This window comes from Cavia porcellus, unplaced genomic scaffold, assembly GCF_034190915.1.
Source record: "Cavia porcellus strain 051 isolate PalLab524CR breed Dunkin Hartley unplaced genomic scaffold, mCavPor4.1 scaffold_13, whole genome shotgun sequence".
NCBI classification, from domain to species: Eukaryota; Metazoa; Chordata; class Mammalia; order Rodentia; family Caviidae; genus Cavia; species Cavia porcellus.
This window is the reverse complement of record NW_026947496.1, coordinates 58,912,159-59,488,874: the sequence shown is the minus strand read 5'-3', so window position 1 is coordinate 59,488,874 and position 576,716 is coordinate 58,912,159. Positions and strand designations below refer to the sequence as shown.

At 34.4% G+C, this 576,716-nt stretch overlaps 1 protein-coding gene and 2 pseudogenes across 1 annotated transcript; 1 reads left to right on the top strand and 2 right to left on the bottom strand.

Annotated features, from left to right (window-relative positions):
* Positions 1-32,428: 32,428 nt before the first annotated feature.
* On the bottom strand, positions 32,429-33,723 carry LOC100734453 (macrophage scavenger receptor types I and II-like; annotated as a pseudogene).
* Positions 33,724-155,629: 121,906 nt separating this feature from the next.
* Cntn6 (contactin 6) lies at positions 155,630-467,838 on the bottom strand. Its single transcript, XM_063260270.1, has 23 exons — positions 467,254-467,838; positions 410,136-410,271; positions 329,873-329,999; positions 324,144-324,319; positions 282,497-282,592; positions 261,612-261,815; positions 259,463-259,565; positions 235,607-235,791; positions 231,832-231,968; positions 230,190-230,319; positions 227,853-228,003; positions 203,267-203,394; positions 182,534-182,709; positions 182,065-182,182; positions 181,258-181,416; positions 180,957-181,106; positions 174,389-174,459; positions 168,834-169,068; positions 168,606-168,721; positions 166,634-166,820; positions 157,648-157,760; positions 156,757-156,925; positions 155,630-155,903 (listed from the first exon to the last, which is right to left on the bottom strand). The coding sequence occupies exons 2-23, from the start codon at positions 410,188-410,190 to the stop codon at positions 155,803-155,805; spliced, it is 3,087 nt and encodes a 1,028-aa protein (XP_063116340.1). The 5' UTR covers positions 410,191-410,271; positions 467,254-467,838; the 3' UTR covers positions 155,630-155,802.
* On the top strand, positions 331,984-386,026 carry LOC100732309 (adiponectin receptor protein 1-like; annotated as a pseudogene).
* Positions 467,839-576,716: the final 108,878 nt, after the last annotated feature.

The window sequence follows — 576,716 nt, the reverse complement described above, 5'->3', positions numbered from 1 at the left end:
AAAACATTAAGAAATAGATTTGACAAAATGTTACCTGAAATCTCATAAACAGAATTGAACAGGAAAATTATGTTTAAAACACACTATGAGTAATCAACCCCAATGATGCCTTTGATCGCTTCATATTTCTATTTTTAAAACGAAAGCATATTTGCCATATTTTTATTATGTAATGAAAATATATCATTTACTCAATTGAAGCTGAGCAGTGACTAGAGTATACATGAATCTATGTTTAATTTCTTGGTCGGAAATAATGTCCTACTGAAAAGACAAACATATGGCATTAGCGTCATAATTTATCAAGGACAAAAATAATCAAGATAAATAATCGCCAAATCGACCCAAAGAGGACAAAAGAAAATGATATAATATGACTCCTGAATACTGGGTAAGTGAAAGAAATTGAATCCCATTATAGGGTCATTGCTAATGTACACAAGTGAGAGGGAATGAAAAGCACAGGACAAAGATGACTCAATGAAGAAGGATGAGTTGGGACTAACCCTGCTGAACTGAACTGCAAAGGCCTAAACTAAACAATGTCATACATCTGCTGCTTAATAAATGAGAAGCGAATGAAGAGCCATGATGGAAGACAGCTGCTGAGCAAATGAGAATCAAACCAAGATAAATAATGTCCAAGGACTGTTACTGAAACTAGCATCCTGTATTAAGATGAATGCTGTAAAATATCAATCTCTAAATGAACTAGAAACAAATCAAATCAATGTTTTTAGATATAATAAGGAAGTACTTGTAGTAGGATTTTTCTAGTAGAATAAAAAACATGCATAGTGTGTAAACTTGGCTGCCTACCATATATATATATATATATATATATATATATATATATATATATGGTATATATACCCTCTTTTTTTTTTTTTCTGACACTCTCCTAATTTGGTTTTGTTAGCTTATGCACTAATAAACAGTCCTCCTTAGCCAGACTGGAAAATACAAAAATATTCAAAAGAATCCAAGAAAATACAAGAATATTCAAAGAGAACTATAATATGTAATAAATTAATATCTTCTATTATATATAAGGAAACTAATTTTACCAACCTTGGGAAATCTGAAAAACTGTTACATTAGTTTAAGAAGAGTTTATCTATCTCCCACTGGACACGGAAAACATTTTTCTCCAGTTGCTGAGGGTCGTCATCTAAAAATTGGTAAGATAGGCTTCAAGGCTATAGCCTTTCGAAGAATAACTGTAGCAGAGTATTTAGATAGAAACTATAGTTAGCCACTAATTGGCCACACATCTTGCTGCTTGATTTATAGCATGCACATAACCATGGAACTGCAAACAAATAGCAAGTAATTTTAGACTGAATCTGTACAGTAATATATGCATCACTAAATGGTAATATTCCCGAATGGAACTTCACATTGCATTCTACACAGTCAGTCTGCATGTATCTGATGCCTCTAGTCCAGCTCTGGAATTAGGTAGAAACCTATGTGCCCATGGAATGGATTGTATTTCAAGCTGCAATTATTGCCAGCTGCAGTAAGGCTCTGTGTGGGCTTTGGTGCCCCCTTATACAGACCATTAATCAAGTGTGATCCAGCTGTGACTCAGCCCAGGTAATCAAGGAACTGTCTCCACTTCTTGTCCACTGAATTTGGGTACCAGACCTAATATAACCATGTTATCTCATTATTTAAGATAATAAGCTTTCTCATTTTTAAGGGAGTCTATATTTGTGACTTTTGTTATTTAAAGTATAAATAAATAATACTTAGTAATAGACTAGGTCTCCTTCCCAGGTAAAAAATAACATTTCCCAAATCATATATCTTTATACATATTTCTTGGGTCTTTGACTACCTCTGCTCAGAATAACATAACCGGTTTTTTAATGCCTCTCATCTGTTTACCATTCATAAATATTATTGATTTAATTTGGTCTTACTTTTTTAAGCCTACAAGTATACACTTTGAAATCCAGCGTGCAAATATTTTGACATGGAGAAAAAACTTAGAAATAAACGTGTTGTATAGATTTCACTTTAGGACCTCCGAGATACTAGAAGAGACGATGTTGTAACTACTGAGAACTTAGCATTGCCACTCCCTTCACGACTTTGATTAGGTAAAGCCACTATTTGACTATTTGTCTACTGCATCAAAGAGCCAGACTTACAGGAGGATAATGTTTTTTTTTTTTTTTTCTATCTGTATTCCATACAATGAAAGGCTTATCCACATATAGAAATAAATTTCCAAGAAGGTATATTGCAAATATTGGATCATCCCAAACACTAGGTTCAAAATTCAGGCATACTAACATAGTTTAAGTAATTTATCAATCTTAACAATGTCATTCCTTTTATGCTAACTTTCAATAATGGTCAGGACTTTAAAGTCTCTCCTTTCATAAGGGAGGGATGAGAATGAAAATAGCCCTTGCTTAGAGCAGAAGATCTTACTTCTGGTCCTCATTCTCCCATTTCCTAACAGCTATAGGTTTCAGAGAGTACACCAGGTATGTTCTAATTTATCACTTCAGAGGCCCAGATTCACATTTCCAACTAGCTAAATATTTTTACGGTAGAATTCAAGTCCCTGAGCCTCAATTTCCTAAATTGACTTGACATCTTTAGAAAATTGCGTGGAGTATTAAACAGAACTTATGTAAATGTTATCTGAGAATTATAAAGTGCTATTTATAGCTATGTGATTATGGTGAAATACTTCCTTAAAGCTGCAAATTCTCTTTTGTCTTTTAACACAGGTGGGACTCTCAGCAAGTACACGCTGTAAAAGAGTTGAGGTGCAAGATGTTTTAATAGATGAGCACCTGTGAAAGGAAGGAAGAAGAAGCAAGAACCAGAAGCAGCTGAATTACACAGAACACAGCTGTAGTCAACCAGGTGCAGGACTGTAGTGTGTTCACCATTAGAATTAGCCTGTATCAGGGGTTTGTAAGTTTGCCTTGTTTGATCAGTATGTTTGGGCTGCTGTTGGAATTTTTTGACCTTGGTTCAATCAGTTTTCTGCAATTGAGGCAGATCTCGAGTGTACAGCTTGGAAATATTTTCTGACTGTACTTCCTTGAAAAGAATTCTCATGAGAACAATTGCAAGTTTACTATATTCTATATATACACGTGTTACATAGTTTGCCTATGTTCAATCTCTCCTACTCAGAACATTTCAATTATTCCATTTTTCTCTCCTTTTTTGTATTCAGTGACTTCTTTGAAGGTCTCTAATTTCTTTAGTTGAACTCTTTATGGAAATGACTCAATTTGTGTCTCTACACTTACCTCAGTTCTACTTGCACATTTTAGTCATGTTGTAGACATGTCCAGTTTGGGGCCAGCTTGAAAAAAAGTGGAAGTACCTCTTTTAATGATTTTTTTTCAACTATTTGCTTTGTATTTTCAACTTTTTTACCTAAATAGGCACAACACAGTACACCATACAACCCAAACATCTTTTAACCTCATATACTTCCATCTGTAACTACAGGCTTCTTTTTATGGGATTCATGAATGCATTAATTTTTCACATCTGTTAGTTTTACTTAGAATAACTTTTTTTACATTCTGGCCCATAACTTGCCATTTCTTATTTCCCTAAAATAATTCTCCCTACTGATCAGATTCATCGAAACACTATCTCAGTAATATTCTACCTTTGCACATTGTCTTTTCTATTTCTTATGATTAAAGTCTCCACAAGATCTGCCTTAGCAGCAGAAACCTGGTTGCCAAGGTCAAAATATTTTTCTGTTCTGATTTTTTGCTCTTATTTATTATCACCTCCTTATGTATTATATTCTTTTTGGGGCCAATCTTTATTTAATATTAATTCTTAGCCTTCTCAATTTTAAAATTTATTCTTTATATTTACTATTTACTTGAAATAAATAAAGAATTAAATTTTTTTTTATTATTTTGAAAGCAGTAAAATACAACAGAACAAGATGGAACAAAGCCAATTTGGACAGTGTAGTGAAATTGTTACAGAACTTTACATCAGGTTACCAGGATAACAATAATTAGGTACTACAATATATCTTGTAATCTTCACAATAGTTGTTCTTTCAATCATGTATAGCAAAATCAAACAAAATATGGAACATTGTAAAACTTATTAAAACGGAATATTGAATAGAGCAATACCATTAATCAGAATAAAGCAAAACAGTTATAAAAATATTTGCCTTCAATGAGATGGTAGAAGGAAATCTCCCTTATTTGCTATATTGCATATGGTCAGCCTCCCAAGAGATGCTCAGATTTCTGGCTCTCATTTGCTAACAGGGGGAGGGGGAGGTGGGATATTTGATTCTCAGCCCATGTGCTGGTAGGCTCACTATCGCTTAGCAGGGAGGTGAACTAGTTGCTTGGTGTCCCAGTGCCCAGGGTTCCAACATGGTGTGGATCTCAGGGGGCACTGGTGGTTCTTGCCCTGGGGCGCGCGGGGGGGGGGGGAGACACAACTTGCCAAGCCCAAGAATATTTTATTTTAAAATCAAATTCATATTTTTTCTATAAATGCCTATGGAATGTTTATTATGAACCACATACTACAGTGAGCAGTAGTATTCCATAATGAGAAAAAATGTGCTGATTGAATACTCATGAAGCTCCACTAAGTGGATAAAGTAATAAACAAAAACCGAGAGAAATCAGAGCAGTGTTGCCATTGTGATACTGAAACAGCATATTCTTGGAAAATTTAACAATATCAAGACTCTTAGGAAAGGCATCAGTTAGGCATTAGCTAATGAGTTGATATGTACTTAACAAACAGGAGGGAATGAGGTAAAATTGGAGGGACCAAAAACATCTGCAGAGCAAACTACACAGGAAAAGATTTTGTCATGGCAGATAACACAGGACTTAGGAGGAGCAAGTTGGTATAAAAAGTGGCAGGAGCCAAAGAATTAAACTATGTGATGAGTCAACATGTACGTGCAAAGTTCTGTGGAAGATTTTTGATTATTTATTCAACGAAGACCATTAAGATGTCATTGAGTAATCTCAAATAGGGATAGTATAGATGATTTTCAAAGTGGAAAATAAAACAAATCTCCACTTTTGCCATCCTCTTGGCCGTGGTGAGAGACCACAATAATGTGGTAGACTTCAGTAAAAGATTTAGGAAACTAGAATTTATATCAGGTGAGAGAGGACATAGCCATGGCTTAGGGAGGCAACAGCACAAAGAGTTGTCGCTGGATTTATGCTCCATTTAGAAAGCAGATGCTTCAAGGCTCAGTGCCCATCTGGCTTTTGGCTGTATGGGAGTGCAGACTGATAAAGGAAAGGCTTTTGTGTCTGATTGGCCTATATGAAGGTTCCACTGTATAGGAAACCAACAACAAAGGAACACATTTATAAAGAAAATCAAACGTAAGATACATGCTTGTTAGATATAAGATGACTCTGAGACCTAAAAAAAATGAAGATTTTATTACAGTAGAGACAACAACTGGAATTGAGCTCAGACGGAAAGGAAAGCTGGAGATACCAAGTTGGGAAGCAAATCCAAACTTAGATAAACGTTCAAAATTTAACATTATTTCCAGGTAAGTTAGGACATATATAACAAACTCGTGATCTCTCAAAGTCCAATTTTTTTTTTTTTTCCATTTTCCTAGGTTTACGGTCGTGCAACCAGTGGATCACAATCTAGAGACTCTACTATATCTAAGTATAACCATGTGAACAATTCTTCAGCAATACAATATGACAATTTAAATGTGATCAAACTCTAAATTGTCTTCATAAAAAATACTTGAACTAAACTTATTATGCTCTTTATATATGGTTGAAATTAGGTGCATGGATTTAGCTCAGCGGCATAAGCGCCTGCCTTGCAAGCAGACAGTCGTGAGTCCGATCCCCGGTACCGATTAAAAGGAAAAAGACAAAAAAAAGTAATTAGATACATGTAGAATAAGATCAGACCCATTGGCAAAAGTATCTAGATAACTTTCCGAGCAGAATCCACCTGCCTTCCTCAGAAGATCCATTCAGAGAAATAAATTTTATCATGCTGTATCCATTTAAGGGTGTTTTATTCATAGCAGTTTGTCTTTAAGTTTCAAAACATCACATATATTATGATGAGGCGTAATTTAGGAAAAGTTTATAGGTTATGTACAAAATGTACAGTGCATTCTTTTGGCTCACTTAAACAAAAACTTGATTGTTTCAAATTTTATTAATCTTGAAAAGTAGATGTTATTACTTCTGCTATATAGATATAAAAGTAAAAATTAAAAATATTTTAGTAAACTGCATAATTCACTGATCTAAGTGATTCAGAATTCAAAACAAATTAAACTACAAGGACTCCTTTCTTTAAAATACATCATGGTATGGTCTCTGTCTCTAAATATTTCAATTCTATAAGCATTAATATGGTATATTTTTAATTTTTTTAATATTCCAGAGTGTCTAACAGGAGGCTTTTCACGTTGTTGGATCTTATTAAATATTTATTTATTGCCTTAGAATGCAGGCCATAACAGTCCAGCAGGAGAATTCATTTCCTTCCATAAATTTCTGTACTGAGAATGAGCCCAACGAGACTTAATTTCATTTCAGAGAATGTATATCCAAAACCACATCACGATATATTATCATCATGGTCTATTTGCCAACAGAAAGCTCTGTTTTAATAGGTTTGAATCCTTCCTTTTTTCCACTATGCTCAGGCATGTAAATCAGTATGCAAGCAAACAAAAGAAAACTTCAACAAACCACATAGTTAAGCTGTTTGATTATTTGTTTTGTTTTTCACTTGAACCAGCCATGCTTATTACCCCGGAGCACATAAGCACAGAAATCAGCATTTCTCCACACCACTCATTCAGCAGAAATAATTAAATAAGTGCTCCTCACCTTTGAAGAATAGCTATTTTCAAGAGTAAATCATTTACATATTTATTATTAATATCCAGCCACTGTGGTTTATTGTATTATTACAATTCCATGTGGAACTACTGAAAACCTTTCAGTACTACATTCTGCGTGTCTACTCATCGTGATATCCTTTTCATTTCATTAGTATTCGTGCAGCCTTTCAAATACAGAAATAAGGTAATGGAAACTTAACCTGAATCACAGGCAGCTAAAGACTTGAAGTTCAATTTGGCTGACTCACAAGATCAATGGTTTGCTTTTTTATCAATGCTTTTCCTGTAACCATTAATATACTTTTATTGCATCCTGGGAACAATGTGGGAGTTAAATTTCATCATTAAGTACATCAAGGCATGTGCGTTAGCTTTCCTGCAACTGTACAGATGGTAGAAGACCCAGGATTAGATGTATAAATCACACATGTGCAGTTACCTACATCTCTGCCAATATCATGACCTATCGATAGTTCACAGCTGAATATTCAAGGGACTTGAATTAGCATATTGTTTACTATAACTTACTGAAACCACTAAAAGAAGTTGTACAGTAAACAAAATTAAAAAAAAAAGATTCCCTGAGAACAAGGAATTTTTCTGTATATGTGGGACTTAATAACTACTCAGGTTTCTGTTAGGAGAGTGTTGTGAGGAGTTTTGACAGTAGGAGGAAAAGGAACACTTTTCATCTTGATGGAGATTAAGATATGCAAAATTAAATCAAGGTACCAAAAATCTTTTTCTTGTCCTACTTTGGACTCATAAAGGTTCCATCAAAAATAAAGAAGAGAGAAAAGGACAGATGAATAAAAAGAATAAGTGTAACAAAATTATAAAATAGACACCAAATCAAATTGCTTTTTACTAAAGAAAATATTTATATCTTGCTGAATTTGTTTAAATTCAGACTCATTAATAAAATGAAATTTAAAAATTTACTCAAAGGGCTACATGCAAAGATCTTAATCTTTTTCTATGATTTATATTTTGCTTATATGGATCAATCTACCCTAGCTACATATTTAATAAAGCTAGTACTATGTATGTTAGAATTGGAATGGGTCTTTTGTTAGTATTACTTTCTGATATATTTCCACCTTCTTTTTTGAATGAAATATTTGAAAGATAAAAGCCCTAAACACTAAATTTAAAAAATCTTTCTCTCATTTACTGTTGTTGGGGTGGTTTTATTAAATCAGGGAGTTAGGATAAAACTGTGAAGCAGGAGTATTCAAACAGAAGTGGATAAAAAAGAAAGAATGTGTCATGTGTACTATGTGGGGAAGCACATTTTTCCTATCTGAAATCAGATAATATTGTCTTGACTTGCCATGTCTAAGTAGAATCTTATGATCTGCTTTATATTATTCTAACCTCTGTAAGAATTTGCATAAAGCATACAATGAAATTTTGTTTTGGCCACTGTAAATCTAACAGGAAAAAGATTCATACAGTGGAAAGAACACTGAATTTAAAGTCAGATCTTCTGGAAATATAATTTTGACTTGAGCAATCACTAACTTTGTAATTTAACAAGTTATTCATCCTGGTGACATTGTTAAGATGAGATAAAGTATATAAAGAGGAAAAATGCATTTAGACAGAAGATATTTAATAAATATGGACTGACCAATATCCAAAATAAACAAGTATTATAAAAGATGTAGAGCTTTGATTATCTAAATGACTGCTTCCATCTATCAAAATATTAGAATGACTTTTGTATTACTTTTTTTTTTTTTTTTTTTTTTTTTGTCTTTTTCCTTTTTACCGGTACCAGGGATTGAACTCATGACTGCCTGCTTGCCAGGCAGGCACATATGCCGCTGAGCTAAATCCTCAGCCCTTGTATTACATTTTTGTTTCTGTTTTCTTTGATGACAATGAACTGTCTTTGTTCCTTCTTTTGAGTACCTGGCTCTAATATGTTACATGTACTGTTAAAACATTGCTTCTTTCCTGCCATTTGATTATCTAGATCTTATATTCACCCTACCGTAGAATTTCTATTGTATTGGTCTTCTTTTAGCCACTTTCTCTTGTTCCCTTGTTTTTGTTAACTTTTACTTTTTCATTAAACAAACAAACAAACAAAAAAACAAACTTAAGTTGGAGGCATGCATTCCTATTGCTCCACACCAGGCCTCCTGTAAGGCTCCTATCCAGTGTCTGTCTAAAGACTGAATAGTTAAACATTACTGATGTTCTCATTTAAAAGGACTTTTAGGATGACAAGAGCCGAAATGCTTCAGAAACATGGTACAACTGTCAACAACAACAACAAAAAAATGTTGGAATAGATGCAAAAACAAAATTTTAAGACCAAAAGTTTACATGGTAATAAACTAAGTAGAAATAAAACTGAAAGAGAAAAAAATGTAAATGGAAAACAGAAAGAAAAGAAAACTTGGAACTACTTAACAGCAAATGGCTTTTGGAAATGATATTCTCTTAGAAAATGTTTTGTGCATTCTCTGCCCAACTTCAAAAGAGGAACACACTTTTTCATGCTTTTGAAGTTAGATCAGTGTTCAGGAATGGTTATAGTGTGACCAGAAGCAAAGCTGCCACTTTGTTGTTGTTAAAAAAAGAAAAGAAAAAAACCCCAAAAATCATGAGGCCACAAAGCTACATTCTGTTAAAGTAGTAGAAAGTTTTTGTTTTGTTTTGTTTTGCTTTATTTTTCCTAAATGAAGATGTTTGTAGAGTTGTGCAGGGCTCACTCTGCTGAGAAAAATGCACATGCAGTTGAGTATGACACGTTGTACTATGTCAGAGAGGTCAAGGATACTATCTGATATTATTAAACAAAATCACAAATCTGAATCAAAACTAAGCTTGTCTACCAGCCTCTATGAACCTGCCTCCTATGTCCCACTAAAATACCTTTGGAATTTCTCCAAAAGATACACACATTAAAAAAAAAATAACCAATATAACCATGTAATTTAAAATATTATCACTAATTTATTAAGAAAAATTTTAGTAATAGAGGAAACATTTAGTTTGTTCAGCTTTTTTTTTTTTTTTTTTTTTTTTTTTTAACCAGGAATCAAACTCCTGAGCTCATGATTGCCAGGCGGACACTGTGCCACTGAACTATATCTTGGCCCTCTACTCAAATATTTCTTAAATTATTTATTCCCTAGTTTTGTGTCTCACTAAAACATGAATAGATCAATGAACTAATTTAATCTTTGGTTCAGCATCAAAGAAAGGAATCAGCAAAATAAGGACTAAACATTGTAACCTCTGTGACAATAGGAAACTTTGTAGTACTTTATAATTACTAAAGCAGACTTCTCTTCTACAGTCGTCAGTGAGATTAGCTTGAGCAAATTTCAACCTTAGGTAAGGAGAATTCCAAAGAACAAGTCCAGTTTCAGACTTTCCTGCCATACCTTCAAAGGGAGGTAAAGATTCAATTTTCCTTCATCCTTAGAATAGGCAGCCAGTTTTATCATATCTTTCAGGTAGAACAGTTAGAACAGAAGTGTTACAGAACAAACAAGATGGATAATATAGCTTTCTAAGATCTAAGTGGAATAATAATTATTTTAAGAACTTCTATTTTGTACAGGTTTATGTACAAATATTAAGCTACAGTAGAGATATTATGACTTATATAAATCCAATCTCTAAGTATACGTTATTCTATGTATGAAAATTTTTGAGTTTTCAAAACCATTGCTAAAAATACAAAAAACCCCTTTTATTGCAAAGTCATCCTTGCATCATTTAAATTAGTAATTACTTTTAGTCTAAATAGATGAGCTTTGTAAAACAAGGGGAATTTTATCAGGTTTTATAAAGGAAAGAGAATTCAAGAAAGGAAGTATAAAACTTTCAAAGGTAATGGCATTTCATCATTTGTGAATTGATATCATACATTATAAAGCTTTTCTACCTCCAAGGGACCATGACTTTCTGAATTCTTGATGGCACCATTAAACAGCTGTGCAGCACTCATTCTGAAACAAAACACTCAAGCAGGAACATTGGAATTAACTGTGGAGCATACAAATTAGCTAACAGATTTATTCCTTATGCTGACATAATGAACAAATATTGATGGCTTCCTGTGGTGTAATACATCCGTATTCATTGCTTCACAACTCACTCAGAGCTTCTTCATTTTCTCTTCAATGCTTCTAAATGGGTGATTCATTCTCTACATCTCGAAATATTAGTCTGTTTACAGTCTTCAGATAGCTAGCAGATTGTGTATCATTAAAGCAGCTTCATGATGGCTTTTGTTATGGATTATGTGCTCTTTTCATCTTTATATGTTTTAACTTTGGAAAGTTTAAAAGAATGAAGAAAATAAATGGAGCATTTTTAGTTACACATGGTGATATTATATTCTTAATAATTTTTAGACTTCTAAATACATCCTGTTTGGCTAAAAAAATGAATAGTCTAAAGTAAAAATCAATAAGCAAAAGAAACATGTTTTTTTTTTTTTTTTGTAATATACCTTAATCTTTCTCCCATTATATAATCAGTAGGAATGAAATCGCAAGAGCTCTGGCCACATTCCTACTTAGCGCAATGATAGGGTTGAGAAAATGTTACAATTCCCCTCAAGAATATTTTTAACTATGAATCAAATTGTCACACTTCTACATATGAAAAAGGAATCACCACTAGAAATATTTATCATATTGGTTATTCCTGACTACATTTATATTTCATTTAAGTCAGAATTGCTGTTTTGAAAAGTGGTAGGCATACCACAAAGGGATAAAATGACACTTCAAAGTGGTAAAATGATGTATTCAAATCACAGAACAAGTCAGATTGAGCAGTAACACTAGAGACGGAATACACACACTTGCAATCTGACAGGCATATTCTGTTTGTACTTTAGAATGCTAAAGTTCTCGACATGGAGGCCTCACAACTGTCTTTCTCAGTCGTTTACTGGTAGGCCAGGTTCCATTTGCTATTGAATTTGTCCTGTTTATGGAGTCCACACTGGAATCACAAGAAAAGTTGTCCATTAATATTACAGATTTTACAGAATTGAATTCAACACTACATGCCTTTGTTTTCAAGTAAAATTCAAACTCATCTCATGTTATACTACAGCTGGTTCAAATTCTCATGGCATATGTTTTGTTTTGGAAAAGATGACAAATAAGCCTGGAACAGTGGAATTAATGGTAGTCACAGTTGGAGTGGAACTCAAAAATTCCTACAGATATATAAACAGGAACTTTATAAATCATTATGCTTATTTACAAGTCAGTTTTATCTTCAAGGAAATGTAGGAAGCCAAAATTTGATGATTCAGGAAGATCCCATCGAACTCAGTAAATTCAGACATCACATTGGAACGATGTATACTATAAATGGTTTTTTGACAACAGGATACAGGAAAGAATCAATTACAATCCCTTCAGAAGGAAGTAATTGGCATTCTGAACCCAATTATCTGTGTATACTATGGCACTTAAGCCAAGAGATAATAATAAATAATAAGATAATTGAGGAGAGCTTTGCATCTATGAAACGAACTAAATATGATTTAATACCATGTATCCATGGTGAATATTAGGGAAAATTAAGTTCTGAGTATTATAGGAAAGGTAGAATGCCAAGACTTATATTTTGACACAGAAAAACTTAGTTTAAGATCCAGATCTGCTATGTAATTTATTATTTAACAGTGGTAAGCCACACAACATCTCTTAACTTTGTACTTACAACAATGTAAAATGTGAAATGGAGCAATTCAGAAGGGTCATTTTGTAATAAAATATATAAAAATTATAAACTATAACACATATGTATGTAATTATGTTATTAGACATAATAGTAATATAAAAACATGAAATCTTTAGCATCTTTATTACATTCTCTATCAGCATGCACTGGGTTACGTCCTATAAAATTCATCATCCTTCTCACGTCAGTGAGACTCTAACAGAGATGAGTCAGGAAATAACAGAAAACAAGTAAGCTCGAAATTTACTATCACACAAAGCATCATTTACTACCCAGAGGCACTTTATAAACAGTATCTTCTTGGGTTAAATTGTTCAACTATTCTTGGCCTCAGTAACTTTGTATAAAACTAAGAGAAAATATGTATGTTGTTCAATAGGCTAGAAATAAATACTATGATAACAGTGACTCCACAAATAATTTGGAGTTATTATAACTGTGACCAACGCTTTCTTATAACTATTGAGTGCTAAAATGCTTTCATGATCTAACATTTGATGTATCTCCTGACATTTTTGGGCCAAGAAAGCATAGCATAGCAGCCATTAAGATTATTTTTCTAAGTTTATTCTTTAAAAGGTCACTGTGACCATAACAACTAAAGCTGTGTTCAAACACATGCTATTCTTATAATCATCCCGAATTTGTCTCTCTGATTCTAGATATTCTAGTACTAGGATGCAATTGTGTTCCTAAGGCTATAGGTTCCAGATATCTGGTAAACATTGGAAGGTTTCAGGAGCTTCATTGCTGTTTGTATAATTACACTTACTAAAGCACACACAAAGACACACCCACACACTTCACATGATTATAGCATTTTCAACTTGCATGCATATCAGAGAATTGATTTTCCTTAAGATGACTTTACTATATAGGTGAAAATAATTCACAGAGGTATCAAGTAGTTTTCTTAAATCAGGTAACTATTGACTGGTCAAGATTTACCATTTGTATTTGTATTATAGTATGTTATTAAAAATTCTCCAAGATTTCCTCAATTCACATATACCTTATTTGCAGGAAAATTACATTTAAAGACAAAACAAAATTACCTACATTTACTTTATTTTAATTTTTTCCAAAGGGAATAAAACAAAACAGAACAAAGCAAATGAGAACATAACAATGCAAGCAACACAAGACTTCACAACAAGACAACAGGACATCAACAGTGGCTACTATGTCTCTTATTTTCATTAAAATAGTTGAGCCATACCTGAACACACAATAATAAAAAACATAATAAAATAATATAAAACTAATGAACAGAATGGTCTTTTAGCACTATAGGACTTCAAAACCAGATAATGGGAAATTAACAACCGTTACTATATCTCATTTTCTGCAAAAAAGTTGTTTATATTATGACACATAATAAAATTAAATAAAACACAACAGAATACAACCAAAACAAAAGAATATAAGTATTATAGGAGTCTTAGACTGCTGCTGCCAACCCACCCCTTGGCTAGAACACCTTGGTTGCCTCCAACTGCCACTGTGGGCCTGCTCTTAGGTCTGAAACACCTAGGAGGTCCCCAGCATGGCTGAGCTGCCTGAGACTTCCACTGCATGACTGCCTCAGCTGGCACACCTGGGTTGTCTCAGACTGCCAACCCAGGCCTGACCCTCACCATGCATTCATGGGATGCCCCTGGCCACTGCTATGGGCTGACTCCTTGGGAACCCACCCACTTCCTGAACCTAGTACTGTGGTTGATCTTTGGATCCAATCCCTTCTCCCAGTACACTGGACTACAGTGGATTACCTTGCTGACTGGATGTGAGACTCAGGAACCCCTCACCCAAACATAAGACCTCAGCAGGCTCCAGTCAGTGTGGTGAGTTTGTTCCTAAAATAGAGGTCTGTAGTAGGTAAACAGGAGCAGACATGAAACTTCCTCCAACTTGCCTGGCAAACCAGGCAAGAGAATGGGTAATCCTCTACACAGAGAATATCAGACAGGTTGAGGAGTGCACTAATAAGGCCTCTCCAAACTTGAAGAAAGTTAAAAGAGTTTATGAGACCTCCAGCTACACAGCAGGGCCTCAGCTAACAAAACTATAGATAGGAAGATCAGGTGACCACAAAAATCTGAAGACATAGCAACAGCAGGGACTAAGAATTGACCTACATATGACCTAATATGTCTAGGCTAGTTAGCTCAGAACTCACTCAACAGACACTGTAAGAGGAATTCAGGTAATTGGCTCTCCTCTTCATTGTGGTACCCAGCAATTGGACAAATGTCAACCACACAGTAGGACCCTAAAATTCACATACCGACAGTTGAGACTCTTGGGATTGAAAGACCTAATATATATTCAAAAGATAAAAATGACAAAATGAAAAGGCAAAATGCAACCTCAAACATCTAGTCCATCAGGAACAAGTACAGGTGACACTAAAATAGAGGACTTTAAAAGTCATGCACCAGGAATCTCTGAAAAGATAGCAAATGAAGTTAAGAAACAAATCCATGAAGCTATAGAGGAAATCGCAATTATGTAAAGATAGAAATAACAATCTTAGTAAATAAGTTGCTCAACATAGCTAGAGAAGAAATAGATAAAAATATAGGAGCAAGGGAAACTGATTGAAACTTTGAATGAACAATGCAAAAAACAAGCAGAATCCTTGAAAAAAATTCAAAGAGATATCCAAGAAACAAAATTCTAATGAAAGGTAGAAAAACCATTTAAATGAAGCTGAGAATAGGATTTCAAACCCTGAGGACAGGATTGCACATAGCAATCATGAAAGGGAAGAACTTATGAAAACAACAAAGCAGCATGAGATGACAATCCGGCAGCTTCAAGATATGCCAAGAGAAACAATATAAGACTAATAGGCATCAGTGAAGATGCAGGAATCAATGAAAATGACATGTCAACTATTCACAGAAGCAATAGCAGAAAATTTCCCAAACATGAGAAAAAAAATCTTACATACAAATAAGAGAGGCATATGGAATGCCAACCAGTAACAACAAACATAAATCTACAACCAGACATATAATACTTAAGATTCCAGACATGCAGCATAAAAAAAGAATACTAAAAGCTGTTAGAGAAAAGACACAATTCATCTATCAAGGAAAGCCTATTAGAATCACAGCAGATTTTAAGGCACAATCCTTCAGGTTAAAACAAGCTTAGAGTGAAGTATTTCAAGCCCTAAAAGGAAACAATTTTCAACCCAGACTGATGTACCGAGCAAAACTGTCTTTCAAATTTAATGGAGAAACAAGATACTTCCATGACAAAGAACAACTGCAGAAATTCCTGTCCACCAAAACAACCCTAGAAAGAGTATTGAAAGACATGCTAGATAGAGACAAAAAGGACCACAATCTCCAGGAAGACAACAGAAAGAAACCACAACCCGGACAAAAATTTAAACAAGGGAGAAAAGCAGGAAACCAATAATAGGAAAACAACATGGCAAAGTGAAGCCAGCACATATCAGTGATTTCCATAAGTGTAAATGGGCTCAATTTACCTATCAAAAGGAACAGTTCACAAGATGGATCAAGAAATATGATCCCACAATGTGCTTTATACAAGAAAAACACCTGACTCAAAAAGAAACTCAGACTAAAAGTCAAAGGTTGGAAAAAAGTATTTCATGTGACAGGAACCCAGAGAAAAGCAGGAGTAGCTATTCTGTTTTTAGACAAAGTGAACTTCACACCTAAAAGGATTAAAAGAGATAAAGAAAGCCACTACATACTTGTAAATGGAAAACTACAAGAGGAAGAACAATTACAAATATATATGAACCAAATACAGGAACACCCAACTATATAAGACAAGTACTAATGGACAAGAAAAACCAAATACACAAGAACACAATTGTAATAGGAGACCTTAACACACCACTGTCACAAAGAGATAGATCAACTAGAAAGGAGTCAGCAAAGAAATAACAGAATTGAGTCACACCTGCAAGCAAATAGACTTAGTGGATATTTACAGAGTGTTCCACTCAACCACATAAGAATATACATTTTTCTCAGCTGTACATGGGACATTCTCAAAAATAGAACATATATTATCCCATAAAGCATTCTTAACTAAATACACAGAGAGAAATTATTCCATGCATAATATCTGACCATAGCACACTAAAGTTGGAAATTAACAGCAAAAAACCTGCAAAACCTGCATAAACACATGGAAATTAAATAACAACCTTATGAACAACTAGTGGGTTACAGATGAAATTAAAGAAGAAATAATACCTACAATACAATGAAATGCAGAATCAACATACCTTATGGGACTCAATGAAAGCAGTCCTAAGAAGGAAATATATAGCAATAAATAGTCACATCAAGAAAATTAAATGAACACAAATAAATAACCTAATGCTACATCTCAAGCTTCTAGAAAAGGAAGAGCAAGTCAAACCCAAAGCTCATAAAAGAGAGAGAATTGTAATGATCAGAGCAGAAATTAATGCAATTGAAAGAAAAAAATACAAAGATTTAACGAAGCAAAGGGCTGGTTTTTTGAGAGAATAAGCAAAATTGATAAACCCCTGGCCAAAATTTTCAAGAAAAAGAAAGAAAAACTCAATCCATGCAATAAGGACTGAAAAGAGGGAAATTACTACAGATCCCATGGGAATTCAAAAGATCATGAACACATACTTTGAAATTCTCTACTCACATAGGGTAGAAAAAACAGTGGAAATGGACAGATTTCTGGGAATATGTGAACTAACAAAGCTCAATCAATAAGATATAACCATTTTGAAAAACCCAATATCAGCTACTGAAATAAAAAAACATGATTAAAACTTAGCAACAAAGAAAAGATCTGGTCCTGATAGATTCATGGCTGAATTCTAAAAGAAATTTAGAGAAGATTTAGCACAAATACTCCTTAAACTCTTCAATGAAACTGGAAGAGAAGCAGCCCTTCCTAAATCATTCGTGAAGACAAGTATCACTCTGATACCAAAACCAGAGAAAAAACCCAACCAAATAAGAGAACTATAGACCAATCTCACTAATGAACATTGATGCAAAGATTCCCAATAAGATATTGGCAAATAGATTGCAGCAAGTCATCCAGAAGATTATACACCATGACCAAGTGGAATTTATTCCAGGAATTCAGTTACGGTTCAACATATGCAAATCAATAAATGTAATGCACCGCATCAACACCACAAAAACAAAAATCACATGATCAATAGACACAGAAAAGACTTTCAATAAAATCCAACACTTTTTCATGATAAAACCCTACAGAAACTTGAAATAGATGGTGTGTACCTCTATCTCATATAGACCATCAATGACAAACCAACAGCAAAATTATACTCAGTGGGCAAAAACTGAAAACCTTCATTTTAAAATCAGAAACAAGACAAGGATGTCCACTATCACCACTCCTATTCAATATAGTTCTGGAAATATTAGCCAGAGCAATCAGATAAAGAGAGAAATAAAAGGAATAAAGGTAAGAAAGGAAGAAGTTAAATTATCATTATTTGCAGATGATGTGATACACTATATAAGAGACCTGAAAATCTCCATTAAAAGACTACTAGAGTTAATAAATTCAGCAGTGGAGCTGGATACAAAGTCAACAATCAAAAATTAATAATATTCCTGTACACAAAAAACTCCATGAGAGAAATTATGGGTATATTGCCTTTTACAATAGAATCTTAAAAAAGAAATACTTAGGACTCAACCTGACCAAGAATGTAAAAAACCTCTATGCTGAAAATTATGTTACTCTAAAAAAGGGGAATGAAGAGGACGGTACAAAATTGAAGGATATTCCTTGCTCTTAGCTAGGAAGAAACAACCTTGTGAAAATGGTCACACTCCCCAAAGTGTTATACACATTCCATGCAATCCCAATCAAAATATCATTAACAGGCGTTACAGATCAGGAGAAAACATTCCTAAAATTCATTTGGAAACAGGAGAAACCGATAATAGCAAAGGTGATTCTGGGCATCTCGATTTCTTACTTGAAACTATACTACAAAGCCACAGTAATAAAATCAGCATGGCATTGGCAGATAAATAGACCTGATGATCAATGGAGCAGATTAGATGATGCAAACACTCCTGCAAAGACACTCAGCCACCTTATATTTGACAAAGGGCTAAACATTTTCACTTGGAAAAAAGATAGCCTCTTCAATAAATAGTGTTGGAAAAATTGGCTTTCCACATGCAGAAGACTGAAAAAAGACCCATGCCTATCAACATACACTTAAATTTAGTCAACATTCAAACAGAAACACTAAATCTACTAGAAGACAGAGTAGGTAAAAATCTTGGAGATGTAGGAGTAGGGAGAGAATTCATGAAAAAATGCAAACCACATGGGAAATACTTCAAAGAATCAACAACTTGGATCTCATATTACTAAAACGTTTTTGACTTCAAAATAAATCACCAACAAAGTGAAAATAAAACCTACAGAATGGGAAAGAATTTTAGCCAACAATTCCTCGGACAAAGAACTTATATCCAGAAAAGATAGAGAACTGAAAAACATCAAGTTTCCCAAAATTCAAAGACTCTTTCCAAAAAGTGGCATCGGAGATGAACACGCAGTTCTTAGATGAAGATATACAAGTGGAAAATAAATATATGAAGAGATGTTCACCATCACTGGTCATTTGAGAAATGCACATTTAAAAAGCATCGAGGTTTCATCTCTCTCCGGCAAGAATGGCAGCCATCAAGAAAACAAATGATAACAAATGTAGACAAGGCTGTGTGGGAAAAGGAACAATGCTCCTCTGTTGGTGGGAGTGCAGACTGGTGCAACCACTGTGGAAACCAGTGTTGAGATTCCACAAAAGACTAGGACTGGATGTTCCATTCAATCCAGCTATTCCCCTCCTAGCTATTTTTCCAGAAAAAAAGGAAAAGACCATGTCATAGTGATATATGTGCACCCATGTTCATAGTACAATTTGTGATATCTAAATCTTGGAAACAAACAAAATGCCCATCAACGCCAGAGTGGATGACCAAAAATAAAACAGTGGTATTTTTATACAATGGAATATTACTCAGCTATAAAATTGGATAATCTTGAGGACTTTATAGGTAAGTGGAGGCAACTTGAGAATAAGCTCATTAGTGAAATAGACAAGACTCACATTAGTAAATAATACATTTTCTCTCCAGTTTAAGAAATAATAAGAAATGATGGAATAATGGGATCCAAAAAGATTAATAGATTTTGTAAAAGTGAAAGGGAAAGTGCTCTAACAGATATAACGGTACATATAGTGTGTAAGATAGAAGGCCAAATTACTAAATTTCTGTTAGATTGCTGAACAGAAGGGCTTGCACTGTCAAATTTTGAGGTCTAGCTACATTATATACTTTAATTTTGTGTCTTTAATTACTATTGTTAAGGCGACAATATGTAATATATATATCAATTAGTGATTTTATGATGTTAATTTTTTGAATTTTGCATTATTCTACTTTTTTCTGTAATGTTTTTATTTAATTTTCTTTTCTTTCTTTAAATAAAAAATAGAAAAAATAAAATATTTTCTATCTTCTTTAAAGAATAAAAAAAGCAGGATAGGATTCCAAAACAAGATGATAGGACATCAGCAATGGCTACTGTAATGTCTCATTTTCTTCAAAATAGCTGTTTATATCATCACAGATAAGTAAATTAAACAAAGCAAAACAGAATAAAACAAATTAAACAAGCGAATGAAAGCATTGTAACACTTCAAAGCAATATAGCAGGAAACCAACCATGATTACCAAATTCATTCAATTATGTTCAAAATAGCTGCCCATAACGTCAGACACAGTAAAATCTAACAAAACAGAAAAAAAAAAATTGTGAAAACAATACAAGAGTTTAAGACAAGACAATAAGAAATTAACAGTAGTTATCACCTTTCTCTCCCAGGTGTTTCCTCCTCTATCACTTTCACAATAACTATTTTGCTTTTCAGATCCCATTCACTCCTTCTGTTTTTTATGTTAGGAGTTACTCGTATGAGTTCAAACTGTTTCATCCATGAACGTGATCTCCATTTGCTTTCATTTACCTATAATAGCCTCTAGATTATTCTACTTTATAGCTGGCTAGCTTTCCTTTGTATGAAAATGTCATATATTTCTTATTCATTCTGTGGTTGTTTGGCAAGTTACCCGTGCTTTTTGTTTTTTTGGTTTTGTGTCACATGGAACAACTTTTTTCTCTTCTTTTATTTTCAGACTATGAATTTTTTTCAAGTTAAATGTGTTTCTTATATATCAATGGATCTTGTCTCTTCAACCACTCTCCCTGGGTTTTTTCTATTGTTGAATTGAAGCAACAGACAAATAGTTTCAACCAGCATACACTGGTTTGCCTGTGCCCTGTTATCCGCCTGCTGTTGGTCCTACACGTTTTTGCCTTCATTCAATTGTCTGTCCTGCTTGGCAATTCTCCACTGCTGCTGTTCCTGGAAACATGGTCATCTTTATCTCTTTCTAGAATATCCTTTAGCACTCTCTAGAGGGTTGGTTTGGTGGTCATGAATTTCTTCATTTGTTCCTATCATGGAAGTATCTTATTTTTCCATCAACTTTGAAAGATAGATTTGCGGGGTACCTCAATTTGGGTGGGAAGTTGTTTTCTTCCAGGATTTGAAACACTTCGTTCCAAAACCTTATTGACTTGATGGTTTGTGCTGGCAAATCTGCCATCATTCTTATTGGTTTTCCTTTATTGGTGACCTGTTTCTTTTCTCTAACAGCTTTTAATATTTAGTTCTTGATCTGAGTTTCTGGGATCTTGATAATTATATGTCTGGGTGTAGATTTACTTTGATTATGGCTAGTTGCAGTGCTATACGCCTCACTTATCTGCATACCAAATCCTTTCCCCATGTTTGGGAAGTTTTCTGTTCTTACTTCTGTAAATAGCCTTTTAATTTCACTTGTGTTGACTCCTGTTCTTCACCAACACCTACCACTCTTAAATTATTTCTTTTTCCATCATCTTGCAGCTGTTGAATTGCTATTTCCTAGTTCCTCCTTATTTTTATAAGATCTTTCCTTTCACAATTGCTAGCTGCAAAATCCCGTCTTCAAGGTCGAACATTTGTTTTCAGTCTCTTTCAAGTGATTTTTCCAGCTTTCAACCAAATTTTTAGTATCCTGGATCTTTCTTTGAATCTGTTTCATTCATTGTAATTCCTTTCTACATTGTTGATTCAATGTTTCCGTCATTTTTCTATGTTCTTTTTTTATCTGTGCCTTCTTAGCTAAGCTTAGCAATTCTTTCATTATGTTTTTCATTTCATTTTTTATCTGAGACATTCTGATTTAATTACTTTTACAGTCTCATCTAGTTTTTTGGTTTGTTTGTTTTTGTTTTGTTTTTATTTCAGTTGCTATCCTCTTGAAGATTTCAGGTATGTGACTTCCATTTTCTTCTATGACTGTGTCTCTGAGATGTCTTCTGTGCAGGCTGCAGGTCTGAGGTTGCCTTTTGCTCCTTCATCTTGATGTTTTCTAGGGTTCTTCCTAACAAGCTGGCAGTGGAAACTCAGACCCTTCCCAATTTGTCTGCCCTTCCATGTTGTAGAGGAATGGAACAGGCACCTGGGGTTCTCTGATCCCAGATTTATATGTAGGTAGCAGGGTGTGGACAGGCTTTTTCAGAGCTGTGCAGCTACACTAGGGCTTCCTCAATGAACAGGTATGCATAGGGCTGCTTCTCTCAGCCCACATGTCTATACTGTGATGACTATGATGGTAGCAGGCACACAGGGGTGTGTTTGTCTGATTCTCCTGGTGGGTGATGGCTGCCTGAAGGAGCCAAGGGCCTCCAGTGGTGGCCTGTAGGTAGGATGCATGGGGCTTACTTAGCTATATGTCCCTGCTCCTGCCTCCTGCTGAGTGTCCACAGGAAAGACCCTTCTGGTGGTGGTGGCTGGCAGGCAGAGGAGAATCTGTATGGTTCTCGCCATCTAAGCTGGCTTTCCACAGGACAGAGTTATATAGTGGTGGTTGGCAGGCCAAGGCAGGTCTGCTGGCTTTCTCTACCCATGCTGGTGCCCACAGGTAAGAGCCTTCCTGTGGCTGTGTCCAGCAGGTTGTAGCGGATCCTTCTCTACATTTACTTTTAAAACAGTTTTCAATGCAATTATTTAAACTAAAAGAATGTTCTAAATCACTTAAATTGATTCCATATGATTGCTACATTATTGCAGATGGTTCATCAACACTGCATGCAAATGTTCAAATTCCTATTTCTCAAGAGAAGGACAGGGGAAAATAATTGATTAATGACTGTTTCTTACAAAACTAATTTTCTTAACAAACTCATTTGCTATAAATTTTTAAAGACCACTTTTCTTCCTTCTTAATAGATGTCAGAATTCTATCTGCAGTCTCTCACTTTCCTACAGATACACTATGATTTCTGCACAACAGAAAATCTATTGTTTCCTGAATAGTCGCACAACTTCCTGAAACTATTTTTTTTCCATTATGGTCGCTAAACTCCATGGTGGAGAGGGGGTGCGCTAGCTCTCCCTTTGCTATGTTCATGAAAGATACTGTTAATCTCTTCATTTTTTTCTCCATTGTTCTAATATACACATTCAGAATAATTCTAGTTAGGAATGGTTGGACTTAAGAAAACATTTACTATGTCCTCTTTAATCTTTTTTCAGCCTCTTCTTCCTTTTCAGTTGTCAGTTCTGAATATGATGTTTTTAAATTATTATTTGTCCATGTTTCCTGTTTTCCTCCTATTCTTCTTCTTTTCCCCACCTTGCTTCCCCTGGACCCATCCCTGGTTCCTGCGCTCATTTGAATACTTTCTTTGCATTTAGCAATACATATTACACATTTGTTGCCTTCTTTATTCTTTAGTTTCTCACATCAGAAAAACAATGCAATATTTAAATATGTATGTACAATTTGTTCCACATAAGCATATGATACTGAGGTGCATTCATTTACTCAGACAGACTCAAGTGTATCCTTCTTTACAGAAATTGTATTTAAAAATTCACATTTTTATCCTTCTATTCATTGAAGAGCATTTAGACTGTTTCAAAGATTTAGCTATTACAATTATGGGGCTATAAACATGGGTGTGCATATATTACTGTACATAATGCTTATAATATTTGGGGAAGATACCAAAAAAGAGAATAGTAGGTCAGTTTTAATAATAGTTTTAGGCTTTTGAGGAATCTCCGTACCAACTTCCACAGTCGTTCTACCATTCTATACTCCCACCAATAGTGGAAAAGAATCCTTTTTTCCCCACAGCCCGGTCAGCAGTCATTATTGATTGAAAATACAGGAAAGGCTCCTCTCTCCCTTCACTGACCCAGAACTTGCAGCGACTTGTGGGAAGAATCCTGAGATCAGCTTGTCCCTCCCTCCACTTGCAGCACACAGAGACCTGTGAGAATGCCAGCGAGAGAGTAAGACCCCAGCCAAGGCACACACAATGAACTGGCCAGAGCTGGAAAAGTCCAAAGACACAGCAACGATATGAGCCAGGGGATGTTAAATAAAATAGCATTTTGCTTGGGGACAAAGAGACTAAGAATAGAAGCAGGCTGGTAGGGTGGCCCTCTTCCCTTTCCTTTCCTTTCTTTCTTCTTCTTCTTTTTTTTTTTTTCCTTTTCTAAACAATTGGGGAGTTTAGACACCAACTGTTTAAACAGTTCAGTAACCAAAAACAAATCTGTATCCCCAAAATCCAGAAACAAAGACCAGAACCAAATCCACCTGCAATTTTGGCTAGATACACATTTCTGGGATCAGCTTGAACCTATCATAAAACTGGATACACTATAAGAATTTCACTACTTTTATTTGTCTCTGTCTGTTTAAGTTTCCTATTGGTATTTGACTGGATTAGAATTTTATTTTTCATTCTGTTTTTCTCTCTTTTTTTCCTCTGTTCTGTTTTGCCTTGTTTTATTTTTCTTTCTGAATGTTTGTTGTTCTTTCAGTGTATGCGTGGATATTGTTTCCTGCTTTTTTATCTTTCTTTTTCTTTTTTTCCTTATTTTCTCTCATTCGTAATTTAAAGTTCTAATCTTTCTTTTTCTACTCATTTTCTTCCTTTCCTCTATTATCTCACTGATTTTATGAAACTTTCATGTAAGCAAACATTTTCTCTTGTCTTTCTAGTTCACTTCAAAACTCTAATAAATCTCTTCCAATCCTTCCCTTGTGTCCTGCAATTACCCAAAACTGGGATGATCACCCTATACTTTCAACTTTGCTCCTATAATATTCTACCTCATTCATCTCTCCATTCTCACCCCTACCCCTCTTAATGTCACCCTCTCCCCACAGAGGCAGCTCGGGTAAAATCACTCTACTATGTGGAAAATTGCATATGAGCTTTTGGTACAAGTTATACTTTTTATGCAACTGCAGAACATGCTCCTACAGTTAAATGTATCAGGTTAAAAATTACCAGTTGTCAGTTGATGGTCTTGTGTCTATTGTTATTTCTAACGGTACTAGTTTAACCAGGATGTCATATCTGTTAAAATCAATATTTCTCCCCATATAAAAACACTGTGATTTTAAGAGAAGATAAATATCATGATAGTGCAGAACCAAAGACAAGGGCCTGGAGTCAAATAGCAACTTTACATTCTTAATATTTTGGGAAGGTAGGTTTTTGGGAGAGATATAAAGACCAGCAACCATTTACATATGGAAGACATACTGAGGAACAGATATCCCCTTACAAAAGCCTTGACAGCAGGGATAAAGCTATCTAATATAAGAAATCTACAAGCACCAACAAAGAAAATAACATAAAAAACAGAAAATGACAAGACAAAGAAGTAAAATGCACCAAAATGATCAGCACAGCCAGGACAAGTCCAGAGCATAAAAAGATATAGAAAATTGGAAGTCAGTGACTGGAACTCTCTGATATGATAGCAGCAAAAATGAAAAAAAAAAAAAAATGAAAGAGGCCATAGGAAAAATATGTAAGGAGCAAAAAGATATGATGATCAAAATGATAAATATTAAAGCAGATGCAGATTTAAAAAAAAAAAGAGAGAAGCTTAGGAAAATGATGGAAAACACGAATGTCCAACATAGATATAAAAGGAAATCAATGAAATAAATCCAAACAGAAATCCATGAGATTAAAAATTCCACTGATTGAATGAAAGTCAGGATAGAATATCACATCTAGAAGACAGAAATGTGACCAATCAGAAGGAAAAGAAATTTTAAAAATAGCAAGAGACCACACACACACACACACACACACACACACACAGAAGAATCCAACAGTTATAAGATGAAAAAAAGAACAATGTAAAATTGATTGGAGTAAGTGATAAAATGGGAGGCAGCACAAAGCTAATAATAACTTCTTCACAGAAATATGGCAGAAAACTTTCCAAACATGGATGAAGAATTTGACATACAAATAAATGAATCATACAGAACTCCAAACAACTACACCAAGGCATATAGTAATCAAGTTACCAGAAATTCAACATAAGAACAAAAATATTAAAAGCAGCTAGACAAAAGAAACATATCTCCTATAAAGGAAAATCCATCAAATCACAGATGTCTTCTCAGCACAAATTCACAAATCAAAGAGAACTTGGAGTAAGGTATATTGAACCCTAAAAGTAAACAATCTTCAACCCATATTGATATACCACACAAAAATATCTTTCAAAATCAACAGAGAAATAAGAGACTTCCATGACAAAGAACAAATGAGAAAGTTTATGAACACCAAACCAGCTCTACAGAATCTTCAAAGGGCCTATTAGAAAGAAATAAGAGCAAAAACACATGAACACCAATAAAAAGAAGCTACTAGGCAGGGCAAGTAATCAGATGGAGGAAAAAGACAGGGAATAAACCACAGGAAAATAATATGAAAAAGATAAACCAATACATATCAGTTATAACCATCAATGTAAATGGCCTCAACTCACCAATGAAAAGAAACAGACCAGCACAATTTATCAAGTAAGATCCAACAATATGCTACATTCAACAAACACATTTAACCCAAAAAGAAATTCCTAGAGTAAAAGGCAAAGGATGGAAAACAAATTTCATGCTCAGAAAAAAGCAGGAGTTACTATTTTATTTGCAAACAATGTAAATTTTAAGCCAAAACTGAACAAAAGAGACAAAGGTCACTACATACTTGCTAAGGGAAAAGACTAAGAAGAAGAGATGTCAACCACAAAAATATGTGCACCAAACAGCAGTGCATCCAACTGCATAAAACACATATATTAACTAGGCATGAAAACCAATAATAAATAACACCATTTTAGTGGGGAACTTAATACCTCACTTTCACAAAAAAATAGATCAACTAGACAAAAGAATCAACAAAGATATATCAGAATTAAAACAAGCCTGTGATCAGATGGATTTGGTAGTGTCTAGAGAGTTTTCACTGCAAAACATCAGAATACACATTCTTTTCAGCTGTACATGAGACATTCTCCAAAATAGACTACATATTAGCCCACAAAATACTTCAGTAAATGCAGAGGAATTGAAGTCATCCCATGCATACCATCTGACCATAGTGCAAGGAAACTGGAAATCAATAACAAGAAATCATAAAAACTACATAAACACATGAAAATTAAACAACACCTTTCTGAACAATCAATAGGCCACAGAAGAAATCAAATATTAAGTTAAACTATATGTACAATTAAAATGATAATACCAGTACAACATACTGAAACTTATGGGATGCAATGAAAGCAGTGCTATTAGGCAAATTTATAGCAATTTACCACATCTGTTTTTGTAGACAACACAGTACTGCATATAGAAGATCCCAAAAACTCCACCAAAACATTTGTAGACTTAGTAAACAAATTCTGTAGGATAGCTGGATACAAAGTCAGTACTCAAAAATCTACAACATTCCTGTACACAAATAATAAACTCATAGACAGAAAATTGGGGAAGTTTCACCTTTCACAAATGTATCAAAAAAGAAAGGAAGAAGGAGAAAAGAAAGGAAGGAAGGAAGGAAGGAAGGAAGGAAAGAAGGAAGGGGAAAAAAGAAAAAGAAAAAGAAAAAGAGAAAGAAAAAGAAAAAAAAAAGACTTAGGAATCTATTTACAATAGGAAGTAAAAGACCTTTATATTGCAAATTTCAGTGCTTTAAAAAAGGAGATCAAGGAAGATATGAGTAAATGGGAAGATATCACTTGCTCTTGGATAGGAAGAAAAATATAATAAAAAGGGCCATATTCCAAAAATTGTTATACATATTTAATACAGTCCTAATAAAATTATCAGTAGCATTTATTATTTATTTGGAACCTGATGAGACCTAGAGTAACAAAAGCAATCCTGGGACACAAATGCAAGGCAGGCGGCACCACAATTACTGACTTGAAATTATACTAGAAAGCTACTGTGATAAAAAAAAGAAAAAAAAAAATACAGCATGGTACTGCCAAAGCAAAGTAAAAAAACAAACAAACAAACAAAAAAAAAAAAAACAAAAACAAATAAACAACAGCAAAAATAGACCTGAGAATCAATGGAATGGATTAGAAGATACAGAAACAACTCCAACCATACTCAGCCAACTGATCTTTGATAAAAGGGCCAAATCTTTTTACTGAAAGAATAGTCTAGATGGTGCAGGAAAAACTGACTCTTCACATCTTAATGATTCTCCTCATATACTACACTAAAATCAAAATGGATCAAAGATCTAAATATTAAAACACACACTAAATCTTCTAGAAGAGTGAATAGAGAGAACTCTTAAAAACAGATATAGGCAATACTTTATGAACCAAACACACATTATATAGGAAATATTACAAGGAATCAATAACTGGGTTCTCATCTTATTAAAAAGCTTTTACACAGCAAAGGGAATCATCAACAGAGTGAACAGGTAACTCACAGTATGGAAAATATTTTGCCAGCTATTTCTCAGACAAAGGAGTAATACCTAGAATATATATTTTAAAAAATCAAATCCCCAAATTCAAAGTCTCAACTTTAAAGTGGGCATCTGAAATGAATAGACACTTGTCAGATGAGGTACAAACAGCAGATAAATATATTACAAAATGTTCAATGTCATTGACCATTTCAGAGATGCAAATTAAAGCTATATTAGAATTTTGTATCACTAGAATGACATCTTTAATAGTCGTATGCTGTAGCTAGTTTGCTGCATTTCTTATTTCCACTATAAATTGTAAAGAATACTCAGTAACAGATAAATGGATTATGACAATACCTTAACAACACATCACAATTCCTGTTCTCCTTCAAAGCCATTATGATTTCCTTTCTGAATTATTTTAAGGATCTCGCTGTATTCATTGATGTGTCTTTACTATTTTCAGTTTTAATGACAACAGCCAGAGTGATCTTCCAATATTTCATGATGTAGAATGATGTCCTTTCTCAGTTCAAAATTATTGTATTTCTATCTCAATTGTGACACAGCCAAAGTACTTATAGTGGCATCCACAGCCTCTAAGCAAGTCGCAGACCCCTTCCCTCATGCATCCCCTTCATCTGTTGTGTTCTAGCCATATATAGTAGCCATTTGTTTCTAACACCCCAGAAATGCTGCCTCAGGACTTCTATACACATTCTTATCTCTATTTGGAACATTCTTTTCCCAGATACTCATGACTCATTTCATAACCTCCTTCCTGTCTTTACTCAGACAAGAAGTCTTCTCTTTTTAAAGTATTCCATGGATACTCTCTTAAATCTATACCCCAAATAATGCCTTTGTCTTCCTTACTTTGTTTCTTTCTCATTGAAAGGATCCAGTTCTACAATTTCTCATTTAGTTAACTTCAGGCTTCCCAACTAGTAAGTTCAGCAAGTTTGCAAACTTATATTTGGTATGTTTACTTCAGTATTACAACATTTAGATCAAGAATGTACATAGTATGTACTTGATAATTACTTACTGCATATTTGAATGAATGAGACAATCTGCAAAACAAACATTTATATTAACAGATGAATTTTAATACATAAGAAGTAATATGAATCTTAGCATAATGTTGGGAGAGACTAGCTAGATGAGCCCTGCTCTAAGTTATCTGAGAAAAAGTCTTAACCTTACTTATCTGACCCACCCTCTTTTTGGCTACAATTTGAGAAAAACAATTGCTGCTGTGCAGACCTTGACAGAATACTTTCTAAGCCTCCTCCATATTTGTTGGTCAACTCTATTTTTCCAATAGTTAGATAGAGTGATTGAGAATTGTTATAACCCTGCTTAATTAATCAGCTGTTGTCTTACAATTACACTTCTACTGCCTAAATTTGACTCAAATATCAGAATTTGTCTGATTGGAGCAGTGTGTGATGAGCTTCCTCTTTCATTTTAATCTTCATTCTCATCTTCAGAGAAACCCATGGAATACAAACTCTATGGCAATTTCTTCTGCATAGAAAGTATCATTTCTTGTTTATCCCCTCAAAACAAAAAGGTTGTCTTTACAGTCAAATAAATTATAGATAATATGGTTCTTGTGTTCCCTGAGAATTGGTTCAGCCTCTGCTACTCTTTGCATTTCTCGCATAGCTTCCAACTGCCAAGTCACAGCCAATAGCCCGCCATCATGCCATCTGACTCTCTGGCAGCTGTTTCTGACAATTGGCTTGGCAGGCTGCGCGCTCCCTCCAGGTCTCCTGATGGCCTTACTGCCTGCACAGTGCTGCTCTGTTAGATGGATTTGTTTTTCACACTTTGATCGGTGCTCTAAAATGCGAATTGTCCTTTTTCTGGGCTATGTATAAAAGAAGCTAGTCTGACTGCTCTCACATGTCACCCTGGAGGTTCTGCTCCCGACTACTTTTTCGACTCATAGGATTCTGGCCAAAAATCTGCTCTATGGGCTGAGAGTCACACATCCCATTCTGAGCAGGCCACATAAATCTGTCTCCTGGCTTTTGGGTCACTTTCCAGTTTTATACCAGGCACAGGGCAGCTTGCTTCTCTATTAAATTTAAGTAGTCCTCATCAAAGTGCAGAACCTCTGCTGTGAATGAAATTAACAGCACATTTGATGCATCGCTGGCACTCTGCTAATATGGATTTTTTTTTTTTAACCACATAGAAGAGTGAATATGACTGAACTAGACATAAAGTAAACTTCAGACAAATTCCATTCTTGCTGCTGGACAAGATCAATATCCATCCTCCAGGTTAATCTAAATTTGTATTTGTGTTTACTGTTGTTTTGATTTGGGAGCATGATTTTTTTTTTCACAATATAGTAGTAGTACATAAAACTATTTCAATGTTTTTGATCATGTTAGTCTGCAAGTACTTATGTGTTTCATGTTGGGATTCATAATGAGCACAATGAAAAATGGAAAAATTGAGACAAAGACAAATGTAATTAAAGAAAAAAATCTATATTAGATCATAAAGGTTGCCGTGCTAGAGATATCCCTGTAGGCTACAATAATAGGAAAGAAAAGTAGAGAGTCTGACCTCATCCTTGACTTTGTAAAATACCGAATAACACATAGTTTATATTCATTTGAGGTCAAATTTCTAATTCCAAGTATATCCACAGTCTACTATATTTTTAAACGTTAGCACACCTTCCCTCACATTCCTCCCTCACAAGAGAATAGTCCAGTAATACCTCTGGTAGCACTATCTATTCAAATGCAATTTTCTTACAACCCAATGTTAACTCATTAAATCTTTAATCCTTAATTAGCTCCAGGCTCAAATCCAAATCCAAATTTTTCATTAAATATTTTCAGATTTGAATCAGAATGAATTGCTTCTCTTTCACCTAATAATACTGAATAAAAACCCTCTTTGCATTCTACTTAGCAATATCTTTTTAATAAACAGAAAATAAGAAGTATGTGTGCATATGTGCATTTTTATTTATCATTTACCATGAAAGATTGAACATTTTACATCTTAATGTAAATGTGTATCTCTATTTGGATAAATAAACAGCATTTTTTTCATTTACTTTTTTTTGGAAAATTGTAAAGATTTATTTAAAACTATCTGAATAATTGAGATACAACGTTTAGTATTTCGATGTCAACTCTTATTTAATATTAATTAATTTTCTTCTTTTTCACTTTCATGGTCTTTCTTTCTTCCTTCTGTTCTTATATTTTATGTTTAATTTGATGCTAAATAGGGCTGGGAATTTAGCTCAGTGGCATAAGTGCCTGCCTTGCAAGTAGGCAGTCGTGAGTTCGACCCCTGGTACCGATAAAAATGAAAAAGACAAAAAAAAAAAAAAAAAAAAAAAAAAAATTTGATGCTAAATGACCAGACAAGTGTAATAGTGTTATAGTGCTTTGACTTAACTGCTGTTTAAAAAAAAATATTAAAATAACAATACACAATATATTAATCATTGCTAATTTCCTATTATCCTCTTTTGAAATTATGTATCATTGTTTCCACTTTTTTTTTCCTTTTAAACTAAAAAATCATGAATGTCTGCTTATTGGAGTCAATGCTATTTATTGCTCCAAAGTAATACGAACCTACAAATTATATTGACATTTTTAAATTCTTTTCTAGAGAGGACTAAACTCAATTACAAAAATTTTTATATCACTTATTACAATATAATTATCTTCATGAATTTTATATAAGAAGTTAGTATCTATATTCTATAGCAAATAATTTTAATCCCTTAAACTGATTTTAGTAGATCAAAGTAATAAACATTATCTTGCAACCACGATTTTATAAATCCGAGTGAAAGCATGACACTTTATACAGTGCATGTGAATCCATCTCTCACACCTATTGCCTGATATTACATTTCTCCATAGATAATTTTCTCCCAAAACAAAATACTTCAGTCAACCATATTGGACCAGTACCTTGTCCAAAATAAGCTACTTTGTGCACAGCTTGAACACCTTTGTATTCCAAACTTCACCAGATGACAGATGCAACTTGTATTTCCCAGCGATCATCCCAAATGGTGCTCTAACGGCCCTCCTGGAAAATGTCCTTCTACCCTTCTGTGGCCTTTACCATTAGCCAGTCGAACTGTCTTGGCAGAGGGAATATGCTCCTTCTTCCTTTTGCTCCTTTTTGACCTTTTTGTCCAGGATTTCCTGGCCTTCCCACATTTCCTGTTGGTCCCAAGTAGCCTCTACTTCCAGGAAAGCCAGCTCCTTCTGTATCACCTTTAAGACCTGGACGATCTCTTAGACCTGGAATGCCTGGTATATCAATTTCTTCAGTGGGATCTCTGTCTCCTTTTTCACCTCTGGGTCCAGGGAAACCTTGAATTAAAGTTGTATTTTTCAATTTCAGAGAATGGTTGCAATCTTTCAAGCTAAGATCACTGGTGATATTCTTCAGCACTTTCAACTCTTTCTTTATTCCCCTTCCACATGCTCTTGCTCTTTTAGCGACTTAATTTCTGTTGATGCATTGTATAATGCTCCTTCAATTTACTAATATCCTCGTGTTGCTTCAATTTAGTCTCCTGGACTTTTAAAAAATTCAATGTTCCTATATTGAGCTGCAGATCAAGGAATGTGCTATTCAGACTTACTAAGGGTTTGGAGATCTCATGTATTGTGTTCTTATGTTCTTGGATTGAGGATACTAAGGTACTTAGCTGCAGAAAAGCATAACTGAATCTTTGATCAGTTGTCACACTGAAATTTTGGAAGTGTTCTGAACCTATGAAATTGGCTTCTGCATCTGAAATGTACTGTATTTTTTCTCAGTGTTGTTGATGTGTCCCAAAACAATTTCTGGAAATCTCATTGCATCTTCACTGTCATTCATTTTCCAAGACTTTGAGACATAGCATTTGCATGAGCTGAACCAACCATGCAATTCTTCACTTCCCACTTCAGAAGATGAGCTGCCACTATGCTGATGACAGGTATCAGGGTGACAAGTGCAAGGAGATACAGGGCAATGAGTGCAGCTTTGAAGGACTTCAGTTTCTCTCGGTGGCCATTTTTAGGATTGGGAGGAAGCAGTGCTGTTATTAAACAAGCATCAAATTACACAGAATCTGAAGAGCTATCAGGCTCCTCCTGGTGATCAAGAAAGACATTCTGCTGCTCCATACTGCCTTCTCTTACAATCTCTCCTTCATTCTTCACACAGCTTCCAGACCGACCGTCTTCCACTGTCACACCTCTTCTCCCGCTGTACAACACTCTGGACAGATTTCCAGCATACTCAACTCCTGACTAAAATTCACTTTCAAGAAAGGAGATCTTTCCTTGAGCGTGGTACAGTAGCTAAAATTGTGATCTACTCCTTTGGATTCAGTTCTTGGAGGGTTCAGTTCAAACTCAGTTGGCTTCAAGGCAGCGGGGCATGGTAGGGCAGCCATTCGTGGCTGCTGCAAACAGCAAAAGCCCCATTTTCTAACTTGCAGCTCAGAGCAACAAACTTATACTAACTTTACACCTACTTCTTTGAATGTGTTTTGGAAAATGACCACAGAGAATTTAAAGCACAATATGGTTTTCAAATGGTATTAGGATGAGGTATGTACCCCTGTCCTTTCCAAGTTCATTTTTATCTTATGCAGAAATATTTCCAGCATTGATGGAATTATACAATGTTTGCTTCTTATATCATCAAAACTTTTGTGGTTAGTAGTTCTTGTGAGAATCTGTTTCCAGCACCAAGCTTCCCTTTATGCCACCAGATGTAATAAGAAGTCTCTCTTTGTGGAATTCTCTCTCACAGAGGCAGTTCCTCTTTTTTCTCATTAGATTCAGGTATTGCTACTAGAATCTAATCTGAAATTTTGATGGATAGATTCTATTCTGAAAAATGCTGGGGCATACATGGAAAATTAGTCTCTGGTTTAGTGCACTCAAAGCATATCATAAAAAGAAATAAAGATTAGTTATGTAACTTCTCTCACTACTGTTCCTGTTGCGTTGATGCCTGAGAATTTGCAAACCACTTTAAGACAGTAATACCTGCAGCAAACAAGACAAAGATTTTGCCACCCATCCTAATTTATATTCTTGAGAGTTGTAACAGTATACTATTGTCAATGCAGAAACAGCTGTACAGTATAATAGCCTTTCTTTGCTATTAATTTTCAATAAAAAAAAGAGTTAAACCAATATTGTAAAAGATAGAAAATGTACAGGCACAAAAACACAATATATAGTAGGCACGCAATTCCCCCCTCATGCCTTCATCATTACTTTCCTCATTTAGTCCCTCCTGAGATGGAAATGTAATTTGAACAGTCTCAGAGTTGTTGGTCCTGGTTTGTACACAATTGCCTGGCAATTGAGATACATTTTCATGGAGTATTCTCCCTACAGACTTCTAAGGAATACTCTGTAAACCTTTCACTTGTAATTGAGGAATTGTGATGGAGGAAGCCTGTGTCAGAGTAAGAAAGTCACTGTATGTCATTAATCCAGACCTCATTTTACATAGATAAGAACAAGAGTTCAGTGATGAGAAGGGTTTGTCCAAGGTTACCCAACAGGATCACTATGAGTGTCTGGTCTTCCAACTCAATGCATGGTGCTATTGTGGCACTCCTATCGCTTTGTTTCTGGAAAATTACGGAAGCAAGATTGCCTTAAATGTTACCCCCCTATTCTTCTTTAGAATCAAGTATTACTTTACTTTTTGGTTGTTCCTTGCTATACAAATCACTAGATAAGGAGTCTGGTCAGGTTTCTATATCAAAGACCTATTTTGACTTCCATTCAACAAGACATCGTGATGTAATATACACTTCTATCTCACACAGGTGCTACCTGAAGAAGATGCTAATAATCTTCTCTGGGTAAATACGCACCTTAAAACAGATAGATTTCTACAGAGATTGTGTCATAATTTTATGTTATGTTCCATTAATGTGGCAAGTTTCTTACTTTCTGCTTTAGTCACACTTGGTCTTTTTACTCAGATCATTAAGTTCCACCTGATTATTAAGCCTTAGTGATACAAGAGTGAGAGAGGCAACTACAACTCTTGCCTTCTTGGAGTTTCTATTCTACTTGGGATAACTGGGCAATGGGATTTGGGTTGATGTAGCACAGATGCAAAAGAAGTGGACATACAAACTTCTGGAAGAAGAACACTCCAGAGAAGAAAAATTGTATCAAAACCCTGAGCTGGGATGTAAAGGATTCCTGAACGAAAGAATAAGGCCCATGATGTGAGGATGTACAATAAGGAATGGGGGTGCAGTGGGAGGAAAAGATCACATGACAAACTCACTATAGGCAAGGATGATTTATATCCTGACTGCAAAAGAAGACATATTCATTGTGTAGATGTAGTCTTTAGGGTGCTGCAGGTAACAAAGACTGGACTTTGCATATACTGAGCTTTTCCACTACTGAGTTACACCTCCACCCCAGAGACATACCCTTAAAAATCACATTGGCTGCTGAGGAAAAAGAAGAGGATAAATGTAAAAACAGAGAATTTGTATAGAAAGAGACTTCAGCCATCCACTGAGTTATGGCAGTGGCACAGGTTAGCTTGTATTTGTGGGAATGAAGAGTTGTACAAAGGGTTATTATACAGTCTGTGGATAAAGCAACTGCAAAACTTCTATGCTAGGAGCAGCCAAGAATGAAATTTATTGATATAGATAGAAATTGACATTATAGTAATTCAGATTTTTTTTCTAACTCATATCTATAGTCACTTATATAACATCAGCTACTACAGAGAGTAGAGTCATACATTAGAATTTACTGGAAATGTACTAGAAAATACATTACTTATTAAAGGCCAGCTGTAAGTACGTATTGTGCTAAGCATTTAGTGCAGAGTAACTTTGGTAGTTACAGCTTTTAGTTGACTGAAAACCTCTCTCCTGTCTCCTTTTGGTAACTTCCAAGCATCCTCAAGAATAAATGATATTGACAGAAAACTGAAATCTTTTCTTGGTATTTCTCTGTTACAGGTTGTAGGAAAGACAAATTTTGAATTCTTTTAGGATCCATTTCCCTGATTTTTGCAAAATCTGAAGAAATAAAACTGACAATAAAAACTAAAGATAGGAGGGGCCCAGAAAATTAGCCCTGATAGAACTGAGTTGTAAAGAAAACTGATGATTTATGAGGTTCCTCAGGACAGAAAGTTCACTCCTGATCTGAGACCTGTCCTGATCCAGGTCCTGCCAAAATCCCCACTCTCCATCTATACTTTATCAAGCTGAAGATGACTCAGAGCTCATTTCTAACCCACCTAACAGATAAGCCAATATATTTCAATTCACCTTCCAGTAACTGGATTAATAGGAAACATTACCTTCTGAAGAACAAGAAGTAGAAATTAAAGTATAAGGAAACTATGTAAGATTAACATGGTACATCTAACTCCACATTCACATGATAAATTATGTTCAAAATTCTGAACTACACTCCATGCTACTATACCTGCACACTATACAACAGGTGAAAACAAAGTTTAGGACAACAAGATTTTTGTCCTTGAACATTGAAATGTCAGGTAAGTAGCAATAAAGATGAACACAAGACAATTGTTATAGGAGAGTGACAGTGAGAGTGGTTTTCAATCTGAGGAAATATTCTTTCTTTATGACAACCTTCTATTACATAATTCTTTAAATTTTCTCATGAAATTATCTATTCTTTATGGTTCAAATAAGGGTTTTTCTAAAAATATATTTCTAATAATGCCTGTACACTTGAAGGTAAATGTTTCTGTATACCCCTATTAAAGCACTACAAATCACCACATTCATTTGATCCTTGCAAATAAATGAAAACACTATATTCTGATTGCTATTTTCTTTGCCTAATTTCTGATTTTCATCTTTATCACGACACCTTTGTAGTTCATGCTAGCTAGCAATCTTGACTTATTATAAAATTGCTCCAGTTCGATAGCCCTGATTATAGCACAGTGTAATTTAAGGCTAAAGATCGACAGATCCCATGAATGAAACTTCTTTGAGCTTTATTTCATTGCACATTTGACACTTTATATTTAAAAAATACTACTCTCAAAAGTGAGAGTTTTTTTGTATTTGTTAATGGTTGATGATAAATTGCCTTTGAACATCTTACATATTTCATGGGTGACTTTATTTATATATATAACTGCCCCAGATTTTCCTGAGGAGCAGTAATACAGATCAGAATATGAACTGCTTCAGGGACTTTCTGAGAGATCACAACTTGGAAAATAATAGTATAAAAATTTCATACCCTGGGTGATCTCTGTAATCTTTTTACTACAACCCTTTCTTAACCTCTCCCAGACTTTATCTTCTAAATATTTTACTCCATATAATATCAGTTCTTCATAACACTAAATTCAATTGAAAGACATGATAGATTCATGATCCTTACAAATTCACAGAGCAAGGAAAGGCCATTGCATGGCATGTGTTATTTTCCTCCAAATCCTGACTATCCAAGTTTCATATTGTTACCAATAGAACACAAAACTTATGCACTAGTCTACTGAAAGCCTTCAATAATGATATCTAGAGGTGAAATAGTAAGTGCTCTAGAGTGTGCCAGTTTTCAATTAGAGAAAAATAGTTTTCTTCTCTTTTATTCTGACTTCAAAAAACTTGAGTCACTTTTAAAAGTCTATTTGATTGTAATGAAATAGGGAAAAATGGAAACTGGAATTTTTAAAAACATATTGTTATATCCCAGTCATTTTGTAACTATAAGTTCTTTAGAAGTTATCCTGAATTTGATTATCAAATCATTCAGAAATCTTATTTCAAAAGGAAAACTCCTCATGAATTCACTCTGCATTTGCCCAGAGGATCTCAACATAAATGACATTTCTTTATTTGTGGGAGAAAAAGAAATATTCTCTAGAAAATTCAATTATAAATCTTACAAGATTTACGTAGTAATCAAGCACAAAGAGAAAGAAATAGGATATCCATCATTATCATCACCCCTAGTCCTTTCTTGATGCTATCCACCATTCAACACCCTTAAACATTAATATCTCCAGAAGTTCTTTCTGACCAGCCAAGTGCAACTGCATTAAATTTCTTCCTTTAGAATATTGGCTAGAACCAGAAACTATTGTAAAATATCAACTGTAATAGTTAGAGTATTCTCTATTTCAAATACCTTTCTCTACCAAGAAGAATATGAGTTTTAGAAGATAGGAACTGGATTTTATTTGCTCACTTCCAAGTGATCTACTGAACTAAAGTTGCTGATCCATTTTTCACATTAAGTTCCTGTTTAGAATTCTGTCTTAAAAGATGAATGTTAAACGTTGTGACTCAACACAGTTAGGGTGCACATAACCAGTAATCAAAAGGATAAAATATGTACCTGGAAATATCTGATTGCAAAAATTTTACACTATATCTGTTACACATCATTATAAAAATCAGGATGAGAAGGATAATGCTACATCAGGGTGACTCTGCTATAAAATAAAGAATTATTAATAATAAGAGTAGGTAATTAATAAAATAGTTGTACCTAGGGTTTATAGAACTCTAATAATTCTATAGTAATAAAGAAAAACTAATCCAACTTAAAAATGGTTTAATTATTTGAACAGAATTTTACCAAACACAACATATGAATGGCTAATAAGCATATAAGACATCATTACTTGATGTTAAAGGAAAACAAATTATAATGGAGTAAATTACATAAAAATTTTTGTCCACTAGAATGGTAAAAATAGAATGATAATGAGTGCTGAGAAGTATATGGAAAAACTGCAATCTTCACACCTCACTTATGGAATACTGTGTGACACATCCATAGTAGAAAACTGTTCAGCAATTTCTTGAAAATCTGTGCATACATTTGTGGTATGATATAGTCACAAGAACTTATACAAGGGAATCTAGACATATTTATGCAGATGTAGATAGATAATAGAGAGGAATTTTCAACTGTTAGTGAATGTTCACAGTAGTAGCTTTGTTCACAAAATAGAACATTTAGAAACAATCTAAATATCCACTATTATTGAATGAATAAAACACAGAATACCGATGTGATGAAAAATTAATTAGAATCAAAATGAAATTCAAATGATATGGTATTTGCACTTGAACTTTATTGTATGTAATACAAGTAAGACTTCAGTTAAGTAGACTTCTTTCCTAATTAAAGCACAATTTATGTCTTTGATAAAAGTGACATTTGTTTTGATTTTTGTTAAAAGAACAGTTTGGATTTCAGTCATTAGAACTATACTCTGTCTCAGCAAGATTTCTGTTAATAATCTCTCCTTTGACAGTTTCTGTCACATTACACCTAATGACAGCCATTTCTCATCTGCAGCTATGGCATATACAATATATACCAAAATAGTGCTTTGTTTTGCCTCTTACAAAATGAATTAAATTCAAGAAAACCACTGAAATGCCAATTTATTCATTTCGTTTGCTAAATATAATCAGGGCAAGCACTTTGCAAATCACAAGGAAAGTGAAGCATTTCTAATTCAACAAGTTAACCCTATGATTTAAGGAGAAAGGAAGAAACTGATGTACTATATCAGTAAGGCAAGCATTCATGAAAATAAAAGGCTTTTCAATGGTTTAAACGCAAAATAAAATAAAAATAAAAGGTTTTCAATGGTTTAAACGCAAAATAAAGATAAAAGGCAAGTCTTTGGATTAAGAGAGTAATTTTAAAGACAGCGCTAGAGAACCAAGGAAACCCATAGGACTTAATTCCAATGCATCTTTTTGTGGTGCTAAAGCCCCCCCCCTACTATGATGTAATTGCATTAAGGATATAATTGAGGGCACTTATTGATAAAACATTATGTGACAGCTGGATTTCAGCTGGAGAAGTCAAAAGGAAGGTGAAAATGTAGATGTTATTCCTTCAAGTTCTGTGTAGGCAACTGCAATTTGTCTCAAATATTTAATTAGAACCGAATTTACAGGGAATGTGGTATGCATTAGTTACTTTTCAGGTGCTGAGACAGAATACCGCATATCAACAATTGAAAGGAGGACAAGTATTTCAAAACAGTTTCAAAATATTCAGTTCATGATTGGCTGACACCCCTGTAAAAATCAGTATAGCAGAAGTGCATGCTGGAAGAAAGCTGCTCAAACCATGGTAGCTAAAAAGCATAGAGAGAGACAAAGATACACTCTTCAAAGGCAAGGTCCCAGGGATGCAACTCCTACAGCAGGACCCTGAGAGGATTATTTCCAAAAGATATTATTTCCAAAAGATGTAAAGTAGAAAACAAAAGAGGCCTTTATTCTGAGAACACCGAGAGCAATAACCGACACCCCTGGCCTCTGGAGTCTGGTGATCTCTCCAGGGGACACCTGGAGTGAGGCACATAAGTAGCCTGGGCTTGGGGTGGAACCTAAGGGGGCATTAGGGATGCCAGGAAGCCCATCGGTCTTAGTTTGGCACCAGAGGTAGATTCCTAAGGGTGGGGGAGATAGAGCTCCTTGACTTTACAGGCTACAGTGTCTGGCCTGGACCAAAACCCTTTCAGACCCCATTGTCTAACAGCTCCAATCATCGCTCAGAAGCCCTATCTCTGAACAGATGAGATTTTTGAAAGACTTTTTAGATTAAACGCTAATATAATATAATGGACAGTGAATTACATTCAAAGCTGAGATACATTCTAATCTTCTGATTCTGAATATGGAAATTATCAGAAATTTAAACACAGAATTACTATACGCTGTAGCAATGCCACTACTGAGTGCATATAAATTAAATTAGTAAGCATTAGACAGCTTCATCCTCTTTTTTAATTTTGCATAACTCACAGTAGCCAAGAGATAAAAATAACCTGTGTCCATGAACTGATGAATGGAGCAATAAAAAAATGGTACATCTATACTATGAAATACTATTCAGCAATACAGAGACTGTGTCCTTTGTGACTACACAAATGGAATTGGAGATTGTTATATTAAGAGGTCTATGCCAAGCACAAAAAGAAAAGTGTCACATAATCTTGTTTATAATAAAAAATAAAAAGATTGTCTACAAATTGAGTGTTAGATGGTGATTCCAAGAGGACAGTGCTATGGTTTATATCAAGTTGTCCTTCAAAAGTGTCCTGAATTTGTAGATGAAGATTTGGAAAGGACACTGAATCATGAGCAATATATTGGCAATATTTAGATTTTCAGTTATTCCTTAAAATTATTTACTTCTAGTTTGCCCTTTCTACAGTCTCATTAGCACTGAGAGATAAATATTGGGGAATAGCATTTTGAACCTAAATATGCCCCTGGGAAAGGAATTCATTCTGCCAAAAAATAGTTCACTGTCTTTGGGAAAATGTTTTGAATCATCTGTGACATTATTTATGACCATAGGTTAATTGCTGCATAGAGAAATTATGTGTTGAAATAATATGTTATTTTTAAATAGTTTAACACAGAACAGAAAAATTGTTAATACATTGTCTCAGAGCTTCATATGACACATTTTTATTCTTTTGTTCTAGAATTTTATTTAAATAAATATTACAAAAATAGTATCTCATTATGTTCCACCTTGAATTATGAAATAAAGATATGGTCTTTCTCCCCAGTGACCAATGGTAATCACACTGAGCAGTTAATTTCTCAAAAGTTCCGCCATAATAACAAATGCTGCTGGCTCAGGAGCTGTTAAAGCCATCATAACAAGAATACCCTCAACCAGCCTGAGCAATACCATTATAATCAAATATAAGCAAAATGAACATGTAGGATAAAGAGAGTAGAGGAAAATCTAGGCAAGTGACATTTACCAGTTTTTCTTATGAATTATCAAATTGTTATTTACTATTGATTGTTCCAATCAGAAATGTATCACACTGATATTCCACTTACAGTTTTACTAAGGAAACTTTGCACCTTATTAATACAATGTCAACTGCAGCCATGCCTTCATAAAGTGAACAACTTCAGGTTTAATGCCATTAGTTTTGATAGCAATGTAAATGTTTGTTTTATATGTATTATTTTCTTTTCCTTTTAGATGTTAGGCTTTGGGATACAGAATATGCCTGGGTTAAAAACATGGAAGTATAAAAGAAATAGGAACAAATTGACAAACTTCTGGAGTGGGCTACATGGTGGTTCCTTTCTCATTTTCTTCCCCTCCTATTAACCTTTTACGTGACAACATCAAATGAAACATTTATGCAAACAACATTTTTTTGAATGTTTCTTTTAGAACATTTATTTTATACTCCTCAGTGGAATACAGTTTCTAGCTTTGTTTAGTTCTTTTATTATTACTGTTATATGCTAACAAATTGTCAGACATATCAGGTCTTGCTGCTCGATTGAATTTCAGTGTGTCAAGCCCCATCAATCACAGTTTTTGTTGCGCTTTCCTCAGTGGAGATTTTTAGAAAATTATCAGCTGTACATTATTTATTTCACATACCTGTCCTTGTTTATTGTTAATAAAGTTACTAACTTTGTGGGTCAGAATATTTTGTTTTTCTAACTGCAGTGATTGTTATCTCTTTAGTATTCTAATGGAACAAGCTTGAAAATTTCATGTGGGAATGAGGTAAGATGGAGGAAATGAAAGACAGGTAAAAAATTGTAATTCCAAATTGTACTGCAACCTCTGGGTCTCAGCTGATTATCCAAGGTGATCAGTATCAGCAATGCCTTGGTTAAATTTAGGCTCCTTTCCTCCCAAACTTCATCACTCACAAAATTCCTCAGGAATACTGAGAGCTCATAAATTTTCTTAATAGAGAAAATAAAGAGCAGGGATCTGTCCCTAGATAATGGAGTACATTGAGAGAATTTTAAAAATTGTTTACATTATTCATTCAAATAATTACTGGGATCTTACTTGTAACTTACTTGTACAAGGTTGCTACCCTTCTGAGTGGTGGACCATCCTTTCTTAGATTTTCCATTTTCTCAAGAGAAACATAAATATTTTCTTTTCCGGAAAATACATACCTCCTTTTGAAGCCTGCACTCTATATCTTTGAGTACGTTTTTAAAATTTCTTCCTACGTCTCTTACTGATGCACTTAAAAATCCTTGTTCTGTAATGAGACTCAACGTACCTGGGAGCATAGGGTGTAGGGTGGGTTAGGTTCCTTGTCTTAGCTTCCAGAAGACTACTTCAGGGACTTTTTCAGGTAACAGAAAAACACTAGTTAAATAATTATATCTTATGAAAGAAAAAAAAAATCAGTTTTAAAACGGATATTAACTAAGACCATTTTTTTACGAAAATTTGAAGCTTCAAATGTACTCTAAATTGAGACCTTAAAAAAATTACAAATCTTTGTGGGTCTCAGTTAACACCTGCTTAATTTTAAAATGCTTTTTGAGGTGAATGAATTGTGATAGCTAACTGATTTTGTCAATTTGGGTAAGAAATGTCCAACTAAAATGGATCAGCACAGTTTTGAATGTGATTAAAAGGATTTATTGAAAACAGATTTATCGAAGGCAGCTTGTCCCCTGAATAGTACAAAGGAGAAGGCCTTGTACAGAACAGAAGAAAGGCTCCCTTTTCCTTCCGTGGAGGAGCCCCAGTCTTCACCTTTACCTTGGGCTTTATCTCCTGCTTCCAGCTCAATTTTTCAGTGTCTTATGGAAAAGACTTTGGCCTCCTGATATGGACTCACAGTGGACGCCAAGAGAGCTCCTAGCTTCAACTGGATCCTTTAAATCCCCAGTGCACAGATATTTTCACTCTTCCACACCTGACTCTGTGGGAGGCCGGTGTAAGTCAGTCCTGTAAATCCTTATGTATTTGTTTATTTTGCCTTAAATCTATTTATCTAGTAGCCACTGACAATGAATAAATATATAAAACCAAAATTCAGACAACAAACATTCCTCAAATCCTAATTCCATGAAAATAAATTGACAGGACTTGTTGCTTTGGTCACAGGAACTATAAACTGTTTTTGTGCAAGAAAGCCTGAATGTTCCCATAGGTTTGACCATGTTTTTCCCAGATTTTTACTGAATTTTGAAGCCTGCCTTCCTTTTATTGAAGCATTTGCTCTAGAAAACTTTCAATTGTAAATTCTTCCTCCAGCCCCACATACTTTTCAGTTTTACAAACCAATGGTGCTCTCCTCCCAGACTGCTGGAATCAGTTCTCGAAATATTTTCATCCAGAAGCAAATGACCTCCGTCTCCAAGAGCATGGGGACATTACAAAATAATTTAGGTAAGCATCCTTAAGTAAACACGACCAAGTTACACTGACCAATGACCGACCTCCTACCTTCCCAGCACTTAGAAATGTTCTGCCTATCTTTATTTCAACAATCTCTCTTTCTTTCTCTGTTTGTCTGTCTCTCTAATTGTCACAGTCTTGAATAAAGTCAGACTTAAATATATTAACTAGTTCAGTGCAATCTTTCTTTGACAATTTTTAAGGTTTGGGTTCTTTCTGCTTTCATCTCCATTACAGTTTTTCCTATATTCAATCTATTTTTCATTTACAGTAAAGGAGAAATTAAGAAACATTTCACATGTGGCTAGCTGAACAAAGTAACAAATATTGGTAGCTTTTTTAAAAAAATAGAGTCAAACCTTCAATAATCCTGATTCTGAAATAATTATTGTCACTGGGATGTGTCTGAGAGCTTCTGAGCCTGAAGTAAAGAAACTTATCTTTGTAGAATAGGTTTGTAGGTTCACTGCTCTTGCTGTGGAAAAAGGATTTTCAGTACACTGTAGTCAGAGACATAAGAAAGGTTTACTTGACAGAGATTTGAAGGCACACTCAAGAGAAATGAGATATATTGTCAGATATGAGTATATTTAAGGGAATGTCTTCAAGATGGGTGATCTAGGATGTATGATCCTACTGTCTGTCAGGTTACAATTCAAGGTATTTACATGTGTTTGAGATTGAGATCTGGCTGCTTCCTTGCGCATGGAGGAAACACACACACACACACACACACACACACACACACACACACACTCAAGACTGGATCAGAGCCAGGATTCACAGGACTATTGTCTTAAGACGGTTAGGAATCTTTTATTTTTATAAATTTCCTAGAAGAAAAAAAAGTCTTGTATAATTTTGTGTCTTAAAACTGCAATTAAGTACAATTTTAAAATCTTGACTTTCTTGTCTCCTTTCTACTTAGTTATTATATTTATCCTACCACAATATGGCAGAAAGTAAGGTCATCTTTCCTTTGATCTGTATATGATTAGCCAGCTCCTGATACCGAAAACCAGTTATAAAGTCTCAAATTCCACTTCATAGTTATTCATTTCCTTGAGCAATGAATAGAAGCCTTTTGTTGAAAAGATAACAGGTATTTTGATGAGATAATGTTTTTCTTATAACCTATCTCTATATAAATTAGTCATTTATACTACTAGTCCCTAAGACATGATTTATCAGACAAAAGATTTTAAACATTTTGGTTGGCAAATTTTGAGGATAATGGTTTTTTCAAAGAGTTGGTATGATGCATTTGTATGTAAAAGGAAGATAATAGTAAGTAGAATATTAATCCCCATATAACATTTGAGAAGACATTCTTGAAGGGATTATTAGTAAACACAGGAAAGTACTGTCTTGTCCCACCAGCAAGGGCAACTCTGGTGATTTTAGAGGAAAAATTCGTCAAATCTGTGAGAAACACTCTTGCTCTATATTCAAATTGGTGAAATATATGTTCAAAAGTAAGCTCTTATATTCATGGAGTAAGTTTAGCATAGGCACAGCCCAAGATTCACAAGATAGTAGATAAAAAGAAAGCAACAGGTATGCCTTATTTGTAAGTTGTATAAAACACAAATGAAGTGAAAATGAACAGTATGTTTTTAGAATAATATACCATGACTTAAAAGTGTCCCAGAAATGTAAATTTCTTTGAACTTAAGAAAAATTTTAATATTTTGTTTTGTTCATAGATCTAACATGAACTCTCAAATTATTTTGATTTACATTGAAAAAGCATTTTTTTCTGTTTCAAAGTATCTTTTGTTCAATTATTTGAAAAGGCATTTTAGTTAGTAAACTTTATAAATAGGCAACCGGTCAGGGACAGCCTCTGAGATAAAGTCTGCTGGTTAAAAAGGAAACAACATGCACAACAGTTTAAGAGCTGATATTAACCATACATACAATTAAGCATAGAAATGTAAAGGAAAATACAGGAAAAAGGATAAAGAGTTACCTTAAGAGCCCTAATTCTCAGGTGTAACAATGTTAATTTAGTAAAATCTTTCTCTCTCTCTCTCTCTCTCTCTCTCTCTCTCTGTCTTTGTCTCTGTCTCTGTCTGTCTCTCTGTCTCTGTCTTTGTCTCTGTCTCTGTCTCTCTCATTCTCTCATTCTTTGCTGCTTAGAACTGAACTCAGAGCCTCATGCTTGTTATCCAAGCACTTTACCACTATATCACTATGCTAAATTTCAAGCTTCAGAATACATAATCTGGAAAGCCAGCAGCTGTGGAAATTTGAGAAAAAAATACTATCTGAGATAATAATAACAGTGAATTGGTGGTGGAACTTAGGCAGCTTATCAAGAAAAGTGTGCCAGCCCTCTTGATAAGTGTCCCAACCTGAACCAGGAGGACAACCAGTCAGCAACTCCTGAGATCCAGCCATGGTGGAATTTCGGTGGCTGACCAAGAAAGCCATTCGCTCGCCCTGTTGATAAACACCATGGCACAAGCCAGGAGGAGAACTAGTCAGCGACTCCCATGAGCTCAGCAGCACACAGGCTGAGAATCAAACAACCTAACCTTACCCCACCCTGTTAGCAACTGGAGGCAGAGATCCGAGCATCTCTTGGGAGGATGACCATACGCAATACAGCAAATAAAGGGAATTTCCTTCTATTTTCTGTTTGAAGGCAAATGTCGCTTTCACTGTTTTGTTATGATTAATTGTTTTGCTCTATTTAGTATTCTCTTTCAATTAGTTTTATGATGTTCTGTTTTTCGTTTGATTTTGCAATACCTGATTGAAAGGACAACTACTGTGAAGATAATGAGATATACTAAGGTACCTATTACTTTTATTCCAGTATCCTTCTGTGAAGTTCTGTACCAATTGCACTACATTGTCTCAGTTGGCTTTGTTCTGTCTTGTTCTTTAAAATAAAATAAAACTGTGACTTATTATTCATGTCCCTGAGTATTTATTAACACTATTCTTTTGCATTCCCAAGTGCCTTCCTAAGAAAATAAATTACTTTTGAAGACTTCAGTGAAGTTAGTCAGTGATGTCCCTATTTATCTTCACTCTGTTAATTACATAATTTATATTTAAATCATGAAATCATTTTCAAAAGGAGTGGGGCAGTATTCAAAGTTAACAAAGAGAAGATAAAAATCATCCAGTAGTGCTGGCAGAGAGAATCAGTAGTTATGCTACACCTGCTGGCCCAGCCACTGGGAGGTTGCTTCCTGTGGGCAGCCAGCATGGACACAGAGAGCCAGCAGATCCACCTCTACCTGCCAACCACCACCATCAGAAGGCTGCTTCCTGCATGTAGTCTGAGTGGGCAGAAAGAACCAGCAGATTCACATTCGCCTGCTGGCCACTGATAATAAAAGACTCTTTTCTGTGGTTAACTAGTGGGAACAGACATGCAGCCCGATAAGCCCTGTGCACCCACTTGCAGGCCAACATTAGAGGTCCTTGTTTCCTCTGGGCAGCTATCACCCACCAGGAGATTCAGAAAAACACACCCCTGTGTGCCTGACACCATTGCAGGAGACCCAGTGTAGACACTCAGGCTGAGAGAAGCAGCCCCAACCAACATGCACACCTGGTCATTGGGGAAGCCCCAGTGTAGCTGCATAGGTTTGGAGCCCATGCCTTGCTACCTGCCTGTAAGGCTGAGGTTAGAGAAACGCAGGTTACTGTTCCATCTCTGTTACACTGCAGAGGGGAAGCCAACATGGAATGTGCCTGGGACCCCACACCAGCTTACTGGGAGGAACCCAAGAGAATGAGAAGACGAAGGAGCAAAAGACAATCATGGGCATCCAGGCCACACAGAACAAGTCTGGGAGATACAATCATGGGAAAAAAAATGGAAGTTATACACCTGAAATTTCCAAGAGGATAACAGCTGAAGTAACCAGAAAACGTCATGAGACTGTAAAAGTAATCAGATAAGGAATAATATCTCAGGTAAAAAAAAAATGAAAAAAACATACTGAAAGAATGTGGAGCATATGTAAGAAGGACATAGATTTAAAAAAAAAAAAGAGGAGCATAGGAAAAGGATGGAAACCTTTAATCACAATGTAGAAAGGAATTACAATGTGTGAAACAGATTCAAAGAGATACCTAGGAAATTAAAAAGTCAATTGAAACCTGACAAAACTGCTTGACCATAGAATTTCAAACCTTGAAGACGGGATTACAGCTAGCAATTGTGAAAGGAAAGATCTTATAAAAATAATGAGGAACCATGAGTAACAACTCAATGCCTGGAAGATGGTGGAAAGAGAAATAATTTGAGAGTGATAGGTATCAGTGAAGAAGCAGAGGTCAACACAAATGAAATGAAATTGCTATGTACAGAAGTTAATAGCAGAGAACTTCTTAAAAATGAGGAAAAGATCTGGTATGCAGTTAAGTGAGGTTTATAACACTCCAACTAGCCATAACCAAAGTAAATCTACACCTAGAAATATAATAATCAAGTTTCCAGAAGTTCTGCACAAGAACAGAATATTAAAAACTATTAGAGAAAAGAAACAGATCACGTATAAAGGACACCAATCAGAATCACAGCAGATTTGTCAACACAAACCATCATGTGGAGTACAGTGTTTCAAATCCTGACAGAAAACAACTTACAATACAGATTGATGTACCTTGAAAAACTATCTTTCAAAATTGATGGGAAAATAAGATACTTCCATGGTAAAAAAACAACTGAAAGAATTTATGGCCACCAATCCTATAGAGAGTGCTAAAGGATACTCTAGAAAGAGAAAAAGATGACTATGGTTCTAGAAACAGCAGCAGAGTAGAATCACCAAACAGCACGGCAATTCAATGAAGGGGAAAAGTGGAGGGCCAACAACAGGAGGAAAGCATGGCAGAGACAAGCCAATGTATGCTGGCTGTAACCATTAATGTAGAGGGCCTCAGGTCAGCAAAAAAAAAAAAAAAAAAAAAAAAAAAAAAAAAACCACAGGGAGAGTGGAATAAGATACAAGATCCATCAATATACTGTACACAAGAAACACATTTAGCTGGAAAGGAAATTCATAGTCTGAAAATCAAAGGAGAGAAAAAAAAATTATTCCATGTTACAGAAGACCAGAAAAAAGCAAGGATAACTTGGCCATCAACCACAGAATGGATAAGAAAAATACAATATTTTCACAGAATGGAAAGCTACCCAGCTATAAAGTAAGAATACTCTCAAGAAACTTGCAAGTAACTGGATGCAACTGGAGGTCATGTTCATGGGCAAAACATTTTGAACTGATACAGGTGAAAACTAACAACAACAAACAAAAGACGGAGTTAGTGGGATCCAAAAACACAATAGATATTATAAGAGTGATAAGGAAGGAAACACCTAATAGGAGAAGATGACAACGAATTTATTGCCTTGTCTTGAACTCTTGTAATGTTTTAACAATTTTGTTAGATTTGGTTTTGTTCTGTCTTGTTTCATTAGATTTTACTGTGTCTGATGATATGGGCAGTTATTTGGAACATAATGGATGTATTATGGTAATCATGGTGGGTTCCCTATTATCTTGTTTTGAAGTCCTACAGTGCTTTCAGTCTTTTGTTTAATTGATTTTACTCTATTTGCTTTGATTTTATTATGTGTGATGGCACGAACAGCTATTCTGAAGAAAAGGAGACACTATAAAAACCGTTGTTCATTTCCTGTTATATCTGAGTTTGAAGTCCTGTAATGCTTTCATTCTTTTGTTTTTACTGGCTTTAGTCTGTTTTCTATTGTTTGATTTCATTGTGTATGAGGGTATGGACAGCTATTTTGAAGAGAACAAGAAACATTATGGCAGCCATTATTGATTTCCTATTATCTTGTTTTGAATACCATAATACTTTCTTTTATTGTTTTGATTGGTTTTATACTATTTTGTTTTGTTTGAATGTAATTTATGTAAAGGTATGGAGAATTATTTTAATTAAAATAAGAGACATTATGGTAGCCACTGTTGATTTCCTGTTGTTGTGTTGTGAAGTCCTGTGTTACTTGTATTGTTCTATTCTGATTTGCTTCAGTCTGTTTTGTTTTGTTTTGTTTTCTTTTTTTAAACGAAAAAATAAAAAATCATTGAGTCATATCAACTAAAAATAACAATAATAAAAATATGTATATATTTCAGAGAATTAAATTAAGTGTACAAACATATATTTCCAGAGTTTTACCTTAAAAATTTTAGACCATAATCTATTTCCCATTTCCATTTAATGTTATTCTACGAACATATTCCCAAGTCATAAAATAGATATATGCATAGTGCTGGGTATGGTGGTACATGCCTGTAATCACAGCACTCACAAGGCTAAGGCAGGAGGATCTCTGGGAGTTCAAAGCCAGCCTGGGCCAAATAATGAGTTCAAGCCAGTCTGAATTACACAGGCAGGCTCAATCTCACAACAAAGCAAAGCAAAACAAAACAAAATCTCCCAAAACTATGCATTGTGATGGTGCCATAAGCATTTTATGATCCAAATAAATCATAATTTATGCTATCATTCATGTGATGCTGGAAACACAGGTAGTTGTACTTACTAGAGTAAACAACACTAATACTTTTTTTCTGTACTTTTAATTTTTTATTAATATTCAGAAATAGAGTGTAGGGCTACTATTTTATAACACTGCAACCAGTTTCTAATTCTTTACAGATCATGGGCTTTTTTATGCATCAAATTGAGAAGAGGATTGAACAATTGAAAAACACATTCACACAAACAGACACAAATCTACTGTACAAATTATAATTAAGGGCTGAGTTCTCTGCATTATATCTAAATTATCTGCTTATAGAAATGTAATGAATTGTATAATTGCTACAAATACACTATTTCTGCAGAACAGGCCCAAAAGAATAAACTAAAATCTCATCTAGATTAAAAGTGAACGGATATGAAAATAGGGTATCTTGGGAGTGCCAATTGCACCAGAACTGCGAGGGCTGGACCAAAGTCAAACTTAGCTGAATGATATTTAGCATACTTTAGGCTGACAATATACTTCTCTCTTAGAACAATTATTTATATAATTTAAAGAATCATTGACTTAGAATACACATTTCTGGCAGTTTTTCCTCACTAATAAGGAAGATCACATAATTCCTTCTTACTCTGTCCAGCCCTGTTCCATAAACTTCAGAACAATAGTTAATTCTTCAGAATCAGTATATAGATATATTATCTGTTTTGTATGAAAAGTGCTTTAGTTATAAATGCATTGCAGATAATATAAAACCAAACCTAAATGTAAAAATATCAACTGTTGTTACTATGGAGATATTGTAGGCTTTTCTTTTAAAGACCTATTTTGCAGTTTACCTTCAGTATGAGTAAGAAAATATTTCAAGTTCCTTTGACCTGATTAGCTACACGTTTTGAAAATTAGTAATACCAGTTGGAGAGGGAGAGACAGAAGTCAACAAACAGGCTATGTGATTGTTGGGAGCCGCAGCCCCGAGCCCGGTCGCCTCACTTGGCGGACGTGAGGCCTGTAGTAAAGAGTAAAGCCTGAGGTAGATTACCCCTCCCATCGAGCACGTTAGTTTCCTGCTTACTGCGTAAGCAACCCGCTCAACAATATAGTCTGCCTGGCAACTGATGATGTTAGCCAATCAGCTTGCCTTGCTCACTTTAACATGATTGGACACTGTATCCGTATATATACTGGTGCCACCCCTGGGGGGGAAGGAGAAGCCCGGAAGTAGAAGCCCAGAAGGAGCCGCGGGGAGCGGACCAAAGGAGGCTTCGGCTGGGAGCGATCCCAGGGCAGGCTGTACGGAGAAGAAAAATAAAAGAAAAGGTTGTCCACTGCCAGACTTTGTCGTGTCCCTGGGGGCGGTCCAGAGGGGGCTGCCAGCTCTCTCAGCCATCCCTCAGTCCTGGCCAGTTTATGTTATAGATCTTAGAGACTGTTTCTTCTCAATCCCCCTGCATCCAGAGGACACTCATAGGTTCGCCTTTACTTTACCCACCATTAACCAAGAAAGCCCTGATCTCAGATACGAGTGGATAACGCTGCCCCAAGGTATGGCCAACAGTCCCACTATGTGTCAGATTTACCTTGATTCCCTACTGGCCCCCCTACGGAAATCCTTTCCCAAGATAAGATGTGTGCATTACATGGACGACCTTTTGCTCAGCGGCAGGGACCCAGACATGCTAAATAATATGCTCGGCCAGTTGGTCGAGGCCCTGAGACAAGCTAATCTGCATGTTGCCCCCGACAAGATTCAGGGAGGAGAAATGGTGACCTACTTAGGCGCAAAAATCTCCCCTATGCTAGTCTCTCCACAGAAGGTCACCATTAGGACGGATGGCGTTAGGACCCTAAATGACATGCAAAAACTATTGGGAGACATTAATTGGATTAGGCCATATTTACATATACCAAATTCAGATCTCAAACCCCTGTTCGACCTTCTGAAGGGAGACCCAGATATAGCCTCCCACAGGAGGCTCACTCCTGAGGCAAGAGCTGCCTTACAGAGAGTGGAAAAAGCCTTAGGTGGGGCTACCTTACACAGAATTGAACCAGGGCGACCCTTTGATGTCTGTTTGCTACAGACTAGTCTACAGCCCACAGCGGTGATTTGGCAGAAAGGACCATTACTGTGGATACACCCTAAGGTCTCACCTGCAAAAGTCATAGAGCATTACCCGGAGGCAGTCGCTTCATTGGCCCTTGAAGCGCATGATAGAGCTGTCCAACATTTTGGCTCAGGACCACAAGCCATCCGAGTACCCTATACCGCCAGCCAGATCAAGACCCTGGCTGCCTGCATAGATACATGGGCCATTCTGAGATGTGTTTTCCATGGGGATATAAACAATCAATACCCTAAAGACCCTATCTTGTCATTTGTCACTCAGCACCCTATAATTTTTCCAAAGGTTACTGCCTCTGAGCCATTAGTCCCAGCAACTACAATATACACAGATGGCTCCAAGACGGGGATAGGCGCCTATGTGATCCTAGGCAAGCCCCCGGTTACCATACAATTTGAACCTGATCAGCCTCAGGTGGTGGAACTGCAGATCGTTAAAATGATTCTTGAACGGTTCTCAGAAGCCATTAATATTGTCTCCGATTCTAGGTATGTGGTCAATGCTATGCAAGTGCTTGAGACTGCCGGTTTAATTAGATCCACTTCCACAGTGGCTGGGCTGTTCCTGTCTATCCAGACATTGCTTCAGAACAGACACCATAAGGTCTTCACCACCCACATAAGAGCACATACATCCCTGCCAGGGCCTATGGCACAGGGGAATGCGGCTGCTGATACTGCCACTCGCCCGTTATGGATTTTTACCTTACTAACACCAATCGAGCGAGCCCGTGCCTTCCATGATAAGTTTCATGTCAATGCCAGGACACTAGCAAACCATTTCCATGTTTCCAGAGCAGATGCACGAGATATCGTGTGACTATGTGACTCCTGTGCCACATACAAACCTGCCATACCGATGGGAGTAAACCCTCGAGGTTTGATCCCTGGTGATGTTTGGCAGATGGACATCACACATATACAGGAGTTTGGGACTCTTAAATATGTTCATGTTTCCACAGACACCTGTTCTCACGTCATATTTGCAACAGCAGAAACAGGTGAAAAAGTGTCTAATGTGATCAATCATTGCCTGGCGGCTTGGGCCGCATGGGGCAAACCAAAAATATTAAAAACTGATAATGGACCAGCCTATATAGGCAAAGCCTTCAATGAGTTCTGCAAAATGATGGAGGTTCAATTAAAACATGGTATCCCATACAATCCCCAAGGTCAAGGAATCATTGAGAGGGCTCATAGAAGCCTCAAAGAAATTTTACAAAAACAAAAAGGGGGAGTAGGCCAAGGCCTGGCCCCAAAGGCACGATTATCCATGGCACTATTCACACACAATTTTTTAAATTTAAATAATGATAATTGCTCCCCAGCCGTGGAGCACTGCAACCCTTCCCCCAACCATAAAGGGTGGGTGAAGTGGAAAGATGTCCTGACAGGACAATGGATGGGCCTGGATCCAGTGGTCAGCTGGAACCGAGGCGCGGTTTGTGTTTTCCCACAGGAATCGGGACGAGAACCACTGTGGGTACCGGAGAGACTGACACGGGCGACAAAGCCCTCGACTGAAGATCAGACCTGCCCTACCGGAGATCCATCACAGACCAACCAACAAGATGAATAAAAATAGCGGTAGCCCGAAATGGACAAGAAGATCCTCAGGCATATGCATGGCTCGCTCGCCTAGCCTACGACCGAGTCTAGGGGTGGTGAGCTTCCCACACTCCTCCTCTAAAAAATTATGACATAGCTGGGTAGGAGAGTCAATGACGGGTAAGAGCGTACTCCCCCGGTGCGACTCAACCTAAGCCAGGCCCTACCCCATCCTGCACGTAAGCCGCTGGACTGTTAGATGCTGCCCAGGTCTAAATTTCTCTCCGAGGGGATTTCTTTACGGAGAGGAAATGAGTGCAAGCTTGTGTGCATCCAGGTTCCGTCCAGTTTGTGCCTGGCCCTAGAAAAAGGACGAGGGCCTCAGGGCCTTGGCAGACCATGGGACGGCCGACCAGGGTCTAAGCCAAGGACCTACGGTGGGCCTACGCATAGGGCATAAGCCTCTGCACCCAGTCCAGAAAGGGCTACGATGCGCACATTCATAAAAAATAAAAAAGGGGGAGATGTTGGGAGCCGCAGCCCCGAGCCCGGTCGCCTCACTTGGCGGATGTGAGGCCTGTAGTAAAGAGTAAAGCCTGAGGTAGATTACCCCTCCCATCGAGCACGTTAGTTTCCTGCTTACTGCGTAAGCAACCCGCTCAACAATATAGTCTGCCTGGCAACTGATGATGTTAGCCAATCAGCTTGCCTTGCTCACTTTAACATGATTGGACACTGTATCCATATATATACTGGTGCCACCCCTGGGGGGGAAGGAGAAGCCCGGAAGTAGAAGCCCAGAAGGAGCCGCGGGGAGCGGACCAAAGGAGGCTTCGGCTGGGAGCGATCCCAGGGCAGGCTGTACGGAGAAGAAAAATAAAAGAAAAGGTTGTCCACTGCCAGACTTTGTCGTGTGTCCTTCCTGCCGGCTGGGAGCGACATCGACATGTGATAAGAGCAGTTTAAAATCTTAGACATCTGTTTTTATATTTAAAAAAAAACTGTAAGGTGTGGTTATTTCCTTGAACTCTCATAAGCTTCAAAAACTTTTCCAGATATTGAATAATTATAGCTTCATTGGCAATGTTTTACTCTATTTGTGTTCACATATAAGACAACATACAAGGGTATTTGCCAATTGTGAATTAGTTAAGTACATAATAGAAAAAAAAAAACACAAAAAACTGCGTATTCCTTTAATCCTTTTGTTATAGTTTGAATGTCAAATGTCCTCCAGTGGCCCACATGTTAATGGTGTGGCTTCCAGCATGGCACTATTTGGAAGTAGTGGAGCCATTAAGAAGGGGCTGGTAGAAGGTCATTAGTTCACCCAGGGAACGCCCTTGGAAGGGACTGTACGTACTTCATCTTTTCTTCTTTGGTTCCTGACTCGTGAAACTAGTGTCTTTTCTCTGTCACATGATCCTGCCATGATGTGCCACAGGCCAAGGACATGATACCAACAAATCATTGACCCAAATCTTCAAAATGGTGAGTCTAGAAAGTTCTATCTCTTCTCTTTATGAGTTGCTTGTCTCCAATATTTTTATAGTAATTGAAAACTATATAGCACACTTTTGAATAGAACTTTCAGTGTCGCAAAGTCTCTGCCCTTTTACCTGAGAATATAAATCAGAAGTATTATTAGTAGAGGTACATGCTATACAAGATTGCATGGTACTTTTTTTCATATTTGTTTACTTCTAGTATGTAAGGCATGCCAAAAATAGAGTTGACCTTACTGATACTTTTTGAGTTCAATACATTTATTTAACTGCAGATTTTGTTTTTTAAACATTTTAATATATTAAAATATAGATTGGAATGTAGTATATGTTAGCTATAAAATTAACCCTTCTTGAATGAAAGAAACTAGAATTCAAGTCAGTAGCTGTCGAGCATTAATTTGTTTCCCTCAATAAATCAATAAGTTAGGGAATTTAAATAACTTCTTCTAAGACTTTAAAGAACTTTAACTTTCGAATAGCTCTATACCACACAAAGTAGACTAAATATCTCCAATTTTCAACTAAATTTCAAACTAAATATCTCCAATTTCAACCAAAAGATTCTAGGAAGAAGAAAAAGTGACATGTATAACTCATGGTATAGAAAGATATTCTGACAGGAAAAATTACAATAAATTATTGGGGTAAAAATCTTTTTCTTAAATAAGAATATTCATTCAATCATTAAGTATAATTCTGTGTCAGCCTTGAAACTTGAACATTGTGTTTCTCTGTCCTCTCCATCTTTTGATTCTATTACAATTCAGTATTTTAAACTTAAAACTCTTATCTAGCCTCTTAGCAAGAAGAAGTGCTCACATTTCCCATGACTTGGAGCATAGATTGCCTCATTAGTATGTAATAATTTGCAATTATGCAAAAAAATGAAAAGCAAGATATACACTCAAATGTACTGTACAAATTCCATTTAACATTTAATTGCTTATATTGGCAAACTCTGTATTGACTTTCCCCCAGCAGGGCTCAAGTTAAATGAATCTGTCTTTCTTACAAAATGATCATTCAACTCATTCAAACCAGTTTCATTACAGCATACATTTGTATGTTATCATGACTTATTATAGCACAACTGTGGATTCTTATCTCAACAATCATCCTACTATCTGGTTATGTCTTACAAAAAGTCAACATATTGTTTTTAAAAAGCTATCCATCATGCAAGTGGTGCAGAGGACTAAATTAGTCAAAATTCTCAGCTAACAAAGATTCATTTAAGGCCACTGTAGGTGTTAGTTTTCTTACATTTTCCTAAATCTCTACTCAAAGATCTCTAAGAAGATAAAGGAATAGTAATCGCCTCATCATTTTTTTTTTTTGCAAAAAGCCATTTCATCTGAAAACAACTCTTCTCCAAAAATAGAACACAAAAAAAAAACCATAAATAAATATAGTAAATTAGCAAAATGCTTTCAATATTTCACTTAGAATAAAATTAATCAAAATGTTTATTATTGTATGCTATGGCTTGCATCTCAAACCTTCCCCAAGCCTCCGTGGTCATATGTGGGGCTTTGCAGAGGTGGCTGGAAAGGCAATGTGTGATACTGAGATTAAGGATGTGATACTGGGATTAATTTATGTTGCAATACCAGGATTAATGTGAAGATCTACCCTGGATGTGACTGCTAGCTGTCCTAAGAGTGCATTGCCTGAGTAGAATATAAGGGACAAAGAAACAAGGGTGGCCATCATCTGGTGCTATTTTACGGCCTTTCTGCTGTGGACTGCCTGTGGTGAACTGCTTCTACTCTAGGATGACCCTCTGCTATGCAATCCTGCCTTGCAACTAGCTAACCATGGCCTGAAACCTCTACAAACTTGGACCTAGAGTAAATCTTTCCTTCTTTAACACTGGATGTCTCATATCCTGTCTCAGCAATGAGAAAAGTAGCTAAGACCGTGCATAATTTTTATTTCATAAGAATTCTTCTAAAAGTATCAAAAGGGATTTAAGCCCACAATATTTCATAATAATGAAAGTATAGTTTCTAAACTAACTAGCTCGATAGCCATTTCTGCACATTCACTTTACAAATATTGAGACTACCATTTGGAGGTACATACTAAGTTACAAAACAATGAATTTTAAACACATCTTGTACTTTTCTGCAAAATAAAAAGCTCCTACTTTGCAGTCAGTGAATTTAGACCTTTCTTTAATCATACTGATGCTAGTTTGCTTCTATGCCTTAAAAAGTATTATTTGCTGTTGTTATGGGCATGCTTTTCTTGAACACATCACTCTAAGTACTTTGCATTGTTCTTTGTTAATTGTAGTCATAATAAAATTTCTCCAAGTAGGTTTTAAAAATCAGACTGAATTTTATCACTGGAGCAGCACTTACTCATTTATAAATTCAACAAACATTTTACAAAAACCTGTTTAGCAATATATAGGGTCATACTTTCAATTGGGGGTTATTTTTGCCTTCCACTGACATTCAAATATGTTTGATGACATTTTTGTTGATGGACACAACTGAATAGGGGTGACACTTATGAATGCTTAACAACAGAAATGCACACAACTCCCACAGCAGTTACTGAGCTCAAAATGTCAGGAAGGACGATGTTGAAGAAAACTTATACAAAACAACCATCAATAAATCTCTCATTAGAAGATCTGAAGTTTAAGTCTAGTTTTGTCTTTTACAAGTCAGGGCAAAAAGTGAAAGAAATCTCACAATTGTTAGATTATGATATAAAGAAAATTTCTATTTTTTATCTTGTGAATTTTATCTTGTGAGTGTACTAAATACTTCCTTGGTCTACAATGAGAATTAAATTTTACAAGTTATATCAAAGTATTTGGTGAGCTCTAAAGCAGCATAAAAAAAGATAACTTATAATAAGAATCTTTTCTAATACAACAGCATTCAAAGAAGTATCTCCCCCAAAGGTTATTTGACTATTTACTATTACATTCTCATTTACTGAGATTTTAATATTTATTCATTATGCTATTGTGCTATAATAAGAAAGTATTTGGTATGGGCCCCAAGGTCTGCACAGTTTCTAAACCCTTAAAGTTTCTTAATGGTATATTTAATTCACAATCCTTTTCATCCTTATCTGAGTTTTTGCTAATAAGCTGATTCTTGGTGGGACCCCCAGGCAGCTTTAGGTTTGGGGCTGTTTGAACAACTAATCATCTGGCTGGAAGCTTGACTGTACTGTCCAACCCCTTGTCTCTGAGGAATGATAAGCAGATAAAAATGGAATCCAATTACCAAGGGTCATTGATTTAATCAAGCATGCCACATTATAAAACTTTCATAAAACCTTTAAATGAAGAACTTCAGAAACCTTCAAGGTCAATGAACCCATCCCTATGCCAGGAGCATTACATACCCCAAACCCTACTGGACAGAAGCTACTACATTCAGGACACTTCCTGATCTCACCTTATTTATCTTCCTTATTTAACCTATCTATCTTTTTACCTGACAGTTCATTTATATTCTTTATAATATAATGAAGAATAAATATAATTGTTTCCAATGGTCTGTGAGCCATTATAGTAAATTAGCAAACCTGTGGAGGAGGTAGTGAAAACCTCTAATTTGTAGACACATTAGACAGAACTGTAAATAACCTCAGGACCCACTATTTTCAATTGGTATCTGAGGTGGGAGGCAGTCTTCTGGGACTGACCTCTTCATGTTTGAAGCATGAATTTTATTCTTGTTAACATGAGAACTGAATTAAATTGTAGGACACCCATTTGGTATAGCAGAGAACTACTGAATTATTTGGTGTCAGAAGTGTTCTTTAGGAAGTGTTCTATGTAAAATCAGACTGTGTTATTGATAAATATAAGTATTTTTTTTCTTTTCTTGCATGACATCTGGTCCCAAACTATCCTTATCCTCAAATCCTGTTAACTATTTCTTAACTACTGTATAACAAATTACTTTAGTAATTAGCAGCTAAACATCACATTGTCATAACATTATTTTCTAGTGGCCAGAACATGGAAGTGCTTGACTAAAGATCTGTCATGAGGCTGCAGCCCAAATATCACCTAGGTCTTTGTTTACTTACTGAACAATTACACGAGACTGTAAGTTTGGCCTCCTGGATGGTTCACTAACACAGCTGCCTGAAGGGACGTTAGTCTGTTCCTGCTATCCACAGGAATCTTTACTATGTAGACTTCTCCAGAAGGTTCCACGTGACAACCCACTTTCACCTTAGTGAAGAATCTAAAAGACAGTAAGGATGTCTTACAATGTACCTTATGAAGACCCTTACCTTCACTGCTTCCAAAATCCAGTAACTAGAAGTCATTAGGTAATTAATAAACTACATTTTAGAAGAGGGTGAACTAGACTTTACTTGTGAATGGGTAATGTGGGAGAATTTGTGGACATAATATAAAACCATCACATTCTCCACCTCCCCCTTTCTGCTTTTAAAAGCAAACTATTGGCAACTATCTCTGGGAAGATTTCATGATCACTTTGTGATAATTTATATAGCTTCCTACATCTTTTTCATTCACTTATCACATAGAAGTTACCCACTGTAATATAATTGAACTGCTTAGCCTCAAAGCCAAGATGGTTCATATTTTCCTGTCTAGAATGAGATTAATTCATATTATTTTTAAAACATTGGTAGTGATTCTTATGTACAGCTATATATGGGAACCATTAGTAATTAATTATACAGGAAATCACTGGGGATTTAGCTCAGCGGCATAAGCGCCTGCCTTGAGAGCAGGCAGTTGTGAGTTCGATCCCTGGTACCGATAAAAAAAGGAAAAAAAGACCCCCCCCAAAATTGTACAAGAACTCTCTAAAGATTATTTTTAAAGGATGTTATAGGAATTTGGATGATATTTATGTCAGGCTGAAATAATATTCTAAAATTTCTACACTATTGAGATTAAGGCAAATAACAGATTATTATATTGTTATCTTCTCCCTCATCATTTGTTCCAAATTAGTCAGAGGCTGTAAAAAGGGAATGTTTTTCTCATAACTCTTCAGCTTAAAGTTATATATTTTGTTTTAAATTAAGAAAAGTTTTCCCCCCCACCTCAGACACAATAGCGGATACCCACTATAATTTAGCATCAGTAACTATGCGCCGTATTTAATAAATATTTCAAAAAATATATGAAAATAGACAAAAAGTTCATTTTATTCCTAAGGTAAAGATCCTTTCAATTGCAAATACTACTGCTATTCCTTCCCTAATTGAATTTCCATTTTTTGTAATTTCTGCTTTTTTCCCATTTTAAAATTTGTTACATTTTTACACATGTGAGTTTGATTTATTTCACTTATGAGTATGGTCTCAAGTTGCATCCAGTTACTTATAAATATTTCAGTGTGATCATTCTTTATAGCAGAGTAGTACTCCATTGTATAAAAATACCACATTGTTTTTATCCATTCCTCAGTTGATGGGCATTTACGTTGTTTCCAAAATCTGGCTATTAGAAATTTTGCTGGAATAAACATGGGTGCACATATATCACTTTGGTATAATGTTTTCAGTTCTTCTGGGAATACACCCACAAGTGGAATAGCTGGGCCAAATGGGATCTCTAATCCCAGCTTTTTGAGGAACCTCCAGATTGACCTCCACAGTGGTTGCACCAGTCTACACTCCCACTAACAGTGCAGAAGAGTTTCTTTTTCCCCACAGCCTCTCCAGCATTTGTTGTTGGTAGTTTTCTTTATTCTGGCCATTCTTTCTGGAGTGAGATGGAACTTCAGTGCTGCTTTATTTTTCCCCGCATTTTTTTTTTTTTAAATCGGTACCGGGGATCGAACTCACGACCGCCTGCTTGCAAGGCAGGTGCTTATGCCGCTGAGCTAAATCCCCTGCCCCCTTTAGTGCTGTTTTAATTTGCATTTCTCTAATGACCAATGATGCTGAACATTTTTACATGTATTTATTTGCCATTTGTATTTCTTCATCTGAGAACTGTGTATTCATTTCAGATGCATATTTTTGGAATGGGTCTTTGAATTTTGGGGGTCTGATTTTTTTTAACTCTTTATATGTTCTAGACATAAGTCTTTTGTCTGAGGCACACTTCACCAAGATTTTTCCCCATTATGTGGGTTTTCTTTTCACTATGCAGGAGATTTCTTTTGACATGCATAAACTCTTTAATAAGACATGATCCCAGTTGTTGATTCTGTGAATTATTTTGCATGCAGTTTGATTCTTCTTCATGAATTTTCTATCTACCCCTATGTCCTCAAGATTTCTACCTACTTTGTCTTCCAACAAATTTAGTGTTTCTTTTTTAATGTTTAGATCTTGATTCATTTAGACTTTAGTACATAGTGATAGGCATGGTTTTAATTTTAGTTTTCAGCATATGGAGAGATAATTTTTCCTGCACCATTTACTGGAGAGACTATCTTTTTTTCCAGTGGATGTTTTTGACCCCTTTTATCAAAGATGAGGTGGTTTAGTGTTTGTAGTTGTAGTTGTATATATATATATTTTTTTTTTTTTTTGGTCTTTTTCCTTTTTATCGGTACTGGGAATCGAACTCACGACTGCCTGCTTGCAAGGCAGACGTAGTTGTATCTTTTAATCAATTGCGTTGATCTTCAGGTCTGTTTTTATTCCAATACCATACTAATTTTATTACAGCAGCTTTGTAGTATAACGTCAAGTCAATGAGTGTAATGCCTCCTGCCTTGCCTTTGTTGCTTAGAATTGCCTTTGTTATTCTAGGACTCTTTGGGTTCCCGATGAATTTTAGGAGTGATTTCTCCAGATCTGTGAGTTATGCTAATGGAATTTTGGTTGGGAATGCATTACATCTGTATAACAATTTTGGTAGAAAGGCCATTTTCACCATTTTTCTTCTTATCCATGAACAAAAGATGTCTTTCCATTTTCTGAGGTTCTATTCAATTTCATTTTTCAGGGTTTTATAATTTTCCCTGAATAGATCTTTTGCTTCTTTTCTTAGATTCATTCCTAAGTATTTTATTTTCTTGGGTGCTATTGTAAAGGGTGTGGCTTCTCTTATTTCACTCTCAGTGGTTTTGTTGCTAGTGGGTAGAAATGCTATTGATTTCTGAGTGTTGACTTTGTATCCAACTATATTACTTAATTTATTTAACATGTCTAGGAGTCTTTTATCAGGGTTTTGGGGGTCTTCTAGGGAGAGTATCATGTCATCTGCAAAGAATGATTATTTAACTTCTTTTTTATTCCTTACTCCTTTTGTTTCACTCTCTTTTATTTTTTAGTTTTACTTTATTTGTTTATTTATTTATTTTTGTAGTGGCAATCAAACTCACAACTGTACCCTTGCAAGGCAGGCGCTTATGCCGCTGAGCTAAACCCCAGCTATTTCACTCTCTTGTCTAATTGCTCTGGTTAGTACTTCCAGCAATATATTGAATAGGAGTGGTGATAATAGACATTGTTGTCTTGTTCCTGCTATTAGGGTAAAAGCTTTCAGTTTTGGGCCATTTAATAGGATGCTGGCTATTGGTTTGTCATAGATGACTTTCTTCAGATTGAAGTAAAACCCATCTATTCCAATTTTCTGTAAGATTTTTTCATGAATATGTGTTGGACCTTATCAAAAGCTTTTCTGCATGTATAGAAATGATTATGTGGTTCTTATTTTTGGCTCTATTGATATGATGGATTACATTTATTGATTGCCGTATGTTGAACCATCCCTGCATTGCTGGGATGAATCCCACTTGGTCATGCTGTATGATCTTCTTGATGATTTGCTGCATTCTGTTTGCCAAACTTTTATTGAGAAGTTTTGCATTTATGTTCATTAGGGAGAGTGGCCTGTAGTTCTCTTATTCAGTTGGGTCTTTCTCAGGTTTTGGTATTAGACTAATATTTGCTTCCAAGAATGAGTTAGGAGAATGAACCAACTCTTTGATTCATTGATTCTTTGGATTGTTTTCTTGGTCTCTACTGTATTGATTACTGCTCTGACCTTTATAATTTCCTTCCTCCTATTGGCTTTGGGCTTGGAGCTTGGCTTGCTCTTCTTTTTTAGAAGTTTGAGGTGTAGACAACGTTGTTTTTTTTTTTTTAATGTTCATTCTGTTTTTCTGATATGGGAGTTCATCACAATAAATTTTCCTTTGAGAACTGCTCTCATTGCATCCCACATGTTCCGGTATGATGTATTTGTATTTTTGTTTACCTTTAAATATTGTTTAATTTCTTCTTTAATTTCCTCTGTGACCCACTGATTGCTCAGGAGTGTATTATTCAACCTTCATGTTTTTTGTGGGGTTTTTGCAGTTTCTTTTGTCATTAATTTATATTTTCATGGCACTATGATCCAACAATATACATGGGATAATTTCAATTCTCTTTCATTTACTTAAGTATGTTCTGTGGGCTAGTATATGGTCTATTTTAGAGAATGTTCCATGTGCTGATGAAAAGAATGAATATTCTGATGATATTGGGTAGAACACTCTGTATATGTCTACTAAGTCTATTTGTTCACAACTGTGATTCAGTTCAGTTATTTTTTTTTAAATTTTATTTAAAGAAAGACTAACCAAACAGAAAATAGGTAGAAATAATACATACATTAGGAGAAAAAAATAAACAGTAAGAAATCATGAGTTGATGTTTACATATTGTCATTTTACAAATATTTGCTCAAGATACAAAAATGGAACATGTAAAGTGGGAATTCAAACAGCAAGACTGCAAACAGTTCTGTTCAACTGTCCAACAAAAACTTAGTAACATAGTTGTCAATACTATACACTTAAACATACATGCAGTTATCCACATCTTCATTTATGTTGAGATTAAACAAATTAAAGCAGGTTAAAATCATTCTGAACAAAGAATAATAGTACTGCTGGATTTCACATTGTGACACTCCATGATAGTGTGTATTTTAAAATTTAACTTAAAGAAAGACTAAACAAAACAGAAAATGGGTAGAAATAACAGATAATTTAAAGAAAATTAACAGCAAGAAATCACTAGTTGATGATTACACATTGTCTTCTTACAAATAGTTATTCAAGATACTAAAGTGGAGCATATAAATTGGGGATTCAAACAGTGAGATTGCAAGCATTTCTGTTCAACTATTCAACAAAAACTTAGAAATATGGTTATCAATCCTATACACTTAAACATACATACAGTTATCCTTATCTTCAATTATGTTGAGATTGAACAAATCCCAAGAAAGCTAATATCACTCTGAACAAAGAATAATACTATTGCTGGGTTTCACATTATGACACCCCAGGATCAGCACTGGGTATTTTAGTGTCTCTTTTTCTTCAAATTTCATCATGTGCCATAAGATCAGTCCTCACAAACTGTTTATAGATTCTACACATGCATGAGTTTTAACATGTATTTCTCTCCTTTCTATATTAGAGGGAAAAAACAAAACAAAGCAAGACAAAACAAAACATATTACTATAAACACATGAAATGAAAAAGACATATAAGACCATTGTGCAAGGAGTTCTACCATAGTTCCTGTGTTGTCTTTTGCTATCTTCAATAAAATTGGCTATATCATCAGACATAGTATAACTGAATATATCAGTATATAACAGTATTAATAAAAACACAACTTTGTATATAGTATAGAACTTCAAAAACCGGCAGTTATCAAAGCACAAATGTGTATTGTAGAGTCTTGTCATCTTCAGTGTAGTTGTCTATACTCTCAGACTTGATACTGTCAATCATATCAGTTTTGAATAAAATCTTCTCTGCCTCATTTCTGTTATGCTCTTGTTTACTATCAGTTGTCTGCTTATCTTCATCATTCTGTTTTCTGCTCCATTCATTGAGGCCTCTCTGCTACTGTTCCTGGAATCCTAGTACTTTTCTTTCTCTCTAGAATGCCCTGCAGTATTCTCTGTAGAGTTGGATTGGTGGTTGTGGATTTCCCAAGTTCCTCTTTGTCTTGGAAGAATCTTGTTTCTCTATTAATTTCTAGAGACAGTTTAGCAGGGTATATCAATCTGGGATGGAGGTTGTTTTCTTTCAGGGCTTGGAATATTTTGCTCTAGGCTCTTCTTGACTTGATGGTTTGTGTAGAGAAGTCTGCCATGATTGTGGTGGGCTTTTCTCTATAGGTTATCTGTTTCTTGTCTCTAACAGCTTTTAATATTCTGTTCTTATATTGAATTTCTGGGATCTTGATTATTATATGCCTGGGTGTAGCTCTGTTTTGGTTGTAGGTGGCTGGAGTTCTGTATGCCTCATGTATCAAAATATTATTTCCTTTTCCTATATTTGGGAAGTTTTTGTTAATTATTTCTGTGAATAACCTTTGTAGTTCCTTCGTTTGTACCCCTGCTTCTTCATTCACATTCTCTATTCTTGTTATAAATTCTTTTGTTGTTTTCTAGCCTTTGTATTGTTACTGCTTGTTTCCTTGTTATTTTTAAAAAGTTTTCCCTTACATATTCCCACATTGCAAAATTGTCCTCCAGTTTGGATAATCTATCCTTAGTTTCTTTCAAGCTGATTTGCCATCTTTCCCTAGAGTTTTTAACTTCCTGGTGATCTCTTGATTCTGCTTTATGTATTCTATATTTTTTTATATTCTTCATCAATGGTTCTCTCCTTTGTTTGTGTTCCTCCCTTCTTCCATCTGTGTCTTCTTGAAGGGTGCTTAGTATCTTTTTTATTAATCTTCTTATATCTTACTTTATTTGGCTAAATATTTCACTTTCGAACTCATCTATGAAGCCCCAAATATATCTCTTTATTTCCACTGGTGCCGTGTCTGATATTGCGTGTTTGCTGTTCTCATTCTTCTTTGTATTTACCTGTCCTGGGTCAATGTTCTCAGGTTTCGGACCTATGGACTTTTTGTTGTTGCTTCCTCTTCCCATCTTTTTTGCTTATCCCAGGAAGCCCCACTTTCTTTCTTTGTTGGTTACAATTCTTCTGAAATGCACTGGCTAGATGACCCTTCCCACTGCTTTGTGCTAGTGAATTACAGACAGGGACAGTGTATGCTTGTCCCTCCCCTCCAGATCTATCAAGCTGCTGTGGCCTGCACTGTATTTATGCTGCCTCCCCTCAAGATCAGCCAAATTTCTGAGACTTCACTGGGTTAGTGTGTTTAGTGTGCACCACTGCTATAGGAACTTGATTTCAGATAACCTATTGGGTCTCAGACAGGTCACAGGACCCAGGCCTGGCTCACTCCACCAATCCCTTTCAGGAAAGGAACAATTGACAGACATCACTGCTGCCTCTTGTATTTGCCAGTCCTGCCTGGTACCAGAATGATGTCCGCCAGAGCCCCCCTATTATGGAATGGCTTTACTCCCATCACTCAGCACAGGTCAATGTAGGCACACTGCCAACTCAGTTCTTCATTTGGCTTGCCAACCCCTGAACTCAATGTAACTCTGCTCCAGTGAGTCGAAGTGGCAGGAGCTCAGACGGCTCAGCAAGTCACAGCAGGACCTCAGCCAGTCGTGGCGGGCCTCGGATGGTTGGCAAGTTGCCTTAATTTCTTCTTGTGATGAGAGAATTCATCTCCCTCTGTTTGGGACTCCCCACTCTGTATTATGTTGAATTTTAAGTTGACTATCTCAGGGAGCCTCTTTAGCCAGTTATTATCTATCTGCCATCTTTGTTCCTCCCCAGTTCCATTTCTTTGCTGATTTTCTGTCTGGTTGATCTGTCCCTTTTTATCAATGGTCTGTTAAGGTCTCTTGTTATAATCTGTTATTGCTTATTTGATTTTTCATTTCTGTTAATATTTGTTTTGTATAGCTGGGTGCTCCCAACATCTCTTCCTGTTGAATTTTTTCCCCTAACTAGTATGCAGTGCCTTCTCTATCTCTTCAGATCATTCTTGGTTTGAAGTTCACATTGTCTGCAAACAGAATAGCTATCCCTGCTTTTTTGGGGATCCTGCTGCATAGAGTACTGTTTTCCATCCTTTCATCTCAGTGTATGAGTTTCCTTTTGGGTAAGATGGGTTTCCTGTATACAGCCAATGGTTGGATTTTGCTTCTTGATCCATTCTGCCAGTCTGTTCTTTTAATTGGTGAATTGAAACCATTTAAGTTAATGGTTATAACTGATATGAATTTGTTTACTTTTGACATGTTATCTTTCTGCTCTTGATTCTTTACCTTTCCACTCTGTTTAATTATTTGCATTGCATAAGTTTTTCCCCCCCTATGTCTATCTAGAGTGTCTTTCAATATTCTTTGCAGGATTGATTTGATGTTCATGAAGTTCTTCAGCTGTTCTTTGTCATGGAAGTATCTTATTGCTCCCTCCATTTTGAAGGACAGTTTTTCAGGGTACATAAGTCTGGGTTGAAAGTTGTTTTCCTTTAGGATCTGAAATACTTCATTCCATGCTCTTCTTGACTTCATTTTTTTGTGTTGAGAAGTCTGCCGTGATTCTGATAGCATTTCATTTATAGGTGTTCTATCTTTTCCCTCTAATAGCATTTAATATTCTGCTTTTATGTTGGGTTTTTGGGACGTTAAATATTATATGTCTGGGTGTAGTTTTATTTTGGTTATGGTTATTTGAAATTCTATATGCTTCACTGATCTGAATGTCAGTTTCCAGTCTCATGTTTGGGAATTTTTCAGCTATTACTTCTGTAAATAGCCTCTTGATATTGTTTGTGTTGTCACCTTCTTTTTTGTTTATACCTACTCGCCTTATGTTGTTTTTCTTTGCATCATCTGTCAGTTGTTGAATTGTTATTTACTGACTTCTTGTTATTTTTAAAAGATCTTTCCTTTCCTGTTCACTAGGTCCAATCTTGTCTTTGAGATCCGAAATTTTATCTTCACTTTTGTTATGGTGTTTTTGTCAACTTTCAATGGAATTTTTATTTCCTGTATATATCTTTGAATCTGCTTCATGCATTTTGTTTGTTTCTTATATTGTTCGTTCAGAGATTTCATGTTTTTGCACTGTTCCTCTAATTTTTAAAGGATGTCTTCTTTAGATGTGTTTTGCATTTCTTTCATTTCATTTATCATTTCTTGTTTTACCTGGGAGGCTGTTTCTGATTTGAGTACTTTTATAGCTTCCTGCAGTTGCTTCTTTATTTCAGTTGTTATTATTTCATGAATTTCAGGTGTATAGCTTATATTTTCTTCAGTGTCTATGTTTCCTAGGCTTGCTTGAGTTTGGCTGGAAGTTTGAGATTTCATTTTGCTCTTTCATTTTGTCATATTCCTATATTTTCTGGTTTTGAGTGATGTTTCAAAGCCTCCCCTGTACTCTGGAAATCACCTGGCCCACTTTTGGGCTTTCAGACAGACTGCAGGCTATTGCTAGACCCTTAAAGTTCACTAGGCATGGGCCAATTAGACCTGTGGGGACTCCCTTGCCTCCTTCAGTGATTTCAGATGCAGGGCATGGTTTTACCACCTGGGTATGAAGTTCCAAGGCTTCCTTGTGCACTGGAATTCAACCTGCACATATTCTGAGCCTGAGATTGAATTCTGGCCCCTGCTAGCTGCTTGGAGTCCACTGGGCATGGCCCAGTTAGACCCACGGTACCTCCTGTGTGTCCTATGGTGATTTCAGATGTAGGGAATGGTCTTACCACCTGAGAGCAAAGTTTTCAGGTTTCCCTGTGTGCTGGGAATCAACCTGCACATGGATTCAGGGCCCAGGACTGGATTCTGGCCCCTGCTAGCTGTTTAGAGTTCTTCTAGGCATGGCTGAGTTAGGCCATGGATCCCAATGTTTCTCTGTGTGCTGGAATTCAACCTGCGTGGGATCAGGATTGGATTCCAGCCCCTGCTAGCTGCTTGGAGTTTGCTGGGCATGGTCCATTGGGCCGACAGTGACCTTCCTTGCCTCCTCAGGTGATTTCAGTTGCAGGGAATGGTTTTACTCCATGAGAGTGAAGTTCTAAGGTTTCTCTCTGTCCTGGGATTCAACCCATGCACGCATTCAGGGCTCAGGGTTGTTATGTTTTTCATGATGACAGCATGATCATCTAATACTGTTTGAACATTTCATGCAATTTTAATCATCTTAATAAACATATATAAGGCCAAGCTTAAATATTATAAGAAATTTAAAATTCACTGGCATATTTTTAGTAAAAAATTGGCAAATTTCTTAGTAAAATGGAAAATAAATATGTTTATTTGAGATGAGTATGTGCATAATAAACAGTAAACCACTTTCTAATACTACGACCTTTTGTGCCCAAATGATACAATTTTTAAATTATACTAATTAATTACTAATTAATTCTTCCTTAGATGACACAGTGAATGTATACACAGCAATGGGTTTAGTTTTGAGATTTTGGTAGACCCGGGAGAAGTGATAAAGTCATTTGATAAAAGGAAGTGTTAGTACTGTAAAAGAATGAATGCACAAACACAAAGCATTTCTACAGTGTGATTCATTATGCATTATTTTCAATAGTAGATTGTTGGAAACACCAACATGCCACACCACTGGAGAATGGGTGTGTATGCTATGGTATACTCACATAGTAGATTACATACAGTTATTAAAAAACAATACAAATGATCTTTATGATGTGATGAGCAGGTTTTCTATCATACAATAGTAAATGACAAAGGAAGATTAAGGTGCAAAATAAATGTGTAGTTCATTTTGTATCTGCAGATTCTTCTTTCATGAACTTAATTAATTGTAAACCAAAAATTGTTTAGGGGGAAAAATCACATCAGTACTAAGCATGTACAGACACTTTCTTCTCATTACTATCTGGACAACGTACTACAATAACTATTTTATACAAGATTTTAATTGAATTATCTACCCTACATGATCTAGAGATTCTTTACAGAATGCCTGACAGCTTGCATAGGTTATGAACAGATGCTGTGTTGTTTTATATAAAAGTCTCAAATATCCACAGAATTTAGTTTGTGCAAAGACTAAATTCTCCACAAATAGCAAGTAATGACTGTATATATAAAGCTTCTGTGGAGAAAAGATAGAAATATAAGAAGATAATTTAATAGTTAGTCAAATTTATTTTATATGTGCTAGATGTACATATGTTTGTATATACGAATTGAAAGAAATACAGAAATGATTACATCAAACCTAAATTAAATAACTAGCTGTTTGTTGGTCAGGGGGAAAATAAAGAAGCAAAATGAATGGAAATGAAATGAAACACTAATGTTTTATTTTTTAACTTGTTTTGACTTTAGAATAATATAAATGTGTTAACATATTCAAAAATAAATTAAATATAAGACAAATTCATTAAAGCAAGTTAAAAATGGAGTACAAAGAAAAATGTATATAGAAGTATAATGTAAATACACAGGAAAAAAGAAATGTTGAGTTACAAAATAAATGTCAAGTTACATTTGATCTTGATTTTCTTTAAAAATAAGTTCTGAAGTGCATGCTTATAATTCCAGTACTCAGTAAGCTGAGGCAGAAGTATCTCTGTGTGTTTGAGGCAAGCCTCAACTATACAGTGAGTTCAAGGTCATCCTGAACTGCATATGAAGATCCTGTCTCAAAAAACAAACAAACAGACAATGAATAAATTTGAGTTGTATGCAGTAGAAGTTTTTATTGGTATTAGGAATGAGAGTGTTATTTTTAAAAATATTTTGTATAAGGGGCTGGGGATTTAGCTCAGCAGCATAAGCACCTGCCTTGCAAGCAGGAATCATTAGTTCAATCCCTGGTACCAATAAATATGAAAAAGACACACACAAAAAAATAGTTTGTATAAATAATGTGATAGAGCAAATGAAGAAATTTAGTGTTACCTTAAGAATTCAGAAAAGAGGTGTAAAACATTGTGTTGTTTCATTGAGTAAGTAGTGATATTATAAATTTGTGATTTTAAATATAAACTCTTTACACTGAAAAGATGAAATTAAATTGTTATTAAGAACATTACTTTCTAGAACTCAGCTTCTAATGTAGTTCTCTGTTGGAATAGAGAGAGGGACAGGGAAGGGGAAGGTACCAAATCTTTTACAGAAAGAACTGGTTTGGAGTTTGGAAACTAGAAAGCCAATGCTGAGTATGAATTGCAGATCAATGTGTGGAAGTTCTGGGTCTGTTTCTCAAAAGACAGCTGGACAGGCAAGGTTGTGGATGACTCAGGATACTTCCAGTATCTATGACTGGTACATGCCTCTAAGCAGCTCATCCTTCTGACAAAAGAGTATGCATGGATGTACAATTAAGGAATTCTTCAAGTTAAATGGAGGAGGAATAACTCACTCAAAAAAATGGGAAAAGAACATGAACATGGTTAAAAAAAGACATACAAAGGGTCATTAATATCATGTAACAAAACAAAAAAGGAACTCTTGAGCTCTACAACATTAGTTAATATAGTCAAATAAAATTATCCACCAGTATTACTACCTTAAACCTGTAAGAACAGATTGTCTGGTCTTCTAATCGTTTACATCTATCTGCTTTTTCAAGGTTAGTTAAGTTCCTTTTAAACACAGAGCTCTATTCACCAAGGTATCACTGAATATTTCCCACTGCATAACCAGACAGGTATATGTGGTCACCTTGTCTACTGTTGGTGATTGTACCTTTGATCATTTGAGTAAATTGGTATCTATCTTCTAGATCTGTTCATTGAAAAACTGTATTTCCTTCTTTGTAAATGCGGTAGAATATTTTAAAGAATAAATTTTAAGAATTTGAAATTTTTGTTTTTACTATATTTAATCACTAATTAATTCAACTCAAATTTTAATCGGTATTATGTTTAGGGGCCAGGGATTTAGCTCAGCAGCATAAACACCTGCCTGGCAAGCATGAGGTCATGAGTTTGATCCCTGGTAAAAAAAAAAAATAGGTATTATGTTTAATAATTGGCTCTCAAAACTCCTAAAAATTGACATTTGACTCTCCTGAGATATTATGAAGTGGTTGCAGAACTACTGCACTATATAGTTCAATCTAATTTCAAATACATAGCATATCTAATTATTTAACTATATATAAACTAAAAATTATATAAGTACACTGATTTAGAAATACATGTTAAAAAGCACAGTTTAGCAATTTAGTATAACTCATTTGGAAACTAAAACAATTTGCTATACATAGATAGTGGTCATTATGACTAATTTTGTTCTCTATGGTGGATATCACTATTGTTTGATAGATAGATGATGGATAGATAATTACATGCAGCACAGAAAACACTTATTTTTAACATCCATGGTATATAGTAAAACTATCAGACATTTACTAGCCTGCAAACAAAGCTGGGTGTACTGTAAAGTCTCAAACCAAAAACCAAAAGTCACCATTGCTTGTGTTCTTTTACTAAATTTCAATAAAAATAAAAATAAGTAACAAAGGGATAGCTAAAAGTTAATGTGAAAAAAGTGAATGCTATTTTTAAACAATCCTTGAGATAAGAGAGAAATGAGCAATTACTCTCTTATAAGAATAAAGAAAGAGAATAAAGAAATGAAGGATGTGCTTGAATTAGTATTTTAGTGATAATTATAGCTTTGCACAAACCACAGAAAAGAAAGTCTGAAGCTACTAATTTTTAGTCTTAAATGCATTAAACTTTCAATTGTAAAACAGAATAACAGGAAGCAAACAAAGCTAAAAATATTTTTAAAACAAAAATTAAGATTATAGGAAGTATAAAAAAGCAATAAAAGCAAAAATTAATTCCATCACTTACAATAAAAGTTTATAAATGATTGTGAATATTACATGACTAAAATAACTAGGTAAGAAAAAAGAAAATGTGAACATACTGCGAGGATTCAAAAAGGAAGAAAATTTAAAATATAATGAATAGTTGTATACTAATAAATTTTAATATCTTGGATAAATGTATGTTTTCAAGGAATCATGCAATTTTACACTGAAACCCACCATAAAATTCCAAACAGATTTAAAATTGAATACATTATATCTGTCTAAAATTCTCTCCTTGAAAACTTGTCAAGCTAAAATGTCCTCACAAATACAGCTACTAAAATTTCAAGGATACTATTTTAATAAGTTGCTTATGAATATAGATCAGATATTTATCAGCTCATTTAATTAAGTCCCTGTAGTTTTAATGTCAAACTAAGTAGAGTCTGTAACAACTGAATTAAATTTGATTTTACCATAGTTTTTTTTTTAATTAAAATACTATCTTGGTTAGTATATATCTATATATCACTGATTTACAGGACAATATTGCTTCTTGCAGTCTCCACTAGTATTTTAAGTCAGCTAGAACACCTTTGGTTTGCTTGCAAGTATTTCTTACTATACTGATCTTCCTTTTATCTCATGCCATTGTATTTTCATATTAATATCTACTTCCAAAGTGCTGTTGCTGTTTTAGAAATCTTATCTTTTTAATCACAGTAAAAGGTGTCAAGTCATATTTCAAATTTTTCTTTCATTTCTTAATTAGAACACTTACTGGTTTACTGACAAAATTGACTTTCATCTTTTGAAGGACTGGACAACAAAAAAAGAATATAAAAATAGTGTTAAATTTATTCCAAGAAATTTTGCATGTTAACCATATATAGAATATGTTTCATGCAATATATTTGTGCATTTGGCAAATATATATTTGAGTATCAATAATACATTATTAATAATATGTAATAATAACTATGTTTTACTTTATAAAAACATAACACAAAATTGCATTTTGAGTGGTTGTTTCATAAATCAATTTGTATTGAAATTACAAATAAAAAATTGTAACCTAGTCAAGTGAGGACTTTGTTCAGTATCAGCCAAACTCCCAGCTACCTTGTAGCAGAACAAAAATCCAGATTCATCCAGGTCTTGCTAATTATGAAGCCTTTCATAATGGAAATAAGACACGAAAGCACAATGGGATGACACAAGTTACCTACCATGTATATAATATGAAATTATCTATATTCATTCATATTTCTAAAAATTATCTAATTTCCACAATTTTATGTATGGAAAAAAATGTCTATTTTTAAAAGATGGATATGAAAGATAACAATATATAGACACAATAAGTCCTCTATTTACAAGCAAATTCAATTCCACTAGAACATTCATAAGTCAGATTCATTATTTCCTAAGTGTGACAAACTTTTTTGCTTTTGTTTTTGTTTTGTTTTTTTGAACCAGGGATTGAACTCACATCCTTGAATCTGCCAGGCAGGCGCTTATGCCGCTGAGCTAAATCCCGAGCCCCTAAATTTTATACACCTTTGGCATAGATATGTAATGTATATTAGTGTGGGATTCCCAACAGACTATTCCATGTCACCACTTTCATTTTGCTCCCAGATATCCTGGGTTCTGATTGCACAATGTACTACTGTACATGGTCACACTTGATAGAAAGCACACAGCAGCATAACTGTGATGATGTACAGAAGACATGTTGATTATTTCCACAATCTACGTGCATCCCAAATGCTCTTAATGTGAGGTCCATTCATACCTGTGAAATTCATAATTCAAATATTCATAAACTGTAGACCTCACGTATTCATTTAAATATGGAATATAAAATCAAAATCATGATGTATCTTAAGTATCATTAAAAGTGGAGACAACCAAGCTGTTTCAATATAGTAAGTTAAATACTATCAGCTAAAACTAATATTGTAGAACACAACAACCAACAAAAAAGTGTTACTAAATTATTTTTTAAAATATCTTTTACTGAAATCTAAAGAGTGATATTTTTTGTATATGAATTACGTATCAATAAAAATTAATTTATTTTGTTTAAAATATCTTTTCTTTGTTACAAATTAAGAAGCACAGGTAATTGGTTGAAATAGTTCTTTTCCCATCTCTAAATAATCAGTTTATCCTTTTCATTTAAGAAATTCAACTAAACAATTCCAAAACAAATGGTCATATTTTTCTTTTATTTTTGTACACAGATCATGGCCTATATATAAAATAACTAGCACACAGTAATCTCAACATTTATAGATGTTTGTGTATAAAAAATTCATTTCATATTTTTATATTTCCACTTAAATCTAGGTTTCATTTTTGTGATATTGTGTATTAACTTTCTCATTAAATAGGAGAGATCAATTTTTTAACAGTTTATTCCTCATCTCATTAGATGAAGCCATTGCTAATGCTTCCCACCAAAGGCAGTAATACTATTTAAATCAGAGTTATTTGTGTACTTGTTCATTTTCAACATACATGCTTAGCGCTTTGAATAAGATAATCTGGCACTAACCGACTATTTATATTAGTGGATAGCAATCGTGCTGGTTGTTTGAAGCCGTGCTATGCTTAGGAAGAGTGTGGGTGGTGTGTGGGTGGTGAATACAGAAAGGACCAAGTGTGGAGTGTGAAAAACAGTGACAATCCACTTTGCAGATCACCACATGGAAGAAAATCATTTGGCTTTCTTCTAATTTTTTTAAATATAGAAAATAATATCATATTTTGGGGGTTTTAAATATATATATATAATCACACGTTCAGCACATATAAAGTACTTTTTAAATGTGTAAACTATGAAAACACATTAACTTTCACATTATATATTTGATAAGTCCCAAATGAATAAACATCCTTGAATGTCATCCATGTAGTGACTCATGAATTTATAATAGAAAATTTTCACTTAATGATGGGTTAGGTATGGCAGAGGCTGTCAGGCTAATCTTCCCAGCAGTGACTTATTGATTGTATGTTTCTGTAAATTTGGTTAATGCTCTCCAAACCACCAGAGCTAACTCAGCTTCCAAGGCTTACTTACAGTTACCAAATCAGACTCTATAGGGAAAATTCTTTTGTATATCAGGAAATCTGGAAACTTTTGTTCTGAGATTAAAAACACTAGTCCTGGTGGCAATGGAATAAACAAGATGAGACTTTCTGCTCTACTTCTTCAAAAACTCTGGATCTCAGGTTCCTTAAGAGAAGCTAGATGGTTGGGCAATTATGAGGATGGAAAAATACACATAAAGCACATATGAAAGTACCTGGCACAACCTATTTTTAATCAGTCTTTGCCACTTGTATTATCATCACAATTTTTTCAGTGCATAATAAAAAAATTATGGAACCATTTTCTTTCCTTTAGTAGGTGTTCAGTGTGACATATGCCACAGTAGTGATGGCAGTTAAAGCTATTCCATTTGTAGATGTCATCTGTTTTAAGATACCCTGTGGAATGTGACCAATTCTGTGATTCTCTTTCACAAATTAACTGTTTTTATACTCATATGCATTCGTTTCTGCATTTAGTGTTGCTTAGTCTTTAAATTATACCTTAAAAATTCTTTACTGTATCTCAACTTCATCTGCAGAATGATTTAATATTCACAAAGCCTTGAATTATCACACATCAAATGTCACAGTCTGGCAGTTAATCTTACTGAAAGGTTAGTTGTATGGAGCACCTGCAAAGGTGTCTGAACTGAAGATTCCTTGGATTAGATGCTAAAAGGGGATGAGGGTAAAATTAAATCAGAGATTTTAAGGCAGCTGTGTTTTAACTCAATTTTATGTATCACTACCTTTTAAAACTTCTACAAATTTTTTCATTGGCTATTAATGGCAATAGGATACAACACTAACCTCTAAAAACAAGATGGATTCTATGTTTGCTTTGTTCTATATAATCATATGGTTGAAAATTCTCTTAAAACTCTTTTAACATTCCTCTAATGACATTCCATAGGGTTTCATTCTCAATTAGATATGTAAAAATTATCCTTATTGGACAGAAAAGTAAAATAGTAGTTTACTACCTCTCTGCAGATTGTCTGTGATCCATTTCAACGAAGATGTGTGCTCTGGGAATGTAATCTTTAATACTGAAGTAATTCTAAATATAATAAGGAAGGACAAACTGCCAGGTGAGGAGAAAAAATGAAGTTCCTGTTGAATTCCTCAGTTTTTGATTGCCCCTTTGACTCACATGTCTAGAAGAACAAGGCAGGTACCAAAAGTGATCTAATAGCCACCTCAGCTGTGAGCGTCTGATTCAGGGGAGCTGGCAGCCCTCAGTGCCATTTCAGCCCATGGTCACCCCACAGGAATGTTGGTCAGTGTTGCCAGTGCTCAGTGTGTTCCTTAATTCCTTACAGCACACTGTGAAGGCCAGACCAAAGCTATGTGAAATGGAGCGTGGCGCAGGGCCTCTCATTTATTACATCTGGCAGAGACTGTGAGGGCTTATTAGATGGCAACTGTTGGACTTCAATGAAAAATAGACCGACGGTAGTTAGCAAACTATTTTTTTTTTACTGCTACAATAGCAGAGTGTTCTTCAGGGTGCTATTTGCCACAAAAAATGGAAACATTACTCAAAATCATGTTTCCTATGTCTTTATGTAACAGCAAATAATCACTATTGTCAATATGGGTGACATACTTGGCAACAAGCAGCTTGTCTCCTCCCTTTATAAAGGACTCACCACTGAAAGGGAGTGACCAAGTATCTCCAGGTTTTCCTGTTCAATTTTGTCAGGGTAAATAATTCAGTGTAAAATGTATCTTTTAACTTCCATAAGTATCCTCCTCTCCTGGCCCACCAAATCTATGGGTCAAAAGTTCTGTTTCCTCTGTTTTGTGTTCTGTGCCACTGAGTAGAATCTGTCTAATATTTTGGTGTTGATAGAATTCATAAAGTTAGTACAAGCAGGAAATATTTTATTCAACAACTTACATGGTTGAAATTCAAGCAGCTGTTGCAGGTATTCTAAATCCAGAACACAAACTAGCATGTGGCTACAATAGCTCCTCGGTTTAGCAATGTGTACATTTCAGTACATTGAGGATGAGGTGAAATTTTGTGGTAGACTCAGCTCCCATTGTCATCCCGGGCCACAGTTGCCCTCACAAGCACTGGTCATGTGGTTTGGAGTCATATTTTACAAGGCCTTTCCACATTCAAACACTCTTTCATATTTCCCTCTAAGTCTGACCAGCAAGAAATGTCTTCTCTATGTGCTTTTCAGTGTAGTATTTACGGATAATTTATTTGCCTTTCTCTACCAAGGCCTTCCAATTGGGATAAAATGAGCATAGGTGTGTGTTTGTGTGTGTGTGTGTGTGTGTGTGTGTGTGTGTGTGTGTGTGTGTGTGTTGGGGGGTAACATGTACTGAGGAAGCCAAGAAAAAGGAAGGACATTGTGATCTCCTCAGGACAACCTGCCCGGTGTATTTAACCAAGATCAATCTGATACTCGAGAAAGTGAAAGTCTCCCTTCATGGGCAGGGAGATAATTGTTCCATTCCATTACTGCCCAGTGAATAATTTCTCACAGAAAACCTTCTTAGGATCTCCTCATTGGGCAGGCAGAAAAGTCTTTACACCTGAACTCTTCTGACTCACTCCCTTACCCACTTTCTTTTTCATCCCTCCTCACATCACACCTGCCTCATAGTCTGAAGCTTTACCTTGTCTACCTCTAATTTTGCCCCTTTTGGCATTACAGATATTTTTTCCAATATAGATCTAGAATGAGGTCTCTGTTTCTGGAAAGAACTAAATCAATGTATGTATATACAGGGTATGTATGTATTGTTTTCTGTTACAAAATATGCTTCTATAAAGTAACTAGGTCAAAAATGGTTTACCTTGTCTACCTCTAATTTTGCCCCTTTTGGCATTACAGATATTTTTTCCAATATAGATCTAGAATGAGGTCTCTGTTTCTGGAAAGAACTAAATCAATGTATGTATATACAGTGTATGTATGTATTGTTTTATGTTACAAAATATGCTTCTATAAAGTAACTAGGTCATAAATAATTGACATAGAGTAGAAAACTACCAGTAAAATATAAAAATTTCATTAGTCAATATTTGATTTCTCCAGCATGTTAATATTTTGAAGTCCTTTGGGATGAAATTTCCCAGAACTAAAAGAGAAAATTTTCAGGAAAGAGAAAATGTTATATAAGCACTTTCCATTCATACAAGTAATGGCTTCAAGCACCACTAAGCTTTCCAGAGTTTCTCTGCTGCTTGTGCAAATCCAAATGAATTTGTAAAGGCATTTTCCTGAGTTTAGAAATGATTGATATGGAAATCCACATATTTTATTTTCATGAAACTGGTGTTAACTTAAACTGAATCCTTATAAGAGAATGTATATTGGAGAAAGAGGAATGAAACTTAGAAAAAAATTAATTGATTATCATTTTAAGTACCAACTTGGTTGATTATTTCATTGTCAAGATCTCACTATATTAAAATTAATACTAGGATGATTATTTTTATGAATACTCTAGTTATGCAGTCCCATGGACTGCAGTATTTAAATTAATCTTATTCTTTATAAAAAAATCCTGATATTATAGTTCATGATTTCATTAAAGCAAAGTTTTCTTACATTGTCAGTAGAAATTCCAGTGTACCTATGTACACTGTAGATATAGATTTGTTCATTCTTTTCAGTCAATCAGGCTGTGAAAAATTAAAACCTTTTTGAAAATACAAACATTGTTCAAAATGAGCTTCAAGAACCTAGTTTGGAACTCAAAAACTGAGTCTTCATATGTGCTTTAACAACCTTCTTTTTTCATCAAACAATGGATAATCCATACTGAACTCAAGAAAAGCCAGTATTAAAAATGCAAAGAAGGCAAATAAGTGTGTTTGAAGATACTCCTAAGTGAAGATTTATTGCCGTGCTGATAGTCACGATCTAAGTGACTCTTCCACACATAACAATCCTGAAACACAAAGGATTCTGATTCACACAGCAGTCAAAGTGAATAATATCCATAAGTCATAGCCTTCGAGTATCATTCAGTAAGTGGAAATATAAGTGAACACGCGGATTTGCTGCATAAGCAAATGACAGGGAAGAAAACCATTAGATATGAATGTGAGAAGAATTTTATCAGATACTCTTCACTATAATTTCACTGTTGCAAAATAATTTTTAATTCAAGATACTTAAATGACAGTCTTTCTCAAAGGAATTCTCAATTCTGTTACCTAAAAGAAGCAACTCCTAAATTATTTTCTAACGTGTAAAAAAAAATGAAAAGCATGGATTCAGATGTTCTGAGATAAAGTAATTCATAAAAGGGAAAACAGAGATTCAACTTTATAGAAGTCCAGTCAGTAGTAAAGAATAACTTCTCCCTTACTCCAGTAAAGATATGAGAAGTTAAGAGATATATGTTATCTACACAATATCTGGCACCTGGTCAACAATCCCAATTGTCAGATTCTAGAATGCAGCAAGAAAAATAGAAGCAGAGACAAGTATCATATACCAACAATGATGGGAAGTCAAGGTCTGTGGATTCGACCTCCTCCACTCCCAAATTCACTATTTATTTGGTGTATATATTGATAAGTGGAGCTAGCAAAAGATTACAATTCATCCAAAGTCTCCAACTCCAGAGGGCATAGATAATTTTATGTTTAGAATTATTTCGACCCAGAGTATAATCCTGTGATGATTTAAGAAGGTATAGATGATCTTATGCTTAGAAGAGTCAATGGGAAATCTCAGGTGGGTGGTACCAATAATCTTAATCCTCCCACTTATCCCATAGAGAAATGTGCAAATTTAGCCATTGTGAATTTATGATCCCCAACATATAATATTACATGGTAGACTTGAGGAAAATACAAGGAAACCTTTCTTGATAGAAGCAGTACTGAAACACTACAATAATTTTTAAAAACTACAAGCAAATGCAAAGTCATATATCACAATCTTTAATTTGCCTAGGAAGATGAACAAAAAAGAGGATAGTCATAGTCAATAGTAGCCCAAAAAAGGATAAGGCTTATTTGACTTTATTAAATCAAATAATCAAGTTTTCCAAGATCTATCCAACTCATTTAATGAAAAGCTAGTTGTAAATCTCTGGCTTTTAATCTTCTGATTATGTTCAAACAGGTTGGGAGGTTCATCAAAACTGCATAAATTACTTTATGAAACAGGCTGATTGAAAGGAGGGATAAAATTCCAGGCTATGAGGACTTTCAATGCTTACCAAGCTATAATCTCTTTCCTTACCCATCAATATAATCCTTAGCTTACTGTGGGCAACCAAGATAGACGTTTGTCTTCCCAGCAAATATTTATGTAAATTACCTCAAGTATCATTTGCAATGAAGTAATCCCTGTTCCAGTATCTGATACAAACATCATTTATTTTCTTTTATTTTCTTTTCATTGTCATTTCTATGTATTCACAAGAACAGTAAACATAATCATGAGATTAAAATATTACTTATAGTATAGATTTTACACATAGCTGTAGTTTTAAAGAGGAATTTTCTACATTGCCCTGATTCTCTTTTTAAATGTCGCTGCCAGGTGTTATAGCTGCAGACCATTCCAGTACTGAACTTCAGAAGGCATTTGTAAGATAGACAGTTGCCAGCAAGTAGGCAGCTTCCAGTGTACTTTAATATTAGTTTAACAACTGCAAGGTTCTGGCTGCTTGAATATGCAATACAGGCTCAATTATTTATGAGTTATCATCCTTTTTTCCTGATTATTAAACTGTATGGAAAGAACTTTGCTACAGTGTGCAGTCAGCATTACTAGCTCCACATTCTTTGAATGCCACATATGTCAAATTGTTTCTTTATTGTCTTGGGCATCAAGGAAGTGCTTAGCAACACCAAATTTTACTGGAAATGCAATTAAAAACTATTTCTTAAAGTTTCCAATGGACACATGGATCATTTCCAAGGAGGATATTGAAATTATTGCTTAAGGCAAAAAGATTATAGATCATCATTTCTTTATCTATCTAACAGGAAAAAAAGGGTAGCTAATAAACTTCAGGAAAGAGATTCATTAATGGAATAAAAGACAGTTCATACTTCTTTTTCCTTGATTTTAGTATATCAGACAATAAAATGAATTTCTTGATAAGCAGCACTCTTATAAAAATATGAAGTACAAAATTTAGGTAGTGAATTTCAAAACTTTATCATGTTTAACATGCTATAAAATTCATAAGATCAAGGAAATTAATGAATCATAAAATTGATTTCATAACATGGACTACCTGAGCCCCGTTACCAGTTTGAATAATCCTATAGGTCTTCTGTGCTCCTGAATAGATGATTTTGATTATCATATTTTGTTTTCTTGCTTTATTCTACTCAAACAAAAATTGAAATGAGAATGAGAAATTTTATACAATTAGAATTTGAAATAAAATATCTTGATTTTTCTGTTTAATATACAACATTGCCTACATACAGGATGTCTTAGTTACTTTTTATTCGTTGCTGAGACAAAATATCTGATGCCCAAAGTTGGGGAAGGAAAGGTTCATTTCTTAAAGTTTTTTGAGGTTTCAGTCCATACTCAGTTGGCTCCAAGGAAGGGTGGCATGGTGGCAGCAGTTCATGGCAGCTGCAAATAGCAAAGCAGAAATATGCAAAAGAGAGACACATCTTCTTCCCACCATTATATCATATCCTGGCTCCACCCCTAGGCGTGTGTAGCACTCACACCACCAATTCAAGTGCTAGACAATGAACCAATCACAAAATGCATAATTGCATCAGGCTTGAGGGCCACTGACATAAACCATGACACAGTATCAATCAACTATTTGTGAAATTGGTGTAGATGAGCTTTGTCCAGAAATGAGCATACAGAAAGTAAACTCTGTAAACACTAGGTCATGTGCTTTGTGATAGATACTGTGCTGAGTGTTCATATGCTGAAAAATGTCAACATGAAATATATCTCCCACATGCAGGAGATCAGAAGGTGGGTGCCTGGGACTCCTCAGACACTGACTCCAATTCCCTCTTCCCCTCCTAGATTATATCACTCATGACAGACCCTATCTTGTCATGTAAAATATGGGCTTCCAGAATAAATGATCCCCAGTGTTCTTTCTTATCCTCTAGCTTTATAATACTAAATTTATAAAGGGAAATGGACGTGAGGTAATGCATAATTCTGAATAATAACAACATATACTTTTAGCTTTCAGATGTAGTAGTTTTCTTAGAGGAAACTGGTGGTATATTTTACATTAAGCTTTGGTTAGTCTTAAACTATTTTCCATTCCTACGTCACATCAGGTAACAATGAAGGCAGAGGATTCAGATTCATTGTTAGAAATAGGAAGCAGTCAAAAAATACTTCAAAAAGAAGGTAAAATGAGCATGTTTGCCTGTGTGCTTCTTGGAAAACAGAACGTGATCTATTCATCAAACACTTACTAGGGATTTTTTTTTGTAGGGACAATTGTGTTTGAATTTGAGGCCCAAAATGAGTGAAAACATATAACACTTGACCTGATAAAACTTACAGTTAATTGACAAAACTTCCAGTGACAAAATACCATGTCATTCAATCTATAAACTATAGTTAATAAGTGGGACAGTAAATTCAGATTTCTAAATGAGAACATAGAATGAAATATACAAGAAAGAATAGAGATCATCCCATCACTATCCACAAGGAATACCTGTGATAAGATGAAAAATTAAGCAATTAATCGAAAACTTAAGGAACCTTGAGAAATGGTTGACAATATTCAGATATTAGAATCATAGGTCTCCCTTCAAGGTATAGAATTAAAGTACCTGATTTAACTTAAGTGTGACACTTTCAATAACTGCATGTGAGAGTGTTGTGCATTTGTTTGAAATTGGAAGAAACAGTACCATGTGATGTACTCTTCATATCAGAGACAGAAACATACATCTTCCAATTCAAATTAACTTGTGTGTTTCATTTAATTACTTTAATTACTTCAGTTGATGCATGCTGAATTCCTGATTTATGCTGAAATCAGTCAGAGTAGGTTGGATTTTTCTATTGCAACTGATCCAGTGCCTAAAATGGTGGAGGTCAGTTACTTTCTATATAATCACTCACTATAGGACCCAAGTTAATGGAACCACGTCCATTGAGAATGATGCTACACATCGTGAAAGGACAGAGAAAGTAATACCCACAGGTTGTTTCTGAGCTATTAATTAACTAAAATAAGTCACACTATCAAAAATGTAGCTCCATAGGACAAGGATGATTCTACTAAATAGAGCAGCAGCAAATATTTGCAAGTACATTTTATTCCATTAAAAATTAAGTCATGAAGTAGTGTGTGCTTAAGAAAATGTTATGTGATAGATTTAGTGGTAAAAACAAAAATCAAAAGCCAGATGTGGTGCCTTATGTCCCTAATCTATGCTCTCAGAAGCTGAGGCAGGAGGATCATTGCAAGTTCGAGACCAGCCTGGGCTACAAAAACAGCCTGGACTGCATAGTGAGACTCTGTCTCAAAAAGACAAAATAAATAAATTAATTAATTAATTAAATAAACAATTAAAAATTGAAATTAAATGTCCTACTTTCTCTTCTCAGTCTGTCTTAAAATGAATAACTTGAATTTTCCAATTATTTATTCTAAAAAGTGTATGTGGTATGATCAAAATACATGGTGAATGTTTGAATTTTTAAAAATATTTACAGCAAAAGACACATTACCAATAATGCTCCACAAAATCCTCTCCCTTGTTCCTCCTCTCCACTGATGATGAAGATAGGGTGGATCATCCTTACTTTGTTGTATGGGATGGGCAAGGACCATGTGGTCCGTCCCCTATAATAGTATTTTGCTCCTAAATCAATAATCTGTAGGTTTTGACTGTTGCAAGTTTCACCTTGTTAATTCATTTTCTATTTTTCCTTCACTTTTTCTTTTGTAAATTTTGTTGCATTTCTTACATTGTTTTCTTCTTTCTCCATATTTTATGTAGAATTCTTTTTATACCCAAACACCTGTATGGGCTGTTGTCATTTTGAAAACTTTTTTTTTTTTTAGTGACAATAAAATAAAAGACATTTTCATTGTGTGTGTTACCTGGTACTATTGTAAATTTCACTGAGTCACAAAGAACATATTATAAAGTAATCTTCTATCTTGCCCTTGCCAAGTAATGTAACATCTCAGTAATATTCTTAATTCCATTGTTAGTTAGCAATCCACAATATTAGAAAAAAAAAGATCTACTTCTATATTTGACTAATAAAATATTTGACATTTCTTTATTATTGTAATATTTTGGTGCCTGCAATTTTTTTTTGTCTTTTCCTTTTTTTATCAGTATCAGGGATCAAACTCACGACCGCACACTTGCAAGGCAGGTGCTTATGCCGCTGAGCTAAATCCCCAGCCCCTATTGCTGTAATATTTTTATAGAAACCAGAATTTAAAGCTAAACAGATAAAAGTTAGAAAGTAAAAAGTAAATGTTTCACTTTAGATATATAGATGCTATTTCAATACCTGATTTTCAAAAGATAACACTGACACATTGTTGACCTGCTCTTAAATATAACATGGAAATAAATTTGTGACTATTCAAAACACATCAAAACTGAATACATCAGCATGGGGATGGGTACTATTCTGATTAATAACATGAGTTTTGGAACACGACTTCATTTATCATGAAGAAAATTTTGCCATTTGTTATTAGTTTTGCCTTAGCACCATGCTTTTTGTTAATTTCCTTATCTTTAAAATAGTGATAAGTTGAGCAACTAAGTGTCTTTCTGAGATGATTCATGTATATCTCTAAGCATGGTGAATCACATAATTAAATGTACAATATATTTTGTTGATATTAAAATACTTTAATTATCAATGAGTCACTTATTAGTATGTCGTTTAAATTGTGCAAAGAACACCTGAAAAAAATAAGAGTCAAAAGAATCCACAGAATAAAACATGGAATAGAATTGGTAACAGAAAAGTTTATTGTTTTCCTTAGCTGTGTATACCAAAGAATTGTTGGTAAATGGGAATGTCAGAATGCTAAATACAATGCAGAAAGAAAATAAGCTCTAAAGAAATTTAAAGACAAAATAACAATCACTTATATTTTTCATCTGTTATAAATTTATCAAATAATATTATGTCACATATCATAGCCAAAAAGTAGAATGATTTTTTGAATCAATTTTCCAACTGTATGACTATTTAAGGTGAGTGAGTATTAGAGTAAAATTCAATTTTATATTAAAAATACAAACACCCATAATTCTACTGGAGCACTAGGCCCAATAGAGGCTTCCGTCAAATATATATTACTAGAGTAAAGAACCTACAATGACTTTGTGAAGAGAGAGGACTTTTCTTTGTTTAGTTGACACTTACATTTATATGGAAAATTCAGTGTTAAGGTTTCATGTATTCATGTTCTGTCACCTTTTGATTCATCTCTTGTAAAAGTCAGTATGTCGCTATTCTCTGTATGTTGGTGGAGACTGCTTGGAGTGCTGACTTTAAAGATAGGTTAGAGAGTCATTGCAAAAAATAAAAATAAAAAAGGCAACACCCTTTACTGGAACAAAATGATGCTAAATGTCAAAGAATAAGAATTTTAGATGTGATTTAAAGAGTGACATGTAAAATATCTAACTATATTGCTGAGGTCTTAGGTTTCACATCATGTAAAACTGACCTGAACTCATGAGACAGCAATTCAGAGTCCTTTTGGAATGTGACTTCTCTTCCAGTTTCTCCTGCAGGGAAAGAGAAAGGACAAATGATCATTTATTATTGTGTAGAAGAGATACATCTGACCTAAAGTAAGTAGAAGATCTGATCACAAATTCGAAAGAGAATTCCTAAGCTTAAATTCTGGGATTCCTATTCCTTTACTAATATAACGGTCTAAATGAACATTGTTATACCTGTAGAGGTGTGCTACAGAGGTGTGGGTCTAGTTTTCTTTTTCTTTTTCTTTTCCTGACATTTTCCCCTTTACAACTTCAAATACAGAAACTTCTCAAATGTGTGTATCTGTATAATGCACAGCTCTCCGAGTAGCCTGCCAATAGCAATTATTAAATTTAATTTTTATTCCTGATTTAGAGCATCCCTGAACCTCAGGGCAATCCTGAGACTGGTTATGCTGAGTAAGCAAAGAGATGAGGAAATCAGCTCGGGAGAATGGGATGACAGAGTGCAGCAGAGGATGTAAACAGACTATAGGAAATTAGCAGAAGTTTAAGGCAAGAAATGACTATTAATGGTAGAATCTAAAGTAGACTTTTTATTTAGCAAAGTCAAAATGAATGCTCTCTTTTCATGCTTAATTATCTTAAAAAAAAAAACAACCAGAGCACTTGCTATACCACATTCATTATTCCAGATGCTGAAAGAATACCACATAACAAGACTTTCAGGGCCGGATTTTACTATTGTGTAGAAAGTAAGGCATAAACCAGATAGTAACACCAACATATGGTAAGGCAGAAGAAGATGTATATGCCTGGAAAATATACAACTGAATCCTAAATTTCATAATTGGCTTCCTGGAGAAAATAACACCTTACCTGGGTCTTAAAAATGTGTAATAGCTACTATCTATTAATTTGATCATTCAAAGCACAATGAGGTTATACAAAGCTACAAATACCTGCATAGTTGTAATTCAAAAATTATACTTGGTACAGCATTAATTTGAGAAAACAGTTGAGAAATGAAGAGAAATATGGTAATAAAACATTAATATTTATATTTAATTGGACATCACCTTGATGGAAACATGCTATATTTCTATCATCAAATACGTGGTCACTAGTTATATGTGACAGTCAAGCACTTAAAATGTGACTGATGAAGATGAAACTATAAATGTGTAACTTTTTAAAATTTTAACTAACTTTAATTCAAATTGGCACATGTAGCTAGTGGCTACTACTTTGGTTTAAAAAGAAAAGTATAGACATGCCTGACATTCATCCACAGCAAACAAAGACACTTGGATATTATTGTGACAACAGTTAAAAGTCCTTGGTAATTTTAAAGATTTTAAAGTAAGGAAATGGCATGACAGAATTTGTGTTTCAGATAGACTGCGCTGGTAACGGCATTAAGAGTAGATTTGAGGGAACAAGAGGAATGGATGTTCTAGCATTAATCCTCTCCATGCACCAATTTATTATTTAGATTGGCCTTATCGTCAGTTATGTAGCAGACTACCCTGTCCTTCCTGTCTTCTTTCCTTCTCCCCTACATAAATTTGTCCATAAACATCTTTTTTTCCCTGCTTCTTGGTTCTAACAATAAAAAATCTGAAACACATTAGTTTGGGAGTCCTTTATGCGATTCTCTCACGCTGAGGAATATCAAATAGGTAAAGTGTTTCTGATCTTCTTTGGGCTTGAATTGGACACTGACTCTGAGTACTCTTTCATCTTTTGCATCATGCCATGGTCATGCATGGTGACACTGACAACTATTTAAAAAAAAATAGTAGACTTGGTAAGAAATTAGAATGATACTGACATTCTGAGTTGCATGGCCAGATCATTTATTGGTGCTCAGAGCAGAAGGGAACAGCAGGATGAGAGTGGCAAGATGATGTTAATGCATTGTATAGCAGCAACATTGCCAGGAAGACAAGAGGCCCTGATATTAATAGTTGTGGTCCCTCAAAATAAGACCATTAACAACCATAAAATTCAGGCCCACTGGCACCTGCAGTTTCTTCTTGCTCCATATCTCTCCCTTTTTTGTGTTGAAGTTTTATCTTACCAGGATGGATGTCCTTTCCTGACTCCACGGCAATTATTCTGAAAATTAACACAGAGGTGTTATGGCTGAAGAAGAATTCTAACAACAAATTTCAGTTATTTTTATTGGCACAGAATGTAGCCATACTTAAAACCAGGTGATTCTGGAGTTGTCAATTACATGACTAGATAAATTTACTTTTGTTGTTGTTTTTAATTGGTCTTCAGTCCATGCAAATGACAAATGAGAGAATGATGCCTAAGCAGTATACTAGAATCAGTTGATAGTGATTAATTGGCTCCCCGTGCCCTCCCACTGCGATATCTGCCATCAAGGCAAGATGGTATGGTACTCTGGACAGAGTTTTTTCTGGTATTTTCTCTCTATTTGGAACAAAGGGGAGAAATGAAAGTGAATATTACTCTTGATCAAAACTTGGTGCCCATGTGAAAACTTTTGAGCTCACCAAGAATTCTATAGTCTTTTCCCAAGTGCTCAATAACTAAGACAACTGGTACAGAGTAATGCTCCACTGCAATGAAGTTTAAAGTTCTTTGTCATGTGAGAGAGGAGTGTGACTGAAATGTAATCTCCCATCCTCTACTTCTAAAATGACTCATGGACAGTAGGGCAGCTATTTCAAAAGTGAAATTTTATACACAAGCAAACATATTCTTTTAAATAAAGATTGATATTGTCTTAGTATCAAAATGTTCTACACACTTCTTTGAAATTAACAAAGAATACTGAATAAACATTTAACATAGGATTATATTTTAAAAAGCACAGTATAGTGGACAAGGTAGGATGTGGATCCCTGGTGTCTGAATTAACATTTCAAACCTACCACTTACTGTGTGTCTTTGAGCAGGTTACTTTAATTTTTTTTTTTATTTTAAAGAGAATAAAACCAAGCAGAATAAAAGAGAATAAAGTCAATCAAAACAAAACAGTGTAAGTGATACAGGGTTTCAAAACAAAATAGGAAATCAACAGCAGCTACTGTGACGTCTGTCATTGTCTTCAAAATAGCTACTCATGCCATCAGACATAGGAAAATCAAACAAAATAGAAAAGAACAGAACTAATAAAAACAAAACACTGAGTGCTATACAGGACTTTAAAACAAGATAATAGTAAATCCAAAATGGTTGCCATAATATATCTTGTTATCTGTGAAACAGCTGTCCAGGCCATCAGATATCATAAAATCAAACAAGACAAAATAGAATGAAACCAAACCAACCAAAACAATGAAAACGATATGGAATTTAAATCAAGGTAATAGGGAAATATCAATGGCTACCACCTTCAAAGGAGATCCCCATAGATGCTAAATTGCATATTCATATCCTCTAAATAGGTGACCAGACTACCAGCTTTAGGCCTGCAAAGTCAGTGAAACACTAAACCACGACAAGCTTTAGGTTGTATTTTACTTCAGTAGCTATCATCTCAGTCTGTACCTCTCCAGATCAGTAACGGGCTGCGATGTGGGTGTGTGAAACTGGGCTCTTCTTGTCTCTTAGCCTGCATGCCGGGAGGGGCTGGTGTCTTGTGGTCATTCCACAGCCTGCCCCTGGAGCTGACTCACAGAAGTGTCTGACTTTTTGTTCTCCTCCCTGTGGCTCTGAGCAGGTTATTCAACCACTCTGTGGCCTATTTGTTAAATATTAGTTCATGTATAGGCTGTTTTGAATAATGCTAAACATATAGAATATACTAAAAATAGAACTAGCCTTTAAACTAGGAAAATTATAGTTAATGTTGATTAAATATGAGTTTCTATAACTATATGATTTAGTAACAAATGGATTTTTTTATTTGACCACTTGGGGAGGAAACAGACATAGTGAAAATGATCTCAGTCTAAATGATCCTATATAATACTTACTGAGTTAAAAAATAAAGGAACAGAATCTTATTCTTGCTCTAAAACAAAAGAAGTTTAGGAAAAAATCTAGCAGATAACTTTGTAAGATCACTGATGAGTTGTAGTTATATATCACTAATAAAATAGGAAGGCAGAGAATATTCTACTACATTAGTTGGTAATATGATGAGGAAAACAAGAGCTTGCCCCTTCAGCAGTTGACGCACAGTTGGTTTAGTTTTACTTTTCTTTCTATTCCTGTCAAGAAACATTACTGTCTGGTGATCTATGTAGTGATGACTTGCTGGTAATCTCAGTGAAAAGCTTTTACTGGCTTACTTAGAGTTTTAAAGGATTGATGTTTCTGATGTAGAAATCATGGCTGCTCCCCTACCTAAGTGATCTGCTGCCAGCAGTGTTTGTGTAGAGGCCAAGGAATGAATGAACACAGAGATAGCCTCTTAGTCCAGCATTGCTCCATTGTTCCTGGGTATGGGATAGGCTCACAGGTGAAGAAACAAAGCAAAGCTGATGTCTCTGCCTTTGATTTTGTTTATAACTGGCAAACTTCAAATATACTCAGAGATTAAAATGCTTGCTAAGGTTTCCTCTGTCAGTACTTGGCAGGCCCCAGTGATATTGCCAATGTATCTTTTTCAAATTTCTGTTCAGAAAATATCCACTTACTTGAAAGGAGTTTTATCGTACTGTGTCTAAGAGTTATTCTAGAGCTACGCTTGAAATTTGGCTCCTCTGGTCAGTCTGGGAACAACAGGCAGGGTATTTAATCTCTTTGAACTTCAACTAGCTCATTTGTAAAGCAGATCATAATTACAGTTTCTACTTCAAAAGTAGCTGACAATAACATTAGACATTGCATACAAGAAGACTGGCACATAGTAAGGTCTCAATATATAGAAGGTAATAATGATAATTACAGTAAGTTATAAATACAACTGTATATAATAATTATTAAATATTTCAGTTTGGCAAAGATTTTTAAATATCCATTTCTTAATGGCTCTGCTCCGGACTTGCAATTTTTTATGTTGCACTTCAGACGCAGAATTATTTAAAATTAAGTAAAATCTTGTTAATTTTTTCTAGTAACTTTTCAAAAATTTCAAGGTTTGGCAAATTTAAATTTCAAGTGATCATAGCCACTAAGCTTCCATATGCCTTGCTAATTTGTAAGAGTTTTAATGTATAGTAGAACTGGGGGTTTTACTGGGTGTTTTCAAAAAAGAGTTCAATTATGCAACTTGAAAAGTCATTGACCTGACTGCCTAAGCTTGTGCAGACTGAAGTTGGTGACAGAACCATACTCATCCACATTGTCATGAATGAAGGACTTTCTTTGTTGAAGTAAACACAGATCCCTTAAAATATTTATCTGAGACTACCATTGGAAACTGCTGAAGGGTGTCAGGATATAGAGACAAATGAGAGTTATTTGCACACATGTTAGAACAATGCGGTAATTATTTGTCTCCAGATAAATAAGGATGCTAAGTGAATAATAAGAGAAATTATTGTCAGAAGAGTGGGAGAAGACAGTCTTATTTTGCGTAAGTGGGTGGCTTTTTCTTGTGGTGCTCAACCAGAATACTGCTTCTACTGACTTCAAGAAAACATACAATTTAACTAATCTTTCCAAATCTGGTCTATTTAGAAGCATGTTGGTCTCCTTCTATTTTGTGAGACAGGTTGGTGTTTTCATATCTGTATCTTTATCCTGTCTCTGTCTCTCTCTCTCTTTCTGCATGTGCATCTCATAAAACACATACACAAATACAGTGGTAAGTTTTCATTTTTTAAATTAAATATTAACTGAAAATACTGGAAGCAAAGACTTTTGGATTAACAAACGATCTGTGCTAACAAGTGAAAGTGTGTCCTTTGCAGGCTATCAAAATCCCAGGTTACTCATTTTCAATTCCACATTTAATTCTCTAAAACACTATCTCAGAAAAGAAACCGAGTGTATTTCACTGACAATTAGTTTGGCTTATTTTCTTCTCCATTTCATCCATTTACCTTGAAAAAATCCACTTTTTTATTTTTATTTGTTGTACTGACGATGGACTGGATTATTTAAAGAACACACCTATTTTGAGTTCACGAGACAGATTCACCTTTTAGAAGACATCACTCATATATTTTCTTCATTGTGAAAATTCAGCAAATTCCTTACACTACCAAAGAACGACAATGAGTTATATTTCACTATTTACATAATTAATTTCATACACTTTGGGAAGTTCCATGACATTTTTCTGGGCCTGCCTGTGTTTCTTTTGGAAGTTGCTGATGGAGAAGCACTTCACATTTTGTACACTCACAGCAATCTTATTTGCTTCTCACTGACAACTTCAGAAGTCCACATTTTAGCAGAGAGGTACACACAGATCCATTAGCTGAGTGTGGCATTTTAGTGCTACTAGAATTTTGCAAGATAACTGACACAGCATTTAAATTTTTCCACCTTAATCATTCTACATATGCAGTAATAGCTTTCTTTTTACATATTCCGAGTTCCTTTCTCTACCACTAATAAAAAGAGAATGTCCAATACAGTAAGTCTCCAACTTAGAAACACATTGTGAACATTTATAAATGCAAAAGAATCACAGAAATAGCTTACCTGTTTGTGGGACATTTTCACAGTTGTGCTCCTGTGTGCTTCCAGTGCAATAATGTACAGTAGCACAGTGCTCAATCTGAGCCCAAAATGCCCACAAGCAAGAGAAAAAGCAGTGGCAGTGTGTAGAGGAATGCAAAAATCACCAAGCAATACACATCATATATTTGTGTCAAGGGTGCATAAGACTCATTTTGTTAGACCTCAGAAAGAACCCAATTTATGAAAGAAACACAACTTCTGGACTGGAACTTTCTGTAAGTTTGTAAGGACTTACTATATATGGTTTCTGAGGGGATAAACATGTAAGGGTAACATAGTGTCAACATGATTATTCTAAATAAGTGGTGGTGAACCTATGGCACATATGCCACAGTGGGCTGTTTGCATCATTGAAGGCTCTGTCATGTTTTTATTTTGATGTATGAATTGATTTTTGATATATTAAAACTTTAAGTGTATTTGCAGTGTTGGCACTTTGCAATACATAAGTTTGGGTTTCAATTTGGGCACGCTGTGTCTAAAAGTCTCTCCACTACTCAAAGTCTGTAAAGACAAATTTTACACATCATTTATTAGAGGCTTATTCTTTCACAGATGGAAATGTTTTCTCATTAAAAAGGCAGAAGCATTTGAAGCAACTCAGATTTCATCTTACTTTTACCATTATCTTGCTTTTGTCTTTTACCTGTTTTTTTTTTTTTTTTTTTTTTTTTCCCCCCCTGTGATGTGATAAGTACATCTAGAGGGCGGTATTTGCTTGGTGATTGTGTAGAGCCCCTCAGTATCCCACCACTGGTCTGATAACAGTTCTTCATCCAGGACTTCTCTTACCTTCCATGATTCTATAAGCAGCCAAGTATTTGCTACACATCTCTAATCCCAAATATGCAGATTAGGAGACAGAAGGATAGCAAGTTTAAGGCCAGCCGAGGCAAATTTTTGAGATGATGTCTCAAAATAAAATTAAATTAAAAGGGCTTGGAGGGCATTCAGTTTTCCCTGGATTCAGTTTTCAGAAAAGACAGACAGACAGACAGACAGACAGACAGACAGACAGAAAAAGCTTGTAGATAATACTTGTGGTCTAGTGGCCCTGACTTTTGCCTGCCCCCTGGCATTAACAGCATTATCTCTCCTTCAGCTTTTACAATATGAAGGCAGTAGATTCTGTCTTCCTAGACAGACAACGGATTCAGGGTAGGTAACATTGACTTTGTACCCAAAACATGATTAACCTGCAGCAGCCTGATTTGTCCTTGCCTCCAACTTTAATTCTCATTGATTTTTCTCTTGCTTTACAAATACCTGAAAAGACTCCAGGTTGTCTTAAGATAAGCAGCATGATCTGGACATGAAGATTTCTGTTTTTCCTTTTTTTTTCTTTATCTTTCATCTGTGTTTTCTGAGCCTTAGTTGAATATCCTGACTTACAATTAACTTCATTGGAGGAGAATGTCACTATTTTCTGCATAGCAAAGTTAAACAAGATGAAGGACACAGACCCCTGCTGCATAGGGTTAACAGAGGAATAAGTAGGTCTTTTCTATCCTTCTGTATAGTACATAGCCTTGTGTTGGATAAATTTTACTTTGCTATAAGTCTTAGACTGAGATAAGTAACAATTGGAAAATAACCAGTTTGCTAAATTATCAGAAAGGTATTGATTGATACACTATATAACTTCCCTCCTTCCTGACTTTAATATATTTAAGTGAATAATATATTCTGATGATCAATCATTTAAGTTATTGAGTATCTGGAATTAGTTATTTTATTAATTTTCAATGCCCATAAGAGCTAGTTTAAACTAGCTTAAACATAAAAGTAACTATATGGGATGATGTAATGGGAAGCTCAAGTGGAGTTGTAGCTTTTAGACCAATGAGGATAACAAGCTCCTAGAAATGTCCCTGAAAAATAATGTCTTTCCACATAGTTTAGATTTTTTTCCATGACTGTAAGATGATTACAAGAAGCTTGCTACATCTACACATTTACAGGAGGAATAAATTCTAAGAAAATTGTTAAGATTTATTCTATAATTGGATTGGCTTATTCACACAACCTGGAAACCAATCACCACAGCCAGATAATGGGAGAAGAGAGATCATTAGACCAGATTCACCTGCATTATCCTCAAGGTTTAGGCCCACAATCCACTATGTTGACTGAGATTTGCTGAGAAAAAACTACCGGATAAAATATTAGGGCATGGAATGTAAAGAACTCAGGCATAGAAAAATTGTAAAGTTTTTTTTTTTTTTTTTTTTTTTTTTTTTTTTTTTTAATAGAGTATAGAGCTCCTGGAAGAACAGGGTTGGGAATCTAACATAACTGTATGACCAGGGAGGAATCACTGAATCTCTTGAACAACAGAATAGCAATTTCAAAACTGTTGCAAACTCTTCTACAAGTAAGATATGTTAAATTAGAAGAGGCGAAAGAAGCCAATAAATAAGAAACCAGGTAAGAAATAATGAGGACTGGAGAGAATTTTTCTTGTTTATTTTTATTCTCTCACAGGAGATCTGAAACTAGCAATATTCACTGTATTATTTGCCATGAGTTGAGATGTATGAGATGCTCAGATGGACCTAAAATGATTACTTCCTTACAACATAAGTTATAAAATAATATCCCCCATCACAAAGCATTAATAAAATGTTCCATAGAGGTTCGAAAGAAATTCAAGTTAAAGTTTTAGATAGAAGGTGTAATGGTTGATATACTGTGTCAATTTAAGAAGTGTAGAAATTTAGTTAACAAATGCTGCAATTCTTACCTCAGAATGATTGACTCTCTAAAGCTCCTGTTTATGCCTCATCATGCTGTTAAGTGTCTTTGCTCTGCTGCTTGCTTCATGCTATTATCATATTGCACCCCCACTGGAGATCTAAAACCAAAGAATGGTCAGCTTATTGACTCATGCTTCTGAAACTGTAAAGACCACTTACCAAGTATCTACTTCTGCAAGACATACTAGGCTGCTGGGCATAGTGATGTGTGTCTGTAGTCCCAGCACTCCAAAAGCTGAAGCAAGAGGATTGCTGCAAGTTTGAGAACAATGTGGCCTACAGACCAGTGGTTCACATGGGGCTGGGCTACATATGGGTCCTTCCTGCAACTCCCACTCTCCCAGGAGACCACCCCATGGGACCTGGGAACTTGAGCCAGCAGCATGCATGTGGCCAGGCTAGACCTAGGACCCTCCTTTGACCCCCAAGGTCTGGGAAGACCAAATTGCAGGACCTGGGAACTTCAGGAAGCAGTGTGGGAGGGCTGGCCAGACCGGGCCCCTCCTGTGTCCCACAGTCCTGGTCACCTACCTTAGGACCTAAGAACTCCAGCCTGTGATGCACGCCCCCACAGTCCCACTGCTGCCATCAGAGACACCCCCACCTTCTGGACCTAGTATTGCTGTTGATTTTCAGCTTTCACACACACCCCCCCCCAGAACCTTGGCCTGCAGTGGATTAAACATGCAGTATTGAAGGGAGACTCAGTAAGAAGAATTCAGCAGGCTTCCATCAGTGAGGTGAATTTGCCCCCTAAAACAGGAATAGATTTACTCACTTTCAGTGGGTAAACAGAAGCAGTAGTGAATCTGCTTCCAGAAGTAGGCCATAGGTGAGCTTTACAAGTGGGTGAGTGAGTCCTTCCTCTACATGGAGAATATCAGGTTAGTTGAAGAGGTTAAGACCTCCCCCAACTTGGAAAAAATTAAGAGGGCCTCTGGGACACCCAGAGACTCAATAGGGTCCCTGCCGGGACAAACACTATAAACAGGGAGATCTGGTGAGTATGAACAACTTGAAGACATAATAACAGCAGAAACTAATGGTAAATTTCCATCAATACTCCTAGGCTTGTAAGCCTAAGAAGAATCTAAGACTCACCCAACAGACCCTGCAGGGAGAATTCAGGTGACTGGCCCACCTCTTTGTTATGGGACCCGTCAACTGGACAAACATACAGTAGGACCCCAAGATATACACTACCAACAGTTTATGCTGGTGGGATTGAAGGACCAAATATTAACCTGAAAGGGAAATATGGCAAAACAAAAAAGCAAAATACAATCTCAAATATCTAGTCCACCAGGAGTAAGTACAGGAGACATTGAAAAGGAGGACTTCAAAAGTAACACATTAGAAATCTCTGAAAAATTAGCATGTGAAGTAAAAAACAACTCCATGAGGCTATAGAGGAAATCATATTAGAAGTACTCTCTCATGTAAAAACAGAAATAACAACCATAGCAAAGGAGTTGCTCAGTGCACTAGAGAAAAAATTATACAGGGAAGCTGATTGAAACCTTGAATGAACAATATAGAAAACAAGCAGAATTCATGAAACAAACTCAAAGAGATATGCAAGGAACAAAAAATTCTATTGAAAGCTGGCAAAATCATTTAAATGAAGCTGAGGATAGGATTTCAGACCTTAAGGACATGATTGCAATTAGTGATCATGAAAGAACAGTACTTTTAAAAATAACACAGTGGCATGAAATGATAAACCAGTGCTTCAAGATGATGCCAAGAGAAACAATATAAGATTAATAGGCATCGATTAAGATGCAGTACTCAATGCAAGTGATACAACTAAAACATTCACAGAAGTAATAGCAGAAAATTTCACAAACATGGCAAAAAGATCTGATATGCAGATAAGTGAGGCATATAAAATGCCAAAGAGTCACGACCAACAAAAATCTACACTCAGACACATAATAATAAAGATTCTAGAAGTATAGCATAAAAAACAGAGTACTAAAAGCTGTTAGGGAAAAGACACAACTCACCTATCAAGGAAAGCTCATTAGAATCATGGCAGATTTTTCAGCACAAACCCTCAAGTCAAGATGAGTTTGGAAGGAGGTAATTCAAGCCCTGAAAGAAAACAGCTTTCAACCAGATTGATGTACCCAAAAAAAACTTTCATTCAGATTTAATGGAGAAACAAGATACTTCCATGACAAAGAACAACTGAAGAAATTCACATCTACCAAACCAACCCCAGAAAGAGTATTGGAAAACACTAGATAGAGATAAAAATGATCACAATCTCTAGAATAACAATAGAAAGAAACCACCAGGTAGGACAAGCAATTAAACAAGGGGGAAAAGCAGAAAGTAAACTGGAACACAACATGGCAAAGTTTGATCCAGTACATATCAGTTATATCCATAAATGTAAATGGCCTCAATTCACCTATCAAAAGAAATAGGTTGACAGAATGGATCAAGAAACATGATCCCACAATATTCTCTATACAAGAAACACATCTGACCCAAAAGGAAACTCATAGATTAAAAGTCAAAGGATGGAAAATAGTACTCCATGCAACCGGAACCCAGAAAAAAGCAAGGGTAGTATTCTATTTGCAGATAATGTGAACTTCAAACTTAAAATGATTAGAAGAGATAAAAAAGGTCACTACATACTCCTTAGTGGAAAAATTCAAGAGGAAGACCTAACATTTATAAATATATATGCTCCAAATACAGGAGCACCCAACTATATAAGACAAATATGAATAGACATGAAAAACCAAGTCCACAAGGACACAATTATAAAATGGAACCTTAACAGCCCATTGTCAAAAGAGATAGATCAACTAGACAAAAATTTAGAAAAATAATAATAATAATAATAATAATAGAACTTAATCCTACCTGTGAGCAATTGGACTTAGTAAATGTTTACAGTGTTCCATGTACCACACCAGAATACATATTTTTCTCAGCTGTGCATGGAATATTCTCAAAAATAGACCATATATTATTACCCCATGAAACATTCATAAGTAAATGCATAGGTATTGAAATTATCCCATGTGTAATATCTGACCATAGTGCACTGAAATTGGAAATTAATGAAAAAGAAATTGCAAGACCTGTACAAATGCATGGAAATTAAATAACAACTTTCATACAACCAGTGGGTTACAGATGAAATTAAAGAAAAAAAAAAAGCAATACCTACAATTCAATGAAAATGAAGAAACAACATACTGTAATCTGTGAGATGCAATGAAAGCAGTCTTAAGAGGGAACTATATAGCAATAAATTGTTATATCAAAAAACAGAATATAAATGAACAACCTAATGTTTCATCACAAGCTTCTAGAAAAAGAAGAGCACATTAAACTCAAAGCTCATAAAAGAGAGAAAATTATAAAGATTTTAGCAGAAATCAATGCAATTGAAACTAAAAAAATCAATACAAAGCATTAGTGAATCAAAAAACTGATTTTTTGACAGAATAAACAAATTTGACAAACCTCTATCTAACCTTATAAAGAAAAAGAAAGAAAAAATACAAATTCACACAATAAGGACTGAAAAGAGGAAAATTAATACAGATCCCATGGAAGTTCAAAGATCATGAAAGACTACTTTGACAGTTTCTACTCACATAGAGTGGACAACACAGAAGAAATGGACAAATTTCTGGAAACATGAAATACCAAAGTTCAACTATGAAGATATAGCAACTTTGAGTAACCCAATATCAGCTGTTAAAATTGAAAACGTAATTAAAAACTTACCCACAAAGAAAAGCCCTGGTTCTGATGGATCATGGCTGAAGTCTACAAGAAATTTAGAGATTTGATGCCAATACCCCTTAAACTCCTCAATGAAATTGAAAAGGAAGCAATCCTCCTTAAGTCATTCCTGGAGGCAAATATTACCCTCATACCAAAACCAGAAAAAGGCCCAACCAAAAAAGGTGCACTATGGGCCAATCTCACTAATGAATGTTGATGCAAAGATTCTCAATAAAATACTGGCAAACAGAATGTAGCAAATCATCAAGAAGGTTATATGTCATGCCCAAGTGGGATTCATTCCAGGAATGGTTTAACATACACAAATCAATAAATGTAATATACCACATCAACAGAGCCAAAAACAAAAACCAGATGGGTCATCTCAACAGATGCAGAAAAGCTTTTGATAAAGTCCAACACATGTTCATGATAAAAACACTTTAGAAACTTGGAATACATGGTGTCTACCTCAATCTCATAAAGGTCATTTATGACAAACCAACAGCCAACATTATACTAAATGCACAAAACTGAAAGCTTTCACTTTAAAATCAGGAACAAACCAAGAATGTCCACTATCATCACACCTATTCAATATAGTTCTGGAAATACTAGCCAGGGCAATCAGACAAGAGAGAGAAATGAAAGAATAAAGATAGGAAAGGAAGAAATTAAAATATCACTATTTGCAGATGACATGATACTCTATATAAAAGACCCAAAAATGCCATTAAACAAATGCCATTTGTTTATTACTAGAGGTAATAAACAAATTCAGCAGTGTAGCTGGATACAAAGTCAATGCTAAACAATTAATAGCATTCCTGTACACAGACAGAAAACTCACCAAGAGAGAAATTATGGAAATATCGCCCTTCACAACAGCCTCTAAAAAAAATGAAATACTTAGGAATCAACCTAACCAAGAATGAAGAAGATCTATATGCTGAAAATTATGCTGTACTAAAAAAGGATATTGGAGGGAATATTAGATTGTGGAAGGATATTCCTTGTTCATGGCTAGAAGAACCAATGTTGTAAAAATGATCATACTCCCAAAACTCTTATACAGATTTAATGCGATTCAAATCAAAACACCATTTACATACCTCAAGATCTAGAGAATACACTCATAAAAATCATTTGGAAACAGAAGAAATCTATAATAGCAAAGGCAATTCTGGTGAACAAAGGCAAGGCAGGAGGCATCTCGGTTCCTGACTTGAAACTATACTACAAAGCCACAGTGATAAAATCAGTATGGTACTGGGAAAGAATTCACACAATGAGAGTTCACACAAAAAGAATTCACACAATAATAATAAGACCTGAGGATCAATGGAACAGATTAGAAGATACAAACACAACTACAAATACACAGAGTCACTTGACATTTGACAAAGAGGCTAACCATGTTCACTGGAAGAAGAATAGCTTCTAGGGGCTGGGGATTTAGCTCAGCGGCATAAGCACCTGCCTTGCAAGCAGGCAGTCGTGGTTCGATCCCCAGTACTGATAAAAAGGAAAAAGACCAAAAAAAAAAAAAAAAAAAAAAAAGAAGAAGAAGAAGAAGAATAACTTCTTTAATATATAGTGTTGGGGAAATAAGCTCTCCACATGCCAAAGACTGAAACTAGACCCATGCCTATCACCATGCACAAAATTAAAATCTAAATGGATCAAAGATCTTAATATTAAAACAGAAACACTAAATCTACTGCAAGACAATGTAGGTAGAAATCTTGGAGACATAGGGGTAAGCAGAGAATTCATGAATAAAATGCAAACTGCATGGGAAATACTTCAAATAATCAACAACTGGGATCTCATATTATTTTAAAGCTTCTGCACTTCAAAAGAAATGACCAAGAGAGTAAAAAGAAAACCCACAGATTGGGAAAGAATTTTAGCCACTGTTCAGACAATGATTTTTATCCAGAACATATAAAGAATTGAAAAACATCAAGCCCCCCAAATTCAAAGATCCTCTCCAAAAATGGGCATCACAGATGAACAGAATTCTCAGACGAAAATATAAAAATGGGCAAGGGTGCTTAGGTGTGTTAAATAGATGACCATATTAATATTTTTGATTGAATTACTGAACACAAATATTTGCAGTCTCACTGTTTGAATGTTCACTTTGTATGCTTTGATCCTGTGACCTGAAACACCGTTTCTAAGATGATAGCATGTAATCTATTAACTGGTGATAGCTTACTGTTTTTTTTTTTTTTTTTTTTTTTTTTTGTAGTTCTGTATTACTTGTACCCTTACACTGTTTTATTTTGTTCTGCTTTTTTTTCTTTTCCTTTTAAATAAAAAAAAAATGGTAAATAAATACATGAAGAAATGTTCACCACCACTTGTCATTCGAGAAATGCAAATTAAAACCACATTGAGATTTCTTCTCACTCCGGAAAGAGTAGCTGCCATCAAGAAATCAACTGATAACAAATGTTAGTGAGGCTGTGGGGATAAATGAACACTGCCCCTGGGGCTGGGGATTTAGCTCAGCGGCATAAGCACCTGCCTTGCAAGCAGGCAGTCGTGAGTTCAATTTCCGGTATGGATAAAAAGGAAAAAGACAAAAATAAATAAATAAATAAATAAATAAATAAATAAATAAATAAAGGAACACTGCCCCACTACTGATGGGAGTGTAGACTGGTGCAATCACTATGGAAATCAGTATGGAGAATTCTCAGAAGACTAGACTTGCAAATTCCATTCAAACCAGCTATTCCCTTCCTGGATATTTTCCAAAAAAAAATACTGAAAAGGTCATGTCATAGGGAAATGTGTGCATCCATGTTCATGGCAGCACAATTTGTGATAGCCAGATATTGGAAACAACCAAAATGCCCATCAACTGCAGAGTGGATGAAAAAGATGAGGTATAAAAAGGACATAAAAAGGCTTGGATATCCGCCTCCCCCTGTGTCTGGAGGACTGTGGATTTCTCAGCAAGCAGGTGAGCATCACTAGTTCCAGAGGCCCTGTGGCCTGCATTAAGTGCCCAGTGCATTCTGCACCAAGCCCAGCCTGTTCAGGACCCTCGAGCCTTCCGGGTGCAGTGAAGTGGCTAAGTGGGTCCAAGGTGCCTACATCCACCTCCCCATTCCAGCTGCACTCTGAGAACTGTGGAGTTTCAAGCAAGCAGGCAGGCACACAGTGTCCCTGGAGCCCAGCCTATCTGGAACTATGGAGTTTAAAGCAGGCAGAAGACCACGACTGGTTCCAGAGCCCAAGGGCCTGGGGGAACAGGGTACCAGAGTCCCAGAAGTTGTGAACATAGAAGCGGATTTCTGACAGACCCTGAGGAAAATTTCAAATAACACTTGAAACACAGAAGTATAGGAAAATGACAAAATGAAAGGCTAAATTACAACCTCACACCTCCAGCCTATCTCAAGAAACCCTAGGAGTGATGTATAGAGAAGAAAATATATGCCATACACCTCAAACATCAGAAATAATAGCTACTGAAATAAACAAGCAACTCCATGAAGCTTTAAAGGAATTCAAACTAGAAATAATCTCCCAGGTAAAAGAAGAAATGATAAAAGAAATGAAAGACATTTTGAATATATCTAAAGAAAACACAGTTAAAAAATTGGAAGAACTCAACAAAAAGATAGGATCCCCAGAGGAGCAATAAAAGAAACAAACAGAATACATAAAGCCGATGCACAGAGATATACAGGAAATCAAAAACTCCACTGAAAGCTGTAATTACCACCTCAATGAAAGATATGATAGAATTTCAGACCTTGAAGACAGGATTGCAGCTAGTAAACAGGAACGGAAAGATCTTTTAAAAATAACAAGGAATCAGGAAATAACAAAATTCAACAACTGCAAAATGATGCAAAGAAAAACAACATAAGATTGATAGGGATTAATGAAAAAGAAGGGGACATCATAAAGGATGTCAAGAGGATATTTGGAGAAGTAATAGCTGAAAATTTCCCAGGCATGAGATCAGAAACTGAAATCAGGTTCAATGAAGCCTATAGAACTCCTAATAGTCATAACCAAAATAAAACTACACCCAGACATATAATACTATCCCAAAAATTCAACACAAGAATAGACTATTAAAAGCTGTCAGAGAGAAAAGACAGATCACTTATAAAGGAAAACCTATCAGAATCACAGCAGACTTCTCAGCACAAACAATAAAGTCAAGAAGAGCATGGAGTGAAGTATTCCAGATCCTAAAGCAGAATGATTTCCAACGTAGAGTGATGTACCCTACAAAAATTTCATTCAAAGTGATGGTGAAATACAATAATTCCATGACAAAGAACAGCTGAAGAACTTCATGACACCAACCCTGCAAAAAATTATTGAGAGACAGTTTAGATACACAAAGGAAAAAACCACTAAGCAAAGCAGTTAATTAAACAGAACAGAAAGATAAAGATGCAACAGCAGAAAGATAACATGTCAACAATAAACCAGCATATAACACTTATAACCATCAATGTAAATGGTCTTAATGCACCAATCGAAAGAAACAGACTAGCAGAATGGATCAAAAAACAAAATCCAAACATATGCTGTTTACAGGAAACCCATCTAACCCAGAAGGATACTCACAGCCTGAAAGTCAAAGGATGGAAAACAATACTTCATGTAACAGGAATCCAGAAAAAAAAAAAAAAACTGGAGTAGCCATTCTGTTTGAAGACAATGTGAACTTTAAACCAACAATGATCAGAAAGGACAAAGAAGTTCACTACATACTGGTTAGGTGAAAACTCCAAGACGAAGATATAGCTATCTTAAATATATATGCACCAAACTCCAGAACACCCAGTTATATAAAACAACTATTAACAGAAATGTAAAATCAAATTACCAGTAACACAATTGTAACAGGAGACCTTAACACACCACTGACACCAAGGGACAGATCAACCAGACAGAAAATGAGCAAAGAAATAAGAGAACTGAATCACACCTGTGAACAAATGGACTGGATAGACATATACAGTGTGTTCTATACAACAACATCAGAATACACATTCTTCTGAGGAGTACATTGGTCATTCTCTAAAATAGAACATATATTAGCTCAAAGAACATATTTAAATAAATACAAAAGAGTTGAAATTATCCCTTGCATGTTATTGGATAATAGTGCTTTGAAATTAGAAATTAATGATAAAAGATACTGCAAAAATTCCACAAACACATGGAAACTGAATAACACACTCTTGAGTAATCAGTGGGCACAGGGGAAATTAAAGAAGAAATTAAACAATACCTACAAGCAAATATATATTCAACTACAACTTACTGGACTGTGGGATGCAATGAAAGTGGTCCTCAGAGGAAAATTTACTGCACTGAGTTCCCACACCAGGAAAACAGAACGGATACAAATAAATAACCTGATGCTACACCTCAAACAGCTAGAAAAAGAAGAGCAAGTCAAGCCCAAAGCCAAAAGAAGAGAGGAAATTATAAAAATCAGAGCAGAAATCAATGCAATAGAGACTAAGAAAAAAAATCCAAAGAATCAATGAATCAAAGAGTTCATTCTTTGAAAGAATAAATAAAATCGATAAGCCCCTAGCCAACCTTATTAAAATAAAGGAATAAAAAGCTCAAATTCATGCAATAAGAAACGAAAAAGGTAAAATCACTACAGAGTCTACAGAAATACAGAAGATCATCAACACCTATTTCACAAACCTCTACTCTCAGAGGTTTGATAACACAAAAGAAATAGACAGATTCCTAGAAACATATGAAGTAACAAAGTTAGATCAAGAGGATGTAAAACTGCTGAATAACTCAATCTCTATTAATGAAATTGAAAATGTAATTAAGTCCTTACATACAAAGAAGAGCCCAGGCTCAGATGGATTCACTGCAGAATTCTACAAGAATACAAAGAAGATCTAATGCTGACACTCCTCAAACTATTCAATGAAATTGAAAGGAACGTAATCCTTCCTAAAAGGAAGGAATATTTCCTGGAAGCAAATATTACATTCATACCAAAATCTGATAAAGACTCAATTAAAAAAGAGAACTATAGACCAATCTCCCTAAAGAACACAGATGCAAAAATCCTCAATAAAATATTGGCAAATAAGACGCAGCAAATCATTAAGAAGATTATACACCATGACCAAGTGGGATTCATCCCAGGCATGCAGGGATGTTTCAACATATGCAAATCAACAAATGTAATCCACCATATCAATAAAGTCAAAAGTAAGAATCACATGATCATTTCTATAGATGGAGAAAAAGCCTTTGATAAGGTCCAACATTCATTCATGATAAGAACTTTACAGAAGATTGGAACAGATGGTCTTTACCTAAATATTGTAAAGGCCATCTATGACAAACCAACAGCCAGTATCATACTAAATGGCCAAAAATTGAAAGCCTTTATGTTAAAATCAGGCACAAGACAAGGATGTCCTTTATGACCACTCCTATTTAATATATTACTAGAAGTACTAGCCAGAACAATTAGACAAAAGACATAAATAAAAGGGGTACAGATAGAAAAAACAAGTTAAATTATTACTGTTTACAGATGACATGATACTCTACATAGAAGGCCCCTAAACTCCATTGAAAGACTCTTAGATATAAAAAATAAATTCAGTAATGTAGCTGGATACAAAATCAATACGCAGAAATCAATAGCATTCCTATATACTAACAACAAAATCACAGAGAGAGAAATAAGAGCAGTCACAATCTTCACACTAGTAAGCAAAAAAAAATGAAATATGTAGGAATTACTCTCATGAAAGATGTGAAAGAACTACACAGGGAAAATTATAATACACTGAAAAAAGAAATTGAAGATGATCTCAGAAAATGGAAAGCCATCCCTTACTCATTGATAGGAAGAACAAACATTGTGAAAATGACCATTCTCCCAAAACTGTTATACAGATTCAATGCAATCCCAATAAAAATACCATCAACATATCTCATAGATCTAGAGAAATCACTCCTAAAATTCATCTGGAACCAGAAGAGACCTAGAATAGCAAAGGCAATTATAAGCAGCAAAGGCAAGGCAGGAGGCATCACAATCCCTGACTTGAGGTTATACTACCAAGCAACAGTAGTAAAATCAACATGGTACTGGAATCAAAACAGAGCCAAAGATCAATGGAATAGATTAGAAGATACAAACACACTCAACCACCTTATGTTTGATAAAGGAGCCTAGCAGGTTCACTGGTACAACAACAGTCTGTTTAATAAGTGGTGTTGGAAAAACTGGCTCTCCATTTGTCAAAAATTAAAACTAGACTCATGTCTATCACCATGCACTAAATTAAAACCTAAATGGATCAAAGATCTAAATATTAAAACAGAAACACTAAATCTATTGGAAGACAAATTGGGTAGAAAAATGAAGGCATAGGGTTAGGTAGAGAATTCATGAACAGGACTCAAAGTGTATGGGAAATACTTCCCAGAATCAATAACTGGGACCACCTCTTACTAAAATGTTTCTGCATGTCAAAAGAATTCTCCAGCATAGTTAAAAGAAAACCCACAAACTGGGAAAAGATCTTAGTGAACTCCCCCTCAGACAAGAGACTTTTGTTTAAAACATATAAAGAATTAAAAAAAATCAGACCCCTAAAATTTGAAGATCCAATCCAAAAATGGGTATCTGAGATGAATACACACTTCTCATAGGAAGAAATACAAATGGCAAATAAATACACGAAAAAATGTTCATCATCATTAGCCATTAGAGAAATGCAAATTAAAACCACACTGAGATACCATCTCACTCCTGAAAGAATGGCCAGGATCAAGAAAACCAACAACAACAAATGCTGGAGAGGCTGTGGGGAAAAAGGAACTCTCCTACACTCTTGGTGGGAGTGTAGACTGGTACAACCTTTGTGGAGGTCAATCTGGAGATTTCTCAAAAAGCTAGGATTGGAAGTCCCATTTCTTCTAGCTATTCCACTTTTAGGCATATTCCCAAAAGAACTGAAAGCATCATACCACAGTGATATATGTGCACTTATGTTTATAGCAGCACAATTTGTAATCACCAGATCTTGGAAACAACCCAAGTGTCCATCATCTGAGGAATGAATAAAAATGTTGTGGTATTTCTATATGATGGTGTCATGGTTTATGTCTGTGGACCCAGGTCTCATGAGTTTGCTTTGTTCATTTGTGATGGTTCATTGATTAGTGCTTGGATTGATGGTGTCAGTGCTCCACTCACATAGGGGTGAAGCCAGGATGTGATGTAATGGCTGGAAGAAGGTGTGTCTTGCTTTTTGCTGGTTCCTGTTTACTGTTTGTGTCCGCCATGAACTGTGGCCCAGCCATGCCTGCCTGCCTTGGAGCCAACTTAGTGTGGACTGAAACCTCCAAAAACTGTAAGAAATAAACTTTTCCTTTCCCAACTTTGGGCTTCAGTTATTTTGTCTCAGCGACAAGTAAAAAGTAACTAAGACAAATGGAGTACTAATCAGCTATAATGAAGGATCACATTGAGATATTTATCAACAAATGGGTACAGCTTGAGACCATACTCATAAGTGAAGTAAATCAATCTCGCATGTATGAATACTGAAGTTTCCCTAATGTAAAAAATGATTCAAATATGTAAAAGTATGTGGTAATCATGATTCCCCATGATGTGGCCTTGAAGCCTTATGAAGTTTTCACTTATTAATTGGAATGGCTTTATTCTGGGCTGCTTGATATTATTGCCTGTGATGAAATGAACAACTATTTTGAAGAAAACAAGTCATCATAATAGCTAGTGCTGATTTACTATCATCTGGTATTGAAGCCCCGCCAAACTATGGCTTTTGTGCTCCATTGGTTTTATCATGATGTATCTTGCTGGATTTTATTATGTGTGATAGTATAAACAAAAAAATTTGTAGGCAAAGAGATAATATAGAAACCATTGTTCGTTTTCTGTTAGCTGGTTCCAAATACCCTACAATGCTTTCATCCACTTGAATGTTTTTTTTTTTTTGTCTTTTTCACTTGGTTTTATACTGACTTGATATGTTTGATGCTATAGTATATGAAGTTATATTCAAATATTTCAAGGAAAAAGACACTATGGTAACTACTATTAAGTCGGGTTATTTGGTGGTGAAGCATTAGATTGCTGAAACTGTCATGCTTTGACCTGCATTGTTATGTTGTCATGTCCTGTTTTATCTCAAGCTCTCCCTTATTCATTAAAAAATTATTTAGTTATTTTTTATATTTTTTAATTAATTGGAAAAATTTTAAAAAAATTAGCAGGATATATTATAGTAACTTTGTATTTCCTATTAACTTGATTTGAAGTCCTGTAATACTCCCACTATCTTGTTTTGACTGACTAGAGTCTGTTCCATTCTGTGTGATAGTATCAAGTTTGAGGGTATAGGCAACTATATTGAAGGCAATAAGATTCACTATGATGCCCATTCTGGTTTGACTATTATCTTCTTTTGAAGTCCTGTAATGTTTACAAGGTTTAGATTTTATTGGTCTTGTTCTCTACTGTTTTGTTCAACTTTGTAATACCTAATGAGATAGACAATTCTTTTTAAGGAAGCAAGAGGCATTATGGTAACCACTGTTGATAACCTTGTACTCTGTTTTTACATCATGTGCTATGTCTCTCCTTGGTTTTGACTGACAGCTTTGTTTAGCCGTATTTGACTTTATTCTCTTAAAAAAAAAAAGTAATAAGAACTATGGAGTAATAAAATCCAAAATGTGTAAATTTTGTTGTAAAAAAAGAGAGGGGAAAAAAGTGCTCTAAAGGATTCAAGTGCAAGTGTGTTTAGGGATGTTAAATAGAGGACCATATGTTTTTGGTTGGATCATTGAACACAACTGTTTGCAGTCTCACTGTTTGAATGTCCACTTTGTATGCTTTGATACTGTGACTTGAGCAACTATCTCTAAAATAATAATGTGTAATCTATCAACTGGTGATTTTTAACTTTTTTTTTTTGTAGTTTTCTGTTACTTGTACCTTTACACTGTTTTGTTTTGTTTGTTCTCTTTTTCCTTTTAAATAAATTTTTAAAAAGGATATAAAAAGGTTCTAAGAAGGATGATCTTGAGGTCTTCATAGATAAAATGGACACAACTTGAGACTATCCTCATAAGTCAAATAAGTGAAATAAATAAGAATCATATTTATAAATATCACATTGTATCTCTAGTGTAAAAAGTAATAAGAATTGTAGGAGTAATAAAACCCAAGATGTGTAATTGCTAATGTAAAAAAGAGAGGATAAGAAAATCCTTAAAAGAATATAACTACATGTATGTTTAACTGTTTACAATAGATGACCATATTACTAAGTTTTTGTTGGATCATTGAACATAAATGTTTGAAATCTTACTATATGAATATGCACATTGTATGCTTTAATTTTTAACTTGAACAACTATTTCTAAGATGACAGATGTAATTTATCAGCCAGTGATTTTTTAGTGTTCATTTTTTTGAAATTTTGTATTATTTCTACCCTTTTTTCTGTTTTGCTTTTTTCTCTTTAAATAAAATTTAAAATAAATAAATAATCACTCACATAACATCAGAAAAAAATTTAGTTAAGCAACTCATCAGGGGGCAAGTGTCCTCACTTTGAAAGAATCCTAAGTCTGTGTAACAGGAGGCCAGGGAGATGGTGTGGGTATTAAGGATCTGCCACCCCAGGGTGGGTAGTCCACAGACAATAAAAGGGAAATAAAGACTGATGGTTAGTTTTTCCAAAGAATTCTAGTCTTCACTCTCGGGTTGGACATTGGCTACTGCCTTCTGGTGCAGACTGTTTGGCACTCACCTGGGACTTTTCAGTCTTCTGATGTAGATTATTCAGCATTCCATAGCAGACCCACTGACCTCCTGATATGTACTTGCAGGGAACACTGCGGTGAGCTTCAGACCTTGCACTGGACCTTCAGCCTCCAGCATGCAGAAACTCTGCACACTTTCCCATGGAACTCTGTGACTGATGATTCTAAGCCAATCTAATTTCTTATACATTTGTATGTCTTATGTTATATCTGCTTCTCTAGTAAAGTCTGACTGATACAGAAGGTAAGAGGAGATGGAAAAAATAAATGCTTAAAAAGAACGACATTTCAGTAGCCTGGATAGGATTTGTACTTTCAAGGATAAGCAATCAAGATGAGAAAACAGCTTGCAGTTAATCATGGAATTAGAAGAATCAGTAGGTCACCACATACCAATGGATAAGAAAAGCATTCTAGAAAAAAGGACATATGCAAAACATAGGTTATAGAACACAATAAATGTATAGAAAACTTCATGGAAGTTTCTGCTCTCTTTCAAAAATGTAAAGAGAAGATGAGTTAGCTGAGACAAATTTGAATAAGCCATTTAGAAACACTATTGTGGTCTTGGTAGCTCTCTGTAAAAGCCACTGCCTGCACAATTTGGCAGGAAGAATTTTTGAAGATTTCAAAAAGCAGAGAAACCATATCAGGGTGATTGGTATGACTAGCCTAGAAGAAGAATATAACAGTTTAGAAGAGACAAATACTGTTAGAAGTTTAAAAAAAGTAAAAACTAGAAGAAGAAAAAACAAAACAACAACAACAACAAAAAAAAAAAAAAAAAAAAAAACAGTGAGCAGCTGGGAGGTACGTTGTTGGAGCCACCTGCTTATATTGGTGGGAGTTTGATAAAATGTTGGGGAGTCAAATGTACTTAAGTGAGAACTAAAACCGGGACTGCATGTGTTGATATTGGGTAGATGTGAGTTGATAAATTAGAAAGAAATTGATAATGAGCAAATGTTTCGGGGAAATGGTCTTTTCATGATCTGGGTCAAGGTCAGCAGTTCTTAGCATTGGCATTTTAGATTACACTCAATGAACTTTTGAAGAAATTATTAGTCTGAGGTTGGGCTCCAGGTAAGTGTGATTTTAAAGCAGCTGACTCAGGTAAACCCAGCACTTCCTTTCCTCATGGCCAAAAGGAATATGTACCAGGAAAGTGCAACATATGTGGGAACAGGAGTTCCTGGGCTTGACTCCACCACAGAGAAAAAAAAAGAAAACTGTGTTTTGAGGAAAGTGATTGAAATAGAAGACAAGCAAAGAAACTGTAGGAATCTTAAATATTATAGAGTGTTAGAATGACAACTAGAGAAGAGGAAAAACCAAATTTCAGCTTCAGTGTGGAATTCATGGCTTGAGGAACTCTACACTAGCAAGAAAATGCAACTGGGAAAATATCACCAACTCACTGGTAGTCCTAACTGTAGGACAATTCCATGGTCCTCAAAGGTATTAACATGGGAGATGACTGGTTTAAGAGTCAATACTCTGCAAGGAGATGAAACTCACATCAGGCCACTGCAAACCCTATAGCCCAACCTGAGACAACAGCCAGTGGCAGACTCTATCTCAGAGCTGCCAGCTGAAACTCTAATGTCAGCACAACTGGTTGTGTGTGTGTGTGCGTGTGTGTGTGTGTGTGTGTGTGTGTGTGTGTGTGTGTTGAGGAAGGGTTTCACAATATGGTCCAGGCTGACTTTGAATTCACCCTACAGCCCAAGCTGGCTTTGAACTCACAGTAATCCTCTTGTCTCAGCCTCCTGACTGATGGGATTAGAGGCATGTGCCACAGTGCCTAAATTCCTGCAGAAATCTTGGGCCAGCATGGAATTCTTATACAATGAATGTGTAAAGGACAATAAATCTGTCTATTGTGCACACATATCACAGGATGCTATGCAATGGCCATCTCATAAAAACATTATTAGAAGATAAAAAAGCAACTACGAAGTCAAGTGGGATTAATGGATGGGCAGCAAATCTGATAAAATCTGAATGAGGAGAATTTGGTTTTCATGTTATTTAGAATTCGCCTACATAGAACTAGGGCTCCTCTGATGAATTGTGCCAATCATAAATGAACTTGATTCAACTCTTTTATAAAGGGACAAATACAACATATTATAGAAAATTTTTGTACTTTTTTAAGTTCTGGAAGCAAAAAGCAAGTTCTTTGAGATAAGACTGAAAAGAATTATTTGTACCATCTTTAGGCCATAGCCCCCCCAAAATACCAAATGCTTGAGTAATAGTCTTAGTTTTACATGTGAATATCTTCTTTGGTTTTCTTTAAATGCTATTGAGGGCATTTTAGAGGTTTTGTATAAATTATCTTCTCTCTTGCTCAATCCAAGGTAACTTGGGTTATTAGTGAAACAAAAGATATCAAGGGCTTTGTGATGAGCCAGTACTTCAAAGGTGAAGCCGAAAATTAAACGCCAGTGTCTTCCAAAACTAACAGGCATCTTCTCAGACTCTCATTATTTAGTAACACGGGTATTACGCAAAGGTCTTAAGTTTGCAATTCTCTCTGCTCTCTGTTTCTCTGTCTCACTGTATTTACATATGCACATATGACTCTCATGCACAGTATCATCCCACTCAGAAAACATGTGAAAATACATTAAATTAAAAGTGGTGTTATCATTTTTCCAGGTAAAATATAAAGTGGTATTGACACATAATTATTTGTAACTTTAATTGTAACATCTTGAGATGTGTCTTGGCAATGTTTCAGGCTAACAACTTCTGAGTAAACATTTCAGAATTTTATTAAGTGGAGGCAGTTCATAAGTAATTAACAGTGTTTATTTGAATACTCATAATGAGAAGTTGAGGAGAACTTCCAAAATTAACATTTTAAACTCTTAACAGGAATAAAACACTGTAGGTGATATTAACATACACTTAATTCATTGGGCCATACCAAACGTAAATCAATAAGAGAAAATGTTATACACTTCCTCTGACTCCTTCCTGCTATCAGTGCCAGCCAAGTGCATCTCTACTGAGCAGACTTTATAGCATTTCTACTCTAATTAGACTATATCAATTTCCTCCCGCTGTGAAATGACCTTGAAACACGGAAAGCTATTTCATTGCTAGCTTAAAAAAAATGCTTTCTTGTGAGATTTCAAGATCTTCATTTCTCAGATCTAGTCATTTTACAGCAAGGGCATTCTTAGGACTGCTCTTTGGAATGAATATACTATAAATAAACATGTCTAGCATTCTTCTCTTAAAATATTATAAATTCCAGGAAAATGTTATGTTCTCAGTTGGACTTCTGGAATTTTTTAGGAGTCAATCAAAAGATAGACATTATTTTGTCTGTTTTGATGTACTTAACTAAAGTAAATTTGCTTATGAGTCATAAGCACAAATAGGAATCATATACGTTTATAAAAATGTTTCCTATAAATGAAGTCTGCATTTAGGAATTGATTGGCATTGCTTCAATTTAAACAGCGAAGCCAAAGACTAAAATCAATTTATTACAGATTCTTTATATCATGTTAATCCTAGGAAGAGTATATTTTTCATTCAGGAGTGTCACTGTACTTTATTGCTGGAGAGAAATAAATTTAAAAGTGTGTGAAGCCATACATGCCAAATGTCCACTCGTTTTCAAAAGAAATTCAAGATAGTTTATTCTTCAAGGAAGAAAGTTTCAGAAAAAACTTAAAATTCTATTTTTCTTTCTGTAATACATAATTTTTTCTTTATAAGTTAAAAGAATAAGATAAAATTCTGCTAGATTTATTCATACAAAGCATGAAGTTATTTTTTATTGACTTGAGAAACAAAGTTGGTTGAAAAACATACTTTATATGGATTTATGAGCTAACATATGGGTCTAACAAATCATTTTTTCAAGAATGAACGTATTGTTCCTCATCTCTCAAAACAGGACAATGACATCTTGGTTCCACATGGGATAAACGCTGAGAAGCCACAGGTCAATTCTTTTTTTTTTGGAATAGATCATTGAGAAAGATTTCTCAGTACAGTTTTCAGTTGATCCTTTAATTTTGGAGGAAAACATACAGGAAGAGAGTTGATGTGTGCTTTAATTCATTCCTAAAAGCCAAAAGAGCTCTGCAATAATTCATCTAAACGACCTTATATGCCTAGGAATAGCACGTACCACATCCTACATTTTGGCAGCATTTAGAAGCTAAAGAGGCAGTATCAGTGATTCTAGAATTTTAATTCAATGATCAGTTAATTTTGGTGACTCCATAAATGTGAGATGAGGGACAAGCTGTGATTATGGAGACCAAGAGACAGTACTATTGTTCAGGTTGTAGCTGTTCTTTCTACAACAGCCTGTTTAGTGGACGGAGTCAGGAGAAACTGAACACTGACAGTCACAACACACACACACACACACACACACACACACACACACACACACACACCCTCTAATTATGCACAGCCCAGCTCTTTAGATGGATACAGAATAAATGGAAGAGTAATAGCTCTTGATCACCTGTAAAGTACTTCATGTTAACTGGCAATAATCCTGGGCTCCATGTTTAGAGGAAATATCAGAAGCAGGGTTCTCACTGTATTTCTTGTCAAAGATGTAAGCATATTGTTTTACTATCATTTTAGGTCCAAAAAACTAGAATTACTGAGAACATCAGAAATGATTTATCTTCTCATTGTCTTTTATGACAAAAGTTTTGAGCCATGACATTAATAACACTTTCATAGCCAACATTGCTACATTTCTGTGTTCAAATCATTTCATTAAATAATGGAATAAATCACACTGAACATGATTCTTATATTATGGAGTCAACTTAAATTTTACTTTGAAACATATAAATAGGAGTTGGAATTATCCCCGGTAACCTTCATTAAACTCTAGAAAGCACCTGAGGGAGCTAGTAAGTGTGGTGTCACATAATCCCAAGACTCAGGGAGACAGAATTAGGAGAATCACAAGTCCAAGTGCACCCTGGATAACTTAGCAAGACCCTGTCTCAAAATCTAAAAAATACGAAAAAGGGCTGGACATGTAGTTTAGTGAGAAGGCCCTGGATTCAGTCCTCATTAACACACACGCACACGCATGCACAGCACACACACACACACACACACACACGCACACCATTAAATCAGTTTAGAATTTTGTTAAAGTGATCCTTTTAATTGAGTGGAACTTGTGACACGTTACTAGGTGACACTGAGTCAGCCAGTTGCCCACTATGTTCAGAGCAATAAGCCTCCAAAGGGTATGATCACATGGATTATTTTTTTCACTGTCTTTTCCAAAACCGACCACAAACCTCCTTGTTGACATATTGGTGAACCCTAAGGTTCTTTGGTATAGTTGGTAGGAAATATTTATAAATTTAATCTCCTAGTTAAAGCAGCAGTCTAGTCAACAGAGTTCTCAGCGAATTGTATGCTTTCTTCCAACTTTGCTGAATGCATTTTAAGTTTGAACTAGCAGAATCAAATATATGAGCTGTTTTATATAATTTTGTGAGGACAAGATAATGATACAAAAACTAAAGTGTGAAAGTAGGTATTTATTTTCTGTCAACTAAGAAAGAGTTAAACTCTGTGGAGGGCTCTTCCTTTTCCCTGATGGAAAATAAATAACTAGTACTTCTCAGAGCAGAAACTCTTAACAAGGAGAAAGAAAGGACATATTCCTACTTTCTCATCTAGGCATTCTGATTGATCCCTGGAGAGCTGGCTTCACCTGGGCAAATCTAATTGGCCTCACTTGGAAATTCTTTCCTCCTAAACTGGAAAGGAAGTCAGTAACAATGAGAGTTGAAACAAAAAGTTTTTAAAAAGAAACAAAATCAGGGAGAAAATGAATGAAAGAATGATTATGATTGCCATTTTCTTTAGGGAATGCATACTGCTTCTGTATAACCCTGTGATTACAAAAACAAACAAAACCCCCAAGATAAGCCTATGTTCAAATTTTCAAGTGTAATAAAGAAGTGGTATGTAATGTATTTTGCCTTAGGGATGGGTACATTAAAAATGGCAAATATATTGAAGAGTTTTTCAAATAATTATTTTGCTATTTACTACTAAGTAGAACAAGATAAAAATCCTTAGGTTCAAAACTGAAATCATAAATTCTCATTATTGACTTCACTCTTATTATTTTAACATTAAATGGGCAAAAAGTACAAAATGAGCACAAGAAAAATGACCCAAACTGTCATGTTTAGAATATGCCAAGACACTCAGTGAGTTTCTTGACTAATCCAAATAACTATTAATTCAGGAAAAATTTACTGTCTAAAGCATGGTTCTCCAAACAATGAGAATTACTTGGCTGCTGAGTAGGACCACATGGAGAGATTTTAAAATGTTTCATGCTCCAGGCTCACCTAAGAATTATTAAACCAAACTGGCTGAGTATGAAGCTGAGACCTCGGTGTTTTTCCTTAGTTTCCCATTTGTGCTGCTGGGTTTTGAACCTACAACACCTTGCATGCTAAGCAAGCACTGCAAGCAAGAAATCTACCATTGTGCTACCCCCCAAACCACATTTGTTTCCTTAGACTTCTATTTTGACACAATATCTAGCTAAATTGCCCGCGCTGGTCTTGGACCTGCAGTTCTCCCTTGTCAGCTACCCAGCTATCTGTGATGGCAAGTACAAGCCCGCAGGCCAGGCACTTTCAAGGCTTTTTGAAGCTGTGCAGCTGATTGCAATGTGAAGTCGAACAGGAGCATTGGTAAAATGGAGATAATTTGCACCATTAATTTACACCCATGAAAATGGAGTTAGGCCCTTCGCATATTTAATTTCCAAAAGAAGTCTGATAAATATTTATTATCATCTTCATTTTAAGTTAAAAAATAAGCAACTTATCTAAGTTTATACATTTGGTGAGCTGAAAAAGAAACTTGGATTTGTCTCCAATATTGTACATAGCCTCTCTCCTCTCAGTTCATGGAGCCATTAATTTCCAACTATAATTTAAACGATGACATAGAGTAGTCATCTTGATCTCCCTTGGTGTTTCTCTAATTAATCATGATTCCTGTGTCTGCACTTCTCAACTATTACAATTGTGCATTTAGAGCATCATTCCATGAAACCTTATTTTTTTTCCTGAAATGCAGCATATCTTCAAATGTCACTCTAAAATTTATTAATATCTAGATTCTAGATGAAACATTATGTCTTTTCAAGAGTTATTTTAGTACTCTAGTAGTTGCAAAAGTATATGATCAAAAAGTTAGTTCACATTCCTGATGATTTTTCATTCTGCTTTCCACCTCTATTCATTAAATTCCTTAGACTTCAAAAATGGGGATTAAGATGAACATTTATTATTTAATATTAAAGGACTTTTTAGCCTAATCAAGAAATAAGAAGAACTAAATAGATTAAAGTGAAGCGAGTGAATTTCCATGGCCAGTGCTAACTGTTCACCTTGAAAATGAGGACTAGTGAACTTAGGCTTTTGTTGCTTGTACTGAAATATGAACATGTCTAACATACCTTGAAAGATCTCCTTTCTAAGCAATTTATGTGGCTAAAGAAAAATCGTACTATTTCGTCACAATATGAAAATGTGTACAGTGTTTTCTAAAAACCTGAGCAGTAATAGTTTTTTATCATGTATGTGTTTTTGCCTTCCAGTATTCTGCAGTGATTTTAAAATACACATTTTAAATTTGATCTTCTATACTGTTAACAGACTTCTGTTATAAAACTCACAGTAAATATTTGCCATCCAAGTACTGAAACACATTTGAAAACAGATATTCTAGAGGTGAAGTCATTTAACCAGCTATAGTTACTCCTGTGGTTTAACTACTGTTAGTATTACCTCCTTTGGCTCAGGGCAGCAGCCGTAGACAGCATGACAGCTAATTGCCTCTTTTAATTTATGCACCTGTTTATTCACCAACTACATTGCAATGTGCGTGAGAGGGGGGTTGAATGGGATGGTGACCAGAAAGAGGCAAGCAGTAAATTTTTCCTGCTGGCTTACTGTACACTTTTCCTTTCCTAAGGCTGCTACTTTCCTTGTCCAGTTGGATTCCAGCCGTACTATTAAGTAGGCATTAATTTAACATTTGGCCTTCAGCATGATTAACCACTGGTAAGAGGGCTCAATTGTTGGAAATAATGGTCTACACATGAATCAAAGTTGTTTTTAAACTACTTAAAATCCCAAAGATGTTACTAGTTTAAATATATTGATTCTGAGAATACAGATCATCAGCTTTGTTAGTTCATTTGTTCTTGTTGTAATAAAATACCTGAGATGATTTACAAAGAGGAAGGATTTACTCACAGACAGAGAGTTTACTCCACGGTCAGTTGGTTCTGTTGTTTTGGGACCCATGGTGGGCAGAGGGTGAATGTGTGGAGCCAAGATCCTCCACCTTTAAAAAGACAGGAAGAAAAAAGAGGGGAAGGAGCTGACATCAGAGGGCACTGGAAAGGATCTCATTTCCTGCCTGTAACATGGCCTCCTAGTTCCTATCACCTCCCAAGGGTGCCGTAGGCTTCAACACCTGGTCTGAGGGAAATGTGTTTAAGATCCAAAGGAAGGGGTGGACAAGTGTGTCATTAGCAAAGCAAATGAAACTTTAGCAATTTGATTTTTTCCCCAAATTTCCTCAAATTTAGGGGATTAAAAGCTGCTCCCAAATCTTCACAGTCCAGATAATTGGACAGAATATGCAGATGCTGGCTCTAGGAGGTGAAAACCCACTTTCATTTCCATGGGGAAGAGAGGGTGCCAACCAGGTCCAGGAAGCGATGAAACAAGTTTGAACAACTCTTATATTTCTCCTTTCCACTGTGCCTTGCTAGAAATGACCCTACCATGGTTATAATTGTGAGATGGTGATTTAAAGAATGAGGGCCTCTGTTTCCTTGAAGCCATCTTTGAATAAATGCGTTCACATGTTTTACAAAAAAAAAAAAAAAAAAAAAATTAAAACTCTATTCAGCCTGTGCCCTAGTACCTGCCATACCTCTGCCTGTCCTGGAGGGTGAAGCAGGACAGCATACTTAAAATTGACCTCAAAACAAAACCAAACGAAAGAAAAAGCACATTCCTTGTGAACAAGTCATATAATTTGTACTGTAGGAATCTGCTAAATGTCCCTAAATGCTTCTGTTTTTGCTAGTGTGTTGTCACCAATTTCTTCTTTAAAATGGTCTTCCCTTATCTACTCACACATCTATTCTTAATGTCACCAGTTACACACTGAGAACACAGCGTCAGCAGCAGTTCCAGGGACAGGGAAGTGACCCGGCATCTTTAAACACATGGCCGGGTGGATGAGACACACATTCATCATCCACTGCATTAAGAATGATAAAAGCACACCATGCTTTGTGGGACCTTAGAAAGTGAAGCTGGCTAAGGTTTAGGGCATCACATTTTACCAAAGAAATGTCCATTTGGTGTTAGATCAGAGGAGGTTTCCCTGTGGAAGGCTGTGAGACCCCTAGAGAATGAAAATGGTACATGATTTAGACATGGAAAAGATTACAACATGCAACTTTTCCATCGTGCCTGAAACATGACTACTGTGGGAGAGGTTAATAATAATAAAGAATAGCTTTGAATGTTAATCTCTGGAGACAGGTTGATTTAAAATCCACGGGACAGATACTAAATATCATTTTAACACAAGAAGGAATGCTACAGTATTTTGAATTCTTCATGTTCAAACTGTGTGTTTTAATAACTATAAAATAACATAGTGGACTATATTAGCAAATCATTGGCAAAATTGTATTGCATGCCTGTTCTGGGACAGGGACTATGCAAACAGATGATGAATATGATTGATTTCAAAAACAGTCCTTCCTGCCCTCATGCTGTTACAACATTAAAATGGAAGAAAAACAAAGTCCTCCGAACATCTTGCTGTGGATTGCCCAGCTGGCTATCAGTAGCCAATTTTGCTGTTCTGTGTTGCACAGATCAGTGGGCGCCAGGGGGCCTTAATTACCATGGCTCAGAGTGCAGTGAAGGACAAATGTTATTCCTGCTGCCCTTTTCAGTCTGAAGTAAAATTTCCAGGGCTGAAGAGTGGCTCAATTCCTCCTTTTGTGTTTGTCTGACTGTGGATAGCAGTGACCAAAGCTGTGAAATCAAGTCAAAGGGAAATCTGTGGACCCACCAGGGGAGTAACAAAACAGTCACAGTGGGTGCAGAATACATGGCACAATCACAGACTAAATAAAACCTTTACATTGCACCCAGCAGGAAAGCTCATTTGCTCCCCAAGGTGTTCTGTCTCTTGCTTCGTTTTGATCTGACTTTGGTCACTCAACTTTGGTAGAAGGAACCCTGGTATCTTCTGAATTGTCCTACTGGGGTTACCAGGAAAAGATTTTCATCAGAATACAGGAAGTCAACAAAATCTCTATTCTTGTACAGACTTTTATTGTGTTGATAATACTCACAGATAAAGAAATTCTACATATATACTTAGTAATATCAGAGTCTTGGATTTCAAGCATACTTTACGACTTTAAAAAACAGAAAAGGTACCCTATGAACATGTAAGTAGATGAGTAACTAAAACAAAAAAGAAAAAAAAGAAGATTGAGGATTTACAATTTAAATGTGATATTTTCACTGATTTTGGTGTTACCCAAATGCACTCTGGATATGCATATTTGTGGCATGTGTGTATTTTTAATACTATCATTTTTCAAGTTATAGAATGCCAGATCTTTTCATTCTAACAGTAATGGAGTCAGCCAAACAATTACGTAAGTTGAAAGGAAAATATATTTCATCTCAACACAAAGTGAGATTACCATCTTTATACAGAGTATATATATCAGTCTTCAAAAGCAAATTATCCATAATTTGTTTTGCTTGAGTTACCAGGATATTTAGAGAAAGAAATGAAATTAAAGTAGATCTTACTGATGTCTATTAATATTCTAAATATAGTAGGGAAATACTTTGTTACTATTGTAATCCCAAATATTGAGTATAGCTATCCAAGTATCATAATCCCTTTTTCAGTTTTCCTCACAATCCAAAAAGTTATATTTGTAATCCCATTGAGACGCTGTTGGAATCCCAGCAAGTTAATTTCAATCTACCACCTCCAATGCAACCCATGTCGAGAGTAAAGACACCAAGACATATTCCAAGTTAAAGGAAGCCAAAGGACCCTAAATCCAATCCCTGTGAGCATGTGTGGACAAAGGTCCTGATCCTGGGCCTCTCCCAGAATTTATGATCTTGTGAAGAAGGGAATGAGTGACAGTGAGGATGGTGGGAATTACTTGAGTAATTTGAGCTGGCTGGCCTGGTAGGGAGAAAAACATCTCTGCAAAATGATAAGGATATGTAGAAGGATCACTTTGCATAATGCAATTAAGGTAGCAACTGAATTGTTTTGGGAGGATGTTGCTTCAGTTTCTGATATGTAAACTTTTGTGCCTCTTTACCCTGAGGCTCACCCAGTCAATATTCCTGGAGCTGGCTGACTCTAACATCTGGCTGCCTCCATGCTAATGTGTTTTCCAATGCGAGGAAACAGGAGATTGTCTGATGGCTTTAGAGATTGCATACCAGTACCTTGGCTAGCCTTATTTGCAATGCTTAGAGCCAACTGAAGAGAGAAGGAAATACCACAATCAGCTCTGTACATACCAATATGAGGAAATCAGTCTCAATATAATCAAAGTTGTTCTGCAGCAATTGTTCTGCATTCAAGAGGAATCATTCCAGTTACCTGTCACATCTACTACATTTTGATGATCTAGTGGATAATATTGGCCTTTTATTTAAGTCCTGTATTTACTATGATTTATTGTCTATGCAGTATATACATTTTTTTTTTAATTGTGCTTTTAGGCCAGATGTGGCAGTACATACCTGTAATCCCAGCACTCAGGAGCTGAAGCAGAAGGATCACTAGGAGTTCAAGTCCAGCCTGAACCACAAGTGAATTCAAGGCCAGCCAAATGCATTGTGAAATTCTGCCTCAAAAAAAAAAAAAAAAAAAAAAAAAGACAAAGTAAATAAACAAATAAATAAAATAAATATCACCTTTAACTATAGATAATCACAATGACTGTCATAGCAATTCATGTTGACTTAATAAATGAATCATCTACTATATACCATTGACTAAGATAATTCAATCTTATTGTCTACAAAAAGCGAAAACAGTATTGTTTGAAAACCCATTCTAAGAATGTAAACATATCATAGACCAGAAAAGTCAGCCCTTCAAAAACATGCCCAGAAGTATCAGATATCTATCTTCCAAGTTTGACCTATCTTTTGTTTTGTTATAGATTTATTATAGATATTTATTAATAGTTTCTTCATACTGCTTGCTTACTGACAAAAATTTTTCCATAATCTACAAGTAGAGATATGTTGTTATTATATCCCTGTGCTTTTCTGCTGTTTTTTTTTACCTACAGTAAAATTTAGGTATTAAATTAATGAGTTTTGAATGTACTTATCACCATCACTGAGATCAAGATCCCGTACAGAACATGTATATCATTCCACAAAGTTTCTTATTTTCCTTATTAGTCAATCCTGCCACTTAGAAAGATAAATCTAACACTTTAATTCATTCACTCGATGTTAATTTTGTCTGTTCTTGACATTTATATACATTGCTTAGTGTCTAGCTTCTTTTAGCATATTATTTTAAAAATTAAGCCACATTGTATGGCTGAGAAATGTATTCCTTTGGTTCAAAATAGAATTTTCTTTCATAAAAACATAGCTATTATATTCATGGAGATTTACAAGTTTCACATTTCAATTTTTAGTGAAGAAGTCTTCTTAGGCACTTCTTTTATGAATATATCTTTTCTATTCTCTTGGATACCAATAAGCAGAATTGTTGGGCCACAAGTGTTCTGTGTTTACATTAAAAACTACTGAATAGTTTTCTAAGTGTGGCTACCTCATTTGGAACTCCATCTTCTTTTAAGGAGTGACATGGTAATTGAGACATTTTACTGTCAGTCATTGTATTTGTTGTCAGTGACTCATCTTGTTTATAATTTGTATTTTCATTTCATATAATATGTGGAACATGGTGTGGAGTGTTCATTGGCTTTGTATAATCTGTGAGATATCCACTCCCATGAGTTTTGCGCTTTTTTGAAATTCAGTTACTATATTGTCTTGTTACAGTTAGTTTGTATCTTGCATAATTTCTCTGTATGAGTTACATGTTGAAAACTTTTTCCCCCAATTTGGATTTAATATTTAATTTTCCAAATAGAACTTCTATGAGTGAAGATGTCATTTTGGTAGAGGGTGATTTTTTTTTAAAGAATTTTTTAAAAAAATTTGTACCTGTATTAAAGTTAACATAATCTTCTGTGTTTCTTTTAGACGCTTTATAAATTGAGCTTTTATGTATAGATTTGTTGGTATAAATTGATTTTTCTACTTGGTGTGAAGTAAGGTTCACAATCTGCCTTCTCCAGTTAAATTTCTATGACATCAACTACTGAAAAACTTTTCATTTATCCAGAAATTACATTGGTACTTGTGTCAAAATCAATCTATCATGTATGTGTTTATTTTTGTGCTTTGTATTATGTATCTCTCAGTATTTGTATATCCTGGTACGAATACCATTCTAGATAATTCTTACAGATTCAAAGTGAGTTGTGAAATCAGTTTAGTTCCTTACATTTATAGGGCTTCTTCAACATTGGCTTAGATATTCAGGGTCTTTGGCTCTTCATATAATTGTTGCATCAAGCTTATTCTATTAAAAAAATTGGTGGATTTTTTTTAAACTGGGTCACATTGATTTTGTAAATTAACCCCAGGAGAATCAATAACTTGATATTGAAATTTCTAATACATGTCCAGGTCAATTCTATATTTGTTTTGTGGAACATGAATAACATGTTCCAGTTTTTCTATAAAATCTTCTTGCACATGTTTTATTACACTTATTCCTATTATTTTGGTATCTTTGTTTTGATGTTATTAGAAATGGTACTTTTGGGGCTGGAGATTTAGCTCAGTGGCATAAGCGCGTGCCTTGCAAGCAGGCAGTCGTGAGTTCTATCCCCAGTACCAATCAAAAGGAAAAAGACAAAAAAAAAGAAAAAAAAAGAAAAGAAATGGTATTTTTAACTTTTTTTGCAATTGTTTGTTGATCATGTATGTATATTACAGCAACTTTGCATTCTGTGCCCAGGATTCACTTTCTAGTTCTGTTAGTTTCCTTATAAATTCTTTGAGATTTTAAAGTAGACAATCATGGTTTTTTTCTATTAGTATTACTTCATATTTATTTTTCTTTTCTATTAACCAAAACCTCCAGTATAACACTGAATTTTTCACGAGTTGTATGAAAAGACATATAAGACAACATCTGTCTTATGCATATGCATATTTTCCTTATGCATTTTATATTTGAAATGCAATATTTTTATAAAATTAATATACTCTAATAAAATACATTTTAAAAATAATTTTAGTATATTTGTGGATATACCACATTTTTTTATTAAGAAAATTTTAGTTAAGGGATGCTTTGGGAGGTTCAGAAGGCATTATGAATATTTTTCTTAGTCCTTATGGGAAAGATAGACTTGACTTTCAAGGAACTTGAGTTACAAACAGCCTTCACAAACAAATTGAATTTGTAAGTCAAGAGTAATACTAGTTTCTAGCCTCATTTTTTAAATTTCATATATTTACATATGTTTCTAAACATGCATTATTATATATTAAATTTAAGTTTATAATATTTACACATAAAATTTACTATTACATATAAAATATATATTATATATTTATTATCTAGATTTATTCTCTTAACTAAAGAACTGAGAAAATGTCAATTATCTTATAATCTTGAATAAGGGTATAATTGTGTTATGTCTCGTATAATGCTTGATAGAATTTATCAGTGTAGTTCTTTTCACTTGTATCTAGATGTCCCCCCAAAGTCTCACACATTCATAAATGGTTTTTTTGGGGTGGCTGTATCCAGAGTTTGTGAATATGAATGAGGGTGTATGGTAACTGCATTAGTCCACTGGTTAGGGTAGTTGTGAGTATGAATAATGGGAAAGGTGGCACTAAACAATGAGCTTGTGCCTCCCTGGAACGAAAGGGAAAGGGTGGCTCTCTGCTTCACTACCTCCTGCGTCCTGCCTGCCACAACAAGGAATATTTTCCTCTGCCCCATCTTGGAGCCAGCTGACTATGGACTGAAGACTATGCAAATTGTGAGCTAAAATAAACCTTTGGTTCTTTAAATTGTGGATGTGGGTATTTTGTCCCAACAATAAGAAAATAACTAAGATACTAGTCATAGTTAATCATAACTAAGACAGTAAAAGTGTAAAACAAAAAGATTAATAACCAGGTCACAGAAAGGAAAAAACCAAAGCAGTTTAAAGGATACAATGGAGGTCTTCGTTTAAACCTCTTTTGATGGTTTTAAATTCTGTGGTTAACATACTGAAATCCCAACTTTCAGGAAAAGTGAATGCAGTCACCCAAGTTTAGGTCTAGTGCGGCTGTTTGACTGGAAGAGAAAGTAAAAAGGCAAGTGACTGAGATTGGCATTCCGAAAAGGAGTACACTGAAATACAGATTTTAGTTCCCCAAAGAAGATAAAGTGTTACAAACAGAAGAAAAGTAGATGAAAAAAAGACATGGGTAAAACATATTCCCGGCATATTAAATAATTTGTTTGGAATTAGCTTATGAAGCTTAGTTTTTATGGTTGTGGGATCTTACTGTAGTATAAAAATCTAGTTGTTAGGAATGGGACACGTTTATTTTCTTAAATTGACACTACCGTGCCAAGTAATCTAATTATAAGCTTTTTCAAACAACTTTAATAAAAAGATAGTTTTGTTGACCTGAAGAAGATATTCAGGCATTAGACATACAGACATGAATGATAGATAGATAGATAGATAGATAGATAGATAGACAGTCAATCCTTGCTCTTAACTGTCCATATTTTTGAAATCTCAGAAGAACCTGCTAGCATTTCAATGTCTTATGTAACGGCAATCAATTCTTCAGTCATTTTCTAGTCATTGTTGTAAATATAGTCTTTAAAACAAGGATATCAAACATTAATCTAATTTACAGATCAAGGTACAAAAAGGAAAAAAGTCTTGATAATTCATAACTTTAGATGAAAGGAGAATCTCACACAATACCTAAGGGCCAGGGATGTAGCTCAGCAGCATAAATGCCTTCCTGGCAAGCACAAGGTCCCAAGTTTGATTCCTGGTACAAAAACAGAACCTAATATTTTCACAATATGCATGCACATTGAATTTTTAAAAATCTTCTATATTAAATGGAATTTTAACTTAATTTCTCTCTCTAGAAATAGAATTGAGACAATTATTTTCTTTTTTATTATTTTATTTAAAGGAGAGAAAAAACAAAACAGTATAAGAGCACAAATAATACAGAATTTCAAAAAAACAGTAAGAAATCACTAGTTAATAGATTACATATTGTCATCTTAGAAACAGTTGTTCAAGTTACAGGATTAAAGCATACAAAGTGGATATTCAAACAGTGAGACTGCAAACAGTTGTGTTCAATAATCCAGAAAAATTTAGTAATTTGTTCATCTATCTTAACACACCTAAACACGCTTGCAGTTGTATCCTTTAGAGCACTTTTTTCCCTCTCTTTTTTACATCAACATTTATACAAATTTAAGTTTTATTACTCCCATAGTTCTTATTACTTTTTTTTGGAAGAGAATAAAACCAAATATGACAGATGAACATAGTACATGATGTAAAAACAGAATACAAGGTAATCAACAATGTAACTGTAATGCCTCTTGCTACCTTAAAAAGAATTGCCTATATCATTAGGCATAATAAAATTAAACAAAACAGTACAAAACAAGACCAATAAAACCTAAACATTGGAGACATTACAGGACTTCAAAAGAAGATAATAGTCAAACCAGAATGGGCATCCTAGTGAATCTTATTTCCTTCAAAGAAGTTGCCTATACCATCAAACTTGATACTATCAAACAGAACAGAACAGAGCAAAATCAGTCAAAACAAGATGGTGGGAACAATACAGGGCTTCAAATCAAGTTAATAGGAAATCTAAAAAAGTTACTATAATTCCTCCTATTTTTTTATTTTCCCTTAATTCAAAAAATAATAATAATAAATAAATTTGTTTAAAAGGGGGAGATTGAGATAAAAGAGGACATAACAACATAACAGTACAGGTCAAAGCATAAAAATTACAGCAATATAGTGCTTTACTACAAGATAACCCGACTCAATAGTAGTTTCCATAGTGTCTCTTTCCTTGAAATATTTGAGTATTTATAACTTCATATACTATGGCATCAAACATATCAAGGCAGTGTGCAACCATTCAAGAAGATGAAAGCATTACAGGGTATTTAGAACCAGCTAACAGAAAATGAACAATGGTTTCTGCTTTATCTCTTTGTGTATAAAAATTTTCATTTATACTATCATATATAACAAAATCCAGTAAGATACAACATAATAAAACCAATGGATACCGAAGAACAACAGTTTGGTGGAACTTCAAAACAAGATGATATTAAATCAGCACTGGCTATTATGATGTCATGTTTTCTTCAAAATAGCTGTTCATATCAGCACAGGCAATAATATCAAACAGCCCAGGATAAAACCGTTCCAGTCAGTGAGTAAAAACTTTATAAGGCTTCAAAGCCACATAATGGGGAATCATGATTATCACATACTTTTATATATTTGAATCATTTCTTACAATAGGGAAACCGGCATTCCCACATGTGAGATTCATTTATTTTGCTTATGAGTATGGTCTCAAGCTGAGTCCATTTATTCTTAAATATCTCAATGTGATCCTTCTTTATAGCTGAGTAGTATTCCGTTGTATAAAAATAATGCAACTTTTTTATCCATTCCTCAGTTGATGGACACTTAGCTTGTTCCCAAGATCTGGCAATTACAAATTGTGCTGCTATAAACATGGGTCCACATATATCATTGTGGTATGATGCTTTCAGTTCTTCTGGGAATATGCCTAGAAGTGGAATAGCTGGAACAAATGGGACTTCCAATCCCAGGTTTTGAGAAATCTCCAGACTAACCTCCACAATGTTTGCACCAATCGACACTACCGCCAACAGGTCAGGAGAGTTCCTTTCCCCACAGCCTCTCCAGCATTTGTCGTCGATGGTTTTCTTGATCCTGGCCATTCTTTCAGGAGTAAGATGGAATCTCAGTGTGGTTTTAATTTGCATTTCTCTAATGAATAATGATGATGAACATTTTTCGTGTATTTAGTTGCCATTTGTATTTCTTCATATGAGAAGTGTGTATTCATCTCAGATGCCCATTTTTGGATTGGATCTTTGAATTTTGGGGATCTGATTTTTTTTTTAATTCTTTATATGTTTTAGAAAGAAGTCCTTTGTCTAAGGTAAACTTGACTAAGATTTTTTTCCCAGTTTGTGGGTTTTCTTTTCACTATGCTGGAGATTTATTTTGACATGCAGAAAATTTTTAATAAAAGGTGGATCCCAGCTATTGATTCTGGGAAGCATTTCCCTTGGGTTTGAGTCCTGTTCATGAATTCTCTACCTACCCCTATGTCTTTAAGGTTTCTACCTGATTTGTTTTCCAATAGATTTAGTGTTTCTGTTTTAATATTGAGAATTTTGATGCATTTAGATTTTAATTTAGTGCATGGTGATAGGCGTGGGTCTAGCTTTAGTTTTCAGCATATGGAGAGCCAGTTTTTCCAACACCATTTATTAAAGAGACTGTCGTTCTTCCAGTGAACCTGTTTGGATCCTTTACCAAAGATAAGGTGGTTGAGTGGGTTTGTAGTTGTGGTTGTATGTTCTAATCTATTCCATTGATCTTTGGCTCTGTTTTGATTCCAGTACCATGTTGATTTTACTACAGTTGCTTTGTAGTATAACTTCAAGTCCGGGATTGTGATGCCTCCTGCCTTGCCTTTGTTGCTTAGAACTGTCTTTGCTATTCTAGGTCTATTCTCACTCCAAATGAATTATAGGAGTGATTTCTCCAGATCTATGAGGTATGTTGATGGTATTTTTATTAGGATTGCATTAAATCTGTATAAGAGTTTTGGGAGAATGACCATTTTCACAATATTTATTCTTCCTATCCATGAGCAGGGGATTTCTATCTATTTTCTGAGATCATTTTCAATTTCTTTTTTAAGTGTTATAATTTTCCTGCATAGGTCTTTCACTTCTTTTGTGAGAGTAATTCCTATTTATTTCATTTTTTTAGTTGCTAGTGTGAAAGGTGTGGCTTTTCTTATTTCTCTCTCTGTGATTTTGTTGTTAATGTATAGCAATGCTATTGAATTTTGAGTATTGATTGGTATCCAGCTACATTACTGAATTTATTTATTATATCTAAGAGTCTTTCAATGGAGTTTAGGGGGCCTTCTATGTAGAATATCATGTCATCTGTAAACAGTAATAATTTAACTTCTTTTTCTATCTGTACCCCTTTTATTTTTGTCTCTTGTCTAATTGCTCTGGCTAGTACTTCCAGTACTATATTAAATAGGAGTGGTGATAAAAAACATACTTGTCTTGTGCCTGATTTTAATGTAAAGGCTTTCAATTTTTGGCCATTTAGTATGATACTGGCTGTTGGTTTGTTGTAGATGGCCTTTATCATATTCAGGTAAAGAACTTCTATTCCAGTTTTCTGTAAAGTTCTTATCATGAATGAATGTTGGATCTTATTGAAGGCTTTTCCTGCATCTACAGAAATGATCATGTGATTCTTGCTTTTGGCTTTATTGATATGATGGATTACATTTATTGATTTACATATGTTGAACCATTCCTGCATCCCTGGGATGAATCCAACTTAGCCATGGTGTATAATCTTCTTAATGATTTCCTGCATCCTATTTGCCAATATTTTATTGAGGATTTTTCCATCTGTATTCATTAGGGAGATTGGTTTACAGTTCTCTTTTTTAGTTGGGTCTTTATCAGATTTTGGTACTAATGTAATATTTGCTTCCAGGAATGACTTAGGAAGGATTAGCTTCCCTTTTAATGTCATTGAAGAGTTTGAGGAGTATCGGCATTAGATCTTCTTTGTATTTCTTGTAGAATTCTGCAGTGAATCCGTCTGGGCCTGGGCTCTTCTTTGTAGGTAAGAACTTAATTACATTTTCAATTTGATTAATAGAAATTGGGTTATTCAGCAGTTTTACATCCCTTTGACTTAGCTTTGGTACTTCATATGTTGCTAGGAATCTGTGTATTTCTTCTGAGTTATCAATCCTTTGAGAGTATAGGTTTTCAAAATATATTTTGATGATCTTCTGTATTTCTATAGAGTCTGTAGTGATTTCATGTTTTTCATTTCTAATTGCATGAATTTGAGCTTTTTCTTCCCTTTTTAATAAGGCTGGTGAGGGGCTTATCAATTTTATTTATTCTTTCAAAGAACCAACTCTTTGATTCATTGATTCTTTGGATTGTTTTCTTAGTCTCTATTGCATTGATTTCTGCTCTGATTCTTATAATTTCCTCTCTTCTTTTGGCTTTGGGCTTGACTTGCTCTTCTTTTTTTCGATGTTTGAAGTGTAACATCAGGTTATTTATTTGTATAGGTTCTATTTTCCGGATGTGGGAACTCAGTGCAATAAATTTTCCTCTGAGGACCGCTTTCATTGCATCCCACAAATTCCGGTAGTTTGTAGTTGTATTTTCATTTGCTTGTAGGTATTGTTTAATTTCTTCTTTAATTTCCCCTTTGCCCACTGATTACTCAAGAGTGTGTTATTCAGTTTCCATGTGTTTGTGGAATTTTTGCAGTATCGTTTATCATTAATTTCCAATTTCAAAGCACTATGATCCGATATCATGGAAGGTATAATTTCAACTCTTTTGCATTTATTTTAATATGTTCTTTGAGCTAATACATGGTCTATTTTAGAGAATGACTCATATACTGCTCAGAAGAATGTGTATCCCTATGTTGTTGGATGGAACACACTGTATATGTCTATCAAGTCCATTTGTTCACAGGTATAATTCAGTTCTGTTATTTCTTTGCTGATTTTCTGTCTGGTTGATCTGTTCCTTGGTGTCAATGGTGTGTTAAGGTCTCCTGTTACAATTGTGTTACTGGTAATTTGATTTTTCATTTCTGTTAATGCTTGTTTTATATAACTGGGTGCTCTGGAATTTGGTGCATATATATTTAAGATAGTTATCTCTTCCTCTTGAAGTTTTCTCCTAACCAGTATGTAGTGACCTTCTTTATCTCTTCTGATCATTATTGGTTTAAAGTTCACATTGTCTGCAAACAGAAGGGCTACTCCTGCTTTTTTGGGGTTCCTATTGCGAGAAGCAGTGTTTTCCATCCTTTGACTTTCAGTCTGTGAGTATCCTTTTGGGTTAGATGGGTTTCTTGTAGACAGTGTTTGGTTGGATTTTGTTTCTTGATCCATTCTGCCAGTCTGTTTCTTTTAGTTGGTGCATTGAGACCATTTACATTAATGCTTATAACTGTTATATGCTGGTTTATTGTTTACATGTTATCTTTCTGAAGTTGCATCATTATCTTTCTGTTCTGTTTAATTGTCTGCTTTGCTTAGTGTTTTTTTCATAAGAGTAACTAAACTGTTTTTCAATATTTTTTGCAGGGTTGCCTTGATGATCAGGAACTGTTTTCAGATGTTCTTTGTCATGGAAGCATCCTTTTCACCATCAATTTTGAAGGACAGTTTTGCATGATACATCAGTCTAGGTTGGATATCATTTTCCTTTAGGATCTGGAATACTTCACTCCATGCTCTTCTTGACTTTATTGTTTGTGCTGAGAAGTCTCCCGTGATTCTGATAGGTTTTCTTTTATAAGTGATCTGTCTTTTCTCTCTGACTGCTTTTAACATTCTATTCTTAAGTTGGATTTCTGGGATGGTGATTATTATATATCTGAGTGTAGTTTTATTTTGGTTATGACTATTTGGAGTTCTATATGCTTCACTGATCCTGAAGTCAGTTTCTGATCTCATGTTTGGGAAATTTTCAACTATTACTTCTCTAAATATTCTCTTGATGTCTTTTATGTCGTCCCCTTCTTTTTCATTAATCCCAATCAATCTTATGTTGTTTTTCTTTGTGTCATCTTGCAGTTGTTGAATTGTTATTTCCTGATTCCTTGTTATTTTTAAGAGATCTTTCTTTTGCTGTTCACTAGTTGCAATCTTGTCTTCAATGTCTGAAATTCTGTCATCACTTTCACTGAGGCGGTTTTTACAGCTTTCAGTGGAATTTTTGATTTCCTGTATATCTCTGTGCCTCTGCTTTATGTATTCTGTTTGTTTCTTGTATTGCTCATCTAGGGATTCTATCTTTAGTTTAGTTCCTCCAATTTTTTTCTGTGTCTTATTTAGATATATTCACCATCTCTTTCATTTCTTTTATCATTTCTTCTTTTATCTGGGAGATTATTTCTAGTTTGAATTCCTTTAAAGCTTCCCAGAGTTGCTTGTTTATATCAGTTAATATTATGTCCGATATTTGAGGTGTATGGCATATATTTTCTTCTATGTACATTGCTTTTAATGTTTCTTTGAATGGGCTAGAGGTTTGAGATTGTAATTTGTTCTTTTTTTATAATTTTCCTATATTTCTGTGTTTCAAGTGTTTCGAGTGTCATTCTAATGTTTCCTCAGGGTCTGTTGCAAATCCTCTTCTATGCCTTCAGCTCCTGGGACTTTGGTACCCAGTTCCCTGGATTGATAGAAGGTCACTGGGGGTGGAGCAGGCTGCCTCAAGCCCAGCCTCTGGAACCGATGGCACCTGCCTGCTTGGTTAGAACTCCACAGTCTGCCAAGCACAGCCGGGAACAAGGAGGCCGATGCCAGGTCCCTGGACCCACTGAGTTGCTCTGAAAATTATGTTCTTAAGCACTTTGCAGTGCACAGGGTTATGAGAAATTCCAACTAATGGTCTTTCTTTGATAAATACAAAGGTTAATAGTAAGAAGAAAAAGAGGTGCTGATGTGATGAAATGGATGTGACAATATTGGAAGTCCCTTTATATCTATCATGTACTTACCTGGTCCTCAGTTCATGATTCAGAAAAAATTCTCTGCAGATGTGGACTGAGGTGAAGATCCATTTGTTTGGAGTGGCAGAATCATAATACTTATGAATGAAAATGGATCTCAGATATAATTTGAGTAAAATATTCATTTCACTCAAGACAAATTAAATGTCAAAGTAATAAATGGTTTTCTCATTTTATTTAATTACTTACTGGATGAGAACCAAAATTTTTAGACATATTATATAATATTCTCTCTTCTCCATCACTGTGTGGATCTTTAATAAAAATAAAATTCATCAAATATCATTAATATTGTAGGTCAGATGCTGTTTTTTGTGCCTATAACTAATTTGATAATCTTATGAAAAGGGGATGCCCCTCCCAGAGGGGTTCTCTGCACTATCTTGTCTTCTTCTCAATGTGTCTCCTTTTCCAGAGCCTACAGTCATTCCTTCTCTTCCACAGAACCTTTCTTTGTTATTCTAACTCTCATTTATTATTCCAACATCCTATGAATAACAATGATTATGTTAAATTTTCACATGAGTTAGCACATAGGAACTGCATACCAATTTGACTTTTGGTAGGAGGATTCCATTCTCTTCTTAAAATTTCATTTATTTATTTATTTATTTATGGTTTTAAAAATTTATTATTTTGATTTTCTTTAGTATTCCTTTTTCCATTAGTACCAGTGTAGGTTTCCCGAGTGAGCAGTAACAGTTTTTGCATTTCGTCCTCTGTTTTGCAGCACCTACTGGTACACGGAAGATAAGTGGAAAATACCTGATGCAATGAACTTCAAACATTGACTAGAGAACCATTGCTACAGAGATTTTTCTTCTCAGTTTTTTGTGTGTGTGAGTGAGTGTGTGTGTGTGTGTGTGTGTGTGTGTGTGTGTGTGAGTGTGTGTGTGTCTATGTGTGTGTGTGGTATTGCCAAACTGAACCAAGCACTTTTGTACTGAGCTACGTCCTCAGCTCCCAACCTCTTTTTTCACATTCTGTTTTGATGGCCTTAAACTTCCAAACTGAAATCATCTTGTCTGAGCCTACTAGCACTTACCACTATAATGGCCATATATTTCTTTTACACATAGTAGATTATTACCTTTCACATGTTTGATATTTGGTTAGCATGAGAGGGGCTGAGTTTAAAGATTAAATTTTCCTAATTCACCAATATCCACTCCAAGAATGGGAGACAGACAATATAACGTAGGATGGACTAGAGGGGAGGCTAATTAATCAGTATTCATGATATTTTGTAAGTACAGTTGAAGGTCATGGTTTTAGAAACACATTCTAGGGGCTGGGGATTTAGCTCAGCAGCATAAGCGCCTGTCTTGCAAGCCAGCAGTCGTGAGTTCGATCCCCAGTACCGATAAAAAAGAAAAAGACAAAAACAAAAAACAAAAACCACATTCTAGAGAGTTGGGTAAATCACTTATGCACTGTAATGTATTTCCACCCACATGAACCATGAAATAATTTAAGCCTACTTTCAGTCCCACCACCAGTTTTTTGTCACTTTGATGAATTTACTCTCAGCTGTTAACCACCTCAGCTTCTTGTGAGGAATATGGAAAAGTGTACCCAAACGTCACACATCATCCAGTGCATCCTCTCAACACGGCAGGCCCCTCACTCAGCAGGATCCCTAGAATCAAAGTCTTGATTTTGAGCCTTTATTCTAAACTTCACTGATGCTTCTGCATTACTTCCAGTCTTACTGTCTCTCACTGCTATTTGTTTACTCATTTTGGAAAGCAAACATGAAGCAAGGCCAGTGGTAATTGACACTGTGTTGAAACTGAATGTGATTATATTCTACTCTATTATCTGACCTTTAGATATAAGTAGAATCTCTTCAGCACCATTTCCCTTGCCTTTCTAAAAAATAAAGCCACCTCTGAAATGAAGCTCTTTTCATTTATTGATGTTGAGATAAAATTTAAGGATTAGCTCTTCATTGAAATAGATGGTTTATGTGTGAGCCAATACATGATGGATCTAACAGGGAGATGAAATTTGTCAAGTAGGAGTTCTCTTTTAAGCATAACTGGATGTTCTTCCATTATTGTAATATGTTTATTTCCTCAGAATGCAATGCAAATATGAATCATTCTTCATGTAATGATTTGAACAATGCCTGGACAATGTCACATTCCTATTTTGTATCCATTACATATCTATTGCATATTATAAGAAAAAGACTTTTCCTTGTTATGTAGAGCAGTATTCTGTTTGGGCTTTAATTTTCAAACTTAAAAACCATTAATATATTTGAGCTGTTAAATAATAAGATATCTGGTAATGAAGATGCTGCTAGCTAGAAAGTCACCATGGAAACTACTTATGACAACAATTATGAAGACAAACAATTTTGAGTCAATTTTTTTTCATCAGGCTTGTGGCATTTTTTCATTGATTCATATGCTGAGTTGTCTTTTGAAGGAAATACTGAGGTTATTCTGAAATATACTCTATAATGAATAACATTAAAGAAAAAGTTAGACCCATCTCAGACACTTTCTTAAGGAATTAATTATTCAAATAAGAAAAATCAACAAGAAAATATCCCAAACACATAAAAGTCCCTACCAAAAAATATAATCATGCATTACTTGGCTATTGAATCAGTAGGTATATCACAAGAAAATCACTATCCTAAGTCTGTAAGAGTTTTTGTCCTTTCTGATGTTGTATGATGGAATTTATCTATGTAATGAGTCATCAGGCCTAGAGCCCTTCCTGACTCTTTCTATACACTACAGATTTAGTCAGGTAAAATGTCACCTGGAAGTTACACCCACCTACAGAGTGTTGAGTCTATTGTATATCTAAATTTTCTGAAATGTAATCAATAGCAATGATGTGAAGGTTTGAACATGGGAAAAGTTTAAGAAGTACAATGAGTTCTTTTCAAAACCTGAAAGGTTGTCAAGTGCAATATAATTGATGTGTAATAAAACAACAGTTGGAAGAGACCTTTAAACGCATATAGTGCAGCTGGGAGTCTTCAATTTGCCCTCCAACAGTTAAATGTCTCAGTCATCCTGGATGGATAGATGCCTGTTCTCTAGGGTTGGGCACTTTTGGAACTTAATCTGATAATCCTTACAAGGGTTTTATCACCTTGGCAGCCTAAAAGTTGTTCTATCCAACAGAAAGCTCTCTCATAGCCTGTTTTTCTTCTAAGTCAGAGAACACAAAAGCAAGTGTTGTACAGTAAGTCTGTGTACTTCTTAGAAACATTGCCAGAACATCCCAGCTTGATGCATTTTGATAGTGTCCTTTTGGGATTAAAGTACAGCTTTCTCTTTTTAATACCATGTAGGACTTATTTCTCATTCCTTTGGGCATACATTTCCCCCAGGGCGAAATCCAAAGCAGCAAAGACCTTCCATTTAACTTATATTGCAAATAAAAAAAAATATCTACACTTATGCAGTATTTGGTAATATACAAATCATTAAAACATTTCACATGCATTATTTCATTAGCTCTGCAACATCAACTCTGTTAATTAGGCATAGAATAAAATCCTCATTTACATTGTTGGAATTATGTAAACTACATTTTTATATGGATTGAAATATATTGTAAATAAACCCTAATGAAAATATTGGCCCCTAGAACTATGTATTGCCATATTGTTATTATTTACATTTTACCATGTTGTTTTACCTGTCTAATGTAATAACCAAAAAGAGTTATTTCATTTTATATATGAGAAAATTTATACTATTGTATTTATAGAATGAGTTTTTCCAAAGACCATAGAACTGGTAAATAACAGATCTAGACTTGAATGTATCTTTGTAATTAGGCACATAAATTTTCCTGTTCTTAAAAATCTGTCTCATTCTTACTATTTTTTTCTTAGTATAAAGATACAAAATAGCACAAGTAACAAAATACTTTGATGATTATTTTAAATGTTACTAAGCAATGTTTAAATTTTCACTTAACCTGAAACATTACCCTCTTATTTTCTCATTACAAGACAAAATACCAAACACCAACAAGTTAAAGGACGAAATTTTTATTTTGGCTCACAGTTTGTGCCGACTTCAGTCCATAGTCCGCTGTCTTTAAAGGAAGATGATACGGTATGGTGACATGGCAAAGGCAAAACAGTCCACGGAAGGAAGGCAGGAAGCAGCAAGCAGCAGCTTTCCCTTTTATTCCATCCAGGCTATAGTCCTTCGGGTGATGCCACCCATATCTAGGGGGGAGCTTCCATTGTACACATGCAGATCTATACTAGCCTAATTGAGTTATCATGCTCCCCTAATCCCAGTATCACACACCCTAATACAGCATCACACGCCCGTTATTCAATCTCCACTCAAAATGCCCACCTATGAGCACATGAGACTTTGGGAAGACATTTAGATCAATCCATAACAGTTACATAGGAAGTGGCCAATAAATGTTGCCTATTATTATTTAATAATGCACAGGAAATGCACAATACAGAAATCAATTGGTTAAGCTGAGATAATTTAAAAAATAAAAAGTTCAGTAACTATCAAAATTATCTACAAAAGTGCAGTTGATGTTATTCAATAAAAATTTAAAATTGACTTAGAAATTTAAAATCCAGCAATTAAAGCAGGAAAATTCTAGAAAATGAAGAAAGCTTGATATTTGATAACAATCAGAAGTCTAAATTTTCAAGTATAGTAGCAGAAATAAATTAGATAAATTATTATAGTGGACAGTAGATACAAAGTTCTGCTGCCCTGAAATGTCTAATATGTCAGAATCAACACTTTTTTTTTTTATCTCAGAGAGAATAATGAACAATTCATTCATCTCTTGACTATGAACATTATTATGGAATGCTTCTGAAATAAAGGTTCATGTTTTTAACACCCAAGTTTTTGTTTGTTTGTTGTTTTGTTGAGTCAAGATTTCTCTATGCAGTTCAAGCTGCACTTGAACTCACATTGTAGTCCAGACTGGTCTCACACTTGCAGTGATCCTCTTGCTGCCTTCTCAGTGATGGGATTCCTGCCATGCACCACCAATCCCAGTGTTTTTAATTGTACTCAACCCAATGGCATAACAAATACATTTTTTAGCTTTGAAGAACTTCAAATGCATTGTATTCTTAATATTCCCAAAAGTATTATTTCTACTGACTTTGTATCTGGTACTAAAAGAATCTGAATAGATTCTATGTACTGCATCTACATGGAACAGTGATTCAAAATTTAAGAGTTTTGGAGTCTTGGATTTACTATTTATTTTCTTATCAAAAGAAAATAAGAAAATACTTTAAGTAAATTTAGAAAATAATTTAAGTAAATGTTCAGTTAAGTTGACAGTTTCTATGAGTTGGATAAGCTTATTTAAGTGAAAACACTGAAAATTAAGGTTATTCTTCCAATATAGAGTTTTATAAATATGAAAAACTATTTATAAAATTTTTAAGGAAGTATATGCAGTTAGTTGATCAATACTATATCCCCTTTCCTTCTTTCCATTCCTTTATTCAGCTTTTTCTTTGCAAACCTGTTACATACTTTTCAACTCTAGTGTCAAATGCTTTCTGCTCTGATAATCTTTGTTCAAATTTCCAAGACTAGAAACTTGTGCTCTCACCTGTGATTTAATAATCATGATGAAATTAAAGTCATTTCCATTATCCATTTCTTTTATTGGACTGAGCATATTACACACATTTAACTCAAATACACCATCAAATGTAAAGTCCTAAAGTTACTATAACATTTTAGGAATTATTACCAATTCTACCACGACCTCCTTCATGAACAAAAATTTGAAATTTTTACCTTACTCTCCTCCAGTAAATGATTTTGAGAGAAAAAGTGATACTTCCTTGCAATGGTAATATTTCCACGTCATCACAGTCACTGTCACACAATGTCACTTCCCCTGCACCTGCTCAATGGCCTCCCAGTATTTTCAACACCTCGCAGCGGTTGTCTTCCTTGGGCTGCATGGACAACCTATAGTGCTGCGGTTTGGACATGCTTTTTCCCTCACGTATTCATACGTTGTATGCATGTGTTGGGAAGGATGGAGGTACGTCTCATAGGACCCCTCAGCTCTCAGTAAAATGAGCTGTTAGAAGAGTAAGCCTGACCCCTGAATTGTTACCTCTGGCTTCTTGTTTGAGATGCGATCTTTTTCCTTTTGCTCCTGCTGTGACACAATCTGCTTGGAGGTCCTCATGGAAGCTGAGATGATGCTGGCACCATGCCCTTGACTTTCTAAAATTGTGAGTTAAAGTTAGTTTCACTCAAATATTTTTAAAGTAATAAAAACATGCTAATATACAGACCTTTGTCAAGTGGATTTAGACTTTAATCTTGACTGACAATTTTATAAAACTTTGCACACATTTATCATATTGAGTCCATCTTCATATTTACAAAATGAAGATAAAAACATCAGCATATTGAAAGAAAAATATTTAAAAATATATTTGTCTTTGTAAAGGGGTCATCACATAATCATTATTTCATAAATGTGAATTTTTATTATTTTGAGATTTGGAATTTAATATGGAAATACTCATTCTGACACAAGCCTAATATTTCAGGCAACTTTCACCTCCTCACTGTGTGCCTCTCTCTCTTAAACGTAGACGCATACACACAACTTCATGCTAGGGTGAAAAAGAAACCATGTCATTAATTATCTCATTAATCATATTATGTAAAACTTTGTTTTTCACTTTATAGTTAGAGTGTACCTTCACACTCCTCTCAGTATTTGCCTAATAACTGTCGGATGTCCCATATACTGCAAGTAGGGTTGCACCTGATTTTTAGGCATGAATATCTTCATGAATTCTTTACATTTTATAAGGTGTTGCTTTTTTCTTTTGAGCCCAGGTAAGTGATAGGTAATAGGTAGTCAGTAATAGTTTAAGACTCATGTGAATAATAAAATTTTCACAGTTGAAGTACTTTGACAAGTGGCTCAGATCACTGAGCTAATAACAAAATAAGAGTAATTTTAATTATCCACTGGGTTCATATCAGTCAGCAATAGCACATCTAGAATTTTTTTGTATTGCCTCTTTGGTAAGAGATAGTTACTAAAGATACCCATTTTAAACTAGGGAAACAGAAGGTCACTTTTGAACTGATTTACTCAAAATCCCGGAGACAAGATTTGAAACAAAAGTTAACTTCAAAGCCTTTGCTCTTCTGTGCATTCTGAACCCCATCGATGCCTCATGGTTAGGCTGTGGGCTCTGCAGTGGTCTGCTTGGGCTTGAGTCCTTTACACTAACTACATGGCACTGGAGAATCTTTTCACGTTCTGAACATCTGTAACAGCTGATATCATAGTAGGCCCAATTTCAGAATTTTGAGTTAAGAGCTATATGTACATTTATGTAAATCTTTTAGTGAAGTACATATAGCAATAGAACTAATACCTTTTATTATTTTATCTGTCTATTACTATATCAGTTCATCTTACTGATTTCTTGCTCATTTTTCATCTCTTAGATAATAGCTTTTCAATTCCTTAGACTAACACACTTTAAACCTGGGTGTCATCCCACTTGAGAAGGAGGGTGTGGCCTGCTTTATTCATTGTTTGTTTTTCAAACCTACCAAAAAGAACTTTCCTTCTCTAGACATTTCCTCTAACTGTATGTGTACTTGACTGTTTTTAAGGCTACCATCCCCTGAGAATCTTTGCTTCTCGAAATGGAAACGAAATGTCTGTAATAAAAATGGAAAAATTATTGGTCATGTCTTAAAGGGAAATATTCCTTTCATTAGAAACAGATTAAAGGAAAGAAAATCAATCTTGCAAGATCATGAAAATCTGGAAGAAGTTATAGATGATTCATTTATTTATGATTTATACCCAGTTTACTTCCTTAAAAGATTCAAAGTGGTAGAAGATGAAGCTGAAATCATTTTCTTGTACTGTGTTTCAGACTGGAATTAGCAGTTTGTGTTCTAGCGATGAAGTTAAGCTTATTATAGCAAGTGAGCTATTGAAAATCAATATCATAAAACCATCCCATTAGTACCTGTACAATCATCAGGGGACTAGAAGTAATATTTATATTCTCAAACACTGGCATTTTCTGGAAATGTGATGCAGAACATTTGCATGGACCACAGCCACCTGTGACTGCCTGGCTCTGATAATTAAAGTGTATTGCTAATGAGGCTAAGGTCATGGACTAGCTCCCCACATAGCCCAATTATCTCGCTCTGTTCTGAAGCTTTGAATGGATTCAGTTTCCTTTAGCAGCTATAATGTGTGGAGAATGACTGAAAGTAAGAGAACGATCTTGAATTTTGATGTATGCGTCTCCACAGATGCACAAACACCCCAAAGGCAAAGCATGATGAGCCTTTCCTTCAGGAGTGATTATCATTTCTGTCTCTCTCTCTGTCTCTGTCTCTGTCTCTCTTCTCTTTCTATATATGATATATAAAACACATGCATGTATATATATATATATATATACATGCATGTATTACACAAACACATGCACATTTACATACATACCATCCTAGAAGCGGCAGTATATTGCAAGGGATCAACACTTGGTGGAAACAAATTTTAATTTTGTAAAACTGAGGCAGCTTACATTCAGTCCTTGCTTCAACATACACTTTTAGACAGGCTTATATAACTGACCTGTTTCAATTTTCAAAATTGCAAAATTGAATAATATATTTACATATAAGAATAGAGAGATACTAAATGTATATACCAATGACTTAATTAGTTAATTCACTATATTAATCATGCATAATAACAATTTCTTTACATGCATGATCTCATTTAATATTTACAACATCTTGTGAGGTAGGTACCAATGTTATTTCTTTCATGGTAAGTGAAAACTAGATTTTGAAAATTTATGTAAGTTGCTGTATGCACAGCACCACTCTTGTGCAAACCCAAAACCATTTCTCTTTATAGCCCACTTGTTCATATGCCATGCTGTATCTGTGCCATCTCTTCTTAAAAATATTGCTTTTACCATTGTCTGTGTTAACTGGCTGTATAAGTCAGCTTTCCTGTTGCAAAACAATACCCAATGTCTACTATTTAAAAATGGAGAGTTTTAATTTGGCTAATGTTTGGGAATAGGGTTTACAATCAGCAGGCTCCAGAGAGAGATGGCAGAAAGATGTGTTAGACTAACACTGCTTAATTCATAACGGTCAGGAGACAGGTCCAGGGAATTGTCCCATAGCAGAAAGAGTAGGGAACAGACAGACTCCAAAGGTCAAGTCTCCAAGAGTCCCAGGCACATACAGAGGTGTTCTCCATCAATCCCAAAGCCCATCTAGTTGACACTGTACGTTAACCACCACGCTAGCCTTTAGTAATACAGTTCAAGTTCTGGCACAAAAGTATATTTGCATTTTCTTTGTGGTTCCTTTTTTTTATAGCACAAATTCGTTAGTTGGAATTGTTCCTGTCATGTCTCAAGAATATGCTAGTTAGTTTGAATGGTGTAACATGTTAGGGACTTTGTGAACATAAATTTCCTATCTCTGACTCAAGAAAAGTAAATGTTAAGTATATAAACTAAAGCAAAAAGTATCAGGCTCCATTCTCCCTCTTTTTTTGAGAGAAACATACATGTTTTTATTTATTTATTTTAATCTGGGGAAGGGGTCTTAAAGGTGGATTTCCAGGAGAGATTTACTGGGGAATTCCACAAGCGTTTGGTAACGGATCATTGTAAAGTTACATCAGTGACCTGAATTCTCTACTCCCAAAGGCCAAATAAGTTACATCCACGCAATAGTGACCACATATTTTACTTTTGTACCACTTCTCTATTACCCGGGAAAAGAAATTATAGCTTCAGAAAACTTGTTATGGAATGGAAATCCTAATATTTCTATATTGATAGAATTGGCATTGAAGGTCTGTTGCTAAGTAACTATTAAAATGAAACTTTCAGTGTCTGTGACAGTTTGATAACATGGAAAGAACATGAGTGTTATAGTAAATATAAGATCTAAATTTCAGTATTCTGATTCCACTATTAACTAGTGTACTTCAGATCACTTATTTTACCCCTCCATGCTTCTTTCTCATTGGTAAAATGAGTCTCATAATAATACTTAGTTTCAGTTTTGCAATAATAGACATTAGAAAAAAGCAATAAAGTTGTCACCAAGTAACCATTGTATTTATTTTATTGGTATGTTTTAGAGAAATACTTTTACTGATTCATAAATATGAGATGTCAGAGCCTAAGTCCTCTTCCAAAGAAATCTTTGTTATTATTATTATTATTATTATTATTATTATTACTATTATTACTATTTGCTTTTTTGAGACAGAGTTTCACTGTGCAGTTCAGGCTGAACTTGAACTAACTTTGTATTTCAGGGTGGCCTTGAACTCATGGTCCTCTTCCTGCCTGAGCCTCCTGAGTGCTAGGATTATGGGTGTGTGATACCATGCTTGTCTAATTACTTATCAGAATGTAATGGTAGGAGTTTCATCAATGGTCCAGATGGCATATTCCAAAATACAAAATTTGAAGAGACTTTATATTCATAAGCACTATTCATAGAAGAATAAATCAGTTTACTTATTAAATCAGTTACCCATTTCTGTGGCATAACAAAAATATCCCTGACTTAGTGTTTAAAATTTAGTTTTCTTCTGTTCACAGTCTTTAGGTGAATTTTTGCCTGAGTTCAGTTGAACAATGCCTTTGCTGATCAGCCTGGGTTACACATGTAGGTGCAGTGACTTGGAAGACTGGATGGAATTAAGTGGTTCTAAGGCAGTCTCAGTTGCTAAAATAACCTTCTTGTGATCTTTTTGGGTTTTAAGTTTCCAGTTAATGTTTTATTTCTCCTGTGCATTTTGTATAGGTAGACAAATCCTAACTAGGGGCTGTGGGCCCATTTCCATCCACGGAGAACCACAGAGCACTTTTTACTGCTTATTTCAAGGTTTCCCACCCTTGGCTGAGGAAGAAGATGATCTATAATACGAGAAGGTGGTAAACTGGGCTTGATGTGTGCTTGCATAAAACTTCAGAGGTGTCTAATTTACCAACAATTTCTCCTTTCAATCTTCTCCCCCATATAAATTGTTTATGTTCTTCCCTTTTTTGTGTGGAAAAAAAAAAAAGAAACATAAAAAACAGACCTTACAGCTGGCAAGACTTGGTATGAGCTGTTATGGAGAGAAGGGGCACTTCCTTATGTGAGTTTGTTCCTGAGAAACCAGCTTTTCTTGTTATTCTTTTCAGCCTGCACGCTGGTCCCACACACTAATGATGCAAGATTGTTGCAATCACAAATTAACACTGTGGTACCTGACCTGTACCATCTAAAAAGGTTTCTGGAGTCAAGAACTGGAACCAAGAAGGTACCAAGTCATTCAGGCATTCTGGAGAATGAGAACCTGTAGAAATGACAAAGTGTTTGAGGACTTGGTACATTATCTTATTGGGCATTTCCAACGATTTGCCTGGATATTATAAATTATTTGAAATTATATTTAATATGATCCGGTGCTTTTGGATATGTTGAATTAGACCAAAGTAATAAGTTTCTTGACTACAAGACTTGGATTCTTTAGATTATTGATAAACTGCCTTGAGAAGCCCCTAGAAGGTGAATAGGGCAATATCCTCAAAATATAATCGATCACGAAAGCTTTAATATTTTATAATACATTTAAATAAATTAGTATCATCCTCTTTTTCTCCCATCTCTTTGTCGCTCTCCCTGTCACTCTTTATTTTCAGTCTTTAGTTATAGAGAAAAACAGAGGATCCTCTCAGGTTTTCATCAGAGGTACAGGTATGATAAATATTTTTATAATTAATTTTGTGCTTCACCATCTTAACACATTAGAATTCAATAAAACTTTTTAAATGACCTGTGTCACTTGTGTGCCAAGCTCTATCAGACCTCTAAGGTTAGGACATTTGTTTTGAATTAAATTATTTTTTCACAGGGATAACTTGGTTGTGTTTATTCATCCACAGTCCCTCACCTTGTGGCCTCTGGGCCAGAGAGGGACATTTTTTCTTTACTTTCACTACCAAGGTATTAAGAACCATCAGCTTTATTCCTTTCACTTACTGGAACAAATTGCAAGTGAATGATGCAACAACCTAGTAATTATCTCATGCTTATATGGTTCTTTTAATTTCATACAGTTCTTGTGCATACTGTGCATGCAATTTTAAAGGCACAATTTTCTGCTGAAGGCAAGATAGAGAGCAAAGTTCCTTAAACAAATGTTAGTTTTAAAATGAACACACACATTAAAAAAAAAAAAAAACTGCTGATAGATGGGATGTCATTTTTGACATCTCGAAAGGAAAAAATGAAGAATTGAAAAAATTATGTGCCAATACTATGATAGAGATTACTATCTTCTCCACCCCTAGTCTCTCACAGATATTCCTAATTTACCTTGTCAAAAATCACACCTGCGTTCCCTCCCTATCTTGTATACTTTTAGGTGGCACCTTCCCTGAGGCCCACTTATTAAATAACAGTTACTAAAATAAAAAGGCATTCCTTGCCCTCCTTATTTCTATCATTTGGAAATTTTCAACACTGCAAATATGCATCCCCTGCAGCCATTGAAATCTACCCAACATTTAGCTATTATAAAAATGACTGTTAGGATTTTAGTTTCCATTCTTGGCTCCTGACCATCTATTACAGTAGCCAGATCGGCTTCTTAAAACATAAACAATTTTTATTATTTAAGCCAAAATTTTTTCCTCAGGACCTGGAAAATTCAGCGTAACCAGGTGTCTGTTACCTCCATGAACTCAGGTCACAGCCCTTTGTGTGGCCCATCCTCCACTCACGCTCTCTCTCTTTGGTTATTTATATTTTTTTGGTGCCAGAGATCAAATTGGCGACCTCACGCTTGCCAGACAGGTGCTTATGCTATTAAGCTAAATCCCCGGCTTCACATCCTATTTCTTTGAGTACCAAGACTACACCAAACATTTTTTCTCATCAAAAAATTTGCAGATGACTTTTTAAATTTAGTATCTTGAATGTGCTTTTTCCTTTCTATTATCACTAGCTTCTTTTCCTTTTTCAGCATTCTGTGTAAATGGAACATTCTTTAAGAAAAACTTCTAACCAGTCCATGTTGGTTGCTGATTGTATTCCCTATCATATCATCTTTGTTATCTCCCGAGCACTCAACACAATGTCTGATTGTTTTTAAGGACAGAGGCTTGATTGGTTTACTACTCATTCTGCACCTTCGTAACATCTTTCCTCTCTTTACTATTTTTTTGGAATGCCAAGAATGATGCACAGAACATAATAAACTAGTAATGTTTTCTTGAATCACTTGGTGAATTAGAAATATAAATCTATCTTATGTCTATTTGCAATGTTTTAAACCTCAATGTAAAATATCAATTTGAAAGAATAAATTCCTTAGAAGTATCTTTATCTTTTAATTTATATGTGTTCCACTTTCTTACATAAATACTCATAGTCTATGGAAAGTAAAATGAAGTGTTTCTCAAAATCATTATAATGTTCTGTGAGAATGATGACAATAAATTAGAGAAATTATCAACTGACGCAAAGTTATCTCTGAAAAGGCAATAGCCTTTTCCATCACTGGGGTGGAATTCCCAACACCTACAGTCTCAGAGATGGTTTAATTTTTGCTCATGATTTCAGAGGCTTCAGCTCTGGACTAGCTAACTTGTAAAAAGAAAAGGTATCATCTTACCCTTTGAAAGTATGAGACAAAATTAATCCTCTCAATCTCAAGGTGTAGGAATGAGGCATTTTGTTCTAATAAGTGCAAAGTCACTAATGCAGAAAATTGGTGCCAGGAGGGGTATGCACTGCACTTCACACTTCAATCACAGCTTCATGCCTTATTCCCCCAGAACACACGGCCTGGCCTCTCAGAGCTTTCTCTGAAATCTGAATGGAAGCCTCCAGTATCCTATAGCTCTTATCCTCTGCTTCCCTGTAAAACCAGCACCATGTAGATGATATCAAGGTGTACTTCAAGTATGAGCAGTAGTGAAGGCCCTTGTGGACCAACGGTCTAGTGTCTTCATAGTGGAATTTGGGGAAATACTTTCCTAAGCAGAAGCCCAGGATAATCGTCTCAGGTGAAAGATCTACACTTTGGTACTTGCATGCATTTTGCCTGCCTTGAGTGCAGTATCTCCAGTTTCTGAGATGCTCTCAAGGCATCTTTCTTCTGACTTTATTTCAAAGTACTTAAGGGCACTAATGTCTTCAGAAGTACACCTCCTTTGTCTCCAAATTTATATGTGCTTGTATATACCAATGGTCAAAATTCAAAATTTAAATGCCTAAAATCACCATGTAAGTAGTTCACAAATAGATTGTGGATACCAGACAAGAGCTCAATGACGGACAGAGGTGTTTTTTTGGTTTTTTTTTTTTTTTTTTTTAATCGATACCAGGGATCGAACTCAGGATAGTATGCTTACAAGGCAGGTGTTTATGCTGCTGAGTTAAATCGCCAGGCTAAAAGTTTCATGTTTAAAAGGAGGCACGTCTGCTAGCTCGTGAGGTGAGCATCATGAAGACAATAGGCAACATAATCCACGGAAAGCTCCACTTACATGAAATGTGATGTGTAAACCCTAACAACTATTTCAAATACAGAAAAGGACAGATGCCACCGAACAGTCATAGCTGGTATTTGCCTTGGGCTAAAAGTTCCCAACTTCCTTATGTCCAAAGAACTATTTTTTCTCCAAAATTTTCACTAAATCAATGAGGTATTTTGAGTAATTGGAAACAATGCTGTCTGAATCTTTCAGTATAATACAAGAAAGTTTCACCTAAAAAAGAAGATATCATACCTTTCTTTTATATATGTCAACTAAAACATACTCCTCGCTGAATGCATGGATTGAATATTTTAGCATTCAACATGTTATATTTTATTGGTCAGGTTTATAAACTTTAGTTAATTTGACTTCAGAGAGCATAATTATAATTTAGACCTTGGAGAGATTCCCACACCTTCCTGACACTGAATTTTGCTCCCTTATTCGACTATACAACGCTAATGGCCAAGTTTCTGTAGACAAGACCTTAGTATTTTGTCTAAGAATTCTTTAGAGGATGAAGTGCTTATATAATTACATGATATTTGCATTAAATTATTGCACTTAAAATGTTTAAATATTGAAAAATTTTAAAAAATAAAATACAGACAGCATGACAACTGTCTATTAAGTTATAATATTTCAGTATACAAGTTTTCCAGAATGATAATATTCTTAAAGTGAACTTTGACACTTTTATATGACTAACAGTGAGATTTACTCAATATGCACCCAAACTTCCTCTTGGTCATTTATTCATCAAAACATACATTATGAGCAACGCTAGAAGTCCAGCACTCTTCTGAGCATGCTCTATTTAAGAGGGAATAAAAACAGTCCTTCTCTGACATTCATTCATTAGAAAAATGGGGAAGGTGATAAATGCTATTATAAAATACACTAAAATCTAACTAAATGTAACATAGTAACATGCTACAATAATAGACATGACATTTCTGATGAATACCAATTTAAGGAAGACAAATTTAGTAACATAATTGGTAACCACAAGTATAGACTGTTACTGATTTCTCTCATGTCTTTTGATGATAGAATAGTATAAGTTTTAAAGTTTTTTTAAATTAGACTCTTTCTTCAACTATAATCTGTCTTGAGATATTAATTTCACACATTGCTCAAAATAATTTGAGCTATTTCTTTGCAGTTCGGAATCTATTTTATAAACTTCTAAAGGAGTTAGTATTTAAAATAGCTCCATATGAATTTGCAAGACTAAGTATATCAGATAACAAAAATGGGCTGTTTTAGGAGACCAGCATTATACCTAATTATGCTTTGCTGTCTGCAATGGTATGCTGAGTTTAGCCTATTCAAATTTAGTTTGGGAGATTTTATAACTACTAAAATTAAAAATACTAAATTTGCCTTAAGTAATTACTGTTACTAGCTGAAGAACCTGAGATTATATAATACATAATCATATATTTTATATTATATTATATATAAATGATATAAGGAACAAGTTCTGTGTTTATGATGTTTATTTCACAAGCTGAAAAGTCAATCATGAGTAGATGCAGGTACTTCATAGTTGAATTAAAATTATTTAGTCAATGCTGGTTATTAGGAATTCATCTAAACTTTCAGTATCTCAAAATTATTACCTTTCAAACTTCCCAATTACTATTTTTCTCCAGGCATAGTACCGTGTGTCAATTGCTAATGCATGGGTTTTTCAAAACACCATTGCAAAAAGTCAATATACTTCTGGGAAAAAAAATCAGTGTAATAAAAATTATTAGAATTTATGTAGTGCTTTTCATCTTCAAAATGACTTATAAATATTAATTAACACTACCCAAGAATAGAACTTGCATGATAGAACATTTAGTTCCTGGAATAATGTAACAAAACAACAAAAATTTTAGCCTAACACATTTCCTAGTCTTTAATGGGGGCATGGAGGGAAGCACTTTTGAGATCAGGATTTCTTTTTCTCTTTCATTACATTGAAACTTCCTACTCTTATACAGAGAGTGGAGAGTTTGCTTCTTTTTAGAGCTTTGTTCTGAAGAAAATAAATGTTTACAAAGACATTTCTAATCAGATTTTAAGAATGTGTTTATATATAATAGCAAAGTACTTGGCATTTCAGATGTTTTCCCAAAAATTTCTATATTCCAATAATTTTATTTTTGCTTATTTTATTTGTTGAAACGACCTATTATTTACCCACCAAAATGTGGAGTTCAGGTTAGCTTACTATTTCCACTAGACTTATAAAAGAAAATTGTTTTCTTTAGGAAACATATGAGAAACAAATTGCAACATTTGGCAGTATAAAACATTCAAGAATGCAAATATGTGTTTTAGATATCATTCTCCCTATCCAGGATCATATTAACCTTTATTAAGAACTGAAACATTAAAAACAAAAGGGATATTTTGGTTTATTTTGAATCATACAAATTTTTTATCTTTTAAAAACAATGAGATAAATGCATTTACCTAGTCACAAACATCGTTTTGCTAATAAGGTAAGGAAAAAAGTCTAACAGCTGCTTTCTAATTTCATGGGGAAAATTTTTAAACAATTATAAGTAGAAAATAAATAATCTCCAAATTTTAATAAAATAAAAACATCAGGATTTTGATAATTTACTTTTCTTGTGATTTTAAGCATTCCTCACCATAAATTCTAGGAAACATTTCCTAGGTTAACAGTTGAATAAATGAACATAAACTGTAATTCAACAGAATTCAGAAACTTGGTGTTAAAGGATATGGAGAAAGATCTTAGGCAGAAACTTTAGGTTAATACCATTAAATTCAAGCCTATTAATTTGATGGTAATGCAAGAAAGACATAATTACAAAGTAACATAAACTGAGCACCACTGGTTTTCAAATTCTGATTTTTATCAGAAGATAAACATTTAAAATATTAGAACATAATATAAAATAATTTATTTTTGCCAAGTAAAAATAGTTTTAAACAGAAGATATAAAATAGTCATTTATTCCCAACTTTATCAGAATAGACATTTCAAAACAAAATGGAATGTCAGAACATTGCAAATATTTCATGTATTATTCATTATAAAAATCTTAACAAACTATCTGAATTTTTATTTGTTCTTGACCAAATAAGGAAAACTTTCTGACAGGTTTACTCTCAATAAAGACTCCAGTATACCAGAGATCCTCCACAGGGCCCATGGAGCAGAGTTTGTATCTCTGAGCATTCTTTGTAGTTTGAAAAAGTATACTCAATATTAGTAATGTCAATTCTAGTTAAGAAAGTACAACACACTCAGTGACAATACAGATAACAAGCAGAAAAGCATTTCAAATGTTTGATTTGTTAAAATTATAAAACATTCCTTATACAACTAGTGATTATGCTACATAGTTTAATATAAAATTCCAGGACTTTAAAGGTTCTCTGAGAACTCAAAATCTCAAAATTTCACTTTAAAAACTGAGGGTAGTATTGAAATCATTCTACTGCAAACATTACTGGTTCTAACTTGAACTCGGTTTGGAGCTAGACTATAGGCGATCTCTCACCTGCCCTTCCTGGCCCGCACAATCTCATAAATTAATATCTTGTAATATCTTCTCCCCCACACATATACGCTATTGGTTTTGTTTCTTTGTGGGACCCTCACTAATACAAGTACTGAGTTCAACAAGGATATAATTAACAAATTCCAGAATTTCAGAGGGGGGAAAAAAAAACTCTGTTGAAATAAATACATAGTTTTATAGCAAATAAAATGCTTAAAACACTGTAAGTGTATAAAGAATACTGCAGTTTGTTTCTTAAGATGTAATATGGCTGCTATTATTTAGTATTGGATTTACTTCTGGGAGGTAATGAGTACGTCAAGCATTCAGAATCCATGTGCGTTCCAGGTCATCTCTCATCATTTGTACCTGTCCACTTTCAAAGATAGCAGACTTGCCCTCTGACAAGCCACCCTCTGGAGTAAATAGTCGAAGAAGCTCTGAAATGGATGGTTTACTGTATGGAACGAAAGTATGAGAAACTAGAACTGTGCCTGAAGTCAACATTATGGGGACAACCCATATCTTTATAGTTCTAGATCAAATTCATTGTTTCAAATGTATCAACTCTACCAAACCTCATCCCTTTCTCCTCCTTGGTTGATTTCAGGCACAGTCGCATCTTTTCCATTTCCTATAAGACATATACAAATGAGTTATCATATTTCTAAAAGTTTATTGTAATAACCCAATCAGTCAATAAATGGCCTGGCGGAAACCTTTCTTGAATTTCAGAGGAATAAGTACAAGATACAGAATATTTCCCCAAATGAGTTGACAGACAAACATTTGTTTCACTGTTCAGTGCCTCTTTCTTAAAGCCATGTAGCTTCTTATATAAAAAGGCTGAATTTGTTTTCATACTATATTGTACACTTAAAAGAAATGCAGTAATTTATTTTATTAGAGGTTTAATTCATAGCAGCAGATGTCAGTATCTCTGTTTATGGAAAACTTACTATGTCCCATGCATGTTGCAAAATACCGTATGTATGTCATGGTCTGTAATTCTGACATTAACAAAATGTGGATGTCAAAACGTATCTCTCACGTCTCTTTAGGAATAGAAAAGTACAAAGTAAACTGTTTAGTATTAATACAAAAGTTATATTTTAAATTTTTCTATGGGCTAATGAACATATAAATTATATGTTAGATGTTGAATAACAGACTTTTCGTACTCAAGAACTATGAATCAGAAAGAATTCTCTGAAAAGGTATACAAGACTGATAAAACTGACTTAATTTTGGACTTGTGCACAAATGCCTATGTGCATAATTCACCGGATCAGTCAAAACATAAATCTTATAGGATATTTCTCAATCTATAATCTGGGGAAGAGGACACATGTCTGTCTTTCATGAGGTTAAGACTGTTGAACCCATGGAGCTTAACATGTGTGTCTAGTAACATTTGTTGTAGGTTTTTATCCCTAAATCAGAGCAAGATTTTTCCAGCACCAAGAACAGACTCATTAATTTGTACTGTGTGCTTTATATACCCTTCAAGGAAGAGCAAGTTTGAAACTAAGGAAAGATTTTATTCTGTTCTTGACTGCGTGGGGACATTTTAAAGAGTTTAATAGAGTAAACTATTTTAGAAATGAAAATAACACATTCAATTTTGAGGATTGTGTTATTTGAAGGTTATAAGCATAGTTCAAATACTCCGAACATAAACACTCATACATGTTAAGAAAAAAATGTATGATCTCTTGTTACTCCTATGTTCCCCAGGACAACAACCAGAGTGGCTGGAAGGTGGAATATTGTCATCAGGAGCAGAATCCTCAAGGCCATTTGTGATGAAGATGGATGACTTCATAGAGGGGCATTCAGTTTGAGGTTTCTCTAAATGTGTGCAATTCCAAGAATTGAGGACACTAGATGATAAATAGGTTCACCCCGAAGTGTCAACTCACATATCTTTCTAAATCTTTGTTAATGCAGCATTGTTATGACCAAAATGTAGGAAACCTGGTCAAAATAATCCTGTTCCCAGATTTCTTTATTTTATAAGTATAGTCACATGCAGTTTTATCAATTTGTAATAATTACCTGAGACTTGTTCATGCCACTTTAACTTAGTATAATATGGAATAATTAAAACAGCAAATTTTATGATGAGCAATTTTTTTACTATGTATCAGAATTGTTTGTATTAAGTGGATGCTTTTCAAAAATGTTTTGCCATCATTACTGAAACTTCTAAGAAGTGAGCTGAGAAAATCATTGTGAATATTAACATATTTTTAATGTTTCTCATTCCAACTTGAATAAGAGGTAAAAACATATCATGCTTTAGAATAGCTGATATTTTAAATAAATCTCAACTGTAAATCAATTTCAAATTTGATAAAGCACGCCTGAAATTTATTTTGACTTAGGGTAAAATTTTTAAACACTGATGTAAATTTCCTGGAGTATATTAAAAAGTACTTAGAGTCAGACTTACTTTGTATCAATCAGTATTATCATGGGAACTTACTTATACCATATTCTCTATAAATTACTTAAAAGACACAATAGTAATACTTCCACAGATTGATTTGGCACCTTTGAGCATATGTAATCACATTTGAAGTTTAAAATTCAAAAGTGTTTAAAATTGTTTTATTAATGTACCACGGATATTTACAGGATCTTAATAATATACATTTTTTTCCTCTCCAAACAAGTCAGTATTAAGAATATGCCCTTGACAGGGGCTGGAAGGTTAATTTACAGAATGATTTGCTTTCAGAAAACTTTCATAAATTTGTAGTTTTATTCATCGTATAAGTGGTTCAATAGCAAAATAGTACAAAGTCACAACAATTGGCAGGAAATGGACACTATGTTCTAAAATGTGAATTCCTCTGGAACTCAAACCTGCAAAATAAAAAATCAAAGTATCTTGATAAAAATAAATCAATCATAATACTCAAATAAATCAAAATATATTGACAAAATAAAGTTTTCTAGACTAATTCTCCAAAACAAAATGCATATTCATATTTTTCTTCAAATCATGTATCTTATCATAATTATTTATATTAGATTTAATCTTAAGAGGTACTTTTATTGTCTGCCCTAGGATGAATGTGGTAAATATAAAAATTGAAAATAAAAATTTCAAATTTGATAAAGCACGCCTGAAGTGCAGAATCAAATTGGTCAACCTTTGAGTGACTAGTGATTTGTACCTAGTCAGAGCTTCAGCCAGATAAGTAGTTCCTCTAAATGAAAAACAGTAAATTGCTATTATGTGTTAACTCTGATGGACTGATTTTGGCCTGCTTAGAATACATCCTTACAGAGAAGGATTTGAAGGTTGTAATTCAGCTCCACATGAACGCCATGATACACAGGAAGCATGTGTACAGAAAGAAAGGTGCACATACCCAGGCTTCATACGTGCTATTCCTTCTTTAAGAAATGTTTGAACATTTATGGGAAAAATAAGTTTTGTATCAATAGAGTGAATTTTGAAATTATGTGCTAAGAATACATGGGATGTTTTTGCTCTATTTTCAAATTGGGAAATATAAAACTGTAATAACTAAGTATATGAAAATTTGAAAGTTTATTTAAAGAAAACTTGGCTTACTGCCTTTGGCTTAAAACTGAAAATGGACAGTCATTTTATTTTTTCACCCAACATTTTAATGAGGTTTTGGAGTGCAGATTTCATGCTGCAGCTGACTAGATTCAAAGTTTACAATAGCATGGTGACTCAACTTACTTGACATTTTTGGAATCCTGATCTCCTCACTACTGCTTCCATCTCCACCATCACTGACAGTTCTTATTTCAATCAAGTAGTCTTCTTCAAATGGAACCAGCAGCTCAGCTGATGTGTTATTTGTTTCCAGAATATGAGTTTTACTCTGCCTGTTTTGCCGATACAGAATCTGGATAAAAAGGTGCATCAAGTTAACATGGACTCTTCTTTGCTTTTCTAAGTTTCAAACACTGTTATGGAATGGGATCTGGTATATCATTATAACTGCACACATCACATGGAACTACAGTACCCAGGTGATGACTTTTCTTTAATTTGCTCTAAAGAAAAGGATTTGTCTTTTGGCCAATGTCTCTGAAATAACAGTAGATTAATCTCTATTAATCAGGTATCTAGAGGCTGTTATCCCCAGTGCTTGCTGTGTAAAATCATCAGTTAGTTGGATCCATTTCAAAAGGCTGAATGTATGCATCTTCCAAAAGTGGAGGATAACAATTACCACTCATAAACATGAGGTGCTCTGGGTATTCTGTGATTAGTTTTTCCTTTATGTTGTTAAAGCAACACATTATCTGTAGCCTATATTCTAGAAACTTCATAGAAATATATTATTTGATATAGCTCATATGTTACATCTCTTCCTAATATACCATTATCTCTTAATAGCAAGGGAAGTCCCTTGAACAAAAAGTAAATATTTTACACTCTAACACTTACTTTGACATTTTATAATATGAAACCTTTCAAAAAATTTAAAAGCAACAATATTTTAAAATAATTTTCTTTAAAAATATTTCTGTATTTCCATATGCATATTTGCTTTATGCATGGTTGTGAAATGTCTAATTTCTTAGTAACATAACTGATACAATTTAAAAGTAAGCTAAATACCTTGTATCCCAAAACCTCAGACTCATTTTCCATAGTTTTTACATGCTCCCAGTTCAAGCATAATTTAGAATTTGACAGCTTCCAGGCAATGTTTGCTGGTGGTTGGCTTGGAGCTTTAAAAGACAATCAAAGATTCAAATGAATATAAATTAACTCATAGTTACTGTCTGATAAATCAATGTGAAAAAGAAATATAAATCTTCAATAATTAGCATAGAAGGAGTTAAATGTTTTGGTGTCATTTGAAATGCATTAATTCTGATCTGAGTAAACAAATTTATTCAAATTCTGGTCATTTGGAGAGTATTTTCATGAAAGACATGAATTAATAAGTTTCCTGGATATCCTATATTAATTTATATATTATTGCTGCTGGCTTGTTTACTTTATCCTGTATTAATATATGGATGTCCTACTGTCAACTGTTGCATTTAGCTATCAATTATTGAGCCTGTTTAACAAACTCAGGTTGCAATTCTTTTATGTCTATAAGTGTAGTGGTTCATTCTAAAACAGTAGTATGTTACTTTTTAACATACTAGTTGATACTGTTCAGCTGTAGAACAACTAACTCAATTTTAAGCAACATATTTGTAACAGATTTCTAAGTATATAGGACAACTCTTAGAACTCATGACAATGCAGCAGATTCTCAAGTTACAAGAAAATCTTATAAACAAGACATTCCTCCTCTTTGCTTTTCAAGGCAGTATGTGGTACATGCTCAAGGCGTGTCATGAGCTTTTTGTCATTCTCATTCTGTGGTGCAAAAGTCACAACTATGTACAAAACATGAAGTTTGAAACCTCTATTCAGAGATAGTGCAGGGTAGAATTCCCATGAGAAAGACTTGATTTGGGCAAATGTCTATTTTATTGCAATCAACTGTGGCTGGAAACTTAAGATTGATATATGTTATCTAATATAAATACATCTGTTGGGACCCTAAAAACTCACATATGGGTTGATCATTCATATAATATATACATACACACACATACACACACACACACACACACACACACACACACACACACATATATATATATATATATATATATATATATATATATATATAGTTGATATAGGTTTCTTAAAACTAATATTTTTATGAGAAAGATATTGGGAAGGAAGGAAAGGAGGAAGGATTTACAAACAGCCCACTAAATAGTGGATTCTGTCCAGCTAGATAAATTTGTACATAAGAAACCTAGATACTAGATTGATAAGTCAATTATACAAAAGTATACAGATAATAAATGGCTGAATTAAATTAGACTATTGGTCTTTTTGTTTCCAATCTCTAGCTTGTAGTTCGCCATGAAAACATGCTGCTTTCTTAATGATTTGAGTCCACATAATTATTTTTGAGATTTAAAAAAAGATAGAGGATAATTAGAATAATTAATTTGAAAGCAGAAGCAAAGATAAAATTTCCCAGGAAGATGCTTTTGATATCTTTTTTGAATTTGTAAAGCATAATATTTAACTCATTATAGGACAGATGGAAATGAAAATTATTTCTTTGGAATTTTGACACAAATTCTGTTTAATGTCTTATAATTCATGAGGCTTGGGGGCCAGTGAAATAAACCATGACAGCTTTATTAATTAATACTTTTATTTCTGAACAATACTGTCACTTGATTGTGATAAGAATGATGATTTTATAACTATCCTACTTTAATTTATATCAAAGGGTCTTTTTAGAATCTTTGCTGAGCTATAAAAAGTAATATTAAAAAATCTTACAACCTATCACAGATTTAATAGCTAGTGTACTCTTTGGACACATTTCTTTTTTATATCTATCCTATAAACACTAGCATTAATTTTATCATACAATCAATGGAGAGAAAATTAAAAAAAACTCAATTCTTCAGTGTCATTAGAAGAGATGGATTCTAAAATTTCATCTATTGCTCTGTCTGTTTTAGAGAAAAAGTACCATTTTCACAATGGAGAAGCAACAGGCAAGGCCTTGGAGAACTGACTTTTATCAGATATGTAGATGAGCAGTCTGTGGCTTTGTCATTTGTTCTTCCATCAAAGTAGAGCCATTTAATCCAATGAGCATAAAATGAGAAGGTTTCTACCAGGAAGTAGTACATTGCTATAAACGGCCAGTTATATGAATTACTTAGAATGTTTTATTTCACTTGCTATGGGTGAGGGTACAGAAAGAATCTACTTTTGATTACAAAGAGAAATGAGTTTGTATCAAATCCTTTCAAAGGGCCTCAATTTTATTTGTCAAATGATACTAATAACTTCTAATTTCTAGGAGTATTCTCTTATGTGAAAAAATATGAAACAGTCTTCCACTTTGTTAGTGGTACATCTTCAAAAGCTCAAAGAATGTTAATTCTCTGTACTTAAGCGGAGTAGTTCTCCACTATGGTGTTGTGACAAAATCAATTTTTGAATTGTATTGAAACTCTGTGTTACTACTAACGTAATTCCAAGGTTTGAAAATGATTTACTTACTAAATATAATTAGCACTGTATTTAAGATTGTCTTTTAATAATGTTGCTCTTACTTCCATATTTTATGTTTTTCAAAAGAGGATGAAATGAGTCTTAGCTAATTAGCTGGGAAATTCTTATAGTCTATAACCTTTCTTATATTTCTGCATTACCATTGTCATATTGCTAACCATCAAAACAAAACAAACAAATACAAAGCACTTCTTTAAACTGCTCTGGAAGGATATTACTTTAATGTGATGATTATAAACAAGTCTGGCTTTATATGACTGCTTAAAGTAGTTTGCAAATGTCTATGACAAAATTAAAATTTCTACGTGGATAATAAACACATGTCATGATGTTTGTACCAAGTTTATCAATGGTAAACTTAACAAACAGCTTTTCTATTTTCTAAAATCTTTGTAGGCAATTTCCAAAGACTAAGTTGTTTTCTATTAATCAAATGACAGAGAAAAATTAAAGTAGCCCTCCACTCTTCTAATGGTTTCCCTGTAATCAATTTTTCTGTAGATGACATTTATATTCAACTGTAGTTCACACTGTGAACTCAATTCTAAAACACCTTCTTATGTTACACTTCTGAATAGCAGCATGGGGTTGACATTTGGGCAAGAGAGAAAGAACATAACTGCAAGATGGAATAAAAGCTTAATGTTTCCTTTATGTCTAAATATGGATTGATTGCATATTTACAGCAAGAAAGAATCCAGTACAAAGTGTTAGTCAGTTAACATCAGGGGCCAAAGTGAGCAAAAATTTGCAAACATTTACTGTCATTGTGTCTGAATATGTCTATCTACATAAGCAGGATTTTGTTTTCTTTTTTCTTTTTCTTTCTCAAATGAAGTAAATATTTTTGTTTCTTTCATTATGAATCTAAATTTCATGTAGGTGATTCCTGTATAGATATTTCAGTGTCTCTCTGTTATATTTTGCAGTGCATCATTTTCACTAAGCTATAGCACTTAACAATTATATCATTGATGCATAAAAATAATCATCAATCATCATCATCAATAGTCACAATAATAACTCTTTTAAAAATCTTTGCATCTACTGCTTCCTTAGCAATAGATGGAAGTCCTTTTTTCTTCTAACTCTTTAGATCTTTTAGGTCACATCCAAATACACAGACACTCCTCCTTATATATATCTCAGCTGTTACTCTTGTTACAATATTTTTTCATAATCTATAGTTATTTCATTTCTTTGTCTTTGTTTTAGATTTTTTTCACTAAAAGAGAAATTTTCTGAAAGTAAGGATCTCAGCTCTTACGCCTGTGTAGTGAAGAGTATTACTTCTTGAGTGAAAGGTTGAATTGCCATTTTAAAAAAAAATACCTGAGATAATTCTCAGTTATCTTTTAATTACCCAATCAAAATAGGCAGAGATTTTGGTAAACATATGCTCTGTTTTTTCCAACTTTAAAATGAAAGATCAAACATTAGATTTTGAATATCTAGAGATGACAGTTTGAGTACATGATGGATGTAGAATTTTTGGCTGTCAATACAGTTCAGGGGAAATCGATGTCATCTTAGGGACATGGAAAATCAGTGTTAAATGCAAGGATAGCTTTTAGAATCAGGACTATGTTCAGCATTTTGCTGAAGCCATTTCTTATTTTTACATGTACTTCAATGATCATTGAAGAAATTTCTGCAACAAATTTATAAAGAGAAATAAAGTAAAATTGCTCTGTTTTTTTTTTGTTGTTGTTGTTATTGTTTTGCTTTGTTTTTGGTTTTGTTTTGTTTTGTTTTGTACTGAGGATCAAACTCATATTCTTGTCCTGGCCAGGCAGGCGTTTGTGCTGTTGAACTAAATCCCCAGCTGCCCTGTTTTCATACTTTACAAAATGGAAAAATGTGAAATCACCTCTAGAGAAGTATAATACATGTTAGTATACATGGATCATTCACTGATTGGCAGTTACTGGGTCACCTTAGGGTATGTTATATGTTTTAGTTATCTAAGCAAAGTCTAGAAATGATATCATTGTCTTCGCTGTTCAGAAGAGAAAATATTCATAATAATCTAATAATTAGACTTAAAAGACAAGTGCTGTATGTCTGAGCTAGGTAGGACTCACACTTCACTCACTCTAAAGTCTCAGTATAACTCATTCCTATGCTGTTAACAATAAGCCAAAAAATATGGAAACTTTTCTTCAAAATGTAAGTACATACAAGAGGGCACTAGGAAAGTGATAGAGCAATAGAAAGGACATCTGACTATAATAGACAAATGAGGGACACTAAAACTGATAAAATATATGAAGCAAATGTTAAATTTTAAAATGTCAGTGAGTCTAGTAATGCCAGAGTTAGATGAGAAATGGGATAGAAAAGAAGTTTAAAACAGATTGTGAGAGACCTGGAACATCCTTTTAAGCCTTCTTTCTCAGATAGATAAAACAATAAACATTTGGGAACGAAAGAGGCCATGGTTGCATTTTAGGAGGAAAAATCCCAGAGAAGTTTGAGGTTTGACCAAAGATTTGAGAGTCTACATGGAAAGAGACTGGCCGGGCAGAGATAAAGGTTATAAACTATTATAGAGGTCATGGATAAGTAGATTTAATGTTTATATGTATCAGTATAAAAGCTTCCACAACAAAAATTTCTGAACATATGTGTCCCTCATTTAGAATCCAGAATACCAAAAAAATTTGGGGGAACGGTAGGGTGCCCCCAAATTTAAAAATATTTAACTATATAACTATATATAGTTATATATTTGTAAATATATATATAGTGGGCAGAATATATATATATATACACATATATGTATATACATACGTATATCGGACTCAAACACGTCCTAATCTTGATACTCTGGCACTATATTATTTTGTGGAAAAGAGTTTACAAATGCAGTTACATTATGGATCCTGAGCTGGAGAAATAATTCTGTGTTACTCCAGTGTGTCTGGTGCAGACACTAGTGTACTTAAGAGTGGGTAAAGCGAGCAAAAGAGTTAGAGCTAGATGAGCTGAGCTCACAGAAGCAGAGCTGAAGTTAAACAGCGATTAAACGATTCCACACATTGCTGGTATCGCAAATGGAGAAAGTTGGAAGTGATGGGAAATTGGTGCTTTCTATAAGCCAGAAAATTCAAGGGAACACATTCTTCTCCACGCCTTCTCAGATAGGGCAGCTTGTGCTAGTCCTGACTCCCACCTCATGGACCTGTTGCTGACATCTGAACCCTGGACCTGCATGATAGTAAGTTTGCAGATTTTAAAATACTCCTTGTGACATTTTTTTTAAAACAGCAGCAGGAAATCTTACTATCCTATTTTCACCATGTCTGTGACATGGAATATCAAAGAATAAAATTATACGTTCAAGTGGCATTTGAAAACAATGGGACAGAAATTTGTAAAACCTAATGACTCATGAGTGCTTGTTGTTTATTTTATGAATGACACTCAAGCTTAAAGGCTGATGAAAGCCAAATTTAAAAAAGGTTGAAAATAAATTTACATGGAAAATATTAGAAAACACAAGGGTTTTTGTTTTGTTTGATTTAATAAAGAGATGATTAATGAAAGTGTTAACTGTTACAAAAATCACCAATAACCTTTTTAGCATTTAATCTGAATTTCAGATTTTGGTCAACCCTATTTGTAGGACCAAGTAGGCCAACTAACCAGACTTGAAGTCAAAAACAGTTTTCTGTTTAAAGGCATGAAATGGGTTACACAAACTAATTCTCATTTGTTTTACGTTACATGTGCAATCAAGCTAGCAAAGTGAGGCAACAGAGAACTTGTTAAGGATATATATATTCCAAAAGTAAACTATTCAGGTCTTAATCTATCTTAGGCTGGTCAATAAGATGATGTGTAATAAAACTTGACCTGAGTCTTAACTGAATAACTGTGCTAAAGTGTCTGTCAGTTTATCACTAAACAAATCTGTGGGTTTAAAAAATATCATTGCTATATATTTCTAATCAAACTTGGTTTGTTCAGAGATAGAAACTGAATTACACCGAGTTACTGTGACTTTGGCATCTCTCAATCACCTAGAACTAAATGTCTGGGAAATCTTAAAACTGATTGATTTGAGATTGCAGTTTAGTTGAAAAAGCCCTACACAATTCTTCAAGGGAACACAGAAAAAAAAAAAAAAAAAAAATATATATATATATATATATATATATATGTATGTATCTAGTAACGACTTCACTGATTCAGTCCACATGGAATAAAACAGGAAGAGGAATAGAGCTACATCTTAACTAATTCATTTTTGAGAGTGATTTAGAGGCCAGCTTGTCTCAAGCTTGGTGGACTGAAACAGCTAGTTCAAGAATTTTTAGTCCGCAATTGTCACCACCTGGAAAGACTTTTGCACATTTCTTTCTCTCACAGAAGTTCTGCTGCACTTTTGCCAGGGTCCTCTCATGTTCAGCACCTCGTTTTTATTTCATGGATAATTTAGGAAGAGAGTGAGTGCAGAGAGAATTTCCATGTAACAGATAAAAAAATTAAAGCATAAAAATGGAACATCTTGCTCTGTTTCATGTCAGCAGTCAGTGATACACCCAGAATTGGTACATGAGTCTCTGCACACTTCTCTGATGGGCTGGATATACTGCATTATTTATTTAACCAGGGCCATATTAACTGAGTGGATCTTTAAATTATTTTCAGTCATGATGAGTATATGCATGAAAAAAAATTTACCAAGCTCTTCCCAGTCGCATATTCTTAATTAGGGAAAAATAGTAATAAGAGTACATTGTTTATTAGGCAATGTAGGTTTTTCCTCTTTATTAGTGGCTGTGGGTTATGTCTTAGGCTTTCTCAAGTTTCATTATCCATATTTTACCATATTTTTATTTCACATGGTTTTAGTTAATTCATGTTCAGCCATAATCTAAAAATACTAGATGGAAAGCCCCAAAACTAAACAATTCATAAGTTTTAAGTTGGATGCTGTGGTGAGTATTATGATACAATCTCCTGCTCTGCTGCTGTGGCCCATCTAAAATATAGATCACTTTTTTGTCCACTATATCTATGCTATGTATGCTAACTATCAACTAGTCACTTAGTAACCATCTTAATCATCAGATCCACTGCCTGGTAATATATGCATAGTTTATATTTATATTAATATAATAATTATATAGTAGTAATATATAATGATATGTAAACATTAAGCAATTACATAAAAGAACATTTTGCAGGTACTAAAACATATACATAACCTTTACCAGTTTATCATTATGCCTCACATTTTACATTATGTGTACAATATAAGACTCAGAGGCCAAAGGTAACCACAATGACAACATTATCTAAATTGTGCAACACATGGTGTTATGGCTTGTATCTGGATGTTTCCTAAAAGACTAAGGCACTCAGGGTTCAGGCTTTTAGGATGAGGTTGGATTATGGGTATGTTATCCTGGATTAGGGTATGTAATACTTGGATTAAGGGTATGTGATGACTAAATCAGTTTATCACAGATCTGGGTGTGAATGAATGATGGAAGCCCCACTCATGGATTTGAGTGGCATCACACAAAACATTTATAATCTAGATGGGATAAAAGAGAAATGGAGGCTTGTTGCTTACTGCCTTTTGCTTGCTCTATGATGGACAATGGGCTAAAAATCTCTACAAACTGTAAGGTGAAATAAACCTTCACTCTTTTAAATTATCATTGTCAAGTATTTTGTCTCAGCAACAAAAAAGTAAATATAGGGTATAAAAGAATTAAGACAGTAAAATATTATACATCTCAGAAAAAAGAGTCAATGACCATCTTTTATTTAGTGGATCCTGAAGATGTAATAGACACCTGATAATTAGCAAGGGAGATAAGAAGGAGCAGAAAAGTTCATCCTTAGATATAAGGACTTCCAAATAACCTACAAGGGGAAAGGTTTATTTTATCTCACAGTTTGTAAAGGTTTTAGTCCATAATCTGCTGGCGCCAAGGCAGGATGGCAATCATTCATGATGGTGTAAGATACCAAAAGCAGGAAGAGGAGAGGTAAACAAGCCTCTTTCCACACTTTATCCTGTATTCAGGCTACCCATCCTAGGGTAGGGGTAACACTCATACCTCCAACTCCAGCACTAGACCTGAACTAATCACAGGCTCTAAATTTAGATGCTTTTAACAGCCCACTCCTGCATGACCACAGGTGGTTTTGGGGGGACATCCAAATACAAACCATAACATTAAGTAATCAGCTAACCAGTGTTCCTAGGATGGGGAGGTCAGTTTTTTTTTTTAACTCATTCTAGGGCAGGACACCAGAGCCATTGTCTTTAAACATTATGTTCTTCTTTCACCTGAATACTCAGAACACTTCCTGTTTTGGATTTTTGGAAAGTTTATTGTAGCTGGCATCTAATGATTTCAATGATTATTTATAGTTTAGGGATAAACCAAAATAATGGCAAGTATAATAATCTTGTTTCTAGTCATAGATGACTCTTGTCTCTTGCAGTATGTTGAATACTTACGAGACTTTTTGGTGGTGACATTGACTGGCAGGCTTGAGGGCCCTGTCCCAGCAGTGTTGTAAGCTCTCACAGAAGCAAAATAAATTGTATTAGCTTTCAGTCCTGTGATGTTTTTGGTTGTAACATTTCCACTGACTCTAATTTTACCAACTGTGGATTCCTTGGAGTCATCTGTCCAGTATAATACCTGACAATTGAAAAATAAGAATAAATAATGCATATGTCATGCCCACAAAATAAACAGTATCTAATATTTATAAGGAGGGAATAAAAATATTGTATGCAAATTATACATTCTCAGTGAAAATTAGAAAATCTAGGCTTTTTAAATTACCAAAATAATTTTAGTGCTCTTAAGTTACAAGTTTTAACACAGTATATATAATAAGTCAAAACAAAATAAATCTCATACCATTAATTACAGACTGTAATAATAATTTTTGCTATTATAATTTCCTTTACAGCTCTTTGGCTCACAATTTAAATAATAGTTCCACTTATTCTAATCCTTTAGCATATATTAGCATTGTTTTAGACATACTAAAAAAAGCAAAAGAGTAAAATTTACTACCTGATTTTAAATGCTTTACAATATAGTTTTAAGGTTAACACATAAATGTGAAAAGAAAATGTAGAATGCTGCACAAAAAAATGATGCAGGAAAAATTGCTGTAAAAATTTGAAGAAAGACATTGATCAGAGAAGAGTTAAGAGGAAAAGATGGGAGATAATCTTTCAGAATAAACAGCATTCAGTTGAGAACTATGGCATTTTAGGCATAGAATGACAAGTCTGAGTTCAAATTTATTGTTTATCAGAAGATTCATCAAAAAGAAATACAAGGAAAGATTAAAGATGTTTAGAATAAAACTTTTATTCTAACTTCAAAAGACAGTAAGCCATACCCATCCATTTTTATGAATCATTGAATTTTCAAGTTGAAGAACAATGAGTGATCAATGAATTTTCCTTTACACATCCTCATCTCTTAATTTTGTAAGAAAACTTCCAAATGTGATCCACTTCCTTCTATACAGACTGACAGGAGAAGATTAATGAGAATATAGGGTTTTTTTTCTTGTCATTTAGCTTCCTTTTCTTAGATGGTTTTATCTTTTTAAATTATACTAAGATTCACAGAGGAGATTTCCCAGTGAAATTCTTCTTTGGTTCAAGATTATAGAAGAGAAAATCTTTGCCTCCAAGAAGCACAATGAGTATAGCTTGAATAATTAAAAAAGAAAATTGCTTGAGAGTTAAAAAATAACTTACTGTGGTAGGAACAGCTAAAATGATGTCTATTCTCTTAAGAAATTTTAATTCATTATTGTTAGTGATAGGTGCAGTGTGAAACAGTTCTGTATAGGTTACTTGTCTGAACTGAAATTCTGTGCCTTGAAAAATGACAGTCATTTGTTAACTTGATTATGATTATCTGGAAAGATTTAATTCCTCTCATTCTTCTTGTTAGTTTTACATATTGCTATAATTTGGATCTGTGATGTTCCCCAAAGACACACTGATGGCTGGGTCCCCAGCCCAAGACACTATTGGGAGATGGTGGAAATTTGTGAACTGGGGCTTAGTGAGATGAAGTTAGGTCAGTGGGAATATCCCCTTTAAAGAGTTACTGGGACTGACTCCTTCCAGTCTCTCTCTTCCTGCCTGCCATGAGCTGAGCAAATTCAGTTCACTTGTTCCCACCATGATGTATAGTACTGATTCCTCAGTGCCTGGGGAGTCAGTCAACAAGGGATCAACCAACAACTGACTGAAACTTTCTAAACTGTGACTCACAATAAATATTTTTCAGTATTTGCTCAGGTGTTTTGTTACAGCAATGAAAATCTGCCTATGCAGATATTATTGCTATAGTCTAAGAACTAGCTCAGTGGCATAGGACTGCTGCACAGAAGTAACTACATGGTGAGCTGGCATAGTCATAAGGGAAAGTAAAGTTAATGTGGATTACCTCGTAGCCCAGCACTCTCCCAGTGTTCCTATTCCAGGCAACAGCATTCCAGGAAACTTCCATCTCAGAAGCAGAAAAACTCTGGACAGACATTCCTCTTGGGGCTAACTGAGGTTCTACCACCCGGAAAAATGATATGACCATCTTTAACAGAATAGTGCAAGGAAAACAGTATGCAAAACACCACAAAATCTCATGAAAGCCATTTCAGAGCTGAAAACAATTTACCGTCTTCCCCGGAGTAGACAATAGACATGGTGCTCAGGGGTCCTTCTCCTTCATTATTATATACACCCACTTTGACTTCGAAGGGAGAGAGGGACATGATGCTTTCATTTCTGTAAACAAACCTTGATGATTCCACAAGTGCTACTTTTTCCTTTGTCCAAGTTGTAGAGCCAACAGGCCGGAACATTATGATATATCCAAACCCTTCTCCATTCTGTAGTTCTTCTGGAATTGACTTAGACAGAATAAAATCAATCACTGAATACTTGAAAAAAATATTTTATTATGCTGTTATAATATTTATTGATTACTTGCCATTTTTTTTTTCTGCAGAGACAAATATGGATATTTATCCTGTTTAATGAAGTACCAAAAAGTTCTTGTGTTTGGAATGCTGATTAGGAAAATAATTCCAATGAATGGTACTCAGATAAGTAATTTAAGCTTTCAAACAGAAACAAAGAAGAGGTTTTACATATTTATACTCTTTCATAAATTATAATAATATCATGGGTTAGAAGATCACAACATTTTATAAGGTAAAATATAATTTTGCGTGAATTAACTCAGCAAAAAAAATCAATTTACCAACTATTGTAAAGCTAGATATATTTTATTTTCACAACTATCTTATAAGATGCGTATAATATAATTTCTCTGCAACACTATATACTCTCACACACAGGTGTTCTCACAAAAAAATCCATATACCTCTTGTCATTTTTAAATGCATATATCTTCATTAGTCGTAACACAGTGTGCATTTTTCCTGATATAAAAACTATACTGCAAATTCCTATTCAGATCAAATATAAAATACATTTAAAACTCAAAACTAATAAAATTTCAAAACAGAAATATATACTTGTTTTCCCATAACACTAGAGATAGGAAAATTAGTCACCTAAAATAAGAAAAGGAAAATAAATGTGTTTGAGTTTGGACCAACATTCTACCTGACTACAAAAGCTTGTATTTAAAATTTAAAAACCAATGACCAATGGGATTTATTTGGTTTTTCCAAAGGAAAAATCTATAAGGATTCCAAATGTTTTTTGGTTTTTTTGTTTTGTTTTGTTTTGGTACCAGGGATTGAGCTGACAACCTTGTGCTTGCCAGGCAGGTGCTGTGCTGCTTGTCTATATCCCCAGCCTTGATTCTAAAGGCTTTCATAGGCTAATAAAGATATAACTGCTGGGAATTATTACTCGCATTCTTTAATGTTTGTAATACCATATCTTATCCCTTGAGTCCATTTACTGTATCACATTATCCTGACATTTGGGCAACACTTGGTTACCTAGGTAAAGGACCCAGAATCAATGGCTCCATCTGGGTCAGCACCTATGGCATTCTGGTGCTGATCGTTCTTATATTCTGTGATAAATAACAAATCAAATCAGTTTCTTTTATTTACAGGGTTTGAATCTGAAATAGGACAAGAAAGTGGAAATAACAAGTAAGCACAGAGACAGTGATAAGTAGAAAATATGCACAGTAAGGATACTGAGGAAGCAGAAAATAGAAGAAACAGAAGCTCTAAGATAAGAGAAAGGAGACGCAATTTACCTAAGTAGCCAGGCACAAAATTGAATGTAAAAGAAATGGGAAGTACTAAGTCAGAAGCATGAGGGACCATTAATGCTGGTGAGGATGCCAAGAATATCCCACAATCCATAGAGCCCCTGTGTGCGCGACACTATGAACACTGTTTCGGTTCATCATTGCATCTACCTGTATGGTTCCAGGGACTTATTAGAATCCTCATTACTTTCCGTGTAAGTTTAAGATAAATCTGCGTTAACGGACATGATCTGAGTTGGTCCGTTTCTTATCATGTGGAACACTAATAAATGCAGAAAGTGAGAAGAAGAAAAATACTAATTTTTTCCTGAAACCCAGGAAAGACAGTGCTTCCTTTTATTAGTGCTTCTATTCATTTTTACAGGAAAACACATAATTAAAGAACTCATTTTGAATTATATGGAAGAGACTTAAAAGAGTTTTCAGAGCTGAAAACAATTTTAACTTGCTAGAGCATTTGATTTGTTTATGATGCTTCTTTGATCTCAGATACAATCACTGTACTTAGTTCATTTGATGTATAAAGGACTTCTGTTTCTTGTTACTCAAGTACATTAGTGTTTCACGGAGTGGTCCCTCAAGAGAGAAATGATTACAACATATTCATCTTATGGGGGGAACAAAAGTGACTTATTTAGGTTTTACCTTTTTCCTACAAAAAGACCATTGAAAAAGAAATCTACTTAACTGCTTAAAGAGGGACAGAAATATTTATTTCTTTTTCAAAGTAGAGAAAGTTTTAGTGTGATATAAAATTTTATAAATTCTAATGGTAGAGAAATCTGGTAAAATTAATAAAGATGAAAGCCATAATTCACAATGTTTATAAGAACTATAGTTTGCATTAAGGCCTGCATAACATAAACTTTATAAGAACTAAAACTTTATTATGAACCAGGGCTTGGCAAACTAGTTTTCCAAACAATCTAGCACACAACCTGATTTTGAAAATAAAGATTTTGAGAATATAATCACACCTATTTCTTGAACACATAATGTATTAAGCTACGATAATGAAGTGAAAATTGTGGAAGAATTCATGTAGTCCACAATAATAAATATTTTCTGTATTTGGTCTCTTACATAAAGAGGGTCAATTCCCATTAAAGGTATTTATCTCTTATTTATAGCGCGCGCACACACACACACACACACACACACACACACACACACACATATACATACATATACACATTTGGTCCACATAATTCCTTGATTTAGGTTTGTCTTGTGCATTGTAGGATGTTAGCGACATCCTGGGATCTAACCAGATACACTTCAGTCTCCACGTTTCTTAGTTATAATAAGCGATTATATCCTCAATCATAATGCCCTGGGAATAAAATTAGGCCTGTCCCCCAGTAGAAACCAATCTTCTCGTCAGACCTTTCAAAAACTGATTAAAGCATTTGTGATCATCTTGTTTATGGTGATAATATTGAAAGGTCCAATGAAACAGATATGATGAAAATTGTCATGAAGGATTTAAAATTTTAAAATTTTAAAATTTTGGATATGTTACCATTATAGAATTTATAGAACTATAAGAAAGACCAAAATTTATAACTCTGATAACACCGAAATCTGACAAGGATATAGAGAAACAGGAACTTTGATTCATTCCTAGTGAGAATGCAAAATGGTACAGGCATTTTAGAAAAGTGTTTAGTTGTTTCTTGTGAATCTAAACATATACTTGCTATTTGACCAATCAATTATACTCTGGTATTTACCAATGAAGTATAGCCTCTGAGAATACAACCACCAGTTCATAGATATCTATGTCAGTTTTATGCAGAATTGTCAAAATATGGAAGCAACCAACAAGCTCCTCGAGAGATGAATGAATAAATAAATTATGCTATGTTCAGACAATACAATATTATTCATAGTTAATAAGAAAGGATATATCAAGCCACAAAATGACATCAAGAAAACCTGAATGCAAATGAATGCATATACACTGTGAAAGAAGGCACTCTGATGTCATCATAGTTTATGATTCTAGCTATATCCTATGTCATTCTGAAAAAGGAAAAAATTATGCCAATACTAAAAAGAGTTCCAGAATTGCAGGGGTTCATGAAAAATTGATGAATAAGCAGACCAAAAGCTTTTAGGGAGATAAAAATACTCTGGATGACATTTCAATGGTAGATGCATGTCAGTGCACAGTTGTCCAAACCTGTAGAATAGCTATCACAATGTGCAGGCCTTAAGGCAAACTATGCACTCCAGGTAATGGTGATGCATTAGCATGGGCTCATCATTGTGGCAAACCCACTACTCTCATGGGATTATTGTCAATAGTTGGAGGCTCTGAGTATGTGGAGTTCAGAGAAGCATCTATGTAAGTTTCCACAATTGTTCTATGAACCTAAAAGTTCTGCTAAAAAAATAAAAACTTTAAAAACAAAACACAAAATTAATAAAATTATGTATGTATGTGTACACATATATATTCAAATGTATAATTTATATATTTATATTACATTACAATATATTTATACTTTCAGTTGGGACCCAAATTGATAACAAAGTCTTGGTTTGCCAGACATGCTAAAGACCAAATAATTTTATATAAAGGCTTACTTTGGTACTTAAGAGACATATGTATTAAAATATCTTAGGAGAATTGTAGAAAAATTGTCCATCTGGGCTTTTCCACCAAGGGAAAGAATAAGAGATACTTTTTCTGTCAACTAGCTATGCAAACAAGGCTTCAGAAGGAATCATGTGGTCTTTATTTTCTGGAATTCATAATTTAGAAAATTTTAACTGACAGTGTCTGAGAAACTTCTTCTGTACAGAAAGATCTGCATATGCTTTGGTGACAAACTGAAGACAGAAGAGAAGGGGGCATATTACTGGCCTTCTACCAAACACAGAGCAAAGATGCCTGTTTGCTAAGAGCAAATGTACAACTTTCAAAGGAGGTCCATCCATGAGTACCCTTGAAAGGAATTCTATCGCCAAAACTACCTAGAGGAGAAAAAATCTGAAAACCAAACACCAAAATCTAGAAATTGAGATAATTCTTCAACAGTTAGCTGATCTATATCAAGGAATTAAAACTGCAGTTCTTTAGTAAAAGATCTTTAGAGGAATACCCTTCCAAACCAGACAAACACCTCACTAACTTACAAAATGCTAGTCTCTGCTTATTTGTTATGCTAGCTGTACACTGAAACCACATTTACAAATGTATCACCAACAAGCCCCTTTTTGTATCCTTTTCCTTTCTTTCCAAAGCCAGCCCTCCACAACTCTGGAGGATGCAAGGGCAGCACAATGAACTAGGAAGGAAAAATGAAAGAAAAGAAAGGGAGAAAAGGTAAAGACCTGGCTGTGAATTCTTTTTCATGCTACAGCATCCTAGGTTAAGGCAGGCTTGAGCTACTGGACATGAAAAGCTTTAAAGTGTTTCAGTGTCCAAAAGTTCTTATAACACGTAAGATTAAAATTTGGAATCATTAAAAAAAAGATGATCCTATCTGTTAATATTACACCTGATGACCAGAATAGTGACTCCATATGCCTCAACTCTCATCCAGATGCAGGATATCCAGACAGGACATGAAGAACTATATGAAAACAACTGCTGGTTTTGCCTGTACCTTAGGAGTCCACCTCATTCTCAATAATACAGGTCCACAACTGATAAATAAAACAGGACGGAACTCATCCAGTCATAATGAAAATTCTACAACTGATGTTCCAAATAAATATTGCAGTTGTTTTCCTTGTATTTCGGGGAAAATTGTGCTGAGTTAGTCATGTGCTTACTTTGGTAGAAATGAGCATGTTCTAATAATACTTTGAATAATTCATCATCAGAACGGTGTGTTTTTATACTGTGTACTTTTATAAATTCTCAGTAGTGATCAAATAAATCTTCTTGTTTTTCAGCATTCCTTCTGGTCAGCTAAATCTTTTTTCCTTCAAAATAACTCATTTGGACAGAAAGTTACCTCCCATGTAATGACGAGCTCATATCGACCTCCTCCTCCTCCGTTGATGTTTACCGGTGCCACGGCAGGAACTAAAAGCAACCAAGAGAGATGTGGGATGGACATTATCAAAGGACACCTTCATCAAGAAGAATTTCATTTCTGGATTTCACCTTTTAAAATCTCACCCAGGCACACAGTGAGAGAGTCTCGCATTTTTAATGAACATAAATTATGTTTACCCACATCCAAATTCATCAGAGGACATAGTTGTGTTTGATACATGAGCACCCTGGCTCCAAAATTAATTAAAAATTGAGTAACATCATGTATTTGACATTATTATGCATCATCTACTAATTGGCAAAATGATGTTCCATTCAGATGATGGCAGTGACACTGCTGATTTAGTGCCTAATTATACAGTTGTGCTGTAAACAAGTTACTGAGGCAGTCTATTAATTATTATTTTTATCAATAAGCAAACTAAAAATAATTTTCTCTTTATTAGCCATCAACTTCTTTTATCACTTAAACATTGACTCTTCAAAATTAATTTTTATTTTAAAATCCTATGTTTGAATATCGAGTGTGATAGGTGAGAATAAGAGAAACTTTTAACTTTACACTTGAAAAAAATCAGAGCTTTTTATGCAAAGAATGCAATTATGCTAAGGTTCTGTCACAGAATATTTAAAAATTAATAATTATATGAATTAAGAAGGAAATATGCCTTCCACTAAACCTTTCTAATGGCTAGTATAATAGTTAAATTGTTAAATAAACAGGTAAATTGTAAAATTGATGAGAGCAATTAGTACTGTGTGTGGAGTAATGTGGCACATGGTCAGAAGGAGGCTTTATTACATACAGATGGAAGTGTCAAAGATATTTCCTTCACTCAATGGCAAACATACAGTATTCTAAATACAATTATAATGGACAAACTCTCTGAGTATGCTGCCCAAAGGACAGAATTACAAGAAATCATTTATACTGGACCATGTTTGAATACTATCTGGGTCTTAAGATGGAAATACATGGCTATGATTTGTGCCTCAGAGACAGAGATCAAAGTATGCAAGACTTAATTGCTCATTTCAGTTTAGAGAAGCCTAAGTCTACAAACAAAATTGGGATATGATTGTATTTTTTCAAAATGACATCTGCCTTATATATATTTTCATATTCAAATTTGCCCTTAATATTTTCTGCATAACTTTTTAAAATTAAGTAAATTTATTGGTACATTTTAGAAATGCATAATGATCACATTCATCATAAGGGATTCATACCTGTACCTGATATATCTTAATTGTTTTTTTCCTCATTTCCTTCTCTCCCTCAACTTGTCATTTCCTCATTTACAAAGCTTTGCTTCCATTTTTTCCTACTTTTCTCATATTTTTCATTTCATTTCTTTTCTTTCCCTCTCCTCTCTCATAGTAATCCTTCCCATTTGTACATTTTCTACCTGTTTCAAAATATCTCATACATTTTGGTCCTTTTTTACACATTCAGTTTTCAAGCCAGAGAAGTAATGTAGTATTTACACAAATGTGTCCAATTTATTTTACTTAAGCGGCTAGTCCCATGGTGCATTCATTTACCTAGAAAGGTCTCAAATCCATCTTTCTTTATGAGTAAGTAGTACTCCATTGAATAGAAAAATCAGATCTTCTATATCCATTGATTGCTTGGTGAATATTTGGGCTGTTTCCAAAATTTAGCTATTATATAAACTATGCTGCTCTAAATATGGATGGGCATACGTCACTGTGGAATGATGCTTTAATCTGGGAAGATATCAAAAAGGGGAATAGTTGGTTCGAACAGAACCTGTGCTTTTAGATTTTTGAGTAATCTCCACATCGATTTCCACAGTTTGTACTCTCACCCACAGTGGAGAAGTGTTCTTTCTTTCACAGAGCCCTGCCAGAATGTTATTGGTTGATTTCTTGATAATAGTTATTCTTTCTGGGGTGCGACAGACTCGCAGAATTGTTTTAATTTGCATCTTTCAAATGATCAGTGATGTTGAACATTTTTTCATATATATTTTCCTTTGAAATTCTTCCCCTGAGAAGTGTCTATTCAGTTTGGATGCTCATTGTTGAAATTATTTTTTAAATCTGAGGAGATTCTGATTTTTCTGAGTTCTTTGTATAATTTACTTAGTCCTTTGACTGAGTAATGGCTAACATTAATTTTTCCCTCACTATGGTTTGCCTTTACATTCTGTTGATGGTTTCTCTTGCTGTCCAAAAACTTTTTAGTAAAGTGAGATCCCAGTTATTGATTCTTAGTGATAGTTCTTGTATGTTTGGTGTTTTTTTTTTCCATAAAATCTTTGCCTACACCAATATCTTCAAGATTTCTCCCTGTTCTCTCTTCCTGTAGATTTATTGTTTCTATTTCAATATGTTGTGTATATGGTGTCTCAGTGTATGCCTGTTAATGTTTAGATCTTTGATCCATTTCAATTTTAGTTTGGTGCACTCTCTTGGCAGTTTCTTTTCCTGTTCAAAAGAATTTTAATAAGATTAGATCCAAGTTGTTGATTCTTTGTAATAGTTTTCTTTTATTAAGGGTTTTGTTTTGTGCAGAAAGTCTTAGATTATATCTTTTGCAATCTATTTAGTGTTTCTGTCTTAACATTTAGATCTTTGATCCACTTTGATTTTAGTTTAGTGCATGATGAGAGACAAAGATTTACTTTTATTCTTTGGCATGTGGAAAGCCAGTTTTTCCAGAACCGTTTATTAAAGAGACTCTTTTTTCTAATGAAAGTGTTTGGCCCCTTTGTCAAAGATAAGGTGGCTGAGTGTGTTTGGAATCGTTTCGGCATCATCTAGCCTGTTCTATTGAACTTCAGGTCTATTTTCCTTTGCCAGTACCATGCTGTTTTCATCATAGTAGCTTGGTAGTATAATTTCAAGTCAAGGATTAAAGCTGCAAATGGTGGCACAAGCCTGTAACTCCAGCACTCAGGAGATGGAGGCAGGAGGATCACTGTGAGTTTGAGACAAGCCTGGGCAGCAGAGTGAGTCCAGAACAGCCTGAACTTCATACTGAGACTCTGTCTCAAAAAAAAAAAAAAAAAAAAAGTCAAACAAACAAATAGAAAATGTCTGGGATTGTGATGTCCCCTGCTTTATGTTTGTTCCTCATAATTATTTTTGCTATTCTAAATATCTTCTGCTTCAAAATGAATTTTAGGAATGTTTTCTTTAATTTTGTGAGGCATGATATTGCTATCTTGAATGGAATTATATTAAATCTGTATAACAAATTTTGGAGTATGGCCGAATCTACTATGTTAGTTCTTCCTACCAAAAGCAAGGCATATATTTCCATTTTCAGGTATCGTGTAGGATCTCCTCTTTCAAAGTACTGTATTTTTTAATGTAGAGTATTTTACTTCATTTGATAGATTAATTCTTAAGTATTTTTTTCTTTTCTTTTCATTCCTTTTTTTATCCCACGGCAAAAGGTATTGTTCACCTAATTCGTCTGTCAGTGAGTTTGTTACTTGTGTATAAGAATGGTATTGATTTTTGAATGTTGACATTCTATCCAGCCATGAGGCTGAAAATGTTTATTAAGTCTATAAATTCTTTGATGGAGTTTTTGGTGTATTCTCTGTAGACTATCATATCATCTGCAAATAATTATAATTGAATTTCTTATTTTTCTGTCTTTACGGGATGCAATGAAAGCAGTCCTACAAAGGAAATTTACAGTGGTGAATCCTAACATCAAGAAAACTGAGTGTAGTCAAATGAACAGTTTAATATTGAACCTCAAATTTCTACAAAAAGAGTAACAAGTGAAGTCCAGAGGTTGTACAAGGAAGGGAGTTTTAAAGATCAGAGCAGAAATTAATGCAATTGAGGCTAGGAAAACACTAAAAATCAATGCAGAGCTGATTCTTTGAACGAGGAAATGAAATTGATATATACTTAGACAACCTTATCAAAAAAAAAAAAAAAAGAAAGAAAGAAATGACTCAGATTCATTCAATGAAAAGGGTAAATCCCCAACAGGCCTTACAGAAATTCAGGTCATCAATACCCATGTTGAAAGCCTGTACTCAAATAAGATGAAAGCACAAAAGAAATGAGCAGATCCTTAGATAAATATGATTTAGCAAAAGTGAATCAAGAAGACATAAAAATTCTAAATAACTCAAAATCAGTCAAGGAAATTGATAAATAATTAAAAACCTACCAATGAAGAAAAGCCCAGGTCCTGATATTCACTGCTGAATTCTGCAAGAAACTGAGATCTAATACCACTACTCCTCAAACTTATTAATGAAATTGAACAGAAAGAATACTTCCAAAGTCATTCCTGGAAGCAAGCATCATTCTGATACTAAAACCTGAGAAGAATCCAACCAAGAAAGAGAACTACAGGCCAGTTTCCCTTATGAAAATACACAAAAATTCTCAGTAAGATACTGACAAACAGAATATACCTTATCATCAAGAAGATTGTACACTATAATCATGTAGGATTCATCCCATGGGTGCAGGTATGATTCAGCATATTCAAATCAATCAATGCAATTTACCATATCTACATACGCAAGAGCAAAAATCACATAATCATCTCAATAGATGCAGAAAAGGTATATTACAAAGTCCAACACCCACACATGATAAAAACCCAGCATAAATTTGATATTAATGGTCTTTATCTCAATCTATGATAAACAATCAGCTGATTTAGTAAGAGTTAGTACATCATACTAAATTGGCAAAAATTGAAATCTTTCAGTCTAAAATCTGGAATGAGACTAAGGTGTCTACTATCACCCCTGCTATTTCATGTAGAGCTGGAAACATTAACCAGAGTAATGAGACGAGAAATAAACAAAAGGAGTAAAGGTAAGAAAGGAGGAAGTTAAATTATTTGTTTACAACTTTTTAAAAAGTTTATTTGACTCTAAACTCTATGTTCTAAATCTTCTAAGTTTTTGGTCAAAAGTAACATGAATCAGAGTGGAGTCTGCATATATTTTTGAGTTTGTAGTACTTGACACTATTCCAGGATTTTTGCGCAATTTAACTCTGTAAGGAAACTATGTTAAATAATATTTCAATTCACTAGTGCTCAGATTTCTAATATCAGGAAGAACAAAGTTTCACTATCTTCCCTATTCAATTTTAAAGCAATTGTACTTGAAGTATGATGATCATAATAGAGTATCTGATGGTGGCAATGATGATGATTCATGACAAAAAGAGATTTCTGCATGATGTTAGAGAAATCAGAAAATCAGTAAGAATACCATCAAGTGTCACGCACAGGAGAATGTTAATGGTAAGCAGAAGAAGACAAACATCTTTACTATAAAAACTTATGATTTGAGTCAACCATGTCAAAACTCCTAATATAAAACAGCTACATTTCAACAACTGGAAACCAAAGTCAATATCCCAAGTAATGAAGCACACTTGAAGATTATGATCCACTAGGTTTAAAGTTAGGCTTGGAAATTTCTATACACATGTCCTTTGGCTAATATACTGCTCATCTAGTTTAAGACTCATTAAAATTTGGATAATGATGGGTATAGACATCTGCAGTTATTTGTTCAATGTTATTTCTGTCAGAAACAACCAGCTAGCTTCCTGGTCTTTGTTTTCCTCCCCTGTAAAATGAAAGACCTTCTCAGCTCGAAACTTCTGAAATGATTTATCATAAAGCTGTTTTACTGAGTATATTTTTTTCTAGCCCCAATTCTAAGGAAAAAAATTTTGTCTTATCTTTAGTATAAAAATAGAATGATTAGCATCTGATAGTTGTACACATCACTGAGGTGGTTCATGTTTGTTAAACTAAGCTAGCAACAACAAAGTGGTCCTCCATTTATATGACTGAATAAGGCTATGAATTTGGTGAGCTCACACTATGAGCAAATCTCATGTCACCCTGGAAGTAAAGTGGTGGAACAAAGAGGATCCATTGACAAGAAGTTTGGACGACATAATTTCAAGCTAGGTTGCCCTTGTGTTTCATTGCTCAGTGAACCAACTGATGCTCAACTACCACTTCTCTTAAGTGAGTTCAAGATTTGCCTCATTTGCAAGGGGAAGAATTTATACTATTGTTTAATGAAGCTGTAACTAGGTCAGAGGTGAACAATAAATGAAAAAAGTATGGCTGATTGCACCAGAGACTCAATTAATTCTTGGCTATAACATCTTAATGAAATAAAATAACTCATTTATATGTCAACCTTCGGATTCCCAGTTGGATTTTGGATAGAAAATAACTAAAACACAGAGTTTCTGAAACACTCTTATTTTGAAATGTCTATTTAAAAGTCAATAATTTCCATCAATCTGAACTCTAACCACTTGCTTGCACTGCTCCAAAGTGCCTCTCCTAATAATCTCTTATACAACTCACTATGTGAAGGAAATTTAATTGCTCTCTCTGTACAAAAATGTGAAAATGAAAGCCTCGATTACTGCCTCCAATCTCAATCCTCAAACAGTAAAAGGCTAGTAAGATACTGCATTTTCTGAACAATTATATCACAAATAATCTACATTTTTAGGAATGGTTGACTTCTTACCTGATGCTTTAGTTCTTAACAGTTCTGATGGTTTACTTGGTTCTCCAATCCCAATGCTGTTGCCAGCCACAACGCGAAATTCATACTCTACCCAAGAACTCAAACCAACCACTGTTGCATTGTATGTCTGACCATTGAGAATTTCTGGGACTAAAAAGAAAAAGACATGTATGGCAATAAATTGGCATTAGTAAAAAACAAATCATTATATAAAATACAGTTAAATTTTAAAACAATAAAACTATATTATTAAAATTTAAAAGTATATTATTAGAAAAATTTCCAAAAACACCTGTGTTACCTGTTGCAACAGCTTGCCAACCCACAGAAAATGGTGTTCGAGTCTGTACAGTAAAAATTTGAATGGGACTGTTATTATCTGGCCCTGGTCGCCAGCTTATCTGAGAGGTAGTGCTAGAAATGTGTTCCACTCTCACATCCTCTGGGGGACCTGGAGGACCTTGAAAAACATTGTATGATGACTATATTGGAGATTTTTAAAATTAAGTGATTTCAGACAAGGCTTTTTTTTTTTTTTTTTACCTGCCATGCTTAAAAAACAAAATATTGATCATAATGTGTTTGTAGCACATCATTAAACATTAAGTCCTATTAACTCAGTTAACATCATAAAGTAATAATTTAGAAATATTCACTCAGGAGATTGTAAAATGCCAGTCATGAAGTGATTGAATGCCATATGACAAGGAATAAATTGCAAGGATCTCACTCTTTAATTCCTTTCTAAAAATGTAACACAAGCAAATGCAACTAATGTAGATTACACAGGAGCCTGTGGATTTCATTCATTCCTGCTGTTACAGGAGTAGTTGATTATGAATGAGAAGATAGTCTGTTTCAGAAACTGACACTGTTTTTCAAGCATTGTAAATATTCAAATGATCAGGCATTGTAAATATTCAAAAATTGCTCAGTACATGTTCCTATTTATACTACACATACCATGATGTCTTGAAATTTACAAAAGAACTATTTACTTGACTTTATCTCACTCCATATCATGATTTGGTTCCTCAGAAATTAGTTACATATCCACACTTATACTGTGAGTAAACAACATGATTCCCTTTTGACCATTCATGCTCACCTCTAACAATGATGTCAGCAACAGCAGATAAGCTTTCTAGAGTTGTTTGAACTGTGCATAGATATTTTCCAGAGTGACTTAATTGAATATTCCTTATCATCAGATCCCCAACAGATTCCTACAGATAGAAAGAGGGAGATGGAGAAAATAAACCACATGGCAGGTCCCAGTTTTTTTTAAACAGCTGGGTAAACATGAAATATAAAGCAGATATATAAACAGAAGATATACTTGGATTACTGTCATTTCCTATAGTTGGTGTCTTTTATTATCTACTTTATTATACTTGCATGTAGAAAACAAATATATCAAAAGCATAAAACAAAATGAAACAAAAACAGATGCACTTCCATAAATAGGCTGTGATTACCCATGCAAATAAAGATGGGGAGAAAATTCTTGAAAGGTAATGTTTCATGTAAAAGACTTTATTCATTTTATTAAGCACTTAAAATTTTCAGCTACTTACTCCTCCAATCCTTTCAAAATGAGTCACCCGTTTTTGTAAGTCTATGATAACTCCATTGAAAGACCATACAAATATGACTTCAATGGAGGGATCGTGGGACACTTGGCAAGGTAGGACAATACTCTCACCAACTGTGACATCCATTTTGGAAGGTGGCACAGTAATGACAGTTCGCTCTGTTAAGAAAAAACAATTATTTTAAAATTTTCTAGTAATGTTGTAATATGGATACAAAATACACGTCTGTGAATATTACATAATAATTTGAAACCACTTGAAGTTCATATACATTTTGCATGAAAATTTGTATTCTTTTTCAAATTTCCTGTATTTATTGTCATCTAGTCTATTACAATAAAATCAAATGTATAGTTTTATTGATGAGTTTGGTATAAAAAGTTCACAGAAAGCTGTAGAATCTCAAAAGACTGCATTCCATACTTAAAGAATGTACCATGCTATCTTTAATTTTTATTCAAAAATTCTAGTCATAATATTATAATTGATACATTCCTTATAGCTCGAAATAGTCTATGTTAGCTTAAGACATAATGAGACAAGCTATGTCACTATTATTTTAACCACCACAGATCATACAAAGAATTATAATCATAAAATTTTAAATTTCTATTTCTGACATATGTTTGATACTGATTTCTTATTTTAGCAAAGACATAACACTAACTGGAAAAATGGAAGTTTCCCTTTGTAAATCTAGATTTCACCATGTCAGATTATACATTCATCATGAAAACCTTCCCACTAGAAATATTACTCTCTGTCAACTCTTATTCTACAAGTATAGTATCTAACCAAACAAAATTTCACAATATAGTTCCAATAGGACTTCAGTACTGTAGTACTCAAAATTCCTTTATTTTTCTGACTAAATATACAACAATAGTCATTTTGTTATATGTTAAAATAAAAGGTATTATTTCAATTTTAGGCAAATATTTAAATTTAAAAAATTACAATGAAACGCACACTGCCATTAACTTTCCTCAAAATACTTCTCCTAACTTCAAACACTCTCATCCCATCCTTTGTGCTACAATTTGAAGTAGTCTTGAAAGTGTTTTTTCCATGTTGTAAGAGGTGCAGGAAAAGATATGAAGGCATCTGCTGAGTGCCACGCAATGGAAAGACAAGGTCGTGAAGACTTTCCAGTGTGTCTTAATCTACTTTTTCACCAGATCTGGAAGCATGTGCCTTCTGGAGCTTTCTTAAATCAACTGACAGCATAAGATCAGCATTTAGAAGTGATTCATGACATTGAGTCAGCCAGCACAGCACAACTGAAAATGATCACAAAAAGGGCTTCCAAAACTGCCCCTGAAGGTAGCAGGGACAATGGGATGAGTGTGTCCAAAGCAAGGGAGGACTCTAAGAGGAATTCATAGCCATGCCTTTTACTGTAATCATTGCTTGTTTTAAAAAAATGTAAACATAGAATGCTGAATTATTGTTCAAATATTTTAAAAATTGTCTATTTTCTTAGTAAAAAATAAGTAATAATTTGGGGTTTAATGTACAAATTTAAAAAAGAGCCTTAGAATAATTAAAACCTTGCAAAATAATGGAGAAAACGCAATCTTCAAATATGACTCTCTGATTTCTGCATCAGGAAATACTCTACAGTATATATATACTCTTTCTTCTAATCATTTACAGAGTGAAATTTGAAGAAAGATTTTATGTACTATTTCCATTCTTCATTCCAACCGGTCTTTACATCTCTACCCAAAACAGAGTAAATGATAATGACATATAAAATTTTAAGAAAATAGTTTTCTCTTGTATTTTCTTTGAAAAATATCACTAATTTCTTATTTACATTTATAGGAGGATGAGTTGGCTAATTGGATGTGTTGTAGAGTCAAGCTGATTTAAAGTTTCAGATTATGTAACGAAAGTAATTTTCAACAATAAAAATGACAGTCAACTTCTATTTATGATACCACATGGTAGCAATTTTAGACAAATTATTCATGATATATATACCTCATTGTTAGTATAACAATGACTGAAACTTCATGAATAAGAAATGTTTGTATTATAATTTATGATAGTTATGTTTTCTGTAGTTCATTTAAAACATATTTGTTCAGCATTTTCATATACCTAGCCTTCTAGTTGAAGATACTGTGGTGAGGGAGACACAGGAATACAGAGCTCAATCAAAAGGATGCGATTTCTTATTTCACAGAGTTAAGTCTCTAGAGTAGTATGTGTGTTGCTCTGAACATATTAATCAATACACAGGCATAACTGTGGCAAGCTGGAAGTGGGTGATTGTGGTTTGAAGAAAGTGAATCGATTACAATGTTTCACTGGTAATTCATAAGGGATCCCTTTGTTGAGAAAGCACTGTTTTAACTAAGAAGAGGCAAATAGGAATTAACTATGCAAAAGAAAGTCTAAGAGGTAATTATATTTCCTATACTGAAAAAAGCATTTATAAAGAATTCACATAAAGAAGAAATATGATGCATAAACCAAGACAGCCATTTTGCTGGAAAATTAGGGCTCGGCACACAGCAACATAGAACATGGGGACATGCAATAAAGAGGAAAAGCAATGAACCAAATTTCAAAACATGGTAATTGGAGAGTGACAATGGTTAACACATGGCATATTATCTTCAAACTAGTTGTTCAGAGTACAAGAAACAGGCGTGAAAAATTGATCAAACAATATAAGCACAAACATTTCTAATAAACTAAGATAAATAGGCAGTATAGCTGGTTTTATATATATATATATATATATATATATATATATATATATTTCATATATATCTATATGTATGGTATATAGATATACTATATTATTTTTGTAAAATTAGAAAACTTCGATCCATTTTTGATTGATGGACATTCGGGTTGCTTCCAAGTTTTAACTATTACTTACTGTGCTGCTACAAACATAGGTGTGCATATGTTGCTGTGGTATGTTTTTAATTGCTCTGGGAAGATACTCAGAAGGAGAATATTTGGTTCTGAATTATGCTACAAAGCTACTGTGATAAAATCAACATGGTACTAGCAAAGAAACAAACAAGCAAAAAAAGACCCAAAGATCAGTGGAACAGAACAGAAGGTGCAGATGCAACACCAAACACATTCAGACACTTTATCTTTGACAAACAGGCCAAACATATGCATTGGAACCGAGATATCTCCTTTAACAAATAGTGCAGGAAAAACTAGCTTTCCATAGGCTGAAGGCTAAATCTAGATCCATGTCTTTCACCAAACATTACATTAAAATCAAAATGCATCAAAGATCTAAATATTGGAATCTTACCTTATTAAAAAGATTATGCACAACGAAACAAATCATCAACAGAGTAAAAAGAAAACCTACAGAGTGAGAAAAAATTATAGCCAGCTGTCTCGCAAAGGACTTATATCTAAAATATATAAAAAATTGAAAATAACAGATCCCTCCCATATTCAAAGACCCAATCCAAAGGTGGGCATTTGAGACAAACATGCACTTCTCTGATAAGGAAATACAAATGGCAAATAAATGTATGAACAAATGTTCAACATCGCTGGTCTTTCAGGAGATACAAATTAAAACAACACTGACATTCTATGTCACACTTGAGAGAATGATTATTAGCAAGAAATCAGCCAATGACAAAGGCCAGAGGAGCTGTGGGGGATATAGCCTGTTGAATTATATTTCAATAGATAAGATTTTTATTAATTGTTGTGGAAAACTCACTTATCAAAATTTATGTTTCAATAATTTTTTCAGTTGATACAATTACAACTGACATTAGTGATTCCTGACAAATGCAAAGTAACAAATACTTTTTGTTACTTTTTTTTTTTAAAGCATCTTTTCTCTGATACACTTCTTTGGGGTCTCTAAGGGTGTTTTATAGTCTGCAAGATTAGTTTAAATTTCTAATAAATTATTTTCTAATAATATAATTTTGCACACTTAAACATAGTTTTCTCATGGAACAATTCTTTCCTAACTTTTGAAAGATCAACCTTTCATCTGTCAGTGTAAACTCCATCTTGTGTAAGTCTGAATTTAATTTTTAATGTATATTTACATAATAGAACATTAATGTTCTGTTATATGTTGTAATTTGTGGAGGTCACACATGAAACTGTAAATGGCTGCATAATTTTTTGCATAATTTGTGCATAATTCAAAATTCTTGTTTTTGGTCCATTGATGTATTTTCAATTACATGGAAAATTATTAATTGCATTCCCCTAAAGCTTCACTAAAAATAGTTCTTGCCCTAAATGGAATAATTTTTAGATTAGATTTTTATTTTTGAACTTGTGGATATTAGCTTTGCAATGTTACAAAAATAGATTCAAATTCATAGACTTTTAAACTCTGAAGAATTTGAATAACTTACATAGTTTATCACAATGTCCATCTCCAGTCAGAAAAGTGTGCTTCTATTTTGTAATGATTTCCTGACAAAGTTTACTGCTTGGACACAGATTCCACCTGTCCTGGTGACCAGACTGGATAGCTAATATTTCTGTAAATGCCACAGGGACTGCTTCTGGGGACATAGGAGTTGACTGCCTCCTCTCACCCTGGGTCCTGCTGCTGGCTATGTTCAGAGTCCCTCCTTTACCTGAATTCTTATCACTGATGTTTCTGCTACTGCCTTTGCTGCCACTCTTAGCATCGCCTATCTGGCCCCTGATTTGAATGGATCTGTCTCTTAGGTCTCCAGCACACCAACTGCCACTAGATCTGCATCCACACACATTCACAATGCCAGCTGATTGCAAGCGTGCTCTCTGTGGGGTTTGCAGGTCTGTGGTGTCTGCATGAGCAGGGACTGAGGCTGCTGAATCAAAACCTTGTATGTACTCTCACCCATGCATATGCCCCAACCTCCCACTAAACTTTACTTACAAAACAAGTCAAGAGATGAAATGATTAAAAATTCTGAGGCAACAATAGTGGAAATTAAAACTAAGCATGGGACATCATAGGTGTGTGGCCCTATGTGACTGACTAGATTATATGCCCTATGAAACTGGATCTGGAAGTCACATTTAAAAAATGTATCTTTACATAGAATACACACGATTTGATTACAAAAGGCTTATGGATAGGGTGAATGAGGAATGAGATGGTGTTCAAGGCATACGAAGTTTCAGTTAGACAGGAAAAACTACAGTTACAAGATCTGTTACTCAGCAGGGTGCCTATAGATAATAAAAATATGTATTTCAAAATCACTAAATGATATTTTAAATTAAGGTTGTAGATTTTTTTGCTCATTTGTTTTTCTAAAAAGTACTAAATATGTCAAGTAAAGGATATGGTAATTAGTTTTACTTAATCATTCCTCAATGAAAACATGTATAAAAACATTGCACTGTATTACATAAATATACACAATTGTTATTTCTCAATTAAATGTAAAGGAAAGAAATGTTTTCTTTTTCCCAAAAAACAATATGAGGACTAATTGCAAGCAGAAACCAAGAGTGGAATGAAGGCATACCAACATGTAAAGTGTGAGATATACTTAGCAAATATAGCTCTACAAAGTCAGATATGTTATCCAGAAAGGCAGATGCATGATTAGCTGAGCGTAGCTCTCCCTGTGAGAATGATGCTGAGTGAACAGGCATTTGGGTGACTTTTCAACTGCTGTTCTTTCTCTGAATTGTGGTCCTACCTATCCTGGTCCTACCTTTTTAAACCCCATCCTGGCCCTTTGAAGGTAGTTTTGTATCAGCCATGAGATCCCTGATTACTGTTCTGCAGTTCAGCTCTACAATCAAGCACACCATAATTCAAAAGAAGGCATTAAGTGAATGATGTTCACGTTGCACAGATATACAAAGTGCCTGATGTTACTTTGAGGAGAGAAAAAGAGCATCAGTCCATTGATTCATCCTTTACATACACTTCAGATTCTTAGGAAAATCAACTGCCTGCGAGAATTCTTCAAATTACTCAGACACAGAGTAGAGGAGATGCATATGTGTAAACGTCTAATCCTTTTCTAGGTGTAGATTTACTACACAGAGTAGGTGAAGTGATTGGTGGCTCATGAAGACCAAAATGCTTCTTAGAATTAGCAGGTGAGTGAGACTATTAGGGCCTAAGTGATAACAGACACAAAAGGAGGAACGCTGACTATTCCAGAAGGCATCATTCCTGGAATATTCAGATTCATTAAGCTTCTTTGTCTTGCAACAAAACAAAGGGATGCTCATTTGCATTTCATCTCCTTTTATTCTTCATGCATGTTTCTCAGACACTTGTAGAAAGTTCAGTATAGTAGCTTTAAAACCTCAATATGCATAAGATTTTCTTGGAGAAATTAGTTCAAAATGTCCATTCCTTACTTCCCACCAGAAATACTGATTGAACAGATCTGTAGGGAGGACCCAGTATATATGCGCTTTCAAATAGCTTCTACTGTTGATTTGTTGTATTTAGTCCAAGGTGCACACTTTGAAAATGTTGCCTTAGGTTTCATATGTGAACCTGAAATTTCCACTTAAGGAAATTCACACTATATTAAATATATTGTTAAAAGGTCTTTAATGCTCTGGGTCCAAGAAAAGGTTCATAGCTATTGAAATATTATTATTTAGTCAAGCTTCAAAAATAAAGATGGAGTTTCAAGGATAATTGTAATTGATTCTGTACATTATGTTTAAAGTTTTATGAAACATTTTTATCACATAGAAAATGCTAAAAATTCTTGGATTGAATATTTTATTTTCATTCAAGCTTTCCTAAATTGGCAGAGTAAGGAGTACTTTACATATTCAACATATACTTATATACATATATACATAAATGTTAAAAACTTACAGAAATGTGACCTCTAAATTTTTTAGAAATTTGTAAAAATCATTTTAAGATAGTGAAACTGATTTTGTTGTTATGTTTAGAAGACTCCACAATCTTTTAAAAGTACATTCTGAAACATCTATGAGTAAAATTGTGCAGTAGAGAGGACCTGCCTCCTGATCATTTGGAAATAGTTAAAGGAGTGGATGAAAGAAGGTTGGATTTGTGTTCCTTATTAGCAGCGCTATGTGATGTGTGCATAAGAACTCTTTGTATTGTTTTCTTAATTCTGTGAGGAGTATTAATCTTCAATAATAGTAAAAAACAGTAAGAAAATATAAGAGGATTTAAGTATTTACAGAAGTGGAAGCAACATTTTCTACTGAGCTTCCTAAGTACTGAAAAGATTTTGATGATTACTCTAATATAATGGCACAATTCATAAAAAGATCATATATTTTCAGAATTTTAATATTTATCATTTTCAATATATGCAAATTAAATAAGTCATATCAAAGAGCTTTATCTAGGCATCTTATTGTTAAGAAGTACATGGAAAATTTTAATGGTCTATATGACATTTTAGATGGATAGCCTTATTCAAATTCAGATTGTTATAAACACCAATAAAGTTTCTAGAACACATCTTTAGTTACAAGCATTCCAGCAACACAAAAACTAATTATATAAAAACTTATGTCAGAATCATTTTATAGGATTTCTTTCAACACAAATGGGTTCTGTATTATCAATGGCCAAGTGCATTATTACATATCATAATTTTAAGTACATTTCTAGATATCAAGGAGTGGCAAAAATGTATAATTGGTCTCAAATGACGATTCAGAAAATATTTTCTTGGTTACCCTTTCTTCATTTTGTAGTTTAAACTTGGTTGAAATCTTTATCTGTGCATTATAATGATTCAGTGTCAGCTTTCAAAATAAATAGAAAAGTGTTTCTGAAGTTATGAGATTCTCTCAAACAATGGACAGATGTATAAAAAATCATACTATTTTTATTTATAAATATGGTGTTCTCCCTTCAATTATCTATGTAATATTATAGAAAATGTTGCTAAAATACCAAAATAAACTAGCATATAAATAGCATTTCATCCTAGTAATAAAATTATCTGATATTTTCTCTCACTAGTGAACTTGAAAAGACTAAAAATACTTTAGAAATTTGGCCCTTTTGTTAATTCTTGGGAGCCTCAAATTATACAAATATAAGGTTGTAATGTATTAACCCTTTCCATTGTTCTTTAACTCTTTTATCTATGTGCACAAAATTAGGATTATATTCTTTCTATCTGTAAAAATTTCATTAAAATGTACTTTAGTACAGATCTGAAAGGTGGTAAATATTTTCCCAAAGAAGACATATAAATGGCCAACAGGGCTATGTAACATTGGTCAATATCACTAAACTTCAAGGAAATGCAAAGAAAAACTTTATATATGGTTGGATGGCTGTTATTTAAAAGGCAAGGGATAAGTGTTGTAAGGCTGTGTAGAAAAGGGAATCCTTATACACTGTTGATGTGGGCCAACAATAAATGATTAAAGAACAAGAAGTTTAGGTTAGTGAACATGCAGCGTATTACCATCGTGTTTTCCCTCTCCCCGCCAAAATACTGGCTAGCCTTAAGAAAAAATGCTCCTTGCCCAAAGTGCTCCTCCTCCTCTTCTTCTTTTCTTCCTCTTTTCTTCTTCTCCCTCTCCCTCTCCTTCTCCTGATTCTCTCTTATATTCTAAATAAAAACCAGAGAGTTCTTAGCTTCAACTGCTCCTGGATGCCCTAGGTTGAGGAAGATCTTTTGTGCCTCTCAGTGATTAAGACTCATTTCCAAGCAATCTTTCATTTTCTGTGCTGCCATGGCCACACACAGTGATAAATGATGTACTATCTATGGCCAGAAAAAGTGAAGTAAGGAGACCAGGCAGCCATAGAATAGCCTGGGACAACTCTGGAAGATCACAGCTTAGGTCTCATCTCCAAATAACCTTTCATTTTCTATACCGCCATGGTCACACATTGGGACACGTTGGTGGTAATGTTAATTGGTACAACAAATATGACAAATAATATGGAAGTTTCTAAAAATAAAAACACTACTTGCATATGATCCTGTAATCCTTATAATAGATATATGCTTGCATTAGTAAACTTTTCATTGATGTGGCAAAATAACTGAGAAAAAAAAACTGAGGGCTAGGAAAATTAACTTTGGTTTCATGGTTTGAGATGTTTCAGTCTATGGTTGACTGGATTTATTTTTTTCTGGTCTAATTAGTGAGACAGTAAGACAGTATAATATAACATAAGACCAGGGTGCAAAAAAGTTACTCACTCATGAATGCACTAATCCATTGATTGGGATAGCCTGTTATTGATCCAGGTACCTTCCTATGCTCATTTAGGAACAATTCTGCATGAGAGACCAAGTATCCAATATATGCCATGTTGGAGGATACTTCATATTTAAATTGCAACATTCTACCCTGGCTCTTAAAGTCTCATGCCAGTCTCATTATGCAAAATATTTAGTCCCTTTTGGGAGTTTCTGAAGTCTCAAAAGCTTCAGAATTGTTTAAAAATTCAAGTCTAAAGTTTCCTCTGACACTAAGGCAACCCATAGTTGTGAGTTGATGTAGAATTTTTTAAAAATGCAACTTTTGTACTTCCAACTAATAATGCTACAGAGTTAACATTCCTCTGGGACAAAGGAGCTATAGAAAGATCTGGGATCAGTGTGACAAATATCAATCATGTAGCCTTTGTGTGGCACCTGGAGAACCTGGTGGTAGGATGTGAACCCCACCATTCTTGAGAATCTCCAAATATAAAGGTTTGGTTGCAGCTCATGTGGTCTTGGTTGGCCTAGCCTTGCTCACTGCCTATGGGTTTCCTTGATGAATGTTCCACATTTCCAGTATCTCTAACTTTCTTGAGACTCTACTGAATCTTTTGTTTTACTCAAAATTTCACACATCATCCTCTCAGGGCTGCCTGTTACACATTGCATGACCTCATAGTTCTTCCTTTAAAGATTGGTGGCAACCTGCATGACACTACAGTCTTGCATTCTGAATGCTTTCTGAACCCCAGCATTATGTGAATGATGTTAAGGTCTGGCAGCAGTGCAGAAAAACCCAGGCCAACTTGGACCATGATGAAGCAACCTCTGATTTCCTAGATGATTGAAATGAATCCTGAAAGAACAACCTCCTAAAGCCCTGGTAAGGATGGAACCCCAGGACTCTTGGCTAATTCTTGGCAAAGGAAATGAATTCACTTTCTAGACGTGTTATCTACACTAGTGTTAGATAGAAAGCATATAGGCAGTAAGACACGGTTAGGTCCTCAAAGGAGCCAGAGCAGAAGACCAGACACCATGCAACTGTGGGGAAGACAGATGGTCTCCTGCTGTGGGACAGGCCTCAAGAAAAAGATCAAACAAATGCACCCCATTCTAAGGGCTGATATTCTAGGTAGGTCTCTATCACCCTGAGAAAGCCGGGAGTCAACTTCCCAATCCTCTACTGAAAGAATCACTGCTCTGTAAGCATTCCTACTTGCTACGTGACTTGCTTCATTTGTCCTAAGCTTAATCAATTTTACTGTAGCTATTAATCTTATTGATTAACCACAGTTCTGTCTCATTTTACATGCACCTTGTGAGGTCCCATGTTTTCTCCTTGCACCCTTTCATGATGTAGTTTTACTCTATAAAAGTCCCTAGAAAAGACAAAATCTCTGTCAACCCACACTGGACCCCTCCTGTCTCTCTCTCAGACAAAAGCTTTCTTTCTTTCAATAAATATATTCTTTTCTTAACCTCCATTGATCTTAAAACTCATTCTTCAATTTTAGAGAACACAAACTCGTACTGGACATATAGCAGGCTGGGAGTTTCTTTCTCCTATACCACTGGCATGTTCAGTGCAGTTTTATTTGCAGCAGGTAAGAAAAGAAATAATCTGAAGGTTTATATTCTACAAGTAGATAAAGAAAATGTGCATTGTATTTACAATGGAATATTATTCACCTTGTGAAAGGGAGATACTGCCATTTACTACAGCATAAAAACATCTGTATACTATTACATGACATAGGCTGGATAGGGGAAAAAAACAATTTCATGAACTGAGTTGTGAAATTTTGCAAAGTCAAGTATATAAACAGATAGTAGAATGGTAGTTACCAGGAACAGGAAATTGGAAAATAGGGACGTGTTGGTCACCAGATTATCTAAAGAGCTACAATCAGCATAAAGACTATAGTTAATAATGCAGGATTATATACTAGATATCTCTAAGAGTCAACTTTAGGTATTTTTACTACAAATACACAGAAGAGTTAAATTTGAGAAGAGATGGGCTTATCAATTTCTTTGACTATAGTAATCACTTTACCATGTGAGTTTATATTTATACACATATCTTTACTATACATCTTTAAATATAATTTTATTTTTTAAAAAAATAAAGGTGATTCAAGTTTTGCTTGAAATAAAATTTATTGTATGATAACTTGGCAGGACTATTCTATGAGAAGAGAGGAGCTATTGCTGGGATTAAATCCCTGAATGTGAGAGGGAATAAAATATACCACAGAAGTGAACAATTTCAGTCCATGGTCCATTATTACCCATACTGTGCTTCCTTGACCATCAAAAAACATTTTATTTAATTAAGAACCAAACACTGGACTTTCTAATTATTGGTAGAGGAAAACAGTATGACAATAAAAGGCAATACCATGATGAATATAATATAGCATACTGTTCACTTTCAATTCTGTACAAAATTCTACTAAAAAAAAAAAAAAAGAACTTTCTGAGACAAAATTTCTCCAAACAGCAATCATAAGAAAGAGACAATCTGAGAGTCTGAGTTAAACTGAATGATTTTTAACAGACTTAACACAAATCTCAGTCCTATGCTGGGGATCTGAAAGGTCAAGAAAACATATTCCTGCATGAGTCTCTCTTTCGGGGATTAGGAATGGAAAGCTTTAATTTCACTGTAAAGTTCTCCCATTTTTATTATGATAAGAAAAAATATCTTTCTGTGAGACTATACTGTGGTTTGCGTAGTGTTCCTCACAGGGGCATGGGTTAATGGTTTGGTTCCATTGGTGGTAAGCATTTTGGAAGGTGGTGAAACTTTTGGAAGGTGAGGTCTACAAGCAAATCTGTAGTTCACTAGAGAATGACCTTGAAGAGGGTAGTAGCGCTCAGTCTCTTCCTCTGTTTGCTACATGGGCAGGAGGTGAGTACTTTCCTTTAGCACATAATCCTATCATTTCTGTCTAGAATCCCACCACAAGGCAGAAATAGTATTTATGTACTTAAACATGGACTGTTACTTCTCAACTAATGAGCAAAAGTAAACATTTTCTCTTTTCAAGTTTATTATCTCACGGTCTTTTTAATACATATTTGACAGGAAGATGACTAACGTAAGACCGTGAAACAGCATCTAAATTGCTGATAACAAAACACAAGTGAGGGTGGAGGAGTCACTGAGAATAGAGAACTGAAAAGACTTACACAAAACCTTTGAGACCTCCTTTTCATAATCTCAGTTCATTCGAATGCTGAAAACTCTATCTTTGTTCTCTAGGCAGGAAACTGAGGGACAGTTTTCTTAGGAACTTAATGGGCCCAAGTAATAACATCTAAACACTGGATCTGTAGTGGTTTCCCAGAGAAACAGCTCATCTAGGACATCTTCATATGAACTGCAATAGAGAACTAGCCCCCAAACTTGAAAAGAACTTTCATAACATTTTTAGCATTTTAATGTTCCCTTTTTAACTATAAGCAGATAACTGAATTCACAAGGTATCTTTTTTGTATTTCTTAATAAAGAATAGAAATCAAAACAAAGAAAGCAGTGTGGTGAAATAAACCATTCAGGGAAAATGAATGAGAAAAAAAATTGAGAAGTAACACTTTCAGAGAGAAAAAAAAAAAAAAAACAGCAAGGCATTACAAAGGAATAATCATCAAAAGGTTAATTAGAAAGTTTTTTTACAGCATAGCAAACAAACAAAACACTCTGGAACAAAAAGCTAAGGAAATCTCTCAGAAGGTACAGCATAAAATCTATGATATGGAGGAGAAGGGAGAAAAAAGCCACACACATTTACACACGCACATACATGCAAGTAATTATAAACACATATATGGACAGATATGAACAGAACGCCAGTACAGTAAACATAACATTTTATAAATAGGACTGTAAAGGATGGTACAATGGCGCACACCTGTAATCCAAATTGAATCTGATCAAGAGGGAACCAGAGTTTCACAGCAGCCTGGGAAACCTAGAGAGATCCCCTTGCTAAATGAACACAAGCACAAATGACATAAATAATAGGAATTTCAGAAAATGAATGAAATAAAATACTGAATTATTCAGTAAAATCATCTAGGACAAGAATGTATGGGTTGCTAGGGTGACAGCCCACCAAATGCCTCATATAATGGTACAAGGCAGATTTAAATCACTGTATATCACCCCAAAACTGTGGAGTATTGTGGGGAAACAGGCTTCTGGAGAACAAAAGAGAAAAGATGTCCCAAACAACAGATCACAAATCAAAATGGCTTCAGCTTTTGGAGAAAAAGCATTTCCTAATTTGCAAAGACTAATGATTTTTAATCTAAAATTCTATTTTCACCTAAACTATCAATCAAACGTAAGCAGAACATACTTTTTCAAACACGAAGCTTTCAAAATAGTACCTCTCTTTTGAATTATATAAAAACCTACCATGAGAGTTAATATACCAGAATTAAAGATGCATGTTAGAAAAGGAAAAAGCATGAATTTAAGCAACAGAGTTCTGACTATAACGTAGAACTGGGCTGATACAATTGAGACAGGCTTGGAAAAGAAATGATTTTCAAATCCCTAGAAAACTAAGCAAACAAAACAAGGGAAAACAAATAGAGGAAGACCAAAGCTAATATTCTGAAATGAAATGTGGACAGAGAAAAAAATAAACAAATCAGTGTGATGGAGTCTTATTTCTCTATCTCTAGCAAAATAGAAATGGAAGTTTTTAATCTTTAACATATTTTCCTCTTCATACATATAATACAGATGACTAGATTGTTTGATATAATTTGAGCCAAGTGTAAGGTTAAATGATCAGACATAGTTTAAAATAATTTAAAATCTATGTGTAAAATTTACTATTTATCACAAGTGAAATATTATTTAAATTTGACACACAAAATAACCATGGCCAATATATTTCAGTTTACTTGTAGACAGCATTCATCTACTTTAATACTAAGAACATTTACAGTAAATATTAAAAGACTACCAACAAAACAAGAGTAAAATAAACAAATATAAAACCAGTATAGAGTAAGAAATCACTCATATTTTGAGAGGTCAAAATTTAATACAAATATACTATGTAAATAAGGTTACTCTAAATATTTGATTGCAAAATAATAACATAAAATATAAACAGATTCTCTATATTCATAAGTAATCACAGCATGGTTTGGCATCTGTTCAACAAAAGCCTGTCCTACAGCTCTTGCTTATTGAATTAGATATGCTAGTTACTTCAATTAAAAATTGTTAATATTTAATAGATAATGACTACTATTTATGGCATCATTTTCATATTTCTTAGGAAAAGATAACATTTACTTAGACTGTTCCCCAACTGTAAATTTGTACCAGACTATGGTAAATTAGGGGAATGAATCCTTATGTAGTTTTATAGAGACGGAACTTGGAATTTATTTTCTACATGACTCTGAGAACTAGTAAAAATAGAGTATTTTCTCCTGAACCTTTTATATTAGCGTGAGGAAAGGCAAAATAAAGCCAGAATAGAAGAATCAGTTTAATTCAGTTTACCACAGTATTTTTTTCTCCTTGGCCAGTCCTCTTCCAAACTCATCCCTTTTGCCACAAAAACATTTACTTTCTGCTTATGAGAGTTTTTGTGAACGAACCATAACCTGAAAACACAGATAGCATCTGAGTGTTTTTTACATTTTAATGACATATATTATTGCTTAAGAAACCAGAATAGAAACACAGAAAGATTTAGAGATAGAATGCCTAAGAAGCAGAGGAGCCTGACTATGTCTTTAGGGTGAGAATGAAGTCAAGGAAAAAATAACCAAACTTTTCAACTTCCAGAAAAATGTTCAAAACAGAAACAAGTACAAGTGCATATAGATTTGAAAGGGAAACAAAAATAACAAGATTTAATCATTTAAAATAATTTTATTTTTACAGAGCTAGCACTGGTCAGTTTTGGCTGACATCATAAAAATGAGAGATGAATGTATAGAGATTTATTTATGTGAGGCACAAAAAATAAGAGTTGTAAGTCTGCATCTGTGTGAGTTCTATGGTGGAAGAAAATCACTTAGATGACGGTTAATCAAAAACACGAGGAAAAGTTATAGTTATAGCTTGATGATTGTATTTTGCATTGTGTTTGGTTACAAATGTAGGTGTTGCTCAAAGGCTCAGTAAATGTGTACTTAAAAATTTATATTAGAAATGCATGGTTTTTCCTCAAATGTATAAAAAATATTGAACTCTAAAGACTGCAAACTCAAGTGTGTAGGAGGAAGTACAGTACTAATGCCTGTAAGTTCATGCATTCTTATTTCTTTTAGGCTTTGAAACAATGTCACATCAAGTCATCCTATGTATTTTTTGGTTCAAAAAAGTATTGTAAAATATAAAAGCAGAAAAAAAGTCCTTTTACTTACTAATTTAGGACCACAGGCAAATAGTTTCAGTTATCTATGGCTTCAGTCTTCTCTGGCATAAAATGGAGATCATATCTGCTTCAAATCAGTTTTCTTAAGATTCAAGGAGATAAACTTATATTGTCACACACTGTGTATTTTTAGAAGTAGTAATTAATAATGATAATAGAGAACAGAACACCAGTGATAGCAAAAACAAATTCTTCCTGATCTATCTTTCAGAGGCCAGTTTCAAAGGCTGCACGCTTACACACTTTAAGACATTATATGTAGTTTATGTGTCTAGTCTCCTTCCGTTGGCACCAAACACTCACTACACATACTCCATTTTTAATAAAAAATAAAATTTTAAGTTATAGGCTTCATTCATGTGGTAAAAAAATATTGAATAATAAAAATGTCCACATTTAAAATGCACTAGCACCTGTCTTGTACTACACAGTACATTATGTATCATATATGTCTATATGAAAAATTAAAAACAGCTTCTTAACATATTTATAAATTTAAACTTAACAGTATGTCTTCTACTGCTGAAAGGACTAAATTGTATGAAGATCAAAATAACATTAATATTAGTGTGACATCTATAGTTGATACATTTCTGTTTGGTTGTTTTCACATTTTCAGTGAAGAAATTTGTTATCCAAATTTCAAAAATTCATTCAGAATATTTTTCAAAAATAAAGGGGAAAAGAAAAAAATAATTCTGAGTGGAATAATAACTCTATATAGACACACATTAAAAATAGTCCTCACCATTAGTAATTTTAAAGCCAAGTCTTTTTATTTAAATGATGTAAACTATACTCTGCAGGTAACTGATGTGTGAAAGTGAATATTTTCAAGGAGGTATTAGCCCCTTTACGAGACTTTTTCCGTGTTTCCACCTGTGTAAAAGGGTGAATGCATTCTAACATGCCTTGTCATTTTTCTGAAATTGTACTTTTGGTTTACTCAATCAAGCTGAGCTTCTTGCTAAAGCTCCACCAGACACCTCAAAGCCTTTAAACTTCTTTTTAAAGCCACAAAGCCTCCAATTATTGGTCTGTCTGGGGTGTTTCTCTTGGTAAATGTAGACCAATATCAAGGAGTTCTCTCATTCTACTGGAGAAAATGAATAGACCACTCTGAATGCTGGTATAATAAAGACTTCTATCACAAAAAATAAACAAGTAAATGAGCGGCAATAAACTTAATTTGCACATTAGATATGCTTTTCCAAGTTCCGACATTTCAGTTGAAAATAATGCTGAAGCAATGAGGCCTATAATTGAACATCCAAAACTTCTCCAGTGGGGAAACAAAAACAAATGTTGCCTGCAAACAAGATCATTTTTATAGCCTGCTGTTCCTCTGGTTTTTAATAATTTTCCAAATGCCAGATCAAATAATTTCCCTTTTTATGTGATTTTCATATACCTCTTCATGTACATATACAATGTAATTTTAATCGAAGTCCTCCAAAATGAAAACCCTCTAATTCTTTTTCCTTTCAGTTTTTTGTGCCTGTGGAACATGTCTTCAAATTACACTGGGCTACTTGTGATGAGTATCTGGCAAGGCTGCTGTCTACTAATTGCACTTGCAGTGTCTGAATGGAAAATTGCCTTATCCTGCTGCATTAGTGATGTAGACATGCAGTGCAGATAACTTCAAAATCCTCTTAGCACAGATAAGCCATATCAGCTAAAAACTAAGCCGGTAAATATCTCACTCTTGTAACTGTTATCTTTTTACACATTATCTAACAACAATATTTCTTGAATGACTGATGTTGATAAGTAAATTCAAAAGAGATGACGGCTTTATCAGCTTTCTTGAAATTCGACATTTGCTCCCTATCACTCTATTACTGTTTTGGTCACTATAGGTTGACTTTGTTTTGAAAAGCAAAAATTAGTTTCCATAATGACAATCATGTGAACATTATGCCAGAAAAAAAGACAATCATGCTGAACACTTGAAAATGTTAGATGGCAGATACCAGGCAATCTGAAAAACAAAGAATTGTCTGAATCAATACACACTACGTAATTCTTTCCTGGATAAAGGCCCCAGATTTGAGGTTATAAAATAATATTTCCTTGACAGCAATATTTTTAGCATTTCAGCATGAAAGAGAATTAGATAGTGTAATTAAGAGTTTGTACAAAACAGACACAAAACTTAATATAAATAATAAAGCAGTTTCTATAAATCTTTTTATTCTTATTGTACATAACAACAGTTATCCTATTTATGTATGTATAACTAAGTACATTCCTGTTTATATTGTGTACGGTGGCTCTTGACATTGGCATTGAAGCAAAAGTCTCCAAAATCTTTAAATAAGATTGTGTATTTTGTGAGGGTAAAATATAACCATTATAAATTTCCTTTCTCTGTTTAAATATGAATGAGTGAAAATAGCTTTATATCATGCACATTGACATTACTTATACTAACAAGTACCCTTTGGCACATGTAAATTATTCTCTGATGTGGCATAAATAACAGAACAAGGAGTTCTGCTTTGGAAGTCTTTAGAATGTTCATGTAGTTTCAGATTTACCTCCCTACCAGTGTAAGAAGTTTGGTATCTATTAGAAGTGTATAATATGAAAACTTAGAATTGAGAAAGTAGAGGCACTTAAAAAAATGATTTTTCTTACATAATTTATTTTTATTTTTTGCCAAACTATTTCAAGAAGCTTAAATGCTGAACATTTGAAAATGTTAGATGGCAGAGCAAAGAAGGCAGGATGGAAATTATGCTGGTAAGTTAAGGAGTGTAATTATTCATGTATTTAATCAGTACTTATTGGTTGCATATAGTTTTTGACAGTATTCCAGGAGCTGTGGTTCACTATTGATTAAAGCAGACCAAAATTCCTGTACTGCTTATGGATCAATTCTGGTAGGGAAGGGAAGATAGCAAATAATAATAAACATAATGCAAAGGTAAATTATATAATTTAGTTGAAAATAAAAATCACTACAGCAGAAGGAGAATATATGAAGATGCTCAACAATCCAGATTGAGGTATCTTGTTTCAATTTTGTCAGGGAATGCTAAAATGAAATCTTGTGGGTTATCATATGAAATATCCTAAAATGCTAACCAATTAATTTCCACTTCATGCAAAAGTAAGTTGTCTCAAGAAAATGTGGCAAATTACCATGTCTGAAATGTATAGTTTAACTGAAAAGCATAGTTTAACTGCTTCTAGTTTTCTGGTAATATTTACTAAGTCTTCTGCATTTTATCCACTAATTATTAGTAGACACTGAGTAATATGATGTCAAAGAATTATGAAGCATTTGAGGAAGGAACACTTAATTCAGTTCAGTCTATTCAACAACTTTTTAGAGTTTTATTTTTGGTTCTCAGAGTGAAGAGATGCTCAGTACAATATTTTAGCAACAAAACAGTTGTATGGCATTCTGATAATACGGGAATAAGTAACCACGATTCTATACAAATTATCTTTTAAAGAATATATTTCTACCAATGATTTCTGTTGTCTTTCCTATTTCATATTTTAATGCTCCTGGAATTTTCCATGCTTGAAATACTTAATTACCATGACTTCTGATCCTCTACCATATCTTAAGTTGTTGCTGTATGTAAATGTGTACTACCTGCATCCCAATTTTAAGTACTGTAATAAATTTTCTTCCATTCTATTTTAGACATGTTGTTTCTTCAAATGTAAAAGATTCACACTCGTGTAAATGAGTATTGCAAGAATTACTTGAGAAGTATCCTGTTATTGAATATAACCATACAATACATTATGAAATTCTAAGCCTGCTTCTGTCCTAAAAAATGATGACAATACAATCTTAAGAAGAGAATTTTTTTTTCAAAATGTGTCATACTGCTTGAATTTTGACACATCAAATTTTATTAGTCAAAATTCCCCAGAGCATTTCAGAGAATTTTCAAAATAATGTAATATGCTTGAGACATGTTTGGCAGAAGTATCTTCCAGGGATAAAGATGGCTATTTATTTTCCATGAAACAGTTTAAATAATAGTTGAAGCCTAGAAGCTAACTACTTTTTATTGAATATATTTATTTTTAATAGAAAAGATAAGGAAGCATCAATGCTAAATTTAGTCATTTGGGTCTAATTAGCCACTCAACCAACTTTATTAAGACAGGTACTTTTATCATCTGGGAGGCAAAAAAATGATAGAAGTGACATGACTTTCAGTAATCATACTAGTTTTATGAGCAGAGATTCAATAAAGTAAAGTAACAAAAATGGAGCACAGACAATTCCAATGCTAATTATGTCCCTTGGTGATAAATGTAGGTACAATTGGATTGATGCTAACTTAAAAGTCTTAAAAATAGAATAGGCAGTTTTACCATTCCAAATTACACGAGTTTGTTTACTCTGAAGGGAATACAATAATAACTCCTATAGACACTGTAATTTCAATGCTTTGCCTTTAGAAAATAAATGATTGATAAGAGTCACTGCAAGAGACTGTGTTTCCATCCCTATGTACTTGGATATAAACAAATAAAGAACTGGTTATGCAGTTGATACCCATGCTCATAATATATCTTTTCTAAAATCTAATATATATGTAATATATATTATATATAATATAAACAATATGGTTTATACAACAAAAGTGTTTTGCAAAATTTTGCTTCTGTTTGCAAATTCCACATTGGATGACAAACCCAATCACAGCCATCTTCCTTACACAAACAAAAATGCAGCTATCTTTCCCAAAACTGTGAACAATAAAGTTCGGAAGATGAGGCACTGTATATATACACATTGCATACAAAATGACAACTTCTCAAAGACATTCAACCAAAAGTATATTATTCAGTAACTTTATCAAAGTGTCCATGGCGCCATCTACTAATACATCTACAAGCATCCTTATATCTCAAGTGTAGGTTTTATCTCTGCCAAATTATATGCCAAAAGCATTTTCAGTTGTCAGAGCATTAATATCTACCATGGAATCCTAGTGGTGCCCTGTTAACAAATATGGCAATGGTAATGGAACTTTTAAATAACTTATAAAACCAAATATTTTACACATACTCTCTGACATAAGTTTTATACTATTAACAGGTATCATGATACTAATTTTTCATCACATGAACCACAAATGTAGAAAATAAACTACCTTTTACAATGAGACTGCCAGTATTCTTTGCATTGCCAAATTGATTTGTGGCTACACATGTATACGGGCCAGCATCTGATCTGGTCACATTATGTATCTTGAGGCTTCCATCCTCTGAGAGAAACACTCTAAGAAAAAAATACAATTAATGCAAGTTATTTAATATTAACAAATCATAGCTGATTATTTTCACCTTAAAACATTACTAGACCATGGATATATATATATATATATATATATATATATATATATTAATTTATTATAATTATTCTACTATAACTTGACTTACCATTATTTAGTTTTGGTTGTACTTGATACTATAATATCTGCTTGATAAATGCATAAGAAGGTAATTATTTCCTGTGTATTTTGAAAAGTCAAATTGTTGAAAACTAAACTTGGCTTTGATAACATACATGTTAATTTTCACATTGTTTAGTCTGTGGCTTTGTAAGCCTTGTCTTATTTAGCACTTTCAGTGACTAAACAGCAGAATTCTGAATTAGGATGAAAGTTTGCAGTCGTAGAGGGTCAAAGAAACCATGCAATATGGTTATATGGCCAAAGGGCTACACTTATTAGATATCCCATCCCAAAGAACCAAAGAGAAGTGGAAAGATAAAGGATTCACAGACAAGATAAAATTAATTCTTTTATGCTTATTGTTTTCTGTTTTTGGCTTTTTATTTTATTTTGTACTGGGATTGAACTCTTGACCTTGTGCTTGCCAAGTAAGTGTTTACACCATTGAACTAAATTCCCAGCCCTAAGATTACTCTTTTTATTAGTATATTGCAATTTATATTAGTACACTTATGAGGAATTTATATATATATATATATATATATATATATATATATATATTATACATATAGATTACATGTTGATATTATTTTTATATTACCTTCTTCTTTTGTCTTTCCTGTCTCCCCTACCCCTGAAATCCCCTTCATCTTCTTTCAAAGAACCAAATGTTTGGTTCATTGATCGATCCTTTGAAATTTTTGTCTCAGTTTTGTTAATTTCTGTTGTTATTTATGTGGTTTCTTTCTTTATATTAGTTTCAGATTTGGATTGGTCCTGTTTTTCTAGGACCTTGAGATGTATCATTAAATTATTTATTTAAGATCATTCTATTATTTGTATGTATGCTTATATAGGCATCACCTTTCCTCTTAGACCTACTTTCATTTTGTCCCATAGGTTTTGACATCATCATGCTCTTTTTAACTCTACATTGGATAGACACTGTTTTAACTACAGGTTGACATCACAAGTGATGGAACACAATGACACTGTGAGAATAAACAGTATCATTTATGTGGCATTTCTCCTGGAAATGTAAAAGTGATGATGAAACATCAGATAGATCTTAGTTGAAGAACACTATATAAAGTAACCTGTACCCTTTAAACATGCTAAGACATGAACAAATGGAGCAAACAAAACACAAGCAGTAAGATGAAAATAGTTTAGTATTCAGTAAATTACAAACAATAATTTGTTCCCACATTTGGGAAGCTGAGACAAGAGAAAAATAAGCATCTCATAGTAATCAGTTACTCTGAAATTTTCCTTCTTGTTTTTAGAAATGCATAGTTCACAAAGTTGTGATATCTATCTAAGAAGCTGTGATCTTTCATAGAATGTTTTTATATTTTCTTTAAAACTCCAAAGTGTTCTAAAGCAAACATCTACATAGTCTATGATCAAGGAAGGAAAACCCCAAGATTGATTTTTTGAACATAAACATCATTAAATGCATTGGCCTAAATTTAAGGAGGTTATGAGCTACTACGGGGAAGGAATTCTGCACATGTTCTCTAATAAGTTAATCATTAAATTCTTAATTCTTAAAATCCTTAAGGTGGAATTCTGAGTTTGGTATCTTATCTTTTGCATTTTACAAATCAGGAAACAGGTCTGGAGAGGAGCAATAAGTGAATGAAGGTACCCACTAGGCCGTATAGAAACAGGATCCTATATCTTTCTCTTTAGACCAGGAAGTACTATTTTATCAGATATTCTTGCACTTTAAATTTCCAGAACATAGTCAAAAGCTACTGTTATGAAGATGAGCATAAAATGCTTTGTGTGCGTGCGTACATGTGTGTGTGTTTGTGTGTGTATGATGTGCAAAGGTCTATGTGCATACACTGACTGTTAAGATTGTAGGCTCTTAATCCAGCCTTGAGAGAGTCCAGTAGCTCCTTGAAAAGGGATAAGACATTTATGTGTGCATGCACGTGTGGGGTTCTTCAAGGTTCTTCACCTCTTTGAATTTGTGAAGACAGGATTACTACTGTATCCCATTGTTAATTTTTTTGACATGTAATAATGATGACAGTGTAAACACTGTAGATTGGTTTTCTTTTCTTATGCAATTATGGTGTTAGCAGAATAGGCAAGAACATGGGTTTTGGAATCAAACTGAATCTTAACCCTCAACTTTATTATTTGTGTGATCAGAACCATGATAATTAGCAGGCCAAATCTTCAGATTTCTCATGTGTGGCATGGGTATACTAATATTACTTGTGTCCCAAGGACATAAAGATTAAAAGGTATCAGTGGTGTAAAATGCTTAACACTCTGTCTGACCTGTTGGTTGAAATTAATAGGTAATTTTAAATGAACTGACCTTTTAAATTCTTATTAAAATTAAAATAAAATAAAATAATATTACAAGCACCTCTATAGTTCCGTGAGGAATATCAGTAACACAAATGGGAAGAAATGTTTTTGTCATAGCTTGAACAAAGAAGTCTGAAATATGTATATCATAATTTTGTTATATAATTTTTGGTTGACACAATATTTAAACATATTTATAAAGCGATGATTTAATGTATGTATACATTGGGTAGTGACCAAATCAGGGCATATCTATCACTTTAAAAATTTTCTCATTCTTTTATGCTAGATACACTTAAATTCTCTTATATTTTGAGATATTAATATTTTAACATACAACTTAAAATATATTAATGTTTAGTGTATTTACCCTCTGCCAACAGAACACCAGAACTTAATTCTCCCATCTAAAGATTAATAATTCCCCTAACTGACTGACCTATCTCAATCCTTGATAACTCCTTTTTTATTGTCCCCATCTCTGGTAATAACTATTCTGTTTTCAGCCTCCATCAGTTCAATGTTTTAATACTTCAGTAATCAATGAGATTGCACTGGTTCTTTTTCAATGTTTGACTATTGTTACTTAAGAAGATGTAATATACATACGCTAGTAAGCCAATAAGAAGCATAAAATGCTGTCATATGTGACAGCAAGGACAGAACTATAGTGTCAGATTTTTTGAAAGGAATCTTAGGCCAGCAAGAAAGTTCCCAGTTCTATTTCATTGAATTTATGCAATGTCTTTTCTGTGTTTTTGGTGGATTGCCTTTCTAATCCAGTGTTCTAGGTGTTGTTTTCCATCCCGCCCCACCCCAAGACAGCGCTTATGTGCACCTCAGGTTGGCATTGGGCTCATTTTGTAGCCAAGGATGTTCTCAGACTTACAGCAGTACCCTTGCTTCAGCCTTCTGAATGTTGAAATTACAGGAGTGCACCAACACACCTTGCTTGGTATACTTTTTACTGAGGAATAATAGCATGGTTTTTGTGAAGGCAAAATTAACTAATTCTAGGCACTGGATTAGCCCAATCCTTTTTCTTTTCTGATATTAATACTTGGGCCTTTGTGTTTCTCTATAGTGAAACTACTATTTCCAAATCTCATATTGTTTGTTGCTAGTGTCCACTATCTTAAAATACTTAAATCTGGCTAAAGTCAGCACTGTGCTTCGTGGCTTTATATAACCTATGGTTATCTACATAATCTGTGGACTATCCTTGGTTTAGTGTCACCGATTTTTGGAATTTGATTATGGTATCTGTATGTTTCATTCTTGTTCCTCCATAATCATTTCACAGATCAAGACTAACACTCTTCCTCTCAAGACTTCATTCTCAAATGTTCATTTAATTATGCTATTTCAACTATTAACATAAGTGAATTGAAAAAAAAGCCCTCAAATTGTCAAAGCTTAGTATTTTATTTAGATTATTAAATTATAAATGTTTAAAAAGTTCTGTAAAAGTGTGATTTTCATATGACCATTCAATTGATTGAAAAATTAATCATGAGCATTTGGATTGTGCTTTATTGTTCCTCTAATTTCAAGGTAAAAATTCAGAACAACAGGCTGTGTCTGATAATTGCATGACACTGAATAGATCTGAGTGGCTTTAGAAAATACAGCTTGTATAAAATTAAGTCAACAACACATACAAACATTTCAAGATTAACCGTTATGTTAAAGTCAAGCTTTACAGAATGATTGAACTGCAACATTATCAGTCTTCTGTCAGGCAGGTAGGTAGCATAAAGAGAAAACACAAATAATAGATACCCCGTCTACTATGCACTTCATCTTTTGCCTGATGGACTATCAAGAATAAACACTTCAAGGCAGAATATTATATAAATTAACTTGTAGGACTCCTTCACCTGCCACATGTGTTACTCTAGGGAACCACATAAACACTAATTTGGAATGGTTTAACCCTTACTTCTCTGTGGTGCCTGTAATTGTAAATCCAAATATTGAGTTCAGTCATCCAAGTATTGTAATTCTCTTTCTAGTTTTCCTCACAATCCAAAAAGTTTGTAATCCCATTGAGATGCTATTGAAATCCTAGCGAGTTAATTCCAATCTACCACTATCAATCCAACCCACAGTGAGAGTAAAGATGCCAAGACATGTTCCATGTTAAGGGCAGCCAAAGGGTCCCAAGTCCAATCCTTGTGAGGACATGCAGACATGATCCTCGGCTTCTCCCAGCATTTATTATCTTGTGAAGCAAGCGGGGTGGCTCAGGGATGAGTGATAGTGAGGATGTCTGCGATTACTGAGTAACTTGAGTTGGCTGGCCAGGTGTAAGAATGGCATCTCTATAATTTGCAGAGATAAATATATGCAGAAGGATCAATTTACATAAATCAATTAAGGTAATACTGGTATTGTTTTGGAGGGCTATCCCTTCAGTTTTTGACATGTAAATTCTTGTGCCCTGGGGAGTCATAGCCTGTTATCTTAAGGCTCATACCCAGTTGACATTCCCAGAGCTGTTTGCTCTAACATCTCACCAGCTCAATCCTGTTGTGGAGAGCACCATGCCAGGAAATAGAACTGTCTGATGGCTATAGACTTTGTATAATAGCACCTCAGCTAGTCTTATTTGCAATGCTCAGAGCCAGTTGAAGAGAGAAGGAAATACCCTAACCAACCTTTCACATATCAGTATAAGGAAATGAGTCTCCAAGTAATTAAAGTCACAGCAATTGTTTTGGATTCAAAAGGAGTCACTGGAGTTCTCTCCCACACCTGTGATAGCATGTAATATAAACTCTGTTCATTATACAATGTAAAAATAAAGACTAACATTCACATGTGCTTTATAGCTACAATTAATTGACTATATCCAATCTTTAATATCCATATGTAGCTTCCAACATATGAAAAGAAAATGGGGAAGTCTCTGTCTTTTTGTTTGATATCAGCCATTGCCTGTCACAATATTTAAGAACATAGAAGATTGGCAATAGCTAAATTTCTTAAACTATGAAAAATCAGGACATTGGACAAATAATTTCTTATTGCTGAAACTGGAGCAAGGCTGCTATTTTTGTAGTGAGATTATTAACTGGAGTATTGCTTCCAGTTCTGTCTAAAGATAATACTGTAGACCGTGAGATTTTAATTGACTGTCTAATTTTACTGAAGTTTAGAAAATGTAAAGTAAATTGGATTGAAATGAGTTAGAGAAGAAGTAGAAAAGTATGTATAAATTTTTACTCTTCAAAATTGGGTTTTAAGTAAAATGTCCCACTGGAATCGATTTTATATCAAATATTGCTTTTGCATTTTAATAATCATTGTACCTGAGTATCATAGCTAAGGTATAATATCTATGCTAACCAAACTGTCAATTAATAAGCTCTCTTTTTAAAATTCCTTATTTAACAAGATACAAAAATGACTGACATGATTATCTACAAATAAGTAAATCAAGGCTTGCTTCTTTACATAAAAATAAAGGTTTCTCTTTCCAGTTCTTCCTGTCAATAACTTTAAATGACATGTGTGACAATTACATAGCAAGATTATCTGACACTTCTGGCTAGACCGAGGTTAAAGATTTAATCAATGAATTATGAAAACTTAATTTATCATCCCTTATAAGATAATCTGTAAAGAAAAAAAATGAGGAAAATTGAAAGAGATAAACTAAAATGCTGTCTCTAGAGCAGAGAGAAAAGAGCTAAAGGAAATAAATCTAATCTGTCTGTACTCATGGTACAGGTCAACTATAGCAAAACACGACATACTTGCAATCCTTAGTTAGATCTAAATAAAAAGAGATGTGCCAGAATCATAAGGAAAATTTATAGATGAATACTATATTCATTTCTTTATTTTTTTCTGACTTTGGAGAAGAATACATACACATACAAAAACTGATCAGATTCCAAAGGGGAAACAAATGTCCATAATTTGCAAATCTTTACTCCAGTGTAATTTTCCACACAAATTGCATGACAAAAGCCTAGAATCTCTTTCTCTTGCACCCAGAAGAGTCTTTGAGTCTGCTTGTTTAACCTATCTCTTTCTCCTAAAGTTATTACAGTTGCTTCAACACATCTAAGAATCTCTGGAGCTCTCTTTGTTCTATTGGCTATCATTGGTCCAGATTATGTAACCCTACAAGCAAAAGGCTACTCAGGCAGACAAATACCTTTTTATTGCTTTCCCACACAGTTCTCAAGTAGTTTTTCTGTTTAGTCTGTCTAGAGACAGTGGATGTTGTCACAGTCTGGATGCCACTGACTAGCTGTGGGTTTCTATGGCTGGTTGTGAGACAGCTCAGTGTGATAAGGCAAGATGTTCCATTGTTGTTCTCTTCCTGTCTCATTCCTGCTGCCCCAGAGTCAAACTTGGATAAAAAGTAAATTGTGCCTTTTACTAAAGGGGCCACACTCTGATATATAGCATTCTTTAACATATCCTTTCCCTTAATCACTCCAGTTCACACTGTTCTCATTTCCCAGAAATAGTGGAGACCATATTTCTTCCACACAGCTAAAATAATAAGCAGAGAATTCCATAAGTAACTTAACCACAGTTCTAGTCCAGTGCATTGGACTAGAGCCAGTGCATTGTTCCACTGAAACAGCTGGATCACCATGTTAGTTTATATTTTTAATTTTATTTACACAGTCATTGCTTTCCAAATATACTGGAAAAACTAAAAGTAGAAAAAAAATTGGCAGATGATATAAAGGTTAGAAGACCTCTAAATTCAGATTGCTTTGGATGTGAGCTTGACTTCTCCTTTGGCCAGGGCATTTAGGGAAATTTTTCTTAATTTCTATGTCAATTATATGTAGAGTATGGATAGGAGTATTAATAACAACATACATTTGCTTTCAGAATTAAATGAAAAATAATCCTATAGATAAAATTAATCACATATTTTTTATTTCTAATCAGTTCTTTATTCACAGGTTAATTTACTGCATATCAAAAGCATTAGGAAAACAATTTTCAGCTTGTAACATATAGACTTGTCATTATTCCCTATAGAATATCATAGCATACCATTTACATTGAATTTGATATTAAAAGTAAACTAGAGATGATCTACAATACCTGGGATGATGTGTGTTGTTTACATGTGTATAGTACTCTATTTTATATAAAAGACTTGAGAATTTTCAGTTATTGAAATTTGAGGGAAGTCCTATAAGAAATACCTTCTAGACACCATTTATTTATATGTTTATATACAAATAATAGCTAGATGATAGTGAACACCCCAAAATAGTATCTATTTTTATATTGAGTTGTATATTCCACAATCTAAACTTAACAGGCACTTAATAAAAGTAAATTCTAGTTATATTTACTCTTAAATGTTTAGTTTCCTTTTCCTAGCCTGACTGTATATTTAATACAATTATCAATAAGTTCAGTAAGCTAACAGCTGTCACTTAGTCAAATAATGACTACTTAAAAACGTTAGTTTTAAAGGGAGTGTTTAATTGATATGGAATTTAGTATTAGTTTTTCAATAATATAGAGAATGGTATGAGGGTTGTGACAAAGAAATACATTCAGTTTGCCAGAATACAACTTGAGTATGTAGGATAGATTTTACTGTATACATTTTTGTTCAGCAAAACAAAGATTACAGTATAAGACATAATAAAATTTTTTAACTACTATGATAATATCAAGTTTGTTATGTGACTCTTAATATTAAACTGATTCACAAAAATTTTGCTGATAGTATTTCTTATATTTTCTTAGTCTCTGTCACAGTGTCAGAAAAAAATCATAGTATTTTTATAAGCCTGTGTATTGAGTTACATCAGGCACAGTGTGATTAATTTATATGGATAGCTAAAGCAGTGGAAAAAGAAAAGAAAAGGAAATAAAAAATAAAATCTACAAAAATCCATAAAGAAGCATTGCAATTTAGTGGCACAAAAAAACACAAAATCCAACTTTTCTTATGAAGTGGAGTTTGCTAAGGTGTCTATTAGAAAAAGAAATCCCTGAGACCTTTAAATTACCCGTCCTGTAACTTTTTAAAAAGTCATTTTTAACAGACAGGAGAAATATATATTTTAAACATTAAATATATACTTGCATGAAATAATTATTCAAAGATGATTTGAGGGTCTTTATACATCTAACTGACAGCCTTTAATTAGCAAAGTGTTGTTTAGATGTGTTATGTAGAGATTAAAAATTGACATCAACGTATTTTAATTTAAATAGAAATAAAGATGCTACTGCTGCCAGTGTCTGACTTTTTAGATTTTCTCCTTTCTACAGTTTAATTTATCTCTAATGTGTAATTACTGGTGTGAAAAATTGTATGATTCAAAGTTAGGTTTTTGGTTCAACTTCATTAAACTCCAAAGAGGAAACAAAATAACAAATATTCAGACTTCAGTGTTCATGAAAATATGCCTCCTTGCTTAACATACACAAATGATTCAAGTGTCAGCTTTGTAGTGGCTGACAAAGAACACAAACACAGATTCAGAGTTGCCTGAATTATGACACAAATTAAGAGATGGTAGGTAACAGCAGTTGCTAAATAATATTATTTGGTGTCATGATGCGTCTTAATTCCGATGGCATGCCAAAGAATGACTGCAAAGGCTGACTGCCGTAACATGTTAAGGAAATGTAATTTAACATTAACAAAACAGCATCAGATGGAAAGCTTAGCTAAATTCATCCAGTGAAATAGGCCTAAGAGGAACACTCAGCTGTTCAGTAAAGAAGGGAAGATGAGGAAGTGTCTCCATTTGGAATGCCTGAGAAAACATGAAGGGGAGTTAATATAGATCCATATGCTAAAATGCCTTACAGCCCAACTAAATTCAAAGAAAAAATGGAGAATTATTAAGTTGGCAAAGGACAAAAGGCTTCTGAACACAGCACTATAGTAGTTTAAATGAAATTAAGGGAAAAAAAAGAGTTTGTTCCCCCAAATAGCTAAGATAATGGAATGAAAATTCAATGAGGGAGAGAGGTTATACAAATGGTTTGGAGAAGCCTGAAAACTAAGGAGTGGGGTGGGGGACAGGATGGCTTTGCTTTCATTACATTTGTGATGAGCCTATTATGTATGCCAGTTACTTTCATGGTTGCTGAACAAGTCAGAAGAGTCAAGGTTTGTTTTGGCTCTGAGTTTGTAGAGGTTTCGGGCTATAGTTGCCTGGCTCCAAGGCAGGGTGGCATGACTGAGGAAAATGAGTCTATGGTAGAGCAGGTAGGAGGCAGCAAACAGTAAGCCTTTCTTTCTCTTTGTCACGTCCAGCTATGAGTCTTTTGGATGGTGCCACCCACTCCCAGGGCTTGCCATTATCCACTGTCAGAGCAACGCTAACCAATCAGTGGACTAATGTGCTCATCACACTCCGGATTCTGATTCACAACTCTTCAATCCACACTATTATACCCAAATACAGCCACCTCTATAAATGTATGAGGCTTTGGAGGGACATTTAGATGTAATCCATAACAATGTGACTTTTCATAGTTATGAAATTTTACCAATGTCAAGTTATATCTGCCTCAAAGTTTGCAGAGATAAATTCAAATACAGTGAAAGTAGTAATGGTTCATCCATAAGGTTCTTAGTTTCCCTTTGGTATCAAAAGTGAGAGTTGGGCCAGAAAAATAGTGGGTGCTATTTTTTTTTTCAGTGAGCTTTCTATAATCTGATGACTTCAGATAATACGTATCTAGTAAATGATTACTTCCTGTTATCTTGAACATGGCTTTGAAAATAATATATGGAGAGAAATTTCCTATTATAGATCAGCTTTGGTTAAAACTTTTCTGTGTTCTTAGGAGTCTAGAAATTAGTCTTATAAAAGTGTCTGAGAGTAGGCCACCACCTTAGATGTGACTGCAGGTCTGCTAAGCCTAACACGCTTCTAATTTCCTACCCAGATCCATCCCTTTTATTAAATTTTATTTAAAAGAGAAATAATAAACATAAAAATGAGAGACATACAAACAATAACTAAAAGAACAGCAAAAACAAAATAAAACAACAATAATAAAGGCTTTGCACACAAGATGATAGGAATTTAACAATGTTGGTAATATTGCATGTTGTTGTCTTCAGAAGAGTTGCTTACATCCAGCTCTATTCCCATATGGAGCTGACAAAGTTCATCAATGTGCATTTAATTTACATATCTACATGTATATGCTATCAAACATTTCATCGATGTTTAATTAAAAATCTAATCCAATACTTAGTCCCTCTGAAGCAGAATGCTAAGTCACTAAAAAGCACATTTTACTTATTTTATTGATTTGAATCAGTAAAGCTCTTGCTATCAGTATTTGGACAACACAGAGATTTATTTTACATTTTAAGTGATTTTTAAAATGTTGTTTTGATTACATAACCACTGTTTTCTGAAGCATTTTGATCTAACTTGAGACAAAAAATACAGTTTGAAGGTATGCTTGTGGTTCTACAAAAGGATACTATAATCGGAAATTGATCACCCCTCTCTGTGACAGTTAAATGACTGTGTCAACTTGAGTAAGAAATGCCCAACCAAACTGGGCATTGTTCTGGATGTGGAAGACCCAACCTAGGGAGGATTATCCCCAGAATGGCATTGGTAAGAGAGTTTTAAAATTTATGTCTGCTGCCATATTCAAGAACAAGAAAGGCAGTGCAGCCTGTTCTCATACTTAGAGAGTGGCAAAACTCTGCTAGCCTCGGCATTCCAACACTAGCTGCAGCATGTAAGGTAAATGTAACTCAGACAAAAGTGCACTTTGCTATTTTCTAGTCTCTGAGCTAGACCTCTTCCCAACTAGGAGAAAAAATGCTTCCCAAAGATGTTATTCATAACTAGAGACGCATGGCACTCAACAGGAAGTCAGCAGCTGCCCCCATGCAGCTCAACCTGCAGAGAGCTGATTCCATGAAAAACAAAAGACATGCTGTGCCTGCCAGCATCCGCTGTACCCAACACTACCCCATCACCTAGCCTTAAACTCCCTACTTAAACATCCAAAATTTTGTACCCCCTCCTCAGCAATGTCTCTCTCCCCTAACCTAAATTCCCCTACAGAAGCATGCCCTCACATCCTGCTTAGGGCCAGTAGGCTTTTTGCCTTTGGTCTGACCACACCCAGTCCACAATAAACTATTTGCCAGTTGCTTAAACTCTGCCTGCCTCAGTGGCCTCAGCTGTAGCCCATTTCAAGGTTTCAAGGGGTTACCTCATAGACAGCTCAGCTTGGTGACTGTGATTGATTCTTTCTGCTCACCCTGGCCCTGACCTCCCTGATATAGGATTAAAAAAATTAACTTTCCTAAGACAAATCTGCCTATCAACATATGGCTAGATAATATGTAACCAAGTATAGAAAGTCCTGTTATCAGCCTTTCATGTACTTCTTGCTAGCCTGTTGTATTTCCAGTTAACAACATATGTAAGTGCTTAAATAACCCCAAGATGGAGATGATGATTTGGAACTGAGATTTCCATCAGCTTGCCAGCTTAGATAAAGCTTTGGAAGGCATTTGCCCTCCAAATGCGCCAGTGCTGCATGTCTTCTACCTGGCTTGGTCCAAATCCACAACAGTATAAAAGGGAAATGAAGAAAGAAATATCACTTTGTGAGCTCCAGTCTCCACCTTCACCTTAGATGTGGTCTCCTGGTTTATAGAATATACTCTTCAGCCTCAAACAACCACCTTTCAGCCTTCCATTGCAGACTTTCAGCCTCCTGATACGGACTTTCACAGAACACTTTACTGAACTCCAAGCCTTTGACGGGATCCTTCAATTTCTAGTAAACAGGCAGACCTTTTGCACTTTTCTACATCCAAGTCTGTGGCTCTCCATTGTAAGGCAATCTTGTAAATTTGTATATATTTGCATATTTTGCATTAAATCTTTCTCTAGTAAGCACTGACTGGTATACTTTTCCTCTCCATCTCCCCTCTGCTGTCTTGGGGAGTCAGAACTTCCTGGAATTGAAATTTTCTATGACTTACAGGTTGCATGACCCTGGATGTAATGCATAACTCTGGTAAACCTTAATTTTATCCTTCTAAACACATGGATAAATACCTCTCACATATTCTATAAAAATTGCATGAAAGATCTACCAAATTGTGTCTACACTAATATGTCCATGACATGCGCTAATAGACATTATTACCATCATTGTTGTTGTTCTACAGTAAAACTCAGAGACAAGCATGAAAAAAATAGATTTCCAGCTGTATTGGTTAATGTAATCAGAGGTAAAATGAAAATTTACAACCAAGAATTCCTCATACAGTCAGAGTCAACTGTTAGGTGACTTACAAAATGATCTGAGTTTCCTTTACTTGTACATAGAGGAATCTTAAGGAAAATATATATCGTCTTAGAGGAGGAACGTGTACATCTAACTTTAAAGTGTCTACAATCTGACACAAGCAGTGTAGAATAAAAATGCACATAATCAATCTCTGACTCCTCACTTTTCCTAAGGTTGGAAAAATTACTAATCACTCTCAAGTGGCACCTCACATACTTCCAACATGATGAGGGCTGGACTTCTGTGAGCCAAATTAGTGAATGATCTTCAAACACCAGTGTGGTTCATGCTCCGCTGCACAAAAATTGTGGACCTTTCTGCCTCCCCAAAGGGACTCTGAGTCCCTTCCAATCATAAACCAGACTCTTGCACAAGGTCTGTCAAATTGGTTTGCCACTGTGCTTATAAATAAGTGAAAAATGTGAAGTCATATTTGGAAATTCACATTTTCTCTTAAATAAACAGTGCATAAGCTATGATCTCATGAATTCTGGAGACACATGAACTACTCGAGGGTAAGACATGCAGAGCACACTGTGTGGAACAATGCTTCTCTCTAGAACATTAGATGAGATGGTCTAATTTTTATTACATAAAATGTATTCTTATCAAATTCCACTTGGAAAAAAATTCAAATTACATTTTAAAAGGACAAGGAAATTAGAATATTACTGTCAGTAACTAACAAAGTGCTCTGACCACGCCCTGCTCATTTTGAATATATTAATATCCACACTATTTCCAGTTTTTGATTCAGTTCTACTGTATGAAGGAGAAATTATATTTCTATTTATTTATTTTTATTTATCTCTATTTGTTCACTAGAATTAAGAATAGAGTGTGAATATAATAATGATTTTCTTTTTTAGTGATATAATAGTGCTTAGTACATCAGGTAGCATGTACAAAGTTCACACATTAGTCATACCAAGTATTAACTTCTTCTAAAGAGTCAAAGACAAAAAGTCATTTGTATAAATTGTGTTAATAATTGGCCTTTTCTGACTATGTTATTCTCCTTGAATATTTACATAAATTTGGAGAAAATAAATGCCATTTTTGAAATAGAAGCAAGCATCAACTGTAAGCTGACACTGCTGTAGGTCCAGTTATAGTCATATTTTCAAAAAGTAAAGGAGCAGAGAATGTTACATCTCATCAACAGTGAAATAAGATGAAGGCTTGAACTTTCAGCACAGGTAGAAAATGTTCTGATGGGAAGGAAGATTGTGGACACACCAACCCAGCACTTCTCCTCAGATTCTCAGATTCTCAACAGCCTCAGATTCTCTGAGGGCTGAAGTAGCGAACTTACAAAACTGCAGATTCCTCTGACCTATTCCAAAACTACTAAATCAAAATCTTGGACATAGGTTTGGGGTCTGCAGGTCTCCTAAGACAATTTAGGATGCACACATTCAAAACAAACTGATATAGCCACTGATTGCCTGGCACCTCTAAAATGAAGTTTATCCACTGTCTGTTGTAGGATACTGCATAGGAATTTATGTTACTCATTTTGTGAAACTCATGAAACTTGTTTTAAAGCCATAGGTAAATATCTGAAATCGGGACCTGCAGCAGTTATACTGCAACTCAGGTTTAAAGGCAAGCTTTATTCTGGTAATGAGCTGGAGCTTTTTCAGCCCATGGCACACAGGTCATTCTTTATGAATTGTGTAAAAGAGTTAGTCGACCACACTGGTGGAGACCAACAAGGATAAAGAAAGAAAGATTAGATGCCAAGAGAGAAAAACAAGAACAAGCCTGACAGGGGCACACACAGAATTTTAGCTTGTTACATCTTCCTGTGACACACGCAAGAGAATAACATGGCTCTTGACATCTTCAACATGTATTCCCTTGGAAAGGCTCACCTTAACAAGGCTCTCAGGAGTTGAGTATGAACAATTTAAAATTTTATTATAAAGAGGCAGCCCAGAAGGAAGGTTGTAATAAGCCTGGAATTATGCAGACTGTCAGTCTTCCTTAAACATGGGAACATATGGTTCATTTGCCTACTTGATATGCATGCTACCTGATGTACTAAGCACTATTATATTAAGTAGCTGGTGATACAAAATAAAATTAGGTTTATTTGCTTGTTCCATTAGGAGGCTCTGCAAGCAGGAGGAAGTGGTAGAGAAGCCTACTTTTCAGTTGCAGCATGGTGGCTAATGCTGCAATGGAAGGGCATGTGTGAGGAGGTTTTCTTATTACTAAGATTGAGCACTTGGGAGGACTAGTAACCAGGAAAGGAGAAGTAATGACTTACAAGTTGTTTTTGTAAAATATCTAGAGAAGCATCAAACAGGGAGAGAGAATCATATAGTCAGTTATTTTATATTTAGGCAGCTGGATCTTAATTGGATGATGCTCCACAGGTAAGATAGTAGTGAAAAGACTTCAGAGATAAAATAAGGCCTGGGAATTTAGCTCAGTGGCATAAACACCTGCTTGGCAAGCACAAGGTCCTGAGTTCAATCCCTGGTACCACAAAAGTTATAGGCATGAAAAATCATCAGACAATGAAAGTACAAAACCTCTCTTTTTGATGAACTAACAGAGATTACTTAGTTCATCAAAAAGAGAGGTTTTGTACTTTCATTGTCTGATGATTTTTCATGCCTATAACTTTTTTTTTTTTTTTTTTTTTTTGTGGTACCAGGAATTGAACTCAGGACCTTGCTCTTTCTTTTTTTTTAATTATTTTATTTTTTGCATGCCTATAACTTGTAATCTGAGCAACTACTTTGAAGATAACTATGCAATTGGTTAACCATTGTCAATCTTCTATTATTTTGTTTTGAAATTCTGTGTCACATTTTTATTTTCTTTTAGTTTTAAAATAAAAAGTAAAAATAAATAAAATATAATAGTTGGTAAATATTGGGCTCCATACCAAAAAAATTGCTTTGTTCACATGGGTGCTCCGGAAGAATGCTGAAGGCAAGCTAAATCTTACTTTGTTTCTTTTCTGTGTCTGACACCATGCATGAGCTTTGCAGCAGTTCTTCCTAGGTGTATCTTTTTACATTGGAAAAACAGAAAGATGAAGTGAGTTGTATAGTAACTATGCCTTCTCTCTTTTCCCTTCTTGGTCACATTTCTTCCATTTCTCCCACATTTCCTTAGCCCTCATCTTAACTTCTCTATCTCTCCATTTCCCCAGCCATCTTCACAGCTTTCCCCTCCGCATTATCAACAGTGGAATATTATGTTCTTGGAGCAAATCTTGAAGTACTGTCATGCCAAGTAGACAAAAGTGGTTTCTGATCTATATTTTGGGTTGGAGGAATGAAATAAGAATCACTTATTCAAAAATTGCATCAAATTTCATGGAACCTAATGGGTTCACCTGGTCCCACGAAACACACACATCTGCTGGGTATATAGGTCCAGGCAGCATTTAATGACACCATTAGTCAGAATAAAGCACATAGAATCTAGGGTTTGATAGATCTGTTAAAAAATATACACTTGGGATAAGTGAGGAGAGGTAATAAAATTGGTTTCAAAGAGCACAATTGTCTTCTTATTTCAAGCCTGTAGGAAATGATCACATTCTGAAACCAATTGCCAACGGATAGTATTTTTACAATTCAGTGAGCTTGACTGTAGATTCCGAAATGCATTTGTCATTAGCTCTTTGAGATTACACAGAGAAAAGTGTGACCAATGTAATCATGTATCCTATGACAAGTACGTACTTCAGAAATAATCAGAATGAGGAAAACATTTTTTTTAATGTTTTGAGACATGTAAAGTGTCTGCTCAACTACCTAGCAAACAGAGGATGTTTAAAATGGTTATTTTTATTTCTGTTGACAATTTGTCTGACATGTATCTAATTTAATTTTATTTTCATGTTTTTTAGGAAATTGGGGAGAAATGATGTAAATCACTTATGTATCCCATTATTATTTTTTCAGTAAAGGAAAGAATTTCTTCTCTGCATTTCTATCTTTGTTTAGAGTTTGTATGTCCATTAAGACTAAGCTTGGTGAGGTTCTGACATTGTGGTTAATGCTGTCAGAGAACAACACTGAGCTGTCTGCTCTGTGGGTTAACGTTTCTTATTAAAATTCAGGGAATGATCTTTGAATAAGTACCCAGCAGTCACTGGACAAAAGAGATGAATTTAGGACTTTTGATTTCTGTCAGTTTATTTGTTAAGTAAATCTCCAATGAAATAAAAAATATTGATAATAAAGCCTAACAGACACAGAATTGATTCCTCCATTGCCTCAGACTGTCTTGCTGAGATGAGTTTACTCTGTATCACCTTGCCTTTCTATGGTTAAAATTTTGGTTATTCATCTGAATGCCAGATTTACATATGAGCAAATGTCATATTGCTTAAAGCATAGGATGTCAGCAATAAATGTATCCAGTGGTAGTGGGTTGTATGCAGATCAGTTATTCTTCCACACTGGCTGTGTCACTGGAACCTCATACAACCCTGTGGAAAAGACAAGTACTCTTCACCAAAATGGAAATCTAAGAACCAGGCAAGTTAAAGAATTTACTGAGATAACAACTAAGTATGAATAGAACTGGGCTTTGAACTGCAATCTATCTTTCTAAATAACCTTAAGAAATGGCAAAGGGAGGCTCACTCCAACAGCAATCTGAAGATGCTGCCCTCAGGGAACCAGCTTGATAAGGAGGCAGCAGCTGGCCCTGACCCTGGGTGTACTCCAGCAGCCCTCCTGATGCTTCTGCCCCAAGTGGTCAGCACAAGCAGGAAAAAAAGCAGCCACCTGTACACCCAGTGACCACCAATGGATACCCATTGGATACCCATAGACAGCACTGGCCAGGAGAATTCAGGAGAAGCTATCAGTCATTCTCTGGAGAAATTGTAGTCATTGCAGGAAGTGCCTGGGACCCAACTGTCCACTTATTTGGAAGAACTGAAGAAAATGTCAAGAAGAAACAAGATAGTCCCTGAACTTCAACCTAAGCAGAGCAAGTCCAGGAGATGAAAAAATGGATGAGATCAGGAGTTGCATACCTGCAGTTTCTGAAGGGATGGCAACTGAATAAAGAGATAACTTCATGAGGCCATGAAGGAGATTAGAGCAGAAATACTATCTGAGGCAAAAGAAGAAATGAAAAACATAAAAGAATTGATAAGCATCTCTAAAGAAGTCAGAGATAAAAAATAGAGGAGCATAGGAAATTGAGGGAAACCATGAGTGAACAATATAAGAAAGATGTATAATGCATGAAACAGATTCGAAGAGATATCCAGGAAATTAATAATTCCACTGAAAGTGGGCAAAACCACTTGGAAGAAACCGAAGATAGACTTTCAGATCTTGAAGACAGGTACGTAGCTTGTGATCATGAAAGGAAAATCTCGTAAAAATAATGAGCCAGGAAATAATTCAACAACTGCAAGATGACACAAAGCAAAATAACTTAAGAATAATAGGTGTAAATGAAAAAACATGGGTCAACACAAATAAAATTAAAATTATATTTCTGTTAAGTAATAACAGAAAACTTACCAAACATGGAAAAAGGATGAAATACACAATAAGTGAGGCATATAGAACTCCAGCTAGCCATACCCAAAACATATCTAAAGACATGTAATAATCAAGATTTCAGAAATTCAACACAAGAACAGATTATTAAAAGCTGTTAGGGAAGAGAAACAGATCATCTATAAAGGAAAACCCATCAGAATTACATCAGACTTCTCAAAATAAGCCATCAAGGCAAGAAGAGCTTGCAATGAAGTATTTCAAGCCCTGGAACAAAACAACTTCCAACCCAGATTGATGTATCCTGTAAAACTATCTTTCAAAATGAATGGAGAAACAAGATACTTCCATGACAAAAAAAAATAACTGAAGGAATTCATGACCACCAAGCCAACCCTAGAAAGAATACTGAAGGATATTCTATAGAGAGATAAAAAAGACCACAGTTCCAAATACAGTGGCAGAGGGGAATCACAAAGAGGGGCAGACAACTGAATGGAGAGGAAAAGTAGGCAGCCAACAGCAGGAAAATAGCATGGCAGAGATGAGCCAGTGCATGCTGGTCATAACCATTAATGTAGAGAGCCTCAGTTTACCAATAAAGAGAAACCCAGACAGAATGAATTAGGAGACAAGATCCATCAATATGCTTTATTCAAGAAACACATTTAACTCAAAAGGAAATTCATAGACTAAAAATCAAAGGAGAGAAGACAACGTTCTATGAGACAGGGAATCAGAAAAATGTAGTAGTAGCTTACCCATTAACTGCAGAATGGATAAGAAAGACATGGCATTTCTATACAATAGAAAAGCTACTCAGCTATAAAGAAAGATAACCTCAAGGCTCTTATAGGTAAATGGATACTACTTGAGATCATGGTCATGTAGAAAGCATTCAGAATCATTTGGATGAACATCGTGTTCTCTCCCTAGTATAAAAAACTAAAGGAGTTAGTGGAATCCCAAATGCACAATAGATGTTGTGAAGGTGAAAGGGGAGGAGATGTCTAGAGGGGGACAACAGTGGCCCTTGTAATTTATATCCTGTTTTGAAACCCTGTATTGTTTTCATTGTTCTGTTTAGCTTGGTTTTATTCTGTTTGGTTTTGTTTGATTTTACCATATTTGATGGCTTGGAAAACTATTTCAAAAATAACCAAATGTATTATGGTAGTCATTATTGATTTCCATTATCTTGTTTTGAAACCCTATATTGCTTTACTTGTTTTCTTTTGATTGATTTTATTCTATTTTGTTTTGTTTGATTTTATTATGTCTGATGGAATAAGCAGCTACTTTGAAGATAACAAGATGCGTTATGGTAGGCACTATTACTACCTTGTTTTGAAGTTCTGTATTGCTTTCACTGTTTTGTTTTGATTGATTTTCATCTGTTCTGTTTTGTTTTATTTTATTGTGCCTGTTGGTATAGGAAGTTATTTTGAAGATAGCAAGAGGCATCATGGTAGCTATTGTTGGTTTCCTTTTATCTTGCTTTGAAGTCTTGTATCAGGTTATGATAGATTAAATAGTGGTACACATTGTTCTCAAAGTGCTTGTGTACTAGATAGAAGGGTGTTAAATACTCCTGAATCCAGCCAACCAGATCGTTCTACTTGTATGAAGGTTCACAACAATTATCATTTTTAGTTTAGTCTCTTGGTCACCTGGGCAACACATCAGAATATATATGAAATCTGAATTAAGACAGCATTGGCAATTTCAAATTGTCAGTCCAATATTTTCAGTTCGCTTGTGATTGATATGTAGTCTTTGTGAATATAGTCACTGCACAAAGAGTATTTGATATATAAAACATCTATAGAGATATAAATATATCTCTATGTCTATATATTTTGCCAGGGTGTGCCAGGAATCAAACTCAGAATCTCATGTTTGCCAAGCAGATGCTGTTGTGACATTGAGCTACAGCCCTTGCCCTGACTTTTCTTAAACTGATTTCTTATTGTTTTTTTCTTAAACCCAAGAAAGAATGATATCAAAGAAAGAAGTAACAGGTTGGCAATTTCACTTAAGATCATGTATGCACTAATGATACAACTGAGAACAGAATCCATGTTTTCTAATTCCTAATATAAAAATATTTGTAATATATCATGTATTTTCCCAGTGATATACCTTTTGGTTCCCTTCCATCTACATTATATTTTTAAATCACTGGTGACTCAAAAATGTATGGGAAAGACAATGCATGACAACTAACTCATAGAGGGAAATGAAGTAGCCTTTGGAATGCTTAGTGTTGTTAACTTATTTTCAACTAGAGGAAAATTTTCTGTAAGGATAGTCTGTCATGCACACAGGTGCTTTCTATAAAGACAGAAATCTTAAACCAGGTAAAGCTCTGATGATAGTACTCAGGCTAATAAGAAACATTTACAACATGAAAAAAATGTTCCTGGACCTGAGATTTTAATACACTAAGTATACCAAAATATGTCCACAATGATTCAGAAATGAGAAAAGTATATTTTCTATTAGCCTTTGAAAGAAAAAGATATGGAAATAGAAAACATGGCTCCGAGTTTTAATATCACCACCTACTGGCTCTGTGATATATGTGATGATTCATGAACAACTGGGAGAAATCATCAAAATGCATATATATCGCTGCTGTTTTTTTATAAGTAGGTAATAGTGTTTGATTGCTCTGAATAGGCTCCTTTAGAGGTCTCTCTATTATCTCCAGGCAGTTACACTTTATTGGTAGCAAGTTACTGACAACGAAATTTCAAAGTAGCAAGCACCACATAGAAGTTTTACAACAGAAACTAAAAATGTGCATTTCCTCACAATGGTATTTCAAGGTCAAGAACTAAAAACTATTCTTCCTTGGAAACATTTTAAAATTTAAACTGTTGTCTACATACGACTTATTCTTTCTTTCTGTATAATTGAGTCTTGCATTACCAGAGGTATGAGAAAACATAAATCACATATAATTTACTATTTAAGTGAAATCACCAATTTAGTGTGAATTTCAAAAATATATACTGAAACACAGTGTTTGTGTTTGAATTTAGGATCTGGCCTTATGAAATTTAGAAAATAGGCTGCATTATTTCTGATTCTCCTTGAAAACAGGCCATGAAAGGAACATCTACTTATGTAACAAAATATTGTTTGCATTTTATGATCAAATCTAAAAAGTTATTTCTTAGATATGCTTCATACTCTTTCCCTGTGTCTTAGGATATTTAATTTCATTTGTTTGGGAGTCTGATATCTGTGGGTGGGTGTGTGTATGTGTATGTCTCAAATACACACATATGCACGGTAACAATAATTCAAATTACACTAATTCATTTGTTTCAAATATCAGGAGAAGCATTAATATGTTTTATTATTGCCTTGTCTAGAACTTTCTTCCATTTTGGTTTCTATTTTTAAATTTAAATGCACTTTCTTTACTACAATTTAGGATCTGTCCCACAACAACATTCAATAAAAGAAGGTTCTGATTATATAAAACAAACAAACAAACAAACAACAAAATAAATTCTCACTAATGATTCAGGCCACCAACACATAATCAACCTTAGGCCTAGTGGATTAAATAAATTCTTAGTCTCTTTTTCTCTCTCTTACAAATAAATCTACTAATTTATTTTTCATATGGATACCTTAAGTTATACTGTAGTCTAAGTATGGAAGTATGAGAGGTAGGCTCTTCTGCAGTAGACCTTATTATCTCTAAACAGCAATGTCCCTTCCTTCCTTTCAGTCTTCCCTACCTTCTGTTCTCTTGATTTTTTCTTTCAGCCTCTTTGGAAATCCCTGTGGCAAGACTACAGAAAGGCCAGTAAGTCAGCACAAAAAAAGCAAAGATACTGTATTTTCTTTAAGCCAAGCAGTTTACAAAATCAGTCAGGTCAAAAGGCCATCTGAGAGATCACAAGATAGGAAGCCTGCCAAGACGCAAAGGCTCATAGGGCTGCGTCTGTGACCATTTGAAAACTAGGTCTCCGTGTAATCTGTACCAGGGGAGAGATGTAAGTTTGTTGGGGCTCAACTATGTTTTTCAATTTTTTGAAATGTGCATTCAATAGATTGTTTGTTAAAACATATAATGAAGTCCTAGAGCAAAAAAAGAGACTGAATTAGAGAATAATTTGTAAATAGAATAAAAAGGATCGCTCCTTTAACTCAAGTGAGACAACACTGAATCTGATGTGACTATTAGCCACTGTAGTGAGGGTGGAAAAGTCCATATTCATTCTGTGTGGCAAAGCAAAATAAAATAAAAATCTGAAAAACTGTTGTGAAAAGCAGTGCACTTTCTGCTCTTCAGGTATTATTATTCCCTGCTCGTTTACTGTCTTTCTTTTCTATCTCCTCCCCACACCCTTTGTGTTTAGGCCTTTAAGTTTCAGGTCAGGAAAACAGAAGTTGTACGTATTTTGGGGTTAGAAATTCATAGTCATTTTATCAAACAAGGCAGAACTAGTGAATTTATCCAGACCCACCTTACAGAATGCTGTCTTTGCTTCTTCCAGAAATTTAACCTTTTTCCTTACCACACCAGCACATTCAACCCTTGATTAGGTTTTAGCAATGAAAGTGGAAACATCTAAAAGCCAGTGCAAATAGAGGGAGGGCCTCAATTTGGGAAGAGCCAACAGTTCCTTTCACCTTAGTTTTAAGCATCATCTGTTCTTCTATACTGAGGGATGACTCTCAAAACAGACAATCTCAAGAGGGGGCACTGGTTTACATATTCATACTTTCTGCCTCACTCAATCATTCCACAGATACTGACTATAAATTCAAGATAATTTTTATCCTGAGAAAAAGTGTAGCTCAAATATATAAAGACATATGGGAAATGAAAAAAAAAAATAAAGGAAAAATGCCTTTATCATACATCTCATTATGCACATGGAGAGATCTATTAGATATGTGATATACTCATGACAGTATTCTATACAATGCAAATTCCTGTTTTTGTTTGGTTATAGATATAATGTGGGGGTTACAAGTGTCAAAATGGTGTCCCCTGTATCCATTGTATGGGCATTTTTTCTGGTGTACAAAATTTAGTGCCAAAATTCAGATTTCTAGTTTTCTTTAAAGTGTTGAATGTCCTTCAACACTGGATCTACCTCCCCACAAAACAACTGTCAACAAAATTCAGAGTTGTGACTCTCTCTTTTGGATCAACACTTTCTCCAGTGCTACGAAGTTCTTTCAAGTTCTTAACGATTACTACTGTTCATTACACTTCAGTTGTTTTCGCTTTCTGTTAACCTTATTGCTAGGTATGAGTATGAGTTAAAGATTTAAAATGATACTGAAGAAGAGCTCATAGAACTGAAAGAATAATTTTTATATCTTTAACACAAAGGTTCATTCATAGTAGGACTTAAATGCATATCTGGTCACAGCCAGCAATACATATATATTCATTAAAATAGAGCTGTGACTCTGACCCTATCTTCCAAGGTTCAAAGGTACAATAGAAGGAAATGTTTTGTAAGTAGAGAAAAATACCTGCACTGTTTTCTCACACTTTCCTAGAATGCATGCAAATGTCAATCCAGAATTTCTTCACTGAATGCATCACGGAAAGAAATATCCCTTCTTTCTCTACAGGAAGCTCTCTGCAATTTTTCGTGTGGTGAATTCATTTTGTCATGGGGTGAACACCTGTGTGACTATTTAAAACCACAACACCAGATGTGTGCATTTGAGTGTGTCTCTCTTTTGTGTAATGTTGTCCTCACTGATTTCTCAGCAGGTTAGGTGAGAAACAGCCTTCAAAATGTAATACAGAAAAAGGTCTTAAGGGATTTTTAAACACATATCTCTTCTAGCACATGAATGAAAATTCTGCAGCCAAATTATACAAATAGGTCTTATCTTTATACTTTATTTTCAGCATTACGTGGAAAATGCTGTTATCTCTGAGATTGTCATTGAAATGTACACATAACAGAGAGAAGTTTAGAAGGACTAACAAAACCTAAAACTTTGGAAGATATTGTATTGTGAAATATGTAGAATTATTTTTAAAAATAAAGATTCTTGGGCCGGGCATCTAGCTCAGTGGCATAAGCACCTGCCTGGCAAGAGTGAGGTTATGAGTTCAATCCCTGGTTCAGAAAAATACAAATAAAAATAAAAGATTCTTTTACCTTTTACTTTGTCTCACGTTCTCTGTTCCTCTTTTCCAAGAGATAGCTGCTCTGGGAAAAGCATTTGGTTTGCATTCAATAGTAATATCTCCACCAATTTGAACAATAGAATTTTTCTTTATGGGACTTTTGGAGAAATCTGGAGCAGAGGCTAAAACAAAATTAAAAATTAAATTGTTAATTAACATGTAATGACTCAAGAGCTCAGTCAGTATTCTAAATAGAGTGTAATATTTGCACGCAGAGCTATTTCTTCAATATCTTTGTTCAAGTTGTCCTGGGGTCAGTTATTGACAATATTTTAGAGTCTCTGTTTTTCTTTGTAGAATGAAGATAACAATATATACTACCTCATACAGTTAGTGTCAGAATTAAATAAAATGAAAGTTGCATAGTAGGATAGCATAGTACCTGACATCAAGTCAGTGCTCAAAAGCATAATTTGTTTCGGTGTGGTTATGATCATTCCTAGGTTAAAATCAAGTTTATAGGGAGGAGGTAAGTTAGGAAAAGTTGCATTCTTAGGAGTGTTTACAATGAGGGTGATAAAGATGACTTTATAAAACACAATACTGAGAATTTTGATCCTGATTGGATAATCATAAAATCTATTTTTGCCAAGATAATCATCCTTATGTGAATATATATCTCATATTTCAATATATATCCAAATGTATATGTAGATATGTATCTGTGTGTGATAGAAATGTCTAACACATGATTCATGAATCACTTGTTCTCTTTTAGTATTATAATAAAAATTAAACTTTTATTATGTATATATATTAAGTATATTATCTATTTTACATGTGATCCAATATTCAGTGTAACCAAGACAAGCCAAAAGATCAATCATGCATAGCTATACCACACATACACATGTGTAATTCCACTGAAATAAATAAGAAATGCTTTATCAATTTGCCTAAATTTTAAACCAAGCTTAAGTAGCAAAATATAGTTTATCTTCCACAGAAAAGAGTAGGATAGGCAGTTTTTTTTAATGCCTTTGTCATTTTCATCTTTGTCTCCACTAAACACCGAACCAACACTGTTCATGAGGGTTAGTAAGAAGTACTTTCTGAAGTTTATCTAAATCTTTGAACCTCATGGATGTTGGAATTCCTGTGTCCAATTTCCATTCCTAAAGTTCAAGTGAACTGACTTTCTTTCAGATTTGCCATGTTCTCTGGCTTCTGGGATTTTCGAGTATTGCTACTCCCTTAATTAAGATTGCCCTTAACCTGACCTACATCCTTACATCCAATTTTCCATGTGTTCTATAGCAAAAATTCAGTTCCTGACTACCTTTTAAATTTACTTTTTTTTTTAATCAGTGAACTACAGGTTCAGTGAAGATAAGGATCACTTTACTTTTCTTAAATACATTTTTAGATTCTTGTACATACTAAATGTTCAGTAAAGCAGTAGAATAAAAGAAACGAACAAAGAATAAATAAATAGCTGTTTCCCATTTATTTGGTTTCCTTTTGTTTTATCTTTCATCTTGTATTTCTTTCTCTTTCTACTACTGAAAAAGCACTGGTAAAGATTAAAGAGTTATACCAGCAGACATCACTGTTTGGATTTCTCAAGTATTGTACCATTCTCAAAACGCTCAGTCTCAGCACTGCACTATCAAAATTTATCTTCCCAGGTTTCTTCAGTGTCTGGATGGTCATGTGACAGGAAGAACTCTGTCATTTCATGTAAAGACATAAAAGAAGTTTGCTATGTACACTTAGAGAAATTTTGCTTTTCTGATCAAAGAGAAGTATGCAGTTAACTGATGACTACCCTCTTCTGCTCTGAGTAGAAACTTGAAATCTGTAGTTAATATTGTTATTTTGAAACCATGTCTAGAAAAACAAGGGTAAGCGACAAAGAAAAACATTGGTTTGTATTTGACAGTCATCACCGCTCTTGTTAAAGTAAACAATGCTTTGCTAAATCGCTGTAAATTTGTGATTTTTCTAACGCTTACATAGTTGAAAACATTTCTTCTGCTTGTGTCTGTAGATGAAAATATTTAGTGGATCCCAACTGAGTTATACTCAGAACCTTGTGCTAGAACCAGGTTGAAGGAGCCTATTTTGATTTGTAGGCAGCCAATGGTATGATCTTCTTCAAGTGTTAATGTGCCACCTCTGTGGAATAATAATCATCTCTTTTCATTTTATAAAAAGCTAATTTAGAATTTTCTCATTATATGAAGAGAAAACACTTTATAATTTATAGACTATAAATAATGAATAAGTAAATAAATTTGAGACTATAAATAATCATAGCTCACTAAAATGTCGTTTTAAATTTTTTGGTTATAAATGTATGACTTACCTAATACTCTCAATTCTGCATTAGCATAGATTATCTGGTATTTGTTTTCTGCAGCACACTGGTAGATACCAGAATCTGACATATTCAGCATTGATATTGTGAGTGTCCCATTTTCTATTTGAATTCTCTCCTAATAAAGGAAAATCAAAGAAAAGTAATACTATGCTAACAAGAACATTCCCAGAATATATTATTCAACATTTGTGAATACATGAGATCTCTATGCCAGTATATTACTGCAAGATCCTAAGAAGCTTTCTGAAGTTTATAAAATGAAAATATACTCAGTATAATTTTATAAATTATATAAAATTATATAAATTATATAAAATTCAGCATTTTTATATGATTCCATTTCTGTGAAAATGGGCAGTCTATAGTGATAATTTATTATTAAATATGTGATAATTTTCTATAATATGATAATATAAAATAATTGCGAGCACTGAACCACTTTAGTTTTCTCCAAACATGTGGCTGACAACATTAGCATGGATATACTGATTAGAACATTATTTGGCTTTCTCTCACAATGACTTAGAAAGATTTGAATAGTGATGAATTTACAATTTGCTACATAAATCCTAAGCTGAAAAAGTGGAATCTTTCTTTTATACAGTCTACTGCAAGAGTGTTTCAAAATGTCTTACAGAGTCCCTTTTGTACTACATCAGTATAATTTGGATTGTACACAATTAAATGATATAAATAATAGTATTTCAAGCTACCCGTTATAGTTCTTTGGGGGTAGTTAAGGTGAGTTGTTTGAAATGGAAAATGTTATACGTAAAAAGCCTATGTCATAGAAAAATTTCACTAGAACTAAAACAAAGAAAAGTGTTATATCCAGCTTTCAAATAACAGGTATTCTTTTTGGCTGACAGTGCTTATACATGCAAAGTGGACAATTAACACAATTATCTGGGTAATTCAGTGGTGAAAAACACAACTCATTTTCTGTATATGTAGAATGAAAAGTATGGATAACTGTCTCACTTCTCCACTTATGCATTTGGAGGCAGTCTTAGTTTTTATAAAATAATGAAATTGAATTATAAATAAAATCTTGATTCATTTATTAGACAAAGTTTAAATGTTGTAACTTTTACTGCACACTCTATGACATGGAACAGTGGTTTAACCTCTCTGAAAGTCATTTTCTTCAATTGGGGCCTGGAAATAGCTAAAATTTAAAAATAGCTACTTTCAGTAGCTATTGCATAATCTTGGGTTAGTTTTTCCAAAATTCTTTGAAAATCATTTTTCTCATCTATGTAGAGGAGTGGTAAATGCATCTTTCATAAAATTGTGCAAAAAGATGACCTACAGAAAAATACCTCATAAAGAACTTGACTCATAGGAGAGTTCAATAACTTTTAGGTATCATGTCGATGATAATTATGATGACTAAAATGTGGACTGACCTCTAAGTAGCTCTGTGATCTTGTTTAATTTAATCATTTGAAGTGTGGATAATATTAATAGGTACTCTGTAAGTTTGTTTAAAGATTAAGTATATAGTTCTTGTTTTCAAACATACTAACACTCCATAAAAATGAGTTACTACTATCAATTATTGTTATTGTTACTAGCAAAGTTGGTTTAGAGGATGTGAATTTTTAATATTAGTACAGTTACTTACCTCTGAGTTGAGGCGTTCACCATTCTTTAGCCACATGTACCATGGATTCGGTTTTCCACTAGCTTTGCATTCCCAATACAAGCTGTCATAGATAGAGAGGTGTGTATTTTGGATTTTTTGTTCCCACTCTGGAGGGGCTGTTTCAAAATAAAAGGCCAGGATAACTGTTTGGTGAGGAATTATCCAAGACACTAGGCTAGGTTCCAAGGTCTCTAGAAATCAGGACAAAGTTCACTGGATCCAGGCGGACTGCATACACAAAGTCTGAGGGAGGGGAAATGTAGAAGTTTCAATGTAGAGTGCAAGAAATCCTGTGGCAAATATCATTGACTATTTAGCTCAGACTAGATGTTTGTTATCTGCTATTTTGCTGCACCTGTATAACAATTTGGAAGTTGTGAGAAAAGGTCAAAATGTAGAACAGGGCCAAACAGTAATGCCATGCTAAACAGGAGTATGTAGGTCACTTTAGAAAACACAGAAGAAATCTGAACCCTTTGTGGACAAAATTTCTTTTAATTGTATATGGTCTGAACTAGCAAAATGTAAGTACATCTACATCAGAATTAATTATAATATGACTGTTTATACTAATGAAATATAATCATTCACATTTTCTAGAATGTTAATCCAATACTTTCTTAACACTAGGAGCAAAACTTCTAGAGCTATATGTGAGTTCATGAGCATGAAAATTTCTTATTTTCTAAATGAAAAGTTCTGAATAGTACTGATGAAAACAATTGCTATAACTGATGGGAAACACAGTGGTATTACATTTGCTATCCCTCATGTAAGAAATGGGGTGCAAATTAAATGTTTTCAAATTAATATTTCACAAAAAATGCCTGGAAACTATCTGGAAAGCTAATTAAACCCTCTCCTTTATGTTGCTCTGCCCTTGGATATTTAAAAAAATATGATTCTTCTGGAATCTCTTGCTATGATTAGCTACATGGTTTACATGTGTAATTGCAATTAATTTGATTTATAGTGCAGTTTTGCAGTGATGTAAGATAACCTATTTCAGAGAAAATAAAGAAACCAAAATTAGAAGTTTGAAAGTATGGCCTAAGGGCTGGCATTCTTCATATTTATTTGGGAATGCCTTCCTAAAGGGAAAGCACCAGGGAAAAAGTGTAGTCAATCTGGAAAATTCCAAGCAAGGTAGTTATAGAGTTGGTCATCAAGATAGGTTATTTTTACTGCACCCAAAGTAAACTTCTAAAGATGGAAAGCTGGTTGATAAACTATCTGCTCCAAGACAGGAAAGGGAGCTTTTACTCTTTGATTCTTTTGATTCTTGTCATCTAAGGGTAGTGTTGGCATCACCTACTAGCACATTCAGTTTTCATACACAAAAGTGCTGAATAGGTTTCTGGGTAATTAAACCAGCAAGAGATATTTGTACCTGAGACAGGGCTCTTTCAGATGATGCCTGTGAAATGTAGGACTGAGTCAGTTCCTGTAACAGTGGTTGGAGTAAGAGGTGTGATTGAAAGGAAGTTAAATGGTGTACAATACAAAGCTCAAGTTTGTCTGGCTTTCAGTCTTTTTCTACTGCAATATCTGCCTCTCCTAACACAGAAGCTCCTTCAAGTGCTCAGTTACCACATAGAAGGAATCAAGAGGTCTCAGGATGATGAGAGCTAAGCCCAGGAATATCTCCTGTAGAAATCACTACAACCTTCAGTTATGAAACAGCCTATTGCAGCCTGAGAGACCGACTAAGGCAAGACTTAAAAAGACACATAGTATTGGTGAAGTTGTATCTTCTTTCTACATATTATTAGTAGTATTTTATAATTTGTACATATTTGTCAAAAATTGATCTATTGTATCTGTTTGATCTAGGATAAAAGATGCATGCTCATATAAGATTTCAGTAGTTTACAAATGTTCAAGATCAATTTTTTTCTCCTTAATGCAATACACGTAACATAAAAACATCTATTTATTTAGTGTGTATGCTTGTGAAAGCTTAGCATTCTGAGATGTGAAGTTTTAAATCTTCAATTGTATAGGAAACATATAGTAGAACATGTCTCTTGTACTGAAAATAATACTCTAGAGACTACTTTTAAAGGTTAAAAGACAAAGAGGGGAGGGGATATTTTGTATTAGTTGCTCCTGAATTGTAACTTAAACAAAAACATAATGAAACTGAGATTCACTGAATGAAATTTTAAGACTTTCGTTCAACTCTGAGTTAACTGAGCCACTTCTCCATATTTGTTGGGAACAATTTGGTAATCTTGTCTATGATTAAGAAGTGCAATGATTATTCTATTGACATTTATTCTATTCTTCTTCCAAAAGGATTCTCTGGGATCCCTAAACGGCAGATTAGGTCATGGTAAGATAAGGTGTGAATCAATTTGGACTACCATGTTGGTGGGCAGAAGAGAGTGGAAGGTCCTTCAAGGACTAGAGCTTGCACCTGATGGTTATTATCTGTGAAATCTGGTTCAACTCATTTAAAGTTTCTCACCATAGTGTTGGTAAAAATTATACCCGAAAATTATGGTAAGAATTGTATAAATTAATATTTATAAAATTCTATATAAATTAATAGTTAATGTAGAAGAAAGTACTATATTACTGACTTTTTTAGTACAGATACCTTGTATTCAGGCTCATCTCTTGTTTATATCTTTGTCTACTAAATAAAAAATGAGAAATATTTATTAAGGGAACATAGCCAAAGTCTTTAATATCTTTATTCCAAATACCTTTCTCTAAAAAGTAGGTACTGTGAAGATATTGTTACCTCAGCAAGCATTGATAAAATTGTGAGAGAATAATCAGTAGAATATCATATTCTATATATAATAATAATTTTTATTTCATATTAAAATTGGACATTCTAAAAGGAATGAAAATCAACATACCTAATGTAAAAAATATTCTCTACAGGACACTCAATATCCATACTATGATGTAATTATTATACAGTAAGCAATTTTTTAGAATGATTTTGTCCAATAAGTTTATTATTGATTGCAAACATGTTGCATAAGAAAATAATTTTGACCATATATAAATATAGTTATTAAAGGTTATGTAATGTAGAGTTGAATTTACAAAAGGTATTAAGGATACAGTATTATAAAAGAGTCCAAATTTTTGATAATGCTGAAGTATCTTTTATGGCTTATTTGATGTTTTATAAACAGAAATTTCTAGCCAAGTGTGCATTTTGACCAGAATGAAAGAAGACATAAAGATGGTTTTTGGATAATATATGCATTTATTATCTTGTTGCAGTTCATGAGAGATTCTTTCTAGCAACTGTGGCAGACTATTTTTTAATTAGGGACTGATACTATTTTGATATTATCTTCATATAGACAGACTAAGCCTAAAACAAGGAAGCAACCACTGAAAACTATTAAGTATATTTATCCTAACATTTTCTACCTTCATTCATAAATTCTACTCAGCCTTGTAATTAATACTGCCATAGGCTATTGTTTTGAATAGTTTATGGCAAATATACTGGAGTTCAAGCTCCTTGTAATATAAACTTTTACACTTTAACATGATACCGCTTATGTTTTCCAGGCAAACATAATAAACAATAGCAAAAGCAAACCATGCTAAATTAAAATTATACTTGTAGATGGTCATTCTTACCTGCCAATTGTTGTACTGAGCATTCAACCTGGAAATGTGTTCTTTGTTTTACTAGTGCCACTTTCTAACAAGATGCTAATGACACCCACTTTTATTTTAAGGGATATTACCAAATATTTTTGAAATTCTATCTGCTTACCATAGAAAATGAGTTGGCCCTTTGCAAGATTTCGTCCTCGAAGGTTGCCTGCAATGCACTCATAAAAGCCTTCATCCTCTTCTTGAAAGTTCGGGATTTCAAGGATAGCTTGAGATTTGCTGTGCTTGACTTTCCCTGGCAATAGGCTTCCATCCAACCTTCTCCAACTAATATCAGGGACTGGACTAAACAGTTATGCCTCATTAGAATAGATGGAGGTGTAGTCTTTATGACAGCAGGATAAAATAAGAATGCCCTTAAAAATAACTCTCAAGAAAAACAATTTGATTATAACTAGTTTTCAGGTCATACAGTCATTCACCATTCACTCATTCAGTCAATTATTTAAACCTTGATTAAAAAGTTTGCCATATAACAGTCAGTGTACTATGTTCAGGGAAGATATTTGTGAATGAAATAGCAATCGTCTCTACCCTCATGTTGCTTATAGAGTAATAGAGAAATGTGCCACAAACAAAGTAAAAGCAAAGATATTTACAAATCTTGATAACTAAATAGAATGTAGCAGTCTTAATAAAACTATCAATTTAAATAGTGGTCAAAGAAATCCCTTAAGAGAATGTGATATTTTAGACTAAGCAGGTGTGCATATATTATAGTTTCTAAAGCAAAAATGTTGATTTCTCTGTGGTTAAATTGGTATTTATAGTTAGGTAAAAATATTAAGATTGGCATCGTGTGAATTTGGTTGACTCCATCAGCCTCAGAATACCATTATACACTATAGTGAAAAATAATATATAGTAGTAAAATAAAAGTAAATTTACACTATATCTCTGCCCTGATGAATGGATTTATAAATCAGTTCTTTTATTTAGAGATAGTTAGGCTAGGATGCCATATTAATATGTTTAGTTTAGATGCCTTTAATATAACAATATAAATGTTATGATATATGAAATTATGTGTAAAGAATGAGTTTTAAGGGGCTGGGGATTTAGCTCAGCAGCATAAGTGCCTGCCTTGCAAGCAGGCAGTCGTGAGTTTGATCCCTGGTACCGATAAAAAGGAAAAAGACAAAAAAAATAAAAATAAAAATAAAAAAATAAAAATAAAAAAAGAATGAGTTTTAAAAATCTCTGATGTAGGGGCTGGGAATTTAGCTCAGCGGCATAAGCACCTGCCTTGCAAGCAGGCAGTCCTGTGGATTAGATCCCCGGAACTGATAAAAATGAAAAAGACAAAACAAAATAAAAAATCTGATGTAAAAGGCCCCCTATTACAGGTATAAGGAAATATAGGCTCTAAGTACGTTTACAACAAGAAAACATTCACTGATGAACTGATGACTTATAAAACAGATCTCTAGTTTCTTTACATGAATAGCTCTTGTGTTGCCAAACCATTCTTTATCTCCAATAGAATTCCAAATGGTTTACATATTTCTCCTTTATATTTCAAATTAATACAAATAATCACAGCAAGTCATTTTGAAAGCCTATTTGTGGCTGGAGATACAATTCAGTGGCACATGGCCTGCCTGGCAAGTGCAAGGTCCTAAGTTTGATTCCGATACAAAAAATTCAAACCAAAATAAAACAAACAAACAACAAAACAACCACAGCTGTGTATATATATATATATATATATATATATATATATATATATATATCAAGTTAATTTGTAAGCCTTGTAGAAAAGTAGATTCTCTTGAGGCATCAAAAGTAACATGGGTGAGTGCATCCTTCCATAGCTCAGCTGAGAGAGGACTGATGACTCCGGACAAAGGTAATGTGGGAGAATTATCCTACCATGTGCAATTTGGTGGACAAAAAAGAATATGCGCAGCTTTAACAACTACAGAAGAGAGGCTTCCAATAAATCAGGAATACTAATGAAGTTCTTAACATTTTTCTAGCAAAACATTATGACTGCTCTATGCAAAGCAATGATAAAGTCCAGCAAATCATATTATGTGCTTACACTTTCTTGTCAGAAAATGAATTAAATCACCTTTTAAGTCATTTAATTTTTTAGAATTAGCATGTATTTACATTCATAACTTCAAATTTGTTAAATACAAAATAAAATAATTACTGCCCTAAATTTGGTTCTTGTCCTTTTAAAAACCTTTGAAACGTGACAAAAATTTTGGTTGAAATTTTGGTAATTTGGCATATTTCATACGACATTTAGTCTCAGATGACTATTTTTTATTCATTTTAATGCTATACTTAAGCATTGACAAGTCCCAGAAAAAATTTTAGATAGCTAAAAGATTCATAAAATCTGATGAATTTCTTTATAAGAAATTTTATCCCATAGTTGGCTAGTGATTAAATTTGTCTATGTAGCTAGATAGTATATGCAATATGGTATTACATATATGTTAATATGTAAGGATATTGGATCATTGGGACATGAATGCCTTTTAGTGTCCTTTGGCTTATTTCTAATGCCCTTGAATTTCCTACAATAAACATGTATTATCTGTGTATTAGTCTTTTTAAAAATGATTTACAGAAAGTAAAGAAGTAGAGTTTTTAGCATTTGACTAAACTCATAGTCCTCTGTTTTCTTTATATGACAGTTCAATCCAGAGGCTTATAACTAATACATACAAAATATCCAATTGAAGAGGCATTTCACCTGAAGCATTCACACAAGAACAATAAGTGAAAATTGACTATTTTCCCCAAACTTTTGTCTTAGCATTTTATATTGATTATGAATGTAGAAGTCACTTTTTCACATTACTAAATACTTAATAAAAGCATTGACAACAGTAATTTAGGAATATGTGGCAGGTATTGTATATGTGTATATTTTGTCTATGTAATTGTATTTACTTTTCCTGCTAAAGTAATAAAGCTGAAATTTGTTTCCTTGGCTCAGAAGCTGGATGCTAAATCACAAGGCAATATTGACCCTCACTGTATTATAAGACCATTGCATTAGGGTCTACGTATTTGTGGTTTTACAAAAGTGGATCTCCATTTTAAGGGATCTGATTGTGTGCAGTCAAACATGTTAAATTCCAAGAACCCTAATTTTTTCCCAAATGATCTCAGTGATAATGCTGACTTTTTAGCAAGAAAACAATTTTTCTTTTGGCTTACAAAAGGAAATACATATGATATACTATTTCAATATGGGTATTATAGCAAAATGTGCAGAGGCTCCACTCCTGTGCCTTCTAACCCTAAGTGCAATTCAGATCTGCATGAGCTTTTAGCATAGATAGCCTGTGCAATATCTGTTCTCTCCCAATGAGAAAACAAACAGGATCTAGCAATTTATGAGCCCCAGGAAAAATATTCACCAATAAACTGATCACTTGTAAAATAAATATCCAGTCTACTTAAGGGATGGTACAGAAATTCCAGTCCCTTGACCGTAGGATAACTCTATGTGTCACCTTACACCCTCTCCATAGTTTCTGCAAGATTGAGCCTGATTTACTTTCCATAAACTATTTGATTCTGTACCCTACTTGGCTACTACTGTTCCTTTGCTGCTCAATTTTCCACTATCCCAGGGTTTTTCTTAAGAATTCTTATAATCATTTTCATAAATTTATATTTTTAGAATCTACATCTAAAAAGAATTCATTAAAGTTCAAATCTTCTAAAAATGCAGTAATTTAATTACAATACCAATTGTAAAGAGCCTGCTCAAATCCCTCAGTAAGGTATTTCTCTATACATGTTAGATTCACATAGGTAAATCTGTGGTGTAGAAGATCAAAAATGGTGTTTAACACAAAAACTGAGCATAACTGTTATGAAAAAGCATGCATTGTGAGGCATATTTTGAGACTTTTCTATCATGTGGTAGGTTTTTTGTTTTGTTTTGTTTTGTTTTTTGGTACCAGGGATTGAACTCATGACCTCATGCTTGCCAGGCAGGTGCTTATGCCTCTAAGCTAAATCCCTGCCCTTTGTTTTGTTTTATTCTCTGTTAAGGTCTCCATATGCTTAGGCATTCAATACAAGGTGATTTATAATCATTCAAAAACTAAAATCAGACCTCATCTAACATGTAATGTCCACAGGTACATGCATATACATTGCTCAAAGTAAATCTTTTGCATCATATCATTTGATATATAGGCTATAACCCCTTCTCACCATGGTAATATTTGTGTCCTCATGATGAGAGCAGAGATCTCTGGGGTGAGACACAACATGCATTGTTGTGGAAAACCTTTTTTCTATCTAGCTAATCATCAAGGAAACAGCATGACAGGAAGAATTAAATCATTACTCCTCTCCCAAGAAAAAGGGAATTCTGTGTTAAAAAGTTAGGCATTTTAAAATAATAATAATAACCATTAAATGAGTATTTACTATGTACCAGGCATTGTGACAGATGGCTTCCATATGTCATCTGAGTTAAATACTCAGCTAGCTGCTTCTAGCAATGCTAATTATCTTTTCAGAATGATATTCACGTTTAGGAAGATAATTTCTACTAAATTATTACCTGCCAATTTTCTTCTGCTTGGAGTTCCAGAACAGGCTAATTTATTGTGATCTACCTTCTAATTCTTTTGAGTCACCACCCTTTCAATTATAAGCACTTCAGTGGCTTCAGGCAATCTTTTAGGTTTCATCTAGTTTTTCTATATTGATGGTAAAGGTAATACATTACACACTGACAATTCATTTTGGTTTAAAGAAGGACTTATTTAAAATCAAGCTCAATATATTAATCACAGAAAAAAGGCCATGGAGGAAGAGGGAGTCTTTAGGAGGACTTTATAGTGGAAATTGTGATTAGATTAGATTAGATTAGATTAGTGCTGTATTATGGATTCAAAATAAATAGTGACATTAATGTTCTAATTACAAAGATAAGCAATTTCCCTTTTAGCGCTAATCCTCCACTCCTCTTTCTCTTTTCTTTAAGAATTCAAGCTTGGATGCAAACATTAATAAGCAAAACCAAAGTGAAGAATTCTATCACCCAGAATTTCTTCAGATCATGGATGAGAAAGTCCTGAACCTTGTATTTCAAAATGAACATTACAAAAGCTTTGTCTTACTGTGTTCCTATTTTCTAAATCATTTCCTCGAAATGTGAGTTCTCACAGTTGTGAATGAAACTATACAAAAAGCAAAGATTTTTTTTCTTTCCTCATTCCATTTTGTGTTTCTTACCTAAGCACTGCCATAGATACACACTTTTTTAGTCCATTCTTGTATGTCATTATGCTTTTACAGAGTAAGCATCCTATTAATTTATATATGAAGTTAGAGAATAAGTTTGTTACATACCCTGCCTAGTTCAACCTGAATTGGAAGTTAAATTAAAGCTCTCCACACCCTAGGAGGAGTGATGCCTCAATTCTATACTTTTAGTCCATAAATAGAATTTTCATTACCAGTGCTAGTTGAAACAGCTTATATTTCTCTGCTGGATTTCTTAAACTTCATTATCCACAGAATCAATCCAAGCCATCCTAAATTTTGAGCAAGAGATTAGTACAAACAACCAATTTCAAAACTGTTTGTATTTGGAATTATTCTTAACTGGGATCTCATTTCAAAAATCCTGTCAGTGGCCATGCTCAACTAAGGAGACTAAGGCAGAATAACAAAATCAGCAAGGAATGTCTTTTAAGGGTTTTCAAGACTGTTCAACTATGATTTCATTTCCACAATTTATAATATGCATGTGAAGAGTCTGGAATACAAGATTGTTAAAATATGGACAAACTGGGGCTGGGGACTTAGCTCAGCGGCATAAGCACCTGCCTTGCAGGCAAGCGGTCATTAGTTTGATCCCCGGTACCGATAAAATGAAAAAGACCAAAAAAAAAAAAAAAAAAAAAAATATATATATATATATGGACAAATTCATGGGCTCTCTATTAAGATTATCAAGAACACAAAGGAATCATCCTACAAAAATAAGTACTTTATTGTAAATTTCTACTCCCTTGGATTTAAGTAAAATAAGAACTAATTTACACATCAGCCATAAACTACATGCCAGCAAAATATAGTAGTGAATGTAATATTATACTTAGCAGCTAATTATAGTTTTTCCATAACTACATTAATAATATTAACCATAATTAAAAACTGACTATTCTTACAGCCAAAGAAAATATAAAGTAGGTAGGGATCCAGTGTCTTATTGCAACAGGCAGCTTAGTTAGAAATATTACAGACAGTCAGACAAGGCCAGGGCTCTCAAAGGAGCCAACAGAGGACCAGATACTATGTGACTTTGGAGGAAACACTACCTCCAAATCTTTCCCTTTGGGCCAGATCTCAAAACAAAAGGCAAAAGAAATGCAAAGACATCCTAAGTATAAGTGTCAGTGATTGATATTCAAAATAGGTATTGATCTCCCTGAGGAAGCCAGGAAACACCATCCCAACCCCCTACAGGAAAAGTCACTGCTCCTTAAGAATGCTCTCTTGCTATGGGACTGGCTTCCCCATTTTTCCCTAATTTGGTCAATTTTACCTGAACAATTCATCTTATTGGTTGACCATAGTTCTGTCCCACCTCATGCTTGCCTACCTTGTAAGTTCTCAGTTTTACCCATTTCGATCCATCTCACCTCTAGGTTCTACTCTATAAAAGTGCCTAGAAAAAACAGTGTTTTACAACCTATTTGGGACCCCTTCTGTCTCTCTGTCAGACAGAAGCTTTTTTTTTTTTTTTCCTCTCAGTAAATATATTCTGCTCTTAACCTCTGTTGTTCCTAAAATCCATTCTTTGATTTTAGAAAACAGGAACTTATACTGAACATGTAGTAGGCTGGGAGTGTTGTTACCCTATATCATTATGTTATTTCAAATTTATAGGACTTGAACTAAATGAGACTTAGAAGCATAAACTTTCATTTTAAAAAATGGAGACACTGAATGTACCATACTAGCATTCAATCACTTTAATTATTACATGTAATATTTATTATCGATCATGTACTAGGCATTGTACTAAGTGTGTCAGTGAAGCTACACAGTAATATAATTAAAAATTCATGTTAACATTTAGTGATGAGTAGATGGAGACTAAGATAGGTTGGCAAACATGCCTGACATTACAGAATAAACTTAAAAAAAAAAGAATTTCAGCCACAGTCATAGACTTTGGACTCATAACTAGGTCTTGTTCTTTTGCAAAAACTAAACTGAACCCCCTTACTGGGATCCATAATATGTGCTTACAATTTATAGTTTATCTAATGATCAAATGTGTTTTTCAACAAATAGGCATGATATTTTTGGTTTTTTTTGTTTTTTATACAAGGGAAGACGAAGTAATTATGCAGTTTTTTGTTTGCTTATCATACTACCACGTTAATAACAGTTTAAAGATAAGCTTAAAGTTTAATAAAAAAATGTAATTTCTTTTATGGTTCAGCTCATTTCTAACTTAGATTTGAAATCTTTCTTTTAGAAAAACTTCCAATTACTTAGAAGTAAAATGTTCCAAAAACAACAACAACAACAAACAAACAAACAAACAAAAAACAAAACAAAACAAACAAACAAACAAAAAAAAAAAACATGGGGGCTGGGGATTTAGCTCAGGGGCATAAGCTCCTGCCTTGCAAGCAGGCAGTCATGAGTTCGATCCCTGGTACGGATTAAAAACGAAAAACAAAAAAAAAAAAAAAAAAAAAATTGTTGGAGACCACTACCCAGTGGCTCTGAGCAGGATTTAAATTTTACTAATTGGCTTTCTATGTTTACCTGTGAGTCTGTCCTAGGCCTCTGCCCCTTGCCTGGCGATAGTAGCTCATTCATAGTAAGTGGGCCTCTATGAATCACTGGTCCTGGTTGAGACCTATAGTGGCCTGTGAGACCACAAAAACCTCAAAGGGCAAGATAAGGCTACAGCTGCAGACACTTGACTCAAATATCAATTAAGTACATAGACCGCAGATGCAGATTACAGTCTCACTTCTATCATGCCTTCCTGATAAGACAGTGCTACTGAATTGACTTGATTCATTACTTGGAGACATCCTTGAAGTTCTGCTCATTGCCTGTACTTTCCTCAGTTTCCCCACCTTTTGTCTTTGGTTGTAATAAAAATGGAGCTCAATTAAAGGGTTTTGACCCTCCTGGAGCCCTAAAACCATACAATTTGTCTCTTTTTATTTACTCTCTGCTCTATATTATTCATTTGGGAGATCTGGAATCTAGGTCAGGACCTAAATAGTAAAAAGCATGGGTCTTCTGACAAAGGTAGTGATAGTTGAGATGGGAAGAATAAAGAGATGCTTCCAGGAAAAAAAAAAGAAATATATATATATATATATATATATATATATATATATATATATACACACACACACACACTCTTCTTGGATGACTTTTGGAATCTTTTAATTAGTTTATTTAAAAAACAGCATCATTCAATACTCAATTTATTTTTGGGGGGAAAAAGAGGAAGGAATGTATAATGCTAGACTCAGAGTCGATCTTCGTATATAAAAAAGTCCACATATAACACAAGTCACTGATTTTTGAAAGCAACTGAATCTCTCCTGAGGAGAATTTGGCAAGATATTTGAGAACTTAGTATTTTATATGCCTTATATCAATAGATAATTACAAATTTTAAAAATGTGCTCAGGAAGTTTGTTTGGAAGTGGGCAAAATATCTCTCATCATTTGTAGTTAACACTGTATTAAAATGCTAGTTAGTGCAATAACATAAGAAAATGAATCAAATGCCTATACACTGGGAAGGAGAAAATAAAACAGAGGATAATATAAAAATTTTAAAAACTTGACCAAAAGATAATTCCAGAACTAATAAATAATTAATGATAGGTCTCAAATTATGAAGTTAATATAACAAAGTTCATTACTTTCTTTTACCCTAGTAATGATTTTGTAATCTGAATAAAATATTATTAAAATACAATTTATATTAACAGAAAAACTGAAATCTTTAATTTTAAATCTGACATAAAATTTACAGTATCAGTATGAAGAAAATAATGTAAAAGTTCCAATTAAATTGAAAAATATATCACGTCCAGGAATTGGAAGACTTATTCACATTCATTATGGAAAATTTGTACTTGTATGTGAAATATCAAAATATCTTGACTCCCTTTTTTCCTAATACCTATCTTCCTCTCCTTATTTACCATAGCTTGTATCTATTTTTTCATTTTCTCATTTTTTTCTTTTCTCTTCCTTCATCCCCAATCAGTTGCTTTTCGTATTTGAAAATTTTCTACTTTTTAAATAGAGAGTTCAAAATTAAAACCACAATGAAATACAAATACACATTAAAATGGCTGAAAAATGTTTAAAAGTATCAAAGGCTAACGTACTAGAATTCTCACTTATTCTTGGTTTGAATACAAAGTAGTGCAACAATATAAGAAAATGAAAATAAATGTAAATGCATTAGAAAGAAGGAATAAAACTATTGTTTATGCAGGAAAATGCAAACTTTTCAACATTACCATTGAACACTATAACAGTACTGTTGTAGTGGAAATTTTACTTTTTTTTTCTTTTGGTACTGGGGATCAAACTCACAACCTTGTGCTTACCAGGCAAGTGCTTAAGCCACTGAGCTAAATCTCCAGCCCTGTAGTTGAAATTCACTAATCAACAAGAGAAGACCATTACAGTCCAATGATAATGGGCTACAGGCAGAGACAACAGTAAGAATGAATATTTTTCATATAATATGGTCAGATAGATATTAATAAAAGCATTTAGATGTGTATAATAGGTAATATAGTCACACACGTTTCTTTGCTTGGTCATCTGAAAGTGACTGAATTATTCTTCAGCAGAAAAGAAAACAGACAACTAACAACCTAGATCTTGCTGCCCAACATTATTGTTATAGTCTAACTGTAAGCCATGCACCTCCATCTTGTTCTGTATGAGCCAGGCCAATAAGGTTAAGTTTCTATTTCCCGTAAAAGCTTAAGTTTCAGCTTCTTGTAAACCTCCTACCCGCTTCTGCATGTTATTGCAAGATGTGCTGTTCCTCCGAGAAATGTTTAAATGCAGACTGCAACGGAATGTACCAAGAATTCCAGATTTTATCAGAACTAAGCCAACAACTTTGCAATTTTTTAGCTTTAAAAACCCCACCCATAGTCTGTAAGGCACACAGTCTCTGGGTCCATCCTGAGGGGGCTGCGTTGCCAGGTCTGGAATAAAGCCTTTGCTCTGAATTTCTTGCTTCCTTGGATTTTATTCCGGGGTCTGAGCTATCTCATTTGGGGGCTCGTCCGGTGTGGAAGCAAGACCCTCAACTCAATTCTGAACACTTAAAAGTACTCTGGAGGGTTTGTTTGGACCACAGTCAGTTTGAATCTCTGGAGGGGACACCCTCAAATTGGGGAGTAAGGACCTCCTGAGAGCAGAGTCAATTGGTTTTTGGGATGAGACTCATCCATTTGTGACTCTCTCTCCAGTGAGGAACCACTCCATTGGTTAATTTGATAATTCCTCCAGATCCCAAATTTTGACCAATTTTTTGAGCAAATGCCGTTTTTGCTGCAGCTTGTCTTGTCTTGTCTGTTTATCTGTATGTCTGTTTGGTCTAACTGTCTCCTTTTTGGTTACCCAATCTAACAGAACATTTTTCCTAGGACCCCCTTCTAGGAGCCACAGATGAGCGAGAATGATTTTGATCATTGTTTTCATTTCATTTTTATTCTGTCTCTTCCTCTAAATCTTATTTCTGTCCCTGAGATTCTCCCACAGGAAGAAAGAGATCACATCACTGCTGGCAATGGGGACAAACTAAATCTAAATCCAGCATGCACTTAGCCTGGTCCTTGATCATTTCAAAGGATCATTTAAGCAGCAAGCTGAGGGATATGGGGAGCAGGTTTGTAAAACCAGACTAATGACTTTTGTCACACAGCAATGGCCATTATGGACCCAGGAAATCTGGCCCCATCTGGGTCCTTTAACACAGAAACAGTGCAGGCTGTTCACGGTTATGTTTTTGGGTCCCCTGTTCACCTTGACCAAATTTTCTATATTCAGATCTGGACAGACATAATTTATGATGACTCTTCCTGGATCATGCCTCCTCATGATGGAGTCATTGTGGCTCACTAACCAAAAGTAATACCCAAGAAGCCACTTTCTGAACCTGCCACGCCTCTGGTCTTGCCCTCTGAAGAAGACCTCCTTGACCCTCTCATGGCACTCCTGCTACCTCCCACATACCCCACCTCTGACCCCCAACCTGATTCCACTGCTCCATCTTGCCGCCTAGCCCTGTTCATACCCGCCAACATCCACGGCCCGAAGTGACCTCAGAACAAAGCTCTAAGGTGGTCCCGCTTGCTTTGTCCATTACAGGAGGTTCCTAGGCCAGACGGGACCTAAATGTTTGTGTATACACCTTTCTCATTTTCAGACCTGTATAATTGGAAAGCTCAAAACCCTCCTTTTTCACAGGATCCTGAAACTCTGATTAACCTTTCAGAATCTGTATTCTCTACTCTTCGCCCCACTTGGGACGATTGCCAACAGATCCTGTGCATCCTCTTCATGGCTGAAGAGAGACTGCGCATCTGCACTCTCAGGCAAAAAGGAATCTGAGAGCCAGACGGATCTACATCCACTGATCGGCAGAGGATTGAGCACCTGTTCCCTTCCTCCCGACCTGACTGGGACCCCAACACAGGTGGAGGTAAAAGGGCACTTGATGATTATCACCTGAGGCTTCTGGATGCACTCCGTGCTGCTGCCAAGAAGCCCACCAATTTATCTCAAGTGTTGAAGTAAGACAGTTGGCTGATGAGTCTCCTGCTATTTTCTTAGAGCTCCTCCTAGAGGCCTGTAGATTACATACACCAATTAATCCAACGGCACCTGAACATGCACAAGCAATTAACATTGCTTTCATGTTTCAGTCAGCCCCTGACATTAGGAGAAAATTACAAAAGCTTGAGGGATTTGAGGGAATGCCCCTCAGCCAGTTAATAGAGATAGCACAGAAGGTCTTTGAGAATAGAGAAAAATTACAATAAGCCACCAATAAGAAAATGACCAAGGTGTTAAAGTTACTCTGTGAAAGAGAAACCAAAAAGCCAGCCAATACTAATAAGAAGGAAGCCCAGTGACAACGACCTCCATTAGATAAGGAACAATGTGCCTACTGCAAAGAAATGTGACATTGGTGAAAGGATTGCCCAAAGTTAAAGGCTAAATTGGAGAGAGAAGCAAAGGCCTTGTTGTCTCAACAATGAGGAGGTCAGAGCTCATTGCTGCCCCCTGAACCCCAGATAACTTTTCAAATGGGGGGTTTTCAGACGTGTATGGACTTCAGACCCGGTGGATTTCTTGGTAGACACAGTAGCCTCCTATTCTGTACTAACCCAACCCTTGGGAAAATTGACCAAAGACTCAATTAATGTGATAGGAGCCATAGGGGGACAAAGATCATACTCAAACATAACCACTAGTTTGGCTCAACCAGATCACAAGTTGGTCCAATACAATTTCTTATTGGTACCAGAATGCCCAGACCCCCTCCTGGGATAAGACGTCCTTCATAAATTGCAAGTGCAAATTGATTTCTTGACAAATGAACCCAGACTAAGATTGGGAACCGGATCAACCCAAGGTCCTGAAAAGAGCATTAGAGTTTTAGCCCTTGTCCCAGAAGGAGAAAATTACTGTCTTCCGGAAAATTTGTCCAATTCACCTAAGCTGCCACCTACAGACTTAGAACTAGAATTATTAAACAAGTGGAGACAAGAAATCCCAGAGGTCTGGGTTGAAACTAACCACCAAGGACTAGTGGTCAACTAAGTTCCCCTTGTAGTAGAGGTCCTAACCCAGGAGTGTCCTATTTGTTTGCTTCAATATCCAATAAGTCTCCAAGCCAAAAAGGGAATTAAAGTTCATATACAGAGACTAAGAGACAATGGTATCCTCATTCCTTGTGTCTCCCCTGGGAACATGCCTCTGTTTCCAGTCCAGAAACTAGGAACAACTGACTATTGTCCTGTGCAAGATCTCCAGGAGGTCAACAGGTGGGTATTGACTTTACATCCAACTGTGCCTAACCCCCACACTTTACTCAGCCTCCTCAGCCCAGAGTGCACCTGGCACTCTGTACTGGACCTCAAGGATGCCTTCTTCACTCTACCTCTTGACCCGGTGAGAAACCCAATTTTGCCTTTGAATGGACTGATCTAGATTCTGGGGTCACAGAACAACTGACCTGGACTCGTTTGCCACAGGTTTTTAAAAACTCACCACTCTTTTTGATGAGGCCCTGAGCAGAGATCTCTTGGGGTTTTGCAAGGAATACCCCCAGGTGACACTTTTACAATATGTGGATGATCTGCTGGTAGTCTCATCTACTTTGGAGTCCTCTCAAGAGGCCACAGGGGAGCTATTAAGAACCTTGGGACAATTAGGCTACAAGATTTCAGCCAAGAAGGCCCAATTGTGTCGCCAAACCATGACTTATTTGGGCTACGAGTTACAGGGAGGGAAAAGAACTTTATATAAAGAAAGAATCCAGGCCATATTACACATATTACAGATTCCAATCCCAGAAACTAAAAAGCAAGTATAAGAGTTTCTGGGAGCTGTAGGATACTGTAGGCTGTGGATTCTAAATTTTACTGAGATAGCACACCCCCTGTATGACTCCCTTAAGGGAGAAACTAAAAAATCTTTGGACTGGACAGATGAATGTAAACAGGCCTTCCAGGACCTCAAATGGGCCCTCACTGAGGCCCCAGCCCTTGGACTCCCTGACATTACCAAGCCATTCACCTTGTTCGTAGATGAACTCAGGGGCATTGCCAAAGGAGTCCTAACCCAGGGCATTGGCCCTTGGAAGAGGCCTATAGCCTACTTCTCCAAAATGCTTGGTCCAGTGGCAGGTGGGTTCAAGAGAGTCTCGATGATGACATCATACCAGGAATGAAGTTCCTGGTTCGATGGGAGTCTTTAGTGGCGCCTCCAAAGGTGGGTCTGGCTGCTTCTGTCTAAACAGCTGGTGGATGGAGGCCAACAGAGGTTGAAGTACCTGGAGGGACTTAATGAGATCTTGGTTAGTTAATTCAACTAATTTGTCCTCACAGAGCTTTGGGACTAGTGGAGGGGGTCTCCCAAACATAGCTTTAAATGGGGAAATTCCAGAAACATAAGGAGTACATCTAGGTCTCAACAGAGCAAAGCAAAGAAGGCTCACCCAATTATCACCAGTTTCTAGAGACAGCTTAGTTAAAGTGTCCTTGAGAGTTTGGTTCATACGTTTTACTTGTCCTTCAGTCCTGGTATAATGTCATCATCGAGGCTCTCTTGAACCCTGCTGGGAAGAACCTTTCACATGGTGCTCAGTACCCCCACTGCAGTCGATGCTGCTGGAAAGACTCTGTGGATTCATCATACCCACGTAAAGCCACTAGAGATGGTGGATGATGAGGACCTCACCCAATGGAAAATACACCAGACTGGTAACCCATTGAAGTTAAAATTTGTCAAAAGCCCTTAATTGTACTAGCCTTTGTATCAATTATGTCTTTCCTTCATGCTATTACTTACTGCCTAGTTGTAATCACATCTTATCAGGAGCTAGGAAAAGCTAACCTTGATCAAAACCAAAAGGCTTATTGTAATGGCACATTATATAATACAAATAATCCCCATATCAAAATGTTCATGTAGTGAGAGGGAAACATACCTTATACTTTTAAAATCCATGTGGCTGGACCTACACCCACAGAACTTCCAAGTATTGCACTATCAAAACCCAAACAGACACCCCTGCCACTACCAACAGCCCTGCTGCTACTACCAGTGGTCACAACCAAGCCTGTAGTTCCCTCTCCATCCTTGATAATGGATATATTTCAACCTTTGGAGATAGCAGCCAAATTACTTAATACTTCCCACGAGAGTAATCTGTCAATCCCATGCTGGCTGTTTTTGTCCTATGAGCCCCCCTTTTTGAGGGTTTCATTAAGATTACTAGGGAGCCATTGCCTAGTGTGACTAGATGTAACATGACACACCTGAAAATCCTATGAATTAAAGGAATAAGTGGTACTTGCATATATCATTCCAGCAACATGGGCCCCAAGTACTGTGATCCCACAAGCTCTCAGAGCATCTCCAGATCTGGTAGTGATACCCCCATAAGAGCCCCAACAAGCCATTGGTGGGCTTGTACCACAAGATGGTGCCCCTGTGTCTCCTCCCAAAAATTCATTAGAAACCAAGATGAGGTTTGTGTATTGACCCTAATTCTACCTAGAATTTACTGGCACCCAGAGGAAGAAGGAAATAGGATCCTCATTTCTACCAACCAGCGAGTAAGCAAAAGAAGCCCAGTCCTTCCTACTGTAGCTGAAATTAGTGCATTTTCAGTCCTTGGGTTGGGGACCATCTCCCTGGGAGTCAGTACATATCAGTACAACTTGCTATTCCAACAGATGGACGAAGGGATGAAAAAAATTCATGATGCCATTGAAGCTTTAGAAAGCTCAATTGACTCACTAGCTGAAGAAGCCCTTCAAAACTGCTGAGGGTTAGATCTCCTATTAGGTGAAAAAGAAGGATTATGTTTAGATTTGGGGAAACAATGCTGCCTATATGCTAACAAGTCGGGAATAGTAAGACAAAACTTAGCTGAACTCTAGAAGAGCCTTCAAGAAAGAGAAAGACTAAGACAGAGAACTTCAGGGAGGATGGAAAAGATGCTTTCTTTCTCACCATGAGTAAATAGTTTGATAGCTACACTAGCTGGCCCCTTTATCATGATCCTGCTGCTGGTCACCCTAAGTCCCTGTGTAATTAATAAGATGACTGCTTATATTAGACAGCAAATGCAGAACATAAAGCTGATGATCCAGTAACAAGCTTATGAACTCATTCCCCAAAATTCCTAACATTAGGCCAAAGATTTGGCTTCAATTGCAACATCAGAGGGGAATGTTATAGCCTAACTGTAATCAATGCACCTCCATTTGTTCTGTATGCACCGCCCTGATAAAGTTAAGTTTCTATTTCCCATAAAAGCTTAAGTTTCAGTAAACCCCCTACCTCCCTTCTGCATGTTATTGCAAGATGTGCTGTTCCTCCGAGAAATGTTTAACCGCAGACTGCAATAAAATGTACCAAGAATTCCAGATGTTATCAGAATTAACTCAACAGCTTTGCAGTTTTTAGCTTTAAAAATCCCACCCCTAGTCTGTAAGGCGCAGAGTCTCTGGGTCGATGAGGGGACTGTGTTGCCAGGCTTGGAATAAAGCCTTTGCTCTGAATTTCTTGCTTCCTTGGATTTTATCCCAGGGTCCAAGCTATCTCGATCATAATCAATTTTTTTTTTTAAAGGGACATGCTTGGGAAATTACCAATCTAGGACTGAGCAAGAAATACAGAGTATGAGCTTGGACCATCTTGTAGTTGGAGAAAATAAGTGACAACACACACACACAAATATATACGCAGTATTCCACACATTGATAAAGACGTAACGAAGGGCAAAAGAGCTATCTGAAACAGTTCCCAATTATAAAAGTTTAAGCAATTTAGACAGCAAAATAAATAAAACAATATTGGATTATGCAGGTTAGTATTGATAGAAATCAATTATTGAATAATAAATAAGTGGGATTTAACAGACCCATCTACCAGGAAGAATTCTAAATAATGTATACTCAATGCCCTACTGATGAATTATAACTTTCAAATTAGTAACTAAATACTACATGTATATACCTCCTTTTAAAGAACCAGTATGAGAAGGAACCAAAAGAATAATTGTACACAGAAAATCCTAAAGAAATTGACTTTTGCCAAGTTATTGGCCAGCATCAACAGTCATAAATTATATTGATAGAACTGTAACTATATTATGGAATAAAAATGGCAGTTTGCTTCTCCATTTTTCTCCTCAAAACCTGTAACCACAGTCAAATTAGAAGAAAAACATGAGACAAATTCTTTTGGAGGGACACCCTACAATAAAACTTCAACTCCCTGGACAAAAAGGGAAAAATACACCACCAACAAACAAACCAAAAATCCCCTAGAATAACTGAATGAAGTATAAACTTTAGATAGTAAAAAATCTGTGACTATTACTAAATGAATTGTAACAAATTTACCCTGTTAATAATAGCAAAAAGCTATGTAAAGATTTTAGGGTCGTTTTAACTCTCAGCTCAACTTTGGATTTTGAAACTTTTATTATTATTAAAAATCTCCTATTTCTCAGATCTAAAAAAAAAAAAAAACCACCATAAATTATAGAAAATGTACACTTCCAGAAAAAATTGAAGGTGATCCTGAAGAATCTCAATTTAACAAAGGTCAGCAACAGAAAGATAATCAGTATCATCCATTGAAAATCTAAAAGGGAAGAGCTGATTGCAAGAGAAGTATGTCATCTTTCAGTGTTGCATCTGTTCTATTTCCATTACGCTGCAGCTCCCCAGACCTTTTATAACATCTTTACTTCCCCAGAGCCTACTGGCTGTCCCTCAAAGACTGTCTATGAATGAAGGACCAAATGAAGTAATTACTGAAGAATGAGACATTCGATATGTAAGTGCTGACTTAAAAAATGCTAGGTATCCAATTTGCCCAAAGAGTGATTAAAGGTATGTCAACAGTCCTTACAAAAATCAAGCACAATGCTTTTAAGTGATAAGTCCATTATTCTGGGAAAGTCCATTAGAAACATGTTAACAAAAATATTTTACCTTCCTTTATGTGTATTCCTTTTTATGTCTTTAATCAAAGCAGCCTCAGTAATCCCTGGATTACTGAGTTATAACAGTATAAACAGTAAACAGTATAACAGTAAACAGTTATAAAATAACTGTTATTGATTGATTTTTTATTAGGATTGAGGAACTCTCATAGGTGAATTTAGTAGTATCTGTGTCCTTCATGATCTTGTTACATTAGTTATCAATCTGTTAATCAATCTACTTTTGCCTTCATTATGAATATAAGAATTTAACCAATATTATCCAGCTATTTACAGGGGAGCTTAAAACTTAATCCTTGATCTTTTAAATTTAAAGTCTGTATTCTTTAGAGATCACCATGCCATTTTCAAATTCTAATACACCCACTAATAAATTATTCACTGTTAGCGTGAGTAGATATGTGTCTGCGAGGTTGTTGGGCGTTAGTACTCCGTTTCAGTTTTTAAGTGATAGACATAAGATTTTAGTTGTTACTTTTACAGGATTTGTCATTAGATTTAAGTGTTATGTAGAGTTTACAGAAATTTTGTGTCAAATAAAATTTTATATTGAAATACAAAGCTATTATAAAAAACCTAAAGACTGAGTTTCAGCATAAATTTTGGCATAAACAGGAGAACTAGGCATAGAAATGCATTCTGTTCTCTGCCCATTTAATGAGAGGGAATAGAATAAGTACATATTAGTCATGGAGATTGGAAAAGATTAAAATCCCTGATGAATTAAGAAACAAAAATAACTATTACGGATCTGAAAAAACTCAGGGCATCTACCTTGATTTAAAGATACTCCTGTCATCCTAAGTGAACTAAGAAGACTCACTGTAGAATAACATACAATTATGTTCATATATGTAAGGAGAAAAAATCATAAAAAAGAGCGCTGCTGTCATCTTAAAGTTCTGGAGCATCTAAAATCTTCATGGTGAGACTGCTAATTCATTGTTTGACACTAACAGCCAAGATGTGTATCACTTGCTTTTAAATCACAGAAAATAAATGAGATACACATGTACACATATAGTTCTATCTGTTGTTTTCAGAAAACAGGAATACTCAACACAGCAGCTAATTGTATTTCCATTCCATAGCATGACAATAGTCATAGTGAAGATTTTTAAAAGAAAATAAATTTTGCTTTTTTACAAAGGCATCAGAATAGATTTATATGTAATGGAAGTTTAATTTTTTAATAAATGCAAAGGTACATATTTTCCCAAAAGAGACATAGACATCTATCAGTCAATCATATTACATTCACATGACACCTTTTTTGGAGCTTCTCAGGGTATTTCACAATATAATTAATTTGCAGCTTAGATAATTAAGTCAGCTGTGTTCAAGAAATGAGACAAAACTGAGAGTTGAATCCTGTGATCATGTCAGGTCTTACATCCAAATATAGAAAGTGAGTTGAATATCCCAAAAGTCATAGTAACCTTGGATCAAACAAATATTTGTTTTAATTGTTCAGCACTTACATTAAACTATGGTGATTAAAATGGTTAGATGCCACAAGTTAATTCTTCAGTCAGCCTTTCCCAGACCTTTCCATCTAACATTCTACCATTTTAGCTACTGTGGCTGACTCTATATTTTCTGAGATCTTCTTAGTCACTTGAGGATAAATAGTGTAAATTAGCATCATTGCATAAAAAACAGTGGGATTTATTCACATTGTGGACTCTGATTTTTTAAAAATAACTACTTATTTCGTATTAAAATATAGCTTGAATTTTTAGAAGTTTATTCTTGGAGTTATTTTTTTGTCACTTTTAATGTATAAAATTAAATTCTTCTTATTAAAATATTGGTATTTAGCAGTTGATATACAAAAAAAAAAAAATACATCCAGAATTCTATGCCTAAAGGCAATTGTTAATATCTTGAAATTTGCAAGCCTGTGTCAAGTAAAATATCTACATAATTAAGATCCATATTGTATTGTCATTTGGCACATTAAGTCATAATATTAAAAGACAATTTTATATGAATATTAAACTGTTACAAGGTTGAAAGTCAGAATCTCTATGAGATAGATTTAAGCCTCAGATCTACAACTGATACTGGTTGAAATACTTAGTTCCCCTAAACCTCACAATATTTACATTTAAAATGAACATTAAACACAATAACTGGCCTCTGGACATGAAGGAAAATTTAGGACTGCTTAGGCCACTGTTGGAAAGAGCACACAGCTATATATAAAATTAAAATATATATTAAATTGTAAATTTATATATATATATATATATATATATATATATATATATATAAATATATGAAATTAAAGTACAGAGTGTAAGGAAATTGTCACTACAAAATGAACCTTGTCCAGCGATCTGCACATTAGTGGTGTCATACAAGATTAGGCAAAGAACAATTATGGGCACAAATAGGGCTGAGAGACATTACAATTTCACTATACAAATGAACAAAGAATTAATGGGCATTTGAAGACTTTAGTAAGGAGACTCAGTAGTATATTTGTCTTACTATGAAACTATTCTCAGGATGCTTAATAATAAGCTACAAAAAAGATCAATCAGGTTCATAGTAATTTAACTGTTAGAATAAATGCATTCCTTAGTTCACTATCTTATAACCCAATATTCAATAGCATGAGACTTATGGTATTTATTATGGTGTTTATTACACAACCTAAAATTGCTAGAAATCTAAACAAGCCAAAAATACGAGAATTGCAACTTGAAGAAAAAGTAGTGAACAGAAACAGACTCATAAATGACTGAGCCGATAGAATTAGCAAACAAGAATTTACTGCCATGGAATTTATAGGGCTCTTGCATAATAGTAAAGAATTAGAGTTGAAACAATTGCAGACTTCACAGTCTACTGCCTGCAGATAGGTGACAAAAACAAAGACACTAGAAATTTTAGCTCCTGGTAAAAGAGCTACACCACATGGTAAACACAGCCTAACTCTTAGCTAAACAAATGGAAAACTTTATCCTCAAAGTCCTCTTATCTCAGTTCCTTGTACCCAATACATTATATCCAGGTATTAAAAAAAAAAAAAAACAAAAAAAACTAACAAAAGATGTTAAAACCACAGTCTGAAGATATAAATCAGTAAGCAGAACTAGATGCAAAGATGAATAAATGTTTTTGAATTATCAACTTAAAATTTAAAATTACTTAAATTACAAGCATGGTAACTTAAAATCACTGTTTAATATGATTAATATGTGAAAAGCTGTAATAAAACAGTGAACAACATACAAAATACGATGGACAAAGCAAACAGGAAGATAGAAACCATAAGTAAGTATCACAAGGAAATGCTAGAAATCAAATACACTGGAATATAAATGAAGACTACCTGTGGTATACTCAGCAGTAGACTGAATGGAGACAAGGGACGAATAAATAATCAAAAAAAAAACATCTTATACAAGATTTTTCAAATAGAAATGCAAATAAAAATAATATTATAAAGAATGATCAGAATATAAAAACATTGGAGATAATTATGAATGATGTAAAAAACGTAAGGGGAATAACATTGTTAGAAGGAATACATAATTAAATAAAAAACATATTTGCTGTAATGCCTAACATTTTTACGAAATTAATCATAATCATAAAAACAAGACACACTAAGCTCAATAAAAACAGAGCAGATAGGTAAATTCCAAAATAACATATAACAGCAAAGGAAAGAATATTTCCAGGGATTGAAAACATTTCCTTATTATGTAAATATGTATAATACATATCATAGATATTCAATGAAAATGATGTGTATTTTGGGAATTAGATTATCCTAAAGATTAAAAATTAATAATATGATTTAACAACAAGTATGTGGCCTTTTTCCTTTATTTCTCCCTCCAATCACATGATTTTCCAATCAGATTATTAATTATATCCATAACATAATTAATAGTCTAGCAAAGAAGTTATTTTTTCATCTGTAAATTTAGAAAGGTTGATATAGTATGTAGCAAATGCTATAAGAAATGCTTTCAGTATTTTGCAGTGCTTTCTGTATAATGTAATTTATTTCCTGAAAACAACTGGCAAGCAGATATAGCTATAGATATAGGTATAGATATGGTTATAGATAAAGATAGATATAGATGATATAGATACATGACTCATATGTTTACAGTTAGGGCTCATATCTGTATGCTTTCAAAAGTACACTACCCATCCGCATGTAACTTCATTCATTTGGAGCAATGGATAATTCATCAAAATTTCAATGGTGCATCACTCTTGAGAAAATTGGGAGTGGAAATTGCTGTTAACTATTTCTAAAACAATTAACTCATTATTTACCCAAAAGCTCCTAAGTGCAGAAAATAAACATGAAGTGAAATTGGTTCCTTATCTGTTTTGTGCCTCAATTTTTCATAAAAAATGAAGGGTCTTGTGAGATTACAAAATATAGTCAAATCTTAAGTATTGAGTAATTTTATCTGCAAATGTTCCATAAGATACACAAACATTTCTAAGAAATTTTACTTAAATCAGCAGTGTCTTACAATAGTAGTACTGTAGTAGATATAGTGATCATCACATGATCACAAGTGTTCTCTCTCTCTCTCTCTCTCTCTCTCTCTCTCTCTTTACTTGGATATATTTGAGATTTAGATTATGAGCAGAAGGAATTATTCTCACAAACCAAGGATATCAAACCACAAGTTTTTATTTACTTGTACTTAACAAATTCTTGAGGACTTGCCTCAATAATTTTCTAAGTTTTGTTTTTCGTATGAAAAAGAATGTATTTTGCTTAAGGAATCAATCTTTTCTGATCTCAAGTATGATAGAATATGTGTTAATGTTCTTTGCAGCTGCTATCTTTCACAGGCTTTCATTTTTTTAGGTAACCATTTAATTATCTGAAAGTATTTTGCTGATGTATACTTTTTTATTTGGTAAATCTTACTTGCTGAAAATGCTTAAAATAGCATAAGTTCATTATGTCTTAAAAGTAAACCAAAGGAGACTGATTTAAGTGTGCAATTGTCACTTTCTTAAGAACAATTTCATCAATCAATAATTGTATGTCAGATGATTGTTATGAGGTCAGTACTAATAAAAATAAAATATGATCACTTTAATCAATGAGAAATGAATAATATGAGAAATTTAATTTAAAGATACACACAATTTTATTTATGGACCTGAAATGAAAAGATTTAGTGGCCAGCAGTTTTTGGATTGTTGCATACACTTAGTTTATAAAAAGAATGATACTTTAAAGGATGTTTTGCTCTTTGGAAAATAACTATGTCTGAATACGATGTCAAGTTAGAAATAGAGTCTGGATTTAAAGGTACAACTGGAAACTCATGGTGAGAGTCAACTCTCTGACCATACAAAGTATGTTCTGTAGACAGGCATGACCATTACCGGTAAGCTTATTAAACTGAGAAATTAGACTCAACTCCAGTCTTACAGTATCAGAATCTGAATTTTACCACACTCCACAGTAATTTATAGACATACTGACCTTAGAAAATTGATCTAGTAATTTTGCCCTCCTTCTGGAGCATACTGGTATTTAGTCATAAAAATAAAATCTGAATATCATGAAAAAGCAGAGTTCCAGGTATTCTATGCGAAAAATAAAAAGATATTCTTCTGGCTTAAATTATTCCAAACCTGTTCATGATAAACACTTGACTGTGCAAAGCAAACTACCTGGGGCACTCGCAGGACAGGTTGGACTCAATTCTAATTATCCCCTCTAAACAATGGACTTTAATTAGTCTTACTTTGGAAAATGAGCAGTGCAGTCTTTTCATTTGTAAGAACAGCTGATTAATTAAGCAAGTAGACACTCCAGGCAGCATACTTCTAGGTGTAGAATAACGGGAAGTTGAAGGATATGTCCAAGGTTTAACGACTTATCCACCACCTTATACAACTACACGTATTCTTTTGCAATGTGCTGACTTTAATGGGTCTCATTATACCCAAGGAATCGGCAGTTAGAGGAAAATAACAGCCCCAGTCATTTTCAGAGTACTGGACACGTTTGTCTAAATTCCAATCAGAAAGCTCCACTATTGCCCAGCGTTTGAAATCTATTTGATAATTTACTTTAAAGCAATGTTTGAATAATCACAAAAGATTTAAAAATTTTTTAAAGCAACCAGTTTTAAAAAAACAAAAACAAAAAAACAAAGCAAAACAAAACAACCTTACTTTCCAAGGGCAAAGCATTCCAGTTTTACAGATGAATCCTTTGCAGCTTGTATAGTTTCAGGAAAACGCACTTCAATCTTTGGTTCATACTCCCCCATCACACCTGTTAAATATCAAAAGAACTAGCAGCATTTCTAGAGAATAGAAGTTTTCTATGAAGTAAATGGTTCATTAACAAAAAAGTTGATTATTTGGTCTTAATAAAAAGTTGTATTTCTAATTAAGAACAGGGAACATGCTTTTGAGTTAAAAAAAAAAAAAAAAAAAAAGAGAGAGAGAGAGATGCTTCTCTAGTGATATCCAGGCCCATTTACTTTTCACCAACCTCATGGGGCCAGATCTAATTTGAAATGAGAAAGTTTTCAGTTAAACCTGGTTGAAGTCTGACATGCAGCATCACAGTCCAGAATGTCAGTATTTCTGCAGCAAAGCATATGAAGTAATTGTACAATTTGAGGTAAAAAGATACATATTTGTTTGCCAGTACAGTAAGGTTTTGCTGTTTAGTATGCTATAAATTTGTAAAACACTTTGTTTTACAGTTGTAAAATGTCCAATATAGAAAGTGATACAGGCTAAATTTAGATTATGACAGTCTATAGTGTGTTATAATTATACTATTTACAGGAAGTATTGTAGCAAACATATAAATCTCTAGGTTATTCTCACTACCTTAATTAACATTACCAATGATACATTTAGATTCTTTAAGAATCTGATGATTTTTACTTATACACTAAATATTAGTGATATATTCTTAAATATATTTTTGTCAGCTGATACAACTGCACAAAATGTGAAAATTACAATATAAATGTAAAATAAAAACACCTGAGAATTGACTCCTCAGAAGTGATTTTTACAGGCATTCTCAAAGTTCATGGTCAAGAAGTAAAGGGAACTACTTCAGTCAAAAATACTGGTTGTTTTTGGTTTTTGTTTTTTCTTGGCATAGGATATTTCTTTCACACTAACTGGTAGAAGAGATTTAGTTTACTTACACTGTGGAAAACGCTACTGGTTGTTTTTTTATTTTACCATGAAAATAATGAAAGGAATGGAGGGGGTGGAATAAAAAACAATTAAAAAACAATGAAAAGAAACTAAGTGTTGACAGAAAAAATGGGAAAACATGGTAGATCTTTATGCAGATTGTTAGGTTGAGGTCCTCCAGTCATTTATATTTAGTAAAAAGAGAAAAACGGGCTTAATCTAATGGTTGCTGAAATCTTAAGCAAGACTGTAAATACACTTGCTGGTGAGTGATTATGTAGGCTTTTGTGTAAACTTTTTCTGTACAGTTGTTTTCATAGTTCTGTAAGCCTTAACAGCATCATAGTCTTGCTGGTTTTAAACTCTTTGTGGGAAGAGAGGAAAAAACTCTATAAGATGTTGCATTTCAATTCGAAAATCCAATAATAACATACACTAGAGATTTTCTATCTTTACATATCTGACTGTGAACACTTAATTGAAGAGTCAACTTGAGGATTTTTCCACTTCCACAACATTTCTAGCTCTTTAAATCTTCTACCAACTATAATTTGACTAAGCTACAAGCTTCATCAGAGACCGATATGAGTTATGTTTCTTGGAAAAGTCAAATTAGTATTAATTCTACGTTTCATTCTTCTTTCCCATGCCAGGAATTAAGGTTGGTTTGCTTTGTTTTCGTTAGATATTAGCATTGTCCCCCATTTTGCTAGCAGGTAAACAGAACAGAAAGGCATACGTGGAAATGAAAAGGGTCCCTTAAGACAGATAGTAAGAATGTTCATTAAAAATATATTGATACAAGTATATAAAATTGGCAGTATCCACACATGCACGCATACACACATGCCAGCTCCCCAAACAAACATCAGTATTTATGAACTAGCCCTTGAGTAAAGAAAAGACAAGCTGTTCGTTCCAAAGCCAGAAAGGACAGGGCTCCATATATCCAGAATCACATAAGCTGGAACACGTGGGTGGATGCAGAATTTTTTAGTTTTCCTTTGGTAATACCTGATTTTCATTATAGCTGTGAATTGAAACTTAAACTCAGGTGATTTGGCTTCTCTGAAGAAAAGGAAAGCAGAAACCTCTGCAAATCTCCTCATGCTCTAAGAGTCACATCGTACATTCCCAAGATAACTCATTATCTTACCATCAGTGCGCTGCACTAGCGGAGTGGGTGGACCTTGAACACTTCTTTGAGCCTCTTTGTTTGTTACAAAGCAAGTGTAATTGCCCACATCTGACGGTTCTACTTTGGCGATGTACAAGTTTCCTGTCTCTTGAGATACAAATCGCCTTTTGTCTTCTTGGACGTACAGAGGGTTATCATTGAAGGTCCATGCATAAGATAAATCTGAAAAAAACAAAGAAGACAAATATATTATTCTTTCTTTACTCTTTCTTGCCTATCGATTTCGTGCTGTATGTCTCCAAAATTGTTCCGCTATTGTGTATGTAGAGACACTAATCTAATATAAAACTAATATTGCTTTGCACCCATGGATATATTTTTATTTTGGATACCTAGCCCATCACTATCTTTATGAGATAAAGGTTATTATGATAGCTTGTCAAAGATAAATTTGCTAAGAAAACTGTAAGATATATAAAGCATTACTGGCTCAAAATACAAAATGAATTTCTACAGAAATATTCATTTTGAAGCAGTTTCTCAATGTATGTCAGAAGAATTAATACTTAGAAATACTTGTTAAAATTTAAATTAAAAAATTAAGTTAAAATACTCCCACAGAACTTAGACTTTGTTCTTTGAATTTTGTATAATTGCTGAATAAATGCCTATTTTGTGATTTAGGAGTTAAAGTATCTGAACAAAGAAAAACTTGTATCCTATGAAGGTCATATATGTCACTTCTAACTGACAGCAGGGTGGATAATTTCCAGGTAGGATGACATTTATGTTAACAGAAGGACCTCCATAGAAGGAGACAACAATGAGTTGTGTTCAGGAAAGACAGGAGAAATAATTTCATGTTGAAACCAGCAGGATGAATGAAAACAATCCAAACAACAGATAAACAGAGAAGTGTCACTTAGTGCAAACAGCAAAAACTGAATGTGAGGATGAAACAGAAATTGCATTACTGTACTTTTACAAAGAAATCAATCTTTCTCCGAAAATTTTGTAGCTAAATATAAATTATATATAGAAGATATAATGAATAAAATAAAATGCACAGACTTTAAGTATTCATTTTAATGAGCTATAAAATTGTACACCTTTAAGGAGCTTCTATTTCAAATTAAAATATGGAACATTTATATGTCTTGAGGAACTATCTCATGGTGCATTCAGGTCAACCCTCCATTGCAGTAGAAATCATTGGATTTCTACCATTAGATTATTTTTGCTCCTTCTTTTTCTTATATAAAATGGAATCAAACTATGTATCTGTTTCCATGTTTGTCTGTTGTCTGACATTTTAAATAATCAGTTATGCTGTTGCAATTTTCATTATTAAATTGTATTTCATTTTGCTAATATAGTGCACTTTGTTTAGCCACCTTTCTTCTGATAAAAAAGCAACTGTTTCCTTCCTGGGGATTTTGTGTAATATATGGAAGTAACATTTATGATTTAACTCTGTGTACATTTGCATTATTTTGGTAAGTTCCTAAAAGTTAACGCTAAGATACAATATAACTGCAAAAGACACTATAAAATTTATACTAGTTCCTAAGGGATAACAAGAGTTTATGTCTCTAGCAGCAATGTAAGAGAGTTTCAGTTGTAGCACATCTCATAAAACTATGTCTTATCAATTACCAAAAATTCGTGGCAGAGAAAAATATTTTTGTAAAGTAGGACAATCTTTTATAGCTGTGGTTTTATCTGAAGGCTAAGAAATTAGTACTGTAAGCAGTTATATAAAATAACACTGTATCCAAGAAAGTGGAAAAAATATTGTGTTCAAAAGAGACAATAAAAAATAAGCAACATGTATAGATGGTGGGATGGGGAAGATCATTGTATAGTTAGGTCAAAACTACCTTCACCTAACAGACTTACTCATAGGAATGACAGGCTACAGTAAGGCACTTCATGCAGGTAGGAGACTCCTGTCCAGGCAGACACCTTAGGTCATATTTGTCATCTACATTTATGTTAAAAATTGGTTCAGAAGTAAGACATGGTGGAGACAAACGAACATAATCATTTCTGCTCTGCTTTAGCAGGCTACCTTGGGTAGAATCAGGACACCCAAACCACAGACTAACAGTACTGAATTTAAATTCTCCAAGTGTGTGTGTGTGTGTGTGTGTGTGTGTGTGTGTGTGTGTGTGTGTGTGATACAAGTCAAAAAGTATTCTAAATTGAAGCTAATATATAAGGAAAAATTATTTGGTAAATGATAATGGGAGAATATTGTCACTTTATCTTCTTTTTCATTGAATATGTGTGTGTGTGTTTTATATAAATGAAACAACAATACATTTAAGGAACCAGATTTTGTGAGGAAAGGAAGAATAAAAGAAAGTAAAGAATACATAAAATAAGAAAAATTAAACAATAAAGTGAGTCTATCAATCAAAAGATCATTAACAGTGAAAAAAGGACAAATAATTTACTTTCTAGTAATAATCCATAAAGGATATCAATACGGAATAAATCCATCTATGGTGACAGATGTATGATGCTATTCTCAGAAATGAAGGAGATATGAGGCATAATATGGCAAGAAACAGCAGCCACAAATGCCACTTATACATGGAATATGAAAATGTAAAAGGTAGTGTAAGCTTATAAATGTAAAATCAGGTAAGAAACAAAAATCAACTGAATGACTACGTGAAAAAACATATTAAAGTCAATTTGTTTAATCTTTTCAGTTAAAAATTATGTATTTCAGTAAGGCAACTTGTGTTTTTATATGTTCATACAAATAATAATGTTTGACATCCTGGGGATATATACGGGTGAGGGGCAAAAAGTACAAAAGGCTTTTACTTTCTACATAATGTGTTTTGCTCATATTAGAATTTTAAATTAGTATGTATGTAGTGTTTATTTAAAGTAACTAGTTAAGTAGCTAGTAACACTAGTGCGTAGTGTTTAAAGTAAAAAAAAAAAAAATCAACGGGATGAGAATAGTGCTGAAGGGCTGAATCCTGGAGTCAGCTACAACTTGTGAAAATAAGACGAGTAACGTTTCTTATTCTTACGCTGAAGTGTTCAGAATGGAGAATCTTATTCAGGCACTGATTCCCCAATCTGATACACATTAAAATCAGCAAAGAAGCTTGTTAAAATACAGAGTTAACTCTATTCCTAGAAATTTGGCTTCATTATATCTGAGTGAAGTGTCAGGGAGTCTGTATTTTGAGCACCCTATAAATGACTCATATAGTTAAAGTGGAATATTATACTTATACCACTCTTTATTGAGAGGGGAATTAAAACTCTCAAGTGTTATGAGAAATAGATAACACAATTGTAGCAAAGATGAGAAGCCATGTCACAAAAGAAGTGATAAAAACGATTTTGACCCTAGGAAAAAAAGATTTTTGGAAGAATATTAGAGCTGACAAGAGCTATCTATATATTCACAATATACACAATAGATTAAATAAAGCCTTCTTTTATCAATGTCCTGAAGGCAAAAGTGGACCTTAGAGCCTCGGAGGTTACAGAATGTTATTTGATGCTTGATATAATTTAACAGACCATGTATTAAAGACTCTACCCTCAGCTGGGAGCTGTGGTGATGTAGCAGACACTGGAAGACGTGGCGCCTAGTGCAGGGTGTTCGCGTTTGGGAGCTTGCTCCAAAGGACTGCAAACTTCAGAAGCTTCAGGAAAAACGCCAAGGTTTTGATTTGGAACATAACAGGGGTGGAGCTAACGGGGTGGGCAGAATGACTTACTGATAGCTGATAGGAGGAGCCTTTGTGTATGCCAATAAAGCAGCAGGTTTGACTTCTGGGTTTGCAAAAAGAACACAGAGGGCGCTGTCCAGTGCCAAAAGAAGCTCTTATATGAGGAAAAGCCTGCCAGATATGTACATAGATACGTAGACACATATATAGATACCACATTGTGTTTATCCAATCATCTGTGCATGATTAGACAGGCTGCTTCTAGGATGTAGCTATTACAAACTGCTGCAATAAACTATAGAAATATAGCTGTAGTTTGTTGATTTGAGCTCTTTGGGGAAGATACCTAATAGAGAAGTGGTACATATGACATTGAAATTTACTTTCAGCTCTTTGGGAAATGTACAGTCTGATTTCTATAATGGTTGTACTAGTTGGCTCTCTCACCAAAAATGTAGCAGGGTTACTTTTCATTCACAGCCAACACAGAATTTGGTATTGTTTGAATTCCTAATGGTTGCCATTCTTTCAGAGTAAGATGGACTCTTAGTGGTGTTTTAATTTGCACTTTTCTAATGGCCAGAGATGTTGAACATGTTTTTAAATTTATTTTGTTAACAATTTGTATTTTTTCTTCTGCAAAGCATTTACTTCTCCAGTCCAATTCTTGGCTGGATCTTTGATTTTAGATGATTTAAATTTTTTAGTTCTTTATATATTTTACATATTAGTCCTCTGCCTGAGAAGCAGCTGACAATTTTTTCCCAGTCTATAGTTTTTCTCCTCACTCTACTGATTGATTCTTTTGCTGTATAGAAGCTTTTTAGTCTCATATAGTTCATCTGTTAATTCTTGATACTATTGCATGTGCATTTCAGATTTTGTTTTGAAAACCTTTTCCTACACATATGTCTTCAAGTGTTTTACTTATATTTCAGAAGTTTTAGTGTTTCTGTTTTTATGTTTAGGACTTTCATCCATTTTGATTTTAAGTTAGTACATGGTGAGAGATAAAGATCCAGTTTCATTCTTCTACAAACATATCCAGTTTTCCCAGCATCACTTGCTGAACAGGCTATCTTTCCTCCAATATATGCTTTTGAGTCATTTGTTAAGGATCAATGAGGTGAATATGTCTGAGGATGTTTTTGTGTCTTTCGTTCTGTTCTACTGAGTTACATGTCTGTTTTTGTTCAAGCACCATGACAATTTTATTACCATTGCTTTGTGGGATAGCTGGAAGCTTGTTTCGCTAGGTCCCCTGCTTTTTTCTTACTGTCTCAAATTACTTTAGCTATTGGGGTCTTTTTTGGTTCCATATGTGATCCTTCCACTGAAAATCTTGAGTTAACTCAAACTCAGGACCTCTTTCTGCCAGGCTGTGGGCATTTATGTAGAGTTCAATACAGTCTGAGTCCTTCCGTTATGGTCACATGCCGTCCCTCTGGTGGATGTGAGGGTGGGTTTGACATACAAATTCACTGGTATTAAATTGTTCACTGAGTCAGTATTATTCCTATGCAGTCAACTAAATCACATCAATAGCAGGCTAATCCTTTTCAGTGATATCTGTCAGGGCTAGTTGAGAAATAGCAAACCATAAACCTCTATTTTGCATCTCCCTTTAGCAGTGGGCACATGATGGCAATGTGAGCTTCCAATCCTGGGTAACTCAGGCTAAATCTGGTGCCTGATCTCTGGTCTTGGGTCTGTGATCACCAGTCCTTGCCTTTTACTGGAACTCACCTCAATCTGTTCTCCAACTGCTGACATTCTTCAGTGACAATTTTTTCTCTTATCAACTTGGACTTTGGCAGTATGAGGCCGCAAGAGTCAGCTCTAGCATTGAAGTTCAACCTCCTGGTCCTTTTCTTCAATGTCTTCGTCCCACGCCTGGATTGTGTACTTTTGTCCTGGGGTACTCATACTGCAGAGACTCACCATGTGTTACCACCGGAACGTCTCTCAGAGAGTCATGTTTTCCTTGTTGTTGCTAACTCCAGACTTCAGACATCTTGTTTTGGAGAAGCTTAGGGAATAGAACTCACTGCTCCACCATCTTGTCCTCTTCTGCGTTTCTCGTTGTTGTTCTCTGAGTCTCTCTAACATGTTCCTCTAGTGAGCCATGTTGGATCTTCTGGAACATTCATTTCAATACATCGTTTCTCAATTTCTATGATGTGACACTTCCTCTAGTCAGCCTTCCTGAATCTCCTATTGACTTGTCCAGGAACAGGTCTATTGTTTGCCTGGCATTTCTGGGATCTCATGTATGCAGAGGGGAAATAATGCAGAGCCAGCTTCTGGTGGTGCAGAGGGGCTGATTTGAGGCATGGAATCCACAGCTGTGAAGTTGCTCAGAAAGCCCGCTCAGGAGCGGAAGATTCTGCTGGGGTCATGGGCTCCCTCGGTATTCCCTTTGATCGCTTTAAGAGTCTGTGCTTTTAGACCATGTACACATAAATGTTATCTATCTTTTTTTGTTCAAATATGTTCTTTGACACTGTCATCCTGCTCATGTACTGAGTCTTCATTTTCTTTCACTAGTTCCTATTGGAGTCTTTTATTATTCTGTTTAGTTTCTTGGCTCTAAGTTTCTTTGTCAATGTCCTTTGCTGCCTCATGTCAAGCCTGTTGCTCTGTATTCATCAAAGCAGTGCTCAAAATATTTTTTTTGAAGCCAGAGATTTGTCTGAATAGCAAATTTTTCCTCACTGTAAAAAAAAGGGGGCAAAAAGTAGCTCAGATTGCCCTGTTATCACTGACTCTTCACCTCTGGACTTTTTGCAAAACAAAGACAATTCTGAACAAATTCTCAGGGCCATGTCTCAGTTTAGAAATCCTTATTCAAGGCCTTTTTGGGAGAAGAATAGGCTTTAGCTCTCTGAAATCTACTGTAACCCCTTTCACTTAACAGAAATTACAGGTTGCCACTAGTGTCCAAGAAATCTTTGTATTCTTCAACCTATAATCTTGGAGCCTGAAACTGTAATTTTCTTCTCTCCCTTGGTGAATTCATTTTTATCTTAGCTACTAAACTTTCCAATCTGTTCCTACATGTGGTGTATCCTTCTTCAATAGCGGAATATTTAGAATCAGCCAAAAGAATCTAGTCCAAAAATAGGCTAGCGTATATAAAAGTTGTAAATTTGAAAAGCACTTTTGTTTCAGCCTCCCAACCATTGTTTCATGTAGTTAATACACTAGTACTAACAAGTAGAAGTGGGTACAGGATCTGGGAGTATAAAGACCAGTCCCTAAATCATATTGTTCATATGTAAAAGAGAAGGAAATAAATGTAGACACTTTGGAGGTCAAATCCCTTGCCCTTTTCCTAACATTACCTTTGCACTTCACATATCTGCAACTGATCTTCTTTTTTTGTGTCACTTTTGTTTTTTGGCTCTGCTTTTTCACCTTCAGACTTTCTGTTAAACTCCCATATTTTTTACATATCCAATCGAACTCCTGTTCACAGAAAAATGTTCCCGTCACTCCATGCCTGCCCCATTAACAATGTCTGTCCTATGTCCCAGGTTCCAAGAATCTCATGGGTTAAAAAGTTAATCCACCATTTAAAATTACTCTAAAAGATTTATTGGGATATCATCAAGGAACTAAACACACATACAGCCTTGTGGAAGTAACTCTTCCCACTACAATAGGCTTACTTAAGGCAGAGTTTCTAAAAACTTTGATGTATATCAGAATCATAATGAGGCCTTACTAAAACACAAACTGTAATTCTGTAGCTCCATTACTCTGGCAGGCAGAGAAAGGAGGGCCTCATGTTTGTTCCTAACTGGGCAACTTAGCGATTTAGAGAGAATATGTGTCAAAATAAAGGGTGGGAGAGTGTCAGTTGTGGGGTGCACATCTGTTATCCCACAATGTAAGAGGCTGAAGCAGGAGAATTGCTGCAGTTTGGAGGTCAGTCTGAACTACATAATGGGTTCAAAGCCAGTTTGAACTACATAGTGAGACCTTGTATTAAAAGAAAGAAACAAAAATGTTTGTGGGTGGGGGATGGGGTATATGGGGGAAGTTATTGAGAAATAGCTGAATATGAAGGCCATGTGTTTGATTTCTACCAAAAGTAAGAGCAAAAACAAAAACAAAAAGAGAAAAATCCCATTTCTATCTTTAGAGTATGTGATTTAGAAGGTGTAGGAAGGAGCCAGAAAATATTCATAAATGACAAATTTCCTGGAATACTGACACTGAGTGTGGAACTACGCTTTGAAATCTATTTATATATGCTTAACTGGACTGTAAAAGGCACACTGGATATTGAATGGTAAGCTTCTGTACATCCCATAAGGACGTGTTAGAATGTGGGGAAGGCCACGTAGCCAGCAGATAGATTTATACTGCCCAGGCCAGCAGGGAGATGAGACATGAGCCAGTGTAACCTCTTCAGTTTTCAAGTGAACAAGCAGAGGGAAGGCGAGTTTGCGAAGCCCTGGGATGACAACCCTGCTGCACTCCTGTGTCTGTCTGTGAACTGGCAAAGAGGTTAAACAGAAAGTCCTGCCTGCCATTGTCTTTCTCACCCTGCCCTGCTCCCTTCTTCCCGTGGGCTGACTCCTCACTCATCTGAACTTCCAGCCTGCAGTGGGAGCTTTTATCTTTGCTGTGCCATCATCAGCCACTGCCAGGCTTTAATTTGTGTATGCTTAATGGTGAAAGAAAAAAAATCCTCCTAAATTGGAGATTTAAAAACCTTCCCATTTGCCTTTTCTTAATTAAATGTATAATTCATGAGCCGCTTAGATTGAAACCATTGAATTTTTATATATTTTCTCTACCTTTTATGACATTTATCTGTTATTAATGATTTTGATGCGTTTTCCCTGTGATGATTCAGCAGTAACATTAGAGCTGCATGATAATTGGTCCTCCCCAAAACATTTCTGTAATTTCTCACTGACACCATCCTCTACAATTTTATTGTTATTAAAATGGCAGATCTGCAGTCAGCAATTGAAGAGTCTATCTGCTGTTCTCTCAAGCATATGAAAAATTCTATTTTCTCCAGAGCATGATTATATTTTGACATCTTTTACAGTCTTATCTACTGTACTGATAGCTAAAACACAAACACAAAAGATAGATGCTATTATGCCCATTATATGAGTTGTAGTTTATTAGACATATTTCATATCAAAGATAATAATAATGATACAGCAAAAACTACTATTGATACTACAGAACAGATCTCAAAATTGGCAGCATATTTCTTAAAACAGAATAGTAGAATAAAGAATCTGAAGAATTCTGCTCTGTTTTAGTGAATATATTCACTCTTTGGAATATTCCAGGATAAGCATACTTTATTGCCACCATTGTGTAGTACTCCATGGTTAAATGTAACTATTTCTTGGCTGGTAAGACACGATTATGTTAGCTCAGTAGCAAAACCTAATTCAAGAACAATAATTCTTGGTTAAGTCACCAGCACCGTACTAAGCATTCTATGATGCAACCCAGAAAACTGCATGACATGTTTAAGATCTACTTCTATTTGAGTTTCTATTTGTACCACAATTGCTACTTGACTTGACTTTATTACCTCTCCTCTACTCTATACCTTTTGCTTGGAATCATGAAGATGGAGATCTTTGGGGCTTACAAATAATCAATAAACCCTTTCTAGATTCGAATTATCGCTAACTTCTAGAGAGTTTGGGAACTGATTGTACACTGGCAGACTATATCGGACAAAAAATAAAAACATGCCTAGATTCAGATTAAATTCTGGGAAAGATCCAACCCTAAGAAGGACTGAGAAAGTCATGGGGTGTAAATACAGAAAAAATAGACTTTCTTTTCCTTTCTATTTCACATTTGTTATGAATGAATCTAACAATGCAAATTCAAGAGACAGACCTTTACTCAGCCAGGCATATTTTTTGTCTACAAAGGTATATTTGGAAATATGTGGCAGCATTATCCCTATGTGGGAAGATGAATTTACTGAATATAGTGGGTAGGGACCAACAGCTTGGCTAAAGCTTTTTTTGTTTGTTTGTTTTTTGGTGAGAGGTTACCAGGAATTGAGGTAGGGACCTCACCCTTGCCAGGCAGGTGCTGTGCCACTGAACTAAATCCCTGGCCTACTACTAAAGCATTTTAATAGAGAATAATGGGGTATTTCATGAAAATGAGTGCCCCTAAATTGGGAATTGTGCAAATGTTCAGAAATTCTGGTGTAGTGGTTGATACATTGTATCAATTTGGGAAGTTTAGAAGTTTAAGTGACTCAGCAGGGGCTCAGGTCCTCACGTGTAAACATCCTAAGCTTGTGTAAGAGCAGGGCATAGAGATGGTGTGAGTGCTGTACCTGCCCTGGTGGATGGTTTCTTATATTATAAGGCAGGAAAAGAGGCTTGCTGGACACTCAGTTTTTGCTCTGGTCGCTTTTGCTGTATTTTGCCACATGGACTGTGCCATGCCACTCTGCTTTGCAGCTGGCTGATTATGGACTACAAACTAGGAGCTAAGTAAACCTTCCCTTCCTTAATTTTGGGTATCAGGTATTTTGTCCCAGAAATGAGAGAAAAGTAACCAAAACATCAGGGTTCTGCAGTGAAAGGAGGCTATAACAGGAGAATAGGAATGCAAGGAAAGTCGTGTGTCATGAGTGGGGTGTAGAAGAAGGGAGTTGTATGTGAGACCAAAGGAACTGAACACTGAAATTTTGGTAAGTTATAAAGAGTGGAAAGAACCATCAGCTTGATGACTTTAATCCTATATATTAATATTATGTAAATCAAACTGGTTTCTGGATGATGCAACATAGTCCCCATAAGTTATGAGAATTTCTATCATCTCTTTTTATACCTTATTGAAGACCTACTAAATATCTAATTGCTCATTGTGGTTATACTTTCCGTTTTGTTTGTTTGTTTGTTTGTTTTGTTTTGTTTTGTTTTGTTTTTTGATGGCACTAAGTGTTGACCCCAGGAGCTCCCACATAGTAGGCAAGTACTCTGCCTTGAGCCACATTGCTAGCCCTATTCTGGTTAGATTATGCCAGAAAAAAATTAGGCAGTTGATAACAGTTTTCTTTAGATAGGATCCAATGAATTTCAGACACATAAACATGATCAAAATAAGACTAACTTAGTAAAATGATTATTGCATTTTTTCAAATGAGGTATTTCTCCAAAGATATTAAGTGAGTTGAGGTAAACAAACTGATTACTTAAGAGTCCCACACACAGTAGATATTCATTAACTAACCCAACTCTAAGACATTAAAAACAATTTGTATATAATCAGTTCTAAATTGAGGTTTCCAAAGCAAATCTTTCTCCTTAGGCATGCAATCCAGCTGCTAGTCGACATTATCATTCTTCTATAATTTTGGCATCTGGTGGTTAAACTGTTCTAATTTTTTTATATCTCTGACCAGAAAACTTTTATTGCTTCTATCCTAAGGGATAACACTCCAGTTTATAATTGCTCATTCCCCAAACCTGGAAATTATCCTTTACTCCTTGTTCTTACTTACAATTCGTGTCTGATATTACAGGAAAGTACTTCAGTTATAGCTTCTAACATACACTGAGGTTGGATACCTAACTACCTAACCTTTGCTGTCTTTGTGGTCCAAGCCACAATTGTCTCTCATTTAAATGATGTGATCACTTTTTAATGGCTTATCCTCTTTCCCAGCTGTGGTCTATTCTCTAGAGTAAAGTTAAGAAATGAAAGTCACAGCAATCATGTCACTCTTTTGTTACAAGTGACTGAACTCTTAAACACAATTCACCCTTAAAGTGATGGAGAAACCATAATGTAAAGGCCTTTCTGCATGTAGTTGCATATTCAGCTAAACACTAAGCAAGACTAAGTAAATAAGTAAAATAGATTGTATTGACACGTGTCTGTGCAGAGGAAGATTGGTGTAGAATCCTTAAAGGCACAGCAGAACAATCAACTTTTATATATGGCTGTCAACTTTTGGTTGCATCAAACACCAAGATCCTGACATATAAAACAAATTTTTCTGACATGACTATGTAAATGGAGGGGGAAAAATGACAGACAAGGGAGAATGAGCAAGACAGTGGCATGCCAAGCAGCAGAAAAAGGGCCTCTCAGTGAGTTGTTGTCCAGAAGTGGGAGTATAGCAATGTGAGGAAGGCAACAAGCAGGAAAGCAGGTGTCCTGGACCCAGGAAGAATCTGAAGTGCAAACTAAAGCCCATGGAGAGAGTGAAGAAAGAAACTTCAGTGAAAGGGGAGGTAGTCTATGGCACCTTTTCCTTGCAACAAAACTCTGTGTGAGAGGAGCAGTTTAAACCTGCAGATGCACAGTGATGGTGACAATGGAGGCATCTGCAGAGAGATGTAGCAGTGGAGGAGAGCAGTGGATGTGAGGGTCTGCCACTGACTGGGGGTGACTGTGAGGGTCTCAGTCTTCCTGCAGGAGAGAACAATTGGCCTAGAGCCATTTTGAGACAGGCAGTTGGAGATCAGAACTAAGGACTGGGCTGGCTCCATCTAGTGGCTCACCGCAGGGCTCAGAACCATGGAAGGTACTCAGAAGATGGTGAGTCAAGTGCGACTGACTAATCTGCACCACAAAGTGCAGATTTACTGAGATTACCCACTACCTCTACAAAAGGCTGCTGCTGCTTGCTGGGATAGATCAGCATGGATTGGGACTCTGTCTCCACAGGTTGTCTGGTAGTGAAGACAGACAAACCTGGACAAATCTGGAAGTGGACCTATTTCTCTACTCTCACATTTGTTTTTGACTTTTAGTTTTTCTTTTCTATTCCTTTTTCTTTCTCCTTCACTGTTTGGTCTTGTTTTCATATGTGTGAACATGGTTTCTAACGTCTCTGTAGTTGTGGTTCTGTTCTTTTTTAAAAAAATATCTTCCTTTATGTTTGCCCTTCAGTCTTCTACACCAACTTCCCAAAGTTTGCATGAACCCTTTTTTTTCACCACCTTACTTCTAATCTAATCATCTTCTTTCAATTCTCTATTTTCTCCTTAACCAACTTTAAATTTTAACCCCTGAAGGCAAAACTGGCATATCAATTGACATATCATTGTATACTATATATATATAACTTTTCATTTGTTTTAGATTTTGTTATATAATCACAAATCTAGTTTATATGGTTTAAAGTGTCAAATTACTAGTTAGCTGTGCCTGTCATTTTCTGGACTACTTTTCATGATACTGGTACTACTATAGCCAAAACTGACATACTTGTCAACCGTAGAGATGGTGTCCAAAATAAAACCATGCTTAGTGATGTTAGAGCAGATACAGACTAAAAAACAGATGTGTCTAAGAAAGTTACAGAAGCTCAGTATTGGAAAGAAATGGAATCCAAAAAATAGATTCAAGTAGATATCCAGGAGAATAAAAATTCCACTGAAAGTATTTGAAGCAGATTAGGCCAATGTGAAGACAGGATATCAGATACTGAAGACAGGCTTGCAGTTAGTAACCACGAAAAGAAATATATCTCAAAAATAATAAAGGACCATGAAAAGTCAATCTATCAGCTGCTACTGAGAAAAACAAAATAGCTTAAGTTTGATTGGAGTCAATGAAAAAAGCCAGTCGATATCACAAATGACATAAAAATATTCACAGACATCATAGCAGAAAACTTCCTTGGTAGAGAAAAAGAATTTGACATGTAGATAAATGAGGCATATAGTAGTCCAGTTCAACATGACCAGAAAAAAAAAAAATCTGTAGTCGGGTATATCATAGTCAAGATTTCAGTTAAAAAATTGTTAAGGAAAAAACAAGTCACCTATAAAGGAAAGCCCATCAGAATCACAGCTGATTCTCAGCACAGACTTTCAAGCCTAGGAGAGCTTGGACTGAAGTATTATAAGCTCTAAAGGAAAACAACTTTCAGATGAGATTGATGTACCCTGTAAAACTGTCTTTCAAAACTGATGGAGAAATAAGATACTTCTATGACAAGGAACAGCCGAGGAAACTTATAACCACTAAACTAGCACTCCAAAATGTTCTGAAGGACATTCTAGAAAGAGATAATAAGGACTACGGCTCCAGGGAAGGCAAACAATTAAGGGGAGGGGATAAAAAGAGGAAGCCAGCAATAAGAAAATAACATGACAAGGAAAAGTCAATATATATCAATTATAACTATCAATGTTAATGGTCTTAATTCACCAATGGAAAGACCCAGATGGGAAGAATGGATCAACAAACAAGATTAAACAATATGTTACATACAAGAAACACATTTAATTCGATAAGAAATTCACTGATTGAAAGTCAAAGAGTGGAAAACAATATTCCATATGACAGGAACTCAGAAAAAATCAGGGTCAGCAGACAAAGTGAATTTCAATCCAAGACTGATTAAGAGAAACAAACAAGGTCACTACATTTTGATAAAGGGAACGATCCAAGAGGAAGAGATGGAAATCATAAATATATATGCAACAAATACCAGTGTCCCCAACTATATAAAATAAGTACTAATGGATATGAAAAATCAAATAAGCCCTAATACAATTATATTGGAAGATCACAATACCTCATCATCACAAAAAGACAGGTCAAGTAAAAAAAAAATCAATAATGAAATATGAGAACTGAACTACACTTTTGAACAAATGGACTTATGAACAAATGTCTACAGAGTTCAACCATATAACATCAGAATAAACATTCTTCTTAGCTGCATATAGGACATTCTTCAAAATAGACCACATATTGGCTCACAGAAGTAAATGAAAAGGAATTGAAATTGTTCCACACATGGTATTAAACCACCGTGCATTGAAATTGGAAATCCATGGCAAGAGAAATCACATGAATGTCATCAACACATGGAAATTAAATGGAACCCCTTGAACCACCAATGGGTCACAGATGAAACTAGACAACATTTATAGTTGAATGATAATAACAGCACAACATACCATAACTTATGAGGCCCAGTGAAAGTAGTTCTCAGAGGGAACTTTATAGCAGTAAATACCCATATAAAAAAAAAACAGAATAAGCGCATATAAACAACTTAATAGTGAACCTCAAATTTCTAGGAAGAGAGGAGGTGTCTATGTCAAATGCTTGCAAGAGGAAGAAAATTATAAAGATTAGCACAGAAATTAATGCATTGAAGACTAAAAAACACACACACACACACAAAGAAGCAATGAATCGAAGAGTTGGTTCTTTGACAGATTTAAAAAAAAAATTGACAAAGGTTTATCCAGCCTTATCATAAAAGGTAAAAAAAAAAAAAATGACTCAAATACACACTATTTGGTATGGAAAGGTTGAAATCTCAACAGACCCTGCAGAAATTCAAAAGATCATTTATACTTACTTTGAAAACTTTTATTCTAACCAGATGAAAAATACAGAGGAAGTCAACAGATTCTTAGATACATATGAATTACCAAGGCTGAGTCAATAAGATATAATCATCCTAAATTAAACAATATCAATCAAAAAATCAAAGATGCAGTTAAAAATCTGTCAACAAAGAAAAGTCCAGGTCCTGATGGATTCACTGGTGAATTCTACAAGAAATTGAGAGAAGACACAACACCACTACTTCTCAAAATTTTTAATGAAATTGAAAAAGAAACAACACTCCCAAATTTATTCCTAGTAGCAAGCACTACCCTGATATCAAAACCGGAGAAAAACCAAACTAAGAAGGAAAATTACAGGCCTATTTCCCTTTTGAACATAGATGCAAAATTCCTGAAGAAGATACTGGCAAACAGAATACAGCAAATCATAAAAGATTATATAACAAGATTGAATGGGATTCATCCCAAGGATATAGAGATGATTTAACATAAATAAGTCAGTAGATGTAATACAGCACATTAACTGAGCCAAGGTGAAAAATCATATGATTATCTCAATAGATGCATAAAAGCTTTTGACAAAGTCCAGCACCCACTTATGATAAAAACCCTACAGAAAATTGAAATAAATGGTCTTCATCTCAATCTAATAAAAGCTATCTATGACAAATCAACAATCACCATCGTACTAAATGGCCAAAAACTGAAAGCTTTTTCTCTAAAATTAGTAAGAAGACAAGGATGTCCACTGTCTCCACTCTTATCAAATATAGTCCCAGAAATTTTAACCAGAGCAACTAGGCAACAGAAAGAAATAAATGGAAAAAATGTGGGAAAGGAAGAAGTTAAACTACCCTTTTTACAGATGATGTGATACTCTACACAGAAGACCACAAAAACTCCCACTAAATATTAGTATATTTAAAAAGAAAATTTAATAATGCAGCTGTATACAAAGTCAACACTCAAAAATCAATAGTCTTCCTGTACATCAATAACAAGCTCACTGAAATAGAAATCAGGGAAACAACATCTTTCACAATAGCACACTAAGTAATGAAACACCTAGGAATCAATTTGACACAGGATGTAAAGGGCCTCTATAGAAAACTACAGCACTTTGATAAAGGATATTGAAGAAGATATTAGCAATGGAGAGATATCCATTCTTTTGAGTACGAAGAATCCATATATTGAAAATGGCTATACTTCTAAAACTGTAATACAGATTCAATATGATTCCAATCAAAGTTCCAATAACTTACCTCACAGAATTAGAGAAACATTCCTCAAATTCATTTGTAACCAAAAGAGACCTAGAATAGCAATGGCAATCCAGGACAACAAAGGCAAGACAAGGAGTATCACAATCACAATCCCTGACTTGAAATCATACAAAAAGCTACTGTGATAAAAACAACATGGTACTGGAAAATACAAAACAAAACAAAACAAAACAACAACAACAAAAAAAAAAACCAACAAAGATCAATGGATGAAAAGATATGGTATTTTTATACAATGAAGTACTGCTCAGCCATAAACAGGGATAAACTTGAGACTTTTATAAGTAAATTAGTGCAACTTGAGACCATACTCATAAGGAAAATAAAACAGACACACGTGTAAATATCATACTGCCTCAATAGTGTAAGATTTCTCTGAACTCACTGAAGAGAAAAATTTGTGCTAATATTGATTAGACAATTAAATGAAGATGTCTTGTTCTCTGAATAACTGATTTGAAGATAACAATACCTTATCTGCCTTTTGCTTCTTGGTTATGTGATGAGCAGTTGTGCTCTTCAACCTGACCATGGACTTTGCAAGCTGACACTTCCTCTAGAGGCCTACCAACAATGGGTCTTACCGATTAGAAACTGAAACGCCTAAAAGTATGAGCCAAGATGAATCTTCTTCAGTTGATTACCTCTCACATATTAGATGTAGTCCTTGAAGGCCAACTAACACAGAGAACATGTCTGACTAGGAAATAGGATCAGAAGAATAGATCTAGCTCCTTACCCAGAATACAATGACCGGTTCCCATTCTACTTGCAAATTCCACTTTCTAAATTATAAAGGTAGTACATTAGGACTGGTGTTATTTCTGGCTTTGTTTTTTCACTATAGAGATTTTGCCCATAAAACTCTCTATTCCTAGAGGGCTAGAATATCAGAATATTGGGTCACTATTAAAACATGGGTGGAAACATCCATTTGAAATTCTTTACTAAAGTTTGGCTTCCTTTTGTGTATCCAAGAATAGAAATCACAGCTCTATAATAGTACCTATTGATTTTGCTCCATTTCATAGAGTTGAATCTAGTTAAATGGGAAATTCATTTAGGTGTATCCATGTTTTGTTTTTGTACCTGGAACCCTTCTGCAGTTCATAATTTTATAGGATACAGCCAAGCTGATAGTGTTTCTTAGCTTTCTACAAGTATGGGCATGACCCATGCCCTTGAGTAAAACCCTATAAGGTATCTTTAAGAAACATAATGAAATGTGTTTTAGGCTTTCCTTGTTATGAAAGTTTTCACATATATTTTCATGAATATACTATAAAGAAAGCCTAATAAACTCAGAAGGTTCTGATAATATAATGTTTACTAAAATTTCTCCTCGCTTAAGAACTATTGTTGAGGGCCACTGTTGCCAAATGCAGGTATACAGAAAACAATGATAAGATTATATTTTCTGAACTTTTCAAACAGTAAAGTTTCAGCCAATACTCACTTTTATCATTATTGAGTCTGTGATTCTGTTCTTTACGAAATTTAGTGTCAGTATGATTAGAGAAGGTGATTTTACTTTTGGTGCAGATGATCTAATCAGGTGAGCCCTTACAAGAAATGAGGTTCTTCTAGCAAGAGAAATTTGAAGATTGTATTTCTAGTTTTGAGAATAGTAGGGGCCACATAGCAACAATAGCCCTTAGAAGTTGACAGTCAACATCAACAATCAGCCATCATTAAAATGAGAACCTACAGTCAGTCACATTAAAATGGAAATCTAGCCCTGTAAACCAAGAAATTAATTAAGATGATGGCCTAATGGTTTTGGAAGTAGATTCTTCCCTAAACTATTCAGAAATGAATGCTGGTGCCTGATTTTATCATTGTATAAACCTGAACTGAAAAATTCATGTCTATCTTCCCTGGGCTTTTGACACACAGAATTATGTGATAATAAGAATGTTATTTGAGAAAGCTAAGTTTTAGGTTAGTTTATGAAAACTAATAGATTCATATTTATAATTTGATTTACCTAAAGCAAGAGCAAATTACAGGCAAATGCAAAAAATATCTACCCATTTCTCTAAATTGGTCTGCATTAAAAAAAAGATGTGCATTAACCCAAGCTCTTCTTATTTTGAAGTTGTGCACAATTCACCTTCACAAAGGAAGTCAGGTGGGAAAAACGGATGAACGGTGAGCCAATTGAAAGCACTCTCAAGTTGCTAAGCAAATTTAGAGTTCCTAAGCAAGCTGATACACAACATGAAGTTTAAAATTAATTCTGGAATCTTCTATCAAAAAAAATTAAAGTCCAGGAGACCTGGGTTGAAATTTTGTCTTTATTTACTAATAGGTAGTTAAACTTTACTTACTTATCTAGTTTAAATTTATTTATTTTAGGGGCCAGGGATTTAGCTCAGTTGGAGCTAGTGCCTACCTGGCAAGCACAAGGTCATAAGTTTAATCCCCAGTACCAAATAAACTTCTTTATTTTAAAATTACTCCTAATTATTATATAACAGGAATAGAAAAATGGGAAGTCCCTTTTAGAACCTGTCCATGGGAATAATGTAATCAATAACTGATACTCTTAAAACATCCTCCCTCTGTGTATTAATCATTATTTGTGTATAAAATGATGAAAGTGTCTATTAATACTCCTTTCAGTTTTTATCTGGAGGTGAAAAAAAATACAAGAACAATGTTGGTGTATCCCTATTGCCTTCAAAGAGATAAGTTACCCTTGGTATATCTTGAAACTATTCAGGGTGAAAGTTACTAGAATTTGGAAGTCATCAGCATTAACAAACATCCTAAATAGAATCATGTGAAACTGCTGCTTGGGATATAATGAAAATTAGATATTAGATCAATTTGTCATTGTTCTCATGCAAGAGGAATATTCAGTTACAAATTTCTTAATTTAAGATAGTTTTATATATCTTTTACATAACTTTATTACATTGATCCCCAGGTCACAAATATAACAAAGACTTTATGCTGTAAATGATTAATATATTCTTTAATGTTAGAAGGAGACATAAAAATTTCCTCTTGCTTAACTGTTTTTATGTGTATGCAACTTCTTTGTAAATGTCTTACATTTCTGATATTCCTGATTAAAGTAAAAAATGTTGAAAAAACTTCAATATTAAAGTATAAAGTGTTAAACTGACATAAGAATTTGTTTGTTCTCTCGTTCTAAATTATGATACTGAAAAATAATTTTCCAAGAGGTTAAAAGACAAGCACCAGCTAAAATCCTCACCATTTTTGTGTGTACTGCAGCAACACTGATTTATCTCATGATAGCATTGAAAGCACTGAAATACTTGTAACAATTCAAAGGAGCATAATGGCATACTACTTAGTGGAATAATATATTGTTAGTTTTTAATTAATATATGTTTTTATTTTTAGTGTTTGTATGCTATGAGGTATAAAAGCAAAAATAATGATAGAAAAATGTTTTACTTTTTTAAAAGCTCATAAATGAAATTTGTTTTAACATCAGAAAAATTGACTGCATTTTCGGTTTAGAGATCTATCTTATCTATTTTCAAAATTCTCCCATTCCAGAGTAGATTTTAAGGTAACAAAATAATTGTGGCTGAGTGTCCTAGATTTCAATCCTGGTTCCATTGCATACCAGCCATGTGACCTTGAACCAGTTACATAACCCATAACCTCTCTCTACCTCAATGTAGTAAACTTGGAAGGCAATAATTATAATAATGTATCTCTGAATGGTGAAGAGAATTTGAGACTTTAATAAAAGTAAAGTACACAGATTTGTGGTGTATATTTTTGTTACCATTAAACTTTTTATCATATAATAAGTACAACATAATGTACTAAATGAAAGAGTCCACTAATATTTTAACCTTCAGGTCCAAGTGGAGAAGCATTACCAACTTAACCATATTATTTGAGATTTGCAAGAAAAATGTAATCTCCAAAGGATAAAAATGATCAGACAATTTGAGTCTCAGGCAAGACAGATTTATTAGTCAATCTAGACTCTTCCAAATACAGGTTGTCATTTACTGTTTCATCTTAACCATTGCTAAGTTATCCAAAATTCTGACTTGAAGTTATCCAAAATTTGCTTCCAGTTAAAGTGGTACATCACTTTTCAAAGGTTAATTTAATTTTGCACACAGGAGTGGTGGAATTTGCTTTGCATAGAATCCAATAATAAAATAAAGTAACAATTTCAAAGTTTTTAAACAACGTACTGACTACTATACTAATCAGTTTGTACTCCTTTGCTAATTTAACATGCATAATGGCAGTAAATATAAACATCAGTTATTTTCTTTAATCTATAGATAAAGCAACTGAGCCTTGAATGGGATTAGGCAAATTGCCCTTCCTCTTTCCTTGATTGCTGCGATTTCTTGACTGTCAAGCTACATATGATTTCTCCTTTGCCATGCTGCCTTACCTGAGACCTAGTCAACTGTGCAATGAAACCTCTAAAAAAATGTGAACTAAAATATACCTTTCCTCCTTTATTTTGTGGATGTCAGGTAGTTTATCACCGCAATGAGAAAGTACCTAGTACATCTCCTTTAATGTCAAAGGTACCACACAAATTACTCTCCCCATACCTCCAAAATGCGGTGGAGGGCCACAGAGAAGCACCACGCCTTGACCTTCTCGAACAGACACTGTGCTTCTTGTTTTGGTTTCAAAGTCTTCAATATCTTGGGGGAAAAAAAAAGTTTACAATTAGTTGCTCTGCAGAAGAAGTAAGGTAAAATATGTAACATTTTTCTTATTACTGTGGGCAATGGATATTCATATTTGTCTGACCGGAAGATGCTGATGATCAATTTGTTTCTACTGATTATCATTTTCAAAGTTTTGCATTCTCTTCCAACTTTATTTTTAATATAATTAAACTGAATGTATGATAAAAACATTTGCTAATATTACTTACTGTCTGTTTACTTTCATTCTCCCAATTTTTAGTCCAGCAGGAAATCTTTTAATTCTAGCACATAGTTGCTCTTCCTATCCAGGAAAGGTGATTTTGAAAAAGACATGTAGCAAGTTTGCTATAGCCTTCTAACATCTTGAGTTAATGCTTATCATTTGCATGGAGAGGGGTGGAGTCTGTGAGAATTTAAGATTTAGGGATGTGATGGAAAAATCTCCATGTGATCAAATTAGAGAGACAAAAAGTATCTTTTCTATTTCTTCTGGATTGACTCCTTCACAAAATTGCTTCTTGATCTATTTGGAATGCTGTGATTTCCCAGATCACAGGATACTAGAGATACAGAATTAAAGTTTAGTAGCTATCTTGATAAGTCATCCGTCTAAAGTATAAATTTACATTCTTAGAAGTGTCACTCATCTTCTAGGAATAGGTAAATTATTTAATGTCTGTGAACCTTAATTTCCTCACCTGCAAAATCCTTTTATTTATTAGTAATGCATTCAAGTTGCTGAAACACTGAAATGCTATTAATATGGAAGATCTACTTGTAAGGCAATCATGCTCCTTTCTCTTACAGGGTTTACCATCTAGTAGACCAAAAGATTCATTAAAAAGATAAACACATTGTTAATGTATTGTGAAAACTGTTCTGAATATTATTGTCTATGGAGATCTGTCTCCACCTCTTCCATAACCATAGACGTGTAAGTCAAGCGTATGTTCCCACCTAGACATCGCATTTCCCAGATTGCTGTGAAGGTAAACATGGCAGGCAGAAACAATGCACTTTTTCTCTTCTTTTTTTGAGAAGGCATTTCCACACATTTTAATGTTGCTTATCCACCCATCTCTACTGCCCTCTGGATTACCAAAGATAAGAGTTGCTGACACCACTTCTTGAACATTAAAAAGCCATCCCGTGTCCTTAAGTGACTGTATGAAGCAGAGCCACTGTTGATGCAATATTTGTTTGAAGCATTTATTTGAGTATTTCTTTGTTATATCAGTTGAACCTTTATCCTAGATCTACTGTAAAGAGTGTACAGATCTCATGGATGAGAAAGACAGCCATGCAGTTTGGACAGAGTTCAGGGAAAACATTCCCTCCAGGATAGAAAACAGGACTAAAACTTTGGATGTGAAACATGCGGGGAAGTTTCACAATGTTGAGAATAAGCCAGTGTAATGGTGCACAGTGGGCAAGAGTTCAACGAGATCGAAGTGGTAGAAAGATATTTTCAGGTTTTTTTTTTTTTTTTTTTTCTTTAATGCTGGAAGTCAAACCAATGGGCTTTGCATTGGGTTACATTCCCAGACCTTTATTTTTTAATAAAATATTGTGATCTTGTTTTTATAATTTGTGACAGGCTGTCACTACATTCCTACATTACCTAGACTAGACTTGAACTTGATATCTTTTTACCTGAGTTTTCCAAACTGATGGGATTACAGTCCTGTGCCACCATTCCTAGCTCATTTTGGACTGTTATAACATGTTGATTCTATTAGAAATAAAACACTCTACAAAGTATTGCAGAAATATAATAGTTTGAAAAAAACAGTAATCTAATAATATATCAATATAAATAGTTGAATGATATTTAACACATACAGATCACAGTATCTTCAATGAAATAAGGTTTTAATTTAAAAAAGACTGATTTGGAAGGTTCTTAATGTCATACTGAGTTTTCTTTCTTTTCTGTTTTTGATGTAGACTCTTGCTATGTAGTTCAGGCTGGCCTCGAGTTTATTATGTAAACAACGCTGGTCTCAAACTTGAAGCAATCTTCTTGCCTCAGTCTCTATAAAACAGAGATTACAGGTATATGTCGCTATCCTAGGGGTATTATACTGCCTAGAAGAAAATGCTGAATATTTGTGGGACATTATACTACTACTAAAGAAAATCTCACTAAATTGGCAGGGAAAAATTACAGAATGAGTTTTTGAAAACAATTACATTGTTCATCTCAAAGCAATGGAAGGGAGATGTGAGGTGGAGATTATAGCATCTGTTTTTACACTGCAGTTTCAAAAAATTTATAAAGCATATATATTACATGTATGTATTTAGATTAATTTTTAGCAGGCTTCTTGCAGTACATTATTGGTAGTAATTGGAGAAATGCAAGAATTCTGTTTTGATATTTTAAATTTGTAGTACCTATGAGCTGGCTAATTGGTAATGTCATAAAGATATGAAATGTCTGCTCCTGAAGTACAGAGGAGAGAAAAGATCAAGACTTATACAAATGGGACTTGTCAGTATATAAAATGAATTTAAAATCATAGGAATGGCTATGATCCCTATGGGAAGACACTCAGATTTTTACCTTGAACAACACATTGTCTCAGATTAAATGCTGAAAGTCTTGACTATTTGAAAGAAAAAAGCCTACTGATATATGCGAGTGGAGCTCAGAGAGAAAATAAACACAGGGGAAACGGGAATAAGAAGTAGACAGAAAATAATTATTGGTCGTATGTGATCTTGACAAAATAATTTCAGTAGTGTTCTGGGAAGAACATATTGAGGAATTGAAGAATGGATAGTAGATAAAGACAAGAAGATCACAAGCATGCTAACTCTTCACAGCTAGCTATGAATGGGAAGTGAAATTTGAAAAGAACATAAAAGGATTTGGAGCATGAGAATGCTATAAAGTTATAAGTGATCAAATAAAAAAAAGACATTGATGATTCAGCACATAAAATCCTTACAAAGTTGTCAAACCCCAGTAATGGATCATATAACAAATATACATGCCAACAGAATATGGACTTTACAGTTAATGCTGATTAAATGAAAATGTTTGGAGCAGTGGTTTCAAAGTTTTCAATGAAACAGAAACAAAACTATTGGGTTAGTCATTTGAGGAGGTAGAGGACAAAAGTAACATTCCCATTTAGCAAGGATCTTATGGGGTTAAGTGAAATAATTAATGTTATAAACTAGAGGACAGCCTAGAATGTAGCACTCTCAGCAGCAATAACTATGTATGACACTCTTGGGGGAGAAGGCTGACTATTATGCATCCTCTGACTAATACAAAGCCCAAATACGTGAATCTAAAAGTACAAGTTAAATAGCCCATTCTAGTGCTAGAATTTTTTTTTTTTTTTTTTTTTGTGGGTGGACGATTCTTTTGAAGTATCCAGTTTGTTTCCTAACTATATTATTTCCCAAATAAGGGTTCTTTTAGACAAACTGCTTTTCTATCTGCATAAAGCAAAAGAATGTAACAAAAGAGATACAGCAGCATACTTACATTTAGCAAACCATAATTTCTTTAGTTTTAGTAATAAAAATATTTCACCAGGATGGACTCAACTTATCCCTAACTATACCTTCAAATATGCTTGCTTTCTTCTTTGGTTCCAGGAGCACTGAATCAGCCCATTTTGTTTATTGTTAGTGCCTCTAATATAAATTATTGGGGCTGAGCACACGGCTCACTGGTAAACACTTGCATAGCGTACATGAGGCCCTGAATTTAATCCTTAGAGTTACAAAAGTAATGTGAAATAAATTAACTATTGCTTTGATTGTGTTTTATAACAGGTTATATCCGTTTAAATATGATTTCTTAAGAAAAATCACCCTAACAAATTTTAAGAGCAGTTTTCCTTGACTATTAGTTTCGAAAGCACCCATTAAATTGTCGTTACTTTTTAATGGCCATTAAAAACAACACTGTCACAAAGGAGTAATGAGAAATTGAATGATTTTATGAAATTAACAAGCTTTGGATTGAATTCTCTCAATGTCACACTGTCAGTGCTCCACGGTCCAGCAGCATCAATCATGTTTTCATGTTTTCAGTGTTAATCAGAAGTCATCATAGCACTGTGTTGATAAGGCCACTGATAGTTGAATATATTCTGTGTTCGCTTCTGCTTAAATAGCATCAATTTGCGACATAATTTTGATGTGCTTTTTATGATTACAATAGAGTTTCTATTAGCTGACATGAAAGCAAATCAACTCCTTTCTAAAGTCACACAAATCCTGTTAGCTATCAAAATACAGTCATTTCAAATGTTACTAGTTCACGGGAATTAATAATGCAGATTCTAAAAATGTTTAGTAACACATAGACCACAGACAAGATATAATTTTGTCTATTCAAGCCAAGAGCTCTCTTGTGTGAATAAGCTTTCAATAAGAGCTATTCTATGTGTCCAATCTATATTTAAAATACCTTTCTACTAACTAGAATCAAGATTTGATTCAGATAGACTTTTAAGGAAAGTTCTGAGGAAGTAAGTAGCCATATGAACATCCAACAAATGCTTTGTTTACTCTGTATGAGATTTATTCTTCTATAAGGAGAGGTCAGAGAGAACCATCAGTTTCTATTTTTGCCCTATTCATTTTTGCTTAGGAGAAAATAGCTTAGTGTGAGATCGTTCCCTCAGATGGTCTCAAATTCTATAATATTTGGAGATATTCCCATAAACCACAAAGGTGACCTGCCCAGGCTGTCCTTGTGCTCAAGGTATAATTCCTGCAGTGCTGGTTGCTGTTAAAGACGGCGATTGTTGAGGTTGCTCTCATTAAGCCATTCTGATGACCACAGCTTATCGGGTCCTGTGGTTTTATTGCTGGATTTGGAGGAAGCATTTGGCAGGAGCATCAGCAAAAATGCAGTCACAAACAAGGCTCTGTTCCAAAGGCCAGCAGGAAGTGCTTGAGAATGGTCCGTAAAATGAGCTTTAAAGAATTACTGGGCCATATGTTCCCTCCTGGAGCAACAAAGGTACAGGGGAGGGACAAGGGCCACAAAATGTACTTACAATTTAAGTCCAGGCAATGCTAAGTAATGTGATACCTACTTGTAAAGAGAATACATTTTTTTTTTTTTTGCAGCTGTCACATATAAGAATGAATGTCAGCTTAATTAAAACAAGAACTGTGCATTTGTTGCCAACACCTAAAGATCACATGAAGAAGCTATATTTGGTAGTGCCAACCCTGGACACAGATAAGGGGCAATGGTGTGCCAACTTTTCTAAGCCTGAAAGAAGGCTATGGGCACCCAGTAGCCACCAGCTAGTATCAATAGGACAGTATCTGACAATCAGGGAATAAGGAAAATATTAATTCACCAGGACAATGTGTATGCTGGAAGGACAATGTGTATGCATGGGGCAGGTGAGCTATTAAAACACTGAGTAATGACATTAATTGCATCTTTCATTATTATTCTAGATGAAATATTTTGTTTTAAGCCTATTTTTAATCTTTTTCCCCCCATATATCAAGAATAGCTATGGAATGCCAGACACTTTGTAAGGACTTAGCTTATTACCACAGGTGTAGTACATAATGTCTACATTTCTCATGGGAAGTTGGGATGTACATATAACACATTTTAATTCCTGTTTTCAATATCTTCCCCTTTCTTCCATTACCCTTTCCAGCTATTCCTTGTTCCACTTCTTTTTTCTTTCTTATTCCAAATCCACAAAAGGAACATAAAGATTATGTACTGCAAACATGTACAAAAAAAAAAACTGATAAGGACTTTCAATGAACCATTACAAAACCCTGTTATGCAGATACCAGTGTCATGCATACTAAGCACAAGAGGACACTGAAGCTCCTGAGGAACTCTTCACAGGCTAAAAGCCATAGAATCTCCAGGGATCACACTCTTTAATACCAGGCTGTGCTGTTTTCTAGGTGTAAAGTGAGGTCTCCCTGTCCCAAGATATTAAAGTGATACAAACTGCCAGTGCATGTTCAAAGAAAGGGAGAAATGATATCCCAATGTCTTTCCAAAGAGTTCTACAAATTTTTTGGTAACAGTAAAGGGTCCTGGTCTAGGTATTAGAAATAGTTGTTTTTTATGTTTCACTCCTTTGGATCCTCATTTGTGCCTCTCTGCGTTTATTTTTTGACACATCTCCAGCATCATGTCAATGAAAATGTGGAACTCAGCTCCTTACTTCAGCCTACAGAAATAAATGTACACCACCCTATACTGATAAGAAGCATCTCCATACTATTCCTTGTGTCTGTACCACTTTCACTAATTTAGTAAGAAGCAATGCAAACCTCAAAAGCAAATACTAAATACACAGTACCATATGAAAGCCCTTAGCCACTCCTCCTTATTGCTCATTGGTATTCTCTCTCCTCCAAAGCCTCTCACTATCATCTTCTTTGTCAGTTGCAAGAAACAATGCTCCCAGTTTCCTCTGCAAAAGTAGTTCAGCTATTTTGACTCTTATTACTACTCAGAAATTAACTAACTCACAGAGGATCGTAAGTAAAGCAAATAAATTTTCATCCAAACATTAATGCTCTGAAGTATCTATGAAGCCACAAGACTATACTGCCCTCCCTCATGCTTCTACCAGAGACAGCACAGTCTGTTCCCACACTAGAGACATCGCCTAGTTTCTTTCTTTATGCTTGAGAAGCAATTTCAGTTATTTATCTCTTGGATGCCATTAGATCTGATGCTAAACTTTTAAGATTTATTTTCCCTTGCTTCTTGCTTTCCAGCAATCAAATACTATTTTCCTCCTTTGAGAACCCTTCTGAAGAAGCTTCAGTGCTGAAGCTTGCACTGGAGTAAACAGGATTCCGGAGTACTTGTTCACCTTCACAATGCAAGTCCCAGGTTGAAGGTCCGGCTTTGTTTTGGCCTAAGGCAAAAACATTTTGCTGGGCAAGGGAATGCAGATACCTTGCCCAGCAAAACGAACTGGTAAAAGATAGGAAGAAAAATTCCCCAGTTCTTAGACTCACAGATACCCCAGATATAATATGTGCAACTTTCATATTTAAAGGAATCTTCATTAATCTCAAAACAGCAGAGCAGGCTTACTCTGAAAGCATCCCTCTCTATATTTCTGTATTTAGACAGGAACACTAAAAAGCACCAAATTTGTTCCCTGTTACTATTTTTGTGTGGTTTTGATCAAGGAGAAGGTCTCAAATCTATTAATTTTCACAAGCTTTTATTAAGTGGCATATAAAAATATCTCTTTAGGATAGTTTAATTTTCTGCTATTGTTTTCGGAATGCTATGTACTCAGTGTTCACAATATTATTGTGTTTTCTAGCGTAACTCAGTAACATAACATGACATAACCTAATAAAGCACAATGTGACTGTCAAACCCTATAAAAGAAACAATTTTAAATCTTGATATTAGACATAAATTTAGAATGCTAATAGCCGCATAGAAAGTAAGACACTATTTTAAGAGTCTGATGTCAAATCCACTTATAATCTCAGGTAGAACTCTTCCTTTTTAAATGAAAACCATTTTTATAAAAATTCATAAACAGAGTAAGTGAATTTTATCTTGGTTTCTTGGGAATGCTCCATTCACTGAGAATAATTTTCTTATGGTGTTAAAAATAGGAAAATAAAAGCAAGGATTGGTATTTCCTTTCCTATCAGTTCAATATCTACATATTCATAGATATAAACATCTAATAAATAGAACAAGTAACTGAATATGAAAGATCTAATTGCTCATTACATACGTAGGATTGGATGATTTTCAATGATGGACTCCTTTTTCAGACAAAATGACATCTATGACCAAGACAGAAAGAAAGAAAGAAAGAAAGAAAGAAAGAAAGAAAGAAAGAAAGAAAGAAAGAAAGAAAGAAAGAAAAAGAAAAACAAGTACTTAAGCACAAGAGCCAGGCTGTGTCCAAACTTGCTCACTGATTCTGGATACTCCCTCTAGTTAAAGGTGGAGGAGAGAAACAGAGAAGAATGATGGAATAATGTAATTTAGATCACACATTAGGATAGCTTGAGACGCCTGATTACTTAAGCAAAACATTAGAGTTCTTTGGTGTTCCAGAAATGAAAACAAACAATATAGTCACACAAAGTAGATTAAACAAACAATTAATGACTTCCAAAAAGGGTTTAGAGATGGTACAAAGTGTTCAAAGCATAGGTTTAGGTCAAAGAATGTGTATTCAAATGTGAAATTTGGCATGCAGTGAATGCTGCTGCTGGCAGATTAGTCTCTTTCTATTTCAGTTTTCTCTACTATTAAAGTGAAGCAAAGCAACTCACAATAGATCCTGCTTCAAAGAAATTATACTATGCTGTCTGTAAAGTGCATGGAAGTACTAAGTACAAAATAAAAATGCGAGCGGCTTTGTGTATTGTTGATGATAAAACTACATACTGCCAAAATTTTAGTATGTTTAAAATTATTAAAGAATTCTTTTATCAGCTTTTACCTCTTTCTGGAGATGTGACTATGCATGTTCTTTTAAAATCTGAGTTTGGCTTCTTTTTCTGCTTATCCAGTAGCTAGCCTATGTGCTTGGGAATAAACGAGAAGAGCCTAAAGTCAAAAGGATTTGAGTTGTACTCAAAGTACTGCCACATCATGTTGTGTTTTATTTCAGAGACTGTTTCACCAACTTGACACAAGTGGTTAGATGGAGGCTCACTGAATCTCATGGCCCAGAAAGCTATCCAGTCCAGCTGGAGGCAGAAGTGATCTCTGGGCTTGGAGTCTGAACAGCCAGAAAATTCTAGGCTGCACTATTTCTTCATGGTCCTGGATTGTGCCTTTTGGCAAATGTTCATTTTCTCATTTTATGTTCTTCAAGGACAGTGCCACTAATTCTTACGTCAATAATCTCTGGAGAGATTTCTCAGGGCTATTTGTGCATCGTCTGATGAATGACTGATATAAATATCACTCAAGGGCACAAAGTGGAGTAACAAAACAGACCAAAACCTCAGTGAGGATGCCCTGCAGCACGTGGGTGGGAAGAGAGACTCAGCTGAGTGTGTTAGCACTCAGTATTTTGTTTTGAAATGAGTATTTGAGCATTGAGTTAAGAAAGCCCTGATGGCAGAGGGAAAATGTATATCTCATTACCATTGTGGACTCCAAAAAGGCTAATTAAAAGAATAGAGGGTGCTTATTAGATTTGTTTTTTAGTACGTGAAGTCAACAGTTTAAACAATAGAAGGGTGTTGTGAAAGGTTTTCCAGCATAAGAGGATAAGTGAAAGGGGTCTCTCATTTACTCAGTTGCTTCTCAGTTCTCAGAATTTTATAAACATGAGATATGGGTACCTTGTGACTCCTATTGTATAAATAAATACACTAATATTCAGCAAGGTTAAGCAATTTGTCCAAGACCACAGAGTTAAAAGGGGGCTAGATATAGTATTATACTGAGCTTTGACTCCAGGAACGTGTTCAATGGTTCAGGACCCCCATTCCGTGGGCAGATGGGCAGCAGGACTGCAGGGGTATGGGAGGAATAGTGAGGGGGAGCGGAATGAGGGCTGTGAAGTGCGCTCTCTCTCTCTCTCTGTCTCTCTCTCTCTCCAGCCATCCCTTCCTCCCTTCCTCCCTCTCCACTGCCCTCTTATCCTTCTTCATTCTTCCTCTCTCCCTCATCCTTTCCAATTATGGGATTGAACCTAAGATCTTCTGACTAACACAGAGTAAACATTTATTTTACCAGTAATCTATATTCCTAGCCCCCAAATTTCTATTTCTCCAAAAATAAGTGAACATGATTTGTACCCTCATTCTTAAGACTTCACACATGGTGACCAAAAAGGACAGACTGCTCTGTGGCCTCCTAAAGAATGAGGGAATATATCAGGGGCTCATTTGCGATTGTTTCCATTGTGAGGTCATCAGAAAATGGCTGGCCGTAATGATTTTGGTAGAAAACTAGGTGTCCCTGAGTTCAGACATTAGAATGTGGCAAACTGACTGGAGGAATGGATATGACCTGTCAATTACAGAGTTCAGGAGCATTTCCCAAATCCCTGCACTTGTAACTGATCAGAAACTGTAGTCTTCTACTAATCTTGCAAGAATTCAAAAGCGGATTTTAGGTATGGCAGCCTATCCATCACTTTATCTGAGTGTGAGGATACAAAATATGGCTGTCACTGAACTCTTGATCACTGTTCTCTTACTCAGCGGTCTAATCTAACTCAGTAGAATGTGCCTCTTTTCGTACTTAAAGTTGCCACCTCCTCACTCTGAAGAATACGTTCCTTTGCCTAACTTTAATATACAAAATACATTACTCCTTTTTATGTTTGTCTTAGCTAATTGTTCAGAATAGAAAATACCTAGGAAGCATCTTTAGGAGTCCCCAACATCCCAAAACTTAATAAAAATATTTTGGCAAAGCCAGTCAGGAGTAGCTAAGTCCTTTTAGGCAGAATTTTATTTCTCTGTCTCCAAAGGACTGGTTTCATTCCTTTTTTTTTTTTTTTTTTTTTTTTTTTGGTGGTTTTGTTGTTACTGTTGTTGCTTGTTGGTTTGTGTTACCTGCCTTTCCCTCTTCCTTATAGGAAAGCTCCAATCCATTTTTTGTCCCTTCTTCCCAAAATGGGTTATATATCTGTCAGAGGACTCAAATCCTTTTTGGTTAACAGACAGAGGCAGGGAGTGAGAGGATGGTGAAAATAAGTGGAGCTTGGGATTCAGGAAGCTTTCCTGCAGCTCTGGGAACAGTTTCATGGTCTGTCCAATCATATGGAACAGGGCAGGGGAATTACCCAGTCTGTCTGATTTTCTCAACTAGTCAGAGGCCCACAAGCCCATCTCAAGTTCTTTTCTTTCTACTCTTTCCTGTTTTCAGTCACTCATTACTCTAAGAGTCAATTAGAACTGCCAGGGAGCCCATTATTGACCTTGTCACAGAACAGACAGTTCAGGTTCTGTATGTGAGACCTAGAGATGACTATGCCTTTTTGGTCTCATGTTTCTTTTGCTAAGATTTCTGTCTTCCAGAAAAATTGGTAACTTGTGTCCTGTTCAATCAGCTGCCACCCTTTTTGTGGTCAAATTCTCATGTGTGCTTTTCCTTTTAGGTGGACTTTTATCACTGTGTATCATTACTGAGTTACTCTCTGAGGGTTGTGTTTCATCCTAGTACACCTTCCTGCCACAACTGGTGGTTATTTTTGTTCAGGAGGGTTAGTCACATAGGTCCGCCGAATTTGCTAGCCATTTTGGTTTATCGTTATGAGTGAATCACATGGAGTCTCCCAGGTTTGACAAGCATTTTGGTTCATCTTGTGAGTCAGCCACAACCACGTTGATTTTGTCTTGTTTGTTGGCAATTCTGGTTGATCACACTGGTTGGTCACATGGTTCTGCCATGTTTGTTTGCCACTTACTCTTTCTTTCTTTCTTTCTTTCTTTCTTTCTTTCTTTCTTTCTTTCTTTCTTTCTTTCTTTCTTTCTTTCTTCGGAAATCCTGATCACTAAGCAATCTCACCCTTTTAGCTAAATTTTAGGAAATATATGGAACTCCTATCTTTTCTTCTGAAGCAGGTTGAAACTTCTTGTTTCTTTTAGCATAAATTCAGGTAATTTAGAAGGGACATAACTCTTATGACAGAGTGAGTTATGGAAAAGGACATGCACAGAAGATACAGTTGACATGAATAAGCATCCTGTCAATCATGCTGTCAGTTACACTATGGAAGACCCAGTAGGAGGCATCCTAGGCCCAGCAAAATATTTTAAATTCCTAAACCCAGCATCTTAGCACTCTTACCATTTTCTTTTCTTTTTCTTTTATTTAAAAGGAAAAAGGGAAAAAACAAAACAAAACAGTGTAAGGGTACAAGTAATATAGAACTACAAAAAAAAAAAAAAAAAACAAAACAAAAAAAAACAAAAAAAAACCAGTAAGAAATAAATTACCAGTTAATAGATTACACATTATCATCTTAGAGATAGTTGCTCAAGTCACAGGATCAAAGCATACAAAATAGACATTCAAACAGTGAGACTGCAAACTGTTGTGTTCAATGATCCAACCAAAAACATTAATATAGTCATCTACTTAACACCCCTAAACACACTTGCAGTTGTATCCTTTAGAACATTTTTTCCCCTCTCTTATTTACAACAAAATTTACACATTTTGGGCTTTAGTACTCCATAGTTCTTATTACTTTTTTGGGGGAAGAGAATAAAGTCAAATACGGCAAAACAAAGCTGTCAGTCAAAAACCAAGGAGAGACATAACACATGATGTAAAGACAGAGTATAAGGTTATCAACAATGGTTACCATAATGCCTCTTGCTTCCTTAAAAAGAATTGTCTATCTCATTAGGTATTATAAAGTTGAACAAAACAGTAGAGAACAAGACCAATAAAACCTAAACCTTGTAAACATTACAGGACTTCAAAAGAAGATAATAGTCAAACCAGAATGGTCATCTTAGTGAATCTTATTGCCTTCAAAGTAGTTGCCCATAACCTCAAACTTGATACAATCATACAGAACGGAACAGAGTCTAATCAGTCAAAACAAGATAGTGGGAGTAATACAGGACTTCAAATCAAGGTAATAGGAAATCAAAAATGTTACTATAATATATCCTGCTAATTTTTCAAATTTTCTCCCCTTAGTTAAAAAAATCATAAAAATAACTAAATAATTTTCTAGTGAATAAGGGAGAGATTGAGATAAAAGAGGACATAACCATATAACAATGCAGGTTAAAGCATGACAGTTTCAGCAACCTAGTGCTTCACCATCAAATAACCCGACTTAATAGTAGTTACCATAGTGTCTTTTTCCTTGAAATATTTGAATATAGCTTCATATACTATAGCATCAAGCATATCAAATCAGTATAAAACCATTCAAGTGGATGAAAGCATTGTAGGGTATTTAGAACCAGCTAACAGAAAACGAACAATGGTTTCTATGTTATCTCTTTGCCTATAACAATTTTTGTTTATACTATCACATATAATAAAATCCAGCAAGATACATCATGATAAAACCGATGGAGACAGAAGAGCCATAGTTTGGTGGGGCTTCAAAACAAGATGATAGTAAATCAGCACTAGCTATTATGATGACTTGTTTTCTTCAAAATAACTGTTCATTTCATCACAAGCCATAATATCAAGCAGCCCACAATAAAGCCATTTCCAATTAGTAAGTGAAAACTTTATAAGGCTTCAAGGCCACATAATGGGGAATCACCATTTTCTTTTATAGGCATGATCCTGCTCACTCTAACCATATTATTACCCCAGTAAACTTTTCCTTACTGTCACTTGCCACATCCAAATCTCTGTTGTGCATAAAAACCCAGACCCCATCACCTACAGTAACAAGTCATAAAGACTAGTATCACATAATCTCATTTACATGAGGAACTTCAAAATGCTAAACTCATTGAAATAATGAGTAGAATGGTGATTGCTAGAGTTCAAGGGATGAGAACTGATGGGAGAAGAGAAAAGGTGATACTTACAGGGATAAGATTTTGTGTAGCCCTCAGAGTATATTTGAAGTTATAGCCTGTGATGTACAAAATTAGTTCATGAGTTTATTATGGCCCAGCACAGAAAGACTATCCATGCAAAAAGAAGTCTATTTATTCTACACACAAATAAAGATTAGTCACAGGGTAGAAAAAAGAGTTTTTTACTTTGGATTTAGATAGTATTGTATTTGAGTTAAGACAAATTGAAAAGCTCTGAGACATTGAAAAATGTTATTTTTCAATTTAATACAATATTCCCTAATATGTTCAGTTTCTGATATATAAACAACACTTAATAAACACTTTTGAAAATAAGAATCAGTGAGTGAGTTTATAATATTTACAAATTATGCTATTCATTTTTGAGAATGACATGATATATATAACTTGACTACATGTCAAATGGCTCCTATTAAACTGTTATGTTAATGAGATTTAGAGTTCATTTAAGATAATTCATAGGTTTAAATATACTTTATTTATATTTTGTTATTTATTCTATTTACTATAAAGCATTATTATGTTTACCTATGTCTTAGCTACTTTACTCTTCCCTGAGACAAAATACCTGATGGCCAAAGTTGGGAAAAGAAAGGTTTATTTTCTACAGTTTGTGGCGGTTTCACTCCATACTCAGTTGGCTCCAAGGCAGGGTGGCATGGCAGGGCAGCAGTTCATGATGTCTACAAACAGCATGGCAGAAACTGGCAAGTGAGAGAGACACACACCTTCTTCCTGCCATTACCTTGTAGGCTGGATCCATCCCTAGGTGGGTGTAGCACGGACACTATCAATCCAAACTAGACAATGAACCAATCACAAATGCACAATGCAAACCCATGAGACCTAGGGGCCATTGACATAAACCATGACCTTTGACCTCTGGCCCCTAGGACTCATGCACATCCTTTATACAAAAGGCATTTCGTCCATCTCTAAGAGTTGCCAAAGTCCTCACAGTTTCAGGATTGCTGAAAAGTTCAAGTCCCAAGTCTCCTCAAAGATCTATGGCAAAATCTTAACCGTAACCTCTCTACAAATGAAACAAGGTTAAATATTTCTGAAATGTAAAAACACAACATAAACATTACCATTCCAAAAGTTATAAACAGGGAAACATAAAGCACTGGAAACAAAGCAAGTTCAACATCTAGCAGGGCAAAAATTAAGTCCTAGAGTTCCATGCTCAGCATCTGAAGCCATTTGGTTGCAAGCACCAAAAGGTTTGGGTGATTCCACCCACATGGCACTTCCAGGGATTTCAGCTCCCACAGCTTCTCTCTTAGACCCTCTCTGCTCACTTTTTGCAGCTTTCCTTGTATGATCCATGTTCCCAATAGTTGGGTGTAGCACTGACACCATCAGTCCAAGTGCTAGGCAATGTACCAATCACAAACACACAGTGCAAACGCATGAGGTCTGGAGCCACCAACATAAACCATGACAACCTACATTTCGCTTAACTTTCACAAAATTAATATATATCTAGATTTCCACACTCATGAGGTCCATACTCTCACATATAGGTAAGGATGAAACTACTAAGAAAAAGTAAAATGGTGTCTGCACTGAACATGAACAAACTTATTATTCCTTGTCATTGTCTTCTAAACACTTTAACCTTTTTACATAGTATTTGCATTGTAGTGAGTGCCATAATTAATGTACATATGACTGAAAGTATGCAGCAGAATGCTCATATGTTAGATGCTAATACTATGCCATTTTATTGACAGGAATTGAACCCTGTCAGATTTGGTATATGAAGCATGCAATCCATAGTAAATAGAGCAGGTTAACTCTGTATCATGTAATACTATGTGCTACCCTTGTACATATTTTACACATGAAATATGAAAATTCAGAAAAAAATAAAATTTGCTGATGCCTAATAAAATGGTAATTAATGAGTGGAATTAAGATTCTAATTGCAGTGTATATGACCTGTAACCTCTAGCATAATACACAATGCCTAAATAATGAAATGCCTAATTTTTTAGTTCATTCCAGCTTCTGCTACTATAATAATTGTATGTTCACTGCTTGACCCTTGTTTCTGTGCATTCCAGGAGCAGAAATTCATTTAATATAAATTAAAAGGCAGCACGCATTTTAAAAATGATGGAGATGAAGATAAATGACTGGCAAACAAATTACAATAATGCTTGTATTCTTGTGTGAAGAGGAACACCAGCCGCCAACTGTTCCGTTTCATCTCTCTTATTCTTTGTCCATGAGTGCCATCATTCTCCATTACAGCTGCTTTGCTTGAGTATCTGCACCAGTTTCTTCTCTGCATGCGATTCTCTTTGGTTTCCATACAATATGTGCACTCGTAAAAATCTCAGCCTACATATTGCTTTGGGTTATCTGGCCAGAGCATTACATAAATTTGGTCTAAGCCTCCTGTGAAGTTCTTTCATATCTCTTACTTCAGATTTTTGAGATGTTCAGTGCCAGACATCTGTGATTGCCACAAAGAAGCTGCCCATTTGGCACCTGGGGTCTGCTCTTCACCAGACAGGCAGAAACTGTAATTATCAACTTCAGTAGAATGATTAATCAAGGGGATCATTGTCCAATTTTTTTTCAATTAGGCATTCCATTTATTTTAAGCATGACATAATCACTATTCAATTCACAACAATAGAAACAAACCTATTCACTCATAGGGCTAAGTATATGAAAAAAAATGCAGAATTTCTGAGTTGTTCTTTTAACTTGTGCACAAAAGTATTGTTTGTGCAATGTCCACAGGTCTTTAAACCTTATTGTACAAGTACCTCTATGCTTTGAAAAGTAAAACTATGTAATAAATGTTAATAGCAAAATGATTTATTTAATTTTTGCATATTTTGACCAACATTTATCAAAGAAAAGTGTTGTAGTTCTCTTAAGGTACGGCTGTAACAGCCACTGTGGGTGCTGATATCTCATATCTGCTCATTTAGGAAGTCTCCTGTCCATTAGGGGACAGTTACAGATGAGGGCTTGCTATCTACAACACTTGAATCTCTCTGTTTGAAATTGCTCTGAGGACATTTTTACTGCATTGTGCCTACTTGCCTACATAGAAAACTGACAGACTAATGAGAATTTAGTGTTTACAGAAGTCATGCTCAACAAATTAGCAAAGATAGATGGTGAGGAAATACCCCCCTTTCATTGACCAGTGGTGGGCCACAAATGTATACAATGATAACACTGTCATTAGCTCACTCTTTTCTCATTTTCTCTTTGATTTTTCACTACTCCTTACCATGATCTCCGGGACTGCCATCCAAATAAATTTTTTAGCCCACAACTTTGCCATGAGATTTGTTGTGGAAAACAAAGAGAAGCTGTGTGCTACAGACATTTTAAGTAGGCGTCAGCTGCCAAATTAATTAAGCATCTACTATGTGCCAAGATTGCTCTAGGAACTGAATTTGTAGAAAGGAACTAAGCAGAAAAAAACTGATTATTTTTCTGTAAGAAATCAGTGTCTCACAATGCTTTTGTTGTTTCCTGTGACACACATGGAATTTCCTGAAGCTTTATATTAAAATTGAAAAGTCAACTTCCTTAATTATTTCTTCATAAAGCAGAGAATATGATGACTTACAGAAACACATCAATTTGTGTTTCCTTTCTGGGAATTATTACCTAAAAGTCCCTTAATAAGGTGAATTCTGTCATGGTTACCACTATGAAAATTTTGAAGATAGCCAGAGAAACTCACTATGGTACTAAGAAAATTAAACATGTTGCATCATCAAAAATTTGCCCTAATCCATCTTTGGATACACAGTTATTGGTGTGAAATAATAAGGCTTACCATATGATGTGCTATGTTGCATGAAAAATACTAATGATGCTGTGTGTATATAGTAGGTGTGCAAGGCTATTGACTAACCAAGCAAACAAACAAACCCACTGTTATTGATATTCTCTGTTTTTGAAAATTTCCCATGCTTGTTATCAGAAAGTCACTTGAAATCAGGAAGTCAATTCATATTCAAGAGGCTGTCTTTCTATCAGCAAATGGTTTATAGGCACTTTCACTGTATTGCTTCTCTAGAAAAAAATAGACACAATCTGATCCACATTGGCTTAAGGATATTTCTAGAGAGAATGGCCCAGATGACCCTAAAGAATCCATGAACATTTCTTCTAAAATTGGGCTTCAAAGTATTTTTAGCTTAGATCTTTTGAACACAGAATTTTTTCTTTAAAGAAAGATGACTTTTAAACTATAATTATACATATATACATACATATATATGTGCATGCTCATATAACTACATATATTCAGTACTGCATAAATGATTACCATATATCATACATCTGTAAAAGCATTCTATACTTGGTAATTTAATAGATACTCAAAACAATTTTTAATGTTAGTATACAGCTAATGGTTCTCTACTTTCATGAGACAATGAGAGAGAGCTCAGAATGTAACTTGCCCCAAGTCGCACATCTTACAAATAACAGAGCTAGAGTGTACTCGATTCATTTAGCATCAAATTCCTGCTCCTGCCCATCATTTTATGCTGACTTTAAAATCTTGTGTTTAGTGTTCTATGACTCTCTGTTACCAATTAATTCGTGTTGTATTTTCTCTAAATAGAAATTTAAATAATTAAATTTAAATAAAAATAATTGGGTATCCAGTTAATAGCAAGATCACAGAAAAATGTGATACTTCATTTATAAATATAAAAATATGTGTATATGAAAATATACTATTACCAAAATAGGTTTTGAAGTATCTGTAATGCTATTAATTAAGTTGTAAAAGCATTATGAGAACGTGATTAGAAGCCTGGGTCCACTGTTTGTGCTTAAATGCTCTTCTGCCATGTGCTAGAAAATTACTTAATCTTTCTCAAATCAGTTTACTTATCCACACATTGGGGCTTAAAATAATAACCTCTTTTGTTTTGTTCAATGTTGTGAGAAAGGAAATTATTTTAGTAGAATTTTTAGCAAATAATAAGTGTCAGCTGTCGTCACTGACAGAACACATCTAAAAAATATTCTGAATCTGTTTGAGGGCTCAGCAAACTATATGCCTTGAGCCCAAACCAGTACATTATATTTTCTTATAAATAAAATTTTATTGGAAATAGCCATGCCTATGTGTTCATGGAGGACTGATTTTACCTTGTAAATCAATCAAACCTATGTATTATTGGATCATCATAGAATAGAATAAATTTGCTAACCTCCAGTCTATTACAATATCATCAACATTCATCCCTTCAGAAGAATATTGCCATCAAACCGGGGGGATTGACATAAGATAAAGTCAGGAAGAGCTTCCAAAATAGGAAATGGATACTCCCTTTAGAGCAAGTTAGCTGTACCATCGAGCACAGAAAACTAGAATTAAAAATAACCAATAGAAACTGGAGATATAGGTCTCCAGAGAGGACATCAGATAAGTGGCGCGAGGAGAAAAAGTTGACTTTTAACAATTCTAAACCTCAGACACAAATAGAACTTCTTTTATAAGTAGCTTCATACCACAATTTATACTAAAAGTATTTACGGGTATTCTTATAGTAGCTCACACATAAACCATGCACCACCACAGTCAGAGCACTGCATATGCAAGTTTTGTAACTTGCATGAAGCAAGATTTACCTACATTACAATAGTGAAAGGGAAATAAATTGAGTGATTTCATTACTTCCTGTCCAGTGAAATCCTGATTTTATTGCTAAGATTTGACACTTTTTTGCAGAATTCTATTATCTTTGCTGTCACCTACTAAGAAGCAGCAGTAGCAGCAACAAAAAATCATCCAGGCATCTGGATACAGCATTCAATAATTTATTGGAACCTCAGTCACACAGCTACACTGAAAGGAGGGGAGATAAAAGGAACTTCATGCACACTACAAATAAAGGAGCTGGAATAATAGCTTTTTTTTTTTCTCCCTTCCCTTCAAAATACTAAATTTTATCAATCAGAATCTAACAGCTTGGGACCATAGCTGGTTTGTAGTTAACAATATCTCAATCATACATATTGCTTTTCCAATACAACTTGCAGGGAACTGATTTGTGATAAAGCTGATATAGGAATTGCAGAGGAGAACAGACACATAACAGAATGAATGAGATTAAAATGAAATTGATGGGATGAAATCAAAGGGATCTCCTCACTCACTTTCTCTAGTTTGGCTGCTGCATTTGGTCTAAATACTACCATTGCATCCTTTGTATCTGACCTATTCACAGGAAGAATAAGACACCAAAAACTACTATCTAGGCAACGCTGCTACTTTTCAAGTTTTTCTTCAGTAGATAAATGGGCTTTCTCTCAAGGAGAAATCTCATCCTATATGTAGCACTGGGCTCTACAAAACAGGTCACTCTAAACAACTATTGTTGCATCCTGCCAGGTGGGAGGGCTGGGGAGAAATTATTAAGAGTAACCGGAGACTTCACTCTTAACTACTACACTGTGCTGCCTCCACAATAAAGAACTACTTGGATTTTAAGTGGAAAATAAGCTCTGTCAATACTGGGATATTCACTAAATGGAACTGAGAAAACTTCAGATGGTAGGTATGAGGAAATAAACCTAGGGGTTTACCTTAGGTTTATTACAAAATTAAATTCCAATTCAATCTAAAGCTTTTGTGTAATAAATTGAATTGCAAGCATACTAAACAAATACAGTACTTTATTCCCAGAATTTAAAAAGTATTTCTATGGCTATCACAAAACAAAATTTATAAAGAAAATAAGAGATATGCTGAATTAAAAACAGTCAATTCTGTATGCTAATTTTTATACAACAAATATTACTAGAAAGTAATACTAAATGTGGAAACACACTTTGAAATAGAAGAATATTAGCACATTTAAAGGAAATGATTTCTGGAAATAAATCGCAACTATTCAATCGAAAACTAAGCAAAGATCATGATTATAAAATTTTTAAAAGCACTCAAAATTGTCAATAAAGTCAAGAGAAAAGTTAAATTTTATGAATGCCCCACAATTCTAAAGAAAGCAACAATAATTTGTAATACATCAGATTGTTGAGTAAATATTAAATAATATATGATATGAAAGGAATTTGATGAAATATCATACTTAAGTACTGATGATAGAAGTATAATTTAACATAATACTTTTCAAAGGTTGTTAGTCATAATGTGTGATATTTTAAATATACAACCTACTTTTTCCAGAAATTCAATCTCTTAAGTATTTACTCAAAGAATATAATTGGTCAAATGAGTAAAGGAATATATAGCAGCTATATATCACTGTCGAATAGAGTATAACAAAATCCAGTAACAGGCAATTATTTAAAAGAATAATAGTAAACTCATAAAAGTAGACACTAGTAGTCATTCAAAAGCATGAACATATCTATCTGCATTTCTTGGTGCCCAATAATTGGAATTATCTTGCATTTATTTTGAGACTTTCTCTTGGTGAATAAAAATTTTATTCTTGGTGACTTCAGTGATTCTCATAGTCTCAAACAACATTTAGCTTTAGATCATTGTCAAATTTAGAGTTAACTCTGACTTTCCCTCTGAAATTGCAGACCTGTGTGTATGGGTTCATATGACATTTCTGAAACTGAACTTTTTGCTTTTCCTTCAAAGTAGTTCTTTAAATCTTCCAACAAAGTAAAGGATTAATATCAATTATCTTTGGGGTCCTTCTCTCCCTGAGAAACTACAACCCATCTGGGAGCAATTGTTATTAATTGAACATACAAGAATTTTCAATAATATCTCCAATTTCTCAGTATCCATTGCAACATTTCAACCATGACTCTGTGGGATCAGATTTCCACAATGGAAAAGACTCTTGAGATGTTTTTCTTCTTTACACCATTATAATCTTTAGTAGATTATTAATACAGATTAGCCCAGTGGTCTGAGTTAAAAAATTAGACTATGCAACTTACTAAGTCATGCAACAAATTAAATTTTATAACCCATCTAATTAAAATGAGATCATACAATCTATTCCTTAAAATTCAGGGAGGCCCTAGAATTCCTGAAATAGTATTTGAAATCCTGCTGCATATAATCATTCAGCTTTTTCTGGCTACTGACATCCTCCTCAGCTTTCTCTGTCAATTTTCCTCAAAATCTCTAATATAACCATTTGTTTGAGGACTTTAAATGTCTTTGCTGCCCCCAAACTCTAAGCTTTTAAAGTTTCCTTCCTCTAAGCTTTTTAATTTTCCTTTCCTTTATGGAATGGTCTTCATTCCTATATCTAATATCCCTCATGGTAGACTGACTGGACATTAAACCAAAGTCTCCACTTCTTCCTGTGTACTGTATTGTTACTTTCAATATGAGTTTACATCATAGATATAATCTTTTCAGTACTCCTAAGACTTGTCTGACTTCGAAAACAAAATGCAACAGAAATGAGAATGTTCCAGTGTGTGTTCAGAATTCCATGAGCCTTGTATCCTGGAACGCTCTCATTCCTTGCTCCCACCCAACTTTACTGGTAAAATTTGGACTTGTCTGCTGGGTCATGAGGGACGATGTGCGGAAGTGAATCTCATCAGTTGCCTTGCCTGGACCACAGTCTATGGGACAATCAAAAAAATCAACAAAGGTGATTATTTCACTGGCAATATATTATTAAGAATGGATAAGATCGAAACAACTACCCAGTAACCCAAAGACTTGTAACTAAAATCAAGTATCTACTGGCATACAGGAGATTGTTTACTGATTGTTGTATCGTATTATTTTGACATTAAATACACAAAATGTAATAGATAACTGATGTTGGCTAAAAGTTTTCATTCATTCAAGATTGCATCTATCTTAAATTGTAGTTCCTGAGACTCCAGAAAGTAACCTATCTGCATTTTAGTGTCTCAGAATCTCTTTGGACTATTTATTAAAATATTTATGCTATGTATTTTTATATGATGCTTCTGCTACTTCCCACCTTATTCATGATGGCTGAGTCCATGTTTGTTTTATGAAGCACTGGACCTTGAATATATCATAAACTGTTTTACACATAACACAAGTTCAATGAAGATGAGTGAAAGGAATGTACAAATAAATAAAGGAGCTATATTTATACTAAAAAGATTTTTCCTAAAAAGATTAAATTAAAAATATTTTTATATTGAAAAGGAGTAATATTTATTTTATCAACACAAATACTATACAACTGATAAAAATGGAGCAATCAATATGAAGAAATGTGACATTCTAAAAACCTAATATGCAGGGGAAAAACTGCAAAACAAATTGTGCTCTGATATCATTTATATAAAAATCTTAAGCAAAAATAATACACATTTAAAACTATACTTGGAAATATTACTATCAATTTCAGGAAAGTGTGCCTAAGAAGGGAAAGGAAAAAGAAATAACGTGAAAACTGGCTCTGTATGGAACATTTTATGTTTTAAAAAGAGATGCAAGGTAAAAGCAGAAAAATAAGAATGCTTATTGAAGTAAAAATCTGCTTATAATATTTACCTGATCATTGTTGTATGTTCAATATTTCTAAAATTTGAAAAAAAATATAGGTAAATGTTGGTTACTTAGAATGATCGCATTTATATAAACAGAATGCCATAGCCCATCCCAAACTGCAATTATTTAAATTGTCACTTTTTCCTCTATGGAATGTTCTTCAACCCCATTCATCATATCCATGTGGGACATTAATTTCAATTAGCCCTGATCCTCTATCTTTTCTTTGGTCTTATATTATGCTTGCAATGGCACTGGTACAAGTAATAATTTTTAGATACAATAGAATTATGCTGATCAGGTGGAATACAGTTAATGTCACTAAAAATGATGTCATTGATATGCATGATTTCGCAATTTAAATGTAACTCACATATACAATTACCTAACAGGGTTTTACTTTCCATTTTCAACTGTTTTATTATTTACTAACATATATTAATGCACATAATTATATACATATAATAATTGCACATAATATACAAATACCATTGACTTTATCAATAAAAACAGTAAGAGTTGACCTAGATAACATTTATGATCTTAATTTTTTGAAGAAAAGACTACTGAGTTAAGAGATTAAGTAATAAAGTGTAAGTATTGTTTTTCTTACTTTCAAAAATAGACTCAGAGAATAGCCTTAGAGTAAGGGCTTGACAAGGAGAGATAGTTTGAAGGGTGGCGTGAATGAGACAAGTCCTCCCTCTGCTGAAAATCAAGATGAGCGTCTGGAATATTAAATATATAATTACAGAGCTGTGCCTGCTGGGCAAATAAAAGAAGTTGCTTGAAGGAGATTAATTTGTTTAGATAATGCACATGATATCTATTTTTATACTTGACTTTAAATAAAATGTTAGCCATTCAGAAGAGGAAAATGAAGGAACTGATCATTATATCTTCTCAAAATTATCCACAAAATGCCTTCTTCCAGCAGTTAAAAGGTAACTCCCTAACAATTATGTCTTGAACTTAGCCAGTCACTTCTAGGATTTACAACAGCCCACCCTACAAGTTCTTGGAGATGTATCTTCCCAGTACTTATCTATCTAATCATATTGACAGCAAAGGTTTCTCTTTGCAAGGAGAGGAAGTCCATTTATTACTTTTAGTTTGGCATCACCAAAGGCTTGTTCCTGTGAATTAAGTGGGCATTTTAGCAGATGTGAAATTTGAACAACAGACCATCAGTTTCCAAACTGTGAGAATTCTGAAACCACGATTATTTTTGAATCTCATATTTTTTTTGTTATTGTTAATTCTTTCCTTTAACTAAAAGGATTAGTGAGGAAAGTGTTGTTAACTTATCATACTACTTTTGTAAAGTGAGAAGCCTATCAAAGGTAACAAATACTTATGCAAACATGTATGAATGTGTGTATATTTGCAGAAGAACATTTTTAGAAAAGACTAACAGTTACAATAACTGTCTCCTGTTCAGATTATATTAATAGCATTTCTTTATTTTCTAATTGTTATATATTGTCATTTGACTGTAAAAACTGATTGCCACTAAAAAGGAAGAGAAAGTTACAGAAAAGAAGGAAAATCATGTGCTCTTAAGGTTATCTTTGAAGGTTAGGATATTGAAGGGAGCGCATTTTTCTCAATTAGAATTCAAAGAGAATTTTAATAGAGAAAATGAGTGGTGTAGGTAAATATTTTTGACAGAATCCCAAAAGCAGATAGCAACAGTAAAAGTAGAAAAATAGAAACGTTATATTGAAACAAATGAAAAACCCATATAGCAAAAAAAAAAAAAAAAAAGTCAGATTTAAAAGAACCTCCAGAATAGGTGGAAATATTGGTAAATCCTTCATGTGAAAAAAGAATAAAATCAAACATACATAAAGGACCTAAAACTAAACACCAAAAAAGAAAAAATTAAGTTGAAAAATTTATTGATATCCTCCACCCCCCCCACTATTTACTGAAATCCTAGAGTCATTTCTCAATAGAAGACATGCAGATGGGCAACAAATACATTTAAAAAATTCTGCATAATGCTAATTATCATGATATGCAAAATAAAATCACAGAATACAAAATATGAAAACAATAATAAATCCTGGTGAAGCCGGCAATAAAAAGGAATTTAAATATTATAGACGAAAAATGTAAATTAGTACAACCATTTTTAAAAATTAGTGAATTTTAAAAACAGTCACTACTGAGTATTAATCCAAAGCAGAGCAAATTTATTGTACCAGGAAAGATATTCATACACCCATGTTTATTACAGGAGAATTTACAATAGGTAAATGTAGAATCATCCTAGGTGTCCAGCAATAAATGAATAAAAATGCTAAGAACGTGTGGTACTATATATATACAATGAACTATTATTTGACCATAAAAATGAAGTCCTGTCATTGTGGTAATAAGGACAGAACTAGACATCATTATGTTAAGAGAGATAATCAGACACAGAAAAACAAAAAAAACAAAACAAAAGAAACAAAATAAAACAGCATTTTTCACATGTATGGAAATTAAAAAGTTAATTTCACAGGAGAATGGAGCAAAAAGTGGTCATTAGAGAATGGGAAGGGGAGTAGGAAGGGACAGAAGAAGTCAGATAAGGGATGCCAGAACACTGTTAGAGAGACAGGAATTAGTCCTGGTTTCCTACAATGTGCTCGGGTGCTGAGGGGTTCACAAACCCCAGGACCTGGAGGCCAGCAGAAAGAGCAACCGAGAAAAGCTTCACTGCATTTACAGCAGCTCATCATTTTTCTGCTTTGCCTTCTGTGAGAACGAGTGGTACTGTCTTCTCACAGGAGCTCACACTCCACCGTGACCTGTGCACGCGAGAGATCTGGGTTGTAGGCTCCTTATAACAAACTAAATCCCAAACCATTACGCCCACCCTCCAACACTGTCTTCCACGAAACTGATCCCTGCTGCCAAATGCTGCCGACTTCCGCAGGAACTGTCAGTCATCATAATCTATGATACATTTCAAATTAACTAGAAAATAAGAGCATGAAAATTCTGGATACTTGAGGAAGCAGAAATGCCACGATTTGATTACTATATGTTGTATGTCTGTATATGTATTCAGCTACCAAATACACCCCATAAAGATGTACAAATATTAAAACACCAATACTTTCTAAAACAAAAAATACACTGGCAAAGTGTAAAGCACTGGTCTAGGTCATGAGGAACAAACAAAACTTCTGAGGAAATCCTAAAGGATTTTGTGGTACAGAAGAAATTCAATGGTTGGCGTTACGAAAGAGAGGCTGTCTTCTCTGTTTTAAGGTTTCATGGGTATTATTCAGATAAAATTCTCCTACTTCTATTTGACTGAATCTCATCTCATTCTTCATCACACCATATAGCCTGTCAATTCACTGACAGTACAGGTATAGGCAAAATCCAATCTGGCCAAAATCTTGGACAATGAAAATTAAAGGCAAAGCCAGACTTAAACCAGAATTAAATGTTAATAGTCTATAACACAGATTTTATTGAAGAGCCAAGAAGTTCTTGTTTTAGATATATATGAGATAAAACAGTTGGACATCACAGGACAAAACAGTACAGGACTATCACGCTAATACTTTTGCCTACACACAGAGCAGCTTCCCCCAGGAAGACGATGGCAGTGTAGAACACCTTTGAGTTTCGTCATGTCTCCTCTTCCGTGTCTGAATGTCAAGCTGCACCAAGGGCCTGTTTGCTGCTATTGGTCATAAAAGTAAAATCTGGTTGGATTTTACTCCAGGTTAAATTTGATTTGGATTTTACCATGACTTTGTTTCACTAGATGAATAAAGCCAAAGTAATAAATGATAAATAATGAGATTGCAATGAGAACAAAGGTTAAGTGAGTTAAAGACTACTAGATAGAAATACTTTTTTACTTTTGTCTACTTTTGAAGGGAGGGACAACATGAGATAGGAGAGGAAGAGAGAGAAGTTATTAGGATTCCTGTGGTGTATTACATAACAGAATCAAACTATTGGTGTATCCTGTGGGCTGTAAGGAATTGATGTCCAGAAAGTGATACCCAGAGAGGAGAGGGTTGAAAATCAGATTAAGGAGAATGTTTCCCATTGTAGATATTGATGACATCTGAAAGGAATCACAGAGTAACTATTGGCTAGGTCATAGTGCTAACAAGATCAATAAAAGAGCAGAAATCAAAGAACAGAGAATTCAGGATACTGAATATCACATTCATCAAAGGCTGAAATTGGCAAGATAATATAAGAGTATTGTGGAAAGAATGACAGTGAACTAATAACTAGTCTTCACAAAATGTTGGGGGTTTCTAGGTAAGAATGTGATTGCATCACGGAGAAGCAGGAGGGGACAGCATGACTGAAGTGGCTAGGGTATTAGAGGGAAGGGAGAGGAAATTATCTGGAAGTGACAGGAAGTTAAAAGGATGGCGCTGGCCCTATTCACCTGCCCACTAGCAAGAAAAAATATGGGAGGAAATGCTTACTGTTGAGGTAGACATAGGAGAAACAGTATCTTCAGCTGAAAGTCAAATGTCAGTGGAAGCAACAGGAAGAAAAGGAAGACCAGAGGAATGGTTCAGCACATGAAGAATTTGCTGATGGCTGTCTTGTTTTAAGAAGGATCAGGGAAGGCTTCCAGGGTTCAGGGATGTCTGGACAAGAATTGATACACAGGGTATGCAGAGCTCTGTGTAGGGGAAGATTTGGGCAGTAAGGGGTGACTTAGAAATTTTGGATTTATTTTTATACCTTGAATGAATAGGAATAAAAGTCTCATTAAGACAAAGATGCTGATGTCAAGAAAATACGTGGTTAAGGGTATGGATCTGGTGAGTGTGCCCGAGGACACTCCTACTCAAACACTCTCTTCTCTCCACCTAAGAATATGTGGAGCTGAGGGGAAGGAGAGTTCTACCCAGAGCACCACAGACTGTGACACTTACAATTGCTAACAGCAGAAAGAGATTTAGAGGATCGAGATGAGGTAACTGGGGTCACAAGTAGGACGTCTGTTACTGGGGAACACTTTGAATGGTAGATAATGGTTTCAAAGCCTGATTTCTATTGCCTGTTGGCCCTGGGTGTACACTTCTTGTGGGAATTTAAACAAACCCAGGAATTGCTTTGCATTGCGTCTGAGTCACTGGATGCATTATACTCCACTAGTACTAATATTTATATTAACAGTATTCAGAGTCCTCATTCAGACTTGCCAAAAAATTCATAAATTTTCAAGTGTGATCTAGCTGTATTGCAGATCTTTTTAAACAGAAAAAAATTATTTTCTAAATGAGTACTGGAACAGTGCAAGAGACAACAGAGAGCTTTCCAGAAGGCTGAGAGGCAGCTGGCAGAGAGTACAGGCCTCTAGCAGAGTTGTTTATATTTGATTACTTTTGGTTAATGTTGACAAAATAATTAAAATAAATCCTTTGTGCTCAAGGGGTAGGCCATAGTAAGAAGAGCTAGAATAGTTTGTTTGGATGGGATTTCTGGGAGAATTGAGGGAAGATTATATAATCTCTATTCATAAAATAAAAATTGATTTATGCAAAACACCTTATTAATATGTATGTGAAAGTAGATATCTCTACTGCACAATTCCCAAAAATAGAGGAAAAACACCCAGCAATTGACTTCTTAAATCATATCCGTAGACCTAGGCTCATCCTTATTTGCATTTCTGTCATGAGGGGAAACATTGCCTAGGAGGATAATATTTCTACTACTTTGGTTAATACTCAAGTATATTTTCCATGTATGTTACTGAGCAAGCATTTAGTATATTTGTTTTTTTTTTTTTTTAACTGAGCCTTCATTATATCTGGTGTGGGAATACAGGTTACCATTTGCTCTCCTTCTGGATTTTCAATTCTTCATATGTGCCTTGTGGTGGTTCCTATGTGATACTGTTAATGGGCAGGCTTTAGGCATAAACTGAAAGCTCTGTTTTATACTGCTTCTCATAGTTTGGAACTGAAGCAGCAACTTCAGTGTCACAAGGGAGCTCGTTAGAAATGTCATATGTTAAGTACCACTTTTGGTCTACTGAATCAAAATTTGTTTTTAAAATGATCCTCAATGGATTCATCCACATATTAAAATTTAATATAAATATTAGACTAGTTGAATGATTATAAAAGTAGTTAAAACAGAAACGTGGCACTAGATTCCACTTTCAGTATTTTCTAATGTCGTTGGGCACATGATTTCACTTCTCTGAATTTAATTTTTCTCATACATAAAATCAGGATTATATTACTGACTTTCATATGAGTGATAGTTTTGAAAATTATACTAGTTAATCCTTTTTAGAAGTGTTATGAAGTTGGGTTCTTTGGGGAAAATACATCCAGGGACGCATCCATCACAGAAGAAGTGCTCACTACAAAAAAGCTGAAATGCATATTGAAGTGTTTTATTTCTACAAATTCCCATCACTCATTCACTGGGTTGAAACGGGAGGCGGGCAGGTCATAGAAATGTACTAAAATCTGCTTGGGATGTGGGATGCCAACCTTGACAAACTTTCCTGTTGGAAATACGGAATGAGGGTTAACCTCATAAAAGCACACAGAGAAGGTTCAAAGGAAACACTGTACTGTAACCTACTTTTCTGAAATAGGTGAGTAGAAGCGCTAGAGTCATCATTTATGAGTTTGCTTTGAAGTTTAGTGAATTAAGTGACATCATCCAATGCCTGATTTAGGGGAACTTTGGATGCTGTTACAGCTACAACCAGAGATGAGGGCGGGAGTCTCCAGCCACAGCAGCACTGGCCATAGCGGCAGTCAACCAGGCCCATACTTTGGGAAATCTCCCAATGAGTGCTATGTGGAAAGCTTACTAAATTTCAGTATCTAGTAAATGGTTTGATGAAGATTCATGAGGTGAACTTTTGGATTTTAGAGTCGAGTGCTTAGGTTCACAGGAACAATTGTCGTATTATTTTTTTTCCTTTGTCTCTTCTCTCCTTCCTTTCTCCCTTTTTCACATTTTTATTCCATGGAAGACGTACTCCATTTTGCTTTGCTCTCTAGAAACTTCAACAGAGTAACTGGGTAAGACCTCACTGCATGATTTTTTATTCTTTTATTTTCTTTAAGTTTAGTTTATCATTTGAGCTTTATTTTTTTGTCCACATCATTTGCTTTAATAGCTATTAAACACCAAAACTTACTGTAAGTCTACACTAATTAATAGTGAGGCATTTAACAAATATACACAAATTAACAAAGAAAGAAAGAATAGAAAGCTCAAAAGGAATCCTAAATAGACACGCACAATTGATTTTCCTTCAGAGATGCTGGAAATGCACTATATTTTTAAAATGTGTACTGGATCAGTTAGAACCCTATAGAACATTTTTTAAAAAGTAACAGCCAGCACTCCATCTCTCATATCTGCATATCTGGATTTAGTCAATCTTAGTTCAAAAACATTAACAATAAATGCATCTGTACTGAACATGTACAGAACTTTCTTCTTGTTTTTATTCCATAAATAATATAGTCCAACAACCATTTACATTGTATTAGGTACTATAAATAACCTAGCAATGACTATACATTATGTATAAAAGCAAACATTATGTCATTTTATGTGAAGAACTTAAAGCAACCATATATTTTTTGTATCTGTAGGGGTCCTAAAATTAGTTCTCTGCTGTTACTAAGAATGCTGGCATAGTGAAATAATTTTATGCTATGATAATTAATTTCATGTACATTACCATTTTAAATATAAAATACAAAACAGTATACTACAGAAGATGATACAGGACAATATCATCAGAGGATCAGGATATGGGAAACAATTACAAAAAGTACAATTCCATATAGTAAAATAAAAAAAAAATAATTGGACTGTATCACTTTTAAGAATTTGTTCATCAGAAGTCATAATTAAAGGTATAAAAGTGGTTTCCTATATATAAAAGCTATAATGTGCTCATGTATTGAATCAGTCATTGAGAAAGAGATAAGTAATTCAATAGACAAATATAAAAATTTAGTGAGCAGTGCCTCATGGAGGGAAGAGTACTTCTCAGTAGCTAATTACATTAAAAAGTAAATAATTCCACTAGTTTTCAGGAAAAATCAATTAAACCAACATGAACTATTCTTTAATATCTTCAAAAAATGCTTAAATTTAGAAAGACTGATGATAACAACTGTTTTCAAGGAAGTGGAACAAAACATCGCTAGTACTCATGGATTTAAAAATTACAATGCATAACAGTCTGGTGTTGTTATTTAGATGATTCTCATGCTCTCTCGGTTGAGTTGTTACACTGTTCTATACCACATACAATAGAGACCAGCATTCATAATCATGCCAAGTGATATGTAAAATATATGCACAATAATATTCATAGAAAATTACATCTCTTTGTTCCTAGAAACAACTCGAAATTTTACTAGTAGCAGAAATAATATATCAGTTACCGTATAGTATATTCACACAGTAAAACACTACATATCAATGACAAGGAGTGAAACATACCTACCTAAAAGACCATGATGAATAACAGAAACAGAATCGGCTAAAGAGCCAGACTATAAGGAATATATCTTTAATATAATTAGTATAAAATTTCAGATGCCAGAGTAATTATAAATTTACAAGTCATACTGTAGCTCATCAGTGAAAAGGATGTGGGAGAAGTAATGGTAACTCAGGAATCAGAAGGGGAAGGCCTTCTGAAGGGTTAGAAATATTTTGTTTCTGAGTTTGTTTTACCACTGCTTCACTGAGCCGTCTGCACGTTTTTTGAACTTTCTTGTGTGCATTATACTTGAACGAAACAGGGTATACATTAATAATTTAAAATGTAAAAAGCAGTTCTATCAAAAATTTTTATTATTTGAATCTGTTTATTAAACACTTGGATATAATTCATTTTTAGATAATTTTGGTTATGTATTTGATAAAACAAATCCCTTACTTTATAATATTACCACCCCTACCATGACTTGGCCTGGGCATCTTCAACATGCAATTTTCTTTAAGCAGAACAAAAAGAATAGGTCCTGCTGAACATTATGGACAAGGGAGCATTGGGAGAAGACCTGAAATTTTAAAAAAGCATATTTTTGATAAGATATATGCCAACTTCTAGTAGTGATGACATGAAAAGAAATGAAGCTAAAGCATTGGATAATCTACTTCCCTACTGAGTTTTAAAAGAAATAATAATAGTGGCTTGTAATTTAACCATGTAACTGCTCACAACCTATTTGTTTTTTTAACCAAAGATGGAGCTATCATTTCATTAAGATATTCAGGATACTAAATTCATTGCAATATCGTTTAGTGCTCATTATCAACATGATAATGATACACAAATGCTAATTCATCAGCTTTCATTTATTTAAGTAGTTGAAAAAGTGTATTTTCCACACATGTTGTTTAGTTTTTTTCAGATGCATAAAAAAGGTTAAAAAGCATTTAGCATTTCACTCATAATTAGATACATATTAGCCACTTAATATACACTTCACAATTATCAGAGGCTTCATAATTTCAGAATGCAGTTTAAGTGTTCTTTTCAAAACTTTTCCTGGGTTTAACTTCTTTTCCAGATATAAATGTACTTTATCGTCAAATTGACAAGAACATGTATAACTTTTATACTTCACGTATATAATTTTTCAGTGACAATTGCAAATAATTAGGGTCCAAAAACTTTCAAATTTATTTCTGGATGTGAAGAATTCCCCACCCCTGTTTATATACAATTTGCACAAAAGAGAAAAAGAAATTATATATACTTCAAAGCTGAAAGTATTTTAGCAATTCTTCTGTAAAGTGTCAAAGACATTTACATTAATCTTTTACATTTTTCCTTATATTTTGCTATGGCTGGCGATTCCTGAGAACTTTATTTTATTTCCTCTACTCACAAAATAAATAAATATTTATTTTATTTTATTTTATTTATTTATTTATTTATTTATTTATTTATTTGTCTTTTTCCTTTTTATCGGTACCAGGGATCGAACTCACAACTGCTTGTTTGCAAGGCAGGCGCTTATGCTGCTGAGCTAAATCCCCAGCCCCATAAATATTTATTTTACAAAGTTTGAAATGGATTCTGAGAAATTCAGAGTTGACTAAAGTTTGGCTGAATTTGGGCAAGAAACATAGCTATCTCACCTTGAATTTCTATATGCGTAAAATGTGATTCAGAGTAGCTTACAGGTTTAGAGTAAGGATGAATGGCATTGCATGTGCATTCCAATGGCAAAGAAGTATGATGAACGTAAATGTCTACATGTTTATAACCTTTTAAAGGGCATTATTACTGCATTTAAACCTTGAACCACTGAAAATCAAACCCAAGATGTGTCATATCCATTCTTATCTCCACCACATAATTTCTTACAAGTCCTGAGATGGGAAACATCGTTCAATGTGAGTCCTCTGACTTTTATCACATCCTAATATCATTAATGGGTCAGAATAACATTTCTAAGGAAAAGTGTGTGATACATTGAACTACCTTTTCTAACACCCTAGACATATCTAAATGCACTAAACTCTGATGATTTTTGTGTGTTGTATTTCCTTGGGATCTCATCATATTCAATTATCCCTGTTTACAGATTAAAACTTGGGAATAAAAGCCTCATGCTGCTGGATCCAAGCCGGCTTTAGCCTCTGTGCTCTCCCACCATCATGCCTAAACTTTGCTGACCTCGACATCTTTTCCTCAATACTAGAGGCTTCTTTATACATCCATATTTCCTTTGAAGCCTGTGAGATTTCAGTGCCCTTTCTCATTTCATTTCTGAATCTGGAACACAAACTAATATTTCAAAATTCAATTCAAGTTTTTATTTGCTATCCTTCTGTCCAGACCAGCTTCAAACTATTTCTCACTCTGGACTGTTAGGGTCAAGTTGACTTCTCTTACTTCACATGTTTATTGTTTTGTTTTCTTTTTCGTGTTCTGAAGATTGAACTCAGGTTCCTTGCATTAAGCTACGTCAATAACCCTTGCTTACTTTTTATTTTGAAGTACTTTATCACTAGGTCATTAATTTGGGCAGGCTGGCCTCTAGCTTGGGATCCACTTGCCTCAGAATCCCACAGTGCAGGCTACCTGACGCTTTTATTGAGGTGGTGCAAAAGGTGGTAATGGCAAGAAGTCTACACTCAATTACCTGTATTTGAATATTAACTTCGCCACTATTTTTTGATATCAGACAAGTAAATTCATTCTTCTGTGCCTCAATCTGCCTATCTGAAAATGGAAATTTTGATCATCTCAGTGCATCATTATGAGGATCAATGGAGTTAATCACATAATGAATTTGCAATGATGACTGCCATAATGTCCGTTGTAACTTCGGGCAATCCTTTCTGTCTCTCTCTCTCTCTCTCTCTCTCTCTCTCTCTCTCTCTCTCTCTCTCTGTTGTGTTTTGTTTTTGTTGTTCATTTTTCACTGCAGTTAAGGTTTCACCTATCTGCTTTGTGAACACAGGAAGTAGCTGTCTCTTATTTATCACTTAATCTTCAGGACCTAGCACTGTGCTTGATACTTGTGAATTAAGTATACTTGACTACTCAGTGGATGAATAAATAATTAGTCAGTTAGGAGGCACCTGTCTAGTTGGCTCTCCTTCCACAATAGTGAAGCTAACGTTTTAAAAATCGTATCTCTGATCAAATATTAAAGAGTGCAGGGTGAAAATATCTTACTCACAACTGAGTTTTATGTTATTTTTTATTTATTTTCAAAGAGAGTAAAATTAAACATAACCAAACAGAACAAAATAGATCATAACAATGTAAGAGTCACAGATTTCAAAGCAAGACAACTGGAGATCTTCATTGTCTGTCATATTGTCTCTAGTTTTCTTCCAAATAGTTGTCCATATCTTCACATATCTACATATAAAACCAAATAAAAACCAAACAGTGTAAAAATGATCAGAACAGGATGATGAAGGTATTTTTGGTCTTCAAGATCAGACAATAAGGAAGTCAACAATGGCTTCCATAATGTCTCTCATTCTCTTCAAAATAGCTGTCCATACCTTCATGTATGTTGAAATTAAATAAAACAAAACAGACTAAAATCACTCTGAACAAAGAATAGTAGTATTTCTGGATTTCACATCATGATACTACGGAATTAGCACTGGGTACCTTACTGTCTCTTTTTCATCAAAGTAGCTGCTCATTTCATCGTGCATTATATTATTGACTTTCATAAACTTTTTAGAAGTTCTATGCATGCATGAGTCACTACATGTATACCTGTCATTTCTGTATAAGCAGAAAAGCAAAGCAAAACAAAACAAAAATAAATAAATTATTAGAAAAACAAGAAACAAAAAAGAAAATAGCAAAGAGCCCAAAACAGTGACAATATAAGCCCTCAAAACAAGGTGGTGTGAGCATAACTAGGGTTGTTATTTTACATAATGATCTTCAAGAGTTCCTCAGATAACTATACAGTAATATGTATAATTGTTCCAGTCCTATGAAATTTAACTATTTTGTTCCGAGATCTGATAAGAGTTTGTAGTGCAATCATCTTAGCTAGGCTAAGTGTGTTTATATAATTTTAGACATTTTTTCTTTCACCTTCCTTTTTTTCCCCTCATTTTCCTCGAGATGTTAATTTTCCCCTTTAAGTAGATTCTTATCCTTTCACTGTAATTATTGAGTTTTTTATGTTTCATGTAGTCTTATCATTTCTTACACTAGGAAGACGATATAGTATTTACACATGTGAGTTTGATTTATGTCATTTATTAGTATGGTCTCAAGTTGTATCTATTTACTTATAAATATTTCAATGTGATCATTCTTTATCACAGAGTAGTACTCTGTTTTATAAAAATGCCTCATCTTTTTATTCATTCCTCAGTTGATGAGCATTTAGGTTGTTTCCAAGATATGGATATTACAAATTGTGCTGCTACAAACATGGGTGCACATAGCACTGCGGTATGAGGTTTTCAGTTCTGCTGGGAATATGCCCAGAAGTGGGATAGCTGGGTCAAATAGGACCTCCAATCCAGCTTTTTGAGGAATCTCGGCTGATCTCCACTCCCACCAACAGTACAGAAGAGTTTCTTTTTCCCTGCAGCCTCTCCAGCATTTGTTGTTGGTAGTTTTCTTGATACTGTCCATTCTTTCTGGAGTGAGATAGTTGTTTTAATTTGCATTTCTCTAATGACCAATGATGTTGAATGTTTTTTCATGTATATATTTGCCATTTTTCATGTATGTATTTCATGTATGTATTTGCCATTCACCTGAGAACTGTGTATTCATCTCAGATGCCCATTTTTGGAATGGGTCTTTGAATTTTGGGGATCTGATTTTTTAAAAATTCATTATATATTCTAGACATAAGCCCTTTGACTGAGAGACTGTTTACTAAGATTTTTTCCCTGTGTGTGTGTGTGTGTGTGTGTGTTTTGGCTATGCTGCAGATTTATTTGACATGCAAAAACTCTTTAATAGGATGCGATCCCAATTATTGATTCTGTGAAGCACTTGGCATGCGGTTTGATACTTGTTCATGAATTCTCTACCTACACCAGTATCTTCAAGATTTCTACCTAATTTGTCTTCCAACAAATTTAGTGTTTCTGTTTTAATATTTAGATCTTTTGGGGCTGGGGATTTAGCTCAGCGGCATAAGCGCCTGCCTTGCAAGCAGGCAGTTGTGAGTTCGATCTCTGGTACTGAAAAAAATGAAAAAGACCAAAAAAAAAAAAAAAATTAGATCTCTTATCCCTTTAGACTTTAGTTTAGTACATGGTGATAGGCAAGAGTTGAGTTTTAGTTTTTGGCATATGGAGAGCCAATTTTTCCAGCACCATTCATTGAAGAGACTATCTTTCTTCCCATGGATGTGTTTGGCCATGTTATCAAAGATAAGGTGGCTGAGTGTGCCTGTAGTTGTAGTTATATCTTCTAATTTATTAGGTTGATCTTCAGGTCTGTTTTTATTCCAGCACCTTGCTGATATTTTCACTATAGCTTTGTAGTATAATTTTAAGTCAGGGACTGTGATGCCTCCTGCCTTGCCTTTGTCCAGATGAATTTTAGGAGTGATTTCTCTAGTTCTGTGTGATATGCTAGTGGCATTTTGATTGGAATTGCATTAAATCTGTAAGACAATTTTGAGAGAATGCCCATTTTCACAATGTTTGTTCTTATCCATGAACAAGGGATGTCTTTCTGTTTTCTGAGGCCTCTTCAATTTCTTTTTTCAGGTTAGGCTAATTTTTTATCATTTTAATGTAGAGTTTTCTAAGGACTTCCAAAAAATAAAGCTTAGTGAAATTTTAGGTCTCTAAAAAAAAAAAAAAAAAAAAAAAAAACTCTCTTATTTTCTCAAGGATGACATTTTAAATAGCAATGACAGATGCAATGTTTTCTCACACACGTGCAGAGTAATTCATCAATATATATATGAAAGAAAGAAATCTAGATTCAACCTTTACCACTAAAGGCCTTAAATATAAAAATAATTCATGCAGATACAAAAGATTTGAAAAGGCGAAATGGCTTTCTCACTCAATGTTTTTTTATTTATGTATTTATTTATTTTACCAGAAATCAAACTCAGGATCTTGAGGTTGCCTGGCTGTCACTGTACTGCTAAGTTGTATCCCTGGCCCTAGTTTTATCACTCAAGAATGCCAAGGTTCTAACAGAAGCATCTGGTGACTAGCCAACTGGTGAAGATGCTTCAGGTCTGAGTTTGGGTGCAGGAAGAAGGGACCTTTATTGGTTACCTAGCTGGTTAAAGAAAGGTAGGATTTATGAAAATATTTTGACATAGTAGAAACTTTTTATACGTGGGTCACATTTCAGGATGGTTTCATGATTTGATGATTCACAATGAGACAGGGCATTATAGTTTATGTCTAGAATCAACTCAGAGTCTGCTTTTGTATTGCTGAGCATCAAAATAAAAGTTACAAACAAAATCCACCAATTGCCTGTGGTCTATTCAACTTCAGAGTCTCTCCCAAGTAAAAGAGGGTTTTGAAAAACTATTTATAAGTCTATTTATTGTAATGGTCAAAGCAACATTACAACGTTACCCAAAGTAGCGCAGTAAACTTCCAACAGATGAGAAAAAGAGGAGTTGAAATATTTTTAGTTTGATGCCTAGTTTTGTTTTTATCTATGAGTATTGATAAGAGTGAAACTTCTGGGCCCAGTTTTTTCATCAGCAAGTAAATTAAATACATCATATTAGAAGTTTATTGTCTGTATCATCTTTGATTCTTCACAAATAGAGCCAGAATCAAGGATGCATGTGCATAAGACTCCTTGAGGAAATAATAGCAGGAAAAAGACTGAGATAGAAGTAGAATACAGCAAAGGAAAGAGCTAAACAAGAAGAATGCTGGGGTCAGGGACTTAGCTAAGTGGCTAAGGTGCTTTCCTAGTAAATGTGAGGTTGTGAGTTCCATCTCGGATCAAAAATAAATAAATAAAAAGAAAAAAAAAAAAGAAAAGAGTTCTCATCCATACCACTACTTGGGTAGTTTTAACCCAAACACATGGGGAGGTGTGGGACATTAGATGTAGAGAAGAGATAGCTGTAGACACTAGTCTTTGGGGAAGGACTTATGGCTAACGAAGAAGAATGTGAACAAGGAGCAAGACCACCCACAGACTTACTGTGAAACTGCTTATCATCTAGATATGAAATTTTATTTAGATAATTATTGTACCATTAGTAATAAAACAGAAAAAGAAAACTCCCATGACATGTATAGGCAGTATCTGAGAAGTACTCAGTATTGTTACATGAGGAATATGACACTTATGATATGAATTCTTCTTTATTATACATTCAGGTTTCTACATATTCTATCTAATGACACCTTACAGAAAACCTTAGAGTCAGTGAGCTTCAAGCTTCAAACCACTAAAATGGAAACAAAAGTATCTGCCTTCTATGTTTATTTCCCAGCTTAAGAGAGATGATATACACATGCCAAAGCATCTAAAGTCTTGAAAACTAAAGAACAAGAAACTGGTCCAGATGATGCTTAAGAATGTGAACTAGAAGCATTTCTAAGAGAAACTGTAAGAGTGTTAAATTTTCAGATGTTTGGTCAAGTTAAGAGAAATAATAAGTAGTAAGAAGAATTAGAGGTGTCATTTTCCTAGCATTCACACAAATCAGGGACTTCAGTTAATTGGGGTCCCTAGCCTATGTAGTAGATCCTGCTGCATTTCTTACTCTATCAGTTTAATAACACAGGTTTCAGGATATTGAGAAGTGGCCCAGTTTCTTCCTGCTAAGTATGTGACAGAGATAAAAACTTAACTCAGATATATCCATACCACAAATTCTAGCACTGAACAGTTCATTGGTATTCCATCAAAGATCTTTTCAGCAAAACAACAGTTAAAAATTTATGAAGGTAGCCATGAAGAATTGAAATTGGGAGGGTAATATCCTTCATGTCCTTCAGGAAATTTCCACTTCGTTGCAGGCAACAATTCAGGCTTTGCTTTTTCTGTATTAACACGCTGGTGATTCTCACTCTGGATGCAGCAGAAAATACTTCAGACTGACAAAACCAGAGCTACTTTGGAGAAGACACAGTTACGGTAGCTCTTCCTTTTAGTTTTTCAAATGTAGGTCTTAGAATATAAGATCCTTTAACTTTGTAGAAGAAATTTCAATTAACGGACATAGGTCATTTTATTTCTGCATGAATAGTACTGAAAAAGCTCTTAAGGATCAACAGCTATGTACATCTAGCCCCAAAAAGAAGAACAAAAAATTATGAAGAGACGGAAGAGCTGGCAAGGACATGAAAATCGATTTTCTCCATTCAGTTGGAAGCATTTAATTTCTTCTTAATTTAATTTTTCTTATTCTTTTTTGCCAAAAATAAGATATTTTAACTATGCAAACTTCTAGTCGCATGCATTTTTTAAAGTAGAAAGGATAAATTAAAATAACAGAGAATTTAAGAGGTATTTTTGTTAAGAATTAGTATGTAAGAAGAAACATACGGCTATATAGAGCACAGTAACTTAATTTAGATGTAAGTATTCAATTGATTTAAAAAATGGATAGAATACATAATTCTAGAGAAACTTAGTAGCAGAGCAAATAAATACTACATCCTTTATGGAATCTAGTTTATAGGAAGTCAAACTTACTGTTACAAAATTTGATTCAAATCATATGTACCCTCTACAGAGATCTCCTTACAGAAATCTCCTAAGCAAAAGAATTAAATAATTACTATGACAGAATCATTCAAAGTCTCTGGTAAACTTATTTCTTCCTATAACATATTATTTTTCTTCCTATTATTTATTCAAATGGTTATTTTTAGCTGAAATTTTCATGATTATCTTCAAAATCCAAAGTCTTAAAGTTCCATTAACCTTTGTCCTCTCATATTCTTAGATAAATAAACATATATGTTGTTCTTATGTACACAGATACAAACACATTAAGATATAATTAGCAACATGTGCATGTGTTTCTGCATATAAATGTATGTGTCTATCTTTATCTCTGTCTGACTGTCTATCTATCTATGTATCTTCAGAAACAAGGGCTTACCCTATATGGTCATCATACTCAGGCAGAACTGCATATAGAACATGGGATCTGTAGTATAGAACAATTGTTAGAACATGAGATTTGCAATGAGAAACAGACCCAATTACAGATTCATATATCTGCTGATGACTGAAGCAGTTCTACAGGGTGGGCTTAGGTACACATTTATTAAGAAAATTTAAAGGCATTTGGCTTTTTAAAGTAACAGACATTATAGACATTTGCTTGATCCCTCACAGTGTAGCAGCTAACATATTGGCTCTCTTGTATAGCCTCTGAAGTACAGGGTCAGGAAAAATGCAAGCCTTCAACATCAACAGATATAATTACTTTCAAACAAGGCTTATATTGAATCCAATATGAAACATTTTAGTTCCTGGAAACACTCTATATAAAGGATATAAGATGCAATTTGTCTACTGTTCGTCTGCTAATGTCCCGAAATGTCACCAAGGTAATTACTTGGATGACATTTATGTGATGCAGCTGGACATTGTTACAGTTAATATAAAGCCTGCCTTTGGCAACCACTTTATTTCCGCCTACATCACACTGTGTCACACTGTAGGTGTATGATCACTTTTCCTGGAAGAATACTAGCCTCCCTCAATGACATCTCCACACTGTGTTATTTCTTCTTTTCCCTCTGCACAACAATATTCAACATAAAACAAAAATTTGAAAAAGGATAATAATATAATATAATAAATGCTTATTTCAAAGTTGTATCTGGAACATTTAGAGATGTTTCTAAAAATAATTTACAAAGTACAATAACATTAATATTTTATGTTCATTTCCTGTTTTTGAAACATTTCTATTTTCCACAGGAGGCTAGATTCACAAAATGCATACTGTCAAAAATTTATACAATCATAAATTTGTATCTGTTCTTGAAAAGCAGATGAATGGCAAAGCTATATATATATATGTTATATATGTTATATTTTTATAGACAAAGGGGCCCAGATTCCTCCAGTCCCCACAAACTCACAAGCAAACTGGAGCTTCGCCTTCCGACTCAGAATTGTTCCCAAAACATTGGTAGCCAGGCACTGGTATGTACCAATATCTTGATCTGTGTGGGGGCTACTAATGGCCAATCTGCCCCCATCCAACTTGTAGTGATAATTCCTGGTAAAATCAATATAGGTACCATTTTGCTTCCATCTGTAAAGACAAAAGATCAAATAATACTTATAGCTACACAGTCAAAAGCTATTTGACTTAAAAAGCATTCAGCTTTAATTTCTGCAAACATTAGAACAAAAAGTATCTACTAGTGGATGTAATCTACTAGTTTCTCCCAGAAAAACTGTGATACTGATAAACAGGTTACTTGAAAACTCTTGTACTCCTTAAAAATTGTAAGCATTCACCTAAATGTGTACAAAGAAATAACAAATCTCTTTACACAAGAAATAAAAATTAGACATTCAGTCAGTAAAATTAACCATCCTATTCTTTTAGAGACTTTTCAAATATTATATACCATCACTGAACTCTCACAAATGATACTGCAAAATTGAGTGTCAAAAATGATTTAGAGATAGAAATCCAACAAGGATGTATTACACATGGCACAAAGAATACCAGCAAAGATTTTACAATGTCAATTTGATACTGACAGCAAAACAATAATAACCTGACTACCTCAGAACACTATTATCTCTGTTAGTCTGTTGTATGGAAAATTAATCATGTTGAAAATATTTCACTGGTACTTAGGAATGTCAACCTAAAATTATATGTTAGCAAAAAAATGCAGCTTGAGAAGTTTTTATTTGAGGACAAAAAAGTCTTGAGGCTTAGCTATTTGTCAATAATCCTTTAATACATGAATTAAACAGCTGAAATGCACAGGAATAATATTAATCTTCAAAGCAATATACATTTAGGAATTCTATTTGGTTATTTTAAAACAAGTGAATAATTGGTCATCATTTTTAATCAGATTCATTACCTCTTCCTTGTATTTCCTAATTCTAGCAAAATTTCCAAGTACTTTATGTGTGAAGACTATATACATTCCTAGAGTACAAACTATGTATAGTCACACAACCCATTTAAGAAACAGGCATTTAAAAATAGTGAATCTTGAAAACCAGTGAGGGAATGGACAAGTAAGTATCTTTCCCACTCATTGCTAGGTTTATGGCTGAGGTATCTGCAATGAAAAACAGATGAATAAGTGAAAAATATTCTGATACATTTAGTATAAATTTTTTATGAGATGGGAGACTTTAGAAAGAGATGCAAAATGCAGATAAACCTGCACATTTTCCCACAAAGTTTGACCAAGTGTAGACAGCTCTTGGAAAGAGTAGAGTAAAATCTAACGATAATAAGCTAGATGTGAGGGACATAGGAAGGCCTGCTTTTAAGATTCTTTTTGTGTCTCTGAGTCTTTTTAGATGAAGATTTTCCTTTCTTCTGGGTATAGAAAAGGTGTCTTTAGGTGAAGTTTTTGTGACTTGATTTGAGGAAAAAGGATGAGGGGGAGGGAAGAGTGATCTTCATGTTTTTATTATTTTTCCAAATGCAAAGGTGTCATTTTTGGGATAAAGTATCCTTAACTCTATCATAGTTACTTAGAAAAAACAAGGTAATGAATGATCTTTTGTATGCAATATAGTTAATTTATGAAACATATGTTTAAGAATGTACTCCAGCTTTGCAATGATTCTATCCCTTAAAATGAAATTATCAAATACTTTGATGGAGCTTGTTAATCATAGAAAATAAATGATATTTTATGAAATTATTTCTAATGAATTTTAGGAGCACCTTGAAATATTTGAAGAGAATCTGACAAACACCTATCAAAGTAGCAAAGAAATTTGAACTTAATTAATTCACTACCCTATTAAAGATGGGAAGTGATAGATCAAATATCAAATCAATCATAGATTGTGAACAAATCTCATTACTTTTAAATTATTTAGTTACATCCTGTATACCTCAAACTTCTCTTTAATAAAATGAATTTGAAAGAATACAAAGAGTACACTTCAATGCCCTGAATTTTATACTATTTTTTTCTATAGGAATTTGTTCAGACTGCTTCTTCTTCTCCGTGCTGGCATAAGAAAAAAAATTTTTTTTTCCTTTTTATGTCTGTCTGAAGAGGCTAATATTCTCCTTGTCCAAGCTGCAATACTGTCTCTCATGATTTGCTTACAGGGCATGGTTTCGAGCCTCCATCTTCCCAATCATCTTCAAAGCAAAGGATATACCATACTTAGTTTGCCAGCTCTCCTTAATTTTGGAATCAATCACTGAAATAACTGCTGTCATCATTACATGCTCCTAATTAAGCCCAGTAATTGTTTTTCAACACAAATTCAAAGTTGTTGGCTTAGCTGCAGCAAATGAATTTTTCACAGTATCCCAGTAATCATTCTAATCACTACGGTACAATGATTGTTAAACTGTGCATATAGATCAGGGCCTTAGCTCCTGGTGTGGGCTTTGTCCTAATTAATATGTTTAAATCAATAGAGAAAGAGTATCAATGAATTCAAGTGATTTTCATACACGTGTTACTGTTAGTTTTGCATATCAGTAGTATTTTCCTGTGATGAAATCTAGGAAATATGTCTTAAGTAATTATTGTAAGCATGTGAATTAATATATTAGTTCCAAAAAGTATAATGGATTTAACCTAAAATCTTGATCTTTTGTTGAGGAGCAGTCTACATTCAGTAGTTTTGTCATGTGCTAATGACTGGGGGATACGTATTCGCTAATGTAAGTGTGCATGTGTATGTTCATGTGCATGTGTGCATGCATGTGTGCTTTGCAAAACTTAGCACTATTTAAGCACTTGTTACAAATGACTCTTTCAGACCCAGACCTCTGAAGGAAAACTCTGAAATCTAAAATTTAAGTCTCTTTTGCTGAATGTAATGCATAGTAAATATGGAACTTTTACTGTGTGGAAGGAGTTCAGAGTACTGTGTGGAAGCAGTTCAGCTCTGACATTCCTGTGCTGGGTATTCTTGGACACAAATTGGGTTTGATTTCTTCAAGTTATTTCCATCAGTTAAAAATAACTTGCAAAATAATATATATCCTGCTTTATTTTATGAAGTTAAAATGAGGTAGAAAACTAAATCAGAATGGTAAAAAGGTCAAGTGACAACTGTTATGATTTTGACTCAGAGGCTAAAAGATGCTTATTTCTTTAAAAATGATTTTAGACAAATTGTTCTTATATTTCCCAAGTCTGGCTTTTAGTATCACTAGTCTCTACAGGAGATTTCATTTGCTATACTACATTTACTAAAAGAAAGATACACCACATTCCTTTAAGAACTAGAGGAAGAATTAAAATTTGGTACTATAATCTTACTTAATTTTTTCCCAACAATAAATTTCACATGAATTTTCTTTATTTTTTAAAAATGTTATAAAGGAAAGCATTCTCTATGGATAAAAAGCTGATACCTAGAAAGAAAGGATTAGTTCAAGGTCACATGGAATAACAATATTGTGACTAGAAGTGTTAATTCTTAGCTCTAAATGTCTTGTTTTATTGTTGTGCTTTATACAGTACCCTACAAATTTCAGATAGTGCTGGAATTTGTAAGCATGAATTTTTTTCACTTTAATGCACAGGCATTTGCATACCATCTAAGGTAAATAGGGTTATGAATGAGATTTTAAAATATAAATTATAAAGTGTCATAATGATAAAGAAGAAATTTAACTCCTGACTTGTCAGATGCCAAAAATGCCAATTTCATAGCTCCACAACATTGAGGAAATAAATCTCAAACCAAAGGAAGAAATCAAAGAGATTTATTGGAAATGAGAAGAAAAGTTCTGGGATTTCTAGGAAAGGTCTGGAGCGGGGCAGGGCACTGAGGCCCTTTGTCCGGTGTAATGTATATAGCAAAGCCACAACATAGCTACAACATGACTGAGACTACAATCAATCTATAGAATTATAAGTATAGCCACTAAGTGAATATTGATCCAACAGGAAAACAAATAACCTGGCAAGGGTATATGAAGAGAACGAAGCATTTTGTGAAGGAGAGGATGGGTCGGGATGTTCTGCCAACTCTCGGGTGTACCTAACGCCTATCTGGGCTCACTGTCCAGGTGCTGCTAGCTGCAGGATAATCTCAAGTTGTTCATCTCTAAGAAGGTCACAGGCCTTGTTACTGCTTTCTGATGCTGAGGTCTGGCTCCTTAGATTTGCTTTCAGTCATAAACCTTATGACTTTATTTTTTGCGCTGACTTCCCCGGGGCCTAGTCCCTCTCTGGCTGTATATTAATTTCTATCTAACTTTGCTGCCTATAGTTACATTAAACCCCAATTTCACCTCTTGTTGCTAATTTATATTATCCAAAATACCTCTGCTCTTTGTTTTATCATCAATGCAACTGGGTCCGTGTCTGACATGCAGCCATTAAAGTTTTAATGCTTACTTTATTCCTTTTCCAAAACCTAAGAATATTTAGTATTTAATATAGTACAAGCCAGATTATTGAGATAAGGAATAAGAAGTTAAATTACTTATCTTCAGTAACCTAGTTTACACATATCTAAGAAACATAAGCCATTGAACATTACAATTTCGAATAATCTTCATAACAAGATAGTGTAGAGATACATTTATTTTTGTACATGTATATAATTTAGCTAATTAATCTAGGAAATGTAAAATCAAAGTGATACATACACACAGATTGTATTTACTGTAACTTAAAAAATTCAAAACAACTGTCTTATTTCCCTAAAACAGACTAAAATTGCTACCTTTTATGTAGTAACTGAGTTCCTAAAAAGAATTCCAGAAAATGCTTTTAAAACCTTAGATACACAAATATCATTTTAATGTTTATTCTTCTTTTTGCTAGATTTATTTAAATTTCATAAAACTCAGTAAAATATCCTTATAATTTACACAAACATAATTTATACAGGCATACATTTTTACCCATAATGTGGATCAAATTTCTAGCTTTTCTGCAACTGTATAAAAAGAAAAAAAAAAACTATTACTGACCCTTCTTCCCTACTATTTCATAGGTAATATATTGGAAATGTTAGGCAGCTAGGCTTCCCAGTAATAGAAAACAACTCTGTGTATATGTGTGTGCACATAAAATGTTCTTTCTGTCTTTGAAGATATTTATCTATCCGAAACTTATTTTTTTTCTAAAATTAGTGGATTTATGTGAAAACCATCAGAAGTGCAGGTATCGAATTTTATAAAAAGTAACATAAATTTAAATTTCTACTTTAATGTTCATATGTGGCAATTGAGGCATTAGTCCCAAATCTGTATAGGGATGGGGAATGCATAAAGGTATTGTATGGAATGCTTCAAATCGAGGCAATACATCCTTCTTTTTCCTTTATGTCATTCTTTCTCCTGTTATCTATTTTTCTTCTAATGTTGCCTTCTTTATCTTTTTTTTCTTGTTCTCAGTTCTAACTGCAGTCTGAGAAGAAATGTAAGCAAGCCTAATCAATGAGATAAGAGACAGTGATTACCTGGAAGTGCAAATTGGGGGTAATTATTGCCCGAGGGAACAATTTTGGGTGCTGAAAAAAAAAATATATATATAGTGGGCACATGGTTGTGTATCAGTGGACAACGCCTGGAGCTCAACACTTAAATTAGAAAATTTAAGCACTTTGTGGCATATATTTTACATCAGTGATAAAGAAACAAGTGAAGTAGTGACCAGAGATACGATTTTACCTATAATGGGGTGAAGGATAACCGCTAGCAGCACAATTCAGGATGATTTCAGATCGTGATAAATCCAAAGGAAAAATGACATCTTGTGGTTCCTGAGTAAAAATAGGTCTGCTCCACCGACCTTCTCCTGGAAACAGAAGAGAATCTCAGGTAAAAAACTTTTCCCTGCCACCAGTCCATGTGTATATTAAATATCAATCTACACACATTTTAAAACACAATTCTTTATTTGGAAACAATCTCAAATTTAAAATGTTGCAAAGATGATGCAGAGAAAAGATTTTTCTAAACCACGGAGAATAATTTGTTAACACATCTTTATTTACTCTAAATAAAATAGCTTATAATTCCTGCAAAGAAAGGACAGTCTTGTACACAATTTCAGTGAAACTAATCATACCCAAATTAACACTGACTCATGCTTAACATTTAATCTATTAGCCCCATTTCACAATTCTTCCTGGTAAAATCTTTTATAACAAAAGGATTCAGTTTAAAATCATAAATTTTATTTATCTGTTTTATCTTTCTGCTGTTGTCTCTTTCAATTTGGAATCCCTCTTTAGTCTCTCTTTGATATTTTTGTGATTCTTGAGATTACAAGGCAGTTATTTAAGTTTCACTAAATCTGGGCTCATCTTAAGTAGTTAGGTATCAAGCCGGCAGAATCAAGAATCATCTGACAACTGCAGAGACAATAAGACAGCCTATGAAGATTTTTCAAAACAGAAATAAAACCAGTGGAAATTGGCTCTTTAAAAAAAAAAAAAAAAAATCATGTCAAAAGCTCCTCCAGGCCAACCAGAGTACTCAGAGCCCACTGTTTTGTCTTCTATCCCCACCCCACCCCACCCTCCTCCTCTGAGGAAAAAAGAAATCAACATATCTATGGTTTCATTGTTATTAAATTTAGGCATGTTGTGTTCCTTACATTGTATCCTGTTCACAGCATCTCATGACTATGTTTGTCTCATGACTGCTAAAGGTAGCTGATCCTTTGATTAAAGCAGGACCTCAGATGTCTTCATGGTTTTTTGTTCTTTGTCATTATAAGGTTGTGGTTGGGAATTCTGAGACACTGCAAATACATAGTTCCTCTCTGAACACTTACCATTTTTATTCATATTTTTCCATCAGTAGTGGATAGTGATATCTATCACTAATGATATCTATCAGTATAAATCCATGATATTTGATTTTAATAAATGTGTGTAACCCAGCATTATTTATTTAAAACTGTTAGTCAGCAGGAGCCAGTTCAAGCAGGATTCTCTGTCCTTTTGATAGAGAAGCAGGGAAAACGTAACTCTCAACTGGTTAGATATCAGATAATGCAAATTTCTGTCCTTTGAAATTAGTTCTAAGGAATGATGGAGATTAAATTTATTGAGAGAAAACTGAAAGAGAGAAGAGGACCCAAAAGTGAACTGCACTGAGATGCTTTCTCAGAGATATTTTGCACAGCAGAGTCACAAAGTGAGCAACGTGGGTCCAACCACAGTTAACCTATACAATTACAAGTACAGCTTTTTAGCTTGTAGGTCCCATAGCACGGGTATGTGAAAAGAGCAAAAACATTTTGGGAAATGGATGGGTCCAGACACTCTCGCAACCCCAACTGAGCAACTGATGCCTATCTGGACTTCAGGCCCACGTGGTGCTAATTACACTATAATTCCAAGTTATGGCTTATCCCTCAGGGAGGCATATAGGTCTGGTCATTGCACCTTTATCTTGAGGCCCACCATTCTTCAATGCACCTCCAGCCACAGTTCTGATGTCTTTATTCTTTATCTGACTTCCTTGAGAGCCTAGTCCCACTCTGGATGTGTATGCATTTCTATCTAATTTAGTTGTCTATAAGAGACATTCCTACCATTAAGACATCCCTACCATTCTTTAAAATGTAGCTGCCTCTCTGAACTGGAACTTTGGAAATTAGATTTTGTTCTTTCAGACATAAACAACTTGCTCAAACATGCTTCTTCTAAGCACGCATCTAACGCCTTTCTTCTCCTCAGCCCAAAAGACGTGACAGAATATGGAGTTGTTGACCCCAAGAGGCAGGAATCCCACTTTATTTCCATAATAAAGCAGAAAATGAGCTCAGGATGACTGGAAGTGATAAAGTAAGTCTGGAGATCTGCATTGTTTTCCCCTTCCCCTCTCCTCTTGACTGGAAAAGACCCTTACCCGCAGGGACAATGTGAGTTCATGATTTGAGGCAAATGATTGCCTCTATCTCCTTTGAGATATCTTTGAATAAATGGTTTTCCTTCTTTTTTTTTTTATCAAAATAAATGGCCTTTTTTGACTTCTGGTCCATTTCACTGGACAGGAACTTGCATTATCTGATATCTAACCAGTCAGGAATTATATTTTCTCTGCTTCTCTATCAAAAGGACAGAGTGAACAAACCTGAGCATATGAACCTAAGTAGCTGGTAGCAGAAATGATTATTTTCTGATGCAAGAAATAGTTCTAGATCATTCATTATTTCCCTTCTTCCAGCAAAATCAATATTCCTTTACTTAATCTAGATTCTTGGTGCATGTATTGTTACTGCTGCATTCTTGCTCTGAACCTTTCCTTGCATGGTGTGCATGTGCGGGCGGGCGTGTGTGTGTGTATGTGTGTGTGTGTGTGTGTGTGTGTGTGTGTGTAACATCTGTAATAGATTTATTGGAGATTTTTCTTCCATATTTGCAACTCCCTGATCAAAGTACAAGAATGCTCAATCTTATTATTGTCAGTCTATTTGTGCATTTAGTCAGCTCCCCTAAAGCAAAATAATCTACCATCGCCATCCGCTGCATGTGCAGGTTCTTATTACCATTCCTAATTTTACCCCACATCTATGCCAAGACCTGCTGAGATGTTTTCCCCCCTCTCTCCTGACTTGGCTTCTGATTATGTTCAGGATCTTTCTTCTATGCAGAAGGAATCTCTTATTCATTTCAACCTTATGCAACCTATTTGAGCTCTGACACTCAGCACAACCATATTCATACGTGAATTATATTGTCATATCGCCCAGGATCTGACAGGTCACCATAAAACACATCCTTCCCTATGGAGATTTTGTCTTCTTTCTGTTTGGCCCTAACAGCACACTCTAGAACTAACTAACTTTCTCTGACAATGGATCTTTTTGCCTTTTTTCTCAGGCTCTGGTGTTCCTTTCCTGGACACTCCACTGTGCCCACGACTTTTCACCTTGCTGTTGCTCTGGCCACTCCTCTCAGGGCCTTCACGGCTTTGATCCTGGCTGCATTAATAGTGTTAACAATGCTCACAGGTGCTCGGGGCTGGACCATGGCTCTCTTCATTCACATGAATTTGGATGACTACCTCCTGTAAGTCGCCCCACTTCATGACACTTGGGCTGAAATGTAAAAGGAAGTCCCATTTCTAAGTAAAATTCTGTGTTTTTATGTCTGGATATACAATGTAACCAAAAACTAAATGTTAGCACTTAATTTAGAATAACTAGTACATAACTCTAGTACTTATAACCTGAGGGGCATCTTAGTCATTTTCTCATTGCTGGGTTAAAATACCTGACATCAGCAAGCTAAAGGAACAAAACACTATTTTGGCTCACATTTCAGTTCATAACTGGGTAGCTGCAAAGGAGGACCATAGGGCAGAGGAGCATGGCGGAGGAGAGCTGATCACAGCATGACAGAGAAGAAGCAGAGAGTATGAAAGAAGGACTGCTAAGGATAAATCATTCTTAGTCCCACCCCAAGAGCCTTACCTGTTCAGACCAGTCCTTGCCTCTTATAAGTGAATTAGCAATCCAATCACCTTGCAAAAGCCTTGGGTATTATCTCATGAGGCGATAGGAGGGTATTCTTAATCTAAACCATAACAAAGGTATACGAAGGCCTGATAATTTACACATATCAACCAAAGGGCCAGAGAGTGACAAACTTGAAGGTATTGGGTCAATTATTAAAACTACACTTCTTGGTTTAGGGAGATAATATAACCCAGTAGTTAAAAGAATGTACCCTCAGTGGATCTGAACAACTTTCTCATTTCATTTTTTTTTAAATAAATGTATTATTTATATGATAATCATATGTAAAGTTACTGTCTAACTTCTTACAAATATGTCATATTTAGTACAAGTAAATGGATACTTATCTAATTATGCCAATTCATTATTTTGACCATCACTATCATTATCATTGCTGTAGGCAAGGAAATTGAAAACCAGAAAGTTGAAGAATCATTGCCAAATTTATCATCTGTTAAAAGAGGCAGCAAGATATTAAAATTTAAAGTCTTCATATTCTCTGTCCACTGTATTCACTATCCAGATCTACCATATGCCCATTAATATTCTAAAATATTGCAACCAGTAAAGCAAATGCTTATATTAGCTTTATTGTAATTGTAAGTTTATATATCCCATAATTGCCTCAGAAGTATATACAGATCAAAATTTTAATTTCAACTTAATCAGTTATAAGTTCCATAACGCTGGTCATTACTTACTTAATTACCCTAGATCTCTGTTTTCTTAGGGGAAATAATGCAACTCCCAACCTGCTAGATGTCAGATATGTTGAGCTTGTATACCCCAAAACTGAAGAATGAATTCTAATATACAACAGAGGTTAACGATGGGAAAAATGTATTGAAAGCACTGGCTCCTGAGAGACAGGAGAGGACCCAAAAGTAGCTTGCAAGTGAATCCACTCCTCCAAGGAAGATTTATGGAGAAAAATCTCCACATGGGTACAAAATCATGAGACAGATGCAACTCAGGACAAAAGTCACATCCATCAATAGCATTACGAATGTAGCTGCTTAGGTTATATTGATCCAGAGAGGAACAGTCGCTTAGAAAGTATGTTTGGAAAGACAAAGACATTTTTAGGAATGGATGCAACAGGAGGTCTTGTTCACCCACCTGGGTGGCTGATGTCTATTTAGACTTTTTAGGACCAGGTAATATTAATTATCTTATCCCTTGGGGAGTTATATAGGCTTATTTTATTCTGTCTTTATTTTGAGTCTTGGTCTTCAACAGATACGTTTCCAGCCACTGTTGCAGTGTGTTCTCATTCTCTGCACTGATGTCGAGGGTCCAGTCCTGTCTGACTGTCTATAACATTTCTACCTAACTTACCTGTCTATAATATTATCAGTTAAAGACCATTTTAGGTCAATCTTAATATTTTAATAAAGGTTGATTAAGCGAGAGTGAACTGAAGATATATTATATATTTTACTTACTTCTATACCTAATGATATGTGAAAGACATGACATGACACTAAAAATGAAAGGAGACATTTCCCAATGTCATTGATTTAAAATAATCAAAACAGGGAAAAATATAAATAACAAAAACTGCCAAGTAAGCAGACTGTAAAAAGGCTGAGAGAAGTGAACGGTTTTCCACTGTTTAGTCTTGTTCCCGGGTTCCATGAGACTTAGTAGTGAAATAACAACAGTGTGATTATTTTTAATAAAATCTCCAGATCTGAACATAGCAGTTTTGAATGTAAACTGTATATAAATCCTTATTTTTTTTCCATTTTCATGCAGAATAATAATGAAAAGCACTTCTAGAGAAACAACTGTGTAGTAGAATAAAATAGTATGAATGAGAAGCGGACTCCATTTCATACACTCATGGCTTTATGCCTAAATATTTACTTGGTCAAATCTCAAAAGCCCAGTAAAAATGTGCTGCACACTCATTATCTGTCCTTCGCCACCAGTAATCTAACCAGGATTCTCAAACAGACAAAGGTTCCCTCAACTTGATCATTCCTTCAGACTACAAAAGATGGTCCTCATCATTAGATATTTGGTTTCCAAACTAGGGCAAAAAATAAAAATAATAAAAAGAGCCAAATGCCCAAGCACAGTGACAAAGCAATCAAGAAGTATCCTTAATAATAAGTACATTTTCTAATTATAAGTACATTAATTATATGAAAAAAGATGGAATAACAACTATGCAAATAGGCTTCAACAATAAAAGAGAAAAACATGGTATTCAAAAGATAAATTAATGTAAAGTAAAATATGCAATAACTAAAAAAATTTAAATTCTTAAAGTTGTGGCATGCTGTAGAATAAGAAATATAATTTTTAAAAATAAGATAATGAGGACAAGATAAAGATACAGAAAGAATTGAAACAGATAAATTAAGATGCTGCAGACTTAATAAAACTGCAACAAAAGGAGCATCAAGAAATAATAAAACAATTAGAATAGGCAAGCAACAAAACAAGCAGAAACTGAAAGTTGTTATTGATGTAAAGATTGCCATTGTAATTTCAAATTGTAATTAACACAGCTTAAAAATCACAAATAATAAAACAAGCAAAGAAAACAAGTAAGAAAGATAATGATGAACTAATATAAAAGTCCTTGATATCATTAAGCTAGAGAATCAGAAAAAAAGTATCGACATATATCACTGAGAAAATGTTCCTTAAATTGAAAGACTACTGTAACAAGTTCGAGGAGTATTTGAGATGGAGAACACATATATTTGTTTAGGGACTGATTTTCAAGTTAAAGAACATTTTTGAGGGCCAGGATTAAATATTAGATTATCTGGAACAGTGGGGAAAAAGATTTTAACTATAAGATAAAACAATGCAGAACAATCTATACATACTTTGAATGAATATGTTGTATTGTCATCACCCACCAAGATGCATTTCAAACATAGTAGTATCCAACATATGTATCTTGAATACTTGAAAAATTAACATAAAATAATGTAATTATTTGCAAAGGTGCCACTAATAATTAAATCCATTTAGCTAAAAACGAATTAGTATTCAGAACTAGTTTGCAGAATGAAGGCGGAATAAAGGTCTATATTGAAATATATATATATATCAGGGATATAGCTCAGTGGCACAGTGCCTGCCTAGCAAGTGCAAGTTCCTGAGTTTGATTTCTATACCAATAAATAGATAAATAAGTGATATATGAAGGCATATGGTTAAAATGTATGAATGCTAATATTTTTTCATAGTCAAAAAGTCATATAGACACAATTCATGTCTTTTCTGATTATTTATTGCATATTTTGACTCTATAATGATCCTTTGAATTTTTTTGTTGTTTTTACAGGTCATACATTAGAAGTTGAATTTTTCTTTCTATGATTATGCATTATGAAGGGCCCATGAACCATTCCATATAAAAGCAGCTCTTTACCCATAGGAGAAGCACACTTAAGGAGTATTTAATTAACTTTACTCCCATTCCTCTGGCCATGGCTGACTGGGCCCTGGTAAATACTTTTCAACAGAGCTGTTACGTTTCTCTTTCCTAGGAACTTGGAAAACAATGTTAATGCTATCCTCTGTTGGTTGTCTGGTGAGAGATAAGGCTATTAATATACACTAGAACATTCATCTTCTGTAAGAAGCATGAAGAAGTAACAAATGCTAATTTATACAGAAACTGAGATACCTAGGTGATAGAGAAATAGAAAGGCAGGAGAATGATGGACATAAACAATAATTGATAGAAATGAAGCAATTATTCCCAGAGTTTTTACAACCCTGGTTCTAGCATATAGTGAGATCTGCCTCTGAGTTACCCCAGCTACTCCTATGTAGTTTCTGTGTCATGCAACTAAATCAGCTTTGATAAAGACACTTTAAATAAACCATAATAAAAAATCAGAATTCTGCTGCTTTTCTTTTCTTAAGAATTAAAAAGCACAGATGATCTAGGCAGGCAATGATGTGATTGAAAATACATTATTAGGGTCAATCTCAAGTGCTTTGGGAAGTCCCTTCTAAAAGAATAGAGAGCTAACAATTATTCTACCCTGGTTTCTACTTGAATCCAATTATTTAAGCTACAACAAATACAAGATTTCAACGTGATGTAAAACTAGAGATTTTGAGCTGGATGTGGTGCAGAATACCTGTAATCCCAGCGCTCGAGAGGATAAAGCAGGACGATGTTTGCAAATTCAAGACCAGCTTGGGTTAAAAAGTGAACTTGAGACCAGCCTGAACTGCATAGTGAGACCCTGTCTCAAGAGAGAGAGAAAGAGAGAGAGAGAGAGAGAGAGAGAGAGAGAGAGAGAGAGACAGAGAGACAGAGAGAGACAGACAGAGAGAGAGAGAAAGAGAGAGAGAGAGAGAGAGAGAGAGAGAGAGAGAGAGAACTAGAGATTTCTAAGTCACATTGGGCATCTCTATATTACCATGTTGTGTCTCCTGTTATATGTATCCACCCAGATTTGTGGCACTATCATAATATGTGTTATGCTCAAAGTCCACACAGATGCTATAATGATATAAGGTTTGTCCTAATAGCGTGAATTAGAGTTAAGTGATGGGAAACTACATAGTTTTCAGAGATATTGTACAAGATGGAACCAGATAGTCAGGGTAGCAGATGCATCACATTTCCACCAACTATTCCTGAGGTGAGGCAAATTGTTAGGCAAGCTCATTTATTTACAAGTCTTTTCATGAACAGGACAGAATTAACTCAAAGAGCAAATTTTAAAATGTCGTAACAGGTATTCTAGCCAGATTTCTGTTGCTAAGACAAAATATCTGAAATCAGTTGACCTAAATGAGAAATGTTTCCTTTGGTTAATGGTGTTAAAGGTCCAGTCCATTGTTACTCAGCTCCATTGCTTTGTCCTCTAGTGATACATTGTAACAGGGAGTGTCTGACACAAGGGATCTGATTCTTTGGTGTGGCCAGTGACAAAAAGAAAGAAAGGAGCTGGGACCATGACAGTCATTTCATTTGCCAGCTGCTATGACCTGACTTCCTTCACTTGATCTGCTCTTCTAAAATTTCTGCAACTCCAAATAGTGACGAAGGGCAAGGACCAAGCCTTTAAAATATGGCTTTTGGGAGATATTCTGTATACAATCCACAGCACCAGGCCAGCTGCACACATTGCCCTCTCAGAGGCATCGCAGGCACTTTTTTGGAAATTTTTAGTCTTAGAACTCTTTCTCAGAACACTGCCTGTACCTAAAATCAGTGCCATGTGGATGAAACCAAGGTCTGCTGCCAGCTGAACAAGTAACTAGCTTTGTTCTCTCTCGGCTATAAGGGTCAAGTGCCAGGATCACTGAGCATTCTGAATCCAAGTCCAAGGAACAAATTCTCTAGGAATTGTAGTGATTGATCATGTCAACTTGAGAAGCACAGAGGCTTAACTAAATTGACTCAGCAATTCTACACCCTAGGGTATACAGGTCCCTTCCTAGTGCAACTCTTAGCCTGGAGGGTGTAAAAGGGAAATGAGGAAGGACAGATGAGCTCCCATTCCTCCGAGGAGCTTCAGTCTTTGCCTTAAGCTTCTCGTGCAAACTTTTTAGTGTCTGCCTTGGATTCTTCAGCCTTCCAACCTAGACTCGCCAGCCTTTCATTGTGGACCCATCAACCTCCTGACAGACTTGCACAGAACCCTGCAGTGAATGCCAGACCTTGGGTTGAATCCTTCAGCCTCCAGCATGCAGACACCCTCTGCACACTTCCTCATCCAACTCTGTGGCTGACCATTGTAAGCCAATCTTGTAATTTCTTATATACTTCTATATCTTGTGCTGTATGTGTTTTCTCTAGTAAAATTCTGACTGACACAGTAGCAAACAAATAATAAAATAAACCATAACAAGAAGTGTTCATTACTATATGCAATTCAATTGGTAGATCTCTTAAAATACAAACAAGAGCTATAACAAAAATCTGTACCATTAATTATTTAAACATTTCCTGGACATACTGATAAAATCTAGCATGTTTATTTAACCAACTTGTACTATCTCTGACTGTGTGTTAAAACTTATTTATGTACTAACAGCATAAAAATAAATGGAAGAATTACATTCAAGAAACCAATAGCAAGTGACAAGGAAAAGTTTAACTTACACATGAATTATCACATTTGACGTTTTGTGAGGGCTTTGTTAGGCAGATCTTAACATTCCTACATTAAAGATGAACATAACAAAATCTAATAAATCTAAGTAACTTACCTGGTATGAAACTTAGTGAGTGCTGTGGCCTAAGCAATCGAACTCCAAAACTAATGCCCTAAATTACCATAACATACACTCAAGAAAGAGAAGCTGGTAGGAAGGCAATTAAGTGATTTCAATATTATAGGATAATTGTTATTCCAAAAGCATAAATATCATTTTAAAGGAGGAAAAAGTAATTAATTCAATGTTGCGGTCATAGAAGAATGCCAAAATGAGCAATATTTAAGCTATATTTAGAAGAATAAAAGTAAGAACGTCACTGAAAGGGAAGTTACAGTAAGAAATTTCTAAAAAAGAGTACAGCTTGAGTCAAAATATGAAAATACCTGTCATTAAAAAACATGACTAGTTTAGAAGGTAAAACAGCAGTGAAATGTAAATGTGGAACGGCAGAATTAGAACAATTCTGAAGAGACTGAAATGACATCAGGTTTGAACTTGATCTGTAAACAGAAAAAATGGAAGTGCGTTTTCTTTTCAGCATAATTGTGACTTTTAGATCTATGCTTCACTGGAGTAAGGATAAGGGTAGAGAAGCCACATGTCAGACGGATTATTTATCAAATATTTGAAAACACTGAGATAATTGGGCATTGTCAGTAAAATGATGAAAATGTGAATGATGTGAGAGCTATTTTGAAGCATTTAGAAGAAGTACTAACAAATTACTAAAACTGATTTGATGTGAAGGATAAAGGAAAGGCAACATTAAAGATTACTCTGAACAGACATAATGAAAGAAAGCAACCATGCATGTACGTTGAAGTATTTGACTTAAACAAAGAAGAGATAAATGAAGGGCAATGAGGATCAAAGGAGGTAAGAAAGGAGATAGAAGTTTAATTCATTTTTTCATCCAGTTATTGAACAATCATTTATGTGAGGAGTTTCTATGTGCAAAAACTATTTTAGAGCCTGAAAATATATCAGTGAAAAGAACTGCTTAAACTGCTGCCGTGATTGATCTGGTACTCTGATTGGAAGGCACATAATATATATCAATAAATACAGGGTACATAAGGCTTTCCATGTGCTATGGAGGAAAATGAAAGATAAGTTATTGTCTGCCTGTGTCTCTCTTTTATTGTTTGTAGAGGCACCATATTTATTGCCTCTTTATTGCCAATAGCTGACTTCCCAGGGCTCAGGAGAAGTGAATGAGATCCACCATGGCCTCTGATGAGTACCACCAAGCTGGGAAGGGGTTTGGATTTCCAGGGACGCTAAGCCTGTGAAGAGGGTATGAGGAGGTTACAGAAAGTTCACCAAAAGCATTTCCTACTACAATGACCACAGAAGCTCCTATCATCTCGTGGGCCCAAAGGGGCAAAGTGGAGGCCAGGGTCGATCCTGGCCAGCTACCAGGAGCTAAGCAGGGGTAAGAAGCAGGGGGCTCCCAGCAGGACTCTGGGAAAGCAAGGCCTGACCTCCCAAACCATGAGCAGTCACAGGGTGATATGGGGAGGTTGCCTTGCTCGTGATTCTTTTTCTAGGGGTTCTCTGTTAATGGCTCTGTGGATGGCCTCCATGAGCTTTTCCTTGTAAGAGAAGTCTCTGTAAAGGAAATTTGGGGTTGAACTCAAGTGTACTTTTGTACAGTGCTGTGAAGAATGCAGTCATTGATCTGATTATGTCTGAATGAAGGTCTAAAGAGGTTAGAATTACAATATGAAAAGGAAAGTCACAAAGGCCAGAGAAGAAATGAATGAAATTAAAGCTAAAACAACAGAGTCAATAACTCAGAGTTGTTTGTTTAAAAGAATAAACAAAATACACAAACTTTTAGCAAATCATATCCAAAAAGGAAAGAAAACAAATGAATCAATGCAATTAGAAATGAAAAAGATGAAATTACAACAGAAACCACTGAAATCCAGCAGGTTATTAGCTACTATGTCAAAGATCAGTAAACCAACCAATTGTAGAATTTAGAAAAAGTATATAGATTTGCAGATGCATAGAAATCACCAAAATTGAATGAAACAGATATAAAAAGTTTAAATAATCAAATAACTGGCAATTAAGTTGAAGAACTAATATAAAAACCTGCCACCTCAAGAAAGTCCAGGTCCTGATATATCGATTTAAGAACAAATTCCAGATATATAGTTATATTGTAAAGCCTCAGTGAAAAAAACAGCATACAACCAAAACAAAAACAGATATATAAATCAGTGTAGCAGAATATAAGATGCAAAAACAATCTTAGGCCCATTGAGCTGTTTGATCTCTGAAAAAGAATCCAAAACTATATACTTTAGTAAAAACAGCCTCCTTAGTAAATGCCGCTAGGTAAACTGAACATCCTCATGCAAAAGATTGGATCTTATTCATATGGTAGATCATGTACTAAGCTAAAATCATAATGTATCAAAGATCCAAACTTTGAAACACAAATAACCTGTTGTAAGGTAAAGTAGGTAAAATTTTTGAAGACAAGCACAGACAATAACATTAGAACAGAATCCTTAAGAAATAATACCAAGATAAAAAACAAGATTATAATTACAAATTCATGAATACAAAATCATAATTTGACAGGATTACTTCAAATTTAAAAACTTTGCAGCAAAGAGAAGAGACAATCTATAGAATGTGAAATAATTTGTGAGCTATTCATCAGGTAGAGGGCTAATATGTAAAATAAAAGCTAATAAAAATGAGATCCCCCAAAATGAAAAATCTAGTTTTAAAAATGAACAACTAAAATCAATAGAAACTTCTCAAAATTAAGTCCAAAGAATCCTTCTATAATATTGTTGGCAATGTGAACTTATATGACCATTATGGAAATCAGTATGGAGAGTTTTCAAAAACTTAAGCTACAAATTCTATTTGAACCAGATATTCTCCTGCTAGATATTTTCCCCAAATAGTTAAAGACATATTACAAAGATATATGCATATGTATGTTTATAGCTGCATAGTTCATAATAGTTATATCTTGAAAGCAGACTATATATTCATCAAGAGTTAAATGGATTAAGAAAATGGAGTATTAGTCACAAAAATGAATAAAATTGAGTCACTTGTAGGAAAATGGATACACATTAACACCATAATGCTAAGTGAAAGAAATCAGACCCAAACTTAAATATGGCATGATTTTTCTAATATGAGAAACCCAAATTATATATAAATTCAACAGCAAAGTAAAAAACATATAATTGGAAATATTGAGATAGATCCAAGAAATATAAGAAAAATCAAAAATAAATTCACTCTGTATTGTACATATGTATTAATAAAAAATGAAAAGGTGAATAGGGAAAAACTTCTAGGCCAAGAATTAGCAAGTGTCAAACCCCAGGGGCTGAAAGAATTGATATGATTTAAATGAAAATTAATCATGGCTTATACCAGTGTGCTTGCATTAGAGATAAATAATAATAGGCTTGCAGTGTTTCATTATTATTATTTGATGATTGAGACAAGATCTGTAATGTATAAAAGAAAGTATGAAAGTGTAGGACTGGAGATATAGCTCAGCAGCACAGTGCCTGGCTGGAAAGCATGAGGTGGTGAGCTCTATAAAATAATATATTCAATCTAAGAATATGGAGAGCTGGACACATTTTACATTTTCTGGGAAGAGGAAACTGCAGTATTAGAGTATGCTGTGCCATTCGAAACCATGAGTTTGGTTTTATAAATGTTAAGTTTCTTTTAGATGTGGATTCTTATTAGATATTCTAGAAAAATGGTACCAGACATCTAGCAGTATATGAGTTAAAGCTATATGCATTAGAAGGTAATAAATATGAGTATTTATATCAAGACAAAGAGAATTAAAAACTAGAACATTAAAGCATAGAAAATGACTGAAGATCAGACTAGTGACAAAGAACCAATAAGGAACCAAGAAAAATTGTAGGCGGTGTCTTGAGGGAAAAATGAAAAATAATTTAAAATTAAAGAAGTGTTTTCAATGGAGTGTGCCCTGTTTTGCAAAGGAGGGATGGCAGGCCAAATAAGATGATGAGAAAGCATGTCATTGGATTTGAAAATGCAGAAGAGTTCACTGAAGACATAGCAATATTTGCTGAGTAGATTTTGAATGCTGGATGGGGTTGTAATTAGGAAAAAGGGGAAGAAAGCATTTTGAAATAGTACAAAGACAGAATTCTAGTAAGTTTTCCCACACATTGGCCCAATATTTAAGGTGGTGCTGGAGAAATATGCAAAGTTAAAGGCATTTTGCTGAGAAGAAGTGCTGTTAAAACCTATTTGCATGACTCCAGGCAAGAATTCAGTAGTATGAGAATATGACTGTACGGCAAGAAGACAAGACTACACTTGTGATGCCCACAGGACCGTGGGACAAGCACAAGGTTCATAATGCAATGGCTGGAAGTGGGAAGGAAGATTCATCTACTGTTACAGGGGGGAGAGCAGACCAAATATTTGAAAAACCTAATGAAGCCTCTGAGGTTGAAAGCATGTTAGTACCATTTTCTGGTTTCTTTCTTATTTCCTTGGGAAGCAGGAAAGGATATCATCAGCTGAGATAGGTAATGAGAGAGGAGTTTTGAGAGCTCTGAGAAAGATGATGTTGTATGACATGCTCATAAGGAGAAAGAGAAGAAGCTTAGACTGAAGATATATGACAAGTAGAAAATTTCAATACAGATATAACACAATTATAATGCCCTGTCTATTGTATTTTTAAAAATAGCTGGTTTTGAATGACTTTGAAATATTTTACAACAGTTGAAGAGAAATAAACTATTAAAATTTAAAATAATTCTTGATCATTGAAAGGCAAATAAACTGTGTCTAGTGGAAGAGATTTTAAGTCTAATGGAAGACAAATTTTTTTCTCGAAACAGGGTCTAGCTAATTCAGGCTAGCACTGAGCTTACTATGTAACTCAGTCTGCCTCAGATTTGTATCAATCCTTCTGCCTTAGCCTCCCATGTGCTGGGATTACAGATTGTGACAGCACACCCTCCTTGCAGTTGATTTCTCATATCAATTCTTCCTTGTGGAAGAACTAGCTATTCTGATAACTTTTGTAGTATCATTCTTGAAATGTATTTCATCTAGCACATGGATTGCTCATGATAAAGCCATTTTGTATCTATTTATAAATCCATTTTAGGATTCCTGTTTGCCTATGTATGCGTCCTTCTTTGAATTCTGCTTTGCAGAAGTTGTAGCATTTTACAGGTTCCTTCATTAATTTGTATTGTAAACCAATCCTTTTACATACTTATGTCAGATACTTGATTTTTCTCTTTTTAAAAACTATAATTGAAATATATTCAGTCTGAATTGCCTGAAAATCTTGAAGACAATAATCAATAGCTACAAGCAGCACTTTGGCTAGGCAAAGACATAAAGTTAAATGGCACTGCTTTATAAAGTATATAACAATACAGACGACTAAAAAGAAAATTAAGGATAGAAATCAGGAAACTTCAGGACCTATGGAATTTTAAAAAAAGAAAGAAGTGATAAAAATCTGTCAAGGGTGCTTGCTTTGACAGTATATATACTAAAAATCCTGTTCAAGATTTATATAAGTAGTTGAATGTATTTTGCTCTGGCACCACTATATTCATTAAAATAAGCTCAAACTTAAAGGTGTAAACAACAAAAAATTAATATTTTATAGTTACGCACGTCAGAATGCCAAAACGAGTATTATTCTGCTTAGGTCCCTGGGTTCTAGAATTGACCCACATTCTTTGGCCTGTGGAACTTAATTTTATCTATTTCAGAATGGCCAGCTGTATGTCAATGATTCTGCATATTCATTCACATTCATTTACAGTCAAATGTCCTTATCTTCTATCTTTTTGTAATTCTCTGTTTTACTTTTAAGTGCACTTTGGATTACACTGGTCTAAACAAGCTAGTCCTGGAATAAGGTCCTAGTTTTAAAATCAAATGCTTAGCAACCTTAATTTCTTTGCCTTGTAAATAATGTAGTCACATGTTTCAGGGATTATGACAGCCATTCTGAGGACTTATTATTTTTCTCACTTATCTTGGTTACTTTTCTCTGCTCGCTGAGACAACACACCTGACCCAAATTTAAGGAAGGAAAAGTTTACTTATTTCACTGTTTGTGAAGGTTTCTGTCCATAGTTATCTGGCTCCAAGTTAGTGTGGCATGGCTGAGGGGTAACAGTTCAAGGCAACCGAAGACAGTAAAAGCAGCAAGAGCAAAAGGGAATGTAGAAAGCTTCTTTTCTTTCCTTACATTTCAAACAACTACCACCCCCAACACCATCTGTGCCCTCCTCCTGCACCCACTCAGGATGCTTACAAACACCCTGCTGAGCCATCAAATTTAACTTCTTAAACTTTTCAAGTTGACACAGTGAACAACATTCCAGACCAGTAAGGGCATGTCCTCTAAAACACTAGGATGGAGAGCGGCTGAGTGGCTTAAACTTCTACAGTTCTCAAGCTGACACAATGTATCAACAATCACACTACTCTATTGATACAGGAAACAAAGTGTGTATGTGAGACAGAGACTCTAACAAATGTACGGTTAAGGTACTGTACATGTTAAGAATTAAATATGTTAGAGAGCAACACTAAAATCAAGAATTAGAGCAATAGTGTTGACAACTGAGAAGTCTCAACTCTTAGAGAGCAATTACATCATCAAAGTCCATGCAGATTCAGACATGAGCACTAACCTTAAAGTACATTGACAACTGGAAAAATACTGAACCATGGTACACAAACTACGTTATGGACAAGTCAGACAGCACGGACAAAGAGATGATGAAAAAGGAAAAGCAGGATCTAGAAGAGTTGCTTGTATGTGTGCACTTCACTTCTGATTATTTATAGTTTCAGAATGAAAGAGAAGAGGCCATGTGTAGGTTGACACTAAGGGGTCGCCTGAGCAGGAAACTCATATTCCATGTTTTGAACTTCTGGGTTTTGACCCCATTACATCTCCAATTTTAGAACATTTCAACATTACCTTTGAAAAATAGCAGCACTCTTTCAAGTTTACAAAACACCTAAAAACACTTTCTTTAAAAAGTCACAGAGCAAAGATGTTGGCCAAACCTGTTAATCCTACTATTTTCATTAAGATTTTACTGTGGCCCATTGGCTGCTCTACGAATAAAGCTCTCTCTAACTCAACAGTGAATACATGTATACACCAAAACAAACCCAAAACAGAACATATTGGTGGAAAACCTGAGAAAATCCCTAAGTAATCTCTGTATAGCAAACACAGATACGAGCCCCAAATATGCAGCGTTTGATGATAACAGCAATATAATTGCGCTAGCAACATGTCATGGTTTAGTATGCCAGTCCATCAATGCTACTTCTTCACAGTTATTGCCAACATGAATATCTTAATGAAATCTATGGGTTGGGAGTTAAATGTCACTCAAGTGGTCTTCAGAAAGCTAAGACTGTTTCTCATTCCCATGTATATCATCTGTTCCTTTCTGCCTTTTCCAGCTGAATTACTCTTTAATTCTAGCCACGTTCTACTGCCCTTTGTGCCACACAAAAATGCCACCAAATTTGTCAGAAAAGATTTGCCCTTTGTGAAACTAGCCTGATTAAGTTTTATCAGCTCATGTCTCTCTGGATGTTTAGTCACCTCATTCCTGCTTCCTGTCTCCGATCTTGCCTACAGCCAAGTGCAGAGCTGCTCATTTATAATTGCCTGTTTCCTTTACAGTTCTTCTCTCACAGCCTGACTGGGCGAGGTGTTTGTGTTTTAGTTTATCTCTAGCTGTAAGTGTGAAGCATGTTTTCTACTTTCACCCCCATTTGGATTTAAACTTGATTGTGTAGAGACAGATTTATAACTTTTCCAATCAATTGCAATGAAAGTTTTTTAATTCTTTAAAATTTTTGGCTTATTTAAACCTCTCATGTTTTTTTCTCACTGATAAAGTAATTTTTTGTATCAGGAAATGCTCCTTACAGTGGTCCAGGGATTGAGCACTTATTTTCTCTATTTCTCTCACACTACATCAATTTAAACTTCATAAACATCACAATTATACTGGATGAAATAGAACACGAAATAAGGAAATGAAATAGCCTCCCCTAATTCATTGGCTACATTGTTTCCACTCAGCAAAAGGACCCAGTGACAAGGACTTTACCAAGATGACAAACATACGGGAGTTCATTGTTTTTAAACTGGTAATCATCAAAAGATCTTGTATTTTACTCTTTTGAAAGCAGGAGAACTTTTTTATTTCCTATGTAAGAAAAGCCCTTGACATTCTCTGTTCTTCCGAAGTTCAGCTAGCTCTAAATTTTTGTTCCTGTTTTTATCAGTTCAGTGTTTGCACATAAACAGTTTTCAGAGGTGTTGCACTGACTTTTTAAACATTTTACAAGCATCAGAATATATCAGGATTTTCCTTCTCTGCTTTCCTATTCATGTTTCTCCTTCCACATCTTCTGTGTTAACTTGTTTCTATGTTCTGTATCAGTGGAGATAAAAGAGAAATACTCATGACATTTCTGATAGGTAAAAATGTTTGTTCCTTATTTTCCTTTTCTAGTACAAACAATGCAATAATAAATGCCTTCCTCAAATGGAGAGCCCTTTCTTCAGCATAATTTTCTGGAAGCAAGTCTACTAGATACACAGAAATTAAAATCTGGGGTGTTCTGATAATTGTTAATTTTCACCTAACAGAATTTTGTAAGGTCAAAAAGTGCCTTTCAGTACAAGTGATATCCAAGCTGGGATCTGAATAATGATAACGGCAATGATATTCCTGGTGAATTTCTAAGTGTTACATTTTTTCTTGCTAATTTTCCCACTTTCTAGGAGTGGAATTTAAATTCAGGCAGTCCATGGAGTAAAAAAAGGTGGGTAGAGCCGTGGAATGTGATAACTTCTCTACTACTTGGAATGGAAAAACTACAGGACAACTCCTCAGCAAGGTGGGTCACCAAGAGAACGTGTTAAAGTTCAATGCTAGGCATTTAGAGATTTGGAAAGATCCACAAATTCAGGTTATTGGAGCTGAGGCTGAGAAGGAGCACGTGGTCACTGAGCTTCTGGTAGTAGTGCCAGTGGGAACACAAGAACATTGAGAAAGGGATGTACAGAAAGACAGAGAGTGGCACAGTGGCTGAAACTGACAGGGATCCAGAACAGAAAGGCAGTCTGACTTTATCATGGCTGGGATTACATAGCAGGCTATCATTTGAGATTGTCCTAATTTAAAAGCATGATGCTGTGTCCAGGAGCTGTCTTATGAAGGTCACATCAGTACTTTCTGCATGGGGAAAGATAATGCTCTACATTTTCCTTTGCTCTAGAAGTCACAGCTCACATGGCTATGATATGCAAACCAGTGTCTGCCCTGTGACCTAGTGTGGTCCTGACTGACCTCCAGAAGCAAAACCACCGAAGAATATATGCAGTGGGCTTTGAGTTCTCTTTCTATTTAAGATTGATACACAAGTGGACCAGCTGAAGAGGACTAGGAGACGTAGCAGACACTCATGATCATATGCTGAGATTAGGCTTCTGAAAGCCAGGGGACTGGGTGGTACACTAGGAAGAACCTCGTTTGTTCCTCCATCAAAGGCAGGTGGTTCCGCTGCCTCCTGAATCATTTCTCAGTGGCTGTCAGGATCCAAATACATAAGAGACTTTCATCTTAGCCCTGCCCCTGGACTTCCTCAAACTAATTCATCTGGAGTAAATTCTGGCCAGGGGAACTTCCCATTTCATTTAACTTTCCATTGCTGAGCAAGGAAGCTGAGAGTTACTGCAATTAGCTCTTGTTTTGAACCACTCCAGCTGGCAACCAAGCAAATAACACAGAAGAAAGAAGGAGTCAATTAATAAACTCCAAACTTGGTCCCTTAAGGGCCATGCAACTCAGGAAGACATAGGAACAAGAAGACTGTAATGGATAGGGAATAACTACTCTGTAGCATCAGAAAAATAATTCTGAAGAGTGGTTAGAAAAACAATTCAAAAGAAAACATGGGAAAACAAAAGAATGAGTTAAGAACAATAATAATGGATACAAATGAAAAAGGCAGTAAAAAATTTTGAAACATGATCAAACAGAAATTTTGGAAAAAAGGATAAAATACAATGCCAGAGAGAGAAAGATAGACAGACAGACAGACAGAAATAGAGACACAGAGACTGATGCAACTTATAATGAAACTATAAATCTTCAACAAGACAATCATACATAAACATTAAACAAAATATTTCTCTCTCTCTCTCCCTCTCTCTCTCTCTCTCTGCATGCACATGTGTGTGTGTGTGTGTGTGTGTGTGTGTGTGTGTGTGTGTGTGTGATGGAAAGGGCTTCACTGGTAAGCTTGACAAATGAAAACAGATCTAAAATCAAACACTATGGACAATATGTTTCTGAATGATCTGTGGATCATTAAAAATCAAGGGAGCAATAAAAAATTCCTCAAATCACATGAAAATACAAATACAGTACAACATGGAATCCGTGTGAGAAAGTGAAAAGAGTTCTAAGAAAGACATTTACAGCTATGAGCACCTATATGAGAGAGAGGGAGAGAGAGAGAGAGAGAGAGAGAGAGAGAGAGAGAGAGAGAGAGAGAGAGAGACAGAGAGACAGAGAGACAGAGACAGAGAGAGACAGAGAGACAGAGACAGAGACAGAGACAGAGACAGAGAGAATCTACCACCAGTAATGTGCCTACTGATGTATCACAAGGTACCAGAAAGGCAAGAACAAGGTAAATCCACAAGTAGTACAAGAAAATAAGAAATAAATAACAGAGCTGAAGACAATGACATGCAGACTAAAATAACAATACAAAGAATCAAGGTAATGTAGGCTGAGGCAGAAGGATCACCATGAGTTAGAGCCCAGCCTGGGATACATAAGTGAGTTCAAGGCCAGCCTGTACTGTATAGTGTGACCCATTCTCAAAAACATAATCAAAAACAAAACTAAAAAAACAAAAAGAAGAATGAATTTGCAGAATTCATGAATATTGTGAATGAGCTGCTCAACAAGTATTCAACTGTATTGAAACAGGGATCTTCTGGACAAAGATGCTGAAACAACCTATACTGTGCAGGAGAAAATGGCACTGCCAGGGCAAAAGCTCATGAGTGACTGACATCTTGTTGTGTGTGCATTCGAGCACCAATCTGAAGATTAAAGCACTACTGCTGCACTATTCCTAGACTCTGTGTATTCAAGGAACAGTATGCGAATAAGGCCAGACTGAGGGGCGCAGGGCCAGTGAGGAAGTGGCTGCATGAGGTGCTGGCACCTACCCTGAAGAAACATCACTCTGACCACAAACTGCCTGAAAGGTGCCTTCTTCTGATGAACAATGCCTCTGCACCCGCTCCAGCTTTGGTGGATGATACAGACGCCAAGTATGATTTCATAAAGGTCAGACCTCCTCAGAAGCCTGTAAAAAACCAGCAAACGATTTGCAACTGCAACCAGCTGTACACAAAGCTACTCTTCACTAGGTATTTTACTGTCACTGAAGAGAGAGTCCTACCTCTGAAAGAATTGTACATGAAACATTTGAATGTCCTCCTCTGATTCGACCTCATTGACAAAGCCTGGGGAGACATCGTTCTAGATCTTAAACACAGCTTGGAGCCAACTACGGCCAGCATGTGTCACTGAACATGACCTTGAAGGGTCTGGTACACAGTTGGTGGAAGAGATTATGTCCTTGGACAAGAGTATGGCTCTGAGCATTGATGGTGCTGATATAGAGGAGCTCACTGAGGACCATAGGAGAAGCTGATGGTATCAGAACCTGCCTCAAATACCTGGTAATCCTGCCTGAGCCTCCTAAACGTTGGGATTACAGGTGTGCACCGTCACACCTGTCTAAGAGCCATTTGCCTTTTGGCAAAGGTGTCAAAAATATGCAATGGAAAAAAACAGCTTCTTTTAAAACTGGGCCTGAAAAAAAGACATCCTTAAGTAGAAGAGTGAAACCGCATCATTATTTTCTCACCGTGTACAAAATTCAAACGTAAAATGGATCAGAAACTTAAATGTAAGACCTGAGTCTTTATAAATGCCAAAATAATAATGATAATGATGATGATGATGATGATGATAATGATGATAATGATGATGGAGGGCCAGAGATACAGCTCAGCAGCATAAACATCTGCCTGGCAAGTGCAGAGTCCTGAGTTCTATTCACAGTAACAACAACAACAACAACAACAAAAGATTAATAATAAGGGAAACACAGACACAGGGAAAAAACATTGGATAATATTTTAATAGTTCAATAAGTAATGGAAAATATAGACAAACTACACTGTTAAAACAAAAATTTTCAGCACAGCATAGGAACATATTAACAGAGTAAAGAGAATAGAAAAAAAAATACTTTTTAACTCATCTTCCTACAAAGGACCAGTATCGAGGCTGAATAAAAACTCAAAAAGAGCAAAGAAACCAATAACTAAAGTGAAATTTGTACATCTCAAAAGAAGTACAGATGATCAATAATTAGGTGAAAAAATGATCAACAAATCCAGTAGAAAAATGCAAATCATAACTATACTGAGATTCTCTCTCTCATCAAAGTCAAAATGGCTATCATCAAGAATACAAACAATATTGCGCTTAAGAGTTCAAGCCGGAAGATGTGAGTTTGAGACCAGTCTGAGATACATAAGTTTATTTGAGTGCAGATTGAGATATATAGTGAGTTAATTTTGTCTCAAATTTAACAAATAAACAAAATCAATAAATGCTAGTGAGGATGAGAGGCCTGGTGGAAAGGAATCTTTAGATACTTTAGGTGACAATGTAAATTAGTTCAGCTACTATGGAAATCAAGAATAGAATTCTTAAAAATCTAAAAACAGACCTACTATATAAACTAATCATATCACTCTGCATTGTATACAAGAGGCAATTAAACTCAGCATACTATAGAGTCATCTATATACTCATGTGTCTGGCAGCAAAATTCATAGTAATCAAGTTACTGAATCATCCAATGTATCTACCAACATAAATTAAAAATAAAAATGTGTTGTACACATATAACAGAGTATTATGCAGTCATAATGAAGAGAAAAATCATGTTCCTTACAGAATAATGGATAGAACTGAGCAGAGTCAGCCAGATTCAGGAAGACAAGTATTATATATTTTCTCTCATATGAAGATTAATAGTGGAAAAAGAGAACTTCAAAGTAGAGGGGCGATTATTAGAGTGAAGGAAGGGATCAATGATTGAGGTAAAAGAAGGTTATTGAGGGGCTGGGGATGTAGCTCAGCGGCATAAGAGCCTGCCTTGCAAGCAGGCAGTCGTGAGTTCCAACCCCGGTACCGATAAAAAGGAAAAAGACAAAAAAAAAAAAAAGTTATTGGAGGTAGATCTGCTCAGTGTGTTCTATGCATGTATGAAAACACCACAGTGAATTCTGTTACAGTGTAAAAAAATACGCACTACTTGAAACACTAATGGCTAAAGCTATGTATTAATACAAAAAAGATTAGGAATGGAGGATTTCTTTCATAAATAGCAAGGATACATTGAAAGAAATCAGGAAGTATTTGGAGAATTCACATAACTCTAGTTATGATTTGAGAAGATACAAAGATGAGACTGAAAACTGACACAAATTGTTACTTGTAGTCATGTTAAAGTGTGTTTTGGGAAGCTGTCCTGCACATGGCATCACATTTGGAATTTGAAAAGTACGTCTAAATTTCGTACAGAAGGAGCTAGACATTTCTAAGCTTATATTCAAGGAAATTATAATTTAATTCAGTTTGAGGCAGTCACACATAAGGGGCAACTAAGGCCTACGACAAATCTACTTTGCTGTTTGTCTACCAGACTGCAAATGACTCTGGTTTCTTTTGATACTTTGATGTTGCTTGTTTTTACTGTTTTGGATGAATCACTGAAGACCCATTCACTAAGTGCCATGTGTAATTTGAGGATAAATATTCATACAAACCATACTCCATGCAGCTTTCCAAAGACACTGATTAAAAATATATGCTGGCTTTTTGTTTTCCTGAACAAAAAAATGACAAGATTTTATTCAGCTCTTTGTCTATATAAATGTGGATCTTCATACTACATTTCTATGTTGATTCTAAAACGAGGAGAGAGAACAACTTCACTTTAGCAAATAATGCTGTTGGTTACTGGCTATTAGTTATTTTGTTACTTTTGAGTGCAGCATAAAAAAGCTGACTGTTTTACCAACTCCTCACAAAGCCCCAGTGATTCACAAGAAGAAAGAATACTGTGATAGAAACTAAACCGATAACAGAAGAAAAAATGAGGGCTTCAGTTATGGTCATAAGTAAACTTTTTACCAGAATATGCAGTAATAAGTGCTGCTTCTCACTTCTTCCTGCTGTTTCAGGTCCTTCCTTATCCTCAAAATACCAGCAAATGTAACCAAAGCAGATAGACAGAAGACAGAAAAACTTTTCCTGGGATATATTTAATGATACTTTTTCTTCCTGTGAAATAGCATTTTGTTTTATACTTATATATACTTATAAATGTTTACATATCTTAACTGTATATCTGATATGTAGTCCATAGGTATATTAGCAATCCACTGTCTATAATATATAAACACATATTACATAATGTATGGAAATAAAGTTTAAGATACCTACGTTAGATATATCTATTTCTAGGAGACATAAAAGTTTCCTAGGGCTGCTGCAAAAACTGCTAATTGACAACTAAAACAACAAATGGATTCTCTCGAAATTCAGGCGGCTTAATTCTTTCAACAATACTGCAAATATACATATTATTTCCATTTAACAAATAAGGAACCTGAGATTTAGAGCTGAGACTGAACCATGCTGGTGTAGACGGTGAAATGAGAAGACTCACTCTTCATTGCTATGTGGGCTACATCATGGATACACGCATTTCCCTGTTCTGTCACCTGTATGTTTATCATCAACTATACTAAGTAGTGCAGTGGCTGCTATTTGTTTACTTTTTCCTTGGTGACTTCATAAGTTTTACTGAATGAGTATAAACGATATGGAGATAACAATTCCCACTTACTAATCACTCCCACAGTTTGACTCTAACAATTTGAATGATACCCCTAGTAAACCACAAAAGCTGGTTAGTAGGTTTTAGAGTTGTGCTTAAGTCATTATCACAATCAGAAAAGGCATGAGGTTGAGACAAAATGGTCTAATTAACTAGGAGTTGATTCAGAATTCTTAGCAACCAGTCAAAGATCGATCAGAAACAAGGACCTAGCTTTTCAGAAAGCTGAATGATGTATGTCAATGAACAATGGCACCAAAATGACTAACAGTCAATTATATCTTTAACCTCAAAGTAGTGTTTGAGAAATTCTTTCCCAGCAAAGTAGTGTTTGAGAAATTCTTCCTCTTCTAGGAGAAGAGGAAGACAATAATTTATTTTCTTCTGGAAAAATGCACTCTATCTGAATAATTTAGAGAAACTGATAGACACACAAATGAGAAAGTCTTAATAGCAAATATAATGATCTGAATAGCTGTTTATTTCATATATTTATTCCCCTTCATCTTGGATTATTTCATACCTAAACCAGGGCAGAATAATTTTTGGATGTTCATACTTTATTTCAGCTATTTTTGCTTACGTTTAAGTCCTCATGACTTGCAAAAGGGGCATGATATGTTAAAATTACTTGGTGCATATTTGGTGAATCAATAAATAAATAGTCAACAGAAATCATGTTTTAAAATAATAATTAATAAACTTTCTAGACTTATTTCCAAGTATTTTTCTGTATATAAAGTTTATTCAGCTATATTTTTATCATTTTTTTTAAAAAAAGAGTATTTTCTTAGTGCCTACAATGTGTGAGATTGTAGCCATAATGTCAGTTAGGCCCCATCACACTTCTTCATTCATTCAACAAACTGCGTGCTTCCTTTGCTCAAGTTATGGTTAGGAGAGACTACAGCAGTGAACAAAAGAGAAAATAAACACAAAAACTAACAAAATCCTTTCCTTTTCATAGAAACTGATATTGCTATCCTCCCTGTTTAATACAGCAGTTCAGCAATTTTTTGAAGTTGTAAGTAGCCTGATTCCAGGGGTACCCAAGACCCAACTCCAAAGTCCTATTGCTAATCAAAATGCATTGTCTTACACCAGGCAGTGTACTCAAGGATTTCACCATAGTATGTCAAGAGGTATTTCTGCAGAAACCACCACACTGAAGAAAAAAGAAGGCTTGTAGTCTTTGGATATTTAGCCTGAGCAAATGCAAAATGCTGTTAAATTATGCCCATCTCTAAGACATTTTTTTTTTTTCTGATTGAGTTGCCAAGGTTAAAGGAGATATTTTCATAACCACAAGCAAATTAGCTTGGAGTTTTGCATCAACAATAATGAGATAGGGCAATAAGAATCTGACCTTTCATTTGTGTCTTTTTCTTTTATGACAAAGAGAGCACCTTTGCAGATGAGTGTGAAGAAGGGGAATTACTTGCTGCCAAGTTTTGTGTTGCCTCATGAAAAAAAAAAATCTTCAGCTGCAGAAACATCTAGTATAAGATATGTATAGAATATAGAAAATAATGGAGATGAATTCATAAAAACAGTGGAACGATTACTCTAAAGGTGAGAATGGTAAGAGCCAATGCATAATGAATGAGATCATCCATCTGTCCAAATAGCCCCAGGGGCTAACCATAAATATATACCCGAAAAGGTCCATAGGCACCCACATTCATTCAAGGGATAAACTCAGAAAGGAGAACAGGGTAAAGTCAGGCCAAAAGCTATGAGTTTTGCTTGTTTATACTTTATTATAATGAATGACTAATAAAGTCTTAAAAAAAAAAGAGCATAGAGGAATCTGTATATACCCAGAAAAAAACAAAAAAGAAAAGAAAAGAAGAATTTCACAGTGCTTTTACAATATTCTTCTGACAAGAGAAATTCTTCTGTGAACTCATTCATTATTGAATATTATGAATCAATAACAAGCATGTTTATTGTTCATTTCATGGGTAAGGATTTGTTAAGTACTTGTTCTATAAAACATTAACCTTGGTCAAAAAGATACTTGCCACTTTGTCTTTGAAGTAATTGCTAGGTTCCTGGAATGATCCCATATTTACCTGAGGGTTTTGGAGTAGTCCACATATGCTGTGTCAACAGGGTGACTAATGGTGGAGGTTTTGACTTATAGTGTGTGCAGTTAAGTGGAGGCCTGGGCCTCACACTATCAATTTGATCTCTGAAGAGGCTGACGACTAGGGTCAGCCATAGTTGGAGACAACCAGGTCTGTTTGACTGAATCCCAACAAAACTGTAGACATCAAAAGTAAGGTCAGTATGACTGTGAATGCTGATAGGTTAACTTCATTGCAATAAGCAATACATAGCAGATTAGGAAAGCATACTTGTGGGTGCTTCCAGGTGGGTCATCAAGGCAAGATCTTGAGTATATATGGCCCTTCATCCATTATTCTCTGTTACTCCAATCCTGCTCTGGTTCCCACTGCCCTGAGTTGAGAAGAGTCATTTTGCCATGCCCTTCCATCATGATGTTTCTGGTTGGAGCCAGCGATCATGATTTAAACCATGAGCAAATTAAACCATAAACTACCACTTAAAGTAGTGCGTGTATGGTGTCACAGGACTGTGAAAGGTGACAAATACTAATCATTCACATCACAGAGATGAGACTGTTGCTGTTACCCTACTTCACTATGCGGTGTAGAAGTTTTTGGAATTGGTAAGTGAGAAAACTTTAGAAAGGTTTAGAGATTCAGGATAGAGAAGTCTTGAAATCCTCTAAGCACCTGTCAGGTGACTGTAGTCAACACTTAGACCAGAATGCAATAGGAATCTGGACAGTAAAAGGCAGGCACAACACAGGATATTTCAGTTGGGAACAAGGACTCTGTTGAAATATGGCCAAAAATTTCTCTCCAGTTTGCCTATGGCCTAAGTCTTTGAAGGTGATTGAAATTAAGAATGGTGAGCTAAATAATCTGCCACACACACACACACACGTCCAATATATTGCCTGTGTCATAGTTACTGTTGCCTGCCTTTTGCCTGACTTATAGTGAGAATTGGTGGCAAATGATAGAGCAAAATTTTGGAAAATTTACATTTTGGCCCAGAAAGTATGATGGGAAGAGTTGGTGCTTTGCTTGCTCTGCTGGGTTGTGGTTCTGTTTTGGTCCAGTTCTTTTCCATCTTACTATACATCCCTTTAGAATGAGAACATTTACCCTATGTCATTGCATTTTAGGATTATATGACTTGGTTTTTGTTATCGTTGTTGTTGTTTACAGAGGTTCAGGAATAAGAGTTTGCTTTGAGTCTCAGAAGAGGCTTGGTCTTGAACTATAGATTGTTGAAGGATTATTATGTTTTAGTCTTTAGGAAGGTTTTATTTTGTTAGGTGGAATCATGAATGTACTATTGTCTTTATTATGAGATTAAGTATGGTTTAAGAAGAGGTGTCTCAGTTATGAAGCTGATAAGTGATGAATTGTGAGCATGAATCCTTATCTGTTAACTTCGTCTATTTAAGAAATGCTGAAATAAAATAATATAAAGTAAGGGCAAGGGGTTTAGCTCAGTGGCAAAAGTTCCTGCCTGGCAGGTGCAAGGTCATGAATTTGATATTTGGTTAAAAAAATGAAATGTCTCTCAGATTACTAATACACCCTCCTGGATATGTCTGTGTGGGGCACAGATACGTGGCACTGGTACTATATATGGCCCCTTGTCAATTTCTTTCTGTCTTCTTCCTTGTTCTGCTTCCTAGTTAACATGATCTGCTCAACTACATCCTTTTACTATGGTGTTTCTGACTTGGAGACAGTAAATTATGGACTGAAACCACAAGATAGCTCAATGCTCTACCTGTAAGCTGTAGGTATTCAGTGTTGTGTCTCAGTGATGAGAAATCTGAATGTGAGCTTCCCCACAAACTTTCTTTCCTGCACTGCCCCTTTAACTCCACAAGGAGAGGACAACATGATTCTCCACAAGAGAGACTTCCACTGACTCAACCTTTTGAGCATTGGCTGTTGTGCATCTGTATCCTTTAATTGTTACAAAGTGTAATGGTGACTGGCATGGCTTTGCTAAGCTTTCTTAGTCTTTTAGTAAATACAAGGTGATCTTGCTGATCTCCCAAACTAATGAGTGATGAAAGAGAAGGTGGTTATGGGAACTCCTTCATTTTCTACTGCATTGGATGCACTGTTTCATACTCACAGTGAACCTATAAAACAAGACCCTTTTATCAACATACTTAACAGATGACAACACAAGGCAAAAATCAAGGTGTGAACATTGATATTCTAATCACTAAAGTGATAGATGTATTCATTAATTTGCACTTGTCCAAATTATACAATTATCATGCTGCCAGGCAACAGAAAATACATTTTCCAGAAGGTTTAATATTGACAAGATGAAAGCTTGTTCTAGAAGTTCAGAGGCCAGTGAAAAAATTAAATTTTATGTATAAAGCACATACAAACATACAGCATATATTTGATATTAAAATTTCATGGCAATGATATAAAATGGTTCCTTTGTAAAGAGATGTGATAATAGTTGACAAAGATTCAAATACAGTGCTCTAGATAATGGGCACAATTACTCTAGTAAATAAAGAGAAAATAAATATTACCATAATATATTATTGATGCACTACATTAATTAACAAAGATAAATATATTATTTTTATTACATATAGACATCTTCCAAACTTGCTTAGTGGCTATTAATGCACAAACAACTGATCACCTCTGAGTTTGATAAGAAAGATCTAGTTTCAACCTCCATAGAACCAATAATCTGATTTCAAAATGTCATGACTTCACCAACAGGATGCTGTGCTGGAGCACTGACACTGTTCTAGGAGATTCTTCCTTATCTCCTTTCTAAAATCAGTAATGTTGTAAGTCATCTTACAAAAAATGACCACTATGTTTAAACAGTCTGAGGAAAAATACTTATCAAGAGTTCCATTGATCTTTTTTCTTCTTTTTAATTTGAAACAGCAAAGCAGAAAAAATATAAAAATGATAGTTTCAAAAAATAGTAGGAAATTAATATCAGTTATCACATTTGCATATTTTTTCTTAGAAGTAGTTGCTCAGGTTACAAGATTTAGGATTAAAAAAATCAAACAAACAATGAAAGCACAAATTGTTCTTTTTAATGAACTAACAGAAATGGGTAGAATAGTTATCTATCTTGTATACACACTATAGATAGAGATGGAAATAGAGATAGAGATAGATACAGAGACAAAGACAGAGACATAGACATAGACATAGACATAGACATAGACATAGACATAGACATAGACATAGATACAGATATAGATATATGCTTATTTTCCTTTTTCCTTTCCTCCTTTCCTTTATCCCAGTTGTTCTTTGCTTTTGAGCATTTTCTTTCCTTTTCATTATCACAATATCTATTGTACATTTTGGATCTTATTATTCTTTCATTTTTTTTATATGCTAGGCAGACAATACCATATTTACAAATGTGAGTTTGATTTATTTCACTCATGAGTATGGCCTCATGTTGCCTTAATTTACCTATAAAATCCTCAAAATTATTCTTCTTTACAGCTGACTGATATTCCATTGTATAAAAATATCACATCTTTTTATACAATTAGCAATTGATGGGCATGTGGGTTGTTTCCAAGAATTAGATATTACAAATTGTGTTGCTATAAATATAAGTGTATATACATAACTGTGGCATAATGTTTTAAATTTTGGGGGAAAATACCCAGAAGGGAAATAAGCACTGATATTAAATTGAGTCAAAAGCATTAAGGGATAAATTACTAGGATTTGAAGATATAAAGGGGTGATCAGAACTTTTAAGGGCAGTGGTCATTATGATGGTATGAAGTAATTAGGCATGATACAGAAATTAGCATACAATTTACCTGAGATTGACACACACATTTTTGAAGCATTATATTTTTTTACTATATAAAAGGCATGATGCATTTCTTGGATGGATATAAATGCTTTATGCCTCCTTATGGATGGTGATGTTAAGGTGTATATATTTATCAAACTTCAATGAATTTAACTGGGATCATTGAATTTTATTGATTAGTTATGCTTTGGCTTTTCCTAATGAGTTCAATTTGAAGACATTAATAGTGTAAATTTAATGTTTTCAGATTGAATTGCTTGATATATAGAGTTGAACAATTATTGCACTATCATTAGAGTATTAAAATTTATATTTTGAAACTACATTGAAATACCACATATCTGTAAAGTGAACCATAAGATTCATGAGAAAATGGAGACTCAGGAAGTTGATCTTGCAAATATGGTAATCAGTAAAAATAAAATTCAAGACATGCACTGATAGCTTGCAATATTCCATGTGTTGTATTAGCATTTCTATTGGTTATACAACCAAAGAAGAAGACAATGCTATTATTCCATTTTTTATCATTTTTGAACAGTGAAAGTTAATACATTCTAACTCAGTTATTTAAGGTAATTTAGGTAGTTATTGAGAGAGGTGAGCATTGAAATTTTTACTTTTGATATCAAAGTTTATATTCACTACCACTAAGAGACATTACTTCCATGATATCAATATTGGCTGTCTTAGATTGCTGTGTGGAAGATGGTCATTTAATGACAAGCTGTGCCACACTAGCTCTTCTAAATTTAAATATGTAAAAGCTAGTTACAGTAATAGCACAACAAGACCTGATTGTCTCAGCCTCTGGACAATTTGGTAAACTCATTTACTTGCAGGATTTTAATAATTCACTACAGCCAGAAGGTGGCAATGTATCCCATTAAGCTAATTCAGCAACTTTAGGTAAATTAATACACATATGATACACAAAGCTGCAAAAGATGGTGAAGAAATAGCTGTTTATCAAGTAATATTTGAAGTACAGTACCAGGAATCAAACTTATGACCTGGTGCTTGCCAAACCGGCACCTGTGCTCCTGAGATACATCCCCATCCCCTTTACTAAGTAATTTTGATGATTTAAATATTATATATTTATGTAGTTGGACTCGTGTGCATTCTTGATTGAATAGTGCACACAGTGGGGATTCATTAGTCGCATAGTAAAGTAGACTGAGTAAGCAATAATGAATACACTGAAAACAGGATGACTGTATGCTGCCTAAAGGTGGATAGAAAGTTTTAAATGCATATTGGGATAAATCTTTCTCTAAATTGATATTTTCAGCTGTTTAGTCACAGAGATAGAAAGCTGACCAACACAGTCATGCTAGGCAGGATTATTGCCTTGTTATTGTCAATATATTTGGAAATGGGGTATGGCTGAAAGACATATATTTAGGTCACAAGGGGTAAACTTGTGATAGAAACAAAACAATTAAAAGATGCTTGAGAAATTCATAAAGCCCATTTCTGACTTTGTCCAGATGTGTCTATGAGGTGGTTTGAGAGGGACTGGCATGTAGTCTGGTGAACTGGGTGGGCAAGATGACTCTGAATGTGAGCAGCATTGTCTCATAGGATAAGGGACCAGATGAAACAAAAACAGAGACCGAAGGAAGCCAGCTAATCCCTGCCAGCTTTGTTCTGCTTGAATAGGTGTCTTTTGCTGCTAAAATCAGCTGTGAACATCAGAATCAAGTTTTTAGCCTTTTAACCCAGACTCACACCAGGTAATCTCCACAGACCCCCCCCCCCCAGAACTGCTTTGGTGCTACAGTTGGTCCCTCTTTATCTGAGACTTAGTTTGAACTAAGGATCTACTAGAGTCTGGGACTTTCCAGCAGGGAGACAGCTATGTGGGTCTATCCAGGCTCTTATCCTGAGAGTCAATCTATTAAACTCCTTTTCATAAATATATAATCATTCCCTTGGTTCTGTTTCTCTAGAAAACCTTGAAAGTACACAAAGAAAGTCACATGCCACCTACAATTCTTCAGTTAAGGATGTACTAGCTATTGAACAGATGTCCCATGAGACATTAATGGAGCTGAAAAATTTCTTTCACCTAGTGACACTGGAGTTTCCTTAATAATCTAGTCGATGAAATATTTCCTCATTTATTTGATGCTGATGTGAAAAATCTATGGTGCTAAGAGTCATATGAAAGTATACCACGTACAGTTATACACAGTACCTAATATTAATGACTATGTTAACGGTTTATGTATTAACTATAATATACTTTTTATCCTTAAGTTAGGGTGCATTTCTATTTTTTTAAAAACAACCTTTGCCAAGTTACACCATCAACAGCCTCAAATATCTTGTACTTACTGTCTCTTTTTAAACAACAACTATTGGTATATCTCCAATATATAAACACTACATTAGTTTTGAGGCACTGGTATGTATCTATAACTTGACTGTTTTTTATACCTTTTCTTCATGCGGGTCACCATCTCCAGAATGTCTATTTCCATGTTTACTGCATCTTTTGATAGCAATGAGACTACACTGAATGACTGACTTATAACCAACCATCTGGGTTTGTGTAAGTACATTCAATAATGGTCATATAATTAATTGGTCGTTTCTTAGGACATATTCCTATCAACAAGTAGAGGGTGACAGTACATATACATGTGAGTGTATATATATATATATATATATATATGATCATATATATCATGTATGTATATATGACATGTAAGTATATATATATATATATATATATATATGAGATTGTCACTGATATAATTTTAAGAGATGCACAGATGAGATCCAGTGGCATGTGTGGATTTATGAATATATACAAATAATTTGGATTTACAAAATATCTATTCAAATCTGCTATGAAGGCAGTTCTCAACTTGTAGACTGGCAACATAGCTCAGTAAATGCCACACCCATTATATTTATACGTCAGTTGAGGCACATTTGACTCTAAGTTGCAAATGGGTGAATGTGTAGACACTAGTTCCTAAAGTCAGAACATCAGACAGAAAAACTTTCCTGGAAAAAATATAATATTTTGAAGATTGGTAGTAGTCTTCCACAATAGACGTACATATTAAGTGAAGAAATTCTGTGTGTGTGTGTGTGTGTGTGTGTGTGTGTGTGTGTGTGTGTTGTTTTCCGTTTTTTGGGTTTTTTGGTACCGGGGATCAAACTCATGGCCTTGTGCTTACCAGGCAGGTACTTATACTGCTGAGCTAAATCCCCAGCCCTAAGTAAAGAAAATCTAAAATGGTCACTAGAAAGTAACACAGACGTTGAGAAATTAAAAGCGTAATTCCTTGGAAAAGTATAGATAGTTCAGGAAAGTAAGAATTGGTGGTACTCCTGAAAAAAGAAGGAAGCACTTCTGATCATGTAAATATTTTAGGTGCTATTCCACAAATAGATTTTATATTAGCTCCGCAACCTGAAAATTAAAAGACTTCTAACAAAGCAACAAGAGAACGCTCTAAAAGAATCAAAAAGGCACAAGGCACGGTAGGCAGAAGACTTATTTTAGATCCTGACTCAGTATTACTGTGAAGCATTCCAATACTATAGAAATCAAAGTCATGCACTGATTGCCAGTTGTTGTGAGCAGGATATAACTCCTAAATGACAGTTTTTCAAAACTCATGATATTCTATAAAACGTTCTCTACTAATAAATTTTTAAATCCAAGTATGTGAGTTTGTCATACAAAGCAATCTTCTAATTATCAGTTTAATTGAATTCTGGATCTGCATAAATATAAATCATACATTTTAAGAACTCTGCAATAAGACTGATACCCACTTCAGTTGCCAGTTACAAGAATGGGGTACTCAGAGTGTTAATAGTTTCATTCAACTGGCTTACAAACCAGAGGTTTCCACAAGCCTCTTCCCATTCTCTATAATGGCTCATAGAAATCAAGTACACTTAAGTTACACTTACTGGTTTATGATAAAGGATTCGATTAACAGATAGATGAAGGTTCACATAGGGTGACATCCAGAAGGGCCCAAAGTAAAAGAGCTTTTCCTGTGGAGCTTCAGTGTACCAGTCTCCCAGATCTATGATGCATTCACAACTCAGAATCTTTCTGAACATCACAGATGGATTTTAATAGAAAGTTCACCATACAGGTGTGATTTATTATTAACTCAATATGCAGCACGTCTTCAGTCTCCAAAGTAGATAGAATGAGGATGAAATTTATCAGCTTTTAATCATAGCTTAGTTTTCCTAATGATCATTCACCATCCTGAAACTTTCTATGAGATCACCAAAAGTAAATTCATTAAAACAGAACAAAACAAAACAAAACAAAACAAAACAAAACTTATGACCCAGACAATTCCAAGGAATTTAGAAGCTCTATGTCAGGCATCTGAATCAAAATTATTCTGATTTTTCTTAATAAATGGTGCTAGCCTCATAGAAACCAAAGAAACAAGCAAACAAAAGACAAAGATTAAAGTAAAAGATAATAGTAGTAGCCTTATTATTAAGGAAAACTTAAGCATTTAGAACTAGGAGCAGACATTCATTATGTGTATTTCTTATATCACAAGTGATAACTTTCTCACAATGAATGTACATGTCAATAGTCATGCTCTGAGTTACTAAAAATAATGAAGTGGAAGTAACATATATTAAAACATACTAAAGGAAAGAAAAGAAACAAAAACAAAAGAGATGAGTGGAGACTTTTCACTATATCTATAACAAGCACCTACCAGCTGGGCAACGAATTGCAGTGGTAATACTTATCCAACAGACTGAGAGACAAGGCAAGAGAAAGGACTCCCTTGGTAGGCAGTCAAACATCAAACAGAACTGGTCACAGGTGAATGATGGCTGGTTAAGAGCATATTTTATAGTTAGTGCATGTCATTCCTCCCTCAAGTGTGCTCTCTGAGGAGTATTTCCTAGGCCATCCTCTTTTTTCTTACATCTTAGTTTTTTTTTTTTTTTTTTTTTTTTTTTTTTTTGTGTGTGTGTGTGTGTGTGTGTGTGTGTGTTTTTATTAGAGTTGTGACAAAGAATTCTTCAAGGTGCTATGAGATGAGTACTGTCCTTCTACCATACACTTTCTTCATGCAGTTTCTGATTTGGAGTCAGCTAGCAATGGACTGCATTCTTCAAAACTGTCATCCAGACTAAACTTTTTCGTAAGTTGTGGGTGTGATGTATTTTGTTCCAGTGACTAGAAAGCTAATTCGCACTGTGTGACTATGACATTTGCTTGTAAAATAAGGGAGGGAGGAAACCTGGAGGGTAGCACAGTAGCACTGAGTTAGTAGCATTCTTTTACTTGGCCTAAGTCAACATTATTTTTGAATCACTCAGTTCTTTTCTGTGGAGTTCAAATGTAATCCCCAAAATTTCTCATGGCAATTAGTACTAAATATATTAATGAATTAGAGTTATCATGAAGGAGGCGATATATTACCAGTCTAATTTGAAATTTGAATTTCCCAGCTCTTCAAAATAATTATTTGAGTGATTTTATATATCTATTCCTTGAACAAATACGTGTGCCTAGAAGATACAGTCAAATATGGTAACCATCCCAAAGATTAAGAAAATGATTGGAGATGCACTGACTTTAAAGAACTTGTAAGTTATGTCTATACATACCTTTATGCAAAACAGTTATGCATGAAGTATACCTTTATACATGAACAATCTCCTGAGAGGAAATATAATGTGAGGGTATAGGTTGTTCATAGGAGATTATAATTCAAATATTTTGTTTATTTTGATATTAAAATATATGCACTTCTGTGATATACCTGTTCTGCAATCGGGAGTGTATACTAACTTCTGGCCAATGTATGTATTATAGATAAACTTGGATAGAAGACAATCAAACCATTCTGAATCTCAATTATTTTTTTTTTTTTCAGCTGATGCTTTTTTCAGCCTCATATGAAATGTGGACAAGTGTGAGTCCAAGGTGAGGTTCCTGCCAACCTATAACAGCAATTAGATGAAATAACTAAGTTTAGAGAAATAAGTACTCACGCATGTGCAAAAAAAAAATAACAGGCCATTAACACGTGGGAATTGAGTCAATATAGGAAAATGAATTGGAAGATTTCTAGTAGAAAAGCGGTGGTAACAGTTTGGTGTCATATTACTTAGCGAAGGCTTGGGTGGATGCCTGCTGATCTCCACAACACCACTGAATGTTCTTTTATATTTAAATTGAGAATTTTCTGTGTGTTTTGGGCTAGTACTTATCTTGGTCATTGACAGCATTTTTTTTATATTAAATTGTTATTTTTCACTTTTTAAGTGTTGAGTTTGTTGAAATAGGAAGGATTTTTTAAAATCTGCAATTTTTTAAAATCAAAACCCAGTCATCAGTGAACATAAAAATGAAATATACAAGGAAGAGGTTAATTCTGTGTAACTAGTGACCTTTTAACTTTATTCTAATGCGATTAAAATACTATTGAATTATCAATTTTTTGCAAATTCAAACATGTTAAAATTATTACTAATTCTTTAAGCCATAATATATGAATCTTTTGTATTTGTGACATAAAAATATATTTTGAGGGAAGGGTTTATCAGGAAGCGTTTCTGCCTGCTCTAGAGATAAGAATAGACATTGTAGATGGAGAAATGCAGACATGTCCTTCCAGTTATGAGATTACAACCCAGCTGTTAAGTTCATGAGGATTTAATTTTTGTACCATTGAGATAACTGACATTTTCAATTACTTTACCCTTTACTTTGAGTAATTGGTGATAATCAAAGATTTTGTATGAGAGTGAGGTGGGGTGTGGTGGGGAGAGTTGGAGATAAATGAGCATTTGTACAAGAAGGAAGGCTAGGATAGGTGTCTAATAAAAATAGCACTGTCTCGCAGGACAGGAACTAAGGACTGAAAACATAGGAAGGCGATGAGATCAGAGTCAGACTGTCTGAACAGCTACACAGATTTTTGTTCCAAAACAAGAGTTGCATATTTGCTATCCATGTGCCCAGAGACTAAGGTGTTTGGGGCAGGGCTATCCTCATGCACATCTAACCTGTTCAGCTACACAACATGCTTAGGAGTCCTCACAATAATTTATTCAGAAGGATCCCTACATTTGCACTTTCCCCTAGATTCCATAAATTATCTAGCCAATTATGAGTAGGGAAAATGCTGAATCCCTGCTGTTAATCTTGAGACCATCCTTGACTCCCTGCTGTTGTCCTGAAGAAAAATAGCAGAACCCAAAGTAAAATTCATACAACTTGTGCATTACAGGAGGGAAAGTTCTGAATTTATTTTTGAAAATAAAATGAGGACTCTGGATAATGCGAAAACAAACCTTTGTAGTCTGACACCATGAACCTTTAATGATGTCTAACCACAATATGTTTTCTACAAAAAGATCAAATAAAAAGTAGTATCTATGAAAATGATTTTTGTACAGTATTCAGCAACTTAATTATTTTATCTTCTTTGGCTTCCACAGCTCAAAGGAATGTAAGGCAGGGGGTGCTGGGATAGGAAAGAGAAAAAATTTACAAATATGAACAGAACTGGCATGGGCTATGGCAAAAAGTGTTTATTGCACATCAGGAAGTTTTTTGAGCCTGCTTAGCTCCCAGATAAAGGTTTCCCACTCTAAGGGGAACACAGACTATTGGAATTTATCAGTAGGAAGCCCATAAATTGTAAACAGCAACGAAAGCTTTTTGCAAGTCATTCTATGTGAATGAAAGAAGTAAAAATTTTCACATTGCTGGCACTTGCAGGAACACAGTAGCCTCTCCTCTGACCCTCCCATTTCCTCTAATTGGTTTCATTCTCCATTTCCCTCTTCATCCTAAACATCATGAACTAGACCTGTATAGAAAATGTCATTTCTTTTATGTCTGCATGTGAGTATGGGTGAGGGGAAGAAACCATATTGTCAAAAGCAGTTTACCTAACCTGTTAGAGAAAATCTTCTTTAAAAACCATAAAAGAAGCAAGTGACTTAAGAAAAGCAAGTGAATGTTGCAGGTGTTTAACTTTTCTGAAAGAGGTTTTCTATGGAATGGTCTCTAGCCAGCAAGGCCAAGCACAGAACTTGACACAAAAACTTTCTGGTTGGCTTTTCCAGTCTGGTTAAATTAAGAGTAATTGGGTGACGATTTTGCTTTTCCACTGCATATGAAAGATGAAAGAGATCTAACTCACAAGACATGTTTAAGAAAGAAAGAAGGCAGCATAACTGTGGAGCAGAGGGAAATGACTTGCATTTGGATTTGATTTTTTTGGATCAATTGGTAAGACTCAATACTTGTGTTCCTCTAAGGCAAAGATCATCTTTGCTTGTGAAAGTTTTTCAAAATAGCCAAAGTGAAACAGGTCATTTTTCTCTCCTACATAATTTTGGGAGAGTGGTGGCAGTGAGTGAAATCAGATGTGAAATGGGGTTTGAGCTGACACGAATGTTTGAGCTATGTAAGCTATGTCTGAAGCTATTTTCAAATTTCAACATGCATCCCCAAGCTTCTTTTCAAATGATGGGTGACCCTCTAGTAGCATCAGCCATCTCTGTGGCTGATACTGACAAACACCTAGGTACTGTTCAGTACTTCGTCTGTAAATATAGAATTAACTTGTTCTTCCTCTGAAAATGCAATGTCATTTTCTTCACTGCCTTTATTCTTTTTCTTTTTTTTTAGACAGGTTCTCATTATAGAATTCAGGCTTGAACTCACTGTGTAGTCTAAACTGGTCTCCAGCATGCCTTAGTTGTTCATGCAAATATGTTATCTCCTGTACTAAACAACTAACACTTATATCAGCAAAGCACTTGTCTGTATTTCTCATATTGTTTGGTCCAGTTGCTTGAATTTAGTAGGTACATTTATTAATGCTTGTTAAATGAAAGAAAATAACAAAGACCAAAATTTATTGGTAAAATTGTGTCTGTCTTTAGAAATAAAAAATTGAAAAATTAATTATTAATATGTAGGAAACACAATTTTATTCATTTGTATAACTATATATACACAGATTATCATTAACTTACAGTGAGAAAAGTAAAACACAAAAGTTAATTTATGCAAGTTTACAGAAGGACAGAACAAGGATTTTGAGCGAGGTAGTGCTCAATCAGTGTTCTCTAACAATATGCTCTTTTATATTTTTCCAACAGATAACATTTACAGTGTCTCTTGTAAGTGGTTTCCATGTACTACCTTGTTTGTGTCATGAATTCTATTTGCAGAAGCTGACTGTATGCCAGTGTTGCACAGATGAGCACTTCAGTTGGCCTTTCACAATAACAGACATGGACTAAGTTGTTAATATTTTCAAGGTTTTGCTGTAATATAACTGTTAAGTGTGGAGGAGCCCCTGGAGGCTCCTAATGCCTTCTTAGACTGTTTGTGCAATCAAATCTTTACATGACACTAAACCAGGTCTTTGTACTTTTTTCTTCTTTTTATTTTCATATAAGAATTCTTTTCAAAAATTATTATTACTATTATAGAAGAAATAGGAATCTATATGGGTAAAAGCAATTGGAAATAAATATAAAACAAAACAAAACAAAGTCATGCAGAACCTTCTGAAATCCAGTAATTTTAAAGAGAAAAATTTGGGAACCAGGATTGTTGTTGCACACTTGTAATTCCAGTGCTAAAGAGGCTGAAGCAGGAGGATTGCTGCAAGTTCAAGGCTAGCCTGGGCTGCATTGTGAATTCAAGGCCAGCCTGCACTAACTAGTAAGATACTATTGTTTAAAATAATAATAATTTAGTACTTGTGACCTATAGGAACTTTTCTATTAGCTTTTGAACTATATGAAATGCCTTGCAAGTTAAGATTTTATAAAGAATGATATTCTTCAAATTTTATGAATGATTTTTTGCCAACTGCTCCTAATGAAATGATAATACATAAGTATATATATATATATATATATATATGAAACATTTTACTACGTCTTACATTTTACTCCTTTTAGTATTCAAAGCAAATGAATATCAGTGCAATGTTAGAACAAACACTAGTTGTTCCTAATGCTGTAAACATATCATTCTTATTCATTAGTGTAAATTTTATGTCACCATATAACTAGCTAATTTGAACATCTAACAAAGAAAAATAGTAAAAATGTTCTAGCAAATTATACATTATTTCAAAATATTTTTCCATTCACATATATGTTTAATGTCTAAGCATATAAATTTCATTCACTCAGCAGTAAGTTATGTGACTCATTTTCAAGGATTATTGAAATAAATTACTTATTTTCAGACATCTATATGATGAGGCACTGTATTTCAGTATAATCAATAGATTATGGTAGTGTGCAAGGACTTTGGTTTGTTCAAAAGTTTATTCCAAATTCACCTCAGTCCTTCAAATATTAAATTGTTATAAAAACAAATATCTGACTTAATAGATGAATTTCCAAACAAGGTGAAAGGAGACACATACTAATCTTAAGTCACATTTTCTCCATGAAAAAATTTTAAAAAATGACACCAGCAAGACAAATGATAATGAAATTCTCCCATCCAACTGAACAAGCACTAGCTTCACTATAATTTCTGGTTCAGACCTATATTTAAGGACAGATATTGTCCATTCCATTACAGTCTTACAGCTTTCACTTGAAAAAAAGTAACAAACTTGCCAATTATACAACAACAAAAGTTTGATGGAGAAGATTTTATCATGGCCTCTAAGGTCCCTGGTATTTCTCTCGTTGTCCAATCCCTTGTTCTTCAGTGTGAGTAGCCCTTCTGATTTGCTTCTAATAGAACAAAGCAAAGAAACTGTAGTAGGTCTGAGTCCACCATGGCCTACTATAATACAGCACCACAACCTGCATGATTTTCAGTGAAAGACCAAAGCACTGAAATTTGGAGAGGGCTTTATTCAAGTACAATCCCGTGGTAGAAGTCAGAAGGGCCATAATTAAACACAAGGTGAGACAGGAAGTTGAACTCATCCATTTATAAGGATCCCACTTTTACAAAAGAAAACCCATTCCTGTGATAATAGCATTGATCCATTCAGGAAGGCTCTTAAATCTTACCTCTCAAATTTGTCCTTTTGGGGATAAAGTTGCCAATTGAGGAGACATACCAAGTGTTGTAGGATTTCACTTTGTCATGATTTGATATAGAAGGTTACACTTTATACCTCGTAAGAAGATTGTCTCTATAGCCTAATCACCTTGTATATTTTAAGAAATCAAACATCTGTGTAGGAAAAGACCACATGGGCCAGGGCTAGGAAGCCACTTCCAGTTAGAAATCAGGCAGTAATCGAGACTCTCAGTCCAACCATACTTGAGGAATTAAATTATACCAACACCCACACGTGACTGAAACAAATTCTTAAATTCTCTCATAGCTGACACATTGATGGCAGCTTTAAGATGAGATCGTGAAGGTAAGGACCCTGTGGAGCTGTGCACGGACTAATGACCCAGAGACTCTGTGATATAGTGAATGTGTTTTGTTTTAAGCTACTTCCTTTGAGAAAATACTGATATGCAGCCAGAGAAAATTGATATAGTGATTCATACAACAGTTCTCTTGGAATGTTTCCAGAAAGAGAATTAGGGCTTTGAATCCAAAGAAGACTCTTTATAAAACATAAGAAACATTTTTATGAAAACAGGGGAATGTGTCCAAAACGTATATAAATTAAATATCATATCAAGGATTAAAAAAATACTAAATCCAGTTTTATTTTGCACAATCAGTAGGCTACTGGTCTTTGTGAAACAGTTTGGTATTCTACCAATTTTGAAGAGAAAAAAAAAAAAGCCTTGGACCAAGATGTTTGGCAATTCTGGCTTCTGATCAATCTAAATTTTTAATTTAAATTTTGCTTTTATATTTATCATACAATGAAAATCAATAGCTGGTCAAAATCAGATATTAAGCCATATATCTCAAAATAAATGAAACAAACTTTTAATAGAGTAAGCTGGCACATTATATTTTCAGACTCACAGGTAAATCTGGTTTTCTATTCAGATTTTTATTTTACCATAATCTTATTTTTCTGATGATAGTCTTAATGTTAGAGTGAATTCTGATCCTCCCAAAGTATAAATTTCAATATGTTGTTGGCAACATTGTGTTGTGTATACTATTCTCTGTTTTGACAGTACAGTACATGCTGGCCCTTTGCAGAATCACAACTTTAGGGGTCTTATGTGAAGGTTGGGATAGGGAGGGCATGGGCGTGAAAATCATACCGATGCTTTTCAGCAAGTTAAGAGGATAATACAATAAAATTAAAATGAAATAATTGTTTTAAGCAATCTATTTCATGCATTCAACTTAAAGTCCTACAGGGATGGTCTTGTGTTACTGGAAAGGTATATTATGAATCTCAACAGGATTACTTTTACAAGCAAGAAATTAAATTGTCCATGCAACACCATTATGCATGAAAGAAAAAATATTCACAGATGCATGATAAACATTTCAATTGGATTACATTTTTATAGCTGGGACTGAATAATTTTATACCACAGCATTCAGGCATGTCTCATCAATTTCCTGTTCTTTTACCCATATGAAATATGTGATATATGGTATAAATTCCATGCACACTTTATATGAGTTACATTTCTAAATTTGAAAGCAAACAAAAAACTAGAAAAATGGCAGTAGCATCTGAGTGAATGTTTCTTTGTTCTAAGACAGATTTCGGATTAACTAAGACAATATTTTTGCCATCCTTGCTTAAAATAATAGCACTGTTTTGAATTAGAAAAGAATCAACAAAAGTGATGAACTACAGAGTCACTGGAATTCTATAATAGCTTCAAATAGTACTTGATCCTGAACCTCCATGATCCACTTCTCTAGAGCTCTACAGAACTAAGGTGTTAAGTACAGTACTTCCTTGAAACCTGAAGAAGGAAGGTCGCTAAGCAGACTCCCACTCTCATGTGAGGTATAAGTACTAAAGTTCATGCATAGAAATGACAAAGTAATTTTATTTGTCTCTCTGTAATGCTGACATAAAATCATGGGTGGCTTCTCCTATCATTGCTAAACAAGATGCTTAGGTGAGTAAATACGAATATTTAAGGACATAGAAGAATGAGTGAATATAAAAATGCCTTGAAATCATGCATTTCTAAAGAGGAAATACAATGATTTGAAAATTAGAAGGCTTATTTTAAAAGAAACACAGTCATTTAAAAAATGAGATGTTCTGTGAAGATTATGAGGGGGTAGGTGTTAGTATAATTAGCTTGGTGGAGGTGATGGGTGAGCAGAGATGTTTCACAGTTGGAGTATATGAAAAGTTGCAAATGTGTGAAAAACATTGGATATTCAATTCAGTAGCCTTTTGCAAATGTTACTATTGTTTAGATTCCTTATAAAGAATAAGCCCCGCTAAGCAGAATAAAATGCTCTCAAATAACAACTTTCCACACCCATGAATAGCCGAGCTGTTTAACCAGTGAGTCAGCATGGCACACAGCAGTTACAGACAGAGTAGACTTTGTGTAAAATGTATATCTATATAGAAGTGGGTCCCCTTGAAAACTAAATTACTTAAATGTGATACCTGGAACAAACAGATACATGATTTTATACAAGTATACAGAATTTTGTGTCTCACAAAGATGCATCCACAAATTGAGTAGTTTCTGTTATCAAAGCTCACTGACGATACAAAACTAAAAGAACACATTTTATTTCATGTCGCAAAAATTTTTGTTCTACTTTATATAAAAGAAAATGAAATAATAAAAGATAAGATTTTGGAGTGATAAATAAAGCAATTTGTATTGTTTTGGAGCATCTACAATATCTGAGAAGTCAGTTTCTTCCAATATAACCACTACATACTGAAGAGAAACCCTAAAATTCCCCAGCCCCCGCTTTTGTGGAACGTGGTTGAGTGTATGCAGGAGCATGCTGTATTCATTGTGCATCTCTGGAGAAAATCAGGTCACCTTCAATGATCTTATCAGTCAAAGAAAATAGTACTGCTTCACAGAACTATTAAAATGGAAGAGAATTAGAATGTATAAAAAGCTTTCAGATGCCAGGATCAAAGGGAAAAAGGTCACAGATAAGGCAGGGAGTGTTGCTTTTGCTGAAATTCACAGTTTTGATTAGCACGAACATGTAAATGGTTATAATACTATAAGCAGTAGTAGTAAAATAAAATAAGAAACAAAGGGCAGGACATAAAGGAAATACAGAAGAAAAAGTCACAAAGAAAATTCTAACAAGTGGAGAAAAAAATAAACAGCTAGAACTAAAGGCTAATAATACACTTGGATAATTTGTGCTTCCAAAGTACTTAAGCATATACTAGTGAGAGTAATTCTCAAAACTGAGGTAGGTATTATAATCCATTCTTCATAAAGACTGAGAACAAGGTTAAGAAATATAAATGTGTAGAAATTAAAAAAAAACCTACTAGTCAGCAGAGACAATATTCTCTCCTGTGTCTCTAATATAATCAAGAAAACATTATAAAATATCCATAAATATTTGTGAAATAAGTGAATTTGCACAAAAGCTTAACTTTTTCTATTTTCAAATTTAATATTTTTGTGATTAGTTGATATGTTCAATGTGATGAGTTTACTTAGCATTTCTATTCTATTTGAAATATTACTAAGAGACAAGACACCCTGAATGTGAATTTATTTAAAAGCTATTCTACTTGAAACGTTGTTAAGAAATAAACACATAAAATATTTAGCAAACCTGGATTTTCAAAATAGAGTTAGCAGGAATACTATCATAGTGTGATTATAAGAAAGGAAAAAAAAATAAAGGAAACCTATCTACTGATTGTGGTTGGAGCTACTAAAAAACAGTATTTTTATGCGGCAGATTATATCTTCATTGCACTTAAGGTATTAAGTAGGCACTAACTGTGTCAATGTAGAAACTTGAGGATAAGTATTAGGAGGATCCATCTTTCTTCACTTAAATTTACCAGTTCTTAATGTTTCAGCCTTATGTGCTATCACTATCTGGTTCTCCCTCTCTTTCATATATTTCAGTATCTTTCTTTTTCCTTTCCTTTCCTTTTCTTTTTTTTAATTTTTTTGCTGAACTTATGTGTAAGGTTCAGGAACCTATAGTTAATGGAACTGAAAAAATGGAGAAAATGTTATGCTTATTCTAGAAAAATATGAATAACTACATAAATTACAATTTTATAATTTTTCTTAAATCAATAAAAAAGATGATATCACAGAAACATTCAAATATCCAGAGATGAATGATTATGGACATCGAGGGTAAGCTAGCATACTCGAGATGGAGAACTGTGGTGTAGTTGGTCGTAGATAAAACCCAAAGTTTAGACACTTATATGCTTTCAACACAGACAGCTTCGGGGTGAGTAATGGAAGGATATTTTGCACTCAAAGTCTTGCTCTTTCCTGAAATTCGTCAGAGGCTCACAATAAATAACCATAACAAGATTCTTTTTGTACAAGACAAGAAGAGAAGAGCAGCCATCACAGAAAGACAGGCAACTCTGTTGATGGCTCTTTCTCCACCTCACCTTAAAAGGGACGCTTTAAACACAGGCGCATTTTATTTTGAGACAGGGTCTTGCTAAGTCACTGAATTGCCTGGGATGGTCTTAAACTTGGATCAAACTTTCTTGTGTTTGTTTTCTGATCAAATTCTACTCTAATTTTATGCCTATCTAGGGCATTATTCAAAAGTTATCATGGCTCCAACTCATCCTTTCACACCACAGGAAGTCATTTTCCTTATGTCTATATTTATTTACTTATTTACTTATTTATTTGATGGTATAGGGGTTTGAAAACAATGCATTAACATTGAGATACAACCCCCAGTCTTTCATATGTTTTTATTTGTAGACAAGGTCTTGCTAAATAATTTTTTTGTACTGGACTCAAAATTATGATGCCTCTGCCTCAGTGCCTCAATCTCCTGGAACATGGAGGTTATTGATATGTGCTACCATATTCAGCACATAATCAGTTTTTCTACTCAATGTTTCTACAAGATCAGTAAATTCTAGGATGCCTCAAATCAATATAGAAAATAATTCACAATCTATCTTGGGACCAGTTGTCTTAAATTACTTTTCTCTCGTTGCTAAGACCAAAGACCTAACACCCAAAATGATGGAAGGAAAGGTTTATTTAGCTTACAGTTTGTGGAGGTTTCAGTCCATAGTTAACTGGTTCCAAGGCAGGCTGGCATGGTTGAGAATCAACTGTTCATGGCAGCTGTGGCAGATAAAGAAGCAACCAGAACAAAAAGGGAGGAACATACTGCTTTCACTGCTTTATATTATACGCCGTTTATCCACCCCAGGGCTGGTGCAGCACTCACACCATCAATCCCAGCACTAGATAATGAAGCAATTACAGACTCTAGATTCAGCCACTTCCATGACCACACAAAATTTTGGGAGGACATTCAGAGCAAACAATAATACTAGTTCTGTCTTTTATTTAAGTAAATGCTACAACCATTTAACCAATTGCTGAAATAAGACTTAAAATTCCTCTCATTATTATATAAAATGCAACAGCAAACTTTGAAATCTTCAATTATGTCTTAAGTCATTTAAATAGTTGCTGCACCCAGATCTTTCTATCAAGCTACTAATATTTTTGTCAGCTATACTATGTTAGTCTTTGACCTCTGATTTTTTTCCACTCTCACATACATTTACCAAAGCTTAGCTAATGTCCTCTTTTCAGTAAATGAACCTGATCATATCATGATTATTTGTACTCTACCTCCATCTTCCAGACAGAAATTCCTTAATGGTCTTTGTTATAGACTGATGCATTTTGTCAACTTGAGAAGTTTAGAAATTTAACTAAGAGACTTAGCAGAGAGGCAAGATCTTTACTTTGTAAACATCCTCATCCTGTGCAAGGGGGACACAAGATGCTGTGATTGCTACACTTGCCTTGTGGGGAGGTGATGGTGGTAGCCTGCTTACAATGTAAGGGAGGAAAAGAGGCTTATTCTCCCCCCATTTTGCTCTTGTTGCTTTGCTGTCTTCTGCCACCTTAAAGTGTTTCCCCTGTGCCATGCCACCGTGCCTTGGAGCCAGCTGATTATGGACTGAAACCTCCACAAACTGTGAGCTAAATAAACCTTTATTTCTTAAACTTTGGGTGTTGAGTATTTTGTCCCAGCGATGAGAGAAAAGTAACCAACTGTTTTATGAAAATTTATAAGAGGACCTGAAGAGTTCGGTAAAAATTTGTCCTTTCACTCCCTATGTCTTTATCTGCACTTATTCCAAGTGTTACCTGTAATTCCTTGACTTTAACCAAGATAATCTGCATTTTCTCTACAAATGATTGTTTACTTTTTATTTTTGTGTATGTCTTTATTGTCCTTTTTCTGATGCATTTAATCAGTTGATCACCCTGTGTTCAATTATTTTTCAGATTTTAAGTAGAAGGCCAATTCCTTAAATGTGTCTTTTGATGTCATCAGAACAAATATGCTTTTCCTCTCACATGCTCTTAGAAGTGTCTCTTGAAATGCATTAACCAGGGCTGGGGATTTAGCTCAGTGGCATAAGCACCTGCCTTGCAAGCAGGCGCTCATGAGTTCGATCCCTGGTACCAATAAAAAAAAAATGCATTAACCACAAGAGTATGTGTGTAAGAATAACAATACTAAAGATAAAAACTTTGTAAGACTGAGTCAGTGTTAGTTTTCCTGAGTACTTTAGCCATTAGAATAGTGCTTGACAATTTAATTCAGTAATACACATTAAGTTCTTTCTATGTGAAAGCTACTGATTTAGGTACTTGTAAAGACATGGGACCAACTGTCAAATGGTTGGCTGTGAGTTTGCACAATTATTATATATTCTGGTTTCTATCACAATTATAATTTTTTATTTTAAATAGAAAAAAAAAGAGAAGAATTCAGTGCTTGTTATTTCCATTGTTCAACCTGCAAGGTAACATTTATGAAAGAAAATATGACCGAAGAATATTTATGATAGAGTACCTGGAAAGTTTCATGAGATGCCACCCAATAATTTAAGCATAGAGTTTAGTCCATTCTACTGTATATGGAAAGATGCAATATGAAATCGTATTCCCTACACCTTTATAATTAAGGAAATAACTCTTCCCACTGCCTCTCAGAAGGCATTCTACAAGGTCCCGTGCCAATTAAAAGACATTTAGTAAATCCAGTGCCTCTAAAGCAAAATACAAACTGTTAGCTCTACCTCTGGCTGTAGCTAAATGAACAGAAATTCTTAAGGGAAAAACATAAAGCTTCTGTAAAAGTGAATGTATTGTGTGGGTACAGAAATGCCTCAAGCTGAAATTTGTAGAGAAGACCCATTTTATAAAGGTTATATTAAATTAAGTAAGTGCTTGGAGTCTCTAGAGAGGGAAACTATGGAGATTTTTGAATGAGTTCAAAGTTAAGTAGATGGAAATGCAGAATTTTCTATTACTGGTATTTTCTCTAGTGTATTCTTTAAGTTCTCTTCATGAGCCAGAAATGGCTTCTGCAACAAAAAATCTCAGAATGATGGAATTACAAAGGAATGAAGAACTCGTAATCCCTATCACATCTTTTTACAAATAAAGAAGTTAAAGCATTAGAGATACCTAATATTTTTGGAGAGAGAGAGAGAGAGAGAGAGAGAGAGAGAGAGAGAGAGAGAGAGAGAGAGAGACAGAGAGAGAGAGCGCGGAGTGGTATATCTGAGATCAATATTCCAGTCAAGTACACTATTCTGGGGCCTTCCACAGGAAAATATCAAGAAAGATGTAATATCAGAGATCATTTGTAACTAATTTGCATCTTACTAGAGAATTTACACCTTTATTCATCTTATCAACTGCAAAATAAGATGGGAAGGAAAATAGTATTGCTGGTCACAGAATGAAACATAATCCAAAAAAGACACTCACAGGAGGACTGATAAAGAGAATGAAGGTCTGTGAGATGGATAGATGTGGGTTAAAATCTCAGTTCTATCACATGACATCTATGTGAAATTGTACAGCTGTTTAACTGCTCTTAACTAATTTACATGAACTAAAATGGAAATTATAGCACTTATTGCCCTTTATAGTTTTTTGAGGATTAAGTTAACTCACATGAAACACTTATTACAATATTGAGCACATGTCATCATGCTTAACGTGAGGTACTGAATCATTCACACTAAAATCTATGCAAATTATCAGGGAACACAGGGGTGTTTAGCATGAGGGCTATGTTTCCAAATGAAGAAGGCTGAGATAAGGCAGAATAGTAAGCAACACCAGACTAATGCAATCCCGCAGCAAAGGATAAAGAGATTAACTCCGCATAGTCAATGCCTAGAAGTACAGTAAGGATGTTAACTCTTCTAGGATGAAATAAATAAAGCGATCACTAAAACCGGTATCTCCTTCAAGTTTCCCAGAAAGATGTTAAAGCTAGCAGAAAAGCCGGGAAGGACAGAGTATCTCCAAATAGGAAGACACGCAGGTTAAATGGACAGTGGCACCAAGTCAGTTCTATGTGATATAAATAGTGAGCTGTCTCTATTTTTCGAGCACAGACCTTGGCCTGAACCTATCCGCTCCCGGAGAAAGACCTTCCAGTAGGAAGACATGTGCCTTATGTGAAACTGAGCACAGATTTCTGCTGCCGATGATAAATGGCCAAGCCAGACACTAATAGACTAGCAGACCAGAGGCCAGCTGCCTCTACATCATTTTTAAAAAGAGACAGCTTTCCACACAACAGGTCTGTAGGAAGAGCCCTGCCTTTGTGCCCAGGAGTTAAGGGTTGCTTCTACAAAATCTGACTATCCTGTCAAGAATACGTGATGTGCTAGGATACATCATTCACGATTTTAGTAAGACAAACTATAGATTAAGCTATGAGTTATACATGCAGATACAGTTATCATAGTCTTTCCTCACTTTTGACAAGAATTCCCAAATGCTACTAGATATACTAAAGTAGGTATAGGATATTTAGTCAGCCAGAACAATCTGTAGTGGCCATTTACTTAAAGTATATGTTGAAATTTTAGTCTCTCTTAGTCTCAGTTTCTTTAAAATTTCTACTCTAAGAAATAAATGAAGAGTAGCCAGAATTACTGGCTAGTTTTTCCAGAGGCAGTACTTGGTAAATATCAACAATTTTTAAGGTTTCTTCTTTTTATCTAACTCCTTCCTAATACACATTTTTGTTGTTAAAAAATAATTTTCTGTAACCAGTAGGAGCTGCAGATGGCAAAACAATTCTTTTTTTTTTTTTTTTGTAGACTTTCAGAAACTAATCAAAGAGTAAACAAGGATTCTGCAAAATGCAATAAATTTTCACAACACCTTTGAGGCAGTAGGTACTAAGATGAGAGAAAGAAGGGGTCCATGTAGTTACTACTAAGTGCAATTGGCATATGGTAGTAGAGGCGGAGGATGCTGCTAAACATTCTACAGAGCACAAATGCTCCCCCATAGCAAATCGTTTGGTCCAAACATGATTGTCAGTCAAGAGTACTGGTATTATGAAACTGGTTTAAAAATTAGAGATTGACACTACAGCCAAAATATTCAAGGTAAATTCAGGATTACCTGTATTTTCACAGTCTTTTTTTTTTTTTTTTTTTTTTTGTCTTTTTCCTTTTTATTGGTACTGGGGATCGAACTCACACTGCCTGCTTGCAAGGCAGGCACTTATGCCGCTGAGCTAAATCCCCAGCCCCTTCACAGTCTTTCTGTTATTTTCTAACATGGGTAATTACTAGTTTATTTAAATTTAGGTTTGACATAACATGGTCATCTTACAGTTTGGGTCTTCAATGTCTCCCATGTGCTCTAGTCAACTGATGGTGTTACTGGGAGTTGGCAGAAACTTTAGGAGTTGAGGCCTTGTTAGAGAAAACAGATTAATAGTGGTCTGACCTTATAGGGTATATTAGGGCCCTCTCCCCTCTTTTCTCCTTCTCCCTCTTTCTCCCCTCCTTCCCTGTCTGTCTCTCTCTCTCTCTTGGTCTCTCTGTCTCTGCTTCATGCCTGGCTGTCATGAGATGAGCAGCTTTACTCTGCCTTACACTGTTTTCTGTGGTATATTTCACCACAGGTTACCACAAGTCCAACATGATGGGGCTAAGCAACCATGGACTAAAAACTCTGAAAACATGAACCAAAATAAAATTTTCCTCAAGTTGTTTACCTTAGGTATTTTATTACAGCAACAGAAAACTCATGAATGCAGATCACAGTAACACAGCTATTCACTTATGTATATAATTGAGATGAAATAGGGCCCCTTAACTATTTTAACTCATACTTGTAAGAGATAAGAGTATAAAAACCAAGTATCAAAGCAAAACATTGTGAATTTACCAGTTTGATTTGGTTTTTGGAGTTATGAAGGCAATATTTTAGTCACTGCCTCTGTCCACTGTTATCACTACTGCTGTCAGCACTGGTCCTACCATGAACACTGATAGCTGTTGTTTCCTGAGTGCTGTGTTAAGAGATTTGTATACCTGTAAGTCGGCACAAAAGAGTGGTAATGTACAAAATTCACTCAGTGAAGTGGGTTCTACATCCCTCCTTTAAGGGTGAGTGGATGCTGAACAAGGTTTATGACTTGCCAGGGGTTAACAATTACTTTAAAAACAGAGATGAGACTAGTGGCCAGGAATGTCCTCCAAAGTTCATATCAGGCAAGAAATACATGGCATTGTATATGATGACCAAACAGGGATGGAGACAAGGGTTCAGGAATACATAGGATACATATCTTTTCTTTTGACGTCTAATACTCTTGATTCTCTGTGTCACCCATGTTAGAATCTGGGTGATACATGCAAAAAAGAAATAAATTTGAGATTCATAGAAATGTTTAAGTTTCACTTTGTTTTTTTCTTGTCTACCTAAGATCTCAATCTTTGATTTTCTGAAATCAAGCTTTTGAAATCAAAGGACCTTTGAGGTCAGGCATTTACTCTGCATTTTAGACTTAGCTCTGCTACTATTTGAGGGTTTTTAACTCTCCTCCTCTTTTCTGACAGTGAAATGGAGGGAATATTTGTTCTTTCTACTTCATAATTTTTAATCATTCATTGTGATAGCGTAATTAAATAAATTTGAGCAGACTATCAATTAATATTAAAAGTATTTTTCCAATAAAACTTAGGATGAATCTATAAAGTGTGATCAAGAGTCCACAATTATTGGTACAATCTGAAAGCATGCACAGCAAGCCCCATACAGCTGTGCAACCTCAGCACCTCACTTGGAACCTGGTAGGGACCCTCCCAGTGTTCCCAATCAGCCATAGACCTCCGTGTAGGTCCCTCAGGGCCTGGGTGGGTCCTGCCCAGTAACCATGAGTAGCTGGGAAATCGCCCGGGCATTGTGGTGCTAGCTGAAGGCCTGTACAGCAAACCTCATCCAGTGCTGCAAGCTCAGTGCTTCTCTGGGAACTTGGTATGGCTCAACACAGTGCCCTAAGCGTCTGTAGAGGTTTGGTGAACCAGTGGCATGAATTAAAGGCCTGTATAATGTACTCCATTAAAATGTTCAGCCTTGGTACACTACTTAGAACCTGGTAGAGTCCTGCTGAAGGTCCATCCTGCATACTCCCCACATTTGAGGAGCCTTTGAATGCCACTAGGGACCTGGTAAGGCCTGATTAACAACCTTCACTAAACTGAGGAAACTCACTGCAGTACAGACAGATTTCCATAATCCAGGAAGCAGCTGAGAGCTTGCATTCAGCTTCTCCAGGGAAACATAAGAAAATGAAAACACAAAAGAGCAAAATGAAGTATCAGCCTCCAGCGCATCACAAACAAGACACTGACATAGAAGAAAATATAAGCCATAAACCGGAAATGATAGCAATTGAAATAAAGAAACAACTCAATGAAATCAGACATAATCTTTCAGGTAAAAGTAGAAATGATAAATGTAATAAAAGAAATGCTGAATATATCTAAAGAAAACACAGTTAAGAAAATTGAGGAACACTGCAAAAAAGATGGAAACCTTGAATGAATAATATAAGAAAGAAACAAATTAATGAAACAAATTCAAAGAGCTATCCAGAGAATCAAAAACAATTTCATTGAAAACTGGCAAAACTGCTTCAATGAAAGTGAAGATAGACTTTCAGACCTCGAAGACAAGATTGCAGGTAGTGAACACAAAGGAAAGATCTTTTTTTTTTTTTTTTTTTTTTTTTTTAATCGATACCAGGGATTGAACTCACAACCATGTGCTTGCAAGATAGGCACAAATGCCGCTGAACTAAATCCCCAGCCCCAAAGGAAAGATCTTTTAACAATAACAAGGAATCAGAAAATAACTATTCAACAGTTGAAAGGTGATGCCAAGAAAAACAACATAAGATTGAAAGGTGTAAATCAGAAAAAGTGACAACAAAAATATATTAAAAGACTATTTATAGAAGTAATAGCCAAAAATTTCCCAAACATGGGAATAGAAGCTGATATACATATAAGTGAAGCATATAGAACTCCAATTAGCCATAACCAAAATAAATCTATACTCAGACATATAATAACCAAAATCCCAGAAATTCAACATAACTGAATATTAAAAGCTAGAGAAAACAGACAGATTATCTGTAAAGGAAAGCCAATCAGAATCACACTAGATTTCTCAACACAAACAATGAAGTCAAGAAGAGCATGGAATGACATATTTCAAATCCTAAAAGGAAAACAACTTCCAACCCAGATTGATGTACCCCACAAAACTGTCCTTCAAAACTGATGGAGAAATAAGATATTTCTATGACAAAGAACTTCATGACTGTCAAACCAACGTGCAAAGAATATTGAAAGATATTCTAGATAGACATAAAAATAACCATGACTTCAAGAACAACAACAAAGAAAAACCACTAAGCAAGGCAAACAATTAAACAGATAGTGGATTGGAGCAACAGAAGTGATGTGCTGTAGAGGCTGTGCTGTGTGGTCATGCACCTCTTCTGGTGTGAGGAGGCGCCTGAGCATTGGGGCCGCTTGGCTGCAGGCTGCTGCCAGTGAGGCAGAATGTAGCATAGGGTGCCAGGACTCCCAGAACTGCCTGCTCAGCACCGGCCGAGCATGTCTGCCATCACAGGGAGATTTGTGCCATTGGAGCTGAGAGACCCCAACCTTCTCCCAAGCTGAATCTGCAAGGTCTTGCGGTATCAGGCAGTTATCTTCCCACAAAGGATCTGTGGTAACACGTGCAATAGGACTCCTGCCAGTAACAGGGAAACTGACACGGTTGATCTGCCTCAACTGGGACCTCCGCTAGAAGAGAAGGGGAAGCAGGTAATTGCCAAGCCAACGGAAGCCGAAGATGAGCAAACATGCCCTGTTCCCCAGGAAGAGGACAAGGAGGTGCGGGTGCTGATGTTTCCTCTGCAAGCCCAGCATGCCATGGAGAAGATGGAGGAGTTTGTGTACAAGTTCTGGGAGGGACGCTGGAGTGTCTTCCCATATGATGTGCTCCCCAACTGGCTGAAGGACAATGATTACCTATTATATGGCTACAGATTACTCATTCCCTCTTCTCAGGCTTGCTTCCAGATCATCTTCTGCATTCACACATAAACTGGCAACATCTGGACCAATCTGCTTTGTTTTGTGCTCTTTCTCTTTTTGGGAATCCTGATCATGCCCCGACCAAATATGTTCTTCATGACACTGCTGCAGGAGAAGGTGGTTTGGGGGATGTTCTTTTGGGTGCTCTGCCTCAGCTTCTCATGGCTCTTTCACACTGTCTATTGTCATTCAGAGAAAGTCTCACAGACTTTTTCCAAATTAGACTCTTCAGAAATTGCTCTACTGATTATGGGGAGCTTTATCCCCTGGCTCCCCACAGCCTCAGCTCACCTACCTCTCCATCTGTCACAGGCATTTCTGCCATCACTGTAGCACAGTGGGACCAGTTTTCCATTCCTAAAGGCTGGCTACAAGAGCAGGAGTGTTCCTGGGACTTGGCTTGAGTGGTGTTGTACCCACCATGCACTTTACCATCTCTGAGGGCTTTGCAAGGCCACCAGCATGGGTCAGATGCACTGGTTCTTCCTCATGGCTGTGATGTATATCACCAACATTGGGCTTTATGCTGCTCATGATTCCTGAGCACTTCTTCCGTCCCATCAGATTTTCCACATCGTGGTAGCAGCAGCCTTTGTCCACTTCTACAAGGACCCCAACCTGCAGGAATGCCTGGAAGGTGGCTGTACTGATGACTCCCTGCTCTGAGCCTCCTCCTCACATGGTAGAGGAGCATTGCTTTCAAAGACAACTTCCCAAGTGCTTTCAAAGACAACTTCAAAGACAACTTCCTTGCTGAAGTGAGAAGACCCTGATTGTCTGTTTCTAGAAGAAACCTCTTAGAGAATTCAATATCAATCAAGTGTCAGTGCACTTGGCCATCCTATGGGCAAGGGACTTTCCATTCATTCTCCAGCTGGGGAGGTTATAGAAGGCCAGCCTAGTCGCACTCCTGCTCCACAGCACCATTCTCAGCAAAGTAACTACTGGTCCATCCAGAGACAGTACTTTAAAGCTCATGTTGAGATTTTACCCTCCCCTCTATCTAAACATTTTGGGAAAAATTATGGATTGTGATGCTTCAGAAACTGTTTTTTCTTTTTCATTCTGAAAGAAAAATGTCCCTTCCTTACCCCCATTCTTACTTTGTAACATGGTTTATAACAGGCCATCCATTTTTGTAGCACACATTTCAACAAACAATTATAACTTGGTCCATCTTTCTAGGGCCTACATCTGCGTCACATTGCAGTAAGAATAAAGCTACCAACTCTTACATATCGTGGCTATTCATGGAAATGTGTCCAGGGTTCAGAAATATATAAAAACAAACAAAAACACAATTTAAAAGATAGATAGGAAGGTAAAGAACCAACAGCAGAAAGATAAAATGACGTATCAGCCATAGAGTCAAAGACAAAATGACAGATCAGTCATAACCATTAATGGGCTCAGTTCACCAATTAAAAAAACAGGTGGGCAGAATGGATCAAGAAACAATATTTCACCATATAACCATATGCTGTATACAAGAAACACATCTAAGCCAAAAGGAAATTCACAGACTGAAAAACAAATGATGGAAAAACCATTTCATGCAACAGAAATCCAAAAAAAAAGAAAAAATAAAAGAAGAAGGGGTAACTGTACAGTTTGTAGATAACATGAACTTCAAAACAAGAATGATCAGAAGAGACAAAGAAATCACTACATAATGATTTTGATAGGGGGATACTTCAAGAGAAAGAGATAACAATCCTGAATATATATGCATCAAATATGGGAACATCCAGCTATGTAACACAAATATTAATAGAAATGAAAAATCAAATAAATAACACAATTATAATGGGAGACATTAACACCCCTGTGACACAGAGACGGTTCAATTAGACAGAAAGTCGGCAAAGAAATAACAGAACTATATCAAACTTATGAACTAATGGACTTAGTAAACATGTACAGATTGTTTCACCCAACAACATCAAAATTTACATTCTTTTCAGCTGCACATGGATCATTCTCTAAAATGAACTATTGAACATGCTTAAGTAAATGCCAAAGAGTTGAAATTATCCCACACATATTATCTGATCATAGCATCATGAAACTAGAAACAATCACAAAAGAAACCCCACAAACACATGGAAATTAAACAATACACCCCTGAGCAATCAGTAGGTAACAGAGGAATTAAAGAAGAAAATAATATCTACAAGTAAGTGAAAATACAAATACAACTTACTGGAACACGTAGGATGCAATGAAGGCAGTCCTCAGAGGAAAATTTATTGCAATGAATTCCCACATGAGGAAAAAAGAACAAACATAAATAAACAACTTGATGCTACACCTCAAAAATCTAGAAAAAAAAAAGGAGCAAGTGAAGCCCAAATCCAAAAGAAGGGAAGAAATTATTAAGATCAGAACAGAAATCAATGAAATAGAAACTAAGAAAATAACACAAAAAACCAATGAATCAAAGAATTGTTTCTTTGAAATAATAAAATTGATAACACCCTAGCCAACCTTATTTTAAAAAGAAAAAGAAAAATCTCAAATTCGTGCATAAGGAATGAAAAGAGGAAAATCACTACAGACCCTGTGGAAATACAAAAAGTTATCAATACTTATTTTGAAAACCTGTACTCTCATAGGTTTCAAAACACAGAAAAAATGGACAGATTCCTAGAAACATATAAACTACTACAGCTGAATCAAGAAGATGTAAAACTGTGGAATAATTCAGTTTCAACTAATCAAATTGAAAATGTAATAAAAAAAATTACCAGCAAAGAAAAGCCTAGGTACTGATGGATTCACGGCTGAATTCTACAAGAAACTCGAGGAAGACTTAATTCCAACACTCCTCAGTCTCTTCAATGAAATTTAAAGGAAAGCAGTTCTTCCTAACTCATTCCTAAAAGCAAGTATTACTCTAACATCAAAACCAGAGCAAGACCCAATTAAAAAAGAAAATGACAGGCCAATCTGCCTAATGAACATAGATGCAAAAATCCTCAATAAAATACTGGTAAAGAGAATGCAGAAAATCATCAAAAATACCATATACCACAACCAAGTGGGATTCATCCCAGGAATGCAGAAAGGTTCAACATATCTAAATCAATAGATGTAATACACAATATTAATATAGCCAAAGATAAGAATCACATGATCACTTCAATAGATGCAAAAAAAGCTTTTGAGAAAGTCCAACACTCATTCATGATAAAGAGCTCTACAGAAAATTGGAATAGCTGTAACCTACCTCAATCTGATAAAAGCCATCTATGACAAACCAACAGCCACCATCATATTAAGCTGTCAAAAACTGAAAGCTTTTACTCTAAAATCCGGAACAAGACAAGGATGTCCATTATCACCACTCCTATTCAGTATGGTGCTAGAAACATTTGTAGAGCAAGTAGACAAGAGAAAGAAATAGAAGGAATAAAGCCAGGAAAACAAGAAGTTAAATTATCATTATTTTCAGATGACATGAATTCCTACATAGAAGAACCCCAAACCCCCATTGAACGATTGTTAGGTATAATAACTACATACTGCAATGTAGCTGGATACAAAGTAAACACTCAAAAATCAATAGCATTCCCCTACCAAAAAAAAAAAAAAAAAACCTCACCACGAGAGAAATAAGCAAAGCCACACCCTTCACAATAGCATCCCCAAAATGAAATATTTAGGAATTAATCTAACAAACTCAGTAAAAGATCTATTAAGTGAAAATTATAATACTCTGAAAAAAGAAATTGAAGAGGATCTCAGAAAATAGAAAGACATTCCTTGTGCAATAATAGGGTGAAGAAGCATTGTGAAAATGGCCGTTCTCCCCCAAATTGTTATCCAGATTTAATGAAATTCCAATCAAAATACCATTAGTAGCATACCTCACAGACCTAGCAAAAATTCATCTGGAACGAGAAGAGACCTAAAATAGCAAAGGCAATTTTGGGCAACAAAGGCAAGGCAGAAGGCATCACAATCCCTGACCTGAAGTTATACTACAAAGCTACTGTAATAAAATCAGCATGGTACTGGAATAAAAACAGACCTCAATCAATGGAATGGATTAGAAGATATGACCACAGCTATGAACACACTCAATCACCTAATCTTTGACAAAGGGGCATACATATTCACTGAAGAAAGGCAGCCTCTTTAATAAGTGCTGCTGGAAAAACTGGCTTTGTATATACTGAAAACTAAAACTAGATCCATGTCTATCACCATACACTAAACTAAAGTCAAAATGGATCAGAGATCTAAATATTGAAACAGAAACACTAAATCTGCTAGAAGACAAAAGGTAAAAATCTTGAAGACATAGGGGTGGGCAGAGATTTCATCAGCAAAAATCAAACTACATGGGAAATCTTTTCCAGAATCAATAAATAAGATCATGTATTACTAAAAAAGTTTTTTCATGTCAAAAGAAATCTCCAAGAGTGAAAAAGAACCTAAAAATTGAGAAAAAAATAATCTTATTCAACTGTTCTTCAAAAGACATCTATCTAGAACATATAAAGAATTAAAAAAAAATCAGACCCACAAAATTAAAAGACCCAATCCAAAAATTGGCATCTGAGATGAATATTCACTTCTCAGGTGAAGAAGTACAAATAGCAAATACATACATAAAAAATGTTCAGCATCTTTGGTCATCATTAGAGAAATACAAATTAAAACCATACTAAGATTCCATCTCACTCCAGAAAGAATGGCAAGGGTCAAGAAAACTATCAACAACAAATGCTGCAGTAGCTGCAGGGAAAAAGGAACTTTTCTGCAATGTTGGTGAGAGTGTAGACTGGTGCAACCACTATGGATGTCAGTTTGGAGATTCCTCAAAAATCTGAGATTGGAGGTCCCATTGACCCAGCTATTCCCCTTCTGGGCATAGTCCCAGAAGAACTGAAAACATCATACCACAGTGATATATGTGCATGCATGTTTATAGCCTCACAATATATAATAGCCAGATCTTGAAAAAACTAAGTGTTCATCAGCTGAGGATGTGGAGCATTTTTATACAATGGAGTACTACTCAGCTATAAATAATGATCACATTGAGGCTTTTTTAGGCAAATGGATACAACTTGAGGCCATATTACTAAGTGAAATATATCATACTCACATGTGTAAATATTGTATTGTCTTCCTAGTGTAAGAAATTGAAGAGTAAGTAAGATACAAAATCTTCAATAAAAATTGTGAATGGGAAGGAAATTGTTCAAAGGGGAAAAATAATTCAGGGAAAAGAGAAAATAAGAAAAGGAAATAAAAAGTTAAAAATCTGTATATACACACTTAAGATAGTTAATATGATTGTGCTAGTAATACTATTAGTTCTTGGAACAAAATTGTTAACATTCGCAGTATTAGATCAATTTTGCATGTTTATATGTGGTAATCTGAGTAACTCTTTTCAAAATAACTATGAAAAATAACAACTCTAGTTTGTTCCTACCACCTAGTTTTGAAAGAATATATTTTCATTGTTTTGGGCTCTCTGTTATTATTATTAATTTGTCTCTTTTATTCTTTTTTCATAATTTGTTTTGTTTTGTTTTCTCCTAAAGCAGAAAGAATAGATGTACATATATAGACTTATACATGCCAAGAACTTCTCCTAAAGAATTTACAATAATTGATTTTATTACATGTGATGGTATGAACAGCTACTTTGAAGAAAATCAGACATTATAGAAGCCATTGTTGACTTCCTATCATCTTGTGAAGTTTAATAACGCTTTTATTATTTCTTTTGATTGATTTTATCTGTTTCGTATTATTTAATATCAATATGTGTGAAGGTATGGCTATTTTGAAGAGAACAAAGACAATATGGTAGCCATCGTTGATTTTCTGATTGTCTGGTTTTGAAGCCCTGTAATGCTTTCATTCTTTTATTTTGAATGGTTTTATAATATATTGTCTTGTTCTAATTCATTGTGTGAGAAGATATGGCCAACTATTTCAAAGAAAACAAGAGACATAGTAACCACTGTTGATTTCCTGTCTTGTTTTGAAATTCTGTGTTGATTGCATTGTTTTATTCTGATCTGCTTTGCTCTGTTTTGCTTTATTCTCTTTAAAATAAAGATAGTCTGTAGTTAACATTTACATTTAAAAAATCCTATTACAGTATAAAAAGACACATTGCCATCAACTCCCCTCAAAATACTGCCCTTAACTTTGAAAGAATTTACTCCATTGTTCTTGTCATTTTCTTTTTCATGTCTTTAGTCGCTTTCTCATGGCTCACTTGAAGTTGTGAATCAGTTGAAAAAGTTTACCTTTCTTAGCTCTTGCAATTCGGTAGAACTAGATGTTGCACAATGTCAGATTTGGTGACTATGATGGATAAGGACACTTTCTGATGCTGACAGGAGCCAGCTTTTCTCTTGAACTGCACTTGGGCACCAACATTCACTGTTTTCTTTAGCATACTTTATGTTCCAGGTTACACAAATAAATTTAATATTGTTAAGCAACTTTTTATTTACTTAGGTCGGTATTCTTTGTAACATTTGGACTTTCTAGAATGACCAAGTTTACCAAGTAATTAGAAAATTTAGGTCAGTTATCTGATTATTTCAGTGAGCAAAATACTCCAGCCTGTTAAGATATTTATATATTTAGCATAAACTTTTAAAAGTTTGTCAACTTTCATCACTAAAATAGTAAAAATGTAGAACATTTTGAAAAAGAAAATACTCCAAAATCCTACCGCTCAGATTAGTTTTCTAATTCAGCTCAGAAACTTGGCCATAATCCTCTTTATATTATTTTTAATCTCTTCTTAAATGTAGTTTACGCTAAAGAAAGAAGAATAACTGTTATCAGTAGCTTCAATGTTCATGTAAGTTAAGTACAAATCGAAAACTTTCACAAGGATTAAAGTCCACCGTGCATAGAACTAGAAGAACGCACAGAGAAATGAAAATTATCGTGGATGCAATGTAGTGGCTAAGTGTTGCCCTGTCACATCTGACCATGCCCCTCAATCTCTTTGATAGCACCTTTTTATAGTACACCTCTGTTTCTTAGGTTTTCAATAATATCTAAATTCCTTAAAGAATACTTAATCTAGAGGCCTGTTAGGCTAAATAAAAGAAACAAATCCCCTGATCAATTCATGATCTCTTATGGACTCCCATTGCTTTTAGAATGAAATCCTTACTCTGGATTAGGGCTTCTGAAGAGTAGAGCTTTGCCCTCCTGTCGTCATTTCTTCATGCTGTTCTTCCCTTGCCACTCAGGACATCTAGTCACTCCAACCTTTCCAATCTCCAGAGATGTGCGATTTTGTTTCTCCTTGCCAGGAATACTCTCTGTAAACACACTACCTACTCATCTCCACCATAGTTATTCTCCATATTAGCAATCTATTTTTGATTTCTTTAAAGCAAAAAACTGGGTGTTTAAAAAAAAAAAAACTGGCACCTGTATCTTAGTGTCTCACCCACTCGACACTTCCTCTTAGTCTAGAAATGGTCTACTAGATAAAGTGTATACAAAGTGAAAGAAGAATCTATGTGTACCTGTATTCAAATTCATGCACTCCAATTTACTTGTACATAACCTGTGTGATATTATGGTACTGTGCAGGTGACTTAACTGGTTTGTATCCCATTATTTGGATACTGGGTATAAAATGAGGTAGGAAATATTTCTCACCATTAGGTATTTAGTATCTGTCATTCCTCGTAATTTTTTGGATGTATTTGTGATTATCTGCCTTTGGATTTTCTAGTGTTTATAAAGTTAGAGAACTCTGGGAGTTGATTCTAGTAATAAAAGACAGAGTAAAAGGCATATTTCATTGTCTATGTTCCTTAGCAATATTATGATAACATTCAGGCATGTGCAGTACCACCTCCTATAATCTCAGCCAAGTACAGGTGTGACCTACTCAAGAACACTGTTCTTTCTCACTTTATATCACCTAAAACCTACCAAGGATTTTGCATGTTTATCTTCAAATAAATGACCTTTGTTCAAAGCCTTACATCAGGATCTGCCTTTTGGGGTGCCGATCTAGGGTTAATAACACATTCTTTGTCACCAAATTACTTTGAGACCCTATGTCATAAAGTTATTTGAAAGGACACATGCATGCTCAACACATTATATACTTACATCTCTTCATTGTGCTGATGAACTGTTGAGTCATACAGAAGAGTTGAGAATCTGGAGACAGACAGCCTGCTTTCAAATCCCAGTTACACCACTCACTAACTCACTCTGGACCCTGAGAAACTCTCATATCTGTGCGCACATTTTCCTGCATATGGAAAATGGGGCCAATACAATTTTCCTACCTCAGGTATTTTTAGTGAGAATTACATAGAATAATATATTTACATATTTTGAGAATATAAAAAATTTCATAATATATAATTATAACAATTAAAACATAATTATAGTATATATTATATATCACATATAGTAATTATTATTATTATATATTATATTTGGTAACTTGTTATGACTCATGTGGACTTTTAAATTTTAATATATGTTTACTTACTAAAGAGAAGTATTAACCAAATACATGTAAGGTACTTTAGAGAGTAAAAAGATAAATCAGATATAGATATACCTGGTCAGATTTTAATTTTTATGTCGTTAATAGGAAAGGCAGGACTATTCCATAAGGATCCACAATACAAGAAGTTAGTAACCTATACTGAGTACAGATACCAGTATTATTTATGGACAATGGTGTAACTATTATGTGTCAGACTAGACGGCCAGTGACCTTAATTAATCAGCTGTAAAGGCTCTGGCTTTTCAGATACTAAAGTGCTGTGTCTCCTTCCCCCAAAATGATTTGCCATCTGGATGAGCTGGTACTTCTCTATTCTGCCAGCATCTGAGATACACACTGAATGAAGAACACCAAATGTTACCAAACAATAAGTTACAATGCCTCTTCCTTATGTGTCTTTGCAGGCATGTTTATGAATTGAAAGAAGACAGAATTTGTGTGAGTTAGAGGTTAGGTGTAGATCATGAATGATTTACTAGTTCTAAAATTTCCCTGGAAGGAAAGAAAGAACCCAAATATGTGATCAGTGGAGAGAACTTTTAGAAATGGAAGCTTATAGAGGAGAGGGAAATTCCAAAGTTTGTCTTTTTAAACATTTGATCCAAACTAAATTACAATTATTGTTTTTTTTACTTGCTTATCTTATCTTGATCATGTCATTTTTTACCTCACCAGATTTGATTTCTGCATCTACAAAGTAGGAATAATAATTATGTATAATCACAGGGATTTTTAATTTGTAATATAAATAAAGACATCTAGCAGCATGGTTAGTGTTGTGGCTTGTATACAGATTTACCATAAGGGCAGGTAGCCTGGATAGAGTCTAAAGGGACAAAAAGAAGTGGCACACTTGTTTGTTTTTGCTTGCCATGAACTGTTTCTTCTCTCTGATGGTCCGCTGCCATGCCACATTGCCTGCAAACCAGCCAACTACAGACTGGAACTTCTACAAATTTTGAACTAAATGAACCTTTCATCCCTTAATTTGGATTTTGAGTATTTTGGATCAGCAACAAGAAAAGTAATTAAGACAGTTGGAACCTGCTACACGTTCAACACAGGTACTTATTTTAAACACTATCAGAAGTCAGTATATGTGTGAAAAAGAAAAACTTTGGAAGCCTCACGGGGGATGCTCACGGGCTTTAATGCATGGTTGGAAAAAACCTTTGTTTTACAGCAAAGAAATGTTCTTGAGGTGTCTTATCTAAGCAGATGAACTATTGGCACTAAATTTAAAAACAAGGATCATCAAGCTATCTTGATATTCTGCTGGTATGATGAGATAAAAAGTGGGACTGAAAATGAGAAAAGACCATTGTAGAGTGTCCTGAAAAAGCCTGAGTGAGCACCACAATCATGAGAAATGAAGTTGTACAAGGGAAAGCGGTAAGAACCAGAGGGTCCTTCTCATTAGGTTGCAAGAATGTTTTAGTGAAACACATCTGAATGTGTGGATACCTGACTCGCGTCTGGTTCTTCCAACTCATAAAAATAATCTCTTAAAGCCATGGGACAATTTTCCAAGCAATTATGAATAGCAAATGAAGAAAAGTATGAAAATGCCCTTTATTTTACAGAGCACCGTTTATTCTGCCATTAAAAATGCTCCCCTACAAATTTATTATAGCCAGACACCAGCTACACATGCTTGTAATTTTCATTCTTTGAACTAAACATCCAAAAATCATAGCCAAGCTGACAGTAGGTTAATCCACAGGTGCATTTAGTTCTACTTCTTTCTCTCTCTCTCTCTCTCTCTCTCTCTCTCTCTCTCTCTCTCTCTGCAGATTAGCATATTTTGTAGTTAAAACAACACTGAAAAACTTAAGACCAACTAGGCTTTTAGGAGTGAAAATTTCAAAGGAGTTTCAGGTGGTAATCAGAACTGCTGCCTTAGAACTAAAAGTAAATCTCTGTCTGTACACTGTAAGTAAGAAAAAAAAATATCTGTACCACATTGCCTAAGATTCTTTTTAATTTTTTTTTGTTATTTTGAAGGTGGTAAAATACAACAGAACAAGATGGAACAAAGCCAATTTAGACAGTGTAGTGAAATTGGTACAGAACTTCACAGTAGGTTACCAGCATAACAGTAATAGGTACCACAGTAAATCTCATTATCTTCACAATAGTTGTTCTTTCAATCAGGTATAGCAAAATAAAATGAAATACAGAACATTATGGAGCTTATCAAAACAGAATATTGAATAGAGCAATATCATTAATCAGAATAAAACAAAAGCAGTGGTAAAAAATATTTGCTTTCAACTAGATAGTAGAAGGAAATCCCTTATTTGCTATATTGCATATGGTCAACCTCCCAAGAGATGCTCAGATCTCTGGCTCCCATTTGCTGGGGTGGGGGGACAAGGTGGGATGTTTGATTCTCAGCCCATGTACCAGTAGGCTCACTACCACTTAGCAGGGAGTCGAGCTGGGTAGTTGGTTTCCCAGCACCCTTAACATGGTGCAGATCTCAGGAGACGCTGGTGGTTCTCTCCTGGGAGGGGTCGCAGCCTGCCACACCACAGCCACTTACCAGGGAAGCATGCTGATTGCTTGATTTCCCAACACCCTAAGTTCCAACATGGCACGGATCTCAGGAGATACTGGTGGTTCTCACCCTGGGGTGGCTGCAGCCTACTGAGCCACAGCCACTTACCAGGAGGGTGAGGTGGTTGCTTGGTATCCCAGTGCCCTAAGTTCCAACATGGCACAGATCTCAGGAGATACTGGTGGTTCTCTCCCTGCAGTGGCTGCAGCCTGCCACACCACAGCCCCTTACCAAAGATTACCTAGAATTCTTAAGTGTTTCACTTCCTTTAGTAATTGAAAAGAATTCACTGAGTGCACTAATCCCACTCTATATGAGAAATTTAGCTCCATGAAAAACCTCTACATTCAACAGATATTACAGAGAAAATCAAAATGGAGTGATTTACATAATTTTTCATGATCAGGTATGATAAATTTGAAATGTATTAGTCAAAATTAATCAAAAAAGCAAAACATTAAATATAGTTTGGAATAGAGGATCTGTTTTAGAAAGCAGACCTTATACAATTGTAAGAGCACAGAGGAAGAGTCACAAAGTAAGAGGTAAAGGGTCACAATGATGGCACCAGTGAACCCACTTAATCACGGAAGGAGGTGAAAGGTCAGATCTTACAAATGGTTCTGGAAAGTGAACAAGTCCAGGTTCCAGACCAGGCAGTGAGAGAAAAGGAATTGTTTTTTGTAAAACTGATGGGGAGTCTGGTCAGGGGTGAGTGGTGCTGGATGTTGGGGTAAAGAGCAGCACATGGAGGAGATGAAGGACAGATTCATTCTCTCTCTGTCTCTCCCCTGCCACCTCGGCATGGTATCATGGTGTCATGGATTAATATCATTTCCTAACACTACCACACAGATTCCTTTTTTGTGGCCTCAAATCTAGCATTTTAAGGACGGAAATGCCAAGAATTTAGCTCTGTGGCGTAATTGCCTGCAAGGTTGTAAATTCGATCTCCACTACAAAAAAAAAAAAAAAAAAAAAAAAGGAAGAAAATTATAGCTAAGCCATGGCTGGAAGTCAAATGGTCCACTTTACTTCCTAATATAACTTTCCCAAGTTTTTCAATCAATTTATCATGAAAATAAACACTAGTACACATCAAGAAGAATCAATTGATTATAGATTTGCTAAGTGTTTCTCACATCAGCTGCAAAACATGTTGATGCTGTCTTCCTACACTAACAGTTTGTTTGTAGTATCTGAGCACCTCTCTGGATTAGCTGATTGACCACCTTGACAGACAACTGACTAATCAATAGCTTTGAAGGCTGGGACATGCGGCTATAGCACAAATGTGTCCATAGAGAGGTAGCATTCAGTAACATTTCTAAACCTGAAAAAGCATTGCCCATTTTTGACTATACTGCATTAATGAGGCTCTTGAAAATAACTTCTAAATAACAATGAAAAACATATTTGATAAAAGAACAGTATACAGCAGTTGATTTATAATTGCCTAAAGGGCTACAGAAAAATGGGTAAATAAAATTTATAAGAAGAAGCTATGTTGTCATCCTCATCTATTTATTCATAATCACTATGAAGAAACTGAAAAACCCTGAAATGTTTTTCATCTTCAAATCATGAAGCACCATAATCTCAAATGCTGGCTGTCATTTCATGGTACAAAGATTACAGATTTCGTATATTCCAGGAAAAGCCAGAAAAGAGAGACTGCTAGGCCAGTACCTAGGTATTGGTTATTTTCTGTAGTCTGCCTTTAGTTCTTTTTTTTTTTTTTTTTTTTTTTTTTTGGTTGTTGCTCATAATTCATTTGAATTGATTTTGATGTGGTGAAATGCAATACATGGAAATAAAGGCAGAACATCCAGCTAGATAGTAAATAGAAAGCTGACAGGTGAGTAGAAGTGGTTTTTCTGATACTAGTCTTTAAGGTTATCCATATCATCCAGCCTCATGTGCTGTAGGCTCTGGAAATATGTTCTTAAACACAACACAGAATAAAAACAATTTCCACAAATATTTCATCATGCAACAAATCACCTGGACAATTGTCAACTTCTATTTAAGAGAGATTGAGAGTTAGGGTGAGTAAAACAAATACATGGTAAAGAACTCAGATATATTAAATTATAGCCATGGTACTAGAGTCAATTTAGCAAGGCTACATGAAAAAAAATTGCATCGGATAATTGGCAAAAATCAAAAAACACTGCAGCCACATGACACAGACCCCTATACTTTGTTCTGGGGGAGCATCTTTCCCATAGGTATTGGTTATTCTGCATAATATTCCTGTGAAGAGCAGGGAGGTTTGTACCTCTCTCCCTTTCAAATTGTACAACTGGACTGTGCAAAACTCCAACCCTCAGTGCTGTGTTCCTTGATTATAATCACTTTCTGAAATTTCTAGGTATGTAAATAAAGATGAAACACACCATCAAAAACAAAAATTTCTCTACCCCTATCTGACATAAAATGACAACAAATAAAAAACTTGTTTTTTGCCTCAGTGTTGAGAACTGATTAAAAAGCTAATCTGAATAGATGACAGTTTTATTCTTTATTGAAAATTGTGTGTTTTTTTAAAGCTCTGTTTGTAACAAATCTATTCAATTATAAACTCCTGGCAAAATAAGCAGACAACACCCGTTGTTAGCTCTAAGCTTTAGAAAGTGTGGTTTTGATTTTTAATTAGGGGAAAGAAAAAAACTCAATCTGTTTTTCTGTAAAATATTAATCATATCTTCACAATCAAAATCTGTTATTTAAGTCCCTAAATTTAATGCTTCATAAACAAAATATCTGAATCTAAATGATAGAGACGAAAAGATTGTACATATATAAGTATATATATTACATATACACATATCATATACTGTGTACAATGCACTGTTATATATGTGTATATCTATATATCTGTTTGTATGTGCATAAATCTTTGTACAAATACTGAGCTCAAATCGTCTGGGTTCCTAATTCTTTATATTGTTTTCTATAACAAATAGGCCTGTAAAACATGGTATAATTCCACTATAAAAAGCAACTAAAAATAAAAATTGTGTAAAAAACAAGTGGTTAAAGTAGCATGCTAACAGTTAAAAACTTCATCTCTGAAAAAATGGTGTGCACATATAAATATATATGTGTATACATGAGTACATATATATGTATAATATAAATGTGTTTATTATTAATTTGACAAATTCAATGAATGCATAGCACAAAACTAGAAAATCATAAAATATGTGATATTTTCATTGTAAGTTACATATATATTTTGATTCCCACAAAAGCTTATGGTAAGTTTCACTGAACATTAGTCAATCTTTGTTTGCAGTTCAGTCATAACTTGTCAGTTGGAGTTTCATCTCAAACCCCTGACTCTATTTTCTATAAAGATTATTGTCACAGCTATAGTTAAAACTATTTCTCAGCCTCCTAAAAATTATATCAATGTAATGAAAAGATTTTCAGCATCAGAAATAAACACAGCCTTGATTTTTAGTATCAGTCAACTTGTATGGTGCGGATACTCTCCATAGCTAATTTCAAACTAACAGTACACATGAAGTTTTGAGAAGTGTTTTACAATAGTTTTACCATGATATGGTATCTCTACCATAAAAATACCAAGAGAAATAAAAAGCTTCAAAACCATAAATAATAGCAATAAATGCTAAAATAATTCACAAATAATTAGCTTTAAATATTAACTAGTTTTAAAAATATAATTTCAATTTTAATTTGTTGTATTTAGCAACTTGCTCATAAACTTTCTAATAAATTTAACCTTTAGAGTATCTGTAGTTCAGCACTAGAAAACACATTCATGATTAAATATTTCAATGATTTGCAACTGGAGATGAACAAAATCAAGTAAGTACGAAAGTTTTAAGCAACTGCCATTGATTCCAGGAAGGTTTAACAAAATGTCAAATTAGTTTGGTTTCCTGTATGCAATTGTTATTGTATCAGTGGTACTCAGCCTCAGAGATTGTGTATTGCAATAATTTACAGAATTTTTGCTGAATTGAGAGTTGGCTCTAAATGCAGATGATTTTTTGCATTCCCTAAGATATGTGTCCTGAAAATTGTGATGGTTTGTGCCTAAAGGGTATACAAGATAACAAAATGTTAAAATTTTTAATTTGTTTTTTTAATATTTTATAGTTTACATTTTTGATGTTTTATTATGTAAAACTAAATACGGATATATTGGGTTTACATATTCATCATAGATATTTTTCTTTTATTTCCTAATAATAAGTTTTGAAGAATATTTCTTCATCATATTGTACTCTTAGCAAAATCTAGCTTCTAAAATAATTGACCAAACTTCAGAAATCACACACATAAATATGAGCTTCTTACCAATTCAACAAAGTTTTCACCCATGCATGTAATTTTCATGATGAACTATGTCACATTGCAGTCCAATAATCTTTGATATATCATGTGTTTTTTCTGAATTTGTTTCTTTAGGCATAGCATGTAGAAAATAATCTTTTCCCTTCTTATTGTCAAACTTAAATGAAACACTATATAAAAAATACTATATGAATTATGAAGTAGTAAACATATAAGTAATCAAACATTAAAAGTTAGCTTTGTTTTTCCCTTTAGGCATGAGCAAAACATTTTATACAATAGTAAATATTATGTATTTCTCAAAGTAAGTGTTTATTTGAGAAAAATGACCTGGCTTTCAGCAAAGATTAGGAAAATGACAAAAATCTTATTTTTGGCATCAAAGCTCAAGAGGAAGTAGGAATTATTTGTTGCATGGAAGATTATTTAGAATTAAGATGGCACTTGAATGTGCTCGTGACTGGCTGCATTTGATATTCATAAAAAGAAAGAGATCTAAAGGAGGACAGTATTGGAGGTGGAGTGTTTGGCATGAGGAGAGAACTAGATCTCAGAAGTGGAGACTGGCACGGGAAAAACACAGAGATTTTCCTGGATGTACAGTCTGCCCTGAATGAAGGATATATGAAAGAGTAAGGGAATGCCTAAATCATGCTGCAAGTTGAATTGCATTATTTGAAGAAATTTCAACATTTGTTAAAGAAAACGGAATTTGAATGTTTGATTATAGACAGTTTGAGTTTCCTAGAAAATGGCTTTTGTGAAAGTTTTGACAAAAAAAAAAAAAAAAGAAAAGCAAGTCAGTTATGCTTTGTGAATACTGGTGTGCACAGGAGGCTGTCTTGATGAACTGTGCCTTGACAAGGATACAGGGGTAGCCCTGAAACATAAAACCATTAGGTGGCGTTGACTTTTATCTACTTTTGAAGACCTACAATGTCTCCAATGTTTTGGTTTTGTCGGTTTTATTCTTTACTGTTTTGTTCAATTGTATTATAACTAACGATATAGGCAATTCTATTAGAGATGGCGGGAGGCATTATGGTAACCATTGTTGATCACCTTGTATTATGTTTTTACATTATCTATTATGTCCACCCTTTTGACTTGACCGATTCTGTTCTGTTATGTCACATTTGGTTTTACTCTCTTCCAAAAAAGTAATAAGAACCGTGGGAGCAATGAAACCCAAAATGTGTAATAGTCATGGTACAAAAGAGAGGAAAAGAAAGTGCTCCAAACTATATAACTGCATGTATATTTAAGTGTATAAGATAGAAAATGATATCACAGAGTTTTATTGGATCAATGAACAGAACTGTTTGCAGTATCATTGATGGAATGTCCACTTTACAAGCTTTAATTTTGTGACTTGAACAATTATTTCTAAGATGACAATATGTAATCCATTAACTAGTGATTTCCTACTGTTCATTTTTTTTTCTGTAAATCTGTATAACTTGTACCCTTTCCCTGCTTTTTTTTTCTTTTCTCCTTAAATAAAAAAAAAAAAAAAAAAAAAAAAAAAAACATTAGGTGGCTACTACAGACACATTGAGAGGAGCTAAAGGGCACTTAAATTAACTGCTTACACTGGAACTATAAAGGAATGAACAAATGTTACATCTTGGTATAAATTATAAGATTTTAAATATTTACTTGATTTGTGACATAAAATTTATACTTACCTACTACTCAAAGATGTTGAAATGAAATTGGATGTATATTAAATATGCTACTCCTTAAATAAAGAACACTAAAGTTACACTTGTCTATGTCCAGCATGTCTAAACACACAGTATTATTTAACTTTTTAACATGGACTAAATTTGTACGTTCAGGGTAAACTTCTAAAGACCTAAAAGAAAGCCTAAATCCAAATGATGCATTGTTGTTAATTATGCTTAAAAATGCATTTTAATTATAGTCATAGAATGGAACTGCTAAAGGTTTTGGGGAGACTGGATTATTTCTGTGTAGCTTAGGTGCTTAATTTGGGAAGTCAACTATTGGCATACTTATTTTCAAATATTTGAGTGCTTACTATGTATCAAGCCACATATATGACTGCCAACATTTTTATTTACATATAGTTTATATTACTCTAGGAGTAATACACAGAAAATACAGATGTATAAGTAAGCTAATTGCAGATAATGACAATTTTCCCAAATATAATTTTTTAAAAAATCATGAGAATTACTGCAACCGAGAGTGAGACTGTTCATGGCCATATGAAAAAGATCCTAAGGAAAAGCTTTTCTATTGGAGGCAACAGATCTGAGACAGGTGTAAAGGAAACAATCAATCACAGAAAAATGTGAAGGGTGATTCAGATGAGTGAATAGGAGCAACAGATACCCTGAATAGGGAACAATCTTGGTTTTGTTGGGAGCAGAAGAAAGAAACTAGCTCTTCTTTCATATGCAATGGACAGATTTATACATAGGTAGAAGAATTAGGCAGAAGATAAACTTTCTAGTGTCTTGCCTGCCATGTTAGCACGTTTGATTTTAAGCCTTGGGAAAATTGTAAAAAAAAAAAAAAAAAAAAGAAAAAGAAAAAGAAAAAGAAAAATTAGCAGTTTTCCAATGATATTTTCAATTTTTGATTTTTGGCATAGCTATTCATTAGTATCATTAAAAGAAAAACTCTTTGATGTGTTCACATCGATAGAAAACTTCACATCTCTTTCAAAGATTTCACGTGAGAAATAACTTCTGACATTCCCTTTAATTAAGGGCCCATTTCCTATATAGTATGTCAGTCTGCATACCAATCATTCCATTCTTATACTGACAAAATAGAAAATTCTTTTGCCACATTGTTACCAGTACCATCTGTACCAGTCCTAAGAAGCAATCTCATTTAAACTAGAAGCATCTTTTACTTGAGAAAGTTTGATAATCATATAACCACCTTTATCAGTAAGCACTGCATAAAAATGTTTTTTTCAGCATTTCTAAATTGGGCCGTCTCTATTAGAAGTTGCAAGAGTGTCGCTTGGCTTAAAAATACAGCCTGGCGTTCCATTCCTAAAGGTGCTATTATGTTACAATAAATCTGAACAAGATTGTACGCATAGTGTGAGTTGTGATATACTCAATATTCATCACACTCTTACCCAAAGGAATATCCATTATGTGCTTCTGGGATCCTTGAGCAAAGTAGGTTTATTATACCTGCCAATTTTCATGGATCTGTTGTGTGATACATGGTTTTATTTGAGGAATTTTTGGTCAGAGTGAATATTTGCATTCCTGTGATTTTCTCTCTCTGAGATAGTTCATTTACTGTGGCTCTCAATTCAATAAAAGATTAAGTTTAAAATAAAGAAAAAATCCAGAAACCATAAATATTTCCCACTGAGTCCTTATTTTAGGTACCTGATTGCATTTAGAAAGTGGTATATTTTGTCTATTTTTTTAGGGCATTGCGTTTATAAAATAGGAGTTCATATGAAAATGCTGATAAAATAGAATATTTTATTTGAATTTACCTTAAAACAACTTAGGTCATTTTACTAATCAATTATTTTAATAGTATTTTTGACAACAATATAAACTAATTTGTTGGTAGACATTACATGAAAATGGTGGCAGGGCAGACTTCTATAATATCGAGTCTTGGCTTCCTTCTCAAAGTAATTACTATAGCAAAATCAGCTCATTATGTCCTGTTGACTTGGAAAGACTTCAAAAACAGGCCTTTAGTTCTATCCTGCCAATAATAGTGACTAGTTCTATGGTCCTTGAGTTACTCATTCTTTCTCTGACAAAACAAGTGTCGTACTAATTAGCCAGTACTTCGTAATTGTATAAGACATCTACATCTCTATTTATATACATGTCCATAGATAGGTAGTGTTCAACCCATAGCAAGTATACACATTCAAGTGGTATAAAAATAAATAAATCATTGCTATCTATGAGCCAAGTGTATTACAAATTACTACTATTTAAATGACATCATTTTATTAAAATAAAAAAGCAAAATTATTATATATAAATAAGAAATATTTCAGATGTTATGGATACTGAATGTCACAGAAATCACATTCTTTATGAGAAGTGATGGTTGCTATTACTCATTACTGACTCTCTAATTAGCTGTTGACCTTCTCTTCTGCTAAATTTAAGAATGGCAGAGCTTCTACTAACACTTTGGTTTAAAATATGCTATATAAGCTTGGATAATTGAAAAAACATATGACACATGATTCAGCTGATTACATACTTTCACTCTACTATACTATTTTTGTTTGTTTGTTTTGGTACCAGGAATTGAACACAAGACCTCATGCTTGCCAGGTAGGTGTTGTGCCACTAAGATTTCCAGCTCTTCTAAAAGACTTTAAATTCTACTTTGTTAACAGTATTATTTAACAATTATTTAAATGTCAATTTTAGGGATTTTTGAAGCTCAATATTGAAAGCCATCTAATTTTTGAGAGTTTCATATCAAAACATAATATTAGTTTTCTGTTACTATAACAAATATCTGAGATAATTAATTTTTCAAAAGAAAGGTTTATCTTGGCTCAGAGTTTTAGGTGCTCCAGTCCATGACCAGTTGATCCTGCTGCTGTTAGACTATGTTGAGTAGAGTATCATGGTGGAGACAAAACTGCTAAATTCATGGTCAGGCAAGGAAAGAGTAGGACAGCCATGGGCAGGGTCCCATGGTCCCCTTCAGGCCACTCTTCCACTGACCGGGAGGACCACTCACTAGGTCTCATTTCTTAACTGTTCCGTCACATTCTAATGGAGTCACTGCGGAGATGAAATCTTAGCCACAGAGACCTTTTGGAAGGGTTACTTAGGATACATACCACAGCATATGTTAAGGTGAAAGATTTTTAAAGAATTATAGTACATAATAGATAAGACTTGGCTTAGAATGTGGAAAATTTAACATTTAACCTCATTTGTAAACTTTAGGTTTTATTTGTATATAATATTCTCTTAGCAGCCAAATCCAATACTACATGATCGGTCAGTTTCTGCTTTATATCAATACAGATCTGTTCAACACATCATTACTAATCTGTTATGAAGAATAAAAAATATTGAAAATTAATTGTGCATTATCCACAAAGGAAAGTTATAATGAATGGTTTTCCATAATATATTAATATGATTCTCCAAACTATCTTATTAATATGTGCTTTTTTCTACACTTATTCATTTAGATAATTTAGAAAATTGGAACTAAAATAAACTTTCTGAGTTAAGTATCACACTTCTCAATGCTTGCTTTCTTCCAGGAAAAGATTGTGACTTTTTCATTACTTATTTTCAGCCTTCTTCCTTATTATTTATTGAGAACAATGAAAATTAATTGTCCCAGTTGAGCTGTATTGGTAACTCAACCTCAGAATAGTCAGTCATTTACAGTAACGACAAAAATTATAACCTGTTTATGTCAATATCTTTTCTGTTTCAAGGGGCAGAACCTTGAATGAAATTAGCGTAAAAAAGGGAAAAATACACATTACTGACTTGACTACTTCAAGGTCCCAAGGAAGAATTTTTTGTCCTGATTCAATGCTCATTTCATTGTCTCACAGTGGATCCTGCTCATCTTCACATTAGCTAGTGCATCACAAAAGGATTGCATCACTGCCATTTTATTTTAGCAAAAGCCAAGAGATTTGCTCAGATAAATATATATCTTGAACCAATCGGTATGGAAAGAATCTGTTGACTGATTGATCTTAACTCAAAGACTGACAGAAAAGAATGACTCCATATAAAAACTAAATTTTGTTATTACAAAAAGTGAAATGGAGGAAGTGTGAACAAAAAGACCAGGTGTCCTCTTACAGTATTTCCATGTTCTATTAGTTTACTCAGAGAGCAATTTATACTACCTCTTTACTGCAATTATTAAGTTACTTTCTTGTTCCCCTTCTTAGACTCAGACTGAGGAGGGCAGGACCACAGTCCTCTTACTGTTGAATATCAGCAGAAAGTTTGGTGCCTGGTAACATCTGTATCTATATCTATATATCTCTATCTCTATACATCTGTATCTATATTTCTGCTGAATGCTCTTCAATCTGAAAAACACCAAATTTGATTATTAATTGATATATAAAAACAGTGCAGAACACACCAGACTAAAACTATTGATCTCACAGAATTCAAGTAGAACATAGTTCGAATTTTGTAAATATTATTAAAACTCCGGCTCTATAATCCCAGCAGTGTCACATCATAACACAAGGGCAACAGAAAATGGATCCACCAGATTACAGTTTCCTAGAAGTTGCTGCATAACTAAACATATTCTACTTTGCAATAATATAAATAGGATCAACAACATTAAACTTTAGTGAGCAATTAATTAGTTTACTCAACAAATTTTTACTGAACTCTGAGTGACAAAAAGATACAATCCTTGTCATCTTGAAATTAAAAGGAAAACATAGTTTCCTGTGGCTTCTATGAAAAATTATCACAAGCTTTTTGGTATGAACAACACATATTTATTGTTTTTCTATCCAGAAGGTCAGAGGTCCAAAATAGGTTTCACAGGACCCAAACAAGGAGCTGGCAGGGGCATGCTCCCTGCATCAATCTTGTAGAGACCGTTGCCTCACCCTGCCCATCTTATAGAGCTCCCACGACCTGCACTCTGCAGCGCGTGGGCCCTTCTCCCGTCTTCATGCCCAGCAGTATGTGATCTTCCAATCGCGCCCTGCTCTGCCTTCACATTGGGTTCTCTCCTTTGTCAAATCCAGCTCTGCCTCTCTCTCATAAAGAGATGATGGGCTTATCCATCCATACTGCATCTATCCATAGTACAAGAAAATTTCCCTGTATCAACATCTTTAATCTTATCTGCAAGTCTATTTTATGATTTTATATAATATTCATAGTTTCCAAGAACAAGGATATAGGCATTGAGAGGTTCTCTTTTTTACCATCCCACTAATAAATAATTTTAATGTCTACAGTTAACATTTGTTTCTTAATTAGATGGCCTTTAGCCATTTAATTAATATTTAAAATATTAAAGTAGAACAAGTTTTTAAAAATTCAAATCCTCAAAAATATTTTAGAATCACTATTATATTATGCTTAGATTTTCACTGTAAATGGCCATAAGAAAAGTAATACCGAAATTGTAAAGTTAATTAAAGCAAAACAAAACACAAAAAAAGGTTGATAGTAAAAATCTTTAAATTTGTTTGGCATCCAGGGAGACAAAAATATATTAATATTTATTAGGGATTTATAATAGTAAAACTATAAAGGAGATAACACACAATTGTGAAAGAGTTGTTAGTCCTTCAAATGAATAAAATGTAAGTTTGGGACTAGCATACTATATAGAAGGAGAGAGATACCACGAAATCTTCTAACACAGCAACAGGTTAAAGAAACGTTCTCTTGTGTAAAACACTATCTACAGCATTTTTTTCCTCTGGGGTAGTGTTTAACTTACATTATATTATTTAAGCAAGTGTGGCTTGAAAATTTGACCCCAACTATTTTTTTACAAGGAAATTATGTACCAAGGATATATGATTATTTCTACCTTTAGAATAAAGCTACAGGACAGATTGAATCAAATCCAATTTAGGTAAATAAAAGTTAACAGAAGAGCTGAACTAATTCTTGGATTTGATATGTACTGTGGGAATAATAATGTTTCTTTAATTCAATGAACAAGGTCTTTAAGAGTTCCTATGCTAATTCAATAGACATATTTAAAGGGCAAAATGTTAATGTTGAATTTTGACAGAAAGCTGAAACTTAAGGGCAGACATAGAATTCATACTCACACATAATTTGTGTGAATCATTTTTATGATTCTGCTGTCTTTTCTTAACCCTATTACAAAAAGAAGACGTTATTACTTAACTGAAAATCTTTATGACACAGAGTTAGACGTGACATAAATCAAAACAATGTAATCACTCAGGATAAATATAACTGTAATACTTCCAGCTGCTGGATGCCCTAGCGATGCAAATACCTTAGCCTGCTGTTCTGATTCTTCTGATTGATTACAGAATATTTTATCACTCTTATAGCTTGCCATCTCTTAGGATTTTTATTAAATATATGTCTCCTACAATTACTCTTAAGATTGCTATTAAATGTATGTATCCTACAGACATGTTTCTGGCTTGCAAGCTATTATCTTTAAGCCTGTATTTATCACAATAATGCTTTGTTACAAATACATGAAAATATAACATGTAAATAGCAACCTCTCTTCATACCTAGAGAAAATCCAAATGATAGTAGGAGACGGGCTTTTCTAACAATTAGCTGATCTAAGCAAAGTCCATGCTCTGTAACATCTTAGGCAAGCATGAAGATTAAGGATAGAACTGTATGATTGGCATTGTAGTGGTTGATTATTTACAAAGTAGTCACTATTATTCCCTTTACTATTTGTATACTCCTTCATACTGTAACTATGCGACTGTCCTTTAAGAAGATGGAGCATATTTCCACATTTCTTTAGTATAGGTGGGTTTTGTGACTTCCAGTGATCAACATATGTGACAAAAAAGATATGGCAATGGTTCCAAGCCTTGGCATCAAGAGATACTGCACTCCTAGATTTCAGGAAACCTAAAGAGCAATTATGCAAAACAACCCATACTCAAAGAGGATGAAGTTCATTTGAATCAGAGTCACAGCAACCCAGTGATCTCTGAGGACATATTCTAGTTAGATCTCTGATAATTCTAGCAGATCATAGAGCCAGTGCACCTTAGCAAAACCCAAAATTAAGTGCAGGTCAGCACATCCTAAATTACCAGGATATAGGACTATTACTTAAATACATGGTTATTCATTATTTTGATCCAACTTGCCTTAGAGCAATTTACCACAAAGCAAAAATTAATGGATATATAGCTATTATTATATTAAATTAAAAAGAACATACTCTCTTTTTTGCAACTAAGGAAAGAATAAATTTCTAAGATTTTCCACCACTGTTCAACATCATCTTTTCCTGTATTTTCAGCATAGAATTTTATGAATTCTGAATGTATTTCCATTTTAGATTTTAAAGAGTTCACCATAAATTTATAAAAATGAATATTTACTGTTTACTGATGATATAATTTCATAACAATTTACTTTGTCATATGTGACACTGTATAAATATAATGTCAGTTTCTGATTAAAGCAGTATTTGATATATTTTTAAGGATCAAATCCTCTCTATGTTGCCCATAAAGTAACCTTCAAAAGTTTATCATGTAAGTCATTCAAGTAACATATGCATTATGCACTGTAAGTTTTATTTCGCATCAAGACAGAAATACAATGCCAATATATTTATCAAGCAAAATTCCTAATAATATAACTCTTTACCTGCATAAGAGTTTGTGAGTGGCAGCAGAATTACCAGTTTCCATAGCAACCTCATCTCCACTTGGTGAGGTCAAAAATTTCTTCCATATAATCAGCAGGTATAAAAAGTCTGTCTTCTAGTTTATATTTCAAGAGTCTGAAAGAAACAAAATTGTCATGAAATAACAAACCTATAGACATCATTTTGTTGGTATGTATATTGAGTATTAGGAATTGATTTTATTTAACATTGATAAAGCAATACAAATGACTACTTTTTACATATATATGCTTTTAAAAGTTTGGTTCATATTTTTATAATTTCAGTTCATGTCTCAAACATATATATGTTTACTATGATACTTGTTTCTAAAGAATTAGAAGGATTTTCAGGAAGGTATATCCTATAAGGATTAAAGTTTTAAGTACTTTAATTTTAAATTCAGTTATTTCCAAAATATTAATATTGAGACACTATACTAACCTCCAAAGTTTACTGCTTGCTTCTATTTCATTTTTAGTCATTAAGCATAAGTTATACTATTGTTCTATCATATACATAGATTTTCTAAATGCTTTGTCACTATTAATAAAACACTCATTAAGAATAAAATCATCTAGGTTATATTTGATAATATTTCACATTAAATTATAAAATCTTTTAGAAACTCCTACTTTAGTAAAAATGTTTGTCCTTACAACCTTGAGTAACTTTTGGAAGTATGTGGAATGAATTATAAAGTTAGTGATGAAATTTTGCAAATTTCTTATTTTAATTTTCCTTTCTTACGAGTATATGTTTGTGTTACATAATGCACGAATTCCTTGTGGAGAACTGAATATACATTTGATATCTATCTATCTATCTATCTATCTATCTATCTATCTATCTACCTATCGTCTTGATCTTTTTACTCCCTCTCCCGTTCCTCTTTTTATTCCCCATCCCTAGATTCCTTTTAAAAACCATATTTCTGCCTCTAGCTGCATTGTGACAACTTATATGAAAAACATGAACCAAATTCAACTTTTTAAATAAAATTTAATCTAAATACCTTCAAACTATAAACAAGGATAAAGTCACATGTAAAATAAATATATCCAGGACATTATAATATATTGAATGGATAATATCTTTCCAAAAATACACTTATTTTATATTTTTAATTCCCTTTCATACCACAGATGCTGTTTTAAATATATTATATTTACATCATATAATATATTATATATTATAAATCACTCTTGAATTCATCATTGTTCAACAAATATTGATTATATATATATATATATATATATATATATATATAAATATATATAATCTGTCAAGCTATTAGGTACTTATGGGTTACTGATGAATCTAAAATCATTTATCTGTCCTGTAGAATCTGTCTGTTTTGTCTTCTTTTGATGAAATAGCAAATGAAACAAAACTCATAAACAAATGAATAAACATCTTATACACAGGTAAGTAATTACATGTATTGCTGAGGATATAGCTCAGCAGCACAGTGCCCGCTGGCAAGTGCAAGGTCCTGAGTTTGATTTCCGGTACCAAAAATAAACAAATAAGCAAAATAAATAAATAAATAAATAAATAAACACTTGCACTAAGAGTAATAATGAAATACTTTATAAAGGAAAAAATTGAGACCTATGAGATTTATAGAGTGCGATGCAGGTAGCATTTCTCTCTCTGCTGAAGTTTAAAGTAAGAGCAGCCCTTCAGAAGGCAAAGAGTACATGCACAAAAATGAAGAGAGCGCCTCAAGGACTGACACAAGGATGAAGGAGTGATGGAACTGGCATTCTGCACAAAGAGAATGTGCATGCCTGGTCTCAAGGCAGACTGACTCTGAATCTTTGAAGACCTAAAAAGTCCAGTTTGATATTCAAAGAGGTAAAGCAGAAGGAAGAGAAAGAGTCAAATATGTAAGACCTAAAGTCTGTAAGAATGGATACTGTAATTTCAGATTATAATTGAGGATTTTATGTAGGGCAAGATCAAGATTTCATTTACATATTTGGCTGCTGTTCAGAAAGGAAGGGTAGGAGGAACTGCTACAGTTATACCAATAAATTAAAGGCTACTTTTGTAGTTTAAGAAAGGGATGATAATAGTTTTTAACTAAAGTAGTGGTTTTGAAAAGTTTAAATCTCTGTATACTTTTCTGCCTCTAATCTTTGTTTTTTCTATTTGAATACTGCCACCAATTATTTCTTCTTAAAAAGACTCAGTTCAAAAATGCCATCTAAAATTTTGAATCACTCTTCATTGCATAAAGACTAAAACTCCTTGGATGGGTATTCAACATCATCTATAAACTATCCTTTTTGCAACTAGTTACTGACAAAGTTCTCCAGGAATATTATCTTCTTCCTATTCATTCAGCACACAAGTCACAGGTCATTTTGTTTGCTGATACTGTTTCATTTGTAGAGGGTCTACGCCTTTTTATTTTTTATTTTAAAGAAAAATAAACATAATAAAGAAACGAGTTTCAAAACAGGTTAGTAGGACAGTTAAAATAATTAATAAATTGAACGTTGCTATCTTCATAGTAGTAATTCGGAGTACAAGATATAGGCATGATATCTTGTCCAAACAATATTCTCACACAACTTTATCTTTAATAAACTATGAGAAGCTAATTATATATATATATATATATATATATATATATATATAATTTATTTTCCGTTTTTTTCCTTTCCTTTTCCCCCATCACAGTTTGTCTTTTCTTTTGAACAATTTCTTCCCAATTCACAGTTTCTATTGTACATTTCAGGTCCCATTACTTGTTCAGTTTTTCACTGTAGTGAGACAATACAGTATTTACACATATGATTGTTATTTATTTCACTTGTGAGTATGGTCTCGAGTTGCATCCATTTACCTATAAAAGTCTCTGGTTTACCTATCTTTATGTCGCAGTAGTACTCCATTATATATTAAAACAACAACAACAAAAGCATCTTTTTTGTCTCTCAGTTGATGGGCATCTAGATTGTTTCTAAGATTTAGCAATTGCAATATTGCTTTGAAGTCTTACAATGCTTTCATTCGTTTAAGTGGTTTTATTCTGTTTTGTTTGATTTTATCATGTGTGATGGTATGAACACCTATTTTGAAGACAATGAGACATTATGTTAGCCATTGCTGATTTCCTATCATCTTGTTTTGAAGTCTTAACATGCTTCTGTTGTTCTCTTTTGACTGGTTCTATACTCTTGTGTTTTATATGATTTTATTATGTGTGATGATATGGACAACTTTTTGAGACAAATGAGACATTATAGTAGCTATTGTTCATTTCTTGTTGTCTGGTTTTGAAGTCTTATAATGATTTCATTCTTTATAATGGTTTTATACTGTTTTGTTATGTTTGATATTACTGTGAGTGAAGGTATGGTCAACTATTTGGAAGAGATATTATGATAGCCACTGTTGATGTCCCGTTGTCTTGTTGTGAAATGCTGTGTTGCTTGCATTGTTCTGTTCTGATTTGTTTTGTTCTGTTTTCTTTTATTTTGTTATCTTTAAAAATAAAAATAAATAAATAAATAAAAAGATTTAGCAATTACAAATTGTATTGCTATAAACATGGGTGTACATATATCATTGTGATATGATGTTTTTAATTTTTATGGGAAGATACCCAGAAGGGGAACAGCTGGTTCAAATTGGATCTCTAATTCTAGTTTTTAAAGGAATTTCCACATTGATTTACACAGTAATTGCACCAATCTGCACTCCCACCAACAGTGAAGAAAGATTTCTTTTTTGTCACAGACCCTAGAGCATTTGCTATTGGTCGAGTTTTTTTATGATAGCCATACTTCTTGGGGTGAGGTGGAATTTCAGTGCTGTTTTAATTTGAATCTCTTGAATGACCAATGATATTTAACATTTTTTCATGTATTTATTTTCCATTTATATTTCTTCTTCTAAAGAGTATATATTCTTACATTGCTTTTCTTTGTTTCATCTTGTAGCTGTATGACCGACATCTTTCATTTCCTGATCACTAGTTCTATCCTTTCTTCATTCAGTCTGCTGTATATATTTTCAATGGAGTTTCTAATCCCTTGCCTTTCTGTTTGGACCTTTTTCACAGACTGCATTTCTTGTCTATTTTGGAATTCGTGGTTTCCATTATTTTCCTGAACTCCCCTATTTGCTTATCTGTGTTTGCTTTATTGTCTTTTATTTTGATAGTTATTTCTTTTTCCACCTTAGAAATTATTTTTTCTATGGCATCATACATTTGCTTTTCTCACTTGTGCTGATATCATTTCAGAGAGTTCCATTTCCTGGCCTCTGATTTCCTCTATTTGTTTGTATTCTGGATTTGTGTGGCTTTGCTCACTGTTTGGGGTTGCATTTTGCTTTCTTGTTTTGTCATTTTCTATTTTGTTTTGTTTTCTGTTTTTGCTGGTAGGTTTCTGATGTTAGTGAGCTTTATCACTGAGATCAAGGCTTTCCTAGGAGGTACTTGTTCCTTAGGATGTCTCCTCTGTCCTGGGGCAGTGGAGGAAGGGCAGAGTGTGGACTCACACTTTGCTCCCCTGCACAGCTGTGCCCAAGTCTGTGTCTTCTTAAAAGCTGCATAATCATAATATGACCATACGTTGTGGTTTTCCCAGTGTAGTTTTTCTTTATTTAAATATTCTGACAGAATTTTAATAGGCCTTTTACCAAAAAAGTCCCAGCTTATATAATAAAGGGCATGATGGAACATTTAAGAGGTAGTTACCATGTTTTTCCCTACCTGATAAACTTGTCCTTTTCCTGTGTTAAAATTTCTGTGACTTGCTTTGAAGAACCACTTTCCTGTATTTCCCTGGTCCGCATAATTAGAGTGATATTTTCCATCTCTTTGGTGGAAGGAAAACTTGGACTTCATGATAGGTTTTCTGTTAATTATATATCAATCCCCTTGGCTTTAATACTTTATAAAAGGATGAGTGTATTATTTTAGTTAAATCTATGACAATCAAAGTCAGAAACTTTGTCAGCACTAAAATTAGAGTATAAACATCCCATCATTATAATATTATCATGTTAACCTATTTAAGACATGTTTTCATGATCCAGCTTGAAACTGTGACTAAACGTTCTCATATCCCCTTTGCGAGTGGTTTAATAAAACTTTATTCCAAATATTTCTCTCATTATTCTCTAAAAATCTTGTGTTAATATATGCATACATATAATTGCCAGAGGCCACCACATATCTAATGACCCCAGAAAACATTGTTTTCTTCCTTAGGCTGGCAAGTTATTCAGCATACAGAGTACCAAACAAGTCAGCGAGGATTAGTAACCTATTTTTCTTGCCATACACACATCCTTTCCAACAGTGCCAGCTTGCTGTTTTTCTATCCCTTAAAAAAAAAAAAAATCTCCCACGTAGCCTTCTTTCATTTGGAACTGTAGAAAATAGTTCTCCCTTTAATAAATGTAAGTGTCACTTTAATTTGTTCTGACACATAAAGATCTTCTAATTGTGTTGGGGATGTAGCTCAGTGATAAGTGTTTGCCTAGCTTGTGCAAGGACATGGAATCAACCCACAGCACCGCCAACACACAAACCACCAAGAGCCTATCATCATTTCTGTTATCATAGAAACATGAAGCAGTCAACCATGTGTAAAACCCTGGAACTCAAATGTGTGAGACAATCAAATCTATTTTCACTTAATCCTAGTTGTGTTACATTTTGTTCACTGTAACCCAAAACAATGTGGCGGTACCTTTATTCTTTATTCTGAATATATTTGAAATTTTCCTAAATACTGTTTAGTAAATCCCTCGAGACATGCATTTATCAGTGGTTCCATCATATGCCAGAGTTTTCATACTTTACTTCAAGAATCAACATTACGTGCCACACTTGCTCATAATACTTGGTGTGATGTTAATGCAGATATCTTATGCAGTAGTATGAGCTGGGGTTGGATTTGACACTGTTTAGTAACATGGGCTTGGCTTGTATATGACAGTTTTATTTTCTGGGCAAAAAGGCTGAACTGACAATTAGAGATTTTGCTTCTACTATTACCTTTCTCTTAACCAGCTGAGTAGTATTAGATGATTCATTTACCTTCATTTTCACCATCAGTTTACTCCTTTTAAAGTTAGTAAGCTTGGCTTAGAAATCATCTTTGTATTTCTTCAATCCCCAACATTCTAATGCTGCTCAGTTGAACCCAGTGTTCAATTCCTAAGCAAATATTGATTGCTTAGCATCTGATTGTTTATCTGCATACTGTAATGAGGACAAAGCCCAAAAGATATTTTATTTGGCATTATTTTTAAAGCGAGCTGAAGTAGCTTATATTTATTCATCAGTTACCATTTATAAAAGTTTAAATTGCCTGAAGAAGAAGAATATTCTGGCTCAAAAAAAAAATCCCGATAAGAAAAATCTGGTTATTTACTCTCGGTATACTAGGCTAGAAATATTCAGTGGGTAAACTTCATGCTGATCAATGATTTGTAAAAGAGCTCAAGGTTCTTGGAGTCAAAATGGGCATTAGAACTTGAGGTGAAAATGGGTTAATAAAAGGTTACTTATAAACAAAACTTAAAAGAACTTTTAGAAGCTCTAAAATAGTTTTATAAACATATCAGCAAAATTTTTATTTACATGAGATTTATAGACCATACAATCTTTTAAATGGTATTTTGTCCCACAGAAGTGTACTGCTAAATTTATTGTTCTGTTATTCTTGGGTGAACTTAATTTCCTATATATGTTCACTTTTGATTATGAATCATATATGTTAAGTTTTTTCCTTGATGGAATTTCTTAGTACAAAAGTAACATACTTCAAAAATGAGTATGTACAGATCCACAATCCAATGCAATTAAAAATTTTCTGAAAGTTGAAATGTACATATAAGTATGGGAGGAAAACATCTGAAAACAATGTATGGTAGATTATAACATTCATCCAACTTAGTATAAATATTTGTATACTTCTGCTAAAATTAAAATTCTGATTGGTGATGGAACAGTGCCTATGGTGTGTATGACATAAGAATATACCGTACACATACAGTACCATATATATAAATATTCAAATAAAGTATGTGAATGTACATGCCTACACATAGACAAAGATACGCACCCACACAAATGTACATTTGTACTGCCAGAAGCCCCGGGAGCAAATTAGGTCTATTGTCCACCTTTGTAAATACTTTCATTAGACTTCACTATGCTTTTTGATGTATGTATTTTATATGACTTATTTTGTGCTACAAAGGCAGAGTTGAGTAGTTCTGTCAAGACTGTACACAGCCTGAAAAACTAAAAAGATTTAGTATTAGACCTTTTATGGATTTAGAATTTTGGGGATTTTCTTTCCTGATCCCTCTAAAATACATTCAAGTATAAGCATCTCAGTACAAATATTCAGCATTTTTTAAAATCCCCTTTATTCATACAATGTTTATGCCCCCAAAATACAATGTGTTAAGTAAAAAAATATGGAATCTTGTATACTCATTTAGGCTCACATTATGAATCCTATTTTAATATGAACTCTTTTAACCATGTATTATAGACCTCTATCTGATCCCAAAGGATAAATATGATTTATTTATTTATTTATTTATTTATTTATTTATTTATTTTTGTCTTTTTCCTTTTTTTATTGGTACCAGGGATCATACTCACGACTGCCTGCTTGCAAGGCAGGTGCTTATGCCGCTGAGCTAAATCCCCAGCCCCTGATAAATATGATTTAAGAAATTATTTATGTGACAGAAAAGTCATACCCAAAGCTAACGTACTTAACTTGGACAGCACCAATGTTTTCTTTATTTGGATCAAAATAATCACTTGTGTATAAAAAACAAAAACTGTCTCTCTGTCTATCTCCTGGCTCTAAATTCATCTATCAGTGTACATGTGCACAATATCCAGAAAAACCAAGGATGAGCACTGGAATTCAAATAATAGCTAGATATAAAATAACACAGTGATTCTGAGAGATTATTTTCATGCTAAACTACAGTATGCCCAGTAAATATAAGAAAAGAAGAAAGCAATCAAAATGAAAGAGATGGCACCTCTCTTTTTTAAAAAAAAGAGTTTTTAAACTTTTCTTTGTAATGAAAACTAGGGTAATGCTCTTTACTGAACAATCAAGGTTGATGTGCATACATAGCTCTATAACAAATCTTTGAAAGGGGCTCAAAATTATTCTTGTTGGTACCCATGAACTACACTTAAAAAAGTATGAGGAATATCAAATACCCCTTAAAATATCACATTGTATGATGGGAGGCAGAAATGGAAAATTCTTAATGTCCATTTCTCTCAGTACCTAACTTCTGAAGATAATTCTAGCTGGCACTAATTCAGGGAATGAGAAATATGTATATTAACACACAGTTAATGAAACTCTCAAGGTCAATTTAAAATCATATCATATCCTTAGTTTCTTTGAACAATTTTAAGAGTTAAATGAAGGAAAAACAACCAGTAAATGGCTTTGTTTTTTACACTGAGTTAAGAACAAAAGAATGTGCAATAAGTGAATATAATTTAGAATGTGACCCTCTTCTAATCATGACATACTTGTGTTACTTTCATATATCTGGAAAACTTCATGACAAGTGTGTGCCTCCTATTGAAGGCTTTAATTTTTCCCAATTTATAACAACACTGTTTTGGCATTAAAGAATTTCATGGATCAAGATCCATTTTCAGATGGCATGTTCATCATCAGAACAAATGTCCTCAGCACTAATTATCCTTTCGTTTTTAATTGACCAGTTAATTAACTGCACCAGATAAATTAAAAATCTCCAATTCACTTAATTAAGGTGGCTCCATTGTTTTATTTCAGTATAATAAAAATCCACTGAAGGAAGAGAAGATTCTTAAAAAAACTTGAGAACAGAATTCCAACCTCAGCATTCAGAGTTATTTACTATCAACCTAAATCAATAATAAATTAAAATGTAAAATATTTATGAACTGAAAAAATCTGATATAGACTAGAAAATCTCAACTATCACTAAGTCTAGCAAAGTAGTAAGATAAATTGTTCCATCACAGTCTTTGTTTTCAGAATATAACACTATCAGTTTGATGATTGTTATGTTAAGCTCTCAAAATAGATACTCATAATAGATAATTCATGAGTAGAAAGTTATAATACAGTATATTTAATGTGATCACAGGAAAAGCATTAGCACTTAGAGAAAACATGATTATGTGTTAAGTTGTTAACAACAAGAAATAAATGCAAATGTGTTTGTTATGGTAATAAACTTATTTCTACATTTTTTTATCAGGAAACCAATATATACAATTTAGTTTAGTGATCAATACAGTCTTGTTCATATGCCTTTTGCTTGAGGCCATGAAGTCTCACTGAAAGAGACCAGTGTTAAGAAATGTTTTTTGAGGCTACTGAATAATACTTCCAATGAATTTCTGCCTTGAAATGCACTATCAATATGCAGATGATGTAGTCTTGCCTTTTAGTTTCAGAGCTGTGAAAACCAAAGCATAGCAGAGATTAACGGTTGTCACAACTCTGTTCAAAACCAAATAAAACCCAAGACTTGAATGCTCACCTACCACTGAAGGTTCTCTTTACTCTGTCCTCATCCTGATCTGTGACATCCAACCTCTCTTGAGTACCTATTTCTCTGTCTGCAAACTTCATGTAATTACATGTCACAGACCTACTCTTGGTACTTATAGTATGTTAATAAGAATAGAGATCTATAGCAACTTACACTGCATTGATCAGCTTTTTGTCACTGAGCCAAACTACTACTTAAAACAAAAAAAGGTTTACTTTAAGTCACAGTTTCAGAGGTTTCAGTTCATGGCAGCCAGATTCATGGCAGAAATATTATGAAAAAGGGACACAGCAAAGAAAAGGTGCTTCCTTTGTGTCAGCCCCGAAGCATAGAGAAAGCAGATGAGCCAGAAGAAAGACACAGATTCAAAATCATGCCCCTAGTGATCTTCCTCCAACCAGGGACCACCTCCTAACAGGCCATTCAGCTATGAATTCATTCATGCTTCATCCCCTGATGAGGTCAACATTCTCATATTCAAGCACCACTCCAGACCCCATATCTAAACACCAGGAATCAAGTCCTCAGTACAGGAATTTTGAGGGAAATATTCACATCTAAAGCACAGCAGACACTGTTATAGTTTAGAGGATTTATAATTTTGACCTTTCATTTCTTAAAAACGTGATAAGAAATACTGGTTCAGGCAAATCTCAGACACATTATACATAAGGACACACTATAGGTAAGGAGAATAAAACGACATAGTTCTAGTACTTTATCAGGAGTCAGTGGGTGATACTTCTAAGGTATTATGTTCTGCCCTCTAAGACATTAAGGTTGTTTTTGCAAAACAAGGACCTGATCAAGACCGTGAAGAGACTACAACGTAATAGCTTAAGAGTAAATGGTATAGCGAAGTTAGGTCCTTGATACACATCTCAAAGATAATCTCAAAAAGTTAAGGGTTATCGTCTACAAGAAACTATTTCCCATAGCTAACAGCTTGATTATTTTTGCATTCAGCATTCCTTAGCATAGGGACAGATATTGTGCTAGTTTCAAATCTCAATAATGAACTGAACAACAGAAAGCACAGACTACTCACTAATGCTACAGCATAAGAGGGAAGAATTTTTCTGTAAAAGAAACACTGTGAGCCTTGTGGATCACATAATTTCTGTAGTTACTACTAACCTTACTGTTGTAGTATAAAATTAGCCACTATAAGGTAAAAATAAGGGATGGCTGTGTTCTAATAAAACTTTATTAAAAATCAGATAAAGGGTGTTTGATTCATAATCATAGTTCGAAACTTCTAGCTAAAGGTTAGCCTGGAGCTAACCTGGAGTTAATTATAGGGATAATATCTCAGCTCAAGAATATTGACTATGTGATTGACATTTGAAAAAAATATAAGAGAGTAGAATCTATCAGATAGCAAAAATGAAAAGTAACTAGACTGAAAAGAATGAAGTATATATAAATATATGGATGTATAATCCCACTGTGTTTGTATAATATATAATATATATATTTATCTAAGAGAAGAAGCATGATGGCTTTCAGATTTCTTCCTCACAAATCCTAATAAAATAACATGAATATTTACAGGAATTTCATAATCAAGCGTGTATACAAAGCATTTTTTGTTTTGTAGAAACCATAGATCGATGTGAATAGTATCAGAGCTACAGATTAAATAATTTTTTGTCTCATGTGTAATAAAAAGTAGTCTCATATATAGAATATTTTTCTTTGCTTGCTTTGGCATAATCACCAAAACAGACCAGCATAGGCGGCTAGAATGCAATTAAATCTAATGAGATAATAGTTATTAAGAGTATTGACAAGTCTTATCATAAATTTAAATAGTGAGATTATTTAAATTAATTCATAATATGAGTGTAATTAGAAAAAATGGCATTACCTCAATTCAAGTTAAAAAATAGCCAAACCAACATGATACATGGTGAAGCTGTAACGGTGTTCACTGCTTATGTCTTGATATAGTTGCCAAAAATCCAGCATAACCAAGGTTGTGTAGAATTAATCACAGTGCACAGAAAGAGGAAAGTTCTGGTCACATAGGGGATTAGTGTTGTCTTCTGAATATCATGGTTTAAGAAGAACTTTGACAAATTGAACCACTCTCCTGGGGGGAAGGATAAGGATGATGAAGTGTTGGTAAGACATGACTTATGAGGGTCAGTGGAAAGAAATGAGAATGTTTAGCCTGGGGAAGAGAAGATTTAGCAGGCATAGGCGAGCCATCTTCAAATATTTGAAGGGATGTCTTCTGGAAGAAGGATTAAACTTATTATTTCTGTCTCAGGAGAACAGAACTAGGACCAAAGGGTGGACATTTCAAGGCAGTAAATTTTAGTTTAATATAGGACTTGAGCATTTTTAGCAAGCAGAAACTGTTTATCCAATAGTTAAGTGCACGGGGTTTGAAACCTAGATAGTCTGGGATCCCACTCTGAAAACCTAGAGTTGCTGTATAGCGTTGTGATGTAAATAAAGAAAGTAATGCGTTTTATGAAAGTGACAATGGAAAGGAGAATATCTAGCAAATGGGGTTCACAGAGCATTCGGTAAGATCATACAAATGGAAAAAGTCTTTTCCCTATGAGATTTCTTTACAATTAGAGGAGTGCTCTAATAAAGGTGTAGAAAGGGTGTGCTCCTTATAAGCAGTACTCCTAAGCTTGTCGTTTTTATAGAAAAATAGAAAAGTGGAAATTCTTTGAACAAGAAGTCATTAGCTGCTGATGTCAAGTATTTAAAAATTAAGAAATTCTGCATAAAAAACACATATTAGCTTCTCTTTACATCTGAAGATTCCACAGCCCTGGATCCATACTTTTACACAGTTAAAAACAGAGTCAAAAGCCAATAATACACATCAATCATGATTGGTCTTATAAAACTACTTCTTAGCGCATTTTGGGGGACACATCCAGCTGTCTAACATTTAGCACATTTTACTCTTTTTCATTTCCTGTTCTGTGTAAGAGTTATTGTGTCTGCCTTCTCTTATGCCACACCAGGCAGGCAAGGAGACTGGAAGCAAAGTCTTTTAGGACTGTACGACGGGACAGAAAAAGGAAGAGAAAGAATGGGACACTAGGAGGCAGGCTGACAGGCTGAAGATACGGAACTAGTAATAATATTAATCATCAAATTCAGAATAGGATTCAGACTCTGTTAAGAACTGTATATGCATTGCTTACTTTGATCTTCTAGGGTATACAAGATGTGCAATACCATTGCCTGCATTTTACAGATGAGAAGCCTCAGGCTGGAAGCAGTTAACTGATGAAGAGCACACAGCTAACAAGAGGCAGAAAAATTCCTCAGTTGATCAGTAATGTCCAAATCTTGATCCTATGGTTTTGCTCACAATAACCAATCTTACGAACTTTACAATTTGGTCCAATGCTTAGTGTAGGGGATTTTTTAAAAATTTCTGCACAGGCAGAAAGATAACTGCTCTTCCTACAGGAAAAGAAACTTCTCTTCCAATTAGACTCTTCCTTCATTACGTTTAACCTAAAATGTTACAATGTTAGATGCTGTGTTTTGGGGGCTTGAAAAATTTAGCATTCAGTGACATATTTTGCAAACTATAAGGTTAAACATGGTGAAATATTTCATTTCTTGCAGGATTTTTTAGTGGCTGCTAAAAGCCTCTCCATTTGATCTCATAGTGCTGAGGTACACTGCACAATATGGAGACAAGAACTATAGTATGTACCAGCTCCAGGATTTTCAGGATCAGTTTCACAGGGCTCTTGGGAAAGCCTGATCCAGAAAATGAGTCATAGAAAACAAAGCCTATATTCTCAGTGTACCAACTCTGCCAACAGTTATGGATGCCACTTGAGATACAAGTCTTGTAACTCCTCGTTCTCAGGTTATTCACAATGAAGCCTAGGCGAGGAATACCTACCTTATGATGTGCTCTGAATTTTTCTGGGAATTCACTAATAATAAATGTAATTGAGCACTCTGAGTTAGAAAGAACCTTGCTATATATGATATGTATTATTATATTTTATCACTCCAGCAACACTGGTCAGGAAACTTGGGTGAATTTAAAGCATATATAAGACATGCATTACTAAATTTTCTCCTAAAAAACTGGTCAGGAAAATTGAATGACAATTTCTTGTCAATCTGAGATTTCAGGATAAGAAGTGATAACAAATATCCTTTTTCCCTAAGTAGAAATGTGTGTTTTTGGACCTTGTGAGAAAAAAATTGGTGAAATAACAGTATATCTATAAATAAATGTTGCTATAAATACACTAAAATCATGCACCTGTGAGATTTACACTATGAACAAATTTTCCTTCAAAGTTATGCATTGGAGGAAGGAAAGAAAAAAATAAATCGTGGAACATACACAGCAGGATGTACACTATTCCATTCTGCTCCTGTTGGTTAAGATTCTGGGCCCCCAATCCCTGGAAAATTGGACCTTTTGCCATCTCTTCCATCAACCTGTCCCCTGATATGAGTTCTCATCGGCAGTCCTGACCTCATGGAAATAGGAGTTGTTTCAGAGAAAAATGCGGTTGCCTGTCAAAAACAATGCTGTAAAACTCAGAAATTCTTCCAAAATGAGAGGCCGCAATTTGAAAATGATAAAAATTAAAAAGGATATATAGATATATATCCTTATATATGCATATATATGTATATATGGAGAGAGAGAGCAAGACAGACAGACAGACAATGCATTAGAAACAGAAAAGGCCATTTCACAAGAGTAGTTGAATTGCCTGGCCTTTAATGTCTTTTAGAAGTTTTGGAAACTAGGATAGGTTTACTTTGTTGAGAGAATGTTATTCTTATTAAACATGTACACCCTGAGGATGCTGCTGCTGTGATGTGGGACATTGGAGGGGTCTGCCTTTATTCCACAATCCTTTAAAACTGTTTGCAAAGGAGGTACAAGTTGCATATGAAAAAAAATTCACCCTCTGGCCTGATGAGACACTTCTCAAAGGGCTGAGTTTCAGATATCTCAGACTTATTATGTGTCTGCTTCCTACGTTTTTATTAATAGTGGACACTATCATCTTCCCATATCTGCAATCCACACTAACATAAACAGAATCCCATTTTTATAATAAACCTTTCTGTGTTGTAAAATGTGCTTAATCAAATATGTTTTACTTTGATTTTAATATTACTCAGGAAAAAATAACATGTAGGTTTTAAGAAATCAACTAACGTTTCTACAGTCACAGAAGACAAAGTGTCCCTACTCTTTAAATGCTTTTTTATATTTTGTGCCTTCTAAATACAGGTAAACTTTGATAAATGATGATCCGAATGTGTATCTAGTTCAAGGCTGGTTTATTTACAGCATAGAGAGAATAAAGGCGGACTGTTGAAACCACCCTTAGAGGAATGAGTAGTGCCTTCTGCGGAGCTTCTGCAAACAATGACACTGCCTTGGGCACACTTTCAGTGACTGGCTCAGCAGAAAGAGCAGTGTGCCAACAATCCACAGGCCTTAGTGATAGTCTCCCACTTTCAGTAATGATCAATGCAATTTGAGAAAAATAAATAACATCTCTACTCACAAGTTCACATTGAGACTGGAAAGTAGGCAGCACAACATACACAAATGTAAAATTCAAGGCCCAACAATGTCAAGGACCTAACAGGTTTCTAACTCATGTAGCAGTACTTTGTGTAATAGCCCTGAAGTGCACAAATGTTATTATTTTACCTAACCTGGCCTTGGGCTCAGATCTCTTGACTTCAACATGAGTGCGTTTTGCATATTATTTCTTGGAAGTACAGTGCTGTTGTAAGATTGCTTGGTATATGTACATGGAATTAGACTGAGAGAACTTTAATTGGCTTGCATACAGTAGGTAGATTAACCGTGAATGGAGTTTTAGCAAAACATCCAGGCAGGAAGTGGCTGCCTTGAAATCACAGCAAAATGTGGTGCAGGAACTGCCTTTCCCCAGTCTTTTAGAGTAAGAGACTCTGGAAATGGAGAACAAGGGTAAGCAACTATTACTCCATAACTGTGACTCTCTCTGCATGATGTAAACAAAAGATCCTAATTGTAAGACACAGCTATCAATTTAATTCAGCAGCTCACCTTGCATACAGATAGATGCCCACTAACCCTGAGCTCTTATGTCCAACAAGGCCTTCGTCTTTCAGTCCACTCATGAGAAGATAGTATCAGACATCCACTGAGTCCATGAACTCCTCAAAAGGAAGTAGTCAACTTAGGAGTCCATGGACTGGTGTCAAGCTGCCCAAGCTTTTACATTTTTCTTTCAGAAAATGTTTAAATAACACATAAAAACTGTACACATTAATTCAGCTGTATGTGTATTGTTTTGGGTTTTCTTTGTGGAGGGCAAGTGCACACCCAGTGCTTCTATTTCACGATCCTGAAATTCTCTGCCACATGCATTTAAGTTCAGACTGTGCCTCTTTTTAGGTGAGGAACTTTGAACAAGTATTTAACTCTTCTGTGCTAATGCTTCCTCATCAGTAAAGTGAAATAATAATAGTAGCTCCTCCACAAGCTGAAGGTAAGGATAAGCTTATTGAGATAAATTTCTGACAGTACCAGCTGATAAGAATTCAGGGACTAATAAACAATAACTGCTTCATCATTATTATAATTATTAAGTACAAAAAGCAAAGAAATGGTTATTTTTGTTTATGTTGTTCACCTTGTTGAAATTTTCTAGCTTCCAAATTCTGCCAATATTCAGTGATCTTACTTCATGAAGATTATAATTATCCATTCATTTAATAAATTTACTTCAATAAAGAAATGAATGAAATGTTTGTGGTATGTCTGTTTTTCATAATACACAGGAGAAAACATATGGTCTACTTTCATGGTCTATTTTTCAGAATCTTCTCTATGTGTATATTTTTTACAAGGGAGGTATTAATTTGCAAGAATACAGTGGATGAATGAGTAATTGGTTGCTACATTTGAGTACCTTAAGTGTATTTCAGGGATATGATAGAAAAAGCCATCCCAAAGCAATAGTAATCTGAATTAGAGATCGTTCTGTTATCTTAATAAAATTTGTTGAAATCTCCCAGAAAAAACGATATACTTGAATATCTATTTTAAATACAGAGAAAGAAGAGATGTAAGTATGTTTAACCTTGACTAATAGTCATCAAGTGGCTATCATCAATAATCTAGAGTAACAAAACCAGTGCAGAAATATTTCTTTTTCACACTAAAATTACCTCAGGCGAGGATATCACCCACACACCTCTTCTCACCTATCTAAAGAGTCATGAACCAAACAATAAACTTTCAGTCAATGACAGACTGCATACACAAAAGATGTTCCATAAGACTTCAAGAAGTTGAAAAATAACTATCACTTAATTATATCATAGCTATCATGATGTCATAGTGCACTAAATTACCCACGTGTTTGTAGAGATGCTGTGTAAACACACCAGTGTGCAGTCATAGGCATAAAGCATAGTTATATAATTTTGTCCTGTGCATGCTACTTGATAATAATAAATTACTTGTTTCTGTATTTGCCATATATTTATCATTATTCTAGTGTGCACACTCACAGCTTTGTTCACTGTATGTCTACTGTGTCTTATTTATTAAATCAAGAGGCAACATGGAGCTGCATGATTTAGGTTTATATAAGAATGAAACAATGATAAAATTGCCTTGTGATACATTTGCAGGATTTGTCCTTGTCGTTAATGAATTCCAGAAAATTGATTCATGGTACAACTGATATTTAGGCCTCCAGAAGAGCTTCACTTGTAGAAAAGTGTAACTTTGGAAAATGTGTGCAAATGTTTAGTTTTATAAACTCAGACTCTGCAATGTAAAGTGATGGCTAAATGCAAACTATTTTTAACTTACCAGTTGTGAACATAGAAAGATGAGCTTGGAAAGGTATTGAACATGTTTCAAAGTATAATTCAGAGGATTCAGAATAAAAGGCATGGCTTTGTGACAGTTTACGTTTCAGAAATGCATGTCCACCCATTCCACCTGTCAATTCCCAGAACATACTTGCTTTTCAGAGGATGCACACATATAAACTAAACGCCTGTAGAAGAGCACATACACCTTTCCTTTACAAGTCACCTGCCTTTACCTAACTTTAACTCCCTAATGCCCTAGCCAGAGTGGTAGCTCTGGCGCGATATTGTTCTTGATTTATCCTCCCGATGACATGTCTTTCAAATATCCATTGTTAATTTTCTCAGGAATGTTAATGATACATTTTTGTTTCAAACTTTTCATTCCCCCAAGCACTCCAAATATATATATATATATACCCTTTCAGCTCTGTCCTGGAAATTCCTGCGTGCTAACTGCCTTGGGATTTTGCCACACAAATTTAGTCTCCATTCATTCCTGCATGTTAACTTTCCTGCATTTATTTAGTGAGCAATGAGCACTTTACTCACTCCCAATTCAAACCAAAACAAGGGTTTAATTTGCCTCCCTGTCTTCTGGGGCTAATCTTCCTTCACTGAACACTCATACTCCCGTTAACTCAAGGAGAACAGCCCCTAAAGAGCCTTTCAGTGAGACACTAAAGGACTAATTGTTCCTCCGAAAGTGTGCCCACTATACCAATCTGCTGGTATCAATGAGTACCTCACTTTGTGTACCCTACCTCACAGGGAAGAACTGAGCATATGACTTTCTGAGAGTAATCAGTGATAAATAACACCCTACCTACTTCTAAACTCATGGACTGCATTTCTAGAATACACATCATAACACTCATTACACCCTGAAGACCTATCATTTTAGGTAGAATACCATGACATCAATTTCTGCTTAAATGTTAGAAACATTCATCACACAGGGGATGCCAAAGCAGAAGTAAACACTGCAGCACATCTCCAGGGTCAGCCTCTTACATCAGTGGGCCAGTATTCAAATGCTGCCATTCTTTACATTCAATGATTTTCTTTTTTCTTTTTTTTTTTCTTTAGAGAATATATACCTTTATTCTCAAGCTACCAACACATGCATATGCACTGAAAGATAAATAAGACCTGTCCTGTAAAAATAATGATCAATACAGTGATCTACTTCTCCAGGTCTCCACTATCACCATCCCTGTCACTCCAGATAGGAACAGTAAATTCAATGATTTTCACTTTACATTCATATTCCAAAAAACTCTAGAGACAAAGTAAGGTAATAAATTACATTTTATCTTTAAAAAATGATTCAATAACCCTCAACTCTTAGATAAATTCCATTTGTAATAGTGTTTGTAAGCTAGCTTAAAGAAAAGTTGAATAATTCCCTTGTTGATATACCAAAGCCCAGGCTGACCTGTGTATGTACATAGAGTGATGCCTGTTTATGTGACCTAATCCATTTATCCAATATTATTTTTGTGATTTTAGTGCTTCCCCCAGATAGACATAAATTAGGGATGAAATGCAACTGATTTGGCTGGAAGTTTTAGTGAGTTTTCCATACAGAAAAGGAAATGAACTTATTGTTGTCAAGCCAGTAACTAGAGCGGTCAGCTGGATTTCAACCCTCTGGAGATCACAGGGAAGCCATACAGAGCAATGCTCAGTTACCTCAGTGGAAGGGCTCAGAAAATGGGTATTTCAGAAATGAATTCTCCTTTCATCTCTGATGGAGAATTGCTTTGGGGAGTAATAACTCTTGAATCCTTTTGTTTTTCCTGCATGAAGAGAAGCATGCTTCCATGCCCAGAAAATATTCCCCAGTCAGAGAGTTGAGATTTCACGGTGTAGACACCAGAGTGGTGGTGGTGAATCACTGGAGGTGGCAGGGATGCAGGGGGAGATTTATTGAGGGCATAGACAGCACCTGCTACAGTTATTAACCTCTTGCCATATATTAGTTATAGGATCTGACATAAGCCTTGAAATACAGTCATTATCTTGTATAAAGATTCTAGTTTGGCAAGGATTTTTATTACCAGAATACCAACCTTATTATTATTAATCGATCTTTTGTTGGCAATTGGCTCTTTCATTAAATGAACAATAGAGAAGATAAGACTTAGACAAGTTCCAATAAAAAAAATCAAAATCTGCCTTTTAAAGTAATTTGTAAGATTTACATTAAGCACATATATGTTCACTTATGAATATGTAAACCTATACATATTACTTTAAAGCATCTTAATAACATTTTTAAAGCACAAAGAAAAGTAATACAAATGAATATCTTTATCGTATAAAATGTTTTCAGGAACATATTATGAAACTTTATACCAGTACCTATTGGTAACCACATAGAAATTCATGCCTCAATCCAGCTTATATACAGTTAACTATTAGGCATATTGAGCAATTGTCACATAGGAAATGTTGTAGATACCCTCACTAATGCTGCAGATTTATTAGTCAAGGAAAATGTATTTCTGTAGTATCCTGCATATTATAACATATTTCATATTTCTAGTTTTGCTTAATTTCAAAATATTTATTCAAATTTATAATTCAAATATATATTCAAATAAGTTTCAAAATATTATTAAATATATTATTACTCTCATTTTACAAGAATATGCAGTGTGACCATACAAACAGTTGATGTGCTTTGGGCAGCACAGCTAGGGAGCAATGCTGAAAGGCAACCTAAATATTTTCTCCCTCTGACTCTACATGCATGAAAATGGGATTTCAGCTACCAAGTCAGAGGACTACAAACTTCCCCTTATCTAGGAATGGACGGTTTTCCTGGTGTGATACTTTGCTAATTGAAGACAGCTCAAGAAAACTGGGAAGGTTAAGCCCCCCTAACTGGTATATAAAATGTGCAAATAAATTTATTGACATATGCTGAAAAACACAATCATACTGCTATGTAGATGTACTCTAAATTTATAGTACCATAATGCGACTATGCTGCTCTCTCTTAAGACTGATTAAATTCTATACAGCTTTGTAGAAAATGAATTAACTTTCTCAAAGCGGTTCCCATGAATAGTATTATCTCTATTTGCACTCTAATACCCTTCTTGAAATACATTTTACTCATATTCCTCTTAAATATATTTACATAAATACTAAAAAAGCACATACAAGCAAAAGAAGGCATATATCTTGTTGTTCCAATATTGAAATGGAAATTAGACAAGATTAAATATAGAACAAGTTAACTACCCAAAATAGCCTTACAGAACTTGTAATATCAGAAAACTTCGATGATTTAAAAGTCCAATACATTTCAATTTATAATTTGAATATACTTGGATATTAAATAGAAAATCAGAAATTCTAATGTTATTTATCTGATCAAACACTTAGAACGGGTGACCCAAGCCTGTTGCTCCATAACAAGTACGTGAATCTGTAGGAAGTCTTTGACATTTAAAAGGATAACAGATTACACTAGGAATTAGTCACTTAATCTCCATGAAACCACCAGTTTACTGCTTAACTTTGAAAATCCATGGTTCTACTACTGACTATGTCCTAGAATAATCATCTATCAATCTACCTGAATTTTGCTGGAGGTCCTATTCTCAGTGTTCTTGTGATCGTAGAAATATACTGTGTCTGAATATCAGAGGATAAATAAGAAATGTTTTACACACATACCCCACATTAATGGAGGAGTATGAGGGTGGGGGAGGCTTCTCAGTCTTGCTTAGTCTCACATTAGTACTTGTCATTTCAGGATACCGTCATATGTGAGCATTAAAACAGTATAATAGATACTACATAAAAAGAGGTCAAAACCGCATTTGAAGCCACATTTCAATGTGCCATGTTGAAAGCTGTGATCTGAAAAATTAGTTTCTGTGAAGGAAAAAAAAAGATAACATTTTTAAAAGAATAAGATAAAAGAGTAAGATATACTAAAGGCTGTTTCTCTGTAATTCAGTCATAGAAAGGATGAAAAGAAGCAACTAAAGGGAAACCAGTCATGGAAGTCTGGTTGGTGCACATTTAATTTGCAATCTTTCATGCAGAGAAGCATTTCTTGCTACAAAACTTGGGGCTCTCAGTGTTAGGGGCACTTTTTTGATTGTTCTCGCATAGTTTCATTTTTTGTCTTTGAACAATATATGATATATATGAATATTATAGATATATATGAACAAATATTATATATATATATATATATATATATATACAGTATTTGGTATGTATGTATGTATGTATGTATCTATCTATCTGTCTATCTATATATTTCCCAGACAGAATTTTCTGTTTATATCAGATACTGAAGAATATAATTTCAAATATACTATTAGCTTAATGAAGCCTCTGAATATGTTAGGAAAAATATAAAAAATATTCTAGTTATATGTTAGAGTATCTTTTCCAATGTATACAAATTAAAAAGCATATATTGAACATCAAAAATATTTGGTATCAGGCCAGAGGTTTAGCTCAGTGGCATAAATGCCTGCATGGTAAGCACAAGCTAGTGAGTTCCATCCCCAGTACAAAAAAAAAAAAAAAAAAAAGGCAGGGCTGGTGGTGTACACCTGTAATCCTAGCTTTCAGGAGGCTGAGGCAGGAGGATCACCATGAGTTAGAGCCCAGCCTGAGATACATTAGTTAGCTCACAGCCAGCCTGCTAGTGAGATCCTGTCTTAAAAAGATTTTAAAAAATGATATTAGAGTAAGAGATTAAAAGTAAAAAATTATTTTTTGTATATAAAAACACAAATTGAGTTTATTGATTTCAAGGATTTCCTCTTGTGATGTTTACCAAGTCGAATTATTGATTAGTATTATTTAGTCATTTCTCTAATTGTATCACAGGTTAACAGAATAAAGTATACTCATTAAGGGTTATATGATTACATATGTTTCTGAGAGAAGATACAGATATAAATAGATTTAATTTAAAAATGAAATAGTTTATGTAAGTGAAATTGTATTTGACTTATAGCTTTCAATGTGTCAATCTTATGGAATTTTTCATCTTGTGTCTAACATAATACGTATTTTTTTTTTTTTTTTGCACCAGGGATCCACCTTACAACCTTGCACTTGCCAGGCAGATGCTTTTGCCACTGAACTTAATCTCTGGCATATAAATGCATTATTTTCCTGTGTTCATGGCACCTGTGTAATTATTACTGAATTATGTTAAGATATATCTTTTTTGAAAGTAAAGATTTTAAGGACAATAATTTAATATACAAGGCATATATGGTATCTTGTACAAGTATGTCAGCATTTTCAGTTTTTTAGTTTAATTGTTTACTGATACAATTTAGGTAATACAATGATCACATCCATTAGAGGGATTTTTGTACCAGGGATCAAACTGATGACCTCACGCTTGTCAGGCAAGTGCTTATTAAACTGCTGAGCCAAATCTCCAGCCCCATTAGAGAGATTTTGCACCTGTGCATAATATGCCTTGATTTATCTTCTTTTTCTCAAATTTCCCTCCCCTTCCTTTTACCCCCCTTCCCCTCTTTATTTAAAAGTTTGTTTCCATCATATCCTTCTTTTCTTTTCCTCCTTTTGCCTCCTCCCACTCCATACATCCCCTTTCTTTTTGAACAATTCTCCCCATTTCACCATATATCTCACACACTTTGATTTTTTTTTAAACTTCCATTTCCTGACACCAGTGATACAATGCAATATTTATACATGCCCAATTTATTTCACTTAGGACTAAGGACTCAAGGCAATCCACTCGCAATAAATGTCTCAATTTGATCCTTCTTTATGGCAGAGTAGTATTCCATTATATTTAAAAATTCCTCTCTTTTATCTGTTCATCAGTTGATGGATATTTGTGTTTTCTCCAAGACTTAGCTATTGTAAACTCTACTGCTATCACCATGAGTGCTCACATATCACTTCAGTAAGATGTATTTAATCTTTCCAGAAAAATACCAAGAAGGAGAATAGCTAGATCAAATGGAACTAGCCCCTAGCTCTTTGAGGAAAAAGATAGCTTTTAAACAACTATTTTCTTATTATTTAATAGAGAAAAAGAAGAATTATCAACTTGCTTTACTAGAATTAGTAGAATAATTTGTTTACAAGAATTACTAACTTGTATTTTGTTTGCAAATAACTTAGCTAATAACTTTTATTTATTTATTTATTTATTAATTGGTACCAGGGATCGACTCACGACCTTGCGCTTGCAAGGCTGGCGCTTATGTCACTGAGCTAAATCCCCAGCCCCAACTAATAACTTTTAAAAAGTCTGTTCTTCTGTAATCCACATTACAATAATTTGCATATAAGTATAATGTTCACATGTCATACACATTTATTTAATGTTTGATGCTCTATTGATCTGGTCACGGTCTCTTTTGATTATCAGTAGGTAACAGTGTCCAGGGACAATGTGAGGTGAAAACCCTCCAGATTCTTTTGGTTATGTGAGAAGTTCCTTTTTGGTGTTAGAAAAAAGGCATGTTTGCAAGACAAAGGGAGAAACTGATTGCATAAAGCTTACACCATCTTTGCAAAAGTCCTTGTCTTCTATTATTGATTTCAATCAGCTTTCAATCCTAATATACTGTATTCAGGAAAAAAATTTCATTTAACAAATATTGATTTATGACCCACCAAGAGCTCTTTGTGTCAGTAGCATGAAAGTAAATGTGGCCTGTGCCTACATGGAGATTATATACTCCAGTGGTGGTGACAGATAGTGGAAAAACAGGCAGAGACACAAAAAATGCGGTAAGTGTAGAGATAAAAATGCAATAAGGCAGTGACCCATAGCGAAATGAAAGTGGGACTCATAGGAGCTAATTTGGATAGACTAATTGGAGAAGGTGAAATCTTTGAAAACTCTCGCAACCATATGAAGATTCACTTACTTCATATGTGGCATGACAAAAATGGGGCTTTACTGGAAGAATCAGATTTGTCTTAATCTGAAGAACTGAAGAATATACGTGTGTGTGTGTGTTTGTGTGTGTGTGTGTGTGTGTGTGTGTGTGTGTGTGTTCCAGAATTAGGCTATATTTGGCAGAAATTTAGACTTTTAAAACCAAGTGCTGACTTCACTTTCAGTATAACCCTCAATTAGAGGATTGAAATATTGAGGCTTAGATAATCTCCAAACAAAACTAACTAAAGAAATTTAAAACTTTCACAAGATAAATTATTAGCTAAAACATTTAGAAAATCATATAACAATATGACAATACTCTGGGGAACATAGTATTGATTGAAAAAAAAAATTCCTGGTGTAGAAGAATTTGTATGATGCTAGGGGTTTTTCAGAAGAGCTAGTGAAAAAAGAGTTAATGCAATTTTAAAGTGCTGTGAAATATATACATTCATATAAAACAGCAAGCTAAATACAATGCATAAAGGGCAGAATATATCTAGAACATCATGGTAAAATGGGGTTGTCTTGTTTTTTTTTTTTTTTTTTTTTTTTTTTTTCCTTAAGTGTTTTCCATTGTGGTGACATGATCTCAGAGCCCTGGGCACTGGCAAATCAACAGGGGGATATACTGTGCTAACTGTATCCTGGTTTCATTAAGTGGAAAGCTAGCCTCTGATTTACAGAAAGTCATGTCATTGTTGATTCGTATCTGAAACACTCCTAGTCCATACAGAACACTGAATCCCGGTGCTTGTAGTAGCTGATGCTGATTCATTCTTTAACATTTACAAAGGGCAATAAATAATAACTGGTTCCTGTATCATTTTACAAGCTGGGTAGCTGATTTGTAGTCATTTTTATTGTGACCTGGTCTGAACCTACAGAGCACTGACATTGCCTGCAGCATTTGACTGTGTGCAAATTACATTTTGTTTCTTTTTCCAAAACCGAATGCTGTCTGAGACAACCTGAACTTCCTAAGAAACTATGCTTCAAGCTTATTAATATAAATGGCTGCAATGCATTGCATTCATTTGTCCCCAGTTGCTGCCATCCCTTCTAGTACATCTGATAATTTATTCAGCACTCAATTCTGAAAATTCATGGTGTGCAACTTTTCATCTATGTCTCTGTTCTGGCAGTAATACTAGATCATTATTTAAGAATTTTACAAAAAACCAGATAGGGTCCATCTTGTCTAAAGAGAAGGGTGGTTATTTCAGTTTCACAGGTTATATGAGGCATATATATATATATATATATATATATATATATATACATATATATATATATATATATATATATATACATATATACTCTATCATATTTCTGAATACTCCACGTAATAAAAGGAATTGAGGATAATCTACTCATTTATTCTTATGCTCATTGGTCTCGAAGATCCAATAGGAAAAAAGTCAGATTGCATATGATTTTTCAAATGCTTATAGAAGTTAAGGCATGATTTTTCTAAAGTCTGATGAGTGCTGTGAGTTAGACAGTACTGTCATTGAGGATAAATGGAGAAAAACTATCTCACTTAGATTAACAACAGTCAAATATTCCTAGAGGAAGTGACAGAACTGAATATTCAATTGAAGTAAATTCTGGTGATCATATGGGAAGTAACTAATGGAAGACAGGAGGACCGTTCTGATCAGAGAAGGCAGCACATGCACTGAAGAGGAAAGGCAAAAGAAAATAGGAAAAAATAAGTGAGGTTCATTATGACTAGAGTATTGAAAAAAGTGTTCAAAATTTGAGGGGACAGAGGGGAAAAAGAGCAATATTAGTACCAGGTTTCACCTCTACTAACAGGTTGGAGAGAGAGGAAAATAATGCTGAATCAAATGCGGGGGATGTTAGGAAGACTACTGCTATTTGGCATTTTTAACCTGGGCACTGCTGACCCCTTGGACTGGCTAATTCTTTCTTTATGAGCAGTATTGATGCTAATTTTGAGGGGGGCATTTTCTACTGAAGATTTTAGTACCATCATGGCCTCTAGGCATGAGATCCCAGTAGAATGTTCTTCCAGTTGTAACATGAACATCTATGTCATTTGGAGCTAAAATTGCCTTGATTCAATGCCCCGAGGGACCATGCTAAGTGTGATTTGTTCCAGCAATTTAAAGGTGCCTCAACAAAAGGACAAAAGTCGATGGAGCACTCTACTTTAATAGAATGAAGGGGGAAAAGCACACACTATTTTCCAGAAATGCACACAAAAAAACTTTTGACAGGTAAAAACCCTTTTACACAATCAAAAGACTCTGAAAACTAGGGATAAAAAAGAACTTATTAAATGTTAAAGGATATTTGACAAAAACCCTCAGCTATCATCATGCTCAATGGTGAAAAATGAAGCTATGCTTCCAAGAGCAGAAAAATACAGATGACTTTCTTCACCATTTCTATTCAACTTGTTTTAACTAAAATAAGTAGGCAAGAACACAATCTAAAAATATTCTTCCAGATTCAAAAAAATAAAACCATCTCCATTTTCAGTGTCATAATCCAGTATATAGGCTATCTCAAAGAATCTTCAGCAAAGCTACAAGTTTGAAATACAGAAAATCTGCAGATACAATGCCAACATACAAAAATCAACTATTTTTCTGCATTAGCACTATATGAACTGAAAAATAAACTAATATAAAATTCCAATAACAAATTTCAAAGAATAAATATAACAAAGAAAGTAAAACAATTGTACACAATAAGTGCAGAAAACCATGGAAATAAATTAAAGAAAATATATACTATGTTTATAGATTGGGAAACATTTATTGTTAAGATATTAATGTCAATGTTGCAGTTGGATCTACAGTTTAAAAGCAATATCTCTCAGAATTTCAATGAGCTTTTTGTTTGTCTTTTTTTTTTTTTTTCTTGTGGCAACTGAAGAGCTGCTCCTTAAATTTATGTGTACTCTCAAGGGATCCAAAGAGCCAAAGCAGTTCTATAACCACGAGTTGGGAGAACTTACCTATTCTGATTTCAAAACTTAATACAAACTATGGTAATTTAAAAATTTAAAATAGTGAAATACAATTTGGCAGTGCCTCAAAAAGTTATACAGACAATTACACATGATCTAGATATGGATCATTCCCATCAGGGGTTCATGAATTATAGGTTTTGTGCTCAAATGGATCCTCAGAGTAAGGACAGGTGGTGGAATCTTTAAGAGATAGAAGCTAGTGCAAGGGCCACGGGTCACCAAAATCCTCATGAAACAGAGAAGCAGAAGGGACAAGCTCTTGTTATCTCTGATGTTCTGTCGTACCATCTGATCTCTCCCTCACGCATGTGCTCCTGTCAGGATGCCATCCTCTGTGATGTGACCCAACCAAGAGAGCCCTGCTTTGGGTTTGTAACGGTTTCTATCTAGAAGTCCCCTGAAAGTCGCATGTGCTTATATTGGGGCTTTTAAGAGATTTAGGATGCCTGAATGTGGATTAAAGGTGTGGAAAATAGAAGCCCCACCCCGTGAGGTTCCACCAATCAATAGGCTGGTAGTCTGGAAGGGCTAAAGGGTTTGCTGCCTCTGCTGCCGCCGCCACCCCTCTCCACTGCCTGATTGTTTCTCCTCCACAGTGCCCGTCTGTCATGCCACCTTGACTTGGAGCCAGATAACTATGGACTGAGACCTTTAAAAGCATAAACTGAAATAAAGCTTTCCTCTTTTAACTTGTGTGTGTGGTATTTTGTCTAAGGAATCTAAGGAATAATAAGATTAACTAAAATAGGGCTGAATCAATTGAACTATTTGATCTTAGACTTTCAGCCTCGAAATTTCTGATTTAAATAAAACTCTTTTCTTCATAAAGTTTCCACACATTATTGATATGAAATCTAATCACATATATAGTTTTTCTGTTATTCTTTCTCAAATGTATCTAGACATTAATGTTCCAAGGGTAAAAATTTTATCATCAATCAATAAATGATAGTCCTAATGTGTCCCATACCTTACTAACTTAAAAAAATGAAGTTGTCACTTCATTAATAGTTCTTTAAAAAATAACATTCAATCTATCTAGAAGAGTGAATTTGAAAAAAAAACTAATGGCACTTTTTAACATCTTCCTCTTTCATCTCTCCCATACTAACTTCTTAAATTTATCCTGCATGTGGTTGAGAAGATATGAGATGTATTAATGATTTTGTCTTTTATAGAAAGCCACCTAAGTTCCATTCTCATTTTATGAATTTATAGATCAGAGGCCACATATGTAATCAAAAAAGGACAACTAAATAGTATTTTTAACGAGGAATTGGAAAGCAGTCATCCTATTAACATCAAGGTCATCAGTCTGGCAGAAAATATTAACAATATAAATGCTAAATTCAAATCTCAGATTTCAGTTTGGAGTTGTCAACATCATTTCTGATAAATTATGAATCTCAGATGCTTGTATCAAAAATAAAGTGATCAGTACTTGACTAAAGAAATATATAATTGGAATAGTTTGGAAACTAAAATTTCAATTCATCTTTTCATCAATTATGCAATCTATGCTGGCCTCATGTTTACCAACCATAACCTCAAGAGACAAGCAAAACGATAGTTGAAAAAATACAAATAAGTACATTAATGGGAGTCTTAGTACCACTGAATTTGTGAATTGTGAAAATTTAGATAAGTGCTTTACCTAGAAAATCAGTTTTCTTAACTTATGGAAGTGAGATTTTAGCATTGAACAAAAAATTACTGTTTTGCAGACTGTAAAGTTTCACTCAATTCTTTGACCAAACCTTCTCATTGTTTTTCATTGAAATCTCTGTCAATGACATACCAAACTATCTTAAAATTTCCTCCCCCTTCCTAGGCCAAGATGACCATATTTGAAATAAAACCACAAGGCCTGATTTTTTTGCTATTGTTGGTTAAAGTTCTTATTCCATTAATCACTCAAGTTAAGATTCCTAGGAATCATTCAAAACCCTAACTGTTTCCCACAATGTCATTCCCCTCACCACACAACTAATATTTTGTAAAGATTACTGTGTGTCAGAAGCAGAATTAAGTACTTAACTGTGCTGAATATGGATTAGTTCGCTTAATCCTTTTTAAAAAGTAAGACAGGCATCCATTTAAACTGCATTTCCTTAATAGTGAAAGCAGAGACAGTGACTTGTGTGTTTGGGAAATGACCATAGTTAACACAAGTAAGACAGGAAAGAGAGGAATCTCAGTCAGGGTGGTTTATCAGTTTCACTGATGTGGGAGCAATCCAAATGGTTAATGGACCACACTTATTTGTATGTGTTTGGGTGGGTCATGAAGGTGGAGCAAGGAGATTGTATCCGTCTCCAGGCCTATTCTTTTCTGCACTCTTAATTCTGTTCTGCTTCCTGATCGTCACAAACTAAGCAGCTTTGCCCTGTCATCCACTTACACCATGATGGTTCTGCCTTGGAGTCATTAAACATGGACTGAGTATCTTGAAACATGAACCAAATTAATTCTCTCCTCCTTTAAGTTATGGGTTCTAGGCACTGTTCCCCAGGGATGGGAAGACTATTATAAAAGGAAATTCAACAAAATTTGCTAGGTGATTTATTCACACTGCAAGAAATTGGAGTTCAGTTTCCTCACTGATTCTCTGATGAACTACATTGTATGCACTTTGTGATTATCTTACTAAAGGACAGAGAACTTCGTATACTTAAAGGTACTCTTTTACTTCATCAGTTACCATATACTTAAGAGATTTTAAATCCCCTCCCCTTCTGGTGGGCATTTTTAATTTTCCTTATGCATCTGTTAGAAAATGTTGGAAGCCTTCAGACAAAGAAATAGAAAATACCAAAGGAATTTGAAAGAGGAAAGTTGAAATTCTAATAATATTTCAGGTCAAATTGGATGCTACTGACTGATTTTGGGTGATTCTCTTGTCGTACTAATTAATGTTCTCAAATTTCTGATGCAAAAATTGACATCCAATATTAGACAGTTTAACCACTTCAACTAATTCAAATAGCAAATATGCAACCATATTGCAAACCAAACAGGAAGAATCCTAAGTCTAAACCCTTCATTGTAATAACACGCTGCCTCTATGCTCTGAATTATTGAGCCATACAGAAACTTCACAGTTGGAGGACATGCTATTTCCAAACTTTGTTTTCTACTTTCATTATTTCTTTGCTTGCTAAGTTCTTCTATTCTTGCTCACCTGGAAGGCACAAAATATGACAAAATTTTGCCAAAGTTTTGCTTTCTTTAGCAAAATAAGATTATAAAATTATTTATATTCTTATCAAAATTTTACATGCACATATACTTTAGAAACTAAGAAAGGCTAAGAAATCTAATAACAGTAAGTCTTCATTTTCCAGTTGTTTCCACTGAATTTATTTTTCTAAATAATATAAATGTCGTAAGAATTTCACTCATTTAGAATTCTCCATGAGTATTCAGTTGTACTAGCTGAGCACATAACTTTCTTGTTCCTATTTCCTACTCTAGATATCCCAAGGCAAATGTATTCTACTTTTTTCTTCAAATTCATGTTCAGCATTTTCATAGTTATGACTGTCCAAATGTCCAGTGAAGATCCAAATCACTTTTTCTCTCCTGAACTTCTCATTTTTGCAAGAATCAATAATTTCTGATAGAATTTTCCGTGCGGCTAAAAGGTAAGAATAGGTAATAAATGTGGCCTTTATTTTAAGAATGTAGAGAAAAACTCCATGACCTTCGGGGTCTGGCTTTCTCTCTGCCCAACACGTGGTTTGGGGCATACATATAGCTTAGGTTTGGGGTGGTGCCCAAGGGGCATTACTGATGCACAGGTAGCTCATTGGAATTCATTTCACACCACAGGTAAATTGGCTAGGGGTGGAAACGTGACCTCAAGATAGAGCCTCTTGGTTCGGCCTTCCAGCCTCCCATTGCTGGAGCCTCCCATCCAGGGCAAAATCCTTTAAATTTTTTGTGTTTTGTTTCCTTTATTTGTGAACATCTATAGATGGGTTTAATGTAGTCACAGACTCTGCCTCTTTTACTGAGGGATTCCTCTAATGTAGTAACTCTAACTATGTATCTTTTTCTTATGCTGATCTTTGTTCACTGATGGGCTCCATTTTTAGGTTGTCAAGGTTGACTCATTTAAATTGGCAAATTCCTAAACACAGATGTTTATGCCTCTACATTATACTAAATTTACTTATGCTTAAAGTCATACAATTTCATAGAAAACAATCATATAAGTTCTATTTATGTACATTTTTTGTGCTATTTTCTTTCCCATATTAAGGCAGATAGACTACATATTCTCTGACTCAACTTGTGAGTTGAAGAGGCACAAGCAGGAGACTTTAAAAAGAGCCCTAAATGTTCACTTTCAGCATCTCTAACACTGCCCCTAGACACAGGGTGGTTTCAGATTCTGGTCCCTTTTCAGAAGTCTGCAAAGTAATTTACCTGCTTTGTGCTTCCAACTAGCTGTGAAAGCACTTTGGTGTGACTTGTGTTCCTCTATGTTTCATTAACAATGGAATTTTATATTATACTTCTTGTTCTTCTAAGGTGGGTTATTGGATGACTTAAAGTTAGAAATGTCTTTACTAATCATCTTGAGACTAAAAGAAAGCTTTTGTGAAGTCTTGTTTCTTAATCACCAGCAATGGTTATCTTTTTCTTTTTCTAAACTACTATTTATTAAATACATATTTATTAAGTATATATTTTTATTTATCACAATTTATTTATCACAATTTTTATAGAGCTCTGTGTATCTATCAAACATGATCTCCTTAAAACAAAAAAGGATAGTTTCTTAAATTTAATCTCCCATAATTTCACATAGGACCTAACACAATAAATGATTGATAACTAGTGGCTTAATTATACTGATAATTGGGAACTCAAGAATGGTATTCTATGTCATCACTTCAACTCATCTCTCCCGACATTCCCAATACATGCCGAAACCAGGTCTCAGCATATCCAAGACTGTATGCAAAGGACAACACAAAGCAGCTAATGATGATTACATTCACTTTTGGTACAGCTAAACAGGAAAATTCTTCACACTGGCAAATAATAGACTTTCAATTAATTCTAACAGCCATCCTGCTTCTGCAAACACTCATCTTTTGCCTTTTATCTTACTTTAGCCTTCCAATTTCACTAGAAACTATACTACTGGATACACTCCCCAGTCTTGGGAAACCATTATCCTACTCTTAATTGCTATGAAATCAATTTTTCTAGATTCCACATATAGGTGATGTCATGTGATGATTTTCTCTCTCTGACAGTCCTATTTTATTGAATATAATGACTTCCAGTTCCATCCATGTCACAAAGGACAGGATTTTATGGCAAATAGTATTTTATCACGCATGATTGTATGTAAATATGTGCATAATTTAGCATAAATAATATGTATATATATTAATTTTCTTTATTCATATAACACTTGATGGACATTTAGGCTTTAATTCTTATAATCTATTTTTTAAAGCTTCTTTGTCTGCTTAACTAGAAATCATATGTTTTGAAATCCGAGATATTTTTGCTATTATAGTAGCTGGCTTTGTGTATGCTAATCTTTAATGAAGAAACAAATAAATGTACGTTGATTCTGTGTGGATCAGATTTGTTCTAAATATGTGTCTACACTATGGCTATGCATTGCTGCATTAGGAAGATGACTTTCCTAGCCCATAGAGTAATGGAAGGTATTCGGCTGAAGTGTCTTAGTGGCATGCTTGCATTATAAACAACTATTCATCAATTGCACTGTGAAACATGAAACAGTTTACAACAAAATAGAGGTCCTCCTTAAACACTACAATGATTTTCAGGATTGCCTGTATAACAAAGGATTGTTATCACTATATCCTAAGCACAAGAGGTAATCCTCTCCAACAGATAATGTCAAGTTCAATAGGGAAATTGTACCAGACTTGTGGAATGTGAATATTACATAAACAAATGTTTGAATGATCTCTTAATTCAATCACTTAAGATTAAATCTCTGAAGACATTTTGAAGTTTCTTGTCTTTCTTCAGAAATCAAACTCTATTCCTAGAATTTACAATAAAGTTGTTCACAAATTGAGCAACCTATTTTATTGCATCAATTACTCCCAGGCTCACATTATTCATGTGATAATTTGTTATTTACTTATCTTCTACACTAATAATTATACCATAAATTGAATAAGTCATGATTCTGGAAAAATATACATATGTTTCTCATTTATTCAGTAGGAAAATACACAAATTCGGCATCTTTTTTAGTAAAATGAAGCTAATTTGAATAATATCAATATTAGTTAATGAATTTGGCTACTAGTTAATTTCAAGTAAATTAAATCCAATGTTTATTATTCTAAAGGTCTCTGGCCTCTTTAGAAGTTAAAGGCAATATATTTTACTACCCTCCATTTCTTTTTCAATCTCTTGTTTTACTATTTGTTTTAACATACTATTTTCTTCTGAGGAACTCCAAGAGACACGGAAGTCTAAGAAAAGGCACTTTGATTTTCATCTTGACAACTTAGAGCTTGATGAATTGCCTGGAATTTAATAAATATTTAATAAGTGACAGTGTAATTAGTGAATGTTCCATTATTACTGTACTCATTATTCTGTAAATATGCATTTTGACTTGCTTATTTATATCAGGGGAAATTAATTTTTCTGTTTTGTAAAAATTTCTACCATTTCTCACTGCGGTAATCTTTTGAATACTTCTGTGAGGAAGTATTCTAAAGTGTTAAAATATTGTGTATTACTCCCATTATGTAGCAAATTTTAACCTATTTTTATATTCCTAAACTTTAACATAGTTTCATATATTTTTCAAATTGCACTTGATTGTCTAAATTTGATTATGTAATTAAAACTTTTAAATCTACACACAAGTTTAATTTGGTAGGGACTTGTCTGAATCTTAAATATAAACACTTTTTACCCCAAACAGAAATGGTAATAATTAACAAAACTTCATCCTAAACTTAACTTAAAGGTTAATAAATACATACATGAATCTCTTTTATTACATTATCTCTATGTGTTGTTCAAAATTTATCCAGAGTTAAAAGATCTTCTAGCCTAGTAGCTTTAAAAACTCCAAAATGCTTATTCTTATTAGAAATTTGAAAATAGATTATAGATGCTAAGAGCAAATTGAGCCTAGGACAATGTTCTGAATAACATGTAGACACAGTGAACATTATTATACTTATTATGACAATTGGATGCTTCATCTAACCTTTCCATATCAGGATAGAGTTTGGGGGCATTCTAGTTACACTCTTAAATAACTTTTAGTGATTTGATTTTGAATCCCCTGACTTAGGTTATACATAACTTCTTTTTATAAACTCTTTGCAACTCAGTTAATTACATACCCATTTCATGGTTTTACCATCTTGCTTGACTACAATTCTTACATACATTTGTATAATTTTGGACTCACAACCCTACAGTCATACTAATTGCACACATTGACACAGAACATTAAAACTGAAAGGCAAGAGAATGAAGAGAAATATCATCCTTACAAATTAGCTAACACATGTGGAGCACAGTTAAACATTAATAACCTGCTTAGCTTTTATCACCCTGGAAAATTATAAATTTTGAGCTACTTCATTTTGATCTTTGAAAATCTAAAGCATGATTAATGGCACACAAAAAGAGTAGTCTAGTTTTTGCTGGGAAATAATATTTGTTCTGCTCTCTCACAATACACAATCAAAAGTGTTAATCTCTGACATCTATTGGAATGGCAAATGCAAATGAATGTTTTTGAATTTGCTATCAGTAAATGTTGTCATACTATAATTAATATAGGGTTGGCTTAATTTAAAATTTAATCTCCAACTCTACAATGAACTTTCAGAGACACCGCTATGTGGTAGTAACAGGTTAAAAATCATATAGTCTGTGTTATGAACATTTCTCTTTCATGTGAGAAGTCCTCACTTATCTTAACAGTGAAGTGAGTGTCTCCACCTCCTAGTGTTGATCTGATAATTACTTTTGTTAAATGCACTTGGCTATGGAGTGCCCAGATAGAACATTATTTCTACATGTGTCTATGAAAAGGTATTTCAGGATGAGATTATGAGTTGAACTGATGGACTCAGTAGTTTGCCCTTCTTTATGTGATTGAACATTATCCAATTTATTGGTGGCCATGAAAGAACAAAAAACACAGAAGGAAAAAACTAATTCCCTTCCCACATGCTAACTTGATTTTGCCTAGGAGTATTACTTTTAGACTGTGAATTGAGCCACTAGCTTGCCTGATTCTCAAACCTTCAGAATTGGTCTGGATATACGCCTAATCCTGGCTCTCCAGTTTGCAGGTAGCAGACTGTGGAATTTCTAAGACTATAATCACATCAGTCAATTCAGGATAATAAAATTCCACAAGGATTTTATTACTAGTTCTGCATTGCTGAAGATCTTTGATTACTACAATTAGAATAGTCAAGGAACAAATATTTTTTTTTACAGTTATTAAAATTATTGACCAGAAGACTATGTCTTCAGAACAAAATAATAATACTGTGGAACAAAATTCTACATGGTAACTTTCAATGTAACAATGATACATACATATATATTTGATTACAGTTTTACCTCTAAAGTGTTCTGGGTAACCATGAGCTCAGACAAATATATGAAGTAAAGTAGGAAATCCACTGGATAGATTTCTAACTACAATATTTATAACCTGATATAAAAAATAACACATAAGTCCGCAATGTACTAAAATCACTTAAGAAATTTATAAAGGTTTTCAAGAATCAAAAGAAGTCATTTATATCCTGACCCTTAGTATATGGGTATCTGTGCACTTGCTTTACTCCTTATTTTTTCCCTAAAATGCCAAAATCAGCAATAGGTCTTATATGTTGGTCTTTGTCCATAGACCAAGTACCCTTTATCCATCATAAACATTGAAGTAAAAATGAGTCCAGCAGAAATTTTTCATTTCTTTGTTTCTTTGATCAGATTTATTAATTTATAATTGAGACATTCAAGTCCAAAGTTACTCACATAGAACTTTCAGAGACAACTCTGCATTATGGGAGTGCTGGTATATTTTTAATAGGGACAAACACATGAGGGATTGGTGATATTCAAAATAGCTAACTTATTTGCCTTAAACAGTTAAGAAAATGACAGTTTCATTAATTAAATTCTATAATAAAGAATCACTTGAAAAATCTAGTAGTTAAAATAGTAAGTCATTGTTTCTCAAAATTTTACACTGTCAAGGCTGAGGGTAGAGCTCATCAGCATAAGCACCTGCCTGACAAGCTTTCACACTGTCACTGAATAGGTTTTGGATTCACATAGTGTCACTCGGTGTCACTCACTTCACAAATAGACCACAAGTTCCATAATAGCCTCCCTTGTATGTCTTGGTGCAGACTCAGCTGGGGACACTTTCCCTCTATGAGCCTTTCTCTTTGTATAGTATTTCTCCTTTGATGGACTATATTTTCTATTTTTGACATGGTATATGGACTGCTAGAACACGAAAGCAGAAGTTTCCTGACTTTTTAAGGGCCAAGAATTGACACAGCTTCACTTATATTATTTCATTTCTTCAATGCGAATTATGAAGCCATTCCAAAGTCAAGAAATGGATATAGTACTACCCTCAACTTGAAGGGAAGTCTGGTACGGAGACAAAAAGGTAGGAGGGACTGTTTTTGACAACTTTGGCAAATATGTACAACTCTGAGAATCCTATATGACTATATATTTTTATAAATTCTTATCCCAGAATATATGTCAGTGACTGTTGTTGTAAAGGAACTCAGATCAGAAATAATCACCCAGTAAAAGAAGAAATGATAAATGTAACAAAAGAAATGCTGAACACATCTAAAGAAGACATTGTTAAAAAATTGAAGTTCATTGCAAAAAGATGGAAGCCTTGAATGAACAATATAAGAAACAAACAGAATGCATGAACCAGATTCACAGATACACAGAAAATAAAAAATCCATTCGACAGCTAGCAAAACTACTTTAGTAAAAGTGAAGATAGACTTTCAGACCTGGAAGACAAGATTGCAGCTAGTGAACAGTGTTATTTTAAAAATAACAAAGAATTTGGAAATATTAAAAATAACAAGCAAAACTACTTTAGTAAAAGTGAAGATAGACATTCAGACCTGGAAGACAAGATTGCAGCTACTGAACAGTGTTGTTTTAAAAATAACAAGGAATTACAAAATATTTTAAAATAACAAGGAATTAAGAAATAGCAATTCAACAGCTGCAAGATGATACAAACAATATACGATTGATAGGTGTAAATGAAAAAGTAGAGGACAACACAAATATCAAAAGACTATTTGCAGAAATAATAGCAAAAAATTTCCCAAACATGGAGAAGGAGAAGGAAACTGATGTACAGATAAGTGAAGCAGACAGAACTCTAATTAGCCATAACAAACATAAAGCTACATTCATAAAGCTACATACATAAAGCTACAAACATAAAGCTACATACATAAAGCTACTTATAATAATCAATAACCCAGAAATTCAACATAGCAACAGAATATTAAAAGCTGCAGGAGAAAAGACACAGATTACCTATAAAGGAAGGCCTATCAAAATCACATTAGACTTCTCAAAACAATGAAGTAAAGAAGAGCATGCAGTAAAGTATTTCAAAACCTATAGTAAAATGACTTCCAACTCAGATTGATGTATTCTGCAAAACTGTCCTTCAAAATTGACCAAGAAATAGGATACTTTCACAACAAAGAGCAGCTGAAAACCACCATACTAACCCTGCAAAGAATACTGAAAGATATTCTAAATAGATATCCAAGTAATTATGACTTCAAGAACCCCAAGAGAGAAAAAAAAAAAAAAAAAACTAAGTAGGGAAGACAAATAAAGAGAGGGAAAAGGTAAAGAACGAACAGCATTAATGATGAAATGACAAAAATAAGCAATACATATCAGTTATAACCATCAATGTAAATGGTCTCAATTCACCAATTAAAAGAAACAGATTGTCAGAATGGATCAAGTAACAGCATCCACCCATATGCCGTATATAAGAAACCAATCTAATCAAAAGGAAATTCATAGACTGAAAGTCAAAGGATGGAAAACAATACTTCATGCAATAGGAACCCCTGAAAAATCAAGAGTAGCTATAGTGTTTATAGAAAATGTGAACTTCAAACCAAGAATGATCCGAGATAAAGAAGGTCATTACATACTAGTTAGGGGAAAAATACAAAAGGAAGAGATAACAATCCTATATACATATGCATGAAATATGAAAACATCCAGCTACGTAAACAAATATTAATAGAAATGAAAAATCAAATAAGCAATAACACAATCATTGTGGGGCACCTTAACACTCCTTTGACACAGACAGAAAGTCAGCAAAGAAATAACAGACTTGAATCAAACTTATGAACCAATGGATTTTGTATATGTGTATAGGGTGTTCCCCCCAACAACATCAGAATATACATTCTTCTCAGTTGCACATGGGACATTGTCTAAAATAGACCATATTCTAGCCCATACAACAAGCTTAAGTAAATGCAAAAGAATTGAAATTTTCTCATGCATATTATCTGATCATAGTGCCATGATATTAGAAGTTAATGACAAAAGAAACTTGAAAATCCCCACAAACATGTGGATTCACAGCCGAATTCTACAACGAATTCAAAGAAGGCTTAATTCCAACACTCCTCAAACTCTTCAATAAAATTGAAAGGGAAGCAATTTTCCTTAACTCATTCCTGGAAGCAAGTATTGTTCTAATACCAAAACCAGAGAAATACCCAAACAAAAAAGTGAACTACCGGCCATCCTCCCTCATGAAAATAGATGCAAAAATCTTCAACAAAATACTGGCAAACAGAATGCAGCAAGTCATCAAGATTATACAACATGACCAAGTGGGATTCATTACAGGCATGCAAGGATGGTTCAACATACACAAATCAATAAGTGCAATAACATCATATCAAAAAAGCCAAAAATAAGAACCACATGATCATTTTAATAGATGCAGAAAAAAAAACTTTTGATAAAGTCTAACACTCTTGATAAGAACCTTATGGAATATTGGACTAGACATTCTTTATCTTAATTTGATAATAGCTATGACAAATCAACATCCAGCATCATATTAAACAGTCAAAAACTGAAAGATTTTACTCTAAAATGAGGAACAAGACAAGGCTATCCACTATCACCACTCCTGTTCAATATAGTGTTGTAAATATTAGCCAGAGCAATTAGGTTAGAGAGAGAAACAAAATGAATAAAGAAAGGAAGAGTTTAAACTACATTATTTGCAGATGACATATACTCCAATTAGAAGACCCTCAAGACTCCATTGAAAAACTTCTAGTTATAATAACCAAATTCAATAATATAGCTGGATACAAAGTCAACACTCAAAAACCAATAACATTCCTCTACACACACAACAAACTCACTCAGAGAGAAGTAAGAGAAACCCACATCCTTAACATCTAAAGAAATGAAATACTTAGGAATCAATCTAAGAAATGAAGTAAAAGATCTATTCAGTGAACATTACAATACTCTGAAAAAAGAAAGCAAAAAGATCTCAGAAAATAGAAAGATATACCTTGTTCATGGAAATGAAGAACAAACATTGTGAAAATGTTCCTTCTCCCACAATTCTTATACAGATTTAATGCAGTTCCAATCAAAATATCTTTAGCATACCCCACAAATCTAGGGAAATCATTCCTAAAATTGATCTGGAACCAGACAAGACCAAGAATAGCAAAGACAATTATGAACTTGAAGGCAAGGCAGGAGGCATCACAATCCGTGATTTGAAGTTATACAAAGCTACTGTGATAAAATCAACATGGAAAAAAAATGAGAACTGAAGATCGATGGAATAGATCGTAAGATACAACCACAACTACAAGCACATTCAGCCACCTCATCTTTACAAAGGAGTCAAACACATTCACTGGAAGAAAGATAGCCTCTTTAATAAGTGTTGCTGGAAAAACTGGCTTTCCATATCCCAAAAACTAAGATTAGTTCCATGTGTATCACCTTGCATTAATTAAAGTAAAAATGGATCAAAGATCTAAATATTGCAACAGAAACACAAAATATACTGGAAGACAAAGCAGGCAGAAATCTTGAAGACACAGGGATCAGCAGGGAATTCGTGAACAAAAATCAAACTGTATGGGAAATACTTCCCAAAATCCATAGTGGGATCTCATCGTATTAAAAAGGATTGCATATCAAAAGAAATTTCCAAAACAGTGAAAAGAAATCAAACAGAATAATTTGTACTGTCATTGTTTGAATGTCTCTCCACTTTTTATGCTTTGATTTTATTATTTGAACAAGTACTTCTAAGATACTTCTAACATAACAATATGTAACTTATCAAGTAGTGATTTCTTACTTTTTAAAAATTCTATATTATTTCTACCCTACCCCTTTTTTTCTGTTTTGCTTTTTTTCTCTAAGAAAAAAAAAATGAAAACCCACATTGGGAAAAGTCTTAGTCAACTTTCCCTCAGACAAAGGACATTTATCTAGAGCATATAAACAATTAAAAAAAATCAGACACCAAAGTTCAAAGACCCAATCCAAAAATGGACATCTGAGATGAATATAGACTTCACAGCTGAAGAAATACAAATAGCAAATAAATACACGAAAAAATGTTTGACATCATTGATCAATAGCGAAATGCAAATTAAAACAAACTTGAGATTTCATCTCACCCCAGAAAGAACAGCCAGGATCAAGAAAACCACCAATAACAAATGCTGGAGAGCCTGTGGGGAAAAAGGAACACTTCTGCACTGTTTGTGGAGTGGAGACTGGTGCAACCACTGTGGAAATCTGTATGGATGTTCCTCAAAAACATCCCATTTGGAGGTCCCATTTGACCCAGCTATTCTACTTCTGGGCATATTTCCAGAAGAACTGAAATCATCATATCACAGTGATATATTTATACCCATTTTTACAACAGTACAATTTATAATAGCTAAATCTTGTAAACCACACAAATGCCCATCAATTGATGTATGGATAAAAAAGATGTGTCATTTTTATACAATGGAATACTACTCAGCTATAAAGAGAGACCACATTGAGGATTTGGTAGGTAAGTGGAAGCAACTTGAGACTATACTCATAAGTGAAATAAATCAAACTCACATATGTCAGTAAGGTATTGTCTCTCTAGTGTAAGAAACTGAAAGAGTAAATAAGGTGCAAAATCTTCAATAAATACTGTTAAGGGGTAAGAAACTATTAAAAGAGGAAAAAAATAACAGGGAAAAGAAGAAAAGAAATTATACACTTAAGATTACTAAAATGATCGTTCTATCAATTCTACTAGTTCTTGGAACAAAACAGTTAACATCTATAGAATTAGATCAATTTTGTATGACTATATCTGGTAATTTGAGTAATTTCAAGATAACTATACAAAAAAACCAAAATTTGTTATGTTCCTACCACATTGTTTTGAAAGCCTATATTGTTATTGTTTTGGGCTCTTAGTTATAGTTATTTATTAGTTGCTGTGTTTTGCCTCTAAAACAGAAAGGATAGATGTACATGTATCAGCTTATATATGCCTAGAGCTACACTTAAAATGTTTACTATACTGGATTTTACAATGTGTGGTAGTATGAACAACTACATTGAAGAAAATGATGCATCATGGTAGACATTGCTGATTTCCTATAATTTTGTCTCGAAGTCCAATAATGCTGTTAGTCTTGGTTTCAGTTTGCTTTCAGTTATTTGAGTTTAATATGTATGAAGGTGTGGACAGCTTAAAATAAGAGACATTATGGTAGTCATTATTGATTTCCTATTGTCAGGTTTTGAAAGTTCTTAAGGCTCTCATTATTGTGTCTTGATTTCTTTATACTATTTTGATTTATATTAACTTATTCTGTGTAAAGTTATGAACAACTATTCCGAAAAAATCAAGAGACATTACGGCAGCCACTACTGATTCCTATTGTCTTTTTCTGAAATCCTGTATCATATGCATTGTTTTACTCTGCCCTGCCCTGCCTTGTTCTGTTTTGTTTTGCTTTTTGATGTTTTATTATCTTTAAAATAAAAAATAGTAAAATAAAATAAGGGTACCTCCATGACATGTCGTAAACCTTGAGCATAAGCAACAATGTGAAATTACAAACAACTAATACACAAGGGACATGGGCTGACCTGAACAAAATGAGCAGATACAAATTGTCCAAAACTATGGAATATTCAGCTCTTTGCTCTTTGATTAATGAAAAAAGTAATTTAAAGTTTATGTGTATCTAGTGAATCTATGTTTTTGTTTTTTTTTTTTTTTTTTTTTTTTGTGGATATAACCAGAAAGCATTTAAAACCTGTAACAGTATTTACAAGGGTGTGGAAAGCAGGCATACATTTGATTGAAAGCATGGGCAGAATTATACTCCTCCCTCTTTTCTTAGTACTTTGTCCTACAGAAATTAAATTCCTCAAGGGTTAGTATTTATCTCTGTCTATTAAGGTCCTGCTTCATAATAGGGAATTTAATTAATGTATTAATTCCACAAATATCGATTGAGTTCTTACAGGCAATTATCAATAAGACATGAGCTGACACATTTAAAAAGGTATATATAATTGGATATAAAATTTGGGCTCAGAGAAATTTATGTTAAGAAATAAAGGTTCAGATACAAAAATATTCATCATAATATTATTCATAAATTCTGAAAAAGCTAATGATAAGAGGGTAGTGGTTCAAGAAAACTATCTAAAATACTCATCTGGTAGAAGATCATTGTGCCTAAGGAGAATATTTAATGATTTTTGAAAATGCTCACAATACATAAATTTAAATAAAAACAAATTATAAGTCAGATCTTGCAGATTTATCTAAATGTTGAGGTACACACACACACACACACACATACACACATGACTGAAAGGATACCAAATGCTGAGTGACAGAGTAAAAAGTAATTCATACTTTCTCTTTAATTTTCAAACTCTACATAATGAAACATGTATTGTCTATAAATAGCCAGACAGCAATTATTAAATATATTGTGGCTTTTATTCATTTTTCTTCATACATTACATATAGTTTGGTAATGGTATTTAATAATTTGAGGTAATCGGAAAATATTGAACAGATTTCACTACCTTAGTTTATAAGAAGCACAGGCTTGGTGGAGGCTCTGTTTCCCAGGGAAAAGCAGCAGGGAAGTGCCCTCCACCTCTCGCCTCCCTCCGCCCCTGACAGCTGGACAGTCTGAGATGTTAATAACTGAAGTGGGGAAGCAACCTGACATTTACATTATTTGATCAACTTGGCAGGCCGGGCCAGTGGTCTGGGCAATTATATAGAGGACAGCGATATATAATACAGTAGCGATTGTGGATTTCCTACTGTCCTATTACAGCTTTGCTTATTTCATTTTCTGTTTCACTCTCTTTAAAAAGAAAAAAAAAACCACTGGCTTACTGTAAATTAATAATATTCAGGTGAGGGTGTTGGGTCATGTGATTAAAAAGTTCTGTAAATATGCAAATAATATGAAACTGTACTTTGATTAATTTATAAGAAGATTCTTGATTCCTTGGATTAACTAGAGTATAATATATCACCATAAAAATAGAAGGACATGTATTTTTTCCTGCAAATATGTGTTTTCAAATATGTGTTTCTTTGTGTAGCCCTTTGGTATTTCTCATTAAATGGAAATACTTAATTTTCTTAACAAACCTAAAAATTAAATAATTTAATAATTAATAATGCTGACTTTTTTGGTACAAACTAAAATTAAAAAGATCAGTCCACAACTGATAGCCAGGAATATGTGCTTACATACAAGACACATATGAAATTGTTTATTTACAAGAGGGAGGCTCCTCTCCATTCTGTTCACAATTCCATCAAGCAGTCCCTGAAATAGCATCTATCAGATGACAATACACAGCTGATAATTGTGAAATTAATACATTAATGAAAATATTCGGTCTGCTGTGAATCAGGCACCAAATAATCAAAAAGGCATAAGATGAGGTTCAAAGCCATGAAAGACAGTCCAGAGGATGGTAGTCATTTTCCTGATAAATTAATTTTCTGTCACCCGGATGTCCATGAATACAGTACATGTAGGAAAAGTCTCAGAAGCCTGGTGAGATGATGTGGTTTATATCTAGATGTCTTCTAGCATGATTGGACAATCAGGCCTTTTAGCTGATTTGCCATTAGGAGGTTTTGTCACACAGCTGGAAATGTTTTTTTTCTGTTCCCACCTCCTCCCTTTCCTTTCTTTCTTCCTGGATGACAAGAGATGGGCAGATTTTCCTCTCCTATGAGACCATGCTGTACTGCCCTTCTTTGGAACCCGTGGTCTATAGATTGAAACCTTTACAATCTGTGAGCCAAAATATATGTCCCCCATATTGTGGGTGTCAGATATTGTGCCCCAAGATATGAGAAAAGTGGGAAAGTGAATAAGAGCCAAGACAATATATATATATATATAATCCTTTTTTCAATTATCTGTGAGAGTGATATTGACAACTATCAGTGTACTGAAATGTAGTTTAAACTTTAACTTTTTCTATTGCTTCATTATTAGTATATGTAATTGAATTAAAATATTATCAGTGTTGATAGTTCTATATATTATATGGTTGTCTGAATTATCCAGAACGTTTTGACTAACTGAAGACAGTTTTATTACAGACACATAAGTTACACACAGCCATCTGCTAGGCAGTAAGAGAGGCCAGGCCTGACATAGAAGTAGAACAGAGATGAGGCTGAGTTGACAGAAACTAAGCCACAAGATGGAGACACGATGGCTAGGCCTGCAAGCCTCCCCACAGATCAAAAGCAATCTCAAAGCTGTGCATAATTAGCACTATTGTGTCCAATAACCTTAAGCAGTATTTACAAAAACTCGAGACAATAAAGTGAACACTTAAGTGACCAGAACACTGACAGTCACAAATACCCCTTCCAGAAATGTCATGTTCTACTTCACACTATGTACACTTGCTACATTATTGTGTTTTTCTAGTAAATAAATATTACCTAGATAACTACTTACATCTTATAGGTTGATTGCATTTTAACCTAAAATAACCTGTGATGTGATTTTGTTGTATGAAACTCCCCTAGATGAAGAACTTGAGCTGTAAATCACCTTCAGGAACTCTGCTGCCTCTCGGGACTCTCTCTCATTAAAACTTCTCATACTTTTAGCCCCTTTTGTCCTTCACTCTGTTTTTCAGCATTCTGAGACATTAACTCAGCACATGAAAGATGTCAGGAGTTATTTCTCTATCCTAATAATTTCCTGTGTAGAGGAAATAATGAAAGAAAATAGTATCTAAGGACTAAGGTGCTGAATAAAAATTATTATAGGATGTTTAAAGATATGTTCATGAATCTTCAGACCTCACTGTTATACACTGATTTATTTGTAGTTCCATCTTTCTCTTTGAAAAATCATTTTTACCTATGAAATAAAAGAATCTACTAATCACAATAGTTTTCTCTGGCACTGTTTGTGTGTATAAATGTATGAAAATTTATATTTTGTTTTCTGTGCTAAGACAACTATGGTGGCAATGAAGTTATTTAGGAACTCTCTTACCATAGAATCTGCAATTATTGTTACTATAGGTGGCTCTATATATCTGTAGGACAAAAGACTGTAACAAGAGAGAACTCAAAAATAAGAAAGCTTTTAAGCTCAAATCTTCCTATATGTTGACTGCTTATCTACAAGGCACTTAGACACAATCTTCACAAAGAAACAACAAAAAATAATCACTGCCTTCAGAAAAAAATATGTATATGTATTAGAACTCCTGTGTAAATTCAAAAAGAATTCTTTTGAATATACACTTTTGTGTTAATAAATTTAATTATATATTGAAATGTCATGATTAATGTATCCAAAAGCACTTCAGGTTCAGAATTAGGCATACTTTAGAGTCTGGTGACCAAAGTTAAATGTATAAAAATCATATATACATTTTTTGCTGTTTCAACAGTTTTACTGGTGAATAGCTGACACATCTTAACTTACGTAATTTTAAGGTGTACAGTGCAATGTTTTGATGTATTTCTATACCTGTGACACTGACATAATTAAGACAGTAAACACACTCATTATCCCCAGCTCATAGGGACTCAACTGCCAATTATAGTCCTCCTTCCCTTTCCTTGCCTACCCACCCTGAGCTGTTCTTCAGGCAACTATAGATCTACTTTTAGTCACTATAGATCAGTTTTAATGATCCAGGGCTTCATTTACATAATATTATACATTTTGAAGCAAGAGGCGATATTTTGAAGGGGACTAATGTTAATGCATCTTTTACTGTAATACATTTATTTATTTCTATTTGTACATGTATGGAGTGCATGATGTTGCCACTCATCTTAGGGATTCAGTACACACACTGAACAGACCTGGATTCTTTTTATTCTCTTTTGCCTCCCAAACTAGCTCCTTCCTCCTACTCCTGATTCCCTTCCCCAATTTCCATTATCATCACTACTGCTACTGCTAATACTACTACTACTATATAAACATTGCATTCATTGAGGGTAGTGGCACATGTCTTAAATTTTTATGTGCCCTTATCTTTTCCTTCTACTCCTACCCTCAAACACTTCTTTTCACTTTCAAAAGATCTGTCTCCTTGTTTCCTCTTATCAACCTATTATTTTGCTCTTTATTTCCACATTGGTTTTCTCAAATGATAGAAATTGGCTGGGAGTAGTGGTGCACACCTATAATCTCGGCATTCAAGAGGCTGATGCAAGAGGATTTCTCTGAGTTTGAGGCCAGTATGGGCTATAAAGTGAGTTCAAGGTCAGCCTGAACTGTATGCGTAGTGAAACCCTGTCACAAAAAGGGGGCGGGGGGAGAAACTATATGCTTGTGTGATTCATTTATTTCACCTAACATTATGTTTTTATGTGTATCCATTTTCTTACAAATTTCTTGAATGTATTCAGTTTTATAAATAATTCCTTGTACCAACCGTAGACTAAGGGTAATTTTTTCATTCCAACAAACCATTAAAAACTTTAGTTTTACATCAGTCGATAACAAGTACATCAGTCAATGACAATTTGCACTTATTGTGATTTTTGACATACTCTTTCTCTACTGCTCCTTTTTTTAAACTGGAGGTACTAGCAGATGTCAGAAAAAAAATAATGTTCCATTCCTAAGAGTGCTATTCTAATAAACATAACGTAGTCTAAATATTTGCAAAGTTCTTGAAGAACACTTCATACAAAACTTTTCATACAATCCTTTTTGACATATGAAGATGAGAAAAAACAGATTAAGTAAAATTTAAAATGATGTACAAATAAAATACTTGACAGTAAAATTTCTAAATTTTTTGAGAGTTCATGCATATTAGTCTCTTAAACACATGAGTAATATATTACTAATAATTTCACCAAGTATATTGAGTATCAGATTCTTGCTAGAATGGGAAATCTTTTAAAAATACTTTTAAAAGAATTAACTGGTAACCATACAGAATTCAGTTATGAGTGATATTAGCACTTTGTGCTCTGAGTCTAAAGCTGTAAAAAGTTATCAACCTAGATAAAGTTGGGTATTTGCAAAAAAAATTTATCCTGCATTTGCAGTTTTATTCAGTGGATGCCATCTAAAGGAAAAATTGCTTGGTCTCAGTTAAGAGGATATCACTGAAAATTATTATGCTAACAGTTTTTTTTAAATAACTGCTTATATATTTTAAACATAGGAATTAATATATCTGCCATTACCAAACAATATTTAAAACTAGTTACTACCCAGTGTTCCTAAATTTTTCAAAGGTTTTCCACACATTTTCTCATTCTGTGAATTGTTCTTTTATACTAAATTGAGAATGTTACTATATTATAATAGTTGTAGAATTCATGGGAAGATAAATTTAATTTATTTTATTTATTGGATTATATTGAAGAAACTTACCAATGATTTCAAAAATATTAGTAAATCTATTCATCTATTGAGCTTTTTAATTAAGAAAAACATCACCTTTAATTGCTAGGAAAAATTGGTTAAAAACTTTATACAAACTTCTAGATCTAGTTTTTAGAATGCTCATATGCCTTCAGATCTAAAGAAAAACTGACTGTAATGAAAACTTACCAAAGAAGTATATGAATCTTTAAGAATAAAAGAAAAAAAAATATATATATAAGGAAGTCAGAAAGTTTGTTGACTCATTATGTGAAAGAAAAGAAATGGGAAAAACTCTAGTCAACTGGAAGTGTACGGAAGCACGTGGCACTGTGAGATGATGCAGAAAATCAGCTTTTGCATTACAAATACATACAAATGCTACCTAAGAATAAGACAGTTTTTAAACAGTACCCACAGCCAAGATTGGAATAAGAAAGACAAAAGCTCTGGAGCTCAAAATGAAACAAAAGTACTTTAAACATGGGAATCTGCAGGAATCTGGCTGTGATTCAGGGTAAAAAAAGGTGTCCCCCAGAAGTAAGTACAAGACTAGATTTTGGCCAAGCCAGATTATAAGGCTTAAAGTTATTCTATCCCTATGATATGACAATTTGTGGCAAAAAAAAAAATTCAGTAATCCAGAACAGGAGGGAAATTTTAGAGCCACTCTGGAATAGCAATCCAGTGTTATTGAGAAATACACACAAGTAAAATAAGGCTGGTCCTCAAGGGAACTGATCTGGTGAAGGTGAATTTATCATAGATGAAAACCGTAAGCACCAGGAGAAATGAATCATGAAGAGGAATATCCTGCAGACCAAAATAATGAAAACATTGCCACTGAAACTGGAAAAGAGTGTAATACAATCCTAAAGTAAGCTTACATAATTTTTGAAAATCTAAAGAATAGAAGAGTAGCATAGCCATAGAAATTACAAAAATTGCAGATTTTTTTAAAAAGACAATATAAAATACAAATTTAAAGAAACCACAGAGAATGCAACACTAATGAAAGGAAGACATTAAAACATAAAAAAGTAAATCTAATACAGAAAAACAGAAAGCTGACATACTGAATGAATTGTTCATGATGTTGAAAATAGAGTAGTATTAAAACATGAAAGGCAAATATACAATAACTGACACGTTTTCAAAGTTGAATCAAAGCAAGTTTAAGAAACTGCAGAAACTAAAAGAAATCCATTTTAAGCAACTCTACAGTTGCTTTAGAGTTGCAGGTCAATAGTTCAGCAATGGAATAGCACATGAGAGGCTCTGGGTTCAATCCTAGCAATGAGAAAAAAATAAAAAGCAACAACATGGAATTACACATATTGGTGGATTTGAACCTATCTTTGTATGGAAAAGAAACAGTATCAACCACAATAAAAAGGCAAGTCTACAGTTATTTAAATAAGACTATAAAACAGTCTTTTCAGAAGTAAAATTATATCTCAGAGGATGATGGAACAGAATACATAAAAAGTTTTCAGAAAAAAACACTAATCGGTAGGTAGTCAACAATAGTATTATTTTAGAAAGTGAACAAATAGTTTCCAATGGTATTTCTAGAAGCAATTTCAAATTTTCTTCAATATGAAAAATGATCTAAAGAGATACACTTACACTACCAAAATAAGTCATATATAAAAACTCTGGAAAATAAATCATACATTTAAATACACATTGGCAAGAATATTTGGGATAGTCTACTATGAAATGGTATCTTGGCAACAACTTAAACAAGTCATTGTCTTCTTTGTTCTGTCTTCACATTTTATTAGTATTGTATATCTTTTTAGAAAATACAAAGTTGTTCTATATGTTAGCATATTTATATTCAATAAAATCTAGTAAAGACTGCATATAATTTTAAAGTCAATTTAAACTAGAAAAAAATGAATAAGCAATGTTGCATAAATTTTATAGAGTACAGTAAAATAAAATTTAAAAAACATTGTCAGAGTGTAATGTGAGAATTCCAATTCTAATGAAAATCATAATAAATGTAGATGAATTGCATATTTATTAAAAGATGAATATTCTGAGGCAGGAAACAGCAAAGATTGTGAACAAAGCAATCCTGTTATTATCTATACAACTTTTCACACTTGTGTAAAAGTGTTTAATATAAAATAGAAATGGAACACAGCATTAGTGGGGCAGTTAATATATACTAACAAGAAAATGTGTAATTTAAGTATGTTAATAAGAAAATGGGTAATTGAAGTATAATATTCATAAGATGAAACACTGTAGCCAGAACATATATGTATTTAACAGGTCTAAAGTCTAATGGAGAACGAATTTAGCAAATTAGATTATATAAATTTATTTTCAGCATGATGATATTTATAACAGCATGATACAATTTTCATATAAGCATAACCATAGAAAAAAAATTAAATAAGTGACTACAATCCATGGAAATGCAGAAGAATGAACTATAGAGAGTGACATTGTAGTCCCTATTATCATACTTTTGCTTGTTTCATGAATATAGAAGGTAAACATGCAATGGAACTTAGCACTTGATAATTGTGAATGGTGGAAATTTATAATCATCACATTTTAGGGAGCTGAGTATTTAATATTCCTTACTTTAACAAAAAGTGTTTATACAGTGCTGCATAATTTTACAACCTCCTACAAACTGAAAAACCATGATGATATTCAAAGTTGTTTGTTGAAAGTGTGAAAATATTTTTTTAAAAAATTACCTAGTTTTAAAAAATAGAGTCAATGGGCATGATCTTGTATTTACAGACTCTACATAGAAGTCGAGATGGACTATTTAAACATATAATAACTCTACAAGGAAGATATTGCAATAAACTGTTGAAAAAAACATCTACAGAAAAAAATTGGAAACTAATGGGAAGATATTTATGTTTTATTTTAGTGCATTTCTTATAATTGTAAATTATTATTGTCTGGAGATACATGCATTATCCTGAGAAAAATACAGAAAAATGAGTAACATAAAAGAAATGAATAAGAATTTTATAATTTTTTTCTGAAAAAAGAAATTAGTTTATTTTCTTATGCTTTTCTATGCACTGCTTTCATAATGAGATAATTAAATAAACATTTTTCCTTGATCAGGTTCAGTTGTTTCTTGTATAAAATCATTATTTCTATTTTTAGGCTGTATGGATCCAATGATTATTATCCCTTAATCTTTTTACAATGTTCTTTGAACTCTAGTCTCTCCTCCAATTATAATTCACACTCCAAATTTAATTCTCTACTAAATACCCTATACAATTGATTAAATGATGATTATAATTTTCATTCATTTCATTGTTTTATTTTTACCCTACTGATCCCAAAGCTCATAGACCAAAATTATAATAGTAATAATAATAAAACAATAATTAAACAATGAATACAGAGTGTTTTTAATTGCTACATTTTCTTCCAAAATTTATTCCACACATTAAAATGTTCAATTCCCTTAGCAATACTTTGAAATCAAAGTTGTTAATATCTACATTATGGATGGAGAAACTGAGGCAAATGGAAACTAGAGCTATGGACAGCTATTCAGAGAATAAGTCCCACGCGTGGCACCTGCGCCTAGGCACCCTGGCTCCAGAGTCTTGTGCTTGCTGTTTCTGACAGAGAATGAAAATGATTTCACCAATAAGATCCTTAGTTTTTTTTTTTTATTACATAGACTACAATATAACTCTTCAATGGTTTCTTTAAAGATTCATAATATCAACATAATTTCATTTGTTCATTCATTTAATTGGAAAATATTTATCATATTTTTTTACCTAATAGACTTCACAAAAATTAATTCAGCAAATAGTTATTTATATTATGATGATGAAAGTTCATTTGCAAATTACCTTAGAATTCATTAGAAGACAGGAAAGCAGGTCAAAGACACCATCAACATAAACTAATGTAAGGCGCTGTGAGAAAGTAAACTGGAGCCTCTATGTTTTCCCCTCACCTGGCCTGTATTAGATGTTCACTATAGCAAATCTTTGCTAGTCTAGAATACAAACAGTACATAGCACACACACACACTTTAACTAGAACTGTTTTTTGTTTAAACGAGTCACACTGTTCTAATAAAATTGTCATTTAAAAGAAATCTTGCAAACTAAAATTTGTGACTTAGAATTTATCAAATAAGATAATTTTTATTTATTTTTTTTTCTACAGAAACAACAGAGGAAAAAAAAAGTAGTGAGGGGGTGGTGATGATGCAGAAGCAAAGCCCGAGATCCTCTGTTCTCAATTGCTGTGTGTGTGGACACAATACCTGAGCACAGAAGCTTCTTATTTCCTCTGTTTCTGTGTTTGAGAGGCATCAGTAAAATCTGAACAACTTCTTTCTCTTAATTTCAGCAGGCCACCGATTGTGCAAAAACCCTGCAGGTTAATGAATGGCTGGAGAGGTAACTGGAAGAAGCAAAGGAGGATCTAAAAGACCACAACGGAGACTCATACCTTAATGGTTTTACAATATGCTGTGTCAGCCACTGAAGTGACGATCAAGAGAATAAATGTCCCTCAAATTGATGATGACTAACATTCTGGAGTAAAGCAATTATATATATATATATATATATATATATATATATATATGCATGAATAACTAACATCTCAGTGCTTCCATTAACTAGTTAACTTCATTCTGAAAAAATAAATAATACTTGAAGGAATCAGCAGGAAATACTTTTTGTTTACAATTTCAAAGATTTTATTTTTATTTAGAAAATTTAGTTTAAGTAATTAAATGAAAAAGTTTTTTTAATGTTTCCCCTCTAACACATGCATGAGTTCTCTTACTACTGAATTCTGAAACATAAAGATAAGTTTATGTCACTTGATAAACTTACAATGATATGTTGCTATTATACAAAATTGATAATTTACATTACGGTTCATTATTAGTGTAGTATATTCTATGGATTTTAACAAATGTGCATTTACATGTACCTGGATAGTATCATTCAGAATAGTTTCAATTCCTAGAAATCCTTTGAGATCTGCCTATCCATCTCTCATGTAAGTATTTTGAAAGAAAAAGAATATTGAAGGAAATAAAAAGCAAGAAAGGTAATTGCCAAATGTAAATCTCAAAGACAGCCACAGTTTTGAGAAAGTGCTTCACTGCTCTCACATAGTTTTAATATCACTGAAACAATTCCTGTTTACATATTTTAAAATGGAAATTTATTAGCTAAAAAACATATCAGGGAATAAAACAAAATAAAAAATCATACAGGTGAACAAAAATATCTCAGAGCTAAAAGGTACAGTAGAAAACAAAGTAGCATAATACACCTAATTGGATATCACGACTACTTGGATATCACAATATGATAGAACACCTTTATGAAATAAAACTGAATTCACTTAAAAAGTATAAAATTAAAAATAACGTTGGATAGCGTGTTATGGTTTCTGTCTAGATGTCCCATCAAAGCCTTGTGTGGTCATGGGCTTTTCGAAGGGTGGTAGAATCTAGAGCATGTGATGCTGGGATTGAGGATGTGTGATTAGTGAATCAGTCCACCTTTGCTTTGGCATAGTTCTGCCAGGGATTAAGAGAGTAAGTATTATACCCACCCTAGGGCAAGTGGCCTTCATACAATAAAGGGACAGGAAGAGTCTTTTTTTTCTCCTTGCTTGCTTTCTGCTGCCATTAACTGTTTTATTCTCTTTGATGCCCCTCTGCTATGCCACCTGCCTAGGATCTAGCTGATTATGGACTGAAACCTCTATAAACTATGGGCTAAATAAACCTCCCCATCTTTAAACTTTGTGTGTCAGGTATTTTGTTTCAACAATGAGAAAAAAGTAACTAAAACAGTACGACAGCTGTGGAAGACAAGCAAATAAGATCCAATCTGTTCATAATTGGTGATTTTGAAGAAAAAGTGTAGTGGAACAAATAGCCAAACCCTACTGGAGTGGGGAATCCATGATGAAGAAAAATGCAACACACACACACACACACACACACACACACACACAAATCACTATATGAAAGACTCATAATAAACAGGATAAACATTAAGAAAATATTAATGAAGACAGAGCAGCTGTGAAGCATTTTATGACCATAATAATAAAGAAAGCTAAGTGTTGTTTGGACATTCAACAGTAAAAGGCAAGTCACACTCAACCATGGAAATTTCTACAGAACTACAATATTTTCAATATGGCAAGAGTTCCTAGCAATTCTAGAAGTGTGTATACATTTCTGAAAGGAAGCACAAAGTCATTCTAAAAAGTTAGCTAATATTTCACATAAAAATATTCAGATGATTAGATAATATAGCATGTATGATTATATCTTTGGTACAGCATTTAACAAGTAAAATCCAATAACCTAAAACCTAAAAGTAAATAAACATTTGTGGCAAAGGAATTGATTCTTTCAAGTTTGAAATGAGTCTAAATGAAGACCACAGAAAAAGAGCTGGAACCTAAGTATAATACATCTCAATAATGTAAAATTGATAATAGAATTTATATTCAGGAGTTATAAGCAGTGTTGAAATACATAAAATACATATGCTAATTTACCTTACTATTGTAATAAGGACTTAAGAGGCTACTTGACACTTAAACTTCTATCCTAAGAAAAGACTCAAAACTATATATATATATAACTAAAACCTTCCCTGAGAAGACATATTTACCTGAAATGTAGCAATTTTCTCAGTTCCATTCAGCTGCATTCTTTTTGGTTTAACAAAATAAAGTTGTCATTCTAGTAATGACTGTCCATAATTGATCATGCTATTATATTTTGAAATGTTTCTTACTTTAACAAAGGATATATTGCAAGAAATCATTTCTACAAAAACAACACCCCCTTCTCTCCCTCTCCCAGCTTCCCCAACTTATCTTGTTACCTAAATTTAGCCATGAGGATAATCTCCAAATCTCATGATAGTTATTTAAGGGTGACAGGATTTCTTTTTGAAGTTTTAGGTTTAACCAGAATCATTTTTAAAGAGTATACCTTATGCTGCTGCATTCTAATTAATATGCTATGTATATATAAAATGTAACTAAATAAATTAGCAAATATTTCATAGTCTATCTTCTCATAGAATAACTTAAATGGTACAAATTTACATTAATGCTAGTGAGTATAATAGAAAAATGTAAGTATCCAATCAATCTTATATATCTCAAATTATTTTTGCAACTTGATTTTTTAAATCTAAGATCTGACAAAATACAATAATCGTTTTCTGAAAAATATTAAACTAGTTTATTTTAATTTGGAAAGTTACAGGAAATTTTTTTAAAAATAGCCTGGTACTTCCCAAGAATTGTACAAAGGAAGTAATGCAATGCAGCTGTTTATAAATGATGGACTTTTTTGCTAAGATGTGATAAGTTATGCATTTATATAACCTCATATGAAGCCTAATATAAAAGTTGCCAGCTTTGAAATCTTTAGTCTGTACAGCCATGATTACTGCTAATCAAAAGAAAAGAAATCACTGAAGCATCAAAGATGAAATGACTCTGGATTTACTACACAAATTGTACCAATATTTTTGTGTGCATATGTTTGTTTTGTGCAAATATATATATTTTCATCTGTGTGCGAAGGAAGAGGGACAGAATAGATGCTTAACTGTCTTCTCTCATTACAAAACAGCACACATAAATTGGTGAAACATTCAATAACAACTTAAAAGATGATAAACAAATCCATCAGATAAATGAAAATTGCTCAAAATAAGTGATTCAATATTCAACATATGGCTCTTTCTTCCAGATATCTTTGAGAAACATTGTCAGTGTAGAATACAATTATGAATACTTCATTTTCCAAATTGATTTTGTATAATTCTACTGTTCTATTTTGTTTTCAATATAACTTCTATTTAGTCATTCTGTGAATGTTTCTCAGAGGACACAGCCAGGATGCTGATTATTTAAACATAAGTAATTTTCATTTGGAAAAGCAAGAACTCTCAATTCCAATTTTCTCTCAAGCCCCTTCCAATGTTACAGTATCCTATTAACATAATAGGTTATATATACATGGCTAATTTCAGAGCTCCTAAAAGTTTTGTTCCTAAGTCATCAACTTCTGAAACTTTTCATAAAGTATTATAAGAACCTTACACTGACAAGCTTAACTAGTATAATTGGGACAAAAGATTCCAAAATATATTCTCTCAATTTAGATAAAAAGCAAATGCCATACAAAATTTGGTGAGCCCATTTGACCTCCAGTCTTGCCTTCTTCCTTTACCAAAACCCTCCCCCAGGAAACTTTTCATAACTATTCCTTTAAATCATCCATGGACACTGCATCAAACCCCACCCATCAACCCTTGGGTGAAAAAAAGAAAATAACAATCACATTTTCCCATCTGCTGTTACAAAAAGGGTGTGTAGCCATCAGAAAGTACCAGAATAAGCACTGTCATCCAGTCTTGCCCATTAGTTTTACTGCAGCAAAGACTACTGGAAAGCTGAAGATATACCTGTAGTCCCTGTTTTTCCTGGTTTGATCCTAGCCTCACAAGGTATGCGTTTTTTCCCTCACAAGGAATAAATGCATTTTAAGCATCAGCATCATAGAGACACAGCATCAATAATCAGTCACTTCTCACCCAACCCAAGCTTTCACCTGTTATGCTAATACAAAGACATTGAAAGGAAGAAAAGCAGCAGCTTGCCCGGCAATTTTCTCATTGCAGCAGACAGCGCAATTTTGTACTTACAGATATTACCAGGGAAATGTCTCAGGATCTTTACAATTTTTCTGCAGAACTCTGTTTCAAGCCCTCAGTCAGGCATGCTGTGCATCCAGGCAGAACCAAACCGTATGGAATGTCTATGCAGCTGGGAGATAATGGGACTCTTTCACCCAGCTGGGACCGCAAGCCTTTTATCCACTGAGTATTGCGTGGCTCCTCTCTGGTCTTAAGCATGAAATACGCTCCTCTCCTGCTGCATTCCTGACGGAACCTAGACAATTAGTTCTCGAGGCACATGTGCAAAGCTCCCGTTTGGAATATTCAAAAGGAAAATTCTCCCCACATTGAAAGCCAGTTCTATCTTCATCATGCTTCACAGAAATCAGAGAGCGCTGCGAGCAGCTGCCATTCCAGTGGCATGAAAGATTAAATTCATCCTCCTCTTTCTTTTACTAGAGATAGTCACTCCAGTCGGGTCATCAGAAAATCTCTCTTATTGAAAACTGGGTCACACTAACTACTTATTAGGTTTCCACAGGAAAGGAAGTATTTTCCCCGTTGGTTTCACTGCATTGTCATTTGCAAGCAAGATGAAGCCGGTCAAGGGTCTGCGCTGATTTAGACTATTCAAACCTAAGCTTTCTGATGCATGCCAGGAGCTCCTGCTACAAGTTAGAGAGAAAAGAAAAGGGAAATAGAATCAAAGGATCATAAGCACTACCACTAAAACCTAAATTATGTTTTGTAAATATCTGCACACTTCTTAAGGACATGAAAGTACATAAATAAAACAAACTCAAAGAAGTCAAAACAATCACTGTTACTCTCATAAGTAGCATAATCTTTGGAGGCAGAGAACAAGTGTGCATGTTTGTATAACATCTCTAAAAAATGAGTATTCTTTGTGTTTCACTTAGAGCACTCTGACGAAAGTTTTTAATATGCTCGGTTTCTGTCATTCATTTTTGATGAAATTAACTGCTTTGAAAATAAAGGTTAACAGTCAGGAAACGTATATATGCATATAGCAATATAGCACATGCAAATCACTATAACATGAGAGCAGAATGCTGTCTTAGACTTATTTTTATGCTAAAGTAAAAGGAAGTTATATTCCTAATACCTTATAGTAAATGGAGACAGGGACAATAAAGTTGCTAAGTCAACTACAGATACATAAAAATGTCTTGTCACCTCAGTTTCCTTTCATCTAAAGAACAAGCTTTGTATGACTACATTTCATGATATTATATGAATTTCACTGAGTGACATACTTCTGTAGTTTGTCAGTCTCACCTGGCATCACTCATCAAGGAGTAGTCACCACCATCAGGGCCTTCAGGTTATAAATGATGCTTCTTGGAAGAAGATAAAATCTAAAGAGATTCTCTTAGGCTTCTTTCCATTTCATGGGTAAATAAACTATATACATAGTTTTATTCAAGTGATAATTGTCTTAACTGAATGTCTACATTTTAACTTAAAGCTGTCTCTCACTCTCTAGACATATTTTTTTTTATCTGTGAAAATGCTAACATGAATTTGTTCTGTGGAGATCTGAGAACAAAAATCCTGATGCAGTAATTTTTTTTTCTATAAAGGAGAATTCACTCAATGTAAATGATATGCCTTTGTTCAAATGTCCAACACTCTTCCATAGTCAAAGACAGCTTACTGCTTTACTTCCTATTTTACTAATAAAGAAATAACAATCAGAAAAGACTCTCATTAAGTCCCTAACCCTGCATCTGTAGTCACGTACCAGCCCGGGTGCTCCTAGTGCCTTCAGTCTTGTTTCTAGGGTGAAGGTGAAGCTTGCTCATTTCTTGAGGCTACGCCCTCCATCTTACTCCCCACATGCCAGCCTTTCATACCTCTTTTCTGAATCATTAGCACTTTCTCTCTCCTTAGAGATCTGCAGCTATTTTGTCCAACTTGGTAATTAGTGTTTTTGACCTCACATTTCCTTCCAGTTTATGCTCCTTTCCCTGGTTTTTGTTATAATATTTTTTTACACTGCCTACATTTATTGTCTTTAATTCATTCTTTTTAATCCTTTCTTGACTCTTGTTAATCTTTTGTCTCCAGTGTCCCAGATAAATATCTCCTGTCATGGTCAACAGTGAGTCCAACAGTGTATCCAATAGTGAGCTAGGTTCTCACTTTACTTCATAAAACTATAACAATTAACAGATTATCAATTAATCTCCTTTATGCTGTTATTTAGCTTTCTGTTTTTCTGTCTCAGAACATTTTGTCAGCATCTTCTCACTTCTTTCATTTTTAAAAACTGAAAAACATGAAGGATCTATATTCTTAAGGTGTACATATTAAAAGTTACAACTCTGGGGAGGAAATGAAACAAACTCCAAATAAAAAACTATACCATGTTCATGAATTAGAAAACTCAATATATTTAAGAGGTCAATTACCTTTCAATGAGAACTTATCAGATGTTTTTTGGTAAAATGACACGTTATGCAAGTATTTATATGTAGATGAAAAGAAGTAAGTAAAATTAAAATGATAAATGGCAAAGTTTCTGAATTTATTTTTTGATTGCACAATTCATTACAAATTTCATGTGAGCAAAACGATTTAGTATTGCTAACATAGAGTAGAACATAACAGACCTTTCAAAAATGGATATGCATATGTATGGTCAATGATCTTGGAAAACTATATAAAGATAAGTCAGTGATAATGGCATCATAATTGAAGAAGTTGTGCTTGAAATAAGGATATTCACTTTAAAAAAATACCTTTCATATCTGTCTCAAACATACACACAAAATTAACTTCAAATTGATAACAAAATCAGAGGCAATGATTTAAACTTTACAGGAGCTTAGAGAGAAATACGTAACAAAGAAAGTAATAATTTCTTAGAACACATATGAATAGGCACACAAAAACATGAAATTTAAAACTGAAAAAGATATACTATATTTAAAGAAAGTTTAAAAAATAGCTGTTTTTGAAACAGTCACTAAGAATTTTTCTCCCACAATATCCAATATGAAGAGGCATTTTACAGAAATATCTTCTAGATATTTAAGTAAAAAAAATTGGTGCTCAAATAATTATCAAGTAGAAAAATGTAAATATCATGATACTAATAGACATCAAAGAACAAAAATACAGAAAGTTTTTGAAGACAAGAGCATTAGAAGTTTTATATCCTTGCTGGTTGGAGATCGAAGTGTTATAATTACTTTAAAAATCAATTTAGAAATTTGTTAAAATATTACACACACTTTCACCTGTGAGTCATTCAGAGGGCAGACAGGGGAAAGACAGAAATAAAGCCACAGTCTATATACTGGCCAGTGCCAGGGTTGGAGAGAGAACAGCCCCTACACACACCACTGCTCCATGAGGAACCAACTGATTGGGAGGTATTGTATTGTTTGAGTGACTTTCCAACCCAGAGCTAAGCAACCAGTTAGAGGATAACAATATGCAATTTCTACTGTCTTATCAATATTTCAATTGGTTTTATTGCTGTTTTATTCCCTTTAAAATTAAAGAGAAAAAAACGGAAGGAGTTAATGGGATCCAAAATGTACAATAGATATTGTGAAGGTGAAACGGAAGGAAATGTCTAAAAAGGGAAAGTGCTAGCCATTGTTAATTTCATATCATTTTCATTGTTTTGTTTGGTTGTTTTATTTTGTTAGACTCTAGTATGTCTGATGATATGGGAAGCTATTTTGAAGATACCAAAATAAATTAAGCCATTGGTGTCCTATTTGAAGTCATGTATCACTTTCATTGTTTTGTTTTGATTGTTTTATTCTGTTCTGTTTTACTTCATTTTATTGTCTTATGGTATAGATAGCTATTTTAAAGATAGCATGAGGCATTACGGTAGCTATTGTTGAGTTTCTATTATCATGTTTTGAAGTCCTGTATTGTTCTTATTGTTTTTTGTTGTTGTTGTTGGGCTTTATTCTACTTCACTTTGTTTTGTTTTGTTCTCTTTAAAATAAAATTTTTAAAAAAGACAGAAGGAAGAGATAACAGCCATTCTATAAAGGGAGACTTGATAATTGTGCTGTATTTTTGAGAATATAATTAGTGTTGATCCTCACTTTAGCATTCATTTAATGCGGTCTTTGAAAATTACTTCAATCACCAAATTACTGTGAAGAAGTTGCTTCTGTTTTTATACTTCAAACAGTTTGAGTGCTGCTTAGAGCTTCTATTATATCTTGTGATCTACAATTTGTTCCATGGGCCAAGGATGTTTTCTCAGTGCTACTTATTCTAAATTGGAAGATTTAAGAATATAAAAGAACTTTATTACATTTATACACTGTTTATAATATTCTGGGTAATAAGAAGGAAATCCTAGTTTTTTTTAAAAAAAATGAAGTGTCATGACAGTTATCTAGAAAACAAAAAGATGATTTTGTGCAAAGTGCTTCTTATTTCAATAAGATAAACAATGTTTCCATAAAAGTGTTATACGCAGAATATAAGACAGTAGATATTCCTAAATACAAATTTGGGGAACTGTCTTCCCCTGGAAAATTCCTAATGTATACATCTAGTGTTTAGAGGGAGGGATAATTCCTTTTAAGGAGAATACACTAGAATATTCTAGGTAAAGGAGAAATAGACATAATCCTAAAATATAACAAAAATGCAGAAATCTTTACAATGATACAGATATTTACGTAGTCATTTCACGCAGAAAGTTGCCTAAAATTCTTTTTCATATTTCTTCCTCCTCTTGAACCTGAAAGTGTTACATTTATGGCTACTGTTAATATTTCTTCATCAGCCACAGTGTGTTTTTGGATTTTAATCTTATGACTAACCTGTTGGGATAAAGATTTTATACACAAGAATAACTACTTTTATTAAATATTAGTCCATTGAAAATTCTTCCTACTGGGGCCAGTGATATAACTCAAGGGCACAGCACCTGACTGGAAAGCTTGAGGTCATAAGTTTGGTTTCCAGTAGCAAAAGAAAGATAAAAACTAGAAAAAAAAAAAAAGAAAGAGAGAGAAAGAAAAAAAAAATGAAACAAAATTTTTCCTGCTAAAATTTGTCTCAAATTTTCAAATTAGTCTATATCAATCATGGTTTACAAGGCTGTGATATGCTCCTTGACTCCAGTCTGATGGGCCATTTTCTTCAGCAGCTTCAGGCTCTTTAATGCCTAATTAGTCTTCGACAGCACTTGTATACTCTGAAATCACAAACCAGACTAAAAGTTTCTAAATGTAATATATACTGTTGTATCTGAGCCACTGTAGTTATACGTATAGTACATTTGTCTACAATCTCCTCTGCTTGTTTTCTTTATCTTCAAGCATTTTTCTTTCTTTTAAAAGTTAATTCAACTTCCTCACTTCCAAAATCTTCCCAGAACAGACTCTGACTTCAGGAGCTCGTCATACTGAAGCAAGTCAGGACACAGTCATTTCAATACCCACTTTCACTAAGAGGTGGTGCACTGATTCCTTAACTGTGAGACTATTAAAAATGATTTTTAATTTTTCTAAAATATTATTTATTAAGAAATCATACAATCTTTGTTAGAAGAAATAATTTAAAAAATTTTTAAAGTATTACACAAAAACTTACATTACATGTGCACACAAACGTTTTCAAGGAAAATTCACAGCACATATTTTAATAAGAACCAAATATTTGAAATAACATTAGTGTCCACCAACAGGTTAATGGATAAGCAAATTATGGTATAATCATAATTGTAATATGACTGGCAAGACATGAATTACTCATACAACTTGAATTAATTCCGAAAATATCATGCTTAAATAAAACTATTCAAAGCTATGTAAAGTGTATCTATACTCATAAAAAACAGTGTTTCCTTAGAGGTTAGGTAAGAGATTAAATGCAAGTTGGCAATGGGCAATGATCAGGATAATAAATAAAAATACTCTGGGGGGCTGAGGATTTAGCTCGGTGGCATAAGCGCCTGCCTTGCAAGCAGGCGGTCATGAGTTCGATCCCTGGTACCGATAAAAACGAAAAAGAACAACAACAAAAAAAATACTCTGTTTTAGATGCTAGTAGTTATGACAGGGAGACAGATTCAACAAATCTTTTTGAACTATACAAGTGGGTATATTCAATTTCATGTAAGGTATTCCTTAATAAAGTTGATGATTTTATAAATTAAATGATGACAAGATTCTCTGCCCAGCTTAGGAAAATCAAGAACTGACAAGATTATAATTCTACCAAGAAGATTTATTTGTTGTTGTTCTTATTTTTATTATTCAACTTAGTGGAACTTGAAAAACTACTTATCCAATTCTGTCTGGGACTGTTAAGTCATTTTAGTGTTTTTTAAAATTATCTGTATTAGTTTTATTCATTCATGGTCTTCTATACAATGATAAATGTAACCATAATTATATTGATGATAACTTGTATGGCTCAAAACATATGCAAGTTGTGTTTGAAGCATACATAAACAAATATATTGCATTACTGATAAAAGTAATTAATTCTCATAACATTCTGATGAATGCAATATCATTTTCCACACACAGGGAAAGTGAAACCAAACGGAAGTTCTTCCAGAGCATTCACACAGAAAATAAAGGAAGAGGGATTCTTTATAATACTATTCTTCAAATCTTCATATTATTGTGTACATTTTATTTACTTAACATGTCAATTCTTTGAGATATATACTTGTCACAAATAATTTTTAATAGAATAGTCATTTATTTAAGAAGCTTTTCCACTACTCCTCAGCTGCAATATTGCATAAGGCATAAATGTTATATACATACAAATTATATCATATATGCATGTGTATATAAAATATAGACACTGTATATCTGCTTTGTGTGTTCCTATAAATTCTTCAAAATTGTCATTTTAAAGATTCCTTGTCATTTTAAATATATTTTTCTTAAATCTTATTCAGTTCAATATTTTAACGAAATACAGGTCTTTGTATTGAGTAGCTTATTCAATTTGCATATTGTGCACTCTTTCTTCTCAATTCTGTCGAGGCATGGATTTTGCAATCTCACTGGGTGCAGGTACTCTTTCTATGCCCAACTGATCTCTTAAATTTTGAGTCCAAAAAGGTCAGCACCCAACTAGTTCAATGGGAAGACATAATTTCTCATTACCACTAACACAAGGCATATTCTGAGAGTTAGATTCGCTCCTTTGTCAGTAAAAGCTTTAGGAAACGGTATAGGAATCAACCTTAGGGACCTGAAGCCCTGCTTTTTATCTTTCAAGGCCTCATGGAAACAGTCCTTCAATGGTTGTGTTTCTGCTGCTCTTGTAGGCTGAAAAAACAAACGTAGTGTCCATGTTCTGAGAAAGTGTCACACAAAATGAACTGTGTACCCAAAATGTTATCATCTTTGGGTTCCAAAACTCTTGACTGACTTCCATCTCTTGCAGAAAAATATGACCACTGACAATTACTCTTATATAATAGTCTTGCAGTGAGGAATCTAATGACATTTGTTCTTTAAACAATTTAAAACAAAGATAAGCAAATAGTAACTTATTAAATATGTGAAATGATTTTAAAGATAAGTTGCAAATCAATCTGGGTAGTATTTGTTATGTTCCCTTTTTTACCATTGTTGCTCTCTAATCCAGATATTCTGGTACACAGAACTGCTTAAACAACCCATGTTTAAAAACTATTCTTATGAGATACTGTCCTTTTTCTATTCTATACAATTATCTTAATATTAACAAAATAGAAACATTGTCTGTTACTTCTTAAGAGTTTCCAAGGGAAAGATATGAATTATAAAATGTAGTACTTACAAACCTAGGAGGAAGATAGTAGTATTATTTTTACTTTACTGCTAACTGAATTTTGGAAAGATTAAACTGCATGCTAACTTTTCATAAACAATTCAAGTCCAAACAGGGATGTGAATCCAGGTCCACTTGATCCCTGTATCCTATAACCTCAGCTTCTTATCAGTAATTTTACCTTGCCCATTGATATATCAAATATAAGGCAAAAATAGGATTTATAATTTTTATGCTTGCTTTCACTCATTATATGTTTAGTCTTTAAACTATAGCTTAGTTTTTAAACTATCACAACCCATACTCTAACAATTAATTAGATAGTTAATCTTTGTAGTCTTTAATGAACTGTTTGAATTCATCACAATCGTATAAATCTAAAATATTTACATCAGCACTACATTTGGCTTTGTAAAGGATAAAAGGCCCTAAATGATCTCTGGATATCTAAATCATTTTCTGTTTTATTTTTCCTTTCCATTTGGTGAGTGGGAGGCAGGCATTAGTGTATCATGACAAGAAGCCTAAAACACATTTCATGTTTAACTTTCCTCAGGTAAAATCACATTAAAGGATGAGTGATAACAATTCTCTTGGTCTTTTGCCCCAAAATAAAATTCCTCTCACTTTATACTACATATGTATAATTTTACAGATATTCAAATTTCAGTTCCCTCTGGAAAAATAAAGTAACATTTTTCCATAAAATGTATTGCTTTTGAAGGCAAAGTAGTCAGAGGGAAGTATGTATTTTCCTTCAATCACATGGCAGGACACTGTATATTTTAGAAAGCTATTGCAATAATTTAGATCAAGTCTCTTGAACATATCCACAGAACAATAGAATTACTACACATGATCACTTACAACAGGGAGTAAGACCTGGTATCTTGTGACATGAATTGTTTTGCCTCAACTATAGGACACTGAAAAATTGTTCCTTGGAATTGCCTTCCACCTACTGCTTCAGATCCTGAATTTTAATGAGTGCCAATTGCTCTGCAAGACTCTTAGTATTTCAGCAGTATTATTTAACATGAGGCCCACTGTGATCTTCCTGAATTATAGGGTAAATTGCTTAGGTCCCAGCGAAAATAAATGTATTTCATTACTGTTGTTTCTCTTCTACTCTAATCTTTTTAACCCTGAAAATTGAGGTATTTTTCATGTATAATAATTAAGGGTATACCCTATTTCCTAGTCACAATGAAGAAGCCAGAACACACAAACTCTAAAATTTGGATATTCCTCAGGAATTTAGCTGCTTAAGTAACATTTCTGCCTTTCGCATTCTTGTACGTAATTTGCGAAATATACAAACTATTGCATTGAATTTCAATGTTTGTTAGACATAAAAAGCATAAGATTCTTCAGTTTCTATTAAATAGAATTTGACTACTGGCTTATTGATATCACTACTGCATAAGCTTTTCTCTCACAGATAGCATACTAACATTTTGTTTTTCTGAATCATGTGATAACCTGGTCTCAATTCTTCACTTTTCCTTACATGTATATTCCTGCCACTGCCTTATCATAGATGAAGTACAGTTTCACTGCCCCTAGAGAAGGGCGTGGACAAGTGATTTGCTCTGACCAATGTTATCAATTCAAGCTAAAATACTCTTCCCCCAAAGACTCATATTTTTACAGGTGGGACTTTAAAAGCTTGATTAGGTCTTGGGGCCACTGTACATATCAATGAATTAGTCTATTAAATAGTTCATATTTAAATGTTCCATTAAGAGGTGAGGCTTGGTTAAAAGAAGTGGATATGACAGGGGTGACTTGTTTCCTTTTGTCCTCAGCTCCTTATCTCCCCTGGCTGCCATGGATTTGGAAGCTTTCTTTCTCCATGCTGTTCTGCTATTCTCTCTCTGACTTGGAGCCTACAAACCATGGACTAAATCTTCTGAAATCATGAGCCAAGTAAATTTCTCTTGATTTACATTGAGGATGTTGGGTACGTTGTCCCATTGACGGGAATGCTAAGCTATACATCAACAGCATATGGACAGATGTCACAGAACATTGCTCTAGCATTTGACTTTAAGTGCCTTTAAGTGTGTCTTCTCACCTTCCTGAATCTCTGCCATTGCCGTAGAAAAATTCATGTTGACTCATTTACAAAAAATGTAGAGATACATGGAAAAGAGTCATTCTGGTTTATCTCCAGGTTCCAGAAACAATCAGAGTAACTTCCCACCTAAGTTCACCTGAGAAGAGCGTATGCTCATCTTTTGCCAATATGAAGAGAAAATCTTTCCTGAAGATCAGTAAACCAAATTTTTACTGTCTCACACCACTTAATTTTCAGATAATTTATCACTCAGTAACAACCGGTCAACATAAACACTATAAAGTGCTAAACCAAGGTGAATGAGAATGGCTTCTCCCAGGTAAAAAGCATAAGTTAAAAAAAAATTGTTTTTGTTACATCTGAGTAGTTCCCTTGAGAATGTGATCAAAGAAAGTAGGAGGAAAGGACAAAATGAATTTAAAAAGAAACTGGGAAAAGTCAGTAAAAACATTTGTAACTGAGTTGTCAACACCAAGTATGAATAATTATTAAACTCGAAGGTGACGTTAGAGAATTTTATCAAATATCTTTCACAGTCATCCACCTAAGGTGACTATTAAAGAATTATTGATCTGTTGATGCCCGTATCCTAGTGATGAGTTAAAATACACTTCATCATGTAAAATCATATAATTTTCAAAATAAAAAGATTAAGAAGTAACAATTCCAATACAAATGTTATAGTGCAAATCTATCCCAAACCATCGAGACTGTACAGCTAGTTTCCCCAAAATTGGTGAAAAGTTGTGCTATATAATAGGAACTCCCCTACACATCTGGGCCATACACAGACATGAGTGTAACCAGTACTAGGGAATCTTCTGGGTGGTAAATGAGAAATGTGAGAAGTGAATTACTGGAAAGTACCATCTGCGTTAGGCTGAATGGAGCATTAGATTGAGTATTTGATCAAGCTGAGAACATTTGACACAGTGCAGAAAAGGACACAGAATATAAGTCTTGCCCAGTAATAATCAGATATATTCTTAACTTTCATTTAGCTCACAGAGCAACAGAGTCAGCCTCTGGACAGAGTGATCCAAATTCTCTGAGATACCTTCAGGGCAAGAGGCTTATGAAACTATTCTGTGGCCCCACTGAAGTGGGTCTTGAGCTGTAATTGATACTCATCATTTCAATCTTTTATTGCCAAATTTATATTTTCTTCACCCCTAGCCATCAACTGACTATTCTATATTGCATTTCTCTTGGCTAACCAAGACTTTCTTCTGGAAAAATTATACCTTTCCATCTTTCGTCTAAATGAGATTATACCACTGCACTTGCCTTTTCACAATTATTACGATAAAATAAAATACAGATTACTCCTGTGAATTGTGATCTCCGCAGGCACATTCTTCCCAGAAGCCACTGGTAGCAGCACATCAGGCTCTTTGTGATAGTAACAGCCAGGTCAACTCATGTATTAACTCCTTTCTTTTTTGCATAGGTCCTCTAAAACAAGGTAATTAAAGAAACGAGGTAGGTGTTGGAGGACCTGTTTTGGACTACCTGGATGTAAGACTTCTCTGAATACACAGAATTGCAAAACTAAGGAATCTGAAATTACAGTGATAGAGCTACAGGTTCTGCAATTAGAAAGATTATCTTATTACTGCCTGTCACTTCTGATACCATGTATTCTACTCACATTGCACAGGTAGGCACAACCACATTGCAAATGTAGTTGTTAGTGCATGTATCACATTGTAGATGATTGAGCTCAAACTCTAGAAGGTATGGTTTGGAATAGTCAACTATTCTGAATCTTGAACAATATATTCCATCATTATATCTGGCTAGCTACATCTGAGTGATGCGCATTTGTTATTTATCCATTCTCATTCATCCTTTACCATAAATTTGGTTTACTGATCTTCAGGAAAGATACATAAGATACCATAATTACAGATAAGCCATTCTCTGTGTTCTCAAATGGTCGTGCTGTCAGAGCATCTGGTGGAAGATAAAGAAACTTTATATCCTGAGTAACTTTCACTTCTGATAAGAATAAGTCACCTTCCCTTCATGGTGGATAATGTCCAATACAATCATCTTTCCATCAAGTAGGTGGCTGGATTCCTTGAACAGTGCCATGTTGAGAGGTAATGATTTGTCACTTTACCAGCAGAACTGACAGTCATAGTGGCACTAGGTAGTTGCTGATACCACTGGGATCCTGGGCTGTACATATAACATCCATCCTTAAGCTGATGGCCACTCAACTCAAGGGTCATTCTATTAGCTCTTGTGTGTCTAAGCCAAAAAGGTAACTGGCAAGTGAATCATTCTTTCCATTTGAGTTCCAGTCTTCAGTGGGTGCCCTCTGGTGGACATTAACATGAGAGATAAAGAAATGAGCTAATTGTGCTGATACCTGTGAGGACTTATTTCATGATTATTTGTTTTTGGATTCTGTTCTTGCCCTTTCCTAATTCTTTACAAACCATGTAAGTCATTGATAAATAGTCAAGAATCTATGTGCATTCATAACCCATAAAACTCATCCCTACAAAAAGAATATTGAATAGATGGCTCACACCTATGTTCCAGAAAGATTTCCATTTGCCACTTTGTTCACAGCCTTCTGTGTGATATATAATGTCACATTAGTAAGGTCTTGGCTTATAGCAACATCTTACACTGTCTACATTTTATGTAGGCCTGAGTATTTTTAATTCCCTCTTCTTTCAGTTGGTCAATGTTTCCTAATACAATGTGTATTTGCCCAAATGTGAAAGCCCACCAAGTTATGTATCTGTTTCTTAATGAAGTACAATAAATTGTCATTTATCTTAGCATAAATGCCTCACAATAGTGTACAAAGTTTGCTACCTAAATAGATTTTCAAGGTAGCAGTCCTAGAGTCTTCCTAAGTTTATCTTCTATCACGTGGCATGATTCCCTTAATAAGACATCTAAATTACTTGTCTTTATTACTGACCACATCAATTAGAATAATCTTCAGTCAGTGCAGCAGTGTAATAATCTGCATAGTTCAAAAATAATTAAGGTACAATGGACTACAGAACAAGAACAATATAGCAGAAATGACATGGTTACATAATCAGAAAATGAAAATGTCCTGTTGTTCACATGGAAAAGTTTTCTTGTATTCTGTCTTCTTTTTAGATAAAGATTGAGAAAAACACAATCATCCCATTGTCTCAACTATCCCATCCATTTGCTATATTTTGTTGTTACAGGGTCAGGTAGGCAAATTAAATGGTGATATGATAGGACTATCAGTTCTAGAACCTTTAAATCTTTGATAGTGGGACTAATTTCCACTGTACATCTTGATATGTGGCATTTCATTTGCTAATTTTATCTAGATGAAGAAAGGCGAATGACTTTTAGGTGTCTTCCAATTGCTTTTAATATAATAACTCTTACTCCACATGACAACAAAATAATTTGAAAGTTTTTGCTCACTGGCTCTTTGTTGTATCTACATAGTTTCTTGTGTGAGTACTAAGAAAGTAACCGCATAATTTGTCCATATGAACACACCGTAGAGACTTGGGCCAATGGTTTTAAACCGGTATTATAAAGGGCATACAATTAGGAGATTATCATGCTATTTCAGGTATTCAGATATCAGGTTAGTTTTTGTCTATTAAAAGTATCAAATATTCTTTAAATTCTGAGCATTTACCTTTAAAAGGTTACTTACCATGATAAATGGCCTCTGTTATCCATTAAGGAAGAATAAGAGGTATAATTTCAGTGTATAATTGTGTATCATTTTGAGTTTTTCTAGCTCTCCTTTAAATCAACAAACAACAGATTGTAATTTAAATCTGGAATATTGTATTTTGAAAATGTAGGGTTTTTATCCACAGTCTTTGACATTAGTTCATTACTCCCTAAATCTCTTTTCAATGTTTTAAACCAGTATTATAAACTCAGCAACCCTGTACTTGATCATTCATGTGCTCCATCTAATGGAAGGCCAAGATGGTAATTACATCCATGATTTATCTCCAATGAAACCTACAGTGAAGGCCTTTTGACTTGGCTCAAGTCTTGCTTACATTATGGCAACTGCATCTACCGTCCCAATAAAAATGAAATGCTTTAGATGTGACTCTATTTTGAGAATACACCTTTTTCTTGATTGTTGATAGACATGTTCCATTATATCTACTACTGCCAAATCTGTTGAAGGCCTACAGAGGATCACTACCACTAAAGAGACCGGGACTCCTCTGACCATGGAACACTTTATTATCTTCACTTAGGGGTTCTCTCTGCCCTTGGAAGAAATATGAAAAGGAGGTAGACCTCCTATTCCACAGAATAAATCCATTTTAGCCTCCTTACTTTCTTTTATCTTCTGAAACTTTCTAAGGAACAATAAGGAATTTGTATTATCTAATATCCTTTACCAGGGATATTACATTCAAGTTTACAGGAGCTGTTACAAAGAATATTAAGGACTTATTCTTGAAGCCCGTCCCAGGATACTAAATAGGAATTTATAAGAGTACTCCTATGACAGTTTACCCTTATCTTAGTAAATGGTATTTCCTGATTCTTATCCTTGGTTTCCTTCAAAACAGAACCAGAAAAAATACTTAAATGTGAGTGACTAAACCTGAGAGAGAACCCAAGAACTAGAAATGAGGACAACTTATAGAGTCATTATATGGACATGTCTTTGAGCTGTGTATTGCTGTGATGCCTGGTTACTCTGGACCAAATTTAAGAAACTTTCAGTATCATGACTCTATCAGCTTTTGACTCTCTGCATTCAAGGTTTGTCCCAAAGGGTCACTGACTTCTTCACATTTCTGTTTCATGTACATGTTAATGTTCAAGGGCACCTATGAATGTCCGACAACCTGGAGAACAGAGAAGTTTGGGGTAAAAAATGAGAAACGCAAGGCAGCTCCTCCAACAATGAGAACAGCTGAGTTCTGAGTTCTGAGACAAACAGTGCTCATTGTATTTGACTGGCTAATACAGAGAAGCAACTGCCTTGGTACAGAAGCATCAAAGGATTTAATGTCATACCAAGGATCACTGTATGAATACATTTTGTGAAAAATAAAGGAGGCGAAAACAAAACTACTATAATTTTATTTTGTTTCACTTTTCAATAGGTGCTTTTAATACTTTTGACTACAGAGGTTGCTTGAGTTGCAGCAGAGGCTTGTTTAGCATTTGATTAATGGCTATGTTCTGGCCCTCTCTTCCTCCATCACACCTCCTATGTACACATGTTTAACTCATTTAGTTTCAGTTTTTTTGAATATTACTTTCAAAATGCCATGTTTAATTAAAAAATAGTTATGTTTAATACTGTTTGTTCAAATAACTTTTAACAATATCTCTTAACAACCTATAATGAAAGGATTTATCATTTTTCTTCCCTACATCTTGATGTTTTTGTACTCTTATGATTTCTTTTTCTTCTTCTTCCTCCTCTACCTCCCCCTCCTCTTCCTTTTCCTTATTCTTCCTCTTTCCATTCCTCATTTTTCCTCTTCTCCTTCTTCTCTCATTCCTTATCTCCCCATCTCTGCTTTATCCAACTGTTAGTCCTCTTCTCATTTGCAAATGCTCTATTTTTATTATTTTATCCTTCAATTCTTTTTCCCCATCACCTTTTCTTTGTTCCCCATGCCTCCTTTCAGTTATCCATTCATTTTAAGATGGTCTTGATACTTTCTATTTATCTTCTTTGTTGCCCTCTTTAGATAAATAAGTAGGTATGTAGACATACAGATAGATAGATAGATAGATAGATAGATAGATAGATAGATAGACAAGCAGGCAGACAGGCAGGCAGACAGACAGTATGGTAGACTGATAATTGCTGGTCAACTTTTAACATTCAGCTGAGCTGAATCAACATGGAGCTCCATGCAGATGGCCCACCTGAAGATTATTGCCAACAATACAAAAAGAAAAGCTGGAGAGGAAGAAGTGTGTGTTGTTGGCTTCCCTGGTGGTTGTTGGTTCTCTTGATGCTATTGGTTCTGCTGGAGGAGTTTGTCAAGCTTCTTTCCTGATATGAACTTGACTGTTCTCATCATCAGAGGAGCTCAGGACCTTTTTGTTGCTGAGAATGGCTGCTGTCATGTTAATAAAACTCTGGTCCTTATTTTACCACTTCCGGGCTCTAGAGGGGAATGTGGTGTGCTGTTCAGTGTTGTGGAGAAGCTTGTCACCCTGGCTTCCTGATATGAACTCAGCTGTTCTCATTGTTGGAGGAGCTCAAGAGCTTGTTGTTGTTGAGGATAGTTCTGGTAATTTTGTGGGGAGACCTGGATCTTACTTTGAGCATGACTTCCTTGCTCCATGCCTCAGTTTCCTGGCACAGATCCTTCATCCTGCTGACACAAACTTTCTAGCTTCCACTGCTGACCCAGCACAATTCTGTGAAACAGACTTGTATGGGACATTGTTGTGGGGTTTAGGCCTCCAGTTGGACTACATGGGGGACACTGTCAGGGGCTCTAGGTCTTCATCCGGACTGATGCATGATATTACCATGGGATCTAGGCCCTCAGTTAGGATCATTCAGGTCTTTAGCGTGCAGAAAGAATTCCTGCACTTTTTGTGTTTGAGTCTTTGGGTGACTATTTATTATAAAATAATTCTATAAATTATGTGTCTGGTATTAAATTGTTTTCCTTGCAAACTCTGACTACAACAGATAGATAAACATAAACACACATATACAAATATATATGTATATATTTGTATATGTATATATATATGTATATACATATAATATATAATATTATATACATATATATTAATATATATGTATATTATATATAAATTAATATATATGTATATATATACATATATATTAATTTATCATAAAATAGTAAACATACTTGTATGTTTAAACTTGTTTGACTTACTTAACACTATATTCTTAGGTTGCATCCATTTACATACAAATGTCACAGGTCGATCTTTATTGCAGAATTGTACTCCATTGTGTACAAATAGATTTTCTTTATTCATTCATCTGTTGCTGAACATACATGCCATAAGATCTCTTAGTTAGATCATCTTTTTCCTTTTTGGAAGTCCTTTGTCTTGATGCTTGATATCTGAAGACTATATGCTTAAGTAAGTCATTTTTTAAGGATTGTTCCATTTATCAATTTAGAATGTTTTAGTTTTTAAGACATATTTTTACATCACAGGTACCAGGTAATTCTATTTTTTGCATTTCTGGATCATTTCTCCCTGACTTTATTCATACCTTTATTTCAAAAAATTATAATTGATCTGTTGAACTTCTTGCACTAATTTTTATATTTACCGTGTCATTTTTGTCTCATTCCCCATTTCCTTGACTTTTAACATCTTAATTATAGGATATAGTTTCCAACACATTTTATGCTATTCCAATCAATGTTTCTATGACTGTGGGTAACTACTTAAGTATATTTTTAGTATTTTCAATTTTATAATTTTTTTTTTTAATTTTTACTGTTGCTCACTATTTGACCTGCTGGATGAAAGATTTTTTTTTTTTTTTTTTTTTTTTACCCGAAAAGCAAATATAGTAGACTTTGCCAATACTCACTCTTATACTTCCGTCATATATAATAACTCAAATTCTGACATTCTTTGTACATAGCACTGATCATACAGTTAAGTCTCATAAGACTAGACACAGTTTAGCTACCTGTAGTTATAAGTTAAAGAGTTTTCATGACATCCTATCAGGTGTGATGATTTGCAGGAAGGGCTCACACAACTCAAAACAGCACTTCTTTTTGTGGTTACTTGTATATTACTAAGAATGTAACTTAGGAAAGGTGGTTAGCAGAGATGCAGAGGGAAAGGGAAAGGTAAATAAGTTTCCAAATTCTACATTTGTGCCACCATCACTAAGGAATTCAATAGGCAACCCTTTTTCTTCCTGGGAGGGTTTGTGCTGAAAATTCAAAGCTGTTAATAAAAAATTCTTCTTTCTAGAAATCCACCTCTATCCTAAATTCATCTAAAGGCCTACAGAAATCAGTCATCTCAGTAGCATATTAGAAATACTCTTATCACTTCAGAGATTCTAAGAATTTTAGGAGCTGGGTATTAGAAACTGGGGACAAAGACTAAAGATTTATATATTACTATACCACATATATGAAACCCACATCCTGCCTTAAAGGATAGTCTTTTTCTTCATAATACCAAACATATCATTCAATTTCTATTCTAGAATAACCTGCAGTACTCTGAATCATGTCTCTTTGAAACTTGTGTACTGAAGAGCCAATCCCAAGCTTGGTGTATCTGGAGATGAAACTTTTCAATATGCCCATGATTTATGAAAATGTATTCATTAATAAGATTAAATAAATTGTATCTTTATAAAATATAGGAAACCAAGTATATTTGGTTCACAATTATTAACTGCGTTTCAGAGTTAAAATTAGAAATGATTCAGATATTTTATTTCTTTCACATAACCTTCAAATTTTACATGATGAGTGTACTAATTCCACTTAGAAGCACTAAATTTCTTTGTAATTATACTTGAATTATTGACTGTATGAGTCATTTTCTTCATGCCTGGGAAAAAAATACCCGATACTTGCAGTTTAAAGAAAGACAGGTTCGTTTTGCCCCAAAGTTACAGTCCATGGTCAGCTAGCTCCAAGGCAAAAAGACATGGTGGGACAGGCTGGTGGAGAAAAAGCTGCTCATGTCATGGTCAGCAGCAAGAAGAAAGAGGAAGTATGGGGACAGAGATGAAGATATTCCCTTCTTGGTCACCATAACACCAAGTCAGTTACAGTGCTCCCATTGTCCAGACCTCTTCCAAATGCCTGCCTATGAGCACATGAGGCCTTTGGAAGGCATTCTTCTTATAAATCACAACATTCTTCCCTTAGGTCTCAAGAGATCAGTGTGCATCTCTTTATACAAAATGCATTTAGTCAATTATTGTAAACCCAAATATGGAGTTCAATCATGCAAGTATTGTAATCTTCTTCTAGTTTTCCCCACAATCCAAAAAGTTGTATTTGTAATCACATTGAGACAATATTGGAATCCTAGCAAATTAATTCTAATCTACCACTACCAATCCAACCCAAGGTGAGAGTAAAGACACCAAGACATGTTCCAAGTTAAGAGCAACCAAAGGGTCCTAAGTCCAATCCTCATAAGGACATGTGGACAAAGGCCTTGATCCTAGGCCTCTCCCAGCATCTATTATATTGTGAAGAAAAGGGAGTGGCCCAGGGATATGTGATAGTGAGGATGTCGGATGTTTGGGGGGATTACTGAGTAACTTGAGCTGGCTGGCCAGATGCAAGAATGGCATCTCTGTAATTTGCAGAGATAAAGATATGCAGAATGATCAATTTGCACAACCCTATTAAGGTAGCAGTGGAATTGTTTTGGAGGGCTATGGCTTTGGTCTCTGATATGCAAACTCTTGTGGCTTGAGGAGTCATAGCCTCTTATCTTGAGGCTCATAGCAGTTGACATTCCCAGAGCTATTTGCTCTAACATCTCTCATGCTCAATCCTGTATTGTGGAGAACACTATGTGAGGAAATAGAACTCTCAGATGGCTATAGACTTTGCACATTAGCACCTCGGCTAGCCTTATTTGCAATGCTCAAAGCCAACTGAAGAGAAAAGAAAATGCACTAGCCAGCCTTTTACATATCAGTATAAGGAAATGAGTCTCCAAGTAATCAAAGTCACAAAAATTGTTTTGGATTCAAAGGGAGTCACTAGAGTTGTCTCCCACAGTCAATCATAAAGGAGGAAAAATTTTGGGGGAAGGTTATAATTACAATTCTTTGTCAGTTGGTTCCATGGTAGAAAGGTGATAGAAGTTCTGGGGGAGGAAAATTTGATCATGTCACTCACTTTACTCAGGAAGCTACAGGAGTTACCCTGCAACTTGTCTCTTCTAACGGACCCTTCTTTCTGACAGATTAGCTGCAGTGCCTCTGTGGTTCAGTCCTCTTCACAAAGCCCCACCGTAAGTTTATGAGGTCTCTAGGGGAACATTCTCAGTATAAATCATAATACTAACAGATTTTAAGACATCAGTTCCATCTATTTCTTCATAGGAAAAAAAAAAAAAACTCTAAGGTTACTCTACCAGAAATATAGAAAACAATGAACATTTAATAATTTTGGTCTAAATGATGTTTCTGTAAACTGGGATATGTTAAGTTTAGCTACCCATATGGCTAAACTGTAATATTTCCATTCGCAGTCATATAACAACTGTGGATCATACCTTGCAGGCAGGTAGTTTACAAAGCAGAAATGATAGACAAAGCCAAAAGTTTTAAGCACACACTACCTTGGACTTAATTTATTTGTTTGTTTTCCTTTGGTTTTTGAGATTGTTTTAGTCTTTTTTCTTTCTTTCTTTCTTTTTTTTTTTACTTTCTCCCTCAAATGAATTTAAAGTTCATCTTTAGGTATTCGTGTGCCTGCCATCACTAGTTAAAATAACAAATTTCAATCATCCTGAAAAAAATTATCTGAATAGAAGCAAAAGATCAACAAACATAAAATAGGAAGTTAAAGTACTCACACATTAAATCTATAAGAATTATTTTAAGCATTATTAAAGAAAATTTTAATTAAATATGACAATCAAAAATTTATTTAATTAGGTATGCAGAAACAAAAGTGAATTCACCAGAAAAAGGTCACAAAATCTTATCATGAGTTCAACAAAGTTAAAAGATTCAGTAGGTATAAGTCCTCACTAAAAGATTGTAGTTGCCACAAAAAACCTCACTGGCATGGTATTGCTAGAAATTGCAGCAGGTGGGACAGGGAACTTCGGGGCTTCCTGGAGCACTGGACCAGCTTGGTGGATCTTGAACTGGCCTGCACAGGTCACACCACTCCCTGCTGGGCTTGGCGGACTCTGGAGTTTGGGCCTGCTGGTGTCATCTGTTCCAGAGGCTGGGCAGCATGGGGTGAGTGTCCGTGCACCATCCTCCAAGCCCAGCTAGTTTGGGATCTTCACTCAGCCCTGGACAGGGAACTTACTGGCTTCCTGTGGCACTGGACAAGCGTGGTGGGTCCTGAGCCAGCCTACCCCACCCCCAGTGACCCTCTCTCAATCCAGGGAACTGGGTGGCCAGAGTCCCAGGAGCTGAGGGCATAGAAGAGGATTTACAACAAGCCCTGGGGAAGCCTTGGAATAACACTTGAAACACAGAAATATAGGAAAATAAAATGAAAGACCAAATTACAATCTCAAACTTCCAGCCCATCCCAAGAAACCTTGGAGCTACATGCATAGAAGAAAATATATGCCATACACCTGAAATATCGGCCATAATGGCAACTCAAATAAAGAAATAACTCTGGGAAGCTTTAAAGCAATTCAAACTAGAAATAATCTCCAAGGTAAAAGAAATGATAAAAGAAATGAAAGAGATGCTGAATATATCTGAAGAAGACACAGTTAAATGATTGGAGGAATTAAACAAAAAGGTAGAATCCCTGGATGAACAATATAAGAAACAAACAGGGGGGCTGGGGATTTAGCTCAGCGGCATAAGCACCTGCTTTCAAGCAGGCAGTCATGAGTTCGATCCCTGGTACCGATAAAAAAAAAAAAAAAAAAAGAAACAAACAGAATACATAAAGCAGATGCAAAGAGATATAGAGGAAATAAAAAAATCCATTGAAAGTTGTAAAAACCACCTTAATGAAAGTGAAGATAGAATTTCAGATCTCAAAGACAAGATTGCATCAAGGGAACAAGAAAGCAAAGTAACAAAACATCAGGAAATAAAAATTCAACAGCTGCAAGATGATGCAGAGAAAGACAACATTAGATTGATAGGTATAAATGAAAAAGAAGGGGACAATGTACATGATGTCAATAGGATATTTAGAGAAGTAATAGCTGAAAATTTTCTGAACATGAGAATGGAAACTGATATCAGGATCATTGAACCATATAGAACTCCAAATAGCCATAAGCAAAATAAAACTACACCCCGACATATAATACTCAGCATCCCAGAGATCCAACAAAAGAATAGAATATTAAAAGCTTTCAGAGAGAAAAGACAGATCACCTATAAAGGAAAACTTATCAGAATCACTGCAGACTTCTCAGCTCAAACAATAAAGTCAAGAAGAGCATATAGTGAAGCATTTCAGAAACTAAAGGAAAATAATTTCCAATGCAGACCAGTGTACCTTGCAAAACTGTCCTTCAAAATGGATGGAGAAATAAGATACTTCCATGACAAAGAACAGCTGAAGAACTTCATGATCACCAAGCCAATCCTGCAAAGAATACTGAAAGACAGCTTGCATACACTTAGGGAAAAACCACTAAGCAGAGAAGACAATTAAACAGAACAAAAGATAAAAATGCAACAGCAGAAAGATAATGTCAACAATAAACTAACTTATAACAGTTATAACCATTAATGTAAATGGTCTCAATGCACCAATTAAAAGAAACTGACTGCAGAATGGATTGCGAAACAAAATACAACCATGGGCGGTCTATAAGGAACCCATCTAACCCAAAAGAATATTCACAGACTGAAAGTCAAAGAATGGAAAACAATACTTCATGCAACAGGAACCAAAAAAAAAAAAAAAAAAAAAAAAAAGCAAGAGTAGCTATTCTGTTTGCAGACAATGTGAATTTCAAACCAACAACAATCAGAAGAGAGAAAGAAGTCATTACTTACTTCTTAGAGGGAAACTTCAAGAGGAAGAGGTAACTATCTTAAATCTATATGCACCAAATTCCAGAGCACCCAGTTATATAAAACAAGTATTAACAGAAATTAAAAACCAAATTAGCAGTAACACAATTATAACAGGAGACCTTAAGACACCATTGACACCAAGGAACCTAGACAAAAAACCAGCAAAGAAATAACAGAACTGAATCACACCTGTGAACAAATGGACTTAATGGACATATACAGAGTGTTCCATCCAACATCAGAATACACATTCTTCTCAGCAGTACATGGGTCATTCTCTAAAGTAGACCATATATTAGCCCACAGAACATATTTAAAGAAATGCAAAAGAGTTGAAATTATCTCTTGCATATTATTGGATCATAGCACCATGAAATTAGAAATTAATGATAAAATATACTGCAAAAATCCCAAAAACACATGGAAAATGAATAATATACTTTTGAGTAATTAGATGTTCACAAGGGAAATTAAAGAAGAAATTAAACAATACCTACAAGCAAACAAAATACAACTTACTGGAATGTGTGGAATGCAATGAAAGCAGTCCTTAGAGGAAAATGTATTGCATTGAGTTTCCATATCAGGAAAAAAAAAACGAATACAAATACATAAAATACATAACCTGATATTACACCTCAGACATCTAGAAAAAGAAAAGCAAATCAAGCCCAAAGACAAAAGAAGAGAAGAAATTATAAAGATCAGAGCAGAAATTAATGTAATAGAGACTAAGAAAACAATCCAATGAATCAAAGAGTTGGTTTTTTGAAAGAATAAATAAAATTGATAAGCCCTTAGACAACCGTATTTTAAAAAGGGGGGGAAAAAAAGCTCAAATTCATGCAATAAGGAATGAAAAAAGATGAAATCACTACAGACTCTATAGAAATACAGAAGATCATCAACATCTATTTTGAAAACCTCTACTCTCATAGATTTGATAACGCAGAAGAAATAGACAGAGTCCTAGAAACATATGAACTACCAAAGCCAGGTCAAGAAGATGTAAAACTGCTGAATAACCCAATTTCTATTAATGAAATTGAAAATGTAATTAAGTCCTTACATACAAAGAAGAGCCCAGGCCCAGATGGATTCACTGCGGAATTCTACAAGAAGTACAAAGAAGATTTAATGCCAACACTCCTCAAACTCTTCAGTGAAATTGAAAGGGAAGCAATCCTTCCTAAGTACTTCCTGGAAGAAAATATTGCTCTAGTACCAAAACCAGAAAAGGCCCAACTGAAAAATAGAATTACAGACCAAACTCCCTAACGAACACAAATGCAAAAATCCTCAATAAATATTGGCAAATAAGATGCAGCAAATCATCAAGAAGATTATACATGATGACCAAGTGAGATTTATCCCAGGAAAGCAGGGATGTTTCAACACACGGAAATCAATAAATGTATTCCACCACATCAATAAAACCTAAAGAATCAAGTGATCATTTTCTATAGATGCAGAGAAAGCTTTTGATAAGGTCCAACATTCATTTATGATAAGAACCTTACAGAGATTGGAATAGATGATCTTTATCTCAATATAATAAAGTCCATCTAGGGCAAACCAACAGCCAGTATCATACCAAATGGCCAAAAATTAAAGGCCTTTACTTTAAAATTAGGCACAAGACAAGGATGTCCTTTATCACTGTTCCTATATAATATAGTACTGGAAATACTAGCCAGAGCAATTAGACAAGCAACAGAAATAAAAGGGATAACGATAGTAAAAGAAGTTATTATTTGCAGATGACATGATACTCTACACAGACACCACCAAAACTCCATTGAAAGACTCTTTGATATAATAAATACATTCAGAAATATACCTGGATACAAAATCAATACTCAAAAACCAATAGCATTCCTATATACCAACAACAAAATCACTAACCGAGAAATAACAGTAGCCATACCCTTCACACTAGCAACAAAAAATTAAATATTTAAGAATTACTCTCACAAAAGAAGTGAAAGACCAATGCAGGGAATATTATAATACACTGAAAAAAGAAATTGAAGACAATCTCAGAAAATGGAAAGACTTCCCTTGCTCATGGATAGGAAGAATAAATATTGTGAAAATGGCCATTCTCCCAAAACTGTTATACAGATTCAATGCAATCCCAATAAAAATACCATCAACATACCTCATAGATCTTGCAAAATCCATCTTAAAATTTATCTGGAGTGAGAAGAGACCTAGAATAGCAAAGACAGTTCTAAGCAACAAAGGCAAGGCAGGAGGCATCACAATCCCTGACTTGAAGTTATACTACAAAGCAACCGTAGTAAAATCAGCATGGTACTGGAATCAAAACAGAGCCAAAGATCAATGGAATAGATTAGAAGATACAACCACAACTACAAACATACTCAACCACCTTATCTTTGATAAAGGGTCCAAACATGTTCACTGGAAGGACAGTCTCTTTAATAAATGGTGTTGGAAAAACTAGTTTTCCATATGCCAAAAACTAAAACTAGACCCATGCCTATCACCACGTACTAAATTAAAATCTAAATGGATCAAAGATCTGAATATTAAAACAGAAACACTAAATCTATTGGAAGACAAATTGGGTAAAAACCTTGAAGACACAGGGGTAGGTAGAAAATTCATGAACAGGACTCAAACCACATGGGAAATACTTCCCAGAATTAATAACTGGGATCACCTCTTATTAAAAGGTTTCTGCATGTCAAAAGAAATCTCCAGCATAGTTAAAACAAAACCCACAAACTGGGAAAAAAATCTTAGTAAACTGGCCCTCAGACAATGGACTTCTGTCTAAAACTTAAAATGAATTTTTAAAAATCAGAGCCCTAAATGTCAAAGATCCAATCCAAAAATGGGCATCTGTGATGAACACAAAATTCTCAGATGAAGAAATACAAATTACAAATAAATACATGAAAAAAATGTTCATCATCATTACTCATTAGAGAAAGGCAGATTAGAACCATACTGAGATTCCATCTCACTACTCCTGAAAGAATGGCCAGGATCAAGAAAACCACCACCAACAAATGCTGCAGTGGCTGTAGGGAAAAAGGAACTCTCCTGCACTTTTGGTGGGAGTGTTGACTGGTGCAACAATTGTGGAGGTCAGTCTGGAGATTTCTCAAAAATCTGGAATTGGAAGTCCCATTTATTCCAGCTATTCCACTTCTAGGCATATTCCCAGAAGAAATGAAAGCAACATACCACAGTGATATATATATGTGCACCCATGTTTATAGCAGCACAATTAGTAATAGTCAGATCTTGCAAACAACCTAAGTGTCCATCAACTGAGGAATAGATAAAAAAGTTGTGGTATCTTTATGCAATGGAGTAGTACTCACCTATAAAGAATGATCACATTGAGATATTTATAAATAAATGGGCACAGCTTGAGAACATACTCACAAGTGAAATAAATCAAACTCACATGTATAAATACCAAATAGTTTCCCTAATTTAAGAAATGATAAGAATACATAAAAGTATGTGGTAATCATGATTCACCACTATATTGTTTTGGAGCCTTATAATGTTTTCTTTCATTAATTGGAATGGTTTTATTCTGGGTTGTTTGATTTTATTGCCTGTGATGGTATGAACAGCTATTTTGAAGATAACAACACAATAATAGTTAGTGCTGATTTAATATCATCTTATTTTGAAGTCCCTTCAAGCTTTTGTTCTTCTGTCTCCATTGGTTTTATCATGTTGTATCTTATTGGATTTTATTTTATGTGATAGTATAAATAATTTTTTATAGACAAGGAGATAATATAGAAACCATTGTTCATTTTCTGTTAGTTGGTTCTAAATATCCTCTAATACTTTCATTCTCTTGAATGGTTTTACACTGTCCTGATATGTTTGATGCTATAGTATACGAAGTTGTACTCAAATATTTCAAGGAAAGAGACACTATGGTAACTACTCTTATATCAGGTTATCTTGTGGTGAAACACTATGTTGCTTAAATTGTTCTGTTCTGAACTGTGTTGTTGTGTTGTTATGTCCTCTTTTATCTCAATTTACTTTTATTTATTTACTCATTTATCTATTAATTTATTTTAATTAAGGGAAAATAAATAAAATAGCAATCTATATTACAGTAACCATTTTGATTTCCTATTAACTTGATTTGAAGCCCTGTATTTCTTTTTAAGATAACAAGAGGCATTATGGTAACCATTGAAGACCTTGTATTCTGTTTTTACATTATGTACTATGTCCAATCTTTTGTTTTGACTGACTCTGTTTTGTTTTGTCATTTGATTTTATTCTTTTCAAAAAAAGTGATAAGAACTTTGGGAGTAGTAAAACCCAAAATGTGTAATTGTTATTATAAAAAAGAGAGGAAAACAAAGGGCTCTAAAGGAAATAACTGCATGTATATTTAAGTGTGTAAGATAGATAACCATATGGAGATTTTTTATCTTGTTGCCTATCTCAGAATGGACCTGCCCTCCATGGTGAAACCAAAACAGAGAGTATCTTCAGTATTTCAGATGTCGGGACAGAGATGCAGTCTCTTAGATCTGTGACTGATTCTGAATGCTTTCTGATGTTGGGCATTTTTTCTGATCTTTCTTGGGCCTCTACTGACTGACTGGAGGGGCCTGTACCATGCATTAGTCCACTGGAAACTCACAAAAAAGCTTCAGAGCAGATACTGAATTAGGCTGGAACTGTTAATAGTGCAAGACTGGCATGTCAGGTCTTAAAACTGTGCTTCCTCTTTTACCTACTGGAGAGCTACTTCCAGCAACACAGGACAGCTAGCTCAGAAAATGCTGCTGGTATCTGTTGAGAACCTAACGAGGAAGCTCCACAAGCCTTTGAGAATCAGCAGTTTTGTAACCAAACACCTTGTGTTCACCCCTTGACGAGTCAAGCTGATAAACACAACTAAGAGAGAAAAGAAAGTGAATAAAGGCTTATTACTTGCAGAAAGTAAGGAAGGAATGCAGTGGTGATAGTCATTAAGAGAAGTGCCTCCTGTAGATACAGACTTTAGGAGGTAATCAATGTTAGATGAGAAAATAGGGCAGGGCCCAAAGTGGGTGCAATTGTACACTTGAGACTTTTGTCTTTCCTTCCCTTCTTTCAACATCTTTGTCTTCCTCTCAGCCATACTAAGAGACAGACAGATGGCAAATGTCTATCAGCCAAGAAGAGGCTTTTCACAAATATATATATATATATATTTTTTTTTTTTTTTCCTTTCTTTTTTTTTGTACCGATGATTGAACTCACAACTTGCCAGGCAGGCCCTTATGTCGCTGAGCTACATCATCAGCGCTTCACAAATTTCTAATCACACTAGCACCCAGGTCTTGATCTTTCAAGGAACTAGAACAATGAAAAATAAATTCAACTGTGTAAACCACATAGAATTATGACACTCTTAACCCACACAAACACCATTTTAAAAATCATAATATCATCAGATCACATTTGTTTATTGATTTATAAATCCGTATCACTCCTGCTGAATTATTTGCTCTTACACAGGTTATTACTTGGGCCTGTATTTAAAGCATGTGGTACACTGCTTCATCAATACTCACTAATAAAAAAAATGTTGCATTAATTTTGTTGATTGAATATGCTATGTGATAGTTTACTGTGGTTAATCATATGAATATTATGATGAGGCTGGGGAAGATAACGTGTGGTAATAAATAAGCCCAGAATTCTTCTGGCATGACCTGAAATTAGCCTAAGGAAGACTAGACAGCTTCTGTGCAGGCTGAGCAAGATATAGCTGTCTTTCATCAAGTAATTTAGAGTAGGCTGCGTCTGTCTCTCCACTTTCCCTTTCCTCAGTCTTTTTTTGTTAGAGCTGTGTTGAGAAGCAAGCTCGGTGAAGATATAGCAGTTTCTCCAAGTCTTGACACACCTATTCCCCTAATCCTCTACTGGGAGGATGAATCATTTGATTCCATCTAACTCAGGGTGCCTGCAACATGGATATAGACAGCATACCAACAGTGCTATCTTGCTAGCTGCCTTCTATAATTTATTGAGAGTTGAGTATAAAAGTCTCCTGTGATCCTGTTGAACTTTTGAAGAACCTGTCAACAAACGTACTGGAGCAATGGTTCTTAAGTAGATGGGAAGAGCTTGTAATATTGCTTCCTACGTGTCAATCCTGAAACAACATGAGTCTTTGTTTTTAGTTTACCAGCACACGTGTGAGGTACACGATTACATTGTTTTGGAGCAAAAGGTATGTGCATATAGCTTGATATCTTTTTTCATCTACTTTCTCTCCTTCTTTTGCCTTGCACCCATTTCTTTTCTTTTCTTTTCTTTCTTTCTTTCTTTTTTTTTTTTTTTTTTTTTTTAAACCGGTACCAGAGATCGAACTCACGATCACGCACTTGCAAGGCAGGCGCTTATGCCACTCACTGAGCTAAATCCCCAGCCCTGCACCATTTCTTGATGACATTCTTTTTTCCTTGTATATGTTTGCAATACATAATGTTTACATTCCTTGTGGAGTCACTACACATACGTGACACATTCCAATTTCTTTTTTGTGTTCCCCAGCCTTTCCTTCATCCCCCACCACACATCCTGTTCTCCCTCCTCACTGAGAACAATCTACCACCTGATTTCCTATTATACACCTTTTATTTTTCTCTTTATTTTTTCTCTGAGTTTCTCATATAAAAGCACCTATAATATTTAAGCTGGTGTAACTGATTTATTTCACTTAACATTAGGGTCTCATGGTGTATCTGTTTTCTTACAAATGATTCAGGTCTGTCCTTTATGACAGAGTATGTAAATACCTAACTTTCTTGATAAATTCATCTGTTGAAGGATATATATACTGTCTGCTTCCAAGATTTAGTTATTATGAATTGTTCCACTATAAACATGGGTATGCATGTATCTCTGTAATATGATTTCTGTAACTTTTTTGGGAAGATTCCTACAAGGACAATAAGTGTGTCAAATATAATTTTCAGCTTTAGTTATTTGAGGACTCTCTAGTCTGTTCTCAATAGTGATTGTACTGGTTTACACTCCCACCAACAGTGCAGAAGGGGTTTCATGCAGCCTCATCAGCATTTGTTAATATTTGATTTCTTAGTAATGAGCATTTTTGCTAAGCTAAGATGGAACCTAAGAATAGTTTCAATGTACATTTCTTTAATTAGTAGTAATGTTGAGCATTTATTTATGTGCTTATTGGCAATTTGTAATTCCTCTGTGAAGTATCCATTAATTTCAACTGATCATTTTTTAGGGAGGAATTGGCCTTTTATTTAGGGTGTCTTATTTTTGAGCTCTTTTTATATTCCAGATATGAGTCTTCTGTTTGAGGAATCACTGGCAAAAATATTTTCTCATTGCGTAGGTTAGTTTTTCACTTTGTTGGTTACTGCTTTTGCTGTGAAGAAACTTTTTAGTTTAATATGATCTCATTTGTTGATTCCCAGACTAGTTCCTGTGCAACTGGGGCTGTGTTCAGAAAGTCCTTGTATATACGTGTACCTATCTTGTTTCCCAAAAGATTCTGGTTTAGCACCTAGGGTTTTTTTTTTTTTTTTTTCTCAATTTTAGTTTATTGCACCCTAAGAAATATGATTCTAAATTAATTCTTCTACATGTGGACAACCAGTTTTTTTCAGTGTATTTACTAAAGAGGCCACCTTTCCTTCAGTCAGTGTTTTTGGCCTCTTTGTCAAAGATCAAATAGTTGAATGTGCTTGGAATTGTTTCTGTATGTATGTCATGTGTGTTTATGGGCCAGTACCATGCTGCTTTTATCACAGTAGCTTTGTAATGTATCTTCAAGTCCAGGATTGAGATGCCTCCTAATTTGCTACTTTTTATTCAGGATTGCTCTGGCTATTATGCTTCTCTTCTTGATCCATATGAATTTTATTATTGCTAGTTTCAGTTCTGTGAATAACGCTGTTAGGACTCTGATTGGGACAGCATTAAATCTCTATAACAATTTTGTAAATATGTCCATTTTCACTGTATTGATTCTGTCTACACAGCTATTTCTAATTTCCTCTGCAATTTTTATTTTCAGACTGTTGCAATTTTTACTGGAGGTTTTTTGCTTATTTAGATAAGTCAGTTCCTGCATACTGAATTCTTCTTGGTGCTATTGTAAATGGTAACTTTTCCCTGTTTTTCTCGGTCAGTTCATTATTAGTATAGAGAAATGCTATTTATGTTTGTTTGTTGATTTTATATTCTGCTACATTATGGAATTTGATAATTAATTTTAATAGTCTATCAGTGTTTGGAGGGGAATTTTTCATGTAGAGGATTATATCACTTGTAAATAATGATAATTTGATTTATTCCTTGGCAATATATCCCTTTTGTTTCTTTTTCATGTCTAATTGCTCTTGTTAATGTTTTGAGTACTCTGATGAACAGGAGTAGTGATAATGAACATACTTGTTCAAGATTTTGAAAGGAAAATCTTCAGTTTTTCTTTATTTAATATGATGTTTACAGTAGGTTTGTCATAAATGGCTTTTAGCATTTTGCGATGATTCATTCAAATTTATTTTCTTTATTGTTTTTTATCATGAAAGAGTGTTAGATTTTTTTAAATGCTCTGTCTAACTCTACAGAGATGACCATGTGATTTTGTTTTTTATATTTATGTTCTATTTTATATTTATTGTTATATGCTTATATTTATTATTCTTCATATTTATGTGATGTATTACATTTATAGATACACATATGTAGAAACATCTCTGCATCCCTGGGATAAAGCCTATTTGATCATGGTGTACGAATTTATTTTTTGGTATATGAACTCTTTGATGATTATTTGAACTCTCTTTGTGAGTATTTTCTTGATTTTTGCATCTATGTTCATTTTTTTTATTTAAAGAAAAGGAAACAAAAAAAATACATGGGGATTAAAAAAAGGGTAGAAATAATACAAAATTACAGAAAAACAAGTGGTAAGAAATTGCTGGTTGATAAGTTACACGTTGTCATCTTAGAAATAGCTGTTCAGGTTATAGAATTAAAGTATTTAGAATGACATTCAAAAAGTGACCCTACAAACCATTCTGCTCTATGATCGAACAAAAGCGCAGTAATATGGTTATCAGTCCTACACATTTGTTTGACATATCAAAGACGGTAAGATTAAACATATGAAAACAGAAAAGAACATTAAAAAAAAACAATTTAAAGAAATACAGATTTCAAAGCAAGTCAACTGGAGATCTTCATTATCTAACTGTCTCTAGTTTCTTACAAATAGTTGTCCCTATCTTCACCCACTTTATATACTTATTGCATATTATACAACTAATCAAATCATTACAGGATGATGAAGTCATTTTAGGTCCTCAAGTTCCAAATTAGGGAAGACAATAGTAACTACCATCGCATCTCTCATTCTCTTCTTGATAGCTGTCCCCATCTCTACATATGCTGAAATTGAACTCAAGAAACCAGTCCAATGTCATTCTAATCAGCGAACAATAGATTGCTAGAATTTATATTATAATGCTACAAAATAAGCCTCGGGTTTCTCAGTGTCTCTTTCTCAGAGTATTTGTTCCTTACATCTTACATTATATAATCTGTTCCCGTAAATACTTAAAAAAAAAAAAAAAACCCATGTGTGAATTTCTACATATATATCTATCCTCTCTGTATTATAGGGAAAACCAGGTCATAGCAAGACAGCAAAACAATTTCCTAGAAAAACATGCAATGGATAAGACATATAAGACTACAATATAAATGATCTTCCGTAGCTACTATGTTTTCTCTTGTTATTTTCAATAGATTTGTCCACAACACTGGCTTATTATAGTTAAACATAGTATCACCTATTTTTATAAAAACTTAACTTTGACAGCATTGTAGGATTTGAGAGCTGTTACTAATTAATACCCATATGGATATCCTTTACATCTTGTCATCCTCAGAGTAGTTGCCTCTACTTTTAGGGTTGATACTAACAAGCATACTAATTTCAAATAAAATCAGCCAAGGCCAACCCATAGTCTTATGATTCAGATTCAATTAAGATCAGTCATAGTAAGACAATGTAAGTAATACAGGATTTCAGTTTAAGTTAATAGGAAAGTAAGGATAGTTACCACGGTATAACCTGCTACTTTTGGTTCAATATGTCTGTGCCCTCAAATCTGACATGAGTGGACAGACCAGAACAAATTAAATTCAGACTAAATATGGCACTAGGACTACTGTGTCTTTTAAATCGTTATACACCATTAACAATGACCTCTGCCTTTTTTTTATATAGTTTCAGAGCTGTCTATACTAAAGACTATAGCTTACCATCTCTGACTCATGTCTGCTACTCCACTTTTCTGCTATAATTTGTCCACCTTATTCCCTCATTCCATTGTCTGCCCCGTTCACTGAGGCCTCTCTGCCACTGTTGCTGGAATCCTGGTATCTCTTCCTCTCTTTCTCTGTAATGTCCTTCAGCACTCTCTGTAGGGTTGGATTGGTGGCCACGAACTCCCACAGTTCCTCCTTGTCTTGAAAGTATCTTATTTCTTCATTAATTTTGAGAGAGAGTTTTGATGGGTATATGAACTTTGGTTGCATACTTTTTTTCTTTCAGGACTTGGAATATTTCTCCCCACTCCCTTCTTGACTTAAGAGTTTGTGTTGATAAGTCTGCTGTTATTATGATAGTTTTCCCATTGTAGGTAATCTGCATCTTTTCTCTGGCTGCTTTTAATATTCTTTTCTTTTGGTGGATTTCTGGAATCTTGATTATTATATGTCTAGGTGTAGATCTGTTTTGGTTGTAGGTAGCTGATGTTCTGTATGCCTCTTTTATCTGGATATCATTTGTTTTTGCAATACATGGGAAATTTTGCTTTAATATATCTGTAAATATTTTTTGTATTTCATTTTTGGTTGTTCCTGCTTCCTCAGTCACATTCTTTATTCTTAAGTTATGTATCTTTTTGTCATCTTCCAGTTTTTGAATTGCTTCTTTCTGGTTCCTTGTTATTTTTAAGAGGCTTTTTCTTTCACGATCATATGCCATAAATCTCTCTTCATGTTTCAGAAGGCTGTCTTTAGTTTCTGTCAAGGCATTTTGCCAGTGTTCAATGGAGTTTTTAGTTTCCTGGTATTCTCTTTGGATCTGTTTCATGTATTCTAAGTTATGTTTAAATTCTTCTTCAGAAGTTTCTCTTTCTTTTCTGATTTCCTCATTTCTTCCATCTGTGTTCTCTTAGGCGGGGCTTGTCATTTCTTTAATTAATCTCTTTATATCTTGCCTCACTTGGATCAGGAGTACAGCTTTAAATTCCTCTATGAGATCATGTAGGTACTTTTTAATTTTGGCTGATGCTGTGTCGAGCAATGGATGGTTACTGTGCTTGTTCTCTTCAGTGTTTACTTCTCCTGGACTTATTTTCTCATGTTGGGCAGCTGGGGATTTTTTTTTTTTTATCTCTTGTCATGTTTCTGGTTTCTTTCAGACTGTCCTGGGGTTCTCTGGCCCTCTCCGAATTGCTTAGGGCCTCTCAGAAGGGTGCTAACTTGAGGTTTTGCTGTCCTCCCCAATTTGCTGTTATCTGGGGTAGGCTGGGATGCAGGGGCGGTACAGGCTAGTCTCCAGCTTCTGTGCCAGTTAATCCGTAAATTAGGCTGTACTTTCTGGATGTCACTGAGTTGTGACTATTTTGTATCTGCTTATTGGGCCCCAAGCAGAACATGGTTTAGCCCCAGTAGCTCCTGCCAGTTCTCTTTGTACCAGAAGCAGCTGACTAATGTCACTATGGCACAGGGTTCTGCCCAAATCCCAGCTGTTCTCTTCCAGACCTCTCTGTGACAGGAGCACCAGAACAGCAGATCTGCCCAAATCCAAGATGTCTCCCACTAGTTCTCTGTATGGAGCTGAAGCCAGCACGTAATCAGGCTCTGCCCAATTTCAAGATGTCTTCCACCAGCCCTCCCTACAGGGGGACCTGGTGATGTCACCAAGCTGTAGTTTCTGCCCAACACTAAAATGTCTGCCACCAGACTCTGTGTTATTGATTTCCCCATGGTGGCGGGCACTGTCCAGTTCCAAGATGTTCTCTGCCCAACCCCAGCAGCCGCGGGGTTCCCAGTACTCACCAGAGTCTGGTGCAGGTCCTCATCCCGGGTCCACCGCACACCAAGCCACCCACCTTTCCCGCACTCCCGGCACAGCGTGGAAAGGTGCACAGCGTGCGCTCCCGGCACAGTGCGGAGCAGTCAGAAATCTGTGCAGCGTTTGCCTTTGGAACTCCAGAGCTTTGTACTATCTCTGGTGCAGTGGTGCAGTCCTGGCTGCTACTCAGAGTCCTGGGTCTCAGTTTCCTGGAGACCAAAAGCCAACACAGCTTTTCCTGCTGGGTCCATGGGTCAGTTTGTTGATTTAAAGGTGCGGGATTTGCTGCCTCCCATTATCAGCGTTCACCATCTCAGCACGACTTTAAATCCTCCAGCTGCACTGTCTTGGTTAATAAGAATCACTATCGCTTTGTCTGGCCCTCTCCATGTTGTCATATTCTAGCTTCTAGTATGATTTCTCTGGAGAGACTCTTCGCTCGATCCCCTAGCAAGCCGCCATTTTGATCGATTCCGCATCTATGTTCATTAAAGAGACTAAAGTCCTATAGTTCTCTTTGTTTCCCTGTTTTGATTGAATCTTTGTCTGATTGTTGACTCAGGGTAATTGTAGTTCCAGGAATGATTTTGCAGTACTCTTTCTGTATGTATGTCATGTGTTTTTGTATGTATGTGTGTCAATTTCTTTTTTTAAACTCAAAAATAAAAAGATAAAAACAATGAAACAATTTCAAAACAAAGTGGGAGATTAACAATGCTTAACATATTGTGTATTGCTATCTTCAAAGCAGTTGCTCAGATCACAAGATATAGATATGAAAAATGAAACACTGAAAGCACAAACTGTTCTTTTTGATACATTAATAAATTAGTAGTATAATTATCTATCTTATATTAGTAAACTATATTATATATGTAATCAAACATTTTATGTATATTAATATGGTCTCAAGTTGCATCCATTTATCTATAAAAGTAGCGAGATTACCCTTTTTTATAGCTGAATAGTAATCCACTGTACAAAATATCACATCTTTTTTTATCCATTCTGTGATTGATGACATTTAGGTTGTTTCCAACATCTGGCTATTACAAATTGTGCTGTTATAAACATGGGCACACATATATCACTGTGGTATGATGTTTTCAATTGTTCTGGGAAAATACCTATAAGGGGAATACTTAGATTGAGTGGAATCTCAAATCATTTTTTTAATGATTCTACTCACTAATTTCCACATTGGTTGTACACTGGCACCAACGGTGAAGAAGGTTTCTTTTTTTCCCACAGCCCCAACAGCATTTGTTATTGGTTGATTTCTAGCTAATAATCATTCTTTCCAGAGTGAGATGGAATCTCAGTGTTGCTTTAATTCACTTTTCTCAAATAACAAGTGATGCCAATTTTTTTTTCTTGGTATATTTATTTGCTATCTCTCTTTCTTCATCTGTGAAGTACATATCTATCTCAGATTCTCTTTTTTGGATTGGGTCTTTGTATTTGGCGACCTGATTTCTTTCAATACTGTATATACTCTAAATAGGAGCCCTTTGTCTAAGGCATACTTGGGTAAACATTTTTCTCGCGCTGTGGGGATTCTTTTCATTCTGATGATGATTTCTTCTGATGTGCAAAAAATTTTAGATCCTAGTTGTTTACTCTTTGAAATATTTCCCATGCAGTTTGGATCTGTTCATGAACTCACTGCCTATCCCTGTATCTTTGAGATTTCCAGTAGAATCAGTATTGCTGTTTTAATATTCAGGTCTTTGATCAATTTTTCTTTTGGTGCATACAACAGATAGGTGTCTTGTTTTCAGCATGTGGAAAATCAATTTTTCCAGAAATGTTTACTAAAGAGGCTATCTAACAGTTGTTCTTCCAGTGAGCAACGTTGGCCCTTTATCAAAGATAAGATGGCTGAGTGTCTTTGTAGTTATGTCTGCATCATATAATTTGTTTTATTCATCCTCAGGTCTTTTTTTTTTAATCAGTATAATGCTGATTTTATCACAGGAGCTTTGTAGTATAAAGTCAGGACTTGTGATGCCCCCTTTCCCTACCTTTGTTGCCCAGAGTTGTCTTTGCTATTCTAGACATCTTCTATTTCCAAGTGAATTTTAGGAATGTTTTCTTTAGATCTGTGAGGTATGCTTTCTCTACATCTGTGAGGTATGCTAGTGACATTTTGATCAGGATTGCACTAAATTTGTATAACAGTCTTGATATTATGGTCAGTTTCACAATGTCAGTTCCTCTTATCCATGAGCAAAAGTTGTCTTTCCATTTTCTGATATCCTCTTCACTCTCCTTTTTCAGAGTACTATAATTTTCAATATATAGATCTTTTTATTCTTTGTTAGATTGACTAAGTATTTCATTTATTTGGGTGTCTACCAAATTTCTCCATCAATGACTTTGTTGTTTGTGTACAGGAATGCTATTGCTTTATGAGTGCTACTTTGTATCCTGCCATGCTGCTGAATGTGCTTATTAACTCTAGTAATCTTTGGTGGAGTTTTTGGATATTCTATGCAGAGTTTCTGGATATTCTATGCAGAGTATCATGTCATCTGAAAAAATAGTAATTTAATATTTACTCTCCTATCTTTGTTTCTCTCTTGTCTAATTGTTCTAGCTAATGTTTCCAGTACTATGTTTAATAGGACAATGTATATTCTTGTATTATTCCTGATAGTAGAGTGAAAGCTTCCAGTTTTTGTCTGTTTGGTATGAGGCTGTTGGTTTATCATAGATAACTTTTATGATGTTGAGATAGAGATGATCTATTCCAATTTTCTCTGATATTTTTACAACAAATGATTGTTGTGCCTTGTCAAAGGCTTGTTCTGCATCTATGGGAATGACTGTGATTTTGTCGTTGTCTCCCTTTATATGGTATATTATATTTATTGATTTGTGTATGCTGAATCATCCCTGTATTCCTGGGATGGATCTCTTGGGCTTACTTTGATAGGTGATCTGTTTCTTTTCTCTAAAATCTTTTAACATTCTGCTTTTGTGCTGAATATCTGGGATTTGATTATTATATGTCTGGGTATAGATTTATTTTGAGTATGGTTGTATGGGGTTTTATATGCTTCACTTATCTGTATGTCAGATACTTTTCCCAAACTTGAGATATTTTCTGGTATGATTTCTGCAAATAGTTTTTTTTTTTTTCATGTCATTTGTGTTGACTCCTCTTTTTCATTGGACACCTATCATTATATATTTTTTTTCTTTGTATCTTCTTGGACCTGTTAAATTGTTACTTCATAATTTCTTTTTATTTTTAAGAGATATTTCTTTTTCATGATCACTAGATGGAATCACGTCTTCAAGGTCTGAAAGTCTATCTTTAGTTTTCACTAAAGCAGTTTTGCCAGGTTTCAGTGGAGATTTCAATTTCCTGGATATCTCTTTGAATCTGTCTCTTGCATTCTTTTATAGAGTTTAGTCAAGGTTTTCATCATTTCCTGTGTTCCTTTATTTTTTTTTAATGTCTTTTCTAGCTCGGCTGAGCTATTCCTTCCTTAAAGTCATAATTTCTTTCTTTCTTTTTTTTTTTTTTTACCTGACAGGTTATTCTGATCTGATTTTCTCAGTAGTCTCATGGATTTTTTTCACTTGCTATACTTTTAGAAATTTCAGATGTGTGTCTTACAGTGTTTTCTATTTTAATGTTTCCTGTACTTGTTCTGGATGGTCTGGAGGTCTGACAATGCACTTTGCTTTTTTGTCTTGTCATTTCACTGTTTAGTTCATAGTTTGCTGTTTTTAATCTTGTTAGCTTTGTCTATCTGTCATGTGCATCTTAGACAGGTTCCTACTGTGTGGCTGGGATTTACTCAGTTATGATGTCACATAGTATAAGGGATGGGTTAGTCACATTAATTCTTCCTGCAGGGCCAGTTGGGTAAGTCCTGGATTCTTGGCAGACTTACCTAGGAGTACTGATGGCAACCAAGTCTTGGCCCATATTTTTCCTGTAGCTTCAGATTTTCCATGATGCCAGACCCACCTGTCCACGATGTATGCCCCAACGAGGGCTCTATTGTGTCATGGGGATCACACAGGCACTCCCTGGGTCCTCTAGAAGGAGGGAGAGATGATCTGCATCCTCGCCAGTCTACTGAGGTTCGCTGGGTGGAGGGAGGGGTCATCTGGGCCATCATGAGCCCACTGAGTGAGGTCCTCTAGGTGCAGTTAGGGGTTGCCATCTCTCCTCTTCAATTATAATTTAAAAATTCAAGAAGTTAGTTAAGTGGGATAATTTGGAAGAAAATACATATAAATTTTAAAAATTTAATCTGCAATAGAACACAAATTTCCACATAGGAAGTATCATAAATTAATAATTCACATTTCCAAAAGTAATTAGAAAGTTATTACTTTATCTTTCAAGGTATTATGTATCTAATATTACAATCTAAAATATCCCAATCTGCTTATCACACTTAAAAATCTCTATACTAAAAAATCGTTGGCTACAAAGTCTAGACGCAAAAGTGAGCCATCAAACAATGACAGAACAAACTGTTCTTTATGATGAACTAGGAGAGATTAGTAGTACAGTTGTCTGTCTATCATACATACACACATTTACATATGTTCACCAACGTACATGCAATATTTTCTTTTCTTCCTTTTTTCCTGAACAACTAGTTCTGCGGTAACAATATGCAATATATTAAATAGTGCTAATTCCCTACTTTTTTCTTTTTTGAAATTCTGTATCATTTCTATTCTTTTTTTCTGTTTTGCTTTTTAAAATAAAAAATTATTATTAGAAAGTGAACAGACAAAAACAAGAATTCATGAACAACAAACTAAAGAACTGAAAATGAAGTGAAGGAACAAGGTTTTTGAATGAGTACAAACTAACTAAGAAGAAAGAAAAGTATCATCAGCATTGTTGGTTATAAAGTCCTATAATGGGAAAAAATGACTAAGTGATTAAAAAATATTAAAGTAACTATGAAGCAGTGAGCAAAGGGAAAGTGATCCAGGAAGGGCTTGAATGGCTTCCCAACATCTGGTACCCTCATACAAAGCCAAATAAATGTATGCTAATTATTTTTAATTCATAATTTACCCATTAACTGCATTATTCATTCAGGGCACATTTTTCCATCTATTCACTATGACGAAGGTTTAAGAAAGTTAACAGACACAAGTCTTTATTTATATATTTACTTTCCCCGGAAAGGCTTACAATAAATATGCTAGTAAACTCTCAAAGTAGGCACGGTGGTTTTTGTACTGCAAAGTATTTACTTTTAGCTAACCATCATCACCTTCCATGTTCCTCCAGGAGAAACACTACAGGAGAAACACTACAACTTTAGATAATACATAGAATTAAAATCTGTGTATTTGGGCACAAAGTTTATTTACAAACATTTAAAAATGTATTGAAGACTTGTGTCTATTACACAATTTTGTATTTCATTCTTCTTTATACCAATATTTAGGCCTAGACTTCTAAAGAGTATCTAGTGAAAAAAAAAAGATATTAAAATGTTTTTGTATGTATTTAAGATATCTCTTTCTCCAGGTTATTTTCCTTCCTTCCATGCATAAACAAATTTGAGCATTTTTAAATCCTACCATCATATCTCAGACCAAAGAAATAAAAGGTGCAAATCAGTATAGGGTGCTTATCTGTAATGGAATTGCAAGCTCTTTGACAAGATAAATCACTGTCAGGACTGATGGGAGATAATTGGACATTTGAAAAAAAAGGGAGGAAACAAGGAAGGTTAAGCTGAATTTTCTGGGTAGTTTTGAGTTAATAATCATGTGCAAAATACAAGCCATCATTCAACCGTACAATATTATTCTGAATTCAATATCTTTATAGAGTGGTATATTTGCAAAATACCAAAATTTTTTATGGATATTGTTGCTTCCACAACTTTGCCTGAATTTAGGATCACATAAGTGGATCACTGCTTAAACTGACTTTCTTACATGGAGTTAAAGTTGAAAATGACTTAGAAAACAAAATAGCAATGGATTTTCAACAGTGTACTTCCTGAGTTTGTTAAATGGTCACTAACACTACCTTTTTTTCATTGAAAAAGTGTAAAGAAATTTACCAAGACATATATCCTGCAACAAGCTGAAAAAGATAAGGATCACTTAATGGATAAAGCCATGAATGCTAACATTATTTAGCTCTCATTCACATATAACAGGTATAAGGCACTGCACTGATACTGAGAAGGCAGGGACACTGATTGAGACCAAGTTCCTAAAAGAAAGTCTGAAATGAGTATCCATGTTTAAGTATAATCATGTGCCACATAATATTCCGGTCAACAATGGATCATAGGTATTTTGGTAGTACCATGAGATTATAATGGAGCTGAAAAATCCTTATTTCCTAGTGACACTGTAGTCATCATAATGCTGTAACATAGCTCATATGTTAGTGGTAATGTTTATGCAAACAAATTATGTTAACAGTCATATAGAAATATGTATACTGAGTTACACTATACAATACCTAATAGTGAAAATTATGTAATTTGTATATAAACAATACATACACATGTATATATATATATATATATATTTCATTGTGTATGATTAGACAATTTGTTACAAGTTTCTAGAACTTATTTTCTTCCTAGGTTTGGGATGATGGCCTGCTTGACACTCCAACATAGAAATGACTTGGAATGATAGCACTATAAGATAGACACAATGAATATATATATATTCATGATTTTTAAGTACATTCCTTCTATTTAAACATTATGTAGCAGCAGCCTTAAACATGTCCTGCTTATCAAATCCTCTGGTTGCATCAAGAGGTCATGGGGAGTGACTTATCTCTATCATTTAGGTTTGTGGAACTGCACTTTAGGAGGGCTGAACTAGGATGAAATGGCCTAATGACACATTATTCAGAATGCATCCCTGGTGTTATGTAATGCGTAAGTGTACCTATTAAGCAAATGTTTTCTAGACAAGGAAGAGTCAGATAAGTGCAACAAGGTAAGGGATAAAAGCTAATTAGTAAACTGACCTTATGCCCCAGTGTAGATTGCACTGTAGAACTTAGTCTGTCTTCTGGTAAGGAAACCAGTCAGTGCAAGCTCTGAGTCTTAGGAGAGGATGGGCACAAAGCAACACACATTCCCAGGAGCACATCTTTAGTGCTGAGACTGAGACCACTGGCTGAGACCACTTTGAAAAAAATAGCACGTACTCGCCAATACTAACAGTATCTCCTGGAGTGTATACAGACCTGAAAAAGCATGTCGGTGTAGACCAACCAGACCCACACGGACGCTGAGGCTGGGAAGTTTTATCGTTTGACCTAACCACACAGAATGATTTTCAGTAGCACAAGTTCATTGGAGAACAAAAATATAAATCTTAATTAGAATCACTTCTAAAAGCAAGTAAAAAACATACATTAAAATACATTACTATATTAAATATACATTAAATCACAAATATACATTAAAATTCAAGTTACCATTAATATATTTCAGAGATCCTTTACAACTTTTAAAAACTCCTTTGAATTATCATTAACAATATCAAATATTTCTCATTTAGAATTGGATTGTTTCACTCTACAAATTGAATATTATTTATATGGCCATAAAATAAAGAGTGAAAACCTTTTCCTTCCATGAGTGTTGGGGAGATACAAAAATACACAGTTCATTGTCGGGGAGTAAAAGGGAGGAATAGTCCTCAAAAAAAAAAAAAGCAGAAGATATAGCTAAAAGTGTATCAGGAATTAAAATCCCTATTACTCGCACCACTCTGCTTGGTTGGAACTTGTTCCATCCTAGTTTGTATACATGCACTGGATCTGAGGGGCACCGACAGCTGTCCATAGCACAGTGGACATCTTTAATTCCCTATAACTCAATCAGGATCCATGTACGACTTATACTGTTGTATCATGATTGATCTTAATTAAATCTGACTTTTTTGATTGCTGCTTATTATTGACAGATTTTATTTAAAACTGTAAGGTTGATGGTAACAAGTGGAGGAATACAGACAACTATACTGAAAATGACAATGATTCACTACAATATCCATTCTGATTTGATTACTACTTGTTTTTGTAGCTCTACACTACCTACAAAATTGTATTTCTGTTAATTCTGTTATGTACTGGTATGTTCAATTAAACTTTATCTGATGCTATAGCCAATTCTGTTGATGATAACAAGAAACCATGGTAGAACTCCTTATACAGCAGATTTATATGGTTTTTAAATTTTATATGTCTATAGGAAAAAGTTTAGTTCTGCCCTGCTTTGTTATGTTTCTCCCTCTAACATAGAAAGCATAGACATACATGTTAAGACTGATGCTTACGTAAAACCTATAAACTGTTTATGAGAACTGATCTGATGGCACCTGATGAAATGAACAAATACTTTGAAGGAAAGAAAGTGGCACTGCAGTACCCAATCCTGATTCCGGAGTGTTATGATGTGAAATCCAGCAATACTATTAATCTTTATTGAGAAAAATTTTAATCTAATAAATTGTGTTAGGTCTCAACATAAATGAAGATATGGATAAATACATACATTTCTAAGTGTATAGGATTGATAGCCATAATACTTAGTTTTTGTTGGATAGTTGAGTAGAACTGTTTGCAGGCTCCCTGGTTGAAATCCCATTTATATGTTCCACTTGTGTGCCTTGAACAATTATTTATAGGGAGACAATATGTATACATCAGCTAGTGATTTATTACTGTCTGTTTCTTTTCTTCGAAAGTATGTACTATTTCTGCCTGTTTTCTATTTTTTTTGTCTTTCTTTAAATAAAAGAAAATTTTAAAAGTAAAAAAAAAAAAACCCAAAGCCTCTTCCTTCCCTACATTATCAGGAAAGAAAAGTAAAACAAAAAAGCACATGTCCAAATTTATGTTTTTATACTGTAAAATATCCAGCAAAGATTTAAGTCTTATCAACTATTCTCTTTAACTGAATAAGCAGAGTTCTCTTACTTTATTAGCACACACAATGGAACTCAACACAGTAATATATTTTAGTAGAGAAGTCATAAATAGCTTTTGCTATCATCACTTTCCATACTTTTTCATGTTTTCTTAGCATATTGTTGATTCTGCTATTAAATGGCACTAATTTTCACTTTGATCAGACCTTTGAGAATAATTCTTCACATTTTTTTAAATGAGAAAGATTTTAACTATACTGGAATCCAGAAGCTAGAATAGATTATATTGAGGAAGATAATTTTTTAAGTAATCACTACCTAATAATAAATTATGTAGCATAAATTCTACTTATCTTTTTCTGAGAGTCTCTCTTTGGCCAGCAGTGATGGTGAACATTTTTAGAGCTGCAGTGATAACAACTAGACCACTGTGGTATGCATGGGTTTGCCATCACTGGACTAGAGTGTAGATTCAAATAACAAATCCATCCTTGATCAGTGCCACAACTGGAGATTTTACTAGTGTGCTTTGTGTACTAATTTGCTTACTCTTCAAATGAGCATAATAATATCTGCCTTTACATTTTTGTAATAAAAATTCAAATCCATCTATCCATAATTTCATGCATGTAGTAGGTACACATAAAGAGGTAGTTTATTTTTTTCTTTTACATAAAACACAAAGGTCATCATATGTAATATTTAAAGTAAAAACTTATTTGCCAAAAATACATGATAAATACAAACATACATAACTTATATAATCTGTATGAAAAGTCTCATAAAATAACTCACAAAATTTTGTAAGAGTTTTAAATGACAGAGATAGTCTTGAGATTTTTATTATTAAAACACTGGAAAAATAGTTCTATGTGCAATTGTTAAGCCTGTTCCCAAAAATTAAAGATTTTTCCTAAACAAACATTAACTAATATAGCCATGGAATTATATGATGTAACAGAAAATCAACTCACACTTAAATTATTATGTCTTACAGTAGTCTGAATAATGGACTTCATAGGTAGTTATGGGGTGGTCCTCAGAACCTGTCTATATATTACCTTGTCCAGTAAAAGGCACTTTGTAGGCATTTTAAAGGATCTAAATGTGAAAATATCATCCTTGATTATCAGCAATGAAGATAATGGACACAATGTAATGAAGTATTCAGGATATACAAGAGAGAGATGGGGAGATCAAAGTGAGTAGCTGGAGCTGTGACCATAGAAGGAAGAGAATGTAGTGATACAGGGAAGGAGCTAAGAGACAAGGAATTCAGGTGGCTGGAAAAAGCAAGGATTTGGGTTTACCCTCCAAGCAACCAGAGAAACACAGCCTGTGTAACATTTAGGATTGAATTTCTGACCTCTAGAATCATCAGTAATATATTTGTGTAACTTAAACCACTAATTTTATGGTAATTTATTACAGTAGCAATATAAAACTAATGCAAGCCTAAATGAACTCATGTTTTGATAAAATTACACAAAGGAAGAATGAAAAGGACTAATGCAATATATTAATAGTCCAAAAATATAAAAAGCAAAAATGTAGTACACATTTATATTCTACATTGCAAAAGTAATGTGATTACTTTATATATGAAATTATATAATTTTCAAGCAATATTAAATTCATTTTGTAGCAATCCAAACTGAAGAAAGTAGATAATGTACATACATACACTCTGAGACATTTGAAGAAAATAGAGAAACATCATGTAGACATCTTATTCATCAGTTAGAGTATCTGTAATTTTGTTTATTAGTAAGATCCTACTGTTCAACATTTCATCTCTTCTAGTAGTTATTCCTTTACTCTGTATGTTTATTTTAGAGTTAATGATTAATTTTAATATTAGTGTGATTATCATAGTAAATAAGTAGATTTAGAGAGAAATGAATTTGTTTCCCATGTCATAATAAAGCTGGTTTCACCACAGAGCAAGTCCTATTTGTGTGCTTACAGTATTTTTCTATTGTAATTTTAAGCTACTGATGAAAAATCAACATCTATTTCATTGTGTATGATTAGACATACAAAATCTGTTACAATTTTCCAGAAGTTATATTTTCTTCCTGTGGCTGGGATCATTGTCTTACATGATGCTATATGGAAATCGCTTGAAATGATAGCCACATAAGACAGAAACAATGAATGACAATAGAGTTTAGGGAACAGAAAAGAAGTGCAAGAAAAATCTCCATTTTCTTCGATGTTGAGAATGTTGATTGGGTTTGGGAGAGGATATAAATTTGTGTTGGCTTAGGGGAAATCAGTTTGTGGACCATTCTGCTTTGGGGGATTATGCTGCATTTTTAATTCTCTGACTGGGGTCACTTTAATCAAACAAAATTTTATTCTTTTCACTTGTATTCCAGATGGAAGAAAATGTAAACAGCTGTCCAAGAAGTGATGGAGCTTTTTCTTACACATTTTTGCATGCCATTATGTTAGAGATTTACTTTTTCAGCAAAATGAAATTTCTAAAACCTAGTAATCAAAATCCCCCCTTTGTATTCCAACTGTCATCAATTGTTTACTTTCAGAAAGAGTTTCCAAAGAAGAAGCTATGATGAGTATGTGCAGTCATTATCATATTTACTCTCATTAGTACCATATAGCATTATGTTGTTTACAATAATTAGCTGCTGGAGGAAATCCTGTAAATACAGCAGTGTGACAGTCTGAATAGAGAAAAGCAGCTCATTGTTGAGAGAATAGGTACACACTAGTCTGATCACCACACTGTAGCTAATGTCTATAAGTGCAATTAGAAGAGTCCGTAAAAAATCACTAACTCAGTAATTCTCAAGTTATTGCATGTGTGCGAAGGAGACAAAAAGTAAGGTAATTAGGAAGTTTAAAAGCAACTGGAGTATTTTGAATTTTTGTTTGTTGGTTTCTTTTTAAATTAATGGGCTAGTTGTATTCACTTAAAATATAATATGATAAAATGTAAAATCAGGTTTTTAAAATTTACCTAAATTAAGTTTTGTCTTATTTTTCTCAATGCAGAGACAAAATGCCTGACATGCAAAGTTAAAGGAGAAAAGGTTTATTGTAGCTGACAGTTTGTAGAAATTTCAGTTTATAGTTCCTTGTCTCTGAGGCAGGGTGGCATGGCAGAGGAGCATCACAGAAGAGAAACAGTTCATGCCAAGCAGAAGACAGAACAGCCGTAAAAAAGCAAGCACCAAGAAAGAAGCAGGGACCACAGCAGCCCTCTTTTTGTCCCTGTTATCCTATCCAGGCTGCTCGCTCTTAGGGCGATAGCACTCACACACGGGATGGGGCAGCCTTAATCCTATAATCACATCATGAATCAATTCCAGCATCACATTCTTTATCTCAGCATCATGGAGTTTAGAGCAAGTCACTGCTGAAAAGCTCCATTTCTGTCCCTGTGAGGCTACAGGAAGACATCTAGCCACAACAGGTTTTATTCATATATTATGCTTATATTTTGTGAATTCAGTGTCTCCCTAAATAATCAATGCAAGCTATCACAACTTATTATAGTATGTACAAAGGTTGTTTTTGGGTTTCTTGATCATGGAAAAAAGTAAAATGCATTAAATGATATACAAGTAGACAGTGATAATATCATCACTACCCTCAATGAAGAAATAGAAGAACATTGAGGATAATGAAGAAATATGACTAATATAAAATTAGAGGAGTGTATGCAAGTATATGTACAGACAAAGTCATATATACTACGTAGTGAGAATTTTATTTTTGTAGAGTTCTTGTTATCTTTGGATGACTAATAAGATGACTGTTTAAAAATGTAAATTCACTGTCATTTTCACTAACTAAACACACATTTGTTGATTTCATCACACATTGAACATATAGCTCCATAGAGAATATATGAAAAAATCAAGAAGAAAGGGTCAGTTCTTTTCAGTCTTTATCTCTCTGCCATAAGCTTAGGGAACAGTCTTACTGATTTGATTTAAAAGCTACAACAAAAAAACCTAGGAAATTTTGTATTTTATAAGCACTACAATCTCATAGGCATTAATTATACAATTTTCATAGAATAGATAAATTAATAAAATAAAGTCTTTCAAAGACCTTTAAAGGAACTGGCACAGATTTTTATTAGAAAATGTTTAACAATCACTACATTTTTTCTTGAAATTTTCATCATATATGTGATATATTAATGACATAATACTACATAATGTGCAAAACTGTTTATTTTGGGTGAGCCTCCCTTAAAACTTATTTGGTTAAAGAAAACTAAATATCTTAATTTTAATAATATTTCATCTAAAACAATGAGACTAATGTAGACTATATACTTTTATATTACTCATATGAGTATTACAGAACATCATTGGGACCTATTTAACTGACATGATGCATACATAAAAATCTGTACATCAATGATTTAATTTATTCATTGTTTACTCAAAGAATTGTTTGAAAATTATTTTATTAAAATGATTAACTGAACTAATTGTATTTATTAACACCCATATATTTCCCATGGCAAATGAATCAAACTAGCAATAAAAATGGCATCAGTTCGATTTCTGCAGGTAACTTCCTACTGTGTCTCTTATAAAGCAACACATTTCTCTGGAGCAAATGTTGGTCCAAATTAATCCTCTTCATAAGTTCATGTTTTCATGTATATAATTGCTTAAGGTACGATACATACACATGGGCAAAAGTCATTTTCAATTCACATTTGCTTAGTAAAGAAACAAAAGTACTAAAAATCATTTCTTAAGAACTCAAAAATCATAATTATTCACAACTGAGCTACTACAATAAAAGCAACTAACTTTTAATTCTCATTTTAATTCCCTAAAAAAGATTATCTGATTCCTCTCTCAACTAGCAAAATCCATTTATCAGCAGTGAATTAAAAGTAAATATGGGGCATCTATGGTGTTTCCAATACTCGGAATAGACTCCAAAACCGGAAACAGACCTTCACATTGAAGTATATTTCTTGTCCTTTTCTATTTATTTTTGTTTGTTTTTATTTTTGCTTTGAGAAAAGATCTCATTAAGTCACTAAATTGTGCAGGGTGACTCAAACCTTTAGTTCTCCTGACAGACAGAACCCCAAAGTGCTAGGATTACAGGCAGGCACCACCACATCCATGTTCCCACATGTTTTTTTCATGACAAAAAGCTTGCTGTGTTCAAAAAATAATTCAGTACATTTGTTATTATCTTTCGTCAATTTTTTAATGAAAGAGATCATTGAAATTTTTACTTGAATTTGCATTCAACTCAAAATCTAGGCCAGAATTTCTGAACTTTGGCCCTGTTGACATCTAGGTTGATGAAACACAGTCCCAAGACTCCTCGCACTAGATTCCAGGTATTATAATCAAAAATGTCTTCAGACACTTCTAGATATCTCCTGGCGTGGCAGCAGGCAAATTTACTCCTGAACGTGAACTGCTGCCATAGCCAAGTACAAGAATCAAATAAAAATCAGTGCCATGTCTGGTAAACCCAGACACTCACCCTGATACTGCTGGACAATTCAGGATGAAGTGCTTCATTCAATAATGATCACAGTCACTGCTTATGTTCTAAACTGAGGATTCTGTGCTTGAGTTTGAAAGCCCACGAGACACATTATACTGAGGAGAGAGGGCACCATACGTATGCAGACATGCCCTACAAGCAAAGCTAACCTACTTCATTATTTTTACTGCTAAAACTTATTTCTTTACAGTCAAATCCTTCCCTGCACACCCAAACCTTTGGTTATGATGGTTAGCTTAGTTACCCAAGTGAAAGCATGAAAGGAATTCATCCATTCAAATCTAGCAGCATAGTTCCTAGATTTTCTTAATAAATTCCATGGTTTCTGAACTGAATCTGGTAGAAGTATTATTTAGAAACTTAGATATGAAAGAAACAACAATCCCATTTATGCATGCAGACATACAGAGGTTTTTAAATAAGTGGTATACAATAAATACTCCTCTCCACGAGCATATCTCACACTCTCCTCCACACACAATTTACATTTCTTTCTCATGATTGTATTAAACTCTGTTGTTACTCTCTTGTCCTAGTATCCTTCCTGAATTGCCGAAATGGTAATTTTCCTTATAAATCCAATTTTTCTTTTCGTACTGCTCCTGAATGCTGACAATTACATTGACCTTTTAAAATTATATATCTCCTAAGTAGAGTTGCCTATTCCTCAGTGACTATTTCAATTATAAGAGACAGTTCATTATAGCTTGTGTTTAGATTCTCCTCCATGCCTCCAAAATCTCACGCAGTTATAGGTGGGGCATTTTCAGAAGTGGCTGCATCTAGAGTGTGTGATTGACATATGGTACAAGGCTAGGGTCAAGTGTGATGGGATTAAGAGTGAGTGAATACTAAATAAGACTGCTCATTGATTTGGCACTGCCCTCATCTTGGTAGCCTGCATAAAATATAAGAGACTGAAAGAGGCTTGCTTGTCTTTCACTTGCTTTGCTACTTTCTGCCTACCATGAACTGTTTCTTCTATGCAATGTCTGTCTTCCATGCTACACTGCTTTGAAGCCAGTTCATTATGCACTGAAATCTATACACACTTTGAGCTAAATAAACAATTCCATTTTAACTTTGGGTGTCAGGTATTTTAGTGTCAGTAATAAGGGAGAGTAACTTAGACATTAGACACACTTCTTAACTTCATTTTCTTCTCCAAATTCATTTTCTTGATTTCTTTATAGAGGGTGTGGAAAGGCAGTATTTACCAAATGTAGTTCAAATAAGATGTCAGGAAAATATTGTGACTTTAAGGCAACGTGGTCAGTATGTGAACAGAGCAATATCATAAATTACTATAAGTAAAGATTCTGAACTTTTTAACGAATTTGATATAATCCAGAAAGTCATCAAGGATTATGTGTTTTCTCGTTGACTCTCCAAGTTTAGACTACATGTACCATATTTGTAGTGTGACAGAAAAATTAAAAATCAAGTATTTGATGCTCTGTTAAAACCAGATGTGCTCACCCAGGCCAATGCAGTTAGACCAATAGATAACCTTGATTGACATGTCAGTTGCAACTTAGAGATAGTCCAACCTGACTCATCAGTCTGACTGCATCCATCTGGATTGTCTGTGCAGCCTACCATATGAACATATTCTATTTTTAAGGACTGCCCAACCAAGATAAACTAGCAAGGACATACTTACTTTCCACCCATCCCCCAGCCTCAGCTCCTTCTCTAGTTTCTCTTGTCTTAAGATAATTCCTTTTTAAGTAAACCTGCCTGAAACAAATCTGCTTGACAACATATGACCTTACATAACCTGATTTTCTATTGGCTTTTGTACTTTCTGTGTGCAGCCTTAGAATGTAACCCCCAAACTGACTCAAGACTAGTGATTTGGAACTGATTTCCAATAATGCACTAGCATAATGAAAGCTGCCTTCTAATTTCTTGGTGCAAAGAGTCTTCTATTCAGTTTGATACTCCTTTTCGACAACAGTATAGTTTCTTTATCTTTATAGTAGCTTGCTAGATGTATATATTCAAAAAGAGAGAGATGAGGCTGAACTTCTGCTGAAATACTTCAAAGGGCTAATTATATTCAAAGAAAGAGCTGGCAGCATTCTATCATCTCCATAAATTTCTGATTCTTTGATTATGAAGGTATACAATATTGTGTACATGGTTTATGTGAGTGGTCCCCAAACCTCATGCAATTATGGATTCAACAAAATCAATTGTTAGTGATTGCTTCATTGTCTAACACTCAGATTGGGTAGTGTGAATGCTACACCTGCCTAGGGATTGTGCCAGGATAAGATGTAACAGCTGAAAGAATGTGTGTCTCACTCTCTTGCCAGTTCACATCTTGCTATTTGCAGCAGCTATGCACACAGCCCTGCCATGCCTCCCTGCCTTAGAGCCAGCTGAGTAGAGACTGAAACCTTCAAGAACTGCAAGAAGTAAACCTTCCCTTCCCTAACTGTGGGCCTCAGGTATATTGTCTTAACGATGAGTAAAAAGGTAACTATGACAGAACTTGGTACCAGAGGGGTAGGGTCATTGCTGTGACTATACCTGATCATGTGGTTCAAGAGCCTCTGGGAATGGTTTGTGGAAGAGTTTGGAAAGGTTTGGAGATGTCACTTGAATGCATAGAGCTAGAATGGTTTAGGCTATTCTGTATGGAGATTGTGGTTAGAGCTTAGGAAACCAGAAGGCTGATACAAAGACCAGGCTTGCAAGGTTTCTGCTGGAAGGACTGCAGTGGTTGATGAACTCTCCATGATGTGTGCTATGGCTTGGCAGAAAGTTTGTCTCCATTTTGCTCAGGTCCATAGACTCTGCCTGAGACTGTAATTAAGGGCAATGGATTGATTAATCTTGCAAAGAAAATGTCAAGGCAGTCAAATGTTGTGGCAGTGGCATGGCTATTATTTGAGGCTTTTAGCCAGATTTATGTTGTGAATCAAGAGCAAAGAGCCCAGTAGGATGATTTAAAAATGTTTTGAGTTAAGACAGAAAGCTGTGGACTGTAAAGACAGAGCTGAGACTTCGAATGCTGAGAAGTAACAGAGAAATAAAAAAGATGGCTAGGGTGCATCCCAGGAAGCTGCAGATCTTCATCCTTTGCAACTTCAAAATTGCAAAAGTAAAAGACTTTGCTCAGAGGAGAAAGCTGCACAAGAGGTTCCAAAATTGCGGCAACAATATGAGGTTCCAAAATGGTGACAGCCGCACCAGGTTTCAGAGTGGTGGTGACATAGAGAAGCTTTTCCCCACAATCAGCATCACAGAGCCCAGTGATCTAGGCCTTTGGCACCTACAGAAAAGAGAGAAAAGCCTGGCTACTGCTTCAGCTGGTAGCAAACCTTGGTGGCATCCATGGGGCACTGATTTTAGGTACAAGGAAAATGCACAAATTCTGAGGGTAAGATGGCTTCCACCTTGATTGCAAAATGCTTGGAAAGCCAAGCAGTGTGCCTCTGAGTGCAAAATGCAGAGATGTAAGGGTGAAGTCAAAGGTGCAGTGGAGACCCCAGAAGTTTGGAAAAGCCAGGAACATAGATCATCCAAGGAAAGCTGCAAAAACCGAGCAGAGAAGGTTTAAAGAGAGAAGCTACAGGGGCTAAAATCCCTGGAAGTGCCATGGGGGTAGAAACACCTAAGCCTTTTGGAGCTTGCAAACAGGTTGCTTCAAATTGAGCATGGAACTCTAGGACTTAATGTTTGCCCTGCTGGATATACATACAGGGTATAGAATTGATAATATTATTTTATGATGGTTATCCAAGGTTAAATACAAGAAAGTTTAGGAAATCTGTTTACAATACTAAAGACCTAGAAAATCTAGCCATGGGCCTTGATCCCACAGAAATATCCTCCATGAATCCAGCTGAAAACCCAGAGCCCAAGACAACACCTCCCATGAGCCCAAATGGAGGCCTAAACCCTATGACAATGATGCATGCAAGTCTGTTTTACTGATCTGTGCTGGCAAGGCCCAAAGGTCAGTGCTGGAGTTTAGAAAGTCTTTGATAGGAGGGTGAAGGATCTGTGCTAGTAGATCCAAGAAGAGACACTCAGAATAAGAGCCAGGGCTCCCTTAAAAACTACCATAGCCATCCTCACTGACTGTAAGGTCCTGATCTCCTCAAATGATGAGAATAGTCAAGGACATATCAGGAACCCTGATATGTGTGACAAACCTCCTGGAGATTAAACAGCACACATCTTTCTATGTGGAGCCAAGATGTGATGCTCAAGGTAAGGACCAGGACGCCCCCAAAATGAACCACTTCCATTCTCAGTGACAAGATCCTGAGCTCTTCCAATGATAAGGACCAAATTCATGTCAGGGAAGTTAGCCATGACAAGCTTCTCCAGGAGAACCAAAGGCTCCAAAAACAGCAACAGTTAGGAGAACCCAGAACACCACATTTTTTCTCTCCATGTCCCCTTTTATGCTGGCAACAGTTCTCAGGTGGGCCATCTATACTCAGCATCATGCTAATTGAATTCAGCTGGTGTTAAGTTGTCCACTAGTTTTTAATCCATAATACAAAGCCATCATGTACAACATGTGTGTATATCCAATGTTATAAAGGAGATTCACTAATATTTAAAGACACAAACTGAAATTTTAAGGTATAATAATATGGTTAAAAAAACAGCAATTTTATGCCAAAGTTCACTTACTCTTCAATAGCAAATAGATTAAATCCTACTAACTCCATTACATTATAAAGAAATTGAGTCATAGTAACATTTTCAAATAAGCAGTGAATTACATAAAAGCTCGCCTTGGGTCACACACCTTCAATGTGTAGGGCTAAGAGTCAGAACTGTCTATCTGAATTTGGAACCCATATTCTTATCTAAGAACCCTCTTTTCTCTCTTCCAACTTTCTACAATTTCTTCTATTCTAAAGTAGGTCACTTGCCTGTGTGATAATTTTTAAAATCCTCCATAATCCTTAATAGAATAGTTCTAAATTTATATATTAAAATTTGCCTAAAAGTAATTATAAGAAAAGTCAAATAATTGAATTTATACAATAGAGCCTCCAACTTGCTAGACACATACTTGCAGAGATATGAAAAGACCAGTGTTTGCATTGACTAAATATTTATTAAGTGATTGTTAAGGCCAATACAACAAATGTTGTGAGGATGAAAACATGCAGAAGCCTATAGTTTATCAAGAAAGCAGAGCCAGGAGCTGAGGATATAGTTTAGATGCACAAGCACCTGCACAAGGACATGAGTTCAATCCCAAGTACCAAAAAAAAAAAAAAAAGAAACAGAAAGAGAGAGAGAGAGAGAGAGAGAGAGAGAGAGAGAGAGAAATAGAATGAGATAATTGTAATAAAATATATGTATATCAGTCACTTTCTTGTCACTGCAATGGAATATCTGATATATAAAACTTAAAGGTCGAGAGGTTTATTTTTGTTGATAAATGTAATAGAATCGGTCCATGATTAGCTGGCATCAAGGCAAAACTGCATGACAAAACAATATGGTGGAGTAAAGCTGTTCACCACATGGCAGCCAGGAAGTAGAGAAAAGAAAAGGCAGAGAAAATAATACACCCTTAAAGACATGCCCCAAATGGCCCGCCTTTTCCATCAAGGGCCCAACTCCAAACACATAATATTTTGGAGGACATTTATGAACCATAATGTTCCACTTCTGGTCTCCAAAAGGCTCATGTTCATCTCTTTATGAAAAATACATTAAATCCTTCTCTCAGAGTTAATACAATCGTATCTGTTTCAGCAAGGCTGAATGGTCAATGTTTAATATCTCCTCTAAGACTCAAAGTGCAGTCTTTGCTGTGAACATCTGTAAAAATTAAAGAGACAGTTACATAATTCCAACATTATAGCGCAAGGTCAACATCCACATTCCAAACGGAGGAAGAGGGGAATAGACAGAAACCCAGCAGAACAAACAATACATTCTGTAGCTGAATGGCCAGCAATGATGGCAGAATATGGTGCAATGTGAGCTTGAAAGAGTTTGGGCAGACTTAGCCCATATATCCTTTCTGAAATCAGCCCTCATAGATTCCCTCTTGGACTGGCTCTTCTCCTAATTGTGCATCTTCAGCAGATGTTCTGCTTTTCTAGCATTGCCAATTTCCCAGGCTCTTCTGAGGGTCTCCAGCTTCATAATCACAGTGCTCTCATGGGCTCCTTTTGGTGACTGTGTACCTTTCACATGTTTCTGCCTTGCACTTCCTGCTTTCTTCTGAAATCTAAGTGAAAGTATCTGTAACCCCATAGCTCTTACAACCTGCATGCCTGAAAAACTAGTACCACGTGGCTGATGCCTAGATTGACCACAGCTCGAACAGTAGTAGTTAGACACTTGAACTTTGTCTACAGAGGCCTCTAAGTGCCTGAATGGCAGAAGTAGGGATACACTTCCCCAGGTAATTATAAATATGCAGGTGGTTTAGGGAATCTCTTCTCAAACGAAAGATTTAAGAGTTCTGCACCCATGAGCCCATGACAGGTAGGACCTTACTGATTTCTGAGATCCCTGGCATCTTTTTTCTTATTCTTATAAAAAGTACTTTGGTTCCTTTTAACTATAATCTTTCCAGCAACCACATTCTTTGCCCCAGCTTTGTAGGTGTTTTGCTGCTGGCAAAACTGCAAACATTTTAAACCATTAAGCTCTACCAAATTTTCCTGACTCTCACCATAGACCTGCCTCACATCAACCAGCAAAACCAACAACACACTGGATGTTGGGCTACCTTGGAATTTCTTCCACCAGATCAATTACTCCACCAGATTCATTATTCTACCAGATTAATAACTCCACTGCTTCGTCTACCAAAAATTTTCAAGGCATGGGCAAAATGTAAACTATTTTTCTGCCTGAAAGTAAAATGAATAAGTAAATAAATAAAAATAAAGCATGGCTGTAGTTCAGCTTCAATAGAGGCTTTGTTCCAAAATGAATTCTCCAGATCCTAACCTTCTCTATTGACATTCCTGTGAGTATTCTGACCTTCTGATCTCTGAACACCACTGCACATGAAGCACTACTTGCAGGATTCTAGGTTTTTACTACCATGTAACTATAAATTTTTCAAATTCATCCCACAAAAATTTCTAAAGAATTTATACAATCGAACATAGTCACAAAAACAATAAAATTACTAGCAATAATTTTCTGTATTAACAACTTGTTCAACTGCTAGGGCAAAATTCTTAATACTCACAATGTAATGGAAAGGTTACTATAGCTCACAGTTTCAATGGATTCCATCCTGATCAGCTAGCTTTAAGGCAGAAAGGGCATGGTTGATGGCATGGAAGAACAACATACCACATTGATGGCCATGAAGAACAAAATGAATGAAACAGAAAGGAAGGAGAATACACCCTTGAAAGTCATGCCCACCATAACTGGCCTCTTTGATCATGCACACCCTTTGAACGTAAGAATCTGGGGAATATTTTAGATCTAAACTATCACATAAAGAAGTTTTTAACAAAAATTAGGTAATACAAAATGAATGTGTTTTGCATTTTTTCTTAATATTAGAGTAAGGAAGACCTTTCTAATCATAATTAAATCCAAGAACCACAAAAGACAAATGGAAACATGGAGATACATGAACACAAATTTGCATAACCAGGAAGTCAAAACCATATTACCTACTTGGGTAAAACTTTTTAGAATACATATGCCAGACTAATATTTATATAAATGAGTTTTTCAAATTCAGCAGAAAAAATGATGCCTGACATATGTGCAATGTTATTCACTGTTACATTGTTTACAATAGCAAAAATTTTGAGATACACACTAGAAAGAATACATAGTTAGTATGCATATTTTATCATATGCATCCATTTAAAAATAAGATTGTTTCTTTTTAAACTGACACATACATACTAGAAGATATGTTACAAAATGGCCTATTTTAGACTGTGTATATTTTTTTACATTGTATAAATATATTTTTAGAAGAATATCTTGCAAAAACTTTATGGTAGTATTTGCTTACTTTAGAACCAAGGAAACTAGAAGAAAAAAAATGAGTTAGAAATGTTTCACTAATATAGAAGAAAATTACCTATCTGTATATAATTAAAATTAAATTTTAAAAGAAAAACTTTGTATAAGTTATAGGAAGTTCTAAAAGGAAACCTAAAAAGTTTAATAGAAATTTAGAAGATAACTGATTCATCAGAGAGACAGAGAGAGAGAGACAGAGAGAGAGAGAGACATAGAGAGAGAGGAACAAAAGAATGAAAGGAAAGAAAGAAAAAGAGAGAAGGAAGGAAGGAAAGTCCATTCAATCTGGGAGACAGTGAATGAGTTTATTTTTAGAGTAGCTGAAATTGTCATGCTGAAGCATATGTATGTGAAAATGGCAACACTGGTTTGGAATTTTACAGCTATTTAGCTCTGCATTACTCCTGACTTATAGTAGTCCACTATATCTGTCCCATACTCATAACAACACTTATCTAGAGGAGCCCAACCAGTCCTGTCAGGCCTGATTACTCCTGCAGTCTGAGCAGCAAATTCTGATGAATGGAGGTCACCAGAGTTGAGGGAACTAAAAATTGTGCGGTTTTCATAGACCTGAACGCTAAAGTTCAGAGAGAGTAACAGAGACAGGAAGTCAGGTGTGATGTTGTATAACTTCCCTTCCACTTTTTTCACTACTATGCTTGATATCTGTATTGAATTTTGATTGTATTTCTTTCTTTTAACCTCACACATTTGGAATATGCTATTTATACTTTTTTGGTAAGCTATATCTTATTTTATTTCTCTTTCAGGGGAATCTCCTTATCTCTCTAGAAGACATATATGCATTATAATAGCCAACCCATTTATCTTCATGGCTACATTCAGTGAGCTCAAATAAGTTAAAAGAATTATTCTCACTTTCAGAACTTTCTTGTGCCTGTTCACAAAAAATTAATTTCTCTCCCTATAGGGCGAATAAATAAGTATGTCTCGAAATTTGGAGACTAACGACATAGTTGACTGATCTACTGAAGAATTAATTGAGTAACAAAGAATTTAGGAGCACCTATGTTTGTGTGTGTGTGTGACAGTGTGTGTGTGTGTCTGTGTGTGTCTGTGTGTGACAATCATGAATGAATATGTGTGAAAATGAATAAATCTATCCTATATCACTTGACTTCCTGGATAATATCCAAAGTATTTTAAAATATAAAGAACCTTTACTTACTGAGCCATAAAACTTGTGTCATCTCTTAAATCAGTTTAAATTAAGAGCTTTGTTATATAAAAGAGAATTGACTCATACATTATACTTGCCAACAGAGTAGGAATAATTATAAACTTCATGATTTAAATTTTCTGTATTTTTGCTAGTGACAATCTCATAAAATTTGTGAATGAATTGTTATTTGCCAAGGAATTCAAAGTGACCCAACAAACACTTGTCTACTATCCTGTTTTCTTATTTCAACACACTTCAACAAAGTTGTTGAATACTAATAGAGTCAAGGCTCTGACTCACCGAAACAATTATGTGTACTCAAACAAGGAATAAGCTAACATAAGGCTCTAATATGTGAATGTTGACATGGGCGTTGTTCATTGAAATAAATCAGACACACAAGGGTAATTATTACAGGATTTATTTTATATAAGAAAACCAAATTATAAATAAAATGCAAGGTAGGTAATAGGATACAGGAAAGAGAGACAGAAAGAGAGAGAGATCATTCTCATATGTTTAAAGGGGTGAAAAGATGGAGGGAAGGGGAAGGGAGTAGAGGAAAAGGGGTTAAAATGAATTGAAATGTGTTATATGTGCATGTAACAACATCACACACTAATGCAAACATTATTATGTGCTGGAAACATACTAATAAAATAAAAAGTCAGTAGGCTTATTTCTTCTAGATAATCTTATTTTGCTATTACTCTAGATACTTGCCTTCCTGTAATTCATATTTCTGAATTTGTCCTATGCTTTACAAAAGAAAAAAAAACAAATAAATTTCCATAAGCAAAACATAAATAATATTTACATGGAGGTCAAAATATAACTGCATTTTAGAACACTTTGAGATCTCATAAATTCACTTCTTAGAATATACAACATATATATTACAAAGTACATATGGTTATATTACATCATGCTCTTCTCAGAAAACAATAAATAAAATCTATGTCCCATGGAATTTACGTATTAGTGGTAAATTTTATAGCTGTTGCTTTTTTGAAAAAGTGGTTATTTTTGAGTTTCTAGAGTCATAAACCTGCACACAAATTTTTTAGTGCTGAGTAAGCATGGATAAAATTAAAGCATAAAATTTCCCCACACGGCTGCTTTACTTATCTCTGGGAATATTATTCATTTGATAATTTTTATTTCAAATAGAAAAATTATTGAAGTTCTTTTTTTCCCTTTGCTTGATATGGGCCAAATTAATGAAACTAATATAACAAGCAGAAAGAAATCATCTGTCAAAGACGCTTGCAAGACATTTTGCATAGCAAAGTCCCTGTGTTCTGACATTGTGATTTCTTGTTTTCTGACAGTGCTATAATTTGCATTAAGAATTGTTTTAATCAGTTGCCAAACGTTCCTTGCACCACACTGGATAGAAATAATTGAATTTTGTAAAGATATAACACTGTAGCTAGGATATGATTACATTTTTTCATTGATCCTTGTTGCTTTCAAATCTAAGACCTAATTAAAAATAATGCTTTTAAAAAGAGATTATCACCAAAGATGTTTTTACAAAGCCTTACAGGTTAGTTTTGATAATACTGTCATTTTCTTTAACTGGAAAACCAAAATCATTACTGCAATGACCAAAGTCAGTAATTAAGCATCCTTAAGCCAGATTTCTTTTAACTTCAGTTTCTAAGAGGTTGTAAATCCATGAAAATAAATCTCTCTGGGGTCATTTCAACTCAAGAAGGGTATTTTTAAATAAAATATAGAACTAAACTTCTTCCCCTAAAGTGTTCTTCCCCTAAAGTGTGTTTCAGACAGCAGAATACTTATTTATAGAACTATTTTAAAGATAATTATAGCTGCTTCTCTTGAAAAAAAATGTTTTTTACTAATTTTTTCATTCCACTTTGAGATGAAAGCTGTCTTCCTTTATTTATGAAAATCTATTCACAAAAGGCAAGGCAATATTTTAAAGAAAAGTATGCTTCAAAAAATATGTAACATGTAACACAAAATCATGATCACATGTCAAACTTCTGGAACTTTTACAACCAGAAATGGCTTTAAAGCTCATCTAAGAAAAGAGAAGGTTTTTGAACAAATATTTTATTTTGCTGTCAAACACCAACTATCTTTTCTTTTAGCAATGACTCCATTCTCCTTTGTAGCACTGTTCCCTCATTTTACAACCCCTATTCACAGTCCATTTTCTATTAACGCTTTGTATCTACTTTTCTCGAGCTCATTGACCTCTGAACTTTTCAAAGATGTAAATATGTCTTTCCATGTCTTCAAGCTACCTGAGTGTCCTAACCAGTTCTTTTTGAGTGGCAGGAACACAAGTTGGTGTCTGTCTCTTGTTCTCGAAGAATCCTGGGTGACTTTCACCCATTAAATTCAAGCCCAATCAGAACCCAAACTATATCTATCATTGCTTCACATCCTAGTGAAGGCACTAGGGCATACTGACGGCACATTAGGGGCTCAACAGATAAAAGTGTATTTAATGAATAAAACTCAGAGGAATTAAGTGAAATATATTTTACAGATTTCTGAACAGCCTGTGTTAGAGTTTATTTTTTCTTGACTTCTACCATTATTTCTTTCCAATTCACAGCTACATCCTAAACTATACATGGCATGCTCATATGGTGAATTTTCACCAAACTCATAGTTGTGGTGTTTTATCTGAGTATCCAAATTATTTTAAGAAGGCTGTTTTCTTTCTAATTTATTATCTAGTTATGGTTATAAGCATAATTCTGAAAAGAAAACACCGAACTTTGTAATAAAAATTGAATATTCTTTCTGACCTATTATTTTCTCTGTCATATTAGTTCAACACATAGTGTACTGGGCACTGTTTAGAAATCATGATTAATTATAACAGAACATAGTAACAACATGGCTTAAAATATTATTTTCCAAAATACAGAGTGAAATTCACAAAAGCTGCCTGCTGTCTAGCTCCTTGATTTCCCCTTTTCACCTTCAGTACTATTTGCTCTGAAAAATCAGGGCTTCTTAATCCCACACCCATTTCACTGCAGGCCCTCAACACAACCCAAAATCCTATGCTCTTACACTGCTTGCTCTTTGTCCAATGCTGTTCCCTGAATCTTTTATCATCCATTATGATTCATAAAAATTAACTCCTTCATATGCTATTTTCAGTTGATGTAAATACACTTATGGCTCTTTTCTCTGCATCTTACAGCTCTTTCTACAAACATCCCCTCTACTATTCTCTCTGTCTCTGTCTCTGTCTCTGTCTCTCTCTGTCTCTGTCTCTCTCTGTCTGTCTCTGTCTCTGTCTCTGTCTCTCTCTCTCTCTCTCTCTCTCTGTCTCTCTCTCTCTTTCTCTCTCTCTCTCTCTCTCTCTCTATATATATATATATATATATATAGTTAATCACAATTATTTTCATATGTTTATCTCTCTCAATATTCTATATTATCATCAATGATAAGAATTAAGTCTTGGTCATTTATTGTCTCTACTTCTTTCAAAGGAAACTGGTCCATGGTAGGTTCAACATATGTTTGACAAAAGTACAAATAAGTTGATATAAGATAAAAAGCAGTGCGGCTGGGATTTAGCTCGGCGGCATAAGCACTTGCCTTGCAAGCAGGCAGTCGTAAATTCGATCCCTGGTACCGGTAAAATAAATAAATTAATTAATTTTAAAAAATAAAGAGCAGTACCACTTAACTTCTAAGAGATCAGGGGTGGTTCCACTGCACTAATTCAAATGGGGCAACATATGTCAATTTATAGTCTATTACAAGTGAAATTTATTTCCTTCAGTTGAAACTATGTCTGCAAAAAACTGCATAAGACTGACAATTGTGAAACACTCACGAATGTTCTGAGAGTTTAGGCTGTGCTTTTTCAGATTTCAATATCTGTATGCTTCAGGATTTATTGTTTTGGTCAGAAATACACTACTGTTTCTAGTCTGCATTTTACTTTGTGTGAAAGTATATTTGAACCTTAAATTCATCTGTTATGGTTTACTGTCACTCAAATCCAGTTTATACATTTAATTCAAACATACAAACAAAATATCTTATGTTATCCTTTTGCTTTGGTTGAATAAAATGAAATAAATATAACTCGTAATATGAATAGCCAGATAATTGGTACTGTGCAGACTCGGTCGGTTTTAGCTAGCTTGACAGTGTGTCTTCATTCTCTAGCCATGTTTTCCATTAGGCTTATTATGCCACCCCACCCCGCTATTTTAAATTGAGGGTGTCCTCAAAATGAGGATTGTGTCTATTAAATTTAATTACGTCCTTCTGTGGATCAAGTGCCTAAAATTCTGCTTTTAACAGGAGGTTGTTACTAATAGAGGATGCTCCTAGGCTAAAACATACATTTATAAAATAATTTCCAATTGTTTAACTTTGTGGTATTGACTAGCTTTGTGTAATACTTGCATGAACTCATTCTGTTATTTTAGTAAACATGATATTGGAAGGAAAATGACTCAAAAGAGCAGGCATGTATCTTCCTTCAAGATTTTTTTTTTTTCTTAACGTTCCGAAGTTTTTTCTACATGACCTCTGAATATTGTTCTACTTGACTGGTGTTTTGGCAGGGAGATGGCGTATCTATTTTAGGCACACTGTGACTAACGGCTACCAGAACATGAACCTTGTGGATATATATACTTTCACAATTATAATCTGCTAGTAATATCCAAAAAGGAATTGTAATAGCAAGTGAAAGATGATGGGAAAAGGAAAAAATAAAACATAGAATTGTGTCAGCTCTGCACCAAGTGATAAAACAAATACTTTTAACTCAGATAATTGAAACCTAGGGGATATTAGTACTTGAATTTTCATTTTAGAATTTTCTCAATTTAATTTCATTGATCTTCAAATGTACTCATAAGCAACCTTAGCATTGATTATTAGTCAAAGAATATCATGCAAATTTAGAAAAACAGAATGTATACATACTTATTCTCTTTTCTATGAATAAGAGCACTTACTTGAAGCAAATATTTGTGTGCAAGTCTCCCTAAGCCATATATTAAGTGAGTGACATTGGCAAATTCCTTCAATAAAATGAAGGGAATACTTCTAATTCTCAAACTACCAATCTTACAAGACAGGATGATGAAATTAGAATGGCATGAAATGTCCACACTATTATTAATTCAAGATATCATTCTTCATAAAAGTATATAATTTCCAGTCAGCAAATGAAACCACAGAAATGGTGCAGAGCTGTTTTGTACCTAGTCAAAAATATCAATTCCATAAAAAAAAATTATCTACTTGATTCTGATATTCTGAACTAATGAATGAAATTTTGGAATCCTTAAGACATCATTTAAAATAGTAATTGTTTACTTCTTTTATTACCTTTTTCCAGTCAATAACACATGGAAGAAAACTATTGAAAATAGTTTCATCATGCAAACAAAGGAAATCAAATACTTGGGTCAGTTTCTAAATAGCTACAGTACTTTTATGTGATCTATATATTTAATTGAACAGTCTGTGTTCACTGCTGCTACAATTTTCACACCTGTTTTTTCCAGATACTTTTCCCTATCACCCCTTAAATTTTGCTGTATCACATATATCTGGAATATAAATTATTCAAAACACAATTGAAATAACAAGGAAGTTAATATGGTTTGTGAGACTAGTCTTTGATCCTAGACAATTAGCAAAGAGCAATGTTATTTGTATTCCATAAGGAAGTGTAGAGCTTACATTCTTAAGAATAAAAAGCTATGATAAAGTACATGGATGTGAAACATACCACACCATGAAAAAAAATGTCTCATAACTTAGCATGAATCTTGAAAGGAAGACAAACTCTAGTTATTGTAAGTTGAAAAAATTAAAACAGTATTGCTAATACGAGCAATGACTAACATTTGTTCTGTGTTTTTATGTACTAGGCACCTTGCCAAATAGTTTACATACATTATCTAATTACATTTCTTGAACAGTCTTGCTAGTTAAGTAACAATTATTACTCTAATGTTACAAACAAAGAAACTAAGACATAGAAAAACTGAATAAATTGCTCACCTGCTACATATCACACATCAGGATCTGAACTCAGGGCCACTCAGTAAAGGTATGTGAGAAAGAAACGGTGAGTGTCTGTGTCGGCTATTTTAGACATTTGTGCTATTTTTTTTTTTAGTCTGTCCTAAAATAATTGTCACTAGCCTCTAGTCATAGAAATAAACAGTAAGACTTGAAAACACTAAATGGATTTCCCTAATCACTGGATCCAAGAATGTCCAAAATCAGAGTCCATTTTTATCTTGATCTGTGGATGTTAAAGACACCATGTGCTTTTCAAGTGGAGACATGAAAATTAGGTTACTGTTAACTTGCATTCAGAAAGAAAATGAGTGTGCAAACAAACGGAAATAAAGAAAATCCTGGCACCATTAAACACTGAATTCTAAGTTTCAAATATATTAGTTGTTTGGTTTTTTATTTAATTTTAAATCCTTAAATACATATAGGTCAATTAATTGATCTAAGTTAGGTTGAATTGTGTTTAAATTTCTTGGCACTGAAAGAAGACTACCCACAAAACTTGGAAAAGCTGAGTCCTTTAGGTTTCTTTATCCAATATTTTTGTGGATTGTTAATATTTTCCTCCGTAGTGACTTTGTGTTTGTGATGCATACTAATTGATAAACTCGATCCCCTTTTTCTCTCTTCCCTTAATTATTCCCCTTCCTCAAACTTCCTTGTTTCCAAAAAGTCAACCTGCCTGTTTCGTCTCAATTCCTTATTTTGACTTTCAATCATTCATGTTTCAAATATAATAGAAACCATGCAATATTCAATATTTTGTGTCAGATTTATATCTCTAAACTAACAAAAATCTATCCATTTTCTGACAAAGGGGTAAAATCTAGCCTTCTTTGTGCACAGATTCCATATTTACTTTCTTCATCATTCATTTGTTGATTGACAACTAAGCAGGTTCCCTGTTTAGCCACTGGGAACAGCACTGGTGTTTACATTGCTAAGGATGTGTCTCAGTAATACGATTACTTCAGTTCTTTAGGGAAGTGTTATGGTTTGATAACTAGTGGTCAACTTAACGCCAGCTGGATTACATCAGCATGCATTGAGAGAAGATGCTCCACCTGAGAAGGGTTGCCAGGATAAATAGGTGGAGAAGAAGAGAGGTGTGGAGAGGGATTGAGGTGTTATGGAGGCATTGTTAGATCTCCTACAAGTTGCTGTCTGAGCTGTTGGTTCTCCTGGAGAAGCTTTGGTCTTCAATCGAGCATTGCTTCCTGGCTCCGGAGGGGAAGACATGTGCTGCCTGGTCTCCAGGGTGAACTCGTCACGCTGCTTCCTGGCACGTTCCTGACTGTGCTTGTCGTCGGAGGAGCTCAGGGCCTCCGTGTCGCTGAGGACAGTTGTGGTTCCTTTCAGGACAGCCCTGTTTTTTGTTGTGAGTGTGACTTCTTAGCTCCAGTGTACCTCATCCCACTCATCCCACTAGCACAGCTCCTTCATCCTGCTGGCATGGACTTTCTGGCTTCCACCGCTGACCCTTGGGTCTTCCCAGCACTAATCCGTAAAAGAGACTGGCATGAGTCCTTGTGGGCGCTGGACTTCCAGTTGGACTCGTGGAGGCATTGTCCTGAGCTCTGGGTTTTTATCTGGACTCATTTGGGACATTGCCATGGGGTTTAGACTCTTGACTAAATAATCTATGTTGTTGGTGTTGCGGATGGATTTCCTGCATTCTCCTGTGTTAACTTTCAGTGACCATTATAAAAACATTATAAACTCCATGTCCTGACCTGAATTGTTCTCGTGTACAACCCCTGACTACAACAGGAAGATACTTTGGAGAGGCAAATGAAATTTCTGTTCTTACTTTTTGAACTTTCCTACTGATTTCCGTAGTGGTCCTAATTGCTTACATTCCCACTAACAATGCAGAAGCACTATTTTCCCTCACTTTCTCACTAGCGTTTGTTGTTTTGTGAGTCTTTAATGATAGCTATTCTTACTGAAATGAGTTGGAAGCTCAGTGCTGTTTCAACTTGTATTTCCATAATAGCCCAAAATGGCAAACAGTTTTTAACTTCCATATTGGTCATCTGTACTTTGTTTTGAGAAATATCTATTTATTTTGTTTACTCATTTTTAAAAAATTGAGTCTTTTATATTAAGGGGACTGTTTTTTTTTTTTTTTTTATTCTTTGTACATGTGGATATTAGTTCTCTATCAGTGGAGCATTAAGCAAATCAAAAATGTCCCACTCTGTTGGTTGTCACTTGATTCTGCTGATTATTTTCCTTTGACAAGAATTTTAAATTGACATAACCTCACTTGGTGATAATAGGCATTATTTCTTATGCAAGGAGGTTTCAGTTCAGAACTCATTTTTATACTTATATCTTCATGAGTTTTACCTACTTTATTTGCCATAAGATTCAGTAATTCATGTTTTTATATCTATGTCTTTGACCCATTTTTTTTATTTAATGTAGGAACAGATATATGAGTTTATATTAACTTTTCGGTATGAAGGCAAGTGATTTACTTAGCATCAATTCTTCATCTTTTGTCAGTGTTGACATTTAGCCTCTTTGTCAAATTTCCAACAGTTAAAGATTCATTGGGCTGTTTATCTGTCTTCTACAGTATTCAGCTGATGTGCATGTCTATTTTTGCACCCATACTATGCTGTTTTCATTCCTGTGACTTTCTATCTTGAAACCTAGCATTATAATGGCTCCTACTTTGTTCTCTTTGCTCAGGTTTGCTTTGGCTATTGTGTGTCTCCTTTGCTTTCACATAAAGTTTTGAATACTTTTTTCTAGTTCTGTGAGGAATGCAGGTGGAATTCAGTTAAGATGTGCACTATATAAATATGCATTTATACATATGTAAATATATATTTATACATACGATATATATGTATAATGTTTAAATATAGATATATAGATATATATTGATAAGAAGACCATTTTGATACTATTGATTATTGTCTATTCAGGAATGGATATTTCTTTCAATTTTCAAATGTCCTTTTCAATCTTTTCTTTCAGAGTATTATGTATTAATTATAGAGGTCTCTCAACCTCCTTAGCTTTAGTCAAGTTGATTTCTAGGAATGTCATTTTCTTTGGAGATACCATAAATGCAATTGTTTTCTAAATGTTTTTCTCAGTATGTTCCTTTTTGGTGTATAGGAAAGCTATTGATTTTGCAGTCCTGACTTTGTGTTCCGCCACTTTGTTTAAGTTAGCCATTCTCTATAAGTGTGTTCTAGAAGAGTTTTCCAGGTCTTCTATGTAAAGGACTATATTATATGCAAATAAAGATGTTTAACATTTTTCTATATTATTCATAGTCATTTCTTTCTTTCTCTGGCCTTATTACTTTGGATAAAGGGGATTCACACAAATAGATTTTATCAGTTGGAAGTACTTATTTTCAACAGGAGTTTAATCATGAATGCATGTTTGATTTTGTGAAAAGATTTTTCTGCATTTATTGGGATAATTACGTGATTTTGGTAATTCCATTTGTATAGTATATTGCATTTAGTAATTACCATATGTATCATTCTTGCATCTCTTGCATGAAGCCAACTTTTTTGGGATGTATGATCTTTATAACAATTTGTTCAATTATATCTGGAATCTGTAGCAAAATACGGGATTCAAAAGGTTTAGAGGTCCTGTTTTTATGCTACTGTTGCTGGTTGTAACCTTAATGGTCTTTCTTCAGGCTTGCTTTTGTCACTCCTTGCAGTTTTCCTGTGAGGAATTATCCAACCTTGTGAGGTCTCCATTGGATTTTTGGTTTCATACATTGTTCTCTCAGGAGCAAACTCCCTGCTTCCCAAGCCTTCACCTGAAATCTTCCTGTCCCTACAAAACTTGTATTCTGCATGCAAATAAAACCAGAACCATGTGCTAAGGTTTGCTGCAGCTGGATCAGTAGCCAAGCTTCCTTCTCATTTGCTAGAGGGGTTCAGACTGGATTACAGAGCACTATGAACCCAATTCTAAGGGACAAATTCTCTAGGTCATCAGCATTCTAGAACATGGTGCCCTTGGGCTTTCTTCTTAAAGCTAACTGTTTTATTTTAGTAATTTTGAGGCTCCAAAGGGTGAAGTGCTACTATGCTGCTAGTTTCTATCGTGCCCTTACACCACCTTTTCAATTGTCTTGTTCCAAAGTACTTTGATTTTTATTCCTACTCTTTTCAGCAACCGTGTTCTCCTCTGTTCCATTTTGCAAGACACAAGTTCAGAGGAGCTTCATTTCTGGCCAAACTCAATTGTTTAGATCTCTTTCTACTGGGTTGGTTGCTGGAGACAATTAAGAAACAACTGGCTAAAAGTACACAACAGCAGCATTGGTGCTGCTTAAACAATAGACTATCTTGACATTTCTTCCACAAGATTACTTTGTTGCCTTTAATCTCAGTCTCCACACTGTCTGGACATGAGCAAAATACAGACAACGTTTCTGCCAGAGCATAACACATATGACCTGGAATTCAACTGCCAATGTAGTACTTGTTCCAAAATGAAATCCCTTGACCCTTGCCTTTAATGACCATATTTATTTAGACATTCTGGCTTTCTGAATTCTTACCAGAAGCCCTTGACACACTCAGCTTATTGCAATCTAAGGCTGTGTCTTCACCAAGCATCTCCAAATCTTTCCATTTGGTTAAATGTTTGTTGATTTTAATTCATACTTTTAAGGAACCCATTATTTCATTCATTTATCCTTTGTTTTGTTTTGTCAGTTTCAAGTTCATTTATTTTTTGCTCTGATATAACTTTTTTCTTCTAAAGATTCGGATTATTTTCATTTTTCTAAACCTTGAGATTGGTGAATAAATTACTGATTTGTATTTTTTTTTCTAAAGTACACACTCAGAGTTACAAACTTTCCTATAGGAATGCTTTCATTGTGTCCCACAGGTTCTGACATATTGTACTGACATTACCATTTGACTCTGAGATGTTTATAACTTCTCTCCCAATTTTCTTCTGTGACTCATTGATTATCTATTATATGTTACCTAATCTTCATGTGTTTGTGTTGTTTCTGTGGTTTGTCATTCTTTTTTTCCAGTTTTATTTTGTTGTGATATGACAGGACGAAAGAGATCATTTCATTTTTTTTTTTTTTTGTTTTTTAAAATAGGCTTTGTGACGTAAGATAGTTTTATTTTAGAGAAAAATCTGTGGGCTGCTGAGAATGACATTGTTTTTTGTTTTTTTTTTTATTTTGTGGGAAGGAACACTTTGTTGACAGTTTTATTTGTTCAATGGTATGGCTCAACTCAATATTTCTTCTTTTAGTTTTTGCTTGATTGACCCATTTGTGAGAATGGTGTGTGAAGACCTCCCCTCCCTCATGTTTCAATTAGTGTCTATCTTTTAATATCAGGAAGATTTTTTTCTTATAAAATCATGTGTTTTGACATTAAATACACACACACACACAGATATACATGCAATTATTTACACTCACAATATCTTCCTTCCAAACTCTCACAAATATATAGTGAACTTATTTTTTTTTTCTCTTCTGATAAGTTTTATCTTTAAGTCTATTTCTCCTGAAATTACGATGGCTACTCTAGGTGGCTTTTAAGCTCTGGATTCAGAGCATCCCTTTCCATACTCTGAGTGTTAGTTTATGAATGAGATATGTCTCTGGCAGGAAATATATACAGTAGTTAGGTTTTGCCTTTGATCCAATCAGTCAGTGTCTTTTGACTGGGCAGTAAAAGTATGTACATTGAACTTTATTATCAATAGGTATTTAATGATTCCTGTTATTGTTTTATTAGTACTGATTCCTTTCTATTTTCCTTTGTTTAATTACTATCTCAGTTAAATATTTTCTTTCCTTGGATTCTGTACTGAAGTTGGCTTCAATGTCCCTGTTTAGTATTCCATTGAGTATTTTCTTCAATGCTAGTTTGGTGGTCATGAATTTCTACAGATTCTTTTTGTTGTTAAAAGTTTTCATTTCTCCATCAATTTTGAAGAATAATTTTTCAGGATCTAGAAATCTGGATTGAGAATTGTTTTCTTTAGAGCTTAAAATCTTAAATCCAAGCTCCCCTGGCCTTTAAGTATATGTTGAGAAATTAGCTGATATAATGATAGGCTTGCCTGTGTAAGTTATTTGTCAGTTTCTTTTAATGGGTTTTAATTTCTCGAATTGTCCTAGATTTTAACAATGCTGTGTCATGGGCACAATATTTTTTCCATTCTTTTTTGAATATCTTAAAACATTATTCTCTTAGTACACATTTGCAATGCACACAATTTACAGTCATTTTGGGGACTGGTTACATATACATACTGCAGCACTTTTTTTTTTCTAATACCCTTCTCCTATCACCTTTCACATACTTGTTATTATTTTTCTTGGTTCATAATATGGCGTATAATATTTACATTGACTGGAGTTACCAAGATCTTGTACATAGTATGCTGTTATTCCTCTCATTTCCCCTTCCCTCCTTCTTCACCCTCATCTTTGTTCCCTTGTGCCACTTCTGTACTGGACACAATCTATCCTCTTGTCCCTTTCTATCCACCTTTTATCATTTTCTTTTTTATTTTGCCTCACTCAAATGAGAGAAATCATACTGTTTTAAAGCTTGTGTGACTGATTTATTTCACTCAGTGTATATTTTCCAGGTGACCCATTTTCCTACAAACATCTCAAATGTATCATTCTTCATGCCAGAACAATATTCATATATATGCTACTATAATATTCATATATATGCTGCTATGACCATTGGTATGCACGAAACTGCAGTATGATCATTTAAGCTCTTTGGGGAAGATACCTAGCAGAAGAATAGCTAGGTCCTATGTTAGTTCTAATTTCAATTCTTTGGGAAATATCCATACTGAGTTTCATCATAGTTTTACTAGTTGACATTCCCACCAAAAGTGCAGGAAGGCTCCTTTCCAACACAGTCAACCCAGTATGCTATTGTTTGAATTCCTAATGGCTGCCATTTTTTCAGAGTAAGACAGAATCTTAGCATTGTTTTAATGTGCAATTCTCTAGTGGCCAGAGATGTTGGATTTTTTTTATTTAGTTATTAACCATTGTACTTCTTTCTCTGCTTTGTAATATAGTTTGAAGTCTGGTATTGCTATGCTGCATACTTTTCTCTTATTGTTGGGCAGGTTATTTTCTAGTCATGTCCCCCTGGCAGTTGTAAATATGTATCTATCTAGATGCTGGTAATACTCTCTAAATTTGGAAACTTTTCTACACTGATATATTTTTAAGGCAACATCTTGCTATATAGTGCAGGCTGGCCCTGATCTCCCTTATGCAGCTCAGGTTGGCCTCGAACTTACAGCAATGGTTTTGCCTAGACTCCTGAGTTCTGGGATTATAGACAAGTACCACCACATTGGACATGTATTGATTTGAGTGAGTAAATTTTTTTATATATTTACTTTCTCTTCAGACCTCCTTTAGCTCCTATAATTCTTGAGTTACTTCTGTTATAGGAATCTACGAGTTCTTATATTGACCTTTTCTGATTCCTTTATGTTTTAGAGCAGTTAGACTTACTACATTCTTCTTGCTCTCTAGTCATGAAATACTTTGTTCTGATTGGCACTGGAATAAATTTTAATACTGTTTTTTTTTATTTCCAGGATTTATATTACTTTTTAATGGACTTTAATCATTTGCTAAAGTAGTCATTTGTAGCCTTTATTGTTTTCTTTAATTCGATCACCTTTTTGTGTTTTCTTGTATTTTGACATATTAAATAAATCCTCAGTTTGCTTACTTACTTCTACTTTTAGCTTAGTGAACATCTTATACTTTTACTTCTTTGTATCCTCTTGATCTCTTCAATATTTTAACAACTTGGTTTTTGAGTTCTTTGCCTGAAACTTCCTCCACTTCTTTGTCCATAAGCTCTTGAGTAGTTACGGATTTCTGAAGTAACTTCTTGTCATATTTTCTCACAATATTTGTGTTTTTGTGTTCGATGCTATAGATGATTTTATCTAGAAAACATTTCCACTGTAATATAAATCCCTAGCCAGGGATTTCAAGCAGAAAAAATATTGATAATATCAACATTAAATCTTATGTTGATATATTGTTTAGAAAATTTTCACCCAGTTTTCTATGCTTTAAATTATCTGGGATTTAAAAGAATTGTTAATGGTAGTGAAAATCTGTAGTACAGACTAGATTAGGGAAAAAAGAATTTAAAAACAACTAAAAGAAGAAACGTTGTGAATAATAGGAGAATAAAAAGAAACATGAGCAAAAGAAAGAAAAAAATCTAGTTTTTCATGATATTTGTATGACCATAAACAAGCTAGGATGAAGAGACACCTTAGAAATATGTCTGGTTTGGGAGGAAAGGAAAAAAGATAAAGAGTTATATAGAGGTTAAGGGAGTTTAATAATAATGATATCCAACTCACAAAAGCCCTGTTATAAGAGCTAAGCCACGACCATTGAGAGAAGACCTGTCAGGTCAATGTAAAACTATAGAAGAAATAAGTGATAGGTTGGCACTCATAAACAGCTCTTTAAAACATATGCTTTTCACACACACACACACACACACACACATACACACACACACACACACACACACACACACACACTGAATTGGAAAAAGGAAGACCTGAGTTTTTCTAATATACTTTTATATGGTACAAAAAAAGAAGGAAGGAGAGAGGGGATTGTTATGAAAGTTTGAGAGGGGAAGAGAAGGAAGAGAACGAAGTGAAGAATTTTATGTGCAACGTTAAAGAAAATACAGGAATATTGAATCCAATTAAAACCTAAAGGAAGTTTTAATTTTACAAATCCTATGACACTTAATGAGGGGTTAAAATACTGTCACATTTAAATATTAATGGCTTATGTACCAAAGAAGAAAAGATAGAAAGGGAGAGAAAAAAGGCAAAGAAAAAATGTAAGATAAAGGGAAGAGCTGAGAGATCAGAAAACAAAAGGGAGGATAAGAAAAGAAAATGATGAGACTGTGGGCAGGAGGTGAGAGCAGAGAGGGAGATTGTATTCAACTACTGAACTAACAGTAACGCAAGTTTAGATAATAAACAAACAATGTTTGAAGTGGACATACATGCCATTACACAGAATGTTTTATAAGCAACACCAGTAAGCTGCACACATAACTGTAATCGTACACACAAAGTCCTGACACTAAAGGCTAAACCAGAAAAAATAGAACACACACACTGTAAAATGTAAAGGGTGCATGCGGGCGACTGCCAGTGTTCTAAGAATGTTAGTGGGTCACCAGTGCTCTTTCCTCAGCAGGTAACAAAATCAATTCCTTGACTGAGATTCTGAGGTTCTGCCATTGCGCTGTCCAGTTCACCGCTCCTAACTTCTTGCACTCTCTGTTTGCAGTTATGTTCTAGATCTGTCCAGCTCTTCTCTGGCTGGCAACTTCAGTGGTTCCCTGTGATGAGGCGGGAGGTGATAACCTCAGCTCTTTGGAGATTTGAGGGCTCTTCTCTGTCTCTTTTACTCCCAGATTAAAGCAATATTGGTGCTTGCTGGGATTCAATCTGACCTAGGATTTTAGTGATTCCTGAGGTGTGGTGGGAGATAGCCTGCACAGGCACTAACTTGGGTTGTTTTCTCCACCCTCAGTGATCCTCAATCCCCACAGCAGGTCTCTTTCCTACTCATAAATTCAGTGGTATTTAGTGCCTGGCAAAAGAGAGCTCTTGGGTGTGAAAATCAGTAGCCTCTGGAGGGTGGAAGTAGAAACGTCACACAGGTCCCCAGTTTAGGAAGCTTGATGAACATTGGGAAGGAGTCCAGGGAGAGTCCAGGGGTGTCTGTATGCCATGTAACAGGACTGCACTCACGGGCACACAGTTTAGTGGTGATCAGAAGTCGGTACGGAGCGCTGGTGCTGACACCACTTCAGTGTCTTTTTCCCATTCATATCCATTGCAAACACCTGGAATTCTCATTATCTCATAAATCCCTCAGTGTCCCTAATCCCGTGTCCCTAACTAGAACCATGTCTCTTCCTCCTCCTCCTGCTTCTGTCTGTCTGTCTGTCTCTCTCCCTCTCTCTCTCTCTCTCTGGTGTTCTCTACTCCTATCTCAGCTATTGTCCCTTCCGTGATTCTCTGGCATTTGCTTACCTTAGTGGCTCTTATGTCACAAGATTTCCTCTTTGAATAGTTTGTTCACTTGCTCTCTGTCTCCCATGGGAGTAGAGTTAGGACTTGCAAGCACCGGAAAGAGCCTGTAGGCTGGGTGCTTACTGTCAGCCTCACTGACAGCTGTCATACCTCACGTGAAATTGACTATTTTCTAAGATGGTAAATTCACTGAACCTGACTTCTGTCAAGAGCCAGGATCAAGAACATTGGTTATTCTAAACTCCTTCTTTTCTAGATCTAAAGTGTTCCCCAAAATCTCATGTTCCGAGTCGGGACATGATGAGATCCAGGTTCCTCCTCCTCTCTCTGCTTCCTGCCTACCATAATATTTCTGTTTTCAATTGTTCAACCATAGACTAAACCCACTGAAAATAGTAGCCAATAAACCTCTCTTCCTTGTTGGGTATTTTTGCAACCTTCTGCATGAGATTATTTCCTCATACACACTTATTTAATCTCACTTGCCACAGGAGCTGACATAGACATATTTTCTTGCTTACATGCAATTTAAGTCTCTTGCTATTTCTTCGGAACACATCTTTGAAATTCTGAAGTCAATGGTCCACACAGCCAAAAATTATTACTTTTCAAAATCATTACAAAATTTCATGTTTGTATATTCAATTACTTTGAAGGACAATTTGTGGCTAGATTATAACCATTAATTCATTTGAAAACAGAACTGATTAAAAACACAGCTCTCAGAGACAACAACAAAATACTTAAAATGTGTCTGTGGAACCACTCATTGATTATAAAATTAGGAGAATTTAATTCAACTCAAATCTCTAAATATATGTTGTTACAGCAGTTCTACATTATCTTTATGATCAGTATAAAAATGAACAGTATAAATATTTTCAATAGAGGCAGTAAAAACAAGCTAAGATATTAGAGTTCTAACAGATACTGCATTGTTTGTCTTTGAGTTGATTTCTGGTTAAATTGTCATATTTAAAATAAATTTGGGTATTTATATCTCTAATATTCCCTAGAGAGGAGCAAAGAAAAAAATTCTATGGACTATCAAATATTAAAGAAACACATGCCCCAAACAGAACACCAAAGCGGCTGGTAAAAGTTTTTCAAAGTCACAGTATTAAGGAAGTACCTGAGCAGGTTCTTCCATTGCATTGTGGTGACATATTCAGCTGTCTTTCATTTTCAGTCAGTGACTTCACATCGACAGTTGCCAATAACGGAGCAACTTTACGGATGTCAAACAATCACTGAGCAGACTGATTGCACATCATGTTTAGTATATTTTCCTGAGTGCCACATAGACAACAAATAGGCCACAAACAAGTTCATAACATGTTTAACACCATATATTCCTTGTTCTACTTTCAAAATATAAGTAGTCATCTCAAAACACTAAGTCATTGCACATCATCATTGGAAAATACAATTTTATTTTTGTTGGCTTAGTGCACTATTGTCATTCCTTTTCGGCAAACAGTTGGTTGAAAAATATAAATTACAAAAAAAAATTTTTTTTAAAGCAGTGTGTTTCTAAAACTACCATAGGTAACTTGTAATTAAAAACAAGATTCAAAGTGAAAATTCAGTTGTATTTTTTCTGTGAATTCACAGCCTTAAAATAATAATATATTCTCAATAAAACGTTATTCAAAATGACAAGGGCAGGGCATCACCAGCCCCCCCCCCCAAATTACTTCAAACCTAGACCTTGTCAGTAGTGTTTTGTGAAAACTACAGTAGTAACTGAGAATTTATCCATCCCATTCTGAATCATGCCTCACCCAGAAATCTAGCCTTTGAGAACACTTTTTTTTTTCTATTTCCACACTCTTGCATACAATTCATGCATACAATCTCCCTCAACATTAGAGCTGCACACTACGAACGTAAACAGTCAAAACAAAATTTTCAAAACTTTACTAAGGGGCTGAGGATTTGGCTCAATGGATCAAGTGTTTGCCTGATTGGTGTGAGTTTGTGCATTCAGCCCCAGTACAAAAATAAATAAATAAGTAAAATAAATAAAATAAAAAAGAAGGGGAAGAAGAAGAAGAAGAAGAAGAAGAAGAAGAAGAAGAAGAAGAAGAAGAAGAAGAAGAAGACGATGAAGACAACAACATTGTGGATTTAGATCAGCGCCATGAGTTGCCTGTCAAGTGCAAGGTTATGAGTCAATCTCTGGTAAAAAACCAATAATATTTATTGAAAATTTAGTATAAAATCACAATAACAAAATCAGTCTGATTACTTTTTAGCTTTTCCAAAAATGTTTTCTTCTTTCCATTTTTGTAGGAGATGCAGAATTAACCAGGAGTAAATTTGAATAAACAGAATTGATGGCTAAGTAGGATAGAGTGCTTAAATATACCTAAGAGCTCATTCATTAATCTTAAGTATCTCATTCATTTCAACCAACTTTATCCATCCAACTATTGAGGATGAAAAAGAATAACACTACTTACACTATTCTCTTTGGAGCATTGAAAATTCCATATGTAAATACAAATGTGCTGCTTTGTAATCTATATCAATTTCTCTAGGAATTTTGCTCAGCAAATTTTGGCAATTCAGGACATGAAATGTGCTACTGATCACAATTGGTAATAACAGAAATTAGTATCAAGTATTTCAAATACTGAGAAAGAATTAGTAATCCATATTTTTGTGGAATGAAAGTATGACTTAAAAAGACAAATTTTAGAATTTATAAAGCAATAGAGGGGTGAGGCTATGGCTCAGTGGCATAGTGCCTGCATGGCAAAAGCAACGTTATGAGTAATTTGATTCCCAGTAAAAACAAACAAATACAAAACAACAACAACAACCCCAATGCAATCAGTATATGTAAACTATAATATATATACTGTAGTTTTTAGAAAATTCTCACGCTTAGTGTATCATGATACTCCAATTTAGGTAGGCACTAAAACTTGAAGATATACATAAAATTCAAGCACACTTTTACACGTTTCAAGACTTCTACAATTTGTCATAGCTATTTGCCATGTAGCATACACTACTCATTACCCGACACTAAATTCCTCATACTATCATGAGACAATCTATTAATTCATCAACTACTTTAGTAACAGCACATTAAAAAGGGAATACTACACTGAGAAAGTTGTATCAATTTTTCAGATGAAAAAGTGTTAAGCTGAGTATTTCTACTCCTTCATGCTTGGATTCAAATGTTTTAAAGTGGGTTTTTCAGAGAAGGGTCAAGTTTCAAATAATTTAAGTCTGATGGATTTCATACTGTAAGAGTTTTAAATACTTTATGATGAGTACATTACTATTTGATAGCCAAGTATGTGGTCATGTGAGCACACATTTATCTCAGAAAACGAAGTGTCAAAAAATTCCTTTAAGATAAAATGTGCTTCTATATAGTTTTATCTTTCTAGAGAGTTTTTACAAAAAAACATATAATATATTTAAAACTAGGTAGTCTATCTTTTTTTCCTGGGAAAAGTTTCTTGACACAAAATTAAGTAATGTTGACAAAAATGTTTCTTTTTAAAACATTTGGCTTTGGAGTGATGGCCTTTCTCGAGCTCTAAAAAATAAATTTGAATTTCCCTAAACCACTATGATATATTTGTGACTAAAAATCATAGGGAGCAGGTTCAGGAGCATGGCAATGTAAGATCCAAACTTCCAAAAACAATGTTGAAAATCAAGCTGATAGAACCAATGTCAATTTTATTTGAGCCTTAGAAGAAACTAAAAGGTCTATAGTATCCAAGAAAACACTGAATCAAGAAAAGTAATTGCAAAAAGTAATAATGGAAACCCGCTACAACTCCATCTCCCCACTCAGCATGGCATAAACTGCATTGAGAGAATCTTGTCTTTTTTCAGATATGTTCAGGCTTGAATAATACTAGCCACCAACTAAACTTTACACAGAAATATAATACAAATACCACCTAAAAACTTGACTTCAAAACACACATTATTGTCTCAAACATAATTTTCCAGAAGTCACTAAGTTTCAACATATTTTAAAAGATTGAAACCTTAGGCCATGAGTGGGCTGACTGGAGAAGAGACAGACTCCAGCCCTTCCCTGTGAATCAGTGCTATTTGCAGACTGTGGGGAACAAGAACAAGAAGTAAACAAGAAAATAAGACCTCCTGTTAGTTGGTGCCAGGCTTGAGCTGACTGATGGAGGGCCAGATGCCAGCCCCTTCTGGCATGCAAGCAGGGAGACAAGAGGAGCCAATGTTAACTTCCCCCACCTCCATAAATGATCAGTTGATCAGAAGAAACACAGGCTGTGAGGATAGCTAATGAGGTAAAATATAATTTAATCCGTGTAGAGTTTAGGCCTAAAGCCAGTAATCTGATCATCTATTCAGAGGATAACATTATACAATGTAGCATAGATGGGGGAATCTCCTTCTGAAGAGTGTGGCCATTGTTCAGTCTCTATTATCTTGTTTTGAAACCCTGTATCATTCTCATTGTTTTGTTTGGTTGGGTTTTATTCTGTTTCATCTTCTTTGATTTTATTGTATCTGATGGCATGGGCAGCTGTTTCAAAGACAAGATAGATTGCAGTAGCCATTTTGGATTTCCTGCTATCTTGCTGTGAAGTCCTGTATTGCATTCATTGTTTTATTTTCACTGGTTCTATTCTTTTATGTTTTGTTTGATTTTACTATGTCTGAAGGCATGGACAGTTATTTTGAAAGACAAAAAAGGGCATTACTGTAACCATTAGGTCGATTTCCTATTATATGTCACTTATACTATGTCACTTAGATTGTCTTGACCGGCTTTATTCTGTTTTATTTTGTTTGGTTTTATTCTCTCTAAAATAAAATAAATAAATAAACCTTAGAAAGTATGCTCCCAAACACTTTATTTTATGGACTAAAGATGGAAAAAAATAATAAAAGTTCGATCATTCACAAAGCTGAAATTAAATAATGCAATCTTAAAAAGTGTATCAATGAAAAAAATCACAAGAGAAATTTGAAAGTGCATACAGATAAAATAAAATGAAAACCTGCCATACCATCCATTAAGGAAAGCAGTACAGACAGTGTGTAAAGGAAAATTTATAGCTATAAAAACCTTCATTAATATTTAAGAAAGATTTCAAAACAATAACCTAACTTTATCCCTTGAGAAAGTAGAAGAGCAAATTAAACCCAAAGCTTTAACAGGCAGGAAATAATAAAGATAAGGTTAGAAAATAATAAACTGTAGAAACATAATTAAAAATAATAACAAAATCAGAAGTTGTTTCTCCAAAAAGATCAACACAATTAAGCCTCTAGCCAGACCACAAAAAAGAGAGAGAAGACTCAAATTGATAAAGTTGGGAATAAACAAGGGCCACTGCTAACAATCTTAACAAATAAAGTTATTATAAGGGATTACTCTGAAAATCTATGTTCCAACAAGTCACATAATATAAATTGAAAAAGAGAAATTTACAGTAAAACAAAAACTAATAAAATTGACAGCAGTCTCAACCAATCTGTAATTATATTATGAAGTAAAAAGCTGAATAACCAAACAAACCTACAAGTGTGATAGGTAATCCAAAATCATTTCTCAAAGAACAACTCAATTAGGGAGGAGAAAATGGGTTCAGGGAAGGAGAGGGAATTGAGGGGGAAAAAAGAATCAAAATATATCAGGTATGGGCACAAATTTCTTATGATAAATATGATCATTATGTATGTATAAAATGTACCAATAAACTTAATTTAAAAAGCTAAAAACAAACAAAAAGAACAGCCTACGATCAAATGGCTTTATGGAGAAATTCTACAAATCTTTTATGTATTTGAGACTAGCCCTTCAGAGCATTTCCTGAAATTTAGAATAGGAAGCAAAAGGTTTTAGCTGATGGCATGGGGATATCATTACTCTGATGTCAGAACCAGACAAAAATGTCACAGGCGCACACAGACCAGTAACACTTATGAATATAGCCATAAAAATCCTAAACAGAGTAATAGAAACTGAATCCAGCAGCACCATAGAAAAAGGGGCTAGCACAATTACAAAATGAACTTTAACCAAAAGTACAAGACAAGTTCAAAATACATAAACCCACTAAGGAAATGCATCATACTAATAACATAAATTAACATCACTATCAGAATTAAAGGAAAACATGAAAAAAATCCCAATATGACTGAAAGAAAATCACAAAATCACCGTACCTATTCATGACAAAAACACTCAATGAATTTTGAATCTAAGAGAATTTCCTCAGCCTGATATTAGAACATGCATCTAACATTTTTTTTAGTTGTAAATGACTGAGGGGTTTTCCTTTACATACAGTATTAAGGGGAGAAAAGTATGCTGTCAAACTTCTCTAAAACAGTGTACTAATAGTTTCAGCAAGGACTATTCAGAAAGAAAAAGAAATATACAACAATTCAATTCTGAAAAGAATGATTAAAACTGCTTTCATTTGCAGATAATAAAATTCATTATGTAGGTCATTTTTAGCAATCCCAGAAAAACAAACCATTACAGTTAATAAATGAGTTCAGTCAGGTTCAGGTACGAGATCACTGTACATAATTTAGCAATGAATAATCCTTAATGTTAAATTCAATACAAATAATCCTGTTTACAATAGTATAAAAACAAATACTTAAAACTCAATTTATCAAGAAATGAATGTCTGTTAACAATGAAAATTACAAAATGTTTTTGATTGAAATTAAAGAAGTCTTCAAGAAGTGGAGAGTCATTGTCTCCTCGTGGACTTGAAGATTTAGTATTATTAAGTTGACAATCCTCCCCAAATTGCTGTGCAAACTCAATTGCTTTCCAATTTTAAAGATCCAGCAATTATGTGAAGCAAGAGGATCTCAAATTTCATATGAAAATACAAAGTATCAAACCAGTCATAAGAATTCTGAAAGAACAACAAATTGGGTGGACTTGTGTTTCAGATTCAAATGGACTAGAAAGCTATAATACAAAAGAAAGTGCAATACTGGTGAAAGAGAAGACATTTGTATGAAACAAGGGATCAAGATAATTGAAATTATGAAAACAAAGCTATACATTTGGGCCAACTCACTTTCCTTTTCTTGTGGAAATTTAGTCCTGTTGAGGAATTGTGCTGGAAAAACTGGCTAACCATATTTAAGAATGATATTAAATTGTACTGTATACCATAAACACTAAATTAACCAAAAATGCAGGCATGAACAGCGTCAGAACTTAGTAAAAATAAGGTTCACTTCTCATGTCTCTGGAGTGGGCGATTAATTTTTGTCTTGTTTTATTTTGGGTTTTTGAGACAAGGTTTCATAATGTGGCTCACACTGGGCTTGAACTCGAGATACAACTGAATTTGATTTCACATTCACAACCTTCCATTTCAACCTCATCCTCCCAAGGACTGGGATTATAAGGGTTCATCACCACACAGCTTGGGCAATGCCTTCTTAAACAAGGCATTTTATGGATGAACAGCAATAACAGTATATAAACTAAACTTCATCAAACCCCAAAGCTTTTGTGTTTCAAATGAAATTATCAAGAGAGAGGAAGTAAAACACCTAAGTGATTGAAAATATTTATATACCAAACATTGGAGATGTTTCTAGTATCTAGAATACATGAATAACACTTTTAATTCAGTAACTAAAAGATAATGTAATTAAAGTAGCACCAGAAATTTTTAGAAATTTAATTGAAAAGTATATGAAAATGACAAATAAATACATTTTAGTCATTAGGGAAAAATCACAAATGAAAATCACAGTGTGCAACAATCCTGTATGGCTATAAACAAAAATGAATAATGATAAATACAACCAATAATGGAATGTGGAGAAAGTGAAATTATCATGTGCTGCTGGTACGAATGTGCAATGGTGCTACCACCCCATAAGACAGCTTGCCAGTTCCACAAAAGTTAAACATAAATTTATCATACGATCAAGAAATTCCAATTCTGGTATATATGCTGAATAGAAATGAAAACATGTAAATGTTCACAGGAGCATTTCTCATAATGCACAAAACATGGAGACAACTCAAGTGTTCATCAACAGATAATGGCTACTCAAAATACGCCATTCAATGATAGCGCTTCCATTTCCATGACTACTACTGTTAATGGCTCCCCTATCTCTTCCTCTTTCTACTAATACCACTGCTAGTAGATCAACAAAATACCATTCAGTCAAAAGAGGAATGCATTCCAGATATGCAGAGCAATGTAAAACTTGGGGACATAACTAAAATAAAGCAGAAAAAATTTCATATGTCCAATATTTATCCCATATTTTATGATTTCATCTTTGTGAAATGTCCAAAAGAGATAAATCTATGAAGACCAAAGGTGGATTAGTATCAACTAAGAGATGGGTGGAGAGATTACAAATGAATAGTAATGAATGTGACATTCTTTTATGGGATGGTTGCACAATATTATAATCACAATGCAAAGTTTTTCATATACTTTTTAAATGGTGAATTGTGTATGAGTTATATGTCAGTACAAATTACATAAATAGGATAATATGGTTTTGTAATCAGAGATTATGAATATGTTTTCATTCTTAAAAGGAGAAAATTTTAAATAAATGGGTTGTGCTAGCTACAGTTGTCTGAGTTTTGGGCTACAAACCCTAGCTTCTAAGCATGTGTGCATGTGGCTACCTGCTAAAGAAACAACAAATCTGAATCTCAGATGATGCCACCAGCTGAGTCAACCACTACTGTTACAACCACAATTGAGAATTCCTTGTCATACAGAATAGTGACTCTCCTCACTGTTTAGTCCATTTTAATTGGGATTTTGATTCCCTGATGGTCAAAGGATTATATGGATTAAGAAGTATAGATAAGAGGCACAAGATGGGTTACTCTTATCAATTCTATTATACAAAATTTAAATTATATCTCAACATTCTTTCCAACATTGTGTATCAATAAACCATCAATCAGCAAAATAATGTATAAATAAAAATAACTGTATATTGATTTCACTCGTATGCTATTTATTTTTTGAAATTAATTGTAGAGTCATCATTACATGCATCGTTTCCTTGCCTGAATCATTTGTCAGCTGTGGAATTTGCTATCATCTCATCTTCCGCATTCCTCACACCTCACTCTTTTCATGTGCTTCTTGCAATTTTTCACCACCAGTAAAAAAAACCTTTAGCTTTAAGTCATTTTAAAAACAACAGAAAGCCTTTCAGTTACTCCTGTGTTGAAGAATGGAAGTGTCACGGTCTTAACACTTGTCAGGCAGTAGGTCTGGGAAGTGCATGGATGCACACCTCCCTCCTTGGCCTCAGTGTAGGAATATGAGTGCTGCATTTTGCCAGCATGTATACAGAGTTTTCCTAGAGAATGGAACTCAGAACTTCGTATCACTGATGATTTGATTTCAAACTCTTTATTTCTTCTTTTTTATATACCATGGTCCTGTACCAGTGTGCTCTGGACCTGTGAAATGAAACATTTGCTCTCAAAACCCTATCTCAGGGTCTGTTTCCAAAGAAACTCAAACGTATGCCTATACATTCAAAGATCATAATTTCTAAAACATAGGGATTTTTCACAATTATTACTTGCAAGACAATTTGCAGTACATTTTTGTACATCATGGATAAGTGTCAGAAAAGATTAAGTAGTGAAACGTGGTCATAGTGTGCATCACATATTATTGGGATTACATGTTGAACATCTGTCTTTTTCGCTACCTTATAAAGTTCTCAACCGCTGAAAAAAATCTCTTTTTTTCCGGGGTCTTAAGAATATCTTGTTATTCTTTCCTCCTGTCTGTCTGATATGATCTTAGTCCCTCTTTTCTTCTTCTCAGATGCCCAAAGCCAATAAAATTTACATCTATTTTATTCACCCAGAATTTCTATGCAGCGTTAGTGCGTAGTTAGTGCTTGCCCATGATAGAGTGGAATTATTCTACATCAACTTGTATTACTAAATTGTTATATTTATATAATCACATGTAAGCTTAAGTTAGCATTTCTGTCATGAGAAACAGGTTTCATAGCTGGATCAAGTTTCCATTTTTTATAACTGGATTTTATTATAAAATTCATTTAGAAAATACTTAAGCAAGTAGAAGGATTTATCATAGTATTCTAACTACATTTACTTATACTTTAGCAAGTATTTTTTTAAAATGATGAACATTTAAAATCTATATTAAGAAAATTCATAATCTATCTTAGGGGACATAATTCCATTGACTTATGTAATGTGTTTTTTGTCAAGTCTGATTTACCATTTAAGTGAGTAGATTTTCATTTCAACAAGAAGCACTTTCTGAAATTCACTGACATGAGGAAATGACAATCCCCTTAGCTCTGCAAACAATTACACTAAAGGACCAATTTTGATTGACTTTAAGAATGTCAACATTCAGTAAATAAAGTAGGTCAAGTGTTAATTATGCTTTTATGCTGCAGCAATGCATGTAGTAATTGAACATATTAAAATTTGCCTTACTCCAATGTCTTTGATACACTCATCATTATATTTTGGTTTCTAATTAATAAATACTTGTCATTTGGATCTTAGCTTACATACCATATCATATGGGAAATTTAGAACTTTGAATATTGAGTTGTGACATATGCTCACAATACAGATCAGAGTTTTACACCACTCTTTATTGGGGTTACATGTTGAACATTTGCCTTTTTCACTAACCTACAAACTCTTAAAGCAACAACTACATTATATAGTTCCCCTCTATAGCTCTAGTTTCTAGATTTTTGAGACAGGAAAGTTGAAATGAATAGATACTTCTCAGATGAATAAGTAGAAATGGTAAATAAGTACATGAAAAAATATTCAATATTACTGGTAATTCCAGAGATTCAAATTAAAAGAACTCACTTCAAAAAGAATGAGTATTATCAAGCATTCAATTAATAACAAATGCTGGTGGTGCTCTAGGGCAACAGGAACCTTTCTGCACTGTTGCTGGTACTGTTGACTAGTGCAAACACTGTGCAAATCATTGTGGAAGTTACTCAACAAAACTAAATCTAGAGGCTCTATATAACCCAGTTTTTCTCCTTTTCAGTATGTCCCCAAAAGTATTAAGAACAATGTATCACAGCAATATGTGCATACTTATAATTTATAGCAGTATAATTTGTAATGGTTAAATTTTGGGAACAGCCAAAACTCCCATAAACCAATGAATGGATAAAGAAGATAAGGAATTTTATTAATTCTAAATAAACTACTTATGTAGACAACACAAAATGAAATGTGAAATTAACTGAACACTTCTTTATTAACTTTATTTTGTAATTAAGAATCTCAGTTTTGCTAACAAATCTCTGATATGTAGGAATTTCTAAGAAAGTTGCTAAATTCTGTTCATTTTTGTGAACATATTTTTACATTTAGATGGTTCCTGACTCTAGTTTCCATTATTTCCATTGCTGCAAGTTCCCAACACAATTTTATAATCTACTATTTATTTAAAGACTACTGTTTACTACAGCTAAAAGTAATATGATGTAGTAAACTGTAAGTTAGAATTTAGTTAGAAAATATAACATTTTTCATCAGCATTTTACTAGTGTAGTAATTCCCTGCTATAGCCTCTAGACAACTGGTCTATAAATAGGCACATGTAATAAACTCAATTTTATCCAAGTTTAGTAATTTTTAAAACAGCGTTTCAGGGTCTTAGTTCATTCATTTGGGTAAATAAGCCAAGTAGATTGTTGGAAACTACCAATGAATATATACTACTACATTAAAAAATTAAAAAAACACAATTTTTTCTGTTTATACACTCTTGGGAACAAATGTAGTTCTTTTATATTTTTTTTTCTGTAGCTAAAATTAACACCTGGGCACTTTAGTTGTTTAATGATATATAAATAAGCATTTGAACCTTATTTATAATTCTGTCCTCCAAGCTTTTTTCTTTTTTATATCACAGTTGTTTTAGTCTAGTACAAAATACTTTGAATTAAATTTGAAAGAAAAGTGGTTTATGGTATCATTGTGGATACTTCTTGTAGTGAGCTCCATTTGAAATTACAGTCTTACGTTTCATAGGGTTTAAAGTGACTCCTTATTTTGTTGTGGTAGTTTTTAATGTGTGACTATGATTACTTTAGTATTATAAGGGCTCTGGTATTGAAACATTTTTTCCTTTTCAAATTAAAGCCTCTTTCTTATATTTTATTTCTTAATTATAAAATAAATAAAAATAAAAATCAGCCCTGGGGGTCATATGTGAAATAATATAACATATGGCTCCAAAAATAGGGGGTAGGAATTTTTAACCCTGTACTGAGAGTGATATCTATGGTAGAAAGAATCCTTCAATTCAGAGGAACTGGAAAGATCACCGTGATCAACTGTAACACTGCTTTTGGATACCTACATCTTGATATATCTTCTCTACCATATAAACTGCAACATAACTAAATGATAAATTATTTTCTATATTGTTTTCACTGAAGTCATTATCACCTAGTATTTTTAATTTGGATAGGCACATGATAAATTATTGTAGCATCAAAAACTTAATTTCATCCCAACACATGGAAACTTGATTTTATAACTCAGTTTATGCTTCTTTATTAAAAATAAATACTATTGAAATAAAGAGTCTGTCTCTGCACATTAGTACTGCAAAGAAATTTCATCAAGAACCAAGAGCTATAGTAAGCTTCCTGAATGATCTTTGATGGGTCACTCAAATAATTAATTGGTCCACATAAAACCAAAAACAGTGATCTGAATAAAACAAAACTATTCACAAATCGTAAATGAAGAGCAGAATAATAGATAGATAATAGGATGTAAGGAGACAGATCTTTCTCAAATAAGAAGATGCTCAAAAGAAGAAGAAGAGAAGAGAGAGGGAAAGGGATGAAAAAAGCAATGAAGATGTGTTATGTACATGCACCAACTCCAACAGGGAATGTAAACATTACATCCAGCTAACATATACAAATTTTAAAAAAAAACTACTAGAGAGATTTAGAGTTTGAGCCATTATATTAGTTAACTGGCTTAATTCTGTGAATCACTGTTTTATTCTCAGAATTTGTACTGTGCCTCATACAAAACGTCCCTAATGCAAGCTTCTTGAATAACTGACTTAAGGAAAATAAGAGAAATATTAAATATCTTAATTATTGTGTTGTAAATGGAAATATGAGATACTTGAGGGCCTTCCTTCACTGAGGGTAGATAAGGACAATTTCAGATATCTACAACAATAGGAAGTTCAAGGAAATTTAATCTAACCTTTATTATTTTGCAGTTTCCAAATTCTGATACCTGATGTCTAAGATCAAACAGCTTGATCAAACAGATTGTCCTACCCAGGAGAATCTCTCGGACTAGAGCTCACAGCATCTGAGTAAATAATTTTATTTACTTCATTCTTCTCTTACAGCCAAGCAGAACTGATATATATATATATATATATATATATATATATATATATATATATATGGAACAATAACATGGAATGGAATCCTTCTATTTAGGCATCAGTGTCTACACATCCATGTTTTACACATTCTGTTTTCTGTTCAGTTCAGCTTCAAGCAATGAGAAAGGTTGCTGGTGACCCTGATAGAAAAATCGTCCATTGAATTTCTGGATCATGTTGTTTATGATGTTTCAAGTGATATCATTCAGGAATCAGCTTAGCTGCTATTGATTTTACTAAAGAGAAAAATCCTTTCATACGGCATTCTTCAATCATTTGTTGGCAGACCAAATGTTAGTCATGGTGTGTATCTGTAAAATTTAACTCAGGTCAAATGGTAATACAAGGATAGCAGCTGAATTGTATCAATCAAGGATTGATAAGATATGTTTTACTATGACAGAACCTTCTAGGTTGAGCCACTAAAATGAGAATTGACTATCTGTGAACTACACTTACATTCAGTGAAATGCTTAAACTCGGATGACCTCAATTGATCATTATAAACCTTTAAACAAAGTACTCCTTGTTTTACAGACATGAAAAGAAAGACTCAAGCAGAATGTATATGTCACCTCAAGTATATGTAAGTGCTGCTTGGCTGGGACGTGAAGCAGGCCCAAAGATATTACCAGGAAACTAAAAACTCTATTGAAAGCAGGCATAACAGCTTGAAAGAAACTAAGGATAGATTATCAGAACTGGAGGACAGATTTGTAAGGTGGGAACATGAAATGAAAAACCTCTTAAAAATAACAAGAAAACAAACAGCAATAATACAAAGACTAGAAGATGGTAAAAGGATCTATAACTTAAGAATTAAGAACATAAAAGAAGAAGTAGGGACTCAAACAAATGAACTACAAAAGCTATTCACAGAAATAATCCAGGAGAATTTCCCTAATTTAGCAAAAGGTAAAGATACTCATATGTATGAGGCATACAGGTCCCCAGCCACTACAACCCAAACAGAGCTACACCCAGGCATATAATAATCAAAATTCCAGAAATCCAATATAAGAACAGAATATTAAAAGCCGTCAGAGACAAGAAACAGATCACTTACAAGGGAACACCCATCAGAATTACAGCAGACTTCTCAGCACAAACCATCAATTCACGAAGAGTGTGGGGGGAAATAATTCAAGCTTTGAAAGATAAGCTTGATATATCCAGCCAAGATTGATATATCCTGCACAACTGTCCCTAGAAATTGATGGAAAAACAAGGTGCTTCCAGGATAAAGAGGAACAAGGGGAATTTGCAACCACCAATTCAACTCTACAGAGATTACTGCAGGATATTCTAAAAATGAAAAATACCAAGATTCCAGAAACAGTGGCAGAGCGGCCACAATGAATGGAGCAGAAAGCAAAATGAACAGGACAAACTGACAACTAATGACAGGAAAAGAGCTCAACAGAAATGAGACAGAGAAGGTTGGATGGTAGGAACAGCCATTTTAGAGAAAATAAGACATCATAATAGGTAGTGCTGATTTAATATCCTCTTGTTTTGAAGTCCCATCAAGCTTTTGTTTTTCTGTCTCCATCGGTTTTAACGTGTTGTATATTATTGGATTTTATTATATGTGATAATATAAACCAAAACTTTTACAGACAAGGAGATTATAAAGAAACCATTGTTCATTTTCTGTTAGTTGATTCTAAATACCCTGTAATACTGTCATTCTCTTGAACGGTTTTACATTGTCTTGATATGTTTGATGCTACAGTATACGAAGTTATACCCAAAGAATTTAAGGGAAGAGACACCAAGGTAACTACTATTACGTTGAGATTATCATGTGGTGAAACACTATTTTGCTTAAATGGCTATGATTTGACCTGCGCTGTTTTGTTGTTATGCCCTCTTTTTTATCTCAATCTCCTATTTATTATCTATTTTTTTTTCATTTTTAGCCTTTTAATTAAGGGAAAAATAAATAAAAATAGCAGGATATATTATAGTAACCCAATTTGATTTCCTATTAACTTGATTTGCAACTCTGTATTGCTCTCACCATCTTGTTTTGACTGATTTTCCTGTATTCTGTTATGCTTGATAGTACCAAGTTTGAAAGTATAGACAACAACTATGAAGACAATAAGATTCATTGTGACACCCATTCTGGTTGACTATTATCTTCTTTTGAAGTCCTCTAATGTCTCCAATGTTTTGGTTTTATTGGTCTTATTCTTTACTGTTTCATTCAATTTTATTATAACTGATGATATAGGCAATTCTTTTTAAGATAACAAGAGGCATTATGGTAACCATTGATCACCTTATATTTTGTTTTTACATTATGTATTATGTCCATCCTTTTGATTTGACTGACTCTGTCCTGGTATGTCACATTTGGTTTTACTTTCTTCCCAAAAAAAAAAAAAAAAAAAAAAAAAGTAATAAGAACTGTGGGAGTAATAAAACCCAAAATGAGTAATTGTCATTGTACAAAAGAAAGAAAAAGAAAGTTCTCTAAAAGATATAACTGCATATATATTTAAGTGTATAAGATAGATAACCATATTACTGAGTTTTGTTGGATCATTGAACAAAAGTGTTTGCAGTCTCACTGTTTGAAAGTCCCCTCTATATGCTTTAATTTTGTAACTTCTACAGCAATTTCTAAGATGACAATATGTAATAACTAGTGATTTCCTACTGTTTATTTTTTCTGAAATTCTGTACAACTTGTACCCTTTTTGTTTTTTTCTCCTTAAATAAAATTTTTTAAAAAAAGATAGTTATACTGTACACCTTGACGTCTTGTTCATGAGGAGTATTTTGGTTTTAGCATGTTTTGAGGAGTACCTTGTTGAGTGCTATTCTTTGGAGACCCAAGGCAAAGTAAGCTAAACAACAGTGGTTTTTCTCATTTACAAATGCAAAATGGAATTCAAATGTAAATAAACTTTGTAATGCTAAACATCTAACATTAGGATGATTTGTATACATGCTATTAGAGTTGTCTCTGAAGTAAATAGCAGTATATGTGTATGATGGGTTATCTGACAGTTAAAATGGACTCGTTTTTCTATACAACAAGTTTTTTATGACCTGTATTTGCAAAATTTTCATTGTATAACTGTTTTCTGTGTGATCTCAAGCCACATTGTTCTTCAAAAGATTGCATTACAGAAATATGGCTCAGAAGAGCTGGCATTAGTTTACAGCGAAAGTTCCATTTTATTCTTTATTCATCAATTTTTCTTTATTTAAATTTAAAATAATATTTAAGTAGCATAAATATTAGAATAATATTTAATTTGAATACTAGATGAATACAACTTCCAACTCCATGATTCAATTATTATTGGTCTTAAACTTTAAGCGGTACAATTTTCCAGAATTTATTTATGTAAGTTAGAAAGGTCAATTTTAGTTTATTTTACAATTAAATACTATTCTAGTTACACAAATATGTACATGCAGATTACTATGAAGTCCAAATCACACAGATCTGTAGCTTCAACTGGGTACTTTTGAATTGTAAGAATGTGCTATTTCCTCAATTTCATCCTGCCTAACCTACGAAGCAGTTTTAGAATTGAATAGAGATTTTCAATCATAAGGAGAGTCTGATAAATAATGAAACTATTTCTAGAATACTATGAAATACATATTCCTTCTGTACAACCCAAAGGGAAGAATTGGATTCAGTGATGATATAGTATTATGATTAACGTTCTGATTGATTTGGCTGAAAGATACTTTCAGAGTCCTACAAAATGGTAGCGTATCTGTAAACTATAATCCTTCTGAGATTCTTTTCCTCAGCAACATTTCTTTTTTATTGTTGTTTAATCATACAGTAAGTTAAGACAAAATGCATTGCCTTATCCATGCTACTATGTTTGAACAATGTCTCTTTAGACACAACTATATATGAGCGTGCAAAAAAAATTTGCCATCACATTATCTTTAAAATATAATTTTCATAGCATAACAACAGACAAAAAAACCTGAAATTTAAGCCAATGTTAAACAAATAAAATACATTGGTTCTTTCAACAAGTAAGCCCCTATTTCCAATAATAACTACTGAAATACAGGTAAGGAAAGAAATCTTTTTGAGAATGTGCATTAATCTTAATGGGAAGACTGCAAAACAGGCAATTATAAGTGTGTAAAATGTCAGAAACTGAAAAAGCCAAAATGATGAGAGATTCTTATAACACCTAGTGTTACAAAGTTGCAGTTCTGTCAGAAGTTTTGAGCTCAAGAATTATCTTGGAAAGGAAAAAAATCTGCAAGAAATAATAACTAGAACTTGGCAAGGAAAGTCCTTTTATAACAAGTGCCTGCAGGACAAAAATAATTGGCAACAGGGGCTTCCTTTGACCTCACAGGTACCACTTGGTTCCATCAGGAGTGTACTCCTAAAAGACCCTGTCATTGTACAATAAAAAACAATCTGGGATGATCTTGCTATTGTATTTGGAAAGAAGGTAAGGAAAGAGAGACATAAACTTAAGTGGTCATTGAAACCAGGTCCATTGTGGTGTTGAGAAGCAGTTACTGTGCAGGTAAGACCAAAATGTGTTAGCCAGAATAGTCAATAGATACTTCTTGGAAGACCCAAGATATTGTCATTATGTTCCAATCAGTTGTTTGACTTGGTCTAAAACTCATTAGTGCTCATGGGAGAAAACGTCCATCTTGGTAACAGTGCAGAAAATGTAAGTTTGCCATGTAAGTTTCATCTAAATCCTAGGAAGATTCAACACTCATGAGAAAATGCTGCTGAAAAAAATATCGATGTCCACCCTCCATTTTGATATCATGGTTGATTTACCTACCAAGAATGCATCCAAGATGTGACTTTAAACTTAATGCCTCAGAGTACTTTCACTATTTACACAATAAACCACTTTCAATACTCTAAAATTCTATGAGATGAAGCAATTAAGTCCCTCTCCCTCCTCTTTTTATCTATTCACCATTACTAGCTATCTAGCAAGTTATGCAAATAAGAAATCAAAGAGAAAGAGTAAGAAAAAGGGACAGGTCCAAAGAGAATGAATGGGTGTGAGGTATCAACATAGCTGCTTTGTTAAATATCACAGTAAGGACTACTGCATATGTAAGTTTAGGTTGATAGAAGCTGGTGAGAAAAAGAACTGAAATTCACTTAGTCTTATAATAATACTACAACAGAGACATTAAAAATATTTGCAAAGCACATTTCATTCTACTGATCTTACAGCTGTGCTGTTCTAAAACTGATTTGGCAGAGCAATGGCTGAAGGACTTTTATATTTACAAAGGAACAGAGGATAACACTTGAAGGGGAAGTTTTCTAAGAGAATGTGGTTAAATCTGAAACTGTCTTTTCCAGAATTCTCTTGACTACACAGTTACCAGTTAGCTTTGGCCAAAAAAATTTGTGCATGAGGTAACAAGTGTAAGTGATGGAATGTGAATTACATTCTATAAGTTCTTAGCCTGATACTGTCCTTGAACAGCTACAAAGGTACCTGCCAAGTTTTAATTATCTGCCCTGTCATCCATTCTGTGTTCATTATTCTTCCAAGCTAATGGCCTCAAGTTTATCACCAGATGCCTGGAACCATAAGCATCGAAGGGCCAAAGTTTCACAGAGATGCTTTTCTCTCCCTCTCATATGGGACATAGTAGATTAGGAAGAAATTCAGAAAGGTTGTACTATATTCTTATTCAGCTATTGCCATATGCGCATGATCTTGGTCAGTCCCTCTATATTTAAGTTTCTGCAGTCATAAAATAAAGAATAAAGAAGTTATCAAGTCTGCAAAATGATCTGTGTTCCTGTGAGCTTTTTATTGCCTGCTTCCTGAGGGACGTCAACCCATTCCTTCGATATGCACACACACTCAAGCCAATAAACCCTGCTACTTTCCTGAGAACAATGTACCGCTATACATTTTATTTCTGCTCTGATAAACAAACAATTAGAAGTTCTGCTCCAAGAAACTTATTTTACTTTCCTGGACTCTATTTTTCTAAAATAATGTATAGGAGAAATGAGAGCAAATGACCGATTCCAAATATGAATATATTAATCACATGGTGAGCATAGAGAAACTATTTTCATGCAAACATCAATTATGTCACAGTTCAGATCATGTGTTTAGAGTTATGATAACAAAGCAGATCTCTAAGAAAGAGTATGAAAATACAGAAATTAAGCAATAGAGCAAATGGAGAAAAATTAAGGGTTAAAAAAAAGGAGAACCTAGACTATTAACAGACAAATTCAAAGAGAACTTTGAATTAAAACTCTTTTAAGTTTTAATTTAAAAACTTTTTAGCCAGCCATTCATTAATAATTAATGATAATAATAAAAATATGTTGTGTCAATAAAACACTTCTAAGGAAGATTTTGTATGCCTTCCCTCATAGTAAATGAAAAGCATTAGGTGCAATGTAAATCCATTTTGATCACAAGCTGAGAGATTGGTAATCAAGCATAACACTCAGAAAACAGTTATTTAATTTTACTTGCAGCCTGTATCACATTCTTTCATCTTCTTTTATTCCTAATATTTAGACTATCAAATATTTCAAATAACATAAAACTAAATGTCTCAGCATTTTTCACTCATTGTATGAGCTCAATTATGCTTCTAATTTGATCTTCATAGGATCTAAAGCAGATAATTTTATTACCTGTTTTCTACATATGAAGAAACTGACATTGAAAAACTGGAAGGACTGGTCAACAAGCTCATAAAGAAGAGGTACAGGGCAAGCCTTTGAAGACTAGGGTATCTGACTGTAAAGTCCTCATTGAATACGCTATTCTGATTCTTAATCTAATTTATATTTGGCACCCAATTTTAAGAGTAGAGAAGTCTTCTGGCCATGAAAGTAGAAAATGAGTCCAGTAAAGTCAAGTCACTTGTCCCTAGGTGACAGAATCAGAAGCTATGATACACTCAAAAACTGTGGATGGCTATGTAAATTCAGAAGGAGTTCAACTGGGGTTGGGGGAGGTGTCGACTATATTCATTCATGGCCTTTCTTTTTAGAGTCTAATTTTCCAATTGACTGATCTCTTGTTTTTTGTACACAGTCTAAGAAATGTTGATGCTAAATATGGAATTGGTAAAGTAAAAAATATTCCATCTCACATCAGAAAGATAAATCAGATGACCTTTCAAATTCTTTCAAGCCTGTCAAAATAATTTTTAAATTTTCTTCTTCTATTGAATAATGCTAAGTAAACATTCATGACTATTTGTTTTTAATTTAATATTGATGCAATAAGTATTTCTGTCTTTTTCCTATATATTTGGGTACTAATTTTTTTTTTGTTTCTAAACATTTTTAGAAAAAGTGAAAACACAATGGTTTATCAGCTTAAAAATATAACAAATTATTGTGTGACAATACATCTCTGTATGTTCCTAACTGTATTTGAATCTTTCAAGTTGAAACCACACCAAATTATTATTATTTTTTTTTTATTGGTACTGGTGATCAAACTCAGAACCACGTACTTGCAAGGCAGGTGCTCCTGACACAGAGCTAAATCACCAGGCTCCAAACTAAAATGTTGAGCATAGTTGTATATAAGTCTAAAGTTTTATAAATAAAAGATAAAACTATATTAAAATTACAATTTAGATGTAATCAGTTCATTTAACAAGTGTAACTTCTTTACCACATTTTTCAACCATTAACACTTCATAGAAATTAAAATAGAACAAGTTTCATCATAAAATTAATATCATAAAACTTTATTATTATTCTACCCCTCTATCACACATAGGCCAAGCCATTCATTTTTTATTGTTGCATATATTATGGTAATTACTTAACTCTTGATCTCAACACAACTGTGAATCACATTTAAGAAATTCTTTTTGAAATGGCCAAAACATTCTAATACTGATGCTCCTTTAGGCTAATTAAAAAATATCCCTTGAAAATTTTTTACATTCAAGTCCTTTGAAATGTTACTTTTCACTTCCCATCATGACTGGATTAAGTTTCTTTACTGCTATAAATTAAAGTGGGTTGTGTGAGCCGCTTTTTCAAGCAGAATGCAATAGACTGGAATCTGCCCGTTCCAAGGCTTTTCCTTGCTGCTTCTTAATGTCCTGGGTTTCTATGACCATGAACATAAGCTCTGGATACATTGCTATATAATGAAAGACAAAAGGTCCAATTAGCTCTTTTGTTCTGAGAGATTGCCAGCTAGCGCCAGATATGAGTAAGGTCCATTGTAGGGCACTGAGTCCCCAGCTCACTTGCAGAGCACAGGTATATGAATGAACCCAACCAAACACGGCCTACCCTCTCCTAGAAAAACAGAATCATCAGCTGTCCCAGAGATATAAAAGCAATGATAAATGCTTATTAGCTTAAACCAGCAAGTTTTGGGATGGTTTATCTACCTGTCTTTGTGGATGCCAATCACTATTCCTCTGCCACAAATTACACTGCATACAGAAGTCTTATCATTTTAATGACATTATGAATTCTCAAGAAAATTCATAATCATATTACATCTATGTTTTATTTACACAGTGAAAAATATGCTTTTATAATATTCAACCAATGATTGTGGTAGGTTTCATTCAGGCAAAGGAAAGAAGGTTGGAATGAACGTCTACTAGGTTAATTGCAGGCCTGCCCCCTTTCATATACTGACCTTCGGAAAGCTTCTTAAAGTCCATGATCCTTCTGACTTGTAAATCCAGAGCATTTATCCCTAATCTGTGCTCCTGGCAGGAGGAGTACATATGGTTCCTACTCTCCTGCTTTGCCAACAAAGAAAGAGAATGTGCTTTTTTAGTTTTCATTTTCTATCACCAATCGAAATCTGCAAGCCTTACTCACTCTTGGATATCTCTATCACTTTGTAACACATTAGCATTTCAAATCATCTTTCTATCCAGTGTCTCTTGCCTTTGCCAATATGCTGGATAAGACAGAGATAAAGTGAATTGAAGTTTTTCTTGGTCAAAAATATAAGTAGTAATAATACAGTAATTGCAAACCTGGTTAAAATGACAGCCACAGTGTTGTCTCCTTTGGTGTTCAACATGTACTTATAGATGTGGGCAATTTCACTAAATAATTGTACTGGAGCTTAACTAAAAGATACATACTTTTCTGTAGGTATTTGGAATATGCATATACTGATATTAAAATAACTGATATAAAGAAAGCAAGATAAATCATCTGATAACTAGCTAATTAATGACTACACAGTTTTGAAAAAAATACAGCTGTAACAAAGTTCATCATACTTTTGCTTCACTACATTTAATTTTAACTATTTGTAGACTGCTAGTAGTCACATTCATACAGATGGATTTAAATAGCACAGTGCCTATACTAGTGACATATTTCATTACTAGCATACAATCAATAGAACTACTGATAAATCTCTTACCAAGAAAAAAGTTACACTGTCTAGTAGCAGATAAACAAATTATTTTAAAGCAAGTGATTGTTTCTCCTGATGCTGGAGCATTGTTCTTCTTTTGAACACTGAATTTGCTTTAAAATAAGTGTAGTTAGCCAGAGTTGAAATTTCCAAGGATATAGCTCATCTCTGTGGGCATTTGGAATGTGCAGGGATGTACCACTCAGCTGTAGTTCTTGTGTTTATTCTTCAGAAAATGTGAAACTATGGGAACACAAATGAGCTCATGAATATCTCGGAAGCACAAGAATGATACTTCTTTTTAGTATTTATGAAACTTTCTTGCTATCATAAGCTTCAAGCTGTAGACTACAGGTATTTATCAAAATTTTGCTCATTTTCTCACACTAAATAGGTTGTCTTTCAACATTGTGTCAGTCAAAGGAGCTGGCACAGTAAAATTTTTCTACCTAACATGTAATATATGCTTAGAGTTTTTCTAGGCTCTTGATTAGTATAGTAAGTTAAACAACAAAGTATTTGATCTTATCTTATTCTAATGTTGCTATTTATACCAATTCTACAATCTTTTGGTATAAAAAACATCTTCACTTTTTAAGTAACCAATTTAACTCATGAAAATTTGTCTAACGCTTATCAGTTCTGAATCCCTTTATAGTCTTTTTAAGATGAAAATATTTTAAAGGTTGATACATGGTAAACTAGAATATATTAATCAAAATACCCTTTATTTCAAAAACATTTCTATTTTCTAATGAAACAGTGATAAGTACCCAATTTTTCTATGTAATTTGTACTTTGAGTTTTTGAGTTTATTGTCTAAAATGAATATATAATAAATGTATAATTAATGTTTAAAGAAATATTGTTCTTTATAAAAAAATATCAATATGATTATTTTATTTTAGTAACCTCTCATGAAACATCTTCAAATAGCTAACGTGAATTTAATAAACAAGGGTATGTTAAAAATTGCAATGAATATTTAAAATGTGTTTTAAATTATTTTGGTAAAAAAATCATTGCCATTAACTTTCCTCCAAATATTCCCCTTCTAAGGCCAGAGATATAGCTCAATGGTCCAGTCTCTGCTTAGCAAGCACAAGTTCCTGAGTTCAAGTCTGCATATCAAAAAAAAAAACTATTCCCCTCCTTTCAAACATACTTATCTCACTATTCTTGCTATCTCTGAAAGTCCTCTTTTTACTAACTCTGTAGAGTGAGGATAATCATTATGTACTACAAACACATACTAATAAAATTAAATTAAGTTTAAAACAGTATTTTTAGTTATGGTGCTGTGGCTGTCTAGATGCTCTGAATAGATTAAAAATTTTGTATTTCATGATCATTTTGACTTTGAAGAGTCAGAATTTGCATGGTGTCAAATATAGTGAATAAGGTGGACAGGATATACCAGAAATTTTGTGAATCTCTCTTTGTATTGAATGGCACTAGGAACATATTTTTTTATCGCATTTCATAAAAACACTCACAAATGAGGATTTCCAGGATTTCTTCAGAAAGAGGCAAGAAAAATAGGATAACTGTGTTCCAAGTAAGAAGGAATATTTTGAGGCAGGTTAACCGTAATGTGTCTTTTATTACAGTAAATTTAAATTTTAAATTTGAAACATTTGCCATGTTTTGATCTTGCTTCCTATCTCTTTTGGTTATGTTTAAATGTATAAATAATTTGGCTCTTTTTTCCAATAGGTTTCTTCATACAGGAATAAGTATACAATAATATCAATCATCCCAATTCTTTGCCATTAGAAATAATTGAAATACTCCCGTCATGTTTAGGAAAAAACCTTGTTTTGTTTTAAGAGTAGGAAAATTTACTGGGGAAAAGGAATGGGTAATACGAATAGCTTTTGAGAGACAGGAGGTGCCCTAAATGGTTTGCCAATAACCCACTACTCAAAAAAATTTTAAAGAACAAAATCATGGCGGCAGGTCCTGAGCATGCCTGCAGTGGCCTCCCCACTCCTGGCAGTGCTTGGCAGATTTTGGGTATCTGAGAAGGCAAGCAGGCGTCATTAGTTCCAGAGGCTGGGCGGCTTGGCCTAAGTGCCCTGCACACTTTCCCCCGAGTCCAACTAGTTTTGGACCCTTGCTCAGCCCCAGAGAGGGAATTTTGCAGCATGTTATGGGTGGCCTGTGGTGGCCTCCCTGCTCCCAGCCTAGCTTGGTAGACTATGGAGTTCTAAGCAAGCAAGTGTGTGCCATCAGTTCCAGTAGCTGGGTGGCCTGGTGTAAGTGCTCCACACACTTTCCACAAGACCAGCTAGTTTGGGATCCTCACTCAGCCCCAGAGAGGGAACTTTTGGCTTCCCAGTGTGCTGGACCAGCGCAGTGTATCCTGGGAGTCCTGAGTGGGCATGCAGCGGCCTCCCTGCTGCCAGCCATGCTTGGAGGACCCTGGAGTTCTGGCTGAGTGGGCGCCATCAGTTCCAGGGGCTTGGCTGGGGCCGGCCTGCCCCACCCCAAGCGACCCTCTTTCAATCTGGGGAGCTAAAGACCAGAGTCCTGGGAACCTAGGGCATAGAAGAGGATCTCCAACAGACCCTGGGGAAGCCTTGGAATAACCTTTGAAGCACTTGAAACCCAGAAATATAGGTAAATGACAAAACAAAAGACCAAATTACAATCTCAAACCTCTCGCCCATCCCAAGAAACCTGATGAGTGATGTACATAGAAGAAAATATATGCCATACACATGAAATATCAGACATAATAGCAACTGAAATAAAGAAGCAACTCCGGGAACTTTAAAGGAATTCAAACTAGAAATAATCTCCCAGGCAAAAGAAGAAATGATAAAAGAAATGAAGGAGATGCTGAACATATCTAAAGAAGACACAGTTAAAACATCAGAGGAACTAAACAAAAAGATAGAATCCCTGGATGAGCAATATAAGAAACAAGAAGAACACATAAAGCAGATGCACAGAAATATACAAGAAATCAAAAATTCCATTGAAAGCTGTAAAAACCGCCTCAATAAAAGTGAAGATAAATTTTAGACCTCGAAGACAAGATTAGAGCTAGTGAACAGGAAAGGAAAGATCTTTTAAAAATAACAAGGAATCAGGAATAACAATTCAACAACTGCAAGATGACGCAAAGGAAAACAACATAAGATTTATAGGGATTAAAGAAAAAGAAGGGGACAACATAAAGGATGTTAAGAGGATATTTAGAGAAGTAATAGCTGAAAATTTCCCAAACAGAAGATCAGAAATCGACATCAGGATCAGTGAAACATATAAAACTCCAAATAGTCATGACCAAAATAAAACTACACCCAGACATATAATAATCACCATCCCAGAAATCTAACATAAGAATAGAATACTAAAAGCTGTCAGAAAGAAAAGACAGAACACTTATAAAGGAAAACCAATCAGAATCATTGCAAACTTCTCAGCACAAACAATAAAGTCAACAAGAGCATGGAGTGAAGTATTTCAGATCCTAAAGGAAAATGATTTCCCACCTAGACTGATGTACCCTGAAAAACTGTCCTTCAAAATGGATGGAGAATCAAGTTACTTCCATGACAAAGAACAGCTGAAGAACTTCATGATCACTAAGTCAACCCTGCAAAGAATACTGAAGGACAGTTTAGATACACTTAGGAAAAAAATCACTAAGCAAAGCAGACAATTAAACAGAACTGAAAGAAAAGATGCAACAGCAGAAAGGTAACGTCAACAATAAACCAACATATAACAGTTATAACCATTAATGTGAATGGTCTCAATGCACCAATTAAATAAACAGACTGGCAGAATGGATCAATAAACAAGATCCACATGCTGTCTACAAGAAACCCATCTAACCCAAAAGGATATTCACAGACTGAAAGTCAAAGGATGGAAAACAATACTTTACTCAATAGAAACCAAAACAAACAAACAAACAAAAAACAAAACAAAACAAACAAACAAAAAAACTGGGAGTAGCCATTCTGTTTGAAGACAATGTGAAATTTAAACCAATAATGATAAGAAGAGTTAAAGAAGGTCACCTCATACTGCATAGGGGAAAACTTCAAGAGGAAGAGATAACTATCTTAAATATATATGAACCAAATTCCAGAGCACCTAGTTATATAAAACAAGTATTACCAGAAATGAAAAAACAAATTAGCAGTAACACAATTACAACAGGAGACCATAACACACCATTGACACCAAGGGACAGATCAACCAGACAGAAAATCAGTAAGAAATAACAGAAGTGAATCAGACCTGTGAACAAATGGACTTGATAGACATATATAGAGTGTTTCATCCAACAACATCAGAATACACATTCTTCTCAGCAGTACATGGGTCATTCTAAAACATACCATATATTAGCTCACAGAACATATTTAAACACATGCAAAAGATTGAAATTATCCCTTGCATGTTATCAGATTTTCGCATCATGAAATTAGAAATTAATGGCAATGCAAAAATCCCCAAAACACATGGAAACTGAATAACACACTCTTGAGTAATCAGTGGGTCACAGGGGAAATTAAACAATACCTACAAGCAAACAAAAACACAAATACAACATATTGCAGTCTGTGGGATGCAATGAAAGCTGTCCTCAGAGGAAAATTTATTACACGGAGTTCCCATATCAGAAAAACAAAATGAATACAAATAAATAACCCGATATTACACCTCAAACATCTAGAAAAAGAAGAGCAAGTCAAGCCCAAAGCCAAAAGAAGAGAGGAAATTGTAAAAATCAGAGCAGAAATCAATGCAATCGACACTAATAAAACAATCCAAAGAATTAATTAATCAAAGAGTTGGTTCTTTGAAAGAATAAATAAAATTGATAAGCCCCTAGCCAACCTTATTTAAAAAGGGAAGAAAAAGCTCAAATTCATGCAGTAAGAAATGAAAAAGGTGAAATCATTTCAGACTCTAAAAGAAATACAGAAGATTATTAACACTTATTTTGAAAACCTCTACTCTCAAAGTTTTTATATCACAGAAGAAATAGACTGATTCCTAGAAACATATGAAGTACCAAAACTAGGTCAAGAAGATATAAAACTGCTGAATAACCCAAATTTATTAATGAAATTGAAAATGTAATTAAGTCCTTACCTACTAAGAAGAGGCCCGGCCCAGATGGATTCACTGTAGAATTCTACAAGAAATACAAAGAAGACTTAAAGCCAACACAGATGCAAAAATGATCAATAAAATATTGGCAAACAGGATGCAGCAAATCATCAAGAAGATTATACACCATAACCAAGTGGGATTCATCCCAAGCATGCAGGGATGTTTCAACATACATACATCAATAAATATAATCCACCATATTAATAAAGCTACAAGTAAGAATCACATGATCATTTCTATAGATGCAGAAAAAGCCTTTGATAAAGTCCAACATTCATTTATGATAAGAATTTTAAGGAAAATTGGAATAGATATGATATGATAAAGGCCATCTATGACAAACCAACAGCCAGTATCATACTAAATGGGCAAAAGTTGAAGGCCTTTACTTTAAAATCAGGCACAAGACGATGTTTTATTTCTAAGATGACAATATGTAATCTATTAACTAGTGATTTCTTATTTTTTTATTTTTTTTTTTGAAATTCTGTATTGCTTGTATCCTTTTACTGTTTTTCGTTGTTGTTGTTGTTGTTTTTTCTTAAATAAAATTAAGAAAAAAAACCAAAATCATGAGGTGGGTGCAATGTGGGTCAAAATTATTTTCAAGTGATACGATTGCTAGTGCAGTCACTTAGCTAATATTGATCTAATGATAGCAAGGATAGCTATCTAGAAGTGTTCTTTTTTTTTTGGTATCAACCTTTTTAATGCATACTTGATTTTCTTCTAAAATAAGCTACGCTATTTTATATTTTGAAGTATGAAACTGAAATTCAGAGATTTCCCTGAGTTTTGAAATACAGTAGTGCTCCACTAGACAGCTGAAACTTCTTTTTTCTACCTCTGTTCACTTATTAAATTTTAAATAGATGTATTCTAATGACTGCTATCTTGCCGTGTGGTGGTGCACCCCTGCAATCCAAGAGAGGATGAGGTAGGAGGATTGCCATGAGTTCGAGGCCAATCTAGGCTACATAAAGTTAATTGAAGGCCAGCCTGAACTGCATAGCAAGACCTTATCTCAAGAAGACTAAAAACAACAACAAAAGACTGCTCTTTTTGAGATACACAATATCATGCATGTTCACACATATTTTTGAGGTCTATGCAAATTAAATCATAAACAGTCTAATTATTATAATTCATAATATGGTAACATGCTAAAAATGCTTAGAAATCTATATGCTATTTAACTTCTCTTAATGCAGCCTTTCCCACATTTATATTTTTAAATTCTTTTTTTGCAACAATTATTCTTATACAGTATAAAACTGTTCTATGAAATATTATCCAAAGAGTAGTAATACATTAGACTCTGTTGTTTACCTTTACATAAAACTCATCTTAACAAATATATAGACAAAAGCATTCTACAGGATTCAAAGAGGATCTTTTCTTTTACATTCTTATAGAATGTAAAAAATCTTTTTTTTTAACATTCCTGTAGAATGTAGTTTGCCAATTATTCTAGCAAACAGCAATTTACAAATCTGGAGTGTTACACAAATTACTTAGCAAGAGACACAGGGAATACGTTGTGTGGTTGTGGAGAAGAGGGGAAGATGAGTAACCAGTAACAGTCAAAGTTTCCTTGGTACTTTTCCTTGTAGAAAACTGCTGCAAAGATATACTAAACTGATTTATTTTCTAATTTTTCACACATCTCTGTGTGATTTTGAGTAATTCAGGCACTGAAATCACTGCAGTGTTTTGTTTTTGTTGTTGTCATTATTTTCTTTGTTTTTGTTTTTCATTCCTTATATATTGTTGTTTGACTAGAACAACAGCTGTCAAATTATATGAATATTTCCTGGCAGGAACAAATTGGGACATACATTGGGAAAGGAAGAGAGGGAAAGACAATGTCTATTCATGGACATGTGTGTATGGTAAACAGTGTTTCAGTGAAGGTGAAAATGATATCTCCCCCCAAAAGTTAAACTTGAAAAAACTTTGCTTATTGTTAAAGTTTGTATCTAGAGCACTCCCCAAAATTTTCACACTCAGAGGTAGGAATTTTGGGAGGTGATACTATCAGAGGAGCGCATTGATTATTATTAGAGAATTAATCCATTTATGAATTCATAGTTGAAGTGCTAGAAGTGTTGGAGAAATGTGTCAACCAGAGTGGCTGCCTTTGGTATACTTCCCTCTCTTGTTTCTCTTTTCACTCTCTGCTTCTTGGCTGCCATGAGCTGAATAATTTTCCTCCTCAATGCCTTTCCCTCATGCTCCTCCAGTCTTGGGAACCAGTTGATCAAATATGGGCCAAAACGTCCCGAAACCATGAACCAAAATAAACCTCTTCTCCTTTTCATTGTGAGTGTTGTCTATTTTTGTCCTCGTAAGAGGAAATTAACTAATACATTTATGTGGTGTCATCAATTTCTTACATCTCTAAAAAAACATGAATATCTCTAAAACATTATTCTCTCTTCTTTTCTCTTTTCAAAGTAGAGGTTCAATCTGATACAATTCTTATAAAGACTGAAAATGCAATCAGATATACTGAGTAGAACAAGAAAACGCAAAGCTTTCTCTTTCATATTCCTCTTTACAGTTTAGCAGTTCTCAGGCTTCAATGCTTCAGTGACTATTACAAAGAAAGAATACCTCAATCATGTTCTACAATGTTAATGCATCCCAATAATAGCAGTGAAATAGCCTCCTTTAATCTGGGTAAAGGTTTTCATTTGTTATTCATTCAAGAGCTTAAACCGATGGTTAAAAATTTTCTCTGAGTATCAGCCTAGTCAGTAAATGTTGATCACTACAATTGTGCCCGGTAAGAATGTCCACAGAATCTTTTCATCAAATCCTTCCTACTCCTCATTTACTGGTTAAGTAAATGTTTATGGAATCTGAGCTTTTAACTTCACATAATAAAAATAAAAACCTGCATAATAAATTTTGTGGTATAATGGAGCTTTTATCTCTTTGTACAGTAAATCACGGATGGAATTATGCACATCAGAAGTGACCAGGATACTGTATTCAAAAGCTAAAATTAAGATTATCTAAATGTCAACTGATAGGAATTGTGTTGCAAAATACTTCCATTGCTGTTTGACACTGTAGCATAAATGTTTGTTATTTAGCAATTCTTTAAAAATATTGCTCATGTTATACTAGTATGAACTTTAAGTCCTCTGAAAAGATCTCACACAGTATAATGGTTGTATTCCAACTATTTCCATTTCAATCTGTTAGGTAAGTGTTCAACATTTTGTACAGTAACCATCTGAGTCCACAAAGACTCTGATGTCAATTCCTTCCATTTCCTACTAGACCAACATGGTAAAGATTCATCTTTACTGTTTCCTTTGTTGCCCTTTCAGAGTAAAGCTCTAACCTGCCACAATCTGGGCTGCTAAAAACAACAATAAGTTTTAAAAAGTGAAATCTGAAAACAGAATTTCATTATCTTCTGACAATATATAATTTTTAGTTTAATGAATGAATCCAGCTAAGATTTCTCATAGAAGCATAAAAATATTTTAAAAACAAATTAACTACATAAATGCTGGATACAGAGGCTCACTGAGATAGTCAACTTAGAATTCAACATAATACAGTGTGAGGAGTCCCAAACAGAGGGAGATGAATTCTTCCATCCCAGGAAGAAACTAAGGTGAGAAGAAGCAATCAAACATACAGTCCCAGTGCTATTACTGGAACAGCTGAAGGTTCAGTGTTCCTGCCGCAGCGGGTGACTTGCTGAGCCGTCTAAGGTCGCACCACATTGACTCACTGGAGGGGCAGTCACACTGAGATCAGGGGTCAGCCAGCCAAACACAAAGCTGAGCTGGTGGGGAGCCTGTATCAACCTGTGGTGAGTGACAGGAGGGGAGCCATTCCACAGAAAGGGGGACTCCAGCAGACAACATTTTGGGACCGGGCAGGACTGGCAACTACAAGGGGCAGCAGTGACTTCAGTCAGTTGTTCCCTTCCCAAACAAGATTGATGGAGTGAGTTTGGCCTGGGTCACATGACCTGGCTGAGACCTAATAGATTATCCGAAATCAATTCTCTACAGCAGCAGTGCACACTAATGCAGTGAAGCCTCAGAAGTTTGACTGACCCCGGGGGGAGGCAGCACACAGTAACACAGTGCAGGCCTCAGCAGGTTGCTGATCCAGAGGAGGGGGGCAAGCATAGGTTGGCCCTGTTTGCAACTCACTAGCACACTGCAGTGGGAAGGGTCACCTAGCCAGCATGCTTCAGAATAATTGTAACCAACAAAGAAAGAAACTGGGGCCTTTGAGAAGAAACAAAGAAGATGGGAAGGGGAAACAACAAGAAAATGTCCCCAGGTCCCAACCCTGAGAACATTGAGCCAGGACAGGTAAATACAAAGGAGAATGAGAACAGCAAACATGCAATGTCACACACAGCACAAATGGAAATAAAGAGCTATATTCGGGACCTCATAGATGAGAGAAATATTTAGCCAAGTAAAGCAAGATATAAGAAGGTTAATAAAAGAGATGGTAAGCACCCCTCAAGCAGACAGAGACGGAAGAAGGGAGGAACTCAAACAAAGGAGAGAACCATTTGATGAAGAATATAAAGAAAATATAGAATACATGAAGCAGATTCAAACAAATTAGCATGAAATTAAAAGCTCTGGAAAGATGAAAAATCTGCTTGAAAGAAACTAAGGATAGGTTATCCAAACTGGAGGATAGTTTTGCAATGTGGGATTATGAAGGGAAAACTTTTAAAAAATAACAAGGAAATAAGCAGTAACAATACAGAGGCTAGAAAATCGCAAGAGGATCTATAACTTGAGAATAAAGAATGTGAATGAAGAAGCAGGGCTACAAACCAAGGAACTACAAAGGCTATTCACAGAAATAATTAAGGAGAACTTCCCAAACATAGGAAAAGGAAATCATATTATGATGTATGAGGCATACAGAACTCCAGCCACCTACAACCAAAACAGAGCTATAACCCGGCATATAATAATCAAGATCCCAGAAATTCAATATAAGAACAGAATATTAAAAGCTGTTAGAGACAAGAAATGGATATCCTATAAAGGAAGGTCCATCAGAGTAATGGCAGACTTCTCGATACAAACCATCAAGTCAAGAATAGTGTGGAGTGAAATATTCCAAGCCCTAAAAGAAAATAACCACCAGCCCAGACTGATATACCCTGAAAAATGGTCTCTAGAAATTAATGGAGAAAATAGATGCTTCCAAAACAAAGAAGAACTTGGGAAATTTGCAACCATTAATCCAACTCTACAAGAGAATACTGAAGGGCATTCTAGAGAGAGAGAAAAGTACTAGGATTCCAGGAACAGTGGCAGACAGGCCTCAATGAAAGGAGCAGAAAACAGAATGAAGATGACAAACAGACAACTAATGGCAAAAAAAGAGAGCATAACAGAAATGAGGCAGAGAAGGTTGGTTATAATCTCTATTATAGATGGCTTTGATACAGTAAATTTAAAAAATGAAGAACCACACGTAGAGTATATCAAGAGGTAGGGTCCACCAAGGTGCTATTTTTAGGAAATATAATTAACATGAAAAGGAATGCATGGACTGAAAATCAAAAATGAGAAAACAATGCTCTATGTGACAGAGAACCAGAGAGTAATAGAGGCAACTAGACCAGTATTTGTGGATAGGTTGGAAAGACAGGCTTCAATAGGTAAAGGAATACAATTAGAGATCAAGTCCATGAGAAAGTTCGGAACCACTTAGGTAAATAGCAGGTTGCCACCCCCAATTTAAAACCAAGGATCTTGGTGAGACCCAAAAAATGCACAGTGTACCGTGGGGAAGTGAAAGGGGAGGGAAGAGTCTTTTAAAAAGATGGCAGAAGATATTGTTAATAGTGTATCAGGATTTAAAACCCTCATTTTTGCACCACTCTGCTTAGACAGATTTTATCCTGTCCCAGTTTGTCTACTTGCATTAGATTTGAGGGCACAGACAGCTATCCCACAAACATCAGCATATAGCACATAATCATCTTTAAATTTCTATTAACTTAATCTGGAGCCCTGTATAATTTATACTGTTTTATCATGACTGATCTTAGTTAAATCTGGTTTGTTTCATTGCTGTTTGTTATCGACAGATTTTATTCAAAACTGATACAATTGATAGTATTAATTAAGGGAGTATAGGCAATTACACTGAAGATGACAAGACTATGATTCATATTCTGGTTTGATAACTGCCTGTTTTTGAAGTTTTATACTGTATACAAAGTTGTGTTTTTATTAATACTGTTATGTAATGATATATTCAATTATACTATGTCTGATGATATAGCCAATTCTATTGAAGATAACAAGAGACAACACAGGAACTATGGTAGAACTCCTTGTACAATAGTTTTACATGTCTTTTTCATTTCATGTGTTTATAGGAATATGTTTTGTTTTGTCTTGCTTTGCTTTGTTTCTCCCTCTAATATAGAAAGGACAGAAATACATGTTAAGACTCATGCATGTGTTGAATCTATAAACAGTTTATGAGAACTGATCTTATGACACATGATGAACTGAACAGATACTTTGAAGAAAAAGAGACACTAAAGTACCCAGTACTGATCCTGGAGTGTCATAATGTGAAACCCAGCAATAGTATTATTCTTTGTTCAGAGTGCTAGAAAATCACTTGCTTGAGTTTGTTCAATCTCAACATAATTGAAGATATGGATAACTGCATGTGTGTTTAAGTGCATAGGATTGATAAACATATTTCTAATTTTTTGTTGGATAGTTGAACAGAACTGGTTTCAGTCTCACTGCTTGAATCCCCACTTTACATGTTCCACTTTAGTATCTTGAATAACTATTTGTAAGAGGACAATCTATAATTACCAACTAGTGATTTCTTACTGTTTATTTTTTCTTTGAAAGTATGTATTATTTCTATCCATTTTCTGTTTTGCTTAGGCTTTCTTTAAAATTTAAAATAAAACAAATTAACTAACTCAGCTGTTAAAAAGGATGA

Excerpts from the sequence above, each read along its gene's own strand:
- Cntn6 (XM_063260270.1), bottom strand. The coding sequence starts at position 410,190 with ATGAGGTTGCTATGGAAACTGGTAATTCTGCTGCCACTCACAAACTCT. Across the intron at positions 231,969-235,606 it reads GGGCCAACTCATTTTCTATG|CCCCTCCAGAGTGGGAACAA; the intron begins GTAAGCAGATAG and ends ATTTTGAAACAG. Across the intron at positions 181,417-182,064 it reads TGCTGACATCATTGTTAGAG|GTCCTCCAGGTCCCCCAGAG; the intron begins GTGAGCATGAAT and ends ATGTTTTTCAAG.